The sequence below is a fragment of the Vicugna pacos genome, chromosome 2, assembly GCF_048564905.1.
Source record: "Vicugna pacos chromosome 2, VicPac4, whole genome shotgun sequence".
NCBI lineage: Eukaryota > Metazoa > Chordata > Mammalia > Artiodactyla > Camelidae > Vicugna > Vicugna pacos.
The window spans coordinates 107,525,935-108,063,681 of record NC_132988.1 but is presented as its reverse complement, the minus strand read 5'-3'; the positions used below and the strand labels follow the sequence as shown (position 1 = coordinate 108,063,681).

General features: G+C 38.2%; 1 protein-coding gene, 2 long non-coding RNA genes and 2 pseudogenes across 6 annotated transcripts; 4 read left to right on the top strand and 1 right to left on the bottom strand.

The window, feature by feature from the left end:
• The first annotated feature begins 2,589 nt into the window (after positions 1-2,589).
• LOC140700577 (uncharacterized) lies at positions 2,590-3,474 on the top strand. Its single transcript, XR_012078984.1, has 2 exons — positions 2,590-2,759; positions 3,053-3,474. It is a non-coding gene; the product is annotated as an uncharacterized lncRNA (long non-coding RNA).
• Positions 3,475-90,735: 87,261 nt separating this feature from the next.
• Positions 90,736-90,817, top strand: LOC116276829 (small nucleolar RNA U3; annotated as a pseudogene).
• Positions 90,818-145,258: 54,441 nt separating this feature from the next.
• On the top strand, positions 145,259-496,373 carry SLIT2 (slit guidance ligand 2). Of its 3 annotated transcripts, XM_006208112.4 has the most exons (37): positions 145,259-147,348; positions 150,044-150,115; positions 151,265-151,336; positions 162,519-162,590; positions 357,655-357,726; positions 369,053-369,124; positions 374,718-374,789; positions 377,388-377,551; positions 379,604-379,742; positions 398,942-399,013; positions 399,520-399,591; positions 408,809-408,880; positions 413,020-413,163; positions 413,276-413,439; positions 414,430-414,453; positions 417,963-418,113; positions 420,728-420,802; positions 422,264-422,407; positions 425,868-426,011; positions 427,542-427,708; positions 428,595-428,727; positions 431,837-431,905; positions 434,506-434,577; positions 435,062-435,133; positions 436,724-436,795; positions 439,645-439,808; positions 450,595-450,719; positions 450,859-450,956; positions 452,234-452,373; positions 468,912-469,005; positions 474,396-474,533; positions 474,645-474,885; positions 476,472-476,602; positions 487,701-487,855; positions 492,776-493,067; positions 493,295-493,506; positions 494,607-496,373. In XM_006208112.4, exons 1-37 carry the CDS (start codon positions 147,170-147,172, stop codon positions 494,846-494,848), a joined length of 4,593 nt encoding a protein of 1,530 aa, XP_006208174.1. In that variant the 5' UTR covers positions 145,259-147,169; the 3' UTR covers positions 494,849-496,373. The 3 variants fall into 3 exon arrangements, with proteins under 3 accessions (XP_006208174.1, XP_006208176.1, XP_072801921.1); XM_006208114.4 differs by lacking the exon at positions 414,430-414,453; XM_072945820.1 differs by lacking the exons at positions 145,259-147,348; positions 150,044-150,115; positions 151,265-151,336 and adding an exon at positions 161,252-161,338.
• Positions 154,149-167,670, bottom strand: LOC140687875 (uncharacterized). 2 transcript variants are annotated; one of them, XR_012062530.1, is made up of 4 exons: positions 167,550-167,670; positions 167,333-167,416; positions 166,296-166,516; positions 154,149-154,743 (listed from the first exon to the last, which is right to left on the bottom strand). It is a non-coding gene; the product is annotated as an uncharacterized lncRNA (long non-coding RNA). The 2 variants fall into 2 exon arrangements; XR_012062533.1 differs by lacking the exon at positions 167,333-167,416.
• Positions 303,251-303,364, top strand: LOC116276870 (U6 spliceosomal RNA; annotated as a pseudogene).
• Positions 496,374-537,747: the final 41,374 nt, after the last annotated feature.

Below are 537,747 nucleotides of genomic sequence, written 5' to 3'. Positions count from 1 at the left end.
CCTTGGCCATTTTAAGTGTCTTTCCCACTGCCGTTTAAATTATCTTATCACTCAGCTGTCTTGCTTCCCTCAGTGAAGCCATTTTCCCAGGAAGCACTGAGCTTTTTCCCTGGCATTCCCTAATGACAACATCAGCGAAAAATGTGGAGGTTACTGAGAAAGGAATGAGGGAGCAAGGTGTCGGCACTCGTGTTTTTTTTTTTTCCTTTCCTTCTGGAAAAAAGTACACACATTTATTTCAGTTTTTTTAAGAGGAGAGAAAGACTTGTTCATAAACAAAACAGCAGGCAAAAATGTGTTTCCTTCACTTTCTAGATTCTTTGGCTAAGAAAATCCTACGGGAACTATTTCTCTTACAAAATTATGGAACATGGGACACCAGCCCCTCCTCATCTGTGCCCGTCCATCGTTCCCTGGGAGAGGAGAGCAAAGGACATTTTTCTGGGAGGGTCCGTCAGGGACTGATAGTCTCTTGTTCCCAGCCCGCCTTCCCTCTATGCGAGAGGTATCCGACTGAGTGTGGAAAACAGGCATTTGCAAAATGTTTCTTTTAATGAGAACACATCAGTTTACAGAAATGGACTCTCCTCCATACTTTCATGGCTTTCTTTGTTTCCTTTTCTCTTCCTGCTTTATGAACTATGTGTTTGTTTTTGTTTTGTGGGAGTGTTTTATTTGTTTGTTTGTTTGTTTAGTGGAGTGGGTTTGTTGGTTGGTTGGTTGATTGGTTGGTTTTCCAAAGATCCCATTCACTTGTTTTTCTTCAGCCCACCCTGAGTGTAAATATTGAGCTGGCTGCTTGTAGAACCCGTTCCCAGAAGCTTCCCTGAGCAGAGACACCCTAGCAGAGACTAGATGAGGAGATGGACTCTGGCTTGCAAGGCCTTCGCGTGACCGTTGGACCTCACCTCTACTGCTTACCCCCACTACCACACCCTAGAAACACAGGCTTCATTCTTTTTCCCTCATCCAACCCAAGCTTCCTCCAAACATGAGACTCTCATGTGTCATCCCCTCTACCAGGAATGCATTTCCCTTTTATCTTTCTATGTGGCCACACCTTGTCACCTCTCCTCTGTTCAGTTATCACCTTCTCAGAAGGGCTTTACCAAAACACATGATCTGAAGTAAACCCTTTGTGCCCTTCATTGTCCAGTCTACCTTTCTATTATGTCATCTACAGCAATTGTCTGAGGCCATCTTGTTCCTTCATTTGTTTGTTCACAGTCTCTACTTACTAAAATAGAAGTCACTGAGCGCAAAGAGAGTATCTGTATCTGAGTCTGTGTCCCTAGATGGTGCCTAGCACATGGTAGGTGCTCATTAATGGTTGTAGAATGAATGAATAATAGAGTAAAGAAACTCTCAGTGATGTCACTGATGACCACAGTCAGCAAATGTGAGCTCATGGAGACTGACCATTAGGTCTTTTTTTTATTTTTTTCCCCAAGTCCATTCCCAGTGTCCCTCACAACTTGGCATGACAAATAGCAACTGAGTGTCTACCATGGGTCAGGCAATGTGCTGAGTGAAGGTGATATACAATTTAACAACTGAAGCAGAAACCTTGCCCTAGTGAAACTTGTCATGCTTGGGAGAAGCCAGGCACTGAAACAAGCAGTTATATAACCGTGTGATAATGGCTTCACTGTAGAAACTAAGCATCGTTGGAGATGTTACAGCAGGGGAAGTGACAGTCCGGGGACCGCTGGGAGTTGGCAGGGAAGGGTTGAATAAAGGGAGGAAAGGGAAGGAGGGATAAAGGCAAAAAGGAAATAAAAGAGGTAAAAGGGAGATGAAAGAGAGAAGGAAGGCAAGCCCTGTATACACTTCCTACGTGGATCTATGATTAGATGATACCATTCAACTCTCAAAAGTGCTCTTGAAAAACATGCATCATTGCCCAATTCATAGATACAGAACGTGAAGCTCTTGCTGTTTAAATCCCTTACCTTTGGCCCTACAAATTTACTCCTACAGGCAGGACCAGCTCCAGACACCCCAGGCTACTGTTCATTTCCTGTATCTCATGTCTTCCTGGCCATGATGCTTCAGTAAGCAGTCTATCATAAAGGCAAGGTTTCCCAGACGCGTGGCATTGCCAGGATCACAGGGAACATTCTCATTATAGAAACAATCTCAAGATAAGAAGTTTTATAAAAATGATTTGGCCAGGTAGAGGACTCAGTTCTCATATATACTGACAACTTTTTTATTTTTTCTAGTACATACGAGAAGTCCTCAGGGCCGGAGCAGGCATGGCCCCTAAGTAGGGCAGTAAATGTCTGCAAGGAACGATCACGGGGAAGGAGAGGTCTTTCTGTTTCTAATACAACCTAATTCAACTCTGCCTTTACCCTTGAATTTGACTACCTGTGATAGCTACTGATCCTTCTTAAAATGACTGGAAGACGCCTTTAAGCTGTTGATCCTAGTAATAAACATTTCTTGGGAACTTGGGTAAGCAGAGCTATGCTCATGGTGCCTCACGTGGCACTGTGTACATAAATGTATTCTCTCAAGGACCATATGTAGGCAGTCCTCTTACTATCCTCATTTTATAGGGAAGAAGATGGATGCTGCAGAATGTTATTTCTTGAAATTTAACAACTGATAAGCAGCAGTGTTGGGATTCAAACCCATATCTGAATGCAAATCTCAAACCCTGACCCTCTGGTCTGCTGCTTCCCTTCTGTTGTAAGTGTACACCAAGATAGATGTTGAAGTGATCTGGGAGCTACAGAGGCCTGAGCATCCAGGTGAGGGACTGCAGTGGGACCCCACTAAGTGGTGGAAGAGGCGAAGGATCCTTGTTTCTCTACACATTACACATACTTGACATATCTGCCGGAGGGTCAGCATTTTACAAAGACCACCTTGGCTTCTAGTTGTAAGTTCTGTGTTACTCATGATGATCTTCATAATTTCTGAATGATGGTCTCTAATCCGCACTGTCATTACCAGTCACAACTGACATGTGTGTTGGACTCTCTACAGGAAATGTAGTCTTCCAGTGCCTTCTCTCCCTGAGATGGGGTCATTCATTTTGCAGGGGGAAGAGCAGGAGTTCCGAGAAGCTGATTGACCTTCCAGAGCAAAATCTTTGAAGTCAGGCTGGCATGGAGTCACACAACAGCCGGATGGTTCACTTTGGGCAGGCAACTCGGTTTCTCTGATCGTCAACTCTGTCAATGAAAGACCAGTGACTTTGCAAGGCGTTGTGCTTAGTACTTGAGAAATGATTCACACGCAGAAGTGCTAACTGATTTCAGTTTAACTCACACACACACATGTGCACACATGCAAACACACATACTCAGGACAGATCAAGGTTTCAAAGCCAGATCTTTGAACTTCAGATCCCCTCCTTTTACCACTGCTACATTCTTTCTTTAAACCAAGAAGCTGCCCAATGTCTATTTTTATACAAAGCAAGTGGTTCAGAATAACATGTAAATATAATGATGGGTCCTACTTTTGTGTTACTTCTTCTTCCCAAATCTTAAATAGTTTCTCCATGAGGTTCAGACTGAGAGAACAATCCATACATACAAATTCTAGCTCTTGAAAAGCATTTATAGTTTCTTGATCTCAGAGCTGACAGAGATCTCAAAGACAAATTGATACATTTCATGTTACAGAAGAAAGAACTGAAATTCATACAGATGGAGTGACTTGCCTAGATCCCAGTTTCACCTTTTGAAATGCACAACTAAATTGTTTAAAATTTCTAGGTTATTGTCACATGTATTAAATGGACCGCTTTTTCTTTTCTTTCTTCTGGCATTATTTATGAAATTTACCTGTGATAAAAATGCTTTGGCTTCATTATACCTACACATATTAATGCATCTGAAGGAAATTTTATATTCAGGCCCTATTAGCGCACAATGTAAATTGGAAACAGACTCTAAATGGCCCACTACTAAATTTTTTAAAAACATGATAGGCCCACTGGAAGCAGCCAGCTGCACTGACATTCTTCCTAGGGCAAAGGGAAAAGCAACACTGAGGAAAAATGTCTTGACTCCTGGCTTGGTGTTCCTCCATCACCAGATGTATTGACCTGCAAGAGAAGTCAGTGGCTGTTTTGCCCCAGTCAATATTAATTTCTAGGTTCAATAAATCCTGGTAATGAATGGAGAATGTGAGTCAATAAATGCTCATTAGATGTGCTCACAAAATGTGCCATGTATAAAAGAAGAAAATAATCATCAGTCAACCTTATCAATGTTTAAATATTGTTACTGACATCTTGTGAACACTTTTTTCCTTTCTTTGTTTTTCTTTGGAAGTGATGTAGATTTTTTTTTGATCACTTAGAAAGTTAAAGCTGCTTCCTATCTAATGGTTACCTCTGTCTCCCAATGGCCTTTCCTACAATCACGTGTTGCTGTTCTCTGGATGGGGCCAGCAGCCCTATGGAAGGAGGATAGGAGCTCATTCTGCAAATAGATTTTGCTAAGCTAGTGGCTCCACCCTCTTCACCCATAATGGAGGTAGCAAATGGGCAGCAAGAACAGGTAACAGTGCTTCTGGGTACAAATCCAAAGGAACTGAAATCTGGATCTGGGAGAGATATCTGCTCTCCCATGGTCATTCCAGCAACTGTCATGATCACCAAAGTATGGAAACAGATGTCTACCCACAGATGCATGGATAAAGCAAATGTGGTATGTAACACACAATGGAATATTATTCAGCCATGGTTAACAAAGAAAGACTGCTGTTTGCAATAACATGGATAAATCTGGAGGGCATTCTGCTAAGTGAAATAAACCAGAAACAGAGAGATACATCTGCACGGTCTCACTGAGATGTGGAATCTGGAAAAGCTGAATTCATGGAAACTGAGAGTAGACTGGTGGATTCCAAGGAATGGGAATTAGAGAGATGTTGATCAAAGACTACAGACTTTAATTTATAAGATAAAGAAATTCTGGGGATCTAGGGCACAGCATAGTGAAGATAGTTAACAACACTGTATTGTGCAGGTGAAATTTCTTAAGAGGATAGATCTTAAATTTTCTATCACACATGCTCACACACACACACAATGGTAACTCTGTAAAGGTGATAGAGAAGTTATTTAGCTTGATATGGTGATCCTTCCACAATGTATACATATCTCAAAACACCAGGTTGTGTACCTTAAATACATACAATTTTATATCAAAGATATGTCAATATAATTTAAAAAAAAAGAACAGACGCATGATCACGTTTGGCAAAGCTTCTCATGTAAAGCAGCACACACACGTCTTCCATAAGCATATGTCTAGAAGATATGAAGAAAACTTGGTGGAAAAAAATAATCAGTAAATGATACCCTTTACTGTAAACCTACAAGTCCATATACCAATCCAGGTACTTTGCCAGACATTTTATGTACATTATTTCTAAACTTTAAAAACAATTCAAGGTATCTCCAATTAGGAAATTACAGCTAAGTCAGCTTAATAACTTTTTTTCTTCAGAACTGCTATTTCATGAAATTCCAAAGCCCTGTTTCTTTCCACAGTATTCTTCTGCTTCTTTAAAAGCAAGAGTTCAAGTTGAGAGAGAATAAAGTCCTTGAAAAGGTGACGGTATGCTATTAGATAAGTCGTATTTTTAAATATCTACATTGCCGGGAAATTTTTACAGCCTGTATCAAGTAAATTTTTTAAATCACTAAGATATCATGTTACTGATTATGTAAAACAAAAAAAAATCTTTTTTAAAAGAGTTGAATTAAAAAAAAACTCTATTGGTTAATTTTATTCCAAAATAAAACCTCATTTTATAAACCAACAAAATTTATATTTCCTCTGAATCATTGGCTAAATTACTGATGACATTTGAACAATGGGAGGAGGACAGAGAAGGAGATATAGAAACCATTTTCACTATGTCATTTACATTGAACTATAGAAAAGAATGCACTTACAAAAAAAAAGTTTCTGTGTTTTCAGTCCAGTCATGATCATGTTAAACAGATATGGCACACATTTTGTGTTAAATTTTCAAAATCATGTTTCAAATAAGAGTCGTGAAGGAATATTTCCTGAGGCCTACCCACAATATAAAACAGGTTTTGTGCACATACTTCCAAAGTAACTGACAAAACTAATGAGCTCAACCATACGAAATAAGCTCGGAGAAGCTGCACTCGAGGTGCAATGGTATCACTAAATCATCCCAACCAGTCAGTAAATGAGCTCAGCTATCCAAAAACCTGCTAAATGGTCTTCATCTTGTGTGCATGAATGTTATTTCATGTGGTTCTAATGTAGGAGTGGTTGGGGAGAGAGATCTCTTTCTGAGAGTGTTCTGTCTTCTATTCTCATTTAGGAATTTGATCAGTGAGAAAATGTGTATGAGAGTGGTTGGTGGGGAGGTGGGGGGCGGTGGGAAGAGAACACTTTCATGCCGGAAAGAAAGAAATTTAGACATCAGATCATGAAGCTGTTTTCTCAGGGAAAGAGGACATAGTACAAGGATTCATTAGACAAGACGTGAGTTCATTTACTCTGCTCTCTTTGTTCTCCCAGAGACCTATTTCAGCGCATTTACCTAAAGTGGGTTCTTTGGTGCTAGATTCCAAACCTCACATCATCCTGAAGAATAAGATAGTAGCCAGGGTGGCTCCCCCTGCCCACAGGAGCCATTTGGGACTTTGGGAAACTCCTAAGGGACCTAGGAGAGCTTCAGGGTGGCCTTCTGAATATCTCCTATTAGATCATGTTGCAGTAATTCAGTCCTTTATTGTTTATGATTTGGACCAACTCCCAATTTCATTAATAAAGTGAGAAAAGTCCTGCAACTTGTAAGCATGAGAGCTTGAGTCCCAGACCTGTGGCAGCCAGTTTTTGATCCTTGTTACTTTAAACTAGATTCTCATTCATATTCAATTAGCTCCTCTGTGTATATTTATCTATAAATCTAACTAAAGGGATGCATGAAGCTAAATGCACACACATGGAGGGGTTTTCATTGATCTGATATTTACATATATAGATATACACACTGATTAGTATCAGAACGCTATAAAGCACAAACATGTGCACATAATTACTCTCCTCTCTCTCTGTGATGGCAGCGAGGAACATTGTTCCTTTTGGGCGTCAGCTTCATCACAACCTGCTATGGATGTCCCTTCTGGAGGCCAGCTTGGAAGCTGTAAGATTTAACGCCTAACTTTGCAATCTATTATCTATCCCTTGACCTGCTTCAGAATTTATATCTTAATTTCTCACCATCTTCCTGCTTTATGCTACTATTCTTTATTCTGTTAAAAGCCAGACTTCATCCCACCTTGCAAAGGGGTTATATTTGCAAAAGCTAAAGATGAGTTAAAGAGAGACTATTGACATCTCTCCTGTGTCTGCGGTCAGCTCATCGCCTCAGAGAACAGCAACAAGAACAAAAAAGATGCCAGCAGAAGAGAAATCTGCTCTCATTTGACTCATCTGCTTTCACATTTGATCAGTCCAAGCGTCCCAATCTGTAGGAATTTTAATTTGAGAAACTCAGGAGAAAGTTCTTCCTGACAGCCCCAACCAGAGATGGTTTCTGCTTTCTGTCCCCTGCAGTGCCTGGTCAATCTGAATTTCTGCCTTTTCAAGATATCACACTTTTATTTAGCAAGTGGACATAGAGAATTTGTTAAATTAATCGGGGCCCTCTAACGTGTTTGCTATAAATAATATAGCAGCACATGTGTAAACTGTGCAGATGGGGACCTCTCTGCTCTCCCATGTTTATTTTTGTGGTCAGTATTGTTAAATGCACTGGGCCAAAAAGGTGGTGCTGATCACAAAGGCACAACATCACTTAATGTAATGGTCTGGGACGTGAGCGAGTTTTTGAATTGGACTTTTTTTTCTTTTTTTGGCCTGGGGAGTTGAATGTGGGAAAATTAACCACATTCAAACTATTGACTAAATGTCAAAGTCTTATAAAATCAATAGTCAACTGTTAACTTGGTCAGAGAGGCCCCTGTGCACTCAGTCCTGTGGAAAGGCAGCTCCCTTCTTTGTCAGGGCTCTCTTTTCTGCGCCCACCCCCATAGATTTTCTGCACCATTCTTACCTCAGGTGACCTGCCATGTGGCGGCGTTTATTCCGTCTTACTAAACTCTTTTCCCTTTCTTATTTTTCACTTCAATGTTGTACTATAATTCAGTTAAAAATAAATCTTCAGTTGGAATAAAGAGTTAAAAAATGGTGTAGTGATGGAGTAGAAGGAACACTTACAGAAAACCTTGAATTCTAATGCAAGTTAAGCTCCTGGTTCATCCAGGGACTTTAAACAAGACTTGCAACTTCTAAAGTTCAAGTTTTCTCATCAGCAGAAGGCAGATACTAATTCACCAAAGGGCGTCTCTGGAGCAGGAACAAGTAGTTTTTTTCTATAACCTATGAGAGCTATATTCATGGTAAATTAGAAAGCATTATGGGCTGAATTTCTTCCCCCAAGATTCATATGTGGACCTCGGAATGTGACTTTTGGAGATAGGACTTTTGAAGAGGTGATTAAGGTAAAATGAGGTCACACACGTGGGCTCTAATCTAATCTGACTGGTGTCCTTATAAAAAGAAGTATAAAAAGAAGAGATTAGGATACAGACAACAGAGACAGGAACAACCATCTGAGGACACAAGAAGGAAGCCACCTGCATGCTAAGGAGAGAGGCCTCCGAAGGAACCAAACCTGCCAACACCTTAGTCTTCTAGCCTCGGGAATCATGAGAAAATAAATTCCTGTTAAGTCAGCCAGTCTATGGTATCTTGTTATAGCAACCCCAGCAAACTAACACTGAAAGTAAGCTCAGAGGTGAAACAATCCTTCTCAGTATCAGTCCTGGCTTTTTAGCCATCATTCTATTCATCAGTCACCTTAGCCAACCCAAGCCCCTGTCCAGAATTCAAAAAAAAAAAAAAAAAAAAAAGACTCAGGCATACATACACTTCCAAGCACAAAATAAATGTTTACTCCATTTACAGTTAAGGATCATTCTTCTCACCTGAATGTCCCAGTTAGAAGACGAGTTCAAGTGTTCGTCAAAATTTTAGTTACAACAATAATCCAGTTTTTGGAATGGCTGTTTAAGAGCTTGGTCATGATTGTCTACCAGTAGTAGAAAGTGGTATCCAAGCTCTAATCTGGCCATTAGAGAATAACCAGATAATTCACAACGGAAGTTTTAACTATTGAGAAAAATTCATCAACGTGTTTTGAAAGCATTCCAGTGGCCACAACTGTTTCTTACCCAAACTCTTTACAGTTTCTTCTCAACAGTACATTCTATTATTAACGGAGGCTCAGTAATGTCACACATTTACACAAAGGACAATAATCTATGAAGTTTCCTTTTATCTTCCCTCTCATTCCCGTCCTAGATCTGAAGGTCTCAAAAATTCTGCCTTTAATGACAATTTTAAAAAACATATCTAATATTGTTTTTAATAGCAATGTAACATTAAATCACATATGAAAAAATGTAATCAAAGTGCTGCAGAGGTTAAGCAAATTATAACACATCCTTGAGACGCTCCTGTTGCTTAATCTTATATACTAATGGTTGAAAAGATTTTATGATATAAGAAATTACAAGCCTGAGGCTCAACCTGATCATACTTACTCGTAAAAGAGATCTAGGAACAATTCACTGCACATAAGGAAAGAAGAAATACTTGTAAATGACTAATTTATTCATCCAATGATTTTATTGAATAATTGCTAAGTACTGACATACTGTAAGCTGCATTGACTATTTTTTTTTCACCTGTCTAGTAACCTTTTACTTCTCCACTCTTCTGTTAAAAAAAATCTCCTTTCTCTCATGACTCATTTAAGGCTGATCAAATCCTTCCCCCAATTTAAGGGGCTCAGGCCTGTCCACTGAAAGCACTGAATTTGTTTAATAATTTGGTATAAGAAAAAATAAGTTAGGCCAATCAGTGACCTCTGAGAATTATTCTGGAATTGATTCACAAACGTGACTTGAAACCAAAACTTCTGAACATCTTGAAATTAGGTGGGGGTAGCAGGCCTGAGAATTCCACCATCAGAGAAGGAAAAAAGAGCCAAGAGTTGGAAATCACTGATGCCACTTTTTATCCTCCCTGACCTAGCTAAAACTAATGCTAACTTCCCATTTAGTGAGTCATAACATCCTCATTAAAAATGTATGTTTGTACAACCAATGTGTTATAAAAGCAGAACTCATGGAGTAACGTTGTAAAGCAAGTTTTGTTCCCCACCCCCATACCTTAAAATTGAGTCAAATGGGGAAAGCTCTTCCTGTTTCTGTTATGGTTATCTCATGGCTTTGTGATCATTCTTAAATAATAACAGATTTACTTTACAGGGACAAATGCATTTTCTGTTCAGTAATGTAAAACGTCCAGTTCTATATAATAACCAAGACCCATATTTGAGTTAAAGTTGCACATTCTCCCCTCCTGCAGCCAGGGCTTTCTGCAGGCTGGAAGGCATGGACGAGAGCTGTGGTCTTCTTGAAATAGTGAGAAACCTTTGCACTCTGTGGGCACGGCTGATGCTTAAAGCTCTCTCTCTTGTGGGAGTTCTCACTGGTAATTCATAGCTCCTCCTCCTCTCCATCAGTTGGCCTCTTACCTTCAGTTCTTGAATCCTAGTAATTTACCTTCCCAGAGTTCATTATCAGCTCCCGCCATTGACGTTGGATCCAACAGTCCCTACTCCTCTTCCTCCTGCACGCCGTTCGCCCATCCAGGAAGTTCCATTGGTCAGGACCTAACATGACTCCCAGGGCCCTCTCACATGTGCTCACATCTAGCCCTACTGCGTGCTTACCCATAACTCTGGGAGTACAAGCTGATCCCAAATCCGTCACCTCCCCTGTGGCTTGCCCACTGGCAGCTCTGCGGCTAGAGTCTTGCACAAGACCTCTGTGGCCTCACCTACAGAAATGTCTTCAGCTCACCAAGTGCTTTCATGAGGTGTGACAGGAGGGCACAGAGGGAGGGCGGCCCACAAGCCCAGTTGCCCTAGGGCTGCTCAGGTTTTAGGACCAAAGCGCCCTCGTCCTGGGGAATCTCTTCAGTCCAGGCAAACCAGGAGGTTTACTCCCAGGAGAACAGGTACTTCCAACTGTCCTTGGAGGTGAGGATGAAGTCTTATAGCAGCACAGCTGTCTCCAAAGAAACATTAAAAAAATCTCCTTCAGCCTTTTTACTGTCAGTGTGGGGAAGGATTAAAGAGTTACATAATTGTTTCATAACCATGTTTTTCAAGTCTCTTTGACCAGCGTTACTTTTGAGATTACAGCAGAATCTTTCTTTTTAATATCCTGCTACGCTATTTTTTTGGGCGGGTGGCAGCGGGAATTTGGGTTTTTCTCCAATCAACCAAAAATGCATGTGATTACCTAGGTATTATATGTTTTGTCAGTCAGTCAGTACAGGGTTATGCACAGCAATGGTTCTCAAAGCATGGTACCTGGAACAGCACATGAGCATCATCTAACATCAGCCAGGAACCTGTTAAAAATACAAATGTTCAAGCCCCATCAAACACATATGGAATTGAAGACTCTAGGGTTGAGGCCCAGCAGTTTGTATGTTAACAAGTCTTTCAAATAAGACAATGTATGAGCACCACTGCTCTATAATTTTGACTCTTAATTCTGAAGGAACGTTAGAATTACCTAAGCCTCTTTTAAAACCAAATTCTGGGGCCCAGATATTCAATTTCATGTGTATCTACTGGAGCTCAGGCACCAGCAGACTTCTAAATGCTCCCTGGGAAGATCTCCTGAGTAGCCACGATTTGGAATCACTTGTCTGCAGTATTACTTACAGAATCTTTGCACTGAGGGCAGAATCACAAGTTGTTTTAGAGTAGCAGGATCCAAGCCCAAAATAATTACTGGATTCTTCACTCCAAGGCATTAATTATGTATGTTTCATGATATGCAAACAAAACATTCCAGATCATTCACTGTTTTCTCAGCATGGAATTTCACTGTATTTTCCATTTCTTTGTATTCATTACTTTAAACTTTGTGAAATTTCAAATTGAAGAGAATACCATCAAAATATGGAATTATGGTTCATTTAAATTTGTGTGTGGTTTTTGCCTGTGCTGCCCACTGGGACGCAAAGACGTCTGTCAAAGAGCAGCAAAACTTGAAAAGGCTTTCCCATACGTTTTGCGTGATGCTCTGACAGTACGCTCTGAGGATCTAAAAGTGGATGGTATTTACTTCACTACACTGCAAATCTTGTAACAACCTACAGTGTATATGTTACAAGTGATATGTGGAAATATGATCATTTGCAAATAGGCACATTAATCTGCAAATGGACACATCAACCCAGAACCAGTTAAGGCTCTTCGAAACCATTAAGGCTGTTAGTTCTGTCCAGAGATAAGCAAAATAAACAAATTCTTGCTGAACTGGAATCAGTCCTGCTGCCTTTCAAAACCCTCCAAAGGGTGATGAAGCCGGAAGCTCTCACCGATGTTTTCCTTTTTTATTGTTTTGCTGACTCTGCTCTGCCCAAATCGGGGGAATTTAACATTTGCATTACTAAGGGAACTTTTCCCTGAGACCTTCCCTCCTCTGGTTGACTTAGAAAAGATAATGATGATAATAAAAACTTATAAAATTCTTGGGATTTGGGCTTTGATAATTTGGCCTTGTGCAGAGAGATAAGCCAAATTTTAGCCGGAGGCGATTTAGACTAAAACAAACTCAGAATAAAAGTACCTAAATTATTCAAACAAATGGAATAGTTAACTCTGTCTTTCAGTAAGCTTTATTTTACAGCTTTAAGCGTGTCTGACAGACTTGGCCCACCCTAAAATAAAAGTTACAAGTAATAAGAACCTCTGACTTTGCTTTGAATTGAATGATTCATGCAGTGGTGGTGGGAGGAGGGCGAAAAATTCCACAAGGTGGGGCTGATGTCTGTATTTCCTTTTATAGCTTGCTAAATTTTGGTCTTTTTGATTTGTTTTAAAGAAACAAACATGTAGAAGGAATATGTTGCAAATTAACAAGTGATTTCAAATGAGTTTACAAGCTAAAGGGAGAATGTATATTTCATAAGTTTAAAGAATTTAATCTGATACAGCATATGACGCCCCCCTAGTAATTCTTCATGACACTTACTTGTTTGATTCTACAGACCTACCCTGTGGACTTCCAAATTCCTTGAAATGTTTAGGGCCATGGATTACATGGATCTTTTTCATGGAACTGGACCAAGTCAGTTCTCCTCTACCATCACTACCCTGTCCCTACAGCAGGAAAGACAAAAACAAACAAACAAACAAACAAAATGAACTGAGTAGAAACTTTATGCAAACTTAAACGCATTCATTATACTAAAGCAAAATAATTACTTTGTAACAGTGCAGAAAGAGTGTTTTAGCCATACAGCTAAGTAATATTCCAAATGAATGACTCACTGAAACGACACCATAAAATGACCCAAAAGGTAAAAGCCATTTCCAAATGTTAATGCAGAGTTATGTGGCTCCACCTATGGCATCCTGAAGGTCAAGGCAGTTAGAGGAGAGAATGTGCAATAGCTTTCAAGAATAAATGAAGGCATGCAGCCTGATCTTCTACCCTATGGGCTGGAAGTTAAGCCCATAAATCTCCCACAGGATACAAGCAAAAGAAGTAGCCTTTCTATTAAGAGGCAAAGGGAGAGAGTTGTCTCTCAGAATCCAGAAGCTCCATGAAGGTGCCCTTTGGAGCCAGAGTGGGGCTAATTAGGCTATTTACATGAAACCCATGATGGAGCGTGATATTTAATCACATCATTTTGACAAATAATTAGAAGATAAATCACTCAAATGACAGTGCTACTGTATCTTAAAAATACAGTGCAAATACTGTTGACAGCATTTACAATTGCACCTATTCATTTAATTTTTCATTTAACAGAAAAGAAAGCAGAAGGCAGATTTGTGCGCCAGCCAATCTAGCCTTCAAAAGCTGGCAAGGGTTGAGCTTGGGCACACACCAATCTTGCATGAAATAGGACTCTGCTTCTCATTTATAGCGAACATTGAAAAGTTATAAAATATAATATGTGGTTTGGGGTCTTTTCTTGTTAACTGATGGTAAATACTAGCCTTTGGGTTATGTGGGAAATACCAGTACATGTTTATGGTCTTCAAAGGGCTGCCCAGAAATTGCTGCAGTGGCAGTCTCTTAAGATTTTTCAACCCCTTCCAAGTTGTTTAAATGTTTAGAACAAGCCTCTTTATGAATGCTCTTATCCCAGAACATTTGTCTTTGAATGAAAGCAAAATGAAAATGCTGGGAAAATGATTTAAGTACATATATTGCTGTCCTTGAATGTCCTGTCCATCAGCATTTATAAAAAAAAATTAGAAGAATCAGGAATTTAATTTTTAATTAAAAGTTAAGGAATTTAAATTTATGGTTTGTGACACACTTCTGCTTTCATAGTGGCAAGGTCATTTCATATTTCACTTCAAGCCAAAGTTAGACCAGATCTAGTCTTTACTTTTTGCTGTCAAATAAATCCATATGTGTGTGTGTGTGTGTGTGTGTGTGTGTGTGTGTGTATACATGAATTTGTGAGTGCCTGTCAACAAGTTTATTTCTTAAAATTGGTTTTGTACGGAGCCAAGTGATAGGATAGGTGTGTGAAACAGCACGCGATTTGATCTGACTGTTGAAAGAAGTCTTGAAGGATGGCTCTATGTTATTAAATAAGCAAGAAACTCATCAAGCAGTCTTCATGGCTCTACTGGTTATGACTTAAAACAGTTTAGGCAAGGATCAAATTGTACAGCTTTTTCTTACTGATTACAGTTTATACTGAGGAGATCTGGGATCCCGGGCTCATTTCTTTAATATGTATCCCTTGAGATACTGCTCTCTTCAAGAGTAGTTTTTTCCCAAGATTTTAACAAGTTAACTATGAACCATGTTACATCCTGTTTGCCCAAGATATTTAATGATTTCTTCACATAGCCTTACACCTCAAAGGATTATTTATACTCAAATGATTAAACTGAAAACTTATTTTTCCTGATATGATTAAAGTAGCATGATTTCTTTAAGGATTCTGAATGTAAGTGATAAAGCTGAAGGTGGAAATGGAAACTGAGTCTTAGAAAGATTGGGTAGCTTGCCCAGGGGACACAGTATGTGGCAAAAGAATTTCCTGAACATGGATTTGAATTCTCAGCTTTCATTCCGTGTACTATGTAGATTCCAGGATTGGAAAAGTCCAGGACTCACTTCAAGGGCCTTAGGTAATCACTGGAACACTCTCGAGATCCAGTTTTTGTGCAGCCTAACGTCTCTGTAAACATCTCTCCAGACTTTAAAACGTATTTTCACACCAAATATCACCCTAGTTCCAAAGCCCGCTATGGAAGATTGAACCGCCATTCTAGGATGGATCAGGACAAGAGCAGACACAACGTTGTGAAGGCTGAATGAGACCTGAGAATTCAACGTGTCATTTACAGATGCTGGTGAGCAGAACCACCAATGTGCGGAACAGAGGGGAGAGTGCAAGAGTCCTGTTCCTCAAAAAAAAAAGACTTCAAAAGTGTGTGTGTGTGTGTGTGTGTGTGTGTGTGTGTGTGTGTGTGTGTGTGTTTAAGTCAAGGACTATTTTAGCTCAAAAAAAAAAGAGAGTTCTGGGTTCTGGCACCTAAGAAGGGATTAAACAGGAAGTAGGCTGATTATGGTTCATTTCTGTTTCTCAGGCGCATACAACTGTCATGGCCCCACTGCACAAAGATGGCTACTTTCTTAGAATTTTTAAATCAATTTTAAATTGAATGCTATGTTTGGATCAGGGAAAAAAAGGAAAAAAAAAAAGGTAATGTCAGTGAGTCATCAAACTTTTTATCCAAGTTTTAGCGTATCTCTGCCCCTGTCTGTCCACATAGAATCATATTACAGATCGGTGTCCTTGGTGTCCACACCACAGGGTGAAGAGTGACTAAAGGTCTGGTCACTTTTTATTCAATTCCTAATAAATTCTAGGACTACTGAATTGTACTTTTTTTTTTTTTACAATAGTAAGCTAGATAGAAGGAAGGCTGATTGGTTGAGGAGCACTCCAGTAACAAATGTTGCCTAAAATCCTCCAGCACAGACTTGGCCTAACTGCTCCACGTATTTCCAGTAAAATGCAAGACTTTTAGACTAAGAAACTTTCCTTGTCGAAGAGTCTCTGTTAAATGACACTGTCAGAGTGGGATGGAGTTAGACATCCTGTTCCACCATGACATCAACCATCAGTATTGGGAATGGCAGCCAGTGGTGGAAGATGGGATGAGAACTACTGAGTCAATGAGAGGCGTGGCGGTGGGGAAGGTGGGCAGGAGGAGGGCAAAACTGAGGCAGGTGGACTGTTACTAAAGTGGAAAAAGACTTCATTTAAGCATTTTGCTGTACATCAGAAATTGATAAAACATAGTAAACTGAATATTCTTTAATAAAAATATATATTAAAAATAAAAAATGTATAAGTAATGTATTAATTAGTATTGAGGAAAAAATTTAAAAATAAAAAGGACACCATCACAATCCACAGACTGGGGAAAAAAATCTATAAATTACATATCTTACAAAAGACTTGTACTAAAATATGTAGAAAACTCTTTAGACACATAGTAACAAAAAGAAAAAAAAAGACTTCATTTAAAGGAAGAGATCCCAAAGATAAATGTTAATGTGCCTTATTTTCTTGCTTAAGGCTAATAGGAGCAGAGAACCTGAATTTTAGAAATGACCTATTGGCGTTGAGTACATTACTCAACAGGGAGCAAGAATTTCTTCTTCAACAGACCAAGCAGAGGTTTCTGATACTTCATGTGACAAGGCGATTTGAAACCACTGAGGCAGTTGTCTTTCTTTCTCTCCTCTCTCTGTCTCTTTCTTTCTTCTCTCCCAGTCTCTTTTATCTTTGAGTAGCTCTAATTCTACCAAATCCCATTTTGACTCTAGTTAACACCAGCCAGACTTGCAAGAGCTCAGCCCAAGTGCCAGCTGCCCCGTTGAACTGACAGAGAAATCTCTCCCCAACTTTCCCATCACATCTTGGATAAATGCTTATTTCTCTCTCACAAAAGACAGTGAGCTCCATTAGGGCAGAAACATACCTTCCCTAAGTTTTTGTTTGTTTGTTTAACTTTCTAAGACTCAGCAGAGAGCCTTGTTCACAAATGGAATTCAATGAAGATTTCCCAAATCATGAGTCAAAATCTGCCAGTTACCTCCAATCATTGTGGCTTATGATTCCCTCAGAAAACACTCAGAGTTAGTCTAGTCCCCCTACAACAGGATTGTTCCTCCATTGTCACCTCCCCTTGCCTGAATTTTTTTCCCTTGGTGTAATCAATTCCTTAAGCCAGAGGTTCTCAAATTTAGTGTATATCAGAATCACCTGAGAGACTTTTTAAACCGCCCATTGCAGGTCCTACCTTAGGAGCTGCGATTGAGTGTGTCTGGGGTGGGGCCCGAGAATGTGCATCCCCAACCAGTTGCCCGGTGTTGATGATGCTGCTGGTCCAGGTCCAGGGTCACACGTTGACAATCAGCACTTTCAAACATTCCTCATCTGGCTGGATTCAAGGTCCCTTTATTCTCCTGCCTACCCTCTTTCTAGAATACCTTCTCCTAATTAACCAGAACTGAACGTAAAACTGGGAATAGAAATTGTCGAAAACTACTTTTGGAGAAACAATGCCCTAGACCTTGGTTTATTTTTTTGTATGTGTTTTGTACATGAACTTCCATTAAGCTAAATAACTTTAATATTTAATAACCTGATTCAATAAACTATTCCCAAGTTTTGTTGAAGCCAGTGTTGAACTTACTTGTCACTGAGTTTTAGCATTGACCTATTTCCATTCTATGATATTCATAATATGGTAACTTACAAAAACATTCAAAGACACTTAGTTGTACTCAATATTTATTCAAAATAATACTTATTGAATATCTTCTATTTATCCTACCAGGCTTTGGAGATTCAAGTGAAAAAGAAGTAATCCCTCTCCTAAAGAAGCTTACATTTTCCTTATTTTCCATTTCAAACTATAAAAGAATTCAAAAAAATGCGATATTACTTGAATTTAGTGCTTGCCATAGTTTTAGATTTTTATTTTTGGAACAGGACAGCTTTGATTTCTGACTTTCCATGTTATAGTCCTTGCTTTATAAACAGCAAGGTGATAAACTGTTCATAACAAACCTGGTCACCTGCATTATTCTTTTTGGAGCTCTACTTAGTGATGGAATGGGACTGAATAATAAATCAAACATTAAATCTATACAGAAAATGCTTAAAATAAATTCCTCTTCCTCTCAATAATCTATCTGGAGAAAGTATTTGTTAGAAAGGGAGAATATAAATTTCCTCAGATACTTTGAAAATAAACGAAAAATAGTACTCAAAAGTTGAGGATGGAATTGCAGTGTATCCTTTACTTGCTACGTAGTTTTTTCATGTACACAACCATGTTATGTCATTCAGAAAGTACATTGATCATGATGAGGAATTTCACAGTCTTTTTTACATTGTCATGAATTGCTTTTATTAAATTATGCTGTCCTTCACGTTTCCAATGTGGATAGGACTTGATACCTTACAAATAATTAATTTATAAAGAATTATAAAATTGAGAAGAAGTATATAATGCTTGAATGAACAAAAGAATATATGGCTTAAATCATAATGTCAAAGACATGGACATTTCTGTTAAAATTTCAGGACCTTTCTAATTGTGTTTACTCTTCTATCAGTGAGTAAAAGCTGAAATACAAGCGAAGTTTTATGCAGATTGAAATATCTGTGCTGGAAAATACCTAAACAGCAAACAGGTCCCCTAAAGAAAAAGTTCTCTTAAAAAAGTCTTTTTTGAAAGAAAACAAAAAGTTATGTATGCCCTTTGATCGTATGTTAAAACAGCTCTGTGGGATGCTGACTTTATGCTTGGAGAAATACAATGTGTTGTAAGTTTCTGTTTCCAGTCCTGACCTTCTTGACTGCTAGTTTTCTAAGAACAACCTGGACTGAAAAACAGAAGACTGAGAGGTCACCCTGAGCGCTTAGTGGCTGTTGGGCATTGGTGAGGGGAGAGGAGCTACCCTGCGGTCTGGGGCACAAGGCAACAGGCTAGATGTGAAGAAAGAAAAACGAAAGGACTTGAAATTCTGCTCCTGCTCCTGCCCTCCCTAGTCTAGGTCGGAGTAGCCCACACCTGGGCCGCTGGTGAGAGCACGCCCTGAATCAAGAGTTATGTTTTATGTCACTCTGTGCTGCTGAGGGCTGGAGGAAAATAAATTACTATAAATAGGGGAGGGGGAGATGGAAAATGTTTGCTTGGGAGCAAGAAACAAGATCAGAAGTCACAAACTCAAATGCCTATGGGGTCTGGGAACTAATATTAGTGAAAAAAATATACTCGTCAGGGATAAGAGGAGAGGTGAGTGGTGGTGGTAAACCACCGCTTCTAGGCAGGCAGTGGCCACTCAGCCTCAACACATGGCCGCCATGTTGGCAGCCCAGGAATGCCAGATCTTCAGAGAGTCCAACGGAAACCAAAAATTCGATTTTTATTAGAAATTTACCCACGTTTTTATGTTGCTTCACTTTTTAACTCAGTGCAAGACAAATGGAACACATCTGTGAGCATTTCCAGCCTGTCTTGTCTGTCTACAGTCCATTCTCCACATAGCAGACAAATCAGATTGCTTAAAATTCTCCGATGTCTTCCCATTTCAAGTGGAATAGTTAAATCTGATTTCATGGCCCATGTGATCTGTCTCATGTCTACATTTCCAAACTCATCTTCTCTGCGCCAAGATACTTTCTGACTCAGGGTCTTAACATTTGCTATTCCTTCTGCCGGAAATGCGATTGCATCAGCTCTTCACAGAGAGCCTCGCCTTTGTGAACTCTGTTCACTTGTTCTTCCCTCAGACCACCTTTCTAATACAGATTTCCTCCCCTGCCCCTACTAGTCACTCTCTAGCGCCTTCTTGGTTTTATTTTCTTCCAGAATGTATGACTACCTCAAATTACACGTGTGTGTGTATATATATATATATTACCTTTAATATATATATATATTCTACTTTATTACTGTTCCTGGAATATATACTCTATGAAAGTAGACTTTCACCCACCGCTGTATGGTCAGCATGATTTGTGGCATCTAGTGGGCCTGCTGGATATTTCGCTTTTTTTTTCCCTCAGCTCCAAACCCACCCTTCTAAAGTCTACTCTGTGAGACTGGAACTTGAAAAATATACTTCTCTGTTGTCAACTGAACTCCTGGTAGGTGTTGCTAATCAGGAGCCCTTGAGAGATACTGGAAGAAAGAAAGATGGAGAGCAGACTTGCTCCTTCCTGCCTTCCTGCTGCTCTGTTGGTGGCACTTCATTCTGGTTTCCAGCTTTTTCCCACAGTCCTACAGCCAGCTTCCTAGAACCTCGTTGGAGACACCAGCACCTGCCAAGCAGCAGCCTTGCACAGAGGACAGCCGGCCCCTCTGAGAGTGGGCCCGGCTCCTGAGGCTGCATCCCCGCCCAGCAGCGCCCTCTCCTCAGAAGTCTTGGTCCCCATCCATGGGGCAGCCCTCCGAACTTTTTGCTTTGAACAACTCAAGTCTCTTTCCTTCGATCTCCCAACCCAAATCTCTCTACAAAATCTTCTCTTAGCCAGTGTGATTTTTGCTTTCCTTGCTGGGCCCTGACTGAAACAGAAAGTACTTAATCAATATTTAATGTTTATGAATGAATGAATGAATGTGGTTGGCAGACATCCAGTTTGTAAATGTGCCCTGAAGATTCTCCTTACAAATTTCCAGGACAGTGAATCATCCCGAAGCAAACACAACCACACAACATGGTTTGGGTTCCCTTTGCGTCCCTCAACATCGGCCAGATGCCCTGCGCTCCGTCTGTGTGCACTGTGCCTCCAGGCTCAGATTACAATCTTTAGAGACCCTTAAACACTGAGAAGATTATGGTGTTTTGAACAGACAGTTCAGAACAAAATAAAATATCTATACAGAGGAAAATAGAGGTACAGGTATCGTTATTGGTGATATAAACGTTTAGACTAGCAATGGTCTTGTTTTTTTTCACATGGACTACTTCATTGCAGTTGTTTATTCTTTTAATATCCAATTCCTTTCAGAAAAATGTCTTCCCACCTCATTTTTTGATGTCCCTCCTTTCCTGATGTCCTAATCACACATTCTATCTGTTGCATCACCCAGAACTCTGTTTATTAACACTCTTAAAACAACTATGTGAAGAAAATGTTCAAAGACATAAACTTCTAGAACAATTCATGTACACACTGGGCTCTTCTTTCATTTCTTGTCCCTCTGGAGAACCCCCACTCATCCTCAGATTGGCTCCTCTGTGATTTCCTGAAGCTCTCACAGTTATTGAGTGTTCATTATTAGCTAATGCCCATGCCAGAAACCTTATATATATATATATGGAGAGAGTCTCATTTTAGCCTCACAAGCCTGCTATAAATTAAAAATCACCTTTACTTATGCTCTGACAGACTCGATAGAGTACTGAGTACCCCCCCCCACTTACTTCATAAAAGATGATTGTGTCTCTCTTAACATTTTTAAGAGCATAAAATGGGCCAAGAATTTGTCAAGTTGCTTGGCATATATTAACCTATTTAATTATTAAAGCAGTACTTTTGTCCTAATTTTATAGATGAGAAGACTGATAAAAAGCTATCTCACCCAAGTTCACCCAAAGAATATATGGCAGAAACGGGATTTGAAAGCCAGCAGTCTGGGTCCTCTTTTAATCATTTATACGTGTTGATCTAGACAATGAAATGTAAATCACTTTATTAAATTTGCCAGATCTTAAATGGGTTAATGCTTTGTGGATAACTGTTTAAATAAAGCCGCATTCCTGTGTTTAGCCCTTCACAGAGTCTCTGTAATCACAGTCCACAAAATGCTTAAATATGAGCCCCCCTTTCAGTGCCAGAGAGTGGTGCTACATTTAACACCTCGTTGTTGACAACACACATGACAGAGTGGTATGATTATCAAGCCAGTACCTAACAGGTCTCACTGGGAATTCTTTAATATCTTCCTATTGTCCATAAGACAAAATCTAAAATTCTCAACTTGGCCTTGCCTGCTAAGCCCCAGGCTTCCTCTCCAGGCTTGGTTTTGACCACTTTCGCCCAGTGATTGTGGTCTAACCACATGAGTCTTCTTTCCGTTCCTCCAGCAACGTCAGAGTCTTCACATGCAAGCACTCTGTCTCTACCCGGAATGCTCCCCACTCCCGACTTGTATGTAAATAGCAACATCCCACTTACGCTCTACATCTCTAATGTCTCTTCATCCAAGGAGTCTTCCTTAATCTTCCAGTCTTGGCCGGGTCCCGCTGTGAAACATCTTAGTAGTTCCCCTAACTTCTCCTTCAGAGCACATATTACTGCTTTACACAATTCTATGTGTGTACAGTTGTTAGGCATCTACATCCCACAGAGACATGAGCATCTTCTAAGAGCACAGACCAAGTCTGTTTCATTCACTGCTGTATCCCCAGCATCTTAAAGCAGGAAGAGGGTTTTGTATTCCCAAGATAGAAACGGCTCTTTCAATCTTTACCTGATAAAATGGACAAAAGCTCTATTGTCTCTTGAATTCTTGAAACAATGGCTAATATGAATAGCAATGATAATAGCTAATGTTTAACGAGCAGTTTCTATTTTCCAGGAACTATTTTAAGAGCTTCAAAGTTTGGAACTCCATTTATCTTCACAATGCTGTGAGGTTGGGACTGAAATTTATAGAATGTTCAATACATCCATGCCTCACTCCAGCTGGGGGTTCAAATTTGATGAAGAATTGGTTGTGCTCTCTTCTGACCCCGAGGAAAACCTGAAGCCTCCGCTCATTTCAAAGCAATCCTTAAAAATATTTTGCTTGCGGAAAACCTGGCCTGGTCGTTAAATTTCTCAGAGATTTCTAACCAGAGGACAGCAGTCCCCAGTGTCTGAACAGTAATCACTGGGGTGAAAGGTTATGGTATGGATTCCCAAATCAAACACACAGAATACCCTGACGGGAATCTCAGCAAACAGCATGAGACACAGAGAAGGGTCACAGATTTTCACATGTGAGTGGATGTTGTCCTAATTAGTAAACCTGAAATTCACTTGAAGCTGTTCCTTTGTTAATCGTGACTGTAACTGTTTTCTTAACACTGAAAGGATGACTACGGATCATTTATGAAGAGCTGTAGACTGTCAGTTTTATTTGAACACCTACAAATGTGAAATATGCACAAAGCTTAGATACGGCAAAATAGGATCAATATATTTACATGTCATGACTGGCCGATATAAATGCCCATGAAGTCTACAACAACCTTCCAATATCCTTTCTTAGGATAGTCATCCTTTTGGGACCCGCTCGCCCAGAAAAAGACACCTGGTTTCCTTAGATGAACAAACCATAAACGAAGGTTTTGTGGAATCCTCAAAATAACAATCACTTTCTCATGTCTCTCTGGCTCAAGATAGTGTCATCGCCATTCCTATATGCTTAGGAATTAAAATTAGATGAATTACTATGGAAGGGTTTGCTTTGAAATTAAGAAGATATGGGGTAAAAATTCTAAATAATATTGTAATCTGAAAATCCCTTTGATAAGAACGGGGCCATCATAACTCGAAGACATATACACGTTCCGCAAATGAGAACACTGCTACAAAATTCACTGTAATTCACTTGCTTTGGGGGCATATACAAATCATTTTACATTTTAACAAATCATAATTTATTTCCAGTAACAAATAATAGTTCCTTTGGTTTATATGTAAAGAAAGAACCATGGTCTTCTAGATTTGGCTGTGGAAAATTAAGAGAAAAGGGACTACAGAAGAGAAAGAGAGAAAAATTATGAATGATATTAAGATAAATATGTTGAAGAGTGAAAATTCTAGATTTCCAACATAGAGAAGTAATTTTCAAGGTTTATCTTGAAAATTAAATGCCAAGAAGCTTAATAAATTCACATTCCTAATGTGCATTGAATTTTGGAACCAATGAATTATAACACTAATTATAGCTCACAGGGAGAGACAATAAACTAGTAAATTAGTAAGTAAATAGCATATACAGTGGAGAAAAGTAAAGCAGAAAAGAAAAGAAAGAAACACGGGCAGAGGGTAATCAGGCCATTGGTGCTCTGGGTGCAGCTTTAGCTAGAAAGATCCAAGGTCTCAGGGGTAAAGTGGCATTTGAGCAAAGACCTGAACGCAGTAAAAATTGAAGTCATGAGAATCTGACATTTTTTGTCAGAGAGAACAAGTTTGCAAATGTATGAAATATAAGACAATTTGGAGAAAACTTTGAATAATATCCATTTTTGTCCTCACTCACATGGATGGATTTCAGTGTGTAGGAGCTTCTCTCCTTTGTATTGAGATCTGATATAATACTGAAAATTGAGAATGGGAATGTGGAGGGGAAAATTACACCTGTTTTCAACTAATTTGCTTTTCATGTTGTATTGCATATTTCATGTATTTAAATATTGGTTTTTCAGCTGTAGCCCAAAAAGAGCCCCTCTGGAAATGACGCAGTATGTCTCTGTGGGATATATTTCCTGCATTTAAAAAATACACAATAAAAAGTAAAAAGTAACTCCATAGTGTCTGTGTTCCATCAACCATATCCTATTTTCTAATTACACTGCATGCACGCTCCTTTTAAAGTTAATTTTCTCTCTGTATAAACATTGTAACAGACTTATTTTTAGATCTTTCTTTAGCTTGATTTTATTCCATTTAGGAGAAAAGCGTTTTGATTTTTCAGAGAAGTTTGTATGTTTATGATTAAGTATCAAATATGGAAATCTATTTAAAATAAAAATGATTTTAATCATTTTACCAAATCATTAACCAAAAAAAAAGAGAAGAAAGTTCTTGTTTCCACAAAAAGATAAACTTTTAATCCTAGGTTTGCAGGCGTCTTCAATGTGCTTGGTATCTTATATAGAAAGAAACAAAGCCCAAGGTTTTACATTGGTAATAATAAGTTAACTAAGCAAGCATGTTAAATTATTAAATTTGGAGAATACATTGTGCTTATTATGTTACTTACCCTTGCAGTGAACTAGAAAATGAATGTGGTCATTCCAGACTGGTTAAATTGGAAATATATTTTATACAGATGTGTCTAATGTAGTTTCCTGGCAGAGGAATAATGCGCACAGCTTATATTTGTAAGTATACAAATCTGGTTTTATATTACGTTGCAGTTCTGTAAAATCAGATTTTCCCCTCCGCACTCCGGTTTTCACTTTCAGGATATATTTACATCCTTTTATCATTTAAAGTATCTTTATTAAAACACTATTTTTTCCAGATCCTTCGGAGTTTGTTTCATTTATGGGTAGGTTGGGGATTGGGGTTTGGAATTGGAGAGAATTTAAGAATAAACAGCGAGCATTCTATTTAAAACCAAGAGATTCACCCTCCTTAATTAGTGCTAAATTGATTTTTACAAAATCCTATTTCTGCCATCGGCTTAGTTGAGATCATGTTCCTTTTTATTTTGCTTTGGAACTTTTATTAATGTCAACTAATTTTACTTCCATTTGTTAAGATAGCTAGACAATGTTACAGCATCCATTTCAGTTCTGTTGGAAATTTTCATTAGATCAATTCAGCCCCGAAAACAATGAAAAATTTATCTAGACTCCATCAACATCTCTGATGTCTTGGATTTTATGAGAGTGAGAGTGTGTGTGTGTGTGTGTGTGTGTGAGATAATTGCTTATTTACTTTTACTGCCTGCATTTGAAGGGACGTTTCAGTGGCTGGATTTATTACAGAAATAAAATAGATTTTGTTACATTTACTTTTCAGTTAATGAAGAGTCCTCATTGCACGTTGCTCCGGAACCTCTAACAGAGTGGTTCAAGGTTATGTTATTTGAAAATTGGAGTTTTCATACAATGCCAGTGTAAAGGCAGCACAGAAAGGCCTGAGCAAGTTAGAATGAAGTCATCGTGTGTCAGTGTGAAAGTGCCACTGGACTGCTGTTCTAGTTCTCAAGGCAGCTAACACGTATGCTCCTTCTCTGGGTATCCTGTAAAAGGAAGGTTTATTAATTAGTAGTTTTCTTAAACCAGGACTCAGAAAGTCTGGGTGCCACATCACTCCTGGAATTTATTTGATCAGTGGATTATTGCACCACGGATAAGAAAGTGTACATTTCAAATCAGGCCTTTCATTTGGGCCCAACGGGTCCAAAGTGTACTGTGCTGAGAGGGCAGAAAAAGCACACTGATTTTTTGGGGGTATCGCCAATGGCCGTGACCAGTGGAGTTCAAGACTGGTCCTCGGCAAGATTATCAGTTAGCCAGTGCTGGCTGTCAGCATCATATCTCCACTTCCTTTCCTGCCTGCAGGGTTGCCTCAGAGCTCGCTTGTACTAGAAACCATTCCCAGGTGAGCCCTAGGTTTGGACCTTTTCCAAAGGAAAGTCGCACAAAAGCAGTGCAGGGCAATTTATGCTAAATGATATAGCAAAAGTTCTATCGCTGTGCAGAGGAGGAATACACATGGTGTCTCAGTCAGGGAACACTCCAGAAATGGTAAAAAGTGAGCTATTTATTGAGAATTGACTCGACATGAGGCACCACGATAAGCACATTGTGCACATATTGATAATGTAATAAAGTAGGAGTAATACTTTCTGTACAAATAATAAAACTCAGGCTAAATTCAATTATGTGTCATGTTTGGAATCACGTGTTCTTAGTCAACGAGCTGCAAATACCTCATTTTCTGCACAGAGATGAGCCGGAATAATTCCTTACAATACTTTCTTAAAAGATGAGAAGGGTGATGGTGGCTAAAGACGTGGGATCTCTGCTTCTTCCTTAACGAGCAAGACCTCTCCAGATTTGAAACAAAATGCCTGGGACTTGTTGAAACATGAAATTTAAAGCAAGCAGAGAACACAGCACTAAACTGATGTTTGTTTAAATAACGTTTATGCACGAATCACTAGATCGGCAATGTTTTTAAATTGTCAGTTGTATTTCACTGGTTTCTCAGCTTTAATCATTATATATGGATTTGACAGTCTAGTCTCTGCTCCCATACTTATGAAAAATGGGTAGATATCAAATTTAAAGATTGAAGGAAAATACCTTGGCAGTACAAGAGCATTACTTTAATGAATAATTATGAGCTGATAACACAATTGATATCTACCTTGATTGAACAGGTAACATCATAAACTACAAAACTGATAGCCATCCTAAAAAAACTCCTTCTTCCTGACTTTCACAAATGTTTAGTCACCTTTATATTCTATTAATTCTGTATCTGTGGTTTCTGTCCTGACTTCTCCTTTCTAGAGCTTCAAGGCAATCGCACGTTCATTCAAGGAACATTCACTGAGCTCCTACTCGGTTCCAGGCACTCTTCCGGATGCTAAGGATAATCCAGCAAACAAAACCAGAACACAATTTGAATACAAATTCTTTGTAGGTAGAAATTTTGATTTCTATTGGGTTCTTTTCACTGTTATATTACCAGTTTTCACAACAATGCCTGCTCCATAGAAGGGACTCAGTAATTATTGGTTGAATGAATAAAAAACAGACTGAATCTGTGTTCTCATGTAGATTTATATCCTGTTGGGGGAGGGTGGGGCAGATAGGTAAGGGCATCTTACAATCAAAAACAAATAAGCATGCATTAGATTACGTAATACTATGCATAAAATAAGACAAGGTAATACGTGTAAAGTGATTGAGTAATAAAGAGGGTGTTTTTATAAATGAGATTTGATTCGAGCAAAGAACTGAAAGATCCGAGAGATAATACAGCCATTGAGGAAAAGAGTGTACAAATGAGAGAGAAGTGTGTTTGGCATTTTCATAGAACCGACTGACTAGTGAGGTCAGATCAGTGTGAGCCTGCAGAGAGGCTCACACTGATCTGTACCAGTCACACACCACCCTGTGGTCCCAAGTTAGGGTTTTGGATTTTAGCCACAGAGGTATGAGAATACATTGGAGTGATCTGAGCAGAGAGGCAATCTGATCTGCCTTTTATTTTCTTCCAGTTTTACTGAGACATCATTGACATACAGCACTGTATACATTGAAGAGGAACAACATAATGATTTGGCTTACATACATCATGAAATGATGATCACAGTGAGTTTAGTGAGAATCCAGCACCTCATAGAGATACAAATTTTTAAAAAACGGAGGAAAGCTTTTTTTCCTTATGATGAGAACTCTTAGGATTTACTCTCAACAAATTTCATATATAGCAAACAGCAGTGTTAATTATGTTTATCATGTTGTAGGTTACATCCCTAGTATTTATGTGTCTTATAGCTGGAAGTTGGTTTAGCTGGATCCTTCTGGGGAGCAAAGTAAGAAGCTGGAATACCAGCGAGGAGGTGATTACAGTGGTCCAAAAAAACCCTGAATCCTATGGAATGTAAAACAACTGTCTCCCAAGTGTATCTACTCATTCTCTTTGGTGATGCTTTTCAGCTTCTGCTTCCCTGCTCAGTCCCCACATGCGATGTAATCTAGCACATGAAATTACTTTCAGTACCCAACACATCATCAATCCCAGGGCCTCTGTTCCTTTATATACGTAGAAATTTTAAAAAGCTTTCAAATGAGAGTGCTTTGATCAGAGGTGGTTAAATTTGGGGTGTTATGGACCTTTGAGAGATTTTTTTCCTCTAAGAATTTATATATATATATATATATATATATATACACACACACACACATACACACACACATACACACACTAACCAATATTCCCTTGTAATTATAAGGAATTTTTAGATTCCCTCAAAATCCATTCTTGCAATGTATTTACAAATAGATATCCTTAAGAATGATCAAATTCAGTACTTCCAAATTGCATTACATCACATATTATTTTTTGGGGGGGAGTTCATAGTTACGTAAAGATGGGAAATTCTACCTACTATACCTGTATCTTGGAGAATCTCTGCATAAATTTTTATTAAAGGTTCTGAAATGTATTGCTGAAAATAATGTACAGTTGAGGAAACTAAGGTACAAAGAGATTAAATAATTAGCCCAGGAAATAAAATCCAGAAAATGACCATGACAAGATATAAATCAGGAATTTCATCTTCACGTCCCTCCTTCTAACTTCACGTCAGATGCAAATTTAGTTCTAAATCAGCGACTTCATTACATAGTCAAGCCCCAGAGAGATTAAGCTATTGCTCCAAATTTCCTCATTTAATATACATTCCCAAAGTGTTAGGTGATTTTACAGACTATAATCATTTATCACCCAAACTTAGAATATATACATTTAACTAGTCCATGAAGATGAAACAGATGGGTAATTATTATTCTTTAAAGAATTCTAATATGATTTAAAAAAAACAATTAATTACTTTTTCCTAAAGTACAGTAAAATGATTAGTTTTGTCACAGCTTTTAATACTTTCTATTAATTTTCTGTCACAATGCTGTAATTAACTGCATCATCAATACAAATACAAGATTTTTTCTATTAGAATCATTCACATACTGAAATTACTGTTTATAATTGAGAATTGAGGATATGATCTTTCTTTAGTAAATCTTGTTTTAGTTTTTAACAAATATCCAATCCAATATTAGATCCCCAAAGTGACTGATATAAGGTATTTTCTTTTTTTAATTTTTTAATATATCTTTATTGAAGTATATTCAGTTTACAATGTTGTGTCAATTTCTGGTGTACAGCACAATACTTCAGTCATATAAGAACATATATATATATTCGTTTTCATATTCTTTTTCACCATCAGTTACTACAAGGTATTGAATATAGTTCCCTGTGCTATACAGAAGAAACTTGTTGTTTATCTATTTTATATATATTAGTTAGGACCTGCAACTTTCGAACTCCCAGTTTATCCCTTCCAACCTCCTTCCCTTCCTGGTAACCATAAGTTTGTTTTCTATGTCCATGAGTCTGTTTCTGTTTTATAAATAAGTTCATTTGTCTTTTTTTTTTTTTTTAAGATTCCATATATAAGTGATCTATGGTATTTGTCTTTCTCTTTCTGGTTTACTTCACTTAGAATAACATTCTCTGGGTCCATACATGTTGCTGCAAATGGCATTATTTTATTTTTTCGTGGCTGAGTAGTATTCCATTGTCTGAATATATCACAACTTCTTTATCCAGTCATCTGTCAATGGACATTGTTTCCATGTCTTGGCTATTGTAAATAGTCCTGCTATGAACATTGGGGTGCATTTATCTTTTTGAGTTAAGGCTCCCTCTGGATATATGCCCAGGAGTGGGATTGCTGGATCATACGGTAAGTCTATTTTTAGTTTTTTGAGGAATCTGATATGAAGTGTTTTCATGTAAGCTCCCTTAAAATGCTCTAACTCTCACAAGAGCTTGAATCATTTGAAATATTAGTAGGGTTGCTATAAATGAGGAAAGAAATAAGCCCTTTAGTTGTATTGAAATGACCAAATATGAACTGAGTATGTTTGCCTAAGGAGGGGACCAGGAGAACCAAGGAGCACTTATCATCTGATTAATTTACTCATTCACTTGTAACGGTAAAAGCAAAACTCATATATAGAGAAAAGAATCCATTTTTGTCTCCCATTTTCCTGTAAGACTTGCTTTTATGGAGTGAAATTGCCTTGCTCCACTGAGAACTTGGGCAATCCTAAAGCCTTTATGGCGAAATCCTAGGTTTCAGGAAGTCCTACAATCTCTTTAGGTTTCAAAATGCTATTCAAATTAAGTCATTAGAATACCAGTCCACTGTGTTAACTAACACTTTTCATCTCCATCCCAAGGTAGACATTTTTCGCTTTCCTCCAGCTGGGATTAGCTGAAGAGGAGTCAAATGCTACCTGGCAAAGAACGTGTCAGTTTCTCTCCTCATTTTGCTCTCCTCCTTGTCTTGATTCATGTGTTATTTCTCCACCGTAAGAGTTGAAATGGGAACATTGTGGTGAAGGGGCTGGAAAGTTTCTTACTTAATTCGATTTGGAATAAGATGGCTCTGCATCCTTTGGCATGGTTGTTACATGGTTCCCTGAGTTTTTTAGAACCTCCTTTGATGTGTCTTATGAGTTTCAGCTCCTTTGATGGAGGCCCTACCTCCTCTCCTCCTGACTGCACCTCATCACCCCTTAAATTTGGCCCCTCCAATACACCCCCCAGCCTTTCACTCTGGAGTCTCCTCACTGTGGCAGGAAACGTGGAAAGGACATCATTTCAAAGAACTTGAGACAAGTAGTCCCACCGCCGTATGGTACGTAGACCAAGGTCTCTCAGTAATTCTCAGAAGTCCCTTTACCAGGTCTGAAGTTGGACAGAAGCATCCTCTCTCCCTTGGGAGATGAAACTCACAGTGCAGCTCTTTCCTAAGCAAACCTCACATCCTCACCCAATGTTCATGCCTTCAGTCAACTTCCCTCTGAACGAGGAGCTTCTTCACATTTCCTTTTACTTCAGCGTCTTTGTGTGGCAAGTGTCTTCCAAATGTCACCTCTCTCGTCCATAACATCTTGTCACTTCTAACAAATACTTACTGAGCACGTACTGAGGGCCACAGTCTGTTTGCCTATGAGACTTACCTTTAGCGAGAAACACAAACATTAAGCAGGTACTTAGAACTGATACTATTTAACGTCAACCTCTAGAACATCCAACGTTTCATAATCGTGTTTCAAAATTACCCTGTTTATACAATAATCAATTATGTAATTCTACGTCAGAAGTTCAAAAAAGAGGGAAAAAACTTTCAACACTTGATAATTACACTGTGTTCTGATGCTCCCAAGTTACCTTGTTAATTTATTCATCTGTCAGATACGATTTGAACATAAACTTTGTACAAATTGTTACACCATAGAGGATACAAATATATGCCATATCTGGTCTCATACACAATGATAACTATACTATCCAAGGTGACAATGTAAGCACTAAAGAATGACAGCTGAAATACAAGGAAATGAATTTATCCATTCATTCATTTTTCAGTTGAGGTGTAACCAACATACCAAAAATTTCACGTATTAAATACGTATGAATTAATGTTTTGACATGTGCACGCTCATGTGAAATCAGCACAATCAACAAAATGAATATACCTATCACCACCTCCCAAGTTTCCTTATAAACCTATATAATACAGTTTTTATAATAACCTCCATAACCTCCTTGCCAGTTACTCAGTATCAGTTCTGTGTCAACTTAATTGATTTTTCTCTCCATTGGAGGGGGTATTTTTGTGTTTCTTTATACATTTGATAATTTTTAAACATTTTTCTTGAGATCTAATTGACATGTAACATTATATTGCTTTCAGATGTACAAATTAATGATTCAATATTTGTATATATTGCAAAATGATTCCATGCCAGTCTAGTCAGCATTCATCATCACACATAGTTGCACATTTTTTTTCTTTTGATGAGAACTTTTAAGATCTACTCTCTTAGCAACATTCCAATATACAATACAGTATTAGTAACTATAGTCACAAGCTGTACATTCCATCCCAGGACTTGTTTATTTTATAACTGGAAGGTTGTATCTTTTGACCACCTTCACCCATTTTGCCTGCCCCCCTACACTCTTCCTCTGGCAGTCAGCAATCTGTTCTCTGTATTGATCAGTACAGTTTGTTTGTTTGTTTGTTTGTTTTTAGAATCCACATATAAGGAAAATTCAGCAATTCCACTTGTGGGTATTTACCCAAAGGAAAGGAGAACACTAATTTAAAAGCAGATGTGCACCCCCATATTCATTGCAGCATTATTTACAATAACATGGAAGCAACCTAAGTGTCCGTCAATGGATGAACAAATAAAGAAAAAGTATAATTTTGCCAGGTAAAATACCTGGTAATTTTCGATGCATACCAGATATCATGACTGTCAACTTGCTGAGTGCTGGACATTTTTGTATTCATAAAAATATTCTTGGGTGTTTTCTGAGTTGAGCTTTAGTCACTGGAAACAGTTTGACTCAAGTCTTTTTAAGATGTGTTAACTGGACCGCAACAATGCTTGCTCCAGGGCTAATCTTTCCCCGATTTTGAGGCAACACTTTCTGTAATCTACCCAATAGCCTGTCAATTGGGAGGTTTTCCAACCCGGCTTAAGTGATCAGGTATCATTCCTAGAAAGGACTGTGTGAGTCTTGGATTTTCTTACCTACAGTCCTTTGGTGGTGGTGATGTCGTTGGCCTCCAGTAGTTTCTTCACATGCATGTGTTGACTGGTACTCAGATGAACACCTGAGGAGAGCCGTCTGCAGTATCTAGGATTCTCTGTATATGCAGCTCTCTCCCTCAGGTGTTCTGTCCTGAACATTCTAACCTTATTGTTATCCTTGAAACTCTAAAGAGTTCACCATCCATATTTCTCTTCCCTGCACCATGCCTGATGACTCTGCAAAGGCAGTAAATTGGGGAGATTGTAAAACTTAACTTGTTTTCTCTCTCTAAGTGATTACTGTCCTCTGTTGCTGATGCCCAATAAATTGATTTTTTTTCCATTTTATTGTTGTTTCAACTTGAAGAGTAAATCCAGTCCCTGTTACTTCATCTTTAATGAAAAAAAATCTGATTCTTTCATTATTTTATTGAATTTCTAACATGTGATGTAGACTGGTATGCACTGGGGAGAGACCAATGAACAGAACAGTCAAAAACTACTACCTTCAGGTGGCTTACACTATATGAGGGGGTAGAGTCATAAAAAATACATAAATAAATCATATATACACACATATGTATATATGGTTAGTTAGATTGTAGTAAGTATCAGAGGGAAAAATAAGGCAGGGAAGGAAAGTACAAAGTACTGACAGGTGATACATTTAAAATTGGGAAGGTCACACTAAAAAGTCATAGAGAAGAAAGAGGAAACCATGAGGATACTGGAGGTCGAGCATTTCAGGCAGAAGGAACACCAAGTTCAAAGACTCCAAGATAGGAGCATGCCTGAATGCCCAAGGAATAGAATGAAAACCAATGTGACCGGAGCAGATTTTCAAGTAGAATTGTGTGGGAAGCTGATATTTGACAGGCATGAGGAGCAAACATTCCAGAGCTTTGCAGGCTAACCGATGTATCGTGGACCTCCAGGGAGTGGAGGAGTGCAAGATGTGCCATTTGTCCTAGTGCAATTATGCTGGCTGCTCTGGCTATGACAGACTGCAGGCAGACATGGTCTGAATCTAGGAGACTGGTTATTTGTCCAGCTTTGGGAATGCAGGTGAGATATAACAATACAATGGATCAGAAAAACAGAAGTAGTGAAAAAGCATTGGTTTCTAGGAATATTCTGGGAAAGCCAACAGTTTATGCTGATGAATTCAATATGGGGAAGGAAAGAGAAAAAGTCAAGGATGACTCCAGAGATTTGGCCTGAGCAACTGGAAGGATAAGTGGGGGAGGGTAAGCGGAGGGAGAAGTAAGTTGGAGGAAGAATGACGAAGAGCATAAGGAAAGGCGCGGAGGCAGGAACGCCATGCCGTCTGGGGGGGGGGGGGGGCGGCAGGAGCTGAGCTATCTGAGTGGTGCGGGAAGTTCTTATGGCAACGTGCTGGTTAAAAAAGGGGGTAAGGGCAGTTGTGGCCAGAGCACAGAAAGTCTTGAATACCAGCAAAAAGGTTTGCAATTTGTACAGTTTAGGAGAGAAGCCAGGGAAAAGTTTTTGAGGGCCTTCAGTGAAAAACTTGCTTTACAAAAGCTCTTCCCAGCAGCTTTGGAAATTTGCGGTTACCAGCACGAACTTAAAACACAAAGCAACGAGGGATTCCATCATAAGAGCTTCTCCTTGAATTTTTGAAACCCTGAATAAGGCAACGTGGTGCACTTGTAAAATACCGAGGGAAATGGCTGCGGGCCAGGCTGGTGTACAGTCATCAAAGATGCAGTGACTCATTTGAGCAGAGGTGTCATGCAGACTGCTATACACCAAGACGTAAGTCACAGATGGCAGACGACACTTCAGAGAACCTACACACGTTAGTCTACTCACAGCTCTGTGAGGAAAATTAATGGCAGGAAAAGCTCTGGATGAAAGATAGGAAGTTTTGGTCTAGTCCTAATTTCACTGTGGCTGGCTCCAACGTTTAGATAAGGCATATGGCCTCTCGATGATGTAGATATTTTATCAGTAGAACAGAGACTATGTCTCCTCTATCTCTTAGAATGATGTGGATTCAACAAAATGGTAAATGGCTCTCCCTTCACGTGATGGTTAATTTCTTGTGCTAATTTGAGTCGGTCACAGGTGCCCGGATTAAACTTTGTTTCTGGCTGTGTCTATAAGGGTGTTTCCAGATGAGATTAGCATTTGAATCACTAGATTTATTAAAGAAGACCGTCCTGTCCCATGTGGGTGGACATCATTCAACTCATTGAGAGCCTGAATAGAATAGAAGGAAGCTGAAACAGGAGTTCATCCTTTTTTTAATCCTGCCTCACTGACTCACTGATTGAACTGGATATCCCTTCTTTTCCTGCCCATGGACTAAGATGTGTCATCTGCTTGCCTGATTCTCCGTCCTTTGGACTTGGACCGAATTATACTGCCAACTTTCCTAGGCCTCCAGACTAGAGAGGGCAGATCACGGTCGATACAGATACAAATATAGATACAGATATCTGTATTACCCATTTGCTTAGGACTTGGGCATGCTAAGCAGTACTGACTCCTTGTATTCAGTAGAACATACACACATGAGCGCCGATTTAGTATCTCTTAATGGGCCAAGAAATTAACAGGACCATCCTCCTCTGTAGCCTACATTTCTGTTCCCAGAGCTTGGAATATATGGAGACAAGTTGGATACTCTCTTAAAACAATTGTCCCAGAGGATGGAGGTAATATTTGCACTATTGGCTGGAGGAATATGATAGAGTCAGCGAAAACAAGACTTGAAGGTTTAAGTTGTTTTTATAAGCTATTTATGTGAAAAAAAAGGGACTAAGTCTATTCATTAATTTACTCACTTATTTTAAACATTCCATACTTTTCATCATTTCTGTGTATGTTTTTACTATTCCCTCAAGCTCTATTGTTCTCCGCTCAGAAAATTCCCCATTGTATTCACACTCCTACAAAAAGCCATGAGAATGGGGCTGTCTCCTGCCTCAGACTGCCCCATTACCAACAGCTACATTTTGTTCAATCCCTCTTTTCTAGATGGTGGTTCAGTAGCAGTGGAAAAATCTAAGGCTCAGTTCTAGCACCACCTTGTAATTCTTATCTCAGACATCTCTCTCCCCCTCGCTGGTTATCCTGAGGGCTCCAGTATTGGAGAACTTAATCTTCTTCTGGGTCTTCATCTTCCTGGATTCCCAAAAACAGAACAGTGTCTTCAGTGAATATATCCTGATGGAAATTACCTGACTATTCTTGAATATTTCATTTGTCTTCTGCTAAGGCAAGGTTTCGTGGAGCCTAGATACTATGGAAACAGGTTTATATAAATACTTCTATATTAAATGTGCTCTGCAAAAGCTCTCAACTAGTTACAGAGTGAATTTCTTTCAACTGAAATCTCTTCAAATAATTGCACTGGAAACCTGTGAAGTCAAGCCATGCTTTTTAAAAATGCTTTTTCTGTAGCAGATCACATTAACCACCTACATACTGTTGGAAACATCACTTTAGAAGAGCCTGTTGGCACAGTTTTCCTTGCTACATCACTCCTCATCTTAAATTGTTGGCTTCACCACTGTCTGGGGTACCTAAGTCCAGGTAAGAATTTGTATTTTTTAAATATTATTTTATTCTGCTACAGCCCAAAACATTCAGGAAGCATTTTTATCACCAGCATGAAGAGGAAGGAAGCTTTCTACTCTGACATTTTATGCAGTTAGATATATGGAGAGCCGAATACATCCATTAATTCCTTCCATGGCAAGTTTTACAAAATTTTAATGGCCATGTACTACATACCAGGCAAATTGTTAAGGGGCGAAGGTACACTGGTGAACAATGAATATGCGACATCATTTGCCTTCTTGGGTTTACAGTACATGGTATATCTTTAAATACAAATGCAATGAAATGCAAAAATTAATATATTCCTTAAGGATTTAATCATTCAGTTCCCATCCATATTCCATAAGTTTCTGCTGCAAACGACATTCACTGGTCTTAACAGCCTTCTGAACAGTGACAATTAAAATGAAATTAATACACAGCTTTCACTGATGGCAAACTATAACATGCTGAAATGTATTTCAGAATGAATCGGAATTATTAAATAATTAGAAAGATGTCTCCTTGCCAGGAAATAAAAAATGGGGATAATTAGTGCTACCACCTGGGCTAGAATCCCTAGACGGGTGACACAGTGGCAAATTGCCCAAGAGTCATATACGATGAGAAGCTGATTGATTGTTCTCAGTGGGAGAAGTTATTTTATATTACTGTATTTTCATCATCTCCCAAGCCCATGAGAATTTCCTTCAAAAGTTCATATTTTTTAAATCTTAAGAGAAAGATCTTGATTAAAAAAAGAAAAAGTAAAAAGAAATATGTACGTAGGAGAGGGAAAAAGTTTTTCCTAAACCACTGCTCTGTTAGACAAGTTCCAATGAATGAATGAATTCCCACCATCTCAGATAAAAGTAGTGATGAAACAGTAATGAGACAAAATAAGTAGGAAATAAAAAATAGGGATTAAAACAACCTTTTCAGCCTCTCAGTTGTATCTTCTCTGTTCCTAGAGTAAAATCTCTCAGCTGTAGGGGAACGATAGATTCTGCAGGGAGTCCCTTCACGAGGTGACAGTATTCACCAGGATAACAGAGCTTTGTTGAAACAATCAAACTCTGCAAGTTCTTAGACCAAAGCATCCATGAGAGTAGAAACTAGAAGCTGAATTTCATTTTCTGGGCAAAAAGGAAAGTGAGTGCCTAATGTCTCTTTGGTGAAGCCGTGAACGTAATCCACATGTAATCCCATTAGGAGCAGATGTCAAAAGAGTCAAATTGGTTAGCAAACACTCAAATATTTTCAGACTGAAAAGGTCAGCCAGTCTTCTATTTCATTTCTGCACAAGCACATTAAACGGAAGAACTGTCTGAGTTCCTCCTAGGATTCAAAACCACTCTTCAGTAACCGACACAAATCTACCCTTTCCACCACTGTTTCTCCCCAACTACTAGCCTCCTTTCAGGAGCAAAATAATATTTTCTGAAATTAAGACAAAAGCAACACTTACCTCTGTCAACATTTGCCCTTAGTCTATAGGAAATTAAACTGCTCTTAAAATTTGGTTGTTTTCCCCCCTACTCCCATTGACATAACTTCCTACTGGAGGCTTGCAATTGTCTTTCCTTCACTATAAAATTAAGTTTTAGCTTGTTTGAATCTCTTTTGCAAAACAGAAAGGTAAAAGATGAGATACAATTAGTCACCGCGTAACAGCCAGGAAGAGCTAACATTTTGTAGAGCTCTGAAGAGACTGTTAACAACTTTTCACATATTATATCTCCCATGATTTTCACAATGGTTATTCTTTATTATTTATTCATATTTAGCCATTTATTATTTATTCATATTATTCCTTCTCCAGATGGAGAAAACTGAGAAACTAAAGCTCAGAGATGCTCAGTCATTTGCATTTGTTCTCAAAGACAGTAAGTGGCAAGACTGGGGCTTCCAGAAACTTCTCAATTTACATGTCAGTCCTCATAGAGTTTGCTGTGATAACCCTTTCTGCTTCACCAGCAGAATGAGGCCCCCTTGTGAGTACAACCTCATAGTAATTCCATTCTTCCGTTCTGCCAGTTTGAAGACCTTTACATTCACCTTCCATCTCACCACTTCTCCACCCTTCACTTCTTCACGATCTTTTCCTACTCTGAAAATCCATATATGATCTTTGTCAGTTGTAGCCATTACCAAAATTCTCCTTAGAAATTTTTTTGTTTTTTTAGTGAACAAATAATAAAGTCTCATTCACTTAGAACTTAGAACTTGTACATCTAAATGGCCCATCCCATTCTTCTCCATGTGTAAGTCCTCCACTCCAGTCATCTCCATGTTTTCTAAATAATCTACATGTCAGAATATTTTTGTTATATCCATTTTAGATATTTTCTATTCAACTTTAATGAAGAAAGTTTTGGTTTTGGCACTCAGATCATTGCTTTCCCTTCCCTCCACACAAACTCATTACACACACACTCATGTCCACCCCTTCTGTCCTTCCAATATAAATGTGTGCATTATATAAATACACTAACACTTCTGTTTGAATCAAAATTTGTGTCTACATTACCGATTAAATCAGAATTGTTTATACCTGAGTCTAGTAATATATCATGATTCCATTGTCTTGGTTTTTCTTCCCTTTTTGTTTTTGTTAGAGATAATGATGGCTTTTTTTTTTCAATTTAACATGTTTAATTCTTCCTAACATAGGAGTAAAATCCCTCTGAATACTGTTTTTCACATGATTGAACACATAAGGTGGTCTGGCATTTTTATCACTTGTCTGTGTATTTGCTTATTGTTTATTCACTTCTGCACCGTACCTCCTGGAACCCCATTCTGATTGCTCCTGTTTGGTCTGATTGCCCTCCAGTTGCTGTATACTTGCTATCCTGGAATTTCCCACTTTGCATCTATTCTCTCTTTGTTGTTGCTGTTGTTGCTGTGTGTGTGCATGTGTGTTTTAGGACCCAATGCCTTCTTCTGGGTTTAATCCTTCATTTTGATATAGCAAATGTTGCACACACAAAAAATGTCCTGGAAACAGGCACCTGGGACTTTCATTTCTGAAAATATGGTACACAACATATCCTAAAAATCCTCCATTTTAAAACAGATCTAGAAATATTGGACATATCTGAAATAAACTTCATCTTAAATCCATAGCTGAGCTCATAATAGAATAAATTGAAACCAATTCCTAGAAACATTATTTTGAAATTGTAGAACCTCAAAGAGAATGAGCTCTTAAAAGCTGCCCTCAAAACAGACAACAAATTACTACAACAGAATAATGAACATGGAGCCAGAAGATCAGCAAGAAACAATATTTACTCACCTAATATTGTCACAACATATAAAGTTGACAGGATTAACTTCCTAATGGGAGGTTTAAACACAAACTGAATAATTAATAGATAAATATAGCAATTAATAATATGTTCATTTGAATCTCTATTTCTTGTTAGAACAGAGTTCATAATTAGAAATGGTAAAAATAAACCATTTTTAAAAGAAAAAATGTTATCACCAAACGTTACATGTAGAAACATTGTCTTCTATAAGTGTTTACGCCGATACGTTGTGTTTCAGAACAATTTACAGAGATATTATTTCGCCTTCTGCTTTGCAGCTGTGGAATAATCAGTAATAATAAGAATTATTCTTCCTTTTCACATACACCCAAGGACTAACAGTGTGCATGAATCCTTTCCCTTCAGGCCACACCTACAAGATGTAATTTTTCAAAAAGAACTGACTTGTCCTAGGCTCTGAGGTGGTGGAGTGAGAGCCTGGGGTTTGGACAGTGGGAAGTCTGGGTCTCAGGACTGGCAGGCAGATCCAAGGCTGACAGAGGTGAAGAAGTGATGTTGTTCATTTGTTGGCATGTTTTTATGGTGGTGAGAGTTGAGTGGGTGGTGGAGCTCCTTACCACTCCAAGGCCTCTGATGGGTGGGCTGGAGAACAGGCACTGAAGTTTATGGTGTCCAAGGACCATGGCTCCAGGAGCTACAAGAAAGAATCTCCTTGCCCCATTTTGGCAAAGGGGAGGAGGACGTGGGATGGACCACAGGACATCCCAGAAGCAAGCACCGGGAGCCGAAGGCTGAGCTCCTTCTCCTATTGCCTGAACACCACAGCACCTCACTCAGAATGTGACTTAAGGGAGGTGAAAGGAGAGGGCAAGAGGTCCCCCAAAGCACAAATAAGTAAGTGAGAGCTGGGTGTAAGATTAATGTGATTTTTTAAAGTGTTACCACATTTGTATTCAGCAGAGAATTAAGAGAGTACAAGTCATGTTTAATACATACCAGGGAAAGTTTTCCTGTAAAACATTTTATTTCCAATGTTCGTATGTGTGATGATCTCCAGGGGACTACATTTGAGAACCTCCAGGTCTTATAAAAAGCCTTTGGCGTAATTGAGACTGAGTCTCTATTTTGCTGTCTACCTTTTGCTGAATCTCTATTTGGCTGTTTGGTAAAATGATGACAATGGCGTAGTCCTTTCGTTAACGAAAAGCATCCTCAATAAGCATCAACTGTCTTGAGCCCATCAGTGTTTGGGAAGGGTCTGGCGAGGAGAGATGCTCGGTAAATAATGGATGAAGGAGCCCAATGCACTGTCATTCCCATTCCTCCTGGGATGAAGCTCAGCCAACACAGGTAAGTGAGTTTTACAGACTTTGAAGACAGTGACAAAGTCAGAATTAAATTGTGGATCTAATTCAAATGTCTTTTTCTTGGCACTAGGCCAAGATGTTTCAAACTTTGGGCCACGATCCACGAGTGGGTCTCAAAGTCAATGTAACTGGTCAGAATTGGCATCTTTAAAAGGAAAGAGAAGAAAGGGGGCAGAAGAAGGGGCCAAGCACAGCCAGCACAGCCTAGAGTAACAGAGACCGGAAAACAAACCGAAGCAAAACAAAACAAACAAAAGAAATCTCGTGTATCCAGCATAGTAAAGGCTAAGTGGTGTTCTGTAAAAGTTTTGCACATATCGGGTCAATAGGTAAAAAGCCTTTTTTTTTTTTCTGAGTCATGGTCTAAATTGTTACAAAGCCAAAAACTTAGGCCATTTGTCTTCCTTAATTGCTCTTTTACATTTGCTAAAAGAAAACATTGCTTCTAATCGGGCTTTTCTGATTCTGCCCCTTTGTTTTAATTCTTTTTTAATCATGAAATTTTCTACACTTACAAAAAGTTAAGAAAACAATCTCAGAGATAGATGTGTACTAAGAGACACTAACCTTGTGCCTTAGGGCCTCTTGGTCCTCCCCTCCCCCTCCTCGCTTCCCCTCCCTTCCTCCTTTCCTCTCTTCCCCTCCCTTCCCCCCTTCCTCTCCTCCACAGTCTCTCAAGGAACATGAAGTTACAGATGCAGTTATGGCTCTACCCTGTCCTTATTATAAGCCCCATTTCTTCCCAGAGGCAACCACAGTTTTGCATTTGATGTGTATTGTGCCATATATAATTATGTAATTTTACCGTATATTTATCCATCCATAATTCACTTATGCATTGTTTTATATATAGAAATCTTATGTCTGCAAGTCTGTTTCTTCTGTAGATGAGTTCATTAGTGTCCTCTTTTTCCTTAACCACATGGAATCATGTGGTTGGTTACTTCTTCCCAAGCCCAAGTTCTTGAGATGTAACCATTTGTCCTGTGAAAGACTGTTAACATTATTTTTACAAGCAGTATTACAATGCACATCTTTACACATACTCTCGTAGATATATAGCAACGAAATTAGTCCACTTTTGGAGGATATGGGCACCTTCAATATTCCTAGGTTTGAAAAAGGGATTACAAATTTACACTTGTACAGGATATAATAGCTTTTGTGTGCCCACATCTTCGATAGCATTTGAAGTTATCAGATTTACTAATTTTTACCATATATTAGGTAGTAAATTATTCATTTAACTGGAATTTTGCTCATTATCAGTGACGTTGAGCATCTCTCTATGCTCAAAAATAGTCTATTTCGAACAAGCGGGCAAGACGGCGGAGTAGAAGGACGCTTGTAAGTCACCCTCTCCCACAAATACACCAAGACCCACATCTACAGATCCACTCAGCCAACCAGAGCACCTGCAGAACTCCAACAGATCATCGCCCTCTTCAAAAGATAAAGACGCCAAAAATCTGGTAGGAGAAAAGGAAAAAAGAAAGAACAAAAGGCAAAGCAGCGCGGGACGGGTCCCGCGGGGAGGGAGCAGCAAAGGAGGACTGGCGCTCGCTCGCTGGGTCTCCCCCTCCAACTGAGAGGCCAGCGGGACGGAGGGGGAGCCTCTGAGACTCGGATCTGTACAGAGCAGCCCTTGTCTGACAGAACTAAGTTAAATGGGCACAGAGCATCCCCCCGACACCCAGCCTGAGACGCGGGCTGGCAGCGGCGGGCAGGGCCAGGCTGCACAAGCCGGGCGGAGGACGGGGGCGGCTGCACGGAGGCAGCTCCGGGGGACTGCAAGGGGCTGGGCGCCGGGGCTGTGGGTGTACAGGACAGAACAACCTGGGCCCTCCATAAAACAGCAAGGTTGATGTGCTCTCGGGGGAAGGGTGCATACCCCCATCTCTGAAAACCCGCGGAAACATTTCAGGGGAAGAGGGGCGGGGCCCAGGCGGAGCCGCCATATTCTCTGGCGCTTAGCACCCAGGCGGTGGCGGAGGCGAGACCTGCATCCACACCGAGGGGCTTGGCAGCGTCAAGGGCCAGACTGAGACGGGCCTACAGCCCGGGGCAGATAGGATCCTTCCATCCTGGTCCCCCAGAGAACTTGCTCCACAAAGACAAACAAGCAGCTGGGTCTTGGCTCGGAGCAGGGACGAGGCTGCCCCTAGGTCTTCCCCGAGCCCACCCGCGGAGCGCGACCAGGGCGGAGCGCCAGCGCAGAGCAGCGTAGCTACTAGCGGCGCAGGCAGGGGGAGAGCGGCCCCCCGCCTGTCGGGCAGGAACACAACCCCTGACCGAGGTGCTGGGAGGGGGCACGACCCGCCCTCCTGCCTGGCCAGTCTGCAACATCTGACTGCGGCATCCGGAGGGGCAGTGACCCGCCCGCCCGCAGCAGAGGAGAGCTGCATCTGACCCCGTGTTAGGAGGAGGCGCGATCTGCTTGCCGACAGGTGCTGGGAGCAGCACAGAAGAGGGCGCCAACGGAGGGCCTCTGAAAACAAGCTGAGCTTCCAAAACAGGACGAAGACAGAAGGACATCACATTAAAAGCACACACACTCCAGGAGAACACCGACAACCCCCCCCTTTTTTTTTTTTTTGTTGTTTTTTTTGTTTTTGTTTTTTTTAATCTGTTTTTACCTGTTCTATTTTCAATTACTCTCTTAATTTTTACTTCTTAATTCATTTCTATTTCTCTTGGGTTTTGATGTCCTGTTATTGATTAGACACAGGCTTCAAACACATATATTCATCTCCCCACCCCCCCTTTTTTTTTTGGTTTTTTTTTATTTGTTTTTTGTTTTTGTTTTTGTTTTGTTTTTATCTCTTTTTACCTGTTCTATTTTCAATTACTCTCTTAATTTTTACTTCTTAATTCATTTCTATTTCTCTTGGGTTTTGATGTCCTGTTATTGATTAGACACAGGCTTCAAACACATATATTCATCTCCCCACCTCCCCCTTTTTTTTTTAAAGGTTTTAAAAGGACGTCTCCACCCGATTAATACTCTGCTTCAACCCGCTCTTCTATTATTCATTATACATTGTTTTCAAACCCTCTTTCTCCCTTCTTTTAAAAATTTTTCTCTCTTTTATTCTTTTCTCTTTTTTTCTTTTTTCTTTTTTCTTTTTTTCCCTAAGTTCTATTCCTAAATAGGCATTAGATAGATAAAAATCCTTAAGATCCAAAATAGACAACTGATACTCCATAAACCACAGTGCCAGAGAGGTATGAGCAAGATGAAAAAGCAGAGAAACCTTTCCCAATTAAAAGAACAAGAGGAATCCCCTGAAAGAAAGATCAATGAAATAGACATCGATAGCCTACTAGATCAAGATTTCAAAAAAGGAGTGATCAAATTGCTGAAGGAATTAAAAGAGATAATGCTTAGAGAAATAAAATATGTCAAAAATGAAATTGAAGCTATAAAGAAGAGCCAAGCAGAATGGGAAAACTCATTGACAGAGATGAGGAATGATCTAACAGCTGTGCAAAGCCGACTAGTTAATGCAGAGGAACGAATTAGTGATCTAGAAGACAGGGCAACAGAAAGCACCCATTCAGAAGAACTACAAGATAAGCAAATAAAAAATAATGATAATAGCATAAGGGACCTATGGGATAATATAAAGCGTCCCAATCTTCGCATAATAGGGGTCCCAGAAGGGGAAGAAGGATCAAAGGGAATTGAAAAGGTTTTTGAAGAAATCATGACTGAAAACTTCCCAAACTTAAAGAAGGAATCAGATATACAAGTACAGGAAGCTCAGAGGGTCCCAAACAGGAAGAACCCAAACAGACCCACACCAAGACATATCATAATCAAGATGGCCAGAGTCAAGGATAAAGAAATGATTCTAAAGGCAGCAAGAGAAAAGCAAAGAGTGAACTACAAGGGAACCCCCATAAGGCTCTCAGCTGATTTCTCTACACAAACACTACAGGCCAGAAGGGAGTGGCAAGATATATTCAAAGCCCTGAATGAAAAAAGATGCAGCCTAGGATACTTTATCCAGCAAGGCTATCCTTTAGGATAGAAGGAGAAATAAAGAGTTTCACAAACAAAAAAAAAGCTGCAGGAGTTTAGCAACACTAAACCCATGCTAAAAGAAATATTGAAACGGCTATTCTAAATAGAAAAGCAGCAGGATGCTACAGAAATGAGAAACGTACAACTGGAAAGGTGATAACTCATGAATTACAAATAAAGAAAACATGAAATTATAAAAGAAGACATACAAATCACTGAGAGTGGGAGAGGGAGGCAGGGAAATATAGAATTTTTTTTTCTTTCTTTTTTTAAATTTTTTTAACAGTAGGATGGGTTTGAGATCATGTTATTGTCAGTTTATTAAAAACGGGTATAGGTTAATAGATTTACAAAAAAGGGTAACCATAAGTCAAAAATTTACAAGGGAGTCACAAAAATTAAATAAAATCCATGATAATACAAAGGAAAATTACCAAACCACAAAAGGAAGAAGAAAGGAACAAAGAGAATATACCAATTCAACTGCAAAGATAAGTTCAAAATGGCAATAAACACACATCTATCATTAATTACTGTAAATGTTAATGGACTAAATGCTCTAGTCAAAAGACATAGAGTGGCAGAGTGGATAATAAAGCAAGAACCTTCAATATGCTGCATACAAGAGACCCACTTTAGGGAGAAGGACACATATAGATTGAGAGTGAAAGGATGGAAAAGGATATTCCATGCAAATGGAAAAGCCAAAAAAGCAGGTGTTGCAGTACTGATTTCAGACAAAATAGACTTTAAAACAAAGGCCATAAAGAAAGATAAAGAAGGACATTTTATAAAGATTAAAGGAGTGATACAAGATGAAGATATTACACTTGTTAATATATATGCACCCAATATAGGAGCACGTAAGTACATACAAGAATTACTAACAGAGATAAAGGGGGATATTGATGGGAATACAATCATAGTTGGAGATTTTAACACTGCATTAACATCACTAGACAGATCTTCCAGACAGAAAATACACAAGGCAACAGAGAAGTTAAATACTACAATAGAAAAACTAGATTTGGTGGATATTTTCAGAGCTCTACACCCCCAAAAAATAGAATACACATTCTTTTCAAGTGCACATGGAACATTTTCCAGGATCGATCATGTACTTGGACACAAAAGAAACCTCAACAAATTTAAGAAGATAGAAATTATCTCAAGCATCTTTACTGACCACAATGCCATGAAACTGGAAATCAACAACAGAGAAACAAAGGAGAAAAAAAGAAAAGCATGGAGATTAAACAATATGTTATTGAAAAAACAATGGATCAATGAGGAAATCAAAGCTGAAATTAAAAAATACCTTGAGACAAATGATAATGAAAGCACAACCACTCAAAACCTATGGGACAGCAAAGACAGTGCTAAGAGGGAAGTTTATAGCGATACAGGCCTTCCTCAAAAAAGAAGAACAATCTCAAATAAACAAGTTAACCCACCACCTGAATCAATTAGAAAAAGAAGAACAAAAAGCCCCAAAAAGCAGCAGAAGGAAGGAAATAATAAAGATCAGAGAGGAATTAAATACAATAGAGATTAACAAGACCATAGAAAAAATCAACCAAACCAAAAGCTGGTTTTTTGAAAAAGTAAATAAAATCGACAAACCTCTGGCCAAACTCACAAAGAAGAAAAAAGAGAGAGCACAAATTAGCAAAATAAGAAAGGAAAATGGAGAAATTACAACAAACAAAATAGAAATACAGAATATCATACGAGAATATTATGAAAAACTATATGGAACCAAACTGGATAACCTAGAGGACATGGACAAGTTTCTGGAAACATACTGTCCACCAAAACTGAATCAAGAAGAAACTGAACACTTGAACAATCCGATCACTAGAAAGGAAATAGAAATAGCAATTAAAAACCTCCCTACAAATAAAAGTCCAGGACCGGATGGCTTCACCGGGGAATTCTACCAAACATACAAAGAAGAACTCATACCAGTCCTTCTCAAACTCTTCCAGATGATTGAAAAGGAGGGAATACTTCCAAACTCATTCTATGAAGCCACCATCACCCTGATACCAAAACCAGGCAAAGACACTACAAAAAAAGAGAATTATAGGCCAATATCACTGATGAACATAGACGCCAAAATCCTCACCAAAATTTTAGCAAATAGAATCCAACAACACATAAAAAAGATTGTACATCATGACCAAGTGGGGTTCATCCCAGGGACACAAGGCTGGTTCAACATACGCAAATCAATCAATGTAATACATCACATCAACAAGAGAAAGGACAAAAACCACATGATCATCTCAATTGATGCAGAAAAAGCATTTGATAAAATTCAACACCCATTTATGATAAAAACTCTCGCCAAAGTGGGTATAGAGGGAACATATCTCAACATAATAAAAGCTATATATGTCAAACCTATAGCCAGCATAGTTCTCAACGGTGAAAAACTCAAAAGCTTCCCACTAAAATCTGGGACAAGACAAGGATGCCCACTATCACCACTCCTATTCAATATAGTCCTGGAAGTCCTAGCCACAGCAATCAGGCAAGAGAAAGAAATAAAAGGGATCCAAATTGGAAAAGAAGAGGTAAAAGTGTCATTATATGCTGACGACATGTTACTATATATAGAAAACCCTAAAACGTCCACAAAAAAGCTACTAGAGCTGATCGAAGAATTCAGCAAGGTAGCAGGTTACAAAATTAATGTTCAAAAATCAGTTGCCTTTCTTTACACTAACGATAAATCAACAGAAAAAGAAAGTAAAGAAACAATCCCCTTTAAAATAGCACCCAAAGTAATAAAATATCTGGGAATAAATCTAACCAAGACGGCGAAAGAATTATACACAGAAAACTATAAACCATTGATGAAGAAAATTAAAGAAGACTTTAAAAAATGGAAAGATATTCCATGCTCTTGGATTGGAAGAATCAATATTGTTAAAATGGTCACACAGCCCAAGGCAATCTACAGATTTAATGCAATCCCTATCCAATTACCCAGGACATATTTCACAGAACTAGAACAAATCATAATAAAATTTATATGGAACCATCAAAGACCTAGAATTGCTAAAGCATTACTGAAGAGAAAGAAAGAGGCTGGAGGAATAACTCTCCCAGACTTCAGACAATACTATAGAGCTACAGTCATCAAGACAGCATGGTATTGGTACCAAAACAGACATATAGACCAATGGAGCAGAATAGAGAGCCCAGAAATGAACCCACAAACTTTTGGTCAACTCATCTTCGACAAAGGAGGCAAGAATATACAATGGAATAAAGACAGTCTCTTCAGCAAATGGTGTTGGGAAAACTGGACAGCAGCATGTAAAACATTGAAGCTAGAACACACCCTTACACCATATACAAAAATCAACTCAAAATGGATTAAAGACTTAAACATAAGACAAGATACAATAAACCTCCTAGAGGAAAACATAGGCAAAACATTATCTGACATACATTTCAAAAATTTTCTCCTAGAAGAAATAAAAGCAAGAATAAACAAATGGGACCTAATGAAACTTACAAGCTTCTGCAGAGCAAAGGAAACCAGAAATAAAACAAGAAGAAAACCTACGGAATGGGAGAAAATTTTTGCAAGTGAAACTGACAAAGGCTTGATCTCCAAAATATATAAGCAGCTCATACGATTCAATAAGAAAAAAATAAACAACCCAATCCAAAAATGGGCAGAAGACCTAAACAAGCAACTCTCCAAGGAAGACATACAAATGATCAAAAAGCACATGAAAAAATGTTCAATATCACTAATTATCAGAGAAATGCAAATCAAAACTACAATGAGGTATCACCTCACACCAGTCAGAATGGCCGTCATTCAAAAATCCAAAAATGACAAATGCTGGAGAGGCTGTGGAGAAAGGGGAACCCTCCTACACTGCTGGTGGGAATGCAGTTTGGTGCAGCCACTATGGAAAACAGTGTGGAGATTCCTCAAAAGACTAGGAATAGACTTACCATATGACCCAGGAATCCCACTCCTGGGCTTGTACCCAGAAGGAAATCTACTTCAGGATGACACCTGCACCCCAATGTTTATAGCAGCACTATTTACAATAGCCAAAACATGGAAACAACCTAAATGTCCATCAACAGGTGACTGGATAAAGAAGAGGTGGTATATTTATACAATGGAATACTACTCAGCCATAAAAACCGACAACATAATGCCATTTGCAGCAACATGGATGCTCCTAGAGAATGTCATTCTAAGTGAAGTAAGCCAGAAAGAGAAAGAAAAATACCATATGAGATCGCTCATATGTGGAATCTAAAAAACAAAAACAAACAAAAACAAAGCATAAATACAGGACAGAAATAGACTCATGGACAGAGAATACAGACTTGTGGTTACGGGGAGGGGTGGGTAGAGGGTGGGAAGGGATAGACTGGGATTTCAAAATTGTAGAATAGATAAACAAGATTACAGTGTATAGCACAGGGAAATATACACAAAATGTTATGATAAATCACAGAGAAAAAAATGTGACAATGAGTGTGTGTATGTCCATGAATGACTGAAAAATTGTGCTGAACACTGGAATTTGACACAACACTGTAAAATGATTATGAATCAATAAAAAATGTAAAAAAAATAGTCTATTTCTTTTTTTTTTATATTACTTACTGACTTTCAGTTTTAATGGGGAGGGATGGTCTTTTTCTCATTAATTGGTATAAATTCCTTATATATTGTGACTACTAATTTTATGTATACACATTACAACCCTTTTCTCCAGCCTGTGGCATTTCTTTAAACTTCTGATATGTTTCATTACATAACAGTTTATTATTATTGTTGTTGTTAGTTTCATGTAATCAAAATTATCAACCTGTTACTTTATAGATTATGTTATCTTTTCTTAGAAATCATTTCTCATCCTAATAATATACACGGTATTCAAAAAGTGTTGTCATATTGATTCCCATGTTATCTTTGATGCATATGAGATATATTTGTGTGTCTGGTGGGATGTGAGAATTTGCTTTAATTTTCGATTTGATTGATCAATAGTCTCAGCACTGTTTATTAATTGTCAGTCTCTTGTGACATGGTGTCTAACACTATTTTTACTTCATGTACCAAGCACCCTTAAAAATTTTAAGTCTTCAAAACTTTTCTTTTTTTATTTGTTCTGTTTTCTATGCTTGTGCAACTTGCTTTAATTATTTAGTTTTAACAGCTTAGAATCTGATGAGCCACATCGTCCTTCCTCTCCCTTAAGTTTTTCTTATCTAATTTTAGCCCTTTAGTCTTTTTTTATTTAATTGAAGTATAGTCAGTTACAATGTGTCAATTTCTGGTGTAACGCATAATTTCCCCATCATGCATATATATACATATATTCATTTTCATATTCTTTTTCACAAAAGGTTATTACAAGATATTGAATATGGTTCTCTGTGCTATACAGAAGAGATTTGTTTTTTAATCTATTTTATATATAGTGGTTAATATTTGCAAATCTCAAAGTCCCAAATTTATCCTTTCCCATCTCTTTTCCCCTGTAATCATAAGATTGTTTACTATGTCTGCAAGTCTGTTTCTTTTGTAGATGAGTTCATTAATATCCTCTTTTTTCTTTTTCTTTTTTTCTTTAATTCCATATATGAGTGATATCATATGGTATTTTTCTTTCTCTTTCTGGCTTACTTCGTTTAGAATGATAATCTCCAGATCCATCCATGTTGCTGCAAATGGCATTATTTTATTCCTTTTTTTTTGCTGAGTAGTATTCCATTGTATAAATATACCACAATTTCTTATTCATATATTTGAATTTTGTAATCAGCCTTTCAGGTTTCATGAGAAACTTCTGTGAAATTTTGATTGAAATTGAAATAGATGTATCAATTAATTTGTGGATAATTGTCATGTTTACAATATTGAGGGTTTCCTTCCAAGAAAATGGCTTAACTCTCCACTCATTTAGATTTTTGATTTTTGGTTTTCGTATTTTATTAGTTTTATTTCCCATAACCTTGTAGCTTTGTAGCTAATATAAATGTGTGATTTACTATTTTACATTTTGTACATTTTATAATTGCTACTATCGCTTGTGCATAGAATTACAAGAGATTTTTGTACATTGTTCTTATTATTCTGTAAACTTGCTGAATTATTTTATTAATTTGTCTACAAAATCTTATGAATTTCTGACATTAGCAATCATGTTGCTTGCAAATAATATTTTTTTATTTTAAACTTTACATCTCTGATTTTATATCTTTGGTTAATATGTTATTTGTCTGCTACAATTTGAACAGAGGCTGCAATAGGGGCATCATCTCTTCTATTCCTGGTGTTAATAGTTTTTATCATGGATAAACATACAATGATACCATTTCTTCTGCATTTATAGAGATGATTCTTAGATTTTTCTCTTTTAACTTAGTATGCTTAATTATACCAATATATCCTCTGATACTGATTAGTTATTACCCTAATGATTATAATATTTATTTTATACACTTTTTGGTTTGTTTATTAGTTAATAACAAATGATCACAAACATAGTGGCTTAAAACAATATATATTTACAATCTCACAGCTTCCACTTCCAAGAGACAGTCCAAATAAGGTGAGTTGGGCCCTCTTCTCAAGGTCTTACCAGGCAGAAATCAGGGTGTTAGTCAGGATTGTGGTCTCAACTGAGATTTGTGGTCCTCTGTTGAGCTCACTGGTTATTGGTAAGGCTCATTTTAGATGTTTATATGACTGATGTCCCATGTTTTTCTTTGTTTGCTGGGACTACTTTTAGTTCTTTGAGACTTACTTACGCTAAGCCAGAGGGAGCCTCTCGCATATCAGAGCTCACCTGATTAGACCAGACCCACCTGATGATTCATTTGCCTTCTGATAAACTCAGACTAAATTGATTTGGGACTTCAATTATATCTGCAGGTTTCTGTTATCATTGTCATATATTATTACATAAGCATAAGAGTAATAGCCCATTTTATATATATATATATACACACACACACACACACACACACACACACACAGAATCTACTCACGCTAAAGTGGAGAAATTGAAACAAGACGAGAATCTCGGGGGTCATCTTGCAATTCTGCTTACTATAGTTTCTTAACTTAATTTAGGAGTTTACTCACTATGGTTGTAAGTTAAATTGAATATCATTTTTCATCTTATACTAACTTTATCTGTTTGGATTATAAACTTAACCCTAACCATGATGTTGGAGAGTACTGACTCTTGTTTAATTCTCTGGATAAAGACTTTAGCATATGCATTCATGTTTAACATTTTCAAAATGCTGCTTGAGATGCAATTAACCACTCTCCCTTCTTCCTCTCATTGGTTCATCTTCTAGCTGTCTGTTAGATTAGATCCAAACTGACAGGAGTGAGAGGTACATTGTTCTAAAACTCTTGGTTTCATCAGCCACCAATTCTCTGTGTCTCCAGTAAGGACATGCAATACATGTGTGATATAGTGTCATGATTGTGGGATGAGAATTTGGGAGACCAGATTTCAGTTTCAAATTCACCACTGGCCACCATTATATTGGTGTTAATTAGATCACTTTCTAATTCCTATTGGAAGACAACTTCTGATGAAAATTTTCACATTTCTGCATGCTGCAGGCTTTTTGAGCAAAAAGAGTTTAGCCAACTTTGTTAAACAGTGATGGAATGACAAATATGCCTTAGGAATTACAGACAGCACACTGCTCCAGAGACAGAGACTTATCATGACCAGAGCCATTTGTTTACATACCAAGGTAGAGGCCTTTCCTTCCCCATCCCCAGAAAGGATTTGTTTACATTCTGGAGTAAAGTCTTCTCTTGGCAGGGAAGGATGTGCCAAAGTGCCAGCCCTAGTCCTGAATCTCACAATCTGGGGGTTCCTCTCATGTGGTGCAACCCTAGTGCACATGGAGATGAACATCAGGTCCTCACCTTGTGGAGAACAGAGCCATAAGGAACAGGTGCTGTGCTGCTCTGAGCACTCAATGGACAAGTGGTCTATTTTTTGATCCAGACGTTCTGTGTTTGCTGCCAGGCTATGAATAAATATATAAACCTAAGAATCCATGGACTCTTTGGGGAGTTAGAGAGCTATCACAGTCCCATTTAGCACAGAGGGTTTCACTAATGAGACAGATGATATTATATTTATGAAAGTAAAAGAAGTTTTACAAAGCAAGACAAGATACACAAGTCAAAGTTGGAAACGTGGTGATTGTTTCTATGTGCCAAGAGGCTGGACAAGATTTAAGATACTCAATGTCAGTTGTCTAAATGTATTTATTTCTATACGTTCTTTGCTTCCAGAATAGTGCTTATCCACTTAAATCATCGTATGCCTGTAAGATTGGTTTGTAACAGAGAGTGAGACAGAAAGAAGGAGTTCCTTACTTCCATTCAATGTCTAGTTCTGTCATAAATGAAAGATCTAGATGGTAGGAGGGAAGGGAGGTAAGTCCCTACAAACCTCAACCGAAAAAACCAAAAATAAAATAAAATAAAATAAATGAAATTAAGGTCAAACTTGTCATTTACTCCAGAGGCCAAAGAAAGTTTTAGAAGAGAAGGGAGTGGGTAGAGAATAACTCCTGATTTGGATATTGCTTTCCAGGAGCTCCTTCCTACTCCTCTCCCCACTGACCCCCAAAGATACCCCTGCAATTGTAGGACTTTGATGCTGTTTGATTTATCTCCTCACTTGCCTATGTTCACCAATAGATGATAAAAGGCATGAAAGTAGGGACCCTCTTGGTTGCTCAATACCTAGCCCCATGGCTGGCCCTTTGTAGCTCTTTGTAGAAAAGAAGTAAGACATTGCAGCATCATTCACATTAGCCAAGATATGCAGACAAGATATGGATACAGTTAAAGAAGATGTGGTATATGTACATACAATGGACTATTATTCAGCAACGAAAAAATAGAAAATCATGCCATTTATGACAACATAGAAGACCTCTGAGAGCGTTATGCTAAGTGAGAGAAGCCAGACACAGAAAGACAAATACTGTATAATATCACTTCTATATGGAATCTAAAATATTCAACTCATAAAAACAGAGTAGAACAGTGATTACCAGGGGCTGGGAGATGTGGAAAATTTGAGTAATGCTGTTTAAGGATGCAAACTTGCAAGTAGTAGATAAGTAAGTTCTGGAGATCAAATGCCCAAAATAGTGATAATAGTCAACAACATTTTATTATAAATTTCAGATTTGTTAAGAAGGTAGATTTTTTTTACTGTATGGTCAGTTACAATCTGTCAATTTCTGGTGAGCAGCACAATGTCCCAGTCATGCACATACACACATATATTAATTTTCATTTCTTTTTCATTAAATATCATCACAAGGTATTGAATATAGTTCCCTGTGCTATACAGAAGAAACTTGTTTGGTTTTTTTAAATCTATTTTTATATATAGTGGTTATCATTTGCAAATCTCAAACTCCCAAATTTATCCCTTCTCACCCCCTTTCCCCAATAGCCATAAGATTGTTTACTATGTTTGCGAGTCTTTTTCTGTTTTGTAGATGAGTTCATGGTGTCTTTTTTTTTTTTTTAGATTCCACATATAAGTGATATCATATGGTATTTTTCTTTCTTTCTGGCTTATTGCACTTAAAATGACAATCACTAGGTCCATCTAAGTTGCTGCAAATGACATTATTTTATTCTTTTTTATGGCTAAGTAGTATTCCACTGTATAAATATACCAGAACTTCTTTATCCAGTCATCTATCCATGGACATTCAGGTAGCTTTCATGGCTTGGCTATTGTATATAGTGCTGCTATGAACACTGGGGTGCATGTATCTTTTTGAATTAGAGTTTCCTCTGGATATATAACCAGAAGTGGGATTGCTGGATCATATGGTAAGTCTATTTTTAGTTTATTGAGGAATCTCCATACTGTTTTCTATAATGGCTGCACCAAACTACATTCCCATCAGCAGTGTAGGAGGGTTCCCTTTTCTGCACACTCTCTCCAGCATTTATTGTTCATGGACTTTTGAATGATGGCCATTCTAGCTGGTGTGAGGTGATACCTCACTGCAGTTTTGATTTGCATTTAAGAGAATAGATCTTAATTGTTCTCACAGCAGAGATAAATAATAATTAAGTGACATGGCAGAGGTGTTAGCAAATGCTAAGTTGGTAATAAAATTGTAATATGTAAATGTGTCAAATCAGTATGTTTTACACCTTAAGCTTACACAATGTCACATGTCCATTACATCACAACAAAAATTAATTTATTTCTTAAAAAGAAGGAAGACAGTTCAGAAGGGAAAGAGATGGAGAAAAGAAAGAGAGAAAAAGGAAGGGATGGACAAAAGAATGTTCGTTTTCAGTCACCAAGACCAAGATGGTAAGGGAAGGAGAGGCATGGATGTGGATATTGAAGTCTTTCACACACAAGATCACTTGATTTTTTTGCAAAAGAACCTTCAAATATGTTTCTCCTTTTTTTCCCCACTTGCTTTGCCTATACATCTCTCTCTGTCTTGAAATCACCAGTTTCCAAAGTTCTGTCTATGAACACCCCCTTATTAAACACTGTCAGGGTTGCACACTCTCTGTCTTCTTTTTCTATCCTTCCGACCAAGCTCTGTCACTTTATGATGAGGAGAAATTTATGCCTTGTATTTCCCATGTTATCTTCAAAACCTGGTTTGGCAATGAAAATGTGAAAAAAAAATTGACTAATTTGAAGGTTTCAAGACATAGCAGGAAAAGACTGTTGACAAGCCTTTCGGAGTTGGAGCCACATGTAAAACACTTCAACTGCTTCGGATTTCATGTTCCCCGTCCACCACTGCTGAACTCCTGGAACTGAGGACACTTTTTACTAATTTCCTATCCAATAGTCATAGCTGAGTCAAATCAAAAGTATAATACTCAGAGAAATTCATTTACATTTATCTCTTTCCATTTTTTTCTCTTCTGAACATCTTAGCCTAAATATATCGCTTTAGTCTGACATAAAGCTTATTTTGTTACTTAAGTTATTATATGAGATTGAGCCTTGCAGTTTGATTTGCTAAACCTATGGTGGAAAACTAAACATTTCTGGGAAAAAATGGATAAGAATATCTTATATTTATTGAAGATAGCCAAGAAATTTATTTTTAATAACTGAACCACAGATGGGATGCCATCTGTCAGCATATGGCATTGGCTCTTAAAGCAATGTTTACATCTGGGGGATGTGACGCTTTCTTTGAGAGAACAAGAGGCATTATTGGACTAAACATGAAGAGAAGTGATTTTAGATTCATGAATATTGTAAGTTTGCTAAGGATAGAATCAGCATGTTTACATGCATACAGTTTTCATACATTTGAGAGGATAAAAAGAAAGAAAATCTGTCCATTGAAATTCCGTTATGATAATAGAAAATAATTGTAATTTTAAAATCATTGGGATGTTTTTCTCCCATGATAGACAAAACTGTTGGTATGAAGTGATCAGATCACCAAATCTGAGTTTTTTAATACATCCAATTTGACTTGGTCAAGTCCAATAAAGATCCTAGTGTAGCATGTTAACTTATTGAAATGCCAACTATCAGCTTTATTTTTTCAAAAGCAAGTACAAAAGACGTAATTTGTATTCCTTAAGTCTCTATAACTTCAGAAAAGTTATCTGCTATAATTTTTGTCTGTTTTGCTATGCATAAATATTCTTATTTTTAATCAACTTTGCATTTTGAAACATAATTAGACATTTTTTATTACAAAAGCACTAAATTTATATATTTTAGATTACCTTGCACTTATAAAGGAATTGTATTTTGCTTATTTGCATTTAATTCTGATCGCAAACAACTCAAATAAATTCTGATTAATACTAACTTTCTTCTGTTGTTAGTTCAAAACCAACTCAAAACAAATTTTGCTTTGTATCACCTAATACAACAACGGCTTGATGTCTATGATACATGAATAATTATACAAATTGCAAAATTCCAGTGAATAGAGATTATCAGCAACTATTCAACAGTAATAACAGTAATAATAATGACAACTACTATTTTAGAGCAGATTAGAGGATTTGCAAGCATTCTCTTGAATCTTGAAAATAACCTTTCCGAATTATAATTTTCCTTTAGTGACAGTTGACACAATGGGTTTAATGAAGTTAAGTGATGGTTCTAAGGTCTCAGAAACTGTAATCAGCAGTAGCTGCTTTAAGACCCACATTCTTTCTACTGTACATCGCTGCTTCCCTGGATGAGAAAATACCATTGGTAGGCAAACATGAGATATTTATTGATGGTTGAAAGAGGTAAAAGACCAACCACGCTAGTGATTGTAATGCAAATTGAAATCACAGTGAAGTACCAGTTTCTACTGATCAAGCTGCATTTTTAAAAGTTTAGTTAATAGTCTTGTCAAAAATTAGAGAAATGGCTGCAAATATTTCAGATCTGTTTGTGCATATGTAATGTATCTTGGAAATACCAATCAAGATCGCCAAAGCGTTCATAATTTTTGATCCTACTCCATCTCCTGAAGCTTTTATTTTAATCTGGTAATTTAAAATATCAAGGAAGTTAAATTGCAGGAAACTCTCTCTGCAACAGGATGCATCTGGGAAGACAGAGATGATAAGATAAATCATCTCCAGTACAAAGATGATAAAATCTTGTTATATAATACCTATTTCACCACTTTCTTGATGCAAGACGTGTTAAAAAGATGATTATATAAATATAACATAAAGCATGAGACATGATATTAAAGGCTTCCAAAACTGTTCTTTCTTAGGAAAATTCCTTACTTAGCTTTTGAAACTCAGCTTCCCCATTTGTAAGATGGAGAAAGTAATAGAAACATCTCCATAGTATTGACATGTATAAAAAATATTTAATATATTAAGATATTTAGATAATAAATGATTAGTAAATAGAACTTTTTATTACACAGAATTGATCATAGAAAATAATGGAAAATGCGATTTTGTCATGACAAAAGGCATTGCAACAATAGGTATGAGCTTTTATTTGTTCAGGAATGATTTTATGATGACTGTTTATATTCTTATCCTTAGATTTCCAGTGGCATCTATAATTATAATTAGATTTTTTAAATAAAAATATTCTACTTCTAAAAAGTCACTCTGGAAAAAAAATATTTGGGAATAGGATGGTGACTGTCCAAAAGAGAAAAACTGAAAAATCATTCATTTTTTTTAACATATGGCTTTTGCTAGGAGGGTAAAATTGTGTTAGTGCAACAAAAACAAAAATCGTCCTTTCCATTAACTGTATGTTCAGAGCAGAGTACTAAGTACCATACATTCAGTTCTTTCTTCAAAACGAAAGCCAAATATAGATACCAATTACTGTACCTCTTGATTGTTTTGAATCCAGAAAACTAATTTTATCTCCAAAAAATTATATTAAAAGTTATCTAGGGTATGGATATGGCTGTGTGAGTGTGCAGGCACTTACATCATCAAGGAGTTGGGAAGTAACTACACTTATATTGCCAGAGATTTGCAAGTTGTCAATTAATGATTCTTCTTTCCCTACAAACGTCCTTAACCCACACCACAGAAAAATGGCAAGTACTTTTTTAATATCAAATTTCCTTAAGACCTCTGAATAATTTCTCTCAATTAAGAGACAATAAATTTTCACTGCTCTGGGGTTGGCTACATCTGAGTCATGTAAAGACATTAGTTAAAAACAGAGACTCAGTTCCTTTTGCATCAGTCAGAGAATATGTCCCAAGAATGTTGATTTCAAGGTGATTGTGATATGCGGGGCATACCTTGGTCAGATCCATTTTCTGACTTTATGAGGTTATTTCTCTGTTTCCTTTGGGGTTCTGATGCAGAAAACAGAATCTATTCTAACTAGTTTGAACAGAAAGAGATTTATTACCAGGTGTTGAATGACTTTCAAAATTCTTGGGAAGCAAAACCAAACAGGAGGAACAGCTCTCAAAGTGACAACAAATCTAGAGCAACAACTATAGGCGTCTCTGCCTCTCCTAACATCAGAGGCTGAAAGAGCAGGAAGCTGCTAAATCAAGACAGTGATAGGATGCTTCCAGCCCTGGAACCACACCACCTCCACCACCGAACACACAAGCAAGATGGATGCCCGCCACCCACCTCTCTCTCCACTTCACCTGAGTTCTGTATTCAAAACTTATATGCAGTTGCACTGGGTTAGTGCTTATATGGAACTTGCTGAAAATGATTCTGAGGAAATTTTAGTTTTCTAGCCTCTTCAGTCCATGAAGGATGTTAAGAAAAAATAACAAGGTGTTCAAATAATGATACCAGCTGCAATCCCTACCTTCTCTCGTCAAATCCAAATTTAATTGGCTTGAAACAAGATTATTCAGAAAATGATTAAATTTCATACCAGGAAGCTTTACCATTTTCTTTTTTTTCCCTGACTGATACCACTGTTCCAATGAAAATTAATTTCTCCTTCCTCTGAATCATCACATCATTTAATCTGAAACTGCCTATCAATATATGTCACTTTCTACCATGTTCCATGGATATCAGTAATTTTCCTTACTGTTACAGGGCAAAAAACCCTTCAGTACTGATTTGTTGCATATTTTCTGAATTTAGTGTAGTTCTTTGCAAGAGAAGTTTCTTGCTCTCAAATACCGATTTCTCCAAAAATGGACACAATCTTAATGTTCTTATTATTTATGCTGTATGACTTTGAAAAATAAATGAATGAACAAATTTATGTTTTCACTTTGACTATTCTCAATGTTGTGAAGCATTACAACAATTATATTTTAATGTATTTTGTTATATAGAATTGTATTTTCATATAATTTAGAGATATTCAGATTTGATATGACACTCATGTGTGTCCACTGCCAAATTTTACTATCATAACATTGGATGCAAAGACCAATAAAGGTCAACTTTGCAGTAGAAATGAGTTACTGCTCCTCCCAGAATATGTGTCTCTTTCTTCCAAGAATATCAAGTCGTCACTTTCCCCTTGAGTCAGTTATACTCCATGGACCACTATTATAACCATCAACTTGAATGCACCCCACTAATCTCTACATTCTTAGTACCTTGAAAACCCCACTGCTGGATAAATACAACTTTCTACCCACTCTGTACCTACATTTTCCCAGTTGAAAGTGCCTGGAAGAGAACATGCAACTGTGCTGTTTGATGTATTTATGACCCAGCAAGACTCTCACAGACACCCAACGATACTGTGACATTTGCTGGGGCCAGTTATTGTCCCATTCTCCCAGTTGACAACTTCATACCTTTTTCTCTCCCCTAGCGCCTCTGGTCAACGTTGCCTCCTTCTCATTATCACTTAATGACTGGGAAGCACATCAGCACAAATATTGAAGTAATAAGAACTTCCAGGCTCCCAACCACACATCTGCCCACTCACCTATATCTTGCCCACGTACCCTACCTTGTCCTTTGTGCATATTATCACAGAGAAACTATCGATGTTTTTTCTCCAAAGCCAACTTCTTGGATCGACCTCATTGCCTCCTCCCTCCTCAAGGACAATGCTCCATCAGTTTTTCCCCTGTCTGTGGAATCACCAGATTTTCCTTTTTTACTGGATTACTTCCATAAGCATAAAGCACATTATTTGCACTATGTAAAAAAGCCCCTCGGATGACACTTCTTTTCTCTTCAACTACAACAATTATCTATTTTTTACAAAAAAACTTTAAAATATCATCTATATGCATTGTCAGAATCCCTCCCTCCCATTGCTCCTTAAAATCCCTGCAAATGAGCTGTTATTTCTGCAATTCTACTGAATCCTTTATTCATTTACTCATTCTACTCATCTATCACTTCGTCTTCATTACCTATGACTTGCATGTTGATAAATCTGACGGCCAGTTCTCCATCTTTATCTTACTGGACCTATCAGAAACATTTGGCCCACCCAAATCACTCCCACCTTCTGAATAACTTTTCTTTGTGTAGAGTCTTAGATACCACACTTTCTGGTTTCTCCTTCTGCCTACAAGCTAAACCTTCGTACTGTCCTTTGTCAGTTCACTTTCATCCTCTTGCCTTCTTATCATCAGAGTTTCCAGGTCTCAGTTCTCATTCCTCTTCTTTCCCATCTATTTTCTCTAATCAAGAGGTCTTATGCAGTCTCCTGGCCTAACTAACAGCTGTATGCAGACAAGGCACCAACTTTTAACCCCACCCAGTAGTCTGCCTTGCAGTCTGCACTAATATATCCAGCAACCTGCTCGATATCTCCAGTTGAATTGCTCACAGCATTTCAAAATTATCATTTCTAAAATTAGGTTCTTGATCTCCTCCCCAAGGCCTGCCTTTCCCACAGTATTGCTCATCTTTGTAAAAAGATTGCTCAGTAAAAAGCAATCTCTCTTTTCTTTTCCTCCAGTTGGTCAGGAAAAGAACCTTGGAACCAACCATAACTCCTATTTTTACTCACACACCTCATATCTGTCAGCAAGTCCTTGGGAGCTCAGCTTTCAAAATACATCCCGTATCAGGCCACTTTTCCACACCTCTACTGATAACACTCTAGACAAAGGTGTTATTTGTCAAGATGATCACTTGCCTGGGTTATGTTAGTAGTCTCTCAGTTGATCTATCTACTGCTTTATCCATCCACAGGCTATGATTTACACAATTGCAAGAATTATTCTTGCAAAACACAAATCAAAGCATGTCATTCCTTTCACCCAAACCCTCCACATGCTCCCATCTCACTGAGAAAAAACAACAACATCTTTATTTCAGCCTGTAAGACCCTATTTGTCTTTTTTCCACCAAATCTATATCATCTCCTATCTCTTTCTTTCCTGTTCACTCTGCTCCAGGCTCACAGGCTTCCTTTCTTTTTTTAAACCCAGCAAACATGCTTCCGAGTCATGGCTTTGTTCTTTTATTCTGTCTGGATTGCTCTTCTTCACTCGTCAGTGAATGGATCCTCACTTCAGAACTCCTTGTGAGAGCATCCTTTCCTGGCCACTTGAGTAAACAGCACATCTTCTGCCCAGCACCACAGGACTCTCTTTACCTCTTACCCAGCTCTGTTTTCCTCAAAAATACTTATGTCTATCTGGTATATTGCAGATTTACTTATGTATGTGCTGATTAACTTATCCCTGTCTTCTCCAACTGAAACATAAGGTTCAAGAGATCAAAGAGTCTCTTTGGTCCCTTCTGTTTCCCTAGCACCTGGAATAGATTCTAATCATAACAGGTACTCAGTAAATACTTGTGGAATGGATGGATGAACATTCTTGCAGTTTTCACTTGGAATCAGTGCCTCCCATCTTCAGTCCTTGTAGATTGAGTGGGCATCTGGGAACCAACTGGGTCAGTTTAAGACCCTGGCCATAGTCGTTAGCTTAGCGGCAGATGTGTGACCCAAGCTAATTCAGTAAGAATAATCTGATGGTTGTGGTGGCTACTATTAAAGAGGGCCTTTCTTTTCCCCTGGACTTGTGGATGAAATTATGTAGACTTCAGCCACCACTACTGTGAGAGTCCACCTCCAGAAGCCTGAAAGAGAAGCTAACACAGGGACAACAACAGAGCAAACACCAAGGGCTGGAGATACATCTGGGACTGATGACATTGTTTGCAGGCACTGTACTCTTGGACTTCTCAGATACCAAACCACACAAATCGGTTTTTTTTTATCACTTTCAGTAGAAAACATCGTAACAGGTGTGCCTCGCATTGGGTCAGGTAGTCTTTATACGTGCTTCCTTGATAACCTGTAATTTCTGTTTTCACAGCATTTTAAAAACCTTAGATGTATCTTCCTCTTTACCTGTCAGTCTTTCTCCTCTATGTTATATAAATCTTAAAAGAACGCATTATATATTACTCATTTTTTATGTCCAGTGCCTAATCCAGTATATGGTTCATGGTAAAGTCAATAAAAACTCGTGAAATGAATGTAAAAACTACCCAGCTGCTCCTAGATAGTATTCACGAAAAAAATTAATTGCGTCCTTACAATGAATATATTTGTTTAAAAACATATCATGGAAAACGGTAAATTGCTGCATTCCTGTTCCTTTTCCCCAGCCACACACATAACTCATTTCAGCTGCCTCCACATACAGGTGGGATAGTGGGAAGACAGAAAGATCATGGGCTCTGAAGTCACATGTGAAAAGTTTGCATCCCTGCTCTACTAGAAGGCAAATAACAAGTGGACTATTTCAGAATTACTCATTGTAAGAGAAATGCACACATACCAGACTCTGTTCAGAGGCAAGCAATGACTGTGGTGGCTCACTTTAACCACGTTCTATCAGGAAAAATGTATTCATATGTTCATTAATTCAATAAATAGCTATTTACTGAACTCATTCTATGTAAAACACTATATGAGGCATGTTATGAACTGAATTGTGTCCCCTCAAAATTTATATATTGAAGCCCTAACCCTCAATATCTCAGAATATAATTGAATTTGGAGATAATTATTTAAAGGGATAATTAATTTAAATGAGACCTTTAGAGTGGGCCCTAAGTCAATATGACTGCTGTCCTTATAAGAAGAGGAAATTTCAACACAGAGAGAGACACTAGGAATGTGCAGACCCAAGGGAAAGGTCACATGAAGACATGAAGACAGTAGTCATTACAGCCCAAGGAAAGATGCCTGACTGAAAACAAAACTGTCAACACCTTGATCTTGGACTTCTAGCTTCACAACTGCAAGAAATAAACTTCAGTTGTTGAAGCCATCTGGTCCGTGGTGCTTCGTTGACAAAGCTCAAGCAAACTAATAGAGAAACTGTACATAAAGAATACATTACTAAGCTGAGAAAGCATGAACTTCACCCTTTGAAGTGTATAATCTATGTATCAAGAAATGTAAATATACAAACAACCATACAATTATATCATTACAAATCCAGGAAGAGCTATGAGAGGAAAAATCCAGGAAGCTATGAGAGCACATATTAGGGAAACCTGACCTAGTCTGGGGAATTAGAACTGAGAAAACAACATTGTCGTTGAGAATTTTTAGATGACCAAGAGCTGACTAGATGAATTTGGTATCAGGGGCCACGAGAGGTGAAGGAACAACTTGTGGAAAAATAACACTTAGGATACATCGGGTTCACTGGAGGAATTAAATAAAGGCATATATGAAAAACAGGGGGCAGGTTAAAGGCTAAGCTAGATTTGATTGGTCATATTAAGAGTAACCTGAGAGCAGCAGGAAGCCTTGAAAGGTACTGTCTGATGAAAGAATAATGGGTCTAGTTCTAGAGGTGAAGCTAAGAGCAGCTGTTTTTATCTTACAAATGAGATGATATGTATACTGACAGGCTCACAATTTATGGCATATTACTTCAGATACATTTGGCTGCAAGTAACAGAGACCATGAAATTTATCATGTTACTCATAACAGGAAACGCAGAGGTAGAGTGAGCTATAAGACTGACCAACCCAGTGGCTCAAAAATTTATCAGGGTAAAATGTTCATTCTAACACTGTGCTCTGTCATCTCCAGCATTGGTTTCATAATTAACTTGGCAAAAAGATGGCTGCTGACCTCACATTGTGTCCAGACCGCACACACCTGTTCTTCCAGCCCTCTTAAAAATGATAAAATAATTCCCAGAAAACTCCCAGCAAACTTCTCCTTACATAGCAAAAGCCAGAGTTGAGTCACATGAACGTTCTTTACCCAAAGAGGAAGGCAGAATTATCATAATCGGCTCAGGCAAATCGCTGAGGGTAGACTGGGTGATGGGTCCCCAGTACAATGATACTACCTGTGGGTGAAGTAAAAGTAAGCCTTAAGACTGCCTTCCGTCCAAAATAGACACGGTGGAAAGTAAATGGAGGGACTTATTAAAAGGAGAGAGTTCAGAGTTTCTCCCTATCCTAGACAGGCTTCCACATACACCAATAACATAAGAAAGTGGGGGTTGAATCGCCCCTACCATTTGGAGGTCACAGTGAAATTGACTCTGTCCTCCCTCATTTAACTGCATGTGAATCACAGTGAGTCTCCGTAAGCAACGGAACACACTGAGTCTTCATCCTGTTGCTTCAAGACGATTTGGAGAAGAGACTTTCGACCCTTTCTGTGTGGGGTTGTGGAGTACTGACAATCCAGGAAACAGCGTTGCCAAACCTTCAGGCACTTGGCTAACCAGTATAAGTAACGTGATAGATTAAAAATCAAATATATATTTGCATTTGGACATTTTTGACAGAATTTTGGAATCAAATGTTATGGACTGAACTGTGTCCCCCCAGAATTCCTATGTTGAAGCCCTAAAACCTAATGTGACTGTCTTTGAATATAGGGTCTTAATGGAAGTACTTACAGTTGAATGAGGTTAAAAAAAAAAAAAGGTGGGGGACTAATTCAATACGGCTGGTGCCTTTATAAGAAGAGGAAGAAACACCAGAACTCTCTCTTGCTTAGGACTCAGAGAGAATGAAATGAGGACACAGCAAGAAGCCAGGAAGGGAACCCTTAATAAAACCAAATTTGCCAGCACTTTGATCATGAGCTTCTAGCCTCCGAACTGTGAGAAATATATGTTTGTTGTTTAAAATCACCCAATCTATGCTATTTCCTTGTAATAGCCCACGTTGACTAATATACCAATCTTCAAATGATTGAAGAATAACCAAGTTCATTCATCAGCTTTAAACCTAATACCTACAGACTTCAGTTACTTTGGCAGATAAATTGACAACTAAAGAAAGTCCCATTATGAAGTGACATTTGCCTGAAGGATTCCAGAGAGAGGGTCTTATGGTTCTCATGCCAAAATAAAGCATTTTACTCACTAGAGAAACATAAACAGGTTTACGTTATTTTTTAAAAGATGTATTTGGCTGTATTGTTGTAAATGTGTCACTTTGTGGCTAGAAAGGAAAAAGTGGATGAGTTAAAACACATAAGTAGGTTATTAGAGAAATTCAATAAATAAGCAATTGTGGAGAGTTTCATGTTTAATGAGGATATAGTAGACTAGGGAAGACTATTGCATGTATAGTAAAAAAAAGCCTAATAAAATATAAAATTTTTATAATGTTATTGAAAAAAATTTTATAATGCTAGTGATACAAAGAGCAATAATAAATTAATACCAAAGAAAGATGAAATCTTCATAGGTGGCCAAAGAAGTGCAGATTCCTCCATGCCTAGAGACAAGTGCTGATATGAGCACAAATGTGCAGAGGAGAGGCATGTCTCAGGCAGAGATTTTCCAAGGAGAAATCAGGTGAATTTTAAATAACAGCATGGGTGGCAAGATAGATTGTTATCTTGAAAAGCCCCAAATGTAAAAATAAATATTTTATCTTGAAAATCCCCTCCTCTAGAAATTTTGATGAGGGAAGGGTGGGAAAATTGGCAGAACCAGCAATGGAATCTAGCAACGGATGAAAAATAGTGTTTGTGTAATCTCATCATGCTCACATTCTAGGGCTTCTTGAAACATAATTCAAAAGTAAACTTAAACCAACTAAGGCTAAAATTCAAACTACTCCCAGCTCAAATTCTGAAAATATCAAAGGATAACTTTTCTGAGGCTGCTGCCCTGAAAATTGGGAGTTAGGCTAAAGGGCAAAGTACAGCCACCACAATCCCATTTGAAACCAGTGGTGAACAGAATCTAATGAAAATTTTAGGAGTGGAGAGAGGCATAAGTAATCAGAGCAGAGAAAATTTTTAGAGCAGTGAAAAATACTCTGTATGATACTATAATGGTGGATACAAGTCATTATATATTTGGTCCATAGACTATACAACACCAACCTTAGGTAAGTAAACTATGGACTTTGGGTGATAATGATGTGTCAGTGTGGATTTACCAGTTGTAACAAATGTACAAATCCAGTAGGAGATGTTAATAACAAAAGACATCATACATGTGTGGAGGTAAGGGATACATGGGAAACCTCTGTATCTTCCTCTCAATTTTGCTGTGTACCCAAAGTTGCTCTTAAAAAAAAAAAAGTTGTTTGTTTGTTTTTTTTAAATACAATTCAGTTCTTGTTGGGATCAGAGAGCAACCCCTCACCTTACATGTCTGATGAAAGAAAGGAATTGCACACTTTCAAAGTTTGAGATAAAGATATAACAATTTAATATACATTATTCTTTCAGACATACCACATGTCATGCTGCCATGTGAAGAGATATAAGAAAGTGGGAAAATATGGCCCATAACCAAGAACAAAGTTAATCAACAGAAGCAAAGTCAGAGGTAGTTCAAATGGCATAATTAGTCATCAAGGACTTTAAGACAACTATTACACAAGTGTTAAAACATGTGTAGTATAAGACTGAAAGAATGGCTGAAGGTTCATGTTTCTAAGAGAGATACCAAATAAATAATAGAAAATCAAATTGACATTTATGTACTAAAAATAGAGTATAAGAAACAAAAATTTATTAGACTATTTTAACAAATAAAGCAGAAGAAACAATTGGTGAACATAAAGATATGTTAATAGTAATTGTCCAAACAAAAGTACACAAGGAATATAAGTTTGGGAAAAACAAATCAAGGGGTCAGTGTCCCATGGGAAAATATTAAATTAGTAAACATATATGTATTTTGAGTCATAGAATGAGAAGATACAAAGAATTAGGTAGAAAAAGATTTAAATAAACAATAGCAAAACACTTTTAATTTAAAAATCTCAACTTACAGACCCAAAAAGCACAGGAAACACTAAGGAAAATAAAAATAAAGACATTCATGCTTAGGCACAGCATAGTCAAGCTTTTGAAAACAAATATAAAGAGAAAATTCTGAAAGTGGCCACCAGATAAATGCCCAATGAGTATAAGGGAAGGGGAGCCAGATGTCAATGAAACGTTATCTTTTAAAGTGTTCGAAGAAAAGAAACATCAACTTAAAATTTTATACCCAGTGAAAATATACTCCAAAACAAAGACATAATAAGGAAATATTTAGATAAAAATATATCAAGATAATTTGTTTCTTATGTACCAACACTAAAATTAATGCTGAAAGGAGGTTTTCAGGCTAAAGTAGATGATAAAATATGGACACTGATACCTAGAGTAAAGAATAAGGATAATTAATGATGGTTAATATGCTGGGAAATGTAAATAAAATATTTTTCTTTTCTTTCAGTAAAATCTTAAAGAGAAAAACTGACTTTTTAAATTGAAGTATAATCAGTTACAGTGGGTCAATTTCTGGTGTACAGCATAATGTCCCTGTCATGTGTAATTCAGTATTTGGCACAAGAAGTGGCCCCAGGAAACACCCTTAAAATTGATTCCTGGGATGGGTAGGTAGCATATTTGAGAAACTCACAGATAGCTTCTTTGCTTCGGGAAATGGGACACTGATAATCCAGCAGGCTGTGACATTGTGATTAGTCAAATAATCACTGGTGGTGGCATAAGATGAAGTACAGATGCAACAAAGGTGTTGGGAGATCAAGTGGCTGTGGCACTTAGTCACTATGGCAACAGGGGTTATTACAAAGATTGTAGCGAGAGAAAAGAAAAACATGAAAGTCTGTTTTAGAACATGAATGCAAAATCAGAAAGCTTCTATGGAAACCTAGAAGTGTCCCTTATCTTCAGTGACTACAAGGAAGGTATGAATGAAAATCACGCCCAAGAACTTAACATAATTGCACAGTGGTTAAAGCCCACCGAATGAACAAAACAGCCACGTGTCTTATGCTACGGGAAGAGCACTCATGCAAAAAGAGTAAGACTGTAGGACATTTGGGCAGACAAGGGAAAGAATGAGAATTTCGAGTCTCCAAACTCCAGGCGTACTCAACTGGGATTTGAAAGGTAACAAACTGGGTTTAAATACCCAAGGAGTGGTGTTCACTCCAAAAGGCTAGGTAATTGATGTTTGGGCTCAACTTTGGCTTTCAGTTAATGAGGAGGGAAATTCAGTAACACAGCACGGTGGTTCTCAACCTTGGTTGTACACTGGAATCACCAAAGAAGATTTTAAAAGAGCATTAATGTCTAGGTCCCACCCACACAGAATCTGATCTTAACATTCTGGGGCCCATCCTGGGCACTGGGGTTTCTGAAGCTCCCCAGGTTAGTCTAATGTGCAGCCTGAGCTGAAAATCATTGATAATGAAGAAGGAATCTGAAGGTTGAGGGGTATGGGGACACTAGAGTAGATATATTGTGTGTAACTACCTCAGCTCCCCTCTACCAATCACCCTGAAATGGCCTGGAGGGCCCTTCCTGAGCCAAAGCATCTTTGAAAATCCCTGTGGTCTCCTAGGAACCAAAGATGACTGACAGTGGGAGATGCTGCAATAGAAACAGCTCAATATTCCAGTGGAGAACTGGCAAGCCAGTGTAGCAGAGGCCAGATCGAGGGGCTTAACCTTAGAAACAAAGTGTTTAAAATCACATTGCTAAGGCAAGTATTGAATTGGTAGCAGGGTTCTCACTTACATTAACCTGTGTCAGTGGCTTTCTAACCACTGGGTCCCTCAGAATGAAATAGATGAGCAGCCTACTGAGGTGTAGCTTGATAGATAAAGCAGAAGATTTCAAGGTCTCATGTTGAAAATCTAATTCAGGTCATCATAATGGAAATTCATAGCCTCTTATCCAGTTCCAACCCCTAAGTCAATATACATGCCTAAGGTTCCTGCATTGAAGGGGAAGTCAGGTGCCTTTGAGAGAGGATTGCAACATAGCTGTTTGTAAATACTGTGTATTCCCCAAACTTTCTGTGATCTCCAGTCATTCACCAGGTTATGCACAGGTGAAAGGGAATACGCAGAACTGCCAGACGATTATTGAGTGAAGGCTCTGAATTGCCACTCATCCCTGGGGATGGTGCAGACTGGTATTCTAAATGCAGGCTGGTACCCTAACAGTGGGCATTTATTGAAGTCAGGTGATAGTTGGAATCTTGACTTGATTCATCTCACAGAGAGTCTAATGGGACCACCGACTTATCCTATGGATTACTTCTGGGTTACTTACATTAGGATAAAGCAAGTGGAAGCTTCTAAATCTGTATCCGTGGCTATGCTCCATCCCTGAGGATAATGCAGAACAGAATCACCACCAGATGCTTGAAAGATGTGTGGTGAGGGTTTCAAGGGATTCTTAATACAGGTCCAACTAACTCAGATTTTTGGCTGATAGAAAACAATCCTGGAGATTGACTGTGGATCATTACAAACAAAATCAGGCATTAATGCCTATGGCAGCTCTGTTTTCAGATGTAATATCTTTACTGGAAAAAAACCAATATGACCCCTGCCACTTGGTTGGTGAAAAGTATCATCCTTGCATCAGCAGCAGCAGCGTCACTTAAAAACTGACCATAAATGCAAATTCTTGGGTCCCCTTCCAGAAAGACCAAATTAGACACTTTAGAAGTGGGTCCCACAAATCTACATTAAAATCCTTTAAGTGATCATTTTGCACTTTCCTGTTAGAGAAACACTGACTTAATGTTTTATTTTTCCCAATTCCTATCATGAAAAATACTTACAAGCAATTTGCCTTGGCAAGGATAGAAACTCATCTGCATGGTCTAGTCAAGTTTCATGCTCTTTCATAATATAAACTGGGGAGAATTAAGTCATGTTCATGTCCCATGAAATTAATGACCTTATGATGTTAAATGGGTCTATCAGTAGGAAGTGGCATGCCTTAGATGCCTCATTAAGACATAAGGGTACCAGGGATTGAGAGCCTGAGCCTGCCGTACTGAGAGGACTGTAAAGTTTTAGCGGTCTGGGATAGGACAAGATATTTCTTCTAAAGTGAGAGATAAATTACTGAAACGTGCACCACTTACTTTTAAGAGGCCCAAAACTTGCTGAGCCTTTTTTAAATTGTGGAAGCAAAATACACCACATGTAGGCATGATGATCCGACTAATTCACTGGCTAATTCGTAAGGTGCCCTAAGACATGAGGTTGGAGCCCGAGTTAAAATGGGCCCTGCACTATGTTTATGCTCTAGTACAAACTGCCACCATTCAGGTCCCATACCAGCAGAAGCAGTTGTTTGGCACAAACAAGGAAGTTACATGCAGCTTCCAGAAAATTCCAGAAAGGAAAGTAACAGCACAATTCTACAGTTTTGCTGTAAGATCATTTATACTTTTCTGCCAAAAATTCATATCTATCTGAAAATCAATTTTACACTTGCCATTGGCCTCTTTTTTTTATTTATTTATTTATTTATTTATTTATTTATTTATTTATTTATTTTAGTGTGAGTTTTCCTTTTTTTAACTGAAGCACAGTTGGTTACCATGTGTCAATTTCTGGTATCCAGCACAATGGACTCTTTTAAATATCTGACCACAGGTCTATGAGAAATGAACTTCTCATTATGAAATGATTATTATCACATTCAACTAAAATTAGATGTTAAAGATTAACAGGGGCTGGATTTACCCTGAAAAACTAAACAAAGCATATAAAACAATAGTTTTCAAAATACTGAACATCAGCAATGAAAGAGCGTCATGCCTGAAAGAAGAGAAATAAATAATAGGAGGTTTCCAAGCTGTGGCTATGGGACAAGGAACCTAGACGGAGCTCAGAGATCCCCCTGCGTTGGACAAGAAGGCGCTGGGAACTGGGGACAGAGAAAGCAGCTAAGTTTACCTGGCAAAGTACCAGAGTGAGAGCTGGGAGTGATGAGACTTTCACAGGGTCCCTCTAAAGACTTCCACTGACCACTGGCCAGCTCATCCATGTGAGAAAACTGTATGAAACTTAAGAAGGAGTCCCTTGAAAGAGTTATATAGAATAAATGCCTGGTGAAGGTCATAGAGGACTTGGAGTTGTTCCTGTTCCCACCAGCTGGATTAGAAGGCCTCACAACTCAAGGGGCATCAGTTTGAGTACCCAAAATGTTTTGAGCTTGCTAGTTGGTCAAAATTAGTCCCAGGTTAAGTGCTACTTCTAAAAAAGCTTTTTTTAAAAAAAAAAAAAAAGACCAGAGGGTGGGAAGGGATAGACTGGGATTTCAAAATTGTAGAATAGATAAACAAGATTATACTGTATAGCACAGGGAAATATACACAAGATCTTATGGTAGCTCACAGAGAAAAAAATGTGACAATGAATACATATATGTTCATGTATAACTGAAAAATTGTGCTCTACACTGGAATTTGACACAACATTGTAAAATGATTATAAATCAATAAAAAATGTAAAAAAAAAAAAAGACCAAAAAGCATCATATCTTTCCACATGTTCAAGAAGCTAGGGGAAAAATTAAACATTTTTTAAGTAGGACACAAAATATAAAAACAGGGCTGAAGCTGATACTTTAGAGATGGAAACTATAGTATCTGAGATGAGAAATAATTAATAGGTTAAGATTAAATTAGAATTTGCAGGGAAAAAAGGATTAGTAAATTTGAAGAGTAACAATAAAACCTATCCAAAATAAAACATGGAGAAAAAAAAGACTGAAAAAAACAAACATAACATCATGTGCTGTGGCACAGCTTCAAAAGGGCATTATGTGATTAACAGGGGTCTCTAAAGAAGAGGAAAGGACAATCACAAAAATATTTGAAAAAATAATGGCTGAAATTCTCTGTAACTGATAAAAATTATGAACCTATAATTACAAGAAGCTCAGTAAACCTCAAGAAAAAAGAAACATGAGAAAAATAAACCATGAAACATCACCATTAATTTGGGTAAACCAGTGAAAAGAGAAAAATCTTAGCATTACCCAGTAGAATAAGATGCATGACGTAGCTAGGAACAAAAATAAGGAGAGTTTCCTTCATATGAAAAGCCAGAAGATGGTCAAGAATATGTTTAAACACAGAAAGAAAATAAACTACCAACCTAGAATGCCATACCTGGTTAAAATATCTTTCTAAAAACAAGGAGAAACTAAAGAAATTTTCAGACATATAAAAACTAAGAGACCTGCACTATAAGAAATGTACGACTGAAAAATTATACCAGGTGAAATGTGAATCAACACAAAGAAATGAAGGGCACTAGAAATGGTAACTATATAGGAATATGTAAAATATTTTTCTAATAATTTAAATATTTTAAAAGATAATTGAATTTCAAATTAAAAAAAATTAAAACTATGCATTTGGGGATTTACACAATAAAAAGAACTAAAAAGTATATAAAAGTAGCAGAAAGACTAGGAAAAGGAAAATGGAAATAAACTTTTGTGAGATTTATACATTATATATGAAGAAGTATAATGTGACTTTATTATACACAAAGAAGCATAATGTGACTTTAGGTTGACAGAAGTTAAAAATATACAATCTCCACCAAAATAATATGACAGAGTTTTAGCTAATATGTCAACAAAAAAATAGGAAGAAATCAAAGGATAGATAGTGCAAATAAAAAACAAACGACAAAATAGTAAATTTAAAGGCAAACATTTAAGTAATTGAATCAGATGTAGACAGTCTAAACACCCCAACTAAAAGGCAGAGATTGTCAGATTGTACTTTAAAAAGGCAATTACTAACTGCATGTTGCCAACAAGTAATATACTTTAAATATAAAGCAACAAGGAACCTAAAAGTATGGTATTAGGTATATTAGGTGAACAATTTTTTAAAAGGTGGTGTGGCTTTATTTACATTGGACATAGTAAATTTAGAACAAATAATATAGTCAGGGATAAAGGTAGCTTTCTCATCCATCAAAGAGGTCAATTCATCAAGAAGATATATTTCTACATACTTATACACGTAATAATTATAACAGCTTTTTAGGACAAATTCCAGGAGGCATTGATAAATCCAGAATTAAGAGTTGGATTTTAACACTTCGCTTCAATAGTGAATAGAACGAATGGACAGAAAATAAGTAAAATTATAGAAGGCTGAATAACATTACCAACTAATTTCATTCAGGTGAAATGTATTGATCTCTCAACCTAATGATAACAGAACACACATTGTTTTAAAGTACACACAAAATGTTTACCAAGAAAGTCCATTATATAGGCCATAAAATATTCTTAATAAAACTAAAAGGATTCAAATCTAACAAGCTATGTTTCTGATCACAGTGGAATTAGGTTTGTAATAAAAAACACAAGGACATCTGGAAACTAAATTTTGAAACCAACAACACATTTTTAAATAACCCATGGATCAAGGACATATCAAAAGGAAATTGGAAAATATATTGAAATAAGTGAAAATGAAAATCCAACATACAACAATTTGTGAGCCATAACTAAAGTAGTACTTAGAAATTTAGAGCAGTAAAGTCCTACATTCAAAAAGCAAAAATGTATCAAATCAATGATTCCATGTTTTACTTTAATTTTTTAAAAATGGAAAAGCAATTAAACCCAAGGTAAGTAAATGAAAAGTAATAATTACTATCATAGTGGGAATCAATGAAAGAGAAAATAGTACAGAAAATCTGTGAAATCAAATGATGGATCTTAAAAAAATTCAATAAAATTGATAAACCCTTAACCATATTGATAGGAGCAAAAGACAGTATTCACTGTAAACTCAGAAATCAGGTAGACAAGATCTCCTGTCCTATAGATAACATTTTAATTCACTTCCCAGTTACCAAAACATTTTTCAAACGACAAAGGACAATATGGTGCTGATAACAATGTTGGAGTATATGCATAGGTTCTATTTGTTCAGTCAGCCAACAGATGAATCCAGTTCTGAATCCTTATGTGACACCATCCTCTGGGGGCACTGGATAGCCATCTGGTAGACAAAGCAGGGATATTTCCCAGTAGAACTTAATACACTCTCTGAATATGTGTTTACCAACCATGTCCATTGCACATCTGCCAGCACCACAACTGTAGACTTAAATAATGTTATATCTATTGTCAAGCATTTCACACATTCCTCCCCGCAAAGTAAGATGTTTAACAACAAAAATTTTGTAGAATTTATTGGTCTTGCCAAATCATCCATCTTCCAAAAGTAATTGGCTTGAAAGAGCTACAGAAGCCTTGATTATGGGACAGGCTACAGGACAGAGGTCTAAATTCATGGTCCAGAACCCTGGGGTTGTATTTTCTCAAATAACCCACTTAAGAAGCTTTTGCTTTCTATCCATGAAACTTTGGGCTTGGTGTATTTGTAGTCATGGTGCTCAAGGAGAAACACCTTCACCAAGGAACACAGTCATAGTTTAGTTTTACTGGAAGATGAATCTCCATCCTAACCATTTTAGATTTCTTACACTGCTGAGACAATAGGAAGATTATTCACTGCACCATACCAAGGGATATTGGATTGCAACTCCACAATGGGAGAAAGAATTCTACTTGCAACTCACATAGTTACTGGGACATCTCCTAATACTCCTGACCCAACAGTCCTGGTTGATGGGAAATACCAGCAACCAAGAATGGAATCACCAAGGATTCAGATAATGAAATAATAAATAGTTGTGTCACTCATCGTGTGAAGAATATCATCTAGTTATGGGTAAAGCTAAGGAGAATGTGAAATGAATAATGGAAGTATAAAACTTAGGCTATAGGACCTGCAACTGAAGCAAGGCTGAAGCACCAAGGTTTTATGTTAACTTTTAAATTTTATTTTTTAATCTCCTTCCTCTCATTGCCCATTACTTTATATGTAGAACATTGCTGGCAAAATTATTTAGATTTTGGCTAAAAGTGTAGCTTAATTATCATCAGTTAATGACAATAAAGTGGCTGATGGATCTGTGTGTCCCCTATGTTAGGGACATGCATTTTATTCTCATCTGAAAAAAGGCCACAGGTGCATCTCAAGTGGGAAAAGAGGTGGGTTGTGCTGGATATGCTTCATTTGTCCCTTCAAGTCCGTGATCTTTTCTTCTTCTCTCTGATCTACACCGTAGATTGCATCAACACACTTAAACTCTAGTTGCTGGGATTCGGTCAATGGCAGGCACCAGCCAAAGATCAGAAGGCAGGAGAGTGATACTGTGGTGTTTATCCCTCCAGTTCCCTCTTTTCCATGCCACAGATTGACACTAGAGTTGAGGAAGATGAAGAATATAAAGTAAGAAAAGCATTCAAAAATAGACCAGTATAATAGAAGGGTTTTTCATTTTTTATGTTTATAGGAAATATACTCATTTTATATAAATCAATTATATTATTCAGTGTCCCAGGGAAAAGAGATGGGCCATTCAAAAGGTTTTACCTGAAATTTAATGAAAAGACTATTTGTGGAGATGTGGGCCGAGATAACAAAACGAAAAGGGATGTGGAAGTGTCCAGATATTAGCAACAATGGGAACCCATTTCTATCCTTACGGCCAAAGTTGGGGAAATTACACAGTCAGAACTCAGTGAGAGTTGGTCCATGGGAGAGGGACCAAACCACAGGGAGATGTGTCTGCAGAATCCAGACACTGCTGGAGCCAGGGCACAGAGGGAAATGATGGGGTGGGGAAAGGCGAATGGAGACTAAATAGCTTAAACTCTCTCTCTCACCTTCTCATTTCATGTTGTAACTTCTTGGCCAAACACAGCTAGAATCAAAAGAGCTAAAAAAAAAAATCAAGTGATGCAGTCTACAGAAGTTATAATTCCAGGGTGGAAAGCAATGCAGAGACCAACAGAGAAGAAAAATCTGGTGAGCGTGTGGTTTAGATTGGGGAATGGGGTTGGGGGCAAACAGATAAAACCAGCACACTGAGAAATCATTTTCAACTGATTTTGTTAATGAGAAAAATTGAAAACAAAAGACTGAGTGGAAGTATGTTCAGAAAAGTAACATTTTTTAAAAAAATGCTTTGAGTCAAAAATCATAGTAAAACAAGAACATAAAAAAAATGTTCTTGGATTCAACACATTTATAACAGCTCCAAGAAGCTGGTCTCAACAGTATAGCTTTGATTCTTCCTTCCTCTTGATTCTGTAGTACACACTACCTTTTAAAGTTCAGAACAATGAATTCTGTTGTGGATTCCCTTGGATCTCTGCAGTGATGTCTTTGGAAAAGGTAATTACTACAAATAGCCTCATTTTTGCTAAAAATTATAATATGAATTTTTTATATAAGAATAATAAATTAGCCCAAACAGCTGCCTCACTATTATTCATCACAACAAACTTATGATGTAGCTAGTTGGAGAAAAATGCAATTTTCCTAAAGTGCCTCTTTGAATTATTCAAAGTTTCTGTTGCAGCTAATTAATTTGATGCACTTTACTAAACTGAATCAATAAAAATAAACAAAATACTGAGCAGAAATAGGACAGTTGCTGGTTGTGTTCTAGTTTCTTTGATATGATGCTTTATATATCTGCCTCAAACAAGTAGAAATTAATATAGTAAATTGATATTCTTTTAATGGGTTCTATATGTACAGCCATATATATTAGCAATAATGATTTCATATGCACTGTTTGTAATACTCTAGTTGGATAACTGCATAGTTTGTTTAGGGAATGAATGTCGCTGACAAAAGCTGAAGTGAGAAGTGGGTCTTTATTAAATACACCATCATTGCAAATGCTTCCTTATTTTACTCAATTTTTAATTGCAAGATCAGCCTACTTATTTACATCATTTACATCTCCTGCATCTAACATAAGACCTCTTTTTGGTAAAGTCATCACAAGAGAAATTATTAGGAGTGATAAAGAAATCCACATCACAATGGAAGACAAATGAATTCTTAAAATCGCATCCACTAAATTGCTAATGCGCCATTCCTCAGGCTACAGCCACGTGCCCCTTCCTTGGAACTTCTTTCTTCATTTAAGGCAGCATTCAGCTCAGATCCATCTGAGTTTATGAAAGCAGAGACACCGAAGTCTGAGAATTCTAATCCCATCTCTGTCATTAATAAATTAAATGACCTTGGGCAACCTCTCAAACCTCATCTCCTTCATCTAAAAGATGATGTTCTCGATTCAGTGGTCCCTTACTTCACAGTCTTGTTCAAAGGAATAACTGCCAATAGCTGCCAGGTATACGGAAAGCATTAAGCACTAGATACATATTTCATTATGGAATGGAACCATTATGACATTAAAGAATTTGATACAAAAACCCCAAAAAAAAACAAAAAGAAAAGAAAGCAAAAGAAATCATGTACTGGGAAATGGAATCAGAGAAATTAGATTTTTTTTTCCTTAGGCTAGTTAGAAGTTTATCAGTAAGGTTAAAAACAAGCTTTCCGATGGTACCTGTTTTTAGTCCATTCAGGTTGCTATAACAAAAATACCACAGACTGGATGGCTTAAACAACAAACAGTTATTTCTCGCGGTGCTGGAAGCTGGAAGTCCAAGGTCACAGCACCAGCAGATTTGGTGTCTGGTGAGAGTCCACTTCCTGATTCCTGGACAACCATCTCCCATGGCCTAAGGGGACCAAGAGAGAGAAGTCTCTTTTACATGGGCACTAATCCCATTGATCAGAGCTCCACCAACATGACCTATCACCCCCACAAAGGCCCCATATCCAAGTGCCTTCGTGTGGGGAATTAGGCTTCAGCTTTTGAACATTGGAGGAACAAGCATGCAGTCCACAGCAGCAGCTGTTGCAAAATCGAATCAACTAAGCCAGGTTTACAAGAGTATTTGTTTAGGACAATGAACTCTATGCCCCAACAAGATTTATGCTGAGGCAGAAATATTACTAGAACATTTGTTTGTTCTACTTCGAGTAAATGTAGGTCAAGAAGGCCTTCTTTATAGATCCAAGGAAGAATCACACGTGATGTGCAGGACTATTGCACATACTTTCCTGTCATCTCTTCTGCGTGGGGAGGTAAGCAGAGCGAATAGAGTACAATGCAAATGAACTCTACTCCATTAAAAGATGACAGTAACATTTCCTAAATTAAAAAAAAAATCTTGGAAATCAATGAAAAAAAGGAAAAAAAAAGAAAAGAAAAACTAGTTCTTTGAAAAGATTGATAAAATTGATAAACCTCCATGAAGGCTAAATAAAAATAAAGGGAGAGGCTACAAATTGCTCTTATTAGAAATGAAAGAGGGGACATCATTATATATCCTAGGGACATTGTAAGGATAATTTTTAAAAAACAACAAATTTATGCCCACAAATTTGATAACCTAGATAAAATAGAACATTTCCTTATAACACACTCTTTGCCAAAACTCATACAGGAAGAAAGAGACAATCTAAATTGGCCCACATCTGTTAACAAAATTAAATTCATAATTAATAACCTTCTAAACCAGAAAGCAGCAGGCCCAGGCAGGCGTACATGTGAATTGTGCCAACATGTAAGAAAGACATTATACAAAATTTCTAAAATATCTTGCAGAGTATAAAAGGAAAAGGAATACTTCTTGACTCATTTTATGAGGCCAGGTTTACTCTAATACCAAAACCATACAAAGATTTACAAGAAAAGGAAGATCCACACCAATAGCACTTATAAACATAGATGCAAAAATCCTTAACAAAATAATAGCAAATTTAACCCAACAGTATATAAAAAGAACGATATACAGCCAATAAGTGGGATTTATCCTAGGTGTGCCAATCTGATGCAACAGTTGAGAAAAACAATTAATATAAATCATCACAGCAACAGGCTAAAAAAGAAAAATCACATAAACATAATTAATAGGTGCATAAAAAGCATTTGACAAAATCCAACACCGATTTTTGATAAAAACTCTTAGAAAACTAGGAATAAAGGGGAATTTATTCCACTGATTGGATGGTTTACAAAACCCCACAGCTAACATTACACTTAATGGTGACAAACCTGAAGCTTTTCCACTAAGATTGCATATAGGGAGGGGATGTCACCTCTCTCTACTCTTCTTCAACACTGTGTTGGAAGGTAGAGCTGATGTGGTAAGACAAGAAAAATCAACAATAAGAGGTGTACAGATTAGGGAGGAAGAAAGGAAGCTTTTTGTTTTTAAATGACATGATCGTTTATGTACAAAATCTGGGAGAACTAAAAAAAAAAAAAAAACTCCTGGAATCAATAGGCAATTTATCTAGGTTGCAGGATTTAATGGTAATATACAGAAGTCAATTGCTTTCTTATCTCCCAGCAATGAGCAAATACAATTTGAAATTAAAAACACTGTATCATTTACATTAACACCCCCCAAAAGAAATAATAAAGTATAAATCTAACAAAATTTGTAAAAGACCAATCTAAGGACAACTATATAACTCTAATGAATAAAATCAAATCACAGAACTTATCCTGTTCACAAAAATTAACATAAATCACAGATCTAATTGTAAAATGCAAAACTATAAAACTTTTAGAAGATAACATGGGAGAAAAAGGGATGACCTTGGATATGGCAATGACCTTTGATATAAAACACCAAAGGCACAATCCATAAAAGAAATAATTCATAAGTGCAACTTCATTAAAATTCAAACCTCTGCTCTACAAAACACAATGTTAAAAGAGTGAAAAGAAAAACCACAGACTGAAAAAACATATTTGTAAAGACACATCTGATAAAGGACTGTTATCCAAAATATACAAAGAACTCCTTAAAACTCAGCAATAAAAAAACAAACAGATTAAAAAAATGAACTAAACACCCCCACAGACACTTCACCAAAGAAGATAGTCAGATGTCAAATAAGCATATAAAAATGTGCTCCACATTACATGTCATCAGCGAAACGCAAAATAAAATGGAAATGAGATACCACACAAATGTATTGAAGTGGCCAAAATCCAGAACACTGACATCAAGTGGTGACAAGAATGTGGAGCAACAGGAACACTCACCCATTCCTGGTGGGAGTGCAAAATGGCATAGCTACTTTGGAAGATGGTTTGGCCATTTCTTAGAAAACTGAACACACTTTTACCCTGTGGTCCCACAATCACACCCCTTGGTATTTACCTGAAACAGTTGGAAAATTATGCTTACTCATGTGTCTGCACATGGATGTTTATAGCAGCTTTATTCATAATTGCCAAAACTTGGAAGCAACCAAAATGTCTTTCAGTAAGTGAATGGATAAACAAACCACGAAACAACCAGGTAATGGAACACTCTTCATTTCTGAAAAGAAATGAGCTATCAAGTCATGAAAAGACTGACAGTCAAATCAAATGGGTATTACTAAGTAAAAGAAGCCAATCTGAAAAAAAACTACTTACTGTGATTCCAACTATATTACATTCTGGGAAAGGCAAAACCATAGAGTTCATGAAAAGATTGGTGGTTGCCACTGGTCTGAGCAAGTATTTCGATAAGAGAACATTCAGATTCTGCAAACATCAATTAATGGCTTATTTTTATTTATGTTTTGTTTTTATTTTTCGTTCTCACAATAGTAGTTGCCTGAGGCTGGAGGAAGGCGTTAATTGCTCCAATCCTAATGAGATGAACAGGTGGGCAGATTCAGTAAGGGTATCCTGAAAGAGAGTAAGACCAGCAGCCAGGAAAGTAGTCAATCAAAAGGGACAGAACTATTGTTTTCAGTTTCTATTCCTGTTATATGTAAGGAGACAATACTTACTCCATTCAGGGCCCACGACTCCATAAGCAAATAATGTGATGTGAATAGAAGGAGTGAGACAGAACAATTAACAGAACTTCTTTGAATGCTGATGAAAATACCCTCCAAATGAATCTTAATATGATCCTCTATAAAGATCCTATGGGCATTTTCCACTACAGCTCTCAACAGATGAAGAATAAGAATCAAGTTATAAAGCAAAACTAGGATAACCAAGGGAAGAGTGGTTGAGGAGTACTGAATATCAACGTGTAGGGGAGAGAAATTTGGAGAATTGTAGTCCCTAGGTTGTCACTTTATGAGGTTATCATAAAAGGAGCTGAAACTGAACAGACGGCATATTGGTGCATTATGGCTGAGTGGCATATCACCTGAAAACTTAGTGGCTTAAAACAAGTATTTATTATTTCTCATAGTTTTGTGGATTGACTGGGGGTTCCCCCATTTCATGTGATGTCAGCAGGGGTCACTCACGAATACGAAAGCTCAGCCAGAGCCCTCGGGCCTCTTTCATGTGCGCTCTCTGTCCATGTGCTGTTTTATCTTGAAGGGCCTCTTCTTGTGGCCTCTTTCTCCAGCAGAAAAGCTTGGATATCTTTAAGTGTGGTAGCTGGATTCTAAGAGACAGCATTCCAATCAGAAAAGCAACAATGTGTAAATGTGTATCAAGACTCTATTACATCGCACTTGCTAATGATCCATTGGCCCAGAGGTAATGTGGGAGGGGACTGACTATACAAGATTTGAAATTCTGGGGTAATAGTCCTTTGGTCCACCCATGGAATAGTCTTCCACAGGCACTGAGGTCTAAATAGGCTACTGAGTAGCACAGTGAGTACCACAGATACCATCCAGGTGTTGCTATGCCACAGTGAGCATTTTAAAATTTTCATTATTTATGTTTTAAGACTATACTTTAGAGCTGTTTAAAATTGAGCAGAAGATACAGAGATTCCCTGAATACCCACCACTGCCACACGTGCATAGCCTCCCCCATTATCCACATCCCCTCAGAGGGCTACACTTGTTACAATTGGTGAACCTACCTTGACGCATCGTATTTGCCTAAAGTCCATAGTTTACATTATCATTCACTCTTGGTATTGTAGTTTATTGGTTGGTACAAATGAGCATCAACCTGCATCTATCATCATAGTTGCATACAGAGTATTTTCATTAACCTAAAAATCCTTTGTGAATGCTGCCCTGTAAGAATATTGTAACAGGGATAAAGAACTGAAAACAACTGTTCTATCCCCTTTGACTGAATATTTTCCCAGCTGTTGATCTGACTCTTTTTCAGGACATCACTTAAATCTTCCCACCTAATCATCTCATCAGGATCATAGCAATGAGCACCTTCCCCGAACCTCAGCCAGCAACTATCTATGGGAATTAAGTAATACAAACAAAATGCAAGTGAAAATAATCCACTGATTGATGTTTGCAAAATCTGAATGGTCTCGTATTGAAATCTTTGCTTGAGAATCATTTTTTCTTTCTGGGACCATTATGAACCATGACTGGCTGCTACTATCACTTCTAAATGATCCACAGTTGCATAATATAAACGAGAAATTAAAAAGGATTTCAAAGTACAGGCAAAGGAAAAGGGCAGAAATTTTCTGGATTGGATGGCTCAACTTGATTTAAGAGTAAAGTGATAAATAGAAAGTTGGTCATTTGGCAAGCAAGTAAAGGAGCACTTAATAAAACGATGCTTTTAATACGCAGATGTGCAGTGTTAATAAAGAGGCCTTTGTCATTATATCAAATTCTATTGTTGCAGTGGTCATATGTTTCTTATAACAAACTATCATCAAAGTTTTCCCCAGAGTCAACTGATTTTTTTTCAGTTGCAGTTTCTTCTAAGTTGTCAGTTTTTGAATGTGACTGTGAATTTATTTGGCCAGAAAGGGAAGAGGTTGAGAAGAGAAACTGGGAGTCAAAAGTGATTTATTTTAAGAATAATTCATGCTTGTTTTATAAATAATCTATCAATTAACTGTATCAACACACAATATAATCTATTTACTTAATTAAAATATATGTTTTGCTTATATTCACATGAAAAGAGAAATCTAGATTCTAAAAAAAATTCTGAATATACTGTTTTTTAAAGTAAATTCAACAACATCTGAAGGAAACTGGAAACTAGATAAATACCAATGTAGCTTGCTAAAGAACACTTCAGTCTGACTAATAATCTAATTTAATTATGTAGAAGATTGATAGGCATGGTAGATATAAAAAAAAGAGAAAAGATTTAATTTACCTTGATTTTAACAAGATATTTTGTCATACAACATTGCATGTCATAAAATACAAACTAATTAATGAGGAAAATCTCATTTGGCTATCATATACTCATTAGGCTGATACATAACTGGTTAGCAAATAATATACACAAAACTCTTCTCATCAATGACTTGGCGATAGGAAAGATGACTAATGGTATTTGACGTAGGCTAATGTTGAAATCTTGGTTGCATTTATATATTTTATCCATAATCTAGGGTATGTCTTCAAACAATTACAGATTTCTCTATAACTGGATAAATTAGGCTTAAGGATGATAATAATAATATTTAATAGAAAGAAATTCAGAAAAAAAGAAATTTGCCTAAATGAGAAAACTACAGAGATATAATACAGAGAATAAATGGTAATACATCTAAATAAATTCAAAAGCCATCTTTTCTTTGAATTTTTATTATACTTATTGTACAAAAGACATATTCCATTCCGTTATTATCAGTTATGTTGCACTACTCAAGAAACTTTTCATACACTTTTGGTTGAAATCTACAAAAATACTTCTGGTGTTAATGTTCATGTTGTTCATAATGTTCTGGTGATTATGTTCAGTGGGTAGTTGTTGGAAAAAAAGATAGACTTAGGTACTGATAAGAAAATGTAAAATAAATTGCAGATATTACAGAAATAAAAGAGCTTGCCCAATAATGTGATTTGCAAAAAAAAAAAAAAAAAAAGAAAGAAAGAAAGAAGGAGAATCATGGAAAGCCAAAGAAAAATTCTGGTGAAAACTATTATAAAAAGATGCACAAAGAAACAGTAGCTAATATAAAAATCTGAGGAATAATCATGAAGGAGATAATAAGAGAGCTAAAGTCAAGAGTAAAAGGTAGAGGAAGTTTTATGAAATAATAAGACACCAACATTCTACTGAAGCATAAGAGAACAGTGGGTTAACTCTTAACTTCACTGTTGAATATTCTTTAGGGAGGAGAAGGTGGAGATTAAAATAGGCCATCCATATTTAAAATATAAGATAATTAATATAAACTCTTCAAAACTAAAATTTCAAAAAACTATCTTTTCAGATCACTACTCAATAAAACTAGGGGAAAATGTACTTAAATACACCAAATAATGGACAATTTTAAATGTTCTCCTAGAAAGTGCAAAAAAATAAAAAGCCTCTGGTCAATTAAAACAAAACTGTTGTTACAAGATTACAAAACATTTACAGTGATAATAAGCCACAGTACATCTAAGATACGAGCGTTCCTGGAAGCTGGGGCATAAGCACGGTGCTGAGTGCATTTCTTATCAAACAAGATTCCTGGGAAATAAATGAGCTAAGCCTTCAACCCACGAAGCTAAAAAAAGAAAAAGAAAACAAACCTAGAGAAAGGGGATGAAAGACGAGGAAGAAATTAATACAGTTGAAACTGAAAAAATTTAAAAACCCAAGAGCTGACCCTTTGAGAAACAACAGCAAAATAGACAACCTTTCTAAGTAATCTGATCAAGTAAAAAGTGTGACATTATTATTCATAAATAAGAAAAAAAAACTCTTGAAACAAGTATGATTTTTAATTACAATACTATGCATAATTCTCTCATATATATGATACCCCCTAATGAAATAAATGATAATCCTAGAAAAAATTGACATTATCAAAGTTAATTTAAGAAAAAGGAGAAAATCTGAATACACCAACAATCATGTAATACATTGAAATTCTTGTAAAAGAGCTATTCTCCATAAAGGCATGAAATTCAGACAGTTTCTGGCAAGAGATTCTTCCAAACTTTGAGAAGGAATGATATTTTTGTGCTGTTTAAACTGTTACAAAGCTTGAAAGAAATGCCAAGTGTCACAGTTCATGTTATCAAATTACGTTGCGTGTCTCTTTAACTAATCTTCTCCTGACTCAGCCCCAAGTTGTTATGATTTGTCATATATTGTCCCTAGGATTTTTGAACAATTCTCTCTCCTCTTTTGCAAAAACTCCACTGAAGAGATCAGTTTAAATATTTTCTTGATGGAGATCAGTATTCTCTCAGAAGGAAGAGAAGAAGAAATTCCCTCAAAACTGGCAAGAAAGAAAGTCTTAGGATTCCCTAAAACCTCAGGGATCTGCACTCTGCGCTCCGGCATGTTCTAAAAAGCAATAAAACCTCTGAGGAAAATGGCAGCTTAAGGATCTAGGACTGAATAATGAGTGGCTTGGGAGCAACCGAAGGGCAGAGCTGACTGATGACAAGGGGTTCCCCCGATGCCTCAGTACTTTGCAAGACCTTAGAAACTGTTCTACCTTAGTGATGGGAAGGAGACTCAAGAATAACTGACACTGAATTCCCTGCCCACCTAGGGGCCTATGTGCTTGCAGTTGGCATTAAATTGTTTTAAAAGTCATAAAAACTGTGCTATTTCTTTCAGGACTGAGTTTGTGCAAATACCCACAACATACAGATACAAAGAAATCTTAAATACATTTCTGATTAATTAAATCTGAGAAGAAAATGAAATACCAAAGTGGGATTAATTGTACAAATATAAGGACAATTAGATATTGAAAAAAATCTATTTTTATAACTGATCAAATTGGTGGCCAAATTAAAAAAAATTATTATTATAATTCCAGCTGCTGAGAAGGATTTTGAAAAAAAATCAGCATTCTTAATTGTAAAAAGTTCTTGATTGAAACAAAAAACCCCAGTCAAATTAAAAATAAAAGGATACTTGCGACTGTCATGCTAGGTTCCTTCACATACTTTAAAAAAATTTTTTTAGTCGGGTAGAGCCCAGTGGTAGAGCATGCGCTTATGTGCGTGAGGTCCTGGGTTCAATCTCACTACTCCCACTAACAAAAAACAAAACAAAACAAAACAAACAAACAAAAATTCTTAACAGTTCTATCTCTATCTTTTAGTTACAAAAATTTTAACCTGAAAAGATTAAATAACTGACCCAGAATCAGATTGTTAAATTGAGCAAGTTAGAATGGAAGTAAGTCTGTTTTCTTACAGACTTACTGCACCATTCAGTTACCTGGTCTAACAGGTAGTAAATGGCAGCAAAGAATAATTGTAACATATTTGACTGAGTCCAACGCTTCCTACGCTCAGAGTTGGAAGAGTCTGTCTCTCCTGGCACTCTTAGATGGCAGTCTTGCCTCCTTATTCGTGTTTATTTTCCCTTGTATCAGTATTGTGCTTACAACCTATTGCAGACTCTATAAATGTTTCACATGAATGAATGAGCATTTCAAGTTAAATCTGTGGGTGGGGGTGATATGGGAAATGTTTGACAACTTTCATGGCATAGACATCAGCTAATCAGAACAGGCACCAGCCAGAAACAACCATCACGAGGGTATCAGTCTGTTCTGATAACTATCAAGCCGGTCCAAGAGTGCTCAGCTCAGCCCCTAATTTCCCCTGTCCACATGAAAAGACCATTGGAACACCAGCAGTCAGTGTGTTTAACCAGCCCCAGCTACGTGTGACAAAGTTGTTTGGACTAGTGGTGGACACCAGACATAGACCTTTTCCTTCCTTACAGCCTGCCTCCTCCTCAGATACAGTGGATTGTCCCAGGCCAGAGAATAGGACTCAAAAAAACAGTATCTGTTTCCTGCAGAGTTAGAGTTTGTCATAGAGAAAAACAGATACTGAATAAAAGAATTAGTGTCTCATCCGGTGGCTGGATATTTACAAGATTCTACCACCCCTCAGGGAGATATTTTCCAGCATATTTTCTGGAGATGCACAGGAATACTACACAAAAGGAAAGAGAATCTTGAAGCTGGACTGAGGAAGGGCAGGAATGAGGGACAGTCTTGACCTCTAATCTTGGTTTCTAGCTCTGCTTCCTGCATGTAACTGTCAGGGTTCAACCAGAGAAACTGGCTTACCCAGTTGTGAGGGCTGGCTAAGAAGTCTCCAGCAGGCTGCCTCCACATCTAATGCTGGAGCCCAGAGTCCCCAGGGCAGGGAGTCTGGAAGAGAAGATCTCCAGCCTGCTGGAATGCCATGAGCTCCTCAACAGAGGACTGAAGCTTGTGTGCATTCTTATCACCACTGCCTTCATAACGGGCATCTTCCAGAAGCCATGTCCCTCTCCCGAAGTGCTGAACACACACAACGTACACACACCTGGCCAAGAAGTAAGAGAACCGAAAGAAGATCCAAGGGGAAGGGAGAGCAACAGTAGGTCCAGCTGCTGCTGCACACCAAGGAGGTAACTCAGCGGAACAGCAACCACATACGTGTCCTACCAAATGGCTGCTGCCTTCTTCCTCTCTCCTAATGAAATATACCAAAACAGGGCATTCTGGGAGAGACAATTCAGCCTAGACAGATTGACACATTACACATCTTTGATGCTTATAACAATAGTAAGTAATGATAATTCCCAACTCTCTCAGGAGAGGGATGGAAACTGTGGGAAATGACAGAAGAGTGGAAGCTATATGGAAATCCTAGAATCAGATAACAAATAATACAAAAAGCATACTAGGAAAACAGCACATAATCATGGCATTTTATACTTGCCAACAAAAGGTATTCAAATAACTTCATAATCGTGAGAACTACTAGAGGGCAGAATTCATCACACGAGCTTGTATTGTATTCCTTAAATTGCTTTGAAAATAGGACAGAAACCCGTGTGTGTGTGTGTGTGTGTGTGTGTGTGTGTGTGTGTGTGTGTTGAGGGTGGGGAGAGTTGGTGGTATCCTTTAGCCTAAACGGAAGAATTGAAGTTGATCACTTCTCAAGATTCTTTCCAACTGCATGACTGTATTATAAACCAAAATTTCTTTAATCGCACTTATTCCTGTGATTCAATTAGCTTATTCATATTAAGAATCTTTTCAGTCTTAAAAAATATATCCATAACTTATTGGCTGGAGCAAGTGTTTTCCATGAAATGCCACAGAACAAAAAAAGTAACTTTCAAGAGGAATAAGTGTTTCCAAAATCTGACTTGGAACAGATATGCAATACGTCTGCTGCTTATGAAAAGCATGCACGATCTGACCTTAAAAGTAGCTTCCTGATTTAGGTAAAATGACTCAGGGTTAAACTTTAAAAATGAATAAAAGCTGAGCCTATCAAACTTCTCCCAATTGCCCTAGACAGCTTCTCTACTGGGCGAGATTTGAATGAGAAATGATGTCTTTGTTTGATACAGTGTACCTCCATGTTCTGAGGTATTGTGCCACCAACTTCAAATTCATAATCAACTTCAGAGCACATTAAGGGCTAGTAATCATTAAAAGAGATCCCATTTTGACAAACACATTCATACAACCTTGCTCTGGCCTTAATTTGATCTTCTCAGGAGAATGAGTATTACAAAAAAAAAAACAAAGGAAGGGAAAATAATTCAAAGAATCTAATTTTATTTGTGGACTTACTGTCACCATTTTAATTATATATGTCCATTGGGAAAATACAGATATTTGCACAAGTAAATAAATTAATTAAAAGCACCAGAATTGAAAATGAATATATGAATACTCATGTATGACTGAAGCATCATGCTGTATGCCAGAAATTGACACAACATTGTAAACTGACTTTACATATAATATGCACACATATACGTATAAAATATATAGATAGATATGGAAACGTGTTACAGCTAAAGAATTTGAGATCTTCAAGAGATGACGTAATTCTTTTAAGATCACACTTAGTCAAAATTCAAACCTAACAAGTCTGTCCCCAGGCTTATGCATTATTTACAAGATTCAGCTTAGGTCAAAGAGTTTTATGTTGGATTTGGGAACCAATGTGTAATACTCAAAGACACTAATCTTTCGCTAGCTACAGTTCTCCAACATATGTTTTCCCCAGGCACCTCTCAGGGAGTAGTTACTGGTTTAAAAAAATCAGATAATCTTGGGTGCCGGGATAAATATCTTCACTTACCACATCAGCAGAATCATTCAGCTCAAACCACATAAGGTTGTCTTCATACCTTGGCTGTTGTCAATAATGCTGTGATCAACATGAGAGTGCAGGCACCTCTTTGAGACAGTGATTTCATCTCCTATGTATCTATACCCAGAAGTGGGATTGCTGGATCATATGGGGGTTCTATTTGTAATTTCTTGGAGAACCCCCATACTGTTTTCCACAGTGGTTGCACCAATTTACATTCCCACCAGCAGTGTGTCAGTGTTCCCATTTCTCCACATCTTTGCCAACATTTATTATCTCTTGCCTAATCCATTCTTGAGGCAGCTTCCTTACAAAGTGTCCTAAGATGTACTTTTTTTTCCATATATATATATATATGTATTGCCAGTTTAAAATGTGTCAATTTCTGGCATACAGCACAATGCTTCAGTCATATATGAACATTCATGTATTCATTTTCATATCCTTTTTCACCATAAGTTACTAAAAGATATTGAATATAGCTCCCTGCACTATACAATATGAACCTGTTGTTTATCTGTTTGATATATAGTAGTTAGTATCTGCAAATCTCGAACTCCCAGTTTATCAAGACTATACTTTCAGGGATCATTTCTACAGTTTGTTACTAGGATGTATTTTAAATGAAGCTTGCATAATTGTCTTTTCAATCTTACCAGTTTCACTTGCCATTTTTAAAGGGTTAAATTCTAAAAAAGATGAGTCTGTTCTCGGTTGCAGCTGTTTACTGGGATGGGGAGAGATTTCCTTACATCGATCCTCCTAGACTGTATTGCTCGCATCATCCTTACTTGTATTCCCACCAAAATGTGAGCTTCTTGAAAGGAGGGTCCGTGACTCTGGCCCCCTACTCTTAGGCCAAACTCACCATCCCATCTGCCACATTTAATAAACAATCATTGAGTATAAGAATAAATGAATGAATAAGTGATACCACTGTTACACATTTTTATGAACATAGGAAAACACACCGCACTCTAGTGATTTCAAAATTGAATGTGCAGTCATACCTTATTTTCAGAGATCAAACTTGCAAAATTGAACATTTGCTGAGCTATCCACCTGCCACCTCCCATTAAACATATCCCAAACTGAACACATCATTTTCTTCTGTTGCTTTGTGTGAAATCTGTTTAAATTACTTCAGCATCCTCAGCGCAGTATGTTCATCCACAGCCTAGGTCAATCAATCGTCCTAATCCAGAAAACTCCCCCAGGGTGGGTCTTGGCGTTGAATTAAAACATAGAGTTACTTGAAGTAACTTAACTGTCTTTTTTTTCCCAAACAAGATCAGATGTTTTGCTAATTAGTACAATGGATATTAAGAGGGAAATTTTGTTTGTGAAATGATTGGTATTCAAGATATGTAAATGAGCTAGAACAAATTTTAGGAAGCCAAAGAGACCTATAGGAATAATGCTCTTGGCTTAAATCTGAAAATTCCTCAGAAGATTCTTGGACACCTCCTTCCAGCTAGATGGTTGGCTAAATCCTGCCACGAGGATATTAGTGTGTTTTCCTCCAGCAAACGTTTTATGAAAGCTGCTGTAGGAGTCCTTAAAAGGACAAAGATCCAGAGCTGCTTACACTTACAGAACAGGCTGGATGTCCGTGTTTTTAATCTGATTGATGATAAATGCATAAATATAAGGCAGCATTTGTCTGAGAATGCTTTCTTTTTAATCTAGGAATAAGAGTGATTGAAGGACCCCTATAATCCTCACCTATCCAGAATTATTGGAGACTACAAATACTTACCAAAAATAATCTAATATAAACATGAACCATCAAACATTTGCCTACCTTCATATTCCTTAGCACAGCCAGGAAGCCTCCATTCAAATTGTAGAAGCCAGAAATCGAGACATTTCTGTGACAGCTCCTCCCACCTGGCCCCATATATAATTTAATATTGAGTCCTATGATTCCTCCCTAATGAATTGCAAATTTATTCATTTTTCTTCAATCCTAAAAAAACTCCCCCAGTTCAGGCTCACAGGACTTCTCCCATGGACTGAGGCAACTGAGTCTTACTTAACTCAGGTCTCTGGTGAGTCTCTTGCTCTACTTTCTACATTGCACATGGAATGATTATTCTAAAATTGAATTTTGATCATGGTATACCACGTCTCGGTTTAATGCTCTCAGTTCCTTCTCTTTTTTTTAAACATTTTTTACTGATTTATAATCATTTTACAATGTTGTGTCAAATTCCAGTGTTCTCAGTTCCTTCTCATTATCCTCAGGATCACGTCCTAATGCTGACGGGCTGACAAAGTCCTCAAGAAAGACACTTGTGACTCTGTCATTGTGTTCCCTTTAGCAAAAGCACAGAGACACGAAGTAGCACAGCATTTCTGCGGAACTTCCAACTCTTCTGCGGTATCTGAGGTGGAGTGAAGGTGGCAGAGTGATCCAGGGTTAGGAGAGGTTGGTGATGGCCACGTCATGTGCTTGCGCTGTATTGCATCTGAGTTTGGTTTTTCATTTGACTTTTTTAATTAAGAATTTCAACATCTACCCTATGAAGATAGTCTAAAATTAAGCAAAAGTATTATAGGTTTCCAACAAGTATTATAATTCTTCTTCTTAACTTAATCATTGCATTCCTTAATATGAAAACAAGCTTACAGATAATTAGTTGGGAGTTAGTGTGATTCAATGATTTCCACTTATTAAATGACTTGCCTTTACCATGACTGCTTTGGTGCATTCAAAACAACGGTCTTAGTTGAAGAATGATCTTAAAACATTTCTTAGGACCATAAATGAGAAGTTGTTGTTTTTCATTCCCCTCTCCTTGCTGTTAATAGTAAGTATAGCTGTCAGAAATCTGAAAGAACATCCTTTGACTTTTACCATGTCGTCTTCTCTGACATACCGAAGCTTTACAGAAGCCAAACTTTGACAAGTTTCCCTCGTTCATTATAAACGAGGAAGAAGGAAGAGGAAAAGGAGGCAGAAGAGGAGAAAGATAAGAGGGAAATAGGGCCATTTAGCATTTAAAATTGCTCCACTTTTTGGGTTTTAGCCTAATTTGAGGTTTCTCTGTGAAATCTTCGTTTAGCAATTCCCAGGTCTACACAGCGTGGTCAGCGCACTGGAGCAGAGAGATGCTTGGTGGTGTCAGTTCTAATCCCTGGTGGGGTCGTAACAACGCTGAGTGCTGTTGAATTATACTTGCAAGTTAAAGTCTGTAGTTTGGATCGTGTGGTAGCAAATAAATAATACAGAACTGGGATGAACAACGCAGAATCACACTGATGTCGCTGTACAAACACATGCTACATGTCCACAAGCACTAAAGCAACTTTAGTCAATTTCTTTATCATGATATAGAAGTATCCATTTATTCATAATTACTATAAAGTCCTACCATGTATCAGTGTCGAATTTTTCTAATACTTTTCCAGTATTTATAAAAATCATCATACGATTTTTATTTGTTCAGAGAGAATGTTGAATTACTATTAATAGTATCAGCCAGAATAATCTAAGCTCTATATATTTTCAGTAAGAAAATCACCACAAATCCTGTCAGATTAACACAAGAAAATCTTTTCTTGCTCGCATGAGAGGCTTAGTGTGTGGAGTCAGGGGGACACTTCATGTAATCTCCTAGGAATTCAGGCTGACAGAGACGTCCCCTTAACAGCTGCCACAATCACCAGAGCAGCAGGAAGAGAATCTGGAAAATCAGGCTGGTTTTAAAGTTTCTGCCCCTAAGTAACACATGTCACTTCCACTCACGTTTCATCAGGTCACTCGTTCATGCCCAGGTTTAAAAGGAGCAGAAAAGGGAAATCCCAAGTGTCAGAGGAGGGATCCAGAAGGAATTTAGTTACTGTCCCAACATCTTTGCATTCATAAAATAAACGTTATTTTATGTTTTAGTCAGGGTTTGTTAGAGAAGCAGAATCAATATATATTATAATTACGTATATAATGTTATTGAATGTATATATATGCCCTTCCCAATAGGTTGGAAAGGACAACCTGCTTTACTCAGGTTACCAGCTCAAATGGTAATCTCATGCAGAAACACTCTCACAGACGCACCTAGAAATAATGTTTGACCAAATATCTGGGTACCCTATGGCTCAGTCAAGCTGGTATTATAAAACATACCATCACACTTTATCAGGTGTACCATAATAGTAATATAGTTCTATTATTTTACCACTATTTATTATCTATGTATTATTTTATATAGGATTTTTAAATCTATAGACAAAGCAGCTTCTCAGAGGTTTTTTCGGACGTACTTGGTTAAATAGCAGTTTCATTATTATTGTAATTTTTAATAACTAATTGGAAATCTGTCCTGTTTTCTTCCGGGACATCTTTCAAAGCAGAGCAAATATTTGTTCTCTGAAATCTTGAAAAAACCCCTCCATGGAAGTGTTGCAGGCAGGCTCCCTTTGGGGCGTTAGCATTTAGAAAACGTTCCTAATTTTCCCAAATGGATGTGTCTAATCAGGTTGACCACTCTTTTTTTAAAATGTCTTTTTCAGCACACTGTAGCTTTCTACAAAATCACATGTCAAACTTTGCTGCTATTGTCACACAGTATCTCCAGGCTTTTTCTGTCCACTTTCTATCTGTGACTATATCCTTCCCTTATCGCAATGTTATGTATTTTTCCTTCCACATTTGTGTATTTCACTACTGTTTTTGAAGAAGTAGTTTTGTAATTCTGTTTTTCTATATCATTTATCCATTTTTTCCAGCTCTATCAATTCCTTTATTTTACTGTTTTCCTAGCTTCTTAATATATATTATTTATGTTTCTATAAATATAAACACATTACATATAGATTATTTATGTTTATCCATTATAGTTTGTTATAAAAGTCATTCTAAAAAATTTCTTTTATTTTTTTTTCTCAGTACAGTTTTGACCACTTCTATCAAGTGTAAATATGTGGTAGTATCAATATCATTTGGATAGAACAGTATCTTGACATAGGTATCTGTATATCTGTATATCTGTATGTTTATGTGTATATCTGTATGTATATATGTATAATGCATATACATGAAATGTCTATTTTCTCTTTGATTAAAAAATTCTATTTAGGAAATCTTCCTTTGTTTCCAAGTGGTCTTATTTGTGAAGGTGTGAGCGTGTTTATACTTTTATTATCAGTCTCCAATTTTATTGCATTTTGGGAAAAAAGAACATGTGATGTTCAGTTTGTAATTTGGTAGAGGTATTATAAAGCTATTCCAAGATCTAATATGCAATTTATCTTTGCAGACATTTCATATCTATTTTAAATAGATGTGTATTTTTACACTATTTGCATTATATTGTCAGGTTTATGCATTATGCAATTCAGTTTTCCGTTGGTGTTTTGACTATTGTATCTGTCAAAGACCAAGAGGGCAACTTCGAAGTTTCTCACTATGATTTAAGTTTTGTAAAACTGTTTTGTTAGTTCTAACTTGCTTTATAATCACAAACTGTTAGTTGTTATGTAAAAATTTATAGCCACTATATAATCACTACAGATTATGTATTTACTTTCTACAAATAATCCCTCTTTTACTAATTAAATCATTGAGCTTTAAATTCAGTTCTCTTCGATAGAGTAGTACTACCCTTTGTTTCTTTTTATTTGAATGTACCCAATATGTATTTGCCCAACCCTTTTTAAATATTGTGTTTCATCATTTTTGTGCATTTGTTATGTACCTAGTAAATATCTGAATGTTATTTTTTGATCCAGTTCAGACTCTTTAGTTCTTGTTAAGGAATTTTATAAATTCCAGAGAAGACAGAGAGGATGAAGGGTAAGAGATTCCTCATTTGAAAACTAGCACCAGGGATTTTTTGACTCCTGGTCTTTTAAGAAGAACAAAGCAATAAATCCTACACGTCTGCTTAAACAACTCGTAACTGTGTTTCTGAACTTGAAGTCAAATTAGTCTCACTTGCACTTCAGATAACTCTGACTAATGAATTCCACTGCCTTATAATACACTTTTGGCTCCTTATTCTTTTTTTATCCTGTCTTTTGCTATCTCTCCAGTGTTCCCATTGCTTTATATTGTCTCCAAAGGTTTACAACTTGACTTATTTTCACTGTAGCAGTGGGTGCCTCTGTATTTAAAATGGTGAGCCTCTGTTTTTCTTCTAACATAATGATTCACTGTAGAAAGAATCATTTATTCTGCCTCTTTGGGTGAGGAACTTGTCTGCTGTATTCCTCTCTTCCACAACCAACAATTCTCACGTGATGGAGAATTACCTAGAAATTTACAACCAGATTGTTAATACTAACTTAATTTTTATATTAGGCATTTAGAATAACTGTGTCATATACATTTGAACAATTGTTTGACAATCAGCTCTCAAGTTTTACTGTGCTTATAGCCCCTTCTCTTACAGCCAGTTTGCTCATAAGTGAGATCATTATTTTTATTCATTTATTAGATGAACAGAGTAATTATATACATATATATATATGAAAGATACTCTGATTCTTTATTTTATGAATACTTAAAAGTGTATTTGTTTTCCTTTTTGTATGTATCAAGTTTGGCTACATCAAAACACACAAAAAGATTGCTTAAGATACATTAAAGTTTATTTCTCTCTCACATAAAAGAGGCCTAGGCATAGGAAGTCCATATCTGATCTGGTAACTCCATGAATTTTAGTGGTGACCCAGGCTTTATACTCTGCCGCCCCTGGAGCAAAAGCATATTCATGACCCAAGATTGTTGCTCAAGTGCACATGCACTTTCCAAGCAGAAGAACAGAGGAAAAGACAGATGAGAAAATAAAGTTATTATTTTCTTTTAAGGAGAATTCCTGGAAGTTTATGCAATTCCAGTTACATCTTATTGAACCAATAGGAAGGAAATTGTCACATGGACTCACATAATTGCAGGGAAAATTAAGAAATACCCTTGACTAAAGTTGAAAAAGAGAATGGAAATTTGAAAATGCATGTAAGTTCTGGCCACATAACTAAGTATTGCTTTTTATGAATAAAGTTTGGGAGTAAAAAACTTTCTTTCTAAAAATTTCTGTCAATATTGTTTAACTATACCTATCTTAACAGAAGAGCAATTATCCAGTTTTTCTCTTTTGTAAGAAATATCTCATTTTTCTCTCCTCAACCATGCATAATTTTTGAAATTGCTATTTATCTCTGAAATCATAAAAATTCAAACATGTGTACACATATATTTTTCTTTATTATTTGAATTCAATAATCCCTTTTATTCTTAAGATTACAGCCTTTCGTCCTCGAAAATGTCTTTTTATTAATTTGATTTTTGTCTCTTCCATTCTGCGTGTACTCTCTGGCATTTGTACTATAAATAAATGGCTTTCTTACAGCTCTACCCTCAGTAACATCTTTACTCCCTTATATTTTTATTTACTTCCAGAGAATTTCTTTAACTTCTTTTCTAAGTCACTTACTAATTCATTAATTGACTTACATTACCTCATTTATCTGAGATTTGCTTTAAATAATTCAGTAATGCTATTTGTCCTTAGGAACAGCAGTTCCTATCTCAGGTTATGCCATATTGGTACATAGAATGTTTCTCAAATTTTGTTGTGAAGAAAAGATGGAAGAACTTCTGTTGTTGTTGTTGCTGTCTTTCCTCCCCTGTTCCATGGGGCAAGCCCTCTTCACAGGGCTGTGTTTGGTCTGACTCTTCAACACTGTCTCCTTTTGGACTACTGAGTCTTCTCACCTACTTGGTAATTTTCCTCTGTCTGCATGTTCTTAAACAACAGGTCTATGTTTGCCTAATAACATGATTTGTGGTTTATTTTGCAGAGATTGTGTTTCAATTTTCATCTCCAATGAGAGAGGAAGAGCATATTTATATTTCCTGTGGTTTGATTCTGCTGGACCAGGGGTCCAGAGGGCCACAAGACAAAGGGACAGACACAGTTCATCTTTTCGAGCAGGTCCTGTCCAACCACAAATGCAGGTGACTGATTTCTGGCCCACTCGAGCCTGTAAGGTGGCCAAGAATTAACTCTGAGCTGCATTTTCAAGCAGAAAGATAAAAGTAACTATGAAGCTAAGTAAGCCTTAAGGAAAATCCCTTACTATTGCAATCAGTGGGTGTTGTTTCTCAAAAGCTAGCTGTGTATCGAGGGACGGTTTGAGGAAACTTGCTGCGGCTATCGTCACTGCAGTACAAAGAACTTTAACATACAGTTCTCACTTCCAGCTTAGCTGTCTAGCTAACTCTCACCTCCAATCTTTATTATTCTAAGTTTAGGTTGTTATTTTTCCAGTTTTCCAGGGAGTAACCTATGCACCTAATAGGCAGACATCTCCTTTGCCTCCATCTGCTCAGTCTTTTCCAAAAATTTCTCTAATAGTCTTGATCTTTGATGGAAATCTGTGTTTCCAATGCCATCCAGATATATATTTATCTTTAGGTTCCTTGTGTAATTTCAATAATATTGAGGGAGTGGGAAGAAGTAAATGCATGAGCACAAATGTCTATTTTGAAACTGAAATCTGAAAATGTGGTTTTTGAGCCAAACCACTGCAGAAAGGCCAATTTTCCAAACTACAAATACAGTTTAAAATGTTTCCACTGCTTACAACATGTGCTATGCAGGGTAAATTATTTTAATTATTTTGAGACAACTAAACTTGTTTTATTTTTTAATGTTGGTAAACCGATCCAGGCAAGAATATTATAAAGCTGAAAATGTGTTAACTTTATCTATAAAGTAGGCTTAAGCACAATTTAAGGAAAGCTAAAATGATAAACAGTGCAGAACTCTAGTATTTCAGGTTTTATATAACAGAATTGTATAAATGGGTATTTTTCTCAAAGTGTATCCAAATAGTCAACTAAATCAGGCACTAAAAATGTCAATGAGCAGCCAGATTTTAAGGCCTGTGGGGCAAACTTTGATTTTTAATTAAATGTTGGTAGTACCTACTTGATAGATTAAAGCTATTTTTATCTCATTAACTACATTAACTATATTATAATATGCTTTTCTCTTTTTTTATAAAAAAATTAATTTTATGCTCACAGTCTTCTATCCCAGGTCACTATATTTAATCACATGCACTTGCAGAGATAAGGTCAACCTGATTGTCCCCTCTGCAGTCAGTAAAAGCTGCTGAAATCCACCAAATCTGGCCACCAGAATCCTATCTGCACTCATTAGGTGGATTCTTCTGGTACTAGTTAGCAATAAAAGGCAGGATTCTTTAATCAGGAACTTTAAAAAGATTAAAAGGTATTATTTTTACAAAAAGATTCATTGGAAAGAACTAAACCCATATTTTAAAAAGAACTACATAGATAACGTTTGTTAATTGTTAGCTGAAAGTAAAAAATAAACACAAAAGGATGTACAATTGTAATAACAATACCTTTCCCACATCATTGGTTATAATAATAGTGATGATGATGGTGAAGGTAATGGTGATGATGATGGTGGTGATGGTGATGATGACGGTGGTGGTGATGGTGATGATGATGGTGGTGGTGATGGTGATGATGACAGACGTTATTATGGGTCTCCCTGTGTAGTAGATTTTTTTCCCATCCAGCATTCAATCACCCTATGTCCATTAACAGCTTTGGGGTTTTTCCTTTGAGCATCACTGCCCTATTCTTCCTGGGCACCCCTGCCCTATTCGCAGTCCACTCCCTCCTCCCTGATAGAAGAATTTGCTTGGCCAAAGCCCAGGTCACAGAACCAATGACTGGTCCTCTGATTTTTGTAAGGATGGGTGTAGATACATGTCGGTCAAATTGCGGAGGATCTAGGGATTTGCAGGGGCTGCTAGGAAGGGGGTAACTCTCTCTCCAGTGAATCCAGGATGCCTGTAGCTGAGGAAGCATCTGGATTCGTGAGGAGGAAGCTTGATAAAAGTAGAGCCACAAAAGATGATGTGGCACTGAGAGACGAAGGAAGAGAAAACAAGTTTGAACAGCAACGAACTTGAACTTAAACCCTGAACCCAATCTTTCCTGAAACCATTCCTACTCCTGGACCTGTCAGTTCATCCTCCCTTGCTCACTCCTCGGCAGCTCCTGATTTATTTTGAAGAAGCCAAATGAAGTTTCCATCAGGCCGTTGCATTTTCTGTTACCTCTGCCTAGAATGACTTCCACCCTCACCCCCCAGCTATTCTCATTACTTCCTCCTTCATTTTCCTCCTGCCTCTGCTCAAATGTAAACCCCCCAGAGAAGCCCCACCTGACACTCTTCCAAAGAAGTACTTCCCGTCCTTCCCCCATCCCCATCCCGCTCTCACCTGCCTAAGCGTCCTCACATCTGCCATTGTACAACACAGTAGCCTTTCATGTGCAACTTCTCTGTCTCCCCACAGGAGCATGGGCTTCCATGGGCAATAAGTGTGCTTGTTTCTTCCCAGCCACATCCCAGCATCAAGAACGATGCCTACTGCCCCAGGAACACAGCAACTATTTGTTGAATGAAAGAATAAATGAATCAATAAACCCCTTGGCTGTTATTATCTTGGCGTAATCCAGGAATAAATATTCTGTCACAGCCCGAAGCTCCCAAATATTTGAATATCATTATGCTAGTTTTCCTGATCCAGAAATTAAAGCTTACATGGTTAAGTCAAAAGTAAATGGAAGAAGAGATTTAAAAGTCAGGTTCTGTCTGACTCCAGAGCTCTTAAAAGCTGATCTCCACTGCTCTTCAGATTGCTGTGTTTAACCAGGAAGATTTAAAGGATGTTCTTTCTTATTAGGTCCATGTTTTCTTCTTCTAATGGATAATAAAATAACTTAATAGAAATCTCTTATAATGTTGCATTCAGTGATGGAAACTAATAGCTAATAAACTCTTGCCAAGTGCAGATGCTATTAGACATATATACTGTTATAAGTAGAAAGAATCATTGGACTGCTATGCTTTTTAAGTTGATAGGAAGCTGTGTGCAGTGGATATATACATAGTGTGAACACACATCCAGATTTTGCCTCAGACAGTCCTGATGTATTCTTGTTGTTGTCCTGACATAAAAATAACTAGTACCTCAAAACATACTGAGATATATATATGTCTCCCATCATAGGGTTGGTCTATTGTAACCTTCTAAACAACCAGTTGGTATGGATTTCTGAACTTCTGGATTTGTCTTTCTGCCTTATTCAAACAACAGAAACATACTACATTTCTGAAACATGCCAGCAATTCCTATAGACAAAATGTTCACAGTAGAATAGACAAGTGTGTAAACGAACAATGACCATGCACATGAAAAGCTCTGGGAGGGAAGAGGGAGCGAGATCTCAGACTTTTTCACTTATTTCCATTTCTACAGCTGGCACGCTTTTCCAAACCACCACCGTCTTTCCTTGGGACTACTGCCATAAATTCCTAAGTAGGTCTCCCACTTCATCCCTTCTCCCCCTTCTATCTGTTAGCAACACTGCAGCCAACATGAACATTTAAGACACAAACGGTCTTATCCTCCCATTGTGGGGATTCAATGAATGTTTAAGTCCAGATGCTCTAGAAAACAGAGCCTAAGGCAAAAGCTTATATGTTAAGAGTATATCAAGGAGTTCAATGCCAGGAAAGCCAGAGGGAGGGAAAAGGGGAGTGAAGCAGGAAAGGACAGAGAGAGAAAATGGAGTGATATGCAGCTGACTCCTGCCCAGGCCCAGGTACAATCCTGATTGCTCAGTATCTGGGGATCATCTACCAATGGGCCCTGAGAACTATTACTTCTCAGGACAATCTGCTGAAGGTGGGGGTAATGGGGGAGGTGAAAAGACTTTGTCTTCTATCTCCTATTTGTCAAAGTTTTGTTCCTTAGTATTTTTCTCTCCCATATTTCCAGGTTTGGCAAATATGGAAGCTGCATGGGTCCTGAAATGATTTCATCTCAGCTGCTGCAGAGAGAGAAGCCCTAGGGCTGGAGGGGAGAGATGTACAGTGAGGCATAAGACAAGGGCCAGCTCAGGGTGCTCCAGAGAAATTGGTTTTGCAGGGACCAGGATTGGAGCAGAAGATGTGACCAAGAGCCTCGGAGACAATCAGGCTGAGAGGATCTGAAACAGTACAAAAGAGGTTTCTGACAGAACAAATTAACACTGAGAGCCTGGAAGCATGTCTGTCATATTAGAAGCACCCAGCAAATGTTATTGGTTTGTTATTTACAATTATTATAAATGAAGTATTTGAAACAGGGGCATGATGGTTATAGATACATTATAAATAGCACTCAGTAGACATATGGAGAGTTCTCGTATGCATTAACTGTGTATTCATTAATGTTAATAAAGAATGGCCTTTAATTCATTGGTTTCGATTGAGCATCCACCTTGTACAAGACAATTGTGAGACCCGTGATCACAGTGGTGAACAATTAGATATGACTTCTGTCCTCATGAGAAGAAAGAGTCAAACATGAATCAAGTCCATGATTATGAATTAAATCATGACTTTGATGGAGGAACACAGGACTCCCTGGGAGCATATGAAGGAAGGCTACGAACTAGTCTTGGAGGAGATCATCAAGAAGGTCAAAGAAGTGACAATTTAGTCAAGAGGAAAAAGAGAGAGGAGCTTTGTGGGCAGAGGTGGCAGCAGGGGTTTGGTGGGGCTACCTACATGGGCCCACTTGGTGAGGCCATGATGCTTGGTTTTTGGTCAAACACCAGTCTAGATGTTACTGTGAAGGTATTTTTAGATGACATTAACATTTAAGTCATCAGACTTTGAATAAAATACATTATCTTTTATAATGTGAATGGGCCTCATTTAATAATTTGAAGGCTTAAGAGAAAAGACTGTAAGATTTCCTGGGGAAGAAGGAATTCGGCCTCTGTAAGGCCTTTGTGCCTGGAAGTGTAACATCAGCCCTTGCCTGGGTCTCGAGCCTACTGACCTGCCCTGCAGATTGTAGACTTTCCATATCTATATCTATATCTATATCTATATCTATATCTATATCTATATCTATATCTATATCTATATCCATCCCATTGGTTCTGTTCTCTAGAGAACTCTGGGAAATACAGCCAGGCAAAGACCCAGAGTCCACCAGAGAGCACGGCTTGTTCAAGACTCTGAGAAAGCGTACTGCGGTCCAATGAGGGGTGGGTGGTTGAGCTCGGAAAGGAAAGCAGGAGCCAGATACTCAGGCCCTTAAGGCAGTGGCATGGATCTTCATCTTTGAGTGCTATGGAAATTCACTGTGTTAGGTAGTTAGATAAGTGGGGTCACTGGGCAGATGAGGTGAAGGAGAGGGAGGATGGTCCAGACGATGGCGTTATGCCCACCTTTAGCCTAAAGGAGCTTTACTTCCTCTAAATGAGTGTCAGCAAGAAATTGGTTAGAACCCGACAGCCACAACTGTGCAGTTACAGCAAGGACCTAACCGGATAGGACCCAGTGCTCATTGTAATATAATTAGCACTGTGATTTAGGTCCCCCACATGGCTTTCTCTGTGTGCATCATGGGTAAGGACATGCACAAAGAGGTCAAATGTGACTAAGCATTTCAGGGGCAAAGGCTTCCAATCAATCAAGAGACCACCTCTAAGTGAGGGAATAAGAGAAGGGGGCAAACAAAGACCATCGCTGTCCTCCCTTGGACCAGCCTGCTTCCCATTCTCGGAGCTGTGCTTTTCCTTTGCTAATAAAACCTTAAACTCTTTTGCTACATAACACAGTTTTGTTTCCCTTCTGAATTCTTCTCTTTCAAGTAAGACAAGAATTGAGGTCTTTTTCCTTCCCCTTTTGGGGTAGCAACTGAATCACTTTAAGTAGGTTGGGTTGGAAACGTTTAACTTTGAAATCAGGAGACCTGTGTAATAATGTGGGTGAAAGATCATGCAACCCTGAATTAGGCTAGGGCCTGAAAGAGAGAGAGAGGGTTCTCGGGGGACATTTCCTTAGCTCTGCTCACTGTGTTTGCCCCACAGGTGCCACTGTCTTGGAACACGGTAAAATACCCGCGGTGGCTGCTAGTGAATTTTGTAATTCTGGGGTGAAAATTTCTGCTCCTTGACCTGCATCTGTAGCCATGGAAAAGGTTTTATACATGATGCCAACTTCTTACAGGACAGAGAAGTCAGTTCATTTTAAATTCATGTTCCCAATTCTTTGTTTGTTTCAGACATTGAAAAGTTTAATATGTTAACTCAAACATTTTCAGATGTCTTACAAATAACCCAGGGACCCTTTCTCCAGATGAGCCCTGAAATCTGTGTAAAAGTGATATTTGTATACTGCTGAGTCTCTTTGTCTTTTCCTCTTGACTTGGTCTGCTAAAATATGGATTGCAAATTTCAGTTAAAAAAGCTTGCAGTGTATGCTTAAATAGATATAATTACCTGTGAAGTTAGAAGACAGCCAACTTTTAATTTTCTAGGTATGTGAATCTTATGCTGAGAAATTCACTGTTTAATGGAATCTTCAAATCTGCCCTGCAGCCTATTACATTTTCTAGTAAGTACTCTCATTTTCTTCCATAACGCAATATTTCATATATTTTTTTTTCCTGTCAAAATCTCCTACCCCATCCTCTCAGCACCCCTCTTCGCCACCCAACTCCCAGCTGAAAGTGTCCTCTCATGCTTGTTGGTGAAAACAGAAGCAGTCAGAAGGGAGGTCCTTCCAAGGATCCTCTAAATCCTCCTTGACTTTCCCCGCCCACATCTTTCCTTCTTCTGATTTCACTGAAGAAAACGTCCCTCCATCCTTCAAAAATCAATCTCTCAGATGTTCAGTTTCCCATCAACTTTTCTGGTATCTCCTCCAAGATTTTAATTTCTTTGGTTATCCTCCTCCTACTTGTACATTTAACTTCTCTCTCTCTCTCTCTGCTGGATTGTCCATCAGCATGGAAGCAACACTCAGTGATTCCCACTAAGGACAGAAGAGGAGGAGGAGGCAGCCCTCCTGTTTCAATTCCTTCTCCAGCCACAACCTGTTCTCTCTTCTTGCCTTCTTCAAATAATAACACTCCCCATAACTGTGACACGGTCTCTCCACACCTGGGATAATAGCTAAAGGCATTCTTCCTCTATTTTCAGATGCACAGTAAGACCACAAGTAATTAACATCACCTTGCAGTCTTTTTTACTTTCTACCCAGGTAGCATTGGTTTATAACATTATATGTTTCACAGGTACAACACTGTATTTCTACTTCTCAATACACTACAGCCTGCTCACCTCTAAAAACTGAGTTTCCATCCCTCCCCGTAAAGTCGATCCCCTTTACCCATTTTACCCTGTCCCTCCTGCCCCTTCCCCTCTGGGAACCACAACTCTGTTCTCGGTAGCTGTTTGTTTTTGTTTGGTTTGGTTTGTTCTTTTATTTTGTATATTAGTCTTTTATATTTCACGTAAGAATTAAATCATATATCAACCTTTAGCCCTTTTTTTTATTTCTACTTTTTTGGGGGACAATAATAGATTTATTTCTTTATTCATTTTTTTCAATAGAGGTACTGGGGATTGAACCCAGGACCTCCTGCATGCTGAGCATGCTCTCTACCACTGAGATCTACCCTCCCACCAACACTTAGTTCTTGACCGTGACCCCAGAGTGTCTCCACCAGCAGCCAAAAGACAGCTACTTCCCGAGAAGGGTGTGGGCAGCACTGCACAGGAGTGAGGTTCAGAGAAAAATTAAGAGCAAATGAGCTGATTCAGTTATATGTATTTTTTCAGATTATTTTCCATTATAGGTAATTACAAGGTGTTGAATATTTCTCCCAGTGGTATACAGTAAATCCTTGTTGCTTATCTATTCTATATATAGTAGTTTGCATCTATTAATCCCATACTCCTGATTTATCCCTGCTTGTCCTTCCTCTTTGATAACTCTAAGTTAGTTTTCTATGTCTATGAGTCTGTTTCTGTTTTGTACATAAATTCATTTGTATTATTTTTTTAGATTCTACATACAGAAACTAACACAATATTGTAAATCAACTTGACTTCAATTTTTTTTATTATTAAATTTAAGAGAGAGAGGGTGAGCTGAATCTGGCAGTCAAATCCACCAGCATTGCCTTGAGGGGCTGGGGTATCACTGGAAACTCAGGGATTCACCTACCCAGAACACCCCCCGAGGTGATGTGGCTTTGGATGTGTCTGGCAGCCAAGAAGGGCAGCCTGAGCCCACATTTCCTGAGAACTGTAGGACTAGGGTGCCTGCCAACTTTCCACCAACTTCTGTCTCCAGATAAAGAACAAAACTGCTCCACTGGATTTTAGAGAAAAGCCCACAAGAGGAATTCTTTTATAATCCCTTGGATTTCAACAAAATTTGTCCAAATGATGTTTCTGTTGTTTTTCCTAGTTAAAATCCAATCCATACACTTTGAAGTTTTTTGTAGGGCTATAAAATACATTTGGAAAACAATATCATTACAATATTAATATGGGGGAAAATTGCTAATTGTCTGGTTAAAGAAATCTTGCTTGGATCAATTTGTTGCCCTGCCAGTAAAACTTTAAAACACTGACAATATATTTACTTTAAAATGTTCTAGGCTTTTCAGTGTTGATGATTTTATAAACTGAATATGAATCTTCTGATTTATAGAGTGGTTAATTTGGTATAGGTTGAAGAAATACATTTTAAAAAGAGTGGCCATCACCCCATATCTTCACTGAATTGTTAAGTTCTTATTTAAAATAATTTAAGTAATTTTTTGCTTTTCAATGACAGTTTAACATCAGTTTCTCTGAGCTTCTCAAATGCAGTGCGGAAACTCCCTTGATCACATGACTATGCTATGACTGATTTATTCTTAATTGCATACTGACGTTGCTTAACTTCCTCTAAATTTTGGCAGTTTTTTTTTTACCATTCAGTGCAGCAATCTCTTCATGAGAAAAAAAATATTTACTCCAAAGTGAAAACAGGTTTCTCTGTGGGTATTCTGATATATTTGTCACTTTCCAGTTCTAGAGTATTTGGGCTTTGAAAGTGACTTTTTGAACTTTATAAACATTTTTGAAATAGTTATTGTGTTTTAATGTTATTTTTCAACATCTTCAAGTTAAATTTTGTTTAGAAATTTGCTTTCTGCAAGTACTAATATAAGGAGACAGTACCAAGTTCAACCGGAAATTCATACGCAGATTGTAAATGTATTTACACAGGTTACTTCCTTATAAATGGAAATACAATGAAGCCAGAATCTGAAGGGATAAATAAGACTGTGAATGAGTATGGAGATTAGATATTCATATTCCAATTTTTAAAATAAGGAGATTCAGACTCAGAGAGGTTAAGTGATATGTCCAAGGACACACAGAGATCAATAAAACCTGCTATCTGAGCCCAACTCTCATGTTCGTTCTACTACACCTCATCGACCTGTTACTTTTTGGCATTTCTCAAAGAATTCCATCCACTGAGAGGAATATAAGGAGAAAAAAATTGGAATTGGAACAGTGATGAAAGATTTCTGTGGCTTTGAGACAATGAACAAACGACGCATTAGTCAGTCATTTTACTACCTCCACCCACCCATCTTGGAAAATTTGGTCAGACAACTAACTTGTTTTTTGTTTATTCCAGTAATTCTGCAAATGATTCTAGGAGGAAAAAGGACAGACCAAAAGTAAATAGAAGACTTGATTCCCGATCTGAGGCAGTATGCAATATAGCGATAAAGAAACGACACGCAAAAAATAAGGATAGAATGATTTTATGAAGCCACGTATCAGCAAGCGCAGATTAACATGCAAATCAACACTGCAGTCCTGGGCACAGGGATGCAAGTGGAAGTAGATTTTTATTATAATCAGATGTACTACCTTTGAAAGGAAGTTAATTTTAACAGATCTCAAAAGGAAAGAAAATAAGAGTAGGTGGGGAGAAGGGAGGGAGCAGGTTAAAAGCTCGAAGACAGTGATGGTATTAGCTTGAGGAACTCAGAAAGGGAAAGGGTAGAAACATGTGAAATTGGTAAAAATCACTGAATTCTAACTTCAGAGTCTATATTTGATAGGGAAGATTTTAAAAAATGTTAAGGGATGAAAAAGCGCCTTAAGACTTTGCCCTTTTGGCTGCCTGAAATGCAAAATGTCCCAACTCAAACACATGACCTTCTCCCCTTTGAGTCACAAGTTTCACAAGCCTGAAGCCTGAGTCATCCGTAACTTCTCCCTCTCCCTCCCCCAGCCTCTCCGAACACAAGCCATTCCGAGGTCTGGCAGTTTTACTTCCTAGACAACTCGTCAGTCCATCTGCTTCTCTCCATCCTTAATCACCACCATCCTACTGTAAGCTTCCACTGTCTTTCTCCTGAATTATTTTATTAAAATAGCCTGGTGTGTCCACTGTCAGCCCGTCAGGTCCCTCTGCAATCCAGCATCTCATCACGTTAAAAGTTAATGTGGCCAACTGCTCACAACTTCCATAAATAACCGTGGGAAGCCCTTCATCAGCTCTCCTCCATGTGTCCCTCCAGCCTCACCTTGCTCTCTGTGCACCACACTCACTGACCTTCCATCTTTATTTGTGCTCATCCTGATTCCTTCCCAAACACGTGACCTCAATTTATAATGTTCTCTCCTTTTTGACCAAGTTCATATGAACTCGTTCTTCAGCTCTCTTCTTCAAGAGCATGTCCCACGGCATCTTCCTCTAACTGACCTGAGTAGGTCAGATCCCTGCCTTGGGCTCAGAGACCTCTCCTTTGAAGCACTTACCACCATTGCTAGAAACTATCCCCTTCAGTCATCAAAACAACCCCATGAAGGTGGTTGAATTATTTTTACATTCTATTGATGAGGAAACTGAAGAATAAAGAGGTTAAATAAATTGTTCAAGCTTATAAGAATAAAAAGTGTTAGAACCAGGAGACAGATGTAAGCAGCCTGACTTCCAAGCCTGTGCTCTCCATGCTATAGCTACCTCTACATTGTTGTCAAATGGGTGGGTGGGCGGACAGCTGAATCGGCAAATGAGTTAATGTCAGCGGCTGTTTTCTGGGTACTTGAAAGAAGAAAGAGAAGGAATAATGGCTCCCCATAGAGTTGCAGCGGCAATCGGGTGTTTCGGTCATGGGTGAGGCTGGTAATGGAAAAAGATCTGAAGGGTGCGTCTTTGAGGCAGTGAGAACTGAGACAGGTGATGGCTAATGTGTCGAGGTCAGGATTGGAAGAGAAGTTGACAGCAGTTCTAAGACAGGAACCCAAGGAAATTGGGAGAGCAATGTTGAGCGCCTTTTATAAATGCTGTGGGACCCTTTCAGTTTCAAAGATTTTGTCCACTATATCCTCCAGGTGAGCTTCACAAAACTTTCTCACATCATCCCCTTCCACGACTAGAAACACCTATTTTAATTTGTAAATCCCTCTGAAACACGCCATTTTTATACCTTATTATTGGGCTGATACACAGTGTAATATGACTCTCTTGACTAGACCTCATTTGTGCTATTTTATGACAGCTAGCTATTTATTGATCATTGAAATTTCAGCGATTTCATTTTATTACTGATTTCCACTTGCAACAAAAATTGGGGCACCAATTATGCAGAATGCAGCTATAGAAGCCAATTGCCATAAGGTTAAATTTGCCTCCCCACCTTCAACAATTATTAACAATTTTATGAGGCTTTTGAGAGTCACTATTATTTTTTTTCCTGGAAATTTCTTTTAGTCAACACATTTTCAAAGCATTATTTGTCTTCTGAGAGGTTTCACCAAGACAAACCATCAGCGTGGTTAAATAATAACTAATAAATTAGACTATGAAAAAGAGCTTCTCTAAGAAACAGTCATGACAGAGGTAAACTTTTCAGCAGCACTTTAAAATATTGTATAAAGTGTGTTGTTAGAGCTTTATTTATAAGTACACATTTTCTAAGAAACAAGAATAACCACTTAGAGATGCATGAAGTGGTTTAACTGGAGCCCTGGGTACAGTATCAGAAAGCCCTACCTCCGCATCACGCATAATCAGACAGTACGGGCTTGTTTTTGCTTTTATTTCCCGCCCCTTTAAAAGCATAACTTCGACTTTGATGACTTCTCAAGTGAACTTTAACAGCTAGGTTGTCCAAGGTATTAAATTCTTCAAGGGGAAAATAATCTTAAAAAATCTTGGAAAAAAACATCTGGTAGCAGATTTGTTCGTTTGGTTTTTGTTGTTCTTGTTGATGCTGGTGGGGAGTGATGGAGAGAAGAAAATGAATCTGCTCTCATTCTAGTATAAATTAGCAGTGAAGAGTGTGAACTCTGAAGCCATATTGCTCCTTTTTAGCTGTGCAACCTTGAGAAAGTTACTTGATCCCCCTGTGTCTCCATTTCGCCACATGTAGAATGGGATAAGAGTAACAGTAACTGCGTCGAGTGTTTGCACGGGTTGAACAGATTGTAAAGTAGCTGAAAGAGCTCCTGGCATATAACAAGGGCATAATCAACGTTAGTTCTTACCATTATTAAATGTTAATTTCAACAAATCAGTCACTTGTTCAAAGACTATCATGGTTTCCCATAATCTTCAAATCAGACTAAACTTCCTTTCTGTCTTTCAAAGAAATCCATAATTAATACCCTCCCTGTCTGACTCCTTTCTCTCTACGTGTATAAGCCACGGACTCTAATAAGATTGTCTCTTCACTGACTTATAAATACGTTTTACTCATTAATCTAAGTGAACAACTTTTAAAAATTCCTCCATGTATTAATAATATCCCCCATCGAATTGATTAATATTTCTTTGTTGATGGATGCACGAATTGTGTCCATGTCTTTTTATTTTATTAATGATATAGTGTGCATATTTATATTCACATTTAAATCCCAATTTGGTTGTTTTATAACTGACAGTAAAAATAATTTGAAACGTATCTGGAAATTTAAAATGTGAAGGATTGTCGTGAGTAATTTGATTAAGAAGATGATTAGCAATTTACCTCCCAGATATTAAAATGCCTTCAAGACTTATAATGACCCAAAAAGTGTAGTCGTGAACGGCAACTGAATCTGGATCAATGAAACAAAACAGATAGAGATCGTCTCATCAAAACCCACACCAAATGCAAACTGCAAAGCAGGAAACACACTGGATACAAGAATGGTACATAAAAGGTAAATGTTTTTGATACATGAAAAGTCTTAAAATAACAGTAAGAAAAATCAAACACTGAACAGAAATTCTAAAATATAACATTTGAATATATCAACTTGACCTATTTTTCCTAGCAAAGTTGTTTGCATATATTGATAGCAGAAATAAATTTAAACTGGCAAAAAGAAAAAAAAGAGACTAGGAAAAGAAATTTAACATTGTTTATCAAAGATGTCAAAGGATTCATAATTTTTGATGCAGTAATCCCATTTCTAGGATCCTAACCTAATTAAAAATTAAAGAAATACTTATTAAATATATCTAAGTATGTATGCCATATCATTATTAAAATCATAAAAAAGAAACTCACAGCTCTTGGTCCATCAATAGGGGGAGATTAATTAATTAGTATAGGGATTTGATTTTCAAGTAGTAGGGATTTTCAAATGGTAGCTAATGACAGGAGAAAATACTTGCAAAATATCATTAAACAACAAAAGCCAGGTAACTTACAAAATATGAAAGCTTATATGTCAGCTTCAAACCCTACGTTGCCCACTCAAGGAGCCAAACAAAAGGACCGAAGACTGGAAAGGTAGAGCGCTTTAATCAGCAGTGAAATGAAGGAACAGCATCAGACACAAATGTCAAGGAATTTTGACGGGTATATTACAGATGGAGACAGATTGAAAGACAGACACATACTACCCTGTCCAAGAAAATGATGCAGAACAGCAGGAAGTATTAAAAAAAAAAAAAAACCTGGCATAACATCATAGCCATCTCTACTTCAGAGACAAGATTTCCAGTCAAGAATTTTCTGCGTGAGTAGTGAGGAACCCTACTTGGGATTCTTTTATTTGTAGTGGACGAGACATGATCAGATGCAGCATCTTGTGGCCCTTTTCAGGTATTTGACAACAGAATGCCTAGGGAACGCCCTTCTTGTCTCTTTCCTCATCTCTCATTAGAATAGAAGCCGGAATATATATAGTATATATAGTAATGTGAACGTGGACAGTTCATCCTCTTTAAGTCTCCGTTTACTCATCTGTAAAATGGTAATAATAATAGTGCCTACCCTATGGAGTTGTGAAAACCAAATAAGGTAATGCTAAGGAAACTCAAATACAAGAATATCTCACTAGGTCTTGAGGGTGGTTACAATCTTAACTAAGAGTCTGGAAGTGTGGATTTTGAAGGTGTACTGGCCCATGAGAGAGACGGTGTGTTAGGTAGGGTGTTCCAGGGAACACATTCTGAGGCAGAGATTTGCCAGCTCTAGGACCGAAGTCCTCCAGCCCCAGCTGGAAGGTGCAATGCCCGATGCAGGCTCACAGCAGAGGCCTCCCCTAGGAGTTGCGGGACAAGGAGATCAGCAGGGCTGGATAGAAGAAGCAGTTGAAATTCAATGCGGCTGCAGTGAAGGTTTCAGCCTCTGCCATGAAAAGCTTTCATACCAGGACGATCCTTCAGAAATCGCAGACCACACACTGGGTAGTGGCCGTCCTTGGAGAGGAGCCTACCTTCCAGGGAAGCAGGTACTTTGGGGCAGGGCGATTCCTAAGGGAGGCCTCTGCTGTGAGCCTGCAGCAGACAACGCACCCACCAGCCGGGGCTGGAAGACTTCGGTCCTCACCAGAGTCTGGGCCGAGCGCCATAGCAGACATTTATGGACGGTGCTTAGAACCTTTAGCCACCACAGAGCAAGAGTCCGAGGGAGATTCTACAGAGATCTGCAGGGTGGAAGGACTTATTTTTTCCCGGCCTAATTTTTTTTATCCCCAACACAAGGGAGCATTTTAAATACGTTGTAAACTCTTTCAGAGAGGCTTACTCAAACCCCCAAGGCAAAAACTACAGAAAGGAGGACAGGCCTAATGACACAGAAAACTGACCAGTAGAGGCCCAAAGCTGGGCCCTCGGACAAAAGTGTCAGCAACTTCATAGGAAGAAAAGGAAGGCATGTGCATGACTCCCCCTCCACAGACACACACAAACGCGCTCAGAGGGAAGTTCTCCACTTTACAATGGACTTCCAGCCTCCACTCTGTTTTTAGGGGTGCATTTCAACAACAGGGTAAATAAAATAATTGGATATAACAGGTTAAAACACAGAGGAAAGAGGGCTTTTTCTTTGCTGCTTGTCCAAAGCTAATGTCTTTAGGAAACCAGAGAGGAAAGACTCTCTTGGACTGGGCAGGGGGACTAGTGCTTTAATGTTCACAGTGTGATGAGAATTCTGCCACTGGACGGTTCTGAGGGAGGAGGTCCCCCACGCTGCAGTCAGAGAAGAGCTTCCCACGGGGCTGTGAACTCAGAGAGAGGAGACCTTGCTCTGTGCTCCCTGGTTAGAGCCTGGAGAGGCTGAGAACCCCCACATCTGTGTGGACATCCACACAAGTTTTAAACCCTCTCATTAATGAATCCCCTGGTGCAAAGTAGCCAGAAGGAATTGAATGAATCCTATGACCAAAGAAACTTGCAAATCAATAAAAAGTCAACCACTCCAACATGGAAACAAACAAACAAAAAAAGATTCCAAGCACTTTTGCTTACTGTCTTATTTTCTGAAAATAATGTGAGATTCATTCATACTGATGCTATAATTTATCCATTTTCCTATTGACAGGTAACAGGGGTTGTTTCTAGCTTTTGTGTATCACAATGTGGTGGACAACCTTCTTATGCATGTCCCCTTGGTGCTCACGTGCAAGAAATTCTGAAGGGTGTATATTCAGGAGTTGAATGACAGAGTTGAAAATTTTGCCTACCCTCAACTTTACCACACAATGCCAATTTGTTTCCAAAATACTTGTAACAATATATACTTCCACCTACAGGGTATATGGAAAGGTTTAATTCCCACAAACCCTGGTATTGTCAGATCTTTTTTTAAATCCCAATCTGTTGGGACTAAAATGGCATCTCATTGGGGATTTCATTTGCATTTCATAATTTTAGTGATACTGAGTCTTTCTTACATATATTGACAATTCACATTTTCTGCAAAATGTTTGTTTATACCTTTGCTTCAGAAGTGAATGTACAGGAAATTTATGTTTTCTTTTAGTTTGTGAGATAGGTAGATATATATGACTAGAAAATGTGGTCTAAATGATAATGGTTCTCTGAAATTTGTTAAGAATTGCTCTATGGCCTGTGGCTTTATGACATTGGTCAGATTCATCTAAGTATTCATGTAAGCTTGAAAAGAATAAATATTTTCCAGTTCTGTATGGGATCAAACTTCCTTGTGTATCCTCTGCACATCCACTAGATCAAGCTTATCTATTGCTTGTTTTATCTACTTGATCTATTCAATACTATAGCAGTATGTTAAAACACCCAATTTTGTGGAATGCATCATCTATTTCTTTTTTTAATTGCGAAAACTTTCACTCTAATAAATTTTGAAGCTATGATGTTCAGAATATATGTTTAGAATTGTTGTATTTTTCTGGTGATCTGATCCTTTAATCACTATTTAGCCACAGTAGCTTACTCTCACTAATATCGTCTAATATATCATTTTGTCTCTTTCTCTTACAGCTATTCGTATACTTAGAAGATTTATACCTATAGTGAAAGATGTGCATATTGTAAAGAGTATTTTGCTGCATAAGATACAGTGAAGAAGGTCAGTAAGTTTCTGGTAATTCTATTGAAAGTCTATTGAAAGTTTAACAAAATTCTTCCACCTCTGGCAAGAGTGATCTTTGCCCTTTACTTTTTTGTGATTATTGATATGAACAGATTTAATTTTATCTTCTTAGTTTCTGCACTGTTCCTTGTTTGCTGGGCTCCTTTTTGTTCTTCTCCATTTTTTTCTTCTTTTGTGTTTTTTTTTTTCCTATCTTGTTTCATTTAGTAGTTTGGAAGTTACACACTCCAAATTCTTCTCTTCTTTAAATCACTACTCATTTTTTTTAACTTTCATATTGTACTTAACAAAGACTAATGTAAATCAATGTATTTACTCTTTTTAAACAGCTCAAAGGACCTAGTCTGTTCAGACTCTAATCAGTCACACATACACAGACACATGCACACACACACTAACTCCAGATTTTATTTTTTCTAATCCCTTCAATATAAGTGTTATCATAACATGCTTACAATTTCCACTAATCATCTTTTTTTTTTAATCAGGCCTTTCTTTTGGAATAATTTTTCTTCTTCCTGAAACATCTCCATTTCTTTAGTAATTCAGTTTTATTCGTCTGAAGATACCTTCTTTTGCCCCTGCTCTTGAAACATTATTTTGAAGGCTATCTAGTCCCAGATAAATGATTATTAATCCTCAATATTTTAAATGTATTATTTCTTCACACTCTTCTGTCAAAGTTCTATATTTCTATCTTTGGTGTTTAATAGTTCATTGTGATGTGTTTTTGTTTATGCTGCTTGGAAATATTATATTTCCAAGTCTAAAGAGTTATGATTTTTGCCTTTTGTCAGTTTTTAGAAAATCCATAGTCATTATCTTTTAAATGTTAATAATCAGAAGCACAATCTCTGCTGTTAGACTGCCTAGATTTGAATCTGGGTTCTGCCACTTACCAGCTAGGGAAGCTTGGGAAGTTATTTAGTCAATTTCTATCCCAGTTTCCCCACCTATACAAAGCAGTAATAATGATAATAGTAATAATATTAATGCCCACATGGTAGGGTTAGAATTCTCCCTGGGCTATAGCAAATGTATCTTTAACACCATTTATAATATTAGTAAGTATTATTTTTATGATAATAAAATAATAATTTTTTTCATCTTCTGAAAATCTGATCAGTCATTTCTTAGAGTGCATAGCTCTGTATTTCAAATCCCTAAAGCTCTTTTTAATAGTTTTTCTTTTTGCCTCCCTGTTTGTCTCTGAATTAATTTTTTTCACATTTGTCTTAATTTCAGTTCTATCGGACTTTTTTTAACCTATCCAATGAATTCTATGTAGAATATATCCTATAACCTATAATGATTCTAATAGTGTTCCTGAATCTGATTGTGCCTTTTATTGTTTCTGCTGACTCTCATTCATGGTGCCTTGCTTCCTTATGTGCGTATGTGTTTTGTGTTTGTATCTTAAGCTCACTTTTGAGGAACTGTATGTCATAATTCCTTGAATACAGGATTGGGCATGCATTCTTCCATAAATGAAACCCAAAACTCCTTAAATTCAGTTCACAACTTGGGTAGTGATAGTATGACCCTTAAACCGGCTAGAGAGATGGTTGTGGGAGAGTCTCAAGGGAGACTCTTAACACCCCCTACCACACTCTAACTCAAAGACACTCAAGAGTTTTGGGGGTTTTTTCATTCATTTTTGAAGAGTGCCTTTCCACCAACCCCAGCCAAACAACTCTTTTACTGAAGTTTTAGAAATTCTGCCTGTTTCAGTAATCAAATACTCACTGACCTGGATCAATGGTCTGTCTGATTTGGGGGTCATTTTATTTCCTCATGTCTTATCTTTCACTCCTTCCCAGATTTTCAATTAGTTTTTCAACAGATCATCCAGGCATCTTTAAGTTTTTCTTTTTTAAATAATTTACTGTTAAATGTTTTGTATTTGGAGGATATTTTTTAATGCTTCATCTGCTATATTGTCAGGATGAGAATTTGATGCTTTATCTCAAAATTTTGTTTAAATTCTAAGATAATTCAACCCAATGAATATCTCTGTATGATATTAGATTTTTAACAAACCAGTTAATTAATAAAAATATTTCAAAGTAGAGAGAGATTTTTTACATATGCAAAATTGTTTTCTATTTGATACTGCTACTGTATACACACCTACAAAAAGGCTAGATGAATTTTCATCCAAGATGTTGAAATAAGTTGTGCTGCTTAAAAGCAGGACCATGTACTCTACAAACAAAAGTCCAGGACCAGATGACTTTACTAGGGAATTCTACCAAACATACAAAGAACTTATACTGATCTTACTCAAATTCTTCCAAAAAACTGAAAAGGAATGTACATTCTCAAACTCATTCTATGAAGCCACCATCACCCTGAGACCACTACCAAAAAAGAAAATTACAGGCTAATATTATTGATGAACATAGACGCAAAAAGTCTCAAAAATATTAGTAAACAGAATCCAACAACACATAAAAAAGATCATACACTATGATCAATTTGGATACAACCCAGATACAAAGATGGATCAACATGCACAAATCAATCAATGTGATACATCACTTCAACAAAAGAAAGGACAAAAATCACATGATCATCTCAATAGATTCAGAAAAAGCATTAGCTAAAATTCAACAGTCATTTATGATAAAAACTCTTACCAAAGTGGGTGTAGAGGGAACAAATCTCAACATAATAAAAGCTCTTTATGACAAACACACAGCCAACATAATACTCAAGAGTGAAGAGTTGAAAGCCTTCCTACTGAAATCTGTATAGAGAGTCCTCAATAAACTGAAAATAGACTTACCATATGATCCAGTAATCCCTCTCCTGGGTAAATATCCAGAGCAAACTCCAACTCAAAATGACACATGCACCCCAATATTCATAGCAGCACTATTTATAATAGCCAAGACTTGGGAACAACCTAAACGTCCATGGACGGATGACTGGATAAAGAAGTTGTAGTATATTTATACAATGGAATACTACTCAGCCATTAAAAAGAATAAATAATACCATTTGCAGCAACATGGATGGACCTGGAGATTGTCATTCTGAGTGAAGTAAGCCAGTAAGAGAAAGAAAAATGTCATATGATATCACTTATAATGTGGAATTTTTTTTAAAAAAGAGACACAAATGAACTTATTTACAAAACAGAAACAGACTCACAGTCATAGAAAACAAACTTATGGTTACCAGGGTGGAAAGTGGGTGGGAAGGGATAAAACTGATAAACAACAAGTTTATACTGTATAGCGCAGGAAACTCTATTCAGTATCTTGTAGTAACCATTAATGAAAAAGAATATGAAAACAAATATGTGTATGTATATGTATGACTGAATTATTATGTTGTACACCAGAAGTTGACACAACATTGTAAACTGACTATACTTCAATTAAATAAATGAATAAATAAATAAAAGTAGGACTATGTAGATACAAAAAACAGTGATTTCCAGAGAACCCTTAAAAAGCAACAACACCACCAATTGCAAAAAGTGATTAGCACATGAACTATTTCTCCTGTTTGGGTGGTCAGTAGTGAGAATGATTTATTTGTCTAATGATAAGTAGAATAGTTATTTGTTAAATTTCTTCATAATAAAGATAAGTAATTCTCAACAAAAAAAGCTAACCCAATTTCATGGATGTTATGTAAGTTTTCCCTAAGCTAAAATTAAGCATAATTTACCAAAGCCATTTTGGCTTAGTAAACACAGTTTTAAGCAAGTATTTTTTATATCTAACTTTACTTATAATGTTACCTTCCAAAAAGAATCTTTATGTGAAGAAGAAAACTGTAGATTTTTCTAAGTCAGATCCTTAGAATACCTACCTTTAAATAGAGATGAGAACATATTTTGCCAGAGTAAATTTTCAGCAGGAAACTTTGAGAGTGGTTACACAATAATATTTTCAGTGTTTTTTTTTGGTGCTGCAAAAAAAAAATCACTTCTCCTAATACATAGGATTAACTTGGTCCATAAATGGCTCATTGACCCTAGAATTACCTGCTCCATCTGTCTGCTCATAGTCTGAAATTCTGACCTTAACTAAGAATTAAGAAATTTTATTTTCTGAAAAGGTTAATAAATTTCTAGCTCCCATAGTTATAGAAAGTGAGGCAGTGTGCTTTGAGGACCCACTGCATGCAAAGCACTGTGATAATCAGTTTCAAGGAGGTAAATCTATTTATTGTCCTTTCAGATAGTCAGTAAGATGATGAACATGCTATAAAGTACTTGTATGTTTAGCAGCATGGAGCACTTCCAAAATTCAGTTGTAGAGTTACCAGACAGCCTAGGGGAAAGATGCTCTATGCCAATTTCGTAGCAATTGGATATATACACAATAAAGCATGAGTGATTTTCCAGGGAAATCTTTGTAAAATTATGAAATCCTGCCCCACTAATGGGAGTGAGTCACCATTTACACACTGATTCTATGACTGCATCCTAATGGGAAGAGAATTCAGCTTTTATTAAGTCAAAGCCCTGTAATGCACCACTGAAACTAGATAAAAGAAGATTGTCACAATGATCCAAACACACAGTAAGAAAAATCCCAGGGCTTCAAACTCTGCACCAAAAAAGGACACACACAGAAGAAAACACTAGATTGTAAAATACAGCAAGTTCCCTCACTGATCAAATATTCAAATGCCAATTTAGTTGACATGAGGACTAAAATGGAAGTTTGCAGCGTGATAAGGCAATTCCTTTGAAAGGGCTCTTACTCTAAAAGTTCAGACAGTCTAATTTCCACATTCAGAATAAATTTATGCTAGTTCTTTTTCAAATGGAAGGATAGATATTCTATCTCCAGCACTCCGTTCTTTCCTACAATACTTTGCATCATTGATCATATTCAGTAAAACAGAATTGATCATGAAATTTGAAAAAAAAAATAGACATTTAATTTTCCAACATTGCAAACAGTGAAACTTTTCTGATGTGATTGCTTAAATATAAGATAATATTTAACATGAGTGTTTTTAAAGTCATTGTGTGAGAACTTTCACTGTCAGTATTCTGGACCCACTGCTGTTCCCTTGGAAGTTGGCAGTAGTACCAACCCTGCTGCCACTCTTCTATAAATATTTACATTTTCTCAGTCAGCAGTAACTCACATGGATTTGATGTCCATTTCTTTCTGTGCTGTTATATATCAGTCTTTCTTTTTGACAGGTAGTTGTTGTAATTTAAGTTCCCTTTCTGTTTCACTACTCATATTCTTTTCATCAGCATCATGCTTGGCTTGACCTTCAAGTCATCCCATAAGCGTATTGCAGAGAGCTTGAGTTATTTTGTTGACTTCGATCCCATGATTAATTTATTCATTCTTCAACTCAGTAAATACTTACTGTGTGGCTTCCATAACCAAGGCACCCTCTTCTAGGTGCTGAGAATATAGGATAAAATTGTTTTTAAAACCCAGAAGCCCAGCTTCCATAAGGCTTAATTCCAGTGGGAAGATACATGCAATAAACAAATAAATGAAATTTATGGGGTGTCAGATAAAAAGCACTCTAGAGAAAAATAAAGCCGAGAGGGGAGACTGTGCAGGAGGTAGGTGAGAAGAGGCTTGCAGGGTCGAAAAGGATTAGAGGAAACATCAGAAATAAGATGACACTTGAAAGAAGGAAGAAACAGGGCAGTGAGTTCTCCAGGGGAAGAAGATTCTATACCCAGGAAACAAATACGAAGAACCAGGGGCAGGAACATTGCTGGTGGGTTCAAGGAAGAGCTAAGAATATTTAGCCTGAGTAACTTGAATGATGGACTCTTGAAGAGTTAACTTGACTGAGTAACTCACAAAGAGAGACGAGACTAAAGGAGGGTAGGGCTTGCAGCGGGGGTGAAGATGCTTCAGTTGAGTATCCTATGTGTTTTTATTTCCCATCTGTCCCTTCAAAATACTTTACCTTTATGCACTTTATAAACAATATGCTTTTCATACATTAGGAATCTTTCTATGTTGCATTGTCCCAGGTGTTAATACCTTTGGACTCCCAACAAGGTGAAATCCGCAAGTATTAGTGTCTAAAGGGAGTCAAATGACTGACAACAAATTTTTATACACATCAGATGGTTTCCAGTTTTTCTATTGCCATGAAATTGGGGGGGTGTTAATACAGTTATTACCTAAAATATTATTAAAAGTGATTTGCGCTGATGGATCATTTCATTTGGAAGCATAGAGTTGGAAAGGCAATTGAAGAACCAAGTGACATTTTTTTTTAAGGAAACCTCTCCTATTTCCATCCGTGTGAATGATATTTCCCAGGGAGTACGCATATAACAATTGAAAAGAGGACTAGACTTGAAGCAGAGTAATAATATGTAACATTCACTGATGGATACATGAGCTAATAAGAAAGAAAGCTCCTAAAAACATTAAGAAATGCTAGTGATTATACTGGAGAGGAAGGAAATGTCCCTGATTGTGGTGGGAGAGGGGTTTCTATGTTGTGTAAGTGCTCAATTTTGTTTCCTGGATGGTGATTACATGAGTCTGCATTGTGATAAAATATTGAGCTGTACGTCTTTGTTTTGTGAATGTTTCTAAAGGTGTAATTCACAATAAAATGGCTTAAAATTATGGTAGGGTAAAATCCTGTGATGGGACTGCAAAGAAAATAATAGCCTGAGGAGAAGAGAGAATGGTTTGTAATGTCCTACTGCTAAAGAAAGCCACATTCATGTGTTTTAAAATAGATAAAGGTATGTATCAAATTGCAGTAGTATTATTATTTCCCTGGATGCATTTATAAGTTTGAGGTCTTAGTTTTATGCAACGTGACTCTATTTAAACTATATTGTCACTTACAATTTTGCAAGGCTGTAACTAGCCTTAAGATGAATATTTAGATGCCAATTTTTTTTAAAAAAAGAAATGAGCAAAGAGATACACAGAAAGTTTGAAGACCACTGGTTTAGAGATCAGGGGTACAAGAAAATACAGCAAGGCATCCTGAGATTGAGCTGCCAAAAGAACCAAAGGAAAAGTAGGAGAGCAGAGTTCTCTGGAAGCACTGAAACAAAGGTGCTTCAACTAGGAAGGCATGGTCAGCTCTGACCAACACAACGCTGCTGAAAGTCGGGCTAAAATGAGGACTGAGAACTCACCACTGGATTTGGCAATCAATGGTCAGAGGTGAACTTGACTGAGCTCTTTTGGGAGAGTCATGGGCAAAAAGCCTCACTGAAGTGTGTTCAAGAGAAAATGTGGGGAGAGGAACTTGGGACAGCAAACATGGTCTAACCTTTCACAGAGTTTTGCTTTAAAGGGGCACAGCTGGAAGGTGACGTGAGGTCAAACACGTTTTTGTTTTGTTTTGTTTTTTTAGTTTGTTTTTGTTTGTTTAGATAAGAGAAATTACAGCATGTTTGTATGCTGGTGGCAACAATCCAGGTAAAAGGGGAAAAAATTGATAATACTGTAAAGAGAGGGGGATTACTGGAGCTTTATTCTTGAGCAGGTGAGAAGAGGATGGTATCTCGAGCACACGTCGGGGGCTTGGCCTTACTAGGAAATAGTTCTTCCAGGGTAAAAACAGAGACGGCAGATTATATGGACTGAGCTGGAAGTTAGGGGACTATGTTTTGAGGGTTGCACGGCAGTTCTGAATAATTTTTTCAGTGTAACTGAAACAAGATCATCGTCATCTTAAAGTGAGAAATGAGGGGATATTGTTGGGGGTTGAAGAGAGACTGGAAGATGTGAAAGAATCGTCTGGAAAAGGGAGAGACTGAACAGATTAAGGGCATGTAGGAGGGTCACTTGAGGTTAGTGACCATGAGTTCAAAGTGATGCCCTGTAAACAGTTTTTTCTTTTCATCTTAGCCATCTTCAGCCATGTCCACCACTTTTCCCCAGCTCCAGATACAAGATGCAGTGCAGGCAAATACTGGACCTTGCTTAGCTTGAGGAAATTGTGAGTGAGTGAAGAAAATGATGGTCCTGAACTCAGTGTCGGTAATGAGAAAGTTGATGACATGAGGAAGATGAAAAGCAGTGGAAAGCTCCTAGAACCAATGGATGGATGATGCATTGTAGGTTCCAGTGGAATCAAAGCACTGCTGAAATCTCCCTTTCCCATCCTCTTTTCCTGCCTCCCTTTTGCTTATGTATTTATTTGTTGCCTTCTTTTTTGTTTCAGTTCTAAATGGCCTTGAACAAGTTACTTAACCTCTTTGTGCCTCAGTTTCCAAATCTTTTAAATGGAGCTCACCTGTGTAGACTGTGGTAAAGCTAAACCGTACTTTGATTGTAATATATACATAAATCACGTGGAAGAGAGCTTGGCATCCAGCACATAGTCTACACACGTTGGCTAGTGATGCTATTATAATCCGTCCTTAATGCTTTTCCTTCTTTAAATGTTTATTACACTTCAACCGTGTTCTGGTCCCATGAGAGATACTGGATCACAAAGATGAATATAGCACAGGTTCTCTGCTTCCCATGAACTCACAATGCCACCAACACTAGGAGAGGTAACTGCATAGGGTGCTCTGAGATCGTACAGAAATACACACCTATCTGTGCCTGAAGCCGATTTCTTGTGGATGAGAAGGAATTAGCCAATTGGAGGATGTTCGATAGGACCAAGAAGGGAATTCTAGAAGGAGAGAAGGGTGCTACCTAAAGTAATAATTCTTAAAACAACATTGGAGGGCGCAGGAATCCTCATGATGGGCTGAGCCTGTTCTGAAAAAGGCCAAAAAATTCTGGGGTTTCAGAATGTGAGTGGAACATATTTCAGAACACTCCTCATTTTCATACAACTAATTGCTACTTACTATTAACCTACTGAGTGAGTTATTGAATGTCAATACATTTTGTAGTCTTATATTACAATTAGCTCATTTCAAAGAGTTTTCTGCAATACTCAACTTGGTATTTTACTAAGAAATCTGGCTTTCAGGAAATGCTTTACAAAGTATCTGAGCTTCTATTGCATGTTCACATAGTCAGAATATTTCTAAAAAATTCAGAGAAGATGCTTTGCTCTCCATGCATCATAGTGTTACTTGAATAGCTGGTGGTTTCCCTCAGCCATTCTTGCAAAAATTTATATCAGTTTGGTTTTATCTGTATTAGTTTTGTTGCAAATGTTCAACTAATTCTACAAAATATAGCAACACATATTTATGTTTGGGGATTATACTTTTCCAATAAGTAAACCTTCAGAATTGTATACACTGAAACTTAAAAATCATTCATGTTTTTATCACTCATGTAGATAGATAACCTCCCATAAATTCCTTGAACTGATTTTTTCTTGGTCATATGCTATCTCACACTGATTACAGATTATCTCACAAAAAAATCTTGTAACATATTATCAAGTTAAGTTGTAATTAAAACAGTAGGTAATTTTTAAATTTAGGGCACATTTTAATAAAATAGGAATCACAAATACAATTCCAATTATTTACCAAGTAAATGGTAAGCTGTTTATGTGCATTGCTAGCAGCAGAGTTTCTGCAAGGACAATTATTTCTTCTCCAAATTTTTTTTTCTCAGTCAACAGCTGGAATAAAATGGGGTTTTATGATCCTTGGAATCCTGGTCCTCATGATAGACAGAATGATGTCCCTCCAAAGATGTCCACATTCTAATCGTCAGAACCTGTGACCATATTACCTTACATGTCAAAATGGACTTTGCAAATGTGTTTAAATTAAGGATCTTGAAATGGAGCTATTATGGTGAGTTCTCTGGGTGTGCCCAGTATAAGCACAAAAGTCGTACAAGTGGAAGAAGAAGGCAGGAGAACCAGAGTCAAAGGAGGACACGTGACAATGGGGTAAGTCAGAGATAGATTTGAAGCTGCTACTGCTCTGTTTGCTTGGAAGATGAGAAGAAATCACACACAAATGAATTTAAGCAACCTATAGAAGCCAGAAAGGCCGAAGAAAGATTATCCTAGAGCCTCCAGAAAGAATGCAGCCCTACCTACAATTTGGTTTTAGGACCTCTGACCTCCAGAAATGTAAGATACTAAATTGTGTTGTTCTAAGTGACCAAGTTTATGGTGGTTCGTTACAGCAGCAACAGGAAACTAATACAGTCCTACTTAGGATATTGCAGTCATTAAAAAGTTGAGAACAGTCGTGAGGAGCATCTTTGAAAATAGACAGCAGTAAACATCTCCTTGGACCTACTGGACACAGAGAACCCTTTGAAGGCTTTTCTGAACCCATCTTTGAGATCAAAAATGATCTGCTTCTCATGGGAATCTCTAGGAGAGAATACCAGATCTAATTTTTATACTTTGATGCTTCAAACATGGTAAACACATAAGTAGAGAAATATGACATTATGAGTTAATAAGCATTTATTGAATCACTCTGGTTCCTCAGACCTATATTAGCACTCGCACTGCTGCCTTCACTACACATGAACGGAAACAGCAGGGTTGAGAGCCCACATTCATATCCATTCCTGAATATGTTTGTCCAACTGCATGGACTGTAAAGCCAAACACAAATATTTACTAATTGAATTGCATTATCCATGCTTTGGAGTCCCTTCTTAAACGGAATAATACAGAGTTGTTGCATTTCCCTTACAGTTCATAAACAAGAAATGTGAGTGGAATATTATTAGGTAAGTTATTCCAGTAGAAGATCATAAAATGCTACACTCTGTCTAAAGTTATAGGGGATGTACTTGGTCACATTGGTGGAGTAAATACCAGGTGTAGGTATGAATTTCCCCTAGCAGTGTTCTAGTCTATGCTAATCTGCATATATCTTTGATAAATCACCAAACTTTATTCCTTACATAATAACTACTGCTTTGGTTTGAAATTTTAATAGTTTAGAGGTTGAGAAATATCTAAACATTGCAAATAGCTTAACCATCAGTCCACTAAGAGAGCAGAAATAAAAACAGCATCTGATTACCTGCTCCAAATGCTTCTATAAACATATTTTTAAAAACACTTTTTAAGTCTTTCTTAGCTGCTTTTCCCAAGTTGGACATTTTAAAAGTACACTAGAGTAACATGTTTTACTTAAGATGATGGGTCTAAATGTGCTTTTAGTGAAGAACTCTGTAAGAGTGGCATGGCTCATACATTTGTGTTACTTTTTCACAGTGGAGTAACAAGACTTCTTGAGAGATGTGTTACACGAAGATATTGCTTAATAAAAAGTGCTGGATAATTGATTCATTGGATTCTAGCTAGTGTCTTGGTCACACAGAAAGTATGATTTGGATTTAGGCTTGTCTCGTTTCAGGAGCTGGAGCTGCCAGGGAGACTTCTAGCTTGGTTTTTTCCTTCATCCCTTTGCAATGTTGGTTTTGCAAAGGAGAGTCATGTTGGATATCTGCAAGTAACAAACAGTAACAGTCATATATTCCTAGAATAATAAGGTTTATCAAGTCATCCCCAAACTGGTGGCTCAAAACAGCAATTATTCATCTGCACTCACATATCTATGAGCAGCTGAGCACTGGCTGCCTAGGCTTCGTGTCACTGGCCAAAGCAACCCACATAGTCAAGGTCATTATCAATAGAATGAGGAAATATATACACTGTGTCCAAGCAGGAAGAAAAAGAAAGATAATATTTCGCAAGCCAAATATAAGCCAAAAATCAATTTATTGCAAAGATATAGCATAGCTCAAAGGACCAAAGGAAGAGCTGAAGAATCAGACTTGTCAAAGAAAGATCATGGATCCAGGGAGGAACCAGAAGATAGCCTTTGTAGGTACTGTTCACCAGGTGAATGAGCACCAATTATTTTCACTCTCTGTGTCTCTCCCATCAAGTTGAAAATTCCAAGGAGAGTGTATCTGTTGAGCCGTGGTTGGTTCATGTACCTGCTTCTTGGGTTGGTTAACAGGACTTGGTAGTGTAAACAAAGGCTCATTTTTATTTTATCTTTCCTATCTGCCATCTTGGATGCCATCATTTTAAGGAGGGTGCCGCTGGAGTTTGTAGGACTGACAGCCAGCTTTGTTAGGAGTTATAAAGGTAATTAGATCTTCGCTGTTTGTAGCTAATCATAGAAAGAAAATTTCTGTTCTGCCATTCTAGGAATGAGTCTGAAATGAATCCTGAATGATTGGGAGACTATGGGACAAGAGAATAATGATTTACATGAGGTAAAGGCTGTCCTCACTGCTGGTGATAACGGTCATCTTTTCTCCACTCGTATACACTGCACAGGGGACGAAAACACCCAAATGAATATCGGAGTATCTTTCAGAAGAGTGTAAGGGATAACAGATGCAAGTAAGCAATGAACAAATATCACTATGCACAGCAAATAGCACCGTAAGTACGAACTTACTGAAATCTCTCCTGTCCTTTGAGATTTATGCAACAAACATACTACAAAAACTGCAAAAAATAAGAGAATATATAATTCTAGACATTGGTAGAGAGGCATAGATGATAACATTGAATAAATCATGCATAAGTATGCATGGCTGAGCTACTCACTCATAACAACACTTCCCAATATTACAAAATTTCACATTAATTTAAAATATAGATTTTATATGTATAAAATTAGATATATGTATAGAGAGAGATTTTTATATATGTGTGTGTATATATACATATATATATAGAGAGAGATGTGTTATGTATGTATGTTTGGGTACCATGTAAACAATATGTACCTAATGTGTAAAACATGATACTGATATTTTTATGCTGGCAACTAGCTGGGCACTGATGCTAGAGTTACTTTTAATTTCGCTTTAAATAAGTTTGACCTAAAACTTTTATTTTAAAATACATCATAAACGGATTTATCATAAATGAAGCAAAATAGTAAATCTTTCTTTTCACCTTAATATATAATTTTGAATATTTTAGAAGAATAACTTCTTGAAAAAATACTTCTGATTTTCAATGTTTTTTCATTTTCTTTCAGTTAGGCTTTTAGATGAAATGTCATATTTGTGCATTTTGAATAAGTTATGCTTTGTTTTTAACCCTTTAGAATGTATAAATTGTGATTATGATAGGAATAGATAACACGAAAGTACAGGTAAGGGAAAAAAAAGATGTGGAAATCTTCAAAGGAGGTGCTTAAAATTTTTAAAATCTAGAAGCAATAGAAGTGAGCATGCTCTTCTTGAGAATACTCTGCACAAAATTTATAAAAAAGGCATTATATTTTCTTTATTTAATGAAAGTTACCTATCAAAACAGTAAAAATGAACAACAGGTCAGATAAAATCCCAACAACCTCATGTTTCTGAATAGCTGAAAATATAAATAGTCCAAAACGATGAGAATGGAAAAGAATTGTCCACATCAAATTCACAACTCAGACGAAACAAATACCACTTTTTAATGGTCTCTTTATTAAAGGATGAAGTAAAGTGCGTTTGTAAAATAGGCAAAATTGAGGGAGTGGGAAGGGATAAACTGGGAGTTTGAGATTTGCAGATACTAACTACTATATATAAAATAGATAAACAGTAGGTTCATACTGTCTAGCACAGGGAGCTATATTCAGTATCTTGGAGTAACTTACAGTGAAACAGAATATGAAAATGAATATATGTATGTTCATGTATGACTGAAGCATTATGTTGTACACCAGAAATTGACACAACATTGTAAACTGACTGTACTTCAATAAAAAATGTATTTAAAAAATTTTAAAAAATGAAACAAGCAAAACTGAAAGAAAAAGACCCAAATCTCTGGAGCAGTACTATCTGTTTCAGATAATAACCTTGGAAAACAGCTATCACTTCCTTCTGACAGCATGAGAGTGTTTGTAGTAAAACACAATCAAATCAATGGTTATAAATTTTTACTAGATATACATGGTAGAAAAATTAGTATTTAATTTTACATTAAAATTATTTTAAATGGAGAACAATTGTAGACATTGACATCTGTATTCTAAATCAATGGCAAAGAATTGTGATTACATTTACATGTTTCCCAACTAATCTTCAAGTTCAGCCTTGACTAATGAAGGTATCCATGAGTGCAAACAAAAGTTTGTGATTAAAGAAACACAAAATACTGCTTTCCAATACAAAATATAAATCACAAATGCAGTTACTAGTACTCAAAATTCTGAGTAAATATTAATAAATAACATTCACCAAAGATAAATGCCAACATATTACTGCCAACACAAAAATTAATACTATGTTTAATGTTAGCTTGTTTAATAATAGCATGTTTAATATTAGCTGAGCACAACAATGCTTTTCATGGCACAAAAAGAACAATATTTATAAAAAGGAAAGCAGAAAGTTCAGTTTATTTGAAATTATTTCCAAATTAAAAATAATGAGTTTTACCATCTGGGATGGAAAAATAAATACTAGATTACTAGTTTACTGAGGAATAAAATAAGAAATTACAAATAAATAAAAAGTAAATTCTATTCAATTCATTTGATTATACCAGAGACAAAAGTTATATTGAACAACTAGTATTCATATAATTATTGTTGAATTCCCAGAAGAAAAAAATAGACTTGAATTCATTGGTTTAAATCTAATGTACTAAGTATCCATTATGACTTAAGAACTAAAAAATAATTTTCATTTTCAGCATTGATTTAAAAGATTTTCTATGACTAGGACAATGATCTTAACATAATTAATAATTTAAAATGTATACAAATCAGAATCTGGGACAAAAACCCTAAAACATATACAGTATATAGTTAGATTTTGTTGCTAGGAGCCATGGCTATGACTTACTAATAGTAATGATGTTCCTAAGAAAAATTTAAAGATTGCATACAGTTTTTTAAAAATGTGCCCAAAGATGGGACAAATAACTTGATAAAGCAAATTAAAAATACCGACCTTATAAACATAGTGGACCCATGATAATAATGCCAACTAAATACTATTAAAGCAATTGGATTTGATTAGGTAAGATATGGGATGTTTTAGAACAGAGAAAAACTAACAGAAGACCCTCAAAGAGTGAATCATGATCTTAGGTGAAAATTTAAATTAATAATGAACATGTGCTACTAAGTTATTTGTCATGAACTGTTGCTGGTTAGCAACAATGTTAGCAGAAGCTTACCAAGCAAACAAACAAACAAAAAACAAGAAAACTAAATTTGGCTGTTTTACATTTCAAAAGTTAAAAAATACATATTAAAAACGTTTATATGTTTTTATTTTTATTTTTTATTACAGTAGTCAGTTTACATTTTTGTGTCAATTTCTGGTGTACAGCATAATGTTTCAGTCATACATATATATACATATATTCCTTTTCATATTCTTTTTCATTATAGGTTACTACAAGATATTGAATATAGTTCCTTGTGCTATACAGAAGAAACTTGATGTTTATCTATTTTATATTTGGTAGTTAGTACCTGCAAATCTCAAACTCCCGTTTTACCCCTTCCCACCCTCTTCCCCCGCTGGCTGCCCAGCAACCATCAGTTTGTTTTATATGTCTGTGAGTCTGTTTCTGTTTTGTGAATAAGTTCATTTGTATTTTTTTTTATTCCACATATGAGTAATACAGTATTTTTCTTTCTCTTTCTGGCTTACTTAGAATGACGATCTCCAGGTCCATCCATGTTGCTGCAAATGGTGTTATTTTATTCTTTTTAAATCAGTGGAAACTACACATGAAATATGCAGCAAAAACAAAATTGCAGCAAAATGTAAGACTTTAGAACAAGGAAATAAAAATTTTTCAGGCGTATAAAGGAGAAAGAACATTGCAAATATCACCAATTTCTACAGAAAGTACATGGCTTTTTTTTTCATAGACTTATTGAGATAATTTCACAACCATAAAATTTACCCATTTAAAGCAGTCAATTCAATGGTTTTTAGTATATTCACAGAGTTGTGCAACCATCACCATGATCTAATTTTGCCATATTTATCAATAGCAGCTTTATTAAGATATAATTCACATACCATAAAATTCACCTTTTTAAAGTGTACAATTCAGTAGATTTTAGTATATTCAGAGTTGTACAACCATGACCACTATCTAATTCCAGAACATTTCCTCACTCTGAAAAGTAACCTCTTACCAATTACCAGTTGCTGGTTATTTCTGCCTCCTCTCCTGCCCAACTTTCTCCATCCCTGGAACCACTAATCTACTTTCTACATCTATGAATTTATCTTTCCTGGACATCTCCTGTAAACAGAAATATGACCTTTTATGTCTGTCTTCTTTCACTAAACGTCATGTTTTCAGGTTACATCTTTTCTGTAGCATGTATCAGAACTTCACTTTTATGCCCCAATAATATTCAGTTGTATGGATATACCACATTTTAGTTATCCATTCATCAGCTGATGGACATTTGGGTTGTTTCCACTTTTTGGCTATGATGAATAATACTGTTATGAACATTTGTGTACATGTTTTGTGTGAACATATGTTTTCAGTTGTCTTGGATATATACCTAGGAGTGGATTGCTGAGTCATGTGATAATTCCATTTTAACTTTTTGGGAAGCTGCCAAACTATTTTTTAAATCAGTGGCACCTTTTTACATCCCCACAAGCAATGTATGAGAGCTCTAATTTCTCTGTATCCTCACTAACACTTGCCGTTACCTGTCGTTTTGATTATAGCCATCTTAGTGTGTGTAAAGTGGTATGACTTTTGGCTTAAATTTTCATTTCCCTAATGGCTATAATGATGTTGAACATTCTTTCATGTGCTTATTGGTAACTAGTGGACCTTCTTAGGAGAAACATTTATTCAAATCTTATGCCCCTTCATAATTGGACTTTTTAAAATATTTATACTGTTGACTTGTATTTTTTGCCATTTTAAGATTAAGATATAGTCTCATATTTTTTATTGATTAAATTTGACATTGTGTAAATTTAAAGTGTGCAATGTGTTACTTTGATAATTTACATATTATAATATGATTGAAGTTATAGCAATATTTATTACAAAACACAATTACCATAAAGTATTTTTGTCTATATTCATCGTACTGTGCATTAGATCCTTATGGTATATTTACTACTCATTGAAAGTTTGTACCTTTAAACAACATCAATTAAATTATAGTCTTGATAGAATAGAAATTTGATAAAATTGAAAAAGTATTGTTCTTTTTGGTTTGCCTTATAACATACAGCTTTTAAAAATTCGAAAAAACTAAGTAATACAGATGGATCTATATATCACTTTAAAAAGATGATTAAATTACTGTAGAAATTATAGTAATTCAATACATAATATCAAAATACTCTAAATATTTATATGATCTGATAATATATTGGTGAGACCCCTTTATACTGTTTGAACATGATATGTTAAAATCCATAGTTTGTTTCTGAATTTAAATATTTAACAAAATTTGTTGGCAACTTCAGTTACTACTGCATCTGCAGAGCAAAATTTTTCAGAGTTGAAATATATGCAGGAAAAAAACTACCTAAACACATAAAATAATTTAATTTGGCATTACTGTCAGTGAAGCACAAATTATGTGAAAGAATTTATTATAGCAACATTACTTAAGGGAAAATAATTTTCCCTCTAAATATAGAATGTTTCATGAATTATATTCTTATTATTAATATAAGCATCTCCAGTCCAACAACAAAGCACTCCATCAGTAGCCATAATAATTAAAGCAGTTGTCTTTGTTATTTTTCTTTCTTTTAATCAAATGAAAAACACAGTTTTATACATGTTTTTTAATTTTGCTGTATTTATGTCAAAGTCAAGCTATGAGACTATGGTATATGTATTTAACAGTCTGTTAACTTCACTTATGGTTTTCAAAAATTTATACATGCCAATTTGTTCTCTTGTCCCTAGACTGTTCTGATCATGGCTATTGTCAAAAATTTGTGAATGGATTATGATGATGTATATTTTGCTATTGTACACAATGAATCAGTGAAGGGAGGCTAAATATGAGTCTCTCACTCTTATCCTGGAGGGCCCAGGCTTGGTATCCATGATTCAGCTGAGAGGGAGAGGCGTGGGCAGGAGGCAGCCAAAAAGTCCTGCCAATCTAAAAAGTCTGCCTGGAAAACAAATATGGGCAGTTATCACCACATGTTGCCATCTGAACCAAATAGATTAAAATCCCTAGAACATCATGAAAAAATATTATTAAGAAAATACACTATCTGTACTAGCATATCCCAGAGAAAATATAAGCCCAAATTATAACTGTCTGAGACTGTAAAGACTAAAATGACCTTTGGTTCTCCTCCTTTGGTAGGCACACAGCAGAGTGAGAAAGGCACTCAGCACATCAGGAAAACAGATTCATCTCTAATGCCCACTGCAGATGTGGCAAATAGAGCAGAGAGCCAAAGATCATGGAGAAACATAATGGACTTGAAACTTCTCTGGCAGGAAGCAAAATCAGGGACTAATCAAGGAACATTTCCATCCCACGCTCACTTTCTACAGTGGGAGGTCCCCACCTCCTCTGCCTGGTAGGATTTCAGAATTGTTGTGGATCAGATATATTGACTGCCATGTGTCTTCTATTCTTCCTGTCTCCAAATAGAAGTGTTTAATAGTTACTCTGTCCTGTTCTACTATTGTATATTTCTAGAGCATGGGTAACTTATCTTTTTAATTCATGAATGTCCAGAGCAAGAGAAATCATACTCAGATTTGGTGTGGAGTCGACTGTATCATTCCCAAAGAGCCTAGGCTTTGAACTTGATGCCGTGGTAAAATGAGACTTTTGGATTGAATTCTTTGGAGAAGGGTTGAGTATTATTTTGCTTATAGGAAGTAGAGTGAGTTGAATATTTGGTGACCTCAAGGGCTGAAGGTGATAGTTTGTAATGCTATTCACCAACTATTTCCAGCTTTCAGTCTCCTAAGCATCCAGAGGATAATACATCCTGTTCCATGTGTTGTTGAGTGGATCACACGACCAGCTCTGGCCAGTGGGTTATACTGAAAGCGGGATGTCACTTCTAGGATGGAGCTTTTCATTGCTGTGTAAGACTCAGTGATGACCAGCAATGTTTGAGATAGTAGCTGCTCTATCAGCCTGAGTCTAGAGAGAGTGACCATGAAACAAAACTCACAGCCAACACTGAACAGACATGTACATGAGTAAGAAAGAACTTGTGTCGTCATTATGAGCCATAAAGAGATGGGAGCTGCTTATTACATTAAACGTAGACTTTCCAGATGGCTTATAGTGGCATTAAACACCTGGGCTTCTTTAATAAAAGTAAAGCATTTTCTAAATCAAATAAGCATTTAATGGTTAAACTGATGAGGAAACATTATGAATCATGAATATTATCTCAAATTTATTTTTGAGAGTTGTTGGTCCTGGATGAAGTTCAGACTCAAAAACGTATGATACTTTTCCCTGTGAATAGTAAGTGAAATTTCGAATTTGGGATCTTTTATTCCACTAATAGCATTTACAGTTACTGCTGGTGGTGCAGTGACTTTAGAATAACAGAAGCGAATGTTGCTCTTTACTTCCAGTCTCTCCCCAGGATGCTTGGCAATTTCTCTCAATCTTCTGGTTGCTTTCTCAAAACAGCTGGAACTTAACTTTGAAAATACAGAGAGCCAACGTTGTCCTACAGCTTTTAATTGCCAATTAAGCAGGTTTGAATTTATGAATCCATCTCATCTGTGATTAAAGTGGAGTTTTATTTTTTTAAGGTTTTTAAACACTGTGAGTACTTTTCATATTTCTTACCTGAGTAGATAGGGTTAATAAGTTTTAACCTATAATCATAATTAAAAATCAATGTCTTTATATAAGAATCGAAGGAAAGTTCAATATCTGTACTGGCATGTCCCATATCTGTGCAAATTGTAATATTAGATTATGTTTATAGGAATATCAAGCAGATAATTTCATGAAAAATTTTTGTAAATTAATAAAAAGATACTGACTAGGCAAAATACACAAATATCAAAATATCATGTTCATATAGCATAAATATATCTATATAAGAAAAATGTATTATGTATACACATTAGATATATCTATCAGGCATAGATACACACATGAAATCCTCAAATGGAAATTTTCTTAAAGAAAAAGCAGCCATAATCATGTGTGAGTGAAAAGTAATGTTTTAAGAAGCATTTTTGTAAAGAACCCTTGGCTCGTATTTGGATGTCATTGCCAATCTTAAGTCAATTAAATTATTTCAAGTTTCTGTTTTCCTGTTGGGGGGGTGGGGCAGGTAGGAGTGTTTACTTATTTAATTGGCTCTGGAATAAAGACTTATCATTTGGTTCCTGCAGTTCTTCCAAAGTTAAATCATGTACTGTATTAAAAGAAAACAATGTCTGAGTGAAATATTATTGAACTTGGTTCTTTTTGTTGTTAATGGGATATTGGTTTGTAGGTTTCCCTCACCTCCATGATTAATTTCTCTGTCTCTCCATGGACTCCAAGTTGGAGGAAGAAATAGAATTTTTTTCTCCCTATATTTGCCATTAAAACTAGCAAACACTGATACTAAATTGATCAGAAAGTTGAGGTGGGGAAGACTATTTACTTAAAGTAGAAAATCCTAGTATCAGTCACCACATTCCCCCGGTCTCCTACAAGGGACATCACCCTGTTGTATGGTGGTTCTTAATATTGTCTGGCTGCCCATGAGATCATGTGGGAGCTTCAAAATATTCTGATGCCCAAGTGCACCCCGAATCTATTAAGGGTAATACTTTGGAGAGAGTGATCTTTAATTTCAAGTTTCAGTTTAACTGGGACATGAGGTTACCAGATATTTGATCAAACATTATTCTGGGCACTCCTGTGAGTTTAACATTAAATTACTAGACTGAGTCAAGCAGGCTGGCCTCCTTTACATGGATGAGTTTCATCCAACCATTTGAAGGCCTGAATAGAACAAAAAGGCTTACCCTCCCCTGAACCAGTGGGAATTCCTTCTGCTCGACTCTTTTGAGTTGGAATATTGCTGCTGCTGCTGTTTGTTTGTTTCCTGCCTTCAGACTTGAACTGAAACATTTGCTCTTCCAGGATCTTGGAAGGTCCAGGATCTTGCTGGCTTTCAGTTTGGAATTTACACCATCAGCTCTCCTGGGTATCCAGCTGGCTGACTGCAGGTCTTGGAACTTGCCAACTTCTATATAATTGTATAAGCCAATGCTTTATAATAAATATCCTATAAAAATATATTTAATTTTACTTGTGTATATATAAAGATATGTACACTTATGGATATATATGCAGATATATAAAGACAGGTGACTTTATGTGGCCAGTGAAACACGAGAAGTCACATATGTCACATGTATGTCATGCTCAAGAGCCAAAGAGTGAATCTTCCTCTTCTCTTTCCCCCTGCTATGATGACCACAAATGTTTTAGGGACAGGATACCCAACGAGTCTGTTTCCTGGAATGAAGATGATGTGGAAAAACAGTGAAGATAACATGGAATGTGACACAATAGTCTCAATATGGACATGAAGCATGAATAAGAAATAAACATTATGATTATGGATTTTCTATAAGAGTTTTTCACACTTTTGTTAACATATACATCTATTACCCAGTCTATCAGCTCTGGGGCCTTTCTGCCTCTGGGCTTCTTGGGATGTGAGATAACACATTGTCTTATGGACTAAAGCACTTGGATCATGGTTTTATGTTGCCTGCATCTGTAATTGTTCAAATTGTAAACCAGGAAAATTCCTTTCAATCCTTCAAACCCTAGTTATTGTCCTGTCTTTCTTGGGTCTTTCCTGGTATCAGAGGATAGCATTACCCTACTTTCTGTCACACTGCTATGTTTATTTGTCTCATCACATGCATCAGACTGATTGCTAACCTTATTTTTATATTGTCTACCCACTAGCCAACAAGCTCTGCAACACAAAGATTTATGTCTTTTCTATCTTTAATTCTCTGGCATCTAGCCCAATATTAAGAAGTTTATAGGGCCTAGTATACATTTTCCTGACTTAAATCAAATAATCCTTTAATGTGGAAATGGTAATTCTCTCAAATGTTTATAATTGTCTTCAATATTTCCTCTACACACATTGAGAATCACACAACACAGTGCTGTAATTTTGCTTCTGCCATCAAACAGAATTTAGAAAGCATAAGGGAAGGAAATTATATTGTCTTTACCCTTATTTTTTACTCTTTCCTTTTTTTCTTCCTTCCTGATGCTCCAAGTTTCCTTCTTTTATCATTTCCTTTTCTCTTAGAGAACTTCTGTTAGCCATTCTGTTAGGGTGGGTCCACAGGCAAGACGAACACTCTTAGCAACCTTTCATCTGGAATGCCTTGATGTCCCCTCCACCGTCTGATTGGTATTGGTCGAACTGTGGTTTTCCTGGTTTTTGATATGATGAGTGATCTTCCTATTGTATCCTGAACATTGCGTTTGTCATGCTAGGAAACTCTTGGTGCTATTTAAATCTTCCCTCTTAGTGTGTGGTCACCATGTTTAGATTTAGCGTACAGTTTCTGGCCTACTTCTGTGGGTTTTAGTTCTAATGACAGTTTAGTTTTCATAGGTTTTGCATTGCAGGTTTGACCTGTTTTGCTATCCTGGTACTGCTGGGTTTCCTGCTCAGTTCCTTCTAATGCTGAGGTCGTATCCTGGGTCATCTGCCGGTGGTGGAGGAGAGTCAGAACATGCTGGGCATGGGTCTCTTACACCACTGAGGGCAGGAAAAGCCGGGCTCCAGCAATGCTGCCCCAAGGGTGGGTCAGCTTGTCTCCTAGCGCGTGTCTGATCGTGTGGCAGGGGTAGGTCAGCCTTGGGGGGCTTTTAAGCTGCTGCTCCGGGTGGGTGGATTTCGCCCAGCTGGTGCCCTAGGTATGGAGCAGGGGTTGACACTTCCCACCGGGTCTCTCTCGGACTTGCCCTTTCTCTGCATTATGTAAGACAGAAGGAGAACCCAGGAGATTCCCTAGGTCATCATTCCTCTGGGCCTGAGCTCCCTTGCCAGTCCAACTTTTCCTTTCCAGCTCTCTGAATCCTTTTATATTGTCTGTTGAATTATTTCCAGGGCATGTAGCTGTACTTAGAGGAAAGAGTGGGGATACATAAGCCTATAGCACCCTGCTCCAGAACTGGAATTCTCCGAGTTCTTTCACATACTAACTTATTTAATCTTCACAACTTCTTTGAAGTAGGATAATACAGAACCTTTTATTTTCCACATATGATAGGTTAAGGAAGAAAAATTAAAATTAAAAAGATCCTGGCAAAGACACCAAAGAAGAAGAATATACAGGTGAAACACATGCACATTTATTTTTGTGGACACACGCACACACCCATGCGCACATACACACAAAAACAGTTCTGACTGTGACCCTGAATAGATTTACAGCTTCAGGGCCTTCTTTAATCACAAAAAAATGCAATTTGCAATGAATGAGCAAGTGTCTAGAAGTTACTTTATTTTCATACACTTTAAAAAGTGGCATTAGAATTCACATTTTATTTTTTATAATTTTTCATTACAATGCTTGGGAAACCATTCGTGGGGATCTTTGGACATTTTTCTACTGTGTTATCTCAACCACAATGAATAACACACATCTTTTGAGTTGATATTTCTTACACATCAAGATACGACTAGTCAGCAAGACAAAGCAGTATTTCTGGGTTTTTAGACATGACATTGTATTTATTGAATAGTTAAACTTCTATGTTTAGACTTAAGAGAGTCTTCTTTATATAATGTTTTTTTCCTAAGTTTATACAGATTTATTTTTCACTCAAGTCTCATCTGTGGTAGAATTTCTAGGTTGTTTCGGTGGGGAAAATATTCCTTTTGTCTTATGTAACCAAGGACAGTGTATCCCAAGTCATGAAAGAGAAATGAAATAATCCTATTAACATGGTAAGAAGGAGACAAAAAGGGTTGGCTCAAGTCAGATTATATTCAACCTAGTGATTCTCTGCTATGTGTTTTTATGTTGTCTTTTACATTCACCACCTTCAACTATAAATAATAGCCACAATGCAAATAAAAATAATACATTATTTTACAGTTCATATAGTTCTTTCACATACAGTTTTCATTCCATTATCATGAATTTCCTGTGATTCACGAATTAGTAAGAGGCCCAGTGCTTTGGATTCTGGCTGCTTGGGTTAAAATCCTAGCTCTGCTGTTTGCTGGCTGAGAGACCTTGGGCAGGTTATTTAACCTTTTGTGGCCTCATTCCACATCCCTAAGGTAATGTGAGCAAGTCACTCAAACTTTTTTGTCCCTTAACTTCCTCGTCTAGAAGATAATACAGTTTTCTAGGAGGATTAAATGACGAAATAAAGTAAAACACTTAGAAAAATGCCTGCACGTAGTAAATACTTAATAAATGTTATTTTTTTTTAATCTCCATCTTACACGTGAGGACCATCTGGTTCAACAGATAAGCACATGTGAGAAATGGATAGTAGCCTATCTTGTACTTACTTACTCTATATTAAAATGAAATGAATTTAAATTTTCTTTAAATGCTTTTGCAGAGTTCCATTTCAGAGTTAAAGAAGTCGAGCTGCAGATAATACTGAGAAAGACATTTACTGCCTGTCACAGAACAGCCACTTTGGAGCTCAGAGCTCTTATCTTTACAACATCCCTTTGAATTTTAACATAACCCTTTGGGAAACTATGACCTGGTACATGGAACAGTCACCTCTTTGGACTACAGCCAAATAGGACCTGCCACAAGTTTTTATGTCATCAGTGAGCTAAAAATGATTTTTATCTATTAAACTTAGCAATTGATTTGATGATAGAAAACACTTACTTGGAACCCCAATTAAATGAATGTTATCCCCCCAAAAGAATTCCATAATTGTCATTAGTAGATCTGTATCACAAAAAACTGTAATCAATAGTTACATTTTTACTTTATTTTATTTTTTATTGAAGTATAGTCAGTTTACAATGTTGTGTCAATTTCTGGTGTACAGCATAATGTTGTAGTCATACATATACATACATGAATTCTTTTTCATATCCTTTTTCATTATAGGTTACTACAAGATATTGTTACATTTTTAATTACATCAGCAAAAGAGTTGTGGAAATTAATTTTCTTTATTTATTATGTTAAGTGTTTTATAATGTGTTTTATTTTGCCTGTTGGCCTGCAAAGTCTAAAATACTATCTGATCCTTTACAGAAAAAGTTTGTTAACTCTTGGATTAAGACATTAATGTGACTTTTTGTACAAAAAATAGCTTTTGACCATCAGGCAGGTATATACTCTGAACTGTATTTTTCCAATAGTGGTTATGAACTACCTCTGTTAAGCAGATTTGGTTTTTATCTAAAATATATAATATTTAGACTTGGGATTTAAAAATATTTATTTTGAGTTTATGTTAGTCTACAGCAATTTTTTTTTTGTTATTTTAGCCTGATATTGTGACCCTCTAAGAGAAATCAGTAGGAGTCTGCAGAAGTTGTGAAGGGTTCCTGCCCACTCTTTCCCAGATAACACAGATTTTTTTTTTTCTTCTGTGAAAATCTAGGAGGCATTTTTAGATTTAATAAGTCAAAAGATTAGGCAATTTAAAACTATTTACAACTGAATTTCCTTTTCCTCAATGGTTAATTTCTTGTAAACTTATTTTAACCTCATAAAACTATTAACATTTTTGCTGTTTATTTTCTCTTGGGCTTTTAAATGTTAATGTGTTTTTTTAACCTACATCGTTGAGTATTAACTATTTCTTTTACTTTCTTTGTGGTTGTTCTTGCCCAAGTAGCTTATGCATTTAATGTTCATAGGTCACTATACTCCACCATCACCTCCCAAAACACACTTTTGTCTTAACTATGTAGAGAATGAAACATTGTGCAAAGCACTCAAATCACAGAATTTGAGAAACAGGTTTCATGATGTTTATAAAATGGGATTTGGTGTCAGACCGGAATACTGATTCCTACTTTGCCAGTTACTAGCTGTATGAGCAGCACCAGCTGAATGAATTCCTACGAGCCCCAGTTTTCTTAACTATCTATGGGAGATAAAAATAGCCTCTAATTCAGAGGATTGTCTTGAAAATGAAAGGAGCTGAGAAACACAAGGTGAGGATCCCAGTGTTTGGAACACAGAGAATATTTAATGAATAGAGTTGCATTATTACTGAGAACTGGAAAAGAGTTATAGTTTAACTGGTCCAATCCCAACATTACATAAATGAGAAAAACTAAGGCCATAAGCTCTAACATACCCAAAGCAGTCTCACTTAGCAACATATTCAGGTTTCAGACTTTTCGCTCTAAGATTTTACTAAAACACCAAGAGGCTATTTTATTATGACAGTGGAAAACCAGCTCCACCTCTTCAAAACAGTACTGAGGACATAGTTATCACGAAATGAATTGTATCGATCTCCCCTCATTTCTTCATGGATTACTGTAAGCCTGGGCAGAGTTTGATCTTTCTTCTAGTCTTAAAATATAGCCCCCAGCCCACCCTTCCAGGGTTTCCCAGGGCTCAGGATAGGAAGCTACTTGATCATTATAATAGTTAATGGAACTATCTAATTTGTTCTCACAATACAAATGAAATATTTCAGAAATGTTCACTAATGAGTAGTAGGAATGATGAAAACAGTAACACTGCCCTTTATTTAATAAGCACCTAGCTCTATGCCAGGTTCTGTGCTGTTAATTTGACAGATGTTATCTTAATGTTCACGGTAATCATGAAAAGTTAAGTATTGTTATTCCTGTATATATGTAATATTAAGCTGGAAAAAATTTAGTGTAATGAATTTTATAACTGGCCAAGACATAACAATTAGAGCAGCTTGCTGAGATGGAAGCTCTTTCCATTTCTCAAGGCCATTTCTTTGGAAAATGAGCTTAAATTCTTGTTACCTCCTTGGGGCTGCGCATGAAAACATTTTGGTGCCCCCTAGAGGTTATCAGGAGTGTACACTTGTCAAATGCCTGGGAATGAGTAGCTGAAGTCAATTCAGCAGGTGCTACCTATCATTCACTGCTGCCTGATTCTCCAAACGTAGGTGGCTCAGGTACAACCACAAAGGAGCTCTAGAGAGCGGTGGTTCTCAAGCTTCAGTGACCATCAAAACCACTGTGAGGCTTGTTGGAACTCTGGCCTTCACCCCCAGAGTTTCTGATTCTGTGCTAAGGTGGGGCCTGAAAATTTGCATTTCTAACTAGAATCCTTGGCATTTTGGATGCTGCTGGTCTTGGGGACCACATCTGAAGACCACTGCCCTAGAGAATCATCTCGAAGTTTAAGCTAGTTCCAGTACCTGGACCAGAAGCTGGCTGGTTCTGTGGATCCTAGTTCTCTCCTGCTCCCTTTAGATGCTTATAAATAGTGTGTGCAGAGAAATGTGAACATCTCCTCTGTGAGAGTGACAGTTCCTGACAAACTACAAATTCCATCATCCCTGGGAGTTCCGGATACTCTGTAGGTTGGGTGTAGGAGAATCAATTGAGGTTTGAGGTCAGAGAACTCAGGTCCTGGTTTCAACTCTGCCAGGTAATCAGACCTGGCTAAAGACCAAAGTCCTCACCTGAACACAAATTAACTAGCAACCATCTAGAATTACAGTGCAGTTTTAACTCCATCAAATAGCTTGGATCCTAGGAGGCAGGAAAAATTTTTAGTTAAATCTTTATTTCCATAATGGTATGGAGATTCATATTTACATGTCCAATACAAAAATATTATGAAAAAAATTAGGTAATTAACATGTGTACGTTTTGCAACAATGGAAAAGAGCAGTGTGAAAACATTTCAATCTACAGAATTATCCTGGAAGTTTCACAAATTTAATAATGCTATTACGATTATCTACCTTTTTTTCACTCTTATTTACCTCTTTTTTGTCAATTCTCCTTTCTTCTTCCTTTTCTCCATACATCAATTTCACAAACTTTTTTTCCTCCAAAGAAAATGCAAATTGAGAGAAAGCTTTCTTGTATTTTGTTTGTTTTTTTACTGTATGAGTTTTTAAATGTCTACATTGTTTTCTAAATTATTGTAGCCACTGGATTTTTTTTTTTTCCTCAAGATTACAGGGGACTTGTATGTTGACTTCAGTGGACTCCACGTCTGTTTAATTCAGGTCAGGATTTATGGAGACCTCATGTGGTGACAGGAGGCACCACAGAAGGCTTTCTTCAGGCTGGGCGGAACAGAGTCAAAGAGAAACTCAGAACCCATTTGGGAGCAACATATTCTAGAAAGAACTAAGATTTAGAAGTTAATGGTACTGAAGCATCAAACACATCCTGCAATAATACTACAGGAATAATAGAACAATATTTCTTAAAAGAGAAATCTGGTCACCCATGTATAAATTTTCCTTTTGCTAACTGAAAAGTTGATGACACAGACATTAAGGTGCCATGTCTCTCAGGAATTAGTTGCAGTTTTTTTTTTTCTTAATGAAATCCATTGGACATACCTTCTCAGTCAAATTTGCATCAAATTCAAAAATATGTTTCTGCAGGCATGCTGCTGTGAATGTTATTTTCAGCTCTTTTCCTGGTTTTACACAGAATGGAAAGTGAGCCAGAGAAAGAATCAAACTTGAACTCATGTCTATGACTTGCTTTATGCAATGATGTTAATAGCATTACTCATGAGTATTTGGAATGCGGGATATGTTTTTGCAATTAAAATACAGAACAATGATTCTATGAGGCAGAGAAAGTTGAACATAAATACTCGTATCTTGTTGCTGACAGGGTATCAAAGTTGTGGAATTAAGTTAATTAGCGTGGTAGTAAATATATTTCAACCAGTTAATTTACTGGTACACACTAAAGAAATTCTCTGAGGGTGGGGATGCAGAGGGATGGAAGAGTCCATCATTGATGGGTACTTGTTCTTTATCTCATTTTTCTTAAAAGAAAATGTCACGATGGCTTCCACTTTCTCCTTCTTAAGGAAGTTACATAACAGACCTTTAAGCTAAAATCTAGACGGACAAATGAGTTAATGAATGTTAAACGTTTTTAAGTATTTAAAAGAACAGAGGACTATAAATCAATGGCATTAATATGAGTAATCCTAAGAGTTCCCATTCAGTTATCAAATGGGTACCCTCTCTTTGGAAATGTCCTCAAAATGGCTTTAAGTTTTCCAGGGAAGGCAAAATGACATAGGCAGAGGTAGCTATTATGCAAAGATATTTTGGAAAATGCAAGTAGGAAAAAAGTTACTGAGGATATTGGAGAGATTTCAAATTGAGTATATTCTTGTGGTAAAGAAATCAGTCAATTTTCAGGGCACCGCCTGTGTGCCAGGCATATTGTTAGATGCTGAAAATAGGAAAATGAACCTGATGGGTCCTCTTGCCTTCATGGGGGTGACAGATAATTACACAAATAATTATCACACTGTAAGACAGGCATTAGGCTAGGGGTTTGCAAAAATTCCTGTGAAAGAGCTGTAAGGTGAAATAGGACCAGGAAGAATGAGGTGAGATGCTTTAAATCCAAGCGAAATTGTTGACTCATTTAGATGTCATTTCAAACCAATCGTGACTTTGTTTTTTTCTGGGGGGTGGGGGGGCAGGAGAGTGGTAGCAGTTGCCAGACATACATCACAATAAAAAGACAAGAAGAAACAAGGAAATTCTCTTCCAAAACAGTGGGGCAAAAATATCCAGAACGTCCCTGAAATAAAGGAAACCTTCTGGTTACAACGTGCGTTGCTAGGGATTTATTTTTTCCCTCCTTTCCTAAGAGAGTAAAATCACACAGACACATTCAAGCCCTTGGAGTTTTGTGAGCGTACTGTGTATTCAAGATGTCAACAGAGCACGGTGCTCAGTGCGTGACTACAAAGAAAGGGTTAAACGGAAGGGGGTGGCTCAGAGATGGGAGGCTGGCGAGAAGATTCAAAAACACCACTTCCCAACTTGCAAAAACTCTGAACTTTTAAGCTCCCCAAAATACACATGTGTGTGTCTGAGCGCAGCAGATCTATTTCGGTGGATTTTTTTTTTTTTTGAATTTTAAAACCATAATCTCTCTCTTTCTCTCTCTCTCTCTTGCTGCGCTTCAAACACTGAGCAGCCCCCTTAGGATCGCGTGGCAAAAGCTGCAGCGGAGAAACTGGCAGCGCTATTTATGAGCAGCGTTCAAAGCCGCCCTCCCGTCATCCCCCCGCAGCGAACGACCATCTTCGAGCCTGGGTCACCTCGGGGACCCTGGGGCTGGGGGCGGGGTCCGGGGAACCTCCTTCCTCCGCCAAACTTCGCCGGGGCGTGGGAGCGAGGGCGCGGGCCGGGGTGCGCGGGAACGCGCCGCCGCCGCCGCCTCCGCCCGGCGCTGGCAGCCGGGGCCTCACCTCTCCCGGGCGAGGTGCGGGCTCCCCGCGCGCAGCCAGTGGGCGGAGCCGGGCCGCGCGGGGCGGGGCCGAGGGGGCCGGGGCTCTGCCGGCTATATAAAGCCGGCGCAGGCTTAACTTCTGACTTGGGGTTATTTATTTGGGGAGCGCGCGGACGGCGGAGGCTGACGGAGGCGGCGGCGGCGGTGGCTGCCGCAGACGGTGGTTAAAAAAAGGAGGCGGCGGCGGCGGCGGCGGCAAGGGATGGGAGCGCCGTGGCTCCCGGGCGCAGGCGGGAGCTGCCGAGCTTTCCGGGCAAGGCGGGAGTGCTGAGGAGAAAGGGGAGCGTCTGAGGGGCCCGCAGCCGGCTCCCGAGGCACGGGCCGGGTTTTTGTTCGGCTGCGCTGAGCGCCAGGCAGCCCGAGCCAACAACTCCAGTTACAACAACAACCCACCTTCCCGCAGCCGAGCGAGACTAGGGCTGCTGCGTCCGTCCTATTGTTTAGACACTTGCCAGGAGCTCGGGAGTCAGCGGAGCCACCGAGTCCCCGCTCCCTGTCGCCGCCTTCCCTCTCCCCCACTTCCCTCCCCAGAGAAGGAGGCGCGGAAAGACCGGGAGAGGGGAAGGGGCTGGAAGGAAGCGGGCCGCTCCGGACTGCGGCCGCCGAGTCAGGTGCAGCGCCGGGAGACGGGCGGCGTCGCGACGTCGGCGGGAGGACTCCCACCGTGTCTGTGAGGACTGGATTCTAAGCCTGGGAAAAGTTCCTGCACTTTGAGAAGAAGGGCCCACTTGTAGGCTGCTGTCGAGGGGGGAGTCTGAGGGGCTGTGCCTGCCCAGGAGCCCGGTCTTGTTTCTTCCACCTTTGCCATCAGGTGTCTGCTGCGGAGCTGCGGCGTATCCGGGAGACGAGAGGGGCTGACACACGCACGCACAGAGGACTGCCGTGCAGCTGCCTCCTGGGGTCTCCTCGGAGTCGCAGATCCCACGACCGTCTACCAGCTACCACCTCGCCACCCTCCGGAACACCCCTGCCTGACTGGGACGCGGACACCTCCACCTTGGCCTTTCCACTCTTTCCTGCCGGCCTGCCAGTCATTCCCTACTTAGTCTTCTCAGGAGCTCTCGTCCTTAACTTGGTCTCTAGGATTTTCTCTACCGTGGTCGTGACTAGTGGATATTTCTGCCGGCTGCGGCGGCCCGACTGCCCTTTTGTCTTTTCTGCGTGACCTCGGTGAAGGCCTTGGTGCGGAGCGTCGCCAAGGACGCCAGGCGACGTCCAGACATCCTTCAGCGAAGTGAAGGTGTATTTGCAAACCGCCCTCGGCTGTCAGTAGACGACGAGGACCCGTCCGGACTGCGGAGGAGCCGCAGGCCGGTGGGAGGCCGCGTGAGTGAGCCGAGCAGCGCCAGGAGCCCCGCAGCGCCGTCCCGCGTCCCCCAGGCTGCGCGCCAGCCCTGTGCGCCCCCGCGCGCCATGCCTAGTGGTTCAGCGCGCTCCGCTCCCAGCCCGTGGGGCTCCTGCGCCTTCTAGTTTCGAAGAGCCCACATATATCGAGTCCACCATTTCTACTTAGCCCTTCTCTTCTGTCTCCTGCAGTCCCCACTGGAATTGGATTTGCAGAGGGAGTCGTGGAATCTGAGCACCCTTGACCCACGCGCAACCAGTCCCTGCATCTTCACCGCCGTTGGGAGTCCGAGGTCTTTTACCACCAAGTTGATATTTGCGAGACAGACGAGGCGTGATCTCCTCCCGGCCTGCTCCGGGGTCTCCCTATAGCCTTGGCCAGGCCAGTTGATCTTCAGGACCTAAAGTTGCCCAAGGAGCGTCTGCCCTTCTAGAGGAGAGTGAGGGTTACTAAGAGGCGTGTACCCATGTCAGCTCTCCTACCTTGAATATTACTGTTACTTCCATATTATTTTGTGCACATTATCTGGACACTCTGGGTTGCTAGCCTCGCTCCAGGCACTGGGCCTCAGGCTCAGCACGGTTCGAGCGGAGTAGCAAGCTAAAGAGAAACCCTCGGCGCCTACGAGCGAGGAGGCGGCAGGGGAAGATGTGCGGCGTCGGCTGGCAGACGCTGTCCCTGTCGCTGGGGTTAGTGCTGGCGATCCTGAACAAGGTGGCGCCGCAAGCGTGCCCGGCGCAGTGCTCCTGCTCTGGGAGCACAGTGGACTGTCACGGGCTGGCGCTGCGCAGTGTGCCCAGGAACATCCCCCGCAACACCGAGAGACTGTGAGTATGAGCTCTTCCTCCCCCTTCCTCCTCACCATCGGGGTTGCGTGGCCCCTGCTTGTAGACTGGAGGGACCAAGAGGCACAGGGACCTGTGCCTGGGGCAGCCCTCACCAGCTTTCCTGAACGCGCATCCTGGGCTTGAACTCTGGTAGGGCGCTGCCCAGGGAGGGGCCGCTGCCCAAGGAGGGGCGGGCCCGCTTGCAGCTGCGCTTGATCCCTTCCTCCCGCTCTAGTCCCGCCACTCGCAGCCCTTTGCGGGCGAGATATCTGAGGCTGGGGAGGAGGAGAGATGGGGAACAAGTAGTCGCGGATGCCCGGGGCAAAGGAGACGCGACTTTGTTCCTCGGACTCTGTAAACGGAGTCAGTCACCTTGCGGTTGGGAACTCTCGCGGGTCTGTTCAGGGCCGAGTCCCCGCTCTTGTCACCGCCGGGTGGCGCGAGGAGAGGGGATGGCGGGGAGGGGGGGGGGCTCAAAAGAGAGAAACCTCCTTTCCCTGGCTTTGTGTCGCCCTCCTGGGGACACAGGGAAAGGAGAAAGGGTCGTGGGGCAGCTGGGTCCGCCCGGGGGCGCTTCTACTGGCCGCGGAAAGAAAGGTATCTCAGGACAGCGGCAGCTCCCCCGGTGGCCGCGCGTGGCCCCCCGCGACCCTTCCCCGGCCTCCCACTTCCCCGGGAGGGAGGCGGCGGCGGCGGCGGCGGCGAGCCCCCAGGGATCTGTCCGAGCGGGAGACTCCGGAGGAGAACCGCATCCTATCGACTAGGCGAAGTTAGGGCTGGCTCTCCCACAGGAACCAGCCAAGTCGGGTCCGACCGCTTTGGCGACCCCGCGGCCCTCGGCTGCCCTCTCCAGCCCTTCCTGCTGAGCCCCGGTGCCCCCTTTGCACCTTTCTGGCAGTTTCTGCATCCCTTCACGCGGCAGCAGCTCCCCTTCCTTCCTCTCTTCGCGCTCTGCTGCCCGCAGACATCCCCGCCTCCCTGCCTCTTCGAGTCTCTAATGAAGAAGTAAATCGCAGACCCAGTGTTGACGGCCCACGCGCTCCTTGCGGGGCGCTTCCCGAGTTCAGGGAAGCGGAGCGTGGAGGCCGTTCCCTTTGTGAACGCCGAGGCCGCCGCCCCGCGCCGCGCCGTCGCGCATGGGCCCGGCGGGGCGAGCGCTCCCGGGCTGCGCTCCCGGCCTCTGCGCCCCGGGGGGTGAGGGTGGCAGGCCGCCGAGGGCACCCGCTCGGCCCCGCACGTCTCCACCCACGGAGCCCGCAGCGCGTCGAGCCGCTCTTCTTATCCAACCCATTTCCCTCGCCCTCAGTGTAAAGGCCAGAGTTGAGCCATTTCTCCCTTTGCAAATGGCTCCCCCACCCTGAAGCTCCCTGGGCCTCCCCCTACTCCTTCTCGTCCCTCCTTCCAGGCCCGGCGCGCTGGGCAAGTTGGGGGCCTACCGCGGGTGTCTGGTCAAAATGCGATCTACCAAGTTTGCCTGGGATGGGCTATGGGGCGGGGGATTCTTGTGCTGTCAAGAAGCAGGAAGAGGACCCTGACTATGGTAGGGACAGTTCGATAGTGCTTCGCTCAGCTCGGAAAGTAAGTTGGGGAAAAAGCAATGCAGAATTCTGTTTTATCACTTGTCATCTCATGCTGTTCAGAACAGTTTAAAGTTTAAGCAGTGACACGTCTTATTCAACAAAAAAGGAAATGCATTAAGGGAAAAAATAGCAATCGAGTTTTAGGGACTTGGAAAAAGAATAGCCCAATGAGAGACCTATAAAGAATTTTCAGAAAATAGTTTACATCAGGTCAGGCTTATAAATTTTATCGTTGACAACATAAACATATTAAATACAGATTTCAAAAGTGATGTTTTAAAGTCAAGGTAAGGTTTACTTCCTTGAAGAAGGACATTGAAACCACAGCCAAACTTGGTTTTACTTGAAATGATTGGAACCAGGGCAAGTTTAGATCTTGACCTAAGATGCCAGAAAAGGGGGTTGTGACTCTTGAAGGAAACTTGGTGCTGAAATCTGAACAAAAACATCAGGGCCTGAATACTGCTTCCATTTCTGCCCCTGCTAGTAGTTTTTACTTTACTGTCACAGCGGGGGTCCCTGAGCTGCAAATGAAGAGTTTAGTTTTCATACAAACATAGAATTGTTGGAAGGTAACTGCCTCTAAATGCGAGTCTTTGAAGTGCAGTTCTTTTGATGACACTCTGACTTTGCTCATTGCCTTAGGAAGTTTAGCCACTGTGGGCACGTAAGTTTAGGCTTCTGAATTTTTAAAATTTTTTCCTAAATAGTATTAGAAAATTGTTCATTTTAACTTCCTGAAGGCAGCGTTCTGGGAATGTGCCTAACAATAATAGTAAACAGTAGAATACCTGTGAAATTAATACACACATCCTTATAAAAACAAAAATTGAAAGCTCTCCCCCACACACAAAAGAGTTTTCGTGATAACATAATCACTTCATTTTCTTGTCATATGCCAACGAGCATGGACTCTGTAAACTTGTTAAGAATCATTTTAAGAATTTTCTTTCAAAGATTACTTCCTTCTCTCTCTTTTACTTTGTGAACTACTCTAGTATTTGGAACTGATCTTTCATCTCAAAGTTCTTATGTAGCTTGTATTTTTCTTTGTTTAGCCAAGTGTTGCTAGAAATTACATGGGCCTTTCATTTTCTTAATTTGTTTTTTCTCAGGGATTTAAATGGAAATAACATCACACGGATTACCAAAACAGACTTTGCTGGTCTTAGGCACCTAAGAGTTCTGTAAGTATGTTCTTCTGTGTTTTGGAGCATTCTCTTTTGTTTTTTAAGGTTGCATATTTTGAATCTTTGCTGATCTCAGTTGTAAAAACCTTTCCAGTAACAGAAACATAATTTTTTAGAAGGTCTTGGTGGCCTTTCTTTTTTTTTGTTTAACAGTGTACTACAAATTTTAATGAAAGTGTAGGCTTTTATTTTAAGGTTGGTTGCAGGCCATATAAACAATATTATGGAAATGACCTCAGATGTTTGCTATACCATATCCTAAGTGCCTTATGCATATAAAAGTGTAGAATAATTGCTTTCACAATATGAATGAGTAATGTGAGACTTTCGATATACTTTTAGGCCTTGGAATTAAGTAGGAAGAATTTAAGTGGGTCTGCATTTTATAATTACTAACCTAAAAACGTTCAGACTTTTCTAGCAAACAACACTTAGATATAATTTCTAACATTAAAATCTGGCAGTCCAGGTTTTCGCAGGGTTTTTGGTGGGAACTGTTTCTCTGTAAAAATATTTTGGTCAGATTTTAAATTGTTTCTTGTGTTTTTTTTATCTTTGCAGCTTTTATAAAATTGTTGCAATATGATTACTTCTTTAATTAACATGTGAATGAACCGTCATTTGAGATTCAATGTAATGTAAAGTTGTTTTCACCCACAGATTTGTAAATATTTACATTGCAGTGAACATATACTTTTGATCATTGTGTGTTCACTGTTCAATTTTAAAAGACACCTTTTAGCCTTTATGAATTCTTCCAATTTCTAACATCCATCCATCTGTGAATTGAAGTATGTCTATAGTGAATTCTTGTATATTGATTCTTTCAGTTAACTCACTTGAAAAACAGCCATCAAAGTTGCAGTGTCATGGGCTGCTCCCTCAGGATGTACTATGGTTTAAGGTTCAGAATTTTGACTAAATTTTGTGCGAAACTGAATTAGTATTTTCTATGAAAGTTTTATGATGTAGATGCTACCTTCCCTCCCTGATTTTTCTCAAGCATATCATCATTAGATTTGATACCAAATCTCAAAGCAGAGCAATATTTAACTTCATAGAGGGAAAAGTTTTCAGCTGCTGAATTGAAACTTTTTTAGGTGCTGAGTGGTAACATTAAGACTCCTCTTATACTTTGCCTTTCAGTCAGCTTATGGAGAATAAGATTAGCACTATTGAAAGAGGAGCATTCCAGGATCTTAAAGAACTGGAGAGACTGTAAGTATTTTCAATTCCAAACTTATGACGACATAACTATATTTTTAAAAATACTTGAATTTCAAGGACCATGTCTTCAATTCCATGTCTCAGTCTTTGTAAGTTTACAGAAACAAGAGGTTGAATAAATGATTTTCAGACTGATTTACAATTAGAAGTTGTAGAATTTTTGCATAAATAGTACTAACTTGTAATAAAGTTCGAAAATACAGACTTAACTTTCCTGAGGCATTTACTCTCTTGATAGCCATTGTTTTGTACTTAGAGATGTACATGTTTGTCGTATTCTTTATCTAGTTTGTTGTATTTGCTTATGTAGGAAGACAGGTGGGAATTTTATTTGCCTTTATGGTGTGTTATAGAAAAGAAAATTTTGCTAGTAGTTATTTTAGGTTTCATGCTGTTGCTGTGTGTGGGTCATTAGTGACATTTGAAGAAATATTTAAAGTTCTTAGTGATAAAGATTTACTTTCTGATATTTAACACATGTGGTGAACATTGTTAATAACTGCTATTCACAGTTTTATTTCATTATTTTATAGTAGCTTTCTAAATATTTTTTGCTGGAAAAAGAATTTAAAGGTTAGTAGAAATGGAAGTAAGAATTATGCTATCAAAGCATGTCATTTAACATCGATTCTTTTTTCCCAAGAAAATAAAATGTGGACTTCAGAATTTAAAATATATTTTTATTTTTCAGACACAAAATCATATATTACTTAACGACCATTATTATTTTATGTCTATGGCATATAATTACAAAAGAGAAAACCTCTGTCTGAAATAATTAGGGTGAAATACACACTTTGTAATTTGAAATATTAATTCCATATCTCCTATGTCTTGATAATTCAAGTTTAGTAGCTTTGTATTTTTAATGATAAATTAAAAGCAGCAACAATTATTTTAATAAGTTTCAATGCCTGCTTTAAGAAGCACTGTAGGTAAAAATAGAAATTTTATTTAAAATAGTGAAATATGAAGTTCATTTTAGACATAGCGCATATTCAGATTTCCTGGACCCGAGGGCAAAAGTTAATTTTGTGTAATTAAGTACAAAAATGGCTTGTCAGTTTCTAAGATATTTGTAAATATAAACTACATCTTTATACCCTCAAGTAAAATTAAACACACAGATACTTAATTTATTTTGCTGTAAAATTTTGTTCATGATAAATATTACAATGTAGGAAATATAATTGTGACATTCAAAATAAATTTAAAACCACTACTTAGAGCTAGTTTGGGGGAAGGAATAAACATAAGGTAAACATTTGGTTAAGTTTATAAGTTTATAACCTATCCCTTAGTATATGAAAATACTCTGAAAGTATTCTTTGATCTTTTTCATAAATAGCTAATTTCTAGTGAGTACTTGACAAAGGTATTTTTAACTTATCCATTAAAAACCTGAGTAAAAAAAATTAATTTAAATATCTGATAAGATGAATAGATAATTTTAAATTATCATTTAAACATGAACAGTTTTCTCATGAACAACTTTTAGTTATTCATAGATATGTGTTTAGTATTCATGTATATATGTATTTCCATCTGAGCTATATGTATATTTTTTTTCTTAAATGACTTTGACATCATTGAAGGAGAATCTCAGTGGCTTTTCCTGAAGTCTCTATTTTGTTTATATTGTAGTTTTAAATATTTTCAGAAACACTGAAACAGAACAGGCTTCTTCATTATTTTTCGAACCACTTTGGAGTATCATTTGAACTTTCATCTTGAATAAACTAACTTTTCCTAAAAATTATTAACCAGATGCCTTATGATCTGAAATTTGATTAGAGTTGTAAGTGGGTCCTATTTTTTGACTTTTACTTCCCCCGGGAATGTCACTTCATCTCAGAACAATTTTCTATTCTACTAAGATGCAGTCAGATGTTTCAGAGTGGGAGGAGGATGTGTAATTTTGAATGAAAACTAATATATATGCAGGACTTCTTTAAATCACCCCAGCTGTTGGCTGAGAGCAAATATTTCATATTTGTGAGGAAAAGCTGAGAAAATTCCTTTTGTTTACAACTGCCAAGTCCATCTGATGGAAGCACATTGTTATTTGACAGCCAATTCATCTCCTTGGGACTCTGGAATTCAAAACCATTTCTTAGGAACATTGTGGATACACTTTTCAAATATTTATTTTTTTTAAATACATTAAATGGCAAGCAGTTTTGCTAAAGAATGAATTCAAGTTATTGTGGAACAAACTATTTTAAATTGTGTTCAGTATATTAATTAAAAAATTAAAATCAAGAAAACTTACCCAGAGAATTCTATAATCCCAATTACTATGGCCTTACAGTAATATTACTATGGTATATATTCTTCTTATAGTAAGTTATGTCATTAACATCACACAAATTGCCTTTTTTTTACCCCTTTCAAAAAGCTGCAAGGGACAGTGTAAGAAACAGGATGTAATCAATGAGCTAACTTTTAAATAATTATATCTCATGTGAGCTTATATGTTTTTTAGCAATTTAGACGTGAATTGTAAATTCAGACTCCAAAAATCATGAAAAGTTATATAAATGTAGGTTTATGTTGTAAATGCCATTTATACCATATTATAGCAACTTAATTTTCATTCTTGTGTGAAGAACAAAAAAATAAAAACCTTCACTTTACTCGTGTGCAATTTATGGTTTTAAGTTATTTTTTCATTTTAGAATGATAACATAAAAACAATTCCAAATGATATTTTAGGAATATTTCAATAATCATAAGTTTTTTTCTTTCTGTTTTATGTTGCTAGAGTTTTTAACTTGATCTAGAGAAAGAAGACACCTGAAAACAGAGGATAAGATCTGGGCTTTTTCGAAGTCCAACTTTTAATCTCTCAAGTAACAGGGTCATGTTATTAGGTTGAATTTAGTTTTAGCATAGGATGATAAAATGATGATTGGTAAATCAAAGCGTTACAGCTACAAAAAAAACCCCACTATTTTTCCACCTCAAGGAATTGATGAAATAAAAGGTTATCAGTCAAGAAGTAGATGGCGATTAAAATCCTCCCTCCGAATTTCCCTTTCTTCCTTTCCTGTCTCACTGTCTCCCTTTGCACTTACTCCCTTCTTTGTATTGTATAGAAAACATCAGATGATACGATGATCAGAATGTGGCTATGAATCATTGTAAAAGGAGCAAGTTTTGATCACGCCTACACACTATGAGCACACGGTACTTCCTGTGTTGGCAGCTTCCTGCTGTACTCCCGCACCTAACGTGTGCGTTGGCAGAATCCCCTGGATGCTCGGTTGCCAGTAGTACCTCCTTATCTGGCGTGAGAGTGAAGCCTTGAGAATGTGCCTTGTGTAGATTGTGGCAACAGGTCTCATGTTGTTTAATCAAATGTTCAAATGAAATCTGATGTCATTAAGCGATATTCACTGGAAATTAAGGAAAAAACAGATGACAAATAAGCTACAGTAAGGAATTGGAACATTTACAAATTATACCTCTTTATACTTCACGAAAGATACCTGTACATACCTGCAATTAGATCTCCATGCAAAATTATTAATTCAAGGTATTTCTTGGTTACTGCATAATGTGTTAGAAGGTAAAAACAAAATCACATTGGGGGTCAGGACTTTTGTGTGCTGGTATAAAGTTCTGTTGTTCACTTACGTCTTACCAGATTTTGCTGCAGTCATTAAAGTTCTATCTTTTGGACTTTTAAAGAGACCCAGGCCAGTTCAGCTTTTGCAAGTTCTTTGATAACACAGATGCAAGAGTATGAGAATGTTTTTGAGATTTTTTTAAGGTTGTTCAAAAAAATGTTAGGGCATTTTGTGCTGAATGCGATGAAATGCTCCTAATGCAAAATAAAATGTGAATATGTCTAGGTTACTTTACTGAGAGCCAGTTGCACACCACTGGAAACCTTGGATGTTAGATCGTTCATTAACTTCACAGTCATCTTATACCCTTACAATAAGGACGTTACAGAAGTGATAAAGCAAGGGCTTGGACGGCTCCTTTGTTCCGACCAACAAAGTGTTAAGATTTTTTTTTAAGACAGTATTGCTCTAATTGCTGCAAGTTTTAGTATCTTTGGATTTCAGATTACAATTTTTCTACTTTGTCATTGGATACTCATTTTTGCTTGAAAACAAAAAATAGTCTTGAAAATATTATTATAATGAAGTCATGCAAGGAATCTTGGAAAAGAAACCTGCTCACTTAGATATTTTAAAGTTTCTACCAAGTTGATCGGAAGACAATACTCACTGTAATTTAAAAATGTCTTTACAATAGAGCCTAAGTGTGACTCCTGAAAGGAAATCTAAAAGGCACCTGTCTTTTTTGAAGGTGCTAAGTGAATTCTCCCAGGGTGCACACAGCACACGTGAGCGTGTGACCCAGCCGGCGTGGGGCTGAGGAACTGTGGCACCCTAGAATTTCCGTTGCAGGTCGCTACCCATGAGTCAAGTAGAGAATGTGTTGTGGAACAGGTCTGAGGGAAGGCACCTCTTATCCCCTGTTCTTCAAGGAGGTAGAGAATCCCTCTTCTGACCAATTCTGCAAGTTTATAGGCAACGCATCACACATTCTTTTTCTTAAAGTAAGAGCAACGTTATAGTGCTATTCTCCTTGGAAAAGAATGCAAGCTCATCTCAAAAGAATCGTTCTCTGTCATCTTTACACCCAAGCTTAAAATCACTGCAGTTATTTTCTTGGGAAAGGCTCCTTAAAGAACACATCAGAGGGGAGTGGATAGCTCAGTGGTAGAGTGCATGCTTAGCATGCACGAAGTCCTGGGTTCAATACCCAGTACCGCCATTTAAAAAAAAAGGTAAAAAAAATAATAAATAAAAATTAAAAAGAACACATCAGACTCAGTAAAGAGGCTCAGTATGTATGATGCATGAGCGAAATCATGCACCAAGATGATCAGGTGTGTGTCATAGACTGTGACATTTGTTAAGCATCAAATTATTCTTGCCTGTAGATAAGCGATATTGAACTGTCTTGAATTACATTTACTGACTGCGGTCTTCGAGGGCTTTAATGCAAGTGCACTGTTCGAAGTTTAGCAGAACATTGAATCTATCTGAGGGGGTTTCTCATGCAGCAGTTTTTATGGGCCTTGAAGTTGAACGGTGGTGAGAAGGCCTCTTTGCTCTTTGTGGACCGTTTTGTGAATTCTGAAGCAGCAAGGCTGTTTATTTTTCCCACATCTGTTTTGGGCTCATCCTTTGTGACAGTGTTTGCTGGATGCTGTGTCCTTTATACCTCCCCTGAAATGAGTAGTTTAGTTTGCACTGTTACAATGTATTTGTGGAAGCGACGAATGTCAAATATTTTACATTGAGTTCTGTCTTTCATTCCTGTTGGATACCCTTCTGCTTGAATTATGCCTTTTAGACTGAATGTCACAACTTTACATGGAATGAGAGACTTTTCTGCATGAACTGTATATATACATACATCACTCTTGTCTGTTTTCAAAGCAATTTGTGTCTGCTGCACTGGAAGGAATATTGGTGAAAATGCTTTCAGAATGAAAGTTTGGGAACGATAGGGCTGATTTGGTTTTAATGCAGTTGAAACAGTGCTTTTAGATAACATTTACAAAAAAATTATTTGTCCCCTGGCAGCGTCCGTCTGTCCTGGATGCAGGTGTTGCTCCAGCTCCTCTGCTGCTGCGCTCGGTCCTGGCAGGGAGCCCAGGGTGCAGAGAACCTAGTCTCCCCTCTGTGGAGGCACCTTGTAATTTCATACGCTATTGCCTGGTGTCCTGTGCAACAGGGGTGGACGCTAACTGGTTGTGCTGTTGATTTTGCTTTCTAAACAGATACAAACTCCTCTCCCCATTTTTAAAACCAGAGACATTAGGTAAGAGTGGCTTCAGAAAACCCTTGGTTTCAGTTTCATTGTAATCTTGATCTTGATCTAATTGCTTTATCTTTTAAAACCTCAGTTTTATGACCATTAAAACAGAGATAACTATTATATATTATACCTCGTAGTGGTGGTGCATGATTTAGTAAGGTCATCTACATAGCTTCACAAAACACTTGATGCAGGGTTGGCACTTAAAGAAGTATTATTATTATACGTTTCAGCGTCTCCTTTCCTGTTTTTCAGAAGCTGAGCTTAGGGATTATTTTCTCTTCCTGGGCTAATGTGTCTGTAAGAAATCTGACTTTTAAATATCTATATTTAGCATGATTTTAATTCTCATTTTCTTCTTATAGCATGTAATCAATAGAAGAGATGTGAAGAGAGTACAAAACGTTCTCCAAAGTGTTTTCAGAGTATTTATCATAATCTCTCTGAATATACAGAGAAATAGCCAGAAGTAAGGGGCATGAAGAGGAAGCAACATTTTTATTACTAAGTTTTGACTTCCCTACCATGCAATACAAAGGGTGGAAATATAAAATTTATCTAGTGCTAGCTAAGTATTAAAAATATTAGCTTTAAAAATGTTAGAATAAAACATTTTTAAAAGGCAAGTGGAAGTTTTCCTGAGAAGAAGGCATTTATGTATGAGAAACAGGAGATTGTAAAAGACTTTTTAAGGGAGAATTTATCAAACCCTTGAAACAGACCAGGTGCGTTGTAAATACCTTACATTTACAGTGACAGGTAAGTATGAGACATACATTTTTTTTTTACCAGCTTTGGTAAAATTGTTTACATTTTACATTTTGGATTGGGGCAGAGTGTGCAAATATTAATTGAAATGAGGTGAAAGTTGAAACAATAACAGACTAACCTCTAGCAATGCGCAAGCCACAGGAGCAGCTGGCAGATAATAATTTGAAACAGTGCTTGTCAGTGATGCTCAGGCTGCCCTTCAAGTTGAGGTTGTTAAGGATCAGCATTTCAGAGGCCAGTGGCGTTTAGTGTGTGATACAGATCATTCACCCCACGGAAGGTCACACTCAAAAATAGCCCCTCCCACAGAGGAAACAGTTACTGGGATCTCTCACATCTTTGCCCTGAAAAAAAAAAAAAACCTCAGAGACACCCATTACACGCCTTTCTGAAACCATGAATTACCGTCCAGAGAATTCTCAATCAGCCCTGAGATCTTGTGGGCAGATTCCGTCTAGCTGGTGATGACACTGGAGCTGGATATCCCTGAATCTCTGTTATCTGTCCTTCAACACAACAGAGTATCCTTGCTGGGAACAATAAGTAACTGACACACCTTGTCTGCTTAAGGCAGCTAATTTATGTTGGTTCCTATAAATCCTCCTCTGAGATGCCCTTAATTCCCTATTTGCTTTTTCTGTGTTCTTGGACTATCGGATTTTAACTTCTTTAACACATTTACATCAGAGTTACTACGACACTCTCATCTTCAAGTCTCTAAGAAGTATTCTGTGGTATTAGAAGATGCTAGGTTACTTCTTCTGCCGCTTTGTTTAGAAATTGACATGCACTTTAATAGTCTTTAACTTAATTCTAGATTTTTAAAAATCTTTAAAGATTTAATTTCTGGTCATTGTACAAGAAACTCTGCTTTAAATTATTCTCCTTCATTGCATATTTTGGAAGGGTTTCACTTCTTATTTTAATGTTTTATTTCCATTTATTCTTAGTACTGATGGGAGAGGGTAAAGAAGAGCAGGAACCAAAGGTGTTTCAATATTCTTTGAGAGGAAGAAAGTGCAGTCCTGTTGTTTTCTATGCACGTTGCCACGTCACCTATAACCTACCTTTTTTCGTGTGACACTACCTTGTCTTATACACATGGTTGGTTTACACACATTAAAATCATGAATGATTTTCAGGAAATGATAAGTTACTTGAATTCTGAGAAAAATGTTTTAGATGTATTTTCATTTTTCTCTCAACTTTAGGTACTTTAAATAGATCTTTAAAATAGTGAACTGACTAGAGAGCTAGTTTTTTCAAAAAATAAAGCTTGGTGGTATGTTATTTTCAGGTGATCCATTCATAGATATTGAAGAAGGGGGCTATATAAAACTATGTTTTTCACCAAAAAATATTGGGGAAAAGGAAAGTTCAGGATGACATTATTTTGAATTATTGTTTAGGAATGTTTAGACTGTCTCTCTTTGAAAGGAATACGTTCTGGAGTCCCCCCACCTGAATTTGAGTTCTGGCTATGCTTTCTGTGAGCTGGGGGCCTCCCTCCAAAACAGAAGTCACCATAGCACCTACTTGTGGGGCTGAATGAATGGGGTGATTCACATGAACCTCTCAGAACAGTGACCATCATGTAGTAGGCTTAGTATGTGTTAGCTGTTACTTTGGGAATGAATAAAGAACCACTGGGAATTTCAAAAAAAAAAAATTAAGGAAAGACAGGGCTTGCACCCTGTCTGAATTATCTACTTCCTTACAATATTTGAGATGATACCAATGTGGACCCATTAGCAAGACATCTAGTAGCAGCAGTCACTCATATATCTGCACTTGTCTCAACATATTGACTCCTTTCAATTTCTAGATGGTGTTGAGAATAGCATGGCTGGGTGAAGCTGAAGGAAGGGAGAGGAGGCAGGTGCTGTAGAGGGCACAGGAAAGCAGGTTTGGTGGTGGGACTTAGGGTATCTGGAGAGTGGCTTGTAAAACCTAAGGCAGGTACCTTGAGGAGCATGCCCGGAGAAAGTTGGCCGAACATAAAATGCGTACGCTAGGGTTTTCCTGAATTATATCAAAATGCAAAGAGCAGTTTGTTCTTATTCAGCATTTCCTAAGAACCTACTAAGTGCCAGGGAAGAAGGGAGGGAATGCATAGATGTGGTCTTTACACTTGAAGAGCTTACAGCCTGCTGGGAAACAGACCCAGTACAGGACTAAATATAATCTGATAAATCAGATACTGCAGGCATATGGAGACACAGACAAGGGAGGAACTAACTTTATGCAGAAGAATCAGGGGAGTTACACAGAGGACCTAAGAAAGTACCATTTGGAGAAGAGAGAAGGCTCTATACAGAGTTCCATCTGCAGGAAATGGAACGTGCAGGACCATGCTGGTTTTGGCAGAACAGTCATGAACAATGTTTGTTAGTCTCGTGGTTTGGATCAGATCACGAACGCACACCTTTGTCATTTCAAAAATTGGAATTGGCTCTTTGGACAATGGGGTGTCTTCCCTAGAAAAATTCTCGTTCCCACAGTTGTGAATATTTGTAATCTATTTTATCAAGACCCGAATATAACAAGGTCATAATTAAGTTATATTTTATTGAAATTGTATAATAGTAGATTCTGGAAGTACTCTTTCCTCAGGATCATGCCCAGCAAAGAAAAAAAGACTTCTGGTTTCACTTAAAATTTAGCCTTGTTATATGCTTTATTTATGAAAATTAGTGTAAGTGAAAAGTCAGTCCACCCTTTCACTATTTTTTAATAGTTAATTCTTCTTTATTGAGACATAGTTGAGGTATAATATATGCTTCAGGTGTATAGTATAGTGATTCACAATTTCTAAAGGTTATATTCCACTAATTACAAAATATTAACTGTATTCCCTGAGTTGTACTATGTATCTTTGTAGCTTAGTTGTTTGTATCTTTTAATCCTCTATCCTATTTTTGGCCCTCTCCCCTGCCCTCTCCCCACTGGTGAACCACTAGTTTGTTCTCTGCATCTGTGAGTCTGTTTCTTTTTTGTTATATTCACTATTTCGTTTTATGTTTAGATTCCATATATAAGTGATATCATACAGTGTCTTTCTCCATCTGACTTATTCCACTTTACATACGACCACCCTTTCACTATGAACTTCACCATTTTCCCTCTGATAGTCTCAGCATACGTTTTTATGAGCATGCATTTTATTAAGTGCTCAGAGTGTTTTAATAGATAACCAACTTCATCATAATATGCATTATGTCACAGAAGAGGGTAAAGGTAACTATCCTTGCTTGTGACATTTTAGTGTTGGAAGAAGTTCTGAGGTTCACCTGGTCCAACTTTTCACCTGCTGCAGGATTTCTTTTCATTACATCTGTTGCAGGGGGAAAAAGAATGCATTGCCTCTGCTTGAATGTATGTGAGATAAGGAATTGAGAGTTTCTCTAGGCTGATCATCTCATTTCATGATATCTTTTATACTTAGAAAGGTCATCCGTATGATCTACTTTCTTAAGAGTTACAATTCCTAGTGCCATTTCTGCCCTCTAGAGACTAAATAAGTGTAATTCTTGCTCCCGTCTGATGACAGTTTAAATAACTCTAGGTTGATATGCCCTCTTTTCCTGTCCCATTAGCAGTTATCTTTAAGATGAGAAACACCTCGTTTCTTCAGCATGACATTAACTTCATACTCTTCTCTACAGTCATAGCAGCTTATAAATCATTAAAGTGTGCCTTTTGCATCAACTTGTTATCATTTTATTTAAATTTGGGGAAAGTAGATAGACATTTATTTTTACTGGCACGTTGTTCAGTTGTGTATGTAAAATGAGTGGGGTTGGGATATTAATGCATCAGGGGTAGGATTTGCCACTCTTTAGCGAATGTGCATTGTCCAAAAGAACTTAGTCACGTAGCACTAGGGCTTAAATTGAGTTAGACTTACAATCAAATTCTTTTCTAAAATATTTAAAAAATCCCCCTATCAGTTAAACATTAAAAAATAATACTTTAGCATTGTGCCATCACTGATAGTTATAACTCAGCCTTGATATTCAGTTACCTGCGGATTGTGGTTTTCTTCTGATTTTGCCTACAGGGACAAATCATGCTGACACTTCCTCACACATTTTTTCTGCAACCAAATGAAAAGCTTAAAAAAAATGAAATTTTCATCTCCCCACGGTGCTTTGGCTGAAATTTAGGTCATTTGGGGTAGCATATGAATTATTTTAGGGCACCATTTAATGTGTTATTTCTGCTGTGTGTTGAACTTGCCTGCCCTCGACACCAGATTCTGAGTCCAGAAATCCTTTTTCATTGCGTCTCTACTGGTTGACTGATGTTGCGCTGGGATGTGAGTTTAGACTTCAGACCTTAGTAATCATCACCTGAGTAAGCACCACAGAAAATCGCTTTAAAGAGTCATGTAGCAAGAGGTGTAACCAACTTTTGATTTGTAATGCTTGAATTCTCTTGAATGTCATTTCATTCTTTCCTTAAATGCAGGATGAGGCATGACACTCCCCAGTCACAATCTCATTGTTGGGTACTTTCTATGTAACATACGCTTTGTTTTTGTTTTTCTCAAAAGGCGTTTAAACAGAAATCACCTTCAGCTGTTTCCTGAGTTGCTGTTTCTTGGAACTGCGAAGCTGTACAGGCTGTAAGTAGACAGAAATAGTTATTGTTGCTCTGGGTAGTACCTTGCGTTTTATTGAATGTATTTTGGATCTGTTTCCTTGTGCTTTCCTGGAATCTATTCACCAGTAGATTAATGGATTAAAATTTTGCCTTTTTTTTTTTTTTGGAAATTTATGATTGGTTTCCCAGTGGTTCCAGTTCTTTTATTTGGTCAGCACTTACTGGTTCATGTCTGTGTCATTGCGATTGTATTATTCTTTTTTTGGTCCTGTTGGGGAGATTGGCCTGACTTCTCTCTGGAAACTTTTAATTATGTTCTGAAGGGACAGATTGCCAGTGCACTTCCTCTTCAGAGGAAATTGGCAGTGTTTTCTTGTAAAGTTGGGCTTCTTAATGTCAGCTTTTTTGATATTGTTTCTGTACTCAAATACTGTTTATTAGTCTGGAAATATTATTATAAGGTGTTTAAAGAGGGCTATAAATTTCCTCTTAAATGTTCCTTTTAAAGCCAGAATTCCAAACTTTGCCATGTGAATGACTGCAAAGGTTTCATATCAAATACGTCATTGACTGTTAGCGGAAGTACTTCTTTGGAAGGAGTGTAATGTGAGTTTTAGGCAGATCGGTTTTTCCTCCCTGGAATGCTTGTTCATTGACCTAATGCACAAGAGTGAAAACACATTTTTGAAAGCTTTTAAAATTAGATCTTCAGCCATATGAATGATTTTGTGCAGATGGGAGATAAGCTACAAAGTGTTGGCAAAATAACTAGCTATGATTATTGATGTTCTTGGATGTTGTGAAGAGATCTTGGGGATACATAGAATAAATTGCTCAGTTGGCTCCCACCTGGATGGTGGGGAAGTTCCATATGGTCGTGCTTGTGGGGAAAGTGAGGAGATTGCAAAACCGAACTTGACTTTGTAGCCAAGGCATTGTAGCCTACTAGTTCAATATTGTTATCAGTTCCAGAAGCAGGAAGGCTCTCTTCCCAGAGCCCTCCCCCACATTGTATCTCTGTTAGGATCTCTGTTAGGTCCTCCTAACACCTTAGCTCACTGTAGAAAGAATTTATCCAGCAGGCGGAAGTGTAGCCAGCTACACACCAGGTCTTCTCTCTAGAATCTGACTTTCCTGTTTCTCTAAGGATAGCCAGAGTCGCTTAGCAGTATTTCTCCTCTGCTTTGTGTTTCCTGCTGGTTAATTGGCCCAATTTAAGTAAATTTTAAAGAATCCAATAAAGAAACCTTGAGACCACCTTTTTAACAAGAATTCTCTGAGGACTAGTTTTACCAAGGAAACTGGATATAGGCTATTATGAAGATTATATGTATGAATATAAATTGATACTTAGATTTAATTATTTGTGCTTAATTTCCAAGAAGGGCTGCAGAGATGGCTTTCGTAGTATTCTGCTTTCTTTAACTTTTTTTTTGATTGAGGGGATTTTGAATCATTGACTTCAAACCTAGTATACAGTGAGTGCAGTTAAACTACTACTTTGCTAATAATGTGCATATGAAAACAATCTGAATCGTCTAGAAGATTGTTTTCTATGTAGCTGTGGAAATATAATTTAAGTGGAATGGCTGTTATAACTAGAATTAAAATTATTAAGATGAAGAGGGGGAAAATGTAGGAAGTAATTTTAATACTATCTCTGAGAAACTAGAATATTTAGTTATTTTTTTTTTTTTGCCCAGAAGTACTTGTATTAATTTTCATAGGAGAATTCAGGTGGTATAATCTAGTGCAGAATACCCTCTCAGCAAAGTATATTCTGTTTAATATTTTTCCCCCATTGACAATATCATATACTGGACCAAGGAATTGTCCTTTATGTTTTGTTATGTTTTTAAAACTATGAAGTTGCTGTGTGAAAGAAGACTTGAAATCCTTAAGTGAATGAAAGAAACAGAACCTATAAAACTATAAGGCAACATTTTCTAGTTAATTAAAAGCATGTCAAAATGGGAAAAGACTTATTCAGAATATTCAGAAAAGAATTGTTCGAAATTATGATGTGCCTATTTGGCTCAAAGGATTTTCCCTGGGGATTAATGGAAGATTCAGTTTTGTTTCTGATGTGGAATTAGTTGTAAGAGAGACTCGAATGCTTTGATTTTCCTAAAGTTAGAGCTTGATGGCTTGATGTTTAATACTGTTTGGAACTTGACACCTTGACACAGGCATTGGATACACATAGAACCATAGATGTGTAATTTTTTTCTGCACCAGCAATCAGGAATCTTCTTTGGAGTTGAAGCACTGTTGTCTCACCTGAATTAGATTTTGTGGATTGTTAGAAATGATCTTTCTCTTGAGAGGATAAGTTATAAGCCACATGTGACTAGTTTTTTTTTTTTATGATGGTGATCACTAATTGAATTAAACAGCCCCCCTTAAGAGTCTTTAATAAACAAAGGGCCAAAGTCAGCTTGGGAAGCTGACTGCCAGGCTAGTGTAATTTCCAAGAGGAAGGATGCAAGTTCACATTTTTTCATATGATACAGGTGCCTAGTAGCTAACCCGAAACAAATGTTCTAACAGATGGAAAAATATGCACAAATCTACATACAAAAATGTCCTCTAAAATGTTCATTTAAAAATGAATGTTTCTTTCATAAGAAGGGTAAGGGACGGGACAAAGGAAACAGAATTTTGGACAAAAAAACATGGACAATATGTTGTGATGGGGAAAATTTGACTGGTTGTTGTATATGCACATTAAGTGATCTACAGTTGCCCTACTGCATAATTTGGTAGAGCCATACACATCTAGAATTCATGAAAGAAACAAATTTAGAATTTATTTTCTCTTCATATAAATTATTGCATACTTCTCATTAGTATCTCTCTTTTCCTAACTTATTTTACATCTTACCCTTACTTAATACCATTTTTTCCTGATATTTTTTCCAATGAGAAGGTTTCCTTGTTTTAATATATAGTTCATACACTGATGTTTGATTTTTATCATTGTTTGCCTAGATTAAATCTAGTCTGATCTACTGGACATTATACAGATTTTCTTTGTGCTTTTGTGATGAATAATCACCATTTGACTCGGCTGAAAATGAGATGCCAGGTGAGGAGGCACACATGCTTGTTTTTTTAAACTCTAAATGCATTATGGAAGAAAAAGAGGGTACACTGTATATGAATTATGATTGGACACGGTTGATTGCTGCTAGCGGCCAAATACGCTTTTCCTTTGCTGTCTGCTCCAATTTCTCTTTGGACGGGTTGAGAGAGCACTACATGTTCAGGTCAAGATGTTTGCTCAGAAATAGTAGTACAGTTGCAGCTGTGTTTGTTGGAGCAGGAGACTAGTTTAAATAGCATTACCATTTATCCAGTCCATTAACAGAAGTCCGTAAAATAACACCAACTCTGCATAAACTGCAGGACAGTGTAATAAAATTACAAGCACTGTTGACAGATGGAAAGTGTAAGTAAAGAGAAAAGTGAAGGGCCATAGGTTGGAGGTTAAAAGAGACAGCACAGAGTTTTCTTAACTTATGCAGACACCACATCCTCCCCCTTTGCTCCACCTGGTTGCATTTTTATTATCAGTTTAAGAGTGGAAAACAGGATTTTTCAGAGCAATTAGGAGCTGGTTAACTGACAGAAATTTCAGTGACTTTTGAAATCGTTGATTATGATTGAAATTCATGAGCGGCATATACAAACCTTCCTGGAAAGTGTAACCTCGAAGGTGACTTACCCATGAGTGATTCACACTTTTTAGCTGAAGTTTGCAGCTACTCATCCAGGCTCATTAGAGAGGAATTTCATTGGCAGTACTGTGGTTAAGCATTTGGTTATAAATATTTGTTTTGTGGTTTTCAGTGTATTTCTTTGAGTAGTAGTATATTTACCCAGACTTCTAACATAAGCTTAAGTAGCCAGACCACGTTGTAAAACTTTGTTTTTCACTTATGTCTTCTGAAACAAAACAAAACCAACAAACAAAAATAAATACATGGGTCCCAGAGATTCAATTTCTTTACTTCTTTGAATTAAAACTATTTCTGGTTAACAAGTGACATTTATTACTCCCCAGTGAGCTTTGGAGCCACTAAATATCTTACATTATAAGTAGTATTTTTAAAGGCAAGGAGTCTTTTTATGGCCTAGTAACTCCTTACCTGACGCAAATAGATTTTGAGCGCTTAATTCAATTGGTCAGGTCACAATTCATTTGTTATCACATAGGATCTCAGATTCTCCAAATTGTTTTTGATAATAGTTATTAAGATTCTTTAAGAGGAAAACTTAGTTTTTCTTCTATTAAGGTAAAAATTAATTTGCAAAACTTAACAAATATACAGTGAAGCTGTGCGTGTTTCCCTTTCTCATAGAAGGAGCCTTAGTTTTTTATTCTGTTTTTTAATAGTTATAAGAGTAATGCATGCTTATATTAAGAAGATTTAGACAATTCAGAAAATTAGAAAAGTGGGTGGATAAATTCGCATTGTCTCACCACCCAGATACAACCACTAGAATACTTGTCAATGACTAGTAACGTGGTTTTCTTTTTCTATAAATATGTTTATAAATCTGGTGAATATGTATTAAAAAAACATTTTTTAATATCCCCAGGGTTTAGTATAAGGCTTGACCTTTAGAAAGCTCTCAGTAAGTGTTTGATGTATTGCATTAAATCTCTGTCAGGTTCAGGGTTTGTAACTTGAATGGGCAAATAGTAACAATGGGAAGGCATTATGAATAATGGAGAGCCAAATTAAATTTAAAGGATACCTTGGCTAATTAAATGTTCAGTCCCTTTTGGTTTTCGAAACATGGAAGGTAGACACAGCAAAATCAAAATGATTCATTTTTCACCTAAGCAAAATAAATAGACTTTCATTTAGTACAATACTAGACTGATGTAAGACTCCCCCCATCCCGACCCCAGTTCTCTGATGCCAGTTTAGTCTCAGAATTCTTGTATTCAAGGATAAAAGCAGAATACGACCGTGGTGCCTGTGTCAGAATTCCTCTTGAATTAATTTCTGCCAGCTCTGATTAAAGTGTGGGCTCCTAGAGGTGTCAGGTGCGTAGTTCCCTGCTTCATTTCACTCTTGGCCTGTTTGGCCCCTGCCACAATAAATCCGACAGTGGTAGCGCAGGAATTGCAGGTTACAGTTGCCACGGTTACCGTTGTCCCACCAGATCGACATCATTACTCATCTAGTGAGCTGCCGCAGATCTCTGTGGCTGAGGCTGCCGGAGAGCTTCAGGTGCAGAGGAGAGAAGTGCTTCCGAGGTGGGGTGTCTGTCTATGCTATCATCCCATGCAAGGGTCCACTGTTTGTACTGTTAATGCTGGTACCTTTCTAAGGGGAACAGATTGACTCTTTATCTTTGAAAACAAAGAACCAGTATGAAAGATAACACTTAGGAAAATGTTAACTGTCAGGGGTTAAAACACCAAGTCCCTAATGAGTTATTAAGTAACTTATTAATTACTTATTATTTTTGGGCCCAACGGATTCTCTTCTTGCCACTTAAAAAACAGATACATGAGGAACGTTGGAAGAAATTACAGTTACGTAACCAAAGGTTTGTTTTTAAGTAGGTTTTTAAGACTTGATAGACTGATATCTGGACCATTTCAGAGTAGCCATTATGACTTGCCGTAAAAAAACGAGCAAATGGCAAGCCATTTGACAGGACTTATTTTGATTTTGTTTGAAAATCAACATGCAGTCCTATGATTGAGAAGTTATAAATGCCACAAAGATTAAGATTGTATTTGAGATTTTTGCCAGGTCTCCTGTGGATGGTTTTTATTTTAAAGGGCTTACTAATAGAAGACTTGTTGCTGGAGAAAGTCAGATATTGGTAGGTTTGTACTGTTGCCAACCCACCCAGTAGACTCTCTGAGTGTGAAACCCACAACATAGTTTGTGGCATCGGGAAGTCAAGTGCAGGAAGGTCTTTCCCACTCATGTTGAAATGGTTGCTTTCCCAAATGTAAATGTTTCTACCTCGAACAAGTCCCCATGGTTTGCCGACTTGAATTTGGTGAACACCGTGGTAGATGCTGGGGAGAAAAGCCATTATGGTATGTGGCCCCACACAATATGTGGGATTTGTGGACTTCAGCCATTGCTAACATCTGGCTTGGAATATGTAATAAAGCCTACCGAGTTCATAAAGAATGATTGTGTTTTTCAAAAGATGAATTTAAATATTCAAAAGATGAATTTAAATATATGGTTTTCATGTCAAAAAAAGTATTGTTGAATACACATCATCAGAGAGTATCTTAAAATTTGACTGTAAATCATAAAATTGCCACTGTAATCTTGATATAACTTGGTGACTGAACTTTATATAAATAATTATTCTAGGAATAAGTGTCCATAGGGTGTTAGTTTTATTTAATTAATTTTAATGTAGTTATATTATGTTTTAAGACACTGAAATCAAGTAATGTCATGAGGGGTGGCGTGAAATGCTAGTCATTAAATGCCTACTCAGATGGTAGTGGCTTTGCTTTCTTTGTAAATCAGTGGACCCGGTGGAGCCAAGTTTCCTCATCTGTAAAATGGGAATGGTATTTACCTCCTGGGAATATTTTAAGTCATAATACAGATTCTGTATTTGAAAGAACATTGTCAGCTTTCAAGTCTGAGAGAAATGATACTTAACAGGATTATCCTCCTCTCATTGCAAAATAGTATGACGTAACAGCCACACGTGTGTCCTTGCAAGTTGCTCCCAGTCAGCAGATCTCCCGGCCCTCTTTCATGTCTCTCTTGTATTTATTCTTGGCCTAAAAACACATACATAAGCGTAACCACATTAATTTTTTAACACTGCAGATTAACATAGAATGGGCATTTGCACAATTTCATTTCTTGTTCCGTGGCAACACAGGATACCTTAAGGCCAGAATGTTCTTAATGAGATCTCTTACCCTCTCCCAGTTGGTGATTCATATAATTTAAAAATTCTTATATAAAATGAATTAAGGATAGAAAAAGAAACTGTGACTCAGGAAACTGTTTGTTAGTTCACATATTAAATAGTTGTTTTAATGTTGTGTTGTCCTGAACAACAAAATGAAGGAAGACTACAAATGAGCTAGAAAATGCTGAGTGAACTCCTTAAGCTGTTCTGAAAGTTACCCAGAAGATTTATATGTATTGCTAAAGAATGCTTTTATCACTAATTAAAATTTCTGTTTTAAAACAATGTAAGATAATTAGTCCATCGAACTTGTAATATGCAAATATGATTTGACCTGTGGAACAGTCTGTCGCCTTTACATACGCTGCACGTGTGACTTTCCGGGCATTTTTAGGCTACATGTTTCGTCAGGGTGCAGTTCACATTGCAGCCCATTTAAGACTTCGAATGTAAACAATATTTGATAATGAAATAGATTTGAGCCAGAAGTTATTTTTGTTTTGCTTTCATCATAACTCCAATACTTTTTACACATACATAAGCTTTGCAGTCAGATGAATGTGGTGTATGTCCTTTTCATTACCTGTTACCCACAACCAAGTTAATTGCAATCACGAAATTATTTATAGAGGGTTAACCTTAAAACATTTGATAAATTGATATAAGAAACTTGGGACAAGAGTTTAAAAAAAAAAAAACTATGGAGAAAGTCACCAAGGAAAGTAAAAAGCCCATCTTTGGCGGATGCTTGGGGTCTAGGGCACAACACGGCTGTGTGAAACGTTATTAAGAGAACATCTGTGCCTCTTGAAATGTCCCCCAAGTGAATGTGTACAGCGAAGTATGGTGACTTGATTTAAGTGCTTAAAAAAAAAAGCTTAAAGAAAAGAGAAATAAATAAGTCTGGACACAGAATGGGAAAAGATAGCTTTGCCCCATCACGATAGGTTTCTTCTTCTAGTGAAAGATTAAAGCTTGAAGTATGTGAATAGCTGAGAACAGCACAGAGAAAGGTTGATTGCTTCCCCTCCAACAGTTCCAATTGATTGAAAAAAGCCTAATTTAAAGTTCTGTTTGTTCTATGTCTTAAACCATCAGAATTCTCTTTTAGGACCTGAGGAATGCTCCAGAGGAAAAGAATCCAAGGATAAAAAGTCATTGCAAGCCAACAATTGTTCCTAATCCTCACAAAATGCTGGAGAAATTAAATTTATTCTTTATTGCTCAAAGTGTTACCTAGGTCACTGGGCGATGGGAAAATTGGACTGGAAGTCGAGTAGGCGCAAGCTTTGTTTTGTGTCTAGATGTTTAACCTTAGACACCACAAGGCATCTTAGAGTGTTGTGGGAACTCGGTTCAGAGTGTTAACACGGAGACTTTTATTACCCTGGATTTATAATAGGCTGTGCTGTCAGAAGATGAAAATGTTGTGTTTACGTTTCAGTGTTAAATGATCATTTAATTAACACCTAAGGAAAAAAAAAGTTGTGAAATTCTTAGCAGCTTTTATTGTTGGTTTCCTGGGAGGTTTTAATATCCAAGTTTCATTGAGATTTCTTTTTGTTAGTAAAGACACAAAAGACATTATAAACTTTTTAAGGAAGACAAACAGTTTAACCTTGACCTCTTTTCCCCTAAAATATTAATTTAAATTACATTTTGAATCTGGTGTGCTAGATTAGTATCTTAAAAATATGTCTTAATTGAACACTTTATTTTTGTGTAAATGTTTAGCATTTAAATATTATTTAATTTGCATTCTAAACTTCCTGCTGTAAAACATTTGAAGTTGCCAGTTAGTTTACTTTCAGTTTAAAACATTTACAATACTGTTGATATGCATTTTACATCTTTTAAACTACCACTGTAGTTACATTGTTTTAAGAATCAGGGTCAAAATAGGCAACCATTGTCAAACACATTCTGTGGAAAAATAGGTACGTTGTTACTCTATTATTATCATCATCATTTAATTAGAGATCATTACTATCATATGATGAAGGAGATTTCTATATGGACAATAGGAACAGTGATGCCATTAATATGAAAATTCAAATTCACTTCATTAATTACTAAAAAGATTTGATGCTATCAGCTTATTTGATGCTATCACTTATTCTTGATCTTTTATAAAAACAGTTACCTAAAAAAGAATGGTCTTGAGACAGATTGATAGCATTTGTAAAATATAATCTGCACTGTCAGTGGCAGCTGCTCAATCAGTAACACTTTCTTTTTCTAAAAGTATTGTTAAAATGTGTATCTGTTACTCCTCTCATTTTATCTAGATATGTAACTTCATATTCAAACATGTGAAACATTAAAAATACTACAAAGTTACTTGCTGTTAAAGTAAAATCTTTAACTTTTCCAGAAATGAATACAGCATTATACTGTAGTTTTTCTAAGTACATTATTTTTATTCATATTGAAAGTAAAAATGTTTATCCCCTTTTTTTAAGTTTAAATTCAAATGCCTCAGGATAAAACCTGCTTTCTGTATTATTCATGGTAAAAGAGTGCAAGGAGGATTGAATGTTATTAAAATCTCTTAATAGAAAGCCTTGCTTTGAACCAAGAAATCTATTCTCGTTCACAAAATACTGCTGAGTATTACATAAGCACTTTGTACAATGTTATATGCTCTCTCTACTTCTATCAAGTTTCAGCATTTCTCTAAAACCTTTTTCTTTTTTTTTTTTTTAACCCACATTGAGTTTTTTGCTTCTCAAAGCTGTTTCTCTGTCCAGAGCTTAGTAACAAAAACCCACAAGTAGGAATATTCCTTTAAATGTTATCTCCTATACATAAATATCCACCTTTTGATAGAGGTAGTTACAAGACACAAAATGCTGAGAAGTTAAAAGGTATGAAAGAAAAATAGAGAAAAGGAGGAGTGACAGTATCTGGTGACTTAACATACTGGGTAGCTAATCTACATGATATAGTTCATTACACCAACTGAAATTCCAAGCCAGCCAGGTGTTGTATTCGTGTGTGTGTGTATGTGTATGTGTTTGGTTGGAGATGAGGATATTGAGAACTACAGAAACATACATACTTTGTGAATGTTCAAAATGTTTGAAGAGTAAATATTTAAGAAAATTAAAGGATATTTCATTTAACATAGATAAATATATTGCTGTTAAACTAAGAAAGCCAATGATATGCTTGCTCTTATACTGAGAAAGTCAGTGTTAACATTTTATGCTTTAATTATTTGGAATTTCTAACTAGAAACCAAAGAGGAAGATTTCAGGGTTTATTTTAGATAAAGTCTTCAGGTTTGCCTCTTAAAAAATAGGAATAAATTTTCTAAATACAAATAATCATATTGTAACAAGTATATTTGATAGTTATTCTACTGAAACCTTTGCTTATAAGGACATTGGGAGATGTGATGTCTAGAAATACTTTAGGCCACTTTGCAGGGATTAGGTAGTTAAAATTAACTTCTCTTTTGCATAAAACTCCTTTGCCTGGCTTTCAATACCCACTGCAATCTAGTTGTCTGCATTAGCACTTTAACTGGAGTCCAGGCAAGGAGATTTTCCTGTTAGTGACTGGAAATTCCTAGCACATTTCTGGACTCCATCCTTGCTTCCAATTTAGAGTAGCGCAACTTACTGTCCTCATGTAAGTCTCACCTCCTCCACCAACCCTTTCTCAACTGCTTTTGTTACCTCCCAATGATCATTCATTCTAATGCAGTGGCTCTGACTACAGGCTGACTCAGACTGCTGGGTTTGAGTCACTTAATGGGTAAACTTGTGAATGTCGCTCAATCACCTGCCCTGTGCCTGCAGGTTTTCCCTCATGTAAAACGAGGGTGATGGTGGAACTTACTCCATGGAGGTGTTGTGTAAATTATTCACTAAGTGAACACGAGTTAGTAGGATACTTGACAGTAGTAAGTGCTAAGTGGCTTTTTTGTTTTTAGTTTTTGTTTTTTATTATTTAAACTACCACGATTATTATGTATCTCCTACAATGTGCTGTTAAGTATCATTTTCTATTCATAATGTGTGTTAACTTTGCCAAGACTCCTGTCTGACATTTGTCTTTGTTTTACATATAGCATCTAGCCTAGTGCTAGATGGTTAAGAAATACTTCCCAACTGAATTCTTAATGGAAATTAAGCTTGAAAAAGACACTACCAGTAGGTTGAATTTGGGATGAAATATATGTAATGTGGATCAGAAATCAGAAGACATACTAGTTATGTTCCTAACTCTGCTGGTCACTAGCTACAGATGCTAAGCAAAGGTATTTGATCTCTTTGTAAAGACCAGTTTCTTTGCTTATTAAAGTATGTAGGAGTTCAGATAAGAGAGGGGCAAGAATTTAGCATAAGGCCTCCTGGTCTCTGGGGACTGCTCAAACATAACTGAGGGAAGGAGAGGAAACGAAATATATCAAAGATTTGCTCTAGTTCTTTTTAAAAAATTTACAGGGAACTCTTCACAGGATTTAGCAAGAATTAGAATGGTGGAATTATTCATGGTAACAATAAATCAGATGCTTAGATTGTAGGTGAATGATTTTGAGATTGTTCTCTTTCCTGTTAGCTAGCAGTTTTGAAAATAAAGGCAGTTTCTGTATTACATAAATACAGCCTGCTTACATTTTGCATGGCTTTGCTATTAAATGTAAATTGTTTGAAGGTTTAGGTTACAACAACAACAACAAAAAAGATTGATGGAGATTTGATGGTTGTGCTGCATTAAGTGGTTATCCTGATACGCGATAATCCTTCAATATGGGATACGTGTGGTGTATAATTGAAATAGTTTGAATAATCACCTGCTTCTCAAACGTCGCTAATAGTAGCATGAAGAAATGAGTTAAAAACCAAACAAGACAAAGCAAGGGAGAATAATGGAGCTGGTTTTGATAACGGTGCAGGTTTTTACGTTCATATTTGCGTTACCATCTTTTGATTTTAACAGGGTTGCCGGCAGGGGCCTTCATTTTCTGTATTTCACCCTACCAAATGCAGTGTGCACCTTGGGCAGTTAATTTTCCTGACGTCTTGAGGAGAATAGAACGTATAGAACCTGAGTACCCCGAAGGCAACTGAACTCTGGAGTCTGTTTCTGAAAGGCAGGCTCCCTCTCAAAACTGGTGTGGTTTTCTTTAAAGGGAATGAATTCCATACCTAATGAGTAGTTTCAGGGAAAGTTGTTAATCAGGTACTCCAAGTGACCACCCTGGGTTCTTCTCTTATTACAGAGGAACGTGAGGGAATGAGAAAGCAACATAGTTACATCTGATAAAAGGAAATACCTTTTTTCCTCTCCCCACCCACCGTGTAATCCTCTGGAATTTAGTTGATGCGCGGGAAACTACTACAGCAAACAGTGTGTTTGAAAAAGCTGAGTTGGATGAACAAGAGTAACACTTGTAGCTGCAATAATTACATTAAAAATCACAAAGTCTATCGATCATTGCATTTCAGGGCAAGAGTTTTCACCTGAGGGGGATCTGGAAAGAACTTTAATTAAATTCATGTTAATTTTACAAGGAAGTGTTTACACAGTGGGCAGTCCCACTATTATCAACATTATTTTTTTGGTTCTTTTCTGAGTTATCAGATATCATGTTGTTGCCTGAGATGAGATACGAGCCCAAAATCAGATGACGAACTTGAACTAAATATGACAGAGGGACAAAAAAGAACTATAAGTATAACAGAATGTTATTGAAATGGACAAATATTATTCTTCAACCCTTTCCCATTCAAAAAACATACACTAAAGAGAGAAGATTTAGAACAGCAATAATAGGGTCCAGATACTGCTTAATTGTCTGAATTAAGTGATCTTGTTGAATAACACTATTAAAATATAGAAAATGTTTTGCTCAAGGTTTAGTTATTTCCAAATACATGTTATATCCACATCATCACTGTGTATTGTGAGGTTCTTACTTTCATTGTATTTTTATAAGATGATCCAGGTTTAGATTCTGTAAATACAGCTCTTCTCCCCAGTCCTCAAGCACATGCTACTTTAGTACCTTGTATTCGTTGCTGTGTTGATCATTCTATATGTATTACATTTCAAAGCAGTGATTCCTAACGTGTGCTCTCTAGTGAGCCAAGAGAACCATATTCTGTGGTCAAATGTGTTAGGAAATAATGAAAGTCGTATCCCCTGTGGTGACTGCGCTGGACACTTGTGTGTTAATCTCCAGGGCATCGTGCAATAAAGAAATCTGTTTCACTTAAAAAATTTGCTTCTCAAGGTTATTTGACTATCCAGGCCCCCCTTTTTCCTACTTCCCCTACTAACACCAATTAATCTCAACAGTAAGAACAGTCTTTAGCTGTCCCCCCAAAGTAACTACTTTTCCTTAATTCTGATTGAGATTTTTTTTTAAATAAAAACTATTTTAGATGTGGGTGTTTAATATTGTTTTTCTTGTACCAATATGGTCAGGTAAACAACTCTTTATAGTTCATTGGCCTGATAAATTTGGTTTTTGTTTTTTAAGCCCATCTTTGAAAGCAAACTTGGCATTCTTTTGTTAACTCTAGGGATAGAGAAGTTTAGATCCTTATGTAAGAATCTTGTTACCTTAGCATTGTTATTTGCTTATATGTATATGTGTGGTATGTGAAATCATTTATTATATGTACACACACACACACACACACACACACACACACACGCAGATACCAGTGCTAAGGTACTGAAAATTCTACGGAAAGATAGACATTTCTCTCTCACACAGCACCACTCAGCTCATCTTAATGGCTGAGAACATTTCATCCCTTAACGCTTTCTCCCTTCTCCACTTCTGTCATTGTAACACCTGAAGCCTGATGTTTACAGCATTCTTTAGCAACACAGGGATGTCTGCATCCTCTCAGGTGGGTGTGAACTTGCAGGAGTCTTTCTCACTCCACGGAGAGTGTTGAAGCCAAAAGTGCTTGATGTACTATTTCTAGATGGTTAAAGGACTTTGAAATCAATGTAGAGTTTCATAGGTTCAGTATTTTTAACCAAAACCCATGTCTCCAGGACTAAATGACAAAATAACTTAGATATGATGGGTTAGAGACAGGAAAAAAAAAACCAAACTAATAAAAATCTTCTAAGATAACGTTTCATATATGTGATAGGTGCTTCTCCACAGAATACTTAGACTGATCATTACTGGAAATTGTGGTCTCTTCTGTTAGTTCCCCCAGCATGTTGCTTTCTGCCAATTCCTATTTATATTAAATATCCTGGGAAAATACATCAAAGAAAACATCAGTTTATGGCTAAAACAGAACTACTTCAAAGCCTGATGAAATGGGCTTAATAGAAATAATTACTTCAAATTATCCAATTTTTATAAACACATTCTTTAGATTTCACTAAAAGCATAAAAATAATCCATTTTGTCATAGTTTGGGTTCCATGGGTGCCCTCACCCTCTCTTCCCACTTTCCTGTTTTCTTTTTCTCTTTATGCTCTGTCACCATCTATCATATTGTATATTTTACTTATCAGATTATCTGTCCCTCCCATGTGAAATGCAGGTTTCATGAAGGCAGAGCATTGTAGTTGTTGCACAAGAAATACTGGTTGAGTGAATGACTACCATTGTAACAGGCTGACAAGATTTGAATCCAGGCTTCCTAACTGTAGCTTGGAGCCCATCACTTAACTTCTCCACCTTAATGGTCTCTTCTTTAAGGTGGAGATAATCGGAGCATCTGTGTCACAGAGTCATTGAGAGAATTAGAAGATGTCATGCGTCTGCCAGAGTTCCACTGATGTTAAATGTTTTTCATAAATCAAACAACCCTTGAATGGGTTGAGGAAAAATAACCAAATGCTTACCACCATCCATTCAAATCATTTGCTGTTGCTTTATGGTCTTTTTGGAACCACCCCCTCTCCCGACCCCCTGTACTAGAATAAGGAAGCTACATTTTACAAGCTGCTTGCTCTTTCCTTCTTTTTTCCTACACGTTTCCTGGGTTCCCCATTTTCATGGCGTTCTCTGTCTTCCCAGTGCTGCTTCTGGGATGTTGGAATCCCACCCTGGCCTTGCTTTTAAACAGAGCCTGCTTTACTTCCTGTCTGCAGGGGCTGCTGCCCTTCAGAGGATGCCACCATCTCGTCTGGGTAGAGGGGTCCCTTCCTTCATGTGGCTGTGCAATGCCAAGCTATAGATACCTGCTCATATGTAGATGTTTTCACTTACTTTTTAACTTGATTAATCTATGCACTTCTGGACTGGGGACTAAAGATGTTTGACTAAGTCTAGTATATTATAGAAATAGTTTAATTTTTATATTATGCTTGCTAGTTTATTGACAGAATCCCTTCCCGTGGTTGTACACCCCTTGAGGGTCTGGGCCCTTTTATCTCTGTTCACCACAGAGCAGTATTCACATGTAGTGGACACGCAATAATTTGTAAGCTGAAATAAAAGTGCAGGAAGTACAAAGGATCCACAGTCATCTTTCATGACAAATGAGCTCCAGAAGGCATTTGAAGCTGTAACTTTTTGATATCTTTCCATTTGTTCTCCCTTGATAGTGTTTAAGTTTAGAGTAGCAATTAGTAAACTTGTTCGGTGTATCTTATCTCTTGTAGCAGTAAAAGATAGGTGGCTTTTTATAGGTGGCTTTTTGTACCAGTTTCCTCGCTGTGATATTGCATGTCAATTCTGTTTATGAAAGCCTAAATAAAAGGCTGCTCCACAACATCTTTGATAGTATGTATAAATTCCTAGTATTTTTTACACATTTGTATGTGTGTGATTTTGTTTAAGTTGCAAAGAAAGCAATATTGCTACAAAATAACAGCAAAATTGAAATTGCGAAAATAATGGAACACCATCCAGGCAGCTAGTCCCATGGTCGCTAAGGCACAGCTTATGCATTGAGTGTGCGTCCACAGTTCTTTGCCATTCTAGAGCATGTACTTCTGACATTTTTATTAGGCTTCTGTGTTTGGTCACTGTATTAAATCCAGCAATTTATTCCTTTCCACTTAAATTGTCTTCCCTGTACAGGGGGTGGAGAGGAATTCACAGCGGCTGCACATAAAAGGCCATTATCTTATCTTAGCAAATCCAGCCCTACAGAGACAGTGAATCATGACAGCTCAGCTGGGAGGCTGGGAAGGGAAGTGTATCAAGGAGGGCCAGATAGTGAGCGTGAGTCAGTGATGAGGCCGGCGGCCGGGGTGCTGGTGAGCCCGGCAGCGGCGGCAAAGGTTAGCATCCCTCTGCCGATCCAGGCCGGGTAGACCGTTTAGCCGACAGACTGAAGTTTGCACCCAGGGAGTGTGCTCTGCCTATAATCTTGATTTACTTGTAGCTTTTACAAACTACTCAGGAGATCTTACTACACTGTTATTTTTCTCCCCCAAATCAAAGCACCTTTTTTCCTTTTTCTTTTTCTTTTTTTCCCATGGGATAAGTGTACTGATGTTTCATGTGTATGGCTGGAGGCAGGGTGGCGAACAACTCCAGAAACTTTGGCACTTTCCTGTAATACACCCTTCATTCCAGGAAGAGAAGTTCTGATTGGAGGATGTGGTGATGAGGGTGGAAGTGTTGAGACCCGCTCTGTAGCTGTCATGGACAAGCGCATGACCTACGAGCTCTACCAGATAGGTTTATTCGTATTAATAGTTACTCGTTTGATCTCAGCAATATGAAGGAGAACCACGTTGCCGATGAGGAAACTGAGACCCAAAGAGATGATGTAATTTGCCCAAGTGGCAGGCTGGCATTTGACTACAGTGCAGTTGTTCCTTACAACATGTATTAACTGGACTGGGGTCAAGAGTTTCTTTTAATTAGGTAAAAATACTATAAAAGGCATGATCTTGATGATCTGTTTTAAATCTCACATTGTCTGATGCAGTGTTAACTGCATAGGTGCTTATTGGGAACTTGTCCCCCTCTGTCCCCACCTCTCCCATCACTTATCTAAACTTGAAGCTAGGTGTCCTCTTGACTCATTTCCTCTTCCTTTATCCTCATTGTCAAGTTCTGTTGATTCTGCCTCCCAACAACCACACCCATCCATCTTCTCTCCTTTCCCTGTCTTTAGTTTACTTCCTCACCAGGGTCCCCTGCTTCAGGATTTCTTCCTCCACACAATCCGCTCTCTCCCCAATGGCCAGAGGCTCTTCTTAAAAGTCCAGCTAGGATTATGTCCTTACCCTGGTCAAAAATCAGTTGGTCTGTTAACACAGCAGTTTCGATTTAGCAAAACATTTTTCCCGTTACATTCAAAGGAACTCAGATAAATATATATCACTGTCTCACTTTTATAGATGAAATAACTGTAGCCTAAAGTGGTTAACTGAATTACTAGCCCACTGTAATAATGCTAGTAAATAATAGAACTGTTATTTTTCTCTAAACCTTCACTAACACTGGGGTCTGTAGTCTAAACTCCTTCCATGGCCGTCAAGTGTCCTCATTGGCCCCAACTTATCATTCTTATTCCCTGATTTATTATTTTTTAAATTATACCTTGTACTTAAAAAGTTACACATGTTAAGTCAGCTGCTCTTGAGCCTGTGGACTTTGGCTTCCAGTATTTCTTCTGACTTCTTCACCAGGAAAATTTCTCTTCACTCTCCAAGACCCAGCTCATGACTCCTCTACCATGAAGACCTCCTTGATTTCCTCCAGGACAATGTGACACCCCTCCCAACCACAACTCAATGTTTCAGCCAAACAGCGCTCTCCATTTAGATGCCACAGCAGCCTCACACAGGTCATTCCTCTTCCTTCTCCTTTATTGCCTGACAGAATATCTCTCATGCCCTCTTTTGCTAACAGTATGCCTTATGCCTCAAGAGGCTGTTACAGCAGAGGTCGTATTTATCTTGCAAACCTTAGGTTCCAGTCCATAGTTGGGACTGCTTTGGTGACTAAACGAGCTTATGTGAAGACTGTTTATAATGAATTCAAATGAATTCTTCTCTGAGGCTTTTTTTGGAGAGCCTAATCTGAGCCTGCTCCCTGCGCGGCCCTGCCTTGCTGTCTTTCTTAGGCCCCTGTTAGTTTTATGTAACAGTTGCCTTTTATCACAGAGCGTTTGTTCCTCCTCCTCGCTCCTTCTAGAACCCAAGCGTCAGATGGCAGGTTCTAAGTCTTTTTCATTTTCATGCCTCCCAAAGCACCTCTCAAATCACTGAGCACATAGCAGGAGCTTGATAAATGCTTATTAAATAAATTTAATAAAGATTTGACATTCTTTTCCTCCAAGTCACATTTCGATCATCGAAACAGTAAACGTCTGTTGGAAAAAAATATTAAAAAAATCACTATCATTGTATCTGATTTGTAAACAGTTCATATTTGACAGAACCAGAGCATGTTTATACATGCAGATCGCCAAGTCCACGCCCAGGTAAACAAGCCTTGCATTTCATCATGTTTATTATGGGAACATAGTGTGTTAGTTTATTTTAGAATTTATGTGAAATAGATAACAAGGTCCTACTGTATAGCACAGAGAGTCCTATTCAATACCTTCTAATAGCCTATAATGAAAAAGAACATGAGAAGGAATATACATGTGTATAACAGAATCACTATGCTGTTTGCCAGAAATCAATATGACATTGTAAACCGACTATACTTCAATTAAAAAAATAATAATAATAAATAAATAAATAAACGGCATGTGAGTCAGTGTGCTGTGGTAGAGAGCGCCAAGATTTTTGTGGGCAGACAGGATGGGGTTCAAACTCCAGTTTCAGTAGGGCGCTGGGTGGGAAACACTCCCCGACCCGCTTTCTTACTTGCTGAGTGAATATAATATACTACGTGTGTTACTGGGTTGCTGTGAAGATTGTGTTTGTGGTGTCAGCAAAGTGCTTACCCTTAGTACCTTCTCCATAAGTATCAGGAATTATTAGAGATGCTGACACTTCACTGAATTCTTGTGTTCTGCACACGTGCTCAAAAATTAGAATATTTCACTTCATTTTCTGAAATGCCAGGATGAGGCTCTCTACCCAGGATAGTATATCATGTCAGCCAGGTTATTGTGGATGCTTTTGGAAAAACTCTTCAATTTTAAAGTCTTGTTTAATTTCTCAATAAGACAAACTATTTACATATAGAAAATAGGTGGTTACTGTTAATAGATTCGTTGTATGTTTTCAGTTGCAAACAACTGACACTTGTCTGAATCTGGCTTCAATAGCAAGAAAACTTATGATTGCACAGAGCAAGACGTTCAGAGGTAGTTTTCATTCCTTTCTCTCTCTTCATTTTTCCATCCTCAAGGGCAGCTTTTCCTAAGGCTTTGCTCCTGGGCTCAAAAGGGCCATCACTTTGGGCTTGGATGGGAATCCCACTGGTTCATATGTAATGGGAGAAAGAGGAAAAAAGGAGAGAGTAAGGAAGAAAAGAAAGGACAGAAGAGACATCTCTCCAGCACAGCCCAGTGGATTCTAAATCCCTTCCTTTGATCGACTGAAACAATTTAGGTTTCAACTTCAGACCAAGAGTTGCCAAAGAAATGACACGTAGTGATTGGCTTAAACTAGTTAAGATACCCCTCCGGACTTTCGGATGGATGGGTAAGTGAATCAGATGAGGATGCTGTTAGGAAGGAGGAAGGGGTGGTGACGGAGGTGAGGAAATAACCCGCAGTGTCCACTGTAATCAAGCAATTAAGTTTTAATTTTTCGTTTTTTTGGACTGCAGGAATCTTGGAAAAGTTACTATTACAGCAACTTCTAATTTAGGTGCAAAGAACTGAACCTCTTACCTTTGTTGATTTCTTTGGGCTTTATTTTCACCCATAGGGCTAATAAAACCCACCTTTCAGGTTTTCGAGATGATTAAAAGTAAAATCTGTGTAAGGCTCAGCACGTAGGACAGGCTGGCTTTGAGTAGTTGCACTTGTATTTTCTCGGTCAGAATTTCTTTATTTCATCTTTGTCTCATCTGTCTTCCAGCTTTCCACTTCCAAATATTTACATTATGAATCCACAGAGGGGCCTCATTGCCACGTCTAAGTTAATACATCCGAGAAAAATTCATAAAGGTCTTTTCTTTAACAAAACAGTTTACATTTTATAAAGTGTATAATTGTACCATCTCCCATGACTCTCACAGCAACGCTGTGAGGTATATAATCAGTTATGCCGTTTAACACATCTCTTTACCTGCCTCCCCCTCTACAATGTGAGTTTCTTGAAGACAGAGACTCTGTCTGTTTTCTCGACTGTTGCATCCTCAGCATCCAAATTAGTGCATCACACATGGTAGCTGGGTAGATGCTCAGTTGGTGTTTGTGGAAAAGAGAGAGCCTAGGAGGAAGGAGTGAAGGTGACTTCCACTGAGGGAAGGACTCTCTTCCTTCATGGCGTTGCACTGAAGATCCAAGCCCCCAGGCTTGGTGGGCCTGAGTCTTGCATTCCCCCCTCACTCTTCAGCTTCATCCTGCTTCTTTTACCCTCCTTTCTTCTGGCTGCTCAGCTGTATGGACAAATGCAGTTCCCGGGATAATACTTGCTTTTTGCTTCCACAGGGCCTTTGCATATGCAGATTCCCAAGCCTATTCTTCCGCAGACTCAGGCCCCTGCTGCTTTCCTGTACCCAGTTATTGTCCCCTCGTGGTCCCATAGAAATCCTGGTTCACTTTGTGTAGAGCCCTCATATTCCAGTTCAAACACCCCTTCCACGATGCTCCAGGTTAAATCATCTTCTCTTCACACCTCCCCATACTGTAAGCATATAGTTTGCAAATGCATGCCTATCTGTATGGTTATTGTATGAATACTCGTTCTTTACTGGAACTTCTTGAAACCAGGGCCTGGGTTTTTACTGATTATTGTTTCCCTAAAGCCTGGTGAGTATCTGGCATCTCCTAGGTGCTCAGTAAATGTGTGTTGAGTGATTGCCCCAGGCATTGTCTTGTCAGTCGATTGTCATGTGTTTTCCATAAATGATGATTATGATTTATAGAGGAAAGGTTAGTGTTTTGTATTAGTTCCTCATTTTTCCCCCTATATCTTTTCTCACAATAACCTAAATACTGGAAAATTGTAAAGTCTTCAGGACCAGCCACTGCTTCCCTGCCTCAGATCTGTTTCATCATTTCCTTGTCTTATTTTAGGGTTCAGCATAGAGATTCCCCTCAGTGGGTTTCACTCCACTCAAGGCTGGATGATACATCCCTCATCTGAGTGACTGCAGCACGCCGTCCTGTTAACGTAGTTATTACTTCTCTGTTCTTCTCATCTGTCTCTTGGTCGAGCTGAAAAGTAGACTGAATCTAGTCTAAGATGTTTGCTCTTTCCTCAGAACAGTACTTGGCATAGTACATACCAGAGATACTTTTCCAAATGACTGAATGCATATCTTGCACTTGTATGATATTCCCCAGAGAGCAAAATCATTCCCGGAAAAGCATTTAGTAAACAGTTGTAATTTAATTCAGTGTCTTCAGGGTGGCATGTGCATCCTTCAGGGATTGCTTAAAATAATCTCCTTTTAGTGATCTTAAAAATTACAGTGCATGTTGCACATACAAGTACCTGGCTGGGGAGGAGAATGGGAGATGAAATCCAGCCTGCCTTTGGCTCACTAGGCTGTTTTTGCCCCTGAGATGCCGTCTTTACAATTTTTTCACAGAGATGCTGTACATGATAGTATGGTTCTAGATATAGAGAGAAAATTTTAGAATTTTGTATTTCAATTTTTCTCTCAACTTTGAAAACTCTCTGCTTTGTCTGTATTTTAAATATTCATAGTGCAGTGGTACTGGCATACTAATTTATAAATACATGAATAAATTATAAATGGTGGGGATCTATGCTCAAAACCTGTACTGATGATAATACATGATGAGAGCAATTATGGAGAACTTGGATTTAACTTATAATTCCAGTGTCATGGCAGTTTCCAAGTTGATTTGCAGCTTTTACCTGATGTCATTTTCAGATGCCTTAAGAAAGGTCAGCCTAGGGTCAGGACATCCTGGCCATCGCCTGCGTCACTTTGCATGTGCGTGTGTGTGTATGTGCGAATTGTGTGTCTCCCTTGCTCCCGTGATTGTGCCGAAGAAGAGAGTGGATGGACTGTGGCTACAGGGTTTGTCTTCAGGCTTTGATCAGCTCTATCCCAATGCCTTCCTTTTTGGGAAAGCAGATAACACTGATTTTAAGACTTATGAGCCGATTCCCTTTTCAGGTGACTATGATGAGCCTTCTCGTCCCCATTTATTCGTGTACTCTAAATCTTTAGATGTCAAACAACTGCTTCACTTCGTCTCTGCCTCTGGGATATGATATTAATGAATGCCTGGTAGGTTTCTGGACACAAAATAGACAAGTATGCTTGGATTCAGAATATCTTAACTGGAATCATGGTCCAGCCACTTTCTAAAGGTGTGATATAGACAAAATAATTTACCACTCTGAGCTTCGGTTTCTTTCTCTGTAAGTTGAAAATAATGATTGGTTCACAGATTTGTTCTAAGAAATCAGTATAATGTGTAAATATGCCATGAAATAGACACTGCTCATAGACTCTTTGCATTTTGAGCATGCTAACTGCAGAATCCTTCTTCATATTTATTAGCAGTGCTAGAATCACAGCTGTTTGCCTGTGAGGTCTGATGTGATGCTTGCTTTAAAATAAAAGTTTTGTTCCTTCTTTATATTAAACTAGTTAAAGTGTGGCTATTTGGTTAGATGACTGGCTAATGGGTTAATCTGTTTTCTGAAGAAATGACAACCTGCTGGCCTTTCCTGGGGTCTACTCCAAGCAGCCGTATTTCGGGGTGAGTTGTGGTGCAGTGATGGAGCTTTCATCAGTGCTCTGAATACCATTGAGTCATGGGTGCTACTTGGCTCTAGGGGAGTAAAAATCACCTCCAACTGCAGTACCCAGGAAGGCGACAAAGAGATTCCATTTTAAGTGGATTTCTATATTTTCCAAAAGCCTAAAAGGGAAGAAAGCATCCATATAGAGAGATAACATAAGTTGAAATGGTTAAAAGGTATGTTTATTAAATAAGAAAAAATCCTTACGTTTGTGGTACAGGATTAAGGAGAGGTAATCGAGAAATATCAAGTGAGACCCTTTGAAAGGCTCTGAAATGCTGGGCTGAAGACTTCATTTGGATTTTATTTGGCAGGGTCATTGGATCGAGATAATTTTCTAGGAGGATTATGACTGTAAATTGAAGTAAAGAAAGACTTGAACCCTGGAGACCAGTTGCAGAAATAACGCTGTGGTCCAGCGTCCTAATTCAGGCTGATACTGTCAGGAAAAAAGAGGGATGTATAAAGAGCTGTGTGCAGTGACATTGCACAGGTGTTGTAGAGCATGATGGTTTTAGATAGACAACAAGATTTTTAAAAATTTAAGCGAAGCCTATATAAACAACAAAGAAACCTAATTCCCAAAGCATTTAGATTAATTAAGATACGAATGATCATCAAGTGACGTTCTTAACCGAGAGCAGTGTGACATAGAATCATGAAAGGAAGAGCACTACTCTTGTTTCAGGATTTGGAACCACTTCTTACCTCTTTTCCTGACACACACACCCTGGTTGCCTTATTCTGTTGTTAGAAGTAGAGGCATCGATGTATCAGCGTGGCTCTCGTTTTCATATCAGAGTGAAAGAACGTATATCCCGATGCTGGAAAGGACCTTAGAGACTTAAGTGAAGAAACTGGTGCCAGAGATGTTGTGTGACCTGCCCGAGGTTGCCCGGCTTGTGGAGGAGTCTTCGCTGTGGCTCAAGGGTCCAGGCTCCCCAAGTAGAGAGTCCGTGCTCTCTGGTCTCCCCCTGCTCCAGGAATCCAGATCCTTTTTCCTTCTCTTTTCTTACCATTTCACACTGTTTGCATTTTGTTGTTATTCAAAGGTACTTACCTGAAATTCACAGAAATGTACATGCTGCTTATTATTATTATTACTGTCTTCAGAAGGTACCCACCTGTTAAGGATGCTATGCTAGGCTCTGTGTTAAGCCAGGTAAATATACACAAAGGCCTTAGCCCCCACTGAGTCTCATATTTCATATACTGGGGTTTGTAGCCTGAGGCCACTGGAGTAATGTGTAAGTATCCGTTTTCTCCCATAAATTCTCCATTCTCAGATGATTTTTTGCTTTGTTTTGTTTTGAATTCTGGCTGATAGTTTGGGTTCTAAGGAAGAGGAAAGAGAAATTCACATGTTGTTTTTCTTTTGCAATATGCTGTATATGGATTTTTAATTTATGCACATTGACATTCTTTCTAGAAGAGCTGTTAGTGTACCTTTACCCTAGTTTACAGGTGAGAAAGCTGAAAGTTGACTAGCCTAGCTGCTAAAGAGAAAAACCATGATTGGAATTCATATCTTCTCTGACCCATAAAATAGGCCATCTCATCTTGAGAAGTGACATCCTAGTACTGACACTGGCAAACTGAAAGACACTCAGAGAAAAACACTGAGGATGTTAAAAGGCCTGAATGGTGTATCATATGAGAATCAGTTGAAGAAACTTGAGATGTTTGGAAGAAAGAGATGGTCAATCTAAGTGATACTTAACCAAACTTTCTAAAACATATGAGGTATTATCCTCTCAAAGAAGTGTAAACGCTAGATAGCTCAAAAAGACCAGAGTAATTTGGCAACGGAATTGTTTGCCTCAGAGTCTTTGCAGAGGGCTTGGGGCCAGATACCCGGCGCTGCTCCACTGTTGGAAAGATTGCACAAGAATGTGTCTTAAATGTTTCTCATTTTAATTTTTCTGTCACTGACTTCCATTTAAAAATGAATTTGATACAAAATGACAATACATACCAGCGATTGACCGTAATTTCTCTGAATCAAGGATGACAAGGAGCCCCCCCACTCTGGAAGGCTCCCTGAGGACCCTCTCTGAAACACTGTGTATGCAGTAATCTTAATTTGAAAATCCCTGGGGTAAATAATTTCTGATTTCCATTTGAATGGCAGCATATTAATTTAACTTTAATTTAGAACAAGGTCAGTTTGTGTGATCGATTCCTGATTTGTACATGACTTTGGGGGAATCTCACATAGATTTGTACTTGAGCAGAAAATATGTCAGTATCTTAATAGCTAGTCAATGCAACTCACTATATTCATTGCCAATTAAATCCAGTCCTCACTCTACCCACCTTGAAAGGTATTTAAGCTGCCTCAGAAGCTATTTAACCCAATAAAATGAAATAGAACAAAATGAAATCTTGTATTATTTTCAGGATTTTAAAAAGGTGTCTTAGAACATTCTGTACTCAGTGATCTTTTTCTTCTAAAAATCTTAAATCTATGCTCAGTGAGAAGGTGTAATTATAAGTAAATCTACCTAAATTTATAGGCTTGATTTTTCTTAACAGACCACTTTTGAAAAGAAAGTAAGATGGAGAGTAAGGAAGGACAGATATTATTAAATAAAGTGTTAGAAGAGTTACATGCTCAAATTATTATGTTCTTTGATACAGAATGTTCTAGAGTAAACTACATTTTCACTTTATTTGTATGGTGGTCTGTGTCATACTTGGAATCTATCCAGTCTAAGAAAATGTCTAGGAAACAGTGGTACGTTCAAACAAGTTTTCTACTGATTGTTGTCCACTGACCTTTCACATACTGTAGATGTTCTAGAAATACTAGCAACCCAAACAACTGTCCATGAATTACCTCTTATTATGCTTATGAGGACAGACTGGTGAGACCGCTCACATTCTCTCACTTTGAACACAGGTATTAGTTAACTTACTGCTTATTTTATTACTCCATCTACTTAATAATAATGTCGAATGTTTAAAAATATGTGGAAAGTGGAATTGTGCATTAAACAAAGAAAATAAAACCAAAAATAAGCCAGCGACCTGAACTGGAAACAAGTTAAAAAATGTAATTTTTCAGTTGCACAAAAGTTACCATGGCATTACCTTTCCTTTTGTGTCTGCTGGTGATTTAATTTAGTAGTTTTAGAAAAAATGTCTATTGCTGTGTTTGAAAATTCTAATTACAGAGATTGGTAAAGAAATTTCCAAGTACAAGGAGTATTTGTAGAGAACTGGTGAAACTGACAAGTGATTGACAGGTAAACAACCCCACCGTGCCCTTATATTCCATCCTGTGATGCTAGACTATAGATACTCTGTAAGCCCCAGGAAGTTACCACCATCCCATTTTTATTAAATGCTTGGCTTCATGGATGTAAACAATATTTTGCATTAGCTGCCTCAATAAGTTGCTTTCTTTTGGTGTTACTGCATCATCTTTCGTCACTGTGGTGGGATAGCTGTGAAATGAAAGAATGAAAACTTTCCTTTCATATGTTTAACTGAATTTAAACTCTGAAAAGTAAAGCAAAGTGCAAATTTCATCAAATAGATGGAAACCACCTAAACATGAATGAATGGGATAGCTTTTCCAACTTGAAATTTTCTGTTTATGACTTACCAGTGTCTGAGTGAAATTGCCCTTTCTTCTCTGCTAACGCAAAGGTGACAGCTCAGCGTGTATACACAGCATTATATTATGTGCAATCAGAAGCTCTTGTAATTGTCCTTGAAAGCAGTTTGCTGTTAATATATCTTGATTTTCAGAGTGTCACTTTTTTTTCTCTTGGATCAAGGCTTTCTTTCGCTGCTTCTTTACATATAGTTTTCTTAATTCTATGCATTTCTTAACTGTGTTTTTTAGTTCTCATTTAAAAAAAATCCTCATTACTGCCTGCTTTGATAAAAGATTTTGAAGTAGTTAAATTTTATTATGATCCTTTTAAAATGGTTCACATTTTTTGTAATAAATTCAAAAGTGTAAGATTTATCTGAAGTAAAACTTTATGTTTTCCTGATTTTTCAAGTTTGGAAAAAATTCTTCTCTTTGTAACATTTTTATATTTCTAAAGTGTTCAAGTGATTGCCTCAGAGTTTGGAGACAAAATAGTCTTTTTTTTTTCCTTCTTGTACTTGAATGCTAAGAACTTGGATGTTTTAAATGAGCTATTTGCCAGCAGATGACGATTCATTCCAGATAAAAGAGAAACCAAGGACAGTAGAATCTGTGTTTGCTAACCAGCAAAATCTGGAAAATCGCATTTTTGAGATTCCCCAGGCAAAACTGTTGATCTAAGAAATGTCAGTAGGACTCACTGAAGTAGGGTAGGGTGAATATGGTGGACTTAGGTCAAGGTTGCTAGAGATTTAGTGTGTATTCTTATTGCTAATTTTTAAAATCCCATAAGGTTTTTGCAAACAAAAATTATATACCTGTGTAAATCATGGAATTTTCATTCCTCTGCCAGATTGTGAAGGAAAAGTGGGAGGTAAATAAAAAAAGGTCAACATGAATTGACTCCAAGTCAACTGTAATCTATATCCTGTCTTGCTAATACATCTCATAACAAAAATGTTTTGTATCAGTATATTCCAAATGTTTGTAAGTTATTTAGAACTTGGAACATGTTTTCCCATAGAAACAATGTTGTAAATATTGGTTCAGTTCCCAGGCCAGTACATCCAGCCTATTTAATCCATATGTATCTAAGATACAGTACCAATGTTTGCTGGAGTCCTGGGTCCTAAAGGCATATGTGCAGAAAAGAGTGCCATGATGGGCATTTTCTCTCAACTTTTTCAGAGGCCATATGGTCCCATAGGAGTTTTCAGGAGAAACTATTTTTGGTATTCGTCCGCGTGGTCTCCTTATTCAGTGTCCCAGAGTCCTCCTGTGAATTTATACTAAGGCAGGGACCACAAGGTGTGATCTCAGCTGACCTTTCAAAGGAAAGCAATCAGCTTTGCTGTACGTAATGGCATTTTCACATTTTTTATTGTTCTGGACTTTTTGATAAGGCCTATTAATCTCAACTTTCTAAATGACCAGATTTTAAGAAAAATAAGATAAAGTTAAAAAAATTATAAAGTATGAAAAAAGACAACTGGGGTATGACAGAGACATCTTCATATGTTGCTGGGTACTTAAGGTCTTAGTGCTTCGTTGTGATTTTTAATCGCTTTCCATTTTGTCCGCCCTTGAAAATGCCTCATTTCTGTCAAAACTTGGTAGTTTTTACGGTAGCCCTCAGAGCCTTTGTCGAGGTGAGCCAATGTCAGGGGGAGGTTGGTATAAAATCTTAGTTTACAAATTGAGGAACTGTAATTTATCACATTATTTTTCAATGATGTAAAATTGCTATTATTCACAGCTGTAATTTTACATTTATTTTAGTGGCTTTGTGAAATGGGTTTTCCCCACTATCCTACATTCAAAAGCTAGAAGGGATTTTATCGTTTTTGTTCTCTTTGCTCTGTATTAATTCCCACTTCTGCCCCTCCGTTTGTTCCCAGGCACACCTGCTGGGGCAGGCAGGTTAAAGGCAGCCCACCCAATGGCTGAATCATAACAGCCATTCTCAAGGCATGTAGGTGTTTCTTAAGAGATGTAAGCCTCTGCATTGCTTTGAGCAGTAAGAACATACACACTTGAAAAAAAATTCTTTCTAATACATATATGTATCAACAAGGGTAAAAACAGATTTTATTACCAGAACATTATTTCAGGTAACATTTTTAGTAAGGAGAGATTGTTTTATTTTCTTGTGTGTTTAGTTCAAAGGTTGATGACATACGTTTTTTAGATGACAGAAGAAGACGATAACATTCATGAAATTATACACCTCATTTGTGCATTTTATTTCACTAAGTTGAAAATTGATTCCAGTTTTCTTCAGTAAGAATATGCTGATTTTCATGGTATCTTTTTATCCAGAAAAAAATTAAAATAATTAAGTAAAATTTATAAAATCTTAGATATCCAGTGTGCTTGTCGGTCTTCGATTTTGTTTACATTGTTCATTTTAATTTTTTTTTTAAAGATATGATATGTGATCATCAAAAATGTGGACTTTTCAGGCCCAACAGGGGGAGCCAATTCCATATTCTACGGAGGTTGCTTGGCATTATTGCTGTTACCCATTTGTCAAAGCCAAAAATACTTCCTTTAGCTCCCCTTGCCCATCTGCAGGACTGCATAACAGATAATCAGTAAAAAATGATGCAGTATTTTGTACTAATTATCTTAGTCTGTAATTCTAAATTTATTAATCTAAAATGGTCATGCCTAGAAAAGTTCGAAATAAAATGTCTATTTTCAGGTGTATGATATTTTTATTCAAGGTAAAGGTAATCTTACAATTTTTTCACAGTAAAAATCAATGTAGAAAATATAGAACATTTTAATACTTACAAAAACCCTTTAGATACAGCACATTATGATTAGGTTAATAAAGATGGGTAATATCTTTTCTGCTTTTTAAACTAATCAAATTTATAAAATAATTAAAGCCATACAAGTCTATTATATGGATTTATTTTTAAAAAACCACATATCTTGCTTTCTTTAAAATAATGTTTTTTGACAAAGTTCAAGGTACCACAATGAATCATTTAGGGTGGTACTGAATTTCCATAATTGTTTGGTTCTGTGTTCTATTCTTGAGAAAGAAAGTGAAATGGTTTTACGTATTTGTACTGCTTAGGCTAGATTGAGTCATAAGACATGCTCAGAGATTAGAAAACTTTTCAGTCTGATTGTAACAAAAGGCATGGAATTATATTGTGCAAGGGCATTGTTTTCACCATTTAGAATACACATTATTTCATAAGTTTCTGTGCCATATTTTTTGAAATCTTCATTTGTTAGCTAGCTACATGTACATGTATGTCCAAGGTTATAACATATGATGAATATATTCAAGTTGTCTCACATTTAGATGCCTGCAAGCACACATATACACATACAAATACATATCCTTTGTGTTTTCAACTGTAGTAAAACTTTGGTCTTCGTTCTCCTGTGTATGCAGTGACTGACAGTGATGGATGTATATTATGTACTAAACACCTAATTAATGATTAATTGCTTATTTTAAATTTCAGTGGAAATAAATCTCCAGCATATTGATTGGTTCTACCAAAAGAGGAAATATATGTATTTTTTTTCCTTTATGAAACTCTTTCTTTATCCTTTGTTTTTTTCTTTGTACTTAGTTTCTGTGGTGCTTAGAGCTTCATTGGTAAATCATCATGCTACTAGGAGCCTAAAATAGAAAGACTTAGTGAATTTGCAGTTTAAAAAAAATTGAATCTGCTACATACAATTTTCTGATTAAAAGATTAATCTCATTAGTCTTTGGTTTCCCTCAACATATACTACAGTGTTTGCCATGTAGTACATAGTTTGTGAAAATGTGGGTGAATGAATGAATGAATAAATGAGTGGGTGAATTCTTCCTGGCTATGGGACCTCAGTCAGTATATTTATCTGCTTTCTCATATTTGAAATGAGATACTCACTCCCTTGTTTGTTCACAAGTTTGTTGGGATACCTCCAAAAATTATAAATATTGTATAGTTACGAACTTAGGAATAATGATTAACAGTATGCTTTTATAATTGAGAATATTGGTTATTTTGGATGTATTTCTGTTACAGTCTTAAGAAAATTTCAATATAAGAATGTCTTTTATTTTGTAGTGTGGCAGTGAATCATGCATATAGGAATGGCCAAGTAGATTCACATTTGCTGAAGGGAGATCCCTGTTATATCCAATTATCCTTTAGTTCTTCACTCCTCAGAATGTCATTTTGCCCCAGTAGCCACACATTGATGGGGCATGCTAACTCTTTTTTTGTGTCTGCTACTTATGTAACATTAGTTCCAGACTCTGTACTTTCAAGTGAAGTGCTAGGTAGTTAAATCCTCATGTCATGAATTCTAATTCCCTAGTAGAGCTAAGGAAGAGAACTCTATTGAAACATGTCCCAAATAACATTTCTTTTAAACTGATGAGAGTATTTTGATTAATGAAATATTAGTAGGGATGATGTAGTTTCATTTGTAAATAAGCCCTGAGATTTAAAAAAAAAAATTGTTAAAGAAGACTATTTTAGAATAATCCTGTCCCTCATGAGAGAAGTTGTCCTGACAACAGTACCATTTATAATTAGAAATGATGAATATTTTATTTCTCAAAGGAAAATTCTCCCTCAGTATGCATGACAGTGATTGGGCTAAATGTTCAGCAGGCTCAATCATTTCTAATGCAAAAAAAAAGATACACTGGATATCAACTTTTGGGCTCAGTAATTCCAAGGCTTTACAGTTCAGCTTAAGGAAAGGTTTTTCATATGCATATTGATATCTGTATTCCGTGAGGTAAGAAAAGGAGATATTATTGACCTCATTTTACAGAAAGTTTCATGTGTAATAAGTGGCAAAAATAGAACTAGAGAAATGCAGAATAGTTTTTTTTTCCTTTTCATCATTTTGCCAAAGGTGCAGAAGCACATGACACATTTCAGCCTTGTGCTTTCACTCGTATCGTAGTCTATTTTTTTCTGTTCTAGAATTCATATCTTTTCAATTTGTAAAATTTTATTCTGAAGGACATGAATGAAGACTTAGCTCAAATTAAAATATCTACTGCAAACATCAGCCTTTTTATCGAGTGTTCAAGGTTTAAGTAAATGACTATTCACATTAAAAGGCAAGTTTCAAACTTCATTTTGTGCAGTCATTTGTTGCATCAGCGATCAGACGTTTATCCAGTGCCTATGACATGCCAGGCCATGTGGAATGTTCAGGTTACGTAGAACGGAGTCCCTAATGGAGGGATGGAAGGACACACCAAACAAAGCAGAGGCCACCGTGCATTGCATTGGAATTGCTGTGTGATGTCAAGGATGGCATGTACATTCCAGAAGGGAACCACTTTGTGCAAGGAGGTTAAGCTGGGGCTGTAAAACCCACTAGTGTGGTGAGAGTGTGAGAGACAAGAGCAAGTGATGGAGAATAAGGTGGAATGTTAAAGGGGGGGTCTGACTCTAGAAGGCCTTGTGTTTTTAAAGCAAACATTTATCATCCAAGAAGGTCTATTACCGTGAACTCATGGCTTATTGAATTACACAATTTTGTATCTGATTACGTGTGATATGGAGCTTGCAAGATACAAATTCACATTATGTCATCATCTATATGACTATGTTAAAAGTCTATTCACTTATTGAAATCTTATAACAGCATTACAGTTGAAGTTTACTATGAGGCACATTTTATCATTAATTCAAATATTAGAGAGACTTACGAAAAATTCAGTGGATGTAGCCTGGTGATAAATTTTAAATAGAGGTAGTGTTATATGGAATATTTTAGTTTTATAATGTGTAAGAGTTACTTTTAATACATAATCACTGTTTGGATTGTATTCATAAGAATGCAGAGTTTCATTCAGAGATGTTCAGTGGCCTGATTTAGAGAATTTACCTTTATCTTATCAGCACCCTTGGAACTCAGACATTTTGCTTGTTTCAAGGTATTGAAACAAGGATTGAACCAAACTGTAGTGGTTCTTTATGTTTACATTTCATTTATTTATTTTTCACAGAGGAGAAATGTCTTTATTTTTTATTCTTTAAGCATCTTTATTGAGATACAGTTCACATACCATAAAATTTACCCATGTACAATTCAGTGGCTTTTGTATATTCACAGAATTGTGCAAGCTGACAAAGTCTAAGTTTAGAACATTTTCATCGTCTCAAAAAGAAACCTCATTCCTGTTAGCAGTCACTCCTCACTCCCTACCCCTCTGGCCTCAGGCAACCACTAATCTACTTTCTGTCTCTGTAGATTTGCCTATTCTGTGCATTTCATATAAATAGAATAATACAATGTATGGTCTTTTGTGACTGGCTCTTTTTCACTTACTATTCTGTTTTCAAGGTCCATCCGTGTTGTAGCATGTATTATTACTTCATTCCTTCTTCTGGCTGAATAATATTCCATCATATGGCTATACCACATTTTATATATCTAATCACCAGTTGATGAACATTTCAGTTATTTCCACTTTTTGGCTATTGTGCCAAAAATATGAACTGTGCCATATGAGCATTAATGCACAAGTTTTTGTGTGTACTTGTTTTCATTTCTTTGAGGAAGACCCTGAGCTTGGAACATGTGGAGAGCACTCACTTACCCCCAAATTAAGTTGAACTGTGCGTGTTTAGGGAATGTAAAGCTCCATGTCGTCAGGTTTCTGTTTGGGAATCTGTTTCTATGACATCTGCTAGTCTTTGAGAGTTTCCAGGAGCAATCACCTCTGCTTCTTATAACCTTCCTGTGTCCCAGATCTGAGGCTGTAACCTGGACGCTGTCCTCCCATGTGAGGAGTGGAATTGCTGGGTCCTGTGGTGATACTATGTTTAACACTTTGAGAAACTTCCAAATTGCTTTCCATTTTATGTTCCTACCGTCCATGTATGCGGGTTCCAATTCAGAAGAGAAATTTCTTTATTAGCCCCCATTTCTCTTTAGAACACATTTTATCTTGGAGAAGCTCTGAGGTCAATTTAACACATGACTACAACTGTGATGATATTTTTATTTTGAAAGTAGTGCATGAACGGCAGCACATTTCATAGAAATGAAAGAAATTATATGAAATACCCCTTCCTCTGCCTCCTCCTACATACCAAGCTGTAGTGAGAGTAGAAAATGCCAAGTTGTGTAACCACGAATGTGGTGCCCACAGGGAGCCTGCCGTCCGGTGAAAGAACAAGCATACAGACCGCAGCGGAACGGCACCAGTACTGAGTTGGAGGGATGCTTGCAGTCTGTGGAAGCATATGTGTGTGATTCATTCTTTCTGTCTCTGTGGGAGCCTTAGAGAAAAGTAGGTGAGTGTGGCTCCAAAAAGAAAATTGCATGTTCCTGGGGCTGAGGCCGGGAAAGAGCATGCCAGCTACAAGGAAGGAAGACACAGAGCTACAAAAGAGAGGGAAGCTGAAGGGGAGCAGCAGAAGATGAACCTGGCAAGGCTGGCTTGAGCTACCTAAAGTGCGGCTGCAGGGTGTGGATCTCATCTAATTATCAGGGGCAGATAATGAGTATGCTCAAGCGGAGCTGTGACAAATTGAAATCTGTAAGCTAGAAAAGTAATTACAATCAGGAGGGTGGATTTGAGGCACTAGGGGCATATTGTGTTTTTTTCAATTTTCTGCTGCAGAGTTTTAGCTGTGAGGGCAGAGGGAGTATCTTGTTCAGTCTTGTGTCACCCACAGTTCTAACCACATGTATTCCTCACTACTACTCAATACATGTTTATTCACTGAATGAATGTTGCTGTTCTTCCCCCACCCTAAATTAAAAAGCACAAATAGATACTTCCAAAAAACTTAAAAAGAAAGAAAAGGAAATAAAGAGAACTGAAGATTGAACTAAGGTGATGAAAATGGGTACTATAAATGTATTGGGGGAATATTTGAATGGAGAATTCAAAGGAAGGAAGAGGAATTGTGCAGACTATTACATTGGTCCCCATGAAGTACACCCTCCAGTACTCATGGCCTCATGGAGTCCCTTTGATTGAATCTGAGTTTGGCCTCATGACTGGCATTGGTTAGTGAGACATTAGTGAGTGAGATGCAAGCAGAGGTGCGATAAATGTTGGTATATTGGGGATTGTCCTCTTGGAATGCTTGCAGTTGAAGTGCACCTTCTTGGAACAGCTACCATGCCATGAGGAAGCCCAGGAAGTGACGTAGGGAAGTCCACGTGGAGTGAAACTGAGATCCCCAGCCAACATTCACATCTTTGCTCCCAGCCAACCCCAACCACCAAGCCATTTTGCAACTTCTAGCCATCTCAGCGCCACCCTCCTCCGATTTATTTATCATATAAAGGAAGCAAACTGCTTGCTCAAAAGAGCAAAACCACAGAATTTTGAGATAATGATTGATTATCATTTTAAGTCACTAAGTTTGAGGGTGCTTTGTTACATCGCAGTGTATAATTCAAACAGGAATCAAGAATAGCTTTCCTATACTTGGGCTGAATTAGTCGGCGGATTGTGACACCTTTATTTAGCTAAGATCAGAAATGCGAGAGGAGCAGCCCCTTCCTAGGACACTAGACTGAACTCCTGAAAAGGGGAATGAATCTTTTTACTGCATTTCAGCTCATAAAAGGGACTCAAAACTGCTGAATGCAGTATCGAAAGAAAGCCATACTTAGATAATGGTGTGACATTTGGTCAGTGTTAGATGGAGAACCTTTCAGGTGGCTTTCCTTTTTGTTGTTGCTCTAGGTTATCACAGAAGCCTGTGACCTCACATACTGAATGATGACAGGTGTAAACACATACGTGCGTGCACACGTACGTTAAAAAGGAAGGCACAGTATTCTTTCAACTGGAACTGGTTAGATCATATCCCCTGGGGAAAAAAATTAAGGGCTGTACCATATGTTAAAAAACTGAAACTAATGAACAAATTTTAATAACATAGGGTAAGCCAGGCTTATCCATTATGTTACATTTACTCTAACATATACAGAATACCATGCACAGGAAACCTCTAATTACACACACAGCTTGCATACCTGGGTTAGGATGTTTGGGGCCCCATCTGAATGAGAGACAAATGATGTGTTTAGGGACAGGTTACTATTTCCTGATGAAAATGTACAGTTTAGAAGTCCAAAATAAGCTACGATGGATTAAATAAACTATGATAGGACTGCTTAAGTGTGTAGATTTTCAAAGCTCTGATTTCCTCCTACAGAGTTTTGCATAATTCTTACATCTTCATTGCTATCCAAATGTCATTTGACCCAGAAATAAGTCCTGGAACCTGGGTCATGCTGGAAGAAAAGAAAAATGATAGACTCAGTTAAATCAGTGAAAGATGATGAAAGGATGTTTTTTTTAAGCTTCTGAAACTTAAAGCAGCAGGGGGCAGTAGAACATTTGAGTAAGGAACCGAGGGAAAGGAGGACTGGTCAGTGGAGAAGGACATTGACATCTCTCAGGAAGTGTTATTTTAAATTTTTCTTTTAATTTTATACACAAGACTCTTTTTCTTCATTACTCAGATTTTCTGCTCTCACTATCCTGCAAGCTGGGGTTGAATAGTCAGATCTAGCCCAACATTAAAATTAATAGTAAATGAAACCACTCCTTTAGAAGAAAGAACTTTTGCTCCTTTCTCAACTAAATCAGTCACTAGAATTCGCTTCTGTGCATGATATGCAATACCAGTTTGTGTTTTAATTCTCTTTTCCTCTTGTGTATAAATTTGAAAGTTCTAAAAAGTAGGGTAGAGGGACTCAAATTAGGAAGCATGAGAATTGTAAACCAGAGACAGAATTGTGTTTAATTTTTCATTAGGTGTTCAGGGCTCTTTTCTCTGGAGTTGGAGGTCTTTATCCCACTGCGCTTTCTCAGGCTGCTCTTGCACTAGCAAGCCAGATCAAACCAGTCTTTATTTCTAGAGAAATCTGTTGCTCTCCTGCCTCTGTGCCTTTGCTTACACTGGACATTTTACCTACATTTCTCGTATGTCCGTGACTCCACTTATAATCAATTCTTCAAACTTATTTTAGATTCCAGATTGTTGGTGGTCACTTCCCATGTTCCCCAACCAAAGTAGCTGCACCCCTATTGCATTCTCCCTAGCGGTATCCATGCACTTAGAGTGCATGATTTTCTACCTTATTTTTTTTTAAAATCATCATTTGCCTAAAACTGGTATTTTCCTCGTGGGATCCTCAACTCCCTCAGTGTAAAAATTCATCTTTCTGACATGCACACAGCACCTACTGTAGTTTCTTATTCTCATTACACATCTGAGTAATATTTTTTCAATCCACAAATGCACTTTCCCCTGTTAAATCTTACCTATATTGCATTCAGGTATTCAAGAAGGTGGGAGGTGAAAGAGCAGGAAACTAACATTTATTAAGTAACTAACATTATTAAATGTGTGCCAGGGACTCGGATTGTTTTGTGTGTCAGTTCTCTTCAAATCTTTGTAGCAGCTCTTTGAGATGGGTAACGTGTCCGTGCAGATGAGAACATGGAGCTCACAGGCGGTGACTTGCCCAAGCTCACACAGACGGTGTGAGCCAGAACCGGGATTTGAGACTTCCCTGTCTCCCCACACAACCTTCAAAGCCCTCATTGTTTTTACTCCACAGCAAGCAGTTATTTCTTTTCTCCTACGTGCCACATTACTACTTTATGAACTATTGATTCTACATGGAATAAAATACTATCCCTGTCTTTGAAAGGCTCACATTCCAGCAGGAGAGAGATTAAAGTAATTATTATGATTCTGAGGGATCCATGAGTCCATGGCGAGGGGACCCTCAGCTGCCTGGAGAGAGATGCACCTCGCGAAAAGCTGTAGATCAGATTTGAGAGGCAACAGGGCCCTGGGGGATTCGCAGTTCACCAGGTGGGGAAGGCGGAGAGGCTCCTCGGGCAGAGGAAGGAGTGTAAGGCCAGGAAATGGGAAGGCAGACTCCAAATATATCACTTCATCAGGTAGGAGTGGACTTTGAAATTTGTGTAAGCGTCCAGACGAGAGCAGAAGGTGCTGTCATCTCATCACAGGGTCTCTGGGGCCATACAAGGTCCCAACAAGCAACCTGATGCGTCAAATTCCAGGAATGCAGCAGCTTGTAGATTAGATGTGATAGAGCAGAGTGAGGTTAGTGGGTTAGATATGAAAGCAGCGGTTTATACGGAATCTGTAAGGTCAGACTGCACATATATGAGGGCAGGCAACGTTGATGAGGGATCTGTGGGCTTTCGAATCCCAGCTCTGACACTTTTTACCTACGTGGTATTGACCTGCCTTCTTTGTGCCCTGGCCACTGCCCCTGTGAAATGGGGGCATTAAGTCCCTCAAAGACCAGTGGCAGGGGTTAGAGAACTCATGCAGCCCTGACAGACCGTGGTGGTGTTCAGTGAACACACGCTTGTCTATAGGCTTCCCTTCTCTGCACATGAGTATACTTATAAAAATGTTGATAAAGCACTAAATTGCTAAGACTATATATTTTTATATGTTGTTATATGAAGTAGGATCAAGATTGTAATTATATACATACATGTGTACAGAGGTACATAAATACAAACACATGTATTTGTGTAATATAATGAAATCCTGATGCTATAAAGGGCATGAAAGTTTGCACACTTCATCTTCTTACCTTTACCAGCATGAAATAAAAATGGTTTCGTCATTCTTCATTGAGTCTTCTTTTGGGGAGTTTTGAGAGTAAGTCTAATTTTGTGCCATTCCTAAGACATTTTAGGCTTCTAACATCGTTATTAATTCAGGATTATAAATGATGTGATTCTTCTGGTTTATAAACCAGTTTCTTTGGTTTTTAAATCTGTGCAATTAACAATAGTGCTGTGCTGGTAACTGAAATAATGTTTGCCAAAAGTCCTATTCTAGGTATTTTTAAGTTGAAAGAGTAAATAATTCTGTTTACAATAAAGTTACTCTCAAGTATTTCACAAACAACAATGAAATTTTTTTTTAGTAAGAACTCCAGTTAAAGTATGGAGGACCTCCAGTTAGAATTTCCCGGGCTAGAAGCTTCTTGACACACTCACATCCCTACTTTCAGTCTCTGCATAACTCAGTGAACCCTCTTCTTGGTTATAACTAATTTATTTTTTTCTTGATCCTATCTGGTTTATTTTTCATCAATTATTTCCATTTCTTGTATTTTTAGTTCATTGCTTTTTATTAGCCCTTTTCCTCTGCCTGCAAATATGATCAAGATTCCCCTGTCCTTAAAACAACAACAAAAAAAAAGGAAGCAAAAAATGAAATCTCTTGTTCAGTGTTTTTCTGCATGTTAAAATCCTACAGCTCTCCTCTAAGCATCTAGGTATCTTGGTATAATTGTCTGTTTGCTACCTAATTTTTCATTAATTCTTTGGTCCACTGTGATAATCTCTGGCCTTTGCTGCACCACCAAAGCTCCTTTTACTAAAATTACTGGTAATTCTTTGAATCTCCTCTTAACAAAATCAAGTGATCTAGTCTTAGTCTTCATCTGCTGCCTGGGACAGAATCTTCCACCGTCTTCTCATCATACATCGCTATTTCCTCGTATTTCTCTCTCATTCTTTTTTCCCCCTCATTCTGTACATGTTTTCTGGACAAGCTCACCAGTTCTCCAGTTTTAAACCTCACCACCAACTAGCACCGCTGAAATCTGGATTCACCATCCCAGAACTTCAGATTCGTATCCGAAAATATTTGCTGTCCGTATAACTTGGACGAAAAACGATCAACTCAAACTTCACCAGCACAAAAAAGTTCTCTTTCTCTCTCGGAGCTGATCTCCTTCCACCCCCGTCAAGGATGTGTTCGTTTCCTCGGTTTTCTTCTGCAGCTCCCGGCACTGCGTTCCCTGGGTCCCTTAGGGCACCAGCCAGGTATCAGCCTCAGACGCTCCTCTCCTCCTCACATCCTGCGAACCTTAATCCCCGACGATTTTGCCGCCTAAGTATTTCTTGGGTCTTTCTTTTCCTTTCCTATCCTGTTTACCATTGCTTTAGATTATTACATTCGTTATTACTGAAATGGTCTTGCTGGCTACAGTCATGCTTCCTTTCCATCAGTGAGTTTGCCCCAGTTACTGCAGAGTACTTTGTCTCAAAATTGTCTCCCCATGTAATTATGCTGAAAGCTCTTTAATGCTGCTTGGACTCATTCTCTGACTTAATTTCAACTTAGCTTTCATTTATAAAATCTTCAAAAGAAAAGAATGTGTTTGTTATTATTTGTATTCCTAGAACCTGTCACAGGAGAGGTAGTCCATAAATCCTTGTGAACTGAAATCAATACTTTATACTAAAATAATTTTGATAGAAATAAATGTATAGGAAAATTTGGGAAATTAGAAAACAGTTTTGAAGTTTAAACTCTACATCCCATTTTAAGACTGTGTTGTTATAACAAGATTATCCCTCAGATATTTTCATTTACAGGTAAATATAACATTAACTTTTAAAACTGTGATGAAATAATGTTGAATATCTTTGTATTGTGCTAGGATGGCAGTGTTACAAATTAAAAAAGAGGCTGTAATCTTAGGTAGGATTTGGTGCGTTGTAGACAGGCATTCTGACTGTAAGTGAAATACAAGTTAGTATGGAAACCAATCTATAAAATTTAAAAATTTTTCCTAAATTTTTCTTAAGCTTATGTTACATACCGTTACTGGCAGTGGATAGTACTAGTTTGGCTGGAAGGTTTTCTTTGTTTTGTTTTACTGTTATAATTAAAATGGAATATTCTTTATAGAATATTCAGTAAATTATACAGAATATTAAGGCTTGATTGATTGCAAAATTAATGTAATTTTGTTTGAAATGCACTCTATTAAGCCACTAAAAATGTGTATCCCATAAGTTATTTGCTGAATTAGTATTCAGATGAAAACATACTGAGTTTCTCAGGGCTTTTAATACTGGTTCTACTTCTGTAAGCATTTTAGCTTTCCAATACAAGGAACACAATTTGAATTGTTTACTGCTGTAAGCCACTGGTTATTTTCAGGCTTAAAGGAATAATAGTGTTTAGCCACAATGTGGTATTTTCTAAAAGCACGTGAAATATTTCACGAATAAGATTAGCTAAAGAATTTAGTCTCATTTTATGACCATGACAGTTTAGGTGTGCAACATGAGAAGTTTGTATTTTCAGAACAGTTTCTCAGAGTGTTATTTTAAAGAAAATGAAACTCTTTCCTATAGGATCAGATATTGGGTTTCCACTAAGTGTGTTAAATATCTGGTTTTAAGTTACGGTATGGAAAATTTAGGTTACTCACTTATTTAGGCATTTTAATGTGAACCAAGAAGAGCTTAATAATTATAATTATAATTTAATAATTATAATTGAAAACTGTCATACAGATATGATGGTATGATATCATTTAGTGAAATACTAAGAATTTTTATAATTTCTTCTTTGTCAGAATGTCTTGGGGACTTTTGTTTCTTGACTTTCCCCGTTCCCCCTCCCCCCTAACACAGTATGCAGTGTGGGCAAGCTGGGTCAGAAGGTTGGAGAAGGAAGGATGGCCGAGGAGGGGGCAGTTCTGGGGCGGCTGGACCAGGGGCCAGACTGGAACATTCTCTTCTCCTCTGAGGCGATAGGACTTCAGTAGCTTCTTTTGGTCAAAAATAAACCTAAGGCCTAGAGGAGCAAAGTTTGATGTTTCCTATCGTGATTGGATTTTAGAAATGGCATATTTGATTCCAGTTAAATTCTTGAAATCTGTAATACAAGTGTCTTTGTTGTTGTGAAGATCTTTTAGGAATACAAGGAAGAAACAGAGAACTGGTATAAAAAACATTCTTTAAACTCCTGGAAACATCTCCTGGGAAGGAATGTTCCAGTTTTAAATCATTTTAGTGGTTTATTAAATTGACACTTTTTCATGAAAATTAAATGGATGTTATTGTCATAAATCATCAGAATGGATTTATAAGAGGTTATTTGTTTTATAATACCATATAAGCATTTCTTTTCATAATTAGATCACATTACGAGTTCCTCATCAAACAATGTATCTCAGTGAAGTACAAATTGTTTTAGATTACCGTTTTAAATTAACATTCTCCCATTTTCATGAGTAACCACCATTCATGGAATGTTATAGAGATTATATGCTATGGTTCTAGATAAATTAAAATACATACTAAGGGAAAAAATTCCCAGATATTATTTAGAGTAGAACTTATAATTAATACTTTCATCTCTCTTCAGATAACAAATGTACAACAGATTTTCTTTGTTTTAATAACTATCATTCTAATAATTTACATGGGGTTCTGTCTATAAGAAATTGATTATAATTTTTGCTGCTTGATTTTCAGTAGAGGTGCTATTATTATTCAGCTGTTTAAAATGTATTGAGTCAACATTCACCCTTAATCTAAACTTTCTGTCTTTTAAGAATGTTCTGTCACATAGAAGGTTGACAGAAAAGAAGTCTAACCCTAACCAAAAAATAATACCAAGGTTTTGGATTTCAACAGCAAATTATGTGGCTTTGGGGCTGGAGGGTTTTCGTTCAATCCTACTAGCCAAGTTGAGTCCATGGCAGTGTTGCGTTCTAGCAGCAATGGTATCTGTCAGCCCGAACGCTGACATTGGTAGTTGTTGGTATTTTAGCTAATAGTTCATTATTTGTGCCATTGCTTTACCTTTATCAAATTCCTAGCTGAGAGATTTGTATTTTGATCTAACTTACAATGAAAACAGACTGTGCTGAGTCTGAATTAAAAAAAAAAAATCCAACAGTTTTGCCTGAGGAAATTTTTTATCATATTTGCTAACTATAAACACCTAGGTGAACTTGTGACAGCCAGTCACTAATAATTCCTGGCAATCATTGCAAGAAAAAGCATTTAAAAAATGAAAGAAAAAAATTTACTGATTTGGTTGCATGAATAAGAACATTATAGAGTTACAGAAAATAGTCTGATCAGTGATAATCATATGTTATGCATTAGAAATTACTAAATTATGTCATTCAACAGCTTGGAGAGATATATGTGTATGTGTGTGTGTGTATACATATACTTATATACATATATATGCACACACACATACATATATAAAATTTTTTTAATTGTCCCTTTAAAGAACTGGGATTTAATCTGTATACTCACACTTCTGTGCACACACAGACACACAGACACACAAGCTTGGTTAATCAAGTTTACATCTTTCTTACTTCAGGTTATTATGAAATTTATTTTGTAGCCTGAAATGCTGTTATTTGATTTTATTGTTAAGCATATGTCTTTGACAATCTCTGTGTGATTGTGTTAGAATTTGACATGATTAAGAGAGTCTTCAGTTCTGTAATTCGTACTGGTGCTTCTAGACTAGTTGTAAGATGTTGTTCACAAACCATATTGATTTAATCACATTCTCCTGTAGTCTCTTGCCACAATATTTGGCTTCTTGTAGAAAGTAACCTTCTTACTGCTTTCTGCCTCCTATTTTTCTTTCTTCTTTAATTTATCCACATCACTGCTTAAATGTCTTAGAGATCATATTTTTACAACTATTTTTAGGGTCTCAAAAATAAATGTTTTATGTATTATGACTGCAAGTGGAATGCTATTCTTGGTTTGTGGGTCTTAGGTTGTTTCTCAGTCCTGAGGCAATTCAAGTTGAAAATTGAATGATAAGTGTATTTCTGCCAACCCCAGGTCAGATATACATTCTGAGAGACAGGATGACATAGTGGAAAGTGTTGGCCTCTGGTGTCAGAAAAACCTGAATTTATATTCCAGCTCTCTACTTACCAGTTGTGTTGCCTTGGATGACTTTCTCAGTCTTGGTTTTCTCATCCTTGATACAGAAGTAACGAAATCTGCTTCTCAGGATTAAATGAAATGTTGAGACATGTCAAGGATTAGAAACACTGCATGATGACAGAGTTCAAACAACCTTCATTCCCACCTGGAAAACAAATATTTTGCAGCTTTAGAGGTTAATGTGTATATACAGACACATTTATTCCAAAATTTTCTATAAATCAGTAAATGTATAAGTAGATATTTACTGAGTTCCTACTGTTTGCCAGGCTCTGTTCTTGATTCTTGAGATACATGATTCAACAAAACAAAGATACCTCCCCCTCCCCCATCTTTGTACAGTTTAGTAATTTGGAAAGTGAACATTGTAAACTTTCTTTCAATGTCACTAATGTTTGTTTTAAACCAGTCCAGCAATCTGGGCTGTCTGTTTTCTTGGCTCACACTATATTCATATTCCCATGAAGCAATGGGGAGAAGAAAAAGTAGACCCGGTTAAGGGTTATTTACTTCTCATATAGAAAGAGGTCTTATGAATTGATTCAGAAAGACAAATGATATAAGGGAAAGTGAGTAAATGATATTAATAGGTAATTCACAAAGGAAGACCTGCAGATGGCTAATAAATTCATGGAAAGGTGCCCAAAGTCACCAGCAGCATGGGAAATGCAAAGAAAAGGATATCTGGTATTTTGTATACGACCTTGACAAAAGGGAGAAATACTGATATTCTCTACTGTTGGTGAAGGTTTGGGGAAAATAAGCAAGTTTCTACATAGATGTAGGGGTTGTAACTTTTTTGGAAAGAGATCTGTATTACCTAGTAAAATTAAAAAATAAAAATAAATGTGATCATACCCCTGATTCAGCTGTTTCACTTTTAGTAATCTATCTTGTATAAATAAATGTACAAATATGTAAAACTATATTTTCAACACTGTACTACATTACTGTGTGTAACAGCATAAAGCTAAGAAAGAGTACAGTGTCTCTTGATAAAGGGACATTTCAACACAAATGCGCTAATATTTGAAACATGTCTTCAAAGCTATTCTTCATCAATGTGAGAACAAAAATCTGGGAAAATTGTGAATCTTTCTTAATAATGGAATAGTTCAGTGAAGTATGGTGAACCCAAATGCAGCATTATGTAGATACTAAAAATTATGAATTAGAGCCTTCAGCATTGACCTCAGTAGATGTCCATGATATATTATTAAGTGAGAAAAAGATGCAGGCTTTTGGACCTATTATGATTCCATTTTTGTTTTACTAATTCTGTATACATGGTTATATCAGATTTGAAGATGTTTTATAAACTGAGAGAAAGATAGGGAAGAATGTATGTGAAACTGTTACCTCAGCGTGGGGGGTGTTGACGGGAGGGGAAGTCACAGCGCTGGACCTTCTCTCTGATTTGTTTGAGTTAGTACAATTATCATGGGTAATGTAGTGATTAAATACAAAGTAGAAATACTAGAATTTCAAACTATTAGAAATGGTCTATTTAGAGTTTCATTGGTATATCCTTTATCAGAGAGGAGGTCACTACAGAATGCATTGTGATACTCTGCATATAGTAGGTGTTCAGTCAATATTTCAATCATTCATTAATTGAAATGTGTGGAGAACTCTATATTCAAGGATTTTTAACACCTACATATATGTATGTGTGTCTCCCTCTTTCTTTATCTATATGTACATAAAATATTTACTTTTTACGATATACGTCCATGTAAAAATACTTTGAGAGCTATTGCATGAAAGGTACTTTTGTCTCGAAATGACTTCTCTGCTTTGCGTGGACTTCTATTTTCTTGGTGGTGAGAATGAGCCGAGCAAGGATAGTAACAGAGCCTGCAGTAAAGTCACCTGCCTCCGGCTTCCTCTCAGTCTCCAAAAATGTGAGCTGGGCAAGGCATAGTGAACTTTATGCATTCATTCACTCAGTTACTCCAGGGTTTATTGCTTGCTACGCCTTATGGGGGAAACAAAGATTCATTCATGGGTCTTTTGCCTACAAGGAGTTTACAGTTCTGCGAGTTATAAACATGTCATCAATTCCATGCCACTTAATTTCTTCCTTTTCAGCATTGATTATGGTTTTATTACATACTTATTATCAACTTTTACCCCAAAATCAACCCCCCTAACCCTTAAATACATAGTATAAGGAGGTGAAGCCAGGCTGTGGTTTTGCTGAGGGACCAGAGAAAATGTTCTTATATAAGTTTATACATGATGTTTTTTATGTATAAAAAACTAAAATAAGATAAAGAAGACAGTTTAGAGGTACTATAAAAATGTCTACCATGGGCATTATACTTATTGGACTAAAGATTCTAGTTTAACAAGCCTCAGTGACACTCATCTGCTAACAAAAACTTCTGTCTAATAAAACTTCCATTCTTTAAGCCCAGAAGTCTAGTATTCTAGTAGACATTTATTCCCAGGATTCTCGTTGTGAAAGTGTTGGCTTTTATTATATTTATGTTTTACCTAGTTATCTTAAAATATTTAATTATCAAACTATAAAATTAAGTATTTTGTATAATATAAAATAGTTCATACTGTTTTTGTATGTTTATATGTGTGTCTTGAATATTCTCTTGTAATATAACTGCTAGAGTGACTGCCATACATACTTTTAGTTATACATTGCTATCCATTGATATATTATGCAATTTTAATTCTTGTGAATATTTTTAGGTAGCATTATTCCACTCTGAGCCTCAGTTTCTGCAGCTGTAAAATGGGATATCAGTAATGCACTTCTGAATTTGTCATGGAAAATACTACTTACCAAGTACACATAGCCTGCTCCCCATAACTGGTGGTTTAGCATTCAGTTAACCACATACCAGTATTGTTTGTAATGAATTCCTATTGCAAAGCATCAACTGTGACACTGGCTGCCAGAATGTACTTTTCAGAATCATTCTTTTTCTTCTCATTAGAAGATAAAAGGACAAATGGTGAGACATTCCTCAAAAATGTACTTCTCCATGTTGTGACTGATTCTCAACAAAAGGAAAAAGACACTTAAATGAAGGATTTCTGTTGGATTTCTAACGACAGAGAAGAAGCATTTTCCAAAATGCTGGTATGTTGTAATGTAATGATGCGTTCTTTGGGGAGATGGTCCATTTTTTGCACATTCATCATGGCTCTCAAACTGAGTAAGGATGAAAAGCATGTAGTACTTGCCTTGTTCTTACATCAGAAGAATTTTTTCTTTTGTCCATTTTATGCTTGTTTCCAAAGGCTTAAAATGAAAGCTTTGTTTCTGCAATAATGGCTTAGTGTAGGCTTACATTGTTGATCCCCTCAGTAGATGCAATGTAATCCACTTTGGTAATGTGAATTTTTAAACAATCATCGGCCTTTGCCATTAACCCTTCTCTCCTAATGATAATACTCTACAAAAACTACAAAGGAACCCGGGCCCAGCTTAACATTAGACTTGGAGCGCACTTAGCTGAATTTGCATTTCTTATTTTAGTAGCAGTGAATTGCTGAGCATATGTTGAACTTCATCAATACCAAATGTAGAATAGGTGATTGTGAAACTAATGTTCAAGTGCAAGCATTCAAATACAAACACGGGAAACTCGGGGAAAATAATGATGAAACGAAGCAAAAGGGCTTTCCAGTCCAAAACTCCCCTTAAAGGGGCTTCGGCCGCTGTTGCTTTTTGCAATATTTTTTAACTTGACCTGTTGCTTTGCTTAGTTCATTGTAGTGCAAATGTCTCGAATAAAGCTGTACATGAGTCATTTTTTTTTTCCCTCCTCAGTTCAGGCTACTTGGATAATAGCGCACTTTGAACACAAGCATGGGAACCTATTGAATGCTTCCTGCATAAAGCCTTAGAGCTTGCCTCAGCAGCCTGACATGTTTCTTTAGGAAAGAGAAATGGTAAATTAGCTCAGGGTAATTTTATTGCATGACATATTTCCAAACTAACTTTGAGAATGCATTTCCACTTAGTGTTTGGATTCCACTTTGGGGACTTCAGAAAGGTTTCCTGCATTTGGTTAAGTTAATATAGTTGGTGGACGGCTAAATTAAGATGTTCTTCAGGGATTTGTAGATATTTAAAGTTTTACCTAAAGGAGAGAGGACTTCACCGCTACTCGTATTGAAGCTGCAATACTGGATGCCTTCAGGGCTGTGGGTTTAATAAACAAAAGATCTGTCACTGAGCTTGGTGCGCGGTAGGGGGTAGCTGTAATTATATACTTTAAAAGGGAAAAGACTATTGTTATTATTTTACATTTATTGAGTGCCAACATTTTGCAATGTGCTGTACCTAATGTAGAATTAGACACAGTCCTTGCCCAATGGACTATCTATTTAAATTAGACACAATCTAAATATTTCTCTTAAGTAGTTCCTGTGTTTTCAGATTTGTCACACAGTCCATTGTCCAAGTACAGAAATATTATTGTACTTGCAAATGTTGTTTAAAACTATGACGGCTCTCAAAGACAGGTGGGAAAATGAGACGCGATGATTAGACTATAAAATCGTGCATGTTTTTGAGGTCTTTTCCTTTAACTGTTATTATAGATCTAACTTGAAATGGGAAGCAGGAGAGGTGTTAAATTTAGAAAAGGATGGATATATCCTTTTGATTTTTACTTTGGGGAGAAAAAAATTGCAGTTTAATATTAAATGCCACCGATTTACTTAACTGAGTTTGGAGTTTTATTTATTCGTGTGTTTGTTAAATTTTTATTTATTTATTTATTTATTTATTTATTTATTTATTTATTTATTTATTTATTTATTTATTTTTGTGTGTGGTTTTTAGTTAACTGCAGTCTGAAATTCCATGAGGGCCAGCATCACATGGTCTAGTCCAGTGCTCACTCATTAAAAGTTGTTGAATGGGTGAAGGAAATGGGCTTGCAAATGGACTTTCATGGTAGCCATTGTTTTCTCATGACTCTCTGAGTTTAGAGCCCGAAGGGACAGTGCTATAGTGGCTTTGGACCAGCACTAAAAAAACCCAAACAACAACAAAAACAAAAACCTTCCTGGGAATACCTTCAAAGAGCCATGATTTGGAATGTCTTCCCTCTGAGAAAGATGTTTCTCATCTCTCAGCAAGGCTCAGGCATAAAGATTCAGCAGATCTTCTGGGGCAGTGAGAGTCCTCAGGGCTGTCGTGATCCCCACCAGTGATCAAAGGGCCCTTTCACACCGGATACCTGGTTTCAAGGCGGGTTAGTCACCATATCCAGCAATCAGCGTACTGATCTGTTGTGTGGACACACACAATTTCTCTTAACTCTGTTGTGAGTCAGGCTGGTATTAGGGAACATGTGCAGATAAACATAGAGCAGAATATGTCGGTTGGCCTGTTTACGAATTTGGCTTGTATATTGTGATGATTTCACACCAACGGCTGCCCCCAGCATCTTCATTCAGCTCCCTCCTGATTTCACACAGTGCATAGCAATTCTCAGTTGCCAGATGTAGCTCTTCTCTCCGGGAGTAGAAATGAGGAGGCTTGATGTCACAGCAGAATCATCCAGCCATAAGTTGCATCTCTAGCCTGCTACTTACCACCCATATAATCTAAATCCAGTTCCCTTTTCTAAGCTCTGGGCTCTTTAGATGTAAAATAGGGATAATAATGGTACTGAGCTCTTAGAATTTGTGTGACAATTAATCTAAGCTATGTACTTTGAGCCTAACCACTCTATTATTATTATTATTACTACTATTATAGATGATAATCTATTTATCTTACAGTGTCATTGTCAAGTACAAATATCAAAAGATCTGTTGCACATACACTCATGATTTTAATTTAAAATGCAAAATATTGGCGTTAAATGCAAGTTTATAAGCCGTTCTCATTCTGATGTGCCAGCAGTACAAAAGTGAAGTCTTCCGACCCAACTGAACCCTAATGCTTTCCCATTTAAGCCTTGACTTCTCACTTTCAGTCATGGCCTCACTCTCTACTTTGGTGAGCATCTGACCCAATTTCCTGAAATGTTTCTTCTGTTTTCCTGTGGACCTTTCTCCTCCCCTCCTGTTTCAGAATACAGAAAGTTTCTATAACATTTGAAATCAGTGATTACATCGTACCCTCATAGTCTGCTGTTGCTCCTCCAGTCTCTCCATAGTCCATCTTCTCCCCTTTTTTACTTGTTTCTCCTTTTTGATCTACTTGTGTCTACTCAGCACACGCTCTCTTCTCTCTGAATCTTGGTGGATACTGTGTTCTGAATGTTCACTTGTTTTCTGATCACCAAATCCGACGGTCTCTTTAATCACTTACCTTTCTTCCCCATCCCAGCTCTCTGTTACTCCTCTGTGCTTTTGGAAGGTAATGGAAGGTTTTTCTTCTTCTGTTTTGAGCCTCCCATCATTCCCCACCCTCCTTCACTAACCTGTAGGCCTTATATCAAATGTTACATTCTGTACGTGACGCACGGATCTGTATATATCACACTCCAATCCATATCTCTTGTTCTGGGCCTTTTATTTCTGACTGTGCCGACACGCCCATCTGTCTGTTTCTGAGGCGACTCCAGCCAACCATCTCAAAGCCCAGCTTACCACCTTTCCTGTAAACTAGCTTCTCCTCGTGTTTTTCCTTTTTCTGTTAACGATCCCCAAATTCCCCTTCAATGCCCAGGCTCTAGATCACTGAGACATTTGATAACCAATTGACTGTCAAAATTCTGCTAATTCTTCCTGCATCTCTGTCCTTCAGATCTGCCACTCTCCTTGCTTTCTCTGTGCCTGGCTTGCACTATCTCTTGCCTCTGCTATTAGCAGGAAATTCCTCCCTGGCCACACCATTTCTAGTCTTCGTAGGAAATGAGAAGCCACAAAATCTAAATGCCTTCCCCAGACATTCAAGGTAATAATCCAGCAATGACCAGCTTCCAATCTAGTGGCTAGGAGACCTAAACACACAGAGATTATTCCCCGCCTCTAGGGCCCACCTAGGCTGCATAGATGAGATACTTTTCCAAGAGAATCCATGAGAAATACTGTATAACACTTATTGCCCGTGCACTGGATTGAAGTCATGAGGGAAGATTCACAAAGCGTCAAGTGCACAGGAGGATCCCCCTCTGTTCAGGCCAGTCAGATTCCAGTTTTATGTTTCCTGCTTTCCTCTCTCTTGGACCTCCCCTTCACACTTAGCCCTTTATGATTGCAGGGTCCTCTGTGTCTCTCATATTGTTCATCATTCTTCTGTTTGTTTAATCCAACCATTTTCTCACAGTCTAGGCTTACGTCTCACTTCCATGAAACTCTTCTGAAATGAAATCTTGAAGTGTTTATTTCAATAGTGATCCTATTTCTTTAAGAGTGATCATGCATTATTCTCTTTAATCATTATAGTTCATGTCTTATGCCCCAAAATAAGCTCTAGAAAAAGAAAGTCAATGTCTAAGACCCATTTTAATTCCCCGTAGTGTCTAGCACCGGGCTTCTTTATGGTCTTTGATGAGTTTTCAGGACCGCACTCACTAGTGGTATTGAACATCCTGAGCTCTTTATTGCCCCTTGTCAATAGGATGTCACCTAACCATTGCTCTTAGGGACACCGTGTTTATCAGTGGATTAAATAAATAAGTGCCTCTTTAAAGTAGCTTCAGGGTGTGCAGAGTACATTCATAGAAACACGTCACTAGATCCTCATAAAAATCCTGTGATGTAAGTACTTCTATTATTTCCATTTTGCAGATGAAAGGGCTAAATACCATGTTTGGCAGTAATACTGTCCATGTGAATACGTAGTATGGAGATTAGAGCAGGACCCTCCCACATAGGCCAACATACTAACAATTTAATGATCTCTGTAGAAGATTTCAGCTGAAATGTATATTGTGACCTTGGATTTCCAGAATATTCATTCATATCAAGGTTCTGATATCTTGCTTCTCAGGCAAGAGTAAGCTAGCCTTTTCAGTCAAATGTAGTTGAAGAGAGTAATACAGATGGAGAAGAGAGTGGATTCCGTCTTTGAATGAAGACATTAACATTTAAAAGATTGTAAACCATTATCAGAATAAATGCCTGTATGTATACACATTCATATTTAAAGTTAACATAAAGTAAGATCTTTAGGCATATAAATTGAATGAACAAGATTCAAGAACTTTTTTTTTACATTATGACAAATAGACAATAGATACAAATTTAAATCTTAGTTTTTATTCTGAGGGTTTTTTTGCAACGGAAGCAGAAGAGGGAAATAATCCAGTGTATATGTAGATCCCACAGTTCAGCCAAAATAGAACTTGCCCTTAATGTTCTATGGAAAAGAAGTATTCCATGTGGGAAAGGAATATTCCAATTCAGTTAGCTATAGAACCCTGCCGTCCATAGAAAATATATCTGGCTGGACAGAGTCAAGATTATCACAGGAAATGCAGGTAGATAGAAACTTTTATAAGCTAAATTCAGTTACTATGTCACTTGAAGAATTATCGCAAATAGCGTGTTGCTATTTCCTCTTTAATCTTCCCATGTGTCTTGCACAGTGTAGTGCATATAGTGTGTGTTCAATTTGTATTTACTACATCATTTACTTTACACCTAAAACAATGTTTTTAATTTCTAAGTTCATACCATGATCCTTTGGCGTGCTTTGGAGAACTTTTGGTTAATGACAACTAAATTTTGCAAGAGAGGGGAAGAAATAATAAAATGGGAGCAGTCGTGAGAAAGAAAAAAGACAAAGCAAATCAAAAGCACAAGACTAGTGAAATGGAGCTTGCTCAAAATATCTAAGGTTGGCCATTCATCATGGCACAGGCAAACCAGTTTGAGGCCAAACCATGCGACATTTGAGACCCCTGCAATAGAAGACCAGGTCACCGTCTGGGCATTGACCTCGCTGGTTTGGCTATTTTCATATTCCCAGTGCATTGCGGCAATTTGGATAAACTAAAATGTTGTATTGGTGAAACGCTGCTCATTCTGACCAGGCATTTCTCTGCTTTTCTGCCACTGATATTAAAACAGAGGCAGTGATTATGAGGATATTCTTTTCCAAAGCTCATTTAAAATAGTAGATACATGAAACCAAAGGGCAAAAAAGCCTGCAAGTCCTCAATAAGCCTTGAAAATAGAATCAAGAATTGAAAACCCATTGGAAGGAACCCAAACAGCCCACCTCACCCTCTCTCTCTCCCTCTTCCTCATCTCTCTTCTCCTTTTCTTCTCCTCTTCCCTTTCTCTTTCCTTCTCACCTTCCTGACCTCTCTTCCCTCCTCCTTCCCTCACCCCTCTGCCCCTTTCCACCCTTTCCTCCCCTCTTCCTCCATCTTATCCTTCGCTAAGTGCAAAGAGACACATGGGTAGGAGATGGCTTTCTAACTGCTCTCTAGTTTATCTCCCTTGTGTGTGAAGGAACAGCCCAAACTCAAGAAGATAATCTCAGAACAGTGTTTGGTAAACAGGCATCTTACAGGACACCTTTAGTCTGCTGTCCAGTGAACTGTGGCCAATGGCACAGGGTCATGAAATACAAACCCACCCCTATATATTGGAGAAGGTAGGGGTAAGGTGAGGCAGGTTTAAAAAGAAGAAGGAGAAGGGGACAAAAAGAAAAGAAAATGTCAATTTCAGCTCAGCAAATATCCTGAAAAGTATGGGCTACCCCAATCATTCCTCCAAATTACTACATTAGATTGCCAAAATGGAGCTTACCTACGTTATTTGCATTTATCCAAATATTTTGTCCTCAACTTGACCAGGGTTTGTTATTAGCCCTAATTAGAACATTAACAGTTGTAATTTTGCTAGGAAGGACATCATTTATTCTTCTTAATTCCTATATCAGATTACTCAAGTGGACTATACCTGCATTATTTATTCTAAAGCATTGCCTTTACATAATATTTACAAGGATTTTGCCCCAAGTTTCATCAAAGTTTGTTTTAAGAAATAGCCTTAAATAGAACATTTGCAGTTTAGTAATTTTGACAAAAGGAACACCATTCCTTCTTTATGCTGATTGGTATCTCCGGTTTAAATATCAAAACAAAAAAAATTTCGTTTTTGAATTCAGAACTAGAAGAAAAAATTAGCTCCTGATGAACTGGTCTTCCTTTGTATTTGACCATAATTTTATACATGTTATGTTATCAAAAAATATTTGCTTCCATGCTTCCATGACAGAATAAATAAAAGAATGAAAGAATCCATCTTAGCTTTTGCTTTGCATACCAGAAACCCAGTGCTCAGTTTTGTGTGAAATGGCAGTAGCTTTTCTTACATAAGGGTTGCTGCTGTAGTCTTGCTCACCCTCATTTACTATTTTAATGTTCTTTTATGATTTTACTCTATCTATGCCCTTCAAAAATCTGTTTTGGAAGTAGCTGGCGTATGAATTGCATAAAAAAATAAACTGCATATTCTGACATTTACAGTTGTAAGGATAATTCCATGTTAAGGATGATTCAGTCTGAAAGTAAAGTTATTACATATATGTCTAAATATATTTTAGAATTATTTTGATCGTTACGTAGCTTTTCTAGGATGCTAGTGTTTCTTGTTTTGTTGGTTTACTTCCCATCAAAACATGCATAATGACTCAGTTTGGCTAATTTTATCAAACCCATGTTTTGAAGGGTATTTAACTCTCTTGAATCCTCTCACAGGCCTTAAATTTTCTTAGTTGTACCAATTCCAATATGGAGTTCTTTACGCCCAAAAGTATAGCTCCCCATCAGGCTCATTTCAGTCTGTAAGCTTGTGTTCTTCCTGGATCTGTTTGTATTTGCATGCTTTTTTATCACGCTCTCTCTTCTCTCTGTTTCCCAACCATTCCATTTCTGCCTTTTCTTTCAAAACCTGGGTTAGGCTTAACCTCTGTTGGTAAGACTTACTTAATGAACTCTAAGTGACTCTTATTCCACGTCTCCTTCGAATTATCTACTCAGTTTTTACTCTATTAATTCGCCCTTATTTGTATGACAAGTTGAAAGCATTCTGAAGCCTTTTTTTTTTTAAAGTACAAGAATGAGTTCTGACTCTCCATTTAGAAAATTTGCTAATTGTTTCTCAGACTGTGTCTTCTTTTCCTTTTCATATTGTCCCCGGAACACATAGTTCAATGTTCCGTGGGATAAAGGCATGTTCATTAAATGATGTTGGCTCTTAGCCGCTCAGATTAAAACATAGAATATTGATGATATCTGTCTTAACAAACATGTTTTTAGGAATGAAGGTGATAATTGTTTCCAGGAAATTTAAATTCAGACTTAGAGAGGTGAAGTGCAGCGTGATTTTTGACGTAGCTGCACATTCAGCCATTTCTAACAACAGGTTTCTAAGCTGGTTCCTTTGTCTCTCCTCCTATTATTCATGTTCTTTCCAGACTGATGGAGGCATATGGCTTTAATTATCAAGTATAGGCTGAGGATATGCAGAGCTGCAGCTTTTTCCTGACTTTCCTAATGAAGCTAGTTCCTAACAGCAACATTTGCCAGATTATTTTATTGTATTATGACATTAAACATGGACCAGCCGAAATCTAGCTAATTGGGAATGATACCGTTTCCCCTAACTGCTTATTTATTTTCCAGGAAACTAATTTAGTTTGGTTATAAAATGAAACCTCATAACTCAGTATACATGAGTTTGGTCATATAATATCGATAGCTAGGCTGAACAAAATCCTATAAATAAATAAACAAAACTTCTGAGAAACTGTGTTTAAAAAAAATGAATAAATGTAGCCTTACTGCTATTACTTACAGCCTTTAAGACTGGACGTAACATTGAATACTTGTTTTCCGGCCTTTTTAAAATGAATTGGCAAGCGTTATTTGTAATTAGTGAGTTAATTAAAAGCAGTTAATTTTATTTCACTTGAAAATAGGCAAAACTCGCTCCTTATGCTTAAGTAATATGTTTCAAAACATTTTTATAGCTCAAAATTAAATATAAATGTTCCAAATGTAGTTCATAGTTATTATAGGTATCAAAACTTTAAAATTACATGAAATCATACAGCATTGGTCACCAACAGCCCACCCCTGTAATAAACATTATTTATCTTATTTGAATTGTGGCAATCTGTTTTCTGTCAAAGAAGAATCTATGTTGCTTGTTTCATATATGTTAAATTTTTTAAAAGAGTGATAGTAGCCTGAAAGATGTTTACAAATTTGGAGCTTCAGTTTCAATCTCATGGCCACATATTAATTTTAAAAACAATTTCAACGACTACATGGAACATGATGCATTGGCTTTTAGAGCGTATTGTACATCAAAGAGTTGCAGAATGGGAGAGAGTCATCAAGATCCTAGTGAGTGCAGTGATAATCAAAATGTGTTCCAGGGAACCTCAAGGTTCCTTGGAACTATACCCCAGGAATTTCCAGGGAGAAGAAAGGAGGTGATGGTCATGTTGGAATGTCTACTTCAGTTCTTTTAATGCTTTTAATGCAGACGTAGAATTCAACCCATAAATTTTGAACACTGTGAGCCCAATAACTTCTTTTGATGAGAAGCTATCCAGACAAGTGAAGTAACTTGACAAATAGCAAATAAATATATTTTCCTAACACATGCATTTGAACCCAGTACTGTGAACTCTTAGATAACTTCCCTTTCACTGCAAGGATAAAACCCTAACCCATAATTTTTCCTCGAACAGTCTGAGCTGGCTTAATAGTTATGTGGACAGAGCGCTTGTTTCTTATTTTCATTTGCAATAAAAATAACCAGACAGGCACTAATTATTTGCCTATGAGTGAGGTCCTTAGGGTCATAACAAATCCCACTAGTTCACATTCTTCATTACAGGGGGACAGGCTTTCCTTGGCTTACCCACCTGCTTAAGGTTTTGTCAAATTGTGTGCCTACTCTAATGTTGTCATTTTTTATTTTCTCCTTTGCAATCTTTCTTTTCCTTTTCCCACTTAGGTTTTTGCTTTGTTATGTTTTGTTTTGTTTTGTTTCCACTGAAACCTTACATCGTTAGCACTGCTCTACAAACTTTCTCATCTTGCATCTCAGTGACCACAACCTTAGCAGCATTGGCTCTGCAAATCTAGCTGAGTGGTCAGTTGGCTTTGTGGTTCTTTTCTCCTCATCAGCTGTTTGGTGTATAAATTTTTCTTTTCAACTAGTTTAGAATAAATCAATATTCCAGGAAATAGCACAGCTCAAGTCAGTTGAGTCTGCCATCCTCATCTTCTCATAGAACTTGATTTCTGTTTGAGGTCTTTAAATGCCCCTGAAACATAAATGTACTTGTACAAAATGTGAATAAAAATAAGGTGTTTGGTGATAATGATGTGGTGTTAGATAAGCACTATTGTGAATTATTTTTCTTTCATAACATTGCATCAGCTTGTTTTTTGAAAAACAGGTTATTCTTTTCATTTGAGTTTTGTCGTAGAGGGTAGGGAGAATGATACTTGCTGATTCCAAAACACGTTTGAAAGGAAAAAATAACTAATAGCTTTAATGCATTTAAAATGCATGATGTGTTATATTCATAATAACTGTATAATCCCCCCAAGATAGTTTTTTATGTTTGTCAGCATATGCTTACTGTCATTTCTCACTTTTGGTTTTGGGACTTTTTTGAATTGGGAAGGGCATTTTCCTCCTTTCTGCAGAAAAATGATGCTATGGGAGGAACATGTATAATATTAGGATTCTAATAGATAATTATACTGATGTTAAGACATGAAATCATGACCTTATGGATTTAAAATGATCTTCTGGATTATTTGGTCCAACTTTTGACAAGGAAACAAAAGGCATAAAATATAGGTAAATTTGTAAAGTCTCAGAGTCAAGACTGGTTCCCCTGATTAAATTAAAATTAGGTTTCCAGTTGCAGCTGTTTTTAAAGTAAGACTATAAGAAAATCGTCAAAACAAACATAATTTGCTATAGACAGTTAAACTGCTATATGTAAGAAAATGCGCTTTTTACTGAGGACAGACATATGTCACTGTATTGTAAACTCGTTCTTCATTTTTGCAAAAAGCACTATTAGAGTTAGTGGTTGTTTAGTTGTTACTCAGTGTCTTTTGTGACACCAGGCATGTTTTTTAATGTGTTATTTTCAGTTAAATTCCATATGGATTTCTGTACATTCACATAAGGAACAGTATTATAGAGAAAGGAAATTATGATGACACAGGAAAAAAAAAGTCCTACTTGGAGACAAAAAAAAAACCAAACTTGTATCAGAAGATGGCACTTTCTAGATATAAAACTAATAAATACATGTTACAGCTATTGCCATCAAATGATATTTATTTACAAAAGCATGTTACGGGTTTGTAAGAGTAAATTAGTCAAGTAGTGGTTAGGAATAGTGCATTCATCTTGAAAAACCAAGTGTTCTATATTAAGTTATTATAATTTAAAAATCAATTTTAATAAGTATGTTTGTTTTCAAATAGTAATTACAGTTAATTATAGCTAACATGTCCTGAATACTGTGGTGCCTGTCTCTGTACTGAGAACTTTTTATGAATTTGCTCTTCTATTTTTTCCTTATGTCAATCTTTGGTACTATATTTTTCTAAGAACTTAGTAAAAATAGAATTCACATAATGTACAATTTAATTTTTAAAGTGTGTAATTCAGTTGTTTTAATATATTTGTAGAGTTGCACAGTCATCACCACTAATGTTACAATATTATTATCATCCTTCAAAAAGAAACCCAGTATCCATTAGCCATCACCTCCCATTCTCCCTACCCACTACCTCCATGCTCCTGGCAGTCACTGAACATTTCGGATCAAATGGAATCACATAATATGTGACCTTTTGTGACTGGCCTCTTTCACTTAGCATATGTTTTCAAAGTTCTTCCATGGTGTAGCACGTATAAGTAAGTTATTACTTTTTACTACAAAATAATATTCCATTGTGTGGTTACACCACATTTTGTTTAACTGTTCATAAGTTAATGGGCATTTGGATTGTTTCCACTTTTTGGGTTTTATGAATAATGCTGCAGTGTACATTCATGTACGCGTGGCTCATTGTTTTCAGTTTTCTTGTGTGTGGACTTAGGAGTGCAGTTGCTACATCTTACGCTAACCCTAATGTTTAACATTTTGAGGAACTGTCAAACTGCTTTCCAAAGTGGCTGCACCATTTTACAATTCAACCAGCAGCGTATGAGTTTTCCAGTTTATTCGTATCATTGTTAACGCTTGTTATCATCTCTCTTTTCAATTTTAGCCACCCTATTCAGTGTGAAATGGTATGTCACTGTGGTTTTAACTTGCATTTCCCTAATGACTAATGGCATCTTTCGTGTAATTATTAGCTATTTGCATATCTTCTTTGGAGAAATGTCTATGCTTATCTTTTTTTTCCCATTTTTCAATTAAGTAATTTGCCCTTTTATTATTAAGTTGTGTATGAGAATTTTTTCGTGTATTATGAATACAACTCCCTTGGCAGATAATTTACAAATAATTTCTCCCATTCATTGTGTTGTCCTTTCATTTTATTGATGGTATAATTTGTAGGACAAATGTTTTTAATTTACAGTAAGTCCAATTTATGGGTTCTTTTGGTGTTGCTTTTATTGTTATTGTCACATCTAAAAAACTGTTACCTAATCTGAGGTCTGAAGAATTAATTCCATGTATCTGCTAAAATCTGTAGCTTTAGCTCTTATATGTAAGTCTATAACCCATTTATAGTTAATTTTTATTTATGATTGGAGATAGGGTGCCCAGCACAATTTGTTGGAAAAGTTATATTTCACAACTTAATTGTCTTGGCACTCTTGTTGTGGAATTAATTGCCCATAAACATGAGTTTATTTCTAGACTTTCAGTTCTATGCAGTTGATACATAAGTCTATCCTTATGCCAATACCACACTGTCATGATTTCTGTAGCTTTGTACTCAGCTTGTAATCAGGAAGTAAAAGTCCTCCAACTCCGTCCTTCCTTTTCAGTATTATTTTGGGTATTCTTGGTCCCTTGTGTATCTACATGAATTTTAAGATCAGTTTGTTGATTTTTTCAAAAAAAAAGAAGCTAGTATTTTGATCAGGATTATATTTAATTTGTTGATCAATGTGGAGAATATTGCCATCTTAATAATACTGATTCTTCCTATCCATGAACATGGGCTATCTCTCCACTTATTCAGGTTTCTTTTGTTTTTCTGCAGTGGACGTTTGTGATTTTCAGTGCATAAACTTCTGTACCTCATCAGTTAAATTTATTCCTAAGCATTTTGGTTTTTATGATGTTAATGCAAACTGAATTGTTTTCTTAATTTCATTTCAAATGGGTTATTGCTAGAGTATAGAAATATAATTGATTTTTGTGTATTGATTTGTGTCCTCCAACCTTGCTGAATTAATTTATTGGTTCTAATTGTGTGTGTGTGTGTGTGTGTGTGTGTGTGTATTCTGTAGGATTTTCTATACACAAGATAATTTTGTCTGTTAATAGAAGTACCCTTACTTCTTCCCTTTTGAATCTTAATTTCATTTATCTTTTTTCTTGCCTAACTGCCCTGGCAAACACCTCCATTACCATGTTCAAGAGCAGTGGCGAGAGCAGACCTCTTTGCCTTGCTCCTGGCCACTGGGGGCTGCTGCTTTTCACAGCTGCCATGGATGTGAGGCTGCTAGTTTCCAACTCTACTAAGGAGCTGGGGAGAGGAGGTTTGTAATAGACTGGCTAAAACATGACAAATCGTGCTACTTTTATGAAAATTCAGCTTTTTTAAAAAATAAAGTCTTCTCAGATTGCTCTAAGTCTTTGGTTAATTTTCAGAATTCTCAAAAAGTTGATCTTTTGCTGTTACTGTTCTTGCTTTTCTTGAGTAATGGATTTCTAGAAGTTCTGACTCTACCATTCTAGAAGTGGCACTAAGTTTTCCATGGGGCATATTTAGGGTCAGTAAAGGGAAAACTTAGTATAAAGCAAGGTCTAACATAAGTATTCTTTCCTATTTTTAAAAGATAAGAGATAATATTTTCCCCCAGATATATTTCTTAAAATATAGTGACTTCTAATTTTTTGAAAATGTCAGTTTATTTAAGGGTATCTATCAGTTTCCAGTTATAAAGTGATTCAGCAACTTTTTATAAATTATCATTTTATTTGAAACAAAAAAGTATTTAGAGGAGAATGTCCTTATTCATATTAAATTAAAATAATGTGCTCTTAAAATCTTCTGGGAAAAAAGAAACTTTAAATGTATTGACGATTGACTGAGACCTTTTTTATGTTTTACTTTGTGAGCTGAGAATTTGGCTATGTGCTAACTTTATGGTTGTCAGCACACACTATTTTTAAACAATAGAGGTTCTTTGGGTGGAGTAAACCTGAAGCTAAGATAAATTTCCTACTGTTAATCCAGAGCATGCTCCTGAATCATTCCTTAAGCAATTGTTCTTAAGTTATTGTATGATTACATACCTTTTACCTCCTTTTCTTTTCCCCTCCCTCCATTGAGAATAGATTAACTTTGGAATACACTACAGTTGGCTTTGCCAGTCACAGTCCAGTAACTGAGAAACTTTCTTTTGAATGTATCTGAACCAAGAGTGTAGCCTATTCTTAAAATGTTTCCACTGACAGGTGTTTCTTTGTAGTCCTCTGTTGCTACATAGGACAAAGGCAAAAGAAGCTTTGGCCAATTGAAGTTGCCAAGAAATTGATTTTTCAGTATTTGTTTCAAGCTACAGAGAGTCCCTTTGTTAGTTTGTTTTGAAAAATATCTATTAGGTAGTAATAGGTAGTTAGCATTTTGGAGAATATGTTATGAAGAATGGGTTCAGAACAGAACTTGATGAGGGACAAGTTAAAATATTTCATCAGTTGCATTTACTTTGGAATATTGCTTAATAGATTATAAGAAATGGATACCTGCTCCAAAGATGGGTGCCAATTAACTTAATTAATTGTAGTTTTTGAAATATTATTCAGTTTATTTTTCTAAGTCCAATTATAATTGGCTTGATAGATAAAACTAGATAAAAGAGAGAACTCTGAAATTTATATGTTGTATGCATGTTTTCCACATGTCTGTTTTCAACCATTTTTTTCATTATCACCTCTGCCCAGGGAGAAAAATTATATTAACTATATTTCTAACTTACTAGAAAAATTACATACTAAGGTAAAATGTTTTGTTATATTGCACTGAGGTTTGGATAGGCACAAACCTTTGTAATATCCATGACTTCTGCAGCCCCCCAAGCGCAATTACATTGCCCCCTGTGGGTAACACTGTCCCCCACTGAGTATGCATGCCCTATATTCTCCTTATGCAGCTATCTATAAAAAGGTTTTATTTTATTTAATTTCATGTAGACTTTCCCTGAATTCTGAAGTTTGTTTTTATAAAATGACTCTTCTACTGAAACTTTAATTTTAATTTACAAGTATTCTAGAGTTAAAATAGAGGTATTATTGTGTGTGTGTGTGTGTGTGTGTGTGTACATACAAACATATATTGGGAAGCTCTTCTGTACGTAGAGTTGCTGAATTCAGTTAAAGATAAATTTTGTGCAAACGTTTTATATACTTATTGAAATCCAATCCTAAGAAACTACCAGTCCTGTATTACTTCTCCCCGATTATATTCCATTTATTTTTTTAATAGTGCTATTGAAATATAGGTACCTTAAAAGATTGTATGAGAAATGTGTTAGGTTTTTAATTTTTTAAAAGTCTTGTCTAATAATACAAGAAGCAAACAATGACCCCTGTGCTTTTATGTAAAATACAACAGAATTGGCAATGATTAGGAAATTTGTCCACAATAAAATAGGTATTCTGAACTCTCAAAGTCAGTGCATCTATTGGATTTTTTCAAATTTAAAGAAAAAACAACTTGGCATTCAACCCATATGACATGAGCCCCTCTAGATCAGATGCAGGATGCTGTTGCCAGTGAAGATGGTTGTACCTAGGACGTCCCTGCCACACAGCAACCCTGGATAACCATTGATGGTACGTTTATATCTGGGATAGGTTTACTTTTATAAGTATATAATAATCCACAGGCAAAGATAGTCGACCATTTTAATACAATTTAAATATAATCTTTAGTTTATCAAAAGTTTACCAGTACCAAACGTGTTCTAAGCATGAGAGAGAAAATGTGAGTAAAACATGGCCCCTGCCCTCAAAAACTTACCTATTACAGTACCGTTGGCACACAGAGTCAACAAAGTGAAGCTCAATTTAGGACAAAGAGAATCAGGAAAAAAGACTTTACCAGAGTGATTATTTTTAATTAATTTTGGAAGAAAAGACCAAGAGTTTACAGGAGGAAAACCGTCACATATATCTCAGCTGAAAATTGCTGACCTAACATTTAATTTGTATAACTGATGATGCCATCATATCTGAGGATTCAGAGTCTATTTTTTTCCAGTTCCTAAAGGATGCTTACTAGCTACTTTGTTTAATAAAAAGCATTGCTTCAGTGTGCCAGATTCTATGCCAATACATCACATGTATTATTACTTCATTTAATCCTCCTAACCACTCTGTGAGGTTTTATTGCCCTAATTTTACACATGAGGAAACTGAGACTCCTAAAGATTTAATTGACTTGCCACATTAACCAGGATTCAAACCCAGGCAGACTCATTTGCGGGATACAACTTGTACAAAGAAGAAGAGTGCATGGGAGTACAGAGATGAATTTGACATGGACCCGTCCCTTGGGGAGTTGCATTGAATTCAAGGAAGATGGCATTCGGTGGACAAAGCAGAAGTGACTTAGCGCTGAGGGAAAGATCATGTGCTTTCTCTTAACTCAGAGCTTATACCAGTTAGAACAGGACCAACTAAGTTAAGGTCAAATATTTCTCCCAGACAATTTTTACATTAGTTTTATTTGATTATTTATCATTGTCCTTCCAAGTACTTTTTGAGGTAGAAGGGTGAGAAGAAGGAACTAAGCCATGAAATATCAAAAGTGGTTTCCATTCTCTTGTTCCTGCAATATCTAGACAATACAGCCTCCATTCTCCTCGGACTCATCATGATGGCAAATGAGGGAGAAAAAAGAGCCACTTATGAAAGGGCCTAGGAGACTGGTGTGTGCCTTGTCCTGATAGAATTAATGTGACCCATTAGAATGAGCATGCAGGGGACTAACCTCACAGGACCCTGGGATTCCTTCCTCTCCAGGTGGGTAGGAAATGGGAAAGTCTAGGTGGGTAGGTTTAATTCACCGAACTGTCTACAAAAGATATGCGTGCTCTAAAACAGCTCATGCTTCAGAAAAAATAGTACAGTTGACACACGGCCTAGTTTGTATGCATATTTTTTCAATAGCAAATACTATAGAACCGCGTGATCCGTGGTTGATTGGTTGAATCAGCTGATGTGGAGGAACTGGCTACAGAGGGCCAACGGTCAGCTACACTTGGATTTTCAAATGTGCAAAGGATTGGTGCCCATAACCCTTGTGTCATTCAAGGGTCAGCTGTATATGCAGATGTGGAGAGTTTAACCATGTTGGTAGATGGTTACAAAATATAATTTTGATTTTATTTCTTGTATGTTTGGAAAGATGCAAATGAATCCCATTAAAATGTCATCCATGTGCAATCTGGGAGTTTTCTGTGTTGCTGTGTAGACAGCTAAAAGTTTATCAAGAGAGGTTTAAATACAGGAACATAGGACTTGAGAAGGATTGTCAGGAAAGGGAAGAATTTATAAAGGAGGTGGCTTTTTAAGATGGCCCTTTAAGATGGAGAGGATTTAGACATGTGGATATGGGGGTGGTGGGTAGGACTTTAAGCAGAAATTAAAGATGGAACAAAGATGTAGACTTAGGGAAAAGAATGAACGTGTATGAACTACTGGTTTATGTTGAATAATTTGTTTTGACTTGACTAGTTCATGTTGATTTGATTCATAAATAAATCATTGGCACTAAGATGGACCATTTCATTGAGATAGTTTAATGAAGTTCTTTGAATGTCAGGTTAAAGGGTTTATACGGTATTATATGGCAAGTGGGAATCACTGAAAGTTTTTGACTGAGAAAGTAACAGGTTGAGCCAGTTATTCAGGAAGATATACCTGGTAGCATGTGTGAAATGGATTGAAGAGGTAAAATCTGGGAAAACCACTTTAGATTATTTTAACAGTTTAGGTGAAAGTTCTAGTTCAGGACAATGAAAGAGAGAAGAGGGAATGGAACCAGAAAGTGAAATGCAAGAAGGCCCACGAGGGGGCTGCTGACTGTGTGTGGGGAAAGGGGGTGAGAGTCCAGTCACTGGTGATGACCACTAGGTTTTGACTCGGAGTATCCAGGAAGATTCAGGCTCCATTAATGGAAATAAGAGAATCGTATTTGGAATGGGAGACTTGAAGTTCAGTTTTTCATCTTAGCCCATTAAAAATACTTAGGCATTCATTTCTGGTTATCCAGCAGTGGCTCTGAAGCAAACAAAAAAGTGGTGTTGAAAATGTAGAGAGAGGGCACAGTTGACGGTACACAGTAGATATTATTCATAAAGAGGAAATATTACTCTCAAGCTGTTAATTTGCATGAAAGTTTCAGTGGAGTGACCAATGAGAATGGGGTTAAGGCTACTGCATTTTCAGGGACTACCTACATTTGGAGAATGAAAAAAAATAAAATAGGGAAATCCATTGTGAAAGGAAAAGAAGAGAGGATTTAGGACCAGTGAGTTCCGGAAAACAGAGTTAAGGAGGGTAAACACTGAAAAAATACACTTGAATTTGGTGATACTTTAAAAAAAAATTTAAAACAACTTTATTGTGGTATAATTTCTGTACAGTAAACTACACATATTTCAGATGTACAGTTTTATGAACTTTGATAGATGTATATATATCTATGAAACCACCACCACAATCAAGAATTTGGTGATAAACAATTATATCTAATTAAATTACATGTATGCTATGTACACTGTGTTCTGTTTTTAGCAATTAGAGATGATAGACTGTCTTTCATTAGGAGTCTGGGAATCAACAACATCAAAATGAAGACTACAGAATTATTAAAGCATCTATTGAGTATCTATTATGTACAAGGCTGACTCTATGAATAGGTGATCCTACCTTAATTAAATCCATGTTCTGTGTAATATATAGAATGACATTGCGTTAATCAAGGCACCCAAGTCATTAGGTGGGACATTGTGCAGGGATAAGAAACCGCAGGGGGTGCTGACACATTTGGGACTAGCAGCAGCCAAAAGCCATTCTCTAGGTCAGAGGACTGAGACGGAGCAGTGTTTTCCAAAACCCAGTGAGAGCTGGTGCTAGGGAAGAGGGGTGCTGCTGTCAGAGTGGAACCAAGGCAAAGGTGCAGCCATGGTCTCGTAGCGGTACCTCCCCTTGGACGGACCAGCCTGGAAAGGGAAGGACTAGGGAGTCTGAGTGAGTCTTCTCAAGAGTCAGACCCATAGTGCACAAATCGGAAGGGAGAGTGGAGAACGGATCTGAGGGAAGGGGGTGAAAAGAATCACCAGTGTGCACAGTCAGCGCCAGTGCTCTTTACTTTTAACAACAGAAGTTGAATCAATATAAAGTAAAAATGAAATGACATGGTTTATTGTTAAATGAATGTGTGAAATGTGACAATACTGTATAGCTGATTGCTCTTTGGTGCCATGGATAAAAGGGTATGGTCGTGGTGACTGAGGTTTTCTTTTGAAGCAGAGTGCGTAAAGAAATAAATGAGTTTTAAATATTAGTACGTTTGCTAGGTATGCCCCACCCCGCCAAAATGTTCTCACGTCAGCGCACAAGGAAGAAAGACTGCTAGTTAAAACACAGTTCAGGAATCTGAGAATCAGCACTGGCTCACCAATTTCAGGTCAGAAAAACAGTACACGTTATTTGTGGCTAAGTATACTGGAGACAGACAGCAAACCTGTTTAAAGACTTCTAGTCTCAAGACAAAGTTGATTTGGGTGTGTAGGCTGAGATAAACCAGCAGATGGGAAAATCAAAGACATTCTGCCTCAGGTCTACTAGCCTGTAGTAGTAATATAGTTATAAAATGGATAATGACTACCATGTATGGAGGGCTCACTAAATACCAGGCGTGATGCTAGATACTGTATAATTTAGATCTGAAAGTTTAGATGTAGTTATGCATTCAATCTGGAAAATTAATTACATTCTGTTCCTCGTTTCATAGATTAGGAATCTGAAGCTCTGAATAGTGAAGTAACTTCTCCATGACCATACAGTTAATGAGTGGTGTTGATAAGTCTGCCATGCATCACCTGTGGATGCTGTGTTCTGATGTGTTGTGCCTCCTTCCACCTCTTGCAGTCCAGTGAGTTATTAGCTTCCTCTTCTCCCAGTTGACTTACTTCTCTTTTAATGTCAAATGCTACTTGTCAACTTAACACCTCTGCAGTCACTGATCCATTGTAGACTGTCATGCTGTAACTGATATGCTAGGTGGTGCGTAAAACCTTGAGAAACTCTGTTGCCTATGATTAGAATTTAGGCATTCATTCAATAATCCCAATATTGATCCATCCCCTGTGATATGTTAAGGACTGTGCTCTGGGCACATTAGATACAGAATGTACCAAGGAGAAAATTTCTTGCTATTTTGTAGAGGAGTCAGACAGTAAAAAGTAAACAAATATAAAACAATGTCAGGGCGTGGTGAGTGCTATCAAAAAAAAAAAAAGAAGAAAGAAAAGAAATAGGAGAGAAGAGATAGGCTCACTGAAGATGCTGTTTTAGATAGACAGGTGCTGTTCTAGATGGCAATCACCTTCTCAAGAAATAATATTTGAGAAGAGAAAGTATGTGAATAGCAGGGGAGGAACATTTGAGTGAGAGTGAACAGGAGATGCCCCGGCCTTACTTAATGCAGGGCTTACTGCTCAGATCCTTCAAGAGAAGGCCAGCACTGTTCTGTAACACAGACACAGCACTCCTAATAACTGACAGTTGGAGAGAGAGACAGAATACTGAGGTTAGCTAACAGCATGTCCTTTGCGATGCGTCTGAGATGGAGATTATCATGTCAGAAAAATCCACCAAGTTACATTCCAGGTGCGCAGTGTATGACTTCTCCTCCTGCGGTGACATTTAGGCACGTCACAGTTTGCACGTTGCTCAGGTACATTCATCAGCATAATGCAGTTCTTTGGTGTCTCTCTAGTCCCCACTTCCCTCTGCCAATGAGCTGAAATTTGATTTTCCTTTAAAATGTGAAGATACGGATTTATCTTATAGCAGCTATAAGCCCAGCTGAGGAATAGTTTTCACATGATCAGTGTCGAGGGGGGCTGCCTGCACCCCATTAACCTTTCAGCTACTTACTGCCCCTCATCCATTACTGCAGTTACCTGACCACCATCCACAGCATCTGTAATTCAGAAGTGTTGCTGTCATACAGGACTTCCACATTATTTTCTTCTTAAAAAAATTAGTGCCTTAAGAATATTTGTTTGAGGTTGGCTTCTGATAAAGCAGTTAGGCATTTTGCACAATTTTTTGGGGGGGAAGTCTAATTGCTTCCCTATTTCTCTCATAAGAGTTCTCAAAGTGTTTTCTTACAATTCTTTCAATGCACTGCTACAATGGGATGTATAGGTGTTATTATTGCTTTTAAAAAAGGGGCAGGTTAACTAGCTTTTGAGTAATAGCCACTACATCAACTGGGTAGTTAGAGTCAGGACTGAAACTTAGACAACTTGACATTGATTTCGTTTGTTTCTCTAGAGCTTAATGCTAAAAGATGATAATGATACCTCCACATAAACAAGCCAAAATTGGACTTCTGTACAAATGTTTTGGGGCCAATGTGTACCTGAATGGGTAAGAAGCAAAGAGGCTGATCTCCTTAAGCAGCAGATAGCTTCCATCTTCTCTTCTCAACTGATTAAACTTTGATCTTTCCCTCTTTGCTTTTCCTGAAAAAGAACCAAAAACCATAAAGGTACCAGTCAATTACATTTTAAAAGAAAAAAAAATGATGCCACTAAATCTGCTGGGTTTTTCAATGAATCAGAATCTCTAAGTTCAGGGCAATTGCTTGAAAGCTGCTTAATAAATTAGCTGTAAATCCAGGGGAAATGCAAGAAAACCTTCCAGATGCCACTCATTTGAAAAGGAATGCTCATTTTGGGTAGATTATTAGGTAATTTTTCAAGGTTATCACTCACAAGTAAGGGGTTTTTTTGAGTGTATTTAAGTGATTCACGTTTTGTCTCATAAATGTTTAAATTTTTCTCATTCACAGTGTCACAGCCTGACAGGGTTGCTCATAAAGGATTTTTCTTCCTTTGTGTTAAAATTACAGAGGATGAAAGTATTTTTAAATATCTGTTGCTCAAGCAGAGCAGGTGCTGTCCAGCTTACAGTGGTCCATTTTACTCCATCAGTGCATTGTTGGTCACAGTGACTCCCTTTCTGATGGCAAAAATTGCTTCCATATTATTAGAATGAATTAAGCTGGTGCTGCAATCTGTCCCTAAAAATTCAGAACATGATCCTTTGATGTCAGCTTTGGGTCAGGATATTCCCAGCATCGCATTTAGTCAGAAATATGGAGGGTATATGTTGACATGATTTACATATCTCACTCCCGTGGAGTCTCTTGGTAAATAATAGAAATGGGCAAGGAGCCCTGCATCAAGGCAAATTCACATTATTTCCTGACACACACAGTGAAGCTTATTTGGGGATAATGACTACATATGTTCAGGAAAATTGGGCTCATGAGCCCACTGTCTGAACATGTTCCAGAAAAGATAAAAGAATGTATTATTAGGAGGCATCAGGTAGGGGTCCCTCTGTTATTTATATAATCCCTTTTTATGAAAACAGATACCACCGATCTATTGTTCCCTTGATCAATAAATGGACTATTGTGATTAACCGAATATTTTGACAAAATGACATACATTGTATATTCCACATTTATTGCAAATGTTTTATAATATTGAAAAAATAATAACCGCCTCTTGAACACAATAATACAACTGAACCTAGTTTACTTTATTTTTTTGAAGGGGGAAAGTGGGGTTTCTGAAAAGGTGGTTTAGGATTTTACAGTTTCTTAGGGATCGGCTTGCTGACTTACTCAAGAAATATTTGTTAGAAGCCATTGTATACCGGAAGACTCTTAGTACCAGGTGTATAAATAATAACTGAATACACTCCTTGCTTTCTAGTGACTCAGAACTTAGCATCAAGACAGGCGCACAAACAAGGACTTCAGGAGAAAAGGGGGGTGTCCCTAATTCCCCTTAGGCTGTTTAAAGGCATCTTCAGAGAAAATGTCTGAAAGGAGTCTTAACAAATGAGTTTGCATGTAGTTTTCATATGGACTGTGGGGCAAATATTCTAAGAAGGAGCCCCAGCAAGTATGTAATTAAAGAGGCATGAAGTGTCGTTGCCCTTTTTCGGTGCCATAAGGGCTGAGGTGTGGCTGGAGCATAGGTTGTTCTGAAGGCAGTGAAGTGATCTGAACCTCCAGTCTAATGACAGGCCAGGGCACTATCCTACAGTGGCTTGTATGCACTGCCAGGTCTTGAGTTCTTCTCCTGCAGGACCCCAGGTCATTGGAAAACAAAGCTGTCAATGTAAAAAAAATCCAGTTAAGGTTCAGAAATACCGTTCTGGTTCTTAGCACATTGTATGTCATCGTTGTGTGTATTTCTAGGGCCCCAGAGGTTGCTGACACACTGTCAGGTGAATCTAAGATTGTTACAATTATACCTGTGGCCTAAGCACCTTGGCCCACCAATCCTGACTTTTCCAAAAGCTTGTTTTCTCCTTGATCGTCTCTGTCTCCCTCTTAATCTAAGTGTCCCTCTCTTGCTACTTTCTCGCTTTCATATTCCTCCAGCCCTGAGAGAGAAGGAGGAAACAACAACCACAAAACCAAACACCCCTGGACACGCTCAGTTGTGTGTTTTAGTTACGAATTCATCTGTTATCGCCTCTCTTAAGCCAAGGGAGGGAATATCTGCATCTTGTTCATTAAATATTTATTGAACATTTTTCAGGGCTGCTTCTCTTCTGGGTGCTAGGATATAATAATGAACAAAATAACCAAAAAAAAAAAAAAAAGCCGAGACTCATAAAATTTACTTTATGGCCAGCAGAGATAGACAATAAACAATACATAATTAATAAGTCAATTGTATACTATATTAGAACGTAAGTTCTATGGAAAAAAAGAGAAAGTGTAAGGAGGATTGGAAGGGCTGGTTTCAATTTCAAATCGAGTGAGTGGCTGGATAGCCCTGCTTAGAAGGTGAGATAAGGACAGATACCTCAAGGTGGAGCGGGAGGTCACTATACAGATACGTGGGGATGGACAGAGAAGACGGCCGGTGCAGGGGCCTTGAGGAGGGGTCCCCCACAGTCCCCCAGGTGGTGGAGGTCTTGTACCTGGAAGACGAGTTTGCAAAGTATATTGAAATAAATAGCAAGGAAGGCATTGTCCTTCATCTCAGAAGCATAGTTTAGCAACGGGCAAGTGAAGGAATTGCTTTCCCCTTGGACACCCGTAGAGCATGTGCCCTCCATTGGGTACAAAAGAATTGGATGAGATATTATACTGAGTCAGTGTTTGACGCCAGCAACTGCTTCTCCCTCAAGCTGACTTGAAACTAGCTTCTGGAGCTGCTTACACTGCTCCACTTATTATTTTGTTTACTGCTACTTTTGGTGCCTCATAAACACATTTTCATGTGCATTTTAATCGACTTGTTTTCAAATAGAGAGAACGAAAATTTCCTTGAGGCATTTGTCGTTCCTTATTCAGCCCGGAGCTGGAGCAGCAGTGCAGCAGTGAGTGGATAAATCCATCTGCGAGCTAATCTAGTGGAACAGCACTGAGCTCCCTCGTTTGACAGAAGTAATTATAGCACGGGGGAGGGCTCAGGGCACCACTTTGCCCCAAACACCCTGCCCTTCTCAACTTGTGTGAGTTGGAAAAATAACAACAGCAACAAAAAATTCGCTCCAGTAAGTAATTAATTCTCTATGGACAGACACACTTTTTTTAGAGATTAATTAGTATTCAGTAATTGTAGTGCATGTGCACACTAGGTATTTGAAATGGTTGTAGCTTTTTTTCATGTAAGGTAGATTCTCTAATGTGTGCCTTTACTCTGAATTTTTTAGTCACTTTTGAATGTACTGATTTTAGATTCTGGTTGAGCTAATATTTGCGAGATAGGTTGCTGTAAAGTTTTGTGTAAAATTGCTTTTTGCCCAGATGGTTCACTTCGTAGAACTTGTTTCTGGATGTCATAATCAAAGATAAATTTGTAGTAATGATATTAGATTAGAAAGGCTATAGAACATATTTTGAATTCAGTTGCTAGATTTCTTTGTATGAAAGGATAGATTGGAACATGATTTTTAGAAATGTGTACCATTTGTGATTACTAATTATTAATCACATTTCCAGGAAATTAATCTGCTTAATGCTGTATGACAAAATCTGTGGTTAATAATGTAGGCTCCAAAAGCACCTTTTCCTGATTGGTAGAAACATATTAAAAATAATGGAAATTAAGGTAAATTTTGTAATATTTCATAATCAACAACTCATGCTGACACAACAAAATGAAGAATTATTGTGCTGTGTTTTTCAGTGTTGATATCAGCAGTAATCAGGACCCATCACACATGATAACAGGGTTGTACCACGTCATTTTCCCTTCATAGATTCTCTGTGTAGCTTTAGAATTAGGAAACAGTGGGTATGGAGTTTGAGCCATGCTATACCTAAATCTGAGCTGTATTTCACAACAAAGTTTTAGCAAGGCTAGAACACTTAGCAGAAGTCTAATAAACCCAGGACCAGAATCTAAATTTAAATATCCTGCTTTAAAATGAAACCATTGGTTTAATTGATCTATCTGTTGCTTTTTGAACCTTTTGATGTAGGTATCTTTTAGTCATTTGAGTCGATCCTACTGTTCATCCACTCACTCAGCAAATCTTTATTGAGCAACTACATGTAGTCACTGTCCCAGGTGCCGCATATATAGACACTGTCAACGGCATGGCTGTCTACCTCCAGAAAGACTGCTTAATGATTAGAAGCTTAAATGTTTATGTTAGGAAAGCAGTCAACCCTCTGTTTCTGATAATGATTTTGACCTTCAGAAACATAAAGCTTTTCCTACAATTTTTCATTGATACTCGTTCAGTAATCTGTGTTTTTTCTTTCTTTCTTTTTTGTTTTGTTTCGTTTAGGACCTAGTCTATGCAAAGTATCTTTTTAAATACAGTCAAAACCGCAAAGACAGAAATATGTGGTCTTTCTTCCATTATAGCTTACAATCTGGCAGGCACGGTAGATGGACACAAGGGGACACCCCTCTGATCAAGGTGACAATGACACAAGTACTATAAAGAGAAGATAAACAATCTGCTATGGGATTTGGAGGGATATTCGTTCTCATTGGGGTGATCTGGGAAGAGCTCTTAGAGGAATTTTCTTGAATATTATCCACCTTTTCATTGTATGTTGATAATATTCTCCTTCCCACACTCCTCCTACGTTGCAACATTACTAGCAAAAAATGTGACATTACCTTGGCATATGAGGGTTTAAATTAATAGAACAGCCATCTGTTTCAGGGAGAGTGGATCTATAGTCAACATTTCCTCTCCCTTTTCCTTTTCCTGCCAAACTCCCCACACTTGGTTTGTATCCTTCTCTTGTCTCCCTCTTTGACACCCTGGGGATTTAAATTCCATTCACTCTAGTGAATCATTTTCTGAATGGTCGCCCTTGACCTCCATCTAACCAAACAGAAGAACCTTTAATCTTATTAATCCTGCTTAACCTGCAGGTTGGTAGACACTGCTGATAACCCCTAGCTTCCATCTTAAAACAGTATCTTTCAGATAATTTTCTCTTCTTTTCTTTTGTTCCGACAGGAGAGCTTTTTTTTTTTTTTTTTTCCTTTTCTCTGCTATAATACATTTTTGGAAGGCAGGGAACCATGGTTAATTTTATTTCCTGTAATGCCTACCTTGCCAAGAATATAATAGGTGCTCTACATATACTGCAGATTCATCTTGGGAGAGTTTATATTGGTGGCACCTACCATCAGTTATTGTTTGTGGACTGCGCAGGGGATGTGGATAGTGTTTTACTAATTTTTGTAGGAAATAACACTATCTATCATATAAATCAAATTACATTTGATTTTAAATCCACATTCCACAAGGCAGGCGGAAACTTAAATCTGTCATGTTGACAGCCCCCAGGATCCTATAAAAATTGAACGTATTAGGCACTACCAAGAAAATAGTACCAGGACCACTCTCTTTAGTTCCTCTAGGTCACTCTGATGTGTTGTCTTCCAAAATCCCCGTGAGTCCTTGAAAACCTGTGGCTCCTTTGCTCTTTGGCTCTGTGCCTTAATTGGGACACAGCAATTTTTGCCAAGTCTGAGATCTTGAGTGTCCTGGGCCAGCATCCTTTTGCATACTTGGACCTTTTCCCTGCAGAGGTCCTGCTACTCCCTATGGGTGTTTTAAGGACCTTTGGCCCTCACCTCGTCTGGAATCAATTCTTCTTCCTATGTGACTGCCCTTGATCCGGTTTCTCCTAGCTTGATGGAGCCAGCTTCCTGGATGGAGACAAACCTAGTAGCAAGAAGTCTACAAATTCTGCCAATGCTCCTGTAACTCAAGATTTCTCAGCCTCAGCGCTGTTGACACCTCGGACCAGATGAGTCTTTGTTATGAGTGGCTATCCTGTCTGTTGTAGGAGGTTTAGCAGCATTGCTGGCCTCTACCAAATAGATGCCGGTAGCATCCCCCACTTGTGACCATCAAAATTGTCTCCAGACACTGCCAGATATCTCCTGGGGAGACAAAATGATCTTTGGTAATGAGTCACTGTTATGACTCAAACTTCCTGAGATGTGAAGAGCTCTGTGTAAACTATACTGCAACAAATATGTAGGCAGAAGATAGTAATTCTCCTTTAGAAAAAAATGAGAAAATTAGTTGGATTAGTAACCAAGTAGGGGATGGTAGTGAAAAGGAAGAGGAGTGACACTTATGTGTCAGCAAGATGTTATTCACATTTTACTGAACACTAGGAAACGGTATCTCAGGACTGCTCATTTGTTAGGTAGAAGAGGCAGGTTTCAAGCCCACATCCATCCAACCTCAGATTTCAAGCACTTTTCATGATACCATATACTAGTCTAGCTGTGCAGTTCACTTTGCCAAATATTTGAGTGCCTGCTTAAGAAGCCTGTATTCTTTGCCTTACTCTGTAGTGTGGCATTTTGTGTTGAGCACTAGATTACAGGCATAAACATAGTTCACCAAAAGTGAGTCAAAATGTGAAATGCCCATTCAGTTCATTCAAATTTGAGTAGCAGATGTGTCTAGAATTCTTAAAGGTTATGACTTTTATAGACTATCTGCGTGAGAAACATCAGGATGAACTCAAAGCCTGTGCCATTTACGATTTTGCCAGCCTCTGGTTCTTTTAGGACAAGTGAGGCAGCTAAATAGAATGTGAGAGAACTGAGTGAGCAAAAGTGGGAGCGGGGGAACTTCTAAAGAGAAAGAATGGCATATGGAGATGATGCAGAGCGTATAACTACAAGTCTGTAACAAGGCAGATGCAGCAATGCCCACGATGAAAGGAGAGAAATGGATTTGCAGTTGGGCATTTGTGGTGGGGTCTTTTTATATACTCTCTGGATTTTATTCTCTAAGCCTTTGGGGAGCCATTGAAGGATTAAAAGCTGTAGCGTTTCATAAACAGATTTGTGTTTTAGAGGGAAAAAACCACTGCTGTTATAGTATGAACACTGGGTTTGAGTGGGCACAAGTCTCTGAAAGAGAAGAGTTAAGATGCTCTTGGTGCATCCAATCAAGAAAATTGAGGTTCTGCACAGAAGTAGTGCCAGTGGTGACTTTTTATTTATTCACTTATTTTTATTAAGTTTTTTTCCTAATTCACAACTTCTCAAACTTTAATGTGCATCCAAATCACCTGTTAAAATGCAGGTGCTCATACGTTAGGTTTAGATGAGTCCCAAGATTCTGCGTTTATTACAAACTTCCCGATGGTGCTGGTGCTTCTAGTTCATGGACAGTATGATAGGTAGCAAGGTTCTCAGCGACATCCACTGTGCTGGATACGGAAGGAATAAGGCAATATTATGTCATGTTGAACTTGTGGTCCCAGGTGACTGCAACATAGGAGTTCCAACTCTGTCATTAGGAGTTGGTTTGCCTTTGTCTCCAGCTTTGACCTTCCTATGTTGGCTTCACTTCCTGGCTTCACATAGTATCCTTCTGCAGCTCCGGGAGCACATCCTCCCAAGTTCAAGTTTGGTAGAAATAAATCCCTGGCCTCTTTTCCAACAGCCTCTGTGAAAAGTCTCATGGCATTGCCCTGGCTCCAGTTAAGTCATACGTCTGCTTCTGAACAAATCACTGGGTCAGAAGGACTGCGATGTTCCAGTTAGCTTGGCTTGAGTTTTTCTGTTCCTGGAATCAGTAGTAGAGTCAACTCCACCTGAAGTACTTGGACTGACATTGGGGAAGGTGTACCAATCCCAAGGGAAAAACTCAGGAAACTGAACTGAAAAGGTGATTTGATTTCTACTGTATGCAGTGACTGAATGTATACCAGCGCTTTCCAAGTGTTCTTAATTTCTTAGAAATTTTTTTCATGGAGCTCTAGTCCAAAAGAAGCACCTAACAGTTAATTCTTTTGGTAGTTAGGTCTTAATAACTTAATAAGGATTTCTATTCTAACAACTTACTGGAGTTCTGTTTATTAACTAGTTAATTCCAAACAACTTAATAAGATTTATGCCCCAGCCATTAGGTAGCTGTTTGATAAAACATTACATATAAATTAAAAGAAAACTACTATTTCTGTTTCATTCTTAAGTAACTACAATCCCCTCCTAAAGGGATGTGTGCACTTGTTGGGCTCCACACAGTTTCTTGACCTCAGGTTAAGATTGGATAATGCCACCCTCATTTCCTGTTCTACGCTGATTTTTCGTGCAGTAATTCCCCCTTTTTTTTTCCTTCGAGATTTACCAATCCCTATAACCCCAGCTTTACAAAACTGTGATGTCATCAAAAGGAATGTAGTGTGAGCACCGTATTTCTTGGAACTGTGCACTGCCTTAAGCTAATCATTGGTGTGGTCTCCAATCAATGCTGAGTATTGCTCTGCTGCTCTAGAAATTTTAAAATATCATGGCAGCCCCTTTGAATTCCCCAAGTTGCCTTGGTGCACATACCATGGTTTTAGAAATTTCATATTTGAATTTCCTATTAGATATCTATGTAGGAATAGAGAATCAAATGTTGGCCATCTGGGTTGAATTTAGGTAAGAGGTCTTGGCTGGTGGGCAGTCTTAGCATAGAGGTCTGGTTCATTCTGCATCTGGACCCAGAGAGCTCTAAGGTGGTACCATGCACCTTTACCTTCTCCTTGAGAGTAGAATGTCCTGTCACTACTCAGCTACCACACAGCTTCACAGTACACACTGTTACTCTTTGATCTTATGAGTCCTGAATCTGTCTGATTGATGTTCTCCATGGAGTAACTTATCTCGGTATTTGCATTTTATTTTGTATTTGCATTTAAAATAAACTGCACCAATAGTGGTGTTTTTATCTTCTAAACAATCTCTGGATTGTTCAGCTACTGGCTTAAATAACTGGGAGGTGGGTATCATGTATTTTTCAATAACGTGGTTAATCTGAAGTTTTAAACTTTGTTCCTTTAAATTTAACCATGTGTACCAGAGCTTAATTAATAAGGACTGAGCAGAGCATTTGCTTTTGAGCTTGAAGTGATTGTTTCTGCCTGAAAGTAGTTGATAGAGTATTTTCTCATTGATTATGATTCTTTTAGCTTGTTTGTTTTTTTAATGCTGTAGAGTCAGTATCTTCCAGACTGATTTTTTAAATAACTTAAGTGTAGCCTGGAACCAGATTTTCCAAAGCACGTGCAAGCTTTCGTTTTACTAGAGTCAATAATCTTTCTATCTGCCTAGTTCATGCGTGAGATATAATGGGATTCTATCATCACTGTCTCACTGTAGCTCATCTATTACTCATCATCTCATGAAACTGTCGCTCCTACTGACTATGCAGAATCACTTCTGTTTCAACCTCTTCCCACAGTCCAAAAATTAAAATGTATTGAGTATATTAGGTGCACCACTGTTATGTGAATGTTTAATTTTTAAAGTTAAAAAGCAAAAGCTACTAATGGGTACTCAGTTTCTGCAGAATACTATATTGTTTTATTCTTTTTTTTTTACTTTTTTTCACTCTTTGAATATCCACATAATTTCAACTTTTATTTATGAAAACAACATAATGTTAGATAGAGTGCTTATTTTTTCTTTCTGTTAGGTTCTACTTTTAAAATCTTTTATTACTGCAATGAAATGTTTGAAAAGTATTAGCACAACATTGTAATCATCTGTAGTAGCACACTTGGAAGCATGGTATCATTGTCCATGTTTATTTTTGAGGTTTGATGTTTGTTTCTTAAATGGTATGAACACTGCTTGGCTATGACATGAATTTTTGACGCTGTGATATTTTAGGACGTGTGTTAGTAATGAGCGTCTGTGAGTCTTTATCACATTGCGTAAACAAAGGTGCCCTAATGAGGTGTTGAGCGGTACTCCTGCCTGGGCAGCTGAGTTTGTTTGTGATCGTGAATGTCAACAGAGTTTCATAAACGATCATGCAGCTTGTGTTGTGATGATTGTCTTTCTGGTAGGGGCCGCTGACAGCTTTTCTTACTTCTTGTCGCAGCATTTATTTATTCATGATTGACATGTGACAGTCACATTCCTGGGTTTCATTTGTGTTTTTTTATCATGCAGATATTTGAATGTCTTTTATAGAACGAGAATGACATTGCATCTGTTGCTTGTTGAAGACACTCTTGCTCTGTGCCTGCAAAATGTCAGTGCTGTATGCCTCTATGTATGTGATTTTTCTTTTGTACAGTCATTTTTCTCTTAGCATGGCAATGATTGATGGAACAGCTGTGTGATAGCAGTACTTAACGTGTCACTTACTGAACTTCAAATCCTCTCCATAGCTCACTGCATAGCTCTACTCACGGTCTGCTGATCCTGTCACTCCTGCTGGTTGTGCAGAGGAGAAGCCACTTCTCACCTTTCATTTTTTCATATTACGGATCTAGTGTGTATATTTTATGCCCATGGTTTAACTGGCATTTTGTTATCATTTCTCTGGTGTTTATTATTAAGAGTTAGGATACTTTTTCACTCAGATTAATACAAGCTAAAAAGTAGAGCACTTTGTTAATGCATATTAAGTACTAATCACCAAGGCTAGAGATTTTGGACATATAAATATATCAAATTGGATAAACAATAATGACTATTTTCGCTGTTGGAAAGGAAAAATTAACTTGGGTCTTCAAATTTCCTAATTCTCGAAGCAGGTTAATTTCATAGCTATCAGTGTTTTGCCTTTAAAGAAGCATTTGGTAAATAAATTTACAGTAATACAGAAGAAATATTATGTAGGAAACACCTTTCTGAAATCTACTGCTGTATAATCGGGAGATGCCATTTGAATGTAGAAGTTAGCTAACTGGGAGAAGCATCAGATGAGTTGTCAGAGTATGTTACATACTGCCTTTGTTCTAGATTCTAGCCTATTTCTACTAGAGTTATTATAGTAGGAAAGTTAAGTGTATATTGATTCAGATTTGAGGTGCATTTTTGCAGCCATGCAATTACATGCCTTCTGAAAGAGAATTAACACCTGGCAAAGGTAAAACCTTATGCTTTCATGAGAATTCAAGTTTTAACTTTACAGGAAAAAAGAAAACTTTGTTTGAAAGCACGACGACATTGTGAAATTGGTGCAAAGTTCAATTATTTTATTTTGAACTTAAAGACAATACTTTCAAAAGGCGTCTTAAAAAAACCAAGTATAATGACAATAGAATTAAGCTTGTGATATAGTAAAACTTTTAACTGTATCCAGACATGTTGTAAAAGATTTTTTTACAAACTGCATAACCACCAAGGCAGGAGCCAATGCAAATAATGCATAACTTTTAATAATAAAAAAGCATTTTAACTGAGAACAGATATGTGTATTGTTTACTGTACCGTATACGAGTATTTAACAACCCTGCATTATGGATGTTTTTTCTTGCATTTGGAGAGCTGCTCAGGTAAGGACATCAGAATCTTACGGATCATGAATGCAGCTGCAAATAGTGTCCCTTAAAAGAGAGCGCAGCTGGTTTCCCAGTCTTTTTTGTGCCAGACAAGGAAGTGACTTTCCTTAGAGAAGAGGATTACAGTCATATCCTCCAACGAGGAAACTAGAACCAGATTTCTTTTTAGAACTTGCAGTGGGGATTCTGAAGAAACGTTGCACTGAACTTTAGCTTATTGTAAACTCAAGTTACTAAGATTTCAGTAACTCTGCACGTTCAACTTCAGAAATAGATGGGACCACAGAATAATGTGTACTTTTTGTAACTTAAAAATAATCCTGTTCCTTGCATGGGATTAAATGGTTAGCTCTTCTAAAACCAGAAGAAACTGCAAAGAAAAGTGAGCACTACATTAGCAGTTACTCAAATATCCTCTCAAGTGTTTCTTTAATTTGGTAATGAATTTTTGTATTTGTCTTCAAATTAAATGCCAGGCAAGCATGATTTTCTCATTTTTTGTGTATCTATAAAAACATTTAATGCTAAATTAAGATAGGAAGGTAGTGTTTTACCTTTCCTTTCTGGAAAAAAAAATCAAATATTTATTAACTGCTTTCCATTGTTGTCTTTCTCTTTAGAAAGTAATTTGTGGTCAGTGGAGCCCAGCAGGGAAGCTCCTTTTCCTCCAGATGGCTGTGACATTTGAGAAAACCTTGGAGGATTAAAGGCACTCTAGTGAGCAGTCACTGCAAAGTCCTGACACAACTTGACAGTCCTAATCTGGGTCCCAAACTGATTGGATGACCAAGGGCGCAAAATTCTCATCCAACTGTGCAATCACCATGCACATTTTTAAGGGCACTAAAATTGTTCCAAAGTTTTGGTGACTGTTTTAAACAAAAAATATATAACCCTTTTCTCTATGGCATGTGCTTGGAAAGGCTCAGGAAGGTATCTCGTATGACTGAAAGAAAAAAAAAAACCTAGGGCTATTTTTGCGCGAATGAGCACAGCATGCTATAAATGTCTTTACTCTTTATTAAGTAGAGTTTGCAAACAATCTAAATGGTTAAATGGTAGAGGAAACTATAGAAATTGATCTCAGTGAGCAAAGCCTGCCAAACTTAATGGTATATTGTCACCATCTGCTGAAATATGATAACAGAATTAATACAATTATTGTCAGGATTTCAAAGAAAAAAAACTTCGAAAAAAATTTCACATGTGGAGTGTGTGTCTGTGTGTGAGGGAGGCAGAGGAGAGAGAGAGAAAGAAGAGCAAAAGCAACAAAGAGTAGCACCTTATATGTTCTTTTTAACTCTTCCTCATTTTGTCAATTATTGTTTAAAATAATGAGAAAGACTTTTTCCTAATTTTTGAGCTGATTGAAGCTATCAAGTTTTGGCAAGGTGATTTTATGAGTTTGGAATTTTAATTACATCCACTGCAGCTTCCAAAATTGCCATGGCAACAGGTGTGTAATTATCAACCTTGTACATAGCTTCAATGTGTAATGCATTTCTTCCGGCTGAATGAATATTAAATCATACTGCTTAACACCTCCTCTACCAGCAAACAGATAAAGCTTTGGCCATGGCCTGTAAATTGATCCTTCTTCTATAGGTTTCTCTTACTACAAAGCCATTGAATGGGGTAATTTGTGCCTTTGAGGGTTTTCTGAATTTGTTAGAGCTTGACAGAAAGCTAGTTTTACTCCATTTAATGGGGGAAAAAAAAGTGACGTGTTTAATTACTACTCACATTTCCTTTTGTAGAATTCTCTCCAAAAGAATATACTGCTGTTGTTTTTGGTTGCAAGGTGTGTGTTCATGACAGATGACAGTTTTTTAAAAAGGCCTTTTCTAAAGACACTTTGTGTTTTATTTGCTGCTCTTTGTAACAAATGCAGGTGGTCTTTGTGTGGAGCACATGTGCAACGAAACCTTTGAATTATAACATAAATTTAGTCTCCTAATACATGTCAACTCTAAGAAGACAGTGTAATCCATGATTTGTCAGTGAAGTCTAAACTTTACATTGTTTCTAATATTCCGGGTGGTCCTTTCAGACTGATTCCCACCTGTAAATAGGCGAAAGAGGGAATGATTATCTATCAAGTATTATCTTTTATTTTTCTCTGATTGTTATCACACTGAAGATCTTCCTTACATATCTAATGAAAGAGATAACAATGCACTTTTATTATGATTATTACTATTATTTTTTTTGATTACCCATTATCATTTAACTTATAAACCCAATATTTGACTGATAAAAGTGAGGCTTTTAAGAAGCAAGCATTATAAGAAATCTATTTATGTTTAAAATACACAGATCAGGTAGTGCTGCAAATGATAGGGTTAAATAGGAATCCAGCTACATGATCACAAAGTTATATGGATCTTTTCAATATTCATTCTCTGTTTTAATGGGTATTTTATTCTGGAATGACGTTCAGGAACTTGTGATCATTAAGTGAAACAAACATGAGTTGATCTGTGTAAGAACAAAAGCTAGCATAAGAAGCTATGTTTAAAATTTGGTGTCTAGACATTTGGATTTCCCAGATGGATGAGGCTACAAAAGACTAGAGAAAGGCTGTACGTGTCGTTATGTATTTTTCTACTTTGCTGCTCCCTCTCCATCCTGGCCAACTACCCCACGATATGATATCCTTAAACTATCTTCGACTTTAATGTGTGTTTCCATTTCAAACTAAAGTTGAGGTTACCAGGGGCACAAGATCACATCACCTTGTTATGTATCAGTGCACCGTAATATACAGCCTCCCCGGCTGCATTCATAATACGAATTGACAACTAAGAAAGAAGGTAAATGCTTTATTCACACAAATAGGTTAACATTCCTGAAGCAGTGTCCATGGCAGTGAAAACCATTAAAAGAACATGGAGAATATACTGATTTTCTCTAGACCAGTTCTCTCCAGGATTTCTGTCTTTATTATTTCCTCTAGCTCATATTTAAACTGTATGTTTTTTAAAGAGAGGAGAAACACACACACGCACGCACGCACGCACGCACACTCAGTGTATTTCTGTAGACTCCCCTTCAATGGATCTCTGCCAGTGGTAAGCATTGTTTCAGTTGCTTGTGGCTGCTCGACTGTGCAAGGTTGCCTGGAAACGCTCCTTCAGTGCAAAGCTCTCCAGCCACTTTCCATACCTCCCCGTCCAGGGCTTAAAGATTCAGGAAATCCAGCCACTGGTGTTTCTTTTCAAAATCTTCTTAGTGAAAGAATCATCTCGTGTATGTTGAAAATAGGAAAACAGCTCCCCAGTCGATGGGGCATGCCATATTTAAAACAAAATGAAGAAACTTCTCCAAAAATTTTTAAACTGTTATTACACATTAAAACAAGTTAAAAATTTTCTTCTCAAGTGAACTGGATGTAAAATTTTGTTAAACGAGTGTTTTGGAAATATATAATATTAATGGAGGATATTTAAAATGAACATCTACCATGGTCTCTCAGTCTGGAGATTGGGTTCTTTTCCCAACAAGGTTGCATCATATTCCCACAACCCCTTTCAGCTGGGAAATGTTGAAAGTCAGATACCTTGATTTGGAATATTGATGCTTTTATTACATTTTAAAATAAGTTAACGTTGTTAGGTAACAGGTTGTGATCATTATTTCTTTTTTCCTTGGTTTGAGTTAACTTCAAGAGGTTTGGGGAATATAAAATTGGTATGATGTTTAATGATCCTCATTCATCTGGTATTACTTGACTTTGCTATCAAGTCATTTTCTCTTTGAAGTACAGCTCAGTCACTTTAACAGCAAATTAAAATCTTTGATATAATTTTCCACTATTACTTCAAATCCTGATTTTGAAGTATAAAATGGAAATATTATATCATTGTGCATGAGTTAAATACCTGCCACCCCGTAATACCCATATACCATTACTAGCTTTAAAAAAAAATTCTTTATAAAAATGGCACTAAGTGGTGTTCAGTCTTTTTCTTCTGTTAGATGTAGGAAAAAATTATTGGTTTGGGATACAGGACAAGAAAGGAAACGTGTGCTCTGCAGTGTTTAAAAGGCATATTATCATCAGTTGTGTCTTACCTACGTTTAAAATTTGTTACACTTTTCTCTCCTAACTGTTTTCTCTCTTCCCAGCTTACTTTCCAACTCAGATTGTTAGTAATTCTAATTGTGCGATATTAATATTGCCGACAACACACCCTCTGACAACTCTCTGTTGATAGATTACATGGTTAAACTGGTTACTAGATATTGAAACTTTTCTATCATATCACGTACATTCAAATGTATTTGATACTTGTCTCTAACGTATTTATTTAAATAATTGCTTCTACAGATGCATGAATTGTAGTTGCTGCAGAAATGCATTTTAAGATTACTCATAATGTCCATTTTTAGTTTTAAATGCCTGTATGACTCGTGGTTGACGTACTAATTTGGATTCATTCATTATGTTGTTTCTGAGGTTAAGAAATTAATCATCAGTCAAAAAAATCAGATGTATTTCTTCCCATTCTCTTTCCTTCTATGTCATAAGCCAAAGTATCCCTCGGGGTAGATCATTGGATCTGCTTGTCAATTGCTGATGGAATTTTTTTTCGTTCAGATGTATCTCAGGTATCATAAAGTGATCAGACTGGCTTGATTACATAGAGTATTGGGAGCCAAGCGGAAGCAGAAAGCAGGGGCGCATTGCCACCTGTTTAAGGCATGTATCCACTCTGCTGTTAATACAAGCAGTTAGTTGTGGGCCGCAGATTACTGCAGTGATTAGAAATCTGGTGTTCTTATTATCATCAGGTTGGGAGTCTGATTTTGATGTGAGTTTAAATTGTTAAGGCAGGTGGAATATCAACAAGCTTATCATGGTGATTTTGAAATTATCATCAAGGAAAAGATGAGAGAATGAGTTCAAGCACTTACTCTGACTGAGTGAGACAATCCATCTCCAGGGTGCTTTACATATTTCACTGCACTCAGTCCTAGGAAAGGTCTTATGGCTTAGGTGGCTTTGTTCTCATTTTACAAATTGAGGAACTCAAGCTCCTTGAAGTTAATTAAACTCAGACTTCTCCCAGTCATTTCTAATTCCAGGGGAAATACTTTCCTGCTACGCCTCCAACTTCCTCCTTAATAAGGGAACAGATGATATCTCTGGTGACATATAAAGTAATCACCTGAAGGATGGATAAACTAAGTGCCAGGGATTTGGATCATTCCCATCAGTAACGTACTAAAGAATAACACGTTCACTATGTGAAAAACAACCACCACCACAACCAGGGCACCATTAAAGTTTCTGTAAAATTAGGCCACACATTTTGAGCTCTTAACAGACATGGCATGAGGATTAATAGATATCCTGAGATTTCCACAGAAACCAGGAAAAATACTCTGGACCTTTGAGGAACATCATTTGCCAAGCCCACAGTAAGAGATATAAAAATAAGTTAAGACATGGTCTCTGCCCCCATGGAACTCCTACCCATGAAAATCACAACCCTGAAAAGTCTTTATAACCCGCTGTGGTCATCGTGAAGGCAGGGTATAATGTGCTGTGGGCGCATGGATGGCTTCAGTGAGGAATAACATTTGAGGAGGGTCTGGAAGGATGTGTTTACCCAGAAGGGAAGAGATGAGGGAGATTTTAGGTGGGTGCAAAGGCAGAGATGGGTTGATGAGCAACTCCACGGGGCTACCAAAGAATGTGTTTTGGTGAGTCAGGAGAGGGTTCTGGTTAGGTCCGTGAAGCCAGTATCCCAAAGTGCCTTGAATGACGTGCTCAGGTATTCACATGCCACCTTGTTGGATAAAGAGGAGATCTATAAGTCATTTATTAATTATAGACCAAAAATGTACAGATTCATATGTTGGAAAGATTGCATTTGTAGTACTCAAGAGAATACGGTAAAGGGAGAGCGATTAGAGTCAGTAACATTGGTAAGAATATTACCTTCACCTCAAGATCTTAGGCTCTATACAACCAGTGCTTAGGGCTTGAACCAAGCATATGAATAAGACCAAAGAAGAGAGACTCAGAAATCTTTACTCAATGTCTTCCGTATATTTACAAAAAAAAAAAAATCCATATCTTGCTTTTAATTCTTTTAGATTTATACCTAGGAATGGAATTGCTGGATCATATGGTAAGTCTATATTTAACTTTTTGACAAAACTCCAAACTCACTGGCTTTTATAATGAGGAAATGAGAGAGAACGTTCTAGCACTAATAAAATACACACATGTTTCTCATAAAAAAAAAATCTTAGGAACCTAGTGTTCACTACACAAGGCACTCAGCTTTTATTTTTAATTTATTTTTTTTTAGTGAATGAATGCATTTGTGGAGGCAGTAAGGAAAAGTCATCTGTGACATCCTAATCACATGTTCAGCAGACCTTTAAAGACGTGAAGCAGGATTTAACATGGTAGGATGGAGATGGCTTATTAGAATGAGAAAGTGAAATGAGATGATTCTTCCCAAGAGTGGGACTGTGTTTTAGAGAGGATGTGAAGATGAGGTACTCAGTGGGAGAGAGGAGGTTTCGGTGAGCAGCACCGCGGAGGAAAGGGGTAATACTTAGGTGTGAAGAGGAATTCTTCATTTTCTCCTCTCGCTTCTGTCCTCTGACGGTGCTCTCTGCTCATCCCTGTCTTTACTTACATCAAGCTCCCCTGAATGGTAGATACACATAGGAAAGTTGTATTAACTCCTCGCTTTTCCTCTGCATTAAGTCCTCCTACTAGGAAGAAAGAAAAACTAACATTAATTGGATGCCGATTAGTTGTATCTCTCCTCCACTGAACTGAATAGAAGACATGTTATACGTTGGCGAGAGTTTTAGTTGTGTCTGAAAGTGGAAGGGAAGGCATTTCACATTTTGGTTCTATCTGCCCCCTTGGAACTTCTAAATGGTTTTACCAGCTCATTTCATCCCAAACAAACCCAGGAGGGCTTTACCATGAGAACCTCAGGACTCCAAATTATGGGTATATGCCTTCCTTTTGACAGGTTATTTTTTTAAAAGGAAAGAAAGACGGAAGGAAATAAAAAGGAATACTTGAATGGCATAACAGGTTTTTGTTTTTGTTTTTTTAATTAATGTAACTTCAACGAAAGTAAATCCCAGAGTTTTGAATGTTTTATGACCTTTGGTAGCTTGTTTAAACATTCAGGACCTCAGGGCCCTCTTTTATAAAATAGGGATAATGATTTTATTCCTGTTTTGAGAAATAGGCTTTTTCTATGCACCGTGAACTTCTCAGTGTGAAAATACTTTGTAAATTTTAATTCACTTCAGAAATGGGTTTTCTTTGTACAGTGAATCCTTAGAGACAATAACTTTCACTTCTTCATCATATACTTTACAGGAGATGTTGTGTCTCAAAGTAGTAGGAGACATCAACAAAATTGTAAAAATCATGTAAATTAGATAAAAGTATATGTGATAAGTTAAAGCCAGAATTTATAGAGTAGGGTAAGTTAGATTTGTTAATGTAATTTGCTAAAAATTGTGCATGGTACATTCCAAGCCCTTAGGAGCAATCATAGCTATAAGGGATGGTGTCTTTTGTTTCTTTGTTTGAGTACTTACTAGGTGCTAGTTACTGTTGTAAACACACTGCATGTATGAACTATAATTTCTACAGTCACCTTGTGAGCTATCATCCCCATTCTATAAACAAAGAAATTGAGGGATAGAGAGTTTAAGAAACTTGCCCAACATTAAACTTACAGTGCAAAAATGAATCTATATTCTCATTTTGTATTAACCAAAGATCTCAGTAATTGATAACCAGAGCTGATTAACAAATGATAATCAGCATGTTCAGTATTTGATATTTTATTTACTTTAGGAGGCTATTCTTAATTTTTACAGGTTATTATTTATTTTAAACTACAGTAGATTTATTAGTATAAAGGCTCCTTAGGTGAGTGGTTTTCAAATGGTACCCCAAGGATCCCCAGGAATTCCTTGAAGAACATCATATCTTCATCACTATTCACTCCAGGTATATCCATTTTATGTATCAGGTGTCATTATTAGAGCCTGACTTTCCTTTTCTTCTTCCTTCCTCTCTCCCTTCCTCCCTTCCTTGTTTCTTCCTTCCTCCCTCCCGTTTCCCCCCGACACCCTCCTTCCTTTCAGTTCTTCCAGCCATTATCCATTGATCCATCCATCTGTTCCTCCACTTATCTATCTATACAAACATCCAACCAACTAACTAATCAACAAATAGGCACTGGAGTCTCCGTATATATTAAGCTAGCAGTGGATGCTAGCAGTTGCATTCTTATAAAAGAAGAATCTAAAAGATTTTTCTTCTAATTTTCAAAAACCGCAGAGGGTGAATTTAAAACACAATTTTATTTAATAAAACTAAGCTCATATGAAACACTTTGGAAACATATTATTTACATATTATATGCTATAGCCTTTTTACTAGAATCAAAGATGTTCCCTCTTAAGAAGAGGAGATGTGAGTTGTTTGCAGCTTTGAGGAGTTACGTAGACCTTGGCTCTGGGAATGCAGATGCACTTTGTTGTACTGTACAAATGCTTATTTCCCCTTCTAAATCTTTTATAAACTTCAAGTCAAGGAGGGTGACATTTTCACAAACATCAGGCCTTGATGCTTTGATTGACATGATTTGAACGCACAAATAATCAATCTGAGTTGACACATAGTAGTAAGGTCTTTGTTCAAAATGGAAAAACAGATTGTTTCTGAAAAGGAAAAAAAATAATTAACTGTATTTTTACCCTTAAATATTTAAAGTACTTAGGATGAAAAAGAAGAAAACTCCAACAGAGCATTTGCAATTTTAGATTTCAGGATCTTTCTAGAACTTGTGCAGATCACTTCATTAATGTCAGCAATATTGTTAAATCCAAATCTATAAGCAAACATATTAGCTACTAAGTACCAGTGCATTAAAAATTTTGGTCCTTCCTGATCGAATGCATAGTACTTGAAAATACAGTTCTTAATTTTAACGTAGATCATACGCTCCCTTTAAAGACTCTATAACAGAAAAACATTTTTTTAGTATGAAATGTTAGATTTCTCTCAATAGTGTTTCTTAATAAGCATATTCAGAAACTTTAAAGTGATTTTCAATTGACTCAAAATACACTATCCATGATATTTTTTTGTTTGTTTTCTTTTTAAGAAAACATTAAGAAAGAGATATTGAATAAATGTCTGGTTGCTCCTGATTAAAAGGACTTTCCCAGGGACAGCCTAATAAGCATATGCCTCCCCCTCCCTCCCTCCCTCCTTCCCCCTCTCCTGTCCCACCCTAGAGGACATCTTCCCTGAGGCAGGTGGGAGAGCCTGAATCTACACTTGGTGAGATTATAAAACCAGAACAAAGGACATGCTGATTTCTCTTGAAGATTGAAACCATCTTATTAAAGCTGGTTCTATTCACCTAACTTAACACTTTTGGTGGGGCTTGGAGCCCAGGACTGGTGGGTGGTGAGGGGAGAGGCAGAGGACCATAACAAGGGCGCTTTGCAAAATCTCAAGGGGATGGAGTAAGGGTATCAGGTGCTGGAGAAATGAGGGGCTCTGACTGAACACATTTACTGGATCTGGAGGATTTGGAGGTTAAAAAAAAAGAACAGCTTGTTTTTCATGGTTTAATTTTCTAAGCAGATTTACAGATTGTCCTAATTTTGATGTGGTTTACATACATTTAAGTTACATTTTTATAATCTGAGAGTGGCATGTTTTAATTCTTTGCATTTTGTTTTGTAAACTTATGTAATTTTTTTAGTCCCTAGCAATGCACATATTCTCTATATAACTAGATATTTCTATATCTAAAACTATATCTAAAATACGTATAAACATATATTTTTCCTGAAACTCGATTCTGAAGATTTTGCTTTTCTAACTAATTTTTATAGATTAATTTATTTTAACCACACACTTCTGCTATAGAATTTAAACATTGACAGCATTTTTGTTAATATTAAAATGTTTCCTTTAAAAATTCATTTTCCAAGAGAAACGAAAATATTTAAAGGAGAGGTTTTAATGTTGAGAAGTTGCTTTGGTACTTGGTCTGTTAAGTACACCTTCAGATATTGGAAAAACAACAGCACTTATGGTTGATTAAACCCTGATAATAAAACAATAAAATAAAAATAAGCCCTTGAACTATATTCTGCCTCAGAGGTCTATTCAAAACTATCTGTTATTAAATGGGTAAAGTACACTGAGTCTCAAGAAAAAGTAAATATCGAGTGAATAACCATGACATTAAAATAAGAGAATACAAATATTTGGGATTTATGTCATTTTCTTAATTTGAAATATGTGTATGATCTTTAACATATAGAGCAAAAAGTAAAAATACGATTAAGCCATTTTGAATGCCATTTTGAAAACAAGAGAAAGAAAAGATAAATTTCATTAATCTGCAGCGATAATTTAAACTATCGTACTGTGTCTTCCTTACCATAATTATTTCTGCAGACAAGGAGAATAACTTCGGGAGAATTTGCATTTACTTTTGCTTAACATTGTTTCTGTCCTTGGGTTTCACTTCTGTCCCATGGTGATATGTAAAAGTAGGCCCACCTGTTTTCCACTGGGCTTTTAGTTCGGGTAAATTCTTACAACACAGCAATGTATTCCTAATCAGAGTTCTTTTGGAAATCTGAGGTAAGCTAATGATAACAATAATAATAATAATATAAAGCTGCAGTCAATAAAATGAAAGATCTTCCAGAAAGACTACACCCCTCAAAAGAAAAAAAAAGAAAAGAAATCCACGAACAGACACACAAACTTCCTGTGCCGACTTAAAAGCTTTATGAATCAAGTTTATGAATAAGGAAATCAGTTCACTTCCGTGAGGTCCAGAAAGGGAATATTTAAACATAAATCCTGATGGATAACATATAGGCCGCATGTATTTTCCTACAACAAATTATAGAGAATGGATCATTATAGCGTATAGATTTTAATGAGCTGGAAATATTTCTGTCTTTGAAAAGATTGCTGTGAACTGGAAAAGGCAGAGGAAAAACTGTTTTTACTTGAACATTTGCAAAAGTATTTTGAATTAGTGTTCCCCCATTTCTATTTTAAGTTAGCAAAAGTGAAAGTTATTTTCTTGTTAAAAAAAAATCAGTTCAGAAAGGCCGTCTTCCATTGATTTTTCAACTTGAAGGGAACAAGGAGGGGAAAGTTGGTCTTTGCTCTCTGTCCATGAGTGTATTATGCCTGTCAGCTTGTGCTTAAATGGTTTATTCTGAGAAGTAGACTTTACACTTAGAGAAATTTCAGAATGGAGCATGTGCATCCCATGGAGTTCTTGCAAATGGAAAAATGCATCAAGGAAGCCAGCTTCATATATCCTGTCCCCCTGCACTTCTGTAAGAGCTCATTTTCAGTGATGATTCAAATAATTCAAAAACAAAGGGTCTGCATGTTGGGATAGCTGAACGGTTCACCAGCTAGCTCTTCACTGCAAAGAGGAAAAGAAAACTTAACTGCCCAGTTGATCATGTTAGCAGATAATTAAGAATAAGAAAATCTAAAAAATTCTTAAATCAAACTAAGTGGTACAACCTAAAATTCAGGCAGTAACCATCTTATCAAAGTTTGCTTTCTAGTTTCCATTTTTCTCTAATTGCAAAATTTTTATGCTTAATAGCTTAACTGCCATTTTGTGTAATTATATTGAAAATTGTTTCATGTAAAACATTTTCCGATTCAGAAGGTTATTTTGAGAAAAACTTGAACTTCATTTTCTCTCACTCATATATGTAAATTAACCAGTACAAGCAAATAGCTGCTATGAGAAGCCAGGTGTTTTCAATGATCTAATAACTAATTCCAGGCTATGAATTTTATAACCCAAATACTCTTAAGTTCAATTTTAAAATAAACGTTCAGGGGTGAATTGAGTTCTAGGAGGTCACAAAATCAAACCATTAACTGCAGTATACTCTGAAGTTCCTCCTAATTTACATGCTCACGTCACAGAATTTCTGAGAGTTGTTCTCAGTATTGCATTGATTAACTCATCAGTATAGCATGTTTCATGTACATGTACATATGCAGTTTTATATGTTCTCTATCAAATAAAGTTCTCCTCCATAGAGTGATATTTCAGGTCCTCCAAAACCCAGTCCAAGTGAAGTCCTAGTTCTAGTGAAGTTTCCAACTTGAACTCTCACTGCTTTATGCTCCTCAGCTGACTGAACTTTTTGTTATTCTCTGATTGCTTAATGACAGGTTCAGCACAGATACCAACTATTCAGAACATACATTCATACACCCTATAAATGTTTAACTGCTGGATATCAGCTCTAATTTTTTCTCATATATGTTCTGTAATTTCTAACATCCCTATATCAGTTAAGAATGATTCATGTAACACAGCATACAACTGCCAAGTCTTAAACTATTGGTATTTGTATAAGAAAAGTCTAGAGGTAGGCCGGCAGTTCAGGGCTAATGTAAATCCTCAGCAGTGACTTGAGGGACCCAGGCTCTTTCTGCCTCTCTGCTTCACCGTCTTTAGTATGTTGGCTTTTGTCCTCAGGATTATCACCTCATATTCACAGTGTGACTGCTGTGCCTCCAACTTTTCATCCATATTCCAGGCAAGGAAAAGTGTTAAGTGGAAAAGAGCAAAAGTAAAGGACTGTGCCAGTTTGTGTTTTTTTTGTTTTTTCGGTAAAGTAGAATGTCACATGTCTTTGGCCAACACTCTGTCATGGCTCTCCCTACTGGAAGGTGGCTAAGGAGGAGGAAGTGCGAGTGGGGATGGGGTCATTGAATGAACCCACTCCCACAACTGCCTCTCACTCACATGCATCCCTCTATTTGGAAAGCTCTTTCTGTCATCTCTCCTGTGCCTTCCACCTACATCTTGTGGACCGGCCGCCCATTTTCTCCGGTTCTGACTGAGGGCCCGCCAGCTGTTCTTCATGTTTCCCTGTACAGTATTGCTTTTTAAACCTTCATAACACAAGGCAGAGTACCTGTAACTAGCTATGTGAAGCTGTGCCTTAATCTTGAGGTGGAGACTATATGACTCTTTCAGTTGCAGGTGTCAAAAAATAATTTAAACTAGTTTCTTTCATAACTCATTGGTTTGTTTCACATGGAAGTCCGAGGATTTGCTGGCTTCAGGCATGTCTGCAAGCAGAGGCTGAAATGACGTGCCCCTTGGTATCCCATGTGTCTGTCCTCATTCTCAGGCTCATCCCTCTCCCTCCCCGCCCCTTCTCCCTCTCCTGACTCCTCTGTCTCTCATATTCTTTATTCTACTTTCCTCTGTTTTTCTCCATTCTGAAATAGGTTCTCAACACATTGTGGAAAATGTAGCTATTTGTGGCTCTTAACTAACCTGGTTTTTTATTATGACAGAGTCAGGGAGCCCCTCTTACTCCCAAGTGCATTTGTCCAATGTTTCTGAAAGAAATATGATGAGCCTTGATTGGCCACATTTCCATCCTTTAACCAATCACTGTGGAGGAGATTAGAATATTAAGATTGGCTAGGCGGATGTCATGTGACCATTCTGCTGGCCCAGGGGGAGAGAGAACTGTAACTGATGGTCCTGCCACAACCATGCGGGATGTTGGGGGAAGTGCTGTGCAGGCAAAATAATAGCTGGTGTTTTTCCTATCGTTTTGTCACTCCGTGTGTCTGCCTCCAACAAAGGAAGTGGGAGCCCAGTAAGTGCTTGAAGGAGTGAATGGAAAGACAGGATAAGAGAAGAGCTGAGCTGACCCATAAGCAGGAGGAGAAACCCAGGTGGCGTCTCAGCAGTTCACAAGCTGTGTTTAGATCATGCAGTGCCATTTTATATTTTGAATTCTTACAAATTCCCGGTAGATTAGTCAGTTTTCTTTTAATAAGAAATTTCAACCCCAAATCACAACCAAAACATAGGTTATCTCACCTTCTTTTCCGTCAGCACTGTTTACTGAGTGCCGCCTCTGTGCCAGGGCATAAAGTGGAAGGTGTCGTATTCTTTCAGTGATGAGAATTGAGGTGTTTTTCTCTAAATGTAATGAAAACATTACTCTGATAGAGAAAATAACAGGTGATGATGTAGTTAGCAAGTGAAATATATTCAGGGAACCATTTGTTTCCTTAAAGTTTCCTATACAACTATATAGTGTTGTGTTCAATGCTGGCTTATGGAAATATGAGAAAACGAATTCAGGTATTTAACCTCCTTGATTTTAAACCAAGCAGCGAGCCGTTTGATACATTTTTAGGTCTCTCAAAAAAACATCCTAAACACAAGAATGTAACTCCAAATAAAATAACTTTATATTTACACACTTTAATTCTGTTATCCTGTTGACTGATTCAGAAGCCTGCTGGCATGAAAGATTTCAGCATTTATTCCTCCTGATTTTTTTTTTCCATTTTCCTTGAATAGCTCAGTTCATTAAAGGCCCCTGAAAGGTTCATGGCCATCATGCTCTGTCTTTTGCCATCAGTGTTTGGGATGAGGGAAGGGTGAACTTGAAGCCTGGTTCCCTCTTTGTCACTGCTGCGCCTGGTCATTATCTCTCCAGAAAGCAGGTTGAGTGTGTCTGGAAACGCTTCCCAAGGCTGTGTCCATTCAGCCCATTCTTGTAGGGGTAATGAGACTTGGAACTTACTTCAGTGGGCCTGCCCGGGAACAGCATTCCTCTTAGTTTTCTTTTAAAGACTGATTGGTTTGCAATGGAAGACAGGTAACACTACTCTTTTTCTCACTTTCTCCCTTTTTTTTTTTTCCGTTCTTGAAAACTTGATGCTGTTACAATGAGAAGTCTTACTTGACAGATTTTGTGTCCATGTTTTATGCCCTTGTCTAAACCTGATTCTTGAAGCTGAGGAACTTTTAATGGGGCTCTTTAGCTAAGCTGAAATCACTTATATAATCCAGTTCTATATTGTTGTTTTTTTTCTGATTTTTGAAATGGTGTGATGAGATAGAAGAAGAGTGGGGAATAGCGTGGAAGGAGACATGGAAGAGAATTTCTAAAACTTGTCATTTTGCAGACTGACTCAGACAAAAGTTCTCCACAGCCTCCTGGAAAGAAATTTCTAAACACGATTTTTGGCCTTTTTAGAAATTAATTAAGAATAATTGTATGGGTTTGTAGTAAACTACAACAATCTCTCTGTAGTGCAGTCAGTGCTCAAAATGTGCCCCTGGAACAAGTTAATGAGGATGTTTCACAGCAACAACTGTAATTCTAGTCAAGGAAAAATCAATCCAAATAAATTCAACATAACATTTAAACACCGCTTCTGTGCCCTGGGTCTTTTCTGGGATCTAGAAAACTACTTCAAGTAATTTATATAATTGAGGCATTTGTTTTAGTGGTGGGAATTTTTAAAAGTTAAAAAAGCTTCATGATAAAATTTGACAGGTGCTCTGAGAGCAGTAAATATGAGGAATTGAGGGAATCCTTACTTTTGACATCGTAGGCTCTAAGGAAGTGTTTTATATCCTGACTCCAATTTTAGGAGGTCTGCTGCATACTTACAGGATGACAGAAATGATTTTTTTTCTCCTGCAGTGGGTAGATATTTATACATCACACTCAGATATATATATATAAAAATTCTGTTTTATTTGTCAGTAGTTGCATCCTGCCCAAAGTGATGGAGAGAGAGAGTAACTTTGCTAAATAGAGTTATTCAGCCACCTTTGGTTTATACTAGTCTCTTTCACATGAATTCAATTGCAGTTGACTAAATCCTCAGTCAATTTGAAGTTGACTGGTCAGGAATGTGTCTTCTGTCAATCAGTCCGTGCTCCTTCAGTTTTCTCCCCAAAGTGGCCCTGGGAGAAGGGGTAGATCCCCATGTTCTGTAATCAGAGTGCAAGGTGCCTCTGGTCTGTGTGCTGTGTTTGTCCCCATTGATTTCCTCTGGGAGCAGAGGTATTGTCTGGTGGTGTCTGGATACAATGCTTTGTATTGTTCCCAAATATCTTCTGTCCTTGTCCACCAAGGTACGGCTGTCTTGGGATGGTAATGCTGATACAGTCTGTGAAAGGTGGAGGTTCCTTTGCTTCTGGCTTTTGAGATCCCCGTAGTTTATAGCAGGGGTTGGCAAAATATGGCATGCAAACAAAAATCCAGCTGCTGTGGGCCAAACCCAGCCACACCAATCCATTTATGTATTGCCTCTGTCTGTTTTAGTTCTACAACAACATAGGTTAGTAGTTTCTACAAAGATCGCATGGCCCACGAAGCCTAACGCACTAAGTGGTTCTTTTCAGAAAAAGTTTGCCTCGGGGAAGGTCAGCATCTTGGCGGTAGGAGGTGCTGTCTGTCTCTCCCTTTCAATCTACAACTGGTAAAACACCCGTGTCTCAACAGAGTCTCCTCTGCCCAGCACACTGCGGAGAGCCACACATCTGTACATCTGAAGGTGAATAAACCAGAGCACAAAGAGGAGGCAAGCTGGGGGAGCAGCTGAGGTGGTGGCTGTGACTTCCCCCACCCCCGGCCGTAGAATCCAGTAGTAGCTGGGGAAGCAGTACACAGGATTCCGGCTTCCCAGCTGCAGCAGCGCCCATGGCCTAAAGGAACCAGGCGTCAGTGATGGTGGGGCCTGTGGCCCCAGTTCCTCCAGCTGCAGCAGCACCCGTGATTCTGGTCCCTCTGCCTGCAGCAGTGGCAGCCACACATACAGCATCCCTGAAGCACTCCTGGCTCCCTCCATGCGACCCCACCCCCTGTTGTGGTGGGGGCACCTGCCATCCCAGTGGGATGACAACAGCGACACTGGCCGTAGGCAACAGCCAGGCACCAGTGACCCTAAAGGCATGAGCAGCCACAAGAAGGGCACTGGCAACACCACTGGCAGAGGCAGGAGAGGGTGCAAAGTGCCGACTGTCAAATGGAGCCAGAGGCTGCTCAGGTAGGAAACCAGAAACTTGTGCTGTAGCACCACCTACTGCAAAACAAAAGAAGGGCCTCTAATTGCCAATCTATCAAATTATTAGAATCAAAATTTTAAAAGCTTTACCTAAATAAGAAAAGTGTTTGCTACTTCAAATATGTAGGCAGGGGAACAATTCCTTGAGCACCGTGAAAAACTACAGTAACATGATGTCGCAAAATGGAAATGACATTTCTCCAAGAACCCAACTTAAAGTCATAGAATATTGCAGTCTAACTGATGGAGAATTCAAAATAGTTGTCATGAGGAAACTCAGTAGTTACAAGAAAACTCATACAGGAAGTTCAATGAGTGCAGGAATAATGAACAGAAGGGATACTTTCCCAAGAAGATTGAAACGCTAAAAGAGAACTAAACAGAAATTTGGAGCTGAAGAGTTCATTACGGGAGATGAAGACTGTCTTAGAAAACATTGTAAATAGAGCAGATCGTACGAAAGAGAGAATTGGTGAGCTCAAAGATAGAAATATAGAAATGATTCAGATAGATGAGAGAGAACTGAGTTTTTTTTTTAATGAAGAAATGTTAATGAGAACTATTCGACTCCATTAGGAAAGGCAATGTAGGGATGATGGGTGTCCCAGAAGGAGAAGAGAGGAACAGGGGAGCAGAGCATTCATCTAAAAGAATAATCGCTGAGAACTTCCCAAACCTGGGAAGAACCTGGATCACACAAGTCCATGAAGCTAAGAGAGCGCCTGATTACATCAGTGCAAAAGACCTTCTCCAAAACATGTAATATGAAAATTGTCCAAAGTCAGTGACAGAGAAAGAATTTTAAAGGCATACAGAAAAAAAAAAAGATAGTAACCTACAAAGGACCCTCCATCAACCTGTCAGCATATTTCTCAACAGAAACTCTATAGGCCAAGAAAGAGTTGAATGATATACTTAAAATATTGAAAGATAAAAACTATCAGCCAAGAAGGCACCCAGCAAAGTTATCTTCAGATATTAAGAAAAAAAAGAAAGCCTTTCCCAGAAAAACTAAAATGAAAAGACAGCCTACCAAATGGGAGAACACATTTGCAAATCATGTATCCAATAAGGGGTCAATATCCAAAAAAACATGAAGAACTCATACAAATCAACAGTAACAAAAAAAGGTTGAAAAATTGACTTGAGCATACAAATGGCCAACAGGCATGTGGAAGGATGTTCAACATCACTAGTTACTATGGAAATATAAATCAAAACCACAGTAAGATATTACCTCACACCCTTTAGAAAGACTGTTATCAAAAAGACAAGGAATAATAAGTGTTGGAGAAAATGTGGAAAAAAGAGAACCCTTACACACTGTTGGTGGGGGTGTACATTGGTGCAGCCACTGTGGAAAACAATACAGAGTCCTCAAAAAATTGAGAATAGAACCACCATATGATCCAGCTATTCCACTTCTGGGTATTTATTCGAAGAGTACAAAAACACTAATTCAAAAAGACGTGCACCCCTATGTCTGTGTTCCTCCCAATATTATTTAGAATAGCCAAGATATGGAAACAACCTAAGTGTCCATCTAGGGACAAATAAAGATGTTTATATATATATATATAAACACTCACACACGGAACTCAGGCATAAAGAAGATGAAACCCTGCCATTTGTGGCAACAGGAACGGAGTGTGTGGGTGTTATGCCATGTGAAATGACTCAGATGAGAAAGACAAATACCGTGTGATTTTACTCGTGTGTGTAATCTAAAGTCAAACAAACAAACAGTACAAAACAAAAGCAAACTCATAGATATGGAGAACAAATTAGTGGTTACCAAAGGGGAAAGGGAGTGGGAAGAGGGCGACCACTGTATGGTGACGGATGGAAACTAAACCTTTGGTGGTGAGTGCATTGTAGTGTATATAGAAGTCAAAATATAATGTTGTACACATGAAACAGATAATGTTATAAACCAGTGTTACCTCAATTAAAAAAAAAAGTGTTTGCCAGCCTCTGATCTCCAGACTCTTTGGGTAGGCCACTCTTTGCCTGCGCTTTTTCTCGGTGGTTCATCTTTTCCAAGCACATGGGGTGACTGTGTTTCATGCGCAGCAAACCCGGGCCGGGGAGCTAGGTCAGGTGCGTCTGTGTGGAGACCTCCGTGTCCTTCTCCTGCTTCACTGCCTTTGCATCACGTCGGATGTGAAAAGGGAGCGAAGCACCAGCCAGTCTCAGCCTACCCCTGTCGCTCATCGGACCTGGAGATTTGGAAGTGGCTGCATTTTAAGATTCCACCCTCTTGACGGAAGAACTTTGATATGTTCTTAGAGACCCTTGTATCATTTCAGCCTACTTCTGTCTCTTCCAAATCTCTATTCTTCTTTCCATGAAAGGTTTTCTACTTTGTATTGATAGGGACTGGGAGGAAGAGGCCTTTCCTTATAAGAATGATTCTCAGAGTTCTCTATGTCAGCAATACCACATCAAAGAAGACACTGCTAGGAGTGAAAATTCTCTGGCCCCTCCCCAGGCCACTGCATCAGAACATGTAGGGGAGGGGCATGGCAAGCTGTGTTTCAGCGAGCCCTCTCCAGGGGATCGTGGTATCTCCCGAAGTTTGCGAGCCACTGCCTGACTTCAGATCTGCAACTAGAACTGGATGATCAGTGTTAACCAGGTTTACTTCTCGGTATGTGAATGGGAGCTTTCAAAATGCAAAATGTCCTCTCTCTTTCTACAGAGACAGGCTGGAGTAGACTCAAAAGTTCCGTTTTCAAAATTGAAACAGATTCCTTTTTCTGCTTGCGTTTCTGGTCTAATAATTCTCATCCTTCCTGAGGCACTCAGTGCCTCTGGTAAAATAGGGACATACACAAGAAGAATAGGCGTCTTAGGTGGGGAGAGTTTTACTGAATGCTGCTCTTCTGTGTGCTCATGAGACACCTTTGTCTAGCTGGTGGGGTTCGTGCCTGGGGCCAGCAACAGGACTGGCTGAATCAGGAGTTTGAACTCTAGCCTCTAAGCGTGATGGTGGTTCCAAGACAGAACCTTCAGCTTACCGGGACAGTTTCACTTAGACCTGTCGTGGGCATCTCAAACTTGGCAGGGGTGAAAGATAATTCCTTTTCTTTCCCCTCAAACCACCTTCCCTTTCCTGATTTCCCAACATTAGCGAACAGCTATGCAACAGTCACTCCAAGCATCTGTTTTGAAGTTAGACTGATCTAGATTCAAATACCAATTTCATCATTTATTTGTGTTGCGATCTGGGAAAACCAGTCTTTCTACACTTTCCTGTAACATGGAGTAAGTCCCAACTCCCATGAGATTTGGAGGAAACATGCCTGATAAATTGTATTTATTATCCTAAGCTCACCACCTCCTCAACATCTTTTTAACAACCAAGTCACTAGGCAGCACTTTCAGAAATACCTTTCAAATAATATTGCTTTCTTTTCAACACATCACCCCTGCTAGCAAAGACCATCTTCAGTTATTTGGGGGATGACATGGCTTCTTGTTTGTTCTTCCTACCTCTCGCGTATGGGGATGCAGGCGCTAGAACACATAAGACCCCCAGCTAAGGGGCACCCCTGAGATGTCAGGGAGACCTCACATTCACACACGTGCACACTAACCACATCCACACTTGCACATTGCCATGTGCACAAACTACACACACCGACATAGGCATTTAAACACACATGTACACACTAAAACTCAAAGATCACCTGCCACACACACCCACTCACACTCATTCACATTCACACGTTTGCATCTTTATTATGAAAAAAGAACAAAGAACTTTTTTTCAACAGAATAGACATTTCTTTGACTGCATTGGGAAAGGAACACCGTTGTTTAATCCACAAGGAGGTGTCAGCGGGGCAACTTGGCTGTCCTCACTCATCTTTTCTTCAAGAGCTTCCAGAGTGATTCCAATAGATGCTCCCACCCCATCAGGTTCTCTGTGCCCACCTCCTGTAGCAGTTTGTGCATCCTGCAGTTGGAACCCTCTCAGACAGTGCATCATTGTCTATTGTCCTGACGCTCACTTGAGATTGAAAACTCCCTTGAGATTATCCTTGGTACCCAACATTGTGCCTGACCAAAAAGAGATGTGTAACACATTATTTTTCATCCACTGAATGGGCAATGGATTTTGTTTGGGGGCATTTTCCATATATATGGATTCTGCCAAAAATATTGTGTTCTTGTAAGAGTTTCTTAACTTACTTGGTGACTGCAAATTTACTTATTTTTATTGTGATTAAGAACTCGATAAAACATGCCTAACCACTTCTTGCATTTCGTTAATAACCATTCTGTGTCCTGCATTTTTAGCAAAGAGAGAAACTCCCGTTCTCCATCACTGTTCTCATCCCTCTGCTTCTCTGAGTGGGCTAAAGGGTTCTGGCTGTCTTATGCTCAAGCCGCTTTTAGAATCAGAATAGCTAACATTTATGGGGAACTGTTTATATGCACCACCCACTGCGCCAGATACTTTTGAAGCCTAACTTCATTTAGTCTTCAAACCAGTCCTGAGGATGGGGTGATGTTTATTCCCATTCTCCACATGGGGGAAATATATTTTGAGAAGAATTTGCTTGATGTCAAATGGTGCATAAAGGACAGAACTTGGCCTCAGATCCAAGTTTATCTGCTTTCAGAGCTTGTGATTTTTATAATGATTACTAGACATTCTTTTTAGTCCTCATTACATTTTATAAAAGTTAAAGCAGAAAAAGAACCCAAAGAAAAAGATGAAACGCAGTTTAGTATAACCATTCTTTAGACTTTTAAAGAAATTATTTTTATTACCTAGGAAATATAAAGGTACATTTACGTTTATATATGAATTCTCTAACTTCCAAAGTTAATGTTGTCCTATTTGTAAATGTAAATGGTCTTCTGCTGATTTTTATATTTTACTCTGTCCTAAAGCATGGATCCTGCAGTTGTGACTTTTACATTGGGGAAAATCCTTATTTTCCATTGTTATGATCCCTGTTGGTATATATACTCTCTCCATTTTGTGCATTACTTCTATGAATACTGGATAGGATAAAGCAAAGCATAGACAAGGAGACATTTAAGGCCTTTCACAGCTTCAGGCATTGTCACACCAATATTGAAGGCGAGCGTATCACTGTTGAGTAGTATTTATCGCTAGAGTTTGAAAAGATCTCTGAGATGAGATCTTTTATTATGATACACCATTTTGTTTTAAAAGCTCCTACAATGGGATAAATATCTTATTTTATAAACCTCATGGGAAGGACAAGGTGCCTTTAAAGAAACCACCAGATACGGATTTATTGGGGGTGGGGGTGGGTTTGCATACACAAGTGTTATTTTCCCATTGCCTTCTCAGTTCCTTGTAAATAATAGGTGTCGGATGCTGAATGTCATTATATTTATATGTGAAGCAGCGTTTTTAATCTCAAGTCACTTCTTTCAACGAACACATCTTTCTTTGACCTCCCTCCCCATGGCGTTTTAGAGTTGCTAGGGAATTTATCATCAACATTAGTTTGGCAGCTTTCTGAGAGATAGAACCAAATGTTCCTTGCTGGAAGAAAAACATCGACTTATTCTGCCTCTATTACCACACTCAAGAAAAACCACTTTTGGCCATCGAGTTAAACTCTGTTGTGACTTCTATTGGATCAGCTTTCCTGGATTTCAGTTTACAGTGTGTGTAACGTGAACCCCAGTGTTTGAGATGCCTAACTCATTAATGTATGCAATGTTCCATAAATAGTCTGTTCCATTTCTCTGAAGGAAAGTTTTAAAGAAAGTCAAGTGTTTCTCTTTTCAAATATAAGTTTAATGATAACTGGTATTAAAGTCTGGGGGTCATTTATTCTAAAATCTTGCCCATCCTTTAATATAGCTACTATGTGCGTGTATGTAATACACATGGGAATGTGTGTGTGAATATAGTAAAGTTAGCTCCTACAGGATTCCTTAGGGCTTCCTTTACCAGTAATTTACTCACTTGATAAATATGTATTGAATTCTTTTGATGTGCTAGGCTTGCTCCTAGGAGCCACAGATATGAAAATGACCAAGTGTGACCCCATTCAGTTCCTCCAGGGGCTCAGAATCTCCTAGGAGAAACAAGCAATTGAATAGCAATTATAATCCCTTATAGTAAGTGCTTCTCTAGGGTAACACAGAGAAGCGGCCGCAGCCCATTCCGGGAAAGGTGTTGGGTAAGGAGTGTTTGGCTGGAACCATATGGGGCAAGAGGGTTTAGGCAGGGGAAACAGGGAGCAGGGTCTAGAAGAAAGTGTGCAAAATCCGGCAATGTTTGTGTCCTAAGAATCGTTCTCCTCTGTGAGAGGCAGCGTGTATGGGGGTTAAACTTACGCACTCTGAGGTAAGCTGTCTCAGTTTGGATCTCGGCTCTGACGCTTACGGAATGTGAGTCATTAGCACCACGTCTGTGCGTCTCAGCTTCTCCATGTGTGTGGAAGAGGGTTTTAGAGGCACAGCTGCATGAAGGCAGGGTGAGGATCACCGGCGGTGATACATGCGGGGTGCCTGGAGGAGCGGGCAGCCGGCACTTTGAGAGCGGTTTATGTTGGTTTGCTAGGGCCGAGTAACAGCACCACAAACTGGGTGGGTTAAACAACAGAAGTTTACTGCCTCACAGTTGGAGACCAGAGCCCACAATCGAGATGTCTGCAGGGTTGGTTCTCTCTGGAGACCGTGAGGGAAGGGTCTGTTCCTGGCCTCCCTCCTTGGCTTCCAGGTGACCAGTCTTCCACCTGAAGTCTCTCGGTATCGTCTTCCCTCTGCGCATGTCTCCACGTCCAGATTCTCCCGTTTTCCAAGGACACTAGTCATATCGGATTAGGGCCCAATGTAATGACCCCATGTTAACTATCGACATCTGGGACAGCCCTGTTTCCAAACACGGTCCCATTCCGAGGTGCTGACTGGAAGGGATTACAGTTCAACCCATCACAGTGCCCAGTAGAAAACTGCCTTTTTTTTTTTATTATTGCATAAAAGATAAATATTTGGCCAAGGTAGGTGAGAAGAAGGAGAACATTTGAGGGGAAGCAGCTTTCCCTTTGGAAGGTAACAGTCGTTGCCCAGTGCTGCAAAGGTCTGTCCTGGCCTATGTTTGATACTTCTGTGGAAAAAGCCAACATCTATTTTTTCATTATGTGCTAGTTAATTTTTTTCACTTCTTAAATTGAAGATAAATTTTTACTTTGGTTGCCTTTAACTGAAACGTCATAGGTATCTGTTTCTGAGCTGTGATGGAACTAAGAGATGAGCGATTTCAGCTAACCATTTAGAGAAAGGAAAATGGCTAAGGTCGCCTTTATTCCCACCTTCATAGTCCCTGTGTATCTATCTGTCTGCCCCTCTGGCATCCAAGCCCCTCAAGCATAAGAAGAGCCAGTGGCACATACTTTGCTGGTGCCTCACAGACACTCCCTTGCCTTCCGGCAACATTTGCTTTTTCGACCTGCCTATTACTTGTGTGAAGAGAAAGACTGCTAACAGAATAAATGGATAAAACTGTGCTTTAGTCTATTGCTTTCAATTTTACCCTAACTACTCTTTCTGTTTGGACTTTTGATCTAGATTACCGTTCCTCTGTTAGGGCTAAAATAGCCTCTTCTTAAGCAGCTCAGTCCGTTTTATTACCTAAGAGCCAGTCATTTCCTGCGGACCCTCCAGCTGATAAATGGAGTCTTTCGCTGAGATCTGCTCTCCCACTGCTCCCTTCCTGCCCCCTCCTCCCCTCTTCTTTTCAATCTTTACTCTCTTTCCTTTTCTCGCCCCTCTCCCCTTCCCTTCCCTCCCCTTCTCTTCCCTCCCCTTCCCTTCCCTTCCTTCTCCTTCCCTATCTCCCCCTACTCCTGTTCTTTGCATCTTCCTCCTTTATTTCCCTGTTCCTTCTACAGGCAGTAAATAGCTTCAGTTGTTACTGAATTTTCATATATTAATACCTTGAAAGAAATTCTTTATGGTTTCTTAGCTGTGACAGTATAAACTCAGAGTTTATGTTCACTCAATACGGAAGTATTGATCACTTTTCTGCCAATTCTAAAACCCACAAGTGTCAATAAGCCCACAAAGTTGAAATTCGTTAACATTTCAGACATCAGTGTGGTGCTGTCCAATTTGAGATTTAGCCTTTTTTTCTGTCGCTGTATTTTTTTTTCTTACAACATCATTGACATTCTAATTAGGAAGAATGGAGTGATAAAAGCATGGAAAACCTTAATTGGGTCCCATCTGTTTATTCTTGCTTTTATTCCTATTGCTTGGGTATACTGTCCTAGGAGAACATTTTTGAGATGTACGTCAGATAATGTTTTGCCTATATTTTCTTCTAGGAGGTTTATTGTATCTTGTCTTATGTTTAATTGTTACAGGGCCAGTATGTATGTATATAAGTGAATGTTAAACAATTAATCATAATTAATGTGATTTCTAAAATTTTTGGCTTTAGAACTACCACTTTTATGTTGCTCATCATGTTTTCCCCCTTCAGGTCTTAGGTGGATTAATAGTAGAATACACACCCACACACTGTGTAATTGTTGAAGCAAGAGTGGTGTAGATTGAAAAAGTGTATACCACCTGAAAGTTCAGAGTTATGGTTTATTCCGGGCACTTTCTGAAGACTTCAAGCCCTGGAGGCAGCCTCTCAGATCGCTGGAAGGGACTGCTCTGTAGAAGTGAGGGAGGAACCAGGATATATAGGCGTTTTGGGAACAAAGACCAGGTAATTGGAACATGAAAAGTTTACTATTAATTAAAGAAAACAAGACCCCTCAAGTTGGAATTTAGCACTTTTTTATGTATGGGAAGGTGCAAAATCAGGGCTTATGGAAATTGTAACTTTGATCAGCAGCTGAGCTCTCTAGGGCCAGTGTCCTGTTGTTTCCCATCCTGAGTCCTGTCAGGGTGCACCTGTCTCCATCCTGAGTTCCTGCCATCATAGTGGGCAGAGGCAGCGGCTGATGACTTGATGGCCAGAGTCCTTTGTTTACTGATATGGCAGGCAATATTTTTCATTCACAGTGACATCATCAGCTCTTTCGAAGAATTTTGTTCTTCAAATTCTGCTCTCTCGTTTCATATGATGGTAGAAAATGTCCAAAAGACTGATAAGTAACTAAAATAGGCAGATTATACAGCAATGAACATGTACAGCTTTGCCTAAAATTTTTTAGTGATTTTTTTTCCTGGTATATAAGTAGAGACCTGGAAGAATATTTACACTACAAAAATATTTTAATAAAATGATTAGTTTATTTTGAATAAAAGTATTTTTTTTATCAGTCATAACACTGAAGAGCAAGGATTGGTAGAGCTGGGTTCTAGATTTAGTTTTGCATTAACTAGCTGTTTAATTTTGACAAGCCATATAACCAGTCTTGGCCCTGGGTTCCTCATCATTAAAATGAGTATATTGACTTCTGAGATCCTATAGCACTCTTTAAATTTTACAAATTTATGTTTTCATATGTTTAATGACCTGGTCGTTACAATTACGATAACATCTGCATAGTAACCCCGAAAAGGGTCTCATTTTAGAGTTTCATTTTATACTTTGTAGATTTCTGAGGAAGAAGTGTGACAGTGGCAAGGATTAAAAGGTCAGATACGTCATTTTTCATATTGTACATCACTGCCTCCAGCTTTAAGATCTCAGGATCCCTATAATCTTAGAACTTATTGAGGAGCTTGTGATTATGTGAAATATATGTACATATCATTTTATAAATTGAAACAAAATGTTAAGATGCTTATTTTTTAAGTTATGTTTAAATAATTAACCAATTATATATTAACATAAGTAATGTATGTTTATAAAAACATATTTTTCAAAACAAAAAAAGTGAGAAGAATATCACTGTTTTATATTTTTGCTAATCTCTTTAATGCCTAGCTTATTAGAAGACACCTGTATTCTTCTGTCTACTTCTGTATTGAGACTGCTGTGGTAGCAAATGATGTGTAGCCTTCTGGAAATTCCATTTATCCTCATGAGAGGTAGGGAATGAAAATGTGGAGACGTCTTAGTACTTTTATGAAAATAGTTTTGACCTCAAGAGACCCACAGAGAAGTGTCTCATTGATCTCCAAGGTCCCTGGAACACTCTTTGAGAATAACTATTTCACAGTTTTTTTAACATGAGATGATTTTGTTGTGGGAAGTGTGACTTCAAAATTTGGAATTCTGATGTATTGTTCAGTTTTCAAAATTTCAGTTTGACTTTTAACACTGAAAATCTCTTGCCTATGCCTCAGATTTTTCTAGTTCTTATGCTTATGATAGTTAAAAGCATGCATGAGACACTCTCCAAATAATTTTCTTCTCATTTAGCCACTTTAAGAGATCTTACCTGTTTTTTTTTAATATATTCTGTATGTTTGTGTTCTTCACTTTGCCATAAGCTCCACAAAGAGGTGGGGGAATGATCAGTAAGTATCCTATGTACTTACTTGCTCAAAAAATACATATGAAATTACTGAATAGAGAAAAAAGGATAGGAAGGAACAAATGAACATATTAACAAACCTTGAGTGAAAATGTCAAGCCTTTGCTGGAGGAAATTAGTTCTTAAAATGTCTAAATCATTCCCAAATGGAAAAAAAAGTTATCAAAATGTAACTTAGATTGAGAATATTTTCTAGTTTCTCGGGCAAAATTTGTAGAAGCTCACTGAAAGTGAATGTATCTATTCAGAAATTTTAAATGGAATGAAGAGAACCTCTAACAGTGTACAAGTGTATGTACTTGCCTGAATTGATGGAAATATTTGTATCTCTATATATTAAGCAAGAGGTATTAGCATCATTATAAACTAATCATGAACCTTAGTCCCCTCGGGCAGAGTTGTGACAAGGGATCTGTAAAAGGCAAATAAAGAGCCTGCACGTCCCTTGGAATCAGATCGCCTGGATTTTGGTGCTGATTGCTCCTGGCAGCCTGATGATAAATTCCTTATTCATTCTCTCTGGACTTATATGTCCACCCACAGGAGAACATTCTGACAATGGGAACACTTTAAAATGTAACAGCTGCTTGTGAGGTCGTGAGTTCCTCACTACCAAGGGTTTCAGGTCCAAGAAGGTAGATCAGGTTTCCAGGACATTGATGACAAGGATATGTGCAGGCTTGATTGCGTCAATGTTCAGACACCATTTCTCCCCTTTGAAAACAATGGCCAAGGTATCCACACTCTATATCCGAGAATAAATGAATTGGGAGCAGAAACCAATCCATGGCCAGTAAGGCCCTTGAGGTGAACCATAGACTGAGAGCACAGGAAAACAGTGTGTCAGACCAGTGAAGTTAGTGTGTGATTTGAAGTGGTTTTTTTTTTTCAAGTTTTATAGAATTAGGCAACGCTGAAGGCTATGCGTGTGTATGAAGCAGGGAGAATATGGGAAGTCTCTGTACTTTCTGTTCAGTTTTGCTGTGAACCTAAAACTGTCCTAAAAATTAAAGTCTATTAAAAAGAAAAAGCTCTCCACTGGACAAAAAACAAAAATTCCAAAGCCAGATGTCTTCACTGGCAAATCCTACCAACCTTTATTGAGGAAATAATGTCAAATCTACATAGCCTTTTCCAGAAAGTAGAAGAGGAGAGAGTGTTTCCAAACACATATGATAACAAAATCAGACAATTTCATTACAAAGAAAGCTGCAATCCAGTATCCCTGATGAACATAAGTACACAATTCCTTTTCAAAAAATTTAGTTACTATAGCAATAAATGAAAAGAGCAATTCATCATGACCGAGTGGCGTTTATCCCAGGAACGCAAGGTGGTTTTAAATTTTGAGAAATCAGTCATTACATTTTAACACATTAACAGATTTTTTAAAAAGAGAAAACACTTGACAACGTGTAGCATTCATTTATAATAAAACTCTTAGCAAACTAGGAATAGAAGTGACCTTTTGCTAACTGACAAGGGGCATCATTGGAAAACCTTACAGTTAACACCTCCGATATGGTAAAATGCTCTTCCTCTGAGTTTGGGAGCAAAGCAAGTATATCCACTCTCACCATTTCTATTTGATGTTGTTTAGAATATCCTAGCTAATAAGTCTAAAAAAAAATTTATACAGCTTGATAAGGAAGAAGCAGAACTCTCTAACATTGTTTTTTATAGAAAATCTTGAGGAATCATCATCAAAAAAAAAAACCCACTCAAACTAATAAGTGAATTTATCAAAGTTGCAGCATGCAAATTGCTCACTATTCTTGGATATTTTTCCAAGAGGCATTATAATACTAGAAATTAGAAATTCAGAGTCGTTTTTAAAGTAACAATCAAACAACAAAAAAGAACTCATTGTTTATCAGCTATGACTGTGGTTAAACAAATGTAATAGTGTCCAGAGACAATGGAACCCTAATCTTAGCAATAAAAAGGACTGAGCTATTGATAGCTGTAACAACTCTCAAAAGCCTCATGCTAAGTGAAAGAAACTAGACATAAAAGACTGCACACTGCAATTTTATTTATATGATATTCTAGGAGAGGCAAAATTCTAGCAAACAGAAGTATGTCTGTGGTTGCCAGTGGCCGAGGCCAGAGGAGGGATTGACAGCAGATGGTCATGAAGGAACTTTTTAGCGTGATGGAATCATTCCATATCCCGATAGGTTTAGTGGTTACACGACTGGAAGCCTTTGTTAAAATTCTTTGAATCGTGTACTTTAAATTAGTTGATTTTATTTTTCACGTATTTTACCTTCCATAAAGCTGTCTAAAAATAATATTCAAGACTCTATCTTCAGGTAGCTCTTAACAGTTGTACTGATGGAAGTGTCACCAAGGATGTTTTCCAGTAATTGGTTCAGAGTTGTGGGCAGATAAATGTATTAAAGAAAACACTCCTAAAAAGAGCTTAATATTATTTTAGAAAAACCGTTGAAAGATAATCCTGGAAAATAGCCACGGAAGGAAATCAGTAAATCCTAGCAAACGTTTAAATCTTCCGCTATTTAATGAACTTGGGCCAAAAGCTGCAGTACTTGTTAGAAATTATAACGGTGATGACACATTTCATATGTAGATGCTTTCCAGTTTTGAAAGCAAGTTCGAATCTATGACTAGTACCTGAACGATCTTAAAAGCCTTAGATATATTCTGGCCATGAGAGCAAGGAAATATGTTCACGGGTAAAAATAAGCATCATCAGAAATCGGGATGCTGTTCAGAGTCAGCCATTCTGCTAGCCTGTCTGCTTCTGCTGCTCCTACTTTCGGAGGATCTGTTTTTGGACATCCCACATTCCAGCTCTCTCAGGCAGGATTTGATTTGACTGAGTCATTCTCCAAGATGGTGGATGCCCACGGGGAAGATTTTTTTGCATCAGGTCACTTCATTGCCAGGGGCAGGAGCTGTTTGGGGGACAACAGCAGTCCTTGGTCTGGGTGGTGTGACAGAGCCATGTGCACAGCACAGTGATGACAGTTTTTATCAGAAGTCATTGTGGCTGACTGATACTTTAGAATATAAAACTTCTTCAGTGTGTCATTTCACTTGATCCCTACAACAGACATTTTAAAGTTTTCTTTTTACAAGTGGGTGAGTCCTTTCAGCTCCTTGTCCAGTAGTGGCTCTGAGTGGACACTCAGTAAACATTTATTGAAAGAATTCATGAAGCTATTAATAAGTGGATCGATGGAGAAATGAGGACAGCAGTGAGGTCTGCAGAAGTTGTGTAACTTGGCCACGGTCATAGGACCTGGCACCCATTAAAGGAAAGTAGCAGAAAACTGCGTAATTAATCAGGCAGACTTTGCAGTCAGATCTGGACCTTAAGTTGCTTAGCCTCAATTTTTTCGGGTGTGAAATGAAGATAGTGATGGCACTTACCCTTCAGAGTCTTAAGTGAGAAAATGTTCGCAGACAGAACAGCATACACCAGATACTCAGGAACCACCAGATAAAATCAAGATCTCATAATTTCTGTGATTCTTGTCATTACATTATGCTTGTGAAATAAATGTGTTTTTTTTTTCTTGTAGAATAAAGGAAGAGAATGAACACAGTTTTTATCTTAGCAGAAATAAAACCAAATAGTTTCTGTCATCCTTCTGCAAGTTCTACCTGTTACTATCTATCTGTGTGTCCTTTTGTGATTATTGTTTGGTTGCAACTGGATAATGTATCTTCTCAAATTCAGTAAAATCTAATTTCTCTAAAAACTACTCTTCACTTAATTTCAGCTCTTTATAACATGGACAAAGTCCAAGAAGTGAAAATAAAAAAGAACACTTTGACCCTCCCTCCAAGTAAATGCTGCAATATGTCTGATGCAAGTTTAAATGCATAAAAGCTCTTGTATTTGGCTCATAGGAGAATAATTTGAGATTTACTCAAAGCTTGTTTATCCTTTTTGAATATATTTCTCTTAAGCTGCATTTTCTGGTTTTTCCACACAGAGCTGATTGAAACTAGCCACCAAAAGGGGAAGAAAGCTGACAACAGTAGGAATTAATAATTTTTCACGAGCTGTACTCTGTGTTAACCTCAATAATATAATGTCTGTGTTTTCACCTGAGACATAAATATTATTTATGCTAAACCTGTTTCTTTGATAAAGAGTTGTTTGTGTTAAGCCACACATATCTTTACAAAATATCCTAAACATGAATAACTCAGAAAATGTTTCTTCATTAAGCAACATTTGAAGTTTTACAAATTGGATTCAACTTATTGAAAATATGGATAATGATGTGATAGGCCTGCAGTAGAAGAAACTAGAAGTAAGGTGTGCAAATCTTTTTCCGTTTTTACATATAATATCTAAAACCTGTTCTTGGGTTTAGGCACTTATTTATTGAGGGCTGTTTGTATGTATCCTACAGTCAGATCTCTCCTTAACAGATATTGGGATAGACTGACACCAGACGTAATCTGGAAATGTGAAAATGCAAGTGTTTAAGAGGATCGTCTGGGATTTATCACCTCAACAGAGACCGAAATAACAGAGCTCTCAGGCCGTGTGAGTGGTACCTCGTGACCTCTCTTGTATGCAGACAGTTTTAAGTACTTTGTTTCAGCTGGAGGTACTGACAGGTAGCGTGGTTTGAATACGAAGCACAGCCGATGAACCCGCAGAGGACTGTTGTGTTCAGCCTTTGCTGTAGTTTGAGCTTCCTGGCCTGTTGTGTAATTTTCCTTTGGGGGAAGAAGTGGGTCGTGGTGGAGGCAGGGTGTGCCTTTCCTGAGCCATCACTACTCTTCTTATTTCCAGCTCTCTGTCTTACAGGATAGAATTTTCTGGCTGCTTTCTGGTAGGTTGAGTCCATTACTACTTCTGACCCATCAGATGTGAGCAGCAGTGATGGGGTCTTCTGAGCGAGATCACCTCATTGCTGGTGTGAGACTCGTGAGAGCCATTCTTAAAATTTATTTATTTTTTTTTTTGTCTCAAGACCCCTTTACAGTCTTGGAAATTTCTGAGTATTGTAAAAAGATTTGGCGTATGTTGGTTATGTATAGCTCTACAGTATCTATATATTTATACCTGTACATTGTATCTGCATTTACTGTATTAGAACTTGGAATTTTTTTAATGTTTATTAAATCCTTTAAAATAGCAGAACAAACCCATTACTATTGTCATAGTATATATTATGTATATTTAGTATATGTAATATACATAGTATTCTATTAATAGTACAATAGTGTATATTCACACTAAAAATAGTTAAAAGAATCACGCTATTCTACATGACTGCAAATTCTATTTTTGGTCTCAGCAGAAGACAGCTAGATGCTCTTATCAGCTTCTGTACTCAATCTGTTGGAATATCACAGTGTCTTGCAGCCTCTGGAAAACTCCACCGTACTTTAGTTAGTAAGGAAATGAGAGTGCAAATGGAAAAGATGAGGTGCAGCAGAAGATGAGGAGGCAGAGGAGATGTGGCGGCATGCGAAGGAGCTCGTGTGCCCTTGCTGGTCGAGATGTGGGACCCACGTGCACGGTCCAAGGAGAGGCCCCAGAAACTGAGGGCAGCCCACGGCCGCGCAGCGGGGACACGAAGACCTTGGTCCTAGGACTGCAGCTGACTGAGTTCTGCCAGCATGCTGAGTCAGCCTGGAAGTGCCTTCTCCCCCGGCACCAATAGGATGGAACTTGGCTCTGCTGACACCTTGAATCCGACCCTGAAAGACTTGAAGTTCACTGCACTTTAGGTTTAAAGTTGTTTTGGACGGAGGGTATAGCTCAAGTGGTAGAGCACATGCTTAGCATGCGTGAGGTCCTGGCTCAGTACCTCCATTTAAAAAGAAATTAAATAAATAAACTGAATTACCTTCCTCCCCTTCCCCCAAAAAAGGTTTGTGTGGCTTTAAGTCATCACCCCCACAAAAAAATTAACGAATGTAATTCATAATAGTAACAAGCTAAAAAAGAAAGACTGTATGTTCCTCTTATACTCATAGAAAAGACACTTGACAAAATCTAACATCCTTTCCTGATAAAAATCTTCAAGAAACTAGGAAAGAGAATTTCCTCAAACTCGTAAGTGGAATCTGTGAAAAATCCATGTAGAATGTCCTACTTCCTGCCGAAAGACTGAGTGCAAAGATTTCTTAGATATGACACCAGAAGCACAACCCTAAAAGACCAAATTGAAACACTGGACCTTATTAAAATGTAAAACTACTCATCTTTGAAGGACACTGTTAGAAAATGAAAAGACAAGCCACAGGCTAGAAGATATTTGTAACTCTTATACCTGATCCTGAACTTGTATCCAGAATGTATAAAGAATTCACAAAACTCAAAAATAAGAAAACAAAAATAGCCTAATGAAAGACAATGACTTTTGAGCTAAAATCTGAAATACATTTAGGATATTGACAGGAAAAAGAAAAAAAACAAAACAGGCTGAAAAGAGAGACGTGAATTCTCACTTGGGAGGAGCAGCATTAAAAATATTGCAGGGATGTGAACAAAACGAAAGTTTTAAAAACATAGTTAGTTCATTATAGCTTGAACTTAAAATATCTGTTCTTGGCCTCCTTTAAATTTATGTGTGTATTCCTGGTGGGTAGTTATTAATACTTACCTTTCAAGAATATAATAATCAAATGAGATCATTTCTGTGAGTATAATTTATGACTGTAAATTGCCGTTAAGAGGTGTTATTACCATCATTAATATATTTTAATTATTATTATGGGGTATCATCATCAATATATTATTGTAGTTATTATTAAAGGTGATCATCAAAAGGAAATAAAAAATAGGCAGTAACATCTTATATTATTACGAAAATAGTTTTAAACTTGCAGATCCCCAAGAATCCCTGGACTCCACTTGATCATTATTCTGTGACTCCTTTGCTCTGACGCAGCGACCAGACCCAGTGACTGTCTTCATTTAGGTGAACACAGCAAGTAGCAGAGTCCTCAGCTGATGAACAGTGAGGCATGTAAAGAGAGTGAGAAATAATTTTTTTTAAGCCACTGGAATTTTTAGAAGGTTTTGTTTTGTTGTTATAGCATAATCTAGCTCATGCCAGTTACTACAGTATCCAGAACAGAGGTGTAGAGGTCCGGACAGTCACTGGGTTGAAGCTCAAGCAACCAGAGGTGAGCACAAGGCTTATTTGCATCCAATCAGACGTCTCTATCTGTTTTTCAAATCCAGAACAGATGTTAAGGAGGAGGGACACGTAAGGGTTTATTCCCTTGGGATTCCATCTGGCAGAGACCGGTGGCAGCCAAGCCAGTGGTGCCTGCAGCCTTGTTCACTTCTCATTGTTCAGCTGTGGCGACTTCCTGCACAGACACTTATGGATGTCTGATTTTATTTTTTTGACAAAACCTGATTATCTTTCGTCTTACCGGCTTATAAGCTTGGTTCTCCAGTCTGCTGCTAAATTTCCTCCCTGCTTAGAGTACCCAGAGTTCTATTCTTTGCATATAAGAACACCAGCTAGCTTTGTACAATCAGATAAATGAGGTTTTGCTCTGTCAGAAGTTAGAATTCTGAACTCTCTAGGGGTTGCCAAACTTCCTCGATCGTACTCTACATCAGGAAAAAATGTGAGCATATAACCCCAATATATCTCCCTGCCAGAAACTTAGATCACTTTTATAGACCAGACATATCTTGCTTGATCAGAATTCATTATTCTAAAATTTAATCTCACTATTCTAATTAAATACAAAGTCAAGTTGTCCAATGGAAATGCAGAATTTTCTAGGTAAGTAATATTTGAAGAGGAAAGATGCCGTGTGTTGAGTAATTGGTCCTATTCATCTTACCGTCACAAATAAGCATCTTTAAACACAAAATACTAACAGGGCTGTGGCAAATACTATCACAGCATTTTACAGGTTTATGCTTTGCCGTGGATTATAGGAAGAATGATATAGAGATAGCATTAGGACGTGAGTTGTATAGGTTTTGATATCTTCTGACAGAGCGGTTCCAGGGCGTGGATTGAGTTCCTCAAACCACCTAGCAGGTTGAGTTGAAAAGTCTTTTGAAAGATACATCACAAAGTTACTGTAGCACTGCAAGCCTACTTCTGCGTTAAAGAATTAACTAGTTTAGGTTTTTGTCCTATTCTCCATCTAGAAGAGGTGCCTCTTTAATTGACATTTTAAAATCAAATTTATTAAAATAAAACATAATTAAATCAGCTTTGAAAATATCAGCTCATTATTTTCAAACTCATGATTGTTGAACATTTTGAAAAAGATCTATGTTTTCAGAATATACTAAGTTAATTACACTATTCCTAAAATACCTAAAAGCAGTGCGTTTTTTTTTATTTCGTCGAAAATTACTGAAACTCATTACCTAAGTATATGCTACGAAATTCTTACAACAGTACCTGATTGCTTTCAAGCTAATTTTCAAGCGAATTGAAGCAAAACCCCCACACTCCCCAGAATACATAGTCTTCCATAATTTTGTTTACAGAATGGTAATTGTATAGTACCCATAAATAATCCATTTAAGGATGGAAAATACACTGCGCCTCAGGGACTATCCAGACGAGTTGCTTTTATCACAAGTATCTGTTTTGTTCGAAAAGCCAAAAAGCCTTTTTGCAAAAACTATTACTTCGAGTCGTTGGTGCGATTTTTTTTCTATATAAATTAAACCACAGAGCTTGTTGTAAAACCATGCATGTAGTTCCCCAGGCTTCTCTTGTTGGTAGTTCTCTAAAGTGCATCAGCCACAATACACATAACCCGTCTCAGAAGCATCACAGTATTCCTGTCGCGTGAAATGACTCTTCTGAACAATAGGCAAAGTGCGTGAGATGGAGACGTAACAGGCAGGGAAATGCACGTGATCAGAGGCCACCGAGAGAACTGCTAGTAATTCCATTGCACCAAATGTTTATTTAACTGTGGAAAAAATCTCATTTGGCATAGAAAGTACATTCTTTAGAGAAGCTGACTGCATTGTTCAGCAGATAAATTGCTTTTATGGCTGATGCATTAGACTGAAGTTGGAAGTTTTACGAAACAATTCATTTGTTGAAACTATATTGTTGAAAATCTGAATACTTAAAAGTAAATGGTTGAAAATATGTTTCAATATGATATTTGGTTTATCCAACTGTGTAGCACTGATGATAGAATGTTTGGGTGAATGACCGGTGTGTTGGTTATCTTTCTGAATGGTGGGTTCTGAGAATTCCTAAACGGACTCATGATGTCAGGAGCGGTTTCTGAATGTGGTTATTTTAAAAGGTATACTCAGTAAAGTCTTCTTGGCATCTTTGTGGTCCTTTTCTTTCCTTTATTTGTTTTGAAGACAACTTAATTCTTATAAAAAAAAAGTTCAAAACAGGTATCATTGGCAGCGCTAGTGTGCTATGGTTATATCTTCTGGCAAGCTGAGTGTTGGCACCATTACTTGTAGTTAGCAAGTGTTTTCCCATAGGATTGCTTTTTGCTCTTGAATCTCAAAAATCTTTAAAATCTTGACTGTTTGATTTTTCACTACCTGCTTGCCTCTTGGTTGATTTAGAGAAGCCACCCTGGCTTGCTTGGGCGCTGCTGACGCTACCTCGTGTAGCTGGCGCGTGTGCCAGTGTCGCTACGCATACTGTGAGTTAAGAGTTAAGCCATGTGAGTTAAGAGGTTTCTAGTCACTACAGTTCAGACTCGCATGCTTTCATCATGCTGCTCTTCCTTTCCGACTTTCCGATCTACACGAGCTTTCTACAGAAGAGGATGAAGCCATCCTCATTTCTTACACTTTGAAAGGTGGTGCTTGTTACTGACAGTTCATGGCTTGTCAGGCTGAACCAGTATTAGTGGTTTCGCTTCACAAGCCATGTGCATTAACATTTGCTGTATTGGTGACCACAAGGGCCAAGGGCGACACTCTTGTGTGTATATATTTTTTATTGAAGTGCAGTCAGTTTACAATGTTGTGTCGATTTCTGAGGTACAGCATAATGCTTCAGTCACACATGAACATACATGTATTTGTTTTCATATTCTTTTTAGCCATAAGTTACTATAAGATATTGAATATAGTTCCCTGTGCTATACAATATGAACCTGTTGTTTATCTATTGTATATACAGTAGTGCATATCTGCAAATCTCGGACTCCCAGCTTCCCACCCCTTTGCCCCACTGGTAACCATAAGTTTGTTTTCTATGTCTGTGAGTCTTTTTCTGTTTCGTAAACAAGTTCGTTGTATTTTTCTTTCTCTTTCTGGCTTACTTCACTTAGAATGATATTCTCCAGGTCCATCCATGTTGCTGCAAATGGCATTATTTTATTCTGTTTTATGGCTGAGTAGTATTCCATTGTATAAATGTACCACAATTTCTTTATCCAGTCATCTGTCGATGGACATTTAGGTTGTTTCCATGTCTTGGCTATTATAAACAGTGCTGCTATGAACATTGGGGTGTGCATGTGTCTTTTGGATTAAGATTCCCTCTGGATATATGCCCTGGAGTGGGATTGATGGATTATATAGTAAGTCTGTTTTTAGTCTTTTGAGGAATCTCCATACTGTTTTCCATAACGGGTGCCCCAAACTACATTCCCAGAGGGTAGCACTCTTGACAGGGACAAGGGATGGCTGAATCCATCACATCCAGTTGTGTTTGCATCTGTATGCAGATTGCCTCAGCACAGCACGACTTGATAAAACATGGTCAGTCGTGGTGGTATTACTCCATTACAATTATGATGACTTTTTCTCAGTTGCATTAGCATCAACCTCAACTGCACAGTAAAAGAATTCTTGGTGATTGGATAGAAGATGTGAGAATTGCCAGTATTTAACTACTTCAAATGGTGTATTAGCGGAGACCTTGGTTTAAAGTCTGGCAGGTATAAAGGGTTTTCAGTGAACCAAAAAAAAAATTAAAAAATACGTAACTACTGAGAAAAATAAAGCTTTGACAGTGTTTACAGGATAAACCCCATTTCAAGATTGCATTTTATTATTTTAAAAAAAGTCTGTTCATCTCCCCTTAGAAATAGCACAGCCTTATTTACAAATTTCCCTCAAGAGATTTGACATTCTGTAAAATCCCTGTTTAGAGTCTTTTTGGGTTACTATTACAAAATAACAGGGTTTTCCACCATGGGTATGTTCTATAGCATTACACCTCCCTAAGCAACCTGCTAATCTTGTCTATTCAAATGGGAATTTTTTAAAGAACTATGTTCCCTTATAAATAGAAAACTACTATACGCATATCCTGCTATTCTTCAAACTGGACGACCACATGGAGAGAGAGCTCCAAATCCCCCTAAAGGACTTTAGTTCCCATCTTTTTCATGCTCCTAGAAATTGAATCCATTAGAAGCCAACAAAGCCCGTGTGTGTTCCTGTCCCTGCTGACTGCACACTGCATTTCAGTAATTCAGCCAGAAGGCATTTTTATTAAAAAAAAAAAACAGATCTATTCTTGAAAAAGCATTTGTATACTCATTATGCAATTCTATCATTTGTCAATAGGGAGTTGTGTAAATAAGCCACTGAGGTCTAAACTGTAGTAACTGATGGCAGTAATCTTGGACAGAATAATTTCTTTTTCTTTATATATCTTAATAGTTCACAGCCAGTCAGGAAATAATGATCTTAAGACTTTGTTCCTGTTGGTGGTGGCTGGATATTTGAATAGAAAACCATAATGGCTCAGAGACTCTCTGGTAAAAACTGTTGTTTTTTATTTGCATAACCACCTGTCCTGAAGATTTTTTTACTCTATTTACCTTAAATTTATAACCATGCTGTCATTTACATTACGTAATTACAATTTCTCTATATCCTGTAAACATTACACATTTATGAACAGGTATTAGAATGTATGAATGTATTGGAATAATTAGAATGTAATTCTTGAGCTGAGACTTGAAGTATAAACAGAGATTTGTTGGCCCATCCCAGCACAAGGACTCACATACACACACACAGAAATTGGAAGGATGGGGAGAACGCAGCATCCTTCAGATGACCGTTTTGACAGGTGCCTGTAGTGGGCAGTGTTCCTGAGGGTCAGGGTGCATAGGCAGGGACCTGACTAGGCCTGGACCAGAAATTTTTAGGTTTTATTTTGTAGGGATTAGGGGCCTTTGAGGGACTTTTTTCAGGAGCTATGTGATCCAGTTTACTTATTAGGCAGAGCATTGCAGCAGCATTATGGGCATGAGACATTATTTTATTCTCTTGCTTGGCCAGTTGTAATACTCATAGCCTCATTGGTCAGATTGCAAATAAAAATGCCATGTTCCCTTTTTAAATAGCTGTATGCTAGCTCTTGGCATAGAGCATTCCATTTTTAGAATTTTGACCAGTTAATTGCCCTGATACAAACCAAAACTTTTAACTGTTAACAGTATGAATCTCATAATAAGTTAAACCCTAATCTTGTATCTTCAATAAAATCCAGTTACAAAAACTTTTAAGAAGAAGGCTGACAAAAAAACCCCACGCTTTTTAAAGCAGTTTATTATATGATGCTAGGATATTTGAACTAGCCTAGACAAGAATTGTTTTGATTTTTTAATTTAAACATCATGCTATAATTCACTAATATAAGTAAAATAATATTTTTGCAAAATGAATCAGAACAATAAACTACCTGCAGTAAGCATTTAAAAGTACTCCTAAGCTACATTTTATTATTCTTACATCCATATGCACACCTTTTAAATAATTTGGCCTGGAACATATAGTAATAAAAACAAAAACAGATCATGATTTTGTTCTATCTTAAGATCCCTAACTTTGAATAGAACAGCTATTTAATAAATATACACATAATAAATTTTATGTATATATTTAACAAATACATGTAGGCCTAATTGTGTGCAAGATATTGTTCCCAGCACTTACAAATTATTAGCTAATTTAATTAAAAATAAATTAATGAATGAAGAAGACATTAATACTCAGATATTGCCCCCCATTCTTGAGCGTTTGCTCACTCTGCTGTCTGAATATGCCGTGCTGAGTGTGGACTCCTCACCTGGTTATAAAAATGGGCAAAGTGTGTTACATGTGATTCTTTTCACATGCATATTATACCATCCTCATAACAGTCTTGGGTCTTGATGTTATGATTCCAGAGAGGTTAACACAAAAGAAGCACAAAGGAGGGAAGGAAGTTTTTCTCTTGAATCCCCATCTTTTTATCTTTCTTGTTTTTTAATTTTATTGTGCTAAGAATACAACATGAGATCTACTCTCTTAACAAATTTTTAATGACCCAATACTATATTGTTGATACTAGGTGCAGTGTTGTCAGCAGAACTCTAGAATTTATTCATCTTGCTTAAGTGAAGCTTTTGCCTCTAGATTAGTAACTCCCCATTTCTCCTCCTCCTAGTCCTTGGCAAACACCATTGTACGCTTGGATCCTATGAATTTGGCTACTTTAGATACCTCATATAAGTGCAATCATGCAGCATTTGTGTTTCTGTGACTGACTTATTTCACTTGGTATAATGTCTTCAGGGTTCATCCATGTTTTACAAATGTGGAGATTCCCTTCTTTTTAAAGGCTTAATAATACTCCACTTTATGAGTAAATATGCCACATTTTCCTTATCCATTTATCTGCCAATTGGCATTCAGGTTGTTTCTCCACCTTGGCCATTATGAATAATGCTGAAGTGAACTTGGGAGGGCTGATACCCCTTTGAGATCCTGGTTTCAGTTCTTCTGAATAGATACCCAGAGTGAGATTGCTGGATCGTAAGGTAGTTCTGTTTTCAATTTATTTGAGGAGCATCCCCACTGCTCCATCACAACTGCACCATTTTGCATTCTCAGCAACAATGTACAAGAGTGCCAATTTCTCCACATCCTCACCAAAACTTGTTTTTGTTTTTTCATAGCAGCCATCCAGCAGTGTAAGGCAATAGGTCATTATGGTTTTGATTTGCATTTACCTACTGATTAGTGATGATGATTAATTTTTTCATATACCTGTTGGCTATTTGTATGTGCTTTTTTTTTTTTGAGAAATGTATGTTTAATTCCTTAGCCCATTGGGTTGCTAATTATTTTAGTCAGGTTTTTAGTGTTTTTGCTTGATCTGTAGGAGTTCCTTATGCATTTTGGAAATTAACCTCTTGTCAAACATATGGCTTACAAATGTTTTCTTCCATTTCATACGTTGCCTTTTCATTCTGTTGATTATTTCCTTTGCTGCATAGAAGTTTTTTAGTTTGATATAGTCCCACTTTTGTTGTTGTGGTGGTGGTTATTGTTGTCTGTGTTTTTGGTGTCACATTCATGAAATTATCACCAAGACAAGCATCATGAAACCTTTCTCCTGTGTTTCTTGCTAGGAGTTTTATGTTTTCATGGCTTATGTTCAAAAATACATTTTGAGTTGATTTTATATATGGTATAAGATAGGAGTTCAATTTTGTTCTTTTATTTTTTTTCATTTAATTTTTATTTAGAGGGAGGAGGTAATTAGATTTTATTTTTTTTAATAGTGGTCCTAGGGATTGAACCAGGGACTGTGTGCATGCTAGGCACGTGCTCTACCACAGAGCTATACCCTGCCCCCCTGATTTTATTCTTTTACATGTGGATATCCAGTTCTCCCAACACCATTTATTGAAGAGACTATCCTTTCTCGATTGTGTGTGCACAATTGACCATACACATATGGTCTCATTTGGGGGCTCTGTGTGTCCTATTGGTCTGTATGTCTTTTTTTTTTAATCAGTACAATATTTTTTGATTACTATAGTTTTGTGATGTATTTTGAAATCAGGAGTAGTGATGTTTCCTGCTTTGTTTTTCTTTCCCAAGATTATTTGGCTGTTCATGGCCTTTTGTGGTTCCTATGAATTTCTGAATTATTTTTTTATTTCTGTAAAAAATGCCATTGAGATTTTGATAAGGATTGCATCAAACCTAAAGATTGCTTTGGGTATGAACATTTTAACAGAATTAAATCTGATAAACAAGCACGAGTTACCCTCCCATTTGTTTGTGTCTTCCCTATTCCTTTTACATTTCTTATATCCAGGGAAGAGGCAGGGCCAGAAAAAGACCGGTTTAGAGCCCATTAACGGTGCTCCTCATCAGACTACTTTCAAATCAGATTTTCCTTTCTACTCTTCTCTGTATTCAACACATCCTACAAGGCAGATTTTAAGGTCATGTATCTGGCCAGACCACCCCTAGTTATCCTTCTTTAATAAACCGTCTCTATATGTCACTGTTTGTTTTCCATACTATTAGTCAATTATACTACACTCTTTGTTAAAACTTTAGAAGCCAGAATTAAACTTTGGATTTATTTATTCATTGAGCGATCAATTAATTTCTTTTTTTAAATCATATTTTCTGAACATGTTTTGTATGCTGGTGGGTGACCCCAGGAATAGAGAATCTATTAGGTAAGGCATCACTGGGTAGTAACAATTATTTAAAGTGTTGTATGCAATGACCTGCCTGACTAACTTTGGCCAAATCATGCCAATAATCTAAGGCTCTTGGTCTTCATTTCTTATTGATAAAATGAGGATAAAAATGTTTGTCCTCCTACCTAAAAACAGGGTTGAGGTGGTAATTAAATAGAATAACAGATAATAAAAAACACTTTCTAAACCCAAAAGCACTGTGTAGAACAAATGATTTAGTAGCCCACTTCATCTCAAAGGTTTTGTTTACCAAATAGTTTGTTGTTTTTTAAGAATCTGAAAGCTGCTTCTCTGTAGTTTTTCGTAGTGAACGCTGCTTTGTTTTCAGAGTCCCCTGAACACATTTTCCTTTTTCCTCTACAAGTTTGCAAGGTAGCTATCATAACTTTTCTTAACTTTCTTCGTGAAGATGAATATTTCAAGTGTGTATATCTTTTTGTTATTTTCATGAGAAATAGTTTTGACTCTTTTGCCATTGCATTCTTCTGTCTACTCCTGAGTGTTTTTTTTTTCAATTAATAGGTTTTGATTTTTTCAGAGTAGTTTTAGATGTTTAGAAACATTGAACAGAAAATTCAGAGAGTTCCCATAGAGCCACTCTGCTCCCGCACACAGTTCCAAGTTAATTTTTCTATCACATGTGGCTGTCAAAATTGGACGCATTATCCCAGCTGTGATCAAGGACTTAGTTCACATGGAGACTAGAGAGGGAGAGGACTCAGGCATGACCCCCAGATTTCTGGCTCTTGTAACCATATGGATGGTGCAAACATTTATGCATTTAGATCGTGAAAAAAAGAGCAGAGTTGAGACGGTAGAGGAAGATTTCAGTTTCTGATGTATTGTGTTTGAGGCATCTGTGAAGTACCCATGGAGACATGTCCATAGGACACTTGGGTTGGGATGATGGCACTCAGGAGAAAGAAGCTCTTGTGAAAAGAGACAGCATGAAAGTAGCTAAGAGCCCTGCTTAGAATGTGATCAGGAAGGAGAACAATGAGGAGCTAGTGGAGGACCCAGGAGAGACTGAAAGAAAACTGCGGAGGTGAATGTTTCAAGAAAAGCCCGGTTTCTGTTGGTTTTATTATGTTTCCTTGTAGAAAAGTCAAATGAGAGAGTCTTTGCAGTTGGTTTGGCCGTGTTGGCTTCAGTAGATCCAGCTGAACTTTTGCAGCATAGTCTGAAGTGGGTTCAAGAGTTATGAGATGTAAGGAAGTAGACGTAGATGGTACAAGTGGCCCCAGAATTTGGAGTTTGAAAAAGATGATAGAGAATGCAGTGTTTGAGAACACCACAGAGAATCAAGGAGGTAGATGCAGCATTATGGCCAGAATTTTAGGGATGCTTTGTGCACTTTAAGTTGGGCTATCTTCTGTCAGCTAGACTTCCACAGGGGACTTTATTATCTCGCTGCCAGACAGTAGTCTCTGACTTTTTAACCCGGGTGTGCACTGTCTTTTTTTGTTGTTGTTGTTGTTGTTCCCCAGCTCCTAATATAACACGCTGTTCTTTTGTATATTGACCCTCGGTTTCAGTGCTGCTGTTTATGCATATATTCCATCCTGCTAGTCTGTGGATCCCTGTGTCAATGGTCAATTGTAATTTCCAGATACCCTGGAACCAACTGTGTTTCATTATATTCTGTAAAACATCTGGGATATATTTCAATTCTATTTATGTGTAGCTTAGTCAGGAATACCTATCCTTTGGATAATGCAAAATCCTAATGTTATTATAAATTGATTTTAGTTATATTTTAAATTAATTGAAAGGTTTAGCCGTCGTAAACACATAAGATTATCACTGAGTCAAATATAGAACATTAAATCAAGGGTTAGTTTTAGGATAATACAAACGTGCTTTGTGGCATATGCACAATCTTGTAAAAATGATAAGCATCTTAATATTAAGCTAAGACTAATATGAAAAATATTCAACATGGTAAAAACTTATAAGAAATGTGTTTTCTATATCAAATGCTTCATTAATGGGGAAGTTAAACTTTATTCTTTTCATACTATGGCTGGATTATTTAAAAAACAGAAGTAAGTAGCAGACTGTAAATTCTCAATACTGTGCTATTTGGTTTAAGAAAAATGCTCTGTTCAAATTACGGAATAATATTAATTGGATTCATATTATAATTACAGTGCCCACCCCACAGTCTTAGGTCTGAAGCAACACAGGATAGTCTGGGTTTAAGTTCTGGCTTTGCCATTTATGAGCTGAGTGACCCTAGGCCAAGTGCTAAACTCTCTGACCCTCAACTTTTGCACCTATAAAAGGGGTCAGTAATGGTATCTGCCTCACAGGAAGTCAGGAGTCTTGATTAGATCAATGTATGTAAAATGATCCAGGCAATAACTGAACATATTAAGTGCCTTGTGATTGTTCACTAACATCATAGTTCATTTGCATCTTTACCCGGTTCTTTTCAGTGTGCATGTCAGTGAGAATGAGTATATGAGTACGAGCATCAGTGGGAATGACACTTTATCCTTCTGTAGTGCTATTCTCATGACAGGAGCTTAAACTTAGGGTTAGATGGCAGAACTGTCTTACCAAATGAAGTAGTTAAATTGGTGATACAGTCAAGACGAGATTAGATCCTATTTAAAACCTATACGAAGTATGTCTCACATAGTATGTTGACAGTTAACCTACGTTACTTGAAGCTACTCTCCTTTTTAGGGACTTAGTCAATCAGTGTTCTTTGAGTATCTAATAGGCATCAAATATTAAGACAGGTGCAGTTATTAAGCCTCCAGGCAGCTTACACGCTGGAGGGCGAGAGTTGTATCAAACAAATAAGTACTGCAAAGAAAAAGTTACAGTGATATTGGACTATAGAGGAGGGCACCTCTCCCGGTACTGAGCTGCAAAAGCTGCCCTAATTGAAGTGCTGTAGTAAGCTGAGATCCAAGAGTGACAATGTTAGCTACCCGAGGAGGAGAAGAACCAGGGAGAAAGTACGGGCTGTGGGAGTTTACGTGGTGTGTGTACTGACTGTAGAGAGATACAGGTGTGACGTGACGCCAGGGACTGAACGACGAGCCAGAACTCGTAGAACTCAGAGTTCCTGTTAAGGAAAGTGACTTGATGCACCCTAAGTCTTTTCGTTTGTGTTTTTTGTTTTCTTACTAGCATGAAAGTGAAATATTAGGGTTATGTTTTTAATGGGCGGTTCACTTTAACATTCTGTACTTTCCAACTGTATGAGTTTGATTTAATAAGCATACCTGTAAATCCTATGCATCTTATTTTGATGATTACTGCGACTACTGTGGGGAAGACTGATTGAATCGGAGCTGTGGATGCAGAGAGAGCCAACAGGAGGCAATTCAGTAATGCAGGAGAGAGATTATTGCATCTTGGCCTAGAAGGATGGCTCTTGGAAAGAAGGAAGGTAGATACTTTTAGAATCTTTAGAAGAGAGAATTTGTAAAATTTCGGGATTGATGGATAGAAAAAGAGATGAGTGTACTATGGTTCCCAGGGCTCTGGTTTGAGTATATGAGATGTGGAATATAGGATGAGGCAGAGTTTTGGTTGTGGGGAAGTTTATAAGTTTAGCACTGAAGTTTTATTTTTTTCTCTTCAAATTAGGTCTGGACTACTGTGGAGCAAATGAAACGTTAAGATGGGTATATGGTTCTGGAGTGCAGAAGAAAGCTCTCAATTACAGTATAAATCTACAGGTCATAAACATAGGGATGGAAATTGAAGACACACAGGTAGATTGGGTTACAATGTAGGGAAAGATACAGAATAAAAAAGAAGAGCACCTAATGCCTGAAAAAAAGCCAGCAACCAATGATCAGTTAAAGAGGGAGGAACTAATCAGGGAAGCTAAAGAGAGAAATGGGAATGTGGTACGTCAGATGTCTAGGAAAGGAATGTTTTGAAGGAGAAGGGAGTGGGCCCACAGGGTGAATACTGCTGTTAGGTCAAGTACAATGAGCACTAAGTATATTTCATGGTTTAGTGAAATGGATATTGAGGCCAAATTAACTGTAGTAAGAACACACCAGGTAAAGTGGTTAGAGTAGAACTATTAGAGGAAGCAGGAAGTGAAGAAACAAAGAATAAACAACTCTTGTTTGATACTTGACCTTGGAAAAAAATGAGTAAATTGAGCAAATGCTATTGTCTAGAAGAGGAAAGGGAATTGAAAGAGTTTATGTGTTTTTGTTTTTGTTGCAAGACGGGAGGTAAGATTTTCTCCCTTATGGAAAGGAGTCAAAAGGAGAGAGTGACTAAAGGTACAGGAGAAGGTTGGTAGTAGACATCTCCAGGGTCCTGAGGAGGTAAGAGGGATGCAGAACACAGAAGTAAGAGACAGGTGCCGTGAAGAAGCAGGTCAGCTCATAGATTCAGATGTTGGATGTTAAGACAGTTTCTGTTTAACCCCTCTCCATTTCCTTGGTGAATAGAAAGCAATTGCTTCTGTAGAGTATGAGGAAGGCCAGTGGAGTGGGGTCCAGGTGTTGGAGAAGAGTTGAGAGCTTCAGAGCAGGAGAGCCAGAGAATGAGCTGACTAGACAGACACATGTATCAACATGCACTGGTAAATCCTGCTCAAAGGTGGTGACCATACATTTTATGCAGATGCTAGCTGACTCTGAGATTGTTCCATGAGTACTCAGCAGCTAAGATGCATGTACAGAGAAGATAGGTATTTTGGGGACTTTAGGGCATTTGCAATAAAATCCCCAGACAAAAGTGAGTCTAAGTTACTGGTGAGGCTATCGTTGCAAGGATGATGGGCTTCAAGCTGGATGGGCTTCATCTTTGTCATCGTCTTCACCCGTTATCATCTTCTGAGTAAGGGTGGAACTGAAGTCATAAAGGAAGAAAGGAGAAGAAGTGGTTGGTAAGGAGTGAATGATTCTCGCATCTCATCATGCCGCTGTCACCACAGAGACACTGTGTTGAAAGAACATTGTCTCTCCATCCAATTCTTGGGACGAACTCTAGCTAATTGTGTTGATCAGAGCTAAATATTTGTTGAAACAAGTTTTGCTGTCAGACCAGAATTTGTACCTCAAAAGTAAGAGCCAATCTGGCTGATTCCTTTGTGACTCCCCGCCTCCTGGCTTTCTCCTCCATTTGCTCGCCCTTCTGTTTGGTGGATGCTCCATGAATCATGTTTCTGGGTGAGAGGCAGAGCTGGAAGGGTGTGCTCTTCAACTGGGAAGGCCTTCTATCTGTGCTGACTCTCCCCTGCTCCATCCAGCGGACGTGCCCCCCACCCCTGCAGCCAGGGTGTGGGTTCGCCATAACCAGCTCGGGGATATCTCAGCAAACACACTCGAGTGAGCAGTTCTAAGATCTTGATTCAGAGTGGAAGGTAAAGACCCTTTTTGCCCCAAATCTAAACTGTGTTCTCCCATCTGATATAAGGGAGAAGTTACGAATGGAGTCTGTGGTGTGCATCTGATCCCTAAGTGTGGGTCTTTGACCAGCTTACTTAGGCTCCCCGATTTTTCATCTAAAAGTGGGACCCTAATAATACCCATCTCACAGGTTGGGAATGAAGATTGAACAAGTGAATGCATGTGAAACATTTACCTAGTACCTAAAGCATCATATTTAACAAATATGCATTTTTTAAATTAACTATCATTTTATCAGTGGGCTCTTAGTATTGTTTTATGAAGTGCTTAGATTTCTTTTTAATTTCTAACATTTTTATTTTAAAATATTTGCTTTACTCTTGTCTCATTTGATTGGTGATCTTAGAATATGTTCCTCTTTTTCACTCTGGAGGGAAGGAGGGAGAAGTGGGAAGCTGGGGACACTGAGCCCCGAGGGGCAGAGGAACAACACACCTCCTGGAGGTACCTGAGAGGATACAAGGGAGAAACGGGAGGATGGGCCCTGAAGGATGGGACAGTGGGAACAGTGAGTAAATAAAATGCTTAGAGTCACATGACTGGAAAGATGCTGGAACCCAAAATTTGAATCAAAAATCTCTCAAGGCTTAAATCTGCCCTTAATACCATTATCAAGTTGTTTTTACTGTACCTAAGAAAATTGAGTAAAAGTTATTGCTTAAGTCAGAAATGAAAAAAGAGTTAAATTATCTGTGTAAAATTTGAATTATCTGTTATATATGTAATAGCTAGCTGTATTTGTTAGTTTTAGTAAGAGCAAAGTTATAAAGACAATACTAATTCTGTTTCTCATTAAAAATGGAAATTTCAATGTTTCATATTTATTAATTCGTTTTTATTGTTGTTATGTAGTACATTTTTAGTTACCTGTATTCAGTTTATACACTGAATATTTACTACATATCTCATTAAAGAAATAAAAGGGATTTAGCATTATTGCCATACTGAGGAAAAAAAAAATCTGCTTACAGTGAATAAGGTGGGATGTTAGTTTTAGCAAACTCATTGCCCAGCCGATTACCTTCACCCCACACTTCCATACTTTCTGCCCCACACATTTCACCTTCAGCACCCGGAATAGTTCAGCGTGTGCTGGTTCATCCATTGCTGGGTTGATATATCTCAAAACTGCAAGTGGGAGTCTGGAACTCAGAGGACAAAGGGTTATTCAAGCTTCACCACTCATCAATGAGTGCCCTTTCTCATCGTGGCTCTTCAGTTCCTTTAGGTAAGATGAGGACAGCAGCACTGACCCATTTTCACAGTCTCAATAAAAAAAAAAATTAAACGCCTACATAAAAAGATGTTAGTATTCTTTTCAGCTTTGAAATAAAGATTTAAATGTGGGAAATTATGAGAGAGAAAACTTTTTAAGTTAAAACGTGGTGAAGGATTTGACTTAGAGATACATTTATAGTTTTAAAACAAAATATCAAGATATTCAAAAAGGTAATACAAGTGGAAGCACTGTGTAAGCTCTAAATAGTCTATAAATACAATAGTAGTGATATTACAAAACATTTGTTCATTTAAAATTCTCAGATTTCTTAAGGGAAGTATCTACCTTATTTTAATTATAAAAATATATTTAATAACTGTTCACATCCAATTCCATTTAGATCTAAAATATGTTATTTTGTAGACATATACATTTTTAAAGTAGTTGAGATTGTTAGAAATGAAGGCTAGCTCACTATGGAAAACAGTATGTAGGTTCCTTAGAAAACTAAAAATAAGGTTATCATATGATCCAGCAATCCCACTCCTGGGCATATATTCAGAAAAGATGAAAACTCTTTTTATTTGAAGAGATATATGCACCCCAGTGTTCGCAGCAGCACTATTTACAATAGCCAAGATATGGAGACAAACTAAATGTCCATCAAGAGATGAACAGATAAAAATGTGGTATTTTATGTGTGTGTGTGTGTGTGTGTGTGTGTGTGTGTGTGTGTGTAAAATGGAATATTACTCAGCCATAAAAAAGAATCAAATAAGGCTATTTGCAGCAACATGGATGGGCCTAGAGATTATCATACTAAGTGAACTAAGTCAGACAGAGAAAGACAAATATCATATAAGACCACTTATATGTAGAATCTGAAAAAAATGATACAAATGAATGTATTTACAAAACAGAAACAGACTCACATAGAAAACAAACTTATGATTACTAAAGGGGAAAGCAGGGGAGAAAGGGATAAATTAGGAGTTTGGGATTAATAGATATCCACTACTATATATAAAATAGATAAACAACAAGGACCTACTATATAGCACAAGGAACTATATTCAATATCTTGTAATAACCTATAATGGAAAAGAATCTGAAATCGCTTTGCTGTACACCTGAAATTAACACATTGTAAATCAACTACATCAATAAAAATTATTTTAATTAAAAAAATTTAAAAAGGAAGGCCAGCTATATTTTATTTTAGGGAGTTAAAATACACAATTGGAAAACTGGAGAAACAGTAACAATTTAAAATATTGCTATTTCATACCATTTTTACTTAAGTTGACTCGGGAAACACAAGTAAGTGTCATTTAATGAAAATACGTATAGAGGTAAGTTTATAAGGTAGATACTCAGTGATGCAGTAATGCTTCTAATTTGACTTAACATGAATCTTTGCTTAGTATCATGTATTAAAATACTGTTGGCAAACCACACACCAATTTCCAGGAGTTTCCACTGGAGACAGTGTTACGAGAGGCCATTGAACTTCACTTTTTTGAACTTTTGTTGCCGGGGCATTGGTTTCTGGATTGCTGTTCTGTTAGCACGATGAACTAATTGACCTAGCAGGACTCCCTGTAGAATAGCAGCTTCTGCTTAGTTCATCAAGAGTACAATTTGTTGTTTCATTTCCTCTTCTAGTCCCACTGGGGAAATTGAATTGTGGAAAGACTACCTACTGGGAGCATTCAGCGCTCGTGACTGAATAAGTAACTTATTTATTTATTTGGTACTGTCTTAATTAGCAAAGGAAGGAGAACTTTATTAAGGAAGAGGGTACTGTGATTTTGATACAGATAACGTGCTGTTAGCAAAGCATTTGATTCACAGAGCCTTCCTTTTCAGGGCCTTTTGCAGGGGCAGAACTTATATAAAATTTTAAATTTTAATTTGTGATGCTAGAGCTGTTTGCCATTCAAGAAATGGTTAGTCCAATGCAGAAGTTGAAGACAAGTCAATGGTGGTGTTTAAAAAAAAAAAAGCAAACAAAACACAGCTGTGAAGTTTGGAAGACTTTTTTCGTTGGACCACACAGACTTTAAGTTTTAATTTTTCTCCAATGAGGATTGCTTGTCCATAATAGTGTCCAAATGTGGCCTTGAAAAACTTGTCCTTAAGTTTTAAAACCTTTTCAGTTTTCCAATTGCATCATTTTCTGTTAATGTATGCACTCATAGGCAACAGCAGAGATCATGACACCTTTGATGATGAAAGAAGTCAGGTAATATATTTTATTTATATATATATATATATATATGTGTGTGTGTGTGTGTGTGTGTGTATTTTTTAAGAATGGGGTACTAGTTTCTGTTGTATCTTAGCAAACTCTTAAGTGTAATAAGGATATTTCCTAAGATATCCTAAGATATGATTAAATCATATCCTAAGATATGATTTAAATCTACTCTACATTAAAGCCTCAGACGTTTTCTAGAACACCAGTTTAATTAGCTGCTTAACCTGAGGTAGAGGCAGAACAGCACATGATTACAGACTCCGGCTCGGGAACAAGACAGCCTTGATTCAAAATTCTCCTCTGTCCCTCACTAGCTGTGACCCTGGGCAAACAGCTTAATTCTCTGAATCATTTAAGGTTAACTTACTAGGCATAACGAGAGTTCATAGAAGGGAAGCACTTGGAAGAGTGCCTAGCACACCAGCACATAAGAATTGCTCAGTGGGTATTATTGGTTATTATGTATATTTCTTGACAATCTAGCACAAAACCTAGAGTGTCATGTACTCAGTAAGAAATTCTTAAATGAATTGTTTAATGAGTGAATGGACAAGAGGAAATGTTGTCCAGAAAACTTAGAATCATTATAAACCCATGTCTGTCCTATACTTTTAAACAAAACAGCACGTTTCTCTATAGTTATAAAATTATAGCCAAGCATGAGAAAGGTTCTGAAGGGCTTAAAAATCTGTATTTAGATAATGGAGTCCTATTATTCCAAAATCATTACTTTGGTTTCTAAAAAATCTGAGCGTTATTTGCAACATTCCTGGAGTCTGGATGACTAGAAAAAGAATTTAAGGAATTCATGTTAATAAAATACTATGAAAACCTTCTAAGGATTTTTCAAAAATATGCCTTACAACCTTTATAAAGAAGAGCTCGTTTGTATATAGTTCCCTGATGTCTGAAATGGACAGGCGGGGTGCGGGAGGGGTTCAGGGGGTTGGAGCAGAGGGAGATACTTCATGGACTGAGTTCCTTATGTTCTGCACCAGATACAATGCGTATTCTGAACAAAACAAACAAACAAACTAAAGCATGGTCCCTACTCCCTGCAGAGGTATAATCAATCTGCTTGTGTAGACAGTTGTAATGTAACACATGATAACCAGAATTACATATATCTATACATGTACTATTCATATACGGATGATATATAATAGCATATACAGCAATACATAGTACATAAATATACCACCTACTACGTATAAAATCAAGTACTTTGTAATAAAGTAATAGTCTATGTTCTAGGAGTTTAAGAAAGTAAGAAAATTTCCTTCCAGTGCTTAGAGTGTTCTGCTTCTCTTTGAGAGAGATTTATGTGAAACTGTCGGAGTGAGGGAATTGTCTTAATCATTTTTTTAGAACTCTCAAAGTTCTGAAGTCTATGAAAAAGGTAAAAATATAAAATTTTCATTATGGGAGTTGGGTTATTTTGTATTATATTAAGGAATATGAGCAAGACAGAGACATCATTGCTAATGATACATGTACTTTTATTTAGTAATCACAATGTTTTGGTAGCATTGAAGGTTTTTTGTTTTTTTCCCCCATGATGGTAAGATGTGTGGAAATGCAAAGCAATGTGCCTGCCATATAATTTTCTTTGTGCTTGTCTGTCTGTTTGGCCTTCCTTCACTTCTTTTTTTAATTAATCTATGGTTATCAACAAGAAAGCATTGAGACTACTGTTACTATATTCAACCCAAGTGGAAGATGGTATCGATATGTAAGTAGTACATGGTGGCCACAATCAAACTTCTGTATGATCGGATATTTGGAAACCAACAAATTGTCACGTTATTCCTACCTTTAGCTAATTCTTAAAAATCAATTTCCACTTGGGTTCTTTCTTATAAAGAAATATGTTATTATTTACTTTCTCCAATGCATGAATAGTAAAATGATCCAGAAAGTATATTTTCATATGACAGACAAGTGGTTATCATCTTGGCAAATATTACAGCAGCAGTAATACTCACTAACATGTCATTTGCTCCTCTTGATGCTCTTGCAGTTAGTTGGGCCATGTGACTAGGTCTAGTCAATAGCACGTGATGGGTATCACTTTAGGACTGACTCAGCTTTTGTGTGGTAGTGTAGTCTTTCTTCCCTTGCCACAAGGAAATGACAGTCTTTTCAATAAATAGTCCTAGGTTAGCTGAATTTGCAAATGAGAACAACTGTATCTTACCCCTTATCTCAGATAGACACAAAAATTAATTTCATGTAGATTGAAGACTCAACTGTGAAATGCCAAACAGTAATACTTCTTGAAAATGTCACAGAATATTTACAAAATCTTTGGCTAGGCACATTTTTTAAAAATGAGACATGTAGAGTAGAAACGTTAAATGAAAAGAATGAGAATTTGACCTCTATTAAAATTTAAAATATTAACTTCATCAGAGATGCTATTTCATAAATAAAATGAGAGAAGTATTTGTAATGTGTGTAACTACTGAAGGAGCCATTTACAAACTATATATTTTTTAAAACTTCTATAAATCAATAAGAAAGAGACGATAACCCAATAAAACAAAGTGAAGGAGGTGTGGGACAAAAGTCTTAGGCACTTCAAATTCAAAATGAGAATATACAAATGGCCAATAAACACATTAAAAATGTTCAACATCACTAATGAAAGTGTCATATTCTTTTTTCTGAAAAAAAGTGTTCAACATCATTATTCATCAGGACAATGATAATCAAAGCCACAGAAAGATGCCATTACCCATCCAATAACATGGCCATTAAAATCAAACAAAAAAACTTAACACCAAGTGTTGGCAAGGACTATAGAACTACTGAAACTCTCAAAAATTGCCATTTGGGACATAAATGGACACAACCAGTTTGGAAAACTGTTTTGTTATGGCTGCTAAAACCAAACGTATCCATTCCTTATGGTCCAAAATTTCCACTTCTAGGTATATACTCAACAGATATATATATATATATATATATATATATATATATATATATATATATATATATATATATTCGTATTTTTTAAAATGTGTTCCAAGATGTCCGTAAGAGCAGTATTTTTAAAACCTCCAATGGAAACAACCTTAATTTTCATCAACAGTGGGACACAAAAAATAAATCGGAGAATATTCATGACATGGATATGAACACAGCATGCAATGAAAATAAACCATGACTACTTACAACAACGTGGACACTTACAAACATAATGTTGAGCCAAAAATGCCAGGTGCAAAAGGTATAGACTGCTTGACTTCTTTTCTAAAAATCTGATTTATGTAAAGTCTAAAAATAGACAAAACTAACCTGCTGTAAAAAGAATCAACACTGCGTTTCCCTTTAGGGAAATAAATGACTGAGAAGAGTCATGGGGGAAGGGGTTACTGGTAGTGTTTTGTTTTCTTACTGTTCTTACATGAGTGTATTTATTTTGTTAAACTTCACTGAGCTGTTTTCTTATGACTTGTGCACTTTTAATTGTATGTTATAGCACCAACAAAATTCAACACCGAATCCGGAACCAACTTACTACAGAAAAGGCTGCTTTGCTAATTACACTAGAAACATCTCCTCTCCTCTCAAATCGGCCAAATCTCATTACTTTTAAAGCCAGACTTTTGTGTGGTCTAAATCTGGTTCAGATGTGCACTGCTCCTATTCCCAGGATACCGATTCCTCTAAACCTACAGGGTTCCTGCCCCAGGATTTCAAAAGGATCCAGTGTATTACGTGAATGCTAGTAGCTTCTTTCATGATGAGAGAGGTTTATAAAAGCACACACTGTCAGACTATCTTCCAGATACTAAATTTTAACTTCTGGTGTCTGCTCTTCCCCTTCAATATCTATTCTAGGTTAGAGTTTTGTCTTTGGGAAAAACAAAGGAAGGGATTGATATGGAAGAAAATCAATGGACAGACATACTTAGATATGTTACCAGAATCACCAGTCAGTGTAATCTGGGTCAAAATACTTATTTCAAGTTGTGAAGAACAAAACTGGACTAAAAATATTCTAGAAATATCTGACAATTGTTATTTCTTTTCGGTTTTAACCAAATGATGTCTATCCTTTCACTGGTCCTGCCATCTTCTCAACTATTCTAATTCAGCATTCCGACTTGGCAGGCAGTAGTGGAGAACTTCAGAATCTCAACGGTTTAGTCCCAAACAAGTCAGCAAAACATCAGGACCCTCAGTTGGCCAGAGCATGAAATTGTCTTCAGCAGACCAAGTGATTGATGTAATGCAGAATCTCTGTTTGTCCACCTTATTTGAGGAAGCTCAATGGGCAGTGATTTCAGCACAATATAAGGTGCTCCGTGTTCTCAAGCTTTTGATTGAGTTCTGGATGTGGATGTACCTGGGGAAAACTAAAAATGTCCTTGCCAAGTTCAAGCTCCTACATTTCCAAGGAAAAATTAGCATAATGGAGGGGAGCCAAACACCAGAGATTCTATCTCCTGCACTGTGAAAAGCCTGTTCTAGGATCAGAAGCAAAAACAAAACAAAGCACTTTGATTGGCAGTGCGTATGACAGACAAGTCTTTTCAGGCAGATGCTGAGATGGGGCTGCAGATAAAGAAAAGCAGAGGAAATCTGAGAACAGTGGTGATCAGCGAGATTTTTCCTTATCTCCACCTGCATCAAAATAGTATGTGATGTTACTCATTTTCTTTAAGCTCATTTGTTCAACAGAGGCTTCTTAAACAGTTTTTCAGTCTCAGTGATTAGCTTGGGACATGATGTCCAAATGACATGACACCTAGTTCAAGGGGCTCACATCCAAAAACAGAAGAAATAAGTTGGATCGAAACAAGTTACTACACTATAATGTAATAAAAAAAGAAATGTACAAAACTAGAGTAAATCCACCAGGAGAATGTAATCCCCAACTCCAAGCTCATGACGAAAACCCTTTTTGAGCCTCAGTTTCGTATGACTTTATGCTCAGATCGGAACCTAAGCATTGCTTTGCCCCAAAGCAGCCCTCGACTCCCTTTTCGCCTACAGGATAAAGCTGCAGTTTACTGACCCTTCTCTGTGCTCAACCAGCCTCCCTTTAGTTTATGACATTGCACTTGACTTTTACCATCTTTCTAGTCCTACCAGATTATAAATTCCTTTAGGGGAAAAGCCATTCCTCTTTCATTCAGTGTGGAAACCCAGCTTCAGACTGTGAAACTTCATTTCTACTCGTTGGGTCAATGGTGAGTGAGCCTCAGTCTAGGAAGCCCAGGGGACTTAGCCCGCTTGGTGGAACCATGGAAGGATCAGGAAGAAACAGCTTGTATCGCTGCAGCTCATGACATTGCTCAAAGTGACCATTTTCTAAGCTTTTTGTCCTACACGATACCTAATGGAGGAAGAAAGAATACAGTCCAGTATTAAACTTTGAGCTCCTGCGGCGTCTTAAATTTGGTCTGTGTTCCATGAGAAAATCAGATAAAATGTGTTGGCGCTCTTCCATTCCCACCTTTCACATGCACTGGTGCCCATACGTGTTTGTGTATAATTTCCTAATTAATGATATTAGTGGGCAGCACTTCTTATGCACCTAGCGTATTCACTGGCTTCATTTAATCACGGTAACCCATTTATGAGATCAGTCAGCTTATCTTCAGTTTGCAGATGAGGACACAGCATTGGAGAAGTTAAGTGACATGGCAAAATCTTTACAATTTGTAAGGGATGGAGCTGAAATTCAAAGCCAGACAGTCTGGCTCCTGGGTCCTGCTCACATTCCAATATTCTATCCCAACTCTCTAGAAACCTGGTGCATTACATCCTCTCAGGGTCTTTCCAGGAAGTAAATAGGCTTATACCCATTTTATAGAACAAAAAAACTTAATGTCAACAAGGTATAATGAATTATAGGTCACTGACATACTAGTTTGCAGTAGATCTTGAATATGAACAAGATGGATCTTACTCTAAAAACCATGGCCTTTACACTATGTCTAACTTCAGAACATCTGTCACATGGTAGGCGCCCACTTCTGGAAGGACAAAGATGAGAAAATGCAAATGTAGGGTTGTTGGAGCCAGGATATTTCAGGCTGCCGGGATTTTGTATATCATGTCGAGCTAAAGTATTAGAACATTTTCTGTTATGTGGACTTGGAAGTTGATGCAGGAAAGCAGGGATGGAAGAGCAGAGCCCAAGAGGAGAGCATGAGAGGTCAGAGCTACCCTACTTCAAAATGAGAGCTATGAAAAGCCATCATTAATGACCTCTCATTTTCTGTTATTTTGGATGTGAGCTTGCAAAGATAATATTTTCAGAGTATTTTTAACTCAGATTCAGTTATTTTTCTCATGGTAAAATATAGGTATGCACAGTGTTTTCAGTCATTAGCCATGTTGTGGCTTGTATCAAAATGTATTCCTTTTTCTGGCCAAATAATATTCCATCATGTATATTTATCACATTTTATTTATTCATTCTTTAGTTAGTGGGCATTTGAATTGTTTTCATTTTTTAGCTGTTTTGAATGACCCTGCTATGAAGATTTATGTACAGATTTTGGGTAGATGTATGTCTTCGATTCTCTTGGGTATGCAATTGAGTAGAATTGATGAGTCATATGGTAACTTTATTTTTCACTTTTAAATTGAGTTATTTGTCTTGTAATGGTTGAGTTGTAAGAGTTTTTTACATACTCTGGCTATAAGCTCCTTATTAGATATGCAAATATGTTCTCTGTGGGTTATATTTTCACTTGAAGGTGTCCTTTGCAGAATGACACTTTTTAATATTGATGAAATCCAGTTTATCTTGTTTATCTTTTGTCAGTTGTGAATTTTGGTGTCATATCTAAAAGACTGCTGTCTAATTTAAGGTCACAAATATTTACTTTTATTTTTATTCTAGGACATTTTCAGTTTTAGGTGCTACTTTTAGGTCTATGATTTAGTTTGAGTTAATTTTTGTATATGGTTTGAGGTAGGAGTGCAGTAACATTCTTTTGCATGTGGAAATTCAGTTGTTCTAGCAGCACCGGTTGAAAGACAATGGCTTTTTTGTATTGTCTTAAGATCCTGTTGAAAACCAATTGACCATGAATGGAAGAGCTTATTTTTGTACCCTTGTTTCTGCTCCTTTGACCTGTGTGTCTATACCTATATCAGTAACACACTGTGATGTCTGTAGTTTCATAGTAGGTTTTGAAATTAGGAAGCGCAAGTCCTCCAATTGTTCTTTATTTTCAAGATTGTTTTTGTAATTCTGGATCCCTTGAATTTATATATGAATTTTAGTATCAGCTTGTCAGTTTCTGCAAAATCAACAACTAGTATTTTGAGAGCAATTGTTTTGAAATTGCAGATCAATTTGGAGAGTATCTTAATATTAAGTCTTCCAATTTATGAACATAGGATGTTTTATTTCCTTCCTTCTATGTGCTGTAGCTGCATCAAGTAAGTTTTGTTTACCATGTTGTGATTGTATTTTCATTCATGGAATGAATGAATTATGGCCCTGTGTATTACAATTAACATCTTAATTTGGATAAATACCAACTTAATTTTAGTAGTATATAAAACTTTTGTTCTAGTATAGTTTTTCCCCCTTTCATCTCCTTTATGATAATATTGTCATATAAATTACATCTGTACACACTGTAGGCCCAAAAAGATAACTTCTAACTCTGGCTTCATGTAATTGTCTTTAAATTAAAGAAGAGTTATAAAAAAGATACCATTAGACTCTCTTTGATGTTTACCTGTGTAATTACTTAAACAGTGCTCTTTATTTCTTCCTGTGGATTTGAGTTCCTGCTTAGTTTATTTCAGTCTGAATAACCCCTTACAGTATTTTTTGCAGGGCTAGATATGTTAGCAACAATGCTCCTTTTTCAAAATAAATCTGGGACTGTCTTAACTACTCCATCAGTTTTTGAAGTTTAGTTTTGCTGAGTATAATCTTGGCTGATATTTCTTTTTCTCAGCATTTTGATATGTCATCCTATTGCCGTATAGCCCCCATGGTTTGATGACAAACAATTAATCCTGTTGCAGTTCCCTTGTATATGATGACTCACTTTTCTTTCTTGCTGCCTTCATGATTCTCTCTTAACCTTTTTCTTTCAAAGATTGGATGTGATGTATTTAAGTGTGAACCTCTTTGATTTTATCTTAATCGGATTTCATTGAGCTTCTTGGATGTGTTTTGGGTTTTTTTTTCCCCCAAATATTGGAAGTTATCAGTCACTATTTCTTTAAATATTCTTTCTGCCCCTTTCTTTCTCTCCTCTACTTACTGTACTCCCTTAATGTAGGTTTTGATGCATTAAAGGTGGCCTATGGGTCTCAGAGACTAATTCTGAGTAAATTTTTTTTTGTATTTGAACAACCAGTGTACTTGTGGCATCTAAAGAAGTTCCTATTGATGACCCAAACTAGATGTAGCTCTATTTTTGTATCATATTTTGGTTGATTATGACATACAGAACTGATTGAGGGTAGATGTAATGAAGTTCAGATACTTTCAGGGAAGGAATATCTATCTGTAAGTATACAGTGTGGGAGAAATATCTAATTTGAGTTCATGAAAAGTGTAAATATTTAGGGTGCTGGGAAATGCAACTGGTTGGAAAAAGTGTTTAATCCTAGGAGTGTTTCAGCTGTTATAGTAATAGGTATCATTTTTTGATCACTTACTAAATTTTAGTCTTTACAAATATTACCACATTTAATCATTTACATAGGTATAATTACAGAAGCTTTATGAATAGGATAAAACTTTTAAAGCAATTTATAAATAAGCCTATTTATCTGAAAGTCCTAACTTGCTTTACTACATTTACAACTATCACTGTCTCTTGGGAGAGAGCAGGGTCAATGCACTCTTCCCACAAAGCATGAAAGTTTGAACCTTTGTAGTTCATGTGTAGAGCAATTCTTTATTCCCATTTTACAGATCAGGAAACTAAAGCTCAAAGGGATTACCCACTTTACTCAATGTGATTTTTTTGTTGTATTTGTATATATCAATGCTGGATGCACTTATATTCAAGAAGGGTAGATTATGAACACTTTGTCAGCAAGGGTCTTATTTATTCAATTCTTATCCTCGACTACAGAAACATAGTATTAAATTACACATAGTATTAAATTAGTCAATTTTATGTTCTATCTTGGACCTGTTGTTTAGGCACGTGTTCCTTAAGCTCTCCCTTTATGTTCCTAAATCATTAGAAAAAGAAAGGAATATGAGCGTTATATGTTAAAAATGTTAGTCTTGAATGTATTATTGTCATTCCTCTGCCAAGACCACCAAAACAAAAAACCATACGCTGGGCGGCTTAAATAGTGCGCTTATTTTCTCGCTGTTACGGAGGCTAGAAGTCCAAGGTCAAGATGTCAGCAGGGTTGGTTTCTGGTAAGGTCTCTCTCCTTGCGTTGCAGACAGCCACCTTCTCTCTGTATCATCATATGGCCTTCCCTCTGTGCACCTGGCGGGGGTGGAGGGGAGAGAGAAAGAGAGAAATCTCATATTTCTTCCACTTCTTACAAGAAACCAGTCCTACAGGATTAGGGTCTCACCCTTATGACTTCCATTAACTTTAATTACCTCCTTCAAGGCCATATAACCAACTATCGTCACATTGGGAGTTACAGCTTCAACATATGAATTGGAGGAGCCACAGGTCAGTGTATAATAACTTCTCTTTTTAACAGTTCTGAAATACTGAGGAAAATGGTTTTTCAAAAATGTTTACAAATAGTGCTCGCTTCAGCAGCACATATACTAAAACTGGAACAATTACAGATACAGAGAAGATTAACATGGCCCCTGCACAAAGATGACTCACAAATTTGTGAAGTGTTTCATATTTTTGGGGGAGTTTTGAGATTTGTAAATGTTTGCCACTATACCTAAAAATAGATTTAAAGAACCAAATTTCCTCTGTATAGCACAGGGAATTATATTCAATATCTTGTAATAATCTTTAATGACAAAGAATATGAAAACAAATATATTTATGTAGATTCATGACTGGAACATTGTGCTATACACTAGAAACTGACAATTGTAACTGACTATATACTTCAATTTTAAAAAAATGAAGTGACTTTTCCCCTTAGAACAAATTTAGAAATGAAGAAAAAAATCATTGTCACCTCACCCCATTTACCTTTTAAAGTTAAAATTAATATTAAAGTATTACCTGTTTTAATAATGCTTTTTCTGGCATGTGTTTTAAAGACTATAAATCTCATTAATCAAATTCAACACAGGCTTTAAAGCAATTAAGAAATTTCAGAATGAACAAAATTGTTCTGATAACAATTAGAAAAATATGATTTCTGCTCAATAAGTCTTCCATTCAGTTCTTCATTCAATTCACCTAAGACTTATTTGGAAAAATTTTCTTGTTCTGTTAGGGTTAAGTCTGATATTAGATGTATCTGACCTGCCTTCTGTGTTCTTGCAGCCATGGGAAATTCCTCCTGGCAGTCATTAAACTTTTATAGAATCTTTTCTTCACTTAAGTGTGACAAGTTTGACTATGACTCGCCAAGCAAGGGGAAACAGAATGGAGCCTTGGGTTCAAATCTGGGCTTTCCTTTTCACTCATCTGTGAGACATTGAGCAAATTACTTCACCTTGTCCTTCATTACCTTGTCTTTGGAATCGGGATACTAAGATCCACCATATACGGTGAATGTGGAGGTGAAAAAAGATGACATACATGAGAACCTGTCTCATTGCTTGGTGCCTCATCCTAATTTCCTTCACATTTGCTCACTATGTTCCTGTTTGTGAGTAAATTTTCATCTTTGTCCTCTGGCTTTAGAGATCGGACTCCTGCTTCCTCTGCTAACTTATTTCCTATCACTCTCATCCTCTGTCAGTAACACGAGAGCTGTCTTCTCTCCTGCCCAGCGCGCTCCCACTTAACAGACTTTACATGTGTGTTTCTGTCTGTCCTGACTCTTCCTGCTCCAGACATTGGCAGAGCCTTCTCATCCTTTTGGCCTGCACAAAAATCACCACTGCTACGGCCTTGAACCCTACTTGACCTAAAAACATGCCTTCCTTTCTTTAACATACCTTCCTTCCATCTCTAATCCTAGACACAGTAACTCTTTCACCCCTACCTTGTCAAGTTTCCAGCACTTTTCACTGTATGAAATGATCTCAAGTGTCTGTTGAGTCTCTTCCTCACTGGAATATATGACGTTTTCTGTCTTACTCATTATTCTGCACGTAGTAGCGTTTGACAATAAATATCTATTGAATTTTATACGAATGGAAGAATTTATACATATAAAACCAAGTAAATAACAATTTAAACATCTTTTATTTGACTCGGGAGCATATTTTATCCCTTGGACTGTCAAATTAGTTTTAATTCTCTGAAGTCACACATGGTAGATAAAGTGGTCCAGAGAAGTCCCAGGTGACGCTGGAAACTGAGACCAGGAATCAGAATGTATTGTAGTTAATTTTCAAAGTAGGTAAAACACACATGGTTAGGTAAGATTTATTATCTGCCATCTTATGGGTATATCCATATAAGAAAATATTTTTCTTTGTTCTGTGTTTCGGAAAATTTGGTAATGTAACCTATTGCTGTCATTCTCATTCCAAAAGTCTAGTTATAGTTTGAGGGTAACAATTACATCTACCATGGGGTATATTGAATATTTAGTTTCCCTTTGATATAAGATGTCAGATGATCCTTTGACAAACAGTAGTGAAAGCTTCAGGATGATTTCACTGACTCAAACCTGATATTATATTTTACACAAACTAAGACATCAAAGACTTTAAATGCTGGTAAAATTCCTGGGAGAAGTAACTGCCTATTAGTCTTAAGAATCACACCTCTAACTTGTCGCATATTGAAATTTGGTTTTAATTATTAATTTAAGTGATTAAATATTAATAATTGAATGTCAATTTTAAAAGTCACTTCCTCTTGTTTCTGGCTCAAGTAAAAGGCAAATAACTCATACATACACACACCTGCAGGAATGACATCCAGTTAAAAGGGAGAAAACAAGTCTAAGGAGGTGGGAATCTTCAGCTTCCCAGGACACTAACTATACCCATTAAGCCCCCCCAAAAATTTAAAAGTCACCGATCAATGGCATTTCTTCATGAAAAGAATATGAGAGTATATTACTTGCCGTTTCCAGTAAAGGCGTACACGGGCACTCTCTATTTTCGTAGTTCAGTCGCTTCCCAGTAGGTGGCGCCATTGTGACTCAGTGTTGCTCCATCTTGGAAAGGAGGTGTTATGAAACACTTTGAATTTCCAAACATTTGTAAATAGTGAGATATAGTGACACTTGCAGTGTCGCCTTAGAAAACAAATCCTCCCACAATAAGGAGAAAATAAGTCAACTGTTGAACACCAGTAAATGTCACAAGAACTCCCACTGTGTATGCGTAACTTTTCGTATCTAATGATTTTTGTTGCTTTAAATTTAAATTTTAAAGACTGTGAATACAAACACGTTCACATATTTAACCTCTTGCTCCTCATAAATTCTAAAAGCTTCACAAGGATTTCTGTTAACTCGTCACATTCTCGCACACGTGATCACATACACTGTGGCTGTGCCTAGAGCAGAGCATGAGGCTCACTAATGGTCACACTTTTATCCTAGACGGCCAGGCTTCTCTCCCTTCTGGTTGATTCAGCTTTGTCCTACCTGTGTGTATACGGATTACCTAGACGCAAGGCGGCTTCTCAACCTACAAATGTGTAAATCTCTCTGAAAGTTATAAGACGTTACATTTGGTTTTCTGCGCTCTCAGTTCCTATAGTAATATCCAGTCAAACTTTGCTAGTAACTTAAAAGCAATTCCCACATTATAAGGCTAAAAGATTTATGTGCAAGCTTTCTATTTAAAACTGGGAACACGTTTTTCTCTAGGGACGGTATTTTAACGATTATTAGGTTGTCTGGGTAATCCATAATAACATTTCAAGCTGTGATCTGATAACTCCTCTGTGACTTTGAGAAAGCAGGACACAGTGGTCAGAGCAAGAGGACTGAGGTCTCATAAACGTCAGTGGTTTCAGTACCTGCCCAGGTAGTTATTAACTCACTATTTGTAATTATTTACTTATATTATTACTTCCTACTGTTGTTAATCATTACTTGCTGGATGAATTTTGCCAGGTCACTCAAAGAAACTGAACATTCCCATGGGCTTCAGGGAGTATGTGGCCCCAGTTGTTCCTATGAGAAAGGGCTGTGGGATAGGGATTCCAGATCCATACATGACTGGTCACAAATCCCAGCTCTTCTCCTTGTTACCTGTATAACCAAAAGCAGTTGACATAACCTCTCTGAGTCTCAGTGTTCCCATCTTCAAAATGGGAAATTTAGAACCAACCTGGCAAGATTGATGTAAAAGTAAGGATTAAACAAGATTTGTGTGTGTGTATGTGCATGTGTGTATAAATATAAATGTATACATTTATATGTGTGTGTGTATACAATGCATATGTATGTCACAAATATAAACACACAGCTGCATTGCTATACTGCCTGTATTGAAGTTGTGACAAAAAATAGGAGATTGATTATGGCATGTTTTGTGACCTCACACAGTTTTCTACATCTTAGAATAAGTGCAAGCTTTCAGGGATTTCCTCTGGCCTGTGTCTCTGCTGTTTTGAAATTTTAGTCCTAGGAAGCGCCACAGCTTTAAAGTAACTCAATATAACACATAAACCTGGCTCGTAGGGGTTCGGTTAAGTTTCCATTTGGACCCTTTGAATGAAATAGAGCTAGCCAGACATTTTGAACAGATATTCCAACAATAAGCAAAAACCACGGCCTGTAGTATCCAAATCATTCCTGCTCATCCTTCTTCTCCTGACTCATAATACATAGCACCATCACCCTAAAAGTAATTATGCAAGACAGTATCCCACTTTTCCCACTCCTGATCATGCAGGTTTAGCAGCAGGCTTTGGTTAGGGTCTCTCTGCCCATGTGCTGCAACGACTGTGGGTGGATAACTGGCCTGAATTCTCACTTGGCCACATAGTGTTAAGGTGGATTTGTAGCTCTGGGGGGCCTTTGGGACCCACACTGTGCTGATGGAAGCTCTCCTGTATTTCCCTCTCCAAATGACTATTCTTTTATTCATTCATTCATTAACAAACGTTGGTGGAGCCCTTTGTATGCCAGTTCCTACATTAGGCACAATGTTTGCCCTCCTGGTCCTTCGGCTTTGTCTAAAAATAGTATCCATCATTTATTGAGCACATACTGGGTGTTGGGTGTTTTACAAGCATTGCCTAATTTCATCCTTGTAGAACTCTATGAACTAAGGGTTAGAGATTACAGAGCTGAAAACTAAGATGTAGAGGATAAGAAAGTTAGAAAAAACAGAAGGAAGGAAGGAGAAAGGGAGGGAGGGGGGAGGGAGAAGGAGGGAGGAAAAGGAAAGTCAAACACTAGGAGAGAGTGGGTGTCAGACCTACCATTCCAGTGGAGGCTCCTCTGACTCCAAAGCCATTTGCCGTGTGTGGCTGGGTGCACTGCCAGGTGCTGGCCCAGAGAGGCCTTCTGACGCCAAATACGAAGGATAAGCTGTATTGAATAATGATGAGATATGATACACTCTGTACATACATAGACAGCAACAGAGGTATAACTGAGCTAAGCTGCTTAAATATTTAGGCTTGCATGTGGTTGGGAAAGTGATGAGAGCTTCTGAAATAACTTTTGTCCTCTTGCCCCTAGGATGAAGTAGCGAATAGGGACCCATAAATAAACAAACACACACACGAACAAACAAACAAATAAATCCAGATCATTTTAAAATTGCGTTTGTAAACTACTGTTGGAAGTTGTAACCTAAAGACAATATCTCATTTTTAATCAGCCAAAATAATGCCCAACATTTCAAGTTAAGTGTTTTTTTGTTTTTGTTTTTAGCTTGAAGGTGAGACAGTGTTAAACAAGATTTGGAAACGTCTCCAAATGGCCCAAGTTAACTGTGTGAACTCGCTGACTTTTTGCTTAGCTGGGCTCCTTGTGTTAGATGACTCCCTTGATGAAAATGTTGGCTCTTCACACTGTTCTGATGAATCTGAATTTCCAGAAGAAAGACATTTTTGAGTAACTTTTTAGGAAAGGGAAAAAAAACCCAAATCTTTGTATCTAGAGAAAATAATTGTCGTCGTTTCATGTGTGTACGTAAGAATTTCAGTAGGGTATTTTGGGAAAGTTATGAAATGATGGTCCAGAAAACTGTGATAAAAGGCACATACTGTGGAACTTCCTGACTTACTGTTCTTCTTTGGCACCGATTCACAGAGCTCGAGGGCCCATTCTAACCTGAGCATCAATTCTGGCCTCTAACCACACTGCCTGGCTTCCATCTAGTGGCTGCCCCCTGAGACTTTGCGGGCAATCATAAATCATAAAACAAAATCAGTAACTACTCAACATTGACCAAATAGGACCCTGTCAAGATATGAAGGCCATTTATTTACCAGTATTACTGCCCAACTCCTTATTGGATGACATGTCAGATTACATATTTTACTCTATTTATTTAGCTTGAGACAAATCTTAAATTCCCAGGGCCTCAGTTTTCTCATCGGCTGGATAGGGGAAAATAAAAGTTTTACTTCACAGAATGTTTTCGAAGTTTTACATGGAATCACCCAGGTACTGTTGTCACATAGTGCCTAGATGGTAGTAATTACTTAACAGGTAGCTTTACTACTGTTCTCGGTGTTTTGGATGGTGTTGTTTATAACATGAATGCCTCGGTCATCTCATTTCTATACTCCAGACTCCTTGCACGTCTAATTTCTCAGAGCCTAACCGTGTTAATGGGTCTGCCTGTTGGGGTAAATCTTAAGTGAGAATTTAAGGGCAGTGCAAACAGTAATTATATCTTGAACAAACTTTGAAAATAATATATCTAAGAAGATCCTTTTCTGTGTTCATCCTGAGTTGAATTTGAGCCCTGTGTGTTTGCTAGCCACATGACCTTGAGCAAGTTACTATTCCTCAGTTTCCTGGCCTGGAAAATAGGGACTGTATTAGGACATACCTCTGAGGGTTGTGGTGAGCAAAAAGAAATGTGCTCAATGCAACACACAGTTGGCATCATAAGAAGGTTAACCATTGCTGTTTTCTTCTTGTATCTTCCAAGGGTGTTTTATTGCCTGTCTTAAAAATTCTTTCTGGAACACAGTAAAATCTTTGTTATTCATAAATGTGTGCAGACATTTTTAAAGTATTGCTTATCATACATTATAGCTGTTATATAATGTTATTATAAAATTCCCTGTAAGTATGTGCAAGCTAGATTTTTAAAATAGACTTGACCAGTAGACACCAAGGTGAATGAGATCCAGGCTAGAATAGCATTAGCATAAAGATCTGATTTAGCCCTAGAGAGGAGCAAAGATGGCTACTCTCTGGACAAAGACAAAAAAGGAAACAACACAGCGTTGTCTGAGGTTGAGGATAAAGTCAGTCAAAGCAGAGAGCTGCTGAACAGGTGGCCATTCAGTGCTGAGTCACTGTTTCAAAGTCTCACCATTTGCTATCGTGAAGAATGGCCAGACTCCAGGACCAGTTCATAGGTTACACGTTGAGGTATGAAGGGTGAGGGGGCGTGTTAGACTGGGTTCCTCGGCAGCTGCCTCTGACGCAAGGATTTACAGGAAGTTATTTGTAGGAAGAGTTTCTAAGAGGAGAGGAGGAACTGGGAACAGGGCAGATGAGGTGTCAAGCAGTTTAGCAGAGCATCACATTGGCTCAGTCTCAATCAAACCAAGACTTGCTCGGAGCAGGGACTGGGGAGCTGCAGCCGTATATCAGTCGCTGGCTAAAGGGGTCCGGGGACGCCAGTTCCAGGCACTTCCTGTTGCCGTGTGCACAGGCAGGATGCGTTCTGGCCTTCTGAGAATGTTGCAAATGAGGCTGTCAGCTTTGGGGAGTGAAAGCGTAATGAGGGCTGGCCTAGACAAAAACGGTAAAGGAACCCATCCAGGGACAATGGCAGAGCACTCACAGCTTCTGCTACAGAGGGTGTGGCAATGTGGGTCTAAATTCAGAAGAAAAGCTGGAAAGGACTAGGGAGTCCCATTGCTGCTGCGTTTACCTCGTTCAAAACTGACTTTGGCAACTTTTGTGATGCTGGTTTTATCCTGACCAATAGCTCGTTGTGTATTCTTTCCAATTCTTAAAAATATGTCATCCCATGGTTTTGTATTACTAACTAAAAATATGGATCACAGAGATCCTTTAGATATGTATAGTGTCTAAGTACATACACACACATTTCCTTCTTGAACCTGTAACAACTCTATAATTAGGGAGAAACGTGAAACCTTGCCCTCATTCCTGAAACAAAATACTTACATTGCTAGATGACATCTGAGTTACAAATTAAACTCAGAAAAATGTTCTTCCTTGTCCAGCAACTTACACAGACCTACGACTGAAAGATAGGTTTAGACGGTTTGAAAACGCTTCGTCACAATAATTATGATCGCTGTTATCAGTGTTAACACATTACTGATCATAGAGTGGATCCTATGCGTTATGTGTGTGTGTTATGTTGCATATATAGAAAACGGGTTAAGATCCAATTCTGTACCTATAACCTGTCTCTCCCAAAACATTTGGTGTCACGTGTGTAAGTCTGCAGGTACCAGACAAATGTTGTTTTCCCAGGAGGTATCTGTGTTTTTGATTGTTGATGAGAATGAGAATGTTAACCAAGAGCGTTTAGCTTAGACTCTGAAAGTCCACCCCCATTAGGCAACTGACAAAAGCCATGGTTCAGCTAGAAACCAGCCACTCAGTAGCAAAGCCAACACTTAGATTTACCAGTAAGTTTTCTCAACCAAGAGTGAAGTTAAGGTGTGTTTTCCACCAACCTTGCTCTATCTCCATTTTGTACCATCCTTTTCTTTCTTCAACCTTTCCTAAAACTTATGATTTTCATAGCTCCATTCAGTCTGCCTCCATTTGCTGGGGACTGAATTGTGTCCCTTCCCCCAAATTCATACATTGAAACCCTAACCTGCAAGGTGACAGATTTGGAGATGGGACGTTGAAGGTAGTTAGGTTTAGAAGAAGTCATGAGGGTGGGACCCCTAGTCTCTGTTTAGAAGAGGCAATAGAAAGCTGACTTTCCCTTTCTCTCTGGCATGTGAAGACACAGTGAGAAAGGGATAATCTGCAAGTCAGAAATAGAGCTGTCACCGGAAACCAACCATGATGCATCCTGATCTTGGGCTTAGCCTCTGAAAGTGAGAGAGGAAATTCTGTTGTTGAAGCCACACGGTTTGCAGTATTTATAATGACAGTCCGAGGAACTGGGGCACTATTCTTGCTCTTTAGGAACTAGTTCCTGGAACAAGAATAAAGAAATTTAAAAGCAAAGTTAATTAGCAGTACTAGTACTTTGTCCAGACATTAAAATGGAGATAGCTTTCGGTTCCCTGTGTTTGGTGAAGAATCTGATGAATCTAACTTTTGCCTTTTCCGGGAAGTCAGGCACAACTTTCAAATCCAAAGGATGTTTTGAAAGTGACTTAAGTCTGATTGTCACATGCTGCTTAGAATTCCCAGGCTTGCTGGTGGAACATTTTGTAGTAACATTTAAAACCATAAACATTTTATTTTTCTCCTTCAGTGGAGAGAGCTGATTCATCATGAGCTCCTCTGTCCCTCTCTTCACCATATGTCTCCTCCTCAGTGTTGATTTCCTGTTGACGTTAACAGGACAGACATGTATTAAGGAGTTAGGATGAAAGGTTTAAATTTAATGATGAACTTTTTTTAAAAACAAAGGTCAAATTTTCTACAAAACCATTTCAAATGCATTCTGGACCATTGTTCATATTTTGCATTGAAAGCATCAATACTCCCTTTTCCCCAAAAGGCTAAGTAAAGTATCATAAATAGGTTTATTTCTATAGTGTAATGAGAGGAGGGGAATCCTGTGAGAAGCTGATAAGAGTCTTATGATTCAATAATACACAGCCTATCAAATCCAGCTTGGATGGCAAGAGGCTCTAAGCATTTTATAATTCCTGATGGAATGTTTCCTTTGCCTTCTTCCTTGTTATCCATTTGATGGCATTTATGCACACCCATGCAGGATGATTTGGCACATCTATGCTTTGATTTCATGTTCATTTTGTTAGATTGTTCAGCCTACACTTAGCAGAGATCAACAGGACTTTTCCAGAGTGGTGCTAACGGATGCATGGATGGAGTACCATCACAGTGTGTTTCTGCTGCCCTGGGCTTTGTCATGAGGAGATGCTCATATTTCAAAGGTCATTCCATGGTTCATTTTTTATCTTCTTTATCTTACTTCATCCCTCCTAATACATTTTGAATTGTCATGTTAGTGAGATGGCCTGAATGTATATATCAATATAGCTGTATCACACAAAGATCTTACAGATTGGTTGCTTTTTAACTTTGTGAATCACAGGTAATCAGCTGTAAGAAATTTCAGAATACTTTCTAGTTTCTCCAACTTTTTGTCAGTATGTCAACATAAGATCGGATAAATGTACATCAGGAAACATTGGGACATTGAGATTGGAAACACTGAGATTGGTGGGATCTTTAGTTTGTTAAATTTCCCCAAAACCATCTTAACTGGGATGGAGGAAGGGGATTTAAAAACCAGGAAAAAAGACTTGGGGCAGTGGAAAGATTATAAATACATACCCACAGCGAGCGTATCACAAGTGCTCATTCTCTACATTTTTTGCTGTGCTCTTGAATGTTTACCAAAGTGAAGAACCTCTAAAGAAGGAGTTCTACAATTTATTGTTTTAGTGCAACTAAAACAGAACTTGATAAATACAGTGTTTGACATGTTTATACTGATTTGTCATTTGGAATTTAAACTGTATTTCAAGGTGGAAAAAAAGAGAGCCCTTTTCTGATTATAAATGGTTAATGGTAGAATTCTCACTTGCCCAGGAGTCTGCATTTGATTCTCACTGCTTGCAATTCCCCTAGAACCTCTCCGTTAAGCCTTTAGCACTGTGATCGACATTTAATGTACATACAGTAATCACTTGTCTACTAAACAAACAAATGAAATAGGGAAGATACAACATATAAACATAACTCAAATATAAATGTTTAGTCACCATGCTATGTGTTAAAATTATTTTCATGAGTAAGGAAAGTTGTAAGCTTGATTTATATTTATTTACACTGCTAATAATGATTATGAATTTGCTTTAATATTTGAGTTTTAAGTATAGCTTCTCATTACATTTCTTTTTTAAAGGAGTGCAATCTTGGCTCACTGTGGTCATTTTGTTACACCGCTTGTGTGTTTATGTGGTTAAAGGATCTATCTCTTTACTGGTTAGCTTTTTAGATTGCTTTGTTGGGCGAAGGTAATATTTTGCATTGTTTCATAGAATTTGTAAATTAAATGTACAAATGAAACAATGTGTTTATTGCTGAATTACCTATAGTTCCCATGGATGTAAGATGCATGGGACTAATGTTTTTATTGGCACTTTTTCCGTTGACTGCCACTTTCCAGGAATGTTAAATTGAATCAAGTAGGTACAAACTAGCCATAAAACATTTTTATCTGCTTATCAGTTTCAGAGCATCTTAACTTCGTGAAAATGACAAAGTCTCATTGTTCTCTGACAGCTCTTGCTTTTGAATTAGATTACGTACCCATTATAATGTCTATGGAATTTCAGAATAAAATTCTAGTAGAGACAAATGTTGAGAAATAATTTGAGAAAGTAAGTCATGAAGTTGAAAAGATTCAAATGGCCTGTGAAATGTGTCATAGCTTTAAAAATACCAACCACGTTATAGCATCTTCTATAATAAAATTTCACATATATGTTGTTTTTTTCAATTATTGTAGGGAGCATTTATTCACAAATAAACCTTGAAAAGTAAACTATTATCCACGTGTGTTTCATGTTATAAACTGGTATTTTAAAATCAGCAGTGGCGTGGTTTTTTCTACTTGAAGATCTGTACGTTTTATTATTGCAGATTCATATAGTGGATTTCAGTGTTTAAAATATCCAAATAATTTAAATAACAATGTTTACTATTTTAGAACCATTTCCTGTTTCAAATTTTATTTCAAATTATTGGTCAAATTTATTAAAATACTTAGGAGTAATGGCAAAAATACAGTAGTCCTGCTTGATTCTGCAGAGCTCAGTTTTCTAGTTGACATGGTTTTAATGCAGTATTTGTTACCAAAAAGCATTTAAAGTTAATGTACACATCCTCTCTCTGGTCATTTATATATTTTTATAAGTAGTCGTAGGAAGGTTGGTTAGGATGCTGTGAGAGGCCCTCCTGCTTTCAGAGATTTGCCAGGTGGTCATTACCTTTGTTTCCCATCTGCAGGTATCCCTGGGTAGTTAGTTTTGTATCCATCAGTCCATCAGTCCTTCTTTGCCCCAATTTCACAGTAACGCACATTTTAAAGTAACAGTGAGTGAGACTTTATACTGTATCAGATTTGTAAACCCAAGTAAATTAGGTCTATATATTTCCCCTTGTTTGCATACTTTACTCTTGCTGAGTACTTCAGTTGACCAATAAGGCATGATTTGACTTCATGAAAACCTTTGTCTGTTTCCCCCTAAATTGTGTTTGCTTATTTTCCCTGAGTTTTCTGTGCATTTTAAACACTGTTTAAAGTTCATTGTAAGTGTTCCATGAAGCTCTGTTTTAGCTCTAGTGATTTCCAGGTTGTTTTTGACCTTCAGACACTATGGACTTGGGAAAACTTTGTTTCTAATAGATGGCTTTTCTTTTTATAGAAGAGGATTTTCCTATTTTGTCACAGTTGTATGCTTTGTTCAGTTTGTTGTATTTTTAAAGGTTTTTTGTTATTACTTTGAGGTTCCTTTCATGTCCTTTCTTTAAACCTGTGGCTCATTTTTTTCTGAATTTTCACCATGATTTTTGGTTTTGCTTTTGTTTTAAATAAATATGCCCATGCTTCTGATGGCTTTTATTTTATAAATGAAGTAAGTCTCGGGGGAAAAATTCTGTAAATGTGTGTGTGGTGTAAACTATTACAGAGAGTAAGTTCTCATTTTTAAAACATGACATATCGATTAGATACAATTAAAACTTACCCTAAGTTGTTTTGTTTTCTAAATCTTCCTGTACACAAGTCAGTTTGACAGGGAGAAAAATAAAAAAAGCTGTCTTCAACCAATAGAAATTCCTTTAGCAAGTTTAATTTTAAGTTCTTAGGAAATGCTTAGACACTTTTAAAAAGTCAGAAAAGATGATGTATTTTATATGGATACTTTATGTTGGAAAGTGGCTCTTTAGCTGAAAGCTTAAAGTAGTGTATGGAGAAAACTCAAGTTTGGGTTAATTTCCAGCTGTGCTTAAACTACTTGCATTCCTCAGCTGGTTTCCACACTTTTCCATGCATAGCTTCCTTTGCCTGCCGGTCCTTCCAGCGCCAGCCATGTGCACGACCATGTGCTTTTCAAGACTCTTCTGTAACACTCCTGACCCCTCAGTTGGGCTTTGGTGTCATTTTTGATGCTTCTTTAGAAACCTGCGTTTTTCCCTCTCACACGAATGTGTGAATGGGCGTCCTTGGTCAGTGCTCCTTTCTAGACTGTGAGCTTCTTGAGGGCAGGGATGCTGCCTGCTTCGTCATTGCATTCTCAATGCCTAGTGTGGTACCTGCCTCATACCCGCTGCCTGAGGCTCAGTCAACACCTGCACTGGAGGATGCAGCTGTGAGCCTGGAGTGCGGAGGTGGAGGGGAAGAAAGGACATCACCAGGACTGTTGACGGATGAGCACGGCATTGACTAGAATAAAATGCTCATAGTGTAGGAAGCTGAATAGAAGGCGAGGGTTTGTAGAATGCTATCTATAAACACAAAGTTGAAACTGGGGAGAGAATGAACATGGGAACAGGGAATCAAATTCTTTAGAGAATGAGGAGTTTAGCATCAGGGAAGGTGGTAGAAGAAAAACAGTTTTCTAAAACAATCATATTTCACTTGATGTGGGTTATCTGATCAAGATGACCTGGAGAAAATTCACTGTGTACTATTACATTAATTAATGGGAAAGACTCCAGAGTTTGACAGGCAGAGTCATTTGTCTGCTGGTGATAACTAAAATTGTGAGGAATGATTATATATTGTAGCTTTAGTTTTTGCAAATGTATTGAAGAGGAAAAGAAAAAGAGGGAGATCTTTAAACTATAACTTAAGAAACAAGAGCTGGAGCTCAGAAGACAGGACATGAGACTTGGCTGAAAAGCCACTGATGCAGTATAAAAAGATTACCTGGAGTTCAGCAACAATAATAATGAATGTGTGTGTGTGTGTGTGATATGTGTATACACACACACACGTACACGTATGAATCACTGTATATATAAAATAATAAACAGTGTATAACAGGTTCCAGGCTTACATTGTTTCATTTAAACCTCGATTAAACCTGGGGAAGCATTCATTGTTATTTCTAAAGAAGTCTCTAGTTACTGAGAGGCAGGCACCTTGCCCTGGGTCCCCAGACTAGCGCATTTTAGAGTTGGGAGTGGAACCCATTGAGACGGTTTTACTTTTTATACCCCCTAGTGTAAGTTTTAACCAGATTCTATACAACAGTCGTGATGTAGCCGTCCAGGGCTTAAGGATTATGTTCATTTTATCTCATTTGATCTTCATAAAAAATAAGCAGGAGAAATGTTAGTATCTTCAACTGAAAGGTAGAAAAACAGGTCTAACGGGAAGCTGAGAGAGCGGCCCAGGTGTGTACAGCCTGTGAATAGTGGTGATCCCGCGGAATCAATGGCTTTCAGGTTTTTTTTTTCGTAAATTTAAAGTTTGTTTTTTTAATTGAAGTGTAGTTGATTTATAATGTTAGTTTCAGGTGTACAGCAAAGCGATCCAGTTATACATACATATACATATTTTTTTCAGATTCTTTTCCATTATATGTTATTACAGGAAATTGAATAGAGTTCCCTGTGCTACACAGTAGGACCTTGTTTATCTATTTTATATACAGTCATGTGTATCTGTAGCATTGCAGTTGCCACTAAACCATGCTACCTCCACAGAGGGGGCTCCATTTGAAGCATGGTATTTAGGTCCGTATTTTTATTATAATGCAGTGAGCATCTTGTGTCTGTGACACACATACTTACGCTAGAGCCTGCTGGATGCCATGTCACCAAAGCCAAACATCGTAGGCAGAGGTGTATTCTTACAAAATGGATCTGTACGTCTAGAGAAGCAAAAGGTGCTTTGTGAAAGTATTATCATTGTGGATTCTAAAGGTTGAAAGCATGTGGCTGCATGTTTAAAACCTCTCTACATAAGGTCCTTGTGAGTACGGTGTTTGTGTCTAGAGTCAGTTAACAGCAGCTGCAGGCCAGAGCTCGCGGAGGACCTGCTGGTGTACCCAGTACGGCCGATGTCTCGGAATAAGTGAAGCGAAGCCACAGAGGGAAGACTCTGAGATCATATTCTTCTTTTTAAGTGAAGCCTTACAACAAAGTCAGATAGTAACAGTCGTCTCTAAAAATGTACCAGTAATGATCAGACACGCTCGGCAGATTATTACTGCTTTTTTTCGCCAGCTCTCTGCCCCCTGCCCCTCCACCACATGCAGAATGTTATCTAAAAATCACTTCCCTCAAGCCTGTGTTCTCTACCACTTTTAATCATGTTTCCATTCATTTCTAAGGCTTCTGTCTTCAATTACTAACTTGAAGGAGTTGAAGAAGGCAGTTGGGGTTGGGAGAGAGAAAGAAAGAAAACCCGTTTGGAGGCTGTCGGTGATCCATCCTGTGCTAATTGCCTTCCTGTTCATCAGAGCCAAACGACAGCCCTGCAAAGTCAGTGTCTTTACAGCCACGCATCCCGGAAAGCAAACCAAGGCTAGAAAAATGAAATCACTTGTGTGAAGTCTTACAGGGAGTCAGGGAGGGGACTGAAACCCAGGTTTGACTTTTGACGCCATGCTTCTGACCTCTGTACCTAAAGACACTGGCATTCAAATCCGCTTTCAGTATGGATTTGTAAAGTTCTCCTGTGAAATGTGACCATGATCAGGAGTAAATCAGGTCTTGTGAGACACACCCACGTGCTCACCGACACAGGATCATACATAAATATACAGAAGAATTTAAAGCAAATGCCCAAATACCTGCCATTCAGGGCAGAGATGGAACCTTACCGCCGCCCTACACCTGTCCCCTTGGGTCTTTCCCTATCACACCTGCCTCTTGGCCACCCAGGAAAAATACCATTCTAATTCGTGGTTGTCACTTCCTTGCTTTTCTTTTCCTTGAAATAAGGAATAAAGTTTTTTGGTTTTTTTTTTTTTTTTTGCAATTGTTCCCTAAGTAAGGAAACAGTTGTATCCAGGTGAGGCACACGGCTCTTCATAGGAAGATGTGTGGGAATGTACTGCAGATATACTGTCTGCTGTTCTCACGCTGAAGATCATGAGTCTTGAAATGTGGGCTCAGGTGGCCATTCTCAGACTTCGAGTGCCCCTAAGTGGCCATCACAGAAAATACAGCCTTTGACAACTCTGGGACTGTCCTTTCAGCGAACAGCCAGACTTGTCTTTGGGTTTCTGGCCTCGCTTCTCTTGCGCTCTGCATCCTATTTTTTTGTTAAACGAGGGCTCCAAGTACTTGAATTTGACCCTGCTAACAGAAGGGCGTTTGTGCAGCATTAGCATTAAGCGGGAAATCGCTGACAGCCGAAGTGGCCGTGTGTCCTGCTCCCCACCTAGGAGCCCACTTTGACCCTTCTCCCCGCAGCTGTCGGATCAGATTGGGACTAGCTTTGGCCCTACACCCGCTGGCCCATGGATCTGCCTCTCTTTTCCCTCATGTTCACAGAGCTTTGTGTCTTAGAAACAAGTCCGTTTGTTCTGGTTTTGTTCTGAGATGTCAGGTCGTTCAGCGGCACAGATGGACATCTGATTTCTACTCTCTTTTGGAGGAACTTCATGGGGAGCGGGCTGCCTGCAGACACGTGAAGTTTGTGCACATTTATTGGACACAGGGAGGTATTTTTAGTAAAGGAAAAATAGTAACTCAGTAATGTTTTTAAGACTTATCCTTAGTGGGAGATTATTGGATCCTCTGTTTCATAATCAAGGCAGAAATTCTTTTTCCACGTGTCTCCCATGAAGTCCCATATGCCACCCTAATTTTCTAAAGGTTAAAAAAATGGCCTCTAATTTCAGTCATTAGTTGATATTTTGAAAGATACAGTCTTTCCTAGTGGAAATTTTGGTCCGTTTCCATGTTCAGCAAATATTTACGGAGGGACCTATTACATGCCAACATGATCAGCATAAACAAGATGAAGAGGTTCCTATTTTCATGACACATGTTCTATAGAAGAGAACTAGAATGAGTCAATAAGTGAATAAGTTCTAAAAAATCAATGAGATCATTTCAGATGGCAATGAGAAATATGAAGGAAATAAAACAGGTTCTTTGGTTGGAGAATGATCGGGAGGAGAGAAGAGCCATTTTAGATGAAAGAGTCAAGGAAAGCTTCTCTGATCAGAGTAGGACCTTTGAGCCTGGTTGTCAGTGCAGAGCGTGAACCCTGGGGTGGACGGCATGGGGGACTGAGAGACCAGACGATGCAGAATCCCAGCCACACAGATGTATTTTGATGCATCTGAAGAACAGAAAGAAGATCCATGAGAGAAGAGAGTAGTGAGAGTGGCATTGCTTGGTGAGGAGGGGCCATGTGTGTGGATTCAGTCTGCAGCGGCCATCGCTGGAAAGGGCGATAACAAATTACATTTCCGTGTAGACTTCTAAAGAAAAACTAAAACTCAATTAATGGGGAGGGTTATGAGTTTTTTTAGTTGTATCGGACATAGGATGTTGGTTAGATCACAGTGAAGCAACCACCAGCCAAGCAGTGGAGGGAGTGCAGAATAGGAATGACTGGTTTTAGATCCCTTTACAATTTCTCAAAGCTCTTGTTTTTCTCTTGTTGTTTTCCCCCTCACATTTCCTTTATGGACACACCTCAGTTTTGGGGATTTAGATAGTGTCTCACAAGCTAATCTGCTGCAGAGTCACATGCTCCTGCTCCGCTGCATTCGGTCCCAGCGCGAGGAGTGGTGGTCGTGCCTCCGTCTTCCTGGAGGGACGTTGTGAGAAGCTGCTGTGGCGCTTACTCTCCTGTTTATGCAGAAACGTGTCTGAGGACATTAGGCACCGTCTCAGCACGTGACGGCTCACGTAGATGTATCCCCTGCTGCAGCACTGGGGAAAATAAATGTGTGTTTCCTGGATAGCTGGGCTGCTTTTAATCTCAAAGACGGGGCGTCTTTCCTCTTTGCCAGAAACACGGAATTAAGCCTGCTTCTTACCTAGGACAAGGGTTTCCATGAAGGAATACCTCGTCTCTCACCCTTCACCACAAGTTCCTCGTCTATTCCTGCATCCTCTGGTGTAAACTGCCTAAGATCCTTCTGCATCAGATACCAGAATGTATAGATACCATGAAGCTTGCTCCCTACCCGCTCCACCACCCTCAAGCCTGTATTCTCAAACTGCTGCTACCAGGCCCTCGGCACATTCATTCGGCCTTGAATTTCCCGGAGCAGCAGGCCGGGGGTGAGAGTGTGTGTCCTTCCCTTCCCCCGTAGCCTGCAGCTCCTTCCCTGCCCCCATGCACCCGCCGTGGACACACACACACCGACACAGGACACACACTGACTCTTTCTCATGTGCCGAGAGACTGTCCGGGAGAAACCCAACCTGCTATGTCTTGACAGACTCCATTGGCTACTAAAGATGATTAATAAATCAAATATAAGCACTTCGTACTTGGAATCTGTTAGGTTGACACTCTTGTATCCTTGCCTGGGGAATCTACACTTTTCTCTTGTTGGTAATATTTTTTCTCAGACCCCAGAAAGATGTTAAAGAGGGAACTTTCCTCTAAAACACACCGTAATCTCTTCAAGATCATTTCTGAAACAACCCTTTCCTGTGCTACCAAGAAAAAATAATGCAGGGGGAGAGATGCTATTTTATTAAGGTTAAAAAGTTGCCTATAATGCCAAGGGCTTAAATGGGGCTAGGAGGACCGGGTCCTTGGAGACAGCATCCTGCCTCTATGTTTACAGCAAATATTTGGTTTTTTCTAAGACAGAGCAGCCATTCCAGAGCCGCCTGCCTGGCAGAAACAGAGCAGGAAGGGCCAAGCACATCTTTTTACGGAAGTCAGATAAATTTCATGCTCTCTAACATCGCCTCTGACTGCAGGCCTCTCACCACAGTCTGGCTCCTTCCCCAGTGGGAACAAAAGAGGAAAAGTGATTAAAGTTCTCTCAGTAATAGGCAGCAGGAGGCAGTGGTCTTGGCGTCTTCTACAGAGGCAGGGAGAGTCCTTTAACAAGACTTGTGAGAGCTCTTTGAAGCAGAGCAGTTGAGACTCACAGGGCTGGTAGAGGTCTGTCGAAACATTTGTTCATTTCCTCTGCTTCGTGTGGCTGCTTTGACTTCCTGTAACAGCGTCACCCTCTTCATTAAAATGTTTGAGATAAAAGAAGGAAAGTGAAGTTGAGCTCCTAGCGGGGCCAGGGTTCACCGTGCTCTGCTGTGTGAGTAGGAGTGTTCAGAACTTGACTTCTGTGCGGCTTTCAAAGAGATAAAGATGATCGCCAAATCCAGTGTGTGTGTGTGTCTGTCTGTGTGTGTCTGTGTGAAAATGACAGAGAGAGCAAGAGCGTATGAATGAAGGAATGGATGCATGAGGACAGGAGAGGGTTTTCTCGCTACGCTTAGGTGGCCCAGGATTTTGGATGGCCAGAATTGTCTTTGCCTCAGTCCAGTGAACTGACTAGAGGACCAAACCCCTGGACCTTTCTCTCTCTTTAAAAAGAAAGGGGAGGGAAAAAAAAGGTTTGCAATCAGTATTCAGACATTCTTATAACTAATAGGATTAGGGGCGGTACAAAGGGATTTGAACAAGATAATTAGTTTACTGCTTAGTCGACAGTGGAGCAAGCAAAATCCTTCTGAGAAAAGGCAGACAAAATAGGTCAGAAACTGTGTGGGAAATGAGGTAAGATCTCGCGACGCGGACCCTGACCGACTTGAACATTGTGAAAGGGCTGAAGAGCCTTCATTCACTGCGGCGGACTGTGTGCCTTTTTCTTCTTTTTTTTTTTCCCTCAACTTGGCCACCAGAGGTGTGAAGAGAAGTGACTTAGAGTTAACGGGTCTGTCCTAAGTGCATAAATGCTGCCTTCAAAGGACTTCTCACCGTGTGATATGAAGGGAATATTTTGGAAAATCTGCCCTTATCAGGCATTTTACAAGCTAGAAAAAAATTATACAATTAGGAGAACACTTTAAAAAAAAATCCTTGATGTTCTTGAATAGATTCATTACTTTAATTTCCAAAAAAAAACCCCTTGTGAACAGAAACGTGAGGGGCGTGTTCTATGCTTAATTAAAGTGTTTGTTTGAGTATGTGGGCTCTAATTTGGACCGTTTTGGCTGTGATAAAATATACTTAAGAAGAACCCATAGTTTTTTTTTTTAATTACAAAAAGTAATTTTTTTTTCTTTTTTAACTACATCGCATTCTCTTACCTCCTCCCCATCCTCTTAAAAAGCCATGTTACCTATGGTACTATTGCTGCCTGTGAATTAAAGAATATTTCCAAAATAATCGTGGGGAAAAAAAGCCTTCAACGCATCTTTGTGTGTGGACACCATATACTTTATTTGGTTAGCTGCTGAATCAGCCACCACCGGCCAGATCAAAACCAGTGGGAGTTGTCAGAAAGCCTTTTGGCCTGGTGCTGGCACAGCCTTGACTTAAGGCCGACAGAGGAAAGAGCAGGCATTTCTGCCCAGTGACCCATCCAGGGGCTCCACGGAGGTGGAACTTTCATTATCTATCCAGAGGTGAAAGAAAGGCAGTTTGACAAAAGAATTTGTTGGACAAGGAAAGCAATTAAACCCCCTTAATGACACGTTGTTTAAATACGACCTGATAATTAACGTAAATAAAGAAGCCCAAATATGTGTTTTTATATTCCCAGCAATTGGTTTGTTTATAGTCCTTTCTCCTGTTTAGACGAAATACGTTGTATATTCTTTTCATGTCAAAGTAAAACCGCCATGTCATGTCCCCCTCTCAGTGTAGGAAGCTGTTTCTGCCATCATATCATCATTCTTGGTTTAATTTTAGGATTCAGTGTGAAATTAATCTCCCAGAAAAAGAGCAATAATGCAGAGCCACGTTACATGGTTGATGAGCGAGTTACTCTCTGAACAAGGATACCCAACTGGCTAGTGGGTTTTTAACTGCAGGTTTCCGGGCAGAAGGATTGCCTTCGTTATTTATCTATAATTTGTCTGCCTCTTTCTAATTTATTCAAAAGTGCTCTGTACACGATGATAGAGTTTAATGATTAGTACTCATCTTTAATTACTGTGAGTGATACATGTGTTTGGAGGGTAAAATTCCTTGGATAACTAATTCTGACCGAAAATCAATATGTCAATAGATAGTTTCAGAAAAAAGTTCTCTTAAACTGCATTTAGTAAGGACTTAGGCTGTCAAATACTTACCTAACACTTAATTTGAATTAGAAGAGTTACAGACTCTCTTGTGTCTACTGCTCTGTGTTTTGGACTTGGAGAAATATCAACAGGAGAAATAACAGGGTTCCTGAGTTCCGGAGGATACCCCTCTGGTGAAGGCAGATTCTGGCTCTGAAGCAAGGGCACCGAGGGATGCAGGCAGAGGGGTGGGAGGGCGCGGAGTCGGGGGAGGGGGGTGGAGGAAAGAATGGCTCTTACAGGACATGAGATTTCAGCTCATTGGACTTCACCATTTAAATAAGAAAAAAGACTTATATCTTGGGATGGTGGATTTGAACCTTGGGAAAATGCTGAGTGGTGGTGAGGGGAAGGCATGTTCAATAATGGATTGGACTGGATCACAGATGTATGGAATGTGGTGGGATATAAGTGAGAAGATAGGATGGAATAATTAGAGGAGGAACTTTCTTATCAGGTCATTACTCTGTTTGCATTAGAGATCCACTCAACAGACTTAGAGAAAGAGGTGATTAAATGAGGTTCACGTTAAAATAAAGAAGTGATGGCACAATCTGCTAGTTGCTTTGATTTTGGGAGGGGTGCTGACGGGTGGAGATTTGAAGGAGTAAATTGGAGCTAGAAAGTCTGTTTTTAGGAAGCTAATATTACAGTTTAGGTGAAAAGTGTTAAGGCCTGGCCAAGAGTAATGGTGGTAGAAATAGAAAGAAGATTACAGATGCAAGGAACATTTTGAAGTTATTCAAATTCTAAAAATTGAGAACATATCGCTTATGGAGTTTTGTCTCCCGCATAATCGCTTACCATAGCAAAATGAACATATCCTCATATTATTAATTATTCTTGGGATCGTTAACTTTAATTATTGTCTAATAGTACTGAACTATAATTTATATGTCCTGCCATATATATCATCTCATAGTAAGCATTCGAATCACAAAAATCCTGGACCTAATCAAACTTACAAGCTTTTGCACAGCAAAGGAAACCATAAACAAAGCAAAAAGACAACTTATGAACTTGGAGAAAATATTTGCAAACAATGTGACTGACAAATGCTTAATTTCCAGAATATATACATGTCTCATACACAACTCAATAACAAAAACCAAACAACCCAATCAAAAAATGGGCAGAAGACCTAAACAGATATTTCTCCAATGAAGACATACAGATGGCCAATAGGCACTTGAAAAGATGCTCAATGTTGCTAATTATCAGAGAAATGCCAATCAAAACTACAATGAGGTATCACCTCACAATGACCAGAATGGCCATCATTAAAAAGTTCATAAATAGTAAATGCTGGAGAGGGTGTGAGGAAAAGGGAACTCTCCTGCACTGTTGTTAGAAATGTAATTTGGTGCAGCTGTTATGGAAAACATTATGGAGATTCTTTAAAAATCTAAGAATAGAATTACCCTGTGATCGAGCAACCCCACACCTGGGTGTATATCCAGAGAAAACTCCAATTCAAAAAGATACATGCACCCCAGTGTTCATAGCAGCACTCTTTACAATAGCCAAGGCAAGAAGCAACCTAAATGTCCATCGGCAGATGACTGGATAAAGAAGTTATGGTACACACACACACACACACACACATACACACACACGATGGAATACTACTCAGTCATAAAAAAGAATGAAATAATGCCATTTGCAGCAACATGAATGGACCTGGAGATCATCATACTAAGTGAAGTAGGTCAGACAGAGAAAAGACAAATATCTTATGATATCACTTATATGTGGAATCTTAAAAAAATGATACAAAGGAACTTATTTATAGAACAGAAACAGACTCACAGACATAGAAAACGAACATGTTTACCAAAGGGGAAAGGGGTAGGGAAGGGATAAATTAGGAGTTTGGGGTTGGCAGATACAAACTATTATATGTAAAATAGATAAACAGTAAGGATTTACTGTATAGCACAAGGAACCACATTTACTATCTTGTAATAACCTGTAATGAAAAAGAACATATATATATATATGTGCAATAACTGAATCACTGTGCTGTACACCAGAAACCAACATAACATTGTAAATCAACTATACTTCAATTTAAAAAATCATTGAAGTTCTTCTGAAGTTGTGAGGCCTCATATTATAAGCAGCCACTTTCCAGAGCAGAAGATTAAGTACTCAAATGAGCAAATGACCTCCCTGCACAAAACGTCCATTAGCTTCCCCAAAGTCACACCACCTCTTAGAACAATCTAGGTAACAACTGTGTAATTGCTAAGGCAGTCAGTACTTCCATACGTGCACCTGACCTCCTTCCTTCCATCATGTTTCCATCCCTAGAACCCATCTTATGGAAAATCTGGAGTTGACTCAGATGAGGCCCACGAGGTCATTTTTTTTAATGGAATTTCCTGGATTCTGAGATACTCTGAATCTCAAGACCACTGTAATATGAAATCTGCAAGCCTCTAATTTGATATTGAGAGCACCTTGCTCAGTGACAAAGTTTTGTGCTACTTTTCTGAATATTTGTCTTCTGATTTTAACATTTGTCTTCTGATGTTTTTAATTTTACTATTTGTCTTCTGATATTTCAACATGAAACATTAAATTAATTAAAATTACTTGTTTAGATCAGGGATCTGCAAACAACAGCCTACAAGGCAAATCCTGCCCTTTGACAGGTCTTGTAAGTAAAGTTTCTTTGGAACACAACCACATCCATTTCTTACTACAATCATAGAACTGTAACAGAAACCATATGACTTTGCACAGCCTAAAACATTTACTGTCTGGCCCTTTACAGAAGGAGTCTGCTGACCCTTGGTTTAGATACAAAATAATTGTGTTGCACTGTTTCTTGATCAGCAATACTTAAATTGATGAAAAACTGCTTTCTTTGTAAAAGAAGACAAAGTCTGAAAACTAGAGAGAATGTAAAATGCAAGCTATTGAATCACCTTAGGGTTAGCTACAAGGATTAAGGAGATAACATACATAAAACATTTAGAAAATCATCTGGAATACAGTAAACGCTTAATAAATGTAACATTTTTGTCAAATTCACTTCGTGACCTCATTCAGTTTCTTGAATTTAAATCCTCTGTGTACTCCCAAATTTGTATCTCTAGCCAGCCTCTGATCTCCAGAATCCAGACTCGCGTCCCACTGCCTACCTTCCATCTCCATTTGGATGTCTGATTGGCAGAATCTCCATCTTACATGCAAATCTGAGTTCCTGGCCCTGCTTCCCAAACCAGCTGCTCCTTCTTATTTTCTCTTCTCAAGAATGGCATCTTCTACTTGCTCAAGTCAAGCAACCAGGGTCTTCCTTGACTGCCCTCTTGAACACCACTCCATATTCAGTCCTAAAGCAAATCCTGCTAATTCTACATTCAAAATAGATGCAGAGTCTTACCACAGCTCATCATCTCCACTGCTTGGCCCAAGCTGCCAACAACATTCACTCAGTTACCAGAATAACCTCTTAACTGCTTTTTTAGCTTCCACTTTACCTCCTTTCCTGTGATTTTCCAAACAGCAGCCTGAGTGATCCTGTTAAAACCTGCTAGACGATGTCATCTCTGCAGTGGTCTGTGTTGCCGTGGCCTCCTAGAAGCCGAGTGGCTTCATCACGGGTCTTCTAGTCCCTACCTGATCTTGACTCCCATACTCTCTCCAAGAAGTCACCTCCCGCAACGCTCACCCTGCTCATCCTGCTCATCAACACTTGGCACCTTGCTGTTACCACAGTATGTCTGAATATTTCCACCTCAGGTCCTTTGCACTTGCTGCTCTCTCTGCCTGGCATGTTCTTCCCCCAGTTAGCCCCACAGCTTGCTACCTCCTTCATATCCTTTTTGTAAATCTTTTTCAGATTTTATCAATGCAGGCAAGACTATATAAAATTTTATTCTTTAAACTCCTTACTTCATATTCCCCTTCCCTGCTCTATTTTTCTCCAGAGTTTCTTATCATCTGACATACTGTGTTGTTTACTTATCTGCTACTATCTGTCTTCTTTCACTAGGGTGTTAGCTCTGTGAGCGTTAAGTCTCATTTACAGCCATCATCCAGAAAGTAAAGTAGAAGTCTGCACAGGAAAGGTGCTTAATATATATTTGTTGGATGGATTATACTTTTCCTCATCATTTTCAAGGGTACCACTTACTGCATACTAACCATGTTAGACACAGTGCAGAGGTATTATTTCCATCCTACAGATGAGACCCACAGAGGCTAAAATGTGTTGTTTGAGGCCAGTGCATTAGTTTGCTAGAACTGCTGTAGCAAAGGGTGACAAATGGGGTAGCTTAAACAGCAGAAATGTATTGTCTCCCAGTGCTTTTGGCCTGAAGTGGCAGGTGTCAGCAGGGTTGGCTCTTTCCCAGGGCTGTGAGCAGGACTCAGTTCCATGGCTCTCACCATACTTTCTGGTGGTGACGTTCCTTGGCTTATTAAAGAATCACACCATCTCTGCCCTCTCTATGTGGCATTCTCCCTTCATGTACATCTGTCTTGGTGTTCAAATTTACCCTTTTTATAAGGACACCAGCCTTCTTGGTTTAGGGCCCACCTTCATGATCTCATTTTAAGTTGATGACCGACCTCTGTGAAAACCCTCTCTCCAAATAAGGTCACATTCTGAGTGTCTGGGGTGGGGAGTTGGGACTTCAGCATATGAATTTGAGGGGAATACAATTCAACCACTAATAAATAACCACTCATTTCTTTAGTGAAGGGGCTTTGTTTCAAACTTGGATTACAACGCTCCCAATATACTAATATCTGAATCCATTTGTGTGGATTTAGTGATCGTTAGTAAGTGTTTGCTTTGTGCTGTGGACTCTGCTAGGTACTGTAGAAAAATGGAGTTCAGCCTCTGCCCTTGAGAAACACTGCAAAGCAGGAGAGAAAGATATGAAGTTAAGACCTAGGACTCAAAAGCACCCAGAAAGGAGCTCACCTGCCATTTTTGAATGTACAGCATTTTCCATCTCTTAGGGTTCTTTGGCCAAAGTCTTCTAATGAAATAGTTCCACCACTTAATTTAATTTTCAGTGAGCTTGCCAGAAGTGCAATTAATCGATAAAAGTCCCAACTATGAAAAGTTCGCTTTGAACAGCAGTCTGCCATATCTTTAAATACCATTAAATTCAATCATACGCTGGTCATTCTGGCAGAACATCTTGATATACTTGAAGAAACATAGTAGGGGAAATAAAAAATATATATATATATTGTCAGAGCTACACTGTGGGGTTTCCAGATACAAATGTTAGCACGATGGGGTTAGGCCGATCCATCATTAGGCTGCATCTCCCTGGAGTTGAAACTACATCTGGGCTTGGCAAGGATGCATTATCACCAGCCAGAGTGCAAGCCTTGTCTCAGTCTCCCAAAGAAGATACATTGTCCTGTGTACCGTTAGGATTGGATATGCTTATGTTGCAGACTTTAAATCAATTTCTGAAACCTTTCTACAGATGTTGACTGCTGCAGGTTTGTAAATAGCATAGTATATTGTGAGCTTCAGCAGATGCGTACAGCCTCAGAAAGCACTGAAATATGGGCAAGAGAAAACAACACAAAGAGTAAAACAGGGGCCGCACAAAATCCACTGAAATGATCTCATCGGTTTCGTGACGTCTGTTAAATAATATCACTGATGAAACTGAAGTTGCCGTTTTCTCAGGTGGATGCGGAGCCTTTGTGACTTAAATTCTAGAAGCTACTTTAGAACCCTTATTTGACATGGATTGGATTTGTCTGTAAGGTGCAGTGTACGCCAGCCGATATCGAGATAACTTCCGTTTCTTCTGTGTCCAACTAAAATGCATTTTGTTAATTATACGCTAGTGTTTGGAGAAGTGGGTAGGCATGATTTTTAGCAAATTCACCAGTGAAGGAGTTAGGACGACCCGACAAAACCAGGCCTTTACAAAGCACTTTAGTGTGTTTCTCTGCACATCTGAGCACAGGTTTTTCCCTGCAATCAAAATTGTACTCCACCCTGGACTAAAATATCTGACTTGGAGTCGACAGGACTTTTTACCCAGGCCCGCAACAGGATTAATTGGAAATGGGAAGCTTCCATGTGAGAAAAAAAAAATCTTCTTAAACAACAAACGCTTGGTTCCTAAACAGCAACTAATAAACAATGTGATTTTAATATGGACTTTGAATCCGCTCCTGGTGAACACCTGTGGTGGTCAGAGCAGCAGAGGGGGCGGCTGTGTCCTGGTCCAGCTCAGATCCTCTTCTTCTACAACCTGGATTTTATCTCATTCACTGATGCCCTTGTCACTAATATGTCTTGTGCTTCATGGACAAGTGACCGTTTCCTTGCATCTTGATGTCTTTATACTTCTTGCAAAGAATTTACAATCTTTCATATAAATTTGGCACAAATGCAGAGGGTTTTTTTGGGTGGGGGGGTGGGGAGATAATTAGGTTGGTTATTTATTTATTTTCAGAGGAGGTACGGGGGATTAAACCCAGGACCTCTTGCATGCTTAGCATGCACTCTAGCTTTACCTTCCCTCTCAAATGCAGTTTTAATACAGCCAGCAGCATGGTTTGCTTGCTTCCTATGTGCACTCGCTGTGACATGATAGTGGCACTGGTAACGGAGGCCCCTGCTGCCTGGTCCAAACATACACTTTCATTCATTCATTCATTCATTTATTCACTCACTCACTCATTCTCTCTTTTTCTCTTCCCCTTTCTCTCTCTCACAGACAAACAAACAGGTACTCACACAAATACACAGTATGCACGCACATATTCACAATCAGTGTCCTTTACGTCTGAGTTAAAGATGTTACAGCCTTTGAGGTCTGCTTAGAAGAGAGCAGCTTCCAAGGTGCAAGAAAGGCTTCTCGACAACGCCTGCCCCCTGCCCACCAGGCGCCGACGGTGGTCCCTCCTTTGTAGATCATCGAACATTCCGCCTGCAGACATTGCATCTTCTGCACCACAGCCCAGAACTTTACTTGTTAACTAGTTTGTTTCCACTCAATAAAGACTGTAAAGTCTTTTATTGAGAAAAAAAGGTTTTCTATGTAATTATTATGTCCCAGGCATGATTTAGCCTAGTTGGAAAACCCAACTCGGATTGTAATAAACAAGAATAGAATAATATCACAACCAAGCAAATGAATCCATCAAAGTATGCGTAAGTCACTTTGTGAGAGTGGAGAAAGAAAAATACAAACGTGACGGGCGTGGGTGGGGAGGAAAATGGGGAGAAAGGAAAACGAGTTTTAGATGGAGGTCTTAATGAGCTCATGGCTACTCCTCAGGGGAGAAAGGAGGTGTGTGTGGGGTGAGGGGCAGGTGGATGAGGTGGTATTACAGGGGCCCCCAGCCAAGTAGGAGGAGGCGGAGTGTGTTGGGAAAGGGGACTGGCATCATGAATGCTATGGAACATGGATGCATGGATGAGGCTACAACATGAAACTGGAAAAGGAACAAAATCACACACTGCAGATTTCAAAAGCTCTGTCAAGTAAGAGGAAGTGAGTATGTTTGTGTTTTAAGAGTTACTCACTTGGAGCCAGGGAGGACGACTTGGAGAGGGCACAGCCTGGAAGCAGAGTCTTCATGTGCTCGGTGAGATTTATCTTGAGAGTGAGGCAGAAATGTTAGGAGGCTTTGCTGCATTGCCAGTTAGCCCCATGGAAGTTTCCCGTCAACTGAAATGATGGCTAAAGTTGCACGTCTGCTTACTGTTTTCCTAGGGGATGTTTAGACAGGTTGTGGATTGAGACTTTTTCAGGTGTGAGAGAAGGCTGAGGAACACAAAAGGAAGTGAAAATTTTGCTAATAACATATTGAAATAGAAAAAGGCTACTTTTCCTTGCTCCAGTAGTTTAGAAGTGACTAGAATAAGTCACATGAATATGAGTCTTAGACTTGAACAGAATTTGTGTCTCATAGGTCACATCATGCCTGGGAAGTCTCTGGGTTCTTTATAGCAATATATCAAGGAATGCAGTGGCATTTTCCCCATATACTGTGCACATTATTTGTGGGTGCACACACACAGCTTTGGTGATTATAAAGTCTTTTATTAAAAGACTTGAGTATTGAGTAGGCCACAATGGATTCACTTTGGTTTTTTTAAAAGGGCTTCTGAAATTCTGACTTACATTGTACTGTGCACAGACACAAACGGATTGGATTTAATTTCTTTCCACATGAGAGATAGCTGCCTTCTTGGAAAAGATCTAAAATATTTCTCGAGGACAGAACCTTGGAGACTAAAGGCTCAAGAGATCGGTGCTTTAGGGGACAAGGCATATAAATGATACATTTTCTCATAAAGTTTAAATGCATTTTAGCCCAAGCAGTTAACTTTTAGCTCAAGGCGCTTGCATGAATTGGTCATTCATTCATTCATCACAAGTTTATTGAACCATAGCTAAGAGATCATGTCATCACCAGCTATTGGGCAGAACAGGAGACAACCCAAAAAAAAAGAAACTAAAAATGTTATTTTGAAACTAGACCACGAATGGCTTTAGAACTAGGACTACCAAGTATTTATTGAACACTTAATACTGTACTTGGCAGTTTGGGTGCTTAAAGTAGTACATTCTAGAAGTTATCCTGGAATATTTGAGGACAACGGAATCCTTGAAAGTACATGACTTAATAACCCCTGCAGAGCATCATTATATAATGGTTTCCCTGTAGAAGAGGAATAAAAGGTGAGATCGAGGTGGAGCACTCAATGTGGCGAGAAGAGAACCAGGATACAAAGACTTCTAAGGAAGACAAACACGCGGATGCTGGGCTGGAGCATCTGTCGGTTTGGTGGTGACAACACCGTCTGACTATCGAGACAAAAGGAGTATTAGTTCAGCACATGCAGGAAGAACGCTGTGAGACACAGGATGTCCTCAGTGACGAGGAGAAGCTGGGCGAGGGCCGCCGCGGGCCCAGGTACACTGGTGAGCGTGGAAGGGGAAGGAAAGCAGCATTCGCTAGAGGGCTTCCGTTTTCCCAGCAAGTTACAGGACAGGCTTATTGTCGAAGATTCAGGAGGCTGAGCCTAGGGTGGGGAACTTAAAGAGAATGATCAAGTGACCCCCTGCCACTGACTGCATTGTGGCAAGTGGAAAAGGGGGAGACAGGCTCAAGGAAGGGGAATGGTGGAGAAATCAATGAAAGAGACAACCGTAAATGTATATAATGTTATCATCTTGTTTTATTTTTATTCTCCCGTTTTCCCAAAAAGTTGCCTTCAGAAAAAAATTCGACTCAGTTGATATTTAAATGTAAGTGTCATACAGGTTTTACTGCAGGTGTGGTGGCTTTCATTGTTGGTGGGGTTCCTCGCCTCTAGGCTCTGAGTCAGATACATGTATGTTAGAATCCTGGCCTCAGCTGTAACTCAGGAGCCTTCATCATCTATAAGTGGAGAACATTTTGACCCCATCACTGGGTTTTGTTTTTTTAGAATTAGCAATTATGTAACAGTGCTGTCACCCAGTACGCCTGAGCATGATAAATGCTCACGGTTGCCACTGTCATTTCTATCACTATCTTTTTAATAACATAGAATTTGCCTTTTAATTTCATTTTTGAGAGAAAACTTCTTTAACGTCTCTTAGGCTGTCGATTTCTCAATTCTTTGTCTCTGCCTTCTACCACACTGAAATCCCTCTTTTATTATTTTTTTATTGAAGTACAGTCAGTTACAACGTGTCAATTTCTGGTGTACAGCGTAATGTCCCCGTCATACACATATATATACATGTATTTGTTTTCATATTCTTTTTCATTAAAGATTATTACAAGATGTTGAATACAGTTCCCTGTGCTATACAGAAAAAAATTTGTTTTTCATCTATTTTTATATATAGTAGTTAATGTTTACAAATCTCGAATTCCCAAATTTATCCCTTCCCACCCTCTTTCCACCCTCTTGCCAGGTCTACCTCCTCTGTGAAGCTTTCTCTGAAACTGTGGGTCCCTCATTTCTGCACTTGCTCCCCAATGCCCATGTCTCTGTAATATCTTTTAAGATTTTTTTTTGTATATATATATTTTTTTTGAAGTACAGTCAGTTTACAATGTTGTGTCAGTCTCTGGTGTACAGCATAATGCTTCAGTCATACATGAACCTACATATATTCATTTTCATATTCTTTTTCATCGTAAGTTACAAGATATTGAATAGTGTTTGCTGTACTATACAGTATGAACTTGTTGTTTATCTATTTTATATATATTAGTATCTGTAAATCTCGAACTCCCAATTTATCCCTTCTCCCTCCCTTCCTCCCTGCCCCAGTAACCATAAGTTTGTTTTCTATGTCTGTGAGTCTGTTTCAGTTTTATAAATAAGTTCATTTGTCTTTTTTTTTTAATCCACATATAAGTGGTATCATTTGGTGTTTTTCTTTCTCTTTCTGGCTTACTTCACTTATAATGACAATCTCCAATTTAAATTCATTCTGTCCAGATATCCTAATGCACACTTTCTTTGTATCTGCAATGGCATCAATCCTGTTACTTGGAGACAAAATGTGTCCCCTCCGTATCTAGTGCATGGCAGGGAGCTTTGGAGGGGTGACTCAGCAGAGCGCTGGCGGTACTGGTGAGCCCCACCTGCAAACAGCCATGTCTGTCTCCCCTATCCTCCCTGCCCCTCTCTTCGCCATTAATGCAGAGAGCTCTGCACCCAACCCTGTTATGAAATTATCTGCGATTAAAATGATAAATTGGTTTCTGCTCCAGTAATTCAATGTGCTTGAAGACGACCCTTTCCAGAATCATGTTTTTATATTAATGTGCTACTTTAAAAGGAGATATTTCTTACCCGAACATCATACTTTCAAGAATGCACTGTTTATTTCTATTATTAATTTGGATCCTTTTTAAAAAGATATTTTAGAGAATGTTTTAAAATTAAGTGTATTTTCCACAAGTCAGAACTGTAGGGGTGTTTACTGAACACTATAGAACATGGTAAAAAGGGTTTACGTCGAATCAGAACCTGAAAGGGGCTTATGCCGGCGCCTCGCTTTTCGGTATTGCCGTTTCTTCTGCACATTATTGCTTTCATCCCGTGAGCAGGCCCGGCTCCTGCTGTTACTCTGTTAGCAGCCGCGCACTTCGTCACCGGGAGGTGTCAGGCTCTGTACATTGCGCACCAGCTGCAGACACGGGTGTATGACCTTGGCTGTGTCCGTGTGTATTTTTCCAGGATCAGTTCCACAGAGTTTGTGAGTTTTCATGAGTTCTCAGTTCCCTCTGCCCTCGTGAAGTATAAGAATCACTTCTGCAGTGGAAAGGACCTCTCACGTCTGTACGATTAGCTTCTAACACAAGTCCTGCCGCTTGCTTGTTTTGCAAACTTGGATGAATGAAGTGAATCTCTAACCTTAGTTTCCTTTCAAATTCCCGAAGGGTGTCAAATGGGGTGAGATGAATAAAACAGAATGTAAAGGCCCATAGTGGATGCTTCCTAAATTCTATGGAGACGTCTTCCTTTTTGTCTAAAAGCCATCATTCCCACTGGAGCGTTGCTCTTATCCATTCATCATCGGAGATAGAATCCAGCTGCTCAAATCTGTGTGCACAACTGTCTGTGTGCTTAAAGTACTTAAGCAAGCCCTTGCCTCCTTAACCGTGGGTTAATTCCTTTGACCCTTCTTCGTAGCCAGTTGTCAGATGGGAATTTTCTCAGCGGTTTGCCCACTTAAGGCAGCATGTCTCTGGAGGCGAGCAGTGGAAGGCGGAAGCCAGTATTGTTAACAGCAAGGCTGAGCCGTGAGCTTGGGGACTTTGGGTTTTGGGGTAGCCCCAACTGTCTCTGCTTTGCAGTAAAGGCGAGATCAACCCAATAGAATGTTACATGGTCCCCATCAGCCCTGGAACACCACTTCCACCTAGAAATCGGGACTATGTGTGAGGAAGTACTACTTTTTAGGGGATGGATAATGAAGAAGAAAGAATGAAGCAGCAATAGTGGGAGAAGTCTGGAAAAAAGTGTTTGAAATGGTATCCAGGACCTCCAGCCAGTCTGGAGCCAAGAAAAGCCAAAAGTCAGTATGCAAAATGAACCATCCAAATATCTCTTTCCTTACTGTCAGAAATGAATCAGGCAGCTTTTAAAAGCGAGGACTTTACCATTTCAAATTGCAAATTAGGAACAGATCAAAGAAAATATGCATTATTTAATCGAATCGCTGTCTCAGAAGGGCCCCTTCCTTACATGTTTATCTTTTCAAATAGTTAGCTAAACTCTAAAAGCAAAATATTCTAATCCTGAATTTAAGACCAGCTATTCATATTTTTACAACTTTGTGTACAGAGAGTAAATAGGTAACACCATCAAAATAAATGATGTTCAGAAAATCCAGTATATACCCAGCTTCTCTTTATTGGATCAAATGAGAAAGATGAAAATATACATTTTCATTTTTGGTCTAATTTGTTGTTATTTTTTTTTTCCCAGAACAAGGGCAGGAGAAAAAGTTAGAGGCGGAACCTAGGAGTCCATGATATGTAGGAACTGTGAGCAGGGCAGAAACAAAGGTGGCCCTGATAAATGCTTGCTTAAAGGAGGTGGTTTTGCAGAAAGAAACAGTGTTCTCCGGAAGGCCATCCTTCGGACACACAATATTGATCCTCTTTCCTAGTTAGTCACACATAATCCGCAAGATTCTGACTTCCTATGACTATTAATAAAAAACTCCTAGGTTTCTTGTTAACAATGTTTAAGCCCAACAGTTTGGCTTGTCAGATGGGAAGGCAGCACATGCTGTGAGGAGCCAGAGCCTGCAGTGAGAGATCTGGGCACCTGGTGAGCAAGGGAGAAGGGGCGGGCAGATGCCACTGTCCAAGATGCAGAGGTCCCCGCTCTTGCTGTGGTGATCCGTGGTGAGCACCATCATGAGTAACATGTCAGAGCAGCTGAAGTAGCTTTATTTCCAAGATTCTATTTTTTAAAGTCCGCTCAAGGTATTCCATTTTATAACATGGCTCTCATTTGAATCCCAGCATCTTTTCTTGGTTTGGGGAGAAAAGATGGAGCTAATTGGTAAGACATTCTCATGGGAAGGAGCCATATGCTGTGTTTCATGGAAAGAAGTAGGTTGCAAACTGCTGCTGAGAGCCAACAGGTATGTGCCCTTTCTGCAGAGAAGGGGGCCACAGGAAGGCACAGCATCTTTGTTTGCCAAGGCATGGCTAGTTGAAAAGAAACTGTTCTTTAGAAAGAAGTAAAACCTAAAAAACACCTGCCTCTCTCTCCCTCTCTCTCTCTCTCTCTCTCTCACATACACACACAAACCCTCAATGATAAATAAAGCAGAAAATGAATTCAGAAGCAATTGCTTCACAGTAGCAATGAAGTGAGAATCGTATTTTTTGACGACTTGACTCACCAGAGAAAGGAATGGGAAATCCTATTAGAGGAATCCACAGATCTTCCTCAATGAAAAAATGTTAAGAATGAGTCTGAAGAAAGAGAATAACGATTGGTCAAAAGGAAACGCAGATTTCGTCGGCTGTGGTCTCACCAAGCGCGCACCCACGCAGTCACACTGGAAGCCCAGACAGTAGCGTGTGCAAATCGGGGTCCGTCTGCTTAACTTGCCGTCTGTTGTCTCCCTGAGAGACTCAAGAAATTGACGTGTTTCCTTATCTTTCAAAAACATTCACTGACAGTGATGTGCTAATAACGCACTAGTTTAATGGCGCTAAACACTCTGATTGTGCATTTACTAGTCCACACGTCGGTAAGATCCAATGGCCACTGTTGAAACAATGCAGAGTGATTTTTCAGAATTACTTTTTCTTTGTGGGAACAGGAAAAGCATATTCCAGTCATCCCTGTAAGGGCCTTCAGTTTTGATTTATGTATGTATTGTGAAGAGTCATTGCTTTTCTTGAAAATTGCCTCCATTGCTTCTAATTGTTATTAATAACTGTGAAAATGGTGATAGTCTAAATGCTCAGGGACTGAAAGAAATCTAGGGAGGAACATTTGAAAACTTAATTTAGTTTTTGAGTTATTCTTAATATTTTTTATTTATTGGGAAACTTTGTCCCTGGGGAATTAATTGTTAAACATTTTTTATTCAGTCAGATTATTTGAAAAGTAGACGCAATGTGTAAGTTTCACTCTATTGCATTGTTTTCTAATTTACAGAGAGAAAACATATTTTTGTAAAATTTGCTTAGAAAGAAGAAAATAGGACATCAATAATACAAGTATTAGCTAGACTATTAAGGAACTGAAAATAATAGTTAGCAACTGGAAGTATTAGAAGGAAAAACGAAAGTGGTATGACCGAGTATTTAAATTTAAAAATACAGTCATGAAGCTATTTAATTAATAACTAATGTTAAAAAATTAAAATGCAATCTGGAGCCCACTGCTGTGACTTATTTCAGAATTGACAGCTCAGTCTTTTTATCCGAATTCCTAAGAACATGATTTGAAACGTCTAACCTGCCAAGAGTATAGTCGGTGAACAAGAACTTGTAACCTTTTTTTCAGTCATCAACTTCAGTTTCCTTAATGGAGGAAAAGTACCTTTGATAAATTCTGAACTTGATCAAAATAGAGTTGGGCAACTGAATCTTCCTTGCATATTGATGCTACGTCTTTTATCTCTAGCAGACCATTAGACTTCAGCCTCTCCGTACGTAAAATGAAAGCAGTGTTATTTTCCTTCTCTAAGTGATGCTCCAACGATGAATATAAAAACCCCATCAAACTGACTGAGCCATGCAGATATTCTGTAATACTGGGCTACATTTCATTCAATGGGACGTTAAAAACAGAGCATCACAAACTAATTTTGTATTGACATTTTTTATTTTAAGCCACACTTTAGATATTTACGGTTGTAGTCCATTGTATTCGACCTGAATTTCTTATGATCTATCGTGCTAATTAATCAGAAAGTGCAAATGATAGCCCCTGGAGTAGAAGGAACCTGGAAGTGTCACTTTATCTCATCCCTTTACCTATGGTCAGAGAATATGCAAACCGCTCCAGATGGAGGAGACCATATCCTGTTTTCAAAGCTCTGCTCTACCGAACACCGTATACCTGTATTTCTGATGAACAGGGAAACTTTGATCCAGCTAGGGTTGAGGATTTTATTAATTATGCAAATAATACATAAAGGAATTTTTTAACTCTCTTCCAATTTTAGCAACCTTCTCTGCTGAGTCAAAATGTTACGAAGAATTGCACAAAGATACTCTGTTCATTAAATATATTCAAAAAGCTCAAGTCTAAATCTAACATTTGATTTTGAATTACACTCCTCCCTGTAACACAGTGAACTTTATGCTGTGTATTTCACAATTCATAATATCATCAGTTACAGCACCTGAATATATATTTGAGGTGTAGTTAACTAGAGTAACAAAAGAAAAAGAGAGTCCTCAGTATTTGTCTCAGAATAATCTATTCTTACAAAAAAGTAAAAAATTCAAATTCATCCAAAATGGAAGAATATGAATATTAAAATATTGAAATATTACTCAGCTATAAAAAGAATGAAATTCTGCCCTTTGCAGTAACGTGGATGGACCTAGAAAATATTATGCTTAGGGAAATACGTCACACAGAGAAAGACAAGTACTGTATGATGTCACTTATATGCGGAATCTAAAAAATCATACAAATGAATGTATATGCAAAACAGAAAAATACTCACAGGTATAGAAAATAAATTAGTGGTTACCAAAGGGAAGAGAGAAGGAGGAGGGAAAAATTAGGGATCTGGGATTAAAAGATACAAACTACTAGGTGTAAAATAGATAAGTAATAAGGATATATTATATGGCACAGGGAATTATAACCATTCATTTGTGATAACTTTTATTGGAGAATCTGTAAAAATACTGGAGTCAGTCTGTTGTACACCTGAAACTAATATATTGTAAATCAATTATACTTCAAAAAAAGAATATTAAAATAATGCACATTTGTGCATGTGTCTACAAATACACATATTTGTTAAACCTCCATCAAAGGTTTCTATTTTCTTCAGTTTAAAGTCCCCTAGCAGCCTTAGCCCAGACACAGGTCACTGGTGTGGCACGGATTACTCACCAGTCCTGGAGGCTACGCTACGTTACCTGCCTAAATTCAGTCCACTGTCAGTAGCTGTCCCTCAGTCCCACTTTCTGCTATGACCCATGTGACTTCTCTGTGGGGGATAAATCAAAACCCATTTCCCCCTCCATGTTAAGGTTATGATTTCTTTGGAATTAATTCATCAACTTTAAAAAAATTCATTGACATGTACTTGACTTACAACGTTGAGTTAGTTTCTGGTGTGCAGAAAAGTGATTCATACATATAGATAGATAGATACTCATATTCTCTTCCATTACCGTTTATTACAGGATATTGACTATGGTTCCCTGTGCTAAACAGTAGGACTTTGTTGTTTATCTGTTTTATGTATAGTAGTTTGTATCTGCTAATCCCAAACTTATTCACAGAACAGAAACAGACTCACAGACATGGAAAATAAACTTTTAATTTTTTTGATCTCAGGTAGTGCAGGCAATGCTTCGTTTTGCAGATGGCCCCTTTGTCCCCTGCTAACACAGCTAAAAGAAATACTACAATCTGAAAAGGATGTATTGGATTTTGTTTAAATGTACACAATTTTCTGAGATCTTGTAAATAGAAAAGTATTCATACTTGGTGGGTTAATCTCCTACTAATACACACGTGTGTGTTGGAATTATTTTATCAATGAATAGTCCTCATGAAGATACACTGAGACTGAGAATTGCACTCAAATGTGAGCCCTGAATCTACTGCGGCTAATTTTCTATATATAACAACTAAGCAGAGTTTGCACATATATCATTTTATGCAGTACTTTTGTAGCAAATTGATTTAAGTGCCTTTTTGGAACAGTTGTTGGGCAGAGTTGATTTGATGGCCGATAGATTGACTTACACAGCACAATTGTGTTTGGGTTTATACTGGCATCTAAATAGAGCTTTAAGCAAATGGAACGGTCAGTAGTGCTGGAGTACGTTCTCCATCAACTTAGACTGTGAAACACCGTGACGTACATCATAAAAAAGAGATTCAGTAAAGTACGGCGGGTTAAAATACCCGCTGAGAGCTGGCAAAGAAAAACAAAGTATTTGAGCTGCATTCAAAATTTTAAAGTGGATTTTGCCTCCTTGAAAATGTAGAATCTGACATGGTCAAAGTAGAATTGATGAGCTGTTCTAATTGTGAAACTTTGCGTCACAAGATAAAGAAACAATGCTCCAAAGTGGATAGATGTGGATGGTGTGTTAAGTGTGTATATGCCGTGCCTTTGTACTTTTTCTCATGCACACTCCTCACATCTTTCCAAACCCAGAACAAATCCAGCCTGGCTCATTTTGGGGTTCCTGAAGGCAGGAACTTTCTGTTCACTTCTGAACCCCCAATTTCTGTTAAATGCTGAGAGCAACTTCCCTTAATTTCTAAAGGTTCCATTTCCTCCTCTGTGTGTTGGCAGTAACAGTGCCTGCTTCTCAGTGTTGTGAATAATAAATACGTGTTATCTTTAGAACAATAGAACATGTCTGAGTAGAAGCACATTCCTACGAAGTATGCAAAAGGAAGAAATTGTGCCGTTTGAAACCTGTTCTGTTCTGATTTCTTCTTTTGCACAAGTCGTCTTGCTGTTTGTTTTACCTGCACCGTTGATCAGTTTTTCCTCTTAATCTCATCCTCTCTTGCTTTGCCATCCCACTCTTCTGACGCCCGGTCTCCCCCTGCCCTCTTCTTCTTTTCTCGCTCTTTATTTCTTCAACACAGCTCTGTGTTGTTTCTTTGATTTTCCACATCTTGCTTAATTCTCTCTGCACTCTGACCGTTTTCTTTCGGCCCCATCAACATGGTGCTCTGGGGAAAGCAGGCAGCCGGCCGTGAGCAGCACCCCCCACTGACGCTTCTGAGTTAAGACCTTTCTCCTGGGAGGGCAGGGGACCAGGGGTGATGGCCATCCCAGTGACCACCCCGACTCCCTCCATCTCTGAAGCCCCACCCAGGGTAGCTCACTGAATTCAGAACCAGAAGTTGCTTTTCAGATTTTATATCTGTAGTTAGTTCTTTTTTAGATACAGTTCAGAAATCACGGTATCATGAAAACGTGGCTTCGGATCTCAAAATGTCTGCTAGCTGCATAATCAAGGGTGGTTTGTGCATTAAGTGGAAACATTAGCTTAAGATTGCCTTTCAAAAATTATAAAATGGCTTTTTTACATTCAGACCATTATGACATATCCGGATACAGGTTATGAACCTCTTATCCTTCTTTGTAATGCAGAAACTGTATAGGATGAATTTAAATTCCCTGAATTTAAAATGTACCTTAAAATAGCTCACACTCACTGAGATTGTTTTAAGTATTTATTGGTAATGACAGCAATATAATTCACAGAGACAGTGTTTAACTGTGCAAAAGGCTTTTCTATTTTATGATAAATTGTGCTTTTATAGATACAATTGGTATGCTAAAATTTTCCCTAAATTATAGGATATCTTCCGAAATCCTGTTTGTTGGTATATATTTCCACATTACAATGATAATATGTAACACTGACTGAATATTAGTAATACTTGTGAGGTCCTGTGTGAAGTATTTCATAGGGAGAAGGAAGACCCGTATGAAATATGCCTTAAATATTCGTCTTAATTTAAAGATTAGGAAATTAAAGCATAGAGAAGTTAAAAAAAAATGAGTGCAAGGTTGTAGAGGGAATGAAGAGCACATCCAGAACTCTTGGATGATTAAGGCAGAGACCAAGCCCTCAACTTCACCCTGAAGTGGCGGGAACAGAGAGAAGCCTGCAGAGTTGCACGTGGCTGGGGCAAATCTAGCGTTTCTCTGGTGCTTGCTCTGCACTGAACACCCCACCAAGCATTGCACAAGCTTTATCCCAGCTCTTCCAAGAAATAACCTTATGAAGTAGGTGGTTTTATCATCCCCACTGAACCGACAAAGGGGTGAAGGTTTAGAGAGGTGGACTGGCCAGAGAGACAGGAAGTGGCAGAGCCCAGATGTGGGTCCTGATGCTCTGGTCTGAGTGACGTGGCTCTTACATGCAGGCTGTGCTCTTCTCTCCGTTCGGCGGAAGACAGAGGGTTGTTCTCCGCCGGTGTGTGTCACATTTAATTAAGATTCAAATGTACTTTCTTTTCTTCTGGCAGTGACTCTCAGGGATTCCTTTTGTTTTATTTTTATTGACGTGTAGCTGATTTACAATGTTGTGTTAGTTTCTGGTGTGCGGTATACTGATTCAGTCATACATAGCTATGTTCTTTTTCGTTATTGGTTATTACAAGCTATTGTGTATAGTTCCCTGCACTATGCAGTAGGACCTTGTTGTTTATCTGAAATGTACTAACTTTCGCCTTCACAACCTTGCTTTTTTTTTGCCCCCTTTAGAATAACTACCCTGTAGTGAATTCTGGGGAAGGAGAGAAAGCATCGATGGGGAATAATTCTTCTACACCTCCCAGTCTTTCCCCAAACTTGCAAGAGTTCCTTGGGATGTGATGCTTGAGATACTCTAATGATACTAAATAACTCCATGAATGTGTAATACAAGACTTTACTACATATAAACTAGTCTTTCTCTTGAACTAACACAGACATCTCTGTCTCACATGAAACTTTTTTTTTCTTCTTATCTGCACATAGCTGTTTGGATCTTTGGATGCATAAAAATAGTTATCTTACATGCAATGTATTATTTGATTGTATATTATAATAAAAAGTTTCCTTAAGTAAACTATACTCTTTTTTTGGTTAACAACTTAGGAATTTTAGCTGTGATGACTTTTACAGGTTGGCACAATTATTTCCTACCCACATTTATATTTATTTGCTTTTCTAAGTGAAAATCAGGGCAAACACTAATTTGTCATTACTCAGTAGTTTCCAGAGTAGTGATGGGAGTACAGATTTATGGTATTCCCGGTCATACTCTAAGAGAGGTTAAACTGTGGAGGAAAATAAAATTACCAGTAATTAAATTTACAGGCAGGTTTGCCGTCTAAAGCAAATTTATTGCTTCATAGTGAAAGATAGTTTAGACACTTTCACATAAAGCGAATCCATTTTTACATGATATAAGTATTATACATTGCTGTTTCAATTTATATAATTAAAATGATATCATTGCACTCCAAGGTTAATGGGATGCTCAACTGGAACCCATACGTCGTGAGCAATAAAACAGCAGCATTGCAGTATTGGCTTTTTTGTTAAAAGCTGATGCAGTATTTTAGCACCATTAGATTACATTCTACCTTTTTGAAATCTTTAGAACAAGTAAGAAAGCTGTGCTGATGAAAAAGAGTGTTTCCTTGAAAGTAGTTGCCTTTATTTTTTCGGAATAGAAGGATTAAATGAGGCTCTATAAAGAGTGCTTTGGAGAAATGCATTTTCCAATTATGTTCATTCTACCTCCTTCTTAAATTTTCTGGAGAATTTTCCAGAGAATACTTTAAGTGAGGCTTCTAAAATTATCATTAGAAATTATAATATAGGATTGTTTAAAGAGAAAGCATTGAGGTCTATTTAAATCTGGAAAGAAAAACTTCTGAGATCATAATATTTTACATTTTTTCTACCTACATTATAAGTACTGAGAAATAAGTAAGATATCTACACAACTAATATGTATCTTTATATATACCCATGTTTTCAGACAGTGAGCTTTTATTTCTCTGTATCTTTCTCTTTTTTCTCTATGTCTCTTTCTCTTTCTTGTGTCTATGTCTTTCTCTGTCACACGTCCATACATATGGAAAAAATATATATGAATATAATGTAATATTTATTTAGATCAGCATCATTTTGGATATGCATTTGTGGATAAAAAGCAGTGATAGGGAAATACTTCCATTCCTATTTTTGGATGCAGTTTTATCCCAAGTTCAAAACAAAACTGTTTTTATAGCCTATGCAAATTCTGTGAGCATGATCAAAACAATATGTCATGTATTGTAGAGCTGTTGTGGGTATATGCAGGGAAAATGAAGGAAAGAACACTATAACTCACTGTACAGAGTTGAACCAAAGCAAAGAGGTCTTCTAAGAGAGGATGGTATGTGAAAGGGCTCAAGATGATCTAAAGTAGGACCCACTCCTCAATGGCCATGGCCCTATAACTAGGCTTCTGTTATACTAAAATACAAAAACATTAAACTAAGTACAAAACTATCACAAAAGACTCAAAGAACATATTAAGTATACTAGTCCCTAGCCCAAGTAGTTACTAATATTTTGTCTTACAAAGCCTATTGCATGTATCAACGGAAGAGTGGATAAACAAGTTTGTCTACAGTGGAATGTTATTTGACAATAAAAAATTAACTGTGGATACATACTACAACGGGGGGAAGGAAAGGGAGTGACTACTCATAAGTACAAGGTTTCTTCTGGGAGTAATGAAAATATTCTAAAATTAGATTATGGTGATTGCTACACAACTCTAAATAATCTGAAAACCATTGAAATATATGGTTTAAACTGATACTCTTGTAGGTATGTACATTTTATCTCAGTAAAGCTGTTAAAATCTATTTACAAACATTTTCTCTTTGGGGGGTTTATAATTTGTTGAGATTTGACATTTGCCAGTTTTATTTATCAATCATAGATTTGTAGGTTTTCTTCAACTGAAGCTTGTCTTCCATTGAAAATGTTTTCATAATTACCAAGGATCACTTTTTTTGTTGAGATCTATAGCTTCTGGGAAGAAAGTGGGTTGATTGGCTATCTTTATAGACCAGAAGTTTTTATAAAGTCAGAATTGAATACACACATGGACAATGACTTTTCATTGCCAAATGCCCATTTACAACAGTTGGGGAGGAGAAGACAGAATTTTCTGTTCTGAAGTAGTTAGATGTTGCCTAGTCATTCTTGCATGAAGATTTCTGAAACTTTTGTTCCATCTTGTTTTATTACTTGCTCATCTTGTTTCTTACTGATAATAAGATTAACTGAGAACTCCACAGTCATATTTGAATGTTCTGGAATCCAAACACAACCTCTCTTTCCTTCTGATTAACTGTTAAATGCAGCAAAATCCTGCCTTCTTGCCATTCACTCCCTGTGAGGTCACCCTATGTATACTTGTGTGTCTCTGGTCTCCCCATGCTGGTCTCTTCTTTAGAAACAAATTTCCATCTCTTCTTAACAAACCATCCGCATCACTTTTCCTAAGACCCAAATGCCCTCCTCCCCTTGCAAGAGCATTTCCTGATTTATATGTCACCTCACTCTTGTCCTATCTCATTATTTAATTTTCTGATGCATGTCATCTTGAGTTTGTGTTTGCCGTGTATTCGTACATACATACTTGGTCTTCTTTACCATATTGCAATTATTTTGATGAGAAAATAGCATCACATTTTTGATACTTCTCAGCAGATGCATAGTGCAATTCCTGACACAAACACACGGAGCTACATTCAGAAAATTAGTATTTCTTGATTGGTACCCATGTCTTATTGACTAGATCATGAAACTCACACATATCCCTGCGCCTCATATTGAGAGAATGAAAGAGTTTTTAAGCCCATCAGCTGAGACCAAGACTATTGTTTGGGCCGAATAAAGATTTTCAGTGACTGTTTTCCACTTGAAATATTAGTAATTACACTAACACAATCATCCGAACTTTTTTCTTACCTTTATCTTAACTGATCTCAGTAAAGATATTTGGATCACAAAAAGAGTATTTTTACCATATCTTTGGGCAGCAAAGAATAAGTACATGATGGTCTTAATTTACCAGAGTAGATGATGATATTTTCATGTAATATGTCCTGAGAAAGACATCAAGCATCTATTAAGTAAGTAACTTTGCTTGAGAACCTAAATGTCACTAAGTGTAATACTAATTCGCTAATCAGTTATGGACATTTTTATTTATGCTTTACGGACCACAGCCAGGCACTGTATCAGGCACTGGGGATGCAGTGATGAATTAGTCAGTATCTGTTCTCTGGGAACTTTTAGCTCTTGGGGGATGTGTCAACAAGCAAATTAGCAATTAAATCCAGTATATCAGTTAAGTATAACATGTTAAGGAGCATGAGGAAGGAAGCCTACTCCAGTGGTAGGATATTTCCAAGACAATTTTTAGAACAGAGAATATATAAACTCTGCTCCAAAGGTTGACTAGAAGGGTTAATGAAGTGAAGGACAACATGTGAATATTCCAGGCAGGGGGAAATGGACATACAGAGGCTTGACGGGAAAGCATGCATGTATATTCGATTGTGCACACATAAAGTCAGCCCTCAGCCCTCCCTATCCATGGGTTCCACATCCAACTGTGCATTTATCAGAAAAAAGTCTGCACGTAAGTTGACCCATGCAGGTCAAACTCATGTTCAAGTGTCAACTGTGTCTTGCATGAATCCATATATAAACTTGAGAAGCTCCATCATTTCACAATATACACATATACTGAATCATTATGTTGTATACCTGAAGCTAATATAATGTTATATGTCAATTATATTGCAATGCAGAATTTAAAAGAAATTTCATAGCAAAGTTTATTTTGTTTGGTTTGGTTTTTGTTTTTGTTTTCTTTTTTTTTCTATCTACCATCCACAACACTCCAATCAATGACAAAAATGACAAAATGAAGTATTTCCAATCAATGACAAAATTATTTCTCCCCTTAGGAAACTGGTATGTTTTTATCAGTTCAGTGGTATAATGATCACCTTACCTACTTGCTTTCTCTTTCTGAGTCTGAGCTTCTTGAGAGCATACCCATGTTATTCACGTATTTTATTTCTAAGAATTAGCAGTGTTTTCAGCTCCACACGTCCATCAATAAATAATTCTTGGAGTGAGCTGAATTGAACTAATTGAAGTGCTGGAAGGTAACATGTGTGGTGCCTTTGTATGCTAAGACTGGGCGAGACACTTCACATGCCCACATAGAAAGCGTCAGATCCTTCAGTCCTTGCAGTAACTCTGACCAGCAGTGCTTGATATCTCTTCTAGAATTAGAGGAAACAGAGCCTAGTTCAGAGAATCTCAGTAACTTGACCAACGTCACATGATCACATGGTTTTCTGGAGTGGCGCCAAGGATTGCCATCCAAAACCTGATTCCAGACCTGTCAGTACAGGACAGGATACCACTGCAGACACCCAGGGGTGTTCTCTGGCCATTGTGTTGATCTCTGTGTTCAGATGTGCCAACAAAAACATGGTTATCATAAAACATGAGTTATTAGCTCAGGAGCCCTTCTCATAAAATGTATGCAAGGAGGTCATTTTTTTTTTAGTTTTATTGAGATATAATTGACACATAATGTTTAAGGAGTACAGTTTGTTGATTTGATCCACTTATATATTGCAACATGATTACCACCATAGCTAGCTAATATCTAAATCACCTCATAGCGGTGAGAACACTTAAGATTGATTTTCTTAGCAATTTGGGGGTATATAGTAACACAGTTACTAACTATAACCATCATGCTGTACCTTAGACCCCCCCAGAACTGGTTCATCTTATAACTCCAAGTCTATACACTTTGACCGACATCTCCCCATTTAGGGGAGGTTATTTTTTTAAAATCTGTTGTCATGTGCTATTTTTAAAATCTCTCATTACCTGATGGCTCTATTGAATTAGGTATGTCCTCCTTGAATGCACTTAATTGGAGTGCTTATATGTAACCCAAATGGTGAGTTAAATATGACTTGCAAAGATCAGTGCTAATATGAGGCAACACTATGGTACAATTTTGAAGAGAAGAAAGAGAAAGCATAAAAATTATTTACACTGTGAATTATTTATTATTTCAAGATTAGTGTCCTGGTTGTAAGGTTTTACATTATGCAAAAAAACAAAACAATAGTCTTTAAAATAACCTCTCAAAACATTCTGGAGTTGGATGATGGTGATGGTTATACAACAACGTGTGGGTGTAGTTAGTGCCAGTGAACTGTCCGCTTAAAATGGTAAATGTCATTCTGTGTCTATTTCACCACCGTGAAAAAATCGGCCTCTTATCCAGCCCTCGTCTCTGGTCAGAGAACTAGGTATATTCTTTTTGGCTTTAATGGTTCTTTTCATTTTATTTCCTGTTGACATTCACTACTTTCCAACTGGATGCACATAAAGGAAGGCCATGCTTACAGATCCAACAAAAGCTTGAATATACCATTTATTGGAGATGTTCCAGTGGACTACTTATTACGTGGGTTCCAAAGACAAGGGGAATAACAGTTATCTAGCAGACCTGATTTGTTAACAACACAGGTTCCTGGACCTCTCCCTAAGAGATATGGCCTGGCATCTCTGGTGGAAGCAGGAAGCCTGTTTTTTTAAACAACCTCCCCAGGGGATTCTTTTGGGTGATCCTAGAACCACGCTTTGAAACCACAGCTCCAGGGTCATTGAACTGCAGAAGCCACCGCCTGTGTGAAGCAGGGCAGCAGCGGGTAGGTGTATGAGGTTTGGAGAACAGCAGAGCCGAGTTCAAATCCCTGCTACACCGCTTACTGACTGTATGGCTGCAGCTAGATTATGTAACCTAAGTAAATGTCAGTTCCTTGCCTCCAAATGGAAATAAAAGAGTACTTTCTGATATGATTACAGAAACCCTTAAATAAATCACAGTGTGTTGCCTGGGAGTTAATAATTGCCCGATGCATGCTAGCTTTGAGTATTATCTTATTTCATCCATTCTAAATTGAACACAGTTTCACTTGGAGTATCTGTGGAGTTGGTAAATTGTGTAAAATCTTCTATTCACACTTTTTATTAAGTGCAAGAGGGCACTGTTATCAAAGCGTATTAGAGATTAGAAGGAAAACAGATGTATAGTATTACTACTATGTTCAGGAAAGCTCTGGTTGCTGAGTACCAGAAGGTGCTGCAGGTCCCTGTGACAAAACAGTGTTTAGTGGAGGAACAGCACCCATGATCTCTCAAAAGAGACCATTCTTACATCTGACTCGGTGTGACACAGGAACCTCTTCTACACAGGATTTTATTAAAACCAAGAAGAGAAGGGTTATAGGTCGAACACAGCGCTGTTTATCAAGAAGCGGCTGTCACGTAGTTGGTTAAAAACATACCATGTAAGAAGCAGAGAATTATCACAAAGCAATGATGACATCAGATTTTATGCTGTCAGTGCTTTTGAATGCATGAATGAGAGAACAGAAGTGAGAGTGTGGAAAGCACACAGCTGACTTTCCAACCTTCAGATACTGAAATCTAGAGTGCACTATGCCTCGGTTCTTGGGGACAATAACCTGCAAACATGAAATTCGTCAGTGCACACCATCTGAAAGGAGATTTATATGTGCAGTGCCTAGTTCGGATCTCACTGTGGTGCAAAGACTGGTGAGTCTGTGTTTCTCCCTCTGACCTCTTTACTGAGCTCTAGTTTAATGTCTCCAAGACTTTGTGAAACATTGGCATTTACCTCTCCCGTGTTGCCGTGATATCAGTATTTTTAAAGTCCTTTCAGGAATCCAGTTTCCTTTCCTGAGTTTCCCTGGCTGTGTCTGTAATACTAGATTTTGCTGGTTGTCAGGGCTCCAGCCACAGGTTTGTACTATCTCCTCTCTTCCTTACTCACACACATCCAGCAAGTTGCCATGTTTTGTAAGATTTTTTTTTCAGAAGTTCTTTTTCTTTTCTCTACCTCCTTTCCATAAACTTTTGCTTATTAAAGGCTGGTCATATGACAGGAAATCTATAGACACAAGATAGACTAAAACCTTCACCTTTCCATTTTGGATATATAACTATGGTGCCAATGTGGAGGATGCATTGGAAGGGGTCATACATTGTGGCACAGACATCAGTTTGGAATCGCAGCTGTGGATGAAATGGTGATAACTGTTCCACGGGGATCGTGGCAGTAGAGAACACAAAGAAGGGGCTTGATTGAAGACACTGCTGGGGTCGTTTTGTGAATGCGTTGCATGTGGTAAAAGCGAGAAGATCCAAAATGGAAAGCTCCAGGGTTTCCCGGCTGATGACCATGACGGCTGCTTCTCAGGCCTGGCTCTGGGAGACCTAAATCTTTCCAACTGTGCAGATATCGAGTACGTAGAACCTTTCCTTTTGAAATCACTTATGTCCACCTTTGTTCATATCCAGCCTATCAAGATTAGCTTTAGAATGAGACAGTCTTTCCAGCTGTTCTCACCTCTTTATCATGTCAGGAAATGAAGAGACCAGTCTTTTAATTTTCAGGGCATCAGTATTTTTAATTCATAAGCCAAATTCCAGATTATGCCTGAGCATTTGCAGTAACTTTTTTTTTGTATTTTCCAAGGTTTATTGACATATAACATGATATTCATTTAATGTGTACAACAGAATTATTCAAAATATTACAAAATGATCACTGCAATAAGTTTGTTGACATCCTCACATAGTTAAAACATTTTTTTGATAAGAACTTTTAAGGTTTACCTTCTTGGCATCTTCAGATATACAGTACATTACTGTTAAGTATAGTCACTGTGTACATTACATCCCAGGAACATAGTAATCTTGTAACTGGGGGTTTGTACCTTTTGACCACCGTTACCCATTTCTCCCATCTCCCGCTTCCCACCTCAGGCAACCACCAATCTTTTCTCTCTTTCCGTGTGTTTCACTTGTATTTGATTCCACATCTAAGTGAGGTCGTACAGTATTTGTCTTTCTGTGTTCGACTTATTGCGCTTAGCATGTGCCCTCAGGGTCTGTCCATGCAGGATTTCCTTCCTTGTCATGGCTCAATGATATTCCTCTGTGTGTGTGTGTATGTGTGTATTTGCATTCATTTTTTTATCCATTCACCCTCTGATGGGCACTTAGATTGTTTCTGTGTCTTGGCTACTGTGAATAATGCTGCAGTGAACATGGAGTTGCAGATGTCCTTTCAAGTGAGTGATTTTGTTTCCACTGAATATGTACCCAGGAGCAGGATTGCTGGATCATATGGTAGATCTATTTTTAGTCTATTGAGAACCTGCTGTACTGTTTTCCTTAGTGGCTGCACCAATTTACATTCCCTCCCACAGGGCAAAAGTATTCCTTTTCCTCCACACCTTGCCGGCACGTGTTATGCATTGTCCTTTTGATAACAGCCATTCTGAGAGGGGTGAGATGATATCTCATTGTGATTTTGATTTACATTTTCCCAGTTGTTAGTGATGTTGAGCATCTTTTCATGTGCCTTTATGTCTTCCTTGGAAAATGTCTATCCAGGTCCTCTGCCCATTTTTCTATTGGGACATTTGTTTCTCTGTTATTTGGTAGTATTACTTTTTTGCGTGTTACGGATATTAATCCCTTTTCAAATATGTTTGGCAAATATTTTCTCCCATTCTGTAGATTGCCTCTTCATTTTTTGATGATTTTCTTTTTGCTGTGCAGAAGCTTTTTAGTTTGATGTAATCCCACTTGTGTATTTTTTGCTTTTGTTGCCTCTACTGTTGGTGTCAAACCTAAAAAGGTCATTGCTAAGACCAATGTCAAGGTGTTTACCATCTATGTTTTCTTCTAGGAGTTTTATGGTTTCAAATCTTATGTCAAAGTCTTGAATCCATTTTGAGTTCATTTCTATGTATGGTGTTAGTGGTCCAGTTTCATTCTTTCGCATGTGGCAGTGCAGTTTTCCAAAACCACTTATTGAAGAGATTGTCCTTTCTCCATTGAATGTTCTTTGCTCTTTTGTCATAAATTAATGTTCCATATATGTACGGATTCATTTCTGGGCTCTCAATTCTGTTTCATTGATCTGTCTGTTTTTCTGCCAATACCATGCTGTTTTTATCACTATAGCTTTATAGTATAGCTTGAAATCAGTGAATGTGATGCCTCCAACTCTGTTCTTCTGTCTCAGGATGACATTGGCTATTCAGATTTTTCTGTGGTTCCAAAGTCATTTTAGTATTGTTTGTTCTATTTTTGTCAAAAATGCCACTGGAATTTTGATAAGGATTGCATTGAATTTGTAGATCACTTTGGATATTCTAGCAACATTAGTTCTTCTAATCCATGAGCATGTAATATCTTTCCATTTATTTGTGTCCAAAAAATTACAAAGCCAGTATATTCTATGTCGCAGCTCCCCACTTAACACAGTTGTTTTCTCCAAACACTTTTTGTACATTTTGTATTTTGATATTCCCTTACTCAGAAAATTTGAGTGGTTCCAAACTTTCCTCAAGATGACAAACACCTTAACTTGCATCAAAGACCTTATATCTGGAACTAAGCCCAACCCTCAACTTTTATGATTTAATGCTCTCCAAAAAGAATTGCCTCGGTTGCTGGAGACCCACCGTTTCTCCACAACACTGCCCAGTGCCACTCACTGCCTGCTCTGAAATTCAATTTCCAGATTAATCTTCCTAAAAATCAACTCCAATCAAGCCATTTTCCTACTCTGAAACACATTTTTCTACTCTATTGCTTCGTGATATAATTACAGACTCTTCCCTTGGCAGCTTCATTCCGCCAACTCAGTGGTTCTGACTCATTTTTCTCATTTCCCATAGTTCACAGAAGAATGCACTCCCATCAGTCGTGGCTCACATTGTCTATGATGGTCTTCAAGGAACAGAGCAGATATACTTAGGGGCACATAGCAAAGTCTCCAAGTAAAATAATTGTAACCTGTGTTTAAACAACACCTCTAGAGTAACCACTGTGTGTCAGGTACTTTTTGATCACTTTAAGAGCATGATTTCATTGAATCCACCTAACAGTCCTATGATATAGGCACCGTTATTGTTTCATTTTACAGATGAAGAAACTGAGGTACAGAAAACATAAGCAGTTTTCCCAAAGTCGCATGGTTCATAAACGGCAGAGCTAAAGAATTCAACCTCAGATAGTCTCAGTCTGCAGCCCATGCCCTTAGTTCCTCCAGCATTCTTCCCCTCTCCTTGGATTTCGGCCACCCGCCCCTACCAGCACTGGGGGATGAGAACTGCCAAGCTCAGTCATTTTAATCATGTTCCAAAAAATCCCTTTTCTATTTTGAAAGTGGCCTGAATCAGTCAATCCTCCAATAACTGTTCCTCTCTGGTCTCCTGAATCACTTTTCTCAGATACCACTCATGCTTACTTACCCTGTACCAGCTCTGTTGTCATCAGACGGTGAGACATAAATCACATCTCTGTAACTAGACTGAAAAATTCCCACAACCAAACTCGTAACAGACACGACAAATTCTCATTTCCCAATTTTGTTTATAGTTCCTCTATTCTGGATTCAGAATGACTTCTGTCTCCTCTCTCTTCCCTGCCTGATCCGTATCTACATACAATTCACTTCTAAACTTTGGTTCTTCATGCATCCCTGATGCCATTCTTAATAGTCCGCACCTTTTCTGTCTATAGGCTGGGAGATGCCTCATCCGTGAACCAGCCCAGGGCAAGCAAGTATTATATTGATGGTTATTAAATTGTATGATATCCTCACTAGTTCCTCCCCAACTATCATAGAAGTCTTGTAGCCAGTCATCCACATTTGAGTCTTTGACCCCACGTGTTCATTCTAAGTTTCATTGCCAGTTTAATCTAGGGAAGAGCCTCTGTCCTGCTTCCATCCACCAGTCTCCCCCTCTCCCATCGTCTGCTGAAATAAGCACTCACTCTTCAATCAGTACCAATATGTCTGCTCATCACACCACTGACTTTTCCTTCTAACCTCAGCTCCTGTTACTCCACTGCATGTTATACCTTCTAAGCAAACCAGACCAAAAGCTGCTCTCATGAAAAGTTCTGTTTTTCCACCTCCATACACTCTCTTGTGCCATTTGTTTCACATAAAAGTGCAAATGATGTAAGTCAGAGGCTAGGATAAATTAAGAAAAATATCTCCTAACTTTTAAGCCTTAAGAAGGACATACTGACATGACTTATGTAGCCCCAGTGTCATCCTGAGAAGTCCCTGCATCTTGGCTCAACATTTACCTGGATTTCCTCTACATCTACTTGAACTCTTTGTATCATTGTTTAGCACTAATACCTGACATCTCTGAAGCTTGGTTTCTTTAATAATAATAATAAAAATAGCACTAATAGTGATACCTACTTCACAAGATGGCTATGTGGATTAAAGAATGTAAATTTCATATTATATTATTTCTAAAAATTTAAGCATTGCACACAGCAGGTACTGACAACTTGTTAAGTTTCTTCCTCTGTTCTTGGGTGAACATTGCTCACTTGACTGAAGTTCCCTGCTGGAGTGAGCTGGGTGCAGGAGCAGAGACCCCATGGAATAGTCTACGCAGGGGGCAGAGACACATAAACCACTGACTTTAGGGAGGCTCTGATCCTCACCATCCCTCTCTATTATGTAAAAAGAAAAGATGGTAAGTGTTAGCAGAATAAAACCCCTCTCTGCCCTAGAATTCTGCCTACGGAAATCAAAAGGGCTAAGATCAAATCCAGAAGGGAAGCTGTTCTGACTGTGTTTCAGTGCTCTTCAGTGATGTCTCTATGAGCCACCTAAGGTCATCCTCCTGACTTTCCTCCCACCACACCCTCCCCCCGTTTGAGACCACGACCCTAGAACAACTGTGCCTATAAACTGAGAAGAGATGGGACCGCAGGTGGCGAATGAAATGACCCCAGCTGGTGGGAGGTGAAGACTGCAGAGCTTGGGAAGCCGGCAAGATCTGAAGCAAACCTCTCCGCCATTTCTAGGCACCTACAGGCTCTAACGCAGGCTTTGTTTTCGGAGAAGTCGGGAAAAAAAAAGTGATGAAAAAACATTGACTTGACACACAACAGTAAAAACGTTGATTTTCAGGGAGTGCTATAGATTTAAATGTGCTTGAATTCAATTTTTTCTCTCCTCATTTCTTACTACTTTCTGATTTTTCCTTCTCCAGTATCTCTCTTTACCTTATTCTAGCTCAGCAGCCTCTTTTGAGCACTGTTTCTAGCATCAAGGCTTTTAAATATATACTATTAAACATTTGTAACTCGACGTCATTAAACAAAGGAAGGAAGTCAGTCTGAATCAATGACAAGCTGGAGAAATAAGCAATTTGGAGGGAAATGAATTTTTATTACTCTTAAGAATATACAGAAGCGATTGAAAGTTACAGAGCTACATTGCTTAGGAAATGAATGGCTGCCTTAACCCCTACATAAGCACGTATTGCAAATGTATTGTTTGTAATAAATCGTGTGTGTGTTTTTCTTTTCTGTTCGCTAAGGACCTTTACTCTTTCAATAGACTACCATTTATTCCTCTACAGATTGCTTAGCAAACATTTTTTTTATTTGAACGTTGTGGATATTGAGATATAAATGCAAATCTCAGTTGTTTAAAACTCAGTGCTAATGAGGTCAAAACCACACACTAAATCTCTGCATCTGCCAGTTCTCTCTGTTGCGTGGCCACAAGTGTGTGAGCAACCCACTCTGGTCCTAAGAAGTGTTGGGGGAGAGGGTGCGGACGAATCCGTCCACTGTGCCTCCACATAATTGGAAAATGGCTCTGTTTCATCAGCCATGCACCTGTGGTCAGTAGCTTCATCTTTCTTTGTGAGCGTCAGTTATCTTAGAATTTTAAAGATAATTTCTGTGCCCTCATTGTTACTTCAATAGTTTTTTTTTTTATTTGATTGTTCGGCTTTCTGTCATGTGGTAGCATTGCTTAAAGTGTTATGTTTTCAGTGACATTTCTTGTGTGTGTGTATTTATATCCAACTGGTTAAGGCTACTAATACTGTGAGCTCACAGAACTGCCTCTGAACTCTGAAGGGAAAATAATGATCCATTTCACGAGATGAGTGATTTTTACAAACTCTCATTTCTACTCAAAGAGTGCTTTTTCCCCTTGATTAAAATGTATTTCTCAATTAAATTAAAATGCAAATATAGACAGTCTGTGTTTATGGTTATAATAGAATTATTTAAAGAAGGTTCTAAATCAGCCTGCTGTTAATATTTCATGCAAGAACTGTGGGCTTTATTGTCGGGCCACTATTGCCATGTTCCATTTTCAAGATTACTGAAAGCGCTATGAAAACCTAATCTTATGGACCAGATTTTATCAGTTCTTGCCCAGTCTTGCCTAGGATGGACTATTTCCCTATATACTTCTGAAGTTATGTTAATGATGTTGGAGAAATATCAAGTTCTAAAACCAGAACTCCTTGAAGTTGTTATGAACAATTTTTTATTTGTTTTAAGGAAATATTGTATTACACAGAGGTGAATCAACTCTTAAATTTAAGAGAACCATATTTAATAATTTATTATGAAATTAAAGATCTGAAACAGTACTTCAAGAAATTATTTAGTCCAACTTTTCATTTATACTCATATATTATTCATTTGTATTATATTATATTTCTAATGCAAGTATTAGAAATGGCATCTAATGCTATGGATTTAACTATGATCCTTTAGTATTTCTCAGCTCTCTTTTTTTCAAAGTGCTCTACCACTTCTCAAACACATTGTGATTAAAATAATTCTTAAGTAGGATTTATAATTTGATCTTTTTCTTTTTTGTTATTTTTAGTGACCTCAGTGAAAACCAAATTCAGGCAATTCCAAGGAAAGCTTTCCGTGGGGCAGTTGATATTAAAAATCTGTAAGTATTTTTTTTCTAATTTATACTATTTTTAAAAGAGTTATCCACTTTCTGAATTTAACTTGTATTAAATAAAATGTCAGGCAAAAAATGATTAAAGCCCATACATCTTTATGCTTCCTTAGGAGAGCTCGTAACAATAAGTTTTAAATTGTTTTCACAAGCTATCTGAAGAGACTGTCATTTAGAAGATGTCTTGAAACTGAAGTTGTTACTGAATTCATTCTTTAAACCTTGTGATTAATCTTGTGAAACTGAAAGAAATTATTTGATTAAAAGGTATTTACAATGTATTTTCTTCCCTCCTACTGTCAGTTTATTTCAGTAACTCCTTTTTTGGTTGTTATCAGTGTTTATTGGGAATGCAGAATATAAACTATTTTTTTCTCTGGAAAGAGTAGATAATATTTTCTTCTCAGAGATACTTGTGGCCCAGAGCTACAGCTTTTTAAAGTAGCTTTTAGATCACCATTTTCATTAAATGCCAACAGTATGAGAATGAGAAAATTGTCTTTCCCTTTGTGTGAATATTTTTCTTACATCTTTTCCCTCTTACATCTTTATGAAAGAATATATGTATAGCCTTCTTTAACAGCAAAGTAAAGAACAAAGAAAAAGGAAACTATGTTTGTGTATTTTCCCTTGACAAATCTTTAATCTACTGCCTCGTGTAGATGTGTTTTTCCAAGTGTGCATAGCTCAGTAGATATCAGATTTAAGATCACAGTGACAATCCTAATATTGTTGATATATATCTTAATAAATTTTAAAATACCATATTATCCTTTTAAAATGATGGGTTTTGACTGACTGTGAATCTAGGATGTAAAACATTTTCCTTAGCTTTTACATTAGTTTGGAATGGCGGAGGTGGGGAGCCCCTGTGTGCTGAGATTAACTATCAGGAATTCAGTATTTCTTAGCTAGTAGTGAACAGGGCAGGCATTTTTCAAGAATTAACTTATATTCAGAGTTCTTCATGGTGGGATCCAACAATATTTCTCCAGTAGCGAAAGTGAGACAGATGTTTCCCTTCCCCAGAGAAGACGACTGTTCGTGTAGCTACAAGGGATGATCCCCATGTCTTCTCAACATAAATGGTTTCTGTTTTAAATCTGTGATTTCTAAGTGTGCAGGTAAAGACAGAAAAATACAGACTTCTAGGTATAAATGTGTAGAACCATCAAAATCCTGGTCCTCGGGTTTTACTAGCATTTCCATGTTTAAGAGATCTTATTTGCTTTCTTTTTCATTGTCTCTAATGAAGACTTAGGAAAGTCGTCAGATAGATTCAGAGATGTAGGGTGTTCAAAACTGTCTCTGTGTATTGTGTCTGGTCAGAACAACATATGTCACAACCCACCCCAGTTGCCTGTGTGTCCCTGTGAAAGGATAGTGATGACCAAAGTTGACCCCCCTTTGGGAATGCCACTTGCAATCTTATGATGGTATTGTTTCTAAGCCCTTAAAACAGGTGGCTTTTAATCTTAGTGAAGATATTTAGGGAACCCAAGTCTATAAGTAATCCTTCTCCCATATTTAAGGATGCATTTGGGAGTGAGATACCGGTCATGGTGGGATTCTTCCTTAATTCCTCTTTATTTATTCTCTAAAAAATGTGATTTTAAAAGTTTAGAGAGAAAAAGAAAAGTGAGATGCTCGCCAGTGTACTTTGAGGAACGCAATGTTGACTTGGCAGGAATTTTGAAATATTTTTCTCCACATGCATCATTTTCCCCCCCAAATCTAAATGCAACTGTTATGTGTACCATGAGATGAGTTTAGAACTGGGGTCTCAAAATCTTTCACTATTTTCTGGATTTATAGACATGGCGAATCACTAAACTTCACTGAGCCCTTTATAAGATGAATATAATAGCTGCTTGCATTTGTTGTGGTTATTAGAAGATATGTGAAAAAAATCTTTTAAAACAGTAAAATGCTATGAAATACAGTCTACTGTTTTCATCAGTATTCACTAATCAAGTGCTAGAGGTTAGCACTGAAAAGGGCACACAGGAAGGAGATGGGAAGGTAAAACATGAACTAATCTGCAGCCTGAGAAAGAGATACACTAGACCCCTGTTTATCCCTGGTCAACTAGACATCGAGCTACAAAACGCAACAAGAAAATACATCAGAAAGTACTAAATGAATATACACAAGACCTTCATTTGTAAACAAGTTATTCAGTGCTACAGGGACTGAGGAAAGAAACAGGTAACAGGATTGCTTGAAGTTATCAGGAAGTATTTTAGAAAAGAAAGACTGAAGAAAAACATATAAAGGACTCTTCAAGGTTGGTTTATATCGTGTGTTGGTGAGTAGTGGTAGGTAAAGGTGAATTGAGAAAGAATTTATTAAGAGCAATGCAAAGCCTGCTGGTCTTACTGCCTTTCATTTCAGAGTATGAAAGGCCACGAGGACAACACTGAAACACCAGGGTGCATTTATAAGTTCATTTAATTAAATGGGATAATATTTACAATTTGCCAGAAGTTTACAGTTAAAAGGCATTTTGCTATAATTAAAAATAGTTTAGACTACATTATTCAAAAAAAAAGTACAATTGCCTGGGACTTTGTGTGAAGTTTAGTTTTATCATTAAAAGTTAAGAAAGATACCTGGTAAAAATATGTTAGAACTGAGAGTAAATTTTAATTCATATTATTATTAACATGGTAAATGGTCATCAAGTAATGACTTTAAAATAAAGTCCATAGATATTGACATTAATAATATTATTAGTATTCAATATGAGAAGGAGAGGCACGGAGCTTTGGTCCTACCCGTCATTCCAGTGTGTGCGTTTATAACTTGGACAACCCAGCCTGGTGCCACGATGGCTAGTGTTCTGAGTCACTCACAGAGTCAAAGGGGAAAATGAAGGCTGCTCAGAAGAAATGTGTACTTCAGTTGCATCAAGCCGATACTTTGCAAAGCAGTGTCCAAAAGACCAGTTGGGTGCACTGTACTGGGTTTATTGGATTTACCCCCATTTTCAGGCCTTATTTAGAGCAAATTCCAGTGATCAGATTTTCACTGGAAGCACTTGCTTTGATCGTGTGGATTGGCTAAATATGCTCAAGGCAGCATCCTGACAACATGAAATTGATGCTGTGGAAATTTTGCAAATTAGCAGATCTTATTCCTCTTCCTCCAGGCAAGCCACAATAAAACTATCCTAGACAGATGGACATTTATCTTGCTCTTAAACATCTTCAGGGAGAACTTCCCGTAACTTTTTTGCTTACCTCTATTAATTTCCAAACTGGATTTAAACCCTTTCAACTTTATATTATTACCCAGTTTTCTCCAGTTGCAGCTTAAAACAGTTTTCTTTTTCCTGGCATTTTAGACAGTGAGATCTGAGAATAACAAGATCATGTGAAAAGATCAGCTAAATTATACTGTTTATCATAGTCGCTGGCAACGCTTCTGCATAGGATCTACATCTGTGTTTTTAAACTCTCCAAAGAAGTATGAATTCAAGTATCGATACCGTATCATTACCCAGTGATGCCTCACCAAAATGATAATCAATGTTTATATGATTTTTCTTGATAAACTTTGTATGTGTATTTAATATACTTAACACTGATTTATAAAGCCTTATCTCCCTCTGATCAATTCTTGAATGGAGACATGTTACACTGTGTTGTTTTGTTTTGTTTTGTTTTCAAGTATCTATGAGGCATTTCCATTTAATCAAATAATTTAGGAGAATATTCAGATTATACCTTACTTTACTGCTGAGACTTGTAAACTTATTCTCTATGTATTTTATGAGTACAGAAAATTTCCCAGAGTCTTTTGTTTTTATGAGAAAATATTTCTAGTCATGCTATCCTAGGATTTAAGCAAAATGTACAAATATATGTACTTAAAAATTAAATAGATTGCTAATAGTTATTCACATCACGAAAGCAAACTCTAATATACTTTAACATCAGTTTCTTTTGTGAGTTCAGCCTGAATACTTAGAATGATTAAATTCCAACAAGCATTATTTTAGATATACTCTGTTTTTTCTTCTTTTTTTGTGTTGCAGTACATCCTCAAAATGTACTCTTTGTTCCACACTATACTGTTTACCTTTCATAAATACATTATTTTCCCCTTTGCTTGCATTATACCAATTCCATTAAATTGTCATCTGTTATGAGTCACTCTCCTTTTCCAAGAAAACTCCCTGTTTTTGGTTAAAAAAAATTGGCTGGGGAAAATATTTAAGTCTGTTCTTTTTTAAACATACATTAATTTATACACAAGGGTTTAAGTTACAAGATGACTTAGCTTGGTTCTCTTTGAGTAAGTCATGGTATCGTTTGGGAAACAAGAATGCATGGCTGTGATTTTTAGGAAACGAATCACCCAATTTGGGATGCAGTGATTATTGGTGATAAGATTTGGCAAATATGAGAAAGAGTTAATCTATATGTTGTTACACAGCTGTTTCTATTATTTAGAAATTTCATTTTTTTCTGGAACTCTGTCATCTTTGATTTATTTTATTGATGGATCAATTAAAACCCATAGGAGGAAAATTCACAGTTCTAAACTAGGTACACAGAAAGACATATATTTTGCAAAGTTTCACACTTCTCTGGTTTTAAATATCACTCTACTGGTTTCTTTTCCTCTATCATCCACATACTTCATGATGCTAGGGAACAAAGGTTGCTCACCTAATATAGAATCAATATATAATAGTCAGATGAGTGTATTATATATTTTACCATTCAAATGCAAGATGTTAGCTTTGTCCTGTAAGTTAAGTCCTAATTAAAAAATGTCTAACATGATCAGCTACTTTTCCTGTTTAGTACATTACATTTCTTGTCATACTTATGTGCATACTTTTTACATAATTATCCTAAAAATGAAATCCACTGATACCAAATTGAGATTGTAACTTTTAGTGCCCCCAGATCATTCGTAGAGTGTTTTCAGTGAGCCTGAGGCTGAAGGGACTTTGAAGAGGAGTTCAGTTTCTCACTTAAGGAGCCTGCTATCTTCAGTGTTAGTTTAATGACATTGTCAGGTCTTTAGTGAGACGTAGAACCTTCTGAATGAGCAAACCTGTGTAGGGGGCTCTTCATTCAGACAGATGGCAAATGAAGTTGAATTTTATAGTACGAGGGCTAGAAGTCCTTTTAACATCCAAAATGCTGCTTGTGAACAAAAGGGACAACCGGCGACTGATGGTTGTCTGGGTTCTTAGTCGTAAAATGTGTCAGAATTCAGCATGCGACACCATCAGTAACATGGGAACTGTCCGTGGTCCTATAATTTGCCTAGTTTGAACTCACTCTGTAAAAGCACACTGAATTGTGATAATCCCCAACAACTGTTGTCAGATATGCTACAAATAACATCTCCAACTTTGCGCTTTGCTTCATCTCCAAGGTGCCTTAGCGTTTTTTCTTCAGTGACAGCACTCTCTCATGTAAAAGTGATTCTGTATAATGTACCTTTATAAACATTTTCCAGAACAAGAAAAAACAAAACAAAAAAACACAAGAAAATTTGATTGTTGGGATTCTAACTCACATATGTATAAAATAGTAATTGGCAAGATATTTCTGTGGCTGCCACATTGTCCTTGAGACAGAACGGGTCTTTAGCTTTCTTGCTTCCCCGACCCTGGACAGCTACACTTAGCTACCTCTGAACAATTACAATAACCTGCTGATTGAATTTCGATCTCCAGGTTATATTCTCATTAGATCATTTTAACATTGCAGCCAGATTGTTTTCATAATGCATTTTTTTTCATCCCATCACTCCCTGGTTCAAAATTATTCAGTTTATTAAAACAAAAACAAAAACCCTTTGTTAAATGCATTATGGCAAAGCTTTGGGGATTAAGCAGAATATTGTCATAGTTCTAAGGGGCCTATAGGAATATAGGCTCTTCCCTGAGAGAGCAGTGACTTTTATTGATAAAGCAACATCTAGTCTCTGGTATCTATATACTGACTTGTCCCAGCACTCTGACTTCCACGCAGGCTCCCAGCCTCCTCTCCCATTGAATCTGCACGTAAGTACTTTGTTCAAATCAAAATTGCCTCTCTCTTGCAGACATTAACTGTGAGCCTCTGCTCACAACTGTCCTTTGAACCAGTCTCCTCCAAAGGGAATACCCGCTTTTATTTTCTGTCTTACTGTATTCTACCCATTTTTTTAGGGATCAGGGTTTGTTTTGGTTTTAGTTTTCTTTTCCTCCCTCACATGTCATTATTTCTGCCTAGGGTAGTCTCTTCTCTGAAATTCTGTAACATTCTTCATCAATAGGCCTCTTCCTTGAAACTTGGCCATTAGAAATTCAGCTGAAATCCCATTCACAGAATGAATAGCTCCTGAATCTGTTTTCCTCGCCACCTGTGTATCTAGTGAGGGCTTCAGCAATATATACATTTAATTTGAATCGAGGTTTCACTAAATATTTACTACCTACTTTGAATAACTTATTGAACTTCCGTGAGCCTAAACTTTTCCATCTATATACAGAATGATGATAATACCTACCTTTTCAAGTTATTGTGAAGAATAATGAGACGAGTATATCTACAGACCTTGCCATTTACTAGGCATTCAATAAATATTAGCAATTATTATTGCCAGTTTCAATTTCCACCTCCCTTGATTACCAGAACATGAAAGTCAACTTTGTTTTTCCTCCAATCTCTGTTACCATCTCACTTGCAGCTTTCTTTAACCTTTTCCTAGTTAATTATCAAATGGGTATTATCCATAAATTGTTCCAATAAAAAATGAGATTCTTTATTCCTATGAGAAAAATAAAATGTTTCTTGAAACACTGCCAAAGGATAAATTCTCAAATAATGTAAATTATTTTGCGCTGCTCAGAATAGTCCTTTCCTCGGCTATTTTCTTCACTAACGTCCAGGTTGACACAGACGTGCTTTTATGCCGAGGTAAATGACATGGTTGCTGAAACTTCTTTCTAGGATATTCATTTCTATATGGATTAATTAAAATTATTCTTATGCCCTCTATGTAATGTAACTTAAATCTTGGACTGGCTCTTAAACAATCATTACTGGCATTAGATTTGTATATTGAGACACTCATATTCACCTGAATTTTGTACACACAAGGGAAGAAACAGAAGAGACCCTGCCCATAGTCTTACCAGTATTTTTTTTCTTTTTCTCCCATTTGATTTATGCTTTATCAGATTTCTTTTCAAATAGCAAAGTGTTGTTTTTCCCTCATATTGATTCTAATTACTTTGCTGTGTTGTAAGTCAACTAAATTTTTGGAGTTTGCCATCTTACAGTAGCAATACAAACATGAACTAAACCTCTATTTCTCATACCTAAGAAAACTGGAACACAGTCATAATAATTTTGTTGAGACATTGAGAGACCCTGCCTGGCTTAGAAATTATTGAAGTTTTTTTTTAATATTCAGTATTGTTTCAGAGTTAAGTATATATTATGGCATTCTAATTCTTACAAAAAGAAAATCAATTAGTAATAAGGTCTTATTACTTGGAAGCTGCACTGAAATATGAATTTTCTATGGATAAGGACAGAACCAACTAAAGTTAATGCAAGAAGATAAGTTTCATGTGTGTAATTCAAACAATATGATGTCTAAATTTTTAAAAAATGAAAACTGGAAATTTCAAAAAAACTTAAAAGTAACAGAATGCAGTGTCTCCAGTTATATTTCAGGATGCCACGTAAGCAAACGTTCAACCTTCGTTGTCATTTACTACACTTTTTTACATTTATATTTAGCAACGTTATAGATTGTCTCTCATACTGAGAATTAATCAAAATCTGAAACTAGGCTGAATTATTTTTAGCATTACAGAAAATCAGATCAGCTTTAGAAATTTTACGTGAGTGAGAGCTCTCTTAATAAAGACATACTGCATTGTCTAAGACTAAATTTACCAGTGCCGGGAGAAAATAACACAGGCAGTCTCGAGTTATTCTAGAGCATCAGAAGAGGAGTGGTTACTGCTGCAAAGGGAATCATAGAATGTTAACGCTGAGAGAAACTTTAAAGATAATCTGTTTTTATAGCAACATCATTTTCATGAAATGAAAGATAAAGCAGTTGATTCTAAACACACATTTGCAAACTAGGACAGTGAAGACTCAGATGGGGGTGGGGGGATTTGGTATTGGAACAGGAGGAGGACTGAAGGTGGGAAATAAGGAGGAGAAGACACAGAATTCTGTGCAGAGATGTGTGGGCAAAAGTCTGAAAGAAACCACCAACAGTACTGTCCGTACCACTCTTTCTCGCCAGAAAATAAGAAGAAGGCTTGCTCACTTCACCCTGGACCAGTGAAGGACCCTGAAGCTGTCTCTAATGTACCGAGCGTTCTTATCATCCAAAGATCAACATATTTACTTACGTCTGGTCAATAGTTGTCACATTACTTTTTGGAGAAGTGAAACGTATTTCCTCTTACTAATTCCTTAATTCAGAATAATTCCGTGGTACAATTCGTAATCACATTGTTTAGGGTCAGCACGTCTCTGAACTTGTGGCTGAGAACAGATCCTTTCCTGTTTACAGAAAGCAGAAGTGCCCGGGTTTTGGAAAGGTAGCAGAGGGGGACGTGAGCAGCGTGAGAGAAACAAGGTGCAGAAAAATTGCCCAGAAACCCTGAAATAAATTACACTTTTGCATCGTTTTGACACTGTTTATCTTGAACCATATGCAGACAAATGGAGGTGTTTGTGCAGAGAGATTTTCTCATGAGCAGGCACACGGGTTCAACCCTTTCCATAAACATTCCTGTGAAGACGACAAAATCTACCCTGGGCTGAAAAAAACTTATTTGCTTTAATTTTCATTGTTCTTTCTTATGAGTAACATTTTCAAAACTACCTTCCTTCTTAGAAGATACTGGAACTGAGAGATGATGGCATTCAGAAAACTTTTAGGGAAAACTTTGGTCCTCTGAGAGCCGAAAAGCCTTAATGGTTTAGCACGGACAAGAGCTTACTTAGATTTCTGTTCAGAATGAGAAGCAGCACATAACCACGAGCCGTGTTAAAGAGGGTGAAATTACGGAAGTTTCCAGCAGCATCTCAGCTCCGGGTGGTACACAGAAAGTAACCTGCCTCTCGGTACTTGTAGGACAAGATCTGCTTGAGTGCTTGCTTTCTGGCAAGCTAGGGCTTCCCCTTTGTGTATAGTATGCATGATTTAAAAGAAGCTGTGTCAGCACTGATTTATACATTGACAGCTAAGGATAATAAGATATGGGCAAACATACAGCTCACCCTTTTACAGATTAACCTGGAGACTGCATTAGGCAAATTTGATAGCATTAAAAGATTTTGCCAATTTGTCTGGAAACAATTTCTCTTTTGTAGTGTGTCAAGGGTAACACTTCATGCCATTGTGCTAATTTAAATGGCTTTGATAAATTGTTTAAGGGGGTTAGAGAATAGTAGTGTAGATATATATTTAGCACTTTAAAATAAAAAAGGCTATTAACTTAATTGTTAAATGAATTTAATCTGTAAAAATCAAAAGTGCTCAAGAATCTAAGTGTTTTCTTGGAACTGCAGCAACCATATTACATCATGAGTCTTTAAAAGTCTTCTTAGAAAATAAAATTATACTTCTGCATACTTCCTAATGAGCAGAAATGCTTTCGGCTGTCACAGTAGCATAGGTTCAAGCTGTTATTTGGGGAAAGCCTTAGTTTATACAAGCAATAAAATTGTATCTTCTCCAGGGCTCACCTTTTTTATGTTACACGTCTTAGATTGTACCATTTGCATGGCATCAAGGTAGTCTCTTGTATGATTGTGTCCCCTGGAGACCTTCGTAAAAATGAGATGTATATTTCATGAGACATTCTCTATGTACATAATTTCTAAAGTAAGGAATTTGAAGAGGCCCCACTGAAAGTCACTGGATTAAATCATTGCACCTTTATTCAGAAGTCTTATGAGAGAAACGGCAATTTAAACAGCTCCTTAAGATCAGACCTCCAATGTGAATGAACCCTTTTGTGAATTTTGAACTTGAAACAAGGACAAGATTCATTTGTATTATGATCATCATCTTACCCTGTACATGTGCACCCCTTCCCAATGCATGGAGAGCTGACAGCTCACCTGCCTCTTTCATCAAACATTTTGTTTCTATCTCAAGTGAAGCATTAAAATACTTTTTCTTTACTGGAATAATAATATCGTTAAGCATCAAGCTACTGTATTTGAATAAAAACTGCTTTAAAAAAAAAAGGACAGTGCAATGGAATTTAGTACTTGTCCATTTCAACCAAGTAAATTCCTTAATGTGAATAAGGAAATTTTAATTCCAAAAACAAGCGGCAGGAAAAAGCAAACAAGTTTGAAACAGCCTTTTTTTTTTTTTTTTGTCAATCATTGAATCCTAGCAAATGACCACTTAAACTTCTGGAAAAGAAGTATTCATTTGAATTTTGCAGTATTCAGAATGAATTGATACAGCTTTTAAACATTTTGTTGCAGACACGCGTAATATTTTAACAAAGTTGCTGCCATATATGTTTCTTAGTGTTTGGGGCTGAAATTAGCATCTTTGATAAAAGCAAACTTATTGAAAATTTCTTAAAATTTTAAAAACTTATTTTCTGGAGAGTGGTATAATTTGGGAAGTTACTTAACTGAAAAGCATGTCATGTTTGCAGTGCCGATAATTCGCATTTAATGCTAACAGTGCAAATTAGGGGAGTAGTGAAGCTTCATGTAAAACAACTGGTAGCTTTCTAAAGTGTATGCCTGGTTGCGAACAGCAAGGAGATAGCTGGGATGTCATTTCTCTTTCTTGATTTGGAGTTCTTGAAGGAAAACTGCTTTTAAAAGAAGAAAACCTAAAAGTAGTCTTGCTCTTCCTTGCCAAGGATAGTGAAATTAACATGCAGCTGGGCTTCTCTGATAAATGGATTCTGTTAGGTCACTGAGGGGGTGCATGTGACATTAAGTGATTTACAGTCCTTTACCTTAATGAAATTGTTTCAGCAAGATGACGCTGAAAGCTCTTAATGGATAGCTTTTCTTGATGTAATGAAATTGCATTCCTATGGCATTTAATATAAGGTGCAGTTATTATTTACTGGAGCTTTCCAAGGGCTGCTATTTGCACAGACAGTTCAGAACAAAAAGAGATTTCAGTGGCAGCACTGAAGCCAGAATGGCTTGTGACATTCTTAAGCGGATGAGTGTATCTGTGAGAGCTTTTCAGTTGGTGCAGCCGGGGCTCCAGGGGCCCTTCCTTTCACCTCACTCTGCCAGTGTCCAGTATTTCACGTACATTCTTCTAATCTATTTAACAGGCAGCTGGATTACAACCAGATCAGCTGTATTGAAGACGGGGCGTTTAGGGCTCTCCGGGACCTGGAAGTGCTGTAAGTACGGCTTGTTTCTCGTACTCTTTTAACGGGAGCTTTGTGTCTGGGGAGTGCTAATGTGGAAGCTTATCTGTTAGCTTAAAACCTTGTGTCAAAATGGTTTCCTAAAGACAAACCTTAAATAACTCAGCGAGTACAGAGACGGGTCGAAATGTATGTGTGTGCAAAACCTTGCGTATCATGTCTGTATGCTTGGGTCAAATTGTCTAATTTAGGGAGGAAACCCCAAATGTTCACATGTGTTGTCTTTAAGTATTTCTCCTTATAATAAAATAGTCTCATATACAGGATTCGTGAGAATATTGAGTTGCTATATATCAAGGTAACATCAGTTGTATAAGAAAAATTACAACAAAAAATAAACCTTAGCAGCTGATATGTTGGTATATTTTAGTTGCTATACAATGGAAGGATGTTTCTCATTTTAAAATGTCATCGTAACTAGATAACGTATCATCTTTGTAAGGTTATCTTGAAACGTACTTTCTAATTTTAATAAGCTGCCCATTGGGTCCATTTTAAAGTCTTCACTACTGACTTTGTGAAGCACGGCACAGATTCGAACTGTAATGGGCACACTCTGTCTTTCCTTGCTGGATAGACATGGCTGACAGAATTGGTTAGGGACAACTAAGTAAACTCTACAGACCTTTGACTTAGAAAAGTAATTTTAATGCAATTGTAAATTATAGTGAAAAATAATTTTAATGAAAGCTGGAGTCACTAAAGCCGTTTAAGCCACGTACACATTTCTGTAATTTTTCCCAAAGATTCCTATTTCTAACTTTTTCAGTATACTTACCGATTTCTCCCCCCAATAAATTATTTTCTGTGCTATAAATCATCACTGACTCAATTTCTTCAGAAATCCAAAATTGAATTAAATGTGACGTGATTTTAAATTTTTAGTCCATGTGTTAAAAGTTATCCAGAAATCATGAAATTCTCCTGAAAAAAAAGAGCTTCCATTGCTTTATACATTGAGTTTAAAGAGAAGAATGTAATTCTGAAAACAGTTGATTGGCTCAACTAGAATGGCTTATTTTAGCTTTGTTTTCTAGGTGATTTTGGTTTTGATTGTGAGTAAATGAATAGAATTTCTAACTGTGTCATGTGCTGCTAAGTTATTAATTTCTTTTAAAGAATTATGTAAGAATATGTTGGTTGAGATGATTTGTTCTGAGAATATATACTGTTCTCTAACCACGTGAGAGACCACCTTTGTTTCTGTTGATAACAACCTAACTTATTCTAAAGGAAAAACATTCAGTGCTTCTCATGCACGTTGTAATTATAAGGCCACTTCTTACATTGTGTTCCAGAGCCATTTTTAATATAGGAAGCTCGCTGATGCTATTTCAGAGTCAGAATCATTGGGGTACAACTGTGATTTCATGGTGGTCTGATGTCAAACCACAGTCAATGTCATGAATGTGCAGGGACTACCGCAGGTGGTATGTAACTGAACAGAGAAGATCAAGTCAAAAGAATTTGTTGCTAAGTCAGTGTTCCTAACTAGGGGTATGAATGACACCAGACATTTTATGGAAGCCCTCCTGAATGTTTTGAATTAATTAAAATCCCTACATTTTTATTACATAAAAGAATTTAAAATACTTATCAGATATAGAATAACTAATATATATGTAGTGAGGATATATTGAGTGTTTTATATATAGAGGGAGAGAGTCTATATATATATATGTAAAGAGAGAGAGAGAGTACCCACTATGTGCCAAGCACTGTGCTAGGCACTGAAAACACTTTACTCACAAATATAGTAATATTTGTTTGCTTTTTTTTTTGTTACAAACTGATATCATTGTTTTTAGAAACAGTAAGTTCAGGAAAACTCAATAACCTCATGTATTTTGTCATGTTAGCAAAATGCCTAGAAAGTGACTTTAGCAAGACCCACTATCATGAAACACACCCAAGAGTGATAAACGTTTTGTGGTTCATGGCATTAAAATGAAAATCCAAAATGCTGGGAACTCTTTTGAGGACCTTAATATATAGGTCTCGTAGAGCTACCTGATGGTAGTTCAGAGTTTGTTTGCTAAAGGGAAAGAATTAAAATTATTTAATTTTAAAATGTGAATTTTTTCAAAAGAATTTTAATATCTTATATTAAAATATTATAAAGTCAAGCAGACATTCTTTTAATATATATTAATTTTAAATGCTCATAATTTATGCAATCTTTAAAGAAATTAATTAATGAAACATTTAAGGCCACGTTGGATAGAGTACCGGAAAGTGTAGGATTTGTTAAGCCCAAATCTCTCATCAAGTAAATCAAAATTTACTGATTTTATATGTCTGGTCTGCGGCTTTTTAAAATAGAGTTACCATTTGGAAGGGTTCCAGAAAGAAAGTTGCTTGTTTTGCTTCTGTTATTAATCCATGACTCTTTAGGATCTGTCTTTTTATTACATGGAAATTAATAAAAGAGCATGAATTTGTACATGACCTTAAATGTCAGATTCCCATTGTTTTATTTATTAATTTTTTAATTGTAAATCCGTGAATCATTTGAGATTGTATGAATATACTGAAGCTAAACAGGAGAAGATGAGGGTAATCATATTGGGCCACTGATGAAAATTTGTTAGAGTAAAATATATATTAAGGAAGAGACTGAATAAAGTTCAAGAAGGAGAAGCCAAGGTAGAGAAAGCAGAGACAGTTTATCACTTCTATGTTCATAACAAACTGACGTTTTGTATAAGTCTCACTGGTAGGATTTAGAACTTTACTTTCTTATTATGAAGATAGTATCTCAAAAATAACATTGGAACCTAAATGAAGATCAATATTTTCTTTTGCTTCGGACACTAGGTTCAGAAATGAAATATATCCCTTGAGTTGCCAGTTTCATATGGTTAATTTCTTTTCTTTTCTATAGAATGGACATAATTTAATTGAATTGAAACATAGTGATTCATATCCATTCAATACTAGACTCTCTGCCAAATCCTATGCTTAGCACTAGGGAATAAGAAAGAATAAATCAAGATCTAAGTCTGAGAGGGCCTACATGACTACCAAGACAAACATTTCTTATTTACACACCAGGACGTCCTTCGTACAAGAATACACTCTCATTACAAAGAGAAAATCTTCAGGCTGAACATAGAAATAGACTTTCATACGGGAAAAAGTATTTGCAAATAAAAAAGGACAGTATATAAATCCACAGTGTTTCAGAATAGAAATTGATCATGACCATAACATATACAGCTCAACATACCTGATCAACACTTACACTTATTATTAATTCCAAAATAACTTCATTGGTTTCACATATTGTTCAGTTACCAGGTATTAGTATCAATATTGCTTTGCCAACATCAACACTGAATAAAAATACTACGATAATTTATTCTTTTTGTTGCAATAGTTTGAGAAAAGTCTTCAAATTGCTAGCCAGTGGCTTCTGCATGCAATGAAAACTCTCTTTTGTGTGCAATTATAAGAAACTATAGTTCAGAGTTAATGCGTGTCTGGTGAGTGTGAATTCCTTTAAAAAATGTTATTCCCAAAGTTGCATTTCAGTATGCTGTGTACTCTAAAGATTTTAGCTGTATAAAGTCAGCATAAATTTTGAGGGTGGTAAAAGGGGTCATTTGAAAACAAATCCCTTTGAGAAGTGAAACCTTTTAGTTCAAACATCAGGATACGTTTTAATGGTGTTTGAAAAAAAAATCTCTTTTCACTTGAGTGCAGAAAAAAATGCTAGAGGGTTTTGGATAACATGAGCCAACTAATTCGGTGCTTTATATGTCCTTCATAAAGTGGGTTTTCTTTTTTCTATGTGGACTTAATTCAGATCACTTGGATTAATTCTTGTATCATTCAATACATTGCAAAACTGGATCATAAAGAGAGTCAGTGAATGTTCTAGATCTGTAGCTGTCATGCCCTCCTTTACTGAGACGTTAATATTAATCCCCCCACCCCTGAACACCCCACATCCCACCACTGATAATCATAGCCACCAGCTGACCTAAAGTGGCCTTACAGATGTATCTTGCCTAGTCCAAACAGACTTGACCCACAGACTCTAAAATATTTGAGTTAGTTTCCAGTATTTAAAAATTAGAAGAATTGATCTAAAATTTTCCATTTCAAGCTTCTCTTGAGAAAATCAGATTATTTGGCAGCCTTCCATTACAGCAGAGCAGCAGTCCCTTGGAGCTGAATGTTCATTGCTTACAACAGAGAATAGCATGACTAGCTGACCGAGGTCCTCCTGGTTCCCAGCTGTCTGTCTGCTCTTCTGCGTCTCTCCTCTCCACTTTGTTTCTTTATAGGTCACCCGCTTCTCTCATGCATGTTGTCTTCCTGGCCTCTGTAGGCAAGTGAATGTGCAACCTCTAATTCAGACCCTTCTCTGATATCAAACATCAGCCCTGAGCCTGTCTTTCTTGTGTCCTTCAACAACTTGCCGCGTTTAGTCACCACCCCACTGTATCGTCTTTGGACTTAAATCATTTGCCATCTGCACACTCTACTCACACATCCCTGAGATGACTTGTCTCCTCGCTGTCCTGCCACAATCAGACTTCTCCGAAGGGGGCGGAGGGGACAATATCTCTCTTCCAAATCTTATTCACTTTGAGTTTTTGTAATTTGTGTAATTCCTCTCCCCATTTGGACTATCTGCTATTTTTGGACAGGCAGGATTTGTGCCTGATTTATTTTTAGAATATTCCATGTTTCCATAAGAATAAGAATCATTCAGGAAATATTTGATGAATGAAACAGGAGGAGGAAGTGTATAGTCATAATAATTCAACTAACAATGCTTGTTGTGTTAGAGGGGAAGTAGGAAACATTTGAACCAAGCAAGAATTATGCTTATTTTCACCATAGCTCCCTTGACCCCCCATCTTCTTGACTCTCGCTTCAGGAAATCATGGTCACCATCACCGAGCACTGAACAAAAAACAGGATACATGGCTGCAACTAAAACCTGCTAGACTATATTACGCTTTTACTGTACTGCTACAGCATGTCACTTCATCCTTACCTAATGCAAGTACCAAATATAGATGTTGTTCTTACTACTCAAATTTCAGCAGCGGCTGATGTCCGCAGTAAAGAACAATGACCAGGACTCTGTTCCAGGACCTGTCAGAACTGATTCTGTGCCACTCCCGTGAGATTTCAATCGGAGAATTCACATTGGTTCATTTACTCTCAGACACCAGTTATACGTAGTACCCCTCAGATGAAGTGTAATTGTTCAGTTTTTCCAGCCATGACCGTCTCAGCTTCATTCCTTAATCAGTATTGTAAGTAGGCATGTATGTACACAGGGCATAAAGCAACATGGTCGAAGCTGCTCTGGCTAAAGCCGTAAATTCATAGTCAATGTATGATGACTGCAGAGGAATGTGTTAAAGTGTGAAATGTATTTACCGTCGTGTGTATAACAGAGTGCATTCCGGGTGCCATCTTTACCAGGTACTTGTCCTGCTGTCTTGGAGAAACAGAATCATAAGAAGTTTCCTCTCTGTTAACATATGGAGTGCTCAATAAATACTCATATTTCTAAAATTTCTAACTTTTTTTTATTCTACAGCACTCTCAACAACAACAACATTACTAGACTTTCTGTGGCAAGTTTCAACCACATGCCCAAACTTAGGACCTTGTAAGTAGCTGCAATGTGCATCAAGTCAGTTTAACCAACTAACGATTCCCCTTAGGCTGTATTTTTAGTATGCAAAGAACACTACCATTAGCTCATCATGAGGTAGACAAGGGAAACACCGCTTTTTAAAAAGTTCTAGATACGATATTTGAGTAAATGAGCTATTACTCTGAAAACGTGAAAGCTTTCTTTTAAATGATAATGTGTTACGGGAAGTTGAGGCGGGTAGAAAAACGTTTACTTTGAGCTATTGTGGAGGTCACATTTCATTAAGAAATGGAAAGCTCCTTGATTGGCTGTCAGAAATGATAAATGGTAAATCTTTATGATTTTATTACTGTACAACCAGCAATCCTAATACAGCTAAACTGGCCCTCCAGTACTCTTTGTAATGTAAAATTACAGCCTCACCCTTTAGTGCTACTATAATTAAGGTTGTGCCAGCGTCTATATTTAAATATATCTTTTCAGGGCTTACAGATGGACATTAAAATATTTTAGGTGAATAAAAAGGATTCTCTGATAAAGTATTTGCTACAGCTATCTTTTTCTCTTAGAGGAAAATTAATCCTCAAAACCCAGGGTGGAGTATTTAGTGAAAGCATTTTCAGAGATAAATCTCATTTGAACTGGGTTTCAGAATCACCTTGACCTAAAAAATATGTACAATATGTGAGACACGCTGGGAAACATAACCAAAGCATTGGACTTCTTGACAAAAGTGTGTTTTTAAGTAGGGTAAATGTATTTTGATCAGGTGTTCAAAATATTTTTATTATCACTGAAAGCATAACATTTATTTCCTCTCCAATAAAAAATTAATTAGATCACCACTTTTTAATGAATTAGATAGCACCAATTTCGGTGTCGTTTTTTCTCACAAAAATTTAGCTCTTTACAGGATATCATTATTATAATTTCCTTGGAATACAATTTAGCAAACTACAGTCATTCTGAAAGTAAGTAGACGTAACTAAATTTTGTTTTCTTGGGGCTGTTAGATTGAGACTAATCTGGCCAGATGAACAGCCCAGTTGACTCAAACTATATTTGATGAAATTGGTTTCTCATTAGCTTTAGCTAATTTTTTTAAAAACAAACTGATCAAGCTCTCAATCCTTGAAAAACTAACGCCACTAAGACTGTAAAAACATCTGTCATCTGCATTTTTGACAGTGGGTTTTATTTTCCTGTAGAAATCCACTACAGTTTGTCTTACTAATCAGGTTTTTACATTTTTGTGTTCCTTTCTCATTTCTGATGTGTGCACATCTAATTGAATCATCATAATGTGCCTGGTTTAGATGGAAATATTTAGAGAACAATGATGTGGAATGTGTTTTGTGGCCTCCAAAGAATGCCACTCTGCCCTCCAAGCAAACTTTGCCAGAGGTCATCCAGCCTTCCCAAAATGTCCCTTTTTGTCCTGTGGCATGCCGTCTAGTTTGAGCGAGACAGTCTGTTCCATATCTCCAGGCTCAAGGAGAATGTAAAACAGTCGTCTAACTTTAAATTCCCTTGCTTTGGTTGTTTCATTATTCTATATTATCATTGCTACTTAAAAATTCCATTTTTATGGTCCAATTATCTTTCTGGACTGGGTTCCATGTTTTAATATCCATTACTGTTATTGGGTTAGAATTGAGCACATCAGCTAAAAAGGACTAAAATGGTATTACTGTGTCATAGATGATTCTGGGAATGATGCTTTGATTTATAGCTTTGGATGTCCTTTTCTTTAGTTTGAGAAAACATAAAAGCCAGTTTGAAGTCATTTACCTAATTTAGTGGATACATTTGTCTGATATTTTATTAATGGAGAAGTGCTATTTGCCACTTGGACGGGACCCATGATCTGCTGTGGATCCCTGCCAGCCGAGAGGGGGCTGGCTTAATAATTCCTTCACTCCCAGCCATTTATGTTTTTTAATTTCAGGTCCTGTTCTTTGAGGATATGTCCCCAAGAGCCAAAAGCAGCTAATCCCCTTTCCTGTGCTTAAACAAAAAGAAGGAAATCAGAATAGGGATGTGAAAAGAAGTGGTTTATATTGAATTATTATTCTCTCTGGTTCAGCAAAAAAAAATATATATATATATATATATATATATATATATATATATGAAAGTGACCTGCTAAAAAGGTTTGCAAGCAGATTTCTACAGAGCAAATACTGGCAAGGCTAACTGGTACTTCAAACTGGGAGCCACAACTTTTATGAACGTACCTCCTCCCCCCGCCTGACCCCTGGCCTCCCCGTTGCCCCACCCCACCCCAGCGGGCTGTCAGCATGTCAGGGCTGCAGAGCAGGCTGCCTTGGGCTGATTTGTGTCTCTTTGCCCCTTTGAATCAAAAAGGTTTCTAGGGTCACGTTCAAGCTTCTGCATATTTGTTTAGCTCAGAGGGAGGTGAAGAGGGACCTCAGGCTGTGGTTGGAAACCAGTTTAATGTTTAGAAAAATAATTCAGTTGGCACTTATTTAGCTCTGCCTACTTATATGTTATCAGAGAGAAAGTGATTTGTTATTATGAATGAATTTGCCTAGTTTCGAAGTAACCATTTTCTGTTTTCTTGCTTTAAACTTCTTTGCTCTCGTGTAGTCGACTGCATTCGAACAACCTGTACTGTGACTGCCACCTGGCCTGGCTCTCCGACTGGTTGCGCCAGCGGCCCCGGGTGGGCCTCTACACGCAGTGTATGGGGCCGTCCCACCTGCGGGGCCACAATGTAGCTGAGGTTCAAAAGCGGGAGTTTGTCTGCAGCGGTAAGGGGGAAAGAAGCTTCCCGTCCCCGTATTCCTGTCTGCTGTGACGTCAGGAATTGTGCAGAGTGCATGCTCTTGCAGGGTTTCACTGTTGCTCACTAACATGTGCAGGGGCGCACTAATCCCTCTGCGGAGCTCCTCTGTGCCGGCAAGGACAGTCAGACGCTCTACACGTTTGTGCATGATTGGCAACTTCCGATGACTTGTACCTAAGTTATGATGAAAGAGGTTCCAGTTTTCACTCCAAGAGAAATATAAGACGTTCCTAGATTATGGTTCTATTTGTTACTCAACGTTTTCCCTTGAAGTAACCATTGGTATCTACTTTTATGTTAACGATGGGGAAAATGCTGAACTAGTCCTGGATCCCGGATGCAAAACTCAAAAAAATTAATAGAACTATAGTTGCAAAGTGATAAAATACTGTACATACTGGTGGTTCAGTTCTACCTAAAAGAGGTAAATGACTAGCCCTATAGTAACAAAAATCTGAAAATAAAAACAAGGCGTTCAGTTAGGTCTTTCTATGTGCTTAAGCACCACTCTAAGCATGTCACATATATTTACCTCATTTTTACCTCCCTCGTAACAGCTGAGGAGAAATGTAATGTTATCTTTATGTTGGAGATTAAAATGCTGAGAAGAGGAAAGTCCAAGGTTATACAATTGAGTTCAAGGATCCCAACCAAGGCAGTCTGATGCCCAGTCCACATAAATTGTATGTTAATATATTATACAAATAGTAATACATAATTATTTTTTAGAGCTAGGGCTGTGTCTGCTTTGGGAGTGTCTGTTCAAAATACAATAAAATTAAATTTTAAAGTACATGTAATGGATCATAAATAGCAATTTCTTAAAGGAAAGTGAGAAGACATGCTAGTTCAGGATTCTGTTTTATTGCTATTCTTTAGACCTTTTTATGTATTTTCTCATGCTTTTTGTAACCCAAACAAAATTTTCTTATAATGTCATGGAATGTTCTCAGTAGGTCTGATTGCTTTAAAAAAAAAAAAGTAAAATAATGAAATGACTAACAGTTCATTACTAACCACTTTTTTCTCTCTTCACTTTTTCCTTCCTGTTTTCTAGATGAGGAAGAAGGCAAGTTCACGTTTCTTGTTTAGACTGAAACTATTTTTGTAAAGTGTGAGAGCTTGTTGAGAGGGATCGGGTTAGTAACTGGCCTGCAGCCTCTTCCCTGCGTCTCGCCCGCACGGGGGCCCTTTCCCTGTAGGTCGGAGAGGGCTGTCTCCGCTGCAGGGACAAGCCCCGCCTTGGCCCGCTTGGTACAGGATGCCTGACAGTCTGTTGTTCGCCATTTGAAGAGCAAAATTTCAAATCTGAGTAGTAAAAATATATACCTGCATAAAATGACTTCGGCTAAAATAAAATTTAAGCTATATGAAGTCAAAAAAAGGAAACCACCTAGGGCATTGTTAAAACTAACAGAATGACATGGTACCAGTTATTACAACAAAGAAAGCATCATTGTGAACCTAACCAGACAATCAAACTTAGCATCATCTATTTCCCACCCCCCCCCCATGCGTATTGGCACCTATTGGCTTATTTAGAGTCAACACTTACGTCTACCAAGAGGGAAGTTTTAAAGCTTTCCTTTCTTTTTTGTGAGATGAAGTAAGTTAAGCTACGTAAGTTCAATAATGACTAAGCTCTATCTAAGCTTATTAGAAACGAAATATAGGTTAGTCTGAAATTGCTGCTCTTTGTGGAACTCAGAATAATTTTGAATAGAATCCTAGTTTCGAATCAGAATTTAGCCTTTCTCACAAAGATTTCAAATTTTCAAAATGATCATTTTTGTAAATTTGCTTTAAAGATCTCATTTGTTTTATCTGGTTGACCCAAAGACATAAATGCATGCTTCCTAAAATATATTTTAGACATACAATATCATTTTATGATCAGGTATTTAGAGGAATGCATTTCTGTTAAATAAGATGCTTTGTTATTTGAGCTAAGTTTGCATGTTTCACAATTAGGACATTCAGGAGGAAAACATATAACTTCGGTTTGTTTCTTTTTCAGGGCACCAGTCATTTATGGCTCCTTCTTGCAGTGTTTTGCACTGTCCGGCCGCTTGTACCTGTAGCAACAATATCGTAGACTGCCGTGGGAAGGGTCTCACTGAGATCCCCACGAATCTGCCAGAGACCATCACGGAAATGTATGTGCCCTGAATTCCCTCTTACCCCTCCACCTCCCCAGTGACCCAAACCATGACTTTCTTTAGGAGATTCTGGGTTTATCAAAGACCAGTGTGATCGATCAGCTTACACAAATGTTCCTTCCAGAATTGTATTGACCCTGACTCTGTTTAATTAAATACCTTGTTGAAGTGACTAGGATTTTTTCTTTTTTTCTTTTTCTTTTTTTAACACAAGTAGAATTAAAAGGAATGCATTTTAAGGACAAACAGTACTTTCCTTTTTTTTTCAGAAGGTGTTATTAGATTCCTTAGGAAAAGTAAGAGTGTATATACCCTATCTGTCCGATTGTTTCTGTACATCTTCTCTTGCGCATTTCTAGCTTGGAATTGGGGGGAAATAAATGAGAAACCAAGCCAGCGTAGTAAATCATAGGAACAAGATAACTAGATGATGTCTGCCTTCTCAAGAGCTCACGTTTTAAAGTGCAGTTTCACTGTTTTGTTCTGTTGTATAGTCTACCACGGGGTATAAAAAAGACAATGTTGTAAGTCAAAGTATATAAGATTTTTTAATTAGTCAACATTTTAACTTAACTGAGCCAGTAACTATCTCTATCAAATGTTAAATTCTTTGGACAAGATATTTCCTACCTAGTTTGTATGCAGCTGCGGGTTCATTTCTCTGTCCTTGCCAAATATAAGTCAGGTGGATAAAACAAGGTCACATAAGATGCAAAGTGGACTGCTTTTAGCATCTTGGGAAGTAAACATTAGGCAAAGTCTCAATATCCATTAATGAAGAAAGCACCTCTTAACCCCTCAAGTGTATATTGTATCATTTTAGAAGTTAATTCTAAATTTGAATTAAATAAATATTGGGGGCATATTTGGTTGGAATAATAACATAGAATTAACTTCTGATGATAGATCTACATGTAGGCACCAAAAAATTAAATTATTTTCAAAAACTATTCATTGTTTTTTCACCAGTTAACTGCTCTAATTTACCTTATATGAGAATAACCTTAATTCACAAAACCCACTAACACTTTTGAAATATCTAATACGTGCTTAAAAATGTGCTTTGACCTTTGCAGTGTAAGACATGATCCTTGTAGGAATTCTAGAATCCGTGGAGATTTGACAGAGACATGGAATAATGGATGCACATAATAATATTATTCTCATCAAATTTTTAATTGCTGGAACACTACCTTGCCCATAAAAGACATTTGTTTTCTTGAACTCTCTCAGGTACCAAACACCAGGGAAACAAAGTTAGAAAGGTAGGCTGGAGCTAATTCATGGAGGACCTTGATAGGATAAGGATCTAAGTCTTTCTTTAGGAGGCATTTGAACACAGAAGTTTGAATCTCCCAGAAGAATTGATCTGACAGCTGTGCACCAGTGGTTTGGCAAAAGGAGAGAATACCAGTCATGGGGCCTCTTAGGAGACTGTTACAGTGGTTGAGGTGAGATGTCATAAGAGCAGGAGCTAGTAAGTAATAGGAATGATGGTGCAGAAGCAGATATGGTAGCTAATACAGAAGCAGAATTAATAGGATGTGGCATTTGATGAGATGAGAGAATGATGGAAAAAAATTTAACCAAAGATGATGCCAAAATGTCAAATACGAGAGATGAAGAGATGATGGTTATCACATTGCATGTAAGAAGCAAGGAGCAGGACCAAAACTGGGAAGGAAGATGGTGGTGAGAAAAGTTTATGCAAGATGGAAATTCCAATAAGATATTCAGAGATATTAAAATAATACAGACTATCATCATTTGGAGCAAGACGGGATTTGAGGCAAAGATTTAGGAGTAATTAATACTATAAAAAACAAAGTAGATGGGTAAAGCCATCAAATGGCCAATGGAAGGAACAGCAAGAGAGGAGAAACCCAAGGGAACTGAATGAAAACTGCTGAGGGCCATGATGGGTAAGGGGCTTCTAGGAAAAATGATCTGCAGAGTCAGATACTCTGGCTGATTAACCAAGAGGGGATTTGAGAGCAGGTCTTAGAGTTGGAGCAGCATGTTGTTCTTGGAGGATTCAATATAGAGTGATAGGTAAGTAAGCCGCTCTCCAGAGTGTTAAGAAAGGTCGTCGATGACAAATATTGAAGAGAATAGATATGGAGCAGTTTGAAGAGTTTGGCTGAGAACGGATTTTTTTTTTTTTAAAGACAATTGCCACTATAAACGACAGACACTTGGATTTATTTTAAGATGAAGAAACCTGCAATCATTAGCAAGTCAGAGAGGAAGAATGGGTTTAGAGCCACATGAGAGTGAGAGTTAGTTAAGACGTATGTCGGAGCAAGGTTGTTCTGGACCCTGGAGGGAACGGATTAAATTCCAATCATAGGAAAGGAGACCAAAACGCTGTTGCTGGTTGACCAAAGAGTGAGTTGTTGTAGACATGACAGACTGAAAGGAATATGAAACATTTAAATGGTTAATCTCATGAAGTCTACTTTATTTTTTGTCATAGAGCTTTTCTGACATTTTGCATGCTCTATCGATTTTGGATGATGGTGGAATTTGGTAGCATAAAAGTTATACTAAATAATAGGTCCCATTGGGTTTGCTGATATTGAAGAGGTAGTTTATCACATAAAGCTATAATAAATTAAATTTACAAGCAGAGATGAAAACATGTATGAAGCTCTTGGTAAATTTTACTTCCCTGATTATTACCTCATCAGCTTTATCAGTGGAGCATCTGGTAATAAATCATATTGATCTTCAGCTCCAACAAAATACCCCCATTACCATTCATTACAATGGTACAACTTACTAGCTTAGTGACTCACTTTTTTTTATTACTCTTTCTTTTTTTATTAAAGAATCAGTAAGATTCATAAAATCTGGAAATAAAGCTAGGTGACATCTTTTCAAAAAAATTTTTGTCGATTCTGTGTTTTAATACATGATGAACTGAAAATTACTAACTCCATATTTTTCAAATAATTTCTTAATCTGGATTTTACTATAAATTATCAGTAGAATTTTTTTGTTGCAAGTTTCAGACATTTAATTCAAAAATGTTCAGTAGATTTCCTTCTGTGTCATATGTCTTTATTCCTGCAGCTGTCTCACGTTCTGACAGAAAGAAAGTTTATACGGTGATGTACAGGAGTGATAAATCTGGGTAGGAAAACTTGCCTCATCCTTTTCTTTTTTCTGCTTTCTGCTTGCAGCTATAGCTTCGCACTTGTGGTACTTGCTCGGATAATTAGTTTTAAGCTATAAAAGGGAAACATTCCTTTAGAGTCAGAATTGAAATAATTTGGAGAAGGAGGAATAGAAAGAGATGAGGATTTATCTAATACCTGCAGGGATGGACGCTACATACACACTGTAGCATTTGATCTTCTAACTGACCTTTGCTGGGGGGATATTTTTGCTATTTCAATAAAATAGGAAAACTAATGCAAAGGCACAGGTTAGATAAAGTCTGGTTGTATTTCTCCAAGGAGCCTCATTATCCTGATGATTTTACTATGGTCCAGGATCTGTCCTCTGATTTGTAGGCTAGGAGTCTGACTTGACTGCACCTGATTATTGCATTTTGCCATTATATATATATGTGTATATATATATATACACACACACACACACACACACATACACACACACACACATACATACACATATATATATGTGTGTGTTTGTTGGTATAACATCTGTCTCCTTACTAAAGTAGTGGCTCTATGAAGGCAGGAACTGGTTCTGTTCTAATTACTACTGAGGACCGAGGGACAAATCTAGTAGCTGTCACATAGTAGGCCCTTGATAAACATAAAATAAATATTTATGAAGTGAGTGGATAATTAAAAAATTAAACATTTATAGCAGATCTGGCTCTGAAAGGGTAGAGCTATATTAAACACTATTTAAAAACTAAAATCTGAAGGAGGAGTCCATTCTCTCCCTGTAGGAAAAAAAAGTGATGCTTTTAAGCATAAAATCAGTAAGGGAAAATGTAATAGATAGAATGTTAAGTGGAATGGGCTAAAATGGGGTTATAATACTGAAAATTCACTTGTTAATTTTTCCTGTGCCCTGTCCTGGCTTGGATCCCATGTGTCTGAGAACTCCTGTTTTCCTGCTCTTGGCTGACCAACCCAGTATCTAATAGGCAGCCCCCTTCTTTAGATATAATACTCAATTCAATCTTCTCACAGACGCCTTAGACATCTTTCTCTAAGGGTATATTTTCTCCATAATGAAGCCTATAGATGTTTACCTCAAATTCCTCAAAGGCTGACAGCTTCATTTTGCTATTTAAAAAATAGGTCAGGCTCAAAAAAGTTAAGAAATCTTGAAAAAAAAAAAGTTCTTCAATTGTGAGGTGACTAAACTGGCCTCAACCTTAGATTTAATTGATTCCAGAGCCATGTTCCATCCTCCACTGAGCTGCAAAAGAAAGGCATGGCTTAGCTTGTTTGATTATCACTGAAGGGGTAATTGAAAAAATTATGAAAGGCTGATACTCAGAAAAACAGGACACTTTAAAAAACTTACGTATGAAGGAAGCATAGGAGCATAGAGACAAGGCATAAGAATGTTTGCAAAACTAAGAACTGTTTTATATTACTTTATATCTGGAACTACTGTTCTTTCCTATTCTCTGTTAATATTCTTATATCTCCCTGGATTTTGCCTGCATAGATCTTATCACAGCTTAATTTGATACTCTGACTCATGTCAAACTATCCTACTAGACTGCAAGCTTAATGAGGGCAGGACCATGTCTTTTTTTCCTCACCATTTTTGTCCTAACATTTAGCATAATGGGAGTAGGGAGATGAACAGTGCGAGGGCAGGTAGAGAGGGTCTGCGACACACAATCTGGAGAGCCGCCAAACCTCCATTCTTCACAGTAAAAAAAATGTGACAAAGGAGTATGGACTGATGATGATGGATGGGAGGAGGAAACAGAATGTCTAATAAGAGGTAAAATTAGGTTTAGAAGAAAGTTGTTGCTGCCCTGGAATCTTTCCAGCCCTTTGCTGCTTTGAACTCCGCTGGTTGAGCATCTTGTTTCCGTACAGATGAAATGCCTCTGGCAAGTCTATACACAGTCTCACCCATGGCAACAAAATCAGGAATAGCAAGTTGATTCTCTATATATCAAGTCCTCAGAATTAACTTCTTAAACCTTGTCGTGAGGTCTAGTATTTTGAATGCAATGTGATGGATTGCTAGAAAGTAGACATTTAGTTCTCTTCAATCCAGTTATAGATTTTCTGCGACGTGTCACCTGTTCAGACCATTATTCAGAAATTCCATAAATCACGAAAAACAGTTAGTAAAAACATAGATTGTAACAATACAGTGTGTGTCTTGTCGACTCTTAGGTCCTGTTGCTTTTACTCTTGGTTAGGTTTTTCAGGGTTCCAGAGCTAGGAGCCATGCAGTTCTTCCTTTTATTTGAGAGAAGATCAGGGCAGTGTTCAAATTACACAAAGGGGAAGTTATGGTACCCAAGTTCTCAGGCCAGGCCTTATGGGTGTCATCTCAGTGTTTTCTGAGATGTACTGCAGATTCTCAGAAGTTATAATCCTTGTTTTGGATGTGCCATTCAAATACATAAAATGGAAAGGGGACTCACTTTGTTATGTAAGCTCACTGGACTGCTTTTACTCTGCTAGTAATAAAGAAAGCTCTTTCAAAGAGATTCACAATGATGGAGGTTAGAGACGAGGTTCAGGAGTAGTTTTTCTTTTGTGGCTTTCCTCTGGATCACTTGCATGCGTGATTATAAAGCAATGGAAGTGAGCGTGATTCTTGAATGCTCTATCCAATTACAAACTGCATTTATGATACTGAATATAACTTTAAAATTATGTCTTTGTCCTCCGTTTCTGTTTAGACATTCTGTGTTTAACCCTTTTCCCACTATTTCTGCATTTGACAAAATCCAAAGGTTTGAATCCTTTATTATCTATTGAATAATATGTGCCAAATTTTGAATCCACATATTTCAAAGTTATTCGAGTTTCCATTGGTAAGGGTACATAAATTTGATTTGATCAACTTTTTTTTTGAATTATAGTCAGTTTACAATGTTGGGTCAATTTCTAGTGTAGAGCACAATTTTTCAGTTATACATGAACATACATATATTCATTGTTGCATTCTTTTTCACTGTGAGCTACCACAAGATCTTGTATTTATTTCCCTGTGCTATACAGTATAATCTTGTTTATCTATTTTACATATGCCTGTCAGTATCTACAAATTTCCTCTCCCAGTCTGTCCCTTCCCACCCCCTCCCCCCGGCAACCACAAGTTTGTATTCTATGTGTATGGATCTGTTTCTGTTTTGTATTTATGTTCATTTGTATTTTTCTTTCTTTTTTTTTTTTTCTCTTTAAGATTCTACATATGAGCGATCTCATATGTTATTTTTCTTTCTTTTTCTGGCTTACTTCACTTAGAAAAACATTCTCCAGGGACATCCATGTTGCTGCAAATGGTGTTATGTTGTTGTGTTTTTATGGCTGAATAGTATTTCATTGTATAAATATACCACATCTTCCTTATCCAGTCATCTGTCGATGGACATTTAGGCTGTTTACATGTCTTGGCTATTGTAAATAGTGCTGCTGTGAACATTGTGGTGCAGGTGTCTTTTTGAAGTAGGGTTCCTTCTGGATATATGCCCAGGAGGGGGATTCCTGGGTCATATGATAAGTCTGTTCCTAGTCTTTTGAGGAATCTCCATACTGTTTTCCATAATGGCTGCACCAAACTGCATTCCCACCAGCAGTGAAGGAGGGTTCCCTTTTGTCCACAGCCTCTCCAGCATTTGTCTTTTATGGACTTTTGAATGATGGCCATTCTGACTGGTGTTAGGTGATACCTCATTTTGTTTTGATTTGCATTTCTCTGATAATTGGTGATAATGAGCATTTTTTCATGTGCCTATTGATCATTTGTATATCTTCCTTGGGGAATTGCTTGTTTAGGTCTTCTGCCCATTTTTGGACTGGGTTGTTTGTTTTTTTCTTATTAAGTCATATGAGCTGCTTATATATTCTGGAGATCAAGCCTTTGTCGGTTTCATCTTTTGCAAAAATTTTCTCCCATTCTGTAGGTTGTCATTTGTTTTGCTTATGGTTTCCTTTGCTGTGCAGAAGCTTGTAAGTTTAATTAGGTCCCATTTGTTTATTCTTGCTTTTATTTCTATTGCTTAGGTAGACTGCCCTAGGAGAACATTTTTGAGATGTATGTCAGATAATGTTTTGCCTATGTTTTCTTCTAGGAGGTTTATTGTATCTTGTCTTATGTTTAAGTCTTTGATCCACTTTGAGTTTACTTTTGTGTGTGGTGTAAGGGAGTGTTCTAGCTTCATTGATTTACATCCTGTCTAGTTTTCCCAACACCATTTACTGGAGAGACTGTCTTTATTCCATTGTATATTCTTGCCTCCTTTGTCGAAGATTAGTTGACCAAAAGTTTGTGAGTTCATTTCTGGGCTCTCCATTCTGTTTCATTGGCCTATATGTCTGTTTTTGTACCAATACCATGCTGTTTTGATTACTGTAGCTCTATAGTATTGTCTGAAGTCTGGGAGGGTTATTCCTCCGGCCTCTTTCTTTTTCTTTAGTAAAGCTTTGGCAGTTCTAGGTCTTTTGTGATTCCATATAAATTTTATTATGATTTGTTCTAGTTCTGTGAAATATGTCCTGGGTAATTTGATAGGGATTGCATTAAATCTATAGATTGCCTTGGGCAGTATGACCATTTTAACAATACCGAGTCTTCCAGTCCAGGAGCATGGGATATCTTTCCATTTTTTAAAGTCCTCTTTAATTTCCTTACTCAATGTTTTATAGTTCTCCATATGTAAGTCTTTCACCTCTTTGGTTAGGTTTATTCCTAGGTATTTTATTACTTTGGGTGCTGTTTTAAAGGGAATTGTTTCTTTACTCTCTTCCTGGATCAACATGTTCTTTTAAATAGCCCATTCTTCACTAGCTTATTAAGAGAGTTACAGGTACTCATGAAATCAAGCATGACTTTTTGATCATTTGTCACGCATTCAGTAATGCCTCAGCTAACAGAACAACTGTCATGCTGTGTAATTGGTTCATTTTCTTTAATTAATACCAAATTTTGAAAATAAATTTTAAAAATGAATATATAGTTTGAATACTTTTATAGCACATGTAAAATAACCTTGACTTTACTATTTAGACAATATTGAGCTTGACTAATTTTTATAGCACATGTTAATTAGCTTGACTTTACTATTCAGAAAATATTGATAAAATATCTAAATAAAGCAAATGGTGCCAATTTTAATGTAATTTTGTATGAAATAAATAAATGCTTCATAATCTGATTTTGCCTTAGATAAATCAAAATAAACTGAAAATTTCAAAGTGAAATTATTTTCACTATAAATGTATTTAATTGTTTCACTACAAATGTATGTAAAAACTTAGGTGTATTCTACTTAAGGGTTATGAAATGCAACAGAAAGTAGGCAGAGTTAAGAAAATGTTTAAAAAGAAAAATTTGGTCAGTTCTACCTTAGTTCATGATTTAACTGGAGTGCTTGTTAGCATTTTGCAATTTAATGCATTCCTGGTATTTTTGTTACTTCAGATTCACCCACCTAGCCTATAACATGAGTTTTGGTCTTGAACTTTATATTTTTACAATTGTGTGTTCCTTAGGCTAACTGATAACTCTTAATATTTTGTATATTAGAAACATATATGACTTTTTTTAAAAAACATCATAGCTAATACCTCATTCTGATAAAATTAATTTGCAAAGCAAGTTTCAAATTGTTGATTTTATTTCAGAAGTACTGAAACAATGTAGAAACCTATATGTTCTCTAAAGGTTAGCAGATACCTTTTCAGTTTTTGCACTGTAGAAAATAGTTTTGTTAGTTTTTACATAAACATGGTTCCAAATACGGATCTATCATCTGATCATTCTGATGTAGACAATTAGAATTACATTCATAAATTTGGCTCTGAGATTGTACAGTAGCAGAAATTAAGTATAGATTCCCCCAAATCTTATTAAAGAACTACTTTCTCTTCTATCAGATAGTATCATCTTATCTAGAAGTGTCATTAAATAAACAGTCCTAGAATTGAAGTAAACCCATCATCAAATCCACCAAGTCATACAAAAGTCAGTATTTTAGCTCTGATTATGTGCTCATCTAGTTATGATTAGAAAAGCAAAAAAAGTATGATTCCTTTCTGGCAATATTGTTTTTTATTTTATGAGATAAAAAGAAAGTCATTTGATGTAAAAGAATGTTTTGTACAAATTTTATGAATCCTGTATTCATTTCTTCATGTTTTAGGTTATATCTGCTGACGTTTTCATATCGTGATCTCATCGTAAGTTAAGACCTTGAAAAAGACATAATAATGTAGCTTCCTACAGAATGTAGGGAGCCAATTCATTATTCAGTACACAAAACAAAGAGTACCATTGTGTTCCCTCAGAACAGACATCTCACATTAATTCTTAGTTATCAGTAGCCATGCTTAGTGTAATCTCTAGCAGTTTTGATGGTTCCACAGCAAAATAGCGTAAGATAAATAATGTAAAATAAATATATAGATTAAACTATACTTTAGTTCCATAAACCATTTTTGAGTTCACTAATAATCATTGGAGTATTTTTATCTTTATTTTGGCAGAATTCTCAATTTTATACACATATCTTGAACAATCTTTAACTGTTGTTGAATGAAATAGAATCATCATTTTTTAAAGCTACATGTATCCATTACATGCAGTGAATTCATTTTTATTAAGAGTGTGGGGTCATGATAAAATTCTTTGTACCTATTTCCATGAACCTTACCTCCTTTTTTTTTCCAATTTTACTGAGAAATAATTGACAAACATAATTGTATGTATTTAAAGTGTACAGCATGATGATTTGACATACTTACTCATTGTAAAATGATTACCAAGATCAAGATAATTAACACAGTTATCACCTCACATAGTTAACTATTTTTGTGTGTGTGATAAGAAAGCTTAAGTTCTACTTTCAGCAATTTTCAACTATACATTTGAAATATATTATTAACTATGGTCACTGTACTGTACATTAGATCCTCAGAATTTATTCTTCTTATAACTTAGTATTTGTACCTTTTAACCTACATCTCCCCATTTTTACTCCCATCAGCGTCAGCCAATCACTTTTCTATTCTGTTTTAATGAAACTGGCTTTTTTTTTAAGATTCCACATATAAGTGATAGCGTACAGTATTTGTATTTATCTGTTCAGCTTATTTCACGTAACATATTATCCTTCCAGGTTCATCTATGATGTCACAAATTACAGGATTTCCTTCCTTTTATGGTTGTGTAATATTCCATTGTATATACATCACAATTTATCCATTCATCTGTAGTGGGACATTAAGGTTGCTTCCATATCTTGGCTATTGTGAATAAACCTGTGATAAACATGGGAATGCAGATATCTCTTCAAGAGAGTGAGTTCAGCTCCTTCAGATATATACCCAGGAGTCAGATTGCTGGATTATGTGGTAGTTCTATTTTTAATTTTTTGAGAACCACTATACTGTTTTCTATAATGGTGGTACTAATTTTACATTCCCACAAACAGTGCATGAGGGTTCTGTTTTCTCAACATCCTTGCCAACATTTGTTAAGTCTTGTCTTTTTGATAATAGCCATCCTAACAGGTGTGAGGTGACCTCACTGTGGTCCTCATTTGCATTTCTCTAATGATTAGTGATGTTGAGCACCTTTTCGTGTTTCTACTCACCATTTGTATGTCTTTGGAAAAATGTCTATTCAGTCCCTTTGCCCATTTATTATTTTGATTATTTGCTTTTTTGCTGTTGGGTTGTATGAATTCTTGACATATTTTGGATATTCACCCCTAGCAGATATATGATTTGCAAATATTTTCTTCCATTCCATTGGTTACCTTTTTCAACATATTGATGTTTTTCTTATTTGTACCTAATTTCACAAAGAAATTTATATGCTAACATAACTGTTATATATATGTATACACACACCCTTTGTATGCCTTTTTGTCGTTGATTTGTTTGATCAGTTAAATAGAAAACCATAATGGCTTTCATAAGAGAAAAGTATAGAAGAATGAATCAAACTCTTGTACTATTAGTTAAAATGTGAAAATGAGTATGGTAAAATTGATATAAAAGAAATATTAAAATGACTAGAGTAGTAAGGCAAAGCAGAAGCACTAACTGGTTTCTCTTAAACATTCCAAGTTATCTGATGAAAGTTGTTGCAACAGATCATGACACCTAGAAAAATAACATTTTTTTTCATGTTCTACATGTTCAACAAATATTTTTGAGGGCCTACTCTGCATCATGCATTACGGTTGAGAGATCACAGGTCCAGCTTTCAAAATGTATACAGTGCAGAGAACTGAAGCTTTACACAAACAGAAATGATCAAACCTATAGGACAAGTAATAAATCCATGTGCATGGGGAGCACAGAGAAAGGAATCTCTTGATTTTCCTGGAGGACTCCTAGAATCTTCAGGTATGAGGACATGTTTTGCCAGAAGAGAAACGGGGGGCTTTCTAGACAGGGGAAAGAGCATCACGAAGTCCCAGAAAAGTGGAAGATGATTGTGTCTTTGAGAAATGCAAACAGTTCTAATTGTTAGAACATAAAATAGAAGCCTAATCTTGAAGAATCACCCGTCCTGATGACAGTAGGATACAAGGGGAAATTTTGAGCAGTGTAGTAGTACGATTCTATTCGTTAGTTAGAAAAATCACTCTCACATGGAGTAGAGGATGGTTTGGCGGAAAAGAATGTAATAGAAAGAGTCTACGTAAGGCAGGCTGCAGGCTCAGCGGAGATAGTGATGGGAGGCACTTACAAGAAGTGACTTGGAAGCTGTTGTGGTTAAATCACTAAAAAAGCTTCTGCAGGAAAGAAATGGAGATCCAGTAAAATAAGACCTGTGTAGACTTTGACATGGAAATGAAGACAGCTGGGGCATAGTTATCGTATAATTCATTCTCAAATGAATGAAATTGCTACTTGTTTTTTAAGAATTAAGTTATAGATTTATGGGAAAGAGTAAATTGAAAATTTGTAGAGTTGAAATTCTACTAGTGATCACAGCGTTATCTGAACTTTCGGAGAAAGATGACAGATAACTTGGACAATGACTCAGTGCAGGCATCAGGGAGAAGGCTATTTCCTATCTCTCACTGAGTAACACTGTTAAACAAGTGATGTATACTGATAATTTGCATTTTTTTAAACCAATATTACCAAATGGGAGACTTAGCTCAGTGCCTGACACATACTAAGTGTCCAGAAGGTTTTACTCATTAATGAAAAACAAAACAGCAAAACTTCCACTTGTCTTTCTTGGATTACTAAAGAAAAATTATGTATGAAAACTGAGTGTTAGTGACATTATGATTCTGTGCTCTGTTCCCCTGAAATCTGTGAGGCATGTGTCTCAGCCCATTTTTCCCTCTAAATCTAAATTATGCGATTGTGTGTGTTGAGTGTACTTTTGTTTGCATTTGGGTATATGTCCATATAAATGCATACATAAAAAATTTTTAACACTCATTCAGAAGATCATTGCCTGAAATATGAGGTCAGTAGAAACACACACACACTTTTGTCTTGCTTTAAATTCTTAAAGATCAAATGGAAAAAAAAATTATTTTTATTATAAAAACATCAGTTGTTCTTACACTCAGGGAAATGTACCCAGTATGACACATCACAAGAAATAAAATAAGAGTAAGGAAATGGACAATTTTCAGGAACAAGTCATCCAGAGACAGGGATCACTGATAATCAATTAGGATGGACACAGTCTTACGGCAAAAACCCTGGCTATATAGGCAAGGTATGTCCCTCTAGGGACCAATATTCACTCAGCTGTTAAAGGTATTTATTAAACTTAAAAGGTTCTAGAAACTGCAATTATATAACAGCAATAATATTCTAGTCTAAAATAATCTTGGGTTATTTTATGTAGGGACATATGAGAGCTTTCATTTACTGCTCAAGTTAGAAGTAACATTCCAGAAATATGAAGCCCTTACTTTAGAGTTATTATGTAAAAGTCAAGAAGATCCCTGATGTCAAAGTCATATTGCTACTTCCTCCTTTACAAAGGCTGGACTGAGGTTACCTATGATGAGAATGTTTGGCTACACCGAGCATGACTCAGAAGCTAGAGTCATTCTGCCACTCCAGCCTTCACCCCATTAAATCTGTTGTATTTTCTGGCAGCTGTTTTTGCCATTTACATTAAAAGCAGATGGGGAAAATGCGAAGAACTGTCAGTTTTATTACCATGTATAATCAGCATCTGGGCTGTATGTTACAGAAACAGTCAAACTCATACTTTACTAGTGGTGTAAAAAGTTTTTTGAGTTTCTAAGACATGTTCACATTAGAGAAAGTGTTATATTTGAATCATGTGGATCATGGAAATTGCAACCGTTTATATTTTTTTAGCCTCCATGTGAATGATGCATATCTGTATGTGTTTAATATGCAGTTATGAATTATCAGCAAAACCGTTCTGCTAATTTGTTTTAAAATGTGTTTTGGAACCATAAATATTTGTTTCTAATTAGAGATTAAATCATGTGTCAGATTGATTCTTTATATAATCTGTGTATGTCTGTGTAACTAATATGCTGTAGATATTGCAGCATATAATGCTGTATATTATATGTTACACATGTACACATATATATCCTCATTTTTATTGTTTCACCATTTTTATGGGGGGGTCATTTAGGTTTATTTATGTATTTATTTACTTAAACAGAGGTACTGGGGATTGAACCCAGGACCTTGTGCGTGCTAGGTATGCACTCTACCATTCAGCTATACCCTCCTCCTGTTTCTCTATTTTTGAGCAGGAAAAGCATACTACATATTTATTATTTTACATCTCATAATTTTTACCAAAACATTTTTAGAAGGTTTTATTTTCTTATTTTTCAGAAATAGAAACTCAGACAGAGAGAAACAGTAAAGTTTCCCAGATTCACAGAGCTAATCAGTGGCAGATCCAGAATTTATTCCGAGTCTGTATAAAGCTCATTTTTTTAATCACTAAACTACACATTTTTTCTCTATGTCTGTACATATACGAAACATAAATACCTCTTGGGGAGAGCTATTTCAGCTTTGGCATGTGGATTATTTTTTATAGTTTGTGAAAATAATTTAATTCGAAAAATACTGAAAAGAATGCTGAAGCATTGAAAGCTAGTGAGCTGAAAGTGTCATTTAAAATAAACTAACATGGTTAAATACAGTGTAAATGTCTTCAGAACTAGTTGGAGCTTTTGCATGCCCAGTTACACTGTGTTGTATGCTTCACTGATGTAAGATGCGCTCATTGCTGACCAGAGGAGAGTGTTTACATGCCACACAGCCCAGTTATACCAGCATGTCATTTCCATGTTCTAAGGGTCTGCAGTATTACAGCAGGATGATTTACCAATCATTTCCCATTTTCTGCCGTCTTTGAAATAGGCACCAGAAAGTGATATATTGGTAACAGTTCATTCTTTAGGAACTCTAAAAGTGTGAGGACATGTATTTTTAAAAAATAGCAGTAATTAGAGAGCAAGAGAAAAACATATATGGGAGTGGGGAGGGAAGACCTTTATGGGTTAAACATACTTATGAATTTTTTGATTGGAGTAGTTAGAAGACTGTGTCCTAACTAAAACTGAACTTCTAATAAACTTTCCAGCTGGTTTTGATGAAGTGGTAACAACAGATTGCTTTAAGATGTACATACACACAGTGATAAAATGTGTTGGAGTCGTTCGCATACATTCTGTGGAGGAAAACTCCCTGGCGCCTTATATATGAAAAAGTCTTTGTTCATAGTATGCGGTTTATAAAATTTTCTCCCTCTAGTTTTCAGTTTTCTAAATACATGTTTACTTTGAAATTCAAAATATTAAATTTTCTTTCTATGAAGGACCAGCTTCAGGAAGGCTCTTAATTCTAGTGAACGTTTGCTACAGCTTGCAGATACATCTCAGCCATTACACTGTCTGTTTTGGTAACTCTGGAATGTTTTAAATCAGATTCTTCATGGAACAATGAATTCAAATTTGTTCTCTATAAAATTCAGCAGATTCTGTGCTGTTAGAGTAGAAGATGAGAGGATAGCAAAGCTAGAAACTGTAAATTTCATTTGCTTCCTTTTAACCTTCACCTGAAAATGCTAGTATTTTTCTTCCTTATTTTTTATAATTTAGTTTTAATACATCCTTTCTTTTTTTGGAGGAAGAGCAGCATTTGAGATGTGTCCTGTTTGTAGTTTGTCAAATATAAAGTTCTTGTAATGAAAAACAAAAATTCTTTATCCTGGAGCCCTAAAAGTTTACAGGAAATGCGTATTAGTTTAGTTTTCCACTGAAGACAAGAAAATAAGACATTTTAAAATTTATTTTTGACACCTGGCAGTGGCAGAATATTTTCCTTCTTGAGAATCTTTCTCTATGAATGAAGAGGCAGTTATGTTGTGTCTTAGCAGACTGCTGAGACAGTGGCAGAAAAACTGATCAGCTCCTGAGTGAATATAAATAGCCAAGTAAGCTTTGTTTCAAATACTTTTTTTTTTTTTGGAACAAGGTTGGAAGTAAATAGATAAGTAAAGAAAAGCAAGCAAATCCATTGTGCATGTCGTTGTTCAGCTTTCTGTTGCATTGTTGTAAATGAAATGGTTTGCATGTGGAGATTAAATCATGGTATATCACAATAAGGAACAACTCATGCAGCTTGGCTGTATTAGATTTGAGTTATTATTTTCACATATAAAAACTAATACCATTTCATCACAATTTCTCTTTGTTTATAACTTTGTGAGCATTCATTTTTCTAAAAAAGTATATGGCCCCACTTACTATATCTTTTTGTTTTTTTGTTTTAGCAGAAATATTTATCAGTGAAATTAACTGCAGATTCAACACATAAACTAAGTTGCAGTCAAATATATTTGAATGTCATTAGAACAATTAGTGATCATTATAAGTATTCTAGGTTCTGAAACTTTGAAATAATAGGTGAATTTTTAAATTTCTAAAGAAACTATTCAATTATATTAAATGATAGAATTAGTTTGACCACATTTGTGAGTTAATATTATGGACATTTCAGAAGTCTTAGTGCTGAACATGGTATTTTTTAAAGGTATTGAACAAATTAGTTGGAAATATAGCTGTAAAATTAGACACTTAATCAATAAAACCTCCATGAGGGTATAAACATATCTGTTTTAGATCACCATTGAATTGCAATTATGTAATATAATATCTTGCACAGGGTAATCAGTAAATATTTGCAGGTTGAATTAATAAAAATAAATAATTGCTGATTCCCTTATTTTCAAGAACCTGACATAAAATTTGCAAAAAGTAATTGCATGATCTAGTTTTGCATTAGTGTTAAAAGAAACCTACTAGACACTAAGAGTTTTTTTTTTCTCATTGTAACATTATTGAGCAAGTCTTTAACAACGTGAAATGACATTTCAGTGGCCTAGGTTTGAAGACAGTCGTCTAACCAATAATATTCTATCCATAGCTTGTTTTCACTAAATTTTCATTGATTACATTTTAAACTTCTTAAAATCCAACTGCAAGAATGGATCACAGCAGCAACAACAAAAAGTGTCTCTAAACTATCAATTCATAATGTTCTAGTCCATAATGTAACAGTGAAATGATTAAAATAGCCTTTGCTATATTTAGAGGTTTTGAGAAAGCACCCTTTCTTAAGACTTAGATAAATAACCCAGATGCTAAATCTATGTTTTCTTCATACAATTTATTTCTTGTCTTCTAGGGTAAATCTGCCCCTTAAGAACCAATAACTGGAAGGAGGCAAGGGATGTGTGAAAAATGAACAGAATACAGTGAGATAAAAGAGAGGTGTTTGGAAGAGAATGCCCTTGGATAGAAAGAGACAGTTTACCATATCTAAGAAAATAAAGGAAGGCTTCAAAAGGAGGCCATGATTTAGTTGTCTTAAAATAACTAAATAATATTATTAATAATGATGTAAAATTATTATTAACTTAAATGGCTAACAGATAGGGAATGATGGATGAAATATGGTCCATTTTGGGATAATTGAATGTTACGAAAACATTAAAAATAATGTCTTTCAAAAAATTTAATGATATAGGAAAACATAGATGATACGATATTTAATGGAAAAGATTCAACTTAAAATTCTCTACACCATGAGATTTCAATTATGTAAAGTAAATATGCATGCAAAAAAACTAAAGTGAAATTTAGTGATCTTAGTAGTATATTATGACTTTAACTTTCTTCCTTACATATTTTGTAAATAGCTTAAGCTTAAATTTCTCTTTAATATGAACAAAATAACTTCTGTTTTTTGGAGGGGGAGAATTATGCCTTAACATTGCAAGTTAGAGAAGGGACTGTACCTTTTGTGGGAGAAAAGAAGAGGCAGGAACTTGGGGATTAGCTCAATGTGGACGACTAGAAAGAAAGTGAAGCCATAAACTGAGAAAAAGTAGACTGAGAATCAGCATCATACAGTGTCACCTCCAAGGGAAGAATGATTGTTCACAATATCAAATGCTACAGTGAGTTCAAGAGTAGTGAAGACTGAGGAAACCCACTGCCTGTAGAGAATGGGAGGTCAGAGGGTGAGCCCTGAGAATGTTGAAGAAAACAGGCTCAAACGATCAAACAAAAGATCAAAATTTAGGCAATTTGACTTAACCTCCATTTATTTTGATCTGATGTTCATTAAATGTTTGTAATACATATATGTCAGAGTATTACCAGTATTCAGTAAAGATGAGTCAATGTATAGGACACATATAGTCTATTACATATATTATATTTATACATAACTACATCAGTATAAATGTACAGATGTATGTATGGGCGTGTATATGTATTTTTTAAAATTCAGGCAGGAAAATGGAACTCAGGCCAAGTATTTCAACAGAAGGATTTAATATGACGAATGAGTTAAACAGTTGTAGGAAGTGACACAGAGACTAGAAAGCTGCTTCCACCTCCAGGGCTACAAAGAACTAAGGAGGTGACGTTATTCGAAGCCAGGAGCTGGCCCTTAGCGGGAGCTGAAGTTAACAAAGAGATGAGACCATTGCGGAGGATGTCCCCTGGCGCAGAAAACGGGAAAATAACCCGACTGCCCCACCTTCAGTCTCCCACCAGTGCCTTTCACCCACCAAGTCTCACAACAGCCAGTCAGCAAGTAAGCCTGGGATAGGTGGTTCAAGGAGTCATGCCCCTGGGATGCAGAGCAGAAGCGAGGAGAACGGGATGGAAAATACTAGGATTTTCATACGGGTAGAAATGAGGCTTACAGGCAACATTTTTTTTTTGATAGACTAAAATATTTACCAAAACATTTTATTTCAGTATGTTATTTTGAGTCTTTCATTGCTAGGTTGGTAAAATTGAGCTGAATCATGGAGTAGATAATGTTAGAGGGTTATTTTCAACTCTCAGATTTTAGTGCATCATAAAAATACTTCGGTTGTGTTTAAATGCACTTTGCTGTGGTGGTTTCCACATGAAATATTCACGTAATGGATTGACAGAGTCCAGACAGTCTTACTGAAAATATCTATAGCACTTGTGGGTTTAGAATGTAAACTTTTTCCTCAGAAAAAGCTTCAAAATTAATTTTCTGCGTATGCCATTTTTTCAACCTATAGTATGCTTTCTATAGAGGAAAAGGTTTATAAAATTTAATATTCCACAATAATTTCTTTTCTGGAAGAGTTATAACTACCTCTAAAGAATGTTCTACACCCATTCAGTGTTACAGTGTGTTTTTCTTGCTGATATTGAAGTTAGTAAAATGTATTCCCAGCTTAGTTTCTTACAGGTGTTCTCTCTTTTATACAAAGTCCAGCCTTAAATATTAATAAACCTGCAATACCTAAAAATCAGAATATTTTATTGCTTTCACATTTGTTTTTATTCCCAATCTTGCTCCACTTTTAGGGCACAGCAAGCACAATGAATTTTAGTAGTCTTTTTTTGAGAAAAAAAAGAAAGTATCACTCATGAAATACGTCACCTTTGCTTCTTGACATGGCTTGAATTAAACATATCTGAGAGCTCCCATTTCTATTTTAAAAATGGATTTTTTTCGTTACAGACGTTTGGAACAGAACTCAATCAAGGTCATCCCTCCTGGAGCTTTCTCACCGTATAAAAAGCTTAGAAGAATGTGAGTGAATAATATTCTGAAATCAATGTAATTTTTAAAAAATTATACAGGTCATGACCATGCAGAGACACCCATTTAAGTATGAATATTTAAATGTTTGACAGCTTAACTAAGAAGCAGTGTGACTATCTGATTGCTAGTTCTATAATATTGTAATGTTAAAAGCCAAACTATTCATTTTTTTAAAGTTCTCTGTAATTCAGCATATTAAGTCACACTAGTATGAATGGATGTGGTCAATATATTACGCAGCTGCATTCTTAATATTCTAGTTTCAAAAATAAGACAAAGGGCATCCTTAATAATAATTTAGGAAAACGGCCAACAGTTGATTAAAACGTGTGATTTTTTAAAAATTTAGGATGTTTCACATGTTTCATGTTGTGAATGTTATACATGTACTGATAGGTGCAAAACTGACATGTAACAGCAATAAATAGCTTTCTCCTGCGGTAAATCTCACTGACTTTCTATTTAATTTAACCTAACTCTATTTTTAATCTTAGCGACCTGAGCAATAATCAGATCTCTGAGCTAGCGCCAGATGCCTTCCAAGGACTCCGCTCCCTGAATTCACTGTAAGTATTGACCACATCATGGAAGGAAAGCAGAATGCACGATGAACAGTGGCTTTTTATTTTATATTTGGATTTAAAAAAATACTCCTTTAAGTTTTTTTATTATGGATTATTAATAATAATTATTAGATTCATTAACGAATGTCATCATTTTTATGGAGAACTGCTCCCTGTCACTGAAATCAGCCAATAGGGGTATATATTTTAGGATTTGATAGTTAGAGAGCAAGAGCCCCCCTTTTGGACAGTGCTGTCTTTCCGAAGTAAAAGGAAAATGTTTATTTTGGCGTGCTCTTGTCTGTGCTGTTTATAATCCTTAAGCCAATAGCCGCTGTCTCTGGGGATGGTATCGGTTCCTTTAGAACGATGCTGAGTGAAGTCTTGCAGAGAACAGTTGAAGATGGCCAGTAGGGGCCCCTCAACCCTCTGCTTCATCACCTTAAGACTTCCCTGAAAGAACCAGCTTTAATGTCTCAAAGGACAAAGATAAGAGGGTATGACAGCTTTTTAATGTCAAAGGGACTTCCAGGGAGATAGCTATGAAAATTAAAGTGGTTCTATTGTGTATTTATAAAGGCTGTTTTTCCTTCAGACTTGTGCAAAATCTTCAGAAGTCCACCAAGAAGAGTAACCTTTATTTCAAAGTTTAATTTTAAAGTTTGAAAATGAAGCCTGGTTTTTTTTTTTTTCTTTTGAGTCGATGCTTAGAGAAGGGTTCCTATTGATGTAAGTTACTGTAGGGCTCTTAGGAATTTCAGAAGTTGACGGTACCCAGTGAGAATTTCAGGATACACCTGTGTGAACACCTGGGGTTTGTATAACAGTTTACACTCATACCAAGGGGACGAGATAGACCCACCCACCTAGGCACATGGATGTTCAGGTGGCTAGGCTGCTCTGCTCAGAAAAATGCAATTTTCTTTGAAGAAAAGAAATTCTAGAAAACTATCACTTCACCTGCAGTATCTGCCTAAGTTCATTTTTGATTTTTTGTTTTGTTTTGTTTTGGGCTTTCTTTTTAATAGATGAAGTCCAAAACCAGGGGAACACCTGTTGGCAGAAAATGTGCAGCGCAGTCATGCATTGCCCTCAGGGTAGGCTGTCAGATTGTAAACTCACAAAGCTCAATGAAAACTCTATTAAATCACCCAAACTGTCCCTAAAGTACTGTGCATACCTTCCTGGGCAGTAATACTATCCAAGGTAAACACAGGTAACCTCCCAGCCTTACAAAAGGACAGAATAAAAGTCAAGTCAGTATACGAATTCCTGGTGCTTCAAGCATCTGTGACCCAAAGATAACCATTAAATGTCAAAAAAAAAAGGGGGGGGGAGGATGGAGAATTATTTATATCTGCTTGCTTGCAGAGTTTACTTTTAAGTTGCCTTAATAATGTTGACACTTGTGGTTGTGAGAATTAAATGATAAAAAGAAACAGTAAAATAAAGTAGACAATAAATTAATTATATTATTTATCACAGTGAATTCCATTATATTTATTAAAAATATATTATAATTGATTATTATAACTTATCATGTACTAATCAATATACACATAATAAACTAATGGCAAATAGTAAAAGAAATGACAACACGTAGGAGAACACGCTAGCTGAATTGGGATCTTAATCATCGTGATCAGGGCTCTCATGTACACAGTTCTTTTGGAAAACAGAAGAAAAGTATGATTTTTCCTTGTGGGAGTGCATTTTAGCCAGGGCGTTAAATCACTGAGGAATTTCCAGTTCAAACCATAGCAGTACCTGGAAAAATAAGAACTGCTCTCCAGAAATGGAATATTCATGTAACACCTTAAAACATTATAAAACAAACCAACTAGGAGAGAATCAAATCGCTCTACTATCGTAGAGAAAGTCCACATATTATAACTGGTACCATTTTCCGCATTGTGTTCATGTTCCAGATTGGCCTCCCAAAGGTTAAATTATTTACCCCCTCCAAAAAGCATGTAACTACCCAGATTTGCAGTAGCCCTTTTCGTCACATAAACACAATCAGCAGAAACATATTGGGCCCCTCCGGTGTCCTCGTCCCCATGTGAGGCTCTGAGTAGGCGTGCATGAACGAAACACAAAAACGCCGCCCTCGTGGAGGTGACCCCTGATAACTGTACAATGGACAAAAAATATAGTACATCTGATGTACTATGCACTGTGAAGGAAAATTAAGAAAGGAAAGAGGGTAAGGAATGCCAGGGGAGAGGAGAGTTGACATTTTAAATAGAATGATTCACAGAGGCCCCCAAGGAAGTGATATTGAGCAAAGATCGAAAGTTGCAATCGTAGGAGTGAGCTGTGCAGGTAAGTAGAGAAAGAGCATTCAGGACACAGGGGACAGCCAATATTAGGGCTCTGAGGCAGAAGGATGCTGAGTGTTTCAGGAAAGAGAAAGAAAAAGTCATTATGACCAGAGGGGAGCAGATTCCAGAAAGGCGTGAAGTGACTTGGGAGTGCGGAGATAAACCTGCAAGACTGATACAAATGGGCAACATTTCTTTTTTTAAATGAGATTTTTTACTTATTCAGTTTTCTTCTATATATCTTTCTGGACCTGTATTCAGTTATTTAGCCAGCTTAATTTAATTACTACATTTGCTAAAGAAGTGAAAATATTTAAAGACGATATGATGCCTAATGCATTTTATTTAATAAATTACTTTGTTGTTACCAAACTAGTATATCTTAGAGACAACTGGTCTTGATCTGTTGAATGTTTTTTAAGGTCGCTCCTGTTAAATTCATTAACATTTATTTATTTTTATTAACATTAATTTTGTTACATTTTATTATATATCATTAGTATATTGACATACTTTATTATATAACATATTACCTATAATTAACAAAACATCATTCAAGATACATGCATCTGTGAAATCATTTTATCCTCAAGGCTTTTTCTTGCCTTCACTGTGACATCAACAAAATTTCCATAACATTTAATCATCATTTATTAAGAATTCAGCATAAAAGTACACTTAGCGTTGTCTCTAAGTTTTTTTTTTTTTCATTTACTGGTTGAAAACTTACCTTTATATTAACAAAATCAGAAGCACTGTAGCAGAGTAGCAAGTGGCTAAGCATATAGCTCCTGGAACCCTGGGTGGCTTGTATTCTGACGAAGGCTCTCCTAGGTAGTGGAGCTAGTTCCTAATTTCCTGTGCTTCCATTGTCCCCTCTCTAAGGTGGGAACCGGATTATTCCTCTCCTGGCTTTGTTAAAGCACAGAGGAAGCTTTCCAGAGATAATATATATGACCGTGATAAATTCTCCTGATACTTACCAATCTGTATGTTTCTGGGTTTTAATTACCCGGGGAATTTTTATGCCCATGATCCTCAGGTTTTCAGTCACCTTTCCCAGACTACTGTAGTTCACTAACTCTCATTTCCTCTCTTCACTCACCAGCTCCCAAATTCCACCGGGGTTTACAGTGAAAGGCTTGATTGCTGCGTTTGCATTTCCTGCAGGCTCTTCTTGGACTGATGTTAACTCTTCTGCAGGACCTTGCATTTTCCACTGGTTTTCAATGAAACCCTAGCGACCTCTGCCTTCTCTTTACTGTACTCTCTTTCAAATTGCCTAGTCTTTTAATTCAAACAAATATTAATCAAATACATATGGCTTTTCATTTGTAAGTATAGCTTTCTGACACCTGTTTGGTTAATAAAGCCTGCCCTTAGCACCTTTCTCATGATAGCCATCATATAGGTTTCTATTTGGGGCATTTTTTTTTTTTCTTTTAAGTTGGAGTTTGGTGTTCTGCCAGCTTTCACAAAGGCAGGAGAAGCCGAAGACTGGCCAGCAGTGGTTGCTGTGTCTTCCTGTCCCAATACTGAAACTCAGCAGAGTGAAACTGGTTTTAATATTCTTCTTAGCCTTTCTTCTAGTAGCAGGTACAAAATCTGCCTTGAGATTTCCCCATTGTTCCAAAGGACTATAAGAATTTCTCTATGAGCATAATAGTACACCGTATAACGTATGCAGAATATAGTATGCAGTGTAAGAATATATAAGAAAACTGTAGCAAAGCTACGCACCGTGTCATTCTTGGCATTTGGATATTATCCATATCCCTCATGTATTTATTTTCTTTTCATTTAAATTCATTTTTATCTTTCGATTCTTTTTTTTTAATTTTCATCCTCTCTTATGAGCTTAGCAAGATTCTCACTGGCCTTCTTGCACTTTGTATCTTTCTGTGATAATATGCCTTTCCCTCATTTTTATAGATTTTGGCCTTATTTTCTTGGCTGCCATCCAATTTTTCTGTCCTGCTCTTTGGATTTTTGCTATTTTTTAAATTCCTTTTGCCTTCCTACCGTTTTGATTTCCCTGTGGGTAAGAAAACCATATTCAGCCCTAGTACTGCTATACCTTTTTGTGGAGAAATCACATCCCCATAATATCTAGCTTTCCTTTATTGTAATGTTTTTAAGGCAGTCATTGTACCCAATACCACCTACACTTACAGATTTCCTACATCTTTTTGTGACTTCTTTTTTTCCCTCATGTACCCAAATTGTCTCATTAATAGTAAGCATCTATTTTTTTTAACATGACCTTCAAGAAAACAGAATAATTTTTTGGAAAAGAAAATATTTTCACCATGTAAGTCTGACACCCCTCCTGGCTGGTCCTCCTTTCAAGCTATTTGAGCCAACCTTTGAAACAGAAGTCCCAAGTCAACAACCTACTAAACCATTCATCCCTTGATGCTGATGTGGGAACCCCACAATTTGTTTGCATCCTGTCTTCCTTTTAGCTCTCAGTGGGTTCAAAATGTGAAACTCCTTCAATATTCAAAAGAGCCCTTTGGGGTGGCTCTTTGAAGCCATTTATTCATTTTAGTTGTATCAGTGGTTGGCATACAGGAAAATGGTGACCACTGAACAAGTAACAGTTGGATTCAGTTTAATTGGGTACCAAGCTTCGAACCTGGCAAAGTTCCCGGCACGTAATGAGGGTACAGTATCTATTGCTGAATGCATTGATTGAATGGTATTGAACTGAATATCTTGAATCAGTGCTGTCTTGAACTGACCATTTGTTTCCTAAAATTCTCCTATTCTTGACCTTAAAACATGTATTTATTATTGCTTTATCCTTTCTTTTTTTTAAACATTTTTTATTGATTTATAGTCATTTTACAATGTTGTGTCAAATTCCAGTGTTCAGCACAATTTTTCAGTCATTCATGAAAATATACACACTCATTGTCACATTTTTTTTTCTGTGAGTTATCATAACATTTTGTGTATATTTCCCTGTGCTATACACTGTAATCTTGCTTATCTATTCTACAATTTTGAAATCCCAGTCTATCCCTTCCCACCCTCCACCCCCCTGGTAACCATAAGTCTGTATTCTCTGTCTGTGAGTCTATTTCTGTCCTGTATTTATGCTTTGTTTTTGTTTGTTTGTTTGTTTATGTTTTTGTTTTTGTTTTTGTTTTTTAGATTCCACATATGAGCCATCTCATATGGTATTTTTCTTTCTCTTTCTGGCTTACTTCACTTAGAATGACATTCTCCAGGAGCATCCATGTTGCTGCAAATGGCATTATGTTGTCGGTTTTTATGGCTGAGTAGTATTCCATTGTATAAATATACCACCTCTTCTTTATCCAATCATCCATTGATGGACATTTAGGCTGTTTCCATGTTTTGGCTGTTGTAAATAGTGCTGCTATGAACATTGGGGTGCAGGTGTCATCCTGAAGTAGATTTCCTTCTGAATACAAGCCCAGGAGTGGGATTCCTGGGTCATATGGTAAGTCTGTTCCTAGTCTTTTGAGGAATCTCCACACTGTTTTCCATAGTGGCTGCACCAAACTGCATTCCCACCAGCAGTGGTAGGAGGGTTCCCCTTTCTCCACAGCCTCTCCAGCATTTGTCATTTGTGGATTTTTGAATGACAGCCATTCTGACTGGTGTGAGGTGATACCTCATTGTAGTTTTGATTTGCATTTCTCTGATAATTAGTGATATTGAGCATTTTTTCATGTGCTTTTTGATCATTTGTATGTCTTCCTTGGAGAATTGCTTGTTTAGGTCTTCTGCCCATTTTTGGATTGGGTTGTTTATTTTTTTCTTATTGAGTCATATGAGCTGCTTATATATTCTGGAGATCAAGCCTTTGTCGGTTTCATCTTTTGCAAAAATTTTCTCCCATTCCATGGGTTTTCTTCTTGTTTTACTTCTGGTTTCCTTTGCTGTGCAGAAGCTTGTAAGTTTCATTAGGTCCCATTTGTTTATTCTTGCTTTTATTTCTTCTAGGAGAAAATTTTTGAAATGTATGTCAGATAATGTTTTGCCTATGTTTTCCTCTAGGAGGTTTATTGTATCTTGTCTTATGTTAAGTCTTTAATCCATTTTGAGTTGATTTTTGTATATGGTGTAAGGGAGTGTTCTAGCTTCATTGTTTTACATGCTGCTGTCCAGTTTTCCCAACACCATTTGCTGTCTTTATTCCATTGTATATTCTTGCCTCCTTTGTCGAAGATTAGTTGACCAAAAGTTTGTGAGTTCATTTCTGGGCTCTCTATTCTGTTCCATTGGTCTATATTTCTGTTTTGGTACCAATACCATGCTGTCTTGATGACTGTAGCTCTATAGTATTGTCTGAAGTCTGGGAGAGTTATTCCTCCAGACTCTTTCTTTCTCTTCAGTAATGCTTTGGCAATTCTAGGTCTTTGATGGTTCCATATAAATTTTATTATGATTTGTTCTAGTTCTGTGAAATATGTCCTGGGTAATTGGATAGGGATTGCATTAAATCTGTAGATTGCCTTGGGCAGTGTGACCATTTTAACAATATTGATTCTTCCAATCCAAGAGCATGGAATATCTTTCCATTTTTTAAAGTCTTCTTTAATTTCCTTCATCAATGGTTTATAGTTTTCTGTGTATAATTCTTTCACCTCCTTGGTTAGATTTATTCCCAGATATTTTATTACTGTGGGTGCTATTTTAAAGGGAATTGTTTCTTTACTTTCTTTTTCTGTTGATTTATCGTTAGTGTAAAGAAATGCAACTGATTTTTGAACGTTAATTTTGTAACCTGCTACCTTGCTGAATTCTTCAATCAGCTCTAGTAGCTTTTGTGTGGACCTTTTAGGGTTTTCTATATATAGTAACATGTCATCAGCATATAATGACACTTTTACCTCTTCTTTTCCAATTTGGATCCCTTTTATTTCTTTCTCTTGCCTGACTGCTGTGGCTAGGACTTCCAGGACTATGTTGAATAGGAGTGGTGATAGTGGGCATCCTTGTCTTGTCCCAGATTTTAGTGGGAAGCTTTTGAGTTTTTCACCGTTGAGTACTATGCTGGCTGTATGCTTTATCCTTTCTTAATTCCCTTACCTGCTTGGCCCTGACTGGATCTCTCTTTCATTCTTAATTTTTTTAAATTATTTCTTCCCTAATCGACTTAATGTTTTTAAAAAACATTTATGTTCTGCACAGATGAATGTTTATGCCATGCTATATAACTGTACCCCTGAAATCTATACAAATGGAAGGTCTCTGTACACAGCACAGCAGCCAGCTTTATTTACTCCCTTGCGAGTTTTCTTCGTAATTGTAATAAATCTCATCTGCCACTGACATTTTAAAAGGGAACAGCTTTTCCTCACTCTGATTCATCTCTCTTGTATTGTTATTTTCCTTCCTTCCAAACAGAAGTCATATACAGCTGCCAAACATATTAATTATTTTGATTCTCATTCCACCTTTTCCTTTTCATTTTATGACATCCATTTGTTTTTTCCAAAAGTAATATATGCCCATTATAGAGAATATTTTAAAAAATAAGGAAAATATAGATACAAAATCAAATGACCTCTGGATGGCAAATCATCTGCCAGCCAGAGACTTTTCACTTTTTTTCTATGTATATATTTTTTCTAAACAAATTTAAAGTTATACCATAATATATTCTTTTGTATTATGCTTTTTAAACTTAACATTAAATCATGAACACTTTCATGTCACTAAAAATTCTTCAAAACATGAATTTTATCAATGTGAAATATACATTTAGCTAACCCCCTTTTTAGGGACTTTGATACATTTAATTTATATTTAATTTTTCACTGTTATAAATTATGCCATGATTAACATTTGGTATACTGCGCTTGTCTCCAATTATTTTCTTAACCTCTTGAGAGAAACTACTAAGTTAAAATTTATAGAAACATCTTTATGGTTCAATATGCTGCCAAATTGTCCCTCTAAAAATATAATTTTCTACATTTTCCTACACATGATTGTGGTCCACTACCTTCCTTTGGAAGCTGAAAATAAATGGGTACCATTGCAGACCCATGGGTATCAATAGCCAACATGATGAGTCAGCCATTTCAATTTATTTGAAATCTCATCATTTCACCCCTTTTGTGAATAAGGTAATTTATTTCTTAATTTGTTCCTCTGCTAATCTGTTACTTCATTGTACTCTTCAAATAATACTCACTCATCAGTCCAATGTTAGAACATCACTGTGTGCCAAAACCTAGGCGCCAGGTGTGCTGCAGTAATTAGGTCACGGTCCTTGCCCTTGGTGGCCACTCTAGTGGCTGATCAGGGGCAGGCGCAGGAGGATGGCTTCCTATTCCTGTTTCCTCAAGGAACATACATTTAAAAAACTGTCCTTTTTCAGTATTATCACTCCCTTTGCAAATGTTACGTTTCCGAAGCGTATACATTATACTTTTAAAATGAAAATGTTACTGTTATGTGGATCCCTTTCACTATTTGCCATTATGATAATCCCAAAAGTCATCCCTTTAATGAACAGTGGATTCCACATGTAGTGTTCACCTTCATTATACACTGTGTGCTGTTGTTACATATGAACTTTGTGTGTGTCTCTGTGTGTGTGTGTGTGTGTGTGTGTGTGTAGAAAAACATGACAGTTTTAACAGTGAACATGTCTATGAAAAGACAATAAAATTATAAATTGTGTTAATTTATCTGTTTTCCTATGTTTTCCAAAGTTTCTACCATAAGCATAAATCTAATCTATCATCAGAGAGAAAACATTTGCAAATTGAAGCTTGCTTACTCAGGTATGACTCCTATGATGTATGGAGTGCTTCGTAAGCTCCTGTATGCCTGAATACATATGTTTTAGGTGGATTTGTTTTGCTGGTTGGTGTCTAATGTTTTCCACTTAAATCATGTTTTTCCAGAGTCCTCTATGGAAATAAAATCACAGAACTCCCAAAAAGTTTATTTGAAGGACTGTTTTCCTTACAGCTACTGTAAGTATTTGATTATTTCTGATCTGTTGAACCTAAATATTGTATTTTAGTCCGTGTACCATCTCATATTTTCATGGAGCCTTCAGAATAATTCAACTCAAAATGACTTAGTTTAATGAAATGGAAAAGATTAGTCTGGTGGTACTAACATTGATGATGGTTATTTATTTGAAAACATAATACTTTGAAATTGTCCCCAAACCTTTCTTTCCACGGTGTCTTTAATCTGGGCATCCTGGCTCTTCTGTCATTTAAAGCTTGTGCAATCCTTGCCCTTTGGGAAACTTCTCTGTTTTGATTTAACAATAGTTGGGAGAAGAAAAAAGACATAGTGATCTGTTTATCCATCTTTGTCCGAAGAACCTGTAGGCATGACAATGCTGGAAAACATGCCCCAACACAGAGATGGTGTGCAGTAGGCCAGAACATGGTGGTAACACTCCGGCTAATCTTCCGAGAGAGAATTATCCATCAGTTTCCTCAATTTTATCTTTAAAGACCACTCTGCTTAGAGAATAGATACTACTCATTTGTCTCAAAAGAAGTATTTATGATGCATATTTAAAAGGAAAGACTTGACCCCAGATGTCTTAATGAATGCTCATATGAAAATGAGATTGAAAAAATATGCTAATACAAAGATTGTCATTCTTGGATCATCAAAATCTGTTCAAATCACCGAACGCTTACAGCTTACCCATTTGGGGCACACGCTGACCTAGCTTCTGTAGATAAACAGATGAGTGTGATGTGATTTTTCCCTCAGCTAGCTCACAGTCAGTCAGCTTTAAAATTCTCAAGTTAAGAATGCTGTTTTCTCTTTGGGGTGGATGCATTTGTTGGCGTTGGGGTCTGTATGCTTTATTTGGTAAAAAATGTATTCCTAGTGCCACAACCTTCCGAAATGTAGATTTTTTTTCTTTACTTGATAAATCTGTGTTTATAATTACATCCTATTATCCACACTTTAAACTCCTCATTATTATGCAGAAACATATTTTATATCACAACCCAGTTCACACACATATACACACATGTAAATGAAGCAGATTATTAACAAAACAAGATTTGACCTCACTATGTGTAGTACCATCAATTCTGTTCCTTTCTCTCTTCCTCTTAAGGCTACTTAGACCAATAAATTGATTTTATAACAAACCAATCAGTCTTGATGAGTACTGACTTTTGTGATCTAGTGACTTTATTTGGACATCAGTTTATTTTTGAGCCATTGCATTGAAGTTAGCAAAAGTTTCTGATCCTGAGTAAGATGGCACTATACACACCGTAGACAGAGCTGGATGCTACAGCCTTGTGCTTCTCTGTCATTCTTCCACATTTCCTAGCATCATTCTCATCGCCATTTACTTGCCATCTCTTTTGCTATCACCATCCTGCCAAGCACCAACACTTAAAATAGCACCTTCTTTTTCTTTTTCTTTTCACGTACACTTACTGGTAGTTGATGTAACAAATGGGTTATGACCCTGAGAGTCTGTATGTCAATCAACCTTACTTAAAAAGCCAGATTTGCCCCTCTGGCTAAAGTCCTATCTCTAGACTCAGGCCCCTTCTTAAACCTGTGACACGACCATCCCTTTCCATGTAGCTGAGAAGTTGGCCAGGGTAAACATCTTAGATCTGCTTGAACAGATGAGACATTGGGAAGAAGGAGTAGATAAATGGAAGAAACAAAAGAAAGTGGTATTCAGTATTTTCCCCCTAATTCCCAGACCACAGAGATGAAAATGAAGAACAAAAATCTCAGGTCAGCAACTTTCTTTAGTTCCAGGCTCCCCACCCTTTCCTTGTCCTCAGCATCCTGCTCTCTAACTCCGTTCCCAGTTAGCCAACAAGTTTGGGAACATGGTCTGCGTGACTTATGTTATAGCCCAGAGTGGGGAGAGATAGGACTAACCAGTCCATATGTCAAACCAGACCTCTATGCTCTTAGGAGAGCATTATGTAGACCACAAAGAAGGCCAAAATTCAGCTCCCGAGGGGTGATAAAAAAAGAGTGCAGCGAAGAGAACCATCACGAGGAAGCCATGGCTTTGCAAGTACATAGAGTTGAGGTCTTAAAAAAGCAAGCAAAACTGAAATACTCTGTGTTAATTACGGATAGAGATTCTTTTAGGCAAATGGGAAGAACATTTTTCAGCGTGTTAGATAAGAAGGCATCACACCTCACCTGCATAGCGCATATTTTTTAAGCTACTAAATGTGTGTCAAAATCCTCAGTATCAAAGCTCTGAACTAAATATGATAGAGGAAAAGAAGCATCAAAAAAATTTCACTGCCCGCAGAGGGTCAAACTGTCTTTGGGCAAACACGCAGGCCTGTGTAAGACAGGCGACCAGACTCAGCAGCACTGACCAACTTCCCTTGGGACCTGGAGGAAGGAGTACATTCGTTGGGTGGAAGTTGTGTTCTGGAAGATTCTTGTTTGGGAAAAGGTGGGCCTTCTGCAAGGCCTTGATAGACCAGAAGGTTGAGGAGCCTGAACGCAGGGCAAGTGTACTCCCAAAGGTGAGTCAGGCGTGAATCAAATCTCAGACACAATGACATATGACCCACAAGAATGCCGTTTGTCCAGGTCTGATCTGTAAACCACGCTTCCAGATGTGGGAATGTGGGTGTAGAATATTGATAAGATACGTGAGAAAAAACAAGTTTGTGGAATATTGTGCTAAACCGAGCGAAACGAATGTCTATAATGCAGAATGAGGGCCTTCCCCATGGCAGTGCCACTCTTCAAGAGAGCTACAAAGTATTCATTCAACAACAGATATTTACTGAGCACCTAGTATGTGCTAAGCCCATGGGAAACAAAAATAGACTAATATCCCTGCCTGCCGTCTAGAGTTTATACCCTTGGGGGAGGGTTTATGCAAACTGCGGTCAACAAGAACCTCATAAATAAGGCAACCACATATAACAGAAATGTGTATTTAAGAAAATGGAAAAAGTTGGTCAAAGCAAAGGAATTGAGAGTGCTAGGGATAGGGGGCGGGGGGCTAAGACAGGCAGGCAGGCGGTGTTGGAGAGAGTGGTCGGGGTAGGCTGCATGGAGAAGGTGAGATTTCAGCAGACTCAAAGAAGAAACATAGTTAACCAGGTAGACACATCTCAGAGAAGAGCCTTCCAAGCAGAGAAGAGAGTCTGGCAAGGAGGCAGGAGCTCCTGTGTGGCTGGAGCTAAAACAGTCAGAAAGAGAAAACTTGGAGGTTGCAGAGTTCAGAGGGCACCAAAGATCCCTTTGGGCATTCGAGGCCTATGGTCAGGCCTTCAGAGCAAATTGAGAGTTGTTGCCAGGTGCTAAGACCGGAGTGATGTGATCAGATCTATGTTTTAGAAATCTCACTCTGGCTGCCCTTTTAAGACATTATCTAATGAACTCATCGACAAACAGAAACAGACTCGCAGACGTAGTAAACAATCATGGTTACCGAGGGGAAAGTGGGTGGGAAGGGATGAACTTGGGAGTTCGATATTTGCAAATGTCCACTATATATAGAAATAGATTAAAAAAACAAATTTCTTCTCTATAAAACAGGGAACTATATTCAATATCGTATAATAACCTTTAATGAAAAAGAATATGAAAACTAATAGATGTATGTATAAGCATGCCTGGGACGTTATGCTGGACACTGGCAATCGACACATTATAACTGACTACACTTCAGTAAATTATAAATAAATAAATAAATAAATAAATAAATAAACAAGTTTAAAAAAAAAAAAGAATAGATTGAACTTCTTTTTCACAGCGCAGCCCCAGGGACTAAGTTTTATGGAAACTCTGTGGCATTCTTGACAGCAGAGGCTGGATCTCCCCCACCGTTGTCTGTCATTGTATCTCTGCATCTTCCAGAGAATGTATTTAATGATGTTTGTTGAGTAAGTGGGTAAGTACGGCTAGATTCAGACAATGCAGTCATTAGACAGGACCCTTGCTTTATCTGCCATGACCCCAAATCTTCAGCCTGTGATACCTCAGTGATTACAGTTACAATGTGAGTGTTAAGGTTAAAAGGAATGTTATCTCATGATTGGGTTTTCTCAGGAAGGACAGAGTCTTGAAGGTGGGTTAATGAGATGCTACACTTTAATTCTGCGACTATTTGATCAAACAGATTGTTGAATGCCAACAAGATAAACTGCCTTCGGGTAGATGCTTTTCAGGATCTGCACAACTTGAACCTTCTCTCCTTGTACGACAACAAGCTGCAGACCATCGCCAAGGGCACCTTTTCACCTCTCCGGGCCATTCAGACTATGTACGTACCCAGCATTTGGATCAGATTTGATGACCGTTGTTGTCACTCTGAATTTGAGAGTTGAGTTCATTGCAAGTCATGTGTAAGAGTGTTCTGTATGTGTTTCTGAAAGGCATTTGGCCCAGAATCCCTTTATTTGTGACTGCCACCTCAAGTGGCTGGCGGATTACCTCCATACCAACCCGATTGAAACCAGCGGGGCCCGCTGCACCAGCCCCCGGCGCCTGGCAAACAAAAGAATCGGACAGATCAAAAGCAAGAAATTCCGTTGTTCAGGTAATTTCTTACTTCCTGTGACCTTTCCCCAGCGTTAACCAAAAACAGTAGTTACGTGAGCTGTAGCGACAGCTGGCCTTCGGCTGAATTCCCAAACATTGCAGAATCCCATTTCTTTTTCTTCTGCCCATGAAAAAAAATATAAACAGAAGTAGACGCAATTCTTACAGCACACCTACGATGTAACTTTTTTAACATTACAGAAGAAATTAAAAAGCAGAAGAAATAAAAAAAAGACACCTGGATATTTCATACTGTCATCTCAGGGTTTGAACTTAACAGGAGCCTTTTCGCTAATTCAGAGTGCCTTTTAAGTCTGTTAAGTCTCAGGTTTGTCCTGCTGTTTTCTATTAGTGACATAAGGTAATTAATCACGTTTTCACACGTTAAGAAAGATACCTGAGACGTGGTTACTTGATCTGCTGTGGCTGGGAAGGAGGGGAAGGATCTCCGGATTCCTTGCTCCTCTCACTGAACGCCATTTCCTCGTTTTGCACTCTCTCATTTTAAATAAGACTGTGAGGATACATTTTTTTTTCCAAAAGACCATCTTTTAACACTTTGCATATATTACATTTACTTATAAAAAGCGAAATATAGATCACATTGTATTCATAGTAAAGACAAAGCTTACTTCATTGAAATTTACTATTTTGCTTTGCTACAATCTTTTCTATTTTCTTATAGTAAAATGCATTCTATGTGTTTTGGGTAGTAGGCTACCTAACTATTTCAGGCATTATTTCACATTCGGCAGTTAATTCATACTAAAATGCTAATGTGGAAACAAAACTGTTTATTGTCCGTGGTTCTAGATACAGTTCCTCCTCACTGTACATTGTGGAACCTCAGCCACTGCTGTGAATATACATTTTCACTTAATTATCTATAGTAACTTTAGTCCGTTCTTAATCTAATAATAACTCATATCTCTGCTTGCTGACATTCAGGTGCATCTTCTATTTTGTTTTCTCTTTTTTTTTTATTTAGCTAAAGAACAGTATTTCATTCCAGGTAGGTTTTGCTTGGTAGTAGGACTAACTGCAGACACCCTTGCCTCACCTTATGAAATGTAGCTTCTAAAACTTTGATATGCATGCTTTGGAAAGTACAGTGGGTACTCTGTAGCTCAATTTACTTCTGCGTAGATCACTTGTAGCTGTTTCCTGAAAACCTGACCTTTGCATGCAGCTTCTGATGTTAAACATCTTCTACTATTAAACTCCCACCTTTTTTTTTTATCTCTCTCTCTCACTTTGGCACATTATCTAAAATCTCTCACGGTAGCTAAAATGTATGAACCTATGGCTTTCTACTTAAATCATTTTCTCTCCTTATGTTGTATATCTGACCTTTCAACCTGTTTTTAAAATATAGCTTCTTGAGCTGGTTTTAAAGACAGAGACCTTCCTGTGGTCAAAGAACTAGTTCTACATGAAATCAGTTACAAACACACAGAATTGTGTTTTCTATCATGAGATTTACTTTTTTATAGAGATTGTTAGACTCAAAAGACGTCCCTTTTAGCTTTACTTTGGTTGCCATTGCTTCAGTTTTTACACAAAAGCAGCAGCTTTCTGCTAATTTACATGCAGTTGCATCTTATTTGTGACTTTAAATTCTTGCACACCTGGCCTCACAGTATAATAGTGCCACAGAAACAATATTGACATCCATCCTGGAAGCATCAGAAGTTCATGGGCACCAAGTGTCTTCAATAACTTAGGCAGGTGAATGGAATGTTTCTTAGAAAAATAAGTGAAACGTTTACCACTACAATCTTAACACAATCAAGGCTGATGATTCTAGAACTAGCTCTTTGAAATATGTTTCTTTACTTGTTTTTCCTTGCCTGCCAATTGTGTAAAATGCCTCTTGACCTGTATGTTTTAAACCATTATATAAAAATATGTGTTAATAATTCGTTGGCCACAATTACAATCTCCTGGGTATACTCTAGACTATAATATATTTTAAGAATTATAAATAAAAAGATATTTCTAAGGTGTCAGTGTGAAAAACCATACTTACTTCCTTAAGAAGAGCTCTGGGTTTGGTCCCTATTTTGAGGAGATATGTGTTGCGTGTCATTGTTGAATTATAACATGAATAATTTTATGTATTTAACAGATTCTGTTTTATTACTTATTTTGACTTGAATGATGAGTAATATTTCATATATTATGCAGGCTGCAGAAGAAATAACATGTTGAAAATAACAGCTGATTGACTTTCATTGGCAATCTTTAAAATTCGTTATTTTTATCCAATTATTTTAAGTAGGAAGCAATCTGATAGCTATTACCCAGAAAAACTATTGAAAAACAGAATACCTGTCGGATAAAACATTCCTATTACTTAAATCCCCAAATTAGAGAAGGTGATATAATTGTTATCAAATCATTTAATCTATTGCATTTAAATATTCTTTATCAATAATTTAGAAATTAATATTTCTAATTCACCAAATAAGGCGCAAAAGTCATAATTGTTTTCATAAATTCTGATGCAGTTTTGCCCTCTTATTTACAGCAGCCAAAACAGGTTTTGGGGAAAAATCCTTTTACATTAGATATCATGGCTTAATTGTCAATTTCTGACAAGAATTACAGAAATCAAGTCTCAGAAGAATTCTTTGGGCCTCCTCTCCCTTTTTCTCCCCCAGATTTTAATTCAAATCTGAGCCTACCTAAAGGGCAATGATAAAATAAGCGTTATTGTCACTGCGCTGGATGCAGAGTATTTTCAATGTAAAATACCTCTTGTGTCTGTCATCTAGACTTTGTTCCCACTATTTTCTCATTTCACTTTTAAAATGAGAGTTTAAACCACAACAGATCCTCAAAAAATGCCATGGCATTAATTGCCAATTGCCAAACTGAATGAAACTATCATATTCAGCTTTGCCAGCTTCTTCCGAGGTCCTGATTCCATTTCAACTAAGCGACATTATTTATAAGTTGGAAAGGTCATTAAAAAGCGTGTAAGCTGCAGCCTAAGGTTTAAGCCAAACGTTCCAAGGCTGGTCCTTGAAGAGCTCATGACTGGTTTTTCACTCAGTTTTCCCTACTTACTTGCCTACCACCATCTGGATGGCATTCTAGAAATTAGAATGGTAACTCAAAGAAAACTCATGTTATGGAGACTTCATCTTTTAAAGGAATCAACAAGAACTTAATTTGTGCTCTGCATCTTGTACTCCATGGCTTCTCCTGTAAGACCACTGTGCTTCAAAAAACTATTACAAAAGTGTTAAAAAAGCATGATGATTCCTGCCACGCCAGGCCACTCCCTGAGCCTCACCACAATAAGGGGAGAAGGAAGAGACCGTAGTTAATTTTCTGTATGTGTATCTGCATCTTAATTGGGTTTACTCTGTCTTTCTTTCCCCCTTGGTGATCTTTACTTTTGCAGGAATTCACCATTTTGGCTGTAAGTAAAAGTGTCTGATCTGAAACATAATGTCCTCCCTTTTCGATCCTGATGTACCTTCTTTGAGTCTCACTCTTTTGCGCCTTTATTTTTTTTTTCCCAAGAAGAAACCACAGATCTCTTGAGCTTCTCTGTTGTCCTTGTAGCTCACCTTCAACTTCTTCCTGGATGTTGTTCCCGAAAGCTGTTGTTTCCATTCTGCAGTTCTGAGGAACGTTGGAGGCACCTCTCAGTATAGCCCCTTCTTTGTGTTTCCAGGAAATCTTCGGTAGTAATACTCTTACTATGGTCATAAACATTCTGCGGGAAGAATGCATGTCATGTAAACAGTATTACGTTTCCAGAACGTCTGTAGCTTTTCTCCTGCTTCCCTTCATCTCTCCTTTTGGTCTTACCCTTGGCCTAGTGGATGGTGTAGTGATTATGTAGCGAGATTTTCTGTTGTGCTTGATCTAACCATGTGGTTGCCAGGTATAAGTAAAACATGGTTCCGTCAAGCACCATGGAACGTCACGCAGCTTTCTACAGCATGACAAGCTGCTGAGGCTTAAATCAGGATTTACTTGTCTCTTTTGATAAAATCAAAATGAAAAAAAAAAAAAGAGGGCTTTTTAAGCATTTCCGAAGATTATGTGAGAGGGAGAGAATAATGAAAGACCATAGAAAATTTAAAAACCTGAGTCCATCTATTTGCCTCGAAAGCCCTAATTTACAATGATATATAGGCATCTGTTTATTACTGGATACATTTTAAATTCTTGACTCAGAGAAAAAATAAACTTCGTAACGATGAATAGCCATTGTGTGATTAGCTGTCAAATAGGCTAGAATGGCTCATAACTGGATCAGCAGAAAGTACAGCTGTGAAAAGCTCAACTCTGTTAATGTTTTCCTGTCCTGTGAATCTGGTTACTCTTTTTTCCAGCAAATCCCAAGCCCTTGTTTTAACCCTCTCCTGGCATCCATTGACCAGAACTCCCCAAGTTGTCTCCCTGCTACATAATCTCTAGTTATCTTTCTCTTCCTACAAAGTGACCAATATTCTAACCTCCAGACTCACCGCCTTCTTCTGTGGCTTGACTCCTCAATAGGTACAGAAGACTATCGATCAAAATTAAGTGGAGACTGCTTTGCCGACTTGGCTTGCCCGGAAAAATGTCGCTGTGAAGGGACCACGGTAGATTGCTCCAATCAAAAACTCACCAAGATTCCGGACCACATTCCCCAGTACACCGCAGAGCTGTGAGTTCCCCTCCCAGCAACACCCGGGTTGGGGGGGGAGGGGATGAAAGCATCAAAGCACTGGAATTTTTTGTCTTACCTTTTGATTCTCAATAATTACATCAATTTTAATTAACCTGCATTGGCCTAACCCTTCTTTATGCAAGTGTGTATATTAAAGGCCATCTTACTTCATCTTTCTGGCCCAAGATACAAAGACAGAAATGAATTCACCTTTCAAAAATGCAGTTAGCACTTAATAATGCTAATAATACTGGTACTCACTTGTTATCTATTTATTGGGTATTACTTAGGCCCAAAGCCATTTCTAAGCACTTAATAGCTTTTGAATGTATTTAGTCTCTCCAGCAACCAGATAAATTAGTTTGGGAGTCACCATTTTGAATTTCCATTCATTAGGAACTCAGAGTCCTTTTTCATCAGCTTTATGACTTTACTGAATCACGAGTGGAAGGATTCAGTGCTTATCAAGTATTAATCACAAAGGATAGTTTTTTCCTGAACAGTGAATATCACAGCAGGAAAAGCTGGAAAGACAGAGTGTGATCAGATTTATATTTATAACACTAACATAGGGCGTAGCGCATATGTGGTTCTAAAGTATGTTTATTGAATCATTTACAGGTTCTGTGCCCATGTTTGGTCAGCCTTTACTGACTTTATTTATAAAAGTATGCCCTTTAATGTTAGTGTTTCTAAAAATCCAAGAAAAACCTAGTAAAATCCCATCATTTTCGGAACATCTTAGCAATGTTTATATGTAGCACCATCTGGAATTTGTCATTAACTGCTTTGCAGAGTTGGTTGCCTTTTTGTGCGTGTATCATTCTTTTGTCTTCAACTAGATTATGGCCCCTTCATGACAGGGATGGTGTTTTATGGTTTATCTCCCAGAGGGCCTGTACTCATGCTTGTCATTTAATGAATTTTAAGCAATTTGAATAATTAAAAATAATATAATGGTTTCAAAAAGATGACAGAAAGTAACTACCTAGTGGTTACCCTGATGCTTTTTTACATTTCTGTTAGTTGATGAAGCTATTTCACAGGTCCAGGACTTCAAAAATGCATAGAGACCATGCAGCAGAAGCCCTGAACTCTGTATTTATTGTCATGAAGGGAGTTATACTTATTTCCAATAATACCACAGACAGTAATTCAAATTCTATCTTCCAGCATGAGAACACTTCAAGTAAGTGTACTCATCAATCAAGAATTTAGAAACTATTATCTAAATTATCTTCAGCAAAGGTTGTATGTGTTTTCAGAAATTAAGACTTTCTTTTTACATTTTACGTTTAAAAATCAGTACTGGAAAGAGAATATTTGCAAAACATATATATGATAAGGGACCTATAGCCAGAATATATAAAGAGCTCTTACAACTCAACAAATAAAATGTGCTTACCCAATTAAAAAGGGGTCAAATGATTTGTATAGACATTTCTCCAAAGACGATATGCAAATGGCCAATAAGCACGTGAAAAAATACTCAGTATCATCAGGCATGAGGAAAATGCAAATCAAAACCACGGTGAGGTAGCTCTTCACACCCAGTAGGATGGCTTAAAAAGAAAGACAGTAACGGGTAAGAGAAATTGACCCCATCATACATTGCTGCTGGAAATGTGAAATGGTGCAGTCCTTTTGAAAATAGTTTGGCTCTTCCTCAAGGAGTTCAACACAGATTTAGCATGTGAAGCAACAATTTCATACCTATGCATATATCCAAAGGAACTGAAAACATATGTCCACACAAAAACTTGTACACCAGTGTTCCTAGAAGCATTATTTATAATAATCAAGAAGTGGAAGCACCTCAAATGTCCATCCGCTGATGGATGGATAAACAGCTATGATATGTCTATACCATTGAATATAATCTGGCCATGAAATGGGAGAAGTACTGATACATGCTAAAGGTGGAAGAGCCTTGTAAACATGAGGTGAAGTGAAAAAAAGCCTGACAGGGAAAGCCACATCTTGTATGATTCCATTTATGTGAAATGTTCAGAATAGGGAAATCCATGGAGGCAGAGACTAATTTCGTGGCTGCCAAGGACTGAGGCAGTGGGGGCAGCAAATTGAGAATGACTGTGGATGGGTATAAGGTTTCTTTTCTGAGTGATGATAAAGGAGTTCTGGAATTGAGAGGCAAAGATGATGGCACCAGTTTGTGAATATTCTAAAAACCACTGAATTGTATGCTTTAAAGGATAAACTTTATGGTGTGTAAAATGTGTATCAATAAAGCTGTTAATAAAAATATTTGTGAAGCAAGTGACTAGAAAAACAGTCCACAGTGCTTTTGGGGGAAGGGGAAATAGTGAAAAAGAAAAGTGTGAGAAACTGCTCTGCAGATTACCAAATGGGAGTTTTGATTTTTGATTACTGGTTTTCTTTACTATGTGCTTCTTCATATGTTTTTATTTTGATCATTAGAATGTGAGACAAATGGGAAAAAAATCAGTACTTCCCACAAATTTTCTGATACGTGTCCAATATTTTGCTCTAGGATAATCATTGAATAATGTTATAATTCTGTACAAGAAATAAAGTCTAATCTCTTCCTGACTGTTGGGAATGAAACTTTTCTGTTTCTTTTTTCCCCTAGGCGCCTCAATAGTAACGAATTTACAGTGTTGGAAGCTACAGGGATCTTCAAGAAACTTCCTCAGTTGCGTAAAATGTAAGCCATATACTAGGCATCTTTTAAAATTTCTGTAGTGTTGTGTTTTCTTATCCTTTTGCAGCTTTATTTCGACTTCTTTGGAAATTGGGAAATATAAAAGAGCCAGAGAAATCCCCATACCACCTGTGACATGAATGTAGGGTAAACTCTGAGAGGAAGCTAAGGAACTGCGTCTTGTCTAGGCAGTCCAGCAATGCCGACCACGTTGCACATAGCAGAATCCTAGCATGTTACTTTGGCTCAGACAGCTGGCCTGCTCTGCGGCCACAGCAGGAGTCCAGCCATCTAAGCACACTGGAGATGAGTTCCGTGATGTTTTGTAACTTCCTTTTCTATTCCCCAAACCATGCTGCGATTTCTCCTTCAGCACATTCATGTCGACTGTTTGGCTTTTTGCTTCATTAAACTTTCATTAGAAGATAGTCAAAATGAATGATTGGTAAACTGGCTTGATAGCTCATCTGTGTTACTCCACATGCTACGGCTCATAGCGTAAAATAAGTTTATTAAGCTCAGCAGCTTCAACCACACGCAGGCAGTGATCCAACCCCCGGGGAGGATGGAAGGAGGGACAGGACAGAGGCCATGAGTGTGGAGCCCAGGAGACACCCTCCACATCACAGGACACATCAGGAGGAGGAGGGGGGCGTTCCTCTGTGTTGCCTGTGTTTTGCGTGGGTAACCGGCCCCCAGTCACATAGACTGTGAGTGGCAGTGCATGTTGTGTATTGTAATGTGCACTGAGCAGCTGACGTGTGCAATGCTCTGAAAGGAATCAAATGATACATAAAAATGATTCCTGTTCTTGGGCATCCCTGGTCTCAGAGTGAGCCTTGAGAAAGAGGAAGATAGAACCTGTGGGAAGGTGTTACCTCTATTGGGTGTTCTTACCCTCTGCGCAGGCATTGTAGTATTTCGAATCATACAGATTCCTGACGGTTAAGTTGGTGGTTCTGACACATTATTACATGAGAAGTTTCACTGGGAACAATCCCGTATTCAGATACATTTCTGATGCTGTCTACACCCCAGTACATTTGAGCCCTTCCTTCTTTTTTCCACCCAGTTGCCTTCTTTCAGTCATTAATTCATTCAACACTTTTAATCAGGGGCATTTCCTGGGAAAGTTTCTTATTTAGTTCTGTGGAAAACAGAAAAGTTTACACAACTCAAGACCTCACCTCTAGGGTCCAGAGACCCTTGCAGATTATTTTGACACTGATTGGTCTGGTAGTTTTTCAGCCTAGATGTCACCCCTTTGTGTGATTACCACTTCAGCGTGACGGAATCAGAAGGTGGGGGCTTTTCAGAGCCTTGGGCATGCCAGGCAGGAAGGAGCGTGGAGCTTCTGTGGAAGACTTCTGCTCAGTAGAAGACAGTGATGAAGCATGTTGTCTCAGTGCCCTCACCGTTAGAAAGAAATTGTTTCACATATTTGTTTCAACCATTTTTATTTAGAAACTTTAGCAACAATAAGATCACAGACATTGAAGAGGGAGTGTTTGAAGGAGCATCTGGTGTAAACGAAATACTTCTCACAAGTAATCGTCTGGAAAACGTTCAGCATAAAATGTTCAAGGGATTGGAAAGCCTCAAAACTTTGTAAGTATTCTTTGCACAGAGTTGCGCCGCAGGGTCGTAATTCAGAGGTTATTATATTCTTGGGGGGTGGCCCCTACTCTTCCTCATCCACCCCCGTCGCTGTCTCTGTTCCCATCTCTGTCTCTCTCTGTGTCTTCTAGGTCTCCCTCCATCCCTCCCTCCCTCTCTCTCTCTCTCTCTCACACACACACACACAGGCATACAGACACACGCACACACGCACACACGCACACACACACGTTTTATGGAAACAACCATTGCTCCCATACCCCTGACTTCAGTACGTTGCTTACAAATAATCAAAGGAGCTGTTGATTCCTCAACAGAAAAATACCATCTTTGCTCCAGTGCTTGTCCAGCTCTGGCTGCCCTGTTCTTCCTCAGAGTAATCATTCTCTCCCCTTTTTCTCAAATACCTCTGTCCAGTACTCCCTCTTGGCCCAAGGTCGCTAGCTTCAGACCCCCCTCTACCCCCAGCCTATCTGGAGACTGACTGCCTTTGTCTGCCCCTGCAAGGTCTTAGTGAAAAAGGGAGAAGCTGGCTGGTGGTAGAGCTGTTAACTGTCAGCTTTGAAGAAAACATGCTAAGAGTATGTTTACTTACTCAGGGGTGAGGAGGTTGGGAAAACGAAGTTCTGTATGTTTCCAAAAGGTTGCTGGCCAAGGAGGGCGGGGCTTGGCTTGACTAGTAAGGAGAACACCTGGAATGTTCTGCTGTGTGTATCCGTGGTTTTCATAATCTCTAAGGCATATTATTAAGTTTAACGAAAGTGGTGGCCTAAAAATTAGAAGAGACACAAACGAAACTCTGAAGCCTTTGGAAGAGAAGCAGAGATTGCAGTGGAGAGAGGCCATGTTCCAGCGTCCCCCCAGACCCTCACCCTGCCCCGTGCAGCCACCGAGAGCCACGCCCAGGGGCCCGACAGCCGAGGAAGCCCACTGCCCGCCCTTTACAGATGCGGAGGGGGAGGGCGTTGCCCCAGCCCGCGCGGCTGTGCCCGTGGCATCCCGGATTCCCGTCCTGCTCGCACACCTCTGCACAGGAAAGTGGGCGGGTGCTCCCTGAGCCTCGCAGGGTAGCCTGGAGCCTGACCGTCCCACACAGCCAGCCTGCAGCCTGCGACCCCTCCCGCGGGCCAGCTCGGAGTCCCTTCAAAATGCAACATGCAATGCGAATATTCCTTCAGTGTGTGGAAGGAGGGCGGAGGAGACGCACCAAGGCGGCGACATCTACTCCTGCCCCCGCTCCCCTCCCCCAGGCCCAGCAAAACAGAAACCCTGCAACAAAGGGAAGCCTGCCTTCTTCGCGAGGAGCTGAGCGACTGTTGCTGCTAGAACCTTCTCCTTGCGGGGCAGAGTGTGTCCAGGGAGGGGCAGGGGTGGGCCTGTACCTACCCGCATTAGCCAGCCTGGAGCCGCCACGGCAGCAGACCCCAGGCCGGGCGACTTGAGCCGCAGCCGCGCGTGAGCTCACTCTTCTGGAGACTGGACGTCCACGATGAGGGCGCTTTTCCTGGCTTGCAGCTGGCCCGCTGCTGGCCGTGGCCTCACGTGGCCTCTCCTCCGTGTGCGGGAGAAGAGAGCTGGGGTCCCTTCGTCTGGGGACACCCGTCCTGTGAGATCAGGGCCTCATTTCGCCACCGCTGCCTCCCCCCAGGCTCCATCTCCAAATGCACCCACAGTGGGCCGAGCGCTTCAACAGACGAATTTCAGGGGGGCCAGCTCTGTCCCCGGCGCCGCCCCAAAGAGTATTTTTCTGACTAGGCCCATTCGCAAGGCTCTCCCCGAGACAAGTTCTCTAAATTCAGCTTTCTGCCTCATTATATTTCTAGCAGTGTTTTTGCACCTCTTCTGTTTTCGGCACCCGAGACAGGCGCCCACGGGCTCTCTCCTTAATCCTAGTGCCACGTGCAGCTTCAGAGAGCATTTAGAGCGAAGCTGGGGACGTCGAAAGGCCTGCAGCAGCTTTACTGGGACGCAGCTATCGCCCTAAGTGGTATCTTTCAGCTTGGAGCTCTAAAGATGTTGACAAGACCCCCCTCACTGCCTGTGGACCTCTCAACCCTTCAGGACTCGTAAACCTCTTGGGTTCCTGTACACATTGCAGTCAGTCTTTGAAGCCCCAGCATTTGCAGGCAAAATGTGGTACATATGTGTGCTTATGGATTTTTCCAGTGACAGAAAGCAAAGCTTTTTTTCAACTTCTCTCAGGAGTCTGCGACTCCAACAAGATTAAGACCAAATGTTCTGCATTATTTATGGCAAGGGCTAAGGCTGATAGGAAAATTTTTCTGTTGTGCGTTGGTTTCCCAAGGTAAAACGATGCCATGATAAGGAGGGCGTCATCCTTTCTTGTTATCTGTGACTTAGCAGAACGCAAAAGCTGAGATTTCTTATTAATGAGAGGGCAGTGTAGAATTTTGAAGGAACACTTTGTTATTGTTGCGTTCTTCCAGGAGCGTGGTCAGCCCACGTCTAGAAGAATTAAGGAAAATAATGACTTTTCAGCAACTCTGAATAAAATGCATGCCAATTATCCATTTTTGTAGGGGATTTTAAGAAGCTTTCTGTGCCTTTTCTAAGCCCCACAAATAAACAGATCGGGGAAAGAATTGAGAACCAGCCAGAAGTTTAGCAGCGATGAGGAAATGACAAACGTGTTAATCCTATTAATGGCAATGACTAAACAAAAAAAAAAGTCAGAATTTTTTCAAGAGAAGCCAATTTAAACTTCCTCCTGAACACCTGGGATCTCTTAACTATTGCCTCCTTCTAAGTTCTAAACTCAAAACAAATAAAATAATTTGTGCAGACTTTGAGAAGTTCAGTCAGATTTGGCTCCCCTGTCCCGTGTTGACGTTGACTTGGCTGTAAGTCCCTGAGACGCCCTCAATTCTTCATCTGTGGTGACTATTGATTCTTTCCTGCCTCCTTGCTGTTCAGCAGCAAATGTAATGCTACCATGAATACACCAATCACAGGGTTTCAAGGGCTTAGGGAGCTGTAGGTGAATTAGTTACACTCTGTAATCATGCAGACAGAATTGTAGCATCAAAGGAAACATTCTACCCTCCTTAGATGCGGTTGGACATTCATGCTGAGGCTCATGAGTTTTTGTAACTGAGCATCATCATTGACAACTCTAAGCATCTTATCTTGCACAAGGTTCTCAAAACAGCCCGCTCTCCATATCTGAGGGCCCTGCATTTGCACATTCAAGCATCCGCGGTGAATGTGGAACTGCACATCTGGAGGCCCTGTGGGTTTTGGTACCTGCAATCAATCCCCCAGGGACACCCAGGGGTGACTGTACATATCACAGCAAATCCTAATGACAAGAGAACATTCCAAAATTAGAAAAATGAAAGCTACACATTAGCAAAGAGGGGTTTGGTCTTTAGCTAGGCAGATGGATTGTCTGCTGCTTTTTCTGTAACGACCTTGTATTTTTTCCCCTCAGGATGTTAAGGAGTAATCGCATAAGCTGTGTAGGGAACGACAGTTTCATAGGACTCAGTTCTGTGCGTCTGCTTTCTTTATACGATAATCAAATTACGACAATTGCACCAGGGGCTTTTGATACTCTCCATTCTTTATCTACTCTGTAAGTATGAGAAATAGTCTTTATTTACTCATTATATTTGTTACTTTTATTGATAACATTTTAATACATTACTAAGCATTTCATAAAAATGTGATCAAGGACTTAGGTATTTTTTTTTTAAGGACAAATTTGTTCATGTTAAACTGCCTTAAATTTTTTCCTAAAAATATTGCCTACCATCCTATATTAAAGTTACAGTGTTTTTTCCATCAATTATTTCTTAGAATAATGTGATGTGGCTTAATTTATACATGCTAATCTTATTGTAATTTGATTGAGTTGTAAATAAAAGAAATGCTGTAGATTTTCCCCAGTGTTTTTCCACTGGAGTCTTTGCAGCGTAAGTATCATAAAAAACAGAGTTGATAGGGTTATTGCCAACCAACTGTGCTCAGAAGGATCATTCGCAATGACAGGAGATGTATCAGGATGACCAGACCAACAATAAAAGCTCACTAGAGGGCATTTACTATGATATTTAGGAAGGTATTAAAGAAACAGGCTGAGCTCATCCAAGAGGACGTTTTACGTAAACTGCTGGACAATAAAGAATATTTGTTAAGTCTACGGACAGAATTCAGAAAGTGCCAACAAACAAACTCTCCAAGTATTTCAGGCCCTTTGTTTGTCAGTATCTAAAAAGCAGTGTTTGAAATGGTGAATCTTATAACTCATATGATTTTCTGGTAATGGCGGCATCTACATATACTAATATAATGGAAAAGGTAGTTAGAAGGGGGAAGAAATCATGTTCAACGTAGCTGAAGTCCCTGAAGAAATAATGGGAAGGAAGCATCCATCCATCAGTAAAGTACTTAACCCTCTTTCCACATAAAATGTGACATTTTACATCGAGTGACTAATTTGTGCATATTAAAAATGGCATGTTTATAAATAATGGAATTGTCGATAGGTTTGTGCTGAAGTGGTGAGATGCCGAAAGTATTGAGATTTGGAGAAGTAAATTCATTTTTATAACTGGCATTTAATCAACTCAGCTGTCAGTTTAGATGGGAAACCTATTCTCTGGAGCAAATAAGAGATGGAAATCTTGAAATGACAAATTAATGAAATAGCTGTTGTCAGGTTAAACTCAATAATACAAGGTAATCAGCCTTCATCTTTATATTAAATTACTGCATTATCAGTGTAGGGAAGTTTGACAGCAAGTCAGATCTCTGACACATTTAAATGATCTCTAAATGAGGTATCTGTCAGGATCTACGGCACCAACCCTGAATTACCACCTTCAATTTATTTTTCATATGAAATTATTTGAAGAATTCTTGTATGAAAATTTTATTTTTTAAGTTCCAAACATAAATGCTGTAGCCAAAGAATGCATCCCAGTTGTGTGTGACTGATCATGGATCGGAGGTGGGGTGAATGGATAGGAGGTGGGGTGAATACAAAGACAAAGAAGGAATCATTCCAACAGGTATGGTGTGGGAACATGGTAGCATGGGGTTTTGAGAAGTGGGAACACAAAACCCTTAACTCAACTCTGCATTGTTTGCATATGGCGTTTAGGAACCTCTTGGCCAATCCTTTTAACTGTAACTGCTACCTGGCTTGGTTGGGAGAATGGCTCAGGAAGAAAAGAATTGTAACGGGAAATCCTCGATGTCAGAAACCCTACTTTCTCAAAGAGATCCCCATCCAGGATGTTGCCATCCAAGACTTCACGTGCGATGATGGTAAGAAAGCCTGGCCAGATGGCTGGTGACCAGACCCTGCAGTGACTGTTCTGATGCTGTGGGCGCTGCTAGACAGGAGATCACAGTTTAGGCAATAGATAGTTATTGTGCATTTTTTGCTTTGTTTTGTTGTTCTGTTTTGTTTTAGCAGCAGGGCCCTTACTTGCTCAGACTGTACTTTCACATCTCACTGTACTTGACGTGTGCTTCTGAGTGTTTTAGAAAATCTTCCAACTTGCGGCTGATACTGTTTATGCAGCTTTGGTTTTAATTTTCTTTATTATTCTAAGCATCTCTTTTAGGAACTGCCACTTTTAGATGATAAAAGCAACTGATTTATAAAATAGAAATTCTAGTTAACAAAAACAATAGTTTTCACTTTTTAACACTCTCTCTATATCATCGCACTTGAGTCTCAGAATAGCTCTGTAATGTGGGTACAGGGGGTTCTGTTCTTGTTGCCAGTAAGTGAAGGGCTCATTTGAGCCTTATATTTTAAAATAAGAGGCCCTTACACTTTTTGCTAAACATTTTAAAGTAATCTGTCCCTTGTCTCTCCATGTCTGTCTCCTTACAGTGTCTCCATAATTCAGTTTACATTTACATATTCTAAATAAAAATATAATTTGTATAAATAATGGCAAAAAAGAACATAACATTATAATTGTATTGATAATACAGAGGGAATTGTGTTTTGGACTTCTGCCCCAGGCAGTCTGAAAACAGTCCTACCCAGAACGTGTGGTGTCTGTCTGTGAATACTGAATGCCCTGTATGTAAGTTAGGCTCAAGACCCTTGCGTTGGTTAAGCTAAAGGTGTAAAAGCCCTTCGAGCATCTCCCAAGCCACAAATCTGCATTTTCCTGTATCTCTTTTGGCAATTTAGGAAATGATGACAACAGTTGTTCCCCACTCTCTCGCTGTCCTACGGAGTGTACCTGCTTGGACACAGTGGTCCGATGTAGCAACAAAGGCCTGAAGGTCTTGCCCAGAGGCATTCCAAGAGACGTCACTGAATTGTAAGTAGTGCTTGTCTTTGCTCTTCCTGAACAATTGCTGTTTCACACGCCAAGGGAAATGGAGACCAAACAAAAATATTTTGAGTCCTTTTTACAAGTTACATTCATTCTCTAATCCATTCATTAGTATCAGGTAAAACCCTAAACAAATAATGTAAAAGCAAATTCAGGTACCCCTGGGAAGTACTGATTGTGTTTCTCTCTTCGCTGTAGGATTTCTCAGGGCCTTTAGGACGCTAAGGTGCACTGTGCAACTCCGGGGAGGAGGGTGTAAGCTCGGAGGTAGCTCCCACACTTCTGCACTTACTCATCTCCATAAGCCTTTTCTCGTGGCCTCCCCTACAAGAGCAATGTTCCTCATGTGCACCTTGAGAAATGCTATATATTTAGTTTATCTACAGTGTCTGGGATGTTTCATATGGTTAATTATTCTTCACCACATGTCGCCATGGAGAATATCTCAGCCCAAGGGATGCATAAATATGGAGGATGTGGAGGAAGCTGACATAATCTTTACCTTTAAAAAGTGATATTGCCCTTTGGACTTGAATCAGAGTCCTTTAGGTCGTAAAGGATGTGGGGCCAATTATCCCTAACATTTTCAAAACTGATATTTAACCACAAATTACATGGCCAATTTACACATATGGGATACTGAGCACCACGCACACTTCCTTAGCTGCCTCGTGCTTTATGTGGAATAGAATGAGTCAGAGCATGCAGGCTCCGTTCCGATCCTTTGTCTGTGCACTGAGGACCATGGACAAATGCTTGATATGCCACTGAGTCATTTGGCCTCTGTTAATTTTTTGACTGCATGAAACCATGTATCAAAGGTCTAAGTCATGCAGCCGTGTACCTGTAATTCATAAACAACTGTACAAGGGTTCTGAATGAGCCGCTTAGATAAACTTTTGGCAACCTGAACACAGGCAGTGAGGTTCAAGAAGAGGTCACTTCAGTTATCAAGGAACTTACTTGCAAATCATGTGCAGTTTTACGAATTCTAATTTGGTCTTGAATAGAGAAAAAGTATGTGATCTTCCCTTTTGGATCTGAACTGTTGTGAAGTGCTCAGTTTCTCTCTCTTGCTGCCAATCACAGTTGTTAGGTAATTATCAGCACTGCTTTATATGTGTGTGTGGTTAAATTCTTAATTCTCATTTTGATATGCATTTATTTCAGAAGATTACCCTCCATTCAGTGTTGGAAGCTAGATGCCTGTAGAGTATTCTGTATGCAAAACATCGACTCTAAGAACACCCCAGCCAAGAACATAATACTCAGCGTAACATTTAGATCATCTTTGATGCTAAATCCCTTCTTCTTGGCCCATGCCTTCGTCCTTTTACCTGATTCCCAGCAAATAATTTCAAACATCTTTCAATTTCCTTATTCATCCGAGAACCTTCTCGATTCATTTGTCTGTGCTATCTACATGTTTCATCTGTCAGATAGTGGAATCTTCAATCTATTCCTCTACAAATTTTTCAAAGTAATTCTTTTATCTAAAGAAAATATGTCTCAGAGAAGAGGAAAATATTAACTCATCTCTTGTGAATTTTAGCTTTACCTCCCTAAGAGCTTATTCTTAGAACCATACCAAGTCAGCAGGATCCCTCTCTCCAGTAACATATATGCATGTATTAGAAAATGTCCGTGTACATAATATATTAAATTATTAAAGAATTTGGCACAAATAAGTATGTAGTGGTGGACAATGTTGAACAGATGGTATCTATTATTTTTAATCAGTTCCATATAATTCCCCTCTTCGACTGATTTACATGTAAGCATCCATAGAGCACATTCTGAATCTTTTTAGCTTTGCGATGCGATGTTTTCTGGAATAAAGGGAAAGGTGCTGCAGTATGTGGGGTTATGCTTCCCTCTAGTGGTACCAAGAAATTCTTATCTAGAGAAAAGAAAGGAGCGAGAGGAGTCAAAATGTGAAGTCAGAAAATTTGAATAGATGTTAAGAAGTCATAACAAAAGCGTGACTCTTAATCACATATTTGTTACATATTTTGATAACTTGTGTGTTTTGTATAACTTTTCTCGTCTTGAAATGTTTGCAATAGATTGTTATCTTAGGCAGTTTCTCAGCTACTTCCACATCTAGCAAAAGTACTAACCTCAACCCCAGTTGGATCTGAAGATGGTCCACGACGCTGGGAAGGAGGGACCATGTGTCCAATGTGGCAGCATTGTTTGTGGGCACGTCTGTAACCAGATGCCCCAAGTCACTGAAAGACATTTTTACCCTTCATCATCTATATTCAGGGAAAGACAGCCTTGGGAGGAGATGGAATTACTTTTCTTTTTGTGATATCATGGATATAACTTTAAGAACTCATTGATTTTTGTGTCTTGCTTGTTAGCCCAAAGTCTCTATTTTCTGATTACTCTGCTGACTCTACTCAGAAAGGGAAATTTTACTTATATAGGGTGATTTGATTATTATTTTTACATCTATTTGCTATTTTTGCGTACTTGATAAATGTTGTGATTTTCTATGAACTCTCCTGAAATTAGTATCACCAAGCAGATATACAAGGGTAAAAACTATTTTTAAGATTTTTTAAACTGAAATCTAATGATATTAAAATTCCCAAGTATATCGTTTGAACCGTTCATTGTTATTGACCAAGTGTATTGATACGTATTAAGGTGATGGAGATTACTCTTGCCGGCGGTAGCAAGTTTCTGCCAATAGTGAATGCATTGCATGGTGTTGTTTCCACATAAACACAAGTGAACTGAAGGGTGACTAAAAGTATGGTTGATTGAATGACCCTTCTTGCTGACACACAAATGGTTGGATATGTGCCTTGCCTCCTTAGATAAACCACAAAGAACTGACTCATCAGTTTCTCCTTGGTTTTATAATTTAGCCTGAGTAATCCACAAAAGAATTCTACTCTTTTGGGCAACTGTGGTCTTTTTTCCTTTACTTCTTTTAAATAGCAATCTTCGCTCAAAATATGACATCTTAAGGCCAAAATTACCAAGTGTTCCCTTGCTTCAATTTGACTGATATATTATTCAATTATTTTATGATTCATAACTGTTAACTTTCAAAAAGATAATATTGTTTCCTTGTTTTTAGGTATCTGGATGGGAACCAATTTACACTGGTTCCTAAGGAACTCTCCAACTACAAACATCTAACACTTATGTGAGTAATGTATTGTTGTATTTTTCCATCTTTGACTTCTTATTCTGTTTCAGAAAAGTGGGGATAGCAAGGGGCAGAAGATTTAACGAGCCTTTCAGGTAATATAAATCCTTTTCAGTTAGATGCCTCCTTTCTTGCTCGTTGAGGTTCTGGATCACTGGCTACATCTTCACTGAATATCAGTAAGACAAGGGCGCACCTTAGAAAAAGGTCCTCCTCTATTCGAAGTGTAAATACGATTAAGTCTAAGTATTGGAGAATTGTAGAAATGCAGTATGCTAGAGAATGCTCTTGAGGATGAATATGGGCGATTTTATGAGAATCCAAGGAAAGAAGGATGGAAAACAATGTTATTATTAACTTTAAGCAAAACATAGCAGATGGTAAAACCTTTACTGAAGATGTATGGAAATCTAGTTTACTTGGCTTGATTCACTTATATAATTCATGAATTAATAAAGGGATTCCAGTATTAAAATTTTATAAAATCCATATTTGCATATGTAGTGTGTGAATAAACTTGACAAAGATGCTGACATTCTGAGTATAAATGTCAAAACATTGAGTTGTTTTTATCAGTCTGTTTTGATGTCCTCCTAACATAGCATCTTTCTTTCATTAATGTATGTAAGCAGTTTTTTACAGTTTTTAACTTGTAGATACTAGATTATATTTAAACATGCAAACATTTCATTTCAATCTGGTTATGTGCACAGTATTTTTAAAACGATAGAATCTTAACTGTATGTAATGTCACTCTTAGAGTAGCGTTGTTGGTAAACAAGGAAACTTGTCACAAAACAAAAAATTCAGCAGCAATAGTGGATATGAAAGGAAATACTTTGTCTTTAAGTCTATCTGATTTTAGAGTAAATATGACTGTCTTAGATTTCTAGTATTCCCAGAAAAGGGGGTTTATTCCTAATTCGTGAATGGAAACCTAGGTAACAGAAAATGTCATGTTTCTCATTGTAAACTTTACCCTAAGCACTTGGAGGTTAGTTAAAATGCTGTTGAGCATTTTCAGTTTTTCTTAAAAGTGTGTGAAAATCAAACCCTCTGTAGGAATTATATAGGACTGTTTAAATGACAAATGACTAAATTAAGAAAAAAAGAATATCTTCTAAAAATATCTTGTTCTGCCCCTAGTAGTTTATTTAATAGCAGCAAGAACTGATTACATACATTTGTTCTGTTAAATAAACCATTAAATTGCTGCAATTTCCAAAGGGTCACTTCAGCAACATTGGGTCATTTGTGGGACAGCATGTGATTCGTTAAAACCAGTTTGGAAATGAAAAAAGAATCTGTAGGTCCAGAAATGATTTTACCAGTGACTCAGCATACAACTCTAGGCAAGTAATTTCTGCTAGCGTCGATGTATTTATTCATTTTTTAAATTTAGCTTGAGTACCTCAGCAGCTAAGAAGATGGATGGTACAGCTCAGCTGCTCTAACTTTCCCACCATTTCACAATTTCTTTGGTCCATTTTACTGATATTTTTGTATTTTAATGAAGGAATGGATAACCTTCAGCAGCTCTTCTGTATCTTGCATTTATTCACATATTTTGCTTCAGAAAAAAATACAGTGAACATAAATACACAACAGACATAAACGAACCCAAATCACAACCCATGATGTTCCATTTATTTATGAATCTTCCTTTTAGTCATATATTTGGCATCTTGCTTTAGGTAAAATTTAGTGAATATTCACTAATATGTGTCACATTGCCGTAACTATGTGAGTGTGTATATGTATATATTCGCTAACTTTTGTCTAAAGCAAATTGTGAAACATGTATGTCATTACATGTTATTATATATTATATTATAGTATAACATTATTATTGCATGTCATATTATATATATATTTCACACATATAATATATGTAATAGAAATTAGTTCACTGAATATAAATTACAACCTGTAGTGCAAAGTACACTTATAAATATCCATTTAACATTGGTTAAAAAAAAATCCACATTTCTCTCATTTACTTATTATTTATTGAACAGACATTTACTGAGGACCAACTACGTGCTAGTGACTTTGCCATAGGCCACGTGTTTAATCATGGTGTTACTATTAATGACGGCGTCGTTAACGTAATTAAATGAGGATTCTTTCCATTACCCAGTTTGAGTCTTTGTATGTGTCAATGAAAAAGTATGTGCAAGCGGTGGAACTTTCAAGAACAGAGGTTTATTTCTCACCTATAAATGTGTCGGCTGTGAGTGGCCTCCGCCTGTCTTTGCTCTGAGGTCCAGGCAGCAGGCAGGACCTCTGTGGGACATCAAGAGCCTTGCAGAGGAGGGAGGAGAGGGACAGAATTAGCTCGCGCTGAAGCTTCTGTTCTGAAGTGAAACCAGAGCTGATGCCCATGCTTCACTGGCCAAAGCACGTGGTCGCTTCTAATTTCAGCAGGCGGGGGGCGTGAGTAGTCATGAAGAAGGCTGCAGTCTGCCCAGTGTGGTGTTACTTTCAGATGAAAGCCGAGTCCTAGCGCTGCTTTGACTGTGAGCAAGAAGAACCTTCTCTTTCTAAGAATGACTCATGGTAACAGCGGACTCCATGTCTTTCTTTTTCTCTTTTAGAGACTTAAGTAACAACCGAATCAGCACCCTCTCTAATCAGAGCTTCAGCAACATGACCCAGCTCCTCACCTTGTGAGTACGAAAGTGTGGTCCTGAGTATTCCTCAGTTCATTGGACGGTCCTAGTAGATAAGACAGAGTCTCTGCACTCAAGGAACGTTAATAGTGTTGGGAGAAACACACGAATAAAACTTAAGTAAACCAACAAATACAGATACTATAAAAAGTGTTGGGTTCTATAAGAGAAACAAAGAATAATTTACATTTGTGGTGGGGTTTGAGAAATCCTTAAATAGACCTCTGGAGAAAGTCACCTTACGGAGGACACAGTTGAGACATCAGCGTGTCCTCAGGGGTAGGAAGCATTCTAGAATGTATTTAGAAATAAATACATTGTAATAGTGAAACAACACAAAGATGCAGAAATGTTATGTGTCAGTATTCTCTATGTATAACATGCTGTAACGACCCTTTTCTTATCTGCTTTAATTTTTTAAATGACATTTGGCTATTTGAGGGTATCTGAGTAAAACAGATCAGCTTATGTGTGCTTTCAGAATTCTTAGTTACAACCGTTTGAGATGTCTTCCCCCTCGAACCTTCGATGGATTGAAGTCTCTTCGATTACTGTAAGCATCTTATGTTTAACAAAATACTTCTTTTCTTGGGGATCTGGGTTTTGGACTGTCTTTTTAATGATTTAACTTCTTTGTGTTTATTTTCGGGTATTTTCAGTAGTATATATTATGATTTGCTACAGATTTGGAAATAGGAAAATTACATTTTACTGTATCATTGCCCAACAGCTTTTACTTGGAGAACATATTTTTCTCTTTTGTAACACATTGTTGCTGTGGTCATTAATTTGCTGCTATATGATATTAAGATGTAGTTTTGTATAGATCCAAGTAATTTTGAAAGAAAAAGAGGAAATTTTAATTTCTCTAGAAATTACATAAAACACCAACATATTTTTACTATACACAATTTATCTAAAATTATATGAAATAAAACATGATCCTCAATCCCAGTCCCCTCCCCCAGAATTGACAGTTAAACAGTTTGATGTTTTTTCCTGGTCCTTATTCTGTGTTTGGTTTTATATATTGATATATGAATGCCCACTGCTGTATAACTTAAAAACCATAAATAGGGTTTTTCTCGTTCTGCCATTGACTAATTTTATTTAACAATATGGTTTAGCCTTCTTCCAGTCGATCTGTATCATATTTCTCAACTGCTTAAATGATACAGAGTACTTCATAGAATGAAGGAGCCGTACCTTATTTAACCAGCTTTCATCTGTACTATCATTCGATTTGATTCTAGATTTTTATTGTCTCTGCAGTGCTGGAGTGAACATTCTACACATCCATCTTACTGTCAGGCACATTAGGAGAATGCCAAAGTAACGTTGTTCCCCAAATAAGATTTTGTCAATTTACAAATTTATTTTCCACCAGCTGTTTTAATAGAGCACCTATTTCAAAGCACTCTTGCAAATATTGAATATTATCAGTCCTTTCATTTCTGCCATATGACAGATGGAACTTTATTTTCTGTTCCTGTTTCAATTTGCAGTTCCAATTACTAGAGCATTTGAGAATATTTTATTTGTTTATTGAGCATTTGTGCTTCTTATTCTATGAGCCTGATCACATTATTTCCCATTTTCTGTGGTGTACTTTGTCTTTTCCTCATTAACATACATGCCTTTATACATCTCCCACCTGACTCCAAGTTTACAGGTCTTTTTACAAAGGAGTTAATCCTTATAGCTTACATATGTTGCAAATATTTCCCATTCTGTTCTTTATATGTAATCTTTTGTATTATGGATATATTTTACAATGTCAAAAATATATCACTTTTTCCCATGATGGTTTCTGAGTTTTATAATATAGTGCTTTTAAAAGCCCTTAATATCCCACGTTATAAAAAGGAACACTGCTGTATTTTCTTTTAATACATTTTCAATTTTATTTTTACATTTAACTCTTCAACCTAGAATTTACTTTATGCTTATGATGTGAGGTAGGAACTAACTTTCTGCTTTCCCAAATAGATATCCATCTGTATAAAGACTGTTTCTTGAATAGACCATCTTTTCTACACTGATTTAAAAGTTTGTTATAAACTAAAGTTTCATATATGCATGGGGGTTTTTCTGAACTCCCTGAAATAATAGGAAATTTAATTTTGCTTCTTCTTGCTTTTAGTTCTCTACATGGAAATGACATTTCTGTTGTGCCTGAAGGTGCTTTCAACGATCTTTCTGCATTGTCACACCTGTGAGTATCTAGCTCATGAGTGTGGGTTTAGAACAAACAGTCCTCTGCCGCCTTTTTTATTGTCACATCATAAAATGTGATTGGTTCCATCTTTAAATAAAATGTAAAGTTTTTCTTTTTTTTCTTAATTGAAGTATGGTCAATTACAATGTGTCGATTTCTGGTGTATAGCACAATGTCCCAGTGATGAATATACATGCATATATTTGTTTTCATATTTTTTCATTAAAGATTATTACAAAATACTGAACAAAGTTCCCTGTGTTATACAGAAGAAATGAAAATGTAAAGATTTTCAATTTAGATATGGTGGCCTCCGCAAGATAGCCTTAATTTATCCTTCTGACCCTAACGGCCCATTAGTTGAGTTCTCTTTGCTTATAAAAATGTCTCCTCTTACAAACATGGCTCCCTAACTTCCTAGCCTACACTTTTTCTCTTAGTGCTCTCTAATTCTAAATATCAGCTCCCCTTCAATGCCATCTTGCCAAACCCTGCTTTCCAAGGCACATCCCAAGTATCTGCTGCTCCAGGAAGCCTATACTGATTTGCTCAAAGTGGATTCATTTCTTTAGCAAATATGGCTCAGCATTGACTATGGCACCATGCAAAATAAATTAGACAAGGTTTAAGGCATTCAGTGTGGTAGAGGGGAACAGCCAAATCCTCATATTGGGTGAAATGTTTTTCCTTTGCATTCTCTCAGAGCAGGCCGTTTGTACCTCCATATTTCTTGGAAGTACAATAAAACAATTTAATAATGAGGTCCAGAACCCTCCACTGGGTCAAATTCCGCACTCCCATTTTCTTAGTTGTACTGTTAAGACCATGGCAAGCAGGGAAGGAGGTTCAGAGAACAGCCCTACAATCCAAGGCTTTCTTAGGTCAGGCTGAGTGTGGCGTCACCTGGCGGCAGTTACCTGCTTCAGCTTAAATATCAGTGTCAGTTGGCTCCTGGTTCTCCAGAAGAGGTTGCTGGCCATACTTTTTCTTGGGTTTGCCCTCCTCTCTAAAACCTTCCAAACCCCAAGAAGATAGGAAGTTTAGAAAATTGAGAGAAGGGGATGGGCAGAGGCTAGGAACCAGTAGTCACTCATGTGCCATCTGAATTTCCCTTGTAGGGGCTGTGCTGTCAGTGTAGGGTTTTGTCCATCTGACTGTTTGGCACTTACTGTTAACATTCCTTCCATGAAACTCTTAGGTCCCTAGAGGCAAGACCTCCAGTTTTTCAAGTCTGAGCCCCAGCACCTGCCTCAAAGTTGACATCAGGGCCACTTCTCTACAAACTCCATGGAAGTCATGTGCCTGAGGTCCCATGTGAATGAGACCCCAGCTCAGGGGTGCGGGACTGCGATGCCATGGCAGAGAATGGCATCCTGATAGTGTTAGGGTCAGAAAAGGCCGCAGAGGGAAGGTGCTGCTTGAGCTAAGTAGCATTGTCCTTTAAGTGACCCTCTGCCCCAAGGTGGGAGCAGTTTGAATCTTCTTTGTCATGTGTCCTGTTTTGTCATGTGTTTCATGTGTCTTTTACCCCCTAGATCACAGAGAGCTCTGCTCTGTTCACTTTTTTTACACTGTCTCCTGGCATAGTAAGGATTTAGCAACTGTCAGTAGAGATGAGATCAAATGACTCAAGAACCTCATTTTTAATTTAGAAGAAAGTTTCGAATCTGACATGCATAGAAACATGACATTTACTACACTCCAATTCTCAGCTAGAGTTGGGGATTAAAATAGCTACAACATAAAGTATTACGGCTTTACAAGTATATTTTGAAAGTCTCTTAATAAAAGAATAAGATGAATTTTGCTTAGACTTTATACCTAGAAACATGACTAATCTGAAGTTAATTATAAATCGGAATTGATCAGTTTTTAAATGTTACTTTATGTGTATACTGCTTGTGCGCAAGCTTGGTGAATTTGTGAACCCGTTGGGGAACTTATCTGGCCTCAGTTTTCTAATCTGTAGAATAGGTTATTAATAGTATTGACCTCACAGAGTCTCTGTTTAGGATAACATGAGGCAATTCATGTAAATGGCATAGCACAGCTCCCGCATACCATTAGGTGCAGAGATGCTATTATCTTGATGACGTTTCCTGTCACTACAACTGCCTGTGTGAGTAGGAACCAAAGCTCTGAAATGGAAAAATGTTAAAGGGACAGACATCTAATGACGTTCCAAATCAGCCCTGGGGAACGAGCTTTGTGCATTTTTATTATTTCATGCCCTTCTTATCCTCTTGCCTTTGTACTGGTCCTTTACACTGAAATATCCTTTCCAACCTTTTCCACCTACTTGAATATAAGTATCTAAAAGTTCCGACTTCCTAAACTACCAGTCTCCCAGAAAAGTTACCCTCTCTTCACAATCATCTTGTGAATTTTTCTACTGTAGCACTTCTAATGAAAATTATTTGTATGTATGAGTATATGTTAATCTCCTTTGCCAAAGGAGTTTTGGGGGCTAAAAATAATGTATTATTTGTATTTGGGTCCCCTGCACCTGGCATAATGATTGAGTCCTCAGTAAATCATTGGTGAATGAAGGACGTGTTAGTCTACATTTTGGGTGTGCCTGCACCCCGTATAAACCTGTCTGCAGGTACAAGGAGACCTTGTAAAACCAGATGAGTGTTAACTCTAGTGACAGCTCACTAAATTGCAGTTGCACAGAATTCGGGAAAGTGGGAAATTGCCAATGTCTCCATTTTCTTCTAAATTTTTATCAATAAATCTATAGGCATTTTCTACTGAGCATCACTTCGAATTATGTTCCCTTAGGAAATAACAGTACTTCTGTACTTGTGCGTGTGTGTGTGTGCTTTTGTGGTGTTGTTTTCCAGAGCAATTGGAGCCAACCCTCTTTACTGTGATTGTAACATGCAGTGGTTATCCGACTGGGTGAAGTCGGAATACAAAGAACCCGGAATTGCTCGCTGTGCTGGTCCCGGAGAAATGGCAGATAAACTATTGCTCACAACTCCCTCCAAAAAATTTACATGTCAAGGTATGGCTTTTAAGCATTTGTACTTCTGTAAATAAAAATCCATCATACTACTCTTAAGAAGAGAAAGAAAACTGCGTGCCGCTAGGTTTCAAAGGCAGAGCCGAAAACCTCCCATCAGTGGTTGCCACTTCCTCCCGTGCTTGGGGAAGACAGAGCCGTCACCTGAGGAGCCCAAGGAAAGAACTAGGCTTCTCAGATCAGTCGGGTGACAATCCTTTGGAAATTGACTAAGTTGTCTTTAAAATATACGAGGAAATGAAAAGTACATGATTTCTGGAAATTCCTCTCATAGCCTCTAACAAGTCAAATGTTTTGCTTCCGCTTTGTCTGAACGTGGGCCCCGCTCCTAGGGCTGCCAGGGCCCTGTGGCTTCCCGATGCCAGGTAAGGAGACGTGAGCCCTCCCTGTGCTCAGGCCGGACCCTCCGACTCACATCCTGTGTTACCCTCTTCCTCTGGGGACCGTGCTGTTCCTTGTGCACCTGTATCCCTCGCTTTCCCTTCGTTTTCCATACTTGTGAATGCCGAACGGTGTCTCAGTAACAAATAGTTTCCCCGCCTATTACAGGAGTGATCTATGCCCAACATAGAAATCTCAAAGAATAGGGAAATGCAAACAATAAGAAACTTGAGAACCAAATTTAACAATGAATAACAATACCAAAAGAGAACCACTATTCCACTTGTTTTGTGTGTCTTTCCACTTCTAGTCAAATATATGGGTGGAAGTTCCTCCCCAAAAATGGGATAGAAGGTTAGCATCCTTAATTTTAGATGTTTGGAGACGACTGCTCTTACTTATTAGATAGAGGAGAGAAATTCTTGAAGATTCTAAATGTATAATCAGCAAAGGTTTATTACACACGTTTTAGGCGTAAAACTAAACCATGGGTGTTGTGGAGCACGCAGATGTTTGCAAACCTAGCTGAAAAGGTAAGGTTTCCAAACTTGAATGTTTAGGCCGGAAGAACATTTCTAAACAGGTAATATTGCACATGGGTCACAGGGTGACGCCCAGCCTGGCTTAGCCGGGGCTACATCCCAGCCTCCCTTTCCACTGGTTGTGTAACTTACTAGCTTAATCAGCCTGTGTCTCAGTTTCCTCACGTACAGGCAGAGATGATGATAGAACGCACCTGAAAAGGTTTTGTGAAGATTAGATGAGTTATTATATGTAAACTAAAAAAAAAAAAAAGAAGATCTAAAATGAAAGAAAATGTCATTGTCACAGAAACAGAGAATAGAATGGTACTTTCCAGGGGCTGGGAAAATGCGAAGACGTAGGTCAAAGGTACAAACTTTCAGTTATAAGAATAGTAAGTTCTGAGAATCTAATGTGTGACACAGTGACGATAGTTAACAATATGATATCCTATACTTAAAAGTTGCTGAGAGTAAATCTTAAGCATTCTCCCTCCGTACACACAGAAGTTAACTACATGAGGTGATGGATGTGTTAATTATCTTGGGAGTGTTAATCATTCCACACTGTGGATGTATATCAAATCATCAAAGGTTGCACATTTGAAATACACACAATTATATTTGCCAATTATTTTTCAATAAAGCTGGGGGAAAAGGATCAGTTTATTTAACATACATAAAACATGCTTGACTGCCTTACAATAAGCACTCATTATAGGTCAGCTGCCAAATTTTTATTATAACATTTCAAAACACCAACCAAAATATGATGTGGGACAACATGCCATGATTTATTGACAAAAGAAGGAAGTTTTAAAAACTATGTTCCCTCCTCCAAACATTTTAAGTGAGCATCTGATTTTTTTTTTGTAGTTCTAAGTGGTTACAAGAGATGTAATTTGCAGTGTATTGTAAATATCAATATTTAAAACAAAGCTCTTTTAATGTACTTTTAAATATGTTTGGTGGAATCTAAATATCACAGCTAATTTGGGGGAAAAAAAACAAGATCTTCAATATTTTAAGTTGTTCTTTTTCCTCAAACTTCTATTTTTCTCCTTGAATTTTTATTTCCAGTACCTCAGAGAATTATATCATTCTTTGCTACCAAAAAGATGTATATAATTTGAATTTTTAAAATTCCCTACCACCAAAGATCTGTGAGTTTTAAATTTTTTCCTTAGAATTAATTATTGCCAGTAATACTTGTGCAACATTGATTAGGACAGCATAATTATTTATCAATATGTTAATATTTATTTTTAAAATTGAAATTAAAATTGTATTGAAAATGCCTTTCTGGGATTATGTGCATTGATTCCAAGAGCCTTTGCAAAAAACCAATGTTTTAAATTATTCTTTCGCAGCCACAGATGTTCCCCTGGGGCGGTGCCCCATGGTAAATTTCTGGTGGGCTGAAAGGTGTATCATTTTTCTGTAAAGTGCAGATGATCGTCAGGTGGGAGCTAGGGGAGACCCTAACGTAAAAAGTTACTTGTAACCATGTTATCGGGCAGATCGATTCTAGAAAGATCATATGGGCAAGTTGAGAGACTGCAGACTGATTCTGTTACACTTTCTGGACCCAGGCATACTCATACTCCGTCTTGAAGAATGCTGGTGTCTATCTGTAATTCTTAAAGCTTAGCATTCTGTGGAGATATTTCTTGAAAACAAAGTATTTTATGATAATGTAAGTTTGAGATATTCAAGATATTCTTCTTAGAGCATCATGGTTCTCATTAATTTAGTAAATGTTCCCAGAAGTACAACACATACATACACACATACATAAATGTCTAACTTAAAATTTATCTCACTGATTTGACCTTATTTCATTAATCACATCTTATGTTCTTAGTGTAGCATGAATGGAAATACACTGGAAGGAAAATTGGTCTGGATCAGTGTTGCCTGATAGAACTTTTTGCAAGGATAGAAAAATTCTGTTTTATGTGTTATCCAGTATGGTAGCTCTAGTCATGTGTGGTTATTGAAATGTAGCTACTGTGACTGAGGAAGTAAATTTTTAATTTTATTTAATTTAAATGTAAACTTAAAGTCATGTGTGACTAGTGGCTACCATTGGACAGTGCAGTATCCTGTAAGATCTCAGAGGGAGAAATCGTGTCTGAAGAGAGTGGCTGTAAAAGATTTCGTGCAAGAGTGTCTAGGTCAGCTGTCTGGACAAGTAGTCAAGTGTGAGGACAGCACTCTAGGTGGGTGGACCTGCAGGAGCCGAGCTGTGATAAAGGAAAATGCTGGAACTGTGGCAGATTAGTTTAACATTCACTGAGTTATCAAATTAACATATCATATATATTTCAAGGTATACAGCATAGATGTAGACCAGTTGTCAAGAAGTGTAGACATTCAGAACTCAACAAATATAATGCAATTACATTTAGCAAACTGTAAGACTGACTCAGTTTTTCTATAACTTAACGTAATTTTAGAGAGATGGCAAACACTGAAACTCACAGTGTTCTTTGCCAGCATTTCTCGGTGTTTGTCAAAATATTGTGAACCACTCTTACGTGCTTTGCTAGAAATATTTACTCGTCATAAATGGATTGGTAGAGGCAAAGTATTCTAATCTATTAATTAAAATAATTAACTCTGGGAAATCTACTGAGTACTGTGTTTTTGAGCTTACATGCTTTATGAACTTGAAAGCAATAAATTGATGCTTCTCTAAATATTTTATAATTTGAGGGGTTTTTATATGTCAATTTAATTTTTTCCATAATTATGCCAGTTTAATATTTTATTTATTCATGAAAATCATGTAAGTACATACTCCTAAATATTAAAGTTTGTAAATATGTGATTTCAAATTACAGCAGGAAAATAAATAGTGCTTATTTGAAAACATGTTTACATAGCTATATTTAAATATAATTAAATATTTTCTCTACTAGAAAAGGCAATGCTATTATTTTGAGCAATTAATGCTTTCAATACAATTTTTTATCTTACATTTTTCATAGTATATTCTTTGTGGTATAATCTCATAGTTTCAGTGCACAACAGAAATAAATGAACTGGATGAAATAAATTGGCAGAGCATGTTTAATTAATACCAAGATTAGGGCATTCTTGAATGGAAGCAGATGGTCATGACTTGTTGTTATAACCAAAATGCCATGTCCTCATCTTTTAACTATCAGATGAAATTAAAATGCTCAAGCAATCTGCAAAAAAATGGAGGCTTCTGCCCTCTCCAATTTTTCATTGAAAATGTCACTGTGGAATGTAGACTATTGTTAATTTCTAATATTCCCTTTATTGCTCTTGGTTTAGGAAGTTTTAGCTGTACAGGCAACTAAATTGTTCATTTTTAATTTGACAGACATTTATCAAACACTTAAATGTGTGAGCAATCTAATGGAAACAAATCAAATGTTCCTTCTTTCATTCAACAACTATTAAATGATTGCCTGTTAGGTATCAGACATAGTCCTAAGGTATAAAGAATACAGTGCTGGAGGAAGGTATAGCTCACGTGCTTAGCATTCATGAGGTCCTGGGTTCAATCCCCAGTACCTCCTCTAAAAATAAATAAACCTAATCACCCCCCTGCCAAAAAATAAAATAAAATAAAATAATACAATGATAAATAAATAAATAAAATTGTTTTAAAAAGAATGCAATATTAAATAGGGGGAAAATGCCTTCATGAAGCTTATATTCTGCTGATACATACAGTTATTAAATAGATAATTTAAAAATAACATGGAAGTTTAGTGATAGAAATATATATATAGTGTTAATAAGTATATCAAAACCAAACAGCTGTGGAATGATAACTGATACCACCAAGTCCATCAGGGCATCAAGAGATCTTACAGTGAGTCAAGTGGAATTGAGTCTGGAACACAAAAGAGAGGAAGCAGCCCAAATGGGCAGGTGTCGGGTAGCCAGGAACCCCAGTGAGGAGGCAGAGATACGGTGCTCAGCATACTTCATTGCTTTATCGGTAAAGATCAGCTAAGGTATTGAGAAACCTGGGAACTTTCCATATCCTAGAATGATCAACATTCTACCCCAACATGGTTGATCTCTTTTGCTAATTTTGTAGGTTAAGAATCCTCTAGATTCTAGAATTTCTAGGAAAAATTCCACATCTCTTAGTTAATAATATTGTAATACTGTCATTTTTTTTTTCAGTGAAATTGATGTCTTCCTTTTTGGGGGATGTTCTTGACAAGCCGAAGGCCTTTTGTTTTGTGTATCAAAATTATTGGTTAATATTGTCCTTAGTCACTTAACCAACGTATGAAAGTGATTGAATAATTCAGCCCAAACTGCAGTGATGAATAATTTAGTTAGAGCAGTTTTGAAGTAGTATTTAGAACGTGGTCAAGTCCTTTTCTCATTTTCAGATTCAGTATTGCTAGCACGTAGTTATAATTCTGAAATAACCTTAGCTCTAGGGGATTATGGTTTACTCACTGGCTAAAGAAAAATTCAGATTTCTACATAGTTAGGCACCATCTTTATAAACAAACAGGTTATTTTTCATTATACTTGTATTAAACTTAAAACACTGTGAAAATTTTAACAGACATTTATTTTAATAGGTGATGAGAACCAATGATTTTTTATTCTTAGATATGGTACGTCTATGTTCTCTCTAATGCAATAATTCTAAAAAATAATGATTGCTCTTTTTCGTTTATGTGTGACTCAAGAAGTTGATTTACTGGCCCAGGTTTCTATGTGTATGTAGCAAATGACCAGGGGATACCAGAGGTGCATTACCCATCTTCGTGTTTTTGTTTAACCATTTATGTAATGCAAATTTATAGGATTTTAATCCCCCATCACCTAAGGACCATGTCCTCCCCTCCTCCGAAACTACAGGGAGACCAATGGATTCCCTCTGGCCAATTTCAGTAGCTTCTTTTTGGCTTCTTTGTCCTCTTTACATCTTAGACAGTGGCCACAGCTCCTGCTTCTACATTCTCGTTGCCTCTTCTTCATCCCTTTGCTGGCATCTCTTTCTTATCCAGTCTTTAATACTGACATACGTGAGGTTCTCTCCTGAGCTCCATTAAACTAATTGATTTCAGCCCAGTAGCTTCAGATATCTAGCCATGACTTTTCTTACAAACTTCAGGCTCATATTTCTATTCACTTAGTGAATTTCAGCCCCTTACTGGCTTGCCAGAACCTTAAAACACATCTTCCAAAACGTGCAGTCCCATTTTCCACACGCTCTTGCGACGGTATTCTGTAGTTGATGCATGTGTCTCTACTGCTGAATTACTCGTTAGTTATGCTCAGTATCCCCTAATTTTTCCTCAGTTGCCTTTGATCTACGTCTGACTTTATACTAGAAGATTCTGTTATTTGACCCATATGTCCAAGGGACACCAGAATGAAGGCAGACCCTGGGATATAGTTAGAAATTTCTGTTTGGAGCTTTCAGTAATAAATCAAAGTGAGATACGATTATCAGTGGGTGGCAACATTGGTGTCAGGTGCATCGCTAGTGATTTGAGTCAAGTAAGCAAGTCTGTCTACAAGTTTTAATGGATTTGAGGTCCAGCAGTTCTTCCATTATAGATTAAAGTAACTGACAGAGACAAATTGGTAACCAAACTTTCTGCTCATCTCCCCTTTGAATTATTAAGCTAAACACACCTCTAATCCATACAGCTGATGCTACAAGACTCTCTTAAATCAAGGCCTAATCTTAAATCAATCTAGGTATCCTAGACTGGCCTCCATCATTTCAATGTCGTTAGTACCATTTGTATCCATGAGGCTAGATTTCATTTCTCCTTTATGGCAAACATCTTTTGAGGGCTAATGTTGGCAGTGATTGAACATTTCTTGGAACTGGTAAACATTTGGAAGGAGGAAAGTTAGAAGGCGGAAATTGTATCAGCCAGCAAGTGGTAGTCCCTTGCCAAGCAGCAATACAAGAGCAAAAAGAACCTCCCCTTCTTAGTTTTGTGCTGTTCTGTCTGGTGGTTGTCCATGCCAAGTTTACAAATCACAGCTGCAGTCCTTAAAAACAAAATCATTAAATCTAGGTGTTGCTACCCAATGGGAAATTATCTCTCAGTGCCCTTTTCCACTCTCCCGTGTTTTTGATAATAGTAACCCCGAGAGTTTTCCCAAATTTCAAAAGCTTCTGGCATAGACAGAAAGTACTCAGTGAGCTTGTAATGAATGAGTAGACATCAAGCTCGAATTTGCCTTTGTGCTAAAGTTTGAACAAATGTGCAGAGGAAGACTTCCTTTCCTTTCTCCTTTTAGGTAAACCGCTCATGTCCTCCTAGCCCCCCGCCTTCTTTGGAGTCTAAGCAAGAATGTCAGAAGTTGCTGTGGCCTTTGTGCTTGCTCTCACTATAGTCTGTGCTCAAAATTCATTAGCATTTCATTTAATGCTTAAAGCAACCCAATGAAATGACCACCACTACTCTCTTGACTCCACACACTTAAGGAACACATCTAGCTCACTACCTTGGCCTGATTGACTTCGGATGCTCTGCCTAAGATTCTATGCATTATGATCAGAAACATGTCTGATTCTTGTTCCTGGGCACCTTCTTTTCATCTGGGGCTAATCGAGTGTGCAGAATTCCCTAAGTGTTGGTTTGCTTGTAGAGAGCTGCTCTAACTCTTCTACCATTTTATCATAACTTGATTTAGCATCTCCCTTTGGCTCTGATATCATCTCTTTGTTATAGAAACAGATTAAAGATGTGATTACCCTTGAATAAGAACTTTCAGGAGAGGATCTCAAAAAAGCATCCTGGATGGAAAATGAATCACAAATTGATGGCAAACAGAAGATGGAAGATAGACTTAGAAGAAAGGCAAAGTGTGGGTGGGAAGATGAATGAAAGAAGAGAGCCAGTTACAAGGGATACAGTTCCAAAGGGTTAGAGTATAGAAATAAGCAGATTTAGAAAAGCCAGGTGGATGTAAAAATTACATTATAAGAAGGACATTTAGTTTGGTGCAATTAGAATGTAAATAAAACAGGGAAAGGAATCATACCATTTTAAGACATTTGGCCACATCAAAGGATGCTGCCATTCGGAGTTTATATTACATAACCCACAAACATCTTTTGAATTATCCGTCACTCAAACTCAAGTACTGTAAATAAGAAATTCTCGTTGAAAAAGCTATTGTAAAAGAGGGATTTGAAAAAAGAAAAAGCAAACAGAATGGTAGTTGTAGTAATCCGCTTTACCAAGCTAAATAAGTTAAAATTCGGTATTTTATATATTCCTAATCCTGATGCCGCCGAAACAGCGGGTTTAAGAAATCGTCAGGAGAAACCTGTGCACCTGGAAAAAAGTGTGTTATTTTGATCCCTGTTCCTAAAATGAATATGTACAAGAGAGCAACGGTCTCCCTTTGTATGCCATAAGAGACTGCAGAGACTGAAAATAGTTGAGGAGGGTTTGCTATATCAAAAACCGAATTTGGTCCCGGGAAAAAGTGGAGAAATTAGTGCTTATCAATCAGCTATGGTTCAGTGGATATTTATTAAATAAATCTTGACTGTGCTAAAAACCGAACAAAGACTACTTCAGCCTGGCAGTTTTGTGATCTGAATACTCTATTAAAATAATTCTTCAAAAATGTATCCAGTTTTTTTTCCCTAAAACAATCTCTAGCTTCTCATCCAAATAATCAAACACAATTTTTGAAAAATGTCACATTCTGCAGAATAAGCTTAGACACTGCCAACCCTGAACCCCTCCATTCAAACCACAGCCTGACAGGGTTTGAAAGCACAGAGATAGCCTAAGAGACAATTTTCTTCAAGGTCTTGGGAAGTGGCCAGATGAATGTTTACAGTCCTTGCAGTTGCTGACGTGCTGTTTTGCTGGTGTACATTCTTAGCTGCCTCATTCTGTGCCTTTGTTCCAAGCGTCTTCTTTCTTCTAGCCCAGCCAAGAGAGCCATTGCCATTTGGATATTTCCTTTCCTGGCGCTGATTCTAAATGTGATAATTTTTGCAAACACAAAGCCAACTATTGTGGGGTATTACATTAATTTAACTTACTGCTCTAACTGCCAGCATTCACTTCTCCAGTGCGCTGAATAGCTAAATTCATTTGATAAATACGTTGGTGAGGGAGTGAGAAGTTAAATTGCTATGAAGCTCACTTCAGTATGAATCCCAGAAATTTTCCAGCCACAATTTGATGCAACAATTGCACGGTTATTCTGGTACCAAGAAGAACTGGAGGGGATACTGGCAAGACCTTCCCTAGTGACGGGGGTGTCACTAAAACAAACAACACCCCTTCCAGTTAATGCAGTCATCCTCAGAACTGTTACCTACTTCCAGGTAGTTAAAAAAGAAACAGGAGTCTCTATGTAAATATATTTCAGGGTTTTAGCTGATAGAAAAACTGAACAATATAGAACGCTATCCTTTTTTGGATTATACTCCAAAACCATTCTATGAATATGTAATTCCCAAGGCAAGGGAGTATTTAGATACGAAGAGTTTTAATGGCCATCATGTTAATTCACATTTTCTTTCATACGTGAGTTTCTGTCAGTAGACCAGTGGCTTACCAAGATAAAAACTCAAATCCGTAGAAGAATGTAACTAACGGAAGTTTCTATTAGCACAAGCCGTGTAGCTTTTGGGATGGAGGTACCTTAGAAGATTAGAGCAGTGATGGTAGCGTCGGGGTTGCTGTATGGTTGACTCAGATAACTTTGCTAGAAGTGATGTGCAATGAATCAGGCCCTTAGAGTTATCACTGCTTGTTCCAGTGAGGTTGAGGAACTTCAGAGAGATTGGTGATGAAAGCAAAAATACAATTAATGTTTACATTATAATATATTTGTATTTTAAATGTAAAAATGTCACTCTGACAGTGTCCTCATCAGACAGTTACCAAAAGGCAGTCTGGTGGGCTCTCACAAGCAGGGCAAAAAGTAGCATCAATGGAACAAAATTTTATCAAAGATGGTACAGTAGCCACATTGTTAGCCATTTATGGAGCAAATCTGTGCAGCCAGAGGAAAGTGGCCACAGCTGAATGTATATTTAATCTAGACCTTTCATGGATCATGAGATTTTTCTTTTTTTAATGTCTATCCCAAAATTGCAAGTAGAGACCGCTTCAGCAGTGTTTCCTTCTCGGCAAGGAAGACACAAAATTCTCACCCATCACGTGCCTGTGCTAACGTACTGACAAACAGAACTAAAGGGATATGAGGGCGAATATAATGGAGGTTTCATTTTTGGTACATTTTCGTCCACAGAAATGTGGCAGTTTGTATCTCCTGTATGAAAATACAGCACTGAACTAAGATTTGAGCAGGGTGCATATTGAGGCATTTTTAATTGCGTGGATGAATTTGTACTTATTCATAAAACTTGCCCTCCTATCCCCCAGCACACCCACACACACACACACACACACACACACACACACACACACACACACACACTGTTCTTTTGGGATCCAAGGCGTACCCTTCCGTGCTTGTTGGCTGAATAATGAAGTTGCAGGCACTGGCCGTGGAAAGATCCACATAAGCTAGTTGGCTAATAAGCAGGTTGACCCTGTGACGTTGGCATCATTAACATCTGATCCTAACCACCTACGCTCGCAACCCAGAGTCCCACTCTGAGATCCAAGAGTGTCACCATTACTTCCCAATGAAACGACTTCCTGACCCATTCTTAAAGACAGTGTCATGATGCTGATTCCTGGTTTGACATGGAAGAGGAGCACATCTAGCTATAGCTGTGTTACAGTAATAATTTTATACAGAATTTACTGTTATGTTAAGGCATTGAAATAACTCCAAGTGAATTGAAAACAGAAAGCATCCACTCCTCATATTTTTCAATTAATTTTCAGGTCCTGTGGATGTCAATATTCTAGCTAAATGCAATCCCTGCTTATCGAATCCCTGTAAAAACGATGGCACCTGTAACAATGATCCCGTTGACTTTTATCGCTGCACCTGCCCGTATGGTTTCAAGGTAAGTAGAAGCTGTCGTGGGAACTAAGAGCTGAAAACGTAGCTTTCCTAGGTGGGGCCTCATCTTACTGTGGTGCTTTCTCTATGAGCCGAGAACTACTTTATTTACACTTAACTTTACTTGACCATTTCTTCTCCAGGGCCAGGACTGTGATGTCCCAATTCATGCATGCATCAGTAACCCATGTAAACATGGAGGAACTTGCCACTTGAAAGAAGGAGAAAAAGATGGATTCTGGTAGGTCGCTGGTCTGTGGTCTGTGTCTAAAGTACTGGAGCAAGAATAACTAAGCAAACATGCGTTTTTCCTTTTTAAATACAAGAGCTTTATTTTTTAAAAGGATGCCAGAAGTCTGTTCAGAAGAAAATTATGTATTAGTGTGTCTCAGAACTATTTCAATTTAAAAACAAATAGAGACATTGAAATATTCTCAACCCAGGATGCTACAAAGCCAAGAAATTTAAAACCTCTCACATGCATACATTATGATTAATCAAGTCAGATTAGGTCAAGATAAAGAGGTGGCTCTGTCATGCTAATTAATAGCCAAATAGTCCCCTATTGCAAATAGTCCCCTATCTGTTACTTTGTGTATTGCTTTCACGGACAGTGTGTAATGATAAAATGTAGGTCCCACTGAAACAGAACATTAACAATCATTTCCAAGCCACAATATGAGCAGACAAACATGCTGTGAACATTTTTATTCTGGAGTTGTTCAATCATATAGTACAATTACTTTGGATGTATTGCATAAATCATGAAGGAAATTTCTTACAATGACACACATAATTTCACGTAAGAGTGCTAATCTACTGCTAAAGATTGTTAGAAGTATCACATTTTATAATAAATATACTTCATTAGTGCATTCTGTTATGAAATTGTCTTTTCATCAAGACTTTACTCAAAGATTATTCTGATACCTATCAAGATGAAATGTACAATGGCTTACGCCAGTGAAAAGAATTGTATCTGTTGAGATATAAAGGGAATATTCACATGTTTATAATTGCGAGGAAGACAAAGTTTTGTTCTCAGATTTCTTTTTTGCTTTGAGACATCAAGAACATTACACATAAGGTAATAGGGGTTGTAATTAAAAAAAAACAAACACACACAGAACCATTCCTTCTCATTTATGAGCAAAGAAGCATGAGTTATTTTATTAGAGCACATCTCGAGATTAGGATATCTGGGACTGTAGGGTAAATGTTGCTCATGTTTTAGATCTGCAAATATTTTGGATTTATTGACTTACAGGACCATGGGGCCATATGCCGTCTTACCACCAGCAAAAATTTTCTTTCTCAAATTGTTTCTGGTTGGGGGATATTACCTTAAATTGATGCTTACAACATGTCATTTAGAAGCATTTTAAGAATCAATTTCTTGTCATTAAAATCTCTGTAATTGATGAGTGTACTTAGTTTTTTTCAATATTTAGACCATATGGTATGAAAATTCAGGAAGTTTTTTTTTTTTTTTTGGCCTTTTCTTCCCCTGGCATTCAGGTGTATTTGTGCTGATGGATTTGAAGGAGAAAATTGTGAAATCAATGTAGATGACTGTGAAGATAATGACTGTGAAAATAACTCTACATGCGTCGATGGAATTAATAACTACACGTGCCTTTGCCCACCTGAGTACACAGGTAAGAAGACTAGGAAGTGCTCTGCCATCAATCTGTGTATCTACTTGAAAGCACCATCGGCACCCGGCTGCATGTGTTTAGCAAACCATTGTATTATTCAGTAACTGACAGGTGTTTTGGAAATTAGGTGTAATGTACCAACAGACAGAGTTAAAGATGATTTCAGCCAACCAAATAAAAGTCCTGGTGAGCTCAGTCAGAACACAGGCATCTATCATAAAGTCATGCTACCCAGCACAAAGGAAATTACCATGCTGAAGCTTTTACTCCCACAACTAAATGTCATTTTCATGCAAAGTGTTTTTCCAGTGCAGACCAACCGACCAATACGTATGGGAAAAGGGGGCATATCCTAACATAGTCAAAACATAGTTAAGCACTTGAGAGTCTTCCTGTCCATCCTTGTTTCTTCATTAATGAGTATTTGCCTCTAGTAACTCACGTCCTTCAAAATAAGTCGCAATCAGGAAGATACTGATCGCTTTGGATAATCTTATGAGGTCATCTCCCCCTTTTGTTGTATCTTGATACGAAATGTCAAGGAAAAAAGGTGATACATCTCATAAGATGATTCAAACTGCTAAACTTCTTCCCTGGATAAACCAATTTCCTATAAAGTCAACATCAAGTTTATGACTTCCCTATTACGTCAGAATATCTATTTTGATTGATTTTTGTGCCTATGAATAAGAAACTTCATAGTTGCAATCTTGTTTGCCTCATAGACCATCTAGTTTTTGAATTGATAGAGAAAAGGAGAATGATACATGTTATGTTTGTAAGAAAAAATGAAGAAATAGGTTCTGTCACTTTCTGCAAAGTTACCATTTTCATTTGGCTGGGTATTTTTCATTAATCATTTTTATTTCCACATATATGGTTAAGAATATTAGAGGGCGACGTAGCTACTTGGATGACTGAGGTTAACATCTCTAAACATGAAGAGTGAAATCACACCTTGTACAATCAACTTTCCTGGGGATTTGTTTAAAAAGCATTGAAATTTAAGCTTTTATGGAATACTCACACTTTGCATTTTAAGAGATATTTTTCTTGATGCGAAAATGCTCAATAGAATAATGAATTCCTATTTTGATACCCCGGGTCTGTTTGAGAGATTCTGCAGCTGCCTTTTTCAGTGGTATGATTTTTCCTTTCACACCACTGAGGCATTTGATGCCATGTGAAGTAATACACTAAATTTCCAGTAGACATTTGAACATGTTATATCATCAGTTGCTCTATTATAAAATACATATATACCCAGTCCTTGGACACCTTAGGAGCCAGAATTTGAATTCTCTGTTATGCACCCATCTGACATGGCTAGGAAGAGTTTAGGTGCTACATAGCTTTGATCTTCACACCAATATTACTTGTGTCACACCTCAGAGATTTGCCATTAGCCTGAGCACAGATTCGGGAGCCCTTGGAGCTACCCTGAGAATCTGGGTTTTATTGGATGCGCTAATGTAGCCTTGTACCAGCAGCCCGATGCTTGCACTAAAATCCTTACCCCATATTTCCTTATCCCATCATTGTTCTAATCATTATAGAAAGAACCTAATTCACTTAATGTCAGAGGCCTCTTTAAACTAACCTACTCTGACCAGGACAAATTGAACCCGAGCATTTCGAGCACAGTTTGGTTAGCCAGTGTGCTCCTGAGCACAGACACGGGGAACAACCCCTCACTGATGACAACTGAGGCTTGAGAGCGCTGCTGTACTCCAGTGCTCACACGCCTTTTTTATGATAATTTATAACTTGAGTTGGTTTGGAGGGATCTGCTGCTTTAGATTTGCTATACCTCATTCCTTATCCATTTCTTTGAGCCTTTGTCTTACCTTCTCCCCCTTCATTTTCCAAGCTCCCTTCCTACACCTCATCTTCTTGAACATGTCTTCCCCATCCCGGAGTGATTCAGTTCAGTGCAGCCTCCTCAGAGAAGTATTCTGAAGCTCATCTCCCTGGGTCAGACCTCTTACTTTGAAACATGTCCAAACAACTCCAGAGCTTAGCACAGCCACCCTTCAGCCAAAATGTGACATCTATAAGAGCTGTCACGTGGGAACCTGCCATGACCGTTCATCAAGAACCACTTGGTTCTCAACAGGAATTGAGTGAGAGTCTTCTGGCCTTTTCAGTTATGTCTGCTGCAAATACCAGTTTGCCTTAATTCGGGCTAAGGATGAACAAAAATACTGCACTCAGCAGACAGTTCAGAGCATGCAAAACATGAAGATATTACCCCTGCAGCTTTAGGTTGGGCTTTCTGGGCAGTGAGGAGTCTGACAGTTTGGCGTTAGAGCAGCTCTCTGACCCAGGCACGTTTGCAACACGTCAATTAGCTGTAGCATTTTTGTCCATGTGTGAAATGAGCTCATTTACAGAATATCAAACCACCATCTGCAGATTTTGAAATCAGTGGCACATAAGTGGCCTTTAATTATAGGAAGGTGTAAATTGGACTCTAGAGTTTTAGATCTTGCTTTATCCAAGTCTGCAGTTAGGGAGACATTTTCTTATAGTGTGGCTGTATTGTTTTAGATTTAAGTTTGGTATCTGATTAATGAGCATGAGATCTTGGGGCAGAAACCCTGCTGTGCTCAGGGAATACAGTAGTGTTGTCATTGTTTAAAAATCATTCAAGTCACAAGTTGCTTTTCTGTTTGGAGATATTTTTACCTCCAAGGCATTCAGTGAAAAAATGAACTCTTTAGTAGGAGCAAATAAGACTATTAATAGGGAAAGCTCGTAAATCATTAAGGTGGAAGTTTTTACATTTGGCACCCATGTCAGAAATCAGAATGAATATGATGTGTTAATCCAGAGATCGAAAAGCAGTCTGACAGAGAAGTCATGATGTTGACAGGCAGGCTATAAAACACGGCTACACATTTTCAAAATAAAACGAACCACTGTTGGGAAATTTATGAAATTTATTTAAGCCCATGTAACTAAAACATCACAGTAAATAGTTATTGATTTATTGGAGGACAGAACTCTGTCCTTTCCGGCTGCAGGGATTGACAACATAAATTTTAAGGGTTAGTATTGTTTTTCTGTTATGTTATCCTTCCTTCAGCCTCCCCACCTGAGCATCAAAACTGTTCTTTTCCACCGAATTCAATCCATCATCTGTCCTTCAGTTGAATAACATGTGACTGTGGATTGCTAGCATTCTTCAGAAAAGAGTCATTTTTGAAAAGTTAAATTCATTGTGATTCTAAATTAAAAGTACTATCACTAAACTAAATATTAAATAAGATCCAGAATTGCTAAACAAATACTTTAAAAATCTACTCCAGAGTTTTAACTTTAGCTTGAGAGATTATGTTTTAAGTTGTGGGTTTTTTTTTTAATAATTATTGTATCTTTTCTAAACACAAGGCATTTCTTGAAAGTAAATTTTCAAGGAATTACTCATATTACACTAGCTCAAAATTTATAAAAATGAAAATTGTAAACATGGCACCCCTGCAATGTTGAAAAACTTGACACCTTTTCTTAAGCTCTGGTATGAATTTGGGTGCTGAATTTTAAAATGCCATTTGGTTTTGCATGTTTCCGAAGAGTCAGAACCCTGGATCGGCTCTGTAAAGAATGTATTTCTGAATTAACCCTCTTCTCACAGGACCACATACAAAGATGATACAAAATTGATCACATTTCAACCATGGACACTACGTAATGGGATGGCATAAGTCCAGTCAATGAAAGTTCACATACGAGTCGGGCATGTAAAGACTTAGAATGTATTTTGTGGAAAGAATTCAAAACATTTTAATTTTTCCATTGTGTCCCATGATCTCTCTGTTTCCCGAATCTCCGATGCCCACACACAAACCATTCTGTGCACACCTCACAAAGCAGAGCTCCCGGTTGCTCAGTCACCCGGGCTAGCCGCAGAGCTCTGGCTCGCTGTGACAGCCTTGACCCTTTGCCTTGTGTCCTCCTTGTCTGTGCGTTGGCCCGGCTGTAGGTAAGCAGTCTTAAGTTTGCTGCACTTCGCTCCCTCGCCCTTGGCTTCTCCGTGGTTAATGCTGTGCTTGGCTCCCTGTGCTCTGCTGTTGTACTGCAATGTAAAACGTCTTTTGTCTCTTCTGTCTTTGTCGCTGCCAGCTGCTAATCTGAATGAGGTGGAAAAAGGTTAGTTGCCTTTTAAGTCTATTATGATTTTATTTCAGTTTCCCTCTTTCTCTTAAAGCTACGTAGATTTCATGGTGTGGACATGGTCAAAGGAATGTTGACAAAAATGAAGCCTGAAATCAGTATGTCATATCAGTCATTCACATCTTTGATGTGTGATGATTATGCCAAATACTGTTTAAAAAAAAGTCTGAAATGTGCTTTACCAATTTCTGGAAAGCTGGGAAATAAACTCTCTGGGAAGAAAGTGGCCAAAAAGAAAGATTGTTACTTTCTACTTTTTACTTATCTGTATGCTTTTCCTTTTTTAAAGATACCACAAATATGTATAATTTTTATAGTGAAAAAATGTTAAGTCATTTAGTACAGGAGAGAGGCAGTCACTAGAAAAAAATTTTAAATAGTGAGAATTTTCCCCTAACTTTAAAGTAGGACCTTTGGTAATTTGAAACATGCAAAATGTTAAAGGATGTATATATTTATTAAAACATTTTATCAGGTAAAAAATTACCGAGCCCAAGTGGTTGATGTATAAAATAGCATTGTCGAACTCACAGAATGTCGTGAGTACTGCGCAGTATTTTTAAAGCATAAAAAGAGCCGTGTCTAATCACTGACATCATCTGGTGGGCGTGGCTTTCCTAATACATCCGGGCCCAGGAAAGGAAGTCCTGGAGCGCTTAGGATGGTGGGCTTGTCTGGGGAGTCATCATGGAATACTTTGTAAAATTTTTACCTTGGAGAGTCAGAATTATACCTAATAACATTATATTTTTAGTCATTAAGCTTAACGAAAAGTCTTCAAATTCTCAGTGTAGGCGCACCATCCTAAAAGGAACATAATATATGCTTGTCTTGACACTTTCAGTTGTATGTGAAGCATTAGCAGTAGGACTATAGTGCTAACATGGGCTACATTATATAGCAACTCTGTCTCCTCTTGCTAATAAGGACTTCATTTTTTTTCTCTTGCACTGTTCAGGTGACTTTCTGGGTTTGGTCATGTACTCTTACTATATGCAAAGTTAAGTTAAAAAACATGAAAAAAATTGTTTCCTATTTTAGAATGTAAAAAATATAGCCTGTGTATATACTCTGTGGATTAATGCATCCAATACCATGCTTGGTCAAATGTCATCTTTTCTTTCTACAAGTACTAAAGCAATTGGGGCAAAGATGTCTAAGGTCTGATTCTATCTCAGAAAACACAATGACAATTATTCTGTCACAGCAACATGTCCTTAAATAGTTACAGATACCCTCAGGAGCAAGCTTGGAAGTACGATCGTGTGTTACATCACCACACGGTTTCCTGTGTTGACTAAATCTCATGCTTATGTGTATAAAAGATGTCTCTTATTTCCAAGAATCTGCTGCTGACTGAATTTGCTTTTAAAAGCAATCAAACCGTTTTCTATTGGTTTTAATCTAAAACTTAACTAGAAATGAAATTTGAAGGGTAGTTTTCTTAAATAAAAAGAAGCTCTGTAATTAGGTGACATATTATTAATTTAAAAGAACTCTTTAGATATGGGCAATAAGGATTTGAGCAATAACGTGTCTGAAACAACAAGAAAGCACTCCTCAAGGATATGTACCTTGTAAGTAGGGGTCCAGATGCAAACCAATGCCTGACTGGCAGCAAGACATGCACTCTAATCTGGGGGCCTTCCCCTGGAACCAGTCCCTTCTTATTTGCTGCCATCTTCCAGGCTTGGCATCTTTTCACAGAGACTGACCAATCCTTTGTCCCGAACGAGCTTTCCTTCTGCTGCCTCTTCAGCTTGCTATACACAATTCTCCCTTACGTACACTTGAAAAGAGTAAAGCCATAGCCACAGAATTCTGGTGCAGACCGACATCTACTTTACTGACATATGAAAAACAGAAAGCGCCTATTCAGTGCCTATACAATTAATTAATGAATTCCCCTGATGTTTATCTCACGTAGGGCAGGTGGGATACTGATGAATTTATGTAGCTAATGGGAAAAGCTCAAATTTCTCATCCTAGCACTAAAATCTATCAACTCTGGAGCCTCTCACAGTCCTTAATGACATCTATCCCATCTCACTTAGATATTGAGAGTAACATGGAAGAATGTGTAAGAAAACTCTTTAAAATGGCTCTACTCCAGAAATAGCAGGGGTGGCCCTCGAGGACAGGTTTAGGTTTTGCATCATTCAGTCCCAACCATCATTACTGCAGTGACGTGCTTTAGATGATTTGATGTCATTCTCAATAGCAGAAGACTTCTTAGGGAATTTTGATAGAGAAAATTCTACCTAGAGTAAGTTATATGTGTGAAGGAATTTTCTCTTCCCATAGCTTTCAGTACTATCGTTTTTTAAATTATTATTTTGTCATTTTATTTGCCGTGCTCACTTCCAATGGAAAGGCTTTATTTAGCAATAAGTCTTTGGTTCTCTTTACCCCCTTACTCTACTTTGAAGCAGAAGGAAGTACTGAATGTTGAAGAGCTCTCAAATTTGGCTGTATTTTTGTGTATATTTGGGTTCTCATGATCTCTTTATAACAGTGACTCCTTCTGTTATTAATTCTGCCTCGAGATGTGTAAGGTCTTTACATAAGAGTCAGTGTATTTGCAATCGTATGTACAGTTTGTTTTAACTAGAGGGAATATTTTGGCAGCCTAATGATACTGTGTGATTGGCATTCATCTTCCAACCTTTCAGAGCCTTCTTAAACTTCTTTGAATCTCAGAAAACATTTTTAAAATCCTGTTTTCACTTTAGTTAATAACCAGAGCCCATTGAGCCCAAAACAGTAGTTTAGGTTAACCAAGCCTTACTCAATCTAATTTGGATTTATTTATTTTGAAAATGAAGTTAAATATTTCTGCAGTTTCAGTAGCTGTTGGAATTGACTACATTATTTAACTGTTCCAATGTGGAAGAACTGAAAAACACCTCCTTTTTTTGTTTATTTATTTGAGGAGGTAAGTTTTTCCATTTAAAACATTCAAAAGATATTTGTAGAGAAAACACCTTATTCAGGACACTGCTAAACACTGAAAGTGATATGAAAATACATAAAACATTGCCCTCACCTAGCAGGCAGACTCTTTGGCTTTGATTCTTCATTGCAAGTTCAGATTAGGTCAGTTATCTCACCAGTACAAAGCCATCATTTCTCATATTTCAAGAAATTTAACAGCAAAATAGAGCTACTTTAATGATTTTTAAATAAAGAGAAACAATTTTTGGGAATGCAAAGACTAATCAAACATTCTGGCAAACAAACATTATGAAGCAACCCATTTCATCTCATTTAGAGCAAAAGAGAGCCCATGAAATGATTTTTTTTTAATGAAACATCTTAATGCCCACATGTATAGCATACTTCCTCAAACCTTTCTGTTTTGAACTATGATGAACTTGACCTCATGTGATTGCACTTTGGTAACATCCGCTTATGTGTGTGTCCCATTTGGCACACCCTTTGCACCAGGAGGACATGTATGTATCTTCAGAAATTCATGGTCCCTCAAGATCAATTACCTGTATTTCTATGCTAGCAACTGCATTTAATTAAGTTTGTAGAAGTAGGTATGATCTGGATAGTTTATTGACTCTTATTATGAAGATCAGTTAACTATTGCTAATTGATAGGAAAATTTCAGGATAATAAACACTAATAAAAAATACATCAGGTCATTATTAAAAAGAATATTCAGGAAAAATTACCTCTTTAAAAAAAAGTTAGAACAGAAACGTACTATTCGCAAGTAATCCTTTACTTACTGATGGAACTAAATTCAATGATTGCTATCACATCTGATCAGGATACTGAATATTCAGATTGGAGACTGAGAATCTGCCTGTGGTAATGTGCGCCGGTGCCTGGGATTATAACCTTAAGCAGCGTATGGAACAAATAGGTCTGGCCTGGGTCAGCAAAAGAGGAGAAAAGAGAAATACTTTTCCTTCAGGTCCAATTCAATTAACCTGTTCCAGGATGACTCCCATAATCCCGTCAGCTGTGTCCATGCTCTCATACAGTTCATCCATCTCCCTGCTGCATTGCAAGGTCTGTGAGAGGAGAGAGAATGGCACTTTTTATATGAGTAGAGAACAAATGGGAAATGTACACTTTTCTTTTTATGAATTGTATGGAATTTTTTAAATTAGGTAATGAGAAACATTCAGGTCCATTTATCTGAATCTTTCTCAAACATGCCATTTATATTCACCCGTCCTCTTGATTCCTGAGTTCATCCTCTCTACTTCTGATGGAGATAGTCATTATTTGGCAGCAAGATTGTCAGGATATCCGAGTCAGCAGGCTACTCATCTAGTCCAGCCTGCAAGGGCAGACCTGAGACTGGGAGCTCGGAGCACAAATCTGCTACCAGTATTCCTCATTCTCTCTGCTTCCCTGCATAATCCATCAGGCTATCCTTCATTGATATTTATGAGTATTTTCCTTTGAAAAGCGATCAGATCGGTGCTATCTTTCACATTTTTCAACAACTGTTGTGTATCTGATCTGTGCCAGATCACTTGCTAGTGAATACAATGAGGAAATACAAAAACACAAATGAAGGTATCTATCCTTGCCCCAAGTAGTGCAAGAAATTAAATCTCACTTATTCCCAGTAGGCTGCTTTTTTTGATACCTTCCTTTGCTATGCTGATTCAAGTAATGAAAAATAGTTACCGTTTTTCCAGGTTTTTCTTGAGCCCAACAAGAGCTCAAAATGCAAATATTTGAAGAGCGGTGCGTCTGACCCTCCAAAAATCTGTGTCCTGGGGATGCTGTCAGGAATTCAACCAGACTTCCTCCCTGGTTCCAAGTCTATTTGAAACTGTCGTAACGAATCAAATTGAACACTAGAATTCTGGTTCAGTTATTCAGATTGCTGTCATAAGTTCCCTTTCCATTATTATCAATATTAATGATGCCTTCATACTGAAAAAAGAAAAAAAATAACTAGTTCGGTTCAATTTATGAATAGGAATAAGAACAGGCCGTGATGTCAGGCCCAGAATCCTCCCAGTCCTTTTTATGCATCCATGATCCCCAGGAGACAGTCAGATTATTTCTATTTCAGAGAAAAAATAAACTAATCTGGTTCCACTAGCAAAACTAGTGTCAGTTAAGTGTTTCAACAGTGCCCTGTATTTATATGTAAAATTGTGTTTGTAGACATGGCCAACCTGACTTTACAGGGCTAAGTTTTGGAAAAATATAAATGAGATACTTATTAATTCAAATCCACCCTTTCCCATTGCTCTATTCGTGTAAAACAAATTAATGTTCTAAACAGAGTAGTTTGAGTTAGAAAATTCCCAAAATCCTGATCCAGGGACAAAATGACCAGCCTCTTCTCTGCTGAGCAGACTTTGAGAACTGAATGAGACTCAGCAGGACATACTGTTGCCCAAATTTCTTGGTAGATAGAAAGCAACTGATTGTCCATCCAATAACGCTTCAAAAATGTCTTCCCTCTGAATAGCACAGTTTACCTTACCAAAAGAAAAAGTCTCTTTAGGGATAATAATGAACTTTGCATCTGTGTAATGTAGTTTTCAATAATCAATGAAATAACAAATCATTCAGCCCGTTTATAGGCCACGATGCTGTCTCTATTCTAGTCACTAAGTGAAACTTAAGGGATACTGGAAAATTAAGCATTTATCTTATGTCTCTGATTTTCCCAGATTGTAATTTCCCCAGAGTAAGGACTTTGTCATGCACATCCTTCAATCATTTGCTGGGTCTAGCTCAAGATATCTCCACCCATCCCCCAATATTTTATTATGAAAATTGTTCAACTGAAGCAGCTTTGTTTTTGGTCAAATAAAATAGTCTCACTTGTAAATTAATCCTACTACATGTGATTAATTTCCTTCTACACTATTCTTACTCATTTCAGGAAACATTTCATATTAACTCTCATAGATCGTGTAATATCTTCATTATTCATTGATTTGTCAACTGAATCACTAGAGTTATGAATTTTCAATAATGCAGTAAGTTAAACCAATATTTTTTTTAAGAAAAAGCATGTTTAAGAAAGTGTGTGTGTGTAGAAAATGCAAATCATTTTTAGTGACAAGATTCAACTCAGGTGTCATCCACTCATCGTGAGCTTTGATGTCTTTGACATAATTTAAGTTAATAAAACTCTTTGAGATGATTATTTTATAATTCATGATCATATAGATGTTGGCAGTTATTAATGACAGCTAGCATTCGAAATTCAAGCCACTTTCCAGATTTATTGTAAAGTAGATGAAACAGACATTGGACTCACTTTTCTCCCCCTTTACAAGACACAGCAGTTTGGGATTCTCTTGTCTTTGTCACCTTTAGTACCCCAAGGGGAGGGGAATTTCTTTACTTTTTGAGTAACTTGTCTTGCAAACCTCACCTGTGAACATCAGCTCCTCTTGGAGAGAGGGCTAAGGGTTGATTGGTCCAAGTCAGTTAACCAAGAATCATAGTGCTTTGTAGAGAGGCAGCCAGCCCTGGCAGCATATGTATGGCTAAACTACCCTGAAATGCTGTGTTCAGACCTTTACCCTTTTGAAATGCAAGGGTCATTGTCAGGGGCTACTTCCTCTCCTTGTGCATTACTTATTACAGACTCTGAGAGAAGCTCAAAGACCTAAAAGAACATTTCAGGCATGGGAGAGCCACATGGAATGAAATAAGAAAGGAAAGAGACCTAAAAGAAAAAGAAAGATAGAAGGAAAGAAAATGGGGTTCAGGGGGAGGGATGGGGAAAAAGGAAGAGAAAAAGAAGAGAAAGAGAAGGAAAGACATAGTAGCGTCAGTTGGAATTTGTATTCCGCACTGTAAACCTCCAGTCGTGTAAAAGTTACCACCTATATTGGTTCGCTAGGGATCCTATAAGTAGCATATATTGGGTGGCTGAAACTTCAGAAATTTACTGTCTCACACTTCTAGAGATTAGAAGTCCAAAATCAAGGTGTCAGCGGTGTTAGTTCCTTTGAGGGCTGTGAGGGAAGGCTGTGTTGCTGATTTCTCTCCTTGGCCTGTAGATGGTCATCAGCCCCCTCTGTCTCTTCACATGGGCTTCCCTCTAGGCCCAGTGTCCTTGTCCTCTAAGACCATGAGCCATATTGGATTAAGGCTCACCCTAAGGACCTCATTGAACTTCATGATGTCTATAAAAACCCTACCTCCAAAAAAGGTCACATTCTGAAGTACTGGAGGTCCACAGCATATTTTTTTGAGGGAGAGGGTTATTCAACCAATACCACCACATCACTGTATTTCAGACTCCTGATTTCTCCCTCAGAAAACCTGGTCTTTTCAGTATTTTCTATGTCACTGAAAAGTACTTCCAGATACACATACCAGAAACCTAGAAGTCTCGGACAGTTTCCTCTCTCACCTTGACACCACGAACGTTTCCTGTGCACCTTAAAACAGCTGGTCACAGGACACCTGTCTTCCATGACCTCTCATCTTAAATTTCTGCTACATAGAAAATAGCTCATTCAGAATGTCTTCCAACTTTAAACACTATACTTCCTCCATCCCCCTGAAGCAAAATACCCGTCTTGATTTAAAAAGAAAAAAAAATCCTCACCCAATCCATTGCAAATCAGCATCTATTTCGTTTCCTAAACATCTCTCCAGGCCATCCATATCTCCTCTACTGCCACCTGAGTACCAGCTAAGTCATCTCTCATATCCATTTGTATCTGCCCCCGTGCAATCCATCCTCCGCTAGAGCCAGAACCTTCTTTCCAAAGTACGGATGTCGTCTGGCCGTCCTCCAGCTTAAAACCCTTCGGTGGCACCCACTGGCTCATAAAGTAAAGACATTCTGCCACGTGGCCCCTACCAGCCCCTGTAGCTTCCTCTCTCACCATGTTCTCCCCGGCTCACTCCTAGGCTCTCAGAGCTCGTAAGTTCCACATCACCTCCTGCACATAGTCCCTGCCAGTGCTCTTTATTCCCCCTTCACCCTCAGTGCAAGTCTCACAGCTTCAGAAAAACCTCCCTCATGGTCTATCCCGCTTCTAGGGCACCAGGGTTTTTATTAGCATCATCTCTCCTGCAGTTTTGCAGTTACTTGTGGAATTAGTAGATCAGTATCTTTCTCCTCCTCCTCTCATGCAGAATCTCCATGAGAGAACACAGATAGCGTGTTGTTGTTGTTTGTTGTTGTTGTTGTTATTCACCATTTGCACTCCTAGCATTAACACAAGCCCTCATGCATAGTTTTCATTATGGTGGTAAAAATCTGGTGGTTTGCTACCAGAATTATTTGAAAAAAATCCATAGACAGATCATGCCCTAGGTCTCTCGGAAGTTTGTAGAATAATTCTAAAACTATTTCAGGAAGTGTGGAATGTAATAAGGAATGTAAACAGAAAGATAAGATACCAGAAATACAAATGAAGGTGAAAGGAAGGGTCCCTTGTGGTTAAGAAAGAAGGAACATTAATATTAGATCCATGGATCTAAAATGAAGCAGGACACAAAGCCAACTCCAGCTCCTGCTTTCCATAAGAACCATCGAGTGCGCTGAGATTTCTGCCCCACTGCAACAACATTCACAATATTGGTACCTCCGCGATACCTGGGCCCATGCTCACACTTTGTTTTTACCACTGAATGCAGTCACGTTGCTTTGTTCAGCTACAGCAGGATGCTGTCTCTACGAACTTGCTCTCTGCATTATCCATCTCTTTAGAAGCATTTTTCGCTTTTTTAAAAAAGATTTTTATAGCCACAGTTGACCTTGCACAACTTCAATTCCATAACCTCATTTTACCAATGAAGAATTGGGGCTCAGAGCAATAAAATGGCTCCCTTCCCTGCGGCCAGTCCTTTGTTTTATGTTGAATGAGTTGCAGCAGGCCATTCCACGCAGTAACTCAGCAGCCCAGGTGTCACTGCACCCACTTAAGAGTAGTTTCTGCCCAGGATCTCTTCATGCTGGTTCGCTCCTCACTCCAAGCAGAGCGTGAACTCTGATGATCCAGCTTTTCCCGCTCCACCCACAAGGTGACCGAAGCATTTATCACCCAGATCAGGGTGTCTGCATGAGTGCTCTGTTGAAAATTACCCTGGGACAACAGGTATAAACCAGGACTGTCCTGAGCGAAGCAGAATGTATGGTCACATTATCCACTACGTCAGATTCTTCAGAGAAACCACATGTGCAGATGTTCAGCAAGCAGTGAATTATATCTTCTCCTGGACTCTGAGGATTCATGCCCTTTGGGGGAAGTGGGCATCACTCTTACCTCCCTCCCTCACAGCTCTTACTAGTGTGAGTGCAGAACCTGGCCATTTCCAGTCCCGCTCTCTGCCTTACTTACGTGACAGACACAGTCAGATAGAGGTGATCTAAGCGCTACACATCACTTCCTTACCGAGAAAGGTGCCTCTTGAGGACACGTGGTGCTTTTTCTTCATAAGTTATTCTCGGTCATTCACTAACTTCTGTTATCCTGAAGAAGTAACAGTACACTCCTTGGTTAACCAGTCTGTTTCTTCTCCAAAACACAGACAACCAGTACTTACACACACACACACACACAGACACACACACACACACACACACACACACCCCTTTAACTACTCATCAGCAAAAAAAAAAAGCTGAAAACTAGGAGCACAAGGAAGAATAATTTGCTTGTCTGATCAGAACTGAAATCATAAGTGCCAGGCAACCAGTGTGTGCCACGCTGTTTCTTTTTCACTGGGGACTTTTAAGGGTCCAGGCGGAAAGCAAGTAAGTAGGATTCCTGGGATTTCATGGAGTGGATTTGGAGACAAATTAGGAAGCCAAGGTTTGTTTAGACCCTATCTTGAGGGGTTCCTGGGCACTGAAATTTAATTTGTGTCCAACCTTAACCATTTCAGTGGGCTGACTTACCTTTCCTGGCGCCACGTTAAAAATATAAAGACCTGATTATAAGCTAATAGATTACAATGTACGTGTAGCGGAATAAAGAACGTTTCCACCTGTCCGTTCTGTCACCTTATGCACGTTATCATTTCAGGAGGAGAGACAGCTATTGATGATACTCTCTCAGGCAGGCGCTGGACCATCAAAAAAGCAAATTCAGTTGCCTTCCTTTCCATCATTTTCCCCTGATTTCTCCACTCACTCAGTACTAGCTGTGACTACACATATCCCTAAAATAAAAACCAAAGAAAAAGTACGTAACGTCCTCTCAACACTGTGAGTTTTGGCAGAAATTGTTCCACAGTAACTAAGAGCATGTGAGCACGTTACTGTTAGTGCCTTTTATTTCCACTCTTTCCAGAAAACCAGTGCATCTTCCAAAGTGCTTCTTTTTTTTTTAACTTTTGGGGGTTGGTAATTAGGCTTATATATTTATTTTTAGGGGAAGTACTGGGGATCGAACCCAGCACCTTGTGCGTGCTAAGCATGCGCTTTACCACTTGAGCTATATCCTCCCCACCCTAGTGCATCTTTCAAATGCCTGGTTTTCCTTTGCTGGCTGAGAGGTAGATACACCATCTGGCGTTTGTCTGAGGGGCAGGAGTGCTCCATTTCCCATCTTCTCCTGAGCTCCTGAGTCTTAACCACTGTGGGACACTCTTTGAACTTGAAAAGCTGCCTTCCCCCACACACAGCAGAACCCAGTGTAATTAGAACAAATAAAGAAACAGGTCAATGAAAACACATTTAATTTTTAAAAACATTTATTTTTAATATATAGTCAGGAAAAATGTTAATGTTTAAAGGAAAGAACATAAGCTAGTTATTATGAACAGGTGACAGATTATTAAGTAAAGATTAGACAGAAAGAAAAATGTCTAAAGGCTAAAATGATACCCAAGTTGAATATAAATATGTCATCAAGACAGAGTTCTTGCTTTAAAAAGCATGAGTCTTTCTTTCAGTAACTGTTATTTTACTATTTCACCGTAGTGTACTCTAGACAGAAAGGCAGATATTCCACGCATACTGCTCTCAGGGATCTTCCACTCAAAGAAGAATGAGATGAACAGCAGTAAATATTGAATGCATCTGAAACAGTGCAGCCTTACAACCTAACCTTACATGGTTGTCATGAACATTGAAATGACTGCATTTTTGTACAAAGTTTAAAACTGCCTGATACACAATACTGAGCACTACATACATGTTTAAGTCAGTAAATACATTCATGCTATGTATGTGCAGTTAACGAAGTATTAACCTTAAAAGGAGAGTGTAAAGCAAAGGGATGTGCTGCAAACTCCTAATGTTTTAATCAATGTTGTTTTAAATCCACACACTTTGAACAAATAAAAATTCTTATAATTTCTTGGATGCTGCCTATAGATGGATCACTTCATTTATTTATTGCATATAAAATAATTTGGAAGTAATTTAAAAGTAAGTTAGAAAAAGGGAGAACTTTTTAATTGTACACCTTTCCAGCCACCTTAAAATCTCACACAATGATTGGGAAAGTCTTCCCACTGAAAATCATACTTGGCCTAATGTATCTGAAAATAAAATATAACCATGTTGTTTGTATTTGAAGAAATTTCCGAGGAGATAAACAGACCAGCAATTCAATACAGAGTGTCTAGAGTCTGCATGGTTGGGCTTGTGGTTCCCATTTGTGGATGACAATTATTCTTTATAAGATAATGATGCTCAGAAAGAAGTGTATGTTCTCTATCTCGACTGAGTCTCCTCTCACTGTTTCCTTTCTGTCGTGATGGATGTAGCTGAGGGGGATTCTGTTGAGCTATTGCGATAAGGAAAACAGTCTTTTTCGTCTAGACTTAAAAAACCCTGGGGACTATAAGGATTTGAGGATTGTTTTCTCAAACATGAAACAACAGAACAAGCCAGACATAAAGGGGTGCGTAGCAAGTGATTCGGTTTATGTCCAGCTCCACACCAGGCACAGCTAATGTGTGGTCCTGTCGGGGTGGCGGTTACTTACCCTCGGGGGCAGGCTTCTGGGATGAGGGTAACTGGTGTGTTTTCAGATGTGGATGCTGCTTACGTGAGTGGGTTCAGTTTGTGACTGTTTATTAGCTACTTGTTTATCTTTTTGGTATATGTTAAACCTTAATAAGAAGTCCAGAGTGAAAAAGTATAATAATAAGAGAACAGAAGTGAAAAGCATTCAGACTTCCTTTTCCCATAGTATACTATTTCCAATAGTTACTCAGAAGGGGCTCCAATTAGTCACAGATCACAATAGTTCTGTTGTCTCAAATCACAAGACGGTTTAGCAGCAGAGCCAGCATTTTGGATCTTCTGCTTCTGTGTCTTGTGATTTTTAATTTTTTTTTCCCAATCACAAGCTGTGCTAACCTCCAAGGCCCATGACACAGCCTGCTGGCAGGAACCCCATCAGCCTTTCCCTGTGACCTAACACCGTTTGGCATGTTGACAGGAGAGTTGTGTGAGGAGAAGCTGGACTTCTGTGCCCAGGACCTGAACCCCTGCCAGCACGACTCCAAGTGCATCCTGACGCCAAAGGGATTCAAGTAAGTCGGAGGCCCCCTTGGGGCTCACGGTCCGGGGAGGAGGGCGTCTCTTTGAGGAACTCTTCTTGCAGGACCTAGCTTCACATTTTGCTCACGATTAACAGGACATACACACCAGCATCAATGGCATTTTTATAAATGTTTAGATACAGCTCGGACTATTTTTTTAGCACACTGAAGAAGGTAAAAGAAAGTGTTGCGTTTTGTTCTCTGACTCTTCCTGGGAAGTCATGTATGAAATAAAACAGCCTTTGGCTATGTTTGATTAAATTTATTAGAAGGCCAAATACATTTATAATGTCCACTAGCTGCTTTATTATCTAAATGGAAGTCTGTGGTAAAACAGGAAGTTTAATTTAATGCAACTGAAAATGTTCTGGTCTGCAACAATACTTTAACCATCCAAGGGACAGAAGATAGAGTGACCATATGTCCCAGGTTGGCCCAGTGCAGTAGCAGTTTATGCCTATTGTCTTAAATGTAATTATTAATAGTGTCCCTTTCATTTCCCATATGTGTTGTCCGGTCATGATAGAACACACAGTCACTCCAGGTAGCAATCTTCTTGAAGTATGTTTGGTATCAAATGAAGTTATTCCTTTGCCACAATTCTGAAATATTTTAAAAGTCTATCATCAACAAAAACTTCTCTTCTTAGCCTGGCAGTAGTTTAGAAATGGTCTGGTCCAAATATGAGGAAACCACAACACACAAGAGGTCGGTGGCTGTCCAAAGGTCCAAGGCTATTCGTTGGCAGAGCTGGAGCTGGGTTTTAAACTTCCCCGTTGGGTGATTTTTCTGATACAGATTGCCTCTAAGAAGTTTTACGCTTCATCAGCATGGCAGTTGGTTTGGTACAGAAGGTAACCTGGCTCCTCGGAAATGACACAGTCAGGTTCAGGTTGAGTTGTGCCTGCAAGAGACAAACTAGCAGATACCACTACTTGTTTCTTTGCCCAGTATTGATTGAGCACCTGCCATGGGTCAGGGCACGTACTAATATTACCATCTTACGTCCCTACGGCGTGTAATAGCGGCTCACTCTCACACACTTCATCTTCTCAGTGAAACGACTCAGGCTTAGTTGCCCCTGAATTCAGAATTACTCAGGTCAGGAACAGTTTTATCAGAGTAGGTGGGATTTGGCCTGGGCCTCTAGCAGATTAATACATGGCACAGATTATCAGACAGCTGAAGCCGAGGCGGGTCAGTGTCACCAGACCCTCACTGCCTTTCAAAGACCAATCTGAATAAAACAATGAAGTCTCACATTTTATTTAGAGAATATTTTTGACTCAGTCTGATTTAAAACTTACCGTTTTAGTGTAGACAAATTCAGTTGCAGCTCCTGCTGATTCCACGGGATGCCTTTCTGAAAAAGAAAAGAATGTACTTGATTCTGCTTTCCATTGTGTTTTAGTTTACAACCCTATGTGGAAAAAACAAAGGTCTTACTGAAATCTTTATTTTCTACAAAATTCTGCACTGCATCTTGTTCATCCAAATACTATATGCAAATTATTTTAGCTCCTAATGTCTTTGATCTGCCCACAGTGAATTTGGCACATGGCACACTCATCACTTACATAACAAATATTATCATTTCTTAGAGAAATTAGTCAGTAAAGCAGATGGTTTTTCCAGAACTGCTGAGCTGCTGTACAGGTTTCACGGGGCTTTGTGCATTGGAATGACAAGATAAAGTGGTAGTAAGACTTAATGGAAGCCATTAAAAAATGAAGAATTCATCTTCCAAAAGACTAACACAATTCAGTGTCTTCTATTACTGTCTATTAGATGGCACATCCTTTGCAGTGCGTTTTATTGGATTGCAGGTTAACTGATTGGGACCCCACTGTTTTCAGCAGTAATTTGTGAGTGTGCACGTAGTTCGGCAGAAAACGGATTAAGCCATAGTGTTTGCTATTCCTCGCGTATTATAAATAATTGCACGTAGTGGGAAAGGGAGTTGCAAAAAAAGTAAAACGACTTAAAAACCAAAGCTATATGAAGCTGCTAAAGAAAACTTCTACTGACAAATACTGTTTGGACAAGTCACACTGTTACTTTGACTGCATTTTCCTATTACTAAGCTAACAGAGCTGGTTTCACTTTTCTTGCTTTGTTATATAGCTCATAAATCTCCTAAATTGCTTTGTGATATTTTTAGACCATGATATGCCATAAGGAGTACTTCCCAGCATGCATCTTACTTAGTCAGCTTGGAGCTCCTACACAGTGTATTCTGCATTCTTTGCTTTCTTCTTCACTGCTTGTCAGATAATAGAGTCCAGGGAATGTGATATCCTTTATTGATAATACCAACTTTAAAAAATTCTTAATTAAATATTTTCTTCCTGTTTTGAAACTTGGTCTGAGGAGCCAAAGAAAGACAAAAATGTCCATCATAATGTGACTCCAGGTTCTAATGGGCTTGAAAAAGAGTGTCTGTAGAGAAAAGAAAATAAAATAGCTCTCAGCCAGCCACTCTGGTGACTCTGTGGTTCTCTTATCTTTTACTTTGATTTCTCCTCTCAGATAAATAATTCAGAGTGTTTCAAAGCATCTCTTCTTCTTTTAATGCTCTGCACTTGAGCAGCACTGCTCACATTAACATTGATGGAAGCCCTTTTCTCGGGCCTTGTTCATCTAGTTGAGAATGTCTATGGCCACTTAGAATCCATTTAACTTCAGACTTGTTTACTTTGCTTTGTTATGATTTAGCATTAAAACCGCTGGCTCTAGAGCAAGCACGCTTATGCAGTGAGCTCATTTTATTTCTTAATTCATACACTCAGAACTAAAAGTCTGTGTTACTCTTAGAGAGTATATACTCCCCATTTATTTTAATTCATCTGCTCTCCAGTAAGTCTTAAATCCTGATTTTGCATTTTCAGACAAGACCCTTGGCATTCAATAATATCCGCATTCACTAGGGTGTTTTTGATTATCCTCATTCACTTACATCCTAATGGCTTTGAAATAGAAAAGTGGATAATCAGTACAGTCTAAACCATAAAGACTTTTATATAATTATAAAGATGTACATAGAATTTTTTTAATCTACTATTCATTGATCATGCATTAAATATCAAACTCTATACTAATTATTTTACATGTAGTGTTTTTATTTAATCTTTTAACAAACCTGTAAGATGGAAATTATTACATACATGTTACAGATGCAGAAAGGGACACTTAGAGAGATTAAGTAATGTAGTCAAGATTATATACAGTTAAGGATGAAACCAGAATACAAACACAGTTCTGCCTAATTGCCAAGTCCAAATTCCGTAAGGTTAAACCAAAATTTCCCAGTTTATTTGTTTTTTTGAAGTCAGTGAACCCTTTCTAAAATCTCAAACAGAAACACTCATGGAAACCCAATGTGTGATACTAATGAATCACAACAGAAGAGTATTGTTGGGGGAGGGTGGGGGGATGGGGTGCAGAGGGAAACTGCCAGAAGCCCCCTCCCATCTATGGCCATATCTGCAAGGGCTCTGTGGTCTCCTTTAGCTCCACAATTCATAGTTTAATAACCATTTCATGTGCCATATTGCTTTTCCATGGGCACCTCTAAAGTCCTGCATCCTTGGCATTAGAGCTAGAGATTCCAGTGTTCAGCATTCATGAAGACGGGATTTAAAAAGGAACCCTCCTATACTGTTGATGGGAATGTAAATTGGTGCAGCCACTATGGAGGATAGTGTGGAGGTTCCTTAAAAAACTGAAAATAGACTTACCATATGACCCAGCAATCCCACGCCTGGGCATATACCTAGAGAAAACTCTAATTCAGAAAGTCACGTGCACCCCAATGTTCATAGCAGCACTATTTACAATAGCCAAGACATGGAAACAATCTAAAAGTCCATCAACAGACAACCTGGTAAAGAAGATGTGGTGTATGTATATATAATGGAATATTACCCAGCCATAAAAAAGAATGAAATAATGTCATTTTAGCAACATGGATGGACCTAAAGATTATTCGTATTAAGTGAAGTAAGTTAGAGAAAGACAAATATCATATGATATCACTTATATGTGGAATCTAAAGAAAAATGATACAAATTCTATTTACAAACCAAAAACAGACTCACAGACATAGAAAACAAACTATGGTTACCAAAGGGGAAGGGGCAAGGGAGGGATAAATTAGAAGTTTTGGATTAACAAATACACATTACTGCATATAAAAGAGATAAACAACAAGGACCTACTGTATAGCACAGGGAATGATACTCAGTTTTTTGTAATAGCATGTAATGAAAAAGAATCTGAAAAGAAAAAATATATATGTATGTATATCTTTAACTGAATCACTTTGCTGTATGTAACCTTAAGCTAACATTGTAAATCAACTATACTTTAATAAAAAATATAAAATTTAAAAGAAAACAGGCTTTAAAGGGAACCCTGAGTAATTAATTATCTAACAGCATAGGGCGGTGTTTAGAAATTCACGCTGTCTTTTTGGATTACTTGAGTGCATTTCCTGGCACTGCACTTATAAGTTGAAGGTCCTTGGGTTAGGCACTTAACTAGTTTGTCCCTTATTTCCTCACCTGGAGAGTAGAATCATGGTGTCACCGATGTCACAGGGCTGTGGAGAGAATTCAGTGAATTCACATATGCAAAGTGATGAAAAGAGAGAAAGTGCTCAAAGAATATCAGCTGGATTATTATCCCTGGTTCTTTACCATCAATATAGCTGGGACCCCTTCTGCCCCAGAGTGCCCAGGCTGAAAATCTGTCCTGGGATGGGCCCCAGGAATTTTGTATCCATTCCCCTGCTCTATCCAGTTAGGTTAGTCTCCATTCTGCTATGATGATAATTTGGATTCATGGTAAATTAGAGTATCCATGGTTAACATATTTGTTTTTCATAAAATTATCTTTTATTCTAATGCATCCAGTCTCTGTTGGAAAATTTAAAATGTTAAATGTTCTTAAAAATATGCTTAATATTCTTAGTAAATTTTACAAGACAGAACTTTTATCATGTCATCAGCTCAGATGAGTTAGACAGCAGAGAACAGAGGACACTATGGGCAAATAAAGTTGGGGAAACGGGGGAGAGGGAGGGAAGGAGGGAGGGGCGAACACTGGTGCGATGATTCTATTCTTGGTTGGATGGGAGATGCTCACTGTCATCAGGGAAAGGAAATTGCTGTTCCTGTGATAGTTTGCAGTGAGAAACTGTGGGCGCCTTTGCAGATCAGTACTTATTTTCTAGGCATATGTTTATTTTCAGACTTTATGAGCCTGTTCTAAATACGTTTTTTTTTTCAAAGATGGTGCCACTTTTTCCTAGATGAAATGCAACTGTTTGGTTCCTTTTGGCTCAGTTGGGTTTGAAACTGTTTACCTGCTTGTTCACACAGGTGTGACTGCACGCCAGGATATGTCGGCGAGCACTGCGACATTGACTTTGACGACTGCCAAGACAACAAGTGTAAAAATGGAGCCCACTGCACTGATGCGGTGAATGGCTATACGTGCATCTGCCCCGAAGGCTACAGGTAAAAGTACAAATACCCATTTGGATTTAAAATCAGGTGTTACAGCACTCAGTTCACATTGACAGTTAAGTACCATCTAATCAACACTTTTTTTTTCTGTTTCTTCTTTAGTGGCTTGTTCTGTGAGTTTTCTCCTCCCATGGTTCTCCCTCGGACCAGCCCCTGTGATAATTTTGATTGTCAGAACGGAGCTCAGTGCATCATCAGGGTAAATGAGCCAATATGCCAGTGTTTGCCTGGCTACCAGGGAGAGAAGTGTGAAAAATTGGTCAGTGTGAATTTTGTCAACAAAGAGTCTTACCTTCAGATCCCCTCCGCCAAGGTTCGGCCTCAAACAAACATCACTCTTCAGGTAAGATTCCTCTGCTACCAAGGGCTGATCTCACTCTAAGTCAGTTCAGCTTCAAAGCACAAACATACGTGATGGCTTGTGAATGATATTATTTCTTAAATAGACAGTTACAAACTGCGTAGCACAGTGGCAGAAAACGCTGCTTGTGTGAAGAGCTTCAGCTATTCTAACATTTGTGTTTTTCAAAACTAAATGGGAACCAGGTATTTTGATTCACTAGTTGATCGTATAAAACACGCACACACACAGAGCAACAAAATATGTCTCTTCGTTTTGTGCTCAAGTGATGGCATTTAATTCATTTATTTTTTTATGACTGTGCAGTTCAGGCTTTGCACAGGGGGCAGCTTCCTGTACGAAACGTGCAGCTGAGAAGAGACAGGTGAGACAGAACACACCAGGGCAGAACATTTAGCACGTGTCCTTTAACTCTGACATGAAATTCACAAACTCAGATTTTATTGTAAGTCTTTCCCCCAAGTCACTGTGGAAGCCATTCAGATCCACAGACGAGGTGAGGCTAGATTAGGGGTAATACGTTTAGGAAACACAAGCAAGTTGGGGCTACATGTTTGTTTTCTCTGGTAAGCAAGCTGCATCAGTATGTTTTGAATTCAAATGAGTGTAGCCAGTTCCCCTTGCCTTGTTCCTTATCTAATTTACCCTGAAACTCCAGTGAGAGGCAAGGGCTTCTTGAGAAGCCAAGAGGAATGGGACCCTGGAGGGCAGACAGGTCTTCTTGAAAAGGTCTGTCTCCTTAACTTCCAGCATTTGCTGCCCAGATTGTTATGAGAAGTACTCAGTGGTGTTTGTGCTTAAGTTCCAACTTCTACTCAGCTGGTCCTTCAAAAGCTTGAAAAAGTCAGGAAGCAGGATAAAAAGAGAGATTTCCCCCTCTTCACTCCATAATTATAAAAAATTTATTTTTTAATATAGAATATGAAAATCTGTCTTGCTCAATGCAGTCACATTTCATATGTGACATAAATAAAGCCCATAAGAAGAGCAAAAAAAAAAGCAGGTAAGTGAAAATCTCAAGCAAGGGGCATTCTAAATATACCCAATGATGTTTGCTTAAGTATTTGTTACTGTTCTTTTTAACAGAACAGAAATGTGATCATTTTATTTCTGATTAGATTTTAGCATTCTCTGCTGTGACAATTAGTTTGATATCTAAAGGGGAAAGCTTGATTTACTCTAAATACTGCAAACTCTAATGATATGGAAACTAATTTTCAACTTTAATTTTCTGAAGTATAAATTATGTCATTTCCTTGTTTTTTGCATATTTCATAGGACATGAATGTTTAGCTTTATCATTGTCAATATGTACAGAATGAGAATAAATATATAAGTTCATGAATGTAAAAAAAATTGAAATTCTTTACGAATTTATTTGCAGCACAGCAATCCAGAAGCAGGTCATCTTTTGAGTAATCATTTCCACATGCATTGGTATTTTCTCCTAGCCATAACGAAGAAATAAACCATAGTAAAAACCCTTTGCTAAGCAGTCTTGTTTCTTCTTAATGAAATATGTTTGGATGGCTCTATGTCCTGCTAACATCAGGGTTACTTCCTACTAGATTGCCACAGATGAAGACAGTGGAATCCTCCTGTATAAGGGTGACAAGGACCATATCGCTGTAGAGCTGTACCGGGGGCGTGTTCGTGCCAGCTATGACACCGGTTCCCACCCGGCTTCTGCCATTTACAGGTGAAGATCTCTCAGTTACTGGTAAAGGTGAAAAACAATTGCTTCAGGAAGCACTGCTTCTCCTCTGCCGTACCGTGGGGAGGGGAGGGAATAACTAGGCTACAGCAGACTTAATGATTAGTGCATTAGAGACCTGGCAGTAACAGATGGCAGACTCAAGCCGGACGGTTGGAGGGGAGACGTATAAGAGGACTGTTTGCAGAGACTGGGTGGGGTAGTACAATAACCTGGAGTAATAACCAGGGATACGGCTCCTGCCATGGGCTTGAAGGAGAGGAGGAGCTGGCAGTTATGGAAATGGATGCTCAGAAAAGAAATTGCGGAGAGGACTGCCCGACAGGAGCTGTGACTTGCAGTGGAGGGATGCAGTCACGTCTCAGGGAAGGAAGCAGCGTTGTAAATTCCTGACTTCCCAGCAGTCCGTGCTTCCCTTTGGCCAAATCAGATGTCAGAAAACAAGGAACCCAGTGATGCCGGTCATGTCGCTCACTCACGAGCCTCCCAGGGCTCAGAGCTGGGTGACGACAGGTGGAGAGCAGCTCTGGAGAAACAGCTGCAGGATACCCAACCAGTGAGAAATTTAAAGTTACTATTCGTGCAACACATGGTTATTGAGCACCTACTGTGTTCTAAGCTTTCAGCAACAAAGCCCAGCCCTTAGGAAGCTAACATGTGCTAAGCCAGTGGACACATATGGTATGTGTATAATCCTATTCATTTTGAAAGTTTTCTAGTACTGTAATGATATTGACAATACACTGATGATGAGAAAGGGGTGGGATTCAGGGGGCATACATTTTGCTGAAAGTGTGCTTTTGGCATAAGACTCACCTCCAGAGTCTCTCCGTTGGGTCTCAACACTGGTCGTCCCACAGACAAGTTACCTAGTTCATTGCTTCACATGCAGAAATAACTACCCTCATCTAGAGCAAAGGCGCAAAGTCATAGGCAGTCAGTTTTTCCAGGCAGATAACTTCAAGGACTAAGCATGCCAGGTGCAAGAAAAGAATATGCTGTCATCCTTTTATTCCTGAAAAGATTTTAACTTTTTAGAGACTCATTCCTTTATTACAAATAGCCTTGGTGTTAGCAATATAATAGGAGTGGTCGTGAGTGAAGTGAACTAAAAAACAAATCTTTGTCAAAACCGGACTAGACCCCATCTGCTCAGGTCTCCTTGAATGTTGCCATGTGAAAATGGAGGGCCAGGTTTTGCCAGAACTTACAATTTTTCAAGAAAGGATAGAAATTTGGCTTTTTTTAAATATAAAGTTTTCCCTCCTTTAAAAATCAATTCACATTTTTTAAAAAATACCAAAAGTGGTGAACAAAATGCATTTGTAGGCCAAGTACCCGGGGCAGCAAGTTTGTGGGCATTGAGACAGGAACTGGAGACACTGGGCTCTGTGTACTGATATGAGGCTTATAGATATCAGTGTGTTTCACATGCTATTTGACCTTTCATAACGGTTCTAGGAAATTAGATGCCAGTTGTAGCCATGGGTGGAACTTGACAAGTCCTTCTGGTGGTGAGCTAACTCACTGGGAATATTTAGAGCATGAAAACAAGCACATAATTATTGGTTTCCAAGTAAATACAATAGTTATTTCATCTCTAAATGGTGATGAATTAGTGCCAACATTTTAAATGTGGCTAGGCCTTAAATTTTATAGCTTCAGTTTGTTTTAGCCCATAAAGAGATTTCAGAATACTGATTTTTATGGTTCATTTTTGGTATTTTGATTGTTTTATTTTATGCAGTAAAACAGCATAGAACTCTCAGAAACCACTGTAAAAGTTTTTGGGGTTGGCTTACTAATGCTAGCGTTCACTTAAACTATACCTAAAATATTTCTAGATAAGATATAAAAACCCAAGTGATTATATCCAAATGAGGACTTACTATAGAGAGCTTATTTTGAGTTAATGTTTATTACCATTTTTACCTTAACCAAAAATAGAGTATACCCTGTAGCATCTATAAAGAAAAAAAAAGACTAGTATCACATCGCACACTTTTTGTTGGGAACCAGAAGTGGGCGTTTCTGCTTGCAGACATCTAAGGAAGACATCTGGTGTGAGGTCCAGGGAATGCATAGCTTTTGTTTATTTTTTGCTCTTTAGTTCATGGCACAACAATCAACAAAAGTCATTGAGTTATTTTTAAGTAAAAGAAAAGAAGCAATAATCACCTAGAACTCAGATAGAGAGATAATGGATCGATGGATTAATTGATTGATTGACACAGATATAATATACACATATCAATGGGTTAGTATCCAGTTTGAAATAGAAAAAATGCTTTTGTGAAGTAGACTACTGAGACATCCAGTTTTTTCAACGCACTAGGAGACTCTGGTTTTTAACAAGTAAGAAACCTAGTGGCTGAGATGTATGTTCAGATCTTGACCAATTACTCTGTATAAACTTAAGCAAGATACTTAATTTTTCTGTGCTTCAGAATTCATATCTACAAATTATAGTGTAGCATCCACCCCGTCAGGTCACTGTGAGGATTTAATTCTAGACTCAGCTCTGTCCTCACTCCTCACTCACTCTGTCTTCGCTCTCATCTCCCTTCTAACGATGGAGGAAGGTCTTTCTGGATCTCTCTCTGGAGTGTAACAAGAGTTTATAGCACACCCTCTAACCTCACACATGAACATGAGAGGTACATCTGGTTTACAGTTCCTATGCGGGGCAATTTGGAAATGTCTTTCCCACTTCTGGGAAGTTATCCTAAAAGATACCTGAAGACATAGAATTGACGTGCACTGAGGTATTGGTTGTAAAAACAAAAGTTGGGAAACAATCCAAGTTTCTAATTAAATAAACTATGGGGCATTCACACAATGGAATGTATTGTTAAAAAAAGTGGGGGGGAGGAAGGAGAGAGAGGACAAGGAAGTTCTCTATATGTGATATTGAAAGATTTCCAAGGTCTGTTGCTCAGTTAAAAAAAAAAAAGTAAGGCAGAGCAGTGTCAAAGGTGGGTAAATAAATCTGTCTTGTTATTTCTGTGTACTTGCATAAAGAAAAAACTAGGGACAAGAGGAAAGTGTGGGGTCGAGGCACAACTTATGTATGAATATCATTTTATATATTTTGATTTTTGAACCATTTGAATGTCATTACAACTCAAAACTAAAATTGAAGTAAAAGAAAAGATCAGGTGCTCTAGACAGTCCACCTTGATTCAAGTCCCAGCTCTTTCTTCCATTAACTGTGTGTCTTGGGCAAATTGCATAAGCTCTCTGGTCCTCACCTGGTAAATGGGTAAATCAGTGTAATGAATCATAGTTCCGTCTTTGTAGGATTGTGGTAGGAATTGTATGATTTGACACACATGAAGTATTTAGAATAATGAAACATTAAACAATAAGAGCTGCTGGGATCGTACATGCAGAATGTCCCAAACTACCTTTATTCCCTTTGCTCACCCTGGCACATTCCTAATTTCATAGAGAAGCACCACCATCTTCTTGGTCATCTTAGGTGTGATGAAGTTACTCTCCACCTTTTGCTTTCTTTCACCTTCAACTTGAAATGTTTCCAAGTCTTAATTCTGCTCTCATTAATTTCCTGGCATTTATTCAAATGCCTCTGTCCTTGTTCAGGCCTTATTACAATGTGTACTCTGATGAAAAGGATGACTTCTTCATTATTACAGGAAAACTCATCAATAATACTGTTACTATCGGTTTTCCCATAAGTTGCTTAATAAATATTTTGTTTGGCTGAATTCAATTTTCAAATCTTGATGTATTTCCATTTTACATAACTGTACTAAAAATACATCACACTAATGTTTTAAAAAGAGGTATTTTTACATATCCTGACCTCAGAGAATTTGAGTTCAGTTAATTGAATGATTTTATGTTGTATAAGATTTACCTTGGTAAAACTTCGTTTTCCAAAATATGCATTATTTAATGTGCTGTTGGAGCATCACATATGGGAGTAATTTTGCATGTCAGGTGCATTTTTTCAGTTACCTGGTTAATTTCCAATGTTGATGGAGATGGAGTTTATTTATTTTAGCAAAATGAAATCTGTTAAATTAGGGAAACTTATCATCCGTTATTATTGTTTCTATTGTAGTGTATTTTTTGGTTTAAAATATTTGCTCTTAGATGTCAATTATTGTCTGAAATGAATCGATATGAGAACCATTATTTTATGGAATTATGGCTAGAGGGAGTAGTTAATGTAGCCTAAAGTGTTAATAATTACCAAGATGTGGTAATTACTTCTTGTCCGGTGGAACCAAAGTGGCATGCACGTTTTCTCATTTTATTCCTTACATCTGAAAGAAGATCGTGGTTTCTTGTAGGCATGTCTACTGCAAACAGAGTCAGACACATAGGTAGGGGTATAGAGCCACTGTTTTCACATAACCTGCACCAGAATCACTTGAAAGTTCTGTTAAAGTACAGATTCCTGGGCTCCACCCCTAGTTTTGATTCGAATCTCGGATGAGCCCCTAGATTTTCATTTCTCCAAGCTCCCAGGTGATGCTCTGGTCCAGGGACCACCTTTTGAGAACCATTTGTATAAAGGGAGTATATCTGAGCTGTGCTCTGAGAGGTGATGGTGTGCACCGCTTCTCACATCCAAGTCCCAGGACCTCATGCTTAATGTCTGCCTTTGGGGAGTATTTTCCACCACAGTAATCAGCCGCTGCTACAAATCCAGACTCGTTCGTTTTACAGGAAGCCAATTGTTAAATATTGCCCTGCACCCTGCTAAGAGATCTAATCAACAGCAAAAGAGGTTACACACGTTGCCTAACAAGTGGACGAATGTAGAATATGGTCCACGTGCCTAGCTGTAATGCTTAGAGACTAGTGTGAACCCAGTAGCAGTGCTGTGAATGAATGAATGAATGACAGCCTAAACTTAAAGCTAATATCAGCAGTAGTCCCTCAGACGGGGATGAGAAATAACATTTTTTTTTCTTCAAGTAGGCTGATAATTGATCGCCCTTTGAAGTGACTTTCTTTTCATCTAGATAGGCAGAAACTTGAAAAAAAAGATGAATAAAAATTATATGCTTCTTTCTTTAGATTAGAATTAACGTTATTTTCCAAACCAGATAGCTTCTTTGGAAACATAGTCATTGACTATTTAAAAATGAGGGAGCCAGATGCAGCCCCCTACAGAGGTGCAGGACTGTACCATGCGGTCATCAGTTTCAGTGTTCAGGGACCCGCACAACTGCAGGGGACTCTCCCTGCAGGCTGCCAGGCTTGGGTGGCCGCATAGCCTCTGGGTTATGCCACTTACAGGCTTTCATTAAGAAAAAAGAAGAAGAATTTAGTCTCGTTGGAAAAATGGACAGTAGATGAAATCTATGTAGTCTTCTCATTTCCAAGGGAAACAAGTCGTTCTTGAGACGCTGTATGGGAAGGCACCATTTTTTACCCTTTGTAACCTTGAGCAAGTTATTCCTTCTCTTTGTGCTTCCATTTCGTGGAGAGACTTGGGAGTAACCAACGTGAAGCACCTAGTATCTTACTAGACAAGAGCACAATTATTGGTAATGCTGGGTTGATAGATATTCTTCATGCTCAGATACCCAGATACTGAAGAATAAAACCCAAGTGCAGATAGTATTGTCTTACATGTGACTCTTACATTATGTTCAAATGTGGAAGTCCCTTTCTACTGTAGGGCATTTTTATTTAAATTATGTACAGATAGTCCCAAACTTAGGATGGTTCAACCTAACAATTTTTCAGCTTTACGACGGTGCAAGAGCGGTATGCATTCAGTAGAAACCATCGTTAGAAAGAATTTTGAATTTTGATCTTTTCCTGGGCTAGCCCGTTGCAGTACATACTCTGGGGACGCAAGGCAGCCGCAGCTCCCAGTCGGACACGTGATCACGAGGGTGAACAACCCATGTGCTCAAACTAGTCTGCACCCAGACAACCAGTCTGCTTTTCACTTTCTGTCCAGTGTTCAGTAAATTACATGAGCTGTTCAGCACTTTATTATAAAATAGGCTTTGCGTTAGATGATTTTGGCCAGCTGTAAGCCAGTGCAATTGTTCTGAGTACGCTTAAGGCAACTAGGCTAAAATATGTTTGATAGATTAGGTGTGTGAAGTGCATTTTCGACTTACCATATTTTCAATTTACAATGAGTTTATTGGGACTCAACCCCATTGTAAGTTGAGGATGATCTGTAATTTGCTTCAAAAGCGCTGATAAAAAAATACAGCCTTACTTGATAAATTATTTTATAAAATGTTCTTCTGAAAACTCTTATGTATATACATAAATACCTTTATTCCTTTCTAATTACAGAAGTGGGCAGGGAAATTTTTTATTACCATCCCCACTTCACAGATGAAGCATCTTTAGCCAATAGATAACAAAATGAGATGACCAGTTGAATTCATCTGGTTTCTGATTCCTGTTTCGTTGCATGGAATATGCCAACAGATAAATTTAAATTTTTAAGCCCAAAGACAGGAGTTCACATAAGGAAAGTGAACTCTTTATCTTGACTCCATTACTGAAATACCACGAGATTTATGGTTGAGACAGGAATATAACAATGTCACTGTTAATGTGCCCTGCAGTTGTAAAGACAATCAAAGACGATTTACAGCCCCTTCTTCTTTAAGCCTGGGGTGTTTAAAATCTTTTTCTGTAGCAAACCACTGGACAGTTCAGTAACTGCTTTGTTTTCACACATCCGTTTAGAAATTCAAGAAAACAAAACCTCAGGTAATAGACAAGTGTAGTAAAACTTAAAATTACATAATAATGGTAGTAAATACAATTTATGTTCCCAGTGGAAAGGCTCACTGTGAAGTGATTCACTTGCAACTTTTGTTGCAAGTCATCCAATACGTAGTTCCCTGGGGAGCATTGAAAGAGGGTTTGTCAGTACTTCCCAGAACCCAGAGGATACACGTTGCAAGTGGGTAGGCAGGAGGTGACTGTGATAGACTGTAAAATCGACGATGGCTCAGTTTTATTCTGCAACAACTGGTGTGTCCATCACTGCTTTTATTTAGAAGGGCATTTAGACAAGGGACCCCCCCGCCCCAGATCTCTTGCTTTAGGAGACAGCATGAAACACCAGCTGAAAACACTCTTAGCTTTGCCATATTCTCTTTGGGCCCCATACACACAATATCATCCTGAAATCAAAGATTCTAAGAATAGTAATTTCACAAGACTTGTCTGTTAAAAGGCTGGGTGAGGCCTCGCTTAATTCCTGGGAAATATAAATGGAATTAAGCTCACTGGCAACTCTTACCAAGTTCTGGAATCATCATATGAGACATTTAAACCTTTGGGGAGGAGAAAAATCTAGTCCATCTGAATTTCACTTGTCATTGGGGAAAAAGAATCCAAAACCAAGTTTCTAATCTATGTATCTCATATACATTCTCATAACCCTCAAACACCCCTTAGAAGAGCATTACCTATTTTTTTCCAATTCAGTGATTTTTAGTAAATGAAGTTGTACGACCATCATGGAAGATTATTCTCCGTAGAACTTTGTTCTTGGGCTATTTGGAAGAGAAATCGTCTATTAAAGGCTTGTTAGTGGCGAGAATACATGCCATGTGTATAGTACCAGCTACTCTTCAGGGTAGTTTTTTTTTATTATTATAAAAGTGGTGCATAATAATGAAAATCATGTACAATAGAACCAGACAACCTGGCTTCACATCTGTTTAGCCACTGGCTGTGCCACCTTGGGTACCCTAAGTACCCAAATTTAGGGTTGTTGTGAGTCTTAAATGAGTTAAAACTTGTAAAGTTGGCCCTTGGTATGTGCTAGATAATTCTTTGATGTAATTATTTACATTTCCCTGGTGAGGAAAAGAAAGCAGAGAAAAATTACCTGAAGTCACAGTAACCCAATGTCACACATCTCACAGGAGTGAGGACACTGCTGAGCAAGATTTATCTCCCAACATTATCTTTCAGGATATCACCACTGAAAATTCCAATTTTTTTAAATAAAATGATATTTTTAGATATCCTCTCCTAAGTATGCCTGAAGTCTCCTGACTGTCTGTAATTATAATCCAGGTATTATTACTAAATATACTTTGTATGTTATTCCTAATATGTCTCCCTTATCTTTTATTTACTTAACGTACACTTATTGAGCATCTACTATTTACCAGACACTCTACTGGAAGAAATAAATAAATAATACATGGCCTCTGGTTTAATGTCCCTTAAACAATTAGTGGGAATTAAAGACATGTACTCAAAGACAAAAACAAAAACAAAAAGAAAAAAGGAAAGAAAGAAAGAAGTAGTAAGTAAAGTGAGTTAATAATGAAACTGCCTCTGGCTTCCCAGCTGAAACCCTGCTTTAGAGTGTACAAAAATTTCAAGGTATTACATCTTCCAAGTCTACTGCACCAAACACCACCGTCAGTGGTGACATAACCTAGGTCGATCGTCTAAGACCAATGTGTGACCACGAATGCATTCCTTACTACGCAAGTCTTTTATCTGCAATTGTAAAGAGGAAAAAAGAGGGCCCATTATTATGGTTATAACTGAAGACCAGTGTTCGTAACACATTTATATAAAACCACTTAGAGAGTTGTATATGATCAGAAAGCAAAAAGCAATTGACCATCATCTTGTCTATGTATGTCTTTATATTCATGTTATGTCGAACTTCTAATAACTTGAACGAGATATGTCCCCAAAGAAGGTATTACATTTCTGCTAGCTTTTAATTATCTTACAATTAATATTAAAAATAAAGCTAGCCTAAATTCTTCCTGAAGAAGATTCTGAAGTAGTATTGCATTATTTATTTGATGATGGTGGTGATGGTGGTGCTGTTCATGGTGATACTAATATCTAATGTTTAACTTACTCACCATAAAAAAGAATGAAATATTGCCATTTGTAGCACCATGGATGGACTGAGAGAACATTATGCTTAGTGAATTAAGTCACCCAGAGAAAGACAAAAACTGTATGATGTCACTTAGATGTGGAATCTAAACAATAATACAAATAAATCTATATATATAAAACAGAAACAGACTCACAAACATAGACAAGAAACTTACAGTTACCATAGTAGCGGGGAGGGACAAGTTAGGGGTATGGGATTAACAGATACAAACTACTTTACATAAAGTAGATCAGCAATAAGGATTTATTGTACAGAACAGGGAATTATACCCAATAGCTTGTAATAACCTATAATGGAATAAATCTGCCAAAAAAACCCAAAAAAGAATCATGATGGTGTACATCTGAAATTAACACAATATTGTAAATCAACTATACTTCAATTAAAAATAATAAATAGATAAGTAAGTAAATAAATTTGCACTTTCTATATGCTGGATGTTTAGCTCTGCATGTCAAAAAATTATTTTGTTTACACGTCAAATTAGCCATAGAAGGGAGAAATGTTTTACTTTTTTACTGAAGAGAATACTGACGTTTGTTAGCAATTATATAACTTATTTAAGATCAAACATTTAATAAATGCAAGACCAGAATTCAAGTTCAGGTTTATCTGCCTCCAAAATCTGTGCGTTTCACCGCCAATGGGTATTACTACCCAGCAAATTCCCTTAGAATACAGTCATATTTAAGGTCACTAACAGTTGGTGTGCAACTTTATTTAGAAAGTGCTTTCCTTATTATATATTGTTTCCTCTGTTGATTTTAATGGTATCTAAAGTTGGGATAATTAAATGTGTAAAAAGCGAAAATATTGATTGGCACATCTAATATTTATTTTTTAAATGATCATATCTTAAATAGGTTAGCAAAGATCCCTGCACACGTGGACACTTACATACTTAGGACCGGAAAACTCAAAGTGTTTTCTCAGATCTGCAGAGTGGTTTATACTGCTGTCAAATCGCAAAAACATTTTATTCTATGTCAGCAACAATGGAATATGATTAGACTCCTGTGGTGAGAACCATACAAAAATGTCAATACATTTTTCTGCAATTTTCCAGACTTGACCTATTTGCAACTTTAAATATCAGTGCCTGGAAATTGAATCAGTCTTCTTGTGTGGGAAGTAGTAGGTATTCACAATCCGCCCTATTATATGCTCCCATATTTCCATTTTTGAGTCTTTTTTTTTTCAATCTTTTCTGTCAATATCTCAGTATACTAGTTGTTTAATATTCACTGTTGATCTCACCTTCTTTGCTGGTCCTGTTTGCATCTTTGCCCGATGTAACACTCATGTTAGATGGACAGCCACCCTTTACAACCCTATAGCACCTGCGTATTAGTTGCACCCAGCTTCATTTTAACTTGTCGTTTTCTATTTACCTAAGTCTCTTAATATTTTTGGTTTTGTCCATTTTATGAATTTCCATAAACCCTATCAAGTTTTTTAGAAGGCAGCAGCAAGAGAAACAGAAGAACCATTGTCATCACTAAACTCCCTAGATGTGACTGTGTTAAGCATTCTGTTTATTCAGTTATTCTCACCTCCCTACTGAGCATAGATGTCTTCACAGCAATATCATTTGATGGACATCCTTCTGAAAAATGCAAAGAAAGTGAGAGTATATTATCAATTAACAAATTTCAAAAAGTGCAGTGATCCTACCAAGCTGGTTCTTCCTGTATGTATGTGTATGTTTGATTCTGGTAAGCATCACTGTGTAGTGCTTAAGAGTGCAGAAGCCAGTGAGCCCCGAACATCAGTGTCCAGAAAGTGTATTTGGCCCAAGTGTAGGTTCCTTGCCTTTGAATATAATTTAGAGTAACAATATCTGAGTAAATGGAACTTTAGTGGCATTTAAAAGCACATGTAAAATTATGCTTTGGAATTCCTACATACCTGGAGAATGTGACTGAATAGAGATAAAATGTATTCATTTCCACTTCTCCCGATGGGAGAACAGAATTGATGTATTCATTCCTAAGTAGAGAACGACCATATCTCCTTGAAAGTATCTTATATCTTTAAATCAACTACTGGTCTTTGTCTTTATTAATGTTAGATGGGAGTGTCTTTTCCCTAAAAGAGCTTATTGGAGTCTGAATTGTAACTCGTTTTCTTTAACAAATACAGAATTGGAGGATCAGCTAAGTTGTTGTTGTTGTTTTATAGTGTGGAGACAATCAATGATGGAAACTTCCACATTGTGGAACTACTCGCTCTGGATCAGAGCCTCTCCCTCTCTGTGGACGGAGGGAGCCCCAAAATCATCACCAATTTGTCCAAGCAGTCCACCCTGAATTTTGATTCCCCACTCTATGTCGGAGGTAAGCTGTTTTCCAAGTTCCATGGATTCCCAAACCCTGTGATTCTCATCACAGACTAATCCTGAAGTTGTGGATGCCTGATGCCATGGGCATTGGTCCATCATTGAAAGATGAACAGCGGGAATGGAAAGAAAAGAGCCCTAGATGAGTAATAAGAGAGCATTTTGTAAGCCTGGCTCTGGGTCTGACTAAATGTGTGGTTGGGGTGGAGAAGGACATTAATCTTTCTTTTGTGTCTGTCACCTGCTAGGTGATTTACACATCATATAAGGTAATTATTTGATCCAGTGTATAGAAAAAGAAAGCTGGTTAGAGGTCAAATCAGGCAATAAAGAAGCTGAGGAAAGAAGTCTGATGCAAACTGAGGAATGAGTGACCCACCCCAGCTCCCTTAAGGAGGCGAAATGTTTCAGTCAAATGTTGCTCTTCTGGAATGCCTTACTACAGTTGCTAGCTCATGTCGCCGATAGGATAATTATTAATGAAATCAACTGAATGAACAAATTAAATGTACAATTTGTGTTGGGGAATTTGTACTTTGGTAGCAGGAAGTACTTCTGTTTAGCTAAGACCTCAAGGTGACTGAACCAGAGGAAAGGCGGGAAAGGTGGGTTGGGGCTTAGAATAATGGCGTGAAGACCGGACTTTATTTTAAACAACGGGAAAGCAGATGAGGAAACGGATGAGGGTTAGACGTTCGAGCAAAGTTTGGAAGAATCCCGGAGGGGCGGACCCGACCCGCTAAGGAGAGAGCCTGTCCTCTTGCCGCTGTCTGTCTGGAGGAGTCAATATAAACCAGAGACAGGATTTCAAATTCCAGGCAAAGGAGCAAGACAACATATAGTGTTGAACTGAATTGCACTGAATTAAATGACATTGAATTGAGGTGAATTGACTGACAAAATCAACTCATTTCACAGATAAATAAGCTGAAGTTTCTGAGCAGGTCAATAGAACTGATTTCTCCACCATGACGTGTACGCTCATGAACTTCACATCAGCATTTTCACAATCATAGCCTTGAGATGCTCTACAGTTTTCTTAAGCCCTCAAAGCCTTCCCTGGAAGCCCTTTCGGGAAGTTTACTGAAATTCCAGAACACTTCTGTTTTTAATCATTTCAGCAGTTGAAAATCTGAACACTTTGATAGAGTTTGGATTTTTTAGAAACAGTTAAAAGTCTTTCACTCAATTCTGTAAATATTTATTGAGCTCTTCCCATCTGCTGAGAGCTAAGTTAATAGATGCACAGAGGATACAAAACTGAAAAAGAAATATCCCTTCTGGGCCCAGGGGATGGGGGAAGGCAGTCACATCTTCATGAAACCATAATGCATTGTAACAAAAATAGCTCGTCTTGAGTCTGTGCAGCGAGTTGACTGATCGCTTTGCTTCATGGCAGTCACACTCTGGGATTCATTAACAGGCAAAAGCCTTCCCTTTCTGCCTGCACTACAGCGAACAGCAGTTGCTTTGGGATGGGTGAAGCAAGTCACAGACGTTACCTGTGGTCCAAGAGACAAGAGATTATATTTACTAAGCACATGCTATGTGCTCAGCGATGCTTTTTTATCCTCAGAGACTTTAGGAAGTAGGTATGATTTTTTGTTTTATAATCCCTAAGGGACAGTCTCAAGGACTTCATAAAACTTGTCCAAGTTCACAAAGCTATGACGTGATCGAGACCTTGTTCGGGTCCAGGTCTGTCTGCCCCCAAAGCCACCTGCATTGCCGTCGGTTCCTAACATGGAGCAGAAAGGGAAGCGGTCTAAGTTCTGTGGCTCTTTGTTACTAACAGACTCATCCTTCACTTGATTTTATTACGCTTTCACTAGAAACCATTTCACTAAATCTTTTAAGACCTCTTTAGAATGTGGTGGGAAAAAAAGTAAGTACAGAATGGGGGTGCTTGGGCCAGAACATTTTTCAAAAATGGAGGAAAAAAATATATTTTAAATTAGCCCTGGAAAGTGTGAATCCTTCTAAAGCTAGAGGGCTGGAAGAATCCAGACAGTGCCTCTGTCCATCCAGGCCCGAAGGAAACCTCTTCTATCGCAGCCTCACTGCCAGAGAACACGCTGGGCTCATTTCCTTCCCGCTCAGAGGACAGTCCCTAGGGTAATTCACATTTTTAAAATACAAGGCAGTCCTGAGACCGCAGGCCTGAATTCTTTATGGCAAAGGCAACGGAACCTGACTTAGCAAAGGAGAGTGAGGCAAACAAGCGCTCCTTCTCCTCAGAGTCTGCAAACTGGAACCCGCCCTGAGGAGGACAGCTCCACCCAAGGTGCTGCGTCTCACACCTTCGGCCCTTGCAGAAGTGTGTTCTAGCAGAATGGGGAGGCGGCTTTGCCTGCCCTTGGTTTCAGCTACCCGTGAATCGGCTTTACTTAATAGAAAACTATGTAATCTTTATGCTTTTCTAAATAATAGTCCAACCAGAACATATATTACTTAATGGAATTTTTTTTAAAAGCTAAGAGCTACACATAGAAGCCTCCCCATGCATCACAGATCCTCTCCTAATGCCCCATTGGACAGAAGACCTCAGTGTTGACACCTGATCCTTTATTGTCCTTCTGAAACATGTCGAGCTTGTTAAGGCTGAAAACTGTCTACTAAGTTATCTGTTGCTTGATGGATTGAATCTCAGCTTTCGTCCATGGCATAGAGGACCAGCTAAAGGAAAAAACCATAAATCTACTTCTGTTTGTCAGTTAAGACTTCAGTTCCTAGTCAGAAATGTACCAAGCACCTGCAAGACTGACTTGGAATAGTTATTGATTTTATGATATCCTACCTGAAGTAACTCTACGTGATGTATCAACAGTTTCATTTACAGATTACTACAATCACAACTAGACCTTTACCACGGTTAGCTTTGGGAATAAAGGAAATGCATTACTTCTCCAATTGCTTCTCTCTGCTATGGAACTTAATCAATCTGTGCTTAATTTTGACATGTGCACATATGTGTGTTGTGCCTCCATCAAAATGAGCTCTTGAAAACAGAAGTAGTTTTGGAAGAAGTTCTGTCTTAACCTGTGAAGAAGGGACTATAAATGTGTGGACATTAAAGTCCACATAGTCTTCATGGATGGATACGATTGCATTAGAACAATTTACCTTCAAACAGCGAATTCCCCGTCACGAGTCCTCTCCTGGAAATGGACCATTTCATCTGTTGGACCTCTCTCTCCAAAGAAGCCCAGTTACCAAGGCCAGACAGACAGAGACTGAAAACCTGGACTCATGATCTTCAAATCCAAGATGCTTAGTTCAGTATCTGTCAAAATGTGACGAGGGCCACTTGCAGCAGGACCACCTGAGCTGCACGTGAATGTTTAGATTTCTGTGCCCACCGCTTCCTTCTGGGTCAGAATCTCAGGTGGAGAGAGAAGGGGGCCTGGGAAGCCGCCTTCTGAGCAGCACGCCTCCAGTGGTTCTTACATAGGACAAGCTGGGAAAGAACTGCCCTGGTCCATCCTCTTGTTGTAGATGAGAAAACGAAGCCCCAGAGGAGGGATGACCAGCCCAAGCACGCACAGACCGAAAATACAGACTGTGCCCTCCAGCCTAGCGGTTTTGTAGAACCAGCTGTCTGACTTTGGTGCCGGCTAGACCTCAGTGGGGCCCCTTTGAATAGGAAGGGAGGTGCTGCCAGGAGGCAGGGCCTGGAGGGTGCTGTGGTTCTCGGTCTTCACAACCAACAGACCCCCAGAGAGTGAGAGCTGAGGTCTTTCCCAGCCTCGACCCTCCAGCCAGCCAGTAGCTCAGAGTCCAGGCGCAGGGACAGCATGAGTGCCGGGGTGGGGGGGAGATTAGCTGCTCTGAAGGCCTTGTCTCCCTCCCCTCCCTTCTCCCCTCCCCCAACAGGGGCCTGGATGGTAGCCTCCTGTAGGATCCCATCCAAGAACTATTTAAGGGTCTGGCTTAGGCCATGGAAAGATTCCTTAGTTTTGCCCAATGAGGGTTACCACATGACTGTCACTGGTGGAATACACATACAAAGACTGAAAATATTGGTTTTGGAAGAATTTCTTTTATAGTCCTAATTTCTTGGAATATGAAGTTTTCGCTCTCAATTAGCAAGAGAAAAAAAGTCTGAATGAGGTGCTGTCCTGATAGGGAGCAGGGGTGGGTTTTTTTCAGGCAGTGACATCCACGGCTCAGCTTGGGACATTGTCAGTGGTGAGCTGGACTCGTTGCCAGCTTAGAGTTTGGCAGGGCTGGGGTGAATGGTCCCTGTGGACCCATCTCTCACCGGCTGAAACTCAGTGGACTGAACGTGACTAGAGATTGTGGAAGTTTGCCTCATTAGCCTAATTCTGACCCTGTCTTACTGGTAACAGGGAGCATGTTGCCCAAGCTCTCTGGGCCCTTCATCTTTAAGGGCGTAGGGTTGGTCAGGGAGTCAGGAACTCTAGGCTGGGCTTCCAAAGTACATGTCCAGGTTAGGGGGTGGGTGCAGAGAGAGAGGGGAGCACTAATGCCTCCCCATTCCCAGCCCTGCGTTTAAGTGCAGTAGCCCTGAGTTTAAGTTTTAAATATCTAATACCTCCATATAAGTTTTTTTTTCAAACAGATGTTAAACATTAAAGATTGACTGCCAGTGAACTAGGTTCTTTATTTTAGTTGTGCATTAGAATTGCCTGGAGCATCTTCCAAAAAAGGAACACACACACACACACACCCCTCTTCTCCCTCCCCCCAGACGATCTGATCACATCAGTCTGGGCTGAGGCCCCCAGGAATCACCTGTGTGATTCTGCTGTCAGAATCGCAGGGCTGGAGGCTTACACTGTCTGGTTCTCCTTAAGAGGCGGACCCCCACCCTGCAGGAAGAGCGAGAGGGCCCGGGTGGCACCTGGCTGAGGGCCCCCCCTCGGAGCCTGACCTCCGACTCGGTGTCCCCCCGCAGGCATGCCGGGCAAGAACAACGTGGCGGCGGCTCTGCGCCAGGCCCCCGGGCAGAACGGCACCAGCTTCCACGGCTGCATCCGGAACCTGTACATCAACAGCGAGCTGCAGGACTTCCGCCAGGTGCCCATGCAGACGGGCATTCTGCCCGGCTGTGAGCCGTGCCACAGGAAGGTGTGCGCCCACGGCGCGTGCCAGCCCAGCAGCCAGTCCGGCTTCAGCTGCGAGTGCGAGGAAGGATGGACGGGGCCCCTCTGTGACCAGAGGACCAATGACCCCTGTCTGGGAAATAAGTAAGTTTGGGCTGCTGGTTAGTTCAACACACACACACACACACACATACACACGCTCTCCAACCCTCAAAGCAAAACTCAGGAGAGGAAAAAGGAAAGAGGGCGGGAAGGAGGGAAAGGAAAGAAGTCCACTAGCACCATGTCCCTTGTTTTATCATCCATCCTCCCCTCGTTCCTGTCCCCGCCGCCTAATGCATCTCCATGGCTGCCTTCCTCCTCCACTGTAGATGCGTACATGGCACCTGCCTGCCCATCAACGCGTTCTCCTACAGCTGCAAGTGCCTGGAGGGCCACGGGGGCGTCCTCTGTGATGAAGAGGAGGATCTGTTCAACCCCTGCCAGACGATCAAGTGTAAGCACGGGAAATGCAGGCTCTCAGGACTCGGGCAGCCCTACTGTGAATGCAGCAGCGGATACACGGGGGACAGCTGCGATCGAGGTAAGCCAGCCCAGCTGGGCACCTCCCTCTGTCTTGGCAAAGCAAGAGTGACCCCCCTCTTTGGAAAGAGAGAGAGAAGAGGGGAGACACACAGAGAGGGGAGTGACGTGTAGAACGCCAGGTCTTTGCACAGCCTTTAGTTGCTGGTGTTGATTTATTTTCCAGTGAAGCCACCAGGTGGGGGATATTCCAAACCTCCAACGCAGGATTTTACACGGCCTTCGCATGTCTTCCCACACCTTGATTTGCTGTGAAAATACTCCTTCTCCCCTTGCGCAGAGGCACATATAATCTACTCGCTTCTTACCTTGACCTGCCTCTCTGATCCATGGGTCACTGCGTCATCTTCCGGCACGGAACACAGGGGGCCAATCATTCTGCTCTAGCTTTGGGACAAAATCACCTTTGCCCTTAGAATCAACTGATTTGTCACTGCAAATGGTGCGCGGGAGAGGGGTGGAAACAGGCTGAGGTTTCAGCCCACCTGTTTCCTTCTCCTGTGTCTGCGTGGCTAGAGCGTGCTTTGCCTCCAGCTGGCGTGGATTTTGCTGTGTTGTATCCGAGGGGTGAGACGGGAGGAACGTGTCCACGGACGCTTTCAGCAGATGTCTCTTTTTGAACGAGTTCATACTCGGGTAATTTATGAAGTTCGTGGAATGTTACTTGTATTAAGCAACAGACTGAGTGATACTAAACTCCACGTCTAATAAATTCCATTGCCTACTCCCTGAAACCACTCCCTGTGGTAAACAAAGCCAGCTGTTAAGCAGTGTAAAAACAGAAGATGTGTATGTTTGCTGCAAAGGAAAAGGTTGAGGAACCCAATATCCTTGTCAGTCCAAAAGCGTAGTATTTATAGTCCACAGAGAGAGTATTCCCTGTGCACAAAAGGAAGGCCAAAAAGAAAGTGCTTTGCGCAGAACAGCAGGCTGTGCCACCAGCCCGCACTGTGTCCTTTCAGCCTGACACTGACAGCGGCGGTTACAGAGGGCAGGCTGCAGGAGCGCCATCTCCTGAGCTGAGCTCTGGCTTTCAGCAGTCACTCCGCGTGACTTTCAGCAACTGCCTTCACACGTTGTGTGCGTTTGGTTCTTTTCTAGAAATCTCTTGTCGAGGGGAACGGATAAGAGATTATTACCAGAAGCAGCAGGGCTATGCGGCTTGCCAGACCACCAAGAAGGTGTCCCGCCTGGAGTGCAGAGGCGGGTGCGCGGGGGCGCAGTGCTGCGGACCTCTGAGGAGCAAGCGGAGGAAATACTCCTTCGAATGCACTGACGGCTCGTCGTTTGTGGACGAGGTTGAGAAGGTGGTGAAGTGTGGCTGCACCCGCTGCGCCTCTTAAACGCGCCCCTGGCAGCTTCGGTCTTTGGAAAATGTCGTATACTCCTTGGCCCTGTTGGACTAATCAATGCTTCATAGTGGAAATATTTGAAATATATTGTAAAATACAGAACCGACTTATTTTTATTATGAGAATGAAGACTTCTTTTCTGCATTTAGAGAAAAAAAAATGCTTGAACTAAAGCTTCCCGGATGCTGGAGAAGTATGAAGAAAGGTACACCTGAAGGCATCTGAGCCACGATGCAACCCAGATTCAGCTTTGTAACGCGCCGAAGACCAGCAGAAGCACATACTCAAGGGAGAGACGAGGTACTCTGTGCTGACGTGAAGGTGCCGAGAGCATCATCCCCTGAGCCCTCGTCCGCACCCACGCGGTTCAGGAGGACAAGCCAAGCACACGTGTGTGAGTGAGGACACAAGGCGGTGGAACGGAACTCCAGAATTCACAGCCAGAACGAACAGATGAGAAGTATTTTGTGCAAACTATAAAGTGTCCTGAAGACCTGGGTTCCCTCCATCAGAGGAGACAAGAGTGCTAAAATCAATTTTATCTTCCTTTTAAACGTCAGCATGTTAGCAGGAGAAGCACACTAAAGTGTTTATCTGCCGTTTTCCAGTATTAATTTTTTTTGTAATATAAATGACAAAGGAGATGATAAAGAACCAATAGATTATTGATAAAGAAATTAGTAATAATATGAATTTTTGTTTCTATGAGTTCTAAACAGCCCTATACAGTATTCGGTTTCAATGAGAAATATTTATTGTATCAAAGTACATTGTACTTAACATTTTAGGCCATCCTTTTGCTGTTTCTCGATGCTTTAATATATATTAATTTATAATTGTCCTGATATTTTTGTACATTTTTCAAACTTAAAAATCAGGATTATCTTTTTTTTTTTTTTTGGCAATAGTACTAACATAAGGTGTTCTCTTGGGATAAATATGTGTTGATCTGTTTGTTTACCTTGACATCTGACCACTGGTGTCACTGACCTACTGGCCTCACTCAGGACACCTGCAGAGGGTGTGTAAAGTCTGTGAGAGACGGTCCTTGTACAGAAAGTGGCCCCTCTGCAGGGTGTCGTCACAGAACAGAAATGGTGTGTAGCAATCAACACTAGAAAAGTAGATCTTTTACAAATTACTATTTCCTTGACGCTTTTTTTTTTTTTTTGCCCTTTTACCGGGGGTGGGGTGGGGAGAGAAAAGGCTGTAATGTCAAGAACTGTGATTTTTCGTTTTCCAAACAATAAAGCTCCTTTATTACCTTAATGTTCCCATGTTAACATGTTTGCTGCTAAATGACAATGTAGAATTGATAATGATTTATCGTGGACTGTGCTCTTCCCTCATTAAAAATCCCAGGGTACCCTGTAAAGATGCAGATGTTTCTTTCCAAAACCTTTTTTACAAAGAAAACTAGACCTACATGTATAATACAGTGTGCTTTGTCTTTCTTCAGACTAATATCAGTTCCACTACTGATGTTTGTAAATTAAACAGATATTTACTTCATTAACAGCTTGTTGGTTTTCTTAGAAATTGCCTGCTGTTTAGAGCCCCCTCCTTAAGAATTTCTTAAACAAGGTGATACCGAAGGAACAGGGAAGGAAGCCTATACCTTTGTGTTGCCAGAAATTCCTTTGAGATAAGCACTCTGTCACATTTGGGAACTTTGGCATGGGCACATGAAAGAGAGGGATACAACACATTCTTGGCTGGGAAAAAAATGCATATTCAATTAATCTCTTCCCCTCCAAAATATTATCAGATGATATCTAACTAATCCAAATTGTTTTTGTTTTTCTTTTCCTCTCAATTAGAACCAGATGGAAAATAGCAAGAGACAGAATGCCTTTCTCCTCAGGCAAGGGATCAGGGTTGGGGGAGGGGATGTAATATCAAGGTATATCATCCAGGACAGGTCGCCCACCGTGCTAAGATTTCTTCGTTCCCCTGTGGAAAAAAAACAGGCATATGTGAAAACACACACACACACACAGCCTCTTTCACAGACACAGATGCCGAATAATTTATTCACTCCTGTTAAAACGTCTATGTTTTAATTATAGAAATAGTGTACGGTCATTGTAAAAAATTTATTTATTCCCACTCGTTCTTCTTTTCTTCGCGGGCATGTGTTATCTTAATAGTCACTGTTTTTTGAGGGCTCATTATACGGTGGGCACTGTGCCAAGGGCTTCATCTGAAATACCTCGTTCGTCTCCCACTACAAACCTGTGGGAGTGCTCTGCTCCCTGTCTTACACAGGCGTCAACCGCTCAGACGCTCCAGCTCAGGCCCTGCACAGAAGATAAAGGCAGCACAGCAGCCTGGTAATTAGCTCCCTCTTCTAAGGGGCCTTCAAGCCTTGGAGCCTTATTTCCACAGCACAGCTATTGTCTTTGCTGGTCTTGTCAACGTACGTAATCTACATTAGAGACTTTCTTTTGCCTTCGTTTTTTAAGGAAATATTAGTAGTTTGCAGAAAGTTATTCTTTCTTCTTCCTGCTTATAAAGGCACAAAATAGAATTATGTTTGCCTGGAATTTGGGCTGATTTAGCAAGTTTCTTAGGGGATTACTCACCTTGTGATGGGACTACTTTCTGCAAGAGCCCTTCTTTGAAAAAATTCAATAATCAAATAATTACTAGTAAATGAGACAAATTAAGGACAGTTATTCACGTTCTAAAAGGCTGTTTACTTATAAAGCCTTGACCATAGGATTTCTTTGATAGAAGACTGGAGCATTTCCAACAGAATTCAATATGTTAAAAAAAATTTTGCATATTTCAGAATCAAGGATGCTACACAGGATAATGTACATTTGTAATCTGAAAAGATAAGGTCATTAAACATCCTTAATATATTTAAGTTTTCACGCCAGTGATGAGGTACCTACAGGAACTGCCACGGAGATTTGACATGTGTTCGATTTAAGATGTGTTCATTGAATAATAACTATCTCAATCTTCACAATTTGTTTTCACCACAGATTTCCTGAAATTATTTCTAAGCAATAATAGACTAACCCTGGTTTTAAAATTGCTCTGAGCGTTTTCTTTTTGGATGACTTGCTTTGTCAGCAGCAATTCTTCCTGGAGAAATGATTAAAAGACTGTGGGAATCGATTCAGGACTTAAAGATCTTGAGTGTTATGGTGCCATCTGCTTCATATAGTGACCATTATTTCAAAAGTAATGTTTGTAAAAGTATATAAGCTATAAAAGTATATGAAGCTTTAGATAAAGTATATAAAGCGATATAAAATACATAAGCTATTTTCATTCTTAATCCACTCTTGTGTACTCAAGTGACTTAGCAGATTTTTATTTCCTGTCTCCCATTATGTGCAGAAAGTTATGCTACACTTTTGATATGTAGATTCAAATGCAACAGACATCACTTCTGCCATTTTAGAGTATACACTGTGTGCATTTGGAGTTGAGGTTAAAATGGGTAATAGTATTATACAAATGACTAAAATAGACATATAATTTCCTATTGTGATAAGCTCCCTGAAGGAAGCTATGAGGTACTAGAACAAAGTGAAGCAGAAGGATCCGATCAGATACATATCGGGAGGTTAGGGCATGCCTCTGCGAGGAAGTGACGCTCGAGTCAAGTCATGAAAGATAAAGTAAGTTCTAGGATGGAGACAGATGGAAATAAATGTGAGGGTCAAGATTAGGGGGGTCCATGCAGAGAGGACAGCCTGTTTAGAGGTCTGAGGAGGGGGGAAAACTCTTACATGGTGAAGGAAACAAAAGAGTTCCTGCAGCCAGAGTGAGGGATGTATTTATTTCACATGTGTGATACAGCAGTGACCATTTTCTCTCTATTAACTCACTTCATCTAGTCTATTTTTTTCTTTTGAGCATCTGTTTACAGTAAGCTTTTAAAATGCCAACAAAAATGGATTTCTGTTTTAAAATAGCAACCAGTTCATTGTGTTTAATGCAGTTCCAAACGAAATGCCTCTGAAGACCCAGAAAATATGAACACTTCACAATATCACTGAAAATTAAGAGTAATATTTCTGGAATCTCAAAAGAAGTTTCATGAACTCAAAAGCTGATGAGGCAGGATTAAAAGAAGCAACTGCTGGCCACCCCATGGTTTGACACTCGTGAGCGTTCCTCACTCTGGACACTGAGGCCAGAGACTCAGGAAAGGAGTCAACTGGTAAACCAGGAAAAAAAATATTTGTGCATTAGGGGGCCACCTGTGAGGATGTCAGAGGGCTGTTTTTCCAGGCAATGAGGTAACATTGTTCTGTATCTGCTAGGATGCTCCTGTTTTCATTAAAGGCACTGAAACATTGCAAGAAATGCTAAAGAAGACCGGTAATGTTAAACTGACTCTTGAGAGGTGTAGTCTCTATAAGCAAACCACTGTGGATATGGACTGAGCCTGGAAGAGCCATGGTAGAGATGCTTGCTTAGAACCATGGGAGGAGGGAAGTACTGTATCAATTCAGAAAACTGGAGATCAGATGCATTATATGGACTCACTGTTAAGCAAATAAAATGGTTTGAACAAAAGCATGGCAGTGGAAACACACAGGCCATATTGAGGGGTGAGGGCTAAGACCTTCAGAATTCTTCTTGGAATTAAAGTTTATTAAGATCGAGTAAGAGAATGGTTTGTCGAGACCAGAAATATGGGAACTTTAGATGAGTAGCAGAATGTAAAATCTATTGAGCAGGTGACTGTTTTGTAAGTATATAAAAAAAGGTAAAAGTGAGGCATGAAAAAGGGGAAAAATGGACAATGAATTAGAAGAGACTTACAGACTGCATTTTTACAGTGGAATAATTAATAATTCATGACGACCTTGGGTATGTTTGGCAAGGATGAAGGGGAAATCAAGGTTAGCTCCTGTTTGTCTCTGCTGTTTCTAAAGCACGAAAGTTGAAATGTGGGTTTCAAATGCAGCATGTTGACTGCGTAGGGCTGGAAACAGCCTGAGGGTCAGAGTCGCTGACCTGAGAAGCCCCAGCCTTCTGCTCTCAACCCATCTTCCACTCCACTGAATGAAAACAGTACGTTTTTCTAGGTCGTGTCTTTTATATCTTTCAGTATCTTTAATTAAATGTCTTTAATCAACTCCTTCTGTGGGATAAAATCCACTCTTTAGTGTGGTACTCCAGATTCCTCACAAAGTGAACTCCTCAAGCTTTAAATATATGCTCTTTTTTAAAAATTCTTTTCTAGTGAAGTATAGTCAGTATACAATGTTGTGTTAATTCCTGGTGTGCAGCATAATGTTTCAGTTACGCATATATGTATATATTCCTTTTCATATTCTTTTTCATTATAGGTTATTACACGACATTGAATAGAGTTCCCTGTGCTATACAGGAGAACCTTGTTGTTTATCTATTTTATGTATAGTAGTTTGTATCTACAAATCTCAAACTCCCAGTTTATCCCTCTACCACCACCCCCTTACTGTTAAATTGACAAATTGTAGGAAAGGATATTTTAAAACAAATTATAGGCTGGGATGCCTGAAACCATAGATATAAGATTCATCCACATAGAAGTGGTAGTTGAAGCCAAGAAGATGGATGAGCTAATTTAGATTCACTATAGAATGGACTTGACCAGAAACATAAGATCCAACATTAGATAATGCTTAAGTTTCTAGAAGGAAATGGTCCCAGAGCGGAGATGAAGAAGGAGCAGTTTTAATAGAGTGATGACACAGAAGCTGGATAGCCATGGAAAGGAATGGAAGTTACGAGTAGTCACGAGTAATAGACTCCCCTCTTGATAAATCTGTTAGCAAAAGAAGAGGGGAGTCGGGATGGCAAGTGGAAGAGTGGGTGAGGTCATGGGGCTGCCGTTCAATGAGTCAGCAACTATTCGGTTCATTCCCAGCTGTCATAGTTTGTGAAAATGTGGGGCAAACACTTAGGGTATACACCCAAGGTAATACTGAGGTCCAAGGGCACACCAGGTCATCAACTACATGAGCTAGTTGAACAGTGAAAGGTAAAAGTGGGGCCCAGTTACAGTGGGGTTAAAGAAACAGGGTTCCCGAGAACAAGAAGCCACAGAATGGCCCAGAGTGGGGAGAATAATGTGTACACAACAGTTCTGTTCCAAATGCACTTCTCAGTTGTCTCTTCCTCCCACAAAAGGGAAATAGAGGACACTTGCAAGTGCCAACTGCATCCAAAGAACACAAGATTCAGCCCAGGGGTGGCATTGCCATCTTGCATTTGGAACTACCTTTGTCTTTGTGTCGATAGGTGGGTGGCTGAATTTGGATGCTAAAGAAAATCAAATATTGAAACACAGACACAAAATGAGAGAGTGGGAGAAACAGCCACAGAGACAATCATCCAAAACACTTGCTCTCATTAATCTTATTTTCCCTTCTTGAAATGGCTAGATTTATTTTCAGTTTGTTCACATAGATTGTGGCAGAGAGATTAAGTGACTTGCCCAAGGTCACACAGCCCAGATCTCCTGACTCCAACCGTAATACGGTATTGATCTCACTGGAATTGATGCAGTCTGTGACTGTCCTCATGAGGTAATGCTGGAGGAATGAGCATTTCTTAAGGGGAGTTATTGTGTTTCTTTTGAATGCCCATGAGTAGCACTCACTTCCCCAATAAGAACACATTAAAATCTTTATACCTCTCATTTGGTACAGAACAATTAATGAGACTTTTTTTACAGGACTTTTCTTTCAGGAACTGAAAAGTCCTGTTTGCGTGGCTGCTTAAGTATTTCTGGTCGTCCTTCTGGTCAGGTCAGGTGTGCCCTGATTGAGTGGGGCCCACCGAGAGCAATTGAATTCTGTTGCTAAGATAGTCACAAGGACAGGATCGAACATGCCCTGGTCTGGTGATATCAGCTGCAGTCGCAGCCTTGGACTCATTCCAGATCCCAAGGCATTCTCTGTAACGGGTAAAGAACTAGGCAGAAACTTCTCTTTGTATAAGCATGTCTGATAACATCCCTGTGCACGGTTTCAAAGGCCCGCATTGTGGCAGCAAAGAGCAGGATGCACGTCTGTGAATTACCTGATCTTGCGGTTACTTGACCCACTTGGTTTCTGCTCACAATATTCCCATTCAGTTACCTCCACCACCAGTTCTTACTTTCAATTACATCTCCACATTGATTTTTTTTCATTCCTGTTATTCCTATGTTCGCTACAGTTCTTCTCTTCTGATGCCTGTCAGCGCCTCTCTGAGCTGTGAAATGAGAGGGAACACATTTCTGAACGACAGGCACCATACTCTGTTTGATTAGGAAATACATCTCATCATTTGACAGAAAGAAAAAAAGTGCAGTGGTCTCACAGCTCAGAGAATGAAGTGGAAACCCCTGTATCTTTCTCTCCTCATTTAACCTCAAATTTCCTTTTTTCTAAATGCTTCCATATTTTGGAACATTAACACAGGACTGTACCAAATAGGACAGGTGGTCTGAGAGTGAAGAGTACGAATGTAGTGACCCACATCACAGCACAGCTGTCATCGCAGCCCGGCACACGCAAGGGCCAAGCGTGCCAGGGGAAGAGACCCAGGCAGTGCAGCTTGGTGGGACCTAGAGTGGCTCCTCTCAGCCCTGATATGCAGGTACACACACACGCACGCACACACACAGACATACATACACACACACAGACATAAACACACACCCCCCATGTGGTTTCCCAGAACAAAATTCCACTCACAAACTCACTGATTTCAAAGTCAGAATAAATTAGGGGAAATCCCGTGATATCTCATCATCTGAGCGTTGAGCCCCAGCTAAAGAACCTACACTTGCAGACATCCTGGAGCACCCAACTCAGAGGCCAGACGACATGTGAGCTCACCAGCTGAGGGAGACAGACAGGATTCCAGGAATCTAACCTTCCTTCATGCAGGAAAAAAAGGTAAAATTTAAGTTACTCAAGGAATTGTCAGAGATCCAAATCTAAAAGAATGATAGTTGAAGATCTGTGTGCTCCCATTTTTTTTCAATCTGAATCCTATTCTTTTTAAAAGCAGAATCTCCTTACCCAATTTCAGTTATGGCTGTCGCAGTACAATATGGAACCTGCCCAGTGGGACCATTGTTAACAAAACCACCACAGCTGGAAAGACATCCTTGTCCTAAGAATATCAAGGGGTTACTCTTCCAGGTTCCTTTTCTTCACCTCAGCTTTGGCGCTTGCATTCACATTCCAGTTTAATGGGAGTGTGCGTCCAACCCTTGTCCTCCAGATCTATTAGCATGACCTGGTGACTCTCATGTGGACACTGTGACACTTCTGCCAGGGACAGTTCAGAAACAAAGGACTTACTCTGCCGGATGCCAGGCCCTCAGCCAGTGGGCAGCCCTTACCCATCAGCCCACTTTGGATTTGCCTGGCTTCAGAGAAACCTCTTTTCCAGGGTCACACACTCGTTCCAGGGCAGTCTACATGCAATGACTAGATGATACTGACATGTAAATGCCGGATTCCCTCTCTTCAGTTTGGGGCCTTGATGAAGGGCCACCCCAGCTTCAGAGCTCCTCACGGGATTGGCCAGAACCTTCTTTAAGTCTGCATCATGATGCAACTCCTCCCTCCACCCAAGCCTGCTTCCTCGCCTTCCTTTCCATGGGTGGTTGTTCCAAGAGCACTCCCTCAGAAACCTTATGCCTGCGCCGTCAGCTTCCCGGGGAGTGCAGCCTGGAATCCTCCTGTCTCCAAGTCAAGTAGCGAACAGGGAGCTGGAATGCGGCAGTGAGATGAGCCCGGAGAGGTATAGAAAGTGGCGAACTTCTACCCTAGGGAACTCAGGGAGGGAATGGGGCTAAAATGAGATTCAGTGGCAGAGTGGCTGCCTGCTTGAGTGAGCCAGTCATCACCACCTGACCCCCGATGTGGGCAGTCCTCTAGAAACCGGCAGAAGATTCCTTCTTGTCTGTCCTTTACCTTGGCCACAGGTCTCACACTTACCCCTCAACAAGGGGTCCAGGCTGCTGTCTTACAGACTCAGAACCCTAATGCTTTCCCCCCCATGGTCCTTCAAGGTCCTGCAGTTTCCTCATTAAGCCTCTCAAACATAAAAAAAAAAAAATGATTTCCACTGCATCATGGAGAATAGAGCGTCATCTCCCCCAAAGGACCTGACCTTAGCAACCCAAAGGCCCCTTATGACTCAGTTTCACTCTTCCAGGAGCAAGTGAAGAATTATCTGGTGTGTCAGTCAGCTCAGGCTGCTCTAACAAAATACCAAAAACTGGATGGCTTAAGGAACAGAAATTTATTTCTAGAGGCTGAAAAGTCCAAGATAGGTGGCAGCCAGGTTCTCTCTGGCCTGGTGCAGCCTGCAGTAGATTGTGTTGACCCCAAGTAGAGCATGACATGAAGAAGATGCTGTGTGCTTATCGCTCTGGCCAACCAGAGTCAAGAGAAGAAATGGTGCTGTGATTATCAGTTGCTGTATAACAAATCATTCCGGAACTTAGTAACTTAAAAAATAAATAGTCATTTTCAAACTCTCACAGTTTCTATTGGACAAGATTTGGGGAAGAGCTAGACAGTTCCTCCTCATGGGCTGAAGGCTTGACTGGGGCCAGCTGAGGGCCAGAAGCCTCCGTTTTCTCCAGTAGGACCTTTCACATTGCTGCTTGAATGTCTTCCTTGCATGGTGCCTGGCTCCCCCTGGAGTAACCAGTCCAAGACATCACAGTGGAAGCTGCCTTTTAAGACCTAACCTTGAATGGCACACATTCTCACTCCAGTATTATTCAGAACAGGGTTCAGCTTTGATTGACTCTATGAAGAGATTACATAAGGACATGAACACTAGAGGTGAGGGTCACTGGGGCCATCCTGGAGCCTGCCTCCCAGAAACCGTGTCTAAGAGTTATCCATTTGCATGGAAAACGCCAACGGAAGCACTGGTCAGTGACTAATTCTGAATCAAACTCTGAAGTAAAGAAACCTGCATCTGGAATCTTCCCAGAACGTATATACATGTAATTCCAGAACATTACTGCTTAATCCAAGTCCTTTCCTTATTCTAAACTAAATAAATACTAGTCTTTCTAGTAGACTGCGCTACTCAATATCTATGTATTACTGCATCCACAAAGATTAGAGGAACTCCCAATACACAGTTGCTTAATAAATTGTGCTAAGTGCTGGGTATAAAATACTGAATTAAAGAGATGTGGCCTCTACCCTTATGGAGCATCCATTCTAGTAGGGAAGCCAAAAAAATCAAGTAAACGAACAAAGAATTGCTTCCTTGAAAATTATCAGACGTTCAGTGAGGCCTGGTGAAATGGAAAATAGTTACGGAAGGGAGCATGTTTTATGCAAGGTGGTCAGAAGAGGCTTCGGTGCGGAGGTGGTGACCGAGCTGGGTCCTGCCAGAGGACGACGCGCATCCCGGGGAGAAGGAGACTCGAGCGGCAGAGCCTGGGGTGAGAAGAGAGTGCCTGAGAGACCGGAAGGGTGGGCGAGGCTGAGGCACAGGCAGGAGGGAGCGGCGCCGGGTGGGGTTGCTCAGGGCCACCAGGGCCAGCCTGCGGACCATGAAGGGGCCAAATTTGAAATGTTATTCAAAGTCAGATAGGAAGCCATTGAATATTTTTTAAAACACAGATTGGATATTAACTCAAAGTGTAAGCACTCTCTGAATATTCACGTTTTAAGAGAGGCTATCGGAGACTTTCACTTCCTCTCCGTCCCCACTCGGCTCACGTTCAGTCTTGCCCTTCCTCTTCCTCTCTCTTCAATACTCCCGCCCCTTCTTTTCCCTCCACTCAGTAGAGCCCTGTTTCCTCCCCTTGGCGACTAGTATTCTGTGATGAAGTCACACGTTCTTCCTTCTACTCTGGAATGATACAGAGATCGTCAGGGAATAAAGCTAACCTTCCTGAGGAACAGGGAGAGTCAGACCCACGTCTTACTGCAGGATTTCCCGTTCCTCTAGAGAAACCTCCATTAGTACCACCAACTACAGGGCTTCCAAAGGGTGACGTTTTTTCATTGCAATATTATAACAGATTTCTTCCTCCTCTCTTCTCCTAGCCCAGACCTTACCTGCCCTTGGAGTCAAAGGTGGCTAATTTGTTCAAAACAATCAATGTGGTAGATGGCCAGTCTACATTTTTTTTTCCTGCAGATAGCAAGAGAGTAAATCACTCTAGCTTTGTGCCATAAGATTTCTTTTGCATGTACTGAATTCTGTCATTATTATGTAGACTGTAATGATAGCCACAGATACTACATAAATGAATGAGTGGCTATATTCCAATAAAACTTTGTGAACAAAATTTTATATTTCATACAATTTTGATTTTCATGGGTTTGCTCTCTCAGTTGCCTTCAGCTCAAAATAATTTTTATGTCAAAATGGTGTATGTCAAAAGGGCTGACACATTCTGTTTTCTTCATAGGTATATGGAAAATAATTAGCAGTGACAAAGAAAGGAGTGGTAACAGTCAATGGGATCAAAGAGAGTTGAAAGAGGCTTCCTGGAAGAGGTGGCATTTAGTCTGGCAGAAATAATAGAGAAAAGAGGATAGAAGTCATTGTTCTATTTTGGCACTGAGAAAAAGAAAAGGTCACAGGCAGCTGAGGTTGAAGTTGAAGCTTCGAGAAGACAGATGCCCGCTGCAGGGCTGCCAGAAAGGCTGTCCACATGGGGATGCCAAATGTGAAGACAGCTGGGCATACCCCAGGCTGGGCTTCTAGAGCTAATTGGTGGCCACATTTACAAAATAAAAGTGACTGACAAGAGGGCTGTCATATTTCTATTGACTTCATCCCGTCCCAAGCTCTTAACCGTATGCCTGGTTCCTGAGGCCAAGTTGGGGCCTGGAAATGCAGTCTGAAGTTGCTGACAGCACTCAGTATCCTTACAAAAGAGTGAAACATTGATAGATTGAAGGTGGAGTTTAATTCAGTTATGTTTCCAATGATATCTCAGAAAATATATCTGTTACATTCCTTTTCCCACAAAATTCCTAGCTATGATTTTTTAATTTTTAAAAAATTTATAGCTGAGTTGTAAGAAAATAGAGAAATCACCAAGGGCCAAAACTTAAGAGGAATCTGGGAGAATCTGTAACCATAGGCCTGCCTTCATGAGGGCTGAGTTTTAAATTTGCATTACCTCTAAATAAATTAATTTAAAGAGGTCTTAACTTGCTAGCTTTTGGGAGACCTGGCAGAAAGAAACATAATTACTCTTTGTAAGATGAATACCAACAATTTTAACATTCTCTGAAAAGCCAGAATGATAGAATATAAAACACGAGAGTAAGTAAGCCACCCTAAATGGGGTTAATCAGGAAAATTAAATCCACTTAGCATTCATTTCCACAATTTACTTTTTTCCTTTCATATTTATAATCAGTTTACAATGTTGTGTCAATTTCTGGTGTACAGTATAATGTCTCAATCATACATATAATTATATTTCCTTTTCATAGACTTTTTCATTACGGGTTACTACAAGATATTGAGTATAGTTCCCTGTGCTGTACAGTAGAAACGTGTTGTGTATCTATTTTATATATAGTAGTTATATCTGCAAATCTCAAACTCCCAATTTATCCCTTCCCACTCCCTTTCCCCACAGTAACCGTAAGTTTGTTTTCTTTGTGAGTCTGTTTCTGTTTTCTAAATAAGTTTACTTATGTCTTTTTTTTAGATTCCACATATAAGTGATATCATACTTATTCTTCTTTCTCTATCTGGCTTACTTCACTTAAGATGACAATCTCCAGATCCATTCATGTTGTGGCAAATGGCATTATTTTACTCTTTTTCACTTCTGAGTAGTATTCCATTATGTATACACACACACACACACACACACACACACACACACACACATATATATGAATACATATATATGTATATACCACATCTTCTTTATCCAGTCATCTGTCAGTGGGTATTTAGGTTGCTTCCGTATCTTGGCGGCTGTTGTAAATAGTGCTGCTGTGAACATTGGGGTGCAGGTGTCTTAGTTTGATGCAGCTGTTATGGAAAACAGTACAGAGATTCCTTAAAAAACTAAAAGTAGACTTACCATGCAATCCAGCAATCCCACTCCTGGGCAGATATCTGGAGGGAACCTCTAATTCAAAAAGACACATGCACCCTAGTGTTCATAGCATTCATGTATTTGAATTATCAGATATAAAAAAGGGAAGAGCATATCTTGAAATGCTGTTGATTTCTCTAAGTGTAAGTTTCTTCATCTGAAAACAACTGAGGTAATGATAGCACCTACTTCATAGGAACCATTGATTAATCCATTCAGTTTAGTTATTCAGTACTCAGTTGCTGAGCACGTACTTTATGACCAGCACTACACTGGGTTCGGGAGATCCAAAGATGATTAAGTGAGTTGACAGCCCACAGGTACAGGGTAGAATTAAATGAAATAAGGTAGGTAAAGTGACCAGCACCATGCCTGTCACACAGAAAGCTCACATTCCAGACCGAACCACCTGTTTTCCTTTTCCTACCTGTGCATCAGGCATTGTACCCACTATCAGCAGATAAAACGATGAGGGAGAAGCAGGTCTCCTGCTCAGGACTTGGGGAAAGTTTTGAGACATGGCTAAGAGGGCAGGTCTGGATAAAGCCAGCCAAGTTCAAATCCTGGTTCCACCATTTGCAAACTGTGTGAATGTATTCATCTCAGTGCCCAAACATAAAAGTTGAGACAGAGATTTAGATGCAAGCAGCTCATTTAAGGAGGTAATCCCACGAAGCATATGAGGAAAGAGGGGAGGGAGGGGAAGAATGACAGAAAGATACTAAAGGATGTATTCAGAGCAGGTTACTGCTGGGACAATTGAGAGTCACACTGGGGTCCCTCTGACTCTGTGCGCCATGGAGGGACAGAGGGTACTGGGTCAGTTATCCGATTGCTCTTGCCCCTCACTGCTGGAGGCTCACTCTAAGACCTTTAACTTTACAAGCTTTGCACATCTATTCCCATATCTCAGACAGAGATTCCAGGCAAGTGGTACGGGAACTTTCTGGTAGAATTAGTTCTGTAGGTGTAGTACAGACAGAATGCCCTGTGGTGGCTTCATCTCTAAGTCTGTCCCACCCCATAAAACTGAGTGAATAACTGTTTACCTGTGTCTCCTATATTTCCTCTAATACATATACCTCCTGGTACCTATTGGAATAAAATTTTTTCTTCACCCATAAAAGAGACTTGTGCCCAGCTAGACTGCATTTCCCAGCTTCCCTAGGTGTCCGTGTGACTAAGTTGTGACCAGTGGAATGTAGTAGGAAGATGTGAGCCTCTCTCAGACCTGGGAATTAAGGTCCTAGGCATATCTTCTCCATGTTCTTTGTTCCCACCTAGACACATAAACATGGCAGAGAGCCAGCTTTGACCACGCAGATGAGAACAGTGCCCTGAGAATGACCGAGAAGCCCAGATGCAAGGAAGCGAGTCTTTGAATGGCCACATAGAGCAGAGCTACCCCAGCCAGCTCAGACGCCTCCCATCAGGACTATTACAGGAGGGAGACTAAGCCAGGGTGTCCTGGGGTCCTAGGTAAAAGCGCTTTCCTCGTCTCCGCCAGTGCATCCCTTCCTGGAGTGGTCGTGAAAGTAAATGAGACAATGAAGTGCTTAGAACAATGCCTGGCACCTGGTAAAGCTCTTGTAAATAATTAGTTGTTATTATTATTCCTGCTTGCTAAGGTATGATCTTCTTGGCATGCTCTGAATCACTTAAACTCAGAGTTGGGGATGAATGGAACCCCAAAGAAAATTAAAGGAACTGGGTTCAACTACAGGATCTAGATTCTGGATAGACCAAAACTAATGTCCATCACGGGTAATAATGTAACAATAGCTGCTATTATTGAGGGTCTACTAGATGCCGGGCCCTTCACTAGGCATTCATCTGATTTTATTCATTCTTACAGCCTCCTTATGGTAAAAGTATTGGTACCCACATTTTCCTGTTGAGAAACAAAGACCCTTGGAAATGATGGAGCATCATATTAAAAGCAGTCATCATTTGGGAAAAAGAAAAAAAAACCCTACCTTTAGTGAGAAAAAAAGATTCTCACTAAACTTTCAGATATTTGGAAATTCAATTGACTTTTAAGAGGACACAATAAATGGCAAACGTGCAGGAAGTTTCTGAGCCACCTGAAGGAAATTTAGGTAACATGCAACATTTTAATTCTATTTTGTCTGGCTCCGCCACAGCTCACTCTTAAGAGATCATAATCATTAATCACCCAAAGACTTTGTGTCTACACTCAGGCTGCTGGGAAAGTGATATATCTTGAATTTTAAAGTCACAGTAATGGTCCCCAAGTGAGACCAGAGAACTGATTTTTAGCATTACCCACACAATCAACGTGTCCAGACGTACAGGATGGTAGCAGTCATCTCTCCTGGGTTATGACTTTATATAAATATGCATGCAAACATAATGAGACTTTTCATGGGAAAAGTTTCACAGAATCACTGCACAGACTCTGCATTTTCATTAAGGGACTATCTTGGGAGCAGGAAGGCAGCTCTCCATTCTGCGGAGAAAATTCCCTGTTACTTCGACCTCAGGAAGTATTTCCTCAGGGAAAAAAACTTCTACCACATGGGTATATTTCCAGTTAATCCTCGCCTCTCTCCAGCCTCCATCAACCACTCCCAGCCCACTCTCCTTCCACTAAACCTCTTTCCTCTGGCCTTCGACCAGCCCGGTACAATGGAGCAGCTACCAAAGGGAGTGATCTCTCCTGACTGCAGACTTCTCAGTTTCCAAGAAGAAAACGTGTGAAAAGGAAGAAAAGCCAAAGTCTCAGCTGGAGAAAAACTGAGTCCAGGAACCATGAGGACCTCGCGGCAGTGGCCGGGACAAAGACTCCTTCTTTGACCAAACTTCAGTCAGGCTCCTTTGTGTCTTCTTACCTCTGTCGTGTCCTTTTCCTGCGGATCTCAGTGTTAGCAAAGAATCCTATCAAGCCAGTTTATCAAGAATTCCCCTACATTTATTGGTTAATCAAGTTTCTCTTCCCAAATCCTTGATCTCTAATCAGGCCCTCTTAATGCCCAACAAAATTCTTCTTAATAATTTTCCATTCACTTCTTCTCTCTCCATTGGCTATAAATCCCTGCTTGTTCCTGTTGCGTTTGGAGTTGATTTCCATCTCTCTGACCTATTGCAATAGTCTTGAATAGAGCCTTCCTTACCATTTTTAACGTGTCCAGGCAAAATGTTTCTTTTACACCCTTGGCAAGTCGGGCTGGAAATACCTATTTAATACTACCATAGTGAGCTGTGGATTTTAAAAAAACTATCTAGATATGTATCCTGGATGGATGCTCTCATAGACAGGTTTTCAAACAACTTGAGCTTCCTTGTTCTCTCTTATTGACCTTCTGTTACCCAAGGCAAGTCCAACTTGAACAGGTGTTAGGACTTTGTTAAATTAACATTTGCTAAGTGGGGCGCAGGGTGATGACTGCTACCTGCATTCAACAACAGGTCACATAGAAACTGAAATAGAGAAGTACATTACTCATAGGTCCCGGGGAGAAAGCACACAGCACGCTCCAGGGGCTCCCCGGGGAGGTCAAAGCAGAATGCAGGCAGAAGGAGGTGGGACCCGGGACACATGCCTTTATCAGGGTTCGTGGGTGAAGGGCACTGGGGTTCCAGGGCTAAGGCCAGATGGGTTGATTCAAACCAAAAAAGAGTGGGTTTGGGTAAGCTCCAGCGAGGTCTCATCTAAGGGATGTATAAAGGGAAAACTTGCTCACAAGGGCTGTTGGGAAAGTTACATCAGAAACTTTTTTTGTTTATGACTCCCGGGGCTGTCACCTGGAGCACACACTTGCATAGGGTGGCTAGTGTCAGTTTAAAGCCCCTGAGGCAGGCTTGGCCAAAAAAAAAAAAAAAATGGGTGCCCAGGTAGCAGTAGCATGGAGTACAGAGCTAAGCTCTCAATAATAGACGCACATCTGTCCATCACCTGGGCTAGATAACTAGCCCCTCCCCATTCAAAGAGGTCGTCCTGAAGCTCAGCGAGGAAACCGAGTGAGGATGCTTTGGAAAAGGTCTACAAAGGGACGCTGTACTGTGGAGGGGAATAAATATTCAGATGATACTGAGACATTTAGAGAAATGCTAACAATATATGAAGTGAACAACAGAATAACATAAGCAGTATTCTCCTAATTTTGAACTATGACGTGTGATGACAAAGGTAGGAAATAAAAAACAGTAAAATGTAGAAAGTGGCTACATTTCTTTGGCTAACAGGCCTCTTTTATACCAGCATGCATTTTCCACATTTTGTTCACTGACCATTTATACATTTAAAATTTAAAAATAAAATAAAATAATTTTAAAAAATTAAAAATAAGGGTTCATAACCCTAATGTAAACTATGGAATTTGGTTGATAATAATGTGTCCCTGTTGGCTCATCAGTTGTACCACAAATGCCACACTGATGAGGGATGTTGCCGGGAGGGGAATATATATGTGTGGGTGGGGAGGGCTCTGTGCAAACTCTGTATTTTCTGCTCAGTTCTGTTGTAAACCTGAAACTGCTCTAAGAAAATAGAGTCTATTAAAAAATAATAATAAATGAATTAGAGCCCATAGTTGGAAAATCTGTTTGAGGGACGTTTTGCCATGGATACCAGGTCTCCAAAGGGAAGGCTGCATTACAGAACCTCTCCCCACAGTCTTTCCAACCCTTTCTCTCCTTTTCCTCCCTGCCTCTCTCTCACTCCCTTGCTCCATTCCCAGAAGAGAAAGCAAATGTCTCTCTGTCTGAAGCAGAGCTGTTTTTCCCACACCCAGGCCCTTTCTCTGGCTCATCTTCTAAATCAGTTTCTTCCCTTTCCAAAATCCAGTGTCCTTCAAGAGGTGAATTCTGTGGAATAAATCATTCTTCATCTCATTATACAGGGATTTTAGTCCACACCTCCCTCCGCCCCCCGCCCCGCCACCTCATTGCTGTCTGTTTTGCACTAAAAGGGATCTAACGTGTGAAAGCACTTGGTAAGCTACAAATCACCATGGAAATGAAAATCAGCTTTCTCATAATTCTCGGGAGCTCTTATTGTAGTTCGTGTTCTACTGCATTAGTGAGAGTTGCAGGCTTGTCTTTCTCCTGAACCAGATCACGTAAGCGCCAAGGGTTCTTTCTTCCCGGTGATACGCTCAGTGTCTGACATGGGGTAAGTGTTCAAAATATTTGTCAGCTGTAGGAATCAACATCTTTGATGAAAAGTGGAAATTTAAACATAGGATCGATGCCTTAGTGAGAAAGGGGATCGTGAAACTGGTCAGAAGCTGCCCAGCCAGGGTTCAAATCCCAGGCCTTCCCCTGATGTTTACAAATGAAGAAACGGGTATCCACAGCCAACCACACACATTATTGTAAGATTATTGGTTAAAACACCCAAAGGGGCTTAGAACAGTTCCTGACACCCAAGTAAGTTTTCATTAAATGGTGGCTTTTATTTTGTGATTGTATTTAGAATTCTCGTACTTTCCTAGATCAGAGACCCAGAAGCTCAGACACACCCTTGCCAGCTCCCTCTCATTCCGAGCCTAGACGGCTTCTGCAGAAAATAAAGACGTAGAAGGGAAATAGAAGAATAGTACATAATTTCCCGGCAGCTTCAACCACGCTCTCTTTCCAGCGCTCTTATTAATGTACGACATCACCTCCTCTACTAGACGACTGATGCCGTGGGGCAGGTGTTACCTCTGATTTCTCTTTATGTTGCTGGAAACATTTAGCTCAGCGCTTCACGCAGACTCGATTCTCAAGGCTGTGTGATAAATGAGGGAAGTGCCAGTGACAGGGCTGATCTGAGAACGCAAGGAAAGGTAGAAGTAGATTAGGAATGTGGGTGGGAGATTCCGAGTGGGGAACCAGGGGTTGACACAGGTCAGCAGTTTTTAAACCGCGGCTGTGGAGGTGTGCGATACCGTGATTGTGATCATGTGTGTGTATATATGTATTTGGTCTTCCTCTTTTGCTCCCGGCGTAGAGCTTCTGAAACCCCTGGAATTTCCTGCGTTATGAGACCCATAAAGCTGTCTTTTCTTATGTTAGTGAGATAACTTTAGAACCCCAGCTAAGGATGGGGTCTGGTTACCAGGAGAGCCAACCGTGTCATTTGAGGGTTGAAACTTTGAGTTCCACCCCCCTGACTTCCAGGGAGGGGAGTGGGGCTGAAGGTTGAATGAATTGCCAATGGCCAATGGTTTTATTAATCATGCTTATGTAATGAAGCCGCCATAAAAACCCAAAGGGTGATATTTGGAGAGTTTCTGGGTTGGTGGCCATGTGGACACTGGGGAGAGGGCATGGAAACTCTACACCATCCCCCATACCTTGCCCTTTGCTTTACTTCATCTGACCGTTGATTTTATCCTTTAGTATCTTTTGTAATAAACCAGTAAGTAATCTGGTGAATAAATGGGTTCCTGAGTTCTGTGTGCCACGCTAGCAAATTAATCAAACCCAAGGAGGGGGTCATGGGAACCTCTGATTCATAGCCATTTGGTCAGAAGCATCAGTGACAACCTGGAATTGCTACTGGCATCCGCAGCAAGGTGGGTGGGTGGGGGCAGTCTTGTGGGACTGAGCCTTAACCTGTGGGATTTGGTGCTATCTCTAGGTAGAAAGTGGCAGAATTGAACTGAAGTGTAGGATGCTTAGCTGGTCTTGCAGAACTGCTTGGTGGTGTGGAATCCTTCTCCCCTTCTGGACCCTCTTCCGTCTTCTTCTTCCCCAATCCTGCTCACACACACGTTGGAACTGGATGTTAGAATCTTTAAAGTAGCAAAGGGGGAGGAGGTAGCATGAGAAAGAGGCTGAAAAATCCGACCTGCAGCACACTGCCCCACCCTCTGAACTCTAGTGAGAGAAGTCTCACTTTTATTTCCTTTTATATCCCTTTATAGACACTTCCTATATATGTATAGAAGCCTTTTGCTTAAAAAGGAAAAACAAAGAGTGTAATTGCCACTTGATGCCTATTCAGGTGCTGGTTCAATTAGATAATGTGATACTTGGGATTCACTTCAAGTCCCTGTCGCTTCCTGTGTTGACTTCAGAATGTTGTAAGCATTTATTACAACTGCCCCGATTTAAGGGTGACATATTTCCAAGGAGGAGCATGTTTTTTTTCATTGAAGTATAGTCAGTTTACAACGTTGTATCAATTTCTTGTGCACAGCATAATGTGTCACTCATACATATACATGCATATATTCCTTTTCATATTCTTTTTCATTATAGGTTACTACAAGATATTGAATATAGTTCCCTGTGCTATACAGAAGAAACTTGTTTATTTTATATATAGTAGTTAGTATCTGCAAATCTTGAACACTCGTTTTATCCCTCCCCAACCCCTTCCCTCCTGGTGACCATGAGTTTGTTTTCTATGAGAGTCTGTTTCTGTTTTGTAGATCATTTCATTTGTGCTTTTTTTTAGACTCCAAATATAAGTGATATCATATGGTATTTTTCTTTCTTTTTCTGGTTTACTTCACTTAGAATGACTATCTCCAGGTCCATCCATGTTGCTGCAAATGACACTACTTTATTCTTTTTTATGGCTGAGTAGTATTCCTTCCATTGTGTTTAGGTGTGTGTGGGTGTGTGTATATATGTGTGTATATATATATATATATATATATATATATATACACACACCCATTATTTAATCATTTGAATGGCTGGGAGTGCAGACCAAGGCAGTAGTGGTTCTGGTTACTGTGGAGTTTTCTGTTCTGAGAGATTTTTGATATTTTAGATTTTTCTGTGGAGGTCTGGGAGGGAATTGGAGGGAGAGGGTACTCTGATTTCAGTTGGGCTGCTCACAGGCTCTAGAGAAAGAAACAGCCCAAAGAAAACCTGTAAGATGGAACCTGTCTGAGAAATTTTCAGGGAAATGAAATTCAACAGCCAACTTAAAGTTGTCTTCCTATGCTGTGATTCCTTTACTTACTCTATTCTAAAGTCTTCAGCAATAGCCATCAGCTCTTTGTTAGCTCTGTCTTTTGAATAAAATGTGGGGTGAGAAAAACTAAGGAGGCTAAAGCACCAGGGTGTGAAGTAAGGCTCCAACCAGAGGTAATCAGGAAGAAATCTGGGATAGACAATTACCAGGCAAATGTGTTTCTCCTACGGACACTTCTCAATCTTGAGAGGAGGCTAGAATTCCTGAAAGGTGGAGGACTATTCAGAAAGATCTGTAACTTGACAACACTTGAGTTACTTACTAATTATCCCAATAATTACAATAACTAGTGGAACACCTGTCATATCCCAGACACCACATTTACATCCATCGTCTCATTTAGCCTCCACAATAACCCTGGGGAATAAATATTACCGATACCTCTATTTATAGAAAAGGAAATTGGCCACTATAACAAATAACCCCAAATCTCAGAAGCTTTCCAAAATAGAAGTTAATTTTTCACTCAGGTAAAAATGAAAAAGAGTATTCTTCATAAGCATGAAGTTCTGCTCCTCCAGAGGACAGTCAAGGACCCAGACTCTTTCCACCTTGTGGCTCTGCCATGATGAAAAAGACTGTGATGATAATCTGCGCCTCCCTGGAAGAACAGAAGTGAGCAACGTCTGCGGAGAGTTTATGCACCTGCTCGGGAAGCAGCGCTCATCACTTCTGATGACCTCTCATTGGCCAGAACACAGGTGTGGCCACACCTGACTCCAGTGGGGCTGGGAAAGGAAGACTAGCTGTTTCCTCAGGAAAAAGAGGAAGAGAGTTTGGGAAACAAGTAGCCAGTATCTCCCACATCAGCCAATCATCGTCGCAGCTGATCTAGGAATGTCAAACGGATTTGAAATGAGATTTTTTTGGTTTAAGATTAGAGAGTTGTTCAGTTCATCCTCACTGATTTGTGGATGTATAACCCTCAATTTCTAAAATGGACTTGAGGTAAGTTACCGAATGACACCCACAGCTAAAGTGGGAAGAGAACATTAACTTTGGAGCAAACAAATCTGGTTTTCCTTACCTGTAAACTGAGGGTAACGGTGTTTGCTTTACTGCATAATTGTTACAAATACATAATACACGCAAAGTCCCCACAAGTTTGCCTGGGAAATAGCACAAACTCAATGAATAGCTCTTTTGATGTGATTTTTCTAACAAGCTAAATAAATAAAGGTGAAATGAGGTTTGGCTAACAAGAGAATCAAAGTATCTAATACATGACTATCTTAAAGTTTTGAAAAATGATAAAGAGGCTGGTACATTCAATTCTGAAAAACCTAGTGGCCAAAACAGTGGGAAACATGATCCCAGCCCATGTGCAGAAAGTGAATCAGTTGTCTGTGGAGAAACCCAGAATTTCCTGACCCTGAAGCTTGAGAGAAATTTTAGGAAAAGGACAGCGGTTTAGGAAGTGGGTCACATTCTCAACCAAAGACCTCAAATGACTAACAAATGTTCTAAAACCATCTCTTATTGTCATAATTACCCTCAGGGGCATACAACCAAATCCAAATTTGGGGAAAAAAATCCAAAACACCCAGTTCTATCAGGATCAACAAAATAAAATCCAAGTATTCTGATTAATTAACTTGACCCAGGAACAACATGCAAAGATCCACAGGAATGAATGAACACATCCTTTGTGCCTTGGCTCCCCTCGAAAGGGGTACAAACATCCCATGATGTGTGCAAAAACAATCCAAGGGGCAAGGGAAGAAAATATCTCAACATTCAGCTGCATTTATTTTTACCCTGTCCGATTGTGTTTTTATTTGTTTCAAAAAGTATATATTTTCCTAGTACTACATGTATATATAATCATTTAATAAATGAATATACTTACATTGGTCGAATATGCTCAAAATGTTTTTTAACTTATATGATCAAAAAAGCCTCTGTTTTAGCTGATCATCCATGAATACTGAATTAATTTTTTTTGTCACAGTCCTTCTTTTGATGCTAACTGCAAGGAGGGCAATTAAGGTTATGTACCCTGACCAGTGCCTGTAAGGGTTTTGTTTTCTGAGTTTCTCTTGCCTTTGGGAGACACCATGATAAGTGGAAAGGACACCAATAATTGAGCAAATTGCAGTGTTCGTGTTCAAATACCACCAAGGTCAAATACAGCTGAGCTGTAGGGAATGATGATGCCATCCCAGTTCTGTTTTCCTCAGTGAGGGGGATGGGTGAAGAAACAGGTGGCATTTCTAGTAATGTGGGCAGTGCCCTCACCTGGGTGCTTGACGCACAGTAGGTCCTTGGGGTCGGTTATTTGCCTCTCCTTAAGGGTTCTCCTTACAGGCTCAGCGGCTCTGTCCCAGCCACAGAGACTTCAGTTCGTTCATCCCTGGGGCAGCGTCTCCCCAGAGAGATCAAATATTCGGTCAAATTCACCTACCATGGCTCCTTTAAGGTAATCATGTAATCATGATATTGGGACTATGCTAAGGTCTCTGAAGTTTATGTTTTTAAAAAGAGAGTCCACACCAGAGAAAAATTAAACATTATGATAAGGGAATACCCACTTCCCTTCCTCACCCTGGGGTGAGCCGACTGAACAGAAAACAGTTCGAATGTATCTCTGCTCTGACATCCCGTGCAAGCCATTGTAATGCGGTGGCTGGTGGGTGACCTCACGGACAGTGTCAGGTTTTCAACCCCCGCTCCTGTAGGCACCCACTGTGTGAACTTGGGCAAGTCAATTTCCCCCTCAGTGCCTCAGTTTCCTCATCTGTGAATAGCACGCACCTTAAAGGATTTCCATGAGGGGAAAATGACTTACACTATTTGAAGTACTTAAAATAAACACTTCTTAAGCACTCAACAAGTATTAGCCATTATTATCAGCGCTTCTCTCTCATTCCCTATGCGGGGTATTTCTACTGAAATTTTTTTCTTGTAAAAGACTTTTTAAATTTATTGAAGTATAGTTGATTTACATTATTAGTTTCAGGCATACAACATAGTGACTCAATATTTCTACAGAGTACACCCATTCAAAGTTATTATGAAATACTCACTATATTCTCTGCACTGTACATTGCATCCTTCTGACTTATTGACTTTGTAACTAGCAGTTTATACATCTTAATCCCCTTCATCTGTCTTGCTCCTCCCTCTCCCCTTCTCCCCTCTCATGCCACTACTTCGTTCTCTGTACTTTTGAGTCTGTTTCTGTTTTATTAAAATTGTTCGTTTGTTTTAATTTTTAGATTCCACATGTCAATAAAAACATGCATTGTTTTTTTCTCTGAGTTATTTCACCAAGCACAATACCCTCCAGGTCCATCCACGTTGTTGCAAATGGCAAGATTTTATTCTTTTCTGGGTGGTGAGTGACGTTCCACTGTATGTATATGCCACATCTTCTTTATCCTTTCAGCTCTCCATGGGCACCTAGATCACCGTCATATCCTGACTATTGTAAATAATGCTGCTATGAGCATTGGGGTGCACGTAGCTCTTCAAATTAGTGTTTTCATTTTCTTTGGACATACACCTAGCAGTGCAATTGCTAGCTCATATAGCAGTTCTACTTTTGGCTTTTTGAGGAACCTACATACTATTTTCTGTAAGTGCCGCACCAATTTTACGACCACCAACAGTGTGCTAGGGCTCCCTTTTCTCCACACCCTCCCTGACATTTGGTCTTCCATGATAGCCGTTCTGACAGGTGTGAGGTAGTATCTCATTGTGGTTTTGATTTGCATTTCCCAGATGATTACTGATAGTGAACATCTTTTCATATGGCTGTTGGCCATCTGTGTGGCATGTTTCTTCCTTGGAAAATATTTACTCAGGTCTTCTGCCTATTTTTTTTTTTGTATTTAGTTTTTTTTTTATTGAAGAGTAGTTTATTTACAAAGTTAGTTTCATGTGAACAGCAAAGTGATTCAGTTATACATACACATTTTTTTTCAGATTCTTTTCCCTTGCATCTCATTACAAGGAAATAAATGTGGTTCCCTGTGCTGTACAGTAGGTCCTTGTTGTTTATCTATTTTATATACAGTAATGGGTATCTACTAATCCCAAACTCCTATTATTTTTGGAGGCAACTGCACAGAAGGGAGATTCCAAACCCAACCAGGACATGTGAGAGCATCTGCATCCAGTGCTGTGGTTACTATATTGGAACCACCTCCACTCACTGGTTTCCTCCTGAATCATTACCCTAAACCACTCTCCTGTTTTTCAGAATTCCTGGTTAACTAAGTGGTCCCACTGACCACATAGACAGCTTCTAGTCCATTCAATGCTTCTAATCCTAGTCCCTACCACATGTGCTGTCAAGGATGACATGGTGCAGGGGTCTCTTCCTCTGTCCAGCTCTGGACCACAGGCCCCAAGCCACATAGGCACGCTCTCTCCCTTTCCAAACCTCACCCCAAACTCTCTACTTTGCTTCACATGACGATGGTGACTCAACTCTGCCCATTTGGACTCTGTGTATATCTTTAGCTTCTTGATTCTTTTTCAGATTGGACCGAAAGCTTCTTTCACTTCACTCTTTTGTAAATTTTTTTTTTTGCTTTGTTTGACAGTATTTAGAGCCAGTTATTTTTAAAAATCTTCTCAGTAACCCTTTGCCTTTTTCTATTGGGATCAGCATTGGAAATACTTTCAATACAAAATAAGAATTAAACTTAACAGCCCATTAAGTGTGTTGCTGTGGGCTTCATTGGTGCTTCCCACATTGGAAACCCACTGGGCATTCACACACAGGCCAAGACCACAGTATTCAATGACATCTCTTCATCTTGCAAATTTTAGAAGACCTTTTTAAAAATACAACTTTTTAAAAATACCATGTGCTTTAATTGATACAGCAAAGTCTTCCCAGTCTGGATTCTCAAACTCCAATATTCTAACAAGATGATTAATTTACCCAGAAGCTGTATGAAAGGGGCTTGAGATTCAAATCCAAGTTCCTAGCCGAGGAAGACTAAGGAAGTTCCTTCCCCTTTTTGAATCTTTGGTCAGTATCTGTAAAATGGGGATAAAAATATCTATGTCACAGTATCTGGGACAGATGAATGGTAAGATAAAGAAGATGGCCAGTACGATGACTGGTATATGAAAGGTGCTTAATGAAGAGTTATGATTATTTTCAGTCTTTCAGGACAGTGTGATTTATTTTCCAGTGATGAGACTGCCCTTTCTTCCCTTTGGACTGGGAATTTACGAGCCCAGTGTCCTGACACTGATTAGCTCATGCTGACCAAAAGCTATGATCAGCAGTTACAGACGTCTGTACTTGAAATCAAGACAATAAATTATTTGGGGGTGTAGAGTGGAGCGAATTTTTCACACAGTGCAGCCCATAGGTGAAAAATGGCACAAATGAATGATGACAAGTGGATGTTATTAAAGAGCTGGGGTCTTGGAGTCTCTATCTGACCACAAGCAAGTTTTCGAACTGCTCTGAGATTTGGGTACATCCTCTGAGAATGTGCTTTACCCGGGGTTCCTGTAAGGGTGAAAATTGAGATACTACGTCAAGACCCTAGCACTGGGCCAAGACAGCAGGTGCCCCGCAAATGATCACTTTCAACTCTTCCTTTGTGGCAACATGGTAAGAACCACTGTTTTATCCCCACATCCGCTCACCAACGCACACACGCCTGGGAAGGCGTTTTATTCCTGAGAATGACAGCACCATACATCCTTAATAGCAGGTGATCAGGTTAGACCGCAGCCCCGAGACTAGGAGATTCAGGGCCTGATTGCATATATCTAATTAATCTCAAAGCTACATCTTCATTCCCTCAACAGGAGACCACTCTCAAAATCCCTTCAGAAAACATATTTTATTTTTTTTTCTCTCACCATATTTTTTAACTTCCAAAATGGACTTTGTCTAGCTGAGTTTATCCCGACAGCCTCCACTGGCCACTACCTTGCCTCTTATCCTGTGGGTGCCCTAAGTTGTCGTGAAACGTTTTTTGTGTGTCCATCAGCCTCCAAGATCTCCCCTCTCTGTCCTTGAGAGAAGAGTGCTTCTCAGAGCTGGGGGAGGAGCACGCTGGGGAAAAGCCTCAGAATAATCCTGGCTGAATTTGGCATTTGCTTCAATCTTTGATCTCAGATGCAGGAAAGTGTCAGCCAGACCAAGGTCAGCTTGTATCTAGGCTTGTATACGTGAAGTGGAGGGACTTCATGGTTAATTGATTAAAACGTCCCATAGAAAGTGCGAGATCAAAGGGCCACTTGCTGATTTTATATCTCTCCGGGGTCCTGCAGGCCATGCCGGTGACACAGATGACCTTGAGCATGAAAGTATTCAAAGACTGATGTTTGTTTGTTTTATTCCAAAATGAGAATTGTGCTTCCCAGGGCTGCCTGGTGGCAGGCTGCACTGTGGGCTCCCCGTGGCCCCAGTCTGTGTTTAACGGGGGGCTTCAACTGGAACAGCAACCACAGACAAGAGGGCACGACCTTGTCATGTTGCCACCAGCACCTCTGTCTGCCAAACCCCAAGGAAACAGACTCCATTATGTTACTGGAAGGCAAAGACCACAGTCTTCTCTCTCTCTCCTTTTTTTTTTTCTTATTTCCAGTAAGCGTCAAGGAGAGGTTCACAAAGTACAGGGTCAGTCCCTGGAGCTGAGCCGAAAGGGAGACCAGAGACTTCCCATTGTCCCAACTGTCCTGATAGGAGGAGCGAGAATCTGTGGGGCAGACATTTTTATTAAGGCCCTCCAGTTACAGGAAACATAGCAGGGGAGGAAGAAGTTGTGGGAGACGGATGAGAAGCATCATCAGCTGTCTTTGGTGACACGGAGCCTGAGCAGTGAACGAGCTTCATTTATCAAGGAGCTGCTCCTCGCCAGGCACCAGCACGTTCCTTGCAGTCTCATGTGTCCTGCTTCACAGATAGACATGTTTGAGGCCTCTTTGTGGAGGTGGCGCCCCCAAGATCACACAGCTGGAGCTGAGACTTGAACCCATGTTGGTCTGGCTCTGAAGTCCGCAGCCCCTCAACCAGCCCATGATGGTGTAAACTGTGTCCATGCAAGATTCAAATGGTGGAGCCCTAACCTCAGAATGTGACAGTACTCAGGGATGGGGTCTTAAAAGGAGGAATTGAGTTAAAATGAATTCAGGTGGGTGGGCCCTAAATGAATATGGCTGGGGTCCTGATAGAAAGGGGAAGTTGGGACACAGACTGTTACAGAAGGAGGACCATGTGAAGACACGAGGGGAAGACAATCATCAACAAGCCAAGGAGAAAGGCCTCAGAAGAAACCAGCCCTGCAGACAACTTGACCTTGGAACTGCGAGAAAGTGTATTTTTGTGATTTAACCCCCCCCCCCCAGGCTGGGACTTTGTTATGGTGGCTTTAGCAAATCAATACATGTTCCTAGACTTTGTCTGATTTCCCGTAGGAACAACCCAGGGAGGAAAGTGCTGGAGACACACCCCTCCAGCCGGCTCTGTGTAAGAGATGGGCAATGACATTATGGGGGGTTGCTGTTTTTTAAGGTACTTTAGTGTAAGTCCTGCTGAAAGAACATTGGTTCTTGTGTGCTGAAGTTCCCATCATACTACAGAAGGTAATAAGTGAAAATTTTTACATCCTTTGAGAAGCTTCCCATAACCCCACACCTCCAGAACAGTTTCAATGAATCTATTTTTTGGTACCAAAGACCTGGTTCATGCCTCCTTCTTAGGGTTTAGCATCCTTCTCTGTAACTCTGCATCCTACACTGCAAATGCCTTGAGATCTTGAATTTGTCTTATCCAACTTTATGTTGTCAAGACCAAGGAAAAGGCTTTATTCAGGATAGTGAAATGAATCAACTAAGACAGAGACACACCTCAAGGGGGCCACCCTCCACTATGATTACCTTGGCAGGTACTGCGATCTAGAGACTCCTAGAGTTAGGAACAGGGACAGAAAAGAGGGGCTCATGTTCAAAAATGAAAGCGCAGGTGGCCTTTTGAGCTGGTTGGGTGGAATGCTGATGCGGGTACTGGAGGAGGAGGACTAGGAGGAGACCCCGCCAAATGGGGAAGTCCTGGGCTTGCTTTTCCTACAGCCACAACCCAGCTTGTCCCACTTTTCTAAAAACTACAGCATCTTGTGTTTTGTCTTCATAAAAAATGACCCTGTTGTGTTGTGTGACTCTTAAAGATCAGAGTCACAGGCTCTGAATAGCTGTCTGAGGAAGGAGCAGGGCTGTCGGCTAACTAAGGGATGTCATTAGATGGACGGTCAGTAAATCTATGCGTGAGATCTTCAGACACTGTTCTTTCTTATTCAACTCTCTTCCCTTAGTCGCTCAAACCGGAACTTTCGGACTGTGCACTGGCAGGCTGCTTTCTTCTGTATTTTCCCGGAACCCGCCAAGGAAGGGAATGCACAGGTTTGCAGTGCTCCTTACATGCTGGGCTCAACCCAGTGCATTGTAGCTCATCCTTCTTTGTTAGTAGAAAGACAACTGGGACATGGTGTACTATCGATGAGAGATCACAAGTACCATCTACCCGCCCCTGCATCCAGCCATCAACAAACGTTCATTGCTCACGTACTGTTGGCTCAGTTGGGCACCATGCTAAGCAACAGGGCAAACACCAAGGAGTAAAGTCCAACAGATCTAGAACCCAAGGAGCAAACAAGCCAGTGGTGGAGACCTGAAATTATTAATAGTGGAACTTCGACAGCAATGAAATATCAGAAACATAAATCTCTAGATGCAGCTTAGGATTCTGTGCCAAGTAAATGGCATAGATAAGACAAGGAAAAACATTTCACGATAAGATTAGGTTTAAAGCTGCTGCCTGAGGATATGTCTGTATGAATGAGCAGAAGGGACATTTTTAGTCGGGATAATAGAGTGAATACAGGATAAAAGGAGAAATGTGCATACTGAGTAAGGGAGATCACTAACAGTCCTGTCAAGAAAGGAAGATGCTCAAATCTGGGAGTGGAGGAAGATGAGATGGGGGGGAAAGAAAAAAACAGTGTAGTGAATTGAACAGTATTCCTCCACAATTCACGTGCACCCAGAATTCAGAATGTAACCTTGTTAAGAAGGAGAATCTCTGCAGACATAATTAGCTAAGATAAGGACATAGTGGACTAGGGTGGACCTTTAATCCAATGAGTAGTGACCTTATACAAAGAAGAGAGGACATACAGAGAGACATAGCGAAATAGGCCATGTAAAGATGGAGGCAGAGGTTGGGTGATGGGTCTACAAGACCAGGAAGGCCAAAGATTGACGGGACCCACCAGAAGGTAGGAAGAGGAAAGAACATATACTTCTTTAGAGCCTGCAGAAGAATCATGGCCCTCCTGACACCTTGATTATGTCTCCAGAACTGTGACGGAATAATTTCTTATTCTAAGTCACCAGTTTGAGGTAGTTTATTATGGAAACTTAGAAGCCAGTACTGCTAGATTAACACAGATTAAGATTCACACTCTGGAGTCAAGCACACCTGGGTCATATCTCAGCTCTGCAGTTCCCTAGCTTGGAGACTTTGAACAGGTTAATTTTAATTCTTCAAACTTTAATTTCTTAGCTGTAATATTGCTAAAAAAATACCTACTATGACATATGGCTTCTGTGAGAATTAAATGAGATAAAATATGCCATGTGTTTAACATGACAACTGAAACAGAGTAAGCACCCAAACCATGTCTCTTATGATCACTGATATCATTCATTATTTTTAATAAAAGTGCTCTCAATATTCAAAGGACTGTGATAGATGATGCAGGCAATATGAAAATTAACAAGAACTTTTTGCTCTTAAATCACTGTCTGTCAGCTCAGGCTACTATAACAAAAACACCATTGACTGGATGGCTTAAACCACAGACATTTATTTCTCATAGTTCTGGAGCCTGGAAATCCAGGATCAAGTTGCCAGAAGATCTGGTCCACGATGAGGGCTCATTTCTTGGCTTGTAGACAGCCACCTTCTCGCTGTGCACTCTCACGGCTATTCCTCCCTGCATGCCTGTTGAGAGAAAGAGAGAGTTCTTGTTCTTCCTATTTTTCTAGGGGCACTAATCCCCATCATGAGGAAACTCCATCTACATAACTTTATCTAATCCTAATTACCACCCAGAGGCCCTGCATGCAAATACTATCACATAGGGGGTTAGAGTTTCAATACAGGAATTTGGAGGGACACAAACATTCAGCCCATAAGAGTTTCCAAAACTAGAGGGGAGAGTATAGCTCAGTGGCAGAGTATGTGCTTAGCATGCACAAGGTCCTGGGTTCAATCCCCAGTACTTCCACTAAAATGAATGAATGAATGAATAAATAAATAAATAAATAAATAAACTAACTAACCTAATTACCTCCCCAACCCCAAACCCCCAAAACAACACAAAAAGAATTACCAAAACTGAAAAGAATTTTATCATCTACATCTATCTACAGTGAAAACTGCAATATACTTTTACTATAAATGTTAGACTTTCTAAAATAGAACACACAAAACCATATTCCCCTTTTCCAACCTTTCCACTTGCACTTTGTGTTGGAGGCAGCTGCAGTGGTATGTAGACACACCAGAGACCTCCTGTCTTGGGAAAAGCAGGATTATTTGGCTGTGAGACTAGTGATACTGGCAAGGAGGGAGTCAGCTGAGACCTAGCAGAATATAGCAGTTGGGGAAAAAAAGTTTAGCAGGCCAGCAATACCCATACCAGCTTAAATATTGATCAGCATCCTGGAATAGCGGTTCAGTCCTTTCCAGACTGTGCCTTTGTGGGCAAAATCGTAAAGTGAACATTTTAACAAGTGGTTACAAAACTGAATTTTCAAATCTGTTAAGTCATTGCCTCCTCCCAACCGGGAGAGACTGGGAGGCAGCTCTCCTGTCAAAAGCTTGCTGGTGAATTCCTTGGGGCTGATCTTCCAGCTCGCAGAGTTATTCATCATTTTAGCGAGCATCCTCGCAGGGGCCCCTGGTGATTTACATGCTCCAGATAAATTATGATGCCTCTCATGATGTTATCATCATTTCAGCTCATGGATTCCAACACTTTCTGGGAGAGGACTTTTTCACCCTTTCTTAAATGATGAACAGCTCCCAGACAGATTATATTGTAGTTGTCAAGTTAAAAGATAGAGGTATGTTTTCTTAAAGATAAACAACTTGGCCACCACAGCTAGTCGGCCCAGCAACAGGAAAACATTGTCCGCTGAGAGTTCACTGTTTATCCCACCTGGAAAAGATCATCAGACTTGCCTGGTCTTTTATTCCTTTTCTATTTACTGATTTTCTCCTGTAGATTCACCAGGCTATTCCATCTCTAGCAGGGGATCACCTAAATAAAGCTTAAAGTCTGCTTCTGGATTCCAGTAAATCTCCAAGGAGCCAATGCTCAGCTTTGACCTCATTTGACCTCAAGAGGACTGGGCTTTGCGTTCTGCCCTGTCCACAGACCAGGTGCACGTGCTACGTTTTATGGCAAGGGGGAATTCAGGTTGTAGATAAATGGGAGTTTGCCAATCAGCTGACATTGAAATGGGAAGAAGGTCCTGGATTATCCAGGTGGGCCCAATGTAATTCCAAGGGTCCTTAAAAACAGGAGAAGGAGGCAGGAGTCTCTGCTTAGAGTGATGTCGCAGGAGAGCGATCTGACTGGCCAGTGTTGACTATGACGAGGGATATGGCAGCCATAAGCCAAGGAAAGCCAGTGGCCTCTAGAAGCTAGAAAAGGCAAGAAAATGTTTTCTTTCCTCAAGCCTTCAGAAGGAAACACAGCTCTGCCAACACCTTGATTGTAGTCCAGCGGGACACATGTGGACTTCCAACCTCCAGAACTGTGAGATAAGAAATTTGTGTGTTTTGCACCTCTGTTCGAGATAATTTTAAAGCATCAATAGGAAAATAATAAAAGGAGACACGTTTTAATTGTCCTCCACTTTGCACACCCAGCCCAGTGCTGGCACACAGCAGCTCCTTAATAAATGCTGGGTGAATGAATGATGTCCAGATGTCACAAAGCAAACGTCCTCTCTTTCAAAGTCACTGATCCCTCTGGGGTGCCCTTAGTTCCTCTCTAAGGTTGCTTCTAGTTTCCCTTTCATGGGTGCACCAGTTGGGGCCCATTCCTTGGGCTCCAGTAAGCCACTCTGCTCCCTTTGACAGCCCAGCTGCTGCCCGTGGATTTTCTTAGATGATCCATCATTAGTTCAAAGGGAAGTGTCAATGCCTTTCTCACTTCTGTGGCTTCATCCCTACTCTTTTCCTCACATTGGTGCTCAAACCTCCTAAATCACCCGGAGTCTCCCAGCGCACAACTTACTTCATGCCTCCGTGATGCAGGTACTGTTTTTTTGTTTTGTCTTGTTTCGTTTTGTTGTTTTGTTTTTGTGATAAGTATATCCTTGTTCTCTTGGTTCAGGTGACAAACTCATATTTGTCCTTCCAGAATTACATCTTACAGTCCCTCCAGGATTCTTCTCTGACCCCTTAGATAGAAGTATTTGAATTTTCCTGTGGGCTCTGCTTTTAAACTTCTTCACTAAAACTACTGATGCACTTGGTTTTTACTGTAAAACTTGGCCTCCTCCTTCATTTTCCCTTCATTTTGGTGCCGACGACCTCACGTTCAGCACCAGCATCTTTCACACCTTGAAAGTAGGCTTTCAATCACTACGCAAGGAGTTAGTGAACATGCTGTAGTTAGAAATTTAACCTTTGAAACTTTAAAGTAAGAAGATATTTACATCTATATTATGAAGAATAGACAAAATTTTCATCTAGGAGAGAAGAAACTTCTATTATTGTGTCCTCAGATTTAGGAAGGCAGACCATTTAACTTTATTTTTTTAATAATGTATTTTTTTTCATGAATACAAACACCAGTGTATTATTACAAGGAATTCTGTTTAAGTATTTTGGGTTGTGAAGTTGGTGCTGAGTTACTTAGTGTATGGTATTCAATTCAGAGCAGACGTTTTATATGATGAAGATTTTGTAGTGTGTGTTCTCAGTGTAAAGAAGAGTCAGAGGAGAAACAAAAGGATTCCTAAATCTGGTAAATTGTGTCTAATGGAATCGATTAAAATTATTGGCTTGTAAGATGGCAGGTTCTGAGAAAAACACTACCTCTATAACTTTCATGTTTTTCTCCACTGTTGAAATTTCTTTGAAATGAGCATGGGTTGAGAGGAGGAGGTTAAGGTCAAGTTTATGTAACTGAATCAAGTGCCTTGATGATTATTTTGGCTGTCCTCATGATTGATTTCTCCGTGTCATTCAGAATTAATCAGGAGAAAATGCAGGTAATCAGATCAGCTGAGCCTGAGTCTGGTTCGATGACCATATGTGACATGGCTAAGGACTTATTTTCTTCACACGCCATGTCCACTGATCGTCAACCAAGAGGGGAATCACTGAGTTTTCCCCACGGAGTTGTGATTAAGGAGGGAGAGGAGGACTGAGTTTTACTTGCATTCGAGCATAAAGGAAACAGCAACTGTGTACTTTGCAAATGGTCATTATCACTGAACCGGTTTCGGGACATTGTGGGTCCATAATTTGAAACTGGAGTTCATGACTGCACTATTTTCAATGATGTGAACAGTCCTATGGATTTTAATTATTTTATGAGCATCTCTTCATTAGAAGAAGAGCCCATGAATCACATAAAAAGAAACTACTTTTACTCATGTCACTTAAAACGAATTCTGTATTAGAGGAGCTTACAAAGATGTAGGTCCTTGGCAGACAAGCACTAAGATTGCCAGATTAGCAAATGAAAACACAGGACATCCAGTTAAATTTGCATTTTCTATAAATCACAAAAATTTTAGTACAAGCCTGTCTCACATATTACATGGGACATACTTACATTAAAAAATGGCTGTTTATCTGATATCTAACTGAATATCTATTTTATCTGGCAGGCTTCGCAGGTACTCTCTGGGATATGCTCTCTTTAATGGCTTTAAGCAACTACAACTTTTGCTGCATGTATATGAATCCAACTAAATGTCTTTTTAATGACCATCTTTAATTATCAGATTAGTGGAGTTATAATTGAAAGGATGATAAATAAGGATGAAGGCTCAAACGTGTTTACTAAAAAGTTAGTCAGTCTAGTTTGGAAAGAGGATGTCACAAAGTAATGACTCTGGGAATTGAGCTGGGAAATGTATGACAGTCTGATTGTATTTGTATTTCATTTGATATATGAGATGGGATTACTGCCACGCACGGAGAAGAAAAATATACCTCTTGGATACTGGGGTAGCTAAGATGATAGAATAAACTTGTTCAAGGAAGTGTGGCAGCAGAGGAAGCGGCTTAGGTTTGGAGTTCATCAGAATAGCAATTACCCAAGTGGGTCAGTTTTTTTTTTTAAGCAAATAGATTTTGATAATTGAAGTCTAGGAGGAAACCACCTGGTTTATCCAATTGACCTTCAAAGTGCAAATACCCAAGTGATTTATGTCATTTTTAAACTCTGTGTCTCCAGTTAATGGCTACTCTCTGGATTATTTGGGGAAAAAACAGCTGGCTCTTGTAATTATTATTACGGGATTTGAACCGATATAAAGAACATGCTCTGTTCTTTTAAACATTCCTTATGCACCTTCATAAACAGCCTGCTGCCCCACCGCAGCCCTCCAGCTATCACATCGCTACCCCCTTTTAATCGTAGGCGCTGTATCTATAACTAAAAAGTGCCCAGCCAAAGAGCCAGTCATGGGAATATCCTGTCTGCAGAATTTGAGATACCATTAAAAAAAATCTTTGGCCAAGATCAAGCAAATTGTATCTTTTTTTCATTGTGAATATTTGGCCTTGTATAGACAAAGAAATAAATTCGCAAGACCAAAAGTTGCCTTAAAAGGTTAGCTAAGGAATCCCTTGCTTCTAAACAGGTTAATACCCTAAACCAGGGTTTCTAAACAGCAACACCAATGGCATTCTGGACCTGATAATTGTTTGTTTTGGGGCACTGTCTTGCACATTGTCCAGTGTGTAGTAGCATCCTTGGCCTCTGCCCCCTGTATGCCAGAAGGCCCTTCACCTGCCAGTCGTGACAACCTGAAAGGTCTCCAGACATTGCCAGATGTCCCTTGGAGAGGATAGTTGAGAAACACTGACCTAAACGGTCCAGTATTGCTAGTTTTATTCTGTACCAATTAGTATGAGGGGTGGCAGTAAAAGCCGAGTTTCGTCTAGGAAATGTTGATAGAGTGAGAGGTGTGGGAATGCGATAGGGTTGGGGATAGAAGGGAAGGGTAACCGCCACAGCTATATCATTCATTCATGCATCCAGCATCCTTCATTCATTTGTTCATTCAACAAATGTGCATTGAGAGCATTCTAAGCAGAAGGCAGTTCCGAGGGCTGGGGATTCAGCAGGAAAGCAAATACAAATTCCATGCCCTGAAGGAGCGTCTGTTCAAATGGAATGCAGGGGACAGTGAACAAGAAGATCGCTTCTGTATCAGGTGTTAGTAAGTGATGGGCGAGGATGTTATTCTGCTTCGGGTTAAAAAACAGGAAACACCAGCAGTTTTAACAGCGAAGATGTCCTGTAGGGAACGGGTTGACAAGGTGTCAGAGGACAACAAAAGCTACAAGAGTGAAAAGAGGACACAGGTTACACAGAGATAGAATTTTAGGAAGCTGCTGCTACCCCGAGGGCTCGGGGAACAAAGGGAACAGGGTACAGTGACTAGAACCTGGAAACTTAGAAAAGATGTTGGTTGATGTGGATCCAGGCCACTGAGGAAGTGGCCCTGCTGGCTGTGGCTGATACCTGTGGGGCTGTGATTAAGTTTGGGGGAACTAGGGGTGACCGGCCCACTGGGGATAGTATCTCTGAGGGATGTGTTAAGGATGCTTCTGAAAATATGGAACAAGTCTGTTCAGTGAAACCAGCTGCTAAGCTGTCCTGACACTGACGGAAACAGCGAGCCGACAGCAAGGGGCAAGTGGCCTCCTTACTTGGGACGCGCTCTTTTTCTCTAGCGCCACCTATTGGCAGACTGTAAAAAGGAGCCAGCCAGCGCAGGGAAAGCAGTCCGCAGAGAGCCAGCCCCAGCACCGCAGAGGAGGGTGTGGAAGGGAAGGCTGAGGCTGGGTCAGAGCCACAGAGCCAGAGGAGAGGCTGTTATTCTACACAGGAGATCCTCGGAGCCTACTCCATCCTGCTTCAGAGGATGCCTCGTGCATGGATGTGCTTTCATTCAAGAATCATCCAAGGCAGAGGCAGCTTGTGACCTGTCTTATCACGAAATGTGTATTGAGGGAATGAAGGAATGAGTTGATGCCTTTTAACATGATGTTACTGTTATTTTTCCTAAATTGCTTCTTTTAATCTCCAACTTGAGTTTTAAATTATGTTTAAAACTGAACATAAATGTCCCAGAAACTAAGCAACTAATAAATAATATAATAATAATTAAGCTCAAATATTACTTGTCCACACTTGGTAAGATTCTAGGATTAGCTACTTTTTCAGCTTGTGTTCTACTGATGTGTGTGTGCGTGTGTTTGTACTTGTGCTCAATTCAACCTGATTCAAAAAATATTAATTAGGCACCCACTAAGTGCAAATCTCTGTGTCAGATGCTACATGGGACCTGAAAGAATTAAGCCAGTCCCTAAAGGACTCAGAATATTGATTTCTATGTGTGCCATCTGGCACTTATCACTATTTTTAAAAGGTCTTTTCTTCGATTTATTGAAGTCCTTTGAATTCTATTCTCTGCTATTTTTAAGGATATTAACAATGCACATCTACCCCCAGTGTACTTCAGCCTCCAGGTCCATTCTCTTTCATGAACAGAATAGAATAGATTTCCTCCCAGAAGTAACACTTTGGTGGTAACTGTCTAAAGAGAGAAATTAACTCTTTCAGACCCCCAGGGCACCATTGCTAAATGTTCTGTTAAACTTCTCCCTAATTACTATCTGGAGAGAGACTTGGCATCTGGAGAACAGCACCCAAGATGCATACACTTATTTCCTCCCTTGTGATCTCAAAGAGGGGCTTGAGTTCTTCACTGAGAAGAAAAGGAAGCCTCAGAGATGCTTATTCATAACTAAGAACAGGATGGGACTGTGGGCGCAGGGGTTAGAGTCCCCAACATATTTTGAAAGTTTGGCTCCTCAGATAACCCGAGTTTGACTCCAGCACTGAAAGGATGCAGGGAGAAGGCTGGAGGCTGGGGGCTGCCCTGAGTAGGGCTACTATGCTAACTTGGGTGTTAAAAGTCATCTTCCTTGGCCAGCCTCCAAAAACACCAATAAATACTTGAGATGCTGTTAAATGTAACCTCATATCTTGCCTATTTCCCTTTGGAGATGCTCTCTCTTGAACATTACTACTTTCTTCCCCTGTTGCGTCAACGTGTTTTCAAGGCCCCCTAATAATACTTATTCAACATCTGTGATTTTTAACATTCCCTAGTCTAGGCTTTTGGGGGGTGGGGGGAGGCCTACACGGTCTTTGGATTGCTTCATTATTCATATTCGCCAAATCCTCACTACTGATCAAAGATCCTGATGTATTTTAAATTCAGAATTTTGCCTCTAAAATGGTTTTAACAACTAGTAGTGTAATATTATTCGTGCCTCATGTGATTCCTAATCTGAGCTCTACTTTGCAATCAGACCATCGCTGCAAGACCATTAGAGGCCACCCTGAATGTTTTATACGGGCTAGACAAGTCTAGTGGTAAATATAATGCAAAGGGACAAGCTGTGATAAAATTTAAATACTGGGTCCCCAAGAAAATTTCTTACAGAGATCTTTTTTCTTTACTTTGAGGCAAAATTCTCCAGCAGAAAGAATCTCTCTTGACATTTGCAAGCCCTACTAGTGTTCTTGGGTGCAAGAATGATGAAAATGCAAACGGTCTATTATATGTGGTCAAAACCAATTTTTCAAAGCAGCTCAGCAGATGTATTATGTTATAGTCATTTCCCTCCACTTATTATTTGGTCAAAGATAAGCACTCCCAGTCAATGCTGATTGCATTTAGCCTGACCAGATTTTTCTGTCCACGTTTCAGTGCTGATCCTATTTCCTGCTTTTAACCATACAGATATGTGACAATAAGGAAAATAATTTTGCTAGCAATTGAATTACAAAATGTGTTTAGTTCTCCATTAATAAAACCTCTATCTTGTTCAACATCATCAGTAAATAGCCTTTATATTTGTCCACTTTTCAATTTACCAGCTGACAATAGGAAACATTAACCGGGGTTGAAGGCTGCAAAGCAAAAAAAAAAAAAAAAAAAAAAAAAAAAAAAAAAGGGAGAAGAAGAGAAAGCAAGCCAGAAATAGTTAGTCAGCGCCATCTAGTGTCTAAAACTTAAAATTTGGGCAGAGTTTTTGGATTTTCCTTTTCCACCAGCATATGAGAATAAGTTATTTTATCTAATGTATTAAATAATTTTGCTTATTTAAAAAACTTAATTAAAAGTTCTAATGACTAAGAAATACATTAAATTTAAATTCATTTTAACTCTGCTATTCATAGCTCAACTACAAATCAGGTAAGATTATGTACAGCAAACAGCAAACAGCAAAAGCAAGAATTAGCAATTACCTGGTAATCTTCCCAGTGAGGATAGCTAATCAAGAATGTTCCATCTTAACTGTATTTGACTTTAATTAGAAAATATACAGACATCCCTGATGAAGCTCACTCTGTCATTTGCCTTCATTCTGTTCTATGAACCTACTCAGATGTATTCCAGCACCAATCTCTTTCTTGAAACCAATGTAAGAGCCAAAGACCAAATTCAGCCAGCTCCTCTCAACACACAACGAGTATTTTAGGGACTGTGGGGTTGAGAGTTAGAGGTTTAGATCACAGAGTAACCTTTTTACAGGCTGCTTTGTTGGACAACCAGAAATTACTCCTCAGCATGGAGAAATCTGGTATATTATTGTCCAAAGAAACAGAACCAGCAGGCTGTGTTAACAGATAGAAATATTCATTTTAAGAAATTGGCTGATGCAGTCTTGGAGACTAGCAAGATTAAAATCTTCAGGGTGGACCAGCAGGCTGGAGACCAGGCGCGAGCCAAGTTGCAGTTCAAGTACAAAGAATGTTTCTACTGCAGAGTCTCCTTTTACTCAGGGGAGATAATCTTCTAGTCTACTTGGGCCTTCAACTGATTGGATGAGGCCCACCCACATTATGGAGAGCAATCTGCTTTACTCAAAGTCCACTAATATAAATGTTCATCTCATCCAAAATCACCCTTACAGAAATATCCAGAAGACTGTTTGACCACATATATAGGTATTGTGGCCCAGCCAAGTTGACAGATAAAATGAACCTTCACATCAGTTGAAGTGTGCAGAGGGAAAAATAAAGAATAATGGAGAATCTGGGGAAGTTTTAAAGCCTGCTTATCACCTACCTCAATAAAATCATTGCTTTAGGTCAGAGATTCTAAGCAGCATCTTTGTTTGCCACTGACACTTCCAGCACAGTTGGATCTACTGGGTTAGGTGACCCCAGGGGCAGGATGGCCTGCAAATAGTTGTTCTCCATGCTTGTCCATCAGACCCACAAGAAGCAGTTTGCTCTGAGCTGGCCAGGCCAGCTATGCAGCTTCACTGTACATCAGGGACATATCAACTCTCTGGCCCTCTGGACCATTGCAGAGCCTCCTCTTGTTCTGGGCCCCACTCAAAACTAGCAGCTTCTCAGTTCACTCAGCAAAGGCGTTAGAGTGACATACCAGATGAAAAATATGTTGTCTCCAAAATGTGCCTATTTTTTTGGTTGTAGGAGGTGTCAGATACAACTTAGCCTTCACCTTTGAAGGACTATTTCAACATGCCCCATGCTACTGGACCCCTAGAAATTTCACCAAGGTGCAGGCCCCTGAATTTTATTTAGGTTAATTTCCCATACTCTGACAAGCAAATGTCAACAATAAGTCTAAAGTAGTTGCTACTTTCTGTTCATTAGGTCCAATCAGCATAATGTCGATGTAACAGACCAGGGTGATGTCCTGTGGGAGGGAAAGGTGATCAAGGTCCTTGTGGACTACACGATGACGAAGGGCTGGAGCATTGATATTTTAGCCTGGCCAGCTGAAAGCAGACTGCTCCTGGTGGGCCTGATGGATGGGAATGGGGAATGGGCATTTGCCAGGTCAATAGTTGCAAACCTGGGGATGTATTTATTTCCTCAAGCAATGAAACTATTTCTGGTACAACAGCTGCCAGAGGAGTCGCCACCTAGCTCAGTATTTGATAATCCACTGTCTTTCTCTGAGGTCCATCTGTTTTCCATAGGGGCCAAACAGGTGAACTGAATGAGGATACGGTGGGGACCATCACTGCTACATAATTTAAATCCTCCATGGGGCATTAATCTCTGCTAGTCCCCTGATTGTGTTTTACTATAGTCCTAGGTTTCCGAGGCTTTTCTAGTGGCTTCCCCTTGGCCTTTTCTACTGTAATAGCCCTCACTTCACAAGTCAGAAAACCAATGTGGAAATTCTGACAGTGTCTGAGTATGCCTGTTCCAATGGCACATTCCAGAATTGGAGAACTAATCGATGATGGTTTGGAAGACTCACTGGGACCACTATGGGCAGATCTGAGCTAAAACTCCATGGATCACCTGACCTCTGTAAGCCCCTGCTCTGACTTGGTGGACCACAGTAACATTGGAATCTCCTGGAATCAATTCAATTGAGAGCCAACGTCTAGTAGTCTTTGAGAAGGATGATCGTTTCTTTTTCCCGTGAGGTCACCCTAGTAAAAGGCCATGGGTATCTTTGGGAGAAGACTTGGAGAAAGATGAACAGTTTAGATTTTTTGCAAGTGTGGTGGGGTCTTTCCCCAAGAGGACTCATCCACCCTTTCATTCAAAGGGTTCTGGGTCTGTAAACTTCCTCAAGTTTGGAAATTGATTGAGGGGCTATTACTTGTTATTGGTGACTCATGAGGCTTCTGTTCAGTTGACCTATAAACACTTCCTCCACTGATAGAGATGGTAAGAATTAAACCGCCCATCTATTTTCTGCCAGGGACACCATCATCAAGAGTGAATGCCATCACTCTCTGTGAGCCAGACTACTCTCATTCCTGCCTTCACTCCACTGCCCATAAGGTAACCGCACCCTCCTTATCTCTCTTGATCCTAGTGCAGCCGCACCGTCTCTGCCACCCTGGGATCCATTTATCCCCATTGGATGTAGGAACCCAACGTTAGTGGTAGAAGCTTCCACTGTAATTTCTGACCTACAAAGAGTGGCCACACAGCTCTTCAAGGATGCTGGGACTCCCCCTCACAAATATATTTCTCCCAGTCAAGGCGAAAATGCCTCGTGGCTTCCACCACCCTCCGGGTGGGTGAGTAGGTCTCACATGATAAACCCACTGTAACATTCCAGCATCCCTAAGACTGTGGATCTCTTCCTCTACTGTATAATAAGGCAGTTCTGCCATTCCAACTGCATCTCCTGTGGGCCACCTTTTGGTCCATGTTTCAACCAACCACACAATTTAGAGGCCTTTCTAGATGCTCAGAGTCAAGAAATAACCCCACAGTTAAGTGAGCAATGTTTTTATTTTCTTTCCCAGTGAAACTATTAATTAGTTAATCCAACAATCATGTATCGGGTAATTAAATGTGTACTTTGAACATACAGTCTGCTTTTAGGAAGAAACAGCACACATTATTCTGTGCCTTCTGTGTGTTTTGTCTGGATCATAAGATTTTTATATCACATAATATTTTTACTCAAGATCTTGTTGTCTTTTGTGCATTTGTTTCATGATCTGAAATCTATTTCAATAAAAAGCTTACTTTTGAAAAGTTTAGAGTTCTTAATTATTATTTGCTGCTGTGATTTTAAATGTTATCACTCTGATCCAAACCTACAATCATCTTTTAT

Bases quoted from the DNA above. Each gene is read 5' to 3' on its own strand.
- SLIT2 (XM_006208112.4), top strand. From the start codon at position 147,170: ATGTGCGGCGTCGGCTGGCAGACGCTGTCCCTGTCGCTGGGGTTAGTG. The intron at 434,578-435,061 runs GTGAGTACGAAA...GTGTGCTTTCAG, and splicing joins ATGACCCAGCTCCTCACCTT to AATTCTTAGTTACAACCGTT. The intron at 476,603-487,700 runs GTGAAGATCTCT...GTTGTTTTATAG, and splicing joins CCGGCTTCTGCCATTTACAG to TGTGGAGACAATCAATGATG.